The 576,716-nt window shown below is 38.8% G+C and overlaps 18 protein-coding genes across 29 annotated transcripts; 11 read left to right on the top strand and 7 right to left on the bottom strand.

The window, feature by feature from the left end:
* The first annotated feature begins 119,551 nt into the window (after positions 1–119,551).
* Positions 119,552–149,824, top strand: CDH5 (cadherin 5). 2 transcript variants are annotated; one of them, XM_062007909.1, is made up of 13 exons: positions 119,552–119,742; positions 130,170–130,231; positions 135,761–135,959; positions 138,222–138,510; positions 138,601–138,717; positions 139,471–139,635; positions 140,052–140,239; positions 141,459–141,712; positions 142,500–142,642; positions 143,458–143,582; positions 144,612–144,720; positions 144,997–145,242; positions 146,138–149,824. In XM_062007909.1, exons 3-13 carry the CDS (start codon positions 135,771–135,773, stop codon positions 146,629–146,631), a joined length of 2,319 nt encoding a protein of 772 aa, XP_061863893.1. In that variant the 5' UTR covers positions 119,552–119,742; positions 130,170–130,231; positions 135,761–135,770; the 3' UTR covers positions 146,632–149,824. The 2 variants fall into 2 exon arrangements, with proteins under 2 accessions (XP_061863893.1, XP_010195957.2); XM_010197655.2 differs by lacking the exon at positions 130,170–130,231.
* Positions 149,825–170,819: 20,995 nt separating this feature from the next.
* On the top strand, positions 170,820–220,629 carry BEAN1 (brain expressed associated with NEDD4 1). Of its 2 annotated transcripts, none has more exons than XM_062007910.1 (6): positions 170,820–170,853; positions 171,798–171,872; positions 180,999–181,133; positions 204,731–204,940; positions 206,972–207,113; positions 218,874–220,629. In XM_062007910.1, the coding sequence occupies exons 1-6, from the start codon at positions 170,823–170,825 to the stop codon at positions 219,220–219,222; spliced, it is 942 nt and encodes a 313-aa protein (XP_061863894.1). In that variant the 5' UTR covers positions 170,820–170,822; the 3' UTR covers positions 219,223–220,629. The 2 variants fall into 2 exon arrangements, with proteins under 2 accessions (XP_061863894.1, XP_061863895.1); XM_062007911.1 differs by lacking the exon at positions 170,820–170,853 and adding an exon at positions 171,166–171,210.
* Positions 220,630–225,642: 5,013 nt separating this feature from the next.
* Positions 225,643–231,523, top strand: LOC104552606 (brain expressed associated with NEDD4 1). The gene is made up of 2 exons (XM_062007761.1): positions 225,643–226,050; positions 228,164–231,523. The coding sequence occupies exons 1-2, from the start codon at positions 225,739–225,741 to the stop codon at positions 229,640–229,642; spliced, it is 1,791 nt and encodes a 596-aa protein (XP_061863745.1). The 5' UTR covers positions 225,643–225,738; the 3' UTR covers positions 229,643–231,523.
* Positions 231,524–235,084: 3,561 nt separating this feature from the next.
* On the bottom strand, positions 235,085–249,520 carry TK2 (thymidine kinase 2). Of its 3 annotated transcripts, none has more exons than XM_062007762.1 (10): positions 249,379–249,520; positions 248,451–248,488; positions 247,540–247,614; positions 246,099–246,152; positions 244,484–244,573; positions 243,657–243,730; positions 239,111–239,199; positions 238,726–238,805; positions 237,365–237,445; positions 235,085–236,966 (listed from the first exon to the last, which is right to left on the bottom strand). In XM_062007762.1, exons 1-10 carry the CDS (start codon positions 249,518–249,520, stop codon positions 236,868–236,870), a joined length of 822 nt encoding a protein of 273 aa, XP_061863746.1. In that variant the 3' UTR covers positions 235,085–236,867. The 3 variants fall into 3 exon arrangements, with proteins under 3 accessions (XP_061863746.1, XP_061863747.1, XP_061863749.1); XM_062007763.1 differs by lacking the exon at positions 249,379–249,520 and adding an exon at positions 248,840–248,984; XM_062007765.1 differs by lacking the exons at positions 247,540–247,614; positions 248,451–248,488; positions 249,379–249,520 and having other exon boundaries at positions 244,484–244,606; positions 246,099–246,145.
* A 73-nt stretch (positions 249,521–249,593) lies between these two features.
* Positions 249,594–252,487, top strand: CKLF (chemokine like factor). Its single transcript, XM_062007507.1, has 4 exons — positions 249,594–249,714; positions 249,801–249,959; positions 250,496–250,591; positions 252,114–252,487. Exons 1-4 carry the CDS (start codon positions 249,646–249,648, stop codon positions 252,216–252,218), a joined length of 429 nt encoding a protein of 142 aa, XP_061863491.1. The 5' UTR covers positions 249,594–249,645; the 3' UTR covers positions 252,219–252,487.
* Positions 252,488–253,184: 697 nt separating this feature from the next.
* CMTM3 (CKLF like MARVEL transmembrane domain containing 3) lies at positions 253,185–268,767 on the top strand. Its single transcript, XM_062007500.1, has 5 exons — positions 253,185–253,357; positions 261,847–262,002; positions 263,803–263,898; positions 265,163–265,286; positions 266,900–268,767. The coding sequence occupies exons 1-5, from the start codon at positions 253,244–253,246 to the stop codon at positions 266,926–266,928; spliced, it is 519 nt and encodes a 172-aa protein (XP_061863484.1). The 5' UTR covers positions 253,185–253,243; the 3' UTR covers positions 266,929–268,767.
* Positions 268,768–273,644: 4,877 nt separating this feature from the next.
* On the bottom strand, positions 273,645–310,889 carry CMTM4 (CKLF like MARVEL transmembrane domain containing 4). 2 transcript variants are annotated; one of them, XM_062007417.1, is made up of 4 exons: positions 310,476–310,889; positions 291,724–291,900; positions 281,569–281,667; positions 273,645–280,682 (listed from the first exon to the last, which is right to left on the bottom strand). In XM_062007417.1, exons 1-4 carry the CDS (start codon positions 310,659–310,661, stop codon positions 280,509–280,511), a joined length of 636 nt encoding a protein of 211 aa, XP_061863401.1. In that variant the 5' UTR covers positions 310,662–310,889; the 3' UTR covers positions 273,645–280,508. The 2 variants fall into 2 exon arrangements, with proteins under 2 accessions (XP_061863401.1, XP_061863402.1); XM_062007418.1 differs by lacking the exon at positions 273,645–280,682 and adding an exon at positions 280,886–281,074.
* A 4,609-nt stretch (positions 310,890–315,498) lies between these two features.
* On the bottom strand, positions 315,499–347,086 carry DYNC1LI2 (dynein cytoplasmic 1 light intermediate chain 2). 5 transcript variants are annotated; one of them, XR_009819714.1, is made up of 15 exons: positions 346,871–347,048; positions 345,977–346,050; positions 345,461–345,577; positions 339,278–339,508; positions 333,245–333,411; positions 332,819–332,912; positions 332,128–332,263; positions 331,696–331,807; positions 330,498–330,557; positions 329,868–329,909; positions 329,319–329,436; positions 328,428–328,544; positions 323,099–323,166; positions 315,889–315,998; positions 315,499–315,792 (listed from the first exon to the last, which is right to left on the bottom strand). XR_009819714.1 is itself a non-coding variant. In XM_062007162.1 (14 exons), exons 1-14 carry the CDS (start codon positions 346,963–346,965, stop codon positions 315,960–315,962), a joined length of 1,470 nt encoding a protein of 489 aa, XP_061863146.1. In that variant the 5' UTR covers positions 346,966–347,048; the 3' UTR covers positions 315,499–315,959. The 5 variants fall into 5 exon arrangements, 3 of the variants coding, with proteins under 3 accessions (XP_061863146.1, XP_061863148.1, XP_061863147.1); XR_009819715.1 differs by having other exon boundaries at positions 315,892–315,998; XM_062007162.1 differs by having other exon boundaries at positions 315,499–315,998.
* A 2,224-nt stretch (positions 347,087–349,310) lies between these two features.
* Positions 349,311–364,567, bottom strand: TERB1 (telomere repeat binding bouquet formation protein 1). Its single transcript, XM_062007643.1, has 20 exons — positions 364,520–364,567; positions 363,925–364,035; positions 363,610–363,738; positions 363,049–363,180; positions 362,549–362,609; positions 362,340–362,455; positions 362,079–362,201; positions 361,378–361,530; positions 360,166–360,297; positions 358,679–358,804; positions 357,590–357,747; positions 356,495–356,838; positions 355,460–355,521; positions 354,389–354,475; positions 353,119–353,289; positions 352,564–352,644; positions 351,055–351,168; positions 350,608–350,717; positions 349,875–350,087; positions 349,311–349,368 (listed from the first exon to the last, which is right to left on the bottom strand). Exons 1-20 carry the CDS (start codon positions 364,551–364,553, stop codon positions 349,339–349,341), a joined length of 2,487 nt encoding a protein of 828 aa, XP_061863627.1. The 5' UTR covers positions 364,554–364,567; the 3' UTR covers positions 349,311–349,338.
* Positions 364,568–367,374: 2,807 nt separating this feature from the next.
* Positions 367,375–380,698, bottom strand: NAE1 (NEDD8 activating enzyme E1 subunit 1). Of its 2 annotated transcripts, none has more exons than XM_062007691.1 (20): positions 380,620–380,698; positions 379,632–379,735; positions 379,484–379,544; positions 378,589–378,619; positions 377,906–377,977; positions 377,571–377,650; positions 376,402–376,511; positions 375,955–376,064; positions 375,331–375,393; positions 375,068–375,131; positions 374,745–374,836; positions 373,252–373,311; positions 373,030–373,163; positions 371,418–371,493; positions 371,069–371,108; positions 369,982–370,068; positions 368,976–369,068; positions 368,449–368,563; positions 368,324–368,373; positions 367,375–367,605 (listed from the first exon to the last, which is right to left on the bottom strand). In XM_062007691.1, exons 1-20 carry the CDS (start codon positions 380,673–380,675, stop codon positions 367,496–367,498), a joined length of 1,608 nt encoding a protein of 535 aa, XP_061863675.1. In that variant the 5' UTR covers positions 380,676–380,698; the 3' UTR covers positions 367,375–367,495. The 2 variants fall into 2 exon arrangements, with proteins under 2 accessions (XP_061863675.1, XP_010196185.2); XM_010197883.2 differs by lacking the exon at positions 380,620–380,698 and adding an exon at positions 380,201–380,277 and having other exon boundaries at positions 379,480–379,544.
* Positions 380,699–385,170: 4,472 nt separating this feature from the next.
* On the top strand, positions 385,171–393,686 carry CA7 (carbonic anhydrase 7). The gene is made up of 7 exons (XM_010196741.2): positions 385,171–385,210; positions 387,203–387,400; positions 389,822–389,940; positions 391,150–391,245; positions 391,483–391,545; positions 392,933–393,088; positions 393,378–393,686. Exons 1-7 carry the CDS (start codon positions 385,171–385,173, stop codon positions 393,498–393,500), a joined length of 795 nt encoding a protein of 264 aa, XP_010195043.1. The 3' UTR covers positions 393,501–393,686.
* A 6,736-nt stretch (positions 393,687–400,422) lies between these two features.
* Positions 400,423–405,286, top strand: PDP2 (pyruvate dehydrogenase phosphatase catalytic subunit 2). Its single transcript, XM_062007389.1, has 2 exons — positions 400,423–400,676; positions 403,175–405,286. The coding sequence occupies exon 2, from the start codon at positions 403,231–403,233 to the stop codon at positions 404,830–404,832; it is 1,602 nt and encodes a 533-aa protein (XP_061863373.1). The 5' UTR covers positions 400,423–400,676; positions 403,175–403,230; the 3' UTR covers positions 404,833–405,286.
* A 94,329-nt stretch (positions 405,287–499,615) lies between these two features.
* On the bottom strand, positions 499,616–502,913 carry RRAD (RRAD, Ras related glycolysis inhibitor and calcium channel regulator). Its single transcript, XM_062007612.1, has 5 exons — positions 502,832–502,913; positions 502,330–502,696; positions 502,062–502,135; positions 501,335–501,539; positions 499,616–499,893 (listed from the first exon to the last, which is right to left on the bottom strand). The coding sequence occupies exons 2-5, from the start codon at positions 502,682–502,684 to the stop codon at positions 499,616–499,618; spliced, it is 912 nt and encodes a 303-aa protein (XP_061863596.1). The 5' UTR covers positions 502,685–502,696; positions 502,832–502,913.
* Positions 502,914–514,552: 11,639 nt separating this feature from the next.
* CIAO2B (cytosolic iron-sulfur assembly component 2B) lies at positions 514,553–519,657 on the bottom strand. The gene is made up of 5 exons (XM_062007355.1): positions 519,448–519,657; positions 519,283–519,362; positions 518,867–518,992; positions 518,401–518,446; positions 514,553–517,898 (listed from the first exon to the last, which is right to left on the bottom strand). Exons 1-5 carry the CDS (start codon positions 519,587–519,589, stop codon positions 517,801–517,803), a joined length of 492 nt encoding a protein of 163 aa, XP_061863339.1. The 5' UTR covers positions 519,590–519,657; the 3' UTR covers positions 514,553–517,800.
* A 1,391-nt stretch (positions 519,658–521,048) lies between these two features.
* On the top strand, positions 521,049–530,989 carry LOC104561230 (carboxylesterase 5A). Its single transcript, XM_010206848.2, has 13 exons — positions 521,049–521,124; positions 521,719–521,923; positions 522,313–522,451; positions 522,715–522,848; positions 523,385–523,538; positions 523,770–523,871; positions 524,709–524,807; positions 525,298–525,438; positions 526,705–526,785; positions 527,607–527,754; positions 528,394–528,543; positions 530,308–530,380; positions 530,531–530,989. The coding sequence occupies exons 1-13, from the start codon at positions 521,049–521,051 to the stop codon at positions 530,715–530,717; spliced, it is 1,689 nt and encodes a 562-aa protein (XP_010205150.2). The 3' UTR covers positions 530,718–530,989.
* Positions 530,990–534,608: 3,619 nt separating this feature from the next.
* On the top strand, positions 534,609–542,765 carry LOC104561232 (fatty acyl-CoA hydrolase precursor, medium chain). The gene is made up of 13 exons (XM_062007477.1): positions 534,609–534,681; positions 535,415–535,619; positions 536,437–536,581; positions 537,006–537,139; positions 537,483–537,636; positions 538,533–538,634; positions 539,229–539,333; positions 539,999–540,139; positions 540,223–540,309; positions 541,294–541,441; positions 541,647–541,778; positions 542,090–542,162; positions 542,591–542,765. Exons 1-13 carry the CDS (start codon positions 534,609–534,611, stop codon positions 542,763–542,765), a joined length of 1,674 nt encoding a protein of 557 aa, XP_061863461.1.
* Positions 542,766–545,174: 2,409 nt separating this feature from the next.
* PDCD2L (programmed cell death 2 like) lies at positions 545,175–551,335 on the top strand. Of its 2 annotated transcripts, XM_062007352.1 has the most exons (7): positions 545,175–545,310; positions 545,422–545,585; positions 546,127–546,196; positions 547,286–547,689; positions 548,767–548,880; positions 550,503–550,651; positions 551,179–551,335. In XM_062007352.1, exons 1-7 carry the CDS (start codon positions 545,197–545,199, stop codon positions 551,307–551,309), a joined length of 1,146 nt encoding a protein of 381 aa, XP_061863336.1. In that variant the 5' UTR covers positions 545,175–545,196; the 3' UTR covers positions 551,310–551,335. The 2 variants fall into 2 exon arrangements, with proteins under 2 accessions (XP_061863336.1, XP_061863338.1); XM_062007354.1 differs by lacking the exon at positions 545,422–545,585.
* A 1,257-nt stretch (positions 551,336–552,592) lies between these two features.
* On the top strand, positions 552,593–568,814 carry UBA2 (ubiquitin like modifier activating enzyme 2). Its single transcript, XM_062007344.1, has 17 exons — positions 552,593–552,829; positions 555,217–555,300; positions 555,561–555,631; positions 556,784–556,848; positions 557,381–557,481; positions 557,643–557,764; positions 558,392–558,459; positions 560,761–560,882; positions 561,733–561,832; positions 562,378–562,538; positions 563,399–563,492; positions 563,588–563,700; positions 564,151–564,306; positions 564,847–564,943; positions 565,521–565,626; positions 566,392–566,528; positions 567,909–568,814. Exons 1-17 carry the CDS (start codon positions 552,686–552,688, stop codon positions 568,088–568,090), a joined length of 1,923 nt encoding a protein of 640 aa, XP_061863328.1. The 5' UTR covers positions 552,593–552,685; the 3' UTR covers positions 568,091–568,814.
* The last annotated feature ends 7,902 nt before the right edge of the window (positions 568,815–576,716 follow it).

The following is a 576,716-nucleotide window of genomic DNA, read 5'->3' as shown; positions in this document are numbered from 1 at the left end:
CTCCATGTTCTTAATCCTTGTACAGTGAGCAGTCTCAGTTACTTCAATTTCTCTCCAGATGAGAGACTGTTTCTATGTCTGATCTGATTCTCAACATCCATAACTTCCAGCTCAGGGAAGCCATACAACACTTCCTCAGGTAATCCATGATAAGAGAACTATAAAGATAGGACCATTTATTTTAGCATTAGAACCACAGTTCAGCTAAACCACTGTTTAGCTGCTTCTCAAATGGTACATTTATGCTGTCTTATGTACTGAACTCACAAGAAGACCACAGATCCTCCAGCCAAACCACATGGAATTGGCTTGTGTCCACACTCCTCTGGGGTGGTCTGACCATACCCATTTTGCACAATGCTTGGCTAAGGTATCCCTCAAATCTAAAACAATATGCTCAGTCCTGTATCCATGAGATATAACATCAACAACAACAACAATAATAATAATAATTTCAGCTTTGTCAGCTCAGACTACTCAGGATAAAGAATGCAGTTGGGCTAAAGCTCCCAAGAGCTTTATTTTCCTAGCATGCTGTCAGATCATGTTCCAGTAATTAAAGACTTTGAATGAAAGGCCTGTTGAAACCCTGTTGATAAATTATCTTGGTCAGAAGGAGGAAAAGCTTTTTCAGCTCATTCCACTTGCTTAGAGTATGACACTGAATCTAAAAATGCTGTGATGTCTGGGGGTTCTACATGAAGTTTCGTCTTATTCCAGAAGGAGGACTGTTCACAATGATCACTCATAAAAAATAACAAGCAACCAAATTTAGATAGAGATAAACCTTAGGATTCCCGATTCTTAAACTTAACTACAACACCAAATGCTATTACACTTAGACGATTGATCTGTTGATAATAAAAGAAAATAATAAACAGCACTACATCAACATCTGTGAGCTTTCTAAGCCTGCAGACCTAGTAGAAATTAGCAGTGAACTTGTTTCATGAGGTTTGTTTTCCTAAATCTCATATCTCACCTCAACTATAATGAGAAACACGGGTCTAATAGATACACCAAAAGAGTAAACAAAGCATTAGACCACACTGACCCTATTCCTAACTCCACAGGCCTACAGCATAGAGCAATAAATTGAGCTTGCAAAGCTTTTGCACTTTCAAATACTAATTGTAACACTTCATCTAACTTCGGCCCTATCAAACACCAGTCTCCTCCATCTATCTGTGAAAGTCTTAGGATCCAGAAGTAAATGGGGATCTTGAAAGTACCTCAGAAATAGGTATCATAAAGCAAAGTCTTTACTGGGTTCTTCTGGGTCCTTAAAACTAGGGAGACAGCAGGTGTCTAAGTTTTATGCTCTGCTTTATGTTCTCTCTTACAGTGAGAATGGCTATAAATTTCAAGATAATTCAAATAATTTCAAATACTTCTGCTTACAACTATATATGAAACCTCTTTCTGAGTTAGAAAGGTCTTTGGAATGCTACTCAGAGCATAAATTTTTCCTTTATATATGTGCTTCAGGAAGACAGGCTGCATTTGGAGACAGTGAGGCAAATTCCAAACTTCCTTTTTTTTTTCCCTTTTAATTTATGGGACATAACAGAATTATCCTTCATATTATGGTTTTGAAGCCAAAAACAGCTTGTATTCCAGTGGCTGGATAAGCCTTCTTACAAAAGTTCAATCTACAAAAGCCACCCAACTCATGAAAAATCCTTTAGCTTGATCCTATGGTAGGTTAAATCGCATCTTTCCCTTTATTCTTATCTAAGCCAAATGCTTTTTACCACAAATAAATTTGAAGGTAGACCTACAGCTCAGGCTAGTAAGAATACACATTTGTGTTCATAATCATGTCTTCGATATTGGGAAACTTTGCAGATCAGTTATATACATGTAAGATAGGAAAGTAGTGTAAGACATGCTTCTGACTCCTGAAATATCAAATCAGGCATTGATTCACCCCCCTTCATGTTGCTTGTGTATTGTTGCTTCTTATCACACAACCATATGCTTAGCAAAAAATAAGCTGAAGAGGTTAGCAATTAGACCAGGGTATGCAGCTCTGTGCATCAAGATGAAGCAGGACAACTAAAGATCTTCTGTTTTGTCTGAACTGCAGCAAGAAAAGCACTCTGCCTTTCCTGATTGCTTATGGACAAACCATCTAACCAAGGGGACTTCTGATGAGCAGAGTAATTGCTTGGGTAATTATGATTCTAGTTACCCAGACCTTACCCATGTTCTGCTAAATAAGCCTCTGCCTTTCAGACAAGCTGCTGTCTGGTCTCCTGTGAACCTGAAAGGTTACGTCTGAACTCCTAAGTGGCGATTACAGTAGGCATGATGTCAAAAACCTTCTGTCAAATTACTGTATAAATTGAATGTTTCAGATTCCTGAGCTGTCAGTGTTTTATACTGCTAGTTCCAAACTGTTGAATATTTCTTCTAGTCGTGCATGATAATGCCAAAAGCCACTGTGACAAAAAATACATTTTGAACAAAGGCTAAACAACATAAACGCTTTTACTTTACAGATGGCAGTCAGAACTCAGCAGATGGTGAAAGAAATCCCACAGGATGTTCTTCTCTCCCTTCTCTCTCCTCCCCCCTCCAGTATACATGAGTGCATGTGTATGTGCACAAAACAGCAAAGTAAGTGTCCTGACAAAATACTCCAAAAGCTTTCACTGAAAGAGTATCTATCCTTTGAACAACATCTTGCTGCCCATTTTTAGACTAGAAAAGATCCAGCCATGCCTGGGTACCAGAGAGGGAATGAGGAAGCACATGTCTGTTCATGGGTTTGCCACTAACCCCTGACATGTCTCTGGACAGGCACTACTTTGTTCCTTTTTCTTCCCTTCCCATGCTCTGTCCTCTTTATTTTTACCCTAAGATCCTCAGGGAGGAGACTCTTTCTGTCTCTGACTGTTAAGCCTTAAAACAGCTTGTACCATGCTGGTGCACTTCAATCCAGCTTCTGTTTCACAGAAAGTGTTAGAGAGACAGCATGTTCCATAGTATTTTCTGAATTTCATAGAACTGAACATAAAGCTTTCCATGAAATGGAGATATGACTGATGGGGGGAAAAGTATAGGTAGGGACAAACCATTGAGAATCTACAATCCTCTTTTTGTATTAGGTTCTTTAAAAAGGCAAGGGATAAATTAAACCGGCAGAGAGCCGTGCTAACAGGCACAACTGTTTCCAGTTCTCATGGTCATGAGATAACTCCTGCATGGTACTGCACTGTTCCACAGTTAGATATTATTTTGCATTTGCATCTTGAGATTTTTACTATAGCACACTTACATGTCCTTCTAACACTAATACCTTACCTATTTATAGTCACCTCCCAAAATCCTACCCACAGCAGAAACGGCAATTATGTGGAAGCACCAGCAGCTTAGGAGTACACAGCAGCACTGGGCACCACATCAGAGCAAAGAACTCCATGCTCACCTTAAACTGCAGGTGAAGTTTCCAGTAGGCACCACTGAAAAATCCAGGCTAGAGTTCAACTTTGGTATTTTCCAAAATTGAACTCTAGTCTGAATTTTTCAAGTAGCCTTTTATTGCTGAAAGAAACCCCCAAGCACCTTTAATGCACACAAATAATCACAAATTCACTTTTACCTGTAATACACAAGAATCTCCCTATAAAGCAGCATTACAGGTCACAGTATTGTTCAGTATTTACACAACCATGCCATACACTGACCCACCAGCCATACTCTCCACAACACTAAATTCCCTGGCAGTTTACTCTCCTGGAACAAAATGACTCATTTGAACTTGTCATTATGATCACATTGCAACTCCATGTTGCTTCTGCACAAGACCCAGGACAGCACTCATCTGTAAAGCACTGCACTTCCTCCAAAAATATAAAGCACTCACATAAAATGCTTCTCCCTCATTTACCTTCAAGGGGGTGTACTATAGTTTGCTTTAATTGCTTCAATTTTTCAGTCTCTGATACAGACAGTTTCTCTGACATGCATTTGTGCTGATCTCTGTAGGAGTGAATTTTACATGAACGCACAAAGAGCTGTGCAAGCTTTCCCCACTCAAATAGGAACTCACTTCTTTGGGCAGGTAGATCCACTGTGACACTAGACCATCATGGACATAACTGGACAAGCACACAAAAAAGAGCTAAGTGGCATATACCAGTATTTTTAAAGACACCAGTAAGATCTGAAGTTGGTCAGACAGTCTGAATGGACTGTACCAAGGGGAGCAAACTGACAAGTTTAGCTATTCTCAAATTACTGAATCATTGAACAGATGGACTGGTTCGATATAAACTTACCATAGCCTTTCCAAAATAAGGAGCCTCAGACATACATACAAAAAATTGTATGCATAAAAGTGTACTCAGCTATCTTGACACTTAGAATTTTGGCAACTCAACTGTTGTTCAACTAGAGAGAAAAGAGTTGGGTTTTTTTTTTCCCCCCTTGCTTTCATGGCAACCTAGTTTCTCCACAGCAGAGATGATTTCAGGTAGAAGAAAGTTGTTATGTACTTACATGACACGGACCACAGCACGTTGCAGGCTGAGAAGACGTGCCAAGCACTTCACACTGTCTACCTCCCCAACTTAGGAAAATGCTTAAAATGGCTACACACAGAGTCCTCCACCCGAAGGTAAACTAGAGGAGGCAACCCGTTAGAAACACCATTCCTTAGGTCTAGAAACTGTTACGTAGCAGTAATAGGTGCACAAACCAAGGTAAGACCAGAAGTGGGAGACAGGATTACTTTTGTTGAACACAACAGGATCTTCTCTGAAGCTGCAGATTGCTTTCTGGGAAAGAATATTTAGGAATGGCTTGGCTTCAGTTCTGAGGTTTTCCTTGTTCAATATTTCAGCCCAGTGGCACTCACATTTACAATCAGGCCTCCTTCCAGCAATCACACCAGATAGGTTAGCTGCTACAGCCCACCCAAGGATCTGTATCAGTCATAAAAATGTAGCTGAGTGAATTTTAAGTGAGACATATCTATCAGCTGTGATACTCAATCAGTTAGTCAGTCAGTTCCACAACAAATGGTACGTTTAAAACATTGTAATAGATCAACTAAACTTCCCATTTAATCTCTAGTCCATGAAGACAGTGGTCCAGAGCTGGGTATACAACCCTGATGTGATTGGGATCTTCCTTTATACAGAAATTCAGGCCATGCTAGTTCCAGGTTGTTTGCTGGTGCTTTTCCCCTCTCCTCTCTGCCAGCCTCAGGATAAGGAAAAATGTGGAGTAGGAAGGAGACAAGAGGGAGTAAGGAGGAGGAGAACATAGCTAGAAGTTGGACATAGCAGAGACCCTCATTGCTGATCAGACCAGGAATTAAAACATAGTAGCAAAGAAAACTGACAGCACCAGTGGAAATGGAAGAAATAAAGACTGAGTATTACTCAATTACTAAGTATATTATTGGGATACAGGAGGGGTTCAAACTCAGATTGTCCAGGAAATGAGATTTCTGGTATTTCCTATATTTTGAGCATGGGACCATGACCTTCATAAGGCTTTCATGATATTTCATGGATGTGGGCGTGAACTACAGATAAAAGCTGAGATATCTGCTTACTGACAGTGTTTGGAATTTCAAACTACTCAAGAGCTCAGATCCAGGGAATTTATTTGGGCTCATTTTTACTTAAAATACTCTCAGCTGAGATCATATGATTCCATGGAACCAGGGCAGTTTCTAAATCAAACCACTGCAGTATTAGTAATAGATAGCTCCATCTTTCTGTCAGGAGCCTTTTTATTTCTCCTGCCCCAAAGGAAACAACCAGAGTTGACCCTGGAAGCCTCTCAGCCTGGTGAGCAAGTTACATCAAACTCCTGTTTCAAATAGCTGGGCTGGCTTGAACACTTTGTTTCAGGAAGAACTTTACCCAAATAAGAGGCTCCTATCTCAGAAAAGATCTCACAGTACTCTACATTAACTAAAGATAAGGTGATATCACTACAGAGATAGACAATGTTATCTTCTCCCTGAATGCTATCGAGGTTGCTTTTATGCCTACAGATGAACACTTTCAGACAAAGATATTTTTTAAAACCTCCCACTGTGTTGAAAGCAGCTGTTAAATGGAATTACAAAGTTTCACAGGGAAACACATTTTTGGGTCTGATCCACAGCTCAATGAAGTCAAAGAGAAGGCATGTAAAGTCATACTTAACTGTCTCTACTACAGAAAGCTGATTTTTTTAGCAAGGGCAAATATAATATTTAACATGTAGTGAGTTTCTTTCATTTTGTTGGCTGTTAAATAAACATTCAAAGGAGATACTTCCAAGAATGTACCTGGGTTAAGCATGACAATAAACTCTTACTAGGACAAAAGAGGAAGAAAAGGTTGGAAAGGTTTGAGTGCTGACAAAATTTAAAACTGTACAGTGCTGACAGCACTGAGAACTCAGGATGCATTTTTTAAATTAAGCACTAAACTCAAGCAATGAATTTTTCTAACTATACCTTGACTTAAATTAATACCAGTATGTGGAGACACAATCTAACTATACTTCAAGTGAGTTTATACGTATCACAGAATCACAGAATCTTAGGGGTTGGAAGAGACCTTGAAAGATCATCTAGGCCAATCCCCCTGCCAGAGCATGATGATTTACTTAACTTTATGGGGAAACACAAGCAAAGGAGTTTTAAAGTAGGTGAAAATGGGTCATTGGTGTTGGTTTAGCTGAGCTCCTGTTAAAATTGCTTGTATTATTTGAAACCTACTAAATAGTCAATCTCAATACATGCAGCAGGATCCTGACTCATACACTGCATGCACTGCAGCACACATTCTGCTGAGGTACATATACAGGGAAGATGTAATTATGAATCATCAGAACAGAGCGATGAATTTTCCCTAAAATGGGGAGCTCAACCTTGTCAAGTGACAGAATTGTTGAAAAGAAACCAGTGGTGAAAACCAGATGGTGTTTATGTTGAACTTTGTATATTTACAAATAAATTCAGGTTTGGTTTATTGTTTTTCAGTTCTTTTATAACAAAGAACAAGTCTAAGTCCACAGTCAGTAAGTATATACCATGAAATAACCTCTGTGTCTTTATTCAGACACAGAATAAGATTCAGAGTTATTGTTTGAATTGTTATATAAGCATAACAGTCGATTAAGTCACTTCCTCTCTCAAAACTCATAACCTGCATTTTCCCTTACAGTTCAGACAGATGCTTAATGGACCTTTTGGGGTTTTTCCCTTCTTTCAGTGTTAAGACAAGTAACTATCCTTTAACTGTCTGTTTCCATGGCTTAAGGAAAATCCAAAGGAAAATGTAGTACCTAATTTCCAGATTTAACTCCTCAATATAATTTGTTTGGAAAATTCCAATCATAAGCTTGCATTAGTTGATGCCAATCCAGGTTCACAGGTAAGCTGGAAAAAAAAAAATCACAGCAAGAAGTGTCATACTTTGGGAGATATGTTACCATGGCTGCTACAGTACATCCCTGGATCAAAGTGATCCTTTGCTCTCAGAATGCCCTGAGAGTGAAAGCCCTTATACAAGGTAATAACAAACAAGATTCATTTAGTCCATGGAAACACTTAAAGTGGTACAGAGGTACCCTTAACAGGAACTGTACTGCACTCAGATATAAACCAGGCTGAATGAGCAGCTGTAATTCCAAAACACAAAATTCCTTTCCAATTTCTTTTCAGAAATACGTGGCCTGTATCAGTTAAGTAGAATCTGCCTGGAAACATTTTAAGATTTAGTGCAGATTTCTAACTAGCATGAGCTTGGTAAAACACTAAACAACATCAAACAATGCACTTGATGAAAAGGGTCAGACAACCATAGTAAAAGTGATACTAACATCAGCCAAAATTCTGACGCATGCCTGTCTGAGAAAGAATTCAAGGCTAACATTTAAAATGCAAGGTGAAAAACATCTGAAATGATCATCTTTCGTTCTGGAATTGCAGGCATATTTTTTATACTTATGTGCTTTGTGACGCAGTTAGGCACTGAGTGTTTCCTCCAACAGTCTCTGAACATCCAATTCCCAAGAAGAAACACCCAGGCACTTCTAAAATTCCCCAGAGACAATTATTTCTACCTCTAGCCTAAAAATCTGGCTTTCACGGATTGCATTGTCCTGAGAAAGAAACAGAGTCCTTTAACCTGAATCTCCAGTATCTCGAAAGAATTTGTATGCTACATAATAGTACCGTAACAACAGTTTGTATGCTAACCTATGCTGCAAGTGCATGCAGGTGGATGCAACAACTGAAACCTTCTCAGTAAGATAAAATTACAAGACAGACTAGAAAGCTACGGTAAAGTAGCTGAAAGAGACATAGATTATTTTTCAATGACCTTCTTGAGATGTGTTTGTTACTTGTAGTCATTTGAACATGTTTGCATCCACAAAGAATCAGAAACAGAAATTATTCTGTGCACAGAGGCCAAGAGCTGACACTGTTCACCTATGGAGTCGGTGAGCTTTTGTTTGTGTTCACAATCTCTTTTCTAAGATTTTTAAAAACTGAAGAGTCAGAAAGGTTAAAACTATTTTTAAAGCAGTAAGTTCTTCACAGCCTCTTTGGAAATCAAAAGAAAATTGTTACAAGCGCTATACTGTTTCTTATATTGAACTCTAAAAACAAAGTGTAGAAGTGCATTTTGGCAAATTAGGTCTAGTTTATGGGAAGATTTCTCCATTGTCCTATCAGCTGTATCAGATTCAGAGCCACACACAGGGTAAGCACAGTATTAATGACCTTGAGTGCCTCCTGTCAGCATTCTCTGCTTACCTTTTCCTATTAAAACAGCTACAACAATATGCTGCATCTTTACATCAGTATAATTATACTCACACTAAAAACAGGTAGGAAAGGTGCTGAAGGGAAAGAGATGACTACTCTCTCCAATGCTACATTACTAAAAAAGTTTAAGAAAGAAGTCTTTTCCCTATAGCCAACCTCTCTACAGCACCCTGTGTTTGGCTTAGGGAAGACCAATACAGACATCAGAACCCAAACTGGGGCAAAGTAAGCCCGCAGAATTAAAGAAAATGGGCAATATTGGCACTGGTCACCTCCTCCCTTCAATCTCTGAAAGCTTTAGGAAGGAAGCTTCTAATTCCCCTAAAATGAGGTCCTGCATCCCTACCTCAAAGCTAAAATACTCCCTCTGTATCCAGGTCAGAGACATCTGCAAGCAGTGGCAGGAGTCTGGTCCAAATCCCACGTGCACGGAGAGGCAGATGTGTGCCCCATTGCTCAGTCTTTCCTCCTTCACTTGCAGCTCTTTGGATCCCAACATCCCAGAGCATCATCAGCATTCAAACTGCAGGGAAGACCTTACCAATAGGCCCTGCTCTCCTCCACACCAGCCAGTGGTAGTCTTTTGCTAATCAAGGATTTCTAGGGCAGGGACGCAGGAAGGGGAGGCAAAGGGGATTATCTGGGCTACTGCTCTTTGATGATTAAAGGTTTTCAAGTGTCAAGAGCAATTTCCAAATATCAGTTGTTTTCCTCTGCATGGCTTCACTGCCACTTTCTGTGTTTAGAAAGTTTAGTTACATACTTTGAGAAGCTCATCTGTAGAGAAGGCAAATGCCTCAGATACAGTGATTCTATTTTGTGACAACTGACTTCTGAAAATAGTACATTTATTCAATGAGCTTAAGCACAGCAGTCCCAGTTGTTGACTCTCTTCATGAAAATATTGATTCTAAGCTCCCTAGCTTATAATGTTTTGATCCACATTCTAGGCCTATTGATTTACCTTTGATACTTCAATCAAACTGCTGTTTATATCAACAGTAAATGCATCTGATCTCTCCAAAATAATTAGATTAATCACAGGAGGATCTACGAAAGTCTTGTTTTGATTATGCTCTCCTGGGGAAAACAGGTAAATCTGAAAATGTAAAAAAGAGATAGTTGTTAGTCTTTTTATTCTGGCATCTTTGAAATGTTTTTAGTCCCAGTTTTCCTTTTATGATATCAAGCTTTTACAAGATTGCAGGCTTGCAGTGTGCTTAGTTATGATTTCCTCAGTGGCTCACATTTTGCAACACATAATGAGTTAGCCAATCTGAGCAGAACTATCATTACACAATTTATTGTTCCCCAAAGCGTTATTTGTTATAGACACTATTAGGCCTATGAGTTACATCTTACAGAATTTTTATTAGAATTATTTTAAACTCCAAGGAAATTAATCCCTCCCTTCACACCTCCTGCTCCAAGATTTCCATTTTGCAAAGCAAAGAAAAAGTATTCAAGCACAAAAGAGGTGGAGGTGGTAGGTACTTCTCCTGAAGTCATCAATACATCTCCCTGCATTAAAAAAAAAAAGTGAAGACTCTATGATTTTCCATTTAAGGGTAAAATTCTCCATTATTTTGCACCACAGAAACACCAGTGTTACCAAAGGGAGTTCTGTGTGAGTGCTGAGCCCAGCTGCAAAGAGAATGGTGGATGCAGTGTTGCTGTTCAAAAAGGTATTTTTTATTTGATGATGAATTGCTAAAGAAAAAAATAAAAAAGCACAAAATATTCTTCCATTCTGGAAACAATGACTTTGTACAATAATTCTATTGTTCAATCATCACTACAGTCTCAACTGGAACCATGCCCAGAAGGACTAAACATTTTGTGCTAAAACTGTTGCGTACCTCTTCTAGGGGCCTTATACATTAATCAATACTTTTTATTACTCAGTCCTATTATTATTCTATTTTTTGAAACAAACCATTAGGGTTATTAATTACACTGAGAAAGTTATTTATCTTCCAGCAGAACAAAAAGAGCTAATACTGTCACTGTCACAGAGCTGTTTAAATGCACTGTGACACGTTGAACTTCACTCAGCTTTGTGCTCTTTCCCTCCCCTCTGATGGTGTCATTGAATGATGGGATGAAACCTTGGGTTACGGAGCCACAGGAGGCTTCCCTGAAGATCAAAATGCTGCTGCTGCTGCTAAAAGTCACTTCTGGAAATGTATTTCTCAATGTGAGAGGGAGCTCAGCTACTGGAGGCAGTGCAGGGAAAACAAAGCCTGTCTGATGTTGAACTCCAAGGCCAAGGGCACATTAAAAATCAGGGAACGGATGCCCAAAAAAAGGATGCATGTAATTGAAGAAATAAAAGGAGAGAAGAGAGATGGAGGCAGAAAACTTGTAGGAGAAATATTACTAATTTAGTGGGGTTGTTTGGCTATTCATGAATGCATAATGAGGGGTAATTAGCTCTCCCTGTGAATTTCTGCATCTCAGTCAGGAAATAAGAAAATCTTGGAACTGCTCTTACTCAGAAAGACGAGAGTAACATTACAAACCAGATCAGGACTGGACTGGACTGGACCAAGAGATATAGTTTTCTGAGTACTGAATAGCTAAAAGAGGAAGCAGAAGTGCTGCAATGACATATTTTATGTTTCTTGAATGCAGGGAACAAAGGAGTGGGCGGTTTCTAGATATTTCCATTCCATACGAAAGCAGACCTCTATTTATGAAGACAGTCATTCCTCTGAAAGGGCCACCTTCTCTTACCTTGCTAATTATGTAAGGTTCTTCTGATTTTTATTACTTAACAAAACAGTCTTTTTCTTTCCCTCATAGAAAGATTTATCATATGGTTGTGTAATTCAGAACTTAGAAGTGTAAGAGAGCGTGGGAGCCACTATCTAACAGCTTGTCAGGTCTCATGCATATTCTATGCTGGCTGCTGCAGTGTGCTCAGAATGACATCATACCCTGAGCTGCCGAGCATTTGACATCACACCTTCTGGACAAACGTCTTCTGCCTGAAAATAGCACACGAGAGCTGGAGCCAGAACGTACAGTACCTATTCAAAGTGTACAAGTAGCACAGATTGGACACATGTGGGATCCAGTACTGCTGAAGGAAAAGGAGGACATAATACCACACATCTACCTCACACAGAGCTTACAAACTTCAATCCGTTAAAAGCTGCAAGTCATTTCGCAGTACCTGAATGCCAGATAATGCAAAATCCTACTGCTATTATGATGGCAAGCATATATATTCTACCTTCATCCCTCTGAGAAGATTTCCTTTTTTTCTCTTTTCCGGGGATTAATTTCTCTATACAACTCAGTGCTTACTATTCTGCCTTTCTTCTCCAAGTGGCTTGGTATCAATACTTCAACCACTGGTTTCTGGAACCCAGGCTACCTCTTTATTCTGTCTCTCTACAGTATACAGCATGACAGAATCCTTTTACATACTTCTAAATAGTAATAAAAAGAGAACAGTATGGAACTTAACTTGGATTTGGGAAAGATTTCATTGTACAAGGTGCTAAAACATTTTACATTGTTCACTTCTGTCTGAAATAGTTTAGGTTTTGTATGGCTCAAGAATTATGAATAAGTTTACAATCTATAGCTTTCTGAGATGAACAGAGAAAAGGGAAGATCAATTAAGGGAATTTTTGCAGCTGTCTTGGATTCACATCTCCAGTGTTTTAAAGCAGTTTTTCTCTGCAATGTCTAAATAGACAAATCCACAAATTCACATCACAAGCCAGAAGAAATCTCAAGAAAGACAGATTGATTTTTACAGAGGATTGATGATAAACCACTTTTTCTTATGCTCAAACTAAAATGAAGCTTAAATATTTTATAGGATTAAAAAAAATCTCCACAGAATTGAAAGTAACATTAATAAGAAAGGCTTCACTGAAACCCCAGTGAGATCATTCAGGAGCTGGGGAGAAATGACTTCATGTCGCTAAAATTTTCAAATAACAGGAAAAGCATTAAAATTGAAATGCAAAACTCAAAAGCTTGCAGGTTCACAGGTAACCACGGCCTTCTACCTGTGAGCCACCAGCAGCTGCTGCTGCCAGGTCCTAAGCACCAAAATATCCATAGCTTTTTAAAGGCTTATTAGAGAAATTACTTTTCCCTGAACAGTTAATGAAATACAGCTCTGCACATTCCTCTAATTTCACATATGGCAAAGAGAATTGAAACCACCAGCATGTTTTAAAGATTCTGTTTTAAAATGTCATCTTTTGATATGCAAATACTAGGCCAGAAATAATACCACTTCCTCCAATAATGCTCCATTCCTTAAACCTAAGGAAAAAAAGAATCAAATCAATAAATGGGTTCAATTTCTACTCCTTCTGTCAAGTTTCTTTTGAAGACAATATGCAGCTAAAAACTCATAGTTAAATATGTCAGGCCAACATATTGCTTCAATTACTGTCATATAACCTTTTTTAACTTGATATTCGTTATCTCATCTCTAATAGATAAATATCCACCCTTGGGAAAGGACCTGCGCACAATAAACAAGAAAATTGAGTCATTCTCTTAAGACAGCTGTCACCTGGCACAAGAAGTGGCAATCAAATGATCCAAAATAGCACTCAAGCAGATCAAATTAAGGAAAAAGCTTTTTTTTTTTTTTTGGTTCACAGATGTGGCTTACCAGGGTCAGTTACTCCTACCTGCTGTTCCTAAAAGAATTAGTTCTTAAAATGCAAGTGTTAACAAATGTCCTTCTCCAGCAATGCCTGACTCCACCTCAACAAGCATTAAATCTGATGTGCCGGACAAAAGGAAACTAGGCAATGTAAATCATTTGTTAAAGCCAAAGCAATCTGGATAAACAGTAGATTCATATTTAAACTTGGCAAGAAAATCAGAGGGAGAGGCCTCTCCATTTTGCAGGGATCTGGAAAAAGTGAAAAGCCTATGGAAGACTAATAAAACTTTTTTGGCATACCATCTGGAAGTATCAGCAGTTTCTGATTTTTGAAAGAATGCATTCTGCTTTTAACTTGCCACACAATGCCTCATTTCTGCTTCCACGTACTCAAGACCAAGAAGCCTTTTTACAAACCACGCAAAAATCAATACACGTTATTCTGTCTTACCTAGGTATGGGTGCTTTGAAAACAAACTGAGACATCTTGCAACTTAACTAAACATCACACAGTAGTTCTGCTAGCAGGAAGTACGACTGCAATACAGTCAAGACCTGCAAACTTTGGAAAGGTTGTGGAGCACTAAAAATGAATGGAGGAGGAAAAAACAAAGGGAAGAAAGCCCTTCTTTTGCTTCTCTCATGGGACATAACCTGCAATATGACAGCTTTCACCTGTGACATCAGCCAGTCTGTGCTTCAATCCAATCGAGTACTTACTTCACACTTTAAGCCTGTGAAAAGACTGAATTCCTCCTGATTTTGAACAGAAATTCATACGTATTTAGTTACAAGTGCCTGACCAGATCAAGGCCCAAGTTACTCAGATGATGAGGTTTATTACCAGACTGTATAAAGAACAGGAGCAAAGGTTATATAGTTTCCTACTCCTTAGACAGAAAAACATGTCAGAGATGAAAGCAGGAACTTTTCCTTAAACATAAAGCCTAGAAATGGCACTACCTCCTAACAGACCTTGGCACTGTAGTAGCAGCTATGCAGACCAGCTTGTGGCTGTAATACATTCTGAATATGCTCTAAGAACTTATTCTGTTGTTGTGAGAAATAAAGGAGGAACCTGGATGAGAATACCCCATGTGCCAGAGGCACATAATAACCATCTGATCCCGGACAAATGGCACAGTCTTCCATGGGACCCAGATGCTCCTATGCTCTGGTTTAAATCTGAAAACAGGTTTTTCACCAGTTCAATTTACATGAAGAGTTCAAAAGGCTTATTTTTCATTCCAACAGAGAATTAACACAAATGTCAGAAGTTGCCAGGGAACAGACTGTCACCCTCCAACTGCTTCCCTCCCTTCAAATTCTTGGAGGATATTGTACTTCACATATCGCTTTTTAATCCTGTGTTCTGGTGTAGGCTTTTTAATATGTACTTGCTGTATCTGTACAAAATCTGAGAATGCAGAGTAGCCTACCAGACAGAGCTTTGGCTTGGGATTTAGGAGACCTACGAGCTGTTAAAAGCTGTTAAGAAGGCTGCAGTAAGTCACCTCCTTACTCTGTGCTTCAAGCTCTGCATTTTGGCAGCATAATATCGACATGCTTTGAAATTGGTGGATGAAAAATCTCTCAGACTTTAAAACACAGGAGAAAGCATAAACACACACAAAAGACACTCTTGCTAGAAAGGAAAGATGCAAGCAACCCATACAGAACCATCAAGAAGTCAGCCTGTTTCTAACTACAATAAACAACTACCATAGATCATTTCTTAAGGTACACCAACCTTGCAGCCAAAAGCATTGCTCTGACTGACAGACCACCCCACGAGCTTGCTTTAGGCTAACCAGTCCATGACCTGCGGGGAGTCTCTCACCAGTAACAGTTCAGCATCAGCAGCAAAACTCACCTGAAAAGCTCTGGGTTTTCATTGCCAAGGTCACTGTGCTGCTCTAAGCCCAGGCAACTTCATTTAAAGTTAGCTCAGTTAGCATCAAATTTCCATTTGCAGTACAAACAATTAAAGAAAAAGTGCTTCAGTTGTACTGAGTCAATCTGTGATTTACCTGAGACCCCCTCCGAAGATTAAATAGCCACAGCTAACACTTAGGGACACTCATGTAGAAGAGTTTCTATTCTGGTTCACTGCATCATAGAAAATTGCTAACAAAATTTATCACAAGCATTGTACTAAATGCTCCCAAGTTCTGAGGTACTTTTGCAGGGATAAAGGAACAGCATAAGCAGTTTATATGTCTCCATGCCTCTGCCAACTCCTTTTGACGCAGGGCTCAGATGACTACAGCATGAAATGCCCAATTGTGCTAGTCAGATATAAAATATGTTGAAAGGTGTCTTCACAAAACATGGTTTTCAACTAATTGTTTACTAAAGCTTATGTTTCATAGGTGCCTCTCAAGGTAAAAAAATGTAAAGTGTACAGTGTAAAGCTAGATATTCAGCATTTAGACACAGGCAAGTCTAAGTGCTGAATCCAATTCTTTCCATCTCTCATTCACTGTTTCTTCCATCTTAAATATCCAGCCTAAGATGGTAACTTTTTCCTCTACAATAATAATCAACAATAGGCTGTATTCTTATGTCTTGTGCTGCCATACTACACATTATGATTTCAAATATAAAAATACATTACTAAAAAATACATCTTTAAACTGCTCAATATATTTGACGTGAGCTTGCAGTCTCTAGTTTGTTGATTTAAATTCAAAGCAAGCTCATAGTGAAAGAAAATTCTGCCATCTGGCAGAAGCTAAAGCAATCCACAATGTGAGTGGGCAGGTGCTGACATCCCAAAAAGACTGTCCCAAGGACTAACCTCTTTGGGTTTTCTCAGCTGAGTTACAGAGTTTGAGCAGGCCAGACAGCAGGCTGCTTACTTCACTTCTGTAAGAGCCCAGAAGAGTGAAAGACAGTGCACGTGAGCAGAGCAGGTAAAAAGAGCCTTTCAGTGCACTTGTATTCTTCACTGGATATGAAATGAATACCGAAAAGGGGAGGAAAACCCTTTGCTGATGAGATACAGGCTGCCTGATGTCAGCTCCAGTGACAATCACATCGGCCTGACTGCGCAGATATGTGGAGAGCTCATCTCCTCGCAGACAGACTCTGCACTTACTTATTTTCCAAAATAATTATAGTGAAAGAAAAAACATGCTGAATGAGTAGTACAGAAGGTGACTCCAAAATGTTGTCTATGCTTTCAAGAGCCAAGGAAGAGAAAATACAGACAAGCACTAATTAGAGATTAGATGTTGAAAGCACTAGTGAAGTGCAACGCCTGCAAAACCCAGGCTCTTGCCCTTCTAGAAAACAAGGTCTGATAGTGTTGCCCCCATGAATTACTACTCATCTGATCCTTACCTCACATCTCTCATATCTAGATATTACACTGGAAAAAATGATGCCAAAAGCATCTCTCCAAGACTACATAGTACTTTTCAATATAACCAAGAGGATTAAGGAGCTTAGAGAGTCAGCCATCCAGTGTCTCCTATGAAAAATAGTTGGTTAACTCTCACTGACGTAGGAGCCTGGGTTTATATAGTTCAGTAAAGTTCTGGCTTATTTTTGGACTGATTAAGTCCATTAACAAAGCAGGAAATTCACCTCCTTTGGACTTCTTAAGATTTGGGGACCAAAGTCCTTTGCCTTCTTTCACTGTAGGGTAAGCTGATACAAAGCAGCTTACTGACTAGTAACTAATACGTACATATACCACACATACATTTACACACATAGAATTTTACCTCAACTTCACAGTATAACATGCACATGTTTCATAATTGTGATGCATAGCAGGCTGCACAACTCACCTGCCAACACAAGTCTTTCTGTCTTTAGAAATGACTGATTTTAAAAAACAAACCAACAATCTAAAATCCTGCACCACAAGGGCTTCTACACTAAAACCTGAATTGTACTAACATATGTTTTATGTGTAAAGTGTGACAGAGCTGTAGTCAGCAGAAACTGAAATCAGAAGTAAATACTTTGGGGAACTTTTCCTGATGTGGTTGGAAAAGAATGCTGTCTGGAGAAAGAGCACTGGGTGCATATTTATTCACAGGTCAAGAGCACAGCTCAGCTCATTGTTCTGCCTTCTAATAAATACAGAGAACAAGACTTTGCTGGCCAGAGAAAGAGTTTCTGTACTGTACATTTGGTTACAATATCAGTCCTGCAGCCTTTTTGTTATTCATGACAGGTTTTAGAGGATTCTAATACTGTTTTCTTTTTATTCCAATTATTCCGGTAGATGCTAAGTCTGCTCAGAGAATGATGGTTGCTTTGAAAGAATTTGGAAAGCTATGCCCTTTCAAATATATCAAACTACTCCATAAATGTCCTTTTGAAAGATGAGGCAATTCTAGAGACTTTTACAAACAATCCAAACAACATATTTAATAGTAACTGAAATGGACCAGAGCAATTTGATGACTTTCCAGTGTTTAATTCTAATAGCATTTATAGATGCATTATAAGGGAAAGTAATTTACTCCCTTCAAAAGACCAGCCTGGTTAGTTTGGACTATGATTACACACTGGTCATTGAAACTGCAGCCAATTCAGTGCTATCTCTAACTTGCCTTCATACATTCAGACTGCATTATTTGCCAGCTCTGAGACGAGGAAAGGATATTTGTTTTGAAGGAGTGTAAATCTAGCATCTCAACAGATGTAAGGGATGGACACACAATTCGGGCAGCTGTTTGTACATCCCAGAGACACTGTAGCTAGTGAGTGCAGTGCTGAAGGCTGAATGCTTTCCCAAGAAGGCAAGTATTTCATTGCCTTTCTCCACATACTAAAGAGCCCCATGTCTCCTACTAGGAGGACCCTGAGGGAAATATGATCATCTGACAAATATGTTACACCTTCAAGGAGTTACCAGCTGTAGGAAAGCTTTTGCTTAAGGATAAGTTCTCCCTGGGGCTCTTCAGACCTGACAGATTGGATGATGCACTTTTAAAGTTTCACTTCAAAATGCAGCAAATGCCTTCATGACAGAAATGTACATACTTTAAAAAATTAAACAAAAATCACCCAAATCTGTCTTACAATGGATCCAAACCAAGCAAGTTCTTGGCAGTCCTAGTTTATGCTCCCCCAGCTATGGCAGCAGACGATCTTCTCAGTGTGACACTTCAGTATGCTAGCAGCCATTCCCATTTGTCTCTGACCCCGAGATAAACTGCTTGTCACATTGTCTGAAACAGGTAGAATATGAATTATAAATGTTAAAGCCTCTAAGGCCCCATAGTTGCACTTCAAGAAAAAAAAAAATAAGGAAGTTCCTTGAGCAGATTAAAGTTGCATAGATTCAAAAGGAAATGCTCACTGACTCTATTAAAAGCAAAAAGCCTTCCTCAGATATGTTCTTATAAAGGCAACCACAAATTCACTTTATATCTCTGTATATTCAGTGGACTTCAGTTTATCACAACCACTTGCTCTCTCCCACACACCATGATAGATTAGTAGAAAGCACAGTTGGTAGAGACTTGAATACTTTTCCAACTCAAGTAAAGGTGTAGAAAGCCACAGGAATAATAGTTTGACAATGAAAGAAAGGAAGAAAATTACTTTGAATCTTTTTCCACTGTATTTGTGTCTCTAAGTACTAAAACTAATTCCACAACTGGAAACATCCTTTGAGGAGAAGTAACAAAAAACAAAAGGAGAAAGAAAAAAAAAATAGGGCTCAGTGGCATAAAGATGAGTTCAGTTTCTTCTAACCAGAAATGGGGTTATAATGATTGGGTAGAGCAATGGAATTTTGTGTTACTGCTCCATTTCACAATTTGCTAAAAAAAAAACCCCTCAGACTTAATTTTCCTTGATTTTTAGCTGTAGACACTTTTGAGATTTTCCCCCTTTTTGTCCTCCTGAAGAGTCTGTCTTTGTGTTTTGCCAGGTATCCTCCTCCACAGGAAGTTTCTCTCCTCCTTTCTCTCTCTATACTTAGAACTGTATAACCCTTTACCCATTTAAAGGAGGAGGCCTCTTGCTGCTCTCACAGGCAGTCCTTGCTCCTTGAATATTTAAATAGCTTGCTCCTTTCACAAGCTGTAAAACGGCTACATCAAGGACTACAGGATCTAAGCAATGACCCTGGTATTTAGATATAAAAAGTTGTTGATAGCCAAGTTCACCCTCAGTATAGTTTCACTGAATTTGAAAGACTCACATGAGGGATAGATTTGGTCCTATGTGTTAAAACTGTAGGGCTGATCTAGTGATACATAATAAGCAAAGACATTTGAGGGAGTTCAGTTCTTTAAAGGTAAAGATATTTAGATCTGTACCTTTGTTCCCAAAAGAGTTAAATGAATAATGAAATCTCCCTGCAGTGAGAACAGCTGAACTTAATTCCGAGGAAATGTCTCAAAGAACTGCCTTGGTGCCTAGCAAATGTGCCTGTCAAAAAGGGTTGCTTCTTTCCAAGTATTTGTTTTAGAAATTCCCTGCCTATAGGATTACCCAGAGTGACTTAGGATAGATTTATGCTTTCAGCAGGTTTTCATTTTGTAGGTCTGAAAATTATGCTTTTTATTAGCATAAATGTGACAGTAATTTAAAGACCAAAATTCTATTTAACAAAATGAATTTCAAGCTAATAACTCTTCAGATAACCAAAACACAAACTTCTGAGGATCAGTACAATTTCTTTGAGCAGTTAATCCTTTCTTCTCTACAATAGCAACTGTCAATTTATACTGTATCTATAAGATTATCCCTATATGAGATTGGATGCTTCCTTTCCTAGCTTTCAAGTGTTTTGGACAAATGACAAAACCACCTGGATATCTGATTACACAACCCATACCTGAGGAGAAAATTACATACTTAGCAATTTAGAAGGGACCAAGTTAAACCCTTATGGGATTCCTTACAATCAATAAATGGGCCTAATAGAATAGCAGAATTCTGACATCTCCATCTTAAGCAGAAATACCAATCCTTATCTTTAATAATCATCCTGGTATAGATGAATCCTTGATAACTGCAGGCTGTAAGAACTACTGAAACCAGCATCAAAATATGCAAGATACTTTTATTTTTAACTCTTCAGGAATTACAGTCCATATGTAGACATTGTTTTAAAACACCACCAGTAAAAAAGACAGCTACAATAGGTAGCATTTTAACTAGATTTTTCAGACCTTAAAGAGTTTACCTAAGTAGACGTCCTCCTTTCAAGGAGAGCAACCATAGAATCACCAGGGCTGAATCCTCCTAGTAAGCCCATTCCTCTGTCAATCCTCAGATTCTTTACAGTTGTAGAGATGACTTCCAAGCTACTGTTTACTTTCGTATTTTTGTCAGCCAATCCATAGAAGGAAAACAAATTGGGTAGACTAGTTCTAAACAGACTGGCAATAAAAAATTTAAGAACCACCACCTAGAAGTAGAGTTTAAACAGAATTTTAAACTAAATCAAAATGTCAGAGTAAAGGACCATCAACGTAACAAGCTCTGATGCACTGCACTTTACCTAAGTTATTGCAAAAGAACTTCCTCCTTCCTGAATTTAAGAAACCGTAATTCAAATGTTGAATCCTTTGTGCAATGACTTGATGCTCAATGGCCTACGGAGCATATAAAAAAGTAACACACCATTGCCTATGCTCCAAATAGATGCCTCTTCAGCAGAAAACTTAGACAGAGCCAATGGAGTTATTTAAGAAAAAAAGCCACGTTGAGGCAGGAGAAGCTTCAAATTTCTGTATGCGGAACTTGGCAGTGTCTGGGAAGAGAGCTTTCTTCTGTCAGTAGTTTCTTTAAAACCTGGCATTTTAGGCCGTGTGTCTGAGGTTTGTCTACATGGGAAATTTCCCATCAGTCATAACTGTATTCTGCCAATTCTGCTAAGCTATTCTGGTCTAACTCCCAGGATAAACACAGCATGCAAAACGAATTTTAGGTTTTTTCTTCCCAGGATAATTAACCCCAGTCTGGATTAATCACTTTCATTCTGGAATACAGTTTCTAGATGGAAAGGTACAGAACGGAGTAACAACTTCACTGCATGGACAGGTCTTTAAGAGTTAAAAAAAAATTGTTCCCGAGGAACTTCCACATTTGTACAAAGTGTCAGTGCCAGCTATATGAAAGTAAACAGCAGATAAAACAACCTGGATAAAGCAGGCTGGGGGAAAAGGTTCCTTCAGGTATGGCTGTAAGACCGAAAGGCAGGGATGTGAGAGTTATGAATCTCTCTTCGCTGTAAATCACTCAGTGGTGTTCCAGCTGAGTTGAAAAATAAAAAGAAAAGCGCTGGGCTTTACAGCACACTCGGCATTGTTTGTTTTGTCTGCCAAGTCTATTTCTCTTCCTTCAATGGAGTGCTTGTGGTTTGGGAATGACTTTTTAGCTGGTTCTGTCTGTCTCTATCTGAGGCACCAAACTCGCATTTCTGAAGTGTCATATAAGCTGAAAGTTTATACTTCTGTTCTCCAACCCTCAGCAAACACTGGAGTGTTTGTGCCTCAGTATTTATGCCATTTCAGCAACTACTTAGAGAATGAAAACATCACCTCTTCCACATAAGCAGAAAGATTTGGAAAGCAAAGTTTAATTTTGAAAACACAAACATACAAAGAAAAGCAACCCACTCAGCAATCCTGAAGCCTCCCTCTAATTGGAACCATTCCTTTCCATGTTATTTATCAACTGGGGATCCTTTTTCCTATTGCACTGCCTGCAGTCAGCATCACTATGCTAAGTTTCAAGTTTCTCAAATCACATAGTGCCAGGAATGACCACATTACCCAGACACTTTTCTGGAGTTCATTAACAGTGTGTTAAACATTGCTTTTACTTTGGCTTAAAAAAGAAATGAGGGAGAACAGGAAACAAAGACATTGCAATAGTTGTCACACTCAAATTCCCCAAATAGGTTTGGCAGGAGGCACTGGAGACAGCCTATCAGCCCGTTCTGCCAAACACAACCATGACCCAAGGACCCTACTTTTCCCCATCAGGATGGAAGGACCAATGGTATTGTTAGAGAAACAAAGCCTCACAAGTGTAAGGGCTGGGAGAAAGCAGCCCTGGCAAGCAAGGGGAAGATTATTTTAATATCTTTTTTTTAATACATTTCTCTTTAAATGCAAAAAAAATCCTTAACCACTATGGTTGAAAGTGCTGAGTTTTCATGGTCTGGATGGAGGCAGAAGACTGAATATAAATTCCACGACACGCCAGATTCCATACTGGCTATTACCATTGCTTATACAGAATGGATTCCTATAAAAATGTATATTGCAAGGATTATCAACAAGAGTCACCAGAAAACAGACCTTAGAATTCCAAAGATTTGTCTAAAAGCTCTCCCTCTCCATCCCAATAGTATCATATGGATTTTATTTACTAAAGTGCTTCAGTAACAACAAGTAAATAATAAATAATCAAGTAATAACAAGTTAGGCTTTGAAACTCCTTGTACAACAGCTAACTATTGGTAGTACTATTATCTCGCAGAGATGAAACTGAAAACTGCCTAAGTTTAGGCTATACTTCAAGAAAATCAGCAGATCAGTGTGTTTCTAATTATGTTTTTGTTTTCTGAATTTAATTCATTAAAAGTTTGCTACTATGAGAACACAAGTATCTAACAGATGAAATTCCACCCCAGTGAGCAGGGCATGGAGACAGTCTGATAGAAGATCTGCCACTCAAGGGAAGCCCTGACCCTTCTATCAATCCGTAACAGGCTCTCCTTCAAGTGCATGCCTCCCAGGCCTTCTTCTATCAGGGCAGTTCATATGTCAGCAGTAGCAATTTGCTAGCAATTTGTTTCTCAATTATTTGATACTTTGAGCAAATCATGTATATGAAATTAAACTTAATATTTGCTCACATTTCACACTTTGCTTTCTGCTGGTTTTACATATTGATTCTATTTTCTAGCTCCAGTGGCACAGTTCAGTGTCTGGGCTCAATTCCTGCTTTGTGCAGAAGGTTGCACAGAGGAGCAGACAAAGCTTCCATGGTGCAGCCACCCTACAGTGGTTTCACCTTTACAAGATGGACATCTTCATGTAAATCCTGGCAGGCAAAGAAACTGCTTTCATTTTGTAAGTCAATCTGAATTTAGAAATACGCTTATTTTCATTTACAAGGAAGGTTAAGCAAGCATATTATACATAAAATACTGCTTTTAAATGAGCTGTATGGAAACTTAACCCTGGAGTGCTCTAAAGCCTTCTGTTAGCTTCTCTCTGTGGAGTGCATTTCATACTTGAAATATTCACCAACATCTCACTGCTTTGGAGAAATGTTATTTACTTTAAAATTCTTTTCAACAACCATGTTAGAAGTGCCTACCTTGAGACAGATTCAAACTATAATTAAAACAATCTTTCTAAGATGAACAAAGCCTTAGATATTGCTAAGAAAGGAGGAAACCACCATTTTGCTGTTCACTAATTTACTGACGATTTCTGTGTTACTAACTACTAATATGCTTCGTGTGCAGAGTTCTGTATAACACTCTTGCTCTTGTAGCAAACAACTATATTAGTAAGAAGGCAGCTGGTGTTCAAACTTCTGTTATTCACTTACAACCTAAAGCACCAGTCCTTAGAGGCACCTCTAATGTTACAAGAGCAGTATGACTGATGCTAACAAAGCCCACCCACATGCACACAATTAAATATCCAGGTACATGTCAGTTGCAGGCTGGATAAAGTGAGATTAAGACCACATTTAACTTGCAGTGAGCCAGAGGTTTGATACCATGCACCTCCCTGTTGTAAATTAGTTTGTAAAGCTCTTGATATTTAGCTCACCTCAAATCAATAGAATTCTTTCCAGTAACTTCACTGGACCCTGTATCAATAATGTAACATTTCACCAGTACTACAGCAATTTTGTCACAGAATCACAGAATCTGAAGGGTTAGAAGGGACCTCAAAAGATTATCTAGCCCAATCCCTCCATTTCCCCAAAACTTGATAATGATTAAGGTGTAATCAGCTAGATTTTTTTGAAATCAGATAAATAATAGCTCAAAGGCAGACATCTCTAAAATTAGTTATTATGCTTCACTGAGGCTGTCATGAAATCCAGAAAGCTTGTTCTTTACCCTGTATTGCACCATACAGTACACTGCAAAACAATCTATATTTATTTGCTTGGTCTTTTTCTATAAGAAAACTGACAAATTATTATAAAGAACATTTGATATGTTATTAAATTAGATGTCACCTGCTCTTTGAGTGAGAAGTAAAGATCGAGTTCTGTCTAGTCAGAGGCGTAAACTCAATCAAGTATTAATAGCTGAATTACTTCCAGCAATAAGATACTAAGGCCAAGTGAAATGTCCAAGGTCACTACACTCCAGATGGTACACTAATATATTTACGGGACTGATGCCTCCTGGCATTTTCAATTTCTTATGTTAGGTTGGTTTTGGAACCAATCAAATTGAGGAGCTGGCAGCTGCAATTTGCCCACAAAATTAAATTTAAAGGATTATAACTCCAGTTTTTAGCGGTGATTTGACTGTATTGATGTGGAGCCACTATTACTAGCTCTTGATTTTCACTGAATGATGACCACAGCATATCATAAATTCAATCAGGACAAAACAGAGTGGTTGTCTGTAGAGACTTTTTTTTCCTTTTTTTTTCATGTTCACAGCCATTGATTTAAGCCTTAGCTAACAGAGTCAACAATCAGGAAGGTAACAAAAGACCCTACATGAAATAACTGCTTCTGATATGGGTGCTTGAAATATTCTGCATTCCTCCACACTAGGAGAATTTTAAATGACAGGGGGTTTTTTCGTATGGGCAACTGTGCCCAAGGAATGCATGTTCACACACAATTATACACATGGGTGTTCCTACCTCTAGGCATGCAATATGTAAACACAAATTGACAACTGTATCCTAAAACCTTTTCATTTGTGCACAAGGGAATCCACTCTTTCCTAACTGCTGAACAAGAATCCTAATCTTCTTCATCCAAAGCAGTGAAAATAAAACCCTAGAAGACTGTCAGTCACAGACCTCAGTGCCCAGCTTTGCCTCCATGCGGCAAAAGCCTACCTAAAGTAACAGTGGGATCTTGGAAGGGCTAGACACTTATCCCAACAGTAGCTTGGGTAGCATGGCTCAGGTCAAAGATGATTTGTACAGAATATTACGATGAGCCAAGACAGAGGAAAAAAAGCCAAAGAAGTCCCAACCAATTACCCAACACAAAAAGCAAATGTTTCCAGCTCTCTAAAAAGAAGTAATGCCCTGGTCAGGTGTTGGAAAAGGTATCTCCAGGCTTTTTTACTTGAGCTGAGCAGTGTAGCCTGATATATTTTTGATATATATGTTTACATATAGATGTGAGTAAAATAGTGTGTGTATACAAATACTTAGATATATGTTAAATCAAATGTTAAGTTGGAAAACACCATTCTGAACTTATTCCTAGGCTTTCTTAGGTAGTAAATCCTGCAGGTTGCCTATCTTAAAGCACCTAGCTTTGGCTCTTAAGTTTGCAGTCTCACAGACAGAAAGCACAGGAAAGCAATGACAGACTGTCAGGCAACAAGACTTCAGAAGTAAAAGATGCAGAAAGAACTTTCTTGTCTCTCTGTGCTGTTAAAACCTTTCCCAACAAGCACTGAAGTCTCCATTGACAATCTCTACTGAGAAGTCCTGTGCTTTGGGAAATAAATTCTCAGGCCTTCCACAAGATTCTGAACTACATTTAGGAACCAAGGCAGCACATTGCTTTAAGGCAAATTTCCTTTACCCACTGGCATCTTTTGGAGAGACCACTATGGCTCCTGTGCTGATATGTCATCAAGTTGTTCCAAAAGATTTACCAGTAAACCAAGTAAAATACAATTCAAACATTTCAGTTCCTCCAGGTTATTCCATATGGGTTCTGTATTAAAATATAGATATTTAATACAGTCTTCTTCCTATCACCCTTCCAGTGACCTTACTTTAAAAGTACCCATATTTTTCCATATTTGGCTCTTGGCAATGTCACTGTGAATCTTACCTCTCTGGCTTATGCTTCTGACCTCCATCAGTTCCAGTTTAAAGCTTTTATTACTGTTAATAGCAAATCTGTGACCAAAGTTGTTTTTTCCATTTAAATTTTTCATCTTGATAAAACCTTTAACTGTTGCAGGGTGATATTGACAACCCAAATAGTCCAAACTTCATAAATAAGTTATCAAGAATGTTCTATTTATATTTCCATGTATGTATACAGAAATGCATAGAGTTAAACTCAGAAATTAGTTTTAAGGTTGTTGTCACATTAAATGCACAGTAGCTCTTGAGGAATTTCACAAAAACTGGGGAAAAAAAATCTTTAAAAACACAAGTGCTCAAGATGCTGGTTAAATCAAGATCCACAACATACACGGATGGAAGCAGTGCAAAGAAAATGGAAGCAAAGTTGGGAAAAGTTGTTGGGATTTGGAGAAGAGATTGTAAAATGCGACAAACACTTAGGCAGTTTACACTAGATACCTTCAGAAATCAAATGCTCACACTCTGAGAAAAATATCAGTGAAATTTCAACTGGACTTTTTAGTATTAGACAGAAAATTAAGAATACAATGATTCTTAAATAATTTAACTGAGAAATAACTCCCATCAAGCCTTCAGTAGTGATATCTCTCCAACTTCTTGCTTTCCAACCAGGAAAAGGAAAGCAAAGATCAGAGCGATCTGCTGAAAACACACAACTCAAAATGTTGTTTAATAATACATGGCTTCTCTTGTCAGAAATCTCCCTAACGTTACCTCAGGAGAAACAGACACTGTACACAATCAAAGATACACCATTTGCTTTTACCTCAGAACATGACCCAAATAGTGACTCGGGTCACGCAGCGCCAGATTCCCGAGTGGCTTTGGCGGGAAGGCGGGCAGTGCAGCGCATGGCCGAGGCAGCTCCCATGTGAGGCTGGCGGCACATTGGCATCACTGTGGTGCACTCACAGCCCCAGCCACAGCCAAGCCCTCTAAGCAGCACATTCAGGACCCTCAGGCACTTGAAATGCTTTAGTTACTCACATGTTATATTTTCCCTGCGGTGAGATCAACAGGCACATCAAAGCAGGTAACATCTCTGTTTCAGAGCAGAGTTATAAAACAAACAATTCGGAAATGGTTATGCTCTCAGAGATTAAAAAACCCTGGATGACAAATTAATTCCTCAAAGTGATAAAGTGACATGTTTTCACAATTTCTTTGTAGTGAAGATCAGGAAGCACAAACCTGACAAGGCTCGAGCATTGGCAGCACTTATAGAAGTCTGTGATATGTCTTGGCCCATTTGTATGAATGGCTCTCATGGAAATATTCTGTTTTGAAATACAGAAAGCTGAAATACAGCTATCTCCCACTTGCAACTGCAGCACCCTTAATTTCCAAATTCACTTTGAAAGTGAAATATAATCCACAACTATTCTAAAGAGAAGGAACTAATTATATTTCTAATGCTCCTAATAAAGCACCCATTTAAGAATTCATGTGCTTTCTTTAAGGAGGTATAATACTAAGCTTCAGTTTTTTCCTGTATTAAAAATAAAAAGCTACATTGCTCATGGGTGAGTGGATATAGGGATTTTACTAAGATCTGAGGTCTCTGTATAACAAACACTGCTATATCTGGATCGACATAAGAATGAATATGGGATGCATCACTGCTTAGAACAGATTTCATGATCTCCAGATACGGAAACCTTAAGAATAACAACTGGAAAAGAGAAGATTGGGAATGGTTTTTTTGCAAACAAGGCATGTGCAGAGATTCAAATAGGCAAATATTGTTGACAAACTCGACTAATGATGGCACATCTCTTTTCAGACCCCATGTCTAATTCATGAACTTCCAGTCGCAAAGTTTAGCTGTCCAAACTAACTTTGCTAGAACTATAAAAAGCCTTTGAAATATGAAAGGCCTATCAACCTACTCTTCTCACCACAGTACGTGAGCATCCACATCCACAAAGTTTCAAAGTCATGTTTTATACTTGCAAGGGAAGTGTTTGTGTCCATCTGCACAAAATTAAGCAATATGGTCCAGAGCAGAGGATAAAGGTCAGGAAAAACACGAAATATCTTTAAAACAACAAATATGGCATAAAATCAGTTTTCCTTTGAATTTTCCTGTAAATTATTCACTCATTGCTACATACTCAAGCCAAGGCTCCTTCATCAGGCAGATGCTATAAGAGTCTTTTGCCCATCCTAGTCAAATGTTAGAAAGCAACTGAAAGGAAATTTGTAAAATCTGGAGCTGTAAGGCAAACATGCCAGCCTCCCTCTCCTTTTCAGCGTATTTCCCATGTTTCCCAGCACCTGGCAATGACAGACTCCCCAACAAGAATCACCTGTAACACGTTACTTTGTCAATTAAGGAGAAATGTGTTTAACCATAAAAAAAACCCTTGACCTGCCAATTCTCTCTCTCTGCTTTCACAAGGGTCTGAGGTCCATCCTACTCTAGCTTGTTTCACATTTTGTTCAATGCAGATGAAATTCAATAAATATTGTAATTTAAGGTACAACCAGGGCTGCAGATTCCAGAGTAAGATCTCTAAAGATCTTATCAAGTAATGGCATGTACTGAGATGTAAAACCACACATATAAATTCATATTTAGAGAGTAGAAATTAACACTGCCATATCATGTATTACTGCCTGACAGGAATTTGCAGGCACCATTTTTATAACAGTTACCAGTATCTGTGGATCTTACCCTGTGTATTATAAGAATCAGCAAGGAAGCATTTAGGCTTTGACAGTTCTTGTTTTTCAGTCCTTGCTTTGTTTCTGGATCGATGGACAGATAGCTGTAAACAGATTTTTGAGATGCTGTCTTAACACAATTACAGTACACAGAATTGATTGACTGTCTACAGGACAGGCTATTTTGTAAAGGCAGGACCCTGAAAGCAAAATCTGAATCATAGTTTGTAATATTTGGGTAGTAATGCAGAAAGCCAATCACTGCAAACTATTCCTTGAGAATTCATAATGTCACTGTGTCACTGTTTAAAGATACTGTGCACTGGTGATAGCTACTATTTACAGGAAAAAAAAGATTTTAAACTATATCATACACTTAAAGTTCAGGTTATGTTGCATTTTGTCCTATTACCTTCAAGTAAGCAAGCCAGAAAAAAAAAAGAAAGTTAATACAATGTGATATTCCACAATACACTAACAACACTGCTAAACAAAATAAAGCTTGTTTCAAAGTGTTCCACACTACTAAAGTCTTTTTTTCAAAATAACCAAAGGGGGCAAATTCACAGACTGGTAATGAAACCTTCAACATTCAGATATGCATGAGACAAATGTTTTGCCATGAGTAATGAAGAGCTATTTCAGATTTCCAGGCATACATGAAGTTTTAATCAGACAATAATATAATATTAAAAGTGATTTATACATATATAGGTATATGTAATAATATCTATATAAGCAAAGAATGAGAGCATGTAAATAGGGAGATGATACTACCAAACTGATTTGAGAATTAATGAAACTGAAGTCAGTTAGTATTGCGACTCAGTGAGTTTCTTTGAATAAAACAACCTTTCAGATTTAAAAATATCTTTTATCTCCACCTACACAATGATGTGACACAAACATGAAATGGAGGAGAAACTTATTCTAAGAGGACAGAGTGTGTATAAACCTACCTCAGAGGATTTGGCCAAAGCTGAAACACTGTATATCCATAATAAACATTTATTTCTTGCATATCAGAAAATCAGTTTCATTACCAGTCAGCGAATTTGTTTCTTTAGATTGAAATTAATTACTATGCATTCTCAGGCTTTTCAGTGACTCAAAAAATAACATTTTCCTGTATATGAATAGCTGATATTCTTGGTGTCCATTCTTTAGCAAATGACAACCAGTTATTAAAGCACTAACAAGTGTTCTGTCTCTTGCTTTTATTTTGAGAGTATGCAAAGGTATACAACAATGATAGCACTTGAGATTCTTAATAATGGGGTTTTGCACTGATGCTTATTTCTCTTTATGATAAGAAGGAGAAAAACATAAGCAATTATCTTAATTGTAAGAATTCAGTTGAACAATATTCGAGGTTAAGGTTTATGAGCTTGGGCTATTTTTCTTACAGAGCACTGTAAGGCTCAAAGTAATTCATTTTATTCAGAGTTAGAGAAATTATTTTTTCAAGAAAAAGCCATCTGTATGTATTAGGTGCCCTTCACCTCACTTAGAAATATTTCCTTCAGCATATTGGAACGCTAAAATTCTAGTCCCTTTCCCCAGTAAAATCTTAAGGGAGAGCAAGAACGGTATGTGTCAAGCAAACCCCTTGTGCCTTGTATCACAAGAAGATAGGCACTTGTGGGTAGTTATCTTCACAGAGCCAAGAAGCAGATATAACTGCTCTTAGATAAGCACAAGCAGTCTTCCAATGGCACGTTCGCAGACTTCAGCCATACACAGGTTCCCTACAGCCTACATGCTGGATGTTAATAGCCGCACTTGTGACCTCACACAGCTGTAACTCTAATAGATTTCAATAACACAAGAGAACAGGTCGGCCCTTGCCAACTCACCTCAAGAATTGCACTGGGTACAGCTTGAATGTTGCATCCTGAGTGAGACAAATCGAGACACAAGAAAGCTTGAAAAAAATTACACACCATCCTTGCACTAGTGTTAGTTCAACTCTTCTACCTCAATTTCTGTAAGAAAATATAAAAGACCAATAAAAGTAGGACAATTCTTAACTATGAAAAATCATAGTTCCCTTCTGCCTCATGTGATTCTCACTCTGTATTGAGCCCCTCACTTTGGGAGGCAAAATGCACATTTTTAGAAAGATGAGTTATGGTAGATTCAGGAACTGTCTTTGCACAGTGTGATGGATAAGCCAGAAGACATGACGCATTTTTAGCAGGTTACTGAAACTGCTTTTACCACATATTTTAACTATTGGCCCTATGTAACAATGACCTGATAACCTAGTTTTCCCAAAATACTCCTGGGGAAGCATTTCATCTATCACTTTATTTTCATAGCAGCTTTCTGCTTAAAGCACCTTGGGAGACCCTACAATAGTAAATAAAACAAAATGTCAAAGCATATAAAGTTAAATGTGCAATCTAAGATATATAGCATGAGATGATCATCTAATTCCTAAAAGCTGCTAATTATTCTTTAGATCTTTACTGTAAAGGTAATTAATTTATTTGATAAAAGCATTTAATTTAATACAACTTAACAGTAACAAGAAGTCATGAAGAGTAACCTATAGTAACAGGTACAACTGACTGGCATCAAGAAAATTCATGAGAAACTACACTAACACTTCTCAGGAATCCTTTTGGTGTACAGGGCAAAAACTATTCCTAATTGAAAACTACATGTCCCTTTGGTTAGCCAGAATAGTAAACTCTATTGATCACACAGCTCTTAGTTAAGAGCAATTTTGTTGATGTCTTTTCAGGAACATATCTTTTACTAGAATATGAGCTCACTTGCCAAGTGCATACACTATGTAAGTGATGGCCTTCTCTGACTGCATTTCCTTACTCTACTCTGGATCTGATTTTTGTACATCACATGTCCAGTGGAGATGACCACCGAACCAAACACACACATTTTTATTCTCGTTCCTGTCAGATGGAGCAGATAGATAACACTCTTCCCACAGTTACTTGTCACTTCTCTAGAAATGATAAAGTGGGTATTCACAGAACAGATCCAGACTATATATGTTACTGTTAAACTTCAGTATAAGGCACACTACTAAACCTAGCAAGTCTTCCAGGTCTTAAAACGTTTTTACTTGAACACAATTAATTAACACTGACCATAATCAGCTTTCTACCTCATTTAAGTTGTCTACATGTACTTCTTTTATCTTACTGTCTTTTGTTGTGCCAGAGTCCCAGGTGTGGGTTCTCTTCCACTGAACTGACAATGCCAGGAACATGTGTTAGGAGAGCTCTTGTATCTCAAAGGGAAGGAGGGCTGCTTAGAGTCCTTCCTCTTCCTCATGAGTGATAACCCTAGGGATTCATTCTCATATTTGTAAAGTAAGAGTTCTTTTCAACCAAGATGTTGGAAGAGATGGCTTTTTACCTCTGAGACTAAAATAAATTAAAACTGATATTTTATTTTGTGGACAACTCATCACTTCTGTTCAGCTGAAGACACGCTGGAAAAGATGAATACTAAGACTGTCCAGCTGGCTTATTTTTGTTGTCTGCTATGCTTCCTGAGTGTAAACTCTAGGGGACTTGAAAAATACTTCACCATAGATGACGAGTGACCTATTAATGAGTTTAATCCAGCCATATAGAATCTCAAGTGCACAGAATACAGACTGCAAAAATAGTGCACATATGCAACCTGCATATGCAAACATTGTGTCGCTTCACGCCACACACTGCTCCAAATGCCTGAGCTCTTCAACACAGAAACTTCAGCTAGCACAGCAAGATCATGACAGGAGCCTGAGAGTCAACTGTCACAGAAAGAGTGAAATATAATGAAATTCCTCAGAATGTCAAACTTTCTAGATTTTTCCATACTCTAAGGGAATGATCGTTTAAAATGAGTTCTGGTCTTTCAGATTTGTTAGTACTCCCACTGTGTACTCTGAATTCCTACACATATCAGCTGCACTCATTTCACATATCTGACACACTGACTTTGTGCTGGATCATAAACTTCACCAGATTTTGTATTTTATGCAGTCACTAAACTCTAGTAGGCACAGAAACATAATTATACAGAAAGAAATAAATTAATTATGTAGAGTCCTCTCAGTTTGATCTAAACCATCAACTTGGCCACATTTAAAGACAAGCAACAGGAAAGCATTGATGTGTCCAGGAACTCTCACCAGATTCTCCTAAGACAACTAAAAGTTAAAAACCCTTTAAAAGGCAACAGCACACACAACACGTGAGCTTAAAATGTATTCTTCGGCCCCTGGAAAACCAGGCCTAATTCTATGGGGTAAAGTTTCTCACTGAGATTGAAACCTCTGACTGATAGATTCTTCCTAATTTCCACAACACATGCCACATTAAAGATGCCATTTTACTAAAAGATGTGCACGTCAAAAAAAGCACATTAAAGGCTTGGCAACAGGGTCAGTTGCTATGTTGCTCACTTCATTCCAAATGTTGTATATCATATCACCACAGACTATTCTTGATGCTATTTAATTATATTAGAATTTTATTCCCAATCAGAAAAGAACTACAAATCATAAGATTACCATGCAGAAGAACTTATGAAAATGAATGTATTTAGTGTAAGCCACACTTAATATATCATATTCTATCACAAGTATAAAACATAATGTTATTAGGTACTGAAGAAGTTCTGTGCTTTCAACTCTCTCTGACACACAAAAAACAGATCTAAAATTACTAATCAGCAGAAATGATCAAAGGACTCGCATCCTTTTTTGCACAGACATAACAGGAGCCAAAGCAGTACTTTGGTGCATTTTTGACTCATTTTAATCCCAAACGCTAATCGTTAGACAATAACCATGCAGTTGAAAGCTGCAGTATGAAAGTACAGTTTTATATCCATCCTTTGAAGCAAAACACAGAGAATTAACGCAGATAATACTTCAATGTCAAAGAAAGACTTTTTTTAGTTTGCTTTTGCAGGTGCTGTCAACAAAATAAACAATAATATAATACTTAGACTTCACTAGAGCTAAAAGTGTCAACAAGCTCAACTGCCTGCTACACTCTCTTTCTAGCCATTTCTATTTTCCACCATACTCTAATTTAGGACTGCTATAAAGCCTGTCCTATTTGATGGGAAATGCCATGAAGCTGCAATATTAGCAGCTTACATCATGAAATGGAACACTGTTTCACTGTGAGAGCCACTTTCCTTACCAGCTTGGATTTGTTTCCTCTTCCATTTCAGAGCTTTTTTCTTTTTCCTCTTTGCCTTTATTTCCCAAGCAAAAGCAGGAGATAACTTAGGAATGCTGCTTTCCTCATATATATATATTTTTCCTTTTTCAGAAAATGAAAGGAACTATTTGGAGTATGTAGGAAATTTTTGCACATAACCTCTGTTCTGTTTATGAAAGAATATAATGTATGCAGTCATATACACATTATGTTATGGTAAGATCCTCTGGGGCAAAGAGACCCTGTAAAAGAGAAAATGCTTCCAGGTATTAACCAATGCAAAAGTAATTATCTGGATTCCAAATAAGTTTTTGCACCAGTAGATACGCTTATGCCATTACTGTATATACAAATTACACATGCTAATGAGTTGTGATTATTTCCATGCACAATTATCCCGTCTGCACCTGCAAGCACAATATTTGCATACAGGAATTAAGTTGGTGTATGGTTTTTGTTTGGTGTGTGTTTGTTTTTTTTTTTTTTTAAAGACAACAATACAACAAAAACACACTGTCCATGTTCACTTAAATTCCAGTACAGTCTTAGGTAACATTTTGATTAACAACTGGCAAACTCTCACAGTAATGACAACCACGTGTAACTGGCCTATTCTACATCCCTGTCAAAAACACAACAATAGAGCACCATCAAAAACCTTGAAGAACAAGCGAGACACAGAGTCATAGCTACACAAAAGTACAAACAAAATTTTGAACACAGGTGAAATGGAGCCTTTACAGGTGTTAAAAGCTGGGAAACATTCAGGAACATATCGACTATCTTTCTGATTTTTATTGGAAGGCAGATCCTCTGGTAGGTGGTTTTGACCAATGCCCGGTAATATATCCCGCCCCCCACACCTACTTAGCCACGGCTCTACAAGCAAGAAACCCATTCAGTTCATTTCAAACATCTCTCATGCACCTGTTTTACAAATAGTCTTTATTTTTCAGAGGGACTATTTATCTTCTCGTCTCTCCATTATGGTTACATATACAATACTAGAGAATGGATTTACTGTGTTTATTTGAGAATTAATTCTATGAACTTAAGTGTGGTGCTAAAGCAAATAATCTCAGTGCTCTTCCTTTTTACAAATAACTATTACTTGTAACAGGAGTAACCATTTGTATAAACCAGAATCATATAGTCACTAGTTCAATATGAAACAGTTTATTTCATACTTGAAATGTTGCTCATGAAATTGAAGAAAAAGCCCTATAGTACAGTAAACACATTATAAAACATTGCATCAGAGACTGGATCTTCAGTTCATTAGAAATAAAAATTCAGTCCCATTAGCTCCCTCCTTGAAGATGTTCTCTCTTTTACACTAACCATGTTTAGCAGCAGTTTGCTCCAGCTGACCTTAATTTAATCTATTTTTCACAGAAGGATTGCTTCGGGGTTAAAACATTTTTGTTGCTAACCACTGCACATGTTCTAGTATTTGGCCCTGAAGATCTTGTATCTGACAACATTTGCTTTGCAAAAACACCGTGGGAGTTATCATTTTTTAAAACATATAAGATAATTGATTTATAATTATCAACAGGGAGAAATACCATGGCTTGTGTTTGCTAACCTAATTGTAAAATATATTGTTCCTTTCAAGTCTTAATGCATTGCCTCAAGTGATCAGTACTTAGGCACCAACAGGCTGGACTAAATAAAGAGACAGCAGGAAGCCAGAGAGATAGTATTACCCAGTTCTTGCCATAATAAATTATGTTCTCTGACTATTGTTCAGTCCATTAATGTAATTTCTGAGGGGTTTTCACCCAGTGGGATGCAGACCAGGTGTCAGTGCTTTGAAGCAGGCTCATACTTTGTAACATAATTTACCTTGCTGGAAATTTTGTGCCATATGCTTAGTTAAATGTGGAAACCGTCTCATTAATTCACAAACGTCACTTTGCATGCACCCATGGGTGCACTCCCATATGCATGTGTGGGCACCCACACACACTATGGCCCTTGCTGTAGAAACTTCCACTCTTGAAATCATCTTAAACAACAATACTAAACTATCTATCAATCTGCATCTTACTCCTGAGGTATTCTCTGTTGAGTGCATTCCAATTCTTAAGGCAACACTAATCTGAGAGCAGCAGTTTCCTCATAGTTAAAAATCTGTCAGCATCAGCACCACAGTTAAAATTCAATATCTGCCTTGGACACTAACAAAGAACATAAACAGATTTTAAAATAATAATAATAATTAGTTGGCCTGAGGAGGAGGATACACAGGGCACACCTTAAGCTATGTAAGATCAAAACAGTACCCATGCTTCACTAGACTTCGAAGCAGTTTCCTAGGGCATAGTTTGTATTTATACTGTGTCCCTGTTTATTCAGGCAAAATATGTCATTAGAAAGTAGGAAAACATTCACTTTATATGTAACTTCTAGTTTTCTCAATGTCTCCATTCTTTACTCTCCCATTCTTCATTATTTACATTAGCTAATATGTTTGATAGACCTTTCTTTCTGTTTTAGGTTTCTATGTGGGCTATGTGAAGAAAAGTGTCTCAAAGGATCAGTTACAAGGTTTTGTTTATTTTTTCTACCTTTTTAAGTATTTACAAGACTTGAGTTACAAGTCTTAGGTAACATAAATTGTTTAAGGTGGATTCTGATTCAAATCTGGTGAAAAAGCAAGCTCTAGGGTTTAGTACCCAGAACTGCTTTTTCTTTTATGTTCAGTGTCAAAAAAATTATTACAGACTTGAAAAAGACTCATTTTTTTCACTTGCAAACTAAGTTTTCAATTCACCAATACATAAATCTTTCTATGGTAGATTTTAGGTCATTTTCATACAGTATTTTTTCAATTCTAAAATTGACCTGTTTGGATTTTTCCTCAAAGACAACTTCTTCATATTTGTTTGAATTATCAATCTAGCATTTTATAGAGAGACAGTTTTGTTTCAAAATCAAGTTCTTATGACATCCTAAAATAAATACAGCTACATGATTCATAGGAATTAGACCTTTATTAAACATGTATAGATTAGTTTATCATTAGGAAATTAAAAATTAAGAAAAGCTAAATTAAATTCATAAATTATTTTACATTGCAATCATGTATTAATAGTTATTTTGTTGATATGAATGGTCTCTTCATTGCTCTGAGGTTGCCATTGTTTACTCACTGTATTCTCTCTGTATCACCAGCAGCTTACTAAACTATGAATGCTGCATTAAACTCAAAGGGTGGAGTGAACAGAAAAAATGATCACTACATTGCACTACTGAGCCAAGGGCAGATTCAAACTGCTCAAAGTGTAGTACTCAGTAGATATCTAAGGTCACCATAATCATACCACCTTCAGAAAATGATCTTTCATTGTCGTTACTGTACAGAATGCAGAACTTAGAGACATGATCTTAGTAGAGAGAAGCCATACGCCCAGTCAAAAAGGGATAAAATTGATAGAAGTTTGGTTTTCCACAAACATTATAAGGACTAGAGAGATGGAAAGCAGATTCCTGTAATTCAGCTCTTTGTGTTTAGAGCAGCTGCCTGAAAATCCATCCCCAGGTCCTCAGAGCCCTCCAGTACCAAACTGGCGAGTATCCATCAGGGAGTGCAGCAGCATGGAACAGTACACCTGTGAGATTCAGATACTCTGCAGTACAAGGAGGGCACTGTCACAAACAGGCCTGGACAACTATTGCTCTAGGTCAGGCAGCACTGTTTTATGAGCACCATCAGTTGGCGAGAACATTAAAACCCCACTGCTTTCATTAATTGCTGTGTCTCTATGGGGAGAAAAGTTAGTTACTAGTAGTTTACGTTCACATTGTGCTTTCAAAGCCACAAGACACTTTATAAACAAATGCAGAAACAAGCTGAAGTGCCCTCAAACGGTTTTCATCACTGCACAGCTCTGCTCAAGAATAAGCTTAAATTGGCAAAATGCCCCTGTGTAAAGGTGCTTCATGCTGGCATGCTGCACAGCAGCCCCACACTGTTGGTGAGCTCTCACAAGGCTTCAGAAATTATATTGGCCAGTACACAATATGCCTCACTATCCTCTGCCAGCCTCCTGCCTGCACCACGCCTGAGAAAGTCACCCACTGAAGATCAGAATGCCCCGGCCTTGACAAAGAACAACTGAAGGTTTAAATGGAAATGAGGTTTAAATGGAAAGGGGGATTCCACAGCATTTCATACTTACAGACAAGACAAGACAACTTTTATTTCCCTCATTTTGAGCAGTGGTCACAGAGAGCTGCGGTGCCCTGGGAGTTCAGGGAGAGTGCTTCCCCCAGTGCTGCACCATACAAAGAGAGAGTCCCTCAGCCACATAAAAAATACAGAATCAAATGACAGGAGTGGCAATGGAAAACTGTAACACAACTTCTTCAACTCAGAACTCTTGCTATCTGGCAGAAACAAAGAGACCTCACAAAGATTTATGCGTTCTTAAAATACCAGTACACCTACACATCTACTCAGAAGTGTTGCCTCTTCTGCTTGCTGACCTTAGCATTTGAGCTTTTTCCTGCAATTGTACTTTAAAGGCAAGTTCTTGGCTGAACAAACCAAGCAGATGTTGGACTTTATTTTCCCCTCATTTTTTTTTAAATCTTAAGAGCAACCAAAAACTGCTTGCAGTAAGACATTTAATTTATTCATCTGTAAAGGGCAAAATATACATACAGGCTAATTTTTTTTCCACACTATACCCAATTTAAGTCAGTGCATATATATAACACCACAACTTCAGAAAGTTGTTTAGAGTCCATTCGTCCCCACCATTTGCAAAGCAACACAATCCCATCTCTACAGACTGCTTTGAAAACTGCATAAAAAGCATAGAACCATTCTTTTTATTTACACATTTTTATTTTAAATATGATCCCACCAAGCCATTAATGTCTGCATGATAAACTAGCAACTTTAGCTCCTGCTATTAATTCAACATCTAACTGCAATTTTAGCCAACACTCAGCAACAGTCAGTGCTATAAGTAATGATACAGTTTGAAAGCAGACTCTGATGGCTTAACCTGCACTGACCTAAACATATATAAAAACTCTGGCTTTTGTGTTAGCCTGTTTGGCTGATGCATCATAGCTAAACAGTAAAATACTTCAAAATGTTTCTGTCAGTCCTTATGAGATTCAAAGAACACTTGAGAATTATTCCCACTGATTTCTTATAGCTATGTAAATGAAAATTGTAATAATTTGAACAGTCTTTTCAATAATAATGTGAAAATACTCTCTTGATGTAACATTATTATAGTATCTTGATAAAATATTGTCTGCATAAAGAGGTCTGTGTAAAACACACCTACTGACAAATGCCCATAGGTATATTTCACACAGGGCCCTTATTCAGTCTCTTCTACTCACTGAGAACAAACCTCATCCAAATTTTACAAGAATATATTTGTGCTGTTCTGCAAAACCTCCAGGTTTGTCATGCAAATGAATTTTTTTTTTTCAAGTAGAAGTGCTAGGCCACTTACAATGTTGAAGTTCCCACAATATACTAGACTAGGACAAGTGTTGTCGTAATTCTCAGATTACTTCAATATCTGGAAAACTATATAACTCCTGTAAATTTCAATGACCATAACAGAAGGCAGACAGACATGTAGTAAGAAGTCTAACAATAAAGCAATAACAGAGACAAGGTATGATTTTAAAACAGGTGAAAGTTATTATATATTAAGTAGCAAAGATTTAAAAGTAAAGTGAAGCAAATATAGCAAAGGTAAAAGCTGTAGTCCTACAAATGTGTTACAAAAAGGGCTCTCGTATTCCACTGGTGGTGTATTCAGAAAGGGAGAGAAGTCTTAAAATGCATACAGTACGGGGTTGGGCCAGACAATCAATATCACTTTAAATAAGGAAGGAAGGGCTCCCCTCTGTTTTGCTAACATTCACACACAAATACATCCTGAAGTTTATGAAATGTCAGATGGTTTATCTTATTATGGAATATCACACCAGTATTTGAGAAAATGCCTGCATACAGGACCACGTGCTGTGTTCTGCAAATAACATATTTGGACAGTGCAACCATGTATAGCAAATGATATTACCAAGACGCCACTTGAAAAGAGACTTCTAAACCTAAACTCTTCATTTGACATGAATTCATTACTCACTTTCTATGTTGATCTCATAAGGAATTTCATATTTGCACCCTCTCACGAGTCAGAATGCAACACTTCAGAAATGGGTAATTGTTTTCAGACTTCTAATATATTTTTATCCACTTTGTTGTCAGAACTATTCACTTGCCTGAATTAGCAAACAGTTTGTGACTGACAGTTACATTTTTCTGCAAATAAAATATTAGCTCTCAAAAAAAGAAAATGCACAGTCAAGACAACTAATAAAATATCAGTTAGAAAACACAGATTTGAAACACAGCTCTTCTGCTTGCTTTCCAGGTCCCAGGATTTTTTTCACTAGAAAGATACCTGGCCCTGGCCTGTGACACACACAGGAACACTACAGAAGAATATTATGCCATAGCATCCTCCTCATGATACCAGACTGTGACAGTCAAGTTTCCTGACGTGGAAAACCACGTATCTCCATATAGCTATGAGACACAAAACACCCACACGGCCTTAGAAAGGTGACAGCACAGACAGCTCCAGAAATGGTGAAAATACTCCACATAACAGAAAAATTACATGTGTGTCCCCATCTACTTCTGCAGGGATCTATGATAAGACTGCAGCTGGCCAGCACAACCCAGAGATAATTTCCGAGTTCTTTCTGGCTCATGTGTTCCCCAGACTAGAGAGCTGAATTACTCAGCAGACCCTCCACTACCACTAGGCCTTTTTGGGGGAGTTACATTTGAACTATTCAACTGTATAGAAAATTCAACAGGTAAAGAGTCTGTTTCTGTTGTGAGCTGTAGGTCTTCCTTGATTTCACTGTCTTCAGAGCTGAAGGGGATAACGCCAAATCACATCAACCCTGTGCAGTAGATGCCTCATAGAAAAACATGTCTGTACATGCAAAATACATTTTGGTTGTTTTCCCTTACCTAATCTCCTGTTCCTAACACTTTCAAGCAGTGAATGAAGTCTTGACGCTCAGGATCTGAGAACATACTCCAGTAAAAAAAGAAACTCTCCCTGCATTAACAGCCCCATCGCTGGCTTCATCTCTGAATGGGACATTGCAAGTATTAGTCCCAAAAGCTGAGAGTTTCTGTTTAACACAGATAGGAGTAGTTACTACTCTGGGTAACCCTGTTCTTCACCTGCATTGTACTTTCATACATGAATGCTCAGCTGAACAGATGTAAAAATATTTTAGAAAGGCTTTCAAGACAAAGCTCTTATTAAAAATCCTAAACTGCACAGTGTGTGGAACAATAACACTGTGCTTGAAAATGTCATATCCTTGTCTGAACAGCCCAATACCTTATGTGCTCTGCATAAAGATAGAGATGTAATTGCTTTTCTTGTTACGACTCACTTGTGCATCATAGATTTTTTAATATCCTGCAGAACACATGTATTGTGGGAAGGAAGCAGGTGACAGCAGTAAACATATGTAATGTTATTTTTCTTTATGATAGATATAAGCAGGGAAGTCTAAATGATTGCTTAGGTTTTTAATAATCAGCTATGGAATCTTAGGGGGAAAGTATACATTTTGCCAAGAGCAAAATCATTAGAACTTTAACTTCAGCCATTGTGGGAAATTTCATTCAGCTAATTGTAGCCATTTAGTGACAGGTTACGCAATGAAATTACTTCAGCCTAGTCTATGTTTGAAAACAGGATGCTATCAGCAAAGTCGCTTTCTCTGAGAACAAATGGGGTTTAAAAATGCTCAGTGTTGTTAGAAGTCTAAAAGACTGCCATGTAAGAGGAGCTGAGCTGATGCTATGCAGCTTTTGAAAAAAACATGAGGAGATGCAGAAGAGTTCTTAAAGAACTGCAGCTGACAACATCTTCAAGTTTTCAAATATATGAAATGCCTCTAAGTATTGTAAGGTAAACAATTCCTAAAGTTTTGGTGAAGATTTAAAGCCAGACCACCATACCTTAGCACTTCAAACTGACACAGTAACAAACTGCATGAATAAATAAAAATGTATGTTCTTCCATAACAAAGAGTTATACTGCAGTGACTCTTTGAAGATGATTTCTAACAGTCTGATTAAGCTTCCCACTTCTGAACACTGTCTAAAGCAAATAAGCTCTTACTGCATCTCCCCTCTTTCATGGCTTTGGTCCAAGTCCTATAAACTTAGCTCTGTAAGAGGAAAGGGTTTACAGATTAAGCCCTCCAGAAGGAAATCAGAAGCTCACTGGTTGAAACCATAGGCATGAACAGTATAGAAATGCTTGGGATTCCTCCAGGTCTCTTCAGATAACACTGCCCAATAGCTCCAGTTGAGTTGTCAGGCATCCTGGACAAACATGGAAATTCTCAGATACACTTGAAAAATTTCCCAAACAGTACTGTCCCAGATAGCAAAACATAGATCTATAGTAGACTAGCTGGGTGAAGGTGTACCACTCATTCGTGCAGCTTAATAGAATCACAGTGCCAAAAAACAGACAGAAAGGAGAAACTGTTGGAAGTCAAACCTGAAGTAGTCACCAGACCTCTCACAGAGCCTAAACAATCTGCCAGCCTCACCCCAAGGATTCACGTTCCTAACACGTCTGCAGCACTGTCTTACGGAAAAAAAGAAATCCCTCATGTTTCTTGAAGGAATGAAATAATCTGACTCTTTCCATGAGAAGCATGCAAAGCATATTAAGATGTTATTAACTTAATTTTAAAAAGCAATCAGTATTTTGCATTTGTAAATTATGACCTTAAAGTTTCTAACTATTAAACTGGAAAAGCAGAAGCAAGAGGAACACCTGTATTGCCAGGATTCAAGAAGTTTGCCTCAAAGCTGTGCCAGGTCAGGGAATGGGATCAACCCATTCATTTATATGATGATGCTTCTGGCTGTTGTTGGAATTTCCCTCCGTTGTGAATAAATTCTAATGAAAAAGAAAGCTAAAGAAAATTCTTCTGAAATCCCCAAAGCTCTAGGCTGTTACAAATGAAAAACAGTTCTGATGAACTGAGAGACTATGTTTCAATTCTAACCACATCCAAAGTACATTAAACAAACCGGTATTAAAATATTGTCCTGGGACAAAATAAATTCTGCTACATACATAGAAACTAAGGAGCATCCTTCTGGGATTAAAGTCTGAGTGTAGGACCTCCAAAGGGTTTTCTACAGAAGGACTTAAATAAGGGCAAACCAACTCACTTTTGTTAATCCAGTGCTGATTTTCAAGTATGTTAAGTCATTTATCTAGATCTTATTCGGTGGACCTAAATTCTTGTAGCTTAATCCTTATCAAAGTATTCAGTTATAGTGATCTAAGGCAACTACAGTCCTAAAGGGAGATGCATACTGGTGGTTTAACTTGCTTATTCACATTGTCTTCACACCTCTGCTCAATTCCCCAGCTTTCCAAGTCAAACCAGAAGGATCCAAGGCTATATACCGTAGGTGCATATTCAATTTTTTTAGCTGCACAGTAATACTAATAAATGGACACCTGAAACAATGTCTCTAATAAATGGGTTTCTTTCATCTCTCTAGACAGATCTTGTGGACTCTTCTAAATAGGTTCTCAATCACTCAAGCCCTTTACTTCAAATGAATGCACAATGTCTGCCTCTACAGGATCACTAAAAAGGTCAGTCCATTACAACACGTCTGCAGGTTTACTCTTTTCTCCTGCAAAATCAATCTATGTTTAGTGTGGGTCGGAGCCGCCCCGTTCTATGTAGGTAAGGCCACACAGCTTTAGACTGCAGCTCTGCCATGTTTCTAGCAGTGAATAATTACAGCCAGTTTTCAGTGTCAAGTACAGAGCAACACATTGCCAAAATATTTCCCCATCTCTACTGCTTTTCAGCTCATGGACCTCCACAGTCACTGGTCTCCCTGTGTTTTATAGTCTGGAAAGCAGTTTTCTTACACAAATGTTTCTTAATCTCATGGAATATTTTACATTTACAATGTTCTAATGCTATACAATGAAAATGAAAATTTTAAGAACTAGATAGGCAGATCCAACTGAGAATAATAAAAGTGAAGATTTAACTTCATCAAGGTTCTTGGAAAATTACAGGTTTTAAATATTTTTTTCTTTTAAAAGTGAAGATTCTTTTAATGAAAGGCTTCATATGCAGAGAACAATATTTCTTGGTCAGAGCAAAGGCTCATAACTGGATTAAACAGTTACATTACTTCTGAAAAAAATATCCTACTTTTAAATAAGGCTTTAAATCTCATGTTGTGTCGCTCCACTATCTGAATTTCACCTAAAAATCTGTCCTTTAGTCTCCCATATTCTGCATTACCAAACATAATATTTAAAACCACAAAAGGAAAAATAGATGGAGGTGGAAAATAATCTTTAAAGCATACTACCCTGATTTAAGTCAAAAACTATTCCTTGTAATCAGACTGGTACAAAGCAATAGCAGTTTACTGGCTTTCACAAAAATAAAGACAGAACGTTGAAGGTCAGTAAGGGTTAGCTTCAGGGCTTCAAAACACCGTTAACGATATAAAGTTTAAAAACTGGGTTTAAGTGCTAAGAACTTCCTCAGCAATACTAGTGGGAACAAGAATCATCCTGATTTAATTCCCTTGAATTTCAGAAAACTAATAATGGTTCTAAATAATTAGAAACTGTTATTACATTAAAATGTATGATACATACTGATTAGATCATATTAAAATGAAAAGAATAATTTGCATTATTTACACCAAAAAAATCTCCAAGTGAGACAAATCTATGGACCATAAAGACAAAGAAAAGAATTCCTCTAATAAAAACAGTTCATTGCACAAGTAACTTTCATAAATATTAGTTATGTCTGAATTGCATCAAATAAAGAACTCAGACACAAAAAAATACCCATATGTACTTACTGCAATAAAGTCATTTAATGCCTTGGCTATCTTGGTTCAAAACTCATTTTTTAACTACTAGATGCAACCTAATGATTTTTCATTAAATGCAAAATATTCAGTATATTACAAATTATCGAAGACTATGATGTGAAATGTTTTTGTGACAGAAGCTTTATTTAATATTCATTATCAGCTTCTCTGAGGATAAACTGAGAACTAATAAATTCAGAACGCATCAGTATTATAATACACTAGACAATTTATAGTTAGTGTTTTATACTAGTCGTAACAGTACAAAGCAGGTACACTGCATATAAAATATTAGATATACAAATATATTAAGATATTAAAGTAGATATTAAAATACTCCAGTTGTACTCCTACTTTAAATGTGTTGAACATGCAAGCTGGGGGCAAAATTTCTGCTTTTTTGTGACTCTTCTCCCTCTTTGTAACAGCTGAAGCAAACTCCTGGCTCTTGCTTGCTGTGCCATGGTAACACTGAGGTAAGGTCCGTTATAACCTTCAGACAATTTGGTTCACAGCCCAAGTAATGCACAAATCTGGAATGAAATTGCTAACTTTCCTCTGTAGTACCTGTGAGTAGTCTTCTGTGTGTTTTTTTATCAAGTTGAACCTATAATTGCTTAACCCGTGCTTTGCATGATAGATGTTGTCTGCAGATGGTAATTTGCAAAGTATTAGAAACCATTTGATGACTGAAGGAAGTAAACATTTTTTAAGAAACAGTTTCTGTGTTTCTCCCTGAATGTGTAACTGGCTAGAAGGGAGATCAGATACAGCCCAATGCATTTATAGGCTGTCTTCCTAAGATGACGTACACAGCCCCATCACCTGCTTGCCGCCTTCCAGTCCTCTCCACAACCGTAACATCTGTGCCTGCTGGCCAGTTTCAGATAGGGATCTTGAGCTTCTGACTGTTTATGACTCTAAATGCTGCCACAGAGAATAGTAGTGGTAACCACTTATGTCTCTTTAAAACAAATAAAATTACTATTTCTCTAAAGAACAAGTAGCCAGCCAGAATTAATTTACATTTGTGAAACACTCCGATCTCTCAATCAAGTCAATGTCCAAAAAATTACCAATAGCAAGTAATAGAAATGTTTCTATTACACTTGTAGGAACATCCTATATGCTTCTACTTATATCTTTGGCATTCATCTGGAAAGTGTGTTGGTTAAAAAAATTAACATAAATTTAAAAAAAAAAACCCAACAACACCACACACACACAAATTCTTTTGTAAATGTAACAGCAGACTTAAATCTTGTAAAACTGATGACATGCACCTTACTCTGGTCAGGGGCCATCTCTCCTTAGCTTTACACATAACTGACATTAAGCTGATTTACTTCCCTTGGGGTGCAGATGGCAGGGACTGCTGACAATAAAATGTGTAGCAAAAGACTGGGAAGAAAACAGTCAAGAGGAAACTTCCATCAAATATGGTAAGAAAAGGTCCAGTGAACGGAGATGACTTCATTCCCAAAATGAAGTCACTAATTTCTTCACTCTCATGTCCTTCATACTCTTCCAAATAAGGGAATAATATGAAATCATAATACTAGGTTGGAATTATGAGCCTTTGTTCTGTCAAAGTGGTTTGCAAAAGTGAAAGGTTAGAGGCAGCTAACATGCTCTGGATGTACAAATAATGACAATAGTAACAGTTCTAGAGATTCATGCAGCCCAAGGAAATGCTGCCACCAAAGCACCAAGAATTAAGGCTGACCAACTCTCAAAGCACAGGCAGAGCCAACTTGGCATCTGGGCAGCCTATGGCTCAGCAAGATGACATTCTTCAAAACTGACACATTAGCACTTTTAATAAATGGTGGAGTGGAAGAAAGAAGACACCTGTTTCTCAAAAAAAGTTTAGCTCCTTGCTGACCACTTGAGAAACTTGGCAAGATCTTCCTACCACATGTCCTCTTCTGCTGAACTACTCACTAAACTAAAACTTTTGTTGTTGTTGTTTGTCTTCTCCTTAGTGCAGTACCATTCAGCAACAGGGACAAAATTAGCCCCCAATCATAGAGGGATTAAATCAGAATTTACTTCTAAGTATCACATTTCAAAAAAAGTCAGGTCATTCCCCAGTGAAGACAGACTGCCATTACATGAAAGCTTGGGTAGTTTTTCAACTTCAGGTGAGTTTTCATGTGACAAACCTGAGGCTGATAACCTCTTTCACTGCACAAAATATATAGAATTGGTCATAAGTCTTTAAAGCCCTGATGTATTTCAGTCGATTAGTTTTTACTGTTCAATTTATGTTGTATTACGAGGAGATGTGCTGAACTGCCCAAAAGTATAGATTTGCCAAACTATCCAAAAATAACCTGGAAAGCAAGAAAGTGAGGATCCCAGCCAAACTGTAAGCAGTATGGCCATTTTGCTACCAGTTCAGATAGTAATAAATTTTTTAAAGCACCGTTAAATGTCTCTAGATGAATTTGACTTAACATCACACTTTCTGCTGAACATTTAAAAGAAGTATCGATTTAAAATGAAATCTACACACAGACAACTGATACAGGGTCACACACCGCATGAATAATGACAACACAGACATCTTCCTCTATTTTAGCTTTGCACAACATACAATTAACCAATCCATTACACTTCCACAAAAGCAACTACCTCTACTAAAAACAGAGCTTATAGTTGAATTCTGCAATACAGAAGGGTTAGCTGGCAAAGACAGAAGCAGCATCACTACCATCACAATACATCTTCCTACCATAAAGGAGTGAAATAGTGTTACATTAAGCTTATTTTCAGCAAGTCAAACACATTGGGACTTTATATTTGCTTACTTTAGAAACTATATGGCAACTGAAGTATTACCCAAATGCAGCAGCATCATATAAGCAGCAGAGAGCCTGTCTGATCACTTCCAGGTGAAACCATGGCAGATAGTGAAGGTTTGAATTACTTCTGCTTCTATTCAGTATCTGATAGAGAATTCTAGGCACCAGGGCCATAACTGTGCTGCTTTTCAATTCAGACATATTTACAGACTCTGAGTCACTTCCCTAACTGACATCTGACAGTTCTCTGACTTCCAAAAGTGTACAGCTATCCATAATCCCTCTTGAAGACAGGGTAGATTAAAACTAGTATCAGGAACATTTAACAAACATCAGGTGGGATAACTAGGACACAGTTAAGAGCACTCTGTTGGTTTTTATGCAGTCAGGTTGTGCTACATGGATGTTTTATACTGACATTAAAACCAAGCTGAGAGCAAGTTTGTTCTAACTAATCCAGTAAACCAAAAGTGAAGACAACATGCATACAAAGGTATGTTTGAAAACGTGATTCAAAGAATGCTGAAGACAAAAAAACTATATCAGGTTGTATTTGAAGATGATTGTATATTAAATACACTCTCTTGGACAGTATCATTTATGCCATTTTATAAGCAGTTTTAGCAATGCTGCTTCAGTGAGATGTTCAAATTAATTCAAATTTAGCCTCTTCGGGTCAAGAAAATGGACTTTTAACAAGTGCCAAATTAAAATGTCAAGAGCAATCATACAGACACTTGTTTACAAGATTATTATTTTGTTTTACAGGTCCAGGAAGGTTTGTCTTTCTCAGAAATTGTTGTGCTATCTTTCTTTTATGGTTGAAAATGTTAACAGATAACATCAACAGGTTTTTGACACCTCGACTTCAATTGCAAAATTCTTAAGTGAGGACAGAGTCCCTCATCATTCTCACATCTTTCATACTCAATAAAGCAAAATGTTGTAAGTAAAGTGATAGGCATCTGCATTTTCTAAAGTGTATCTAATTGTCTCTCACAGAGGGAAGATAGGGAGATGACCTTCAAATCATGCTATTTATAATTGTCATTTTTACTAGGCTCTTTAAATGTATTCAAAGATTTTTCTTAGCATATTCATTTTCCATGCAAAAATAGGAAGTACCATAAGTACAAATCCCAATTCACAGGCACAAGATGAACACAGATCTCAGAAAATCCTGAAGAAAATTAGGCCAATAACACGTCCTGTGTAATGTTGTACGGTAATTCACACACTGTCAAAAAACCATATGCTGGCCCCTACTTATGTAGAGAAATTTGCCCATCACTAGAATCCTTTGAAGTGGCATCCTTCCTCCCTTCAGATGTCATCAGTGGATGAGAGCAAGAAATTTCTCAATGGACTTAATCTGAAGTCTATTCTGATCAAAGGAAAGAATACCATTTGGGTTACAGCAAGCACTCTATCAAGATCTTCGTGCCCTTTCTTCCTGAGGGAGTAAATTATTGGAATAGGATGAGAATTTATAAATATCATATTTTCATGAGCACAAATATGTTAATGGGTAATTATTATACCAGACAAGCTTTATACTACAGAAAAAAAAATAATTGCTCTGATCTGTATCAGCTGATATTAAATTGTTGAAGCGATATGTAACATCACTTCAATGTGATAGCTTCCAGCAGCTAAATGGTTAATAGCTTTTACTGATAGATTTTCTTTTCCACCTTTTTCTTTTCTACACAGAGATAAAAGCAATGGAATGCCTCGTTTTGATAGGGACTTTGGTTTGTGTTGCTCATGTATATGAAGAAATTATTATACCTTTGTTTTAGAGGAGGTAAATCAAAGAAATGCATTTTGTAATTGGCTATATTAGAGGTAATCCTAAAGCCACGCAAGTGAGCCAGAAACTCATTAAATCTCACTATATGGTAACCCATTCTAAGCAAACAATCTATTTTTCTTTGAATTGACAGGTAAAAAGACCCTATGATTTCACTACTGCTATCTCCTTTGGTAAAAGTAAAGAGCTATGCTGAAGGTGGCAAACTTTCAGTGCAGTTTCTCTCCCTCCCTGCTGTTTGAATAATGCTAAACATAACAAGGAGAGAGCTGTTCTGAACTGTCCTGGTTTCTTTATTTCAAACCTATATACTCAAATCCTACAAGGGATGAGATAGTCACTGAGATAACATGATGGGTCAGAATAAGTATTTTCAGATGACTGAAGCCCTGATTCTTGCCTGGATTCTACTGTTTCTTCAGGAAATAAAATACCCAAAAAATGCTATTATGGCTCTTGATGAACATATCTTATTTCTTGTTATCTGAACTTTTTAAAGTTTCTTGTATTATTTGTATTTTACAGTGCCCAGCCTAACCAATCCATGATTAAGATTTCTAGGTACTACAGTACCACCTGTAACAGCACATTTAAGAATTTTAACCTCTCATATGGTAGTTTCACAGATCTCAGTTTTTCAATCAGGGATCTTAACATTTTTGGAATGTTAAATATGCTTTACAATATAGCTATTTAACTAACTCTGGAGATAGACAAATTGAGACAGAGAGGTCAAACAAGTCCATACCAAAGTAAAATTTAGGTCTCAAAGCCTTTGCATTAATCATACAATCCCAAATACACTGTATAACATTAAAATGTATTACATTTAGTTCTGTCAAAGACAATTCAGGGACACACAGAATAAGCCACAAAACATCCTCTATGTCAATTCTTTTTCAAGATCTCTTTAATTAGCAGGTCAGCAACACAATAAACCACAATGAGTCCCTTAGTATCCATCAGGCCAATATGTAGAGCAGATTGGGATTTTTTTTCCTCTTTTGAACAAAACTATTATTATCTTCTAATTCCAGGTACTAACATTTCTTTCAGATTTATTTTCTGAAAAGTAGGTCTAGATCTGGCATACAATCTTCAAAGAGAAATCACAAGGTTGTATTGTCTAGTTTGTAAATTGTCACTGACTTCGACAGAAGTGATGCTACAGGCCATAATGAGAAGGGGAAATTACAGGCAACTGTCACATTTTATCCACATACCTTTTCATTCCAGGCTCCCTGAGGAAAACACACACCTTCCCACGTGAGATGGACTGCTGGAACAAAAAAACCTGATCACTCTAGGGGACTGAGTGTTTCACTTACCCCTGAAGTCAGTGGGGGCTGAGGCTCAGTACCTTACAAGATTGAGCCCAAAGGTATTATTGAGTTAAGATTTGGGCAGAGGGTGGGAAACACAGCTCTCACTCTCAGACTTATTGAGGAATTGCATTGTCTTATTTAAACAGTGAAGAACCTTGAGGAGATTGAATTTCTGCTGTTACAATGCCTACTGAGGAGGTCTGAATGACATCAATTAAGAAACTTGGCAGGTCGGAATCTGTTAATTTTATGCCATTTACATCCATTCTCTTAGCCATGCCAACTGGCAGCATTTGAACTATTTAAGTTCTCTTCTCCTTCTGTCTCTGCTGCACAGGATTGCAAAAGCTTAAGTTGTAAAAGGAAGCCTCGGCAGCCATCGTCACTCCAGGCTTCAGTGGGTCTTTTCCTATGCCAAAAAACGTCACTGGCATCAGCGTTATTAACTCTCAGGAGCACACTATTATTCCCAGTGCATCTGGTATTGCCAGGATTACTGCATGCTCGCATGCTACCTTTTTTCCTTTCTCTGCCTCATGAATCTCCACACCTCATAGGTATATCTGCCTCTATGTATTTATCTCTGCCCTGAGAGATAGTCTCTTGCAGTACATAGCCAGTAGAAGTCCTAAAAACACACTAAAAACCTCAACATTGCAGCCTAGGAAAAAAAAACCAAAGTACTGCAGATATCACTTCAATTAATCAGACTCCTGAAGGAGATCAGCACAATACCATTTGGTTTCATTTGCATTTTCTATCTATTTCTGGCTGCTATGAGAAAAGCTCTTTCAGGTATACTTGAACATAGAACTAAATAAGAGTCGTAAATACAATAAATATTTGGGAGAAGTTTATAAGACAGTCATTGTCTGCCTAATGTTGGTGTAAAATACTGTATCATATCTGGAGGTTATTACTGGTATTCATCAGTTTGAAAAAGTGCTTCATGGGATCATTCTCCAACATTACCTGGCACTGACGCTGAAAAGCACTGCTGCCACCTCAGGCACAGAGTCAGGCTGATAAACTCTGACCCAAAGGGCTACAATTTCCACTGTGTGTAAACCCAGATTTAAGTTTAAAAACATCCCTTCACTAATCTGATAACTCCTTTTTTTTTTGCCTGTAGTGGCTATAAGATAAACTAATATGCAAATATATGTGGTTTCAAAAACTCCACAAAAGCAAATCTGGATTTCCTTCTTTACCACTGCTATGTCTCAAGACTGTTAAATTATTTACTACTTCTTGGCTATTTCTCATTCTTCTTATTTCTCCTTTTTCTCCTCTTTTTCCTTCCAATCTCTCCAGAATTTCTGTTTTCCTCTTTCCTCATTCCATAATTTTATTCTCCATTTCTAATTATTGTTCACATGCTCCTTAATGACTGCCTCTCATCCTTCCTGCAACTGAAAATACTCGGTTGTCTCGCCTTCCCTTTCATGGCCACTAATCAAAGGCACTGAAAATTCTTAAATTGCACCAGGCCTTCTCAAATCATTTATTCAAATGTATTTTGGCTCCAAGCCTCCCATTGTGTTCCTCAACTAAAAAGACGCTCACTTCTTTATCCATTCACATTTTGCCATTCAGATAGTCTTTATTAGACCAAAGCCTTTAAACTATTTATGTTTGGTGAGAAGCAAGATAGATTTTAAAGGAAAATATTTACTGCTGTGCCAGTCACTGTCTTGAACCTAATTAAGGCATTTACTCAATCTCACACACATAGACAGAAAGTTAAATTTAGGGAAGAGGTTGTTCTTCAGAATTTTCAATCTCTTAGGGCTCTCTTTTCAATGAAATGTCTCTAAAAGTTTAAACCCGCTAGTTAGTGAATAAAACACAAACATATCACCAAGTCCTCCTGATGTCATTGAAAACACAGGTATTTGTGCATTCAGGTTGAGCATACATTTAAACCACATACTTCTCAGTATGTCTGGAATACTGGATGGAAATAGTCCAGTTGCTTAAATATAGGCATTGCTTAAACTATTATATTTCTAATGTGCGAAATAAAATGTGTGTTACTCAGTACACAAAGTAGGTAGAATAAAATAGCCTCTGTTGGGCTCAGAGTATCTGGAAGACTCTTGGACATCTCTGCAAGCAGTTTTCATAAATGTTGTTACAGTGAAAGAGATACCAGAGTTAGTATTAGAGAAGCTTTTATGTTGACCTTGTATCAAAAAAAACCCCGCAACATTGTCCCATATGATAGAGAGTTTAATAGCTTACACTGAAAAAAAAAAAGGTAAAAATATCCCAGGCGGAGATTTGAAATATTCAATATACACAGTACTTTTGCTTACACACAGGGTTCTTGTTAGAGTTAATTCTGAGCCAAATATAAGCACTAGGAAATTAAAAGGAGGAATATCTGGACAAGGTAGGATTTGGCTTTACTGCAGATTGTGGTGGTTGCTGTTGACATAATTACTGCTGAAATCTACTCCTTAGCAGAAGGCACACTCAATGTCATGTAAGAGTCCAGGGGAAAAAAAAAGAACAAGGAAGCTAAATCTCTTGGGTCGATTGGGTGGCCAAGAAACTGTTATTGCGACCAGATCAGAGGAGTCTGTCATCGTTCTTCTCTCCCGTGTTTCCTTTGGAGAACACGGGAGATGTACAATGAGCATCCGCCTGCTTCCACTGGCCCCTGCACATACATGCCCACTCACTCTCATAACTGGAAGCTCAGAACTCTCAATAGAACTTCCAGTGGCTGAACTTTCTTCCTTTGTGCCAGAAGCAAGCATCTTACTGAGATTAAAAGGTATGGTTTACTGCTCAGAAAATTGAGAAACATTCAAGTCTAGTTTTATTGTTCCTATAATGACAAACTACACATTAACTTCTAGAAGGCTACAATTCATACAGTTCTGTTTCACACAGACAAAGTGTCTGAAAAACTGTCAAAATGCATCAATGACTTACCATTATCTACCTTGCAGGAAGTCTCAAAGTACTCAGAGAAGCTAGCATTGTAATATAACATTCAGGTGAGTTAGGGGCAAAAAAAAATAAAGCTATTAGGACAACATATTTATTGCATAAACCCTTAATAATTTAACAGAAAGTTTCAAGTCTAAGCAAAATTTAACATGCAGCTTGCAGGAAAAAGATCTGTCACTTAAAAATTCATCTAGCTCAATTTTACTAACTAAGCATCTTCTGCCATCAGTTCTGGCAAATACTAATTCATTTTCCCAAATATGAGAATTTAAATCGAGACACATCCTGATATATTTAAAGGAGTATCTCAACAAGGATTTACTTTACAGTCAATAAAACTATAGTGTTAATCCAATTTCACAGATGCAGCCAACCAATTTATTACTCCAGGGAAAAGTATTTTTTCTAACCTAATGATGAACTAAATAAGCAGTAATCTCAATTGCCCATGAACAGAAATGTTTAGCCCTAGTAGCTAATTAGTAATATTTACTTGCAATGTCATAAGAGTATATCAGGAGGTTGTTAAAACTTATACTTTTTCATTTTTTAAGGTAAAAGTCACCAAGTATCAGAATAGACCCCATGTTTCCATGAGTTTGACTACAGAAAGATGTGCATGTGAAGTAGTAAATGGACTGTAAACATTTCTTAACGACAGTTACATAAATATTTAGACTGCTCCTGGACATATAACACTTGCAAGCAAGACTTACACAGGTTAGGACTTGTATAAGTTCCATGAACTTCAACACTATCATTAACACAATGCATTAACTCACATAGTTTGCAGTAGTATCATCACCACCACCACAGTGGTATTTCCCAAACACAAAATGCAACAGTTGTATGAAAGAATGTAGAAAGTAAAAGTCAGTATTCTTCTGTCTTCCAGGTTTTACTGACAGAAAGTTTTCCATCAGCCCTCTCTGAAGCATATTTGCACTCTTTGATCCCCATTTTGTACCAGAGTTCCAGCACAACAGTTCCCTCAGAAGGTAAATAAATGACATCACTCAAGGTAGTTTGTTCAGGTAGTTTCCAAAGATTATGACAGAAGTTCCCTGTTACTGCAGGTAGATAACAGTGCAACAATAAGCAAAATGAACCATCAGGGAACTTCTTTTGTATAAAGCAAACAGATTGTAGGTTTTGTTATCCAAGAGTTCCCTAAACAGGGTAATTAAAGATATACCTATTCTAACGTACAACAAAGAATCTTCTCCTTTTTTTGTCCCCATTAAATCAATGTTTTCCACAGTGATTTGTTTGTTTTTAATTTATTCTGATGATCTAGAACCAAAGATCTCAATTACAATCTGAAGAAAAAGAAAAGTACTGCTGCTGTGTTTATCGCTGGCGTATAGAAAAATAAGACTCAAAACCTAGTGAAAGATATTCTGATCTATATTACAGACCCAATTTCCTCCAAGAGAAAACGGATTCATTGTCTCCATTCAGATTAACTGTTCAATATTCTGTTGGGAATATATCACACAGATATCCAGATAGAAAGAACTGCATTTCAGCAACCTTCAAAACAAATTTCAAAACATAATTTCTCTGCTTCAATACCCAGGTGCACATTATGATACAAGTTTTCTACCAGTGTCTTTAGTCTTTAAGTGTCTTCTTACGTAGCTTTTATTGAGCTTTCTACTGACGTGAAGAATATGTCATGTAAATCAATCTTTCTGAGTGGGAGGGAGATAACATACTAGTGACTTTAAGAAGCCTTCAACATTTCTGTTAAAAGGCAGAATATAGCTACAGCAATGTTTCATTTTGATTCTTTTGTAAAAGCTATCAGTCAACAGCCAGTGGAGTTTGTTAAATGTGTGACTCCATAAGATTGCATTAGTACCAGTCTCCTCAGCTGATGAATTTTCCCTGACAATTTACACATACATTTAGAAGAAGTTTGCTACTATCATTTTTTTTATGCCAAATGTTATTTTGTCTCTTATCAAAACAAAATTGAACATCCCATCCACTATTTCTTACCAGTCAAGTCCTTCGTTATGCGTAGCACTCCTTCGGGACTCGACACGTAACCCTGAAGGAAACAAATGTTGAATAGATTATATTATGGGGCTGAGTTTTGATTCCATTTCAGATGAAATAATAATCCTGAAAGAACGTATTTACTAGATTAATTCCCCATAAAGTTTGTGGTCTACTCTTTGCTATAACAATATTCCTAGTTGTAACACAAGTGGACATGACACTTTATCAACACTAGCTGCTTGAGGGAGCATAGACCTCACTGATAATCTACATGTGCTATTTGAAGGCAGACAAGCACTGGCTACCTTTATTTTAATGCATCTTTTAGCAAGCAGTTAAAATGTAGAAATTCAGTGTTTATCTAGGGCTATATTATGCTGTCCTGTTCTATTTAACTGAGCAAAAAGGTACTAAGGTTTCCATTACAAGGATTTAAGCCAGAAAAACATGATTCTTCCTCAAAAGTTGAAGTCCTTGCTTTTATAGTTGGCATCTGACCTTGTAAACATATGGTTTGTACTTGCCAATAACAGCCCAAAGTTTTGTTCCTGTGATTAATTGCACAGTTGATTCATAACTCTAAGCCAGCTCATTAAATTGGCCCAAAGCTAAACATAATCAAACATCTATAAATTACATCTGCAGTTAATTGTGGTTGTAAATCTGGATCACCAGAACTGGAAGCCAGATCTCATACACAGCTTTACAAACCAGAGTCACTCTCGTGTCCGTGTGGAAACCAACTGCCCTCCAAGCACAAAGAGAGGCAGCTCTGGTATAAACAAACATCACAGAGTAAACTGAATAATTGCTGTTTTCATAAAAAACCTGATTCCTATAGGAAACAGAAAAATTTTGTTCTGAATATTCAGTTCACTTTGTTTGGAGTGCATTTTAGGTGCCTATACCTTTAGCAACCTTTAGAGTCTGATTTCCAACAAGGGATCAATTACTCTGTGAGGAGCAGGTACTGCTTAAGGAGCTGGAGGAGCATCTTCACTTGGGAACTTCAGCAACTAAACGTTGTGGCCATGGAGATGTTCTAGAAATGCACTTTCCCAGTGCAAGGAACAGTGCTTAATTGCCCTGTGCACATCATATGGCACTACCTTCTGACTCCAGATTACTCGACTAACCAGCCTTTGATGAGTAACCAGAGGACAGCCAAGGCACTGCTGTTCTTAATCCCTATTTTACAAAAAATAAGTGGAAAAAAAATATTGGCCCAGCAACCAAAAACTACATGTCACAGGTAGAATGTTACCTGTAACATAGTTTAAATGAAATTTTGAGTATTGAAAAGTATTGGAAAAAGTCAAGTATAAAAAGAAAGCAAATTAAGTTGGAAGCAAATACCTTTCAGTTGATAACCACAAGGAAAAAAATAACAACTCCACTGTGATTATTAATAGGATGGGGTAATGTTCCCTAATAACTAATAGTTTTAAATATTAATTTACCTATTATTAATAATAGTTATTATTATTAAATGTTCCCTGTAAACCAATAGTAGCACTTCCTAGGTATTTCACAATGCTGAAACACTCGAACTTCCCAGTTGTATGGAAAAAAAATACAGAAACATCAGTGTTTACTTTAAATTCTGAAATAAAGCTTTTAAGAGATCATACTTCCTGATATATATTGGTGAGGGGGAGGGAGGGGGAGAGCTAGAAGGTACACATAGTTGATAGCAAGAAGAAACTAAAGCTGAACAGACAAACTCTTATTCACAGCACTCTGATGTTCTTGCAGTAAAAGGATGAGTCCTATTAAAACGGAACATCAGCATCAAAGAGAACGAGTAGAGGTTATAAGAGGAACATGAAAAAAAGCAATGCATCTCAAAAGAATTCCTGCCAAGGACATACCAGCTGTCTCCACTACATTTACTGTACCACAGTTTAATAAAATACATAGAAATTATTATTTTGCAAAGAATGATGTTCTAATTAGGTGATTCTATCATACGATGCTTTTTCTAACAACCCTGCAAATTAGAAACGTCACATTCCTACAGCTAAAGGGACAGGGAGCAAGAGAGAATTACAGATTCATGGAAAGATGGAGTACTGCTATTTTCATTCAGAGCTCATAAAACCTTATTTCTTCCTTCTTCAGTAATTGTTTTCACTCTTAGATAAACAAGGTAAACCATGTGGACTATTTGCCTCATCCTGTATTCCTTACACAGCCAAGACTCCCATCAGCTTCTGTAAATCCTTGACCCTTCTGGGGCAAACATACAACCAGAGGGTCAAGTGCAGAACTATAGTCATCTGACAGTCATACCAGGATCATCAAACAGATATTAACCAAGGAGTGGAAAGGAATTTCTTTTTTTTAAGTCACAACAACTTAGGGTCACGGTCAAAATGGGCAATAAAATTGATAGGTTTTTAAAAAAGTAAAAACACAGTGAAAATAACTCCCCTACCCATCCTGGTTGCTTCTTTAACATGTTTTCCATACAGTACACACACAACCATGAACATCTCCCTTTCTAATTAAGATGTTGTATTTCTTCCGTCTGACTAATGAGTATCTGACCTGCACATATTATAGATGTCTGCATCGGAGTGAAACGACAGATTACTCCCATGCCTGCAAATCACACTCTGCTGGCTAGGGAGTGTTACAGTGGTGTTAAGGAAAGATTCAGTGTTCAGCTACTGGAGTCAAGACATTATGCAGAGGCAGGCAGGAATCTTTGTCACTTTCTACTCTTACAAAGTAACATAATTTTGAGAAGCAAGAGTATTCTCTAAATTACGACTGAATAGCAAGAAGAATGAGACACTGCTTTAAAATGTCAATGCCAAGATAATTGCTGTAACTACAACATTGCATAGATCCAAACAACAACAGTAGGAAAAAAAATAACAAACACCACAATGTTTTCTCCTGTCCACCTACAGTGAAGAATGAGTAAATGAAGAAAAGAGAAAATTACTTGTTTAAGGACTGAGAGTGTCACCAGGTTAAACAGCTCAGTCGTTGCTCAATGCTCAGCTGTGCTGTGTCACACTGTCCTTAGAGCAGAAAGGCTGAGGGGGAAATTTGCCTTCAAAGGCACAGAAATATCCTGACTCACTGCTACATTTCCTCCCACACAGTCCAACAAAAGGCCCTCCTTTCCCTGACACTTGGCGTCATGACCACCTCCTCGTCTATACAAGCAAATCTACAGTTGCAAACTCACAGGGACTAATGTCTTTCCTTTCACTCAGATTTTAACACCCTGAAGCATGCCTTTTGCTAGTCAGCTGACTGCATCACCAGCCAGTAGAAGCTGTACGTCCAGGTAAAAGGACCATAAAATATACTGCTGCTTATAAGCCATGGTTTTACATGTGGATCCCTAACAATTTTTTTTCTGAAGTGTACTAAGGTTTTCCGGATTGCATTATTTGTAGTATGGACCAAACTCTAAGAGAGGGCAAGTATCAACAAGCCCACAATTTTCAGAGCTGCTAGCCAGATAAGAATAACTGGAAAACTACAGATGCAAAATGAACAGATCTCTGCATACTGTGAAAGCAAGCCAATATTCTTGCCAAGGCTTTTTCTTTTGCTTTATTCCCAAGTAGAGGTCCCAGCACCACTGCTCAGAGGCTGTAGACTAGTCTGTATTTATACGACGTTCACGGCCATAACAGCAGCAGCCTCATCTTTTAAAAGCTGAAGCTGCACTTGTTGTTGACTATTAGAGGCAAAGCAGTTTGAAAGGGCATACATGCTTCTCTCTGGGTGCACAGGATGCAATACTCAACCCTCCTGCACATGTGATACTGTACAACCCTCCACTAATTGCCACAAATAACAAGCACTCAAGCATGACCATCTAGTGCATTCAGCTGTTCATCAGAAAAAGACTAAGAAAAGGGAGCGGATCCAGAGAACAAAGAATGGGCTCCAAGCCACAGGCAACGTTATGGGCTCCAGCTACTGCCAGGCAGAAGTTAGCCTCCCTTCTGGAAATACCCTTTTTCCCTCACACATGCTGCCTTTGAGGTTTAAAAAGCAATAGAAAGCGCAGAATAGGGACAGCCCTTGGAGAAAAGGGGAGGGGGAGGGATCATGGACATCTAGGAAGGAGAGCAAAGCAAGAGCAGCTTTCTTCTGAATGTAAACTGCTTTTTATATCTCATGCACTGGGCAGAGTGATGAATTGCATTTAAAATACAAAGCCATTTTCCTTCCTGATGAATAGCCTTTTACCTTTGAATTCACCACCGCCTCTTTCTTTTGGAAAAGTGACCTTGTCCTGGCAGTCTGGATGTCTCAATACAAGTACGTGTCTGTACTCAGCCTATTGCACTGACAACTCTACAGCAGACCACAGTTCCAGTCAGTACAGTCTTGAACAACACAGCAGACATAGAATAGCCTCCTAACACAGCTCTTAAAACCAATTTTCAGTTTTTGTTACTCCAGCGTAACAATTTGGGAAATATGCCCACACAGAACTTGATGATCCTACCTGTCCTCAAAAACCGTGGAAAAGCTGAACAGGTCCCATACCTCCAGCCCAGGGACAGTGGAAGGTTACTAGACACTGATGATTGCTATTCAAATAGGAGCTCACATAAAGAAGCACTCTTACATTAGAGTAATGTGTTTCTGTGGAAGCCTACAACTCCTAGTCATGTTAAAATATACTCCACAATAAGTGAACGGTAAATCTGAGAGATTCAGAGACGAGTAATATGAATGACTGCTCATAAGCAGCTTGGGGTGTCTGAGCAGGTACTTTAGCATTGACTTGCAATATGAATTGTGCCTGGATGCTTTAGCTCTCATTTACATGGGCTGCTGCTGGGGTCAGAAGGTGGCATATTTCTTGAATACATGTAGTCAGTCCAGAACACCCTAGATTTGTCAAAATTAATTCATCTATGTATATGCTGTTCATAAGCTCAGGCTTTGAGACATCTAGACTTACTCCAGTCAGATAAAATTTGGTATCCAAAAGTCCCAATCATATGTGACGGATCTCAAATCTCCAGAGAAAAAGAAGCAGTTCAAGAAAATCAGGCAGAAAGTAGCCCTGGCTTATGCAGCTGAAGTAAAGTCCAGCAGAACCATCACAAACAAAGCCTTCACTGCAGCCAGCTCGGGACAAGGGATGATTAAAAGCACATGAGACTGGGGCTTGGGGATCTTCATACAACACAGGAAGCATGATCCAACAGCAAAAGAGCTCTGCTGGGGTTGTGTAACAAACCTGCCAAGACTGAGTACATGAAGACACATTCCAGAGAGCAACCACAAGGCCTCACCTCTGCTAACTTGCTTGACTGTGTTATATTGCTGCCTGGTTCAGCTTTTCCTCCTTTATGAAGCCACAAAAATGCTCCCTCTCTCTCCTTTGACTTTCCTTTGTTTCTCCTTGCAAATGCCTGTCATGGGTTCTTTCCAGATGTTACTGATTTCTTTCTGGAAAGATCAGGAGGTCCATCTACACACTTGTCTTCAGAAGAGACAAACTTGCTTTTCTGTTTTCTTGTATTAAACACATTTTTCCACTTTATCTGGAGACTTCCAGGCAGGCATTAGTCATACAAGTACAAAGTATTCCCAAACGCAACTGAAATCAATGGGGTAGCAACAAAGTCTCCCTCAGTAGATTTCTCTGCCAGCAGTATCAAATACGTACCACACCTGCCTAGCCTATTAATAATCTTTTAACTCCATCCCTTCTTGAGTTTATTCTGAAATTTACCACTGTTTTCCCCACTGTTCAGCTGACTTTCCCCAATGTATTTTGAGAAGATTACTGAACTGCAGCAGCACCTGCCTTCCAGGCTCAGGAACCCTCCCGAGGTCGCCTGCACAGCTGCTCTAGCTCCTCCTCACTAACACAGAAGCTGAACCATGGGTTTGAGGCTCTTACATGCAAACCCCAGTGGCATCTGGAGCTTCAGATCAATGGGTAAAAGCAGCTTTGTGTCTAAAAGGAATATGGATTCTTTCTTGCAATGGATTTTCTCATCACGTTTCTCTTCACATTTGTGTTAGGCTGCTAAGTAAAACAGAGCAAAGCTAGTTTCTTCTCTCTGCCACAGTGTCCAGATTGATCTCTCCAAGAAAACTGTAGTAGTGGCAGTCATTTTTAATCTGGTGAATAAGAAGAAGTAGCAATTATGTCCATGAAAAGCTAACACGGTAGAGAGAGAGACAGTCTCCCAAGCAAAAAAGGTATAAGCTGGTGCTGTGGCTTTTACCATTTTTTCCTTCACTTCAAGTTTTTAAGTGTTGGGTGTTTCAGATCTGTCTTAAAAGACATCAAGATATTTGGCTACATCCTTAGTGGATACAAAAAAAGAAAAAAAAAAAAAAGAACATAAAAGCACAAAACAGCTTCAGAAGGGACATACAGGAGCGTACATGTGACCACAGACCTAACAAAGCCCAGAGAAGAGTCATCTCAGCACTATCATTTTTCCAGCTGCTCAAAATAGCAAATACACTGTTTAAAATAGCTGACTTGAATTTCTTGATTTCTTCTCCTCTCATGGGAAAAAGAAAGATGTCAGCAAAGAAAACCTGAGGCGTAGAATCCAGTTGCACACACAGCTACTCCTACGCTTTTTAATTGAGACTTTATCCCATAAAACTCCTACAGATAAATGAAGAGAATGGTCCAAAAGGGCACAACAGAGTTTAATTGCCTGACCCAAGGCCAGCTGACCTTTCATCAGCCAATTGCTTGGCCAGCCAATGTTTTTTTGGCATCAAAAAGAGTGATAGTACTGAACTATATTTGGTCACATTATATTATCTCATCTCATCTCTACATTGTGTTTGGCCATTGAAGACCAGATTAATATACAGTTCTGATGCCACAAAATCTTCCAGCATATTTCCTCCCTTGGAATAGAGAATCACAGTGAATAGCAATAAGGTTCTTCTAAAGAAGATATTCCCTTTCTGTAAAATACACAAAGCCAGAAAGGACCATGTTTTTTTTTCTTCCTCTCTGAAAATTATTTATAAGAATAGATTTACAAGAACAAACCGAAGTTTGCTCTAGACTGAAATATTTCAACCCACGTTCAAGGTACTATTCACTACGACTTAATAATTTAAGTGCATTCAACACTCTGCTTGAAATCAAAATAAAGAAAAAGCATGAGAAATATGCTTAGAACTACTTGTATTTCCCTTATTAACAGCATATTTTCCATGCCTTATTTATCCTTTCTGCTGGCATATCTGCTGCAGACTTTGAATCAAAGTAAAGCTATGTTCTTTTTATTGCCAATTTTGACTGGATTCCTGATAATAAAACATTAAAATGACAGGCAAATATATAAAACAAATGGAATCACTGATGCTTATGTATCACAGTTCTTGATTACAAGCAGCACATGCCTCCCCTTTCTCTCTTGTCTTCCATCTGAAGAGGATTTTCTATTTTTTAACACAAGTCATAATTCAAAGTTATCCTACTTAGGCACCAAATCACGTCTACAGCTAACTCTTTTTGGAGTTTCATACTACATTTAATACAAAATTAAGTGCAGGCAAAACCAGTGCTCATTTGTGCCAATGTTCATACTATTTCTCTGTTTATGGACTACTTTAAACTACTTGAAGCTTAATGAAATTTAACCCAGAAAATATTTCCTGTAAGAAATTAAATGTCCAGCAAACTGTCACTTATCTATGCCATTTATTGATCAATTCTAGAGAATGCTCCTACAAGGATCTGTGTTCTCTTGAGTCTGTGGTAGGCTCTACAGCTTTCACACTCTGAGCTCCTCATCCAGTTTTGCTTCTTCCAAATTTTGACCACGTTTGAGGTGGCCACCTCAAATGCCTTGCATCAAGCCAAGGGAACCATTCAGCACATTTTATTGGAAGTTACCTGACTGTAGATAAAGGAGTGAGATAGCTCAAACTGATCTCACAACTGAGCCAACAGCACTGGCCTCACTGAGTAATATATTATGTCTACACCTACCTAAGCTTCTAATCACTACAACTTTCATGCAGCTGTCTGAGAGAGACTGGAACTTAAGACCACCAAAATGCAAATCTCAGGATAATTCAAGATTCAGTAATTACAGCTTTATGAGAGCAGTGCTTGAGAACCCTCCCTAACATGGAAGATCATTTTAACTGCTATAGTTCAGAGGAATGCACTGCAGACATCTTAGCAAATCGAGCCTTTGTCTGCTGTTCTTAGAAACACACCCTACAAGATGACTTCCAGCTCTGGAAGAAACAGATATTTTTTTTTTAAGATAGCAATTTTAAAATTACCTACACATTAAATAACAGTTCACGAGTTAAAGAAGAATCTAAATTGATTTGCTTTGAAAAATTCATCAAGTGTCTAATACGGCTCAGTAAATCTGGGCCAAATTCTCAGCACCAAAAAAGAAATTCACATCAAATAACTTTTCATTAGCTGAGAGGTTTCCAAAGTAGGACCTAAACACTGAGTAGCAAAGAGTATGGGACATGCACACACATCTTAAAATTTGCACACCTGGCATACATGCAATGCATTTGTTTCTCTCAAAGCAAAAGCACAGAGGTTCAATGCCATTCCTTATTTCTGAAGTTTCTTTGCAGAGAGATTGTATTTCTAGAAACTTCTAGTAATAATCTACAGCTTGTAGTTTTGTTTTAAATTTCCTATAGCTTCCAATCCCCACTTAAATCCTGGAAACATTTGTTCCTCATTTCTGTTTGGTCATTTGGCAACCATTACAGTTATTTTTCTTGACAAAATAAACAAAAGCACTCAACTAGATTAAACTCAAGCTGTCTTCAGTCCAATGCACTACAGCAGCATAACCTTGGGGATGCTTTTCCACTCAGCACTAACAGCTCCTATTACAGCTCTAGCAAACAGACACACCAAACTTTCTAACTACTGAATCAAAGCTGCTTCAGCAGATCCACTCCATACTCCTGAACTCCACATTAGGACTTGGTGGTCAGCAACAGCACTGGATGAGGACTTTCAAATAGTCATTCTGCTTTTCAAACATAAGGTTTTGTTTTTAACTATATGAATCCCCAAACCCTGGCAGATGTATTCAAAGACATGTTCAAAACTGACTCTGTTTTTATCCCATGATATTTCAGTGGGCACTAGACAAGCCATAAAGCCTTGTAAAAGCTTGGTGACTCCAAGAAAACACAAACTATTTACTACTTACAATAAAAATTATATAAACAGGTTGGCACATTCAAAGCAAAAAACTTAGCAGGTATAAAAGGGGAATTAAAATACCCGATTCAGAGTTCTAGAAGAAGACACATACAATTATTACTCCTATTTATTACAATCTGTTTGAGCTTACTTTTACTGACCCTAGAGCTAATTGAAAGACATCCTCCAAACCAACTTCTAGACTATACATTACAGAAAAATTAGATTTCACATATTCTTGCCCTTTGAAAGTATACATTATCTTCCACTTAACAAGCTTTGAGTTAAAGTCTACCTTCCTGTTACACATCATTCATCTGTGGGAAAGTCTTGCCAGCATTACTAAAAGTTACTTCAGAGAACAATCACATTTTATATTTCAAAATAGCTCATTGACTTAAAACTACAGAGAGCTTAGAGTCACACATCCACCTTCCAGCAGACAAGAAGCCAGGGACACCGTGAAGGTAGATTTAGGGTTAAATAAAAACCTTGGAGGATCGTGGAGACAACAGCCTATAACTATATTTTAGGTTCTCAGGATTTTTTAACCAGCTATGTTTTTAACAAAAAAAAAAAAAAATCTGAATTCCCTTAAATTGGGATGCTCTTTGCCTCATTTGCTCTTTTGCTTCTGAACTTTCAGAGCTCACATCCTCCAGCTCTTCTCTCCAGTCACAGAAACAAACAACAAAAAAATGCGTAAATGTTACACCAGCTCAGAGTGCACAGCACTGCAGCAGATGGTTACAAAGAGACAGTAAAGCTTACATGAAAAGGAATTTAGAAATAGAGAAAAAAGGTTCACTGCTGCTCCCATTCAGGGCAAAATCAGGGTTTCCGCCCCCTCTTGAACATGCTGAGATCAATGTTCAGTTTGGTTGAGACTTACAGAAGCGCTTAAAGGTGGCCTCACTTCCTCCTTCATGAAACCAATTTACCATGGACATGAATAGCATTCAGAGCTATTTCCAAGTTTTGTCGTTTCATAACTCAAGACACAACTTAAAGCAAGTCCCAAATTAATGTAAGCAACATCTTACAGTTTCTGAAGAGCTGCCTTATGGCTTATGAAATGTGTGTGTGTGCCACCAATCTAGCTCATCATGTCAGAATAACGCAGAATATAGCTGTAATTAAATTACTGCAGTCTACATGTGCATAATATCACCTGTCATGTGCATAATACCACTACCAGCCTGAGAATTGTCTCCACAAAGATGACCATTTTGTTTTCCTGTGTATTTTATCAATTTCTAAGACTTCAGACTACTTCTCTATGGTGCATTTCCCTGTCAGTAAGAAAGCCTCTCTCCCTCAGCTGTAAGAGTGCCTTTGAAATTCACATACTAGAATTTATTCCCATTGCAAATCTGCTGATCCAAACAAGTTTACAAACAGCTATATTTGCTAACCTCCTCTCTGTACTTTCAAGCTTCTTCCTAAATCCTCCATTTGCCTGGCTGATAACACATGCTATCTGGCTTGGTATGGCTGCTGCCTCTCAAAGCAAACATGGACTGAGTTCTGCCTGACTTTCCCCCTGATGGAGCTTTAATGTAGGTCTTTTTCCTCTAGTTGAGAATTTTCACAGAACTTGGGGGAACTTAGTATCTGTGAAGTTTCCACATTGCTGTCAGTCTCAGTGGTAACCAGCCACTGGATTCAAAAGTAATTAGGAGGGGACCAATACCACACAGGTAGGAAGACAAGTTTACTGTATAAAAGCATGTCAGTACTGAAAGGATTAAACAAATGAGTTAAAATTACAATTTAAAAAATTACACAAGAAAATTCTCTTGCCCATAAAAAACCCACACCAAAATCCTAACATTTTGGCTCTTAAATCCGAATGTGAAGGATGTCAGTGCATCACCAATTCCATAACACATGAGTTTTTAAGCCCAGAAGTGATGTAATAGTCTTTTGTAAATGGCATTCAATGTGACAGAGGGCTGAACTCACAAACTGTATGCGCATGACAGCAAGCCCAGTCCTCCCAGATGAGGAAGCTCAGGAAACATCTGAACCTGGAGGACAAGGCACCATCAATAAGAAGAGGAGTATGAGAGAAATTCTAAGTTACACATCCATTGTTAGATCAAACAGATTTGTCCTAACAAAATTTAAGTCTGAAACAGTATTTGAGCTTTTACTTCTCATTTATTTCAACATTCTGCTTCATGAATGCTATAATATAAAAAGCAATTCAGCCTTAATTATAGTGGTTTAGCTGGGTTGCTATAATTTTCCTGTCCTTTAATTCTCCCCATGTTTATAACTATCTAAGAGCTTAAGCTCTGGTAAATTTTTTATTCTTCGTAATTGCTAAGCCTGAGCAGAGCAATAAGAGCTCCATGCTTAGCATTTCCTTCTGTAATCTGAAGGCATACTGTGCCAAATATAAGCCACTCGAAATAAGTCACTGTGGGTAGCAACATATATGCTTTAACTCATAGCACACAAAGTATCTGATGTAATTTTTCAAGTCACCCAGATACCTATTCATCTCAAAGCCTACCCCATAGCCAGACACAATTGTAATACTACCTCTACAGCAGAAACATTTTCGTATTTTTATCCCATTGTTATTCCTTTGTTAAGCATTTACAACTTACTGCTTCTACATTTTTATTTTACTGGAGCAATTCACACTTGGAACCCAAATAAAAAGAATTCCTGTATGCCACCATGGCTCTGGGACGTGTACGTCACCAGATCTGGGAAAGCAAAGGATGGTGTCACCGGGGAATGTTAAAGAATTAGATCCTTCATCTAGTAGCTTTCTCCTCACAGAAAGAGGATGATCTTCCACTAAACTCTCTCCAGAGTCCGCACAGGAAAACATGCAATCCTTTTGGCAATGACAAATACAATATTCTGCTTTTAGTCCCAAAGTGTAGATTTTCCATCAAATAGGCAAAGAATTGAAAAGATATAATTTTTAAATGAGGGAAAACCCTTAAGCAACACACAAGAATATGAGAGACATTTAGGAAATTCTTTCAGATGTTGCAAGATCCCAAATTAAAGAAAAAAGTCCTCAACTCCACTCAGAAGACAAACATTTCTTCAGAGTTACCATTTGACTGTGCATAAAGTGGCCACTAGTAATGCAGAATAATATTCCCACCAAACCAACAGAGATGTTCTGTGACTAGACCAGCTTGTACAGGACAAGAACAAAGTTAGGTCCTGTGTGTGTGGCTATGCAGTCATCTGAGCCCCTCCATAGAACCTGTCATCTGAAGAGCTGTAACCCACAGGAACAGTCCTTCTCCATGCTTGCTGACCGTTTTCATTTACCCCTTTCACATATGACTTCTTTGACAGTTTTTCCCAGGGCCCTTTACTGGGCTCCATTGCTTTACAAGATCAGAGGTATCCTCAACTGTCTGCTCTCACTCTGCCCAAGTTGCTATTTCCTGAAAGATCCTCACCTAAGGACGTGTGTGTCAACACCACAAATGCACACTTGATACTCAAGACATCTAGGAAGCACAGATTTCAAGGCCAGTTTACAGAGGCTTCCTCACCAGTGCCTGAATCTCTGACAAACAGCTTGCTGCAGCTTCAGTTTACAGAGTTTATAATTGTTCTGGGAGGTGCATTACAGAGTAATCAAAATGATAACAATTCTCAAAATTTGCAGCGGGTTGTGTGGAAAGATTAAACAGCTTGGTCTTATCCTCACTGGGAAACGGGAGACTTAGCAAATACTGAATTAACATTTTTAATATTATGAAGGGGAATTCATAATATGATAAATATGGGGGGTGAAAATCAAGTAATAACCTATCGACAGCAGGTATTCTGCTGCTATGTGCAGGCTAACGAAGGAAGAAAGAATGTTTCTTGTGAAATCTCAGTAGGGAGCAGAGCATGCATGCAAGAGTCGTGCAAGCGAGACAGTAAATACGTGGGGTAGAAGTTGCAGAATGTGTGGCCAAGCAAAGTCTTCACAACTGGCTACACACCAGAAACTGTGACCCATTTTAGGAGATTTTGTACAAATGACATTGTGCAGCAGGGGCAGGCAGCTGTGATTTCCACTTGCATACATCTAGTCACTCACAAACACACACAAGAAGTAAGTGTATGCTTTCATCGATATCAAATTCATCCATCTACCCAAAATGGTAATTCCCCTCTAGAGTACAACACACATAATACAGTCTCTGTCTCTTTTCACTTGTAAGCAAAATAATATCTAGATGGCAGTGTTGCCACAATGCTTAATTTAGACTTTTAAAGCATTTTGAAACTGTGATATAAATGATGGCTCTTAAAACATACTCTAAAGCTGTTGCCTAGTCTTACACTAGATGTAAGAAATTGAGAGGAGAAAAGAGAAAACAAGTATAGCACCATTCAGTTTCTTGTCAATTATATAATCATAAAATTCAGGGTTTTTTTTAAAAAAAAAAAGGTTAAAATATTTTGCACCTTCTCAGCACTGGACAAGGTAGGATTAATGTAACCTACAGCCAAGGCTGAATATATCAGCTAGTTTTAAGTCATAAAGCTCAGTTATTGCTAGTAGCCACTAGTATGGCTTGCCTTCTGGAATATCCATCCAGCTGCTTAAGTAGATTTTGCAGCTCTCTCCCAAGTTCCTAAAGGTCCTGTGCTATCAACACTTGCATTAGTAAGCTGGAGCTAGCTCAGGAGAAGCAGAGGAAAATAGGAGCTACAGAGATGCATATACAATCCTTTGCTTGATGTTTAAGTCTGAAAATACTGACTTTAGTAAAGTAAATTAAAATAAATATTTATTTCAGAGTATAATAAGCTATATTTGAACATAGAACAAGTATAAACAAAGGTCAAATACTATTGTACTGGTCTGAAGCAAATCTGGCATGTAAAGAAGAAAGAAAGAGCAGTGTGCTCTCTTCAAGTCACCTACAAACACACCATTCACATACCACCACTGTAAACTGATAAAACCCAGCTCCCTGCATGCTGGTATTTTATTAACCTTTTAAATTATTTAAATGTTTGCAAAAATTGTTGTCATTTTACCACTTGCTTCGTTTTTTAAGGTAATTCACTTGAGCTTCATAATGTAGAAGTGACAAGACGTGGGAAGAAAGGTTAAAAAAGCCAACTGATCCCATTCTGGAGTACAATTAACACAGTACTTCACTTTCACAGGGCAGCTCTGGCTTAGTAAACATAATGATAGCTTTACTCTGAGGTTAAAATGAGAGGGCATTCATTTTTATTATTAACACACTTTGGCAAAGGTTCCAAGATCAAAGACAGAGTGTCAGGATAATTGTAAAATAATACTTTCTTTCCCACTTTTAATTACATGAAATAGCTTTTATATATTATTAATAAAATTCCCCACCATTAGAGCAAATCTTGATTAAAGGCATCGTTTTACGCATAAACACAAAGGAGGTTTGTATAACACAAGAGTGAGTTAGACTTTTGCATTGCAAACAGGCAACACTAAGAAAACATGTTCACTTCAAATGCAACAATTTGAATCAAGACTCAGTCCCCTCTTTGAGTTTACATCCTCAAGAGTTGAGCAGAGAGGAACCTCATGAGGTTCAACAAGGGCAAGTGCAGAGTTCTGCACTTCGGGAGTAACTCCATCAACCAGTGCAGGCTGGGATTTGACCTTTTGGGGAGCAGCTCTGCAGAGAGACCTGAGAGTCCTAGTTGATAATAAACCAAGAGCCAGCAATGTGGCCAAGAAGGACAATGGTATCTTGGGATGCATCAAGAAGAGTGTGTTCAGCAGGTCAAGGGAGGTTCTCCTCCATCTCTGCCCTGGTGAGGCCTCATCTGGAGTCCTGTGTCCAGTTCTGGGCTCCCCAGCTCAAGAAGGACAGAGAAGTGCTGGATAGAGTCCCATGCAGAGACACCAAGATGATCAGGGGGCTGGAGCATCTTCCTTATGAGGAAAGGCTGGGGGAACTGGGACTGTTCAGCTTGGAGAAGGGGAGAGTGAGGGGGGATCTCATTAATACTTACACGTATTTGAAAGGCGGATGTTAAGGGAGTGGGGCAACATTGTTTTCTGTAGTGTCCAGTGATAGGACTAGGAGTACTAGACAAAAGCTGGACAAAAGTTCCACTTTAGGAAAAGCTTCTTTATTGTAAGGGTGATGGAGCCCTGGTACAGGCTGCCCAGGGAGGGTGTGCAGTCTCCTCCTCTGGAGGTTTTCAAAACTAGCCTGGACACATTCCTGTGCAACTTCATCTAGGTGAACCTGCTTGAGCAGAGGGGTTGGACTAGATGATCTTTAGAGGTCCCTTCCAACCCCGACCATTCTGTGATTCTGTGAAGAGGCAGTTGCCATGAATTTACACTGAAAGGCCTGCCATGCAAATGAAGTGAGAAGTTTTATGTTTACCACACTTCCAAGAACAAGTCACTCTTCTGACAGAAGAAACTACTTGATCCCAAGTTTGATCCAGAGCCCAAGCCTCTCCAATCATTTCAGTGGATTCCAGAGGAGTCTTTACTGTGGCTTTAGGCACAGCTGATGGTTGGCAACCTCCCCACTATCCCAAGTACATCCACACACTATTACACTTTGTCAGAAAAAAGACACAATTTTGTATTAATACAAAACATTGATCATTGAGATGTTACACAACACTGGCTGTACAAAAGCAATGGACACCCTGCTGTTACTCTCCTCCAATGTTTTTCATATATCAGTAATACATAATAAACACCAAAAGAAGTACTCATTGAAGCAATAATTCTTCTCAGTTTGTTATGTCTTTCCAATAAAATGTCTTGCATTTGGAGGTTTGAAGGATTAAGTGATCCAATAGGTTTTTACATCCTTGTCTTACATGACTTACATTTGATAGCTTTGGTCTAGCCTTAACATTCACTGAGCCATTTCTGCAGATGATTAGCTCTCAGCTGAAAAATATTTTGTTTTGATTGCATTCAATGGAGGAATACTGTAGTACAAGACTTTTAAAAAGTTTTACAATAGATAAAATTTTATGGTTGCATTAAAAAAATTAAACAAAAAGTCAATTTGCTTTCCATGAGAACAATTTAGATGTTTTTCCAAGAGATTAACAAACTGTAGTCATTTCATAATCCCCAAAGCAGCGAATACCAATGTTACAATCACTATTTGTTCCAGAGCACAAGCAAGTTATTTCACATGGCGATTACACTTATTTTTTCAAAGCTGCTTTGCTTTGCAATTGAAAGGACTGTCACAGTGCATCTTCTCTATAGAGCAACAGCATTACTACATTAGCAGTAGATCAGAGAATTAGTTTCCTCCTAAGCAGGGATATAAACACATAAGTAATCCAATGATTTCAGTTGGAACTACTCAGACATTTATAATTAGACATTGAACCTGCATTGTTAAACTACACATAAAGCAGTACGTGTCCCACAGCAAAGTTCTTGGTGGTGTCTAAGCCACCATTTTTACTAGGGTGGAAATGGAAGCAGATGAATGTGTTTAAAAATAAATATCTTCTAGAAATCATGGCACAACTTTCTTTTAAAGATGACTTGCTTCTATGTGTAATGGTCATCCCTCAGAAATTAACAGTACATCTCGTATCTTATTCATAAAGTTAGTGGTCTTAATTCTCATTTCTGTGCCTGCCTTCCACTACTCTGGCACCAGCATGGAAAAGCTGCTTGAAGAGACCTGAACCAACAGCCCAGAAGGAAAAGCTGTGCAGTGGCCAGTGCATTGCCAGTAGCAAGTTGGGGGCTGCAGCTCCACCTCCTCTATTAGCAAAATCATCCTTCCATAAGATCAGGGCCAGAAAATCTTTGGCCTTTCCAGACCTGTGACAGTGACAAGACCTGAGGTATATGTGGCTTGACTATGCAATTTCCAGTATTTGGCATATATTTAATGGAATAACACATATCTTTCAACAGTAAAATCAGCCTTTTAAAATAAGTCACTAAAGTACAGGCAGAACAGTTACACTGCTGGACACCTTCCTTATATCCCAGCTTGCTGTGGAAGTCCACTCTCTGATATAACAGACCCAGCTGCACTGTTGCACATATGCTTTCCACAATAGCTCCTAATATCTATATGAAAGAAGAGAATCCCAAAAAAGTAATACATCCTTTCTCTGAGAGGTTAAGATGCCTCTTATGGGAGAAAATTGGGTATCTGGCAATTTTAGAATGGTTTAGAAAGCTAGGATTGTATTTATTTCCCATCTACATGTGAGAGGCAAGAGGGCTCTTCAAAAAATAGTTTGCTGCTCAATATGGTCTTTTGCAGGACTTTAAGTTCCTTTGTTATTCATTGAAATTTATAAGTGAAGGCTGGGAGCCACAAATGGAAAAAGAGATTTGACTGGCAGCTACAACTTCAATTTGTATGAGAAATCTCTCTGGAAAACATCTTATTTTGTCTCAGCCTCACCTCCCAGTAACAAGCCACAATGGTTACACTTGCTGTCCTCTTGTGTACCCATCCCCACACTGAAAATTACAACTAAATTACAAAACAGCTTGTCTAATACTTGTGAAAATAAAATTCATAGTCCACTCCACTACAGCTAATTGATTTTTTTTTTTAAAGCTGCATCCCAGAGTGATCAAACAAGACATGAGCTCTTTCATGAGCAGAAAATCCCACTAGAGTACCCTAACATCAAATGTAACAAACACCAGCATTGCAATATTTGCATCACCATGTTTGAACCCCCATGTTTGCATATGTAAGCACACATTTGCATGTAAGCATTATGTATTATTAATACTGATTAATATTATTATTCAGAGGTAGTAGTCTGCCTAAACTCTGTGTGAGGTTTCTATATAAGTATGCAAAAGTGGTTCATGAAATGAAATAGATTGCTTATGGTTAAGTTCATTAAGAGTAGAGAATATATGACCATATTTAAAACAAAGCAAAAACACATCTTCCACCTCTCAGCACTTATGTTCACAACGGCTCCACTGTCAAGTTTTACAGCATAGCACTTCTTTTGTCTACCCAGTCCTGGGAACCCTTTTGCACATTTTCATATAGTTCATATTAAATATGGGAACTTCAGTTTCTCTCATGAGACACAGTTGTAAGCTATTTTCCCTAAATAATAGCCATCTGTTCTGAATGACCTCCCCAAACAACTCGCTTTGTTAATGGCAGCTTTGCTACACTTCATACACCAGTTGGGATTGCTCCAACCAACTTTCCATGGGCCTCTATTGTTATGAAAACCTATTATCAAGCAATTAAATGACAGCAAGAATGTAATAAAGTACAACAGTTTTACTTGTATCATTATCCTGGGTGCTGATGTTAATGAAAGGCTATCGCACCCTAGACTGTAATTCCTAGATACTGTCATTCAGGAGAATAACTCCCGTCAGCAGCTATTTTCAACCTTAACGGTTTGAACAATTACAACCCTTGCCTAAGCTTCTCCCCAGTATTTCACTCCAAATTAAATTAAGGACAGCTCTGAGATTATCTTCATGGCTTTCTGCTGAAGGCTCAGCATAAGGAATACACGGCCAGGCTTACCTAAAGCTCAGCCAGTTTGTGAAGGTACTCATTTTTCTCGTCAGCCAGGCAAGCCTCACAGAGGTGTATTCACAATCGCTCGTCCTCTGTGTAAATGAGACAATAAACCAGCTTTCTAAATTCTCTATTCTGTACTTGTCTCAGTAGAAAATAATGAAGTTGAATTGGCCTTACAGTCCTTTCAGGATTCCTCTGCAGGTTGAATTTCTGGCTGGATACCTTTCCTTTTTTTTTCCCCTCCACATTTCTGGAACTAAACATAAATGTAAATAAAGTTCTCGGAGAAATAAGATGAACGTAATTGCCACAGGTACCACAAGACATCCAGTACATTTCAGCTTGTTAAACTGCCCTCGGTTTGAAATGTTTACAATCAGTGCTTTGTATTTCTCATACATCGCAGAATCACAGAATGGTTTGCAAGGGACCTTAAAGACCTTCTAGTTCCAACTTCCTTGTTATGGAGAGACACATCTGCTACTAGACCAGGTTTCTTAAAGCTTCATCCAACTTGGCCTGCAACACTTCCAGGGATGGTGTATCCTCAACTTCTCTGAGCCACCTCTTCCAGTGCCTCACCACCCTCATAGTGAAGAATTTCTTTGTATCCAATCTAAATCCACTGTCTTTCAGTTTAAAGTCATTACCCTTTGTTTGGTATGTCAACCTTCTCCATGTGCTGGGTAATCAGGTCTCTCTTTTCCTTCTGGAGAGGGTCCACATTTTTCTTAATCTTCCTTTTATTACCTACATACCTATAGAAGCTTTTATTGTTGTCCTTGACATCTCTGGCCAGATTTAATTCTGTCAGGGCTTTATCTTCCTAACCTGATCCCTGGTTGTTCAGACAATTTCTCTGTATTCTTTCCATGCTACCTGTTCTTGCTTCCACTCTCTGCAGGCTTCCTTTTTGTGTTTGGGTTTGTCCAGAAAACATAGCAGTAGGTCTAAAACAAGTTCTTTTTTTCCCCACTGTGAAAATAATCTAAAAATTTATGTTGACATGAAGTAGTACTTTCTCTATCACTGAGACAATCCAAGTGCAGTCATACTGTTTGGCACAGACTCAGCTAATATGCATTTATAGTTCTCCTTCCTTGACAGAAGGCAGTATATTTACCAGCCTGTATGTGCAGTTAGGCTAAAGTGTTGTTTTTCACTGGGACTCATAACCTCTACTCTTTGGAATATTTATTTTCTTCCTAAGATGCAATAGGGAAACTTTATACAACTTACTATATCAGTTCTACATCAATACTACGTACAGGCTTCTTCCAGACAGCTGATCAACAAAACTAGACTGAAAAGCTCCTCAGTATAAATTACTGGATGAGAGAGAGAACATGAAGGGACTCTTTGTTCATAAGCACTTTTAGATTGTTTTAAAATTCAGGTGGTCTTACACAATTACAGTATTTATATAAATAGAATTGTTAGACTCAATCTAGTCAGATAGGCAACATGTAAGTATACTGTCCCAAAAAGGGTCCTTCAGAGGGAGAATTTTTCCAAATCGAATGAGAAATACAGGACTTAGTTATATCATCTCTTAAAGGAGATTACATGCATTTTGTTGTGCTTCAAGGGAAACCACAGCAACTGCCAAGCAGGATGGACAGGCTCATTTGTCCCTCCAAATCCACCTCCTTTAGCATCCCATTATGCATGGACAGAGTTAGAATCTTTTTTCTTTCCTTTGGGCCCATAATCCAAGTCAGAAATGGGAAGAATTAGCATGATACCTTACTGCTCCTTGTTATGCTTCACATAAAATGATGATAAACTAACATTTACAACAGAAATGTTATCTTTACTAATTGTAAAAATCACAAGGGAATCTTATAATATATAGGAACGTTCCCTGTATATTTCTGTCTACTGGGAAAAAGAAACAGAAAAATATATTAATGTAATAAACACAGATAGGATTGTTTCTTGGAAGAACATTGATAATAAAGCAGAAGAGTGGAGTTTTGTTCTGTAAAATGACTTGTGCCAGCATGAGGAACACTCGAACATCACTCATGCTGCTGAGAGAAAAAACATGCATTTCCTAGTTCCTTTATAAATGCCGATTTCATCTCTCCCAAGTCTCTATTGTCAAGCAAAAGAAATATGGTGTAGGACTGTAAAACAGTCAAACAACTGACACATGCTTTTGGTAGGTTCTCCAAAGTTGTGCACCTTCAAAACCAATATTTTTGACGAATATCCTCGCTGTTGCTCATCATAACAATTGTTTGGATCTCTTCTTGAGACCTGGCTTATTGAAAATATCTTGCTAGAATGACCGTGTCCTTCATACCTACAGTGTAATATGATGTGATTCTCCTATTGACACTAGTGATATTTCTAAACACACGGGAGAGTAATGTAACATAGCTGAGTATTTCCCAGATGCTCCCAAGAGAGAATTTTGCCCTTATGAGAGCTACCACAATGAGCTTTTGTCTGTGTGTTTTGTAATGGACAATTGCTATAAAGGTCCACAAAATCAAATAGATACACTAAAGACTGTTTTTCCCTCCTTGGTATCATGTAAGAGAGAGTAAGGAACAACCTGGATACTGAGGTTTGTTTGTGAAGGTTTTACCCTCATCTTCCTCATTGCCTGCTTTGTTCATGAGGTGTTGATGTCCCCGTCCAGCAGAGAGGTTAGGCAGAAACTTGTGCCCTAGCTGTGCAGCCGTACACAGTTTTCCCTCTCAGATCTTCCTAGCCAAGGTCCCTGGGTATCCCCTGGCATTCATCCAGTATCCAAGACCTTTCCATGAGCTTTCCCCCAGGCTGGATCCCCATCTCCCTTCCGGTCCTTCTTCTTTCCAAGACCACTTTTTACTTTTGGAAACACTTTTAATATCAGCTCTGCTTTCCAGAATCCAAGGCCTCAGTTGTACCTATGTAGTCCATACAAGCCCAAATATATGTCTCTAAATCAGTGATTCTGGTTTATGTCTCTTTATTCACTGAAGAATTTGTTTAATTCAGGCATTTCAGAATTTACAGCTGTCTCATATCAGCCTTCTGCCTCAATTTGAAAGTTCCATTTTGGACATTCACATACACAGAGTTATGGCCCCCTGCTAACATTCACATTTTTTTTCCCACCTACAACACTTTGGTACAAATTTATTAAATATAGCTTGACAAACAGCATAAATTCCTGATTATACCTAAAGTGCAGAATTGCAGGCATTTGCACAGACGTTACATTCCACAAGCCTGCAGGATCACTGAAGGATGGTAAGGGCTTTCCTCAGTGATGCTTCTGCTCACTACAGACAGGACCGCAAGCACATATGTTGATATGAACACAAGTGCCCAACTCATGATAATCAAGACATTTGTGTTTTGGGGCACTGCACACCCTTGACAGGAGCTGTACCAGGAGTGAAGTGTAACACCTAGCCTAGTTTTTTGGACTCTGTGCTTCAACTGGAAAAGATAGTCCTTACCAAGCAAGGCATAGGGGGAAGGAGCATAGTGAAGACAAATCCATAAATGAGATGTTCAAAAAGTGGAGATGTATGCTGATAATATACAAATAAAAGAAATGGCTTCTGCTCTCACTTGCACCAGTATAAAACCTGAATAGCTCCAGGGAACTCAGTATAGCTGAACCTACATAAATAATGAGCTGTGAAATCAAGCCTTGAATAGCAAATAGTACATTTCATTATAGTATTCATTTCATAATACTGCCGCATTACCTGCCTTTCTACGTGAACTTGCCTTAGAATAAGAAGGGTAAAATTAGTATACTGCTGATAACCATCTAATCATTGCTTACATAAAAAAATATATTGCCTTAAAATTGGGCTGTGAAATGGAAAAAAGCTTGTAAATAAGACAGATGAGTTTTGAAGAAAATTCTAAGGATATTTGCAAAATAGCAGTTGAAATATCTACTCACGCGCTTCCCCTATAAAGATAGAGAAGAAGTACTGTTAGTTTTTTCTTTCCCCCTACTGAGTGCTAGTGAGGCAAGCTTATTGTCTGCACACATCATTTGACATCCTGAAAACAGAATGAGTGCTCCACTGGCAGCGAAGGAAGATAGAAACGTTCTCAACATTTGTCACATTCCCTGATTGGTTCTCACTGAGCTATTTGGCATGGAAATGTGAGGAGGAACAGAGCTCCGCAAAACAGAAAGTGGGGAAAAGCTCTTGCAACAAAGCATCGTCTTTCAAAGTGAATGTTGGGTTACGAGACAGAGACAGGAAAATGCATCATGATGATACATTCAATAACGTCTTCTACGCAAATAAAGAGGAAGTTAATTATTAAGTCCCAATTAAGTATGTGTTCACTACTTTGCTAAAATCCATTTATTTTCAAGAAAGCCCACAAGCACACAATTAGCTTCCAAATGGATGCAGCTTCAATATGTACATCAAGTTCAGCATATACCAGAGTCCTCTCTGGTATAAACAGGGATAAGCACAAACAGCCAATGTACCTTCAACTTCCAGAAACTGCTTATCATAAACATGGTAAGCACATAGTCAGGCTGCGAGCTGGAATGGAATTTTCTATCCAAAACATGACTTTTTAAACCCTTAAAACCTAAAATAAAAGTTCAAATAAAAAGACATTTGAATTACCCAAGGAAGCTCAAAAGAAGGTCATATTTAATTTGACCTAGACTTGATTGAAATTCACTCTCATTCATTAAAATGTTTGGAAACTTTTAGACACCTAAAAAGTAACTCTCCAATTGCAGAGCATGGTACATAAGAGCCAATTTTCACAGGCTGGATTTCCTATAAAACTTTTTTCACAAACCTATCAACTGAACTGATAAAAGTTACACAGGCACTTCTAATCCATACATTAGCAAACTATGTTTGTTTTAATAAATCATGACACCTAGCGATGTGTATGAATAGACAGATGGCATAAAACCTCAAAAACATCTTGTATGGATGCAAATATGTCTACATTTCTGCAGTCATTTGTAAGACATTCCATTATGTTGAATTAACATACATGCAACTATTTCATTAAATAAAATTATTATAAAATTATATAACTTATTTTGCCATGACTTCAGCAGGGATGGCATTTACGATTAAGTACTGCACTTTGTATCTTATAACTCACTTGCAGTAGACAAGAATTACTCTATGCACTTCACAAATGAGAAACTGAGGCAAATGGTTAAGTGACATGGAAAGGTTTGAAATGACATTGTTGTGAATGGTGAATAGGAGAGTGCATTAATAACCCTGTATTTAAAGCCTGTAAGTATGTATATGAATGGGATTAGAAATAGGCTCTTTACTTGTAAAATATCTTGTTGGAATTCTGTAGCAGTTTCTGTTTCTTTTCTATGACCCTCCACCAGCAGCAAAGTTCACACACATAAAAGCAATATGTGTGCAAAAGCTAAATGTTTAAAAGTTATTCTGATGCCAATGATATTGAACTAAATTTAAAACAAAGATAAGCTTTATCATCTAACCTCCACTCTCACTGTGCCCTTGTGCTAAAGCTCACAGCACTACCTTTCAGGCAGATGGCATCTCCATTATGTGCATAGATAGACCTAGAGAACATCAGCAACTTGCCCAGCCAAGGGAATGCCCTGTCTCAACCACTCCTATATTCAACACAAGCAAGCAAGAAGTGTAAATCTGTCTTTAAAGTTCAAATTCCTCACATTTGCACCTAGATGTTTCCTTAGAACATCAATTCAGATTGTTTTAAGTATACATCCATGCAAATTAATGAATGATAGTCCAAAAGCAGGCACTTTTGAGCAATCTCAGTATATAGGACTCTCTAGGTATTTGAAAAGAACAAATACATATGCAGTAGAAAAAAATGTAATTAAAACTGGAAGGCAAAAAAACTCCAGCCATTTCCTATATGCACAAAAGGGAGTGACTCAAAGAAGAGCTTACAGCTCCTTTTTGAGCACAAACAACAGGCACTCCTGAACTAGAGAAACCAGGGTCACAGAGAGATACATCATGGCTATAAATAATTCTGATTTTAAGGCTACTGTTAAATGAAAACAGAAAATACAACTGACAGCACCTATGCTTCTTGTCTTTCTCTATATTCTCTTACAATTGACCTTGAGAATACTTAATATTAGCCTAAGGGTGGAAGGAAACATTCTTTTTCACTACAATCATTTAATAATAGCTTGTCCTCCTTCTGCTCAATATGCAAGTAGACACTGCTTTTATAATACCTTCAGACAGTGCTTTGTTCATACCATTAGTTACTGCATAAGACATAGGGACTGCATACACCCAAGATACAAAACTGTAATACCAGTGCTGGGCATCAAGTACTCAGATTCAATAAATCATAGTATCCCAGCATGATACCATGAAACAATTTATCTGACATTCAACACAACTATTTAGAAACCAACTTCAGGGGTGGGTACTCCTGCCCCTCAACTGGAGGGAAAAACCAAACATATTGTTAAATCAAACCGCAAAGTGAATTTTGATTCAACAGGCATTTTGTCAAGAAAAAAATGTCTGCAAGCAGTTTGGAGATGGGGTGAAATCAGATTGTTAAACTGTATTTTGTTCACATTTATGAAATGCTACAGTTTGACATTGTCATACGTCTGCTGATAGATGGAGTAAAGGAGGCACAGGCTTTCCACCACCACCACCTGAAACCCTGGAGCCGCACTGCCCTCTCCCGAGCTCTGAGCACACTCATCAGGCAGAGTAAAACACAACCTGCTTTCTCAAGAGTGCATCCTAAGGCAGGCAAAATATCTACAAATGCAGTTCAGGCATGTTGGATAAACTTTGCCATTTTGCAGCCACACTGAGAAATGGCAGAGAAGTCTAATGTATGAATACCACTGCCTGCTGCAGAACTCTTTCCTTGCTAGAGATAAAAAGCACAATTTTTCAGCAACAGCTGACTGTTGCTGGGGATCCTTCCAGAAGGACTGAACATAAGCAACGATGCTGTCTCAGGTTACCTTCTTGTAAACATGATTAGAACAACTCGAAATCAGCAATCTGCAGGAAAACGAGCTTTCTCAAGAGCGAGAGCTTATCCAGTATGCTGCAGGATGACAAAATGACGTCTGTAAAAGGAACTGGGAGCTTTGCTCTTCTATACCATAGCAAGCAGTATGTGAATTATTCAACCAAATAACGTCAGGGAGAATTCTAAAGATCCCCTCTTACAGCAATGCATAGCTGCTACGCAATTCCAGAAGGGGAATATGCATGTGTATTCACATTCATAATTACTGTGATTTCTGGAATAGTCATAATAAGTATACAGACCAGCTGCCAGAGAGAAGGCCATTTGTGATGAACTAGTGCAATTGCATACATCATTCCACCATGCAAAAGATTTCAATGGTAGAAATCTAGGTCCAATTTGTATATAGTACATTTGCCTTAAAAGCCATTTCAGCCATTTAATAGGCTACATATCAAGCTTAATTTTCAATAAAGACAGTTAAATACTGCTTATCTTAATTTTGTCTATCATTAAAAAGTCTCTTGAAATACAGCTGTCCTCATTTTCCCTGTTCACAGATTTTCCCAGCCTTCTCATTTGACTTCCCGACTTCAGCTCCAGACCTGCTTCACAAACCTATTCCTGTTGAAATGGTTACAAATTCTTTCCAATCTTTCTTCCAAAGGTTCATGAAGACACAACTACACCACGCAATTTAATTTCAGAAGACAGTGAGTTTAAGGGATGATTCAAAACAGTTTCATTTCTTTCTCTTTATGCTTAGCACTGTGTTTTTCCTTCATTGATACACTGTGAGTTATACACACCAGAACTTTATTGAAACAGAAATCACAGGTCACAGAGACCAAGATGACAATGAGCCAACTTTTGGCCAACAATCTTCACTACATCTCTAACAGACAAGTTTAAGAGTTTTTTAATTAAAAATATTTCTGCAGTGGAAAGAGCTAACATATGGAAAAAGGCACAAGTTTGTGTTCTGTCTTGAGGATCCAGCTCTTCCACCAAGATCCCAGGAGACTTGACAGACAGAGGGCTGGTCAGACCAAGGAGAGCTACTGCTACACAATTCTACATGTCTGTCTCATGTTAGCGGACTACTACTGCTTGATTATAATAATTTGATATTTGTTACCAAAGTAACATCCAAGTATTTTAACCCCAATGCTCTCAGTTGTTCCCTTCTTGCAGGCAGCTTTCTCCACAATGCTTTACTCTCTTCCATTTATAAATGTCATCTCTTTCCTTATGTTTTAAGCCGAGCTTAAATTAATACTGTTGTTCTGTTTAGCAACAGCAAGAACTTCAACTACCCAGGCACCTTTTCATGCCAAAACATCTTTGTTTGTGCACCAGCAACAATGATTAATGTCAACATAGCTCTGGGAATTGTGTTTGTTAATTAACTGCTGCTGTAGAGCTAGCAGGCAGAGTACAAAACATGGCGTTCCTACAGGGTCTACACAAATACTTATTATTTTTCTTATGCAAAAATCCCAATGGAAGACTTATTGTTTGGGTTTGTTTGATTTAACAGATGAAATAGTTAGACTTTTTGTTAGGTGTTTTGCAGTAGGGTCTCCTCACCTGCTCCACCAGGCAGAAAAACGGAGTGGATAAACAGAAAAGTAGGTTGGGTTTCTGTGTTTCCAAGCCCTCTGAGCTAGGTCACCCCTGGAGTAAAGCAATGTCTGCTCTAAAATGAAGTGTGATAAATTTCTGAAGGGGATTATATGATATGGTTTTGTGTGATAGCAAGAGACTGAACTCAATGACCCAGAAAGCCACTTTCCGGCCCTATGTTGCTAAAATACGACTTCCCAGGCAGTAGTTATTAACAGCTGTAAGACACTAGCTGTAAGAGAACAGTCTGAAGCAACCTGTGTGGCAGGTGATACTGACAGGAAACATGCAGCATCCTTTTGGGGGACCACTTAAATCAGCTGGCCCTGACAGAGCTCTCTGTTGCTCTGGAGACCACAGTCATTTGGGGCATGCAGATAATGGGAGTGCACAAACAGCTCAATGTAACTAGAATCTATAGCCTGAAACCTTCTGGCTGAGGTCTGCACACCAAACAAACCCACTGAAATATTCCCTGACTAGGAGCTGATCCATAACAATAACCTCTCTCTGTGGCTCACTGCAGAATCCTTTTTGCAATCCTGGATCCTGGGATGCTGCTGTAATTGACTCCATCCATTACCTTAAAACGTTCTCCAGTTTATCCTGCCTTTATCACATCTAGCCATTGTAAAAATCTCTTCTGTTTTACATCTTCCCTGTGCTTTCAGCAATGCTATTACTCCTATAATAAGCTTAATGAGGACACTGAGTGGAAGAGTCTTCACATAAATCATCACAACAGAAAATGCTCCGGAGATGTGTATAGCAATGTCACACTGCCCTCTGTTGACATTTCAGGCACTGAAGTCGTTTTTAAACTTCTTGTATCTAAGCACTAAAGGTTAATTATTTAATATTTTTTAACTGCAACAGTTCTTTCCAGCCATTAGAGACAATGATTATTTTTTCCATGAATTACAACATATATATTGAACTAAGTTTAATTAGCTGTCAGAGAGAGAAATCCTTCCAACTCTAAGGGGGGGGGGGGGGGGGAGGGGGAATTAAAAATGCCTATTAGACTTGAAGACTTGCCCCATTGCTAATCATCATAACAGCCTGAGCCCTTTTAGCAACCAATTCACCAGTCCACCCAGAAGACAAGCCAGCTCTCACCAAACTCTCATTGATTGCCACACTAGCCGCTTGCACAACCTCTAGCAACCATAGCAAACAACCTCTCTTAAGAATAATTGCCACACGTAATACTGCTTCCTCAGCTGAATGACATCCTGGGAGGAGGTTCTGAGTGGTCTGCAGGTATCACTGACATTTATGCTCTACACTGTAAAGGACTCTCCTGCTGCAGAGCTCATCCTGTCTCTCTGCAGCATATTAAAAGCATAAAATACAAATCATTCTTCTTCTGCAGTTATCAGATCGTGCCATAGCTCGTATTTTAAAAATCCCAGATGACATTCCATGATTACACCACAAAGAGTTTTTGACGCACACAGACCCATACTTTAATTAGCCCACTTTGCTTTGAACACATTGCCCCAGAGATGAGTCAGGAACAATGTTCAATAGAAGCATCGTACTCTGCATTCAGCAAGTCTATTCTTAGATATAGGAAGAAAATTAGACTGAGAAACAAGTATATACTCTGACCCTCTTCAGCCTGAGTTTACCCTTACTGGGGTGGAATCTGTAGAAAACATTCTGAAATTATTGGCAGCAGGTCAGGATCAAGAGAGGGAAGGTGCTGGAATGATCAGCTTGTGCCAGATGCCCCTTTACATTAAAAGCAGTGGGGTAACACTGTAGACAGGAGAGGTGCACAGCACAGACCATCTTTCTCTGGCTCTTTGCTCTCATGTGGCCTTGCAAAACATCAGCAAGTGCTATGTGCAAGAGACAATGAGAACAGCTATAAATCGACATCTAGTTGGAGAGAACAACAGATTTGCCTGCATAACTCAATTTTGTGCTTTCACTGTGCAATCTTCATACATGTTTATCCCATATAGTTGGCTTTATGGAGTCTGACGACTCACAAGACCAATTTTTTTAATACATATTTTTGTCATACGTGTGACATTCAAAAGTAAAGGCAAGCAAGACTCTTTGGGATATATTTTCTAGTGAAGATGTTGCTCTCTACCTTGGTGACAGCTACAATACCAAATCCAACTTACTTTTTATATCAGAGAAGAATGCCAGTAATTCATCAGCTACATCATCATACCTAATAAGATACTGTAAGCTCTCAACTTTGAAAAACCAAGTCAAAAGCATTTTAAGAACCCCACAGAGCTTGGTTCATTATCTAGGGCTTTCTGCAGTCCTGAGAGCATCAGCCTTTTTACATTTAAATTACAGTAAAGAATGGGGTGTTTTGGTGACTCTAAAGATTCCTTCATTTCAATACTAAAAAATCCCATCCTCTGTAGCATGGCCCAAGAGGATAGGACATGAGGCTAGGAGCCAGGTAAGTCTGGCCCAAGTAAACTATTAGATATGCAAATCAAACAATCACTTATTTCAAATATGTTTACAAAACTCTTTCAGGCCTGTGAACAAGTGGATTATCATCACTTTGGCACTCCTAGCAAGCTGGGACAGGTTATTTGAGGCTATGTAAGGATATCACAGTGATGGAGTCTGAGCATACTCTAAGCAACATTAGCTTTAATTATTAATAAATTTCTCTCTGGAACAAAGGTAGTCATAAAAAGCACATTGAACACCTCTCCTTCTCTTAGGAATTTCAACACCAACAATGGCTTGCAGGCAGATTACCAGTGTCACTCAAGAGCAAACTTTATATCACAACTGAGGTAGAAATTAAACTTTCCTGATTATATATACACAAATTTATTACCAGAATTATGTATAATAGAGAAGATAAAATGTGTATTCTGAAGGCTAATGTTTAGACACACTTGTAAAACACACCTTGAAGTAACACCATCAGCCAATAACAAATGGAGATCACAAAACAACCCTCCCTGATAGATGCCAAATGAAGATCTAAAGAAAGGATGCATCATTTTGTGTTTGAAGCCCAGTCCATTAAAACAAAACAAAGCAAAAAAAAAATCCACATTGGGCTATCAAGCCCACATCAGTCTGCAAGTAAAAGGGACATCTTCAGTGCTTCAGTTGACTAACACTTTACCCTCTGCTAAGTCTGCAAGCCAGCCATTGCTGAATATATAGCCCAAAGCTGTTCCTGGAACATCCAGGCCCAAATGCTCTGGCATGGCCAGGGCAGGCTTAGCCCCAGTTTACTCCCTAGAGGTTTATATCTCCGGCATCCACAAAAACCAACACAGTTTTGCTGTCTTCATCTGCAGAAGTAAAGGTATCGTGTTTTGTTCATGTTTTCCCAAGCAGTTTCCTGTGAATATTTATAAGGTAGGTTTAATGCCAACACAGTTTCAAGCAAACTCAGAGAGCACATCAGACAGTCTCAGAAGGCATACATTAAATGCTGAGGTACTAAGTGAGATCTCGAGAGAAATAAGCCACGGAATTAATTTATAATGCTATTGTGTTTTCCTGAATAATATGGCTTGCTATATATAAGGCACCTATTGTAGTACTTTCTCTTTTCTTCAGCCTCTAGAAAATAAAGTCTGAAAAGCATTCTTCTCCTTAAAAGCTCTCTTTGGTGTTTTATATTACACACACAGTCTGAATTTCTTCTACAACTATTTAGCTAATTTATCTACCAAAAGTGTAAAATGGGTAATTTCCCAGCGATAAAAATACCGGTATTCTGCTTCAATACCTGCTGTTATTTCCTTACCTACAAAAAGAGCAACTGAAATCATTATCTACCTGTTACAAAGAGATTTCAACTTTCTAAAAAGCTGAGATAAGTAAAATTGCCATTCTCAAAGGTCTACTTAAAAGCAAGTAAGGTACATTTTATATTTAAAGGTGAAGCTTCTACTTTCACCCTAAGGGCTTTACATTCTCATCTTGATGTATTAATTAAAGCACATTTATGGTGAATTTTTAATTAACTTCCTAATAAATGGCATCACAAGGAATAAAATGGTCTCTTCACAAGACTCTCTAGACTCCCCTGTGTTTTGGAAACAGCACTAATTCCACAGAAAAATAAGAATGCAAACTTCTGGGAGGACTCTGAATGCTGATGGGCAGGGAGCAGATGGCTGTCTTGCACTCTTTCTTGATAAGGAAGCACTGTAAAATACTGCAGTCAGAGCTGGCTACACAAGAAGATGAGACTTCGCTATATTTCCTTCCAAAGTATATATATTTCCTTCTACTAAAAATCAGAGGGAAGAGAAGATTTTTCCTTTGTGAGGTTAGTTCTTGTACTCTCTTCCCTGGGTCAGTTTATGCTCTGCTGTACTCCTAGGCAGAGAGGGAAAGGACAAGACTTCTGAGGTTTTTCAACTCACCAGTGCTGCCACCATTTATTTACAGTGCACAATAAATCTTCACTCAGTGGAGGACCAGTCTGGGAGCAGCCTGACCTAGCATGGCCAGTTCCAAGCTGTGGCAAATTCAGCACCTCTTAAGCTATGACTTCACGTCACTAGCAGTCACACAGGGGTTTTCATCTACTGAAATAGGTGGCTAACAGGAGGAGTATCATGACTGCTATGAAACACTATTTAAGGTCACTCCATTATAAAGTAAAGGAATAACGACTACAAAACCCACTGATTTTGAGAAAAAGTGTGAATCCTTGTACCATCTAACCTAGGCATTCAGAGGGTGAAGGCACACAACTTTTCCTTTTAAATGTCAAGCAACAATAGCCCACAGCAGGTGGGAAATGAGACATTTATGATCCACACGGTAGAAGGCATTGCCTTTTTACCTATATTTATGTACACACATGCACAAAATAAATATTTAAGATGGCTTGGGTCACTTTCCAAGAGCTACTTTACAGAAGACACCCCAGACCCTGCCAGACAAAGTTTATAGACCCATATTTATCAAAGAGTAAACCACAAGTATAATAAAGCTCACCACAGTGAATTATAGTCTCTCCCTTTAAGAAAGGGCTAATAAACACTTCAAGGGGAGGTGACTGTTGACTGCTTTGCTTTTTATCGCTCACCTACCCCTCCTGAAGAATGCCAATGATCAAATCAAGCCAACATTTCTAAATAGCTTTTAGTGTATTAAATGAGTAAAGGTAAGTATTAGCAATTTGCTCACAGCTGGAGCTGTGGATCCATTTCTTTGTAAAATCTAGAAGCTAATTGGTATCGTGAAGCAAAAGTCCCGTTTGCTGTTTTCAAAACAGACTACATTCCATAGCCTCAGTACCTTTGCCTGTTGCTGCTCACTTTAAATACAGATACAAGAAATATTGGAATACATTACTGCTATACAGAATACTTCATCGATTAACAGGGTACTTCTAACTATTTCCTTTAACCACAGTCTAGTTGTTCTAATCAATTTTCTCCATCTTAAGAAAGCTATTTCACCTATGCAGAATAGCAGTAAGTACTAATGCTTTTTAAATACACATGCAAGACAAGACCCTAAAGCATCATGGTCACAGCATTGTACAAGACCAAGACCTTAGCATTAACTGACAATTGCAAGTTTAGTTATTTGTGAAATGGAACTTGTGTCTATTGTGCCATATTTAAAAGACTCACAAGCTGTGGATAATTAAGAACTGGTATCTCCTAACTTGTACTGAGAGGTGTTTGTATACGTCTTGACCAAACTGATGCACAGGTATGTAAATAACACTTTCTACATATTTAATGATTTTCATCCCTGCAGTATTTTCCTGTTTATCTAAAACTCGTTATTAATGATGCTTTAGCAATTACATATTTTCCAAACTGCTGCCTCTTAGCTGCAAAGACTTCAGCAGTTTTGCAAGACTTCTCTGCTTACCAGGTCTGAAGCTACTATTCGTTCAAGGTGCTAAACAGCAAAAAGTCAATAGGAATTGTATACATTATGTATTGTCATTACACGCTGGCATGATTCCCCTGCATAACAGATTAGTCTACATCTCCAACATGATGATTTCTAATAAAGCATATTAATTTGTCTATGACAGTTATTGCCTTGAACCACCACAAATTAAGCATAAGTATTTTATTTGGAACATTTTCATTTACGTTCATCTGTTGAAGTACAGACATTATTTTCATGCAAGTTATGATACGCATGAATCAGATTCACTTGCTTGTAAACTCTTAGTAGCCTGTAATTAAACAGCTTATTTTATATGCAATGCAGGGCAAAGATTTACTGCGTGTGCACTGTCCTGGCACATGTGCAACTTCCCTTGCAGACCTGCACAGTATAAGCACTACAAATCTCTATTCTTATAGGTAATATTTGAAGTCATGCATGATTAGCATTACTCTATAGAAGGAGAACAGACACAAAATTGGGAGATGACTGACCTAGGTATGCTAAGGCCATCAAGTTCTGAGCACTCTTAACTCATAAATGCATTAGAAGGCCAACATTCCTGTTTTTTTCTGTCCTGGCTGGCCACGGTTACCTCACAGCTGCTCACAGGGTCTGCACATGCCAATAGCACAAGTAACCAGACTGGCTAAGAGTGCAGGGCAGCTGCTAGCTGAGTCACTAACACCACAATAAAACATTCAGATCATATATCATGGCCTTAAATTGCAAAACTCCCCCATGGCAGGAAAACCAGAGCAGAGCCCTTCAGTTTGAGCACTCAGCAGTCAGAATTTTCATCAGCTTTAATGTGCTCTTTATTACTCCCCACAGAGCAGGCAGCGTGCAGGCTGCCTCAGAGACTGGGATGAATCTCTTAGCTGTATTCTTGTCACAGCTCCTGCTCACAGCTTCTACAATAATTCGGTGTCAGAGCATGTTTCCTCATTTTCATATTCCTATCTCATTTGTGTCATGGGGCCAAACTGGAACAGGAGCATTATTCCGCCAGATATTGGCGGGAGGTCATAGATGCACACTGCTAACTACTGCAATTGCTGCCAACTGCAAGGCAGCAGCCGCTGCGGCGCGACACGAGGCACCGCTGCATCCCTTCCAGCGGCGGGATGCGGGAAAGTAAAGTGGGGGTGACTTCATAAAGATGACTGTGTTTCCATTTACAAAGCAGTATGTAGTAATCAGGGTACAGTTTAAAACTAAACAAAAAACCCAAATCTATGGCACTTAGGGTAAAGTAGCACAGACAGCTGGAAGTAAAGTTATAGAGCATCAGTTGGGAAGTTACTCAAACGTTCTGAAGAAATTCCATTCCTTTCTAAATTGTGCTGCAAGGAGAAATGTCTATAGACTTCTAAAGGCAGAAAAGCCATTGGATCACAAACCTTTCCCCCTTTCAGCTAAGGGCAAGTCACAGCTATAAACTCTGGTGAAGTACCAGGGAAATCTCCAGCTTTCTACCAAAACTGCCTTTTCTTCTCCGAAGAAATCCTCCATGTGGTGAGCCTATCTCTCATTTGACAGTAAAGCACGTACTTCAAGTACTCGTTGTCAACCTATGGTCTCTGGTTTTCTTTCTGGTCCCTCCAGTTGACCTCAGAGTTGCCAAAATTTAGCTCTAAGGCAAGTGATATTCCACTCTGACATGAAATACATCAGAAATTACACTATTAATAATCTCTTGCACTTGTCACCCATTGGAGTGTCAACCTTTTGACAGCTGATTTGTTGAGGTTGTGTCAAAAAGTGACATTAATAAGTTTTTCCATAATAAATACTGCAACCGTTGGTTGCTAGGCAAACTTTTTATTATAGCATTGCATTAGATGAAGAGGTGCAAAAGACTGATGAAAAAATGTCAAAGAAGTCCCCTTTCCCCAAAGCAGTTTAACAAAAAAACATTTATAGAATCAAGATGAAACAGAGTAGAAATGATGGAGGAATTTGAAGAGGGGGAAATTTATTGAATTATGCATCATTTGGCTGAGTTTTACACAGCAAAATATTTATCAGAAACTTTGTTGAATTTTCAGGAAGAAGCTACTATTTCAAAGCAAAACATGGATATCTGCCAGTTTTAATCTAAATTCTTCCAAATCGCTAAGTATCAGCCCAGCTGCATTAGCATCAAAGGGAGTACTTGGGAAGTGAGGCCCTATTCACAGGAATCTATCCCCTGGTTCTGACTAATATTTACTCTGGGATATGTACTTAATTTCTAAATAAATCACTTTCAGTCATGTCTTCATTTTCTGCATAGAACTAAACTCACTCAAATAGCTGCACCCTATTAATCACAAGGGAACATTTGTCCCTGAATCCATATATTTCTAGGATGTGTATATAGCTACAGCTTTGTGTCCCTAATGGAGGCTCCATCAAGTAGCAGAATATAAAGCAAAGCCTAATAATTAAGCCTCCTTCACCCCAGACACCCTCACTCCAGCAACCTTCAGAGAGCTGCCTCTCTCTCTGTTCCTTTGCCTGGGTTTAAGAGACACAGCTTGACCCAATCTCTCTCTCACTCCTGCACCATCTTAGTGTCTGCTGATAACACCTCCTAGACTCAGAGGAAGAAAACTATCTCTTTTTCTTAAAAAAAGAGATTAAAGGATCAAAAACCTCTTACCACCTCTCACCAGGAGATTTGGCTAACACCCTGAAATATTCCCTTTCTTGCAACTGTATAAAGATTATTAATCCTTTCCCATCAAGTCTGTGCCACCGTGGAGCTTTCACTCCAGACCATAGTGACAGAAGCCACTGCCCATCACCAGACACTACACAACCAGCCTGGTTGCATGTTGAATGTATTTTGTCCCTGCTCTGTGCTGCGAAAAGCTCTTGCTCTTCACTTCCAACCTATCTAAAATATTTAACGAGTATTTGAAATGGGCACCAACATTTAGTTTGCCTCCCGAAAAACAAGGAGGAAAACATATGGGTAATATGCAGCTTGTTTTGCAAAACAATAATGGAGCATCTGGTAACTTCTCCAGGAAACGAAATGAAAGCTGAGGGGATACATGGGATGGTGTACTGTCATCCAGCATGTGTCTAAACACAGTCTCCTAGCACAGCTTGAGGAAGGATTTGGTGTATTCATTGTAAATCTCTGGCAAGTACAGCATACGGCTACTCTGTTCCCGCCAGCAGGCACAGGAGCCAACCCCACTCCCATCCAGCCAGCCTAGACACAAGAGATGCCTGAAAATGCAGAGTAAGGCTTGTGACAGAGCTGCAGGCAGACTCATACCTCCTCTGTGGCATCAGCTGGCAGAGCAAACCCCTCATGTGACAATGGACTCTTTCCTATTGGGGTAATACACCTATCCTAAACTCCAGGTTTGCCCTGTGTTCAAGGTTTATCATCAAGTCTAGTTCTAGCTTTTGGTATGACAAATAAGCAAATTCAGTTTATAATGAATGAAATACAAGGCATCAAAAATATACAGTCCAGATAGTGCTTTTACTGTATTACTTTACTACCTGAAGTCATGTACAAGATGCCAAATTTAGCAAGCACTACATATTGCTGTTACACATTATACACTACATGTGCTCATGTGTACGTTTGAAGTAGTATATGTGGAGTCACACTATCAGCTGCTATAACAAACCCAGGATTTGCTTTAGTAGTGTAAGAAAGGAATACTAATTAGAGACCTGTAAGACAACTTACACCCAAGCTGTTATAACGTACTATAAAAAGGATCAATGCTGACAGAGTGAAGGGCATGCAACCAGGATACAGTCAGCAAGGACATGATCAAAGCTAGGACAAATAGACTGCAAGCACTGTATAATGTGCAAACACCTCTAAGGTATGCATGAGAATCTGTGAAGCATCCTCACAGCAGGAGGCTGCAAGCACATTTGGCATGGCCTAATTTGCCAACATATCACAGCCAACTAATAAAAGCATTTCTCAAAGACAGGCAAGTTCTGCTGGGCTGGCCTAGCACCATGTAGTAAAATTAAAAAGCTGTTCTCCATACAGCACACTGCATCCATCCAAATCTCTGTTACACTTTCAGCAGCACATGTAATACATTGTTAGAGCATGTTAGTTTTTTGCAGATATGAGCAGTGGGACAGCATTTATCAGCAGGCAGCCTCGCATTAGCAAGGACAGTTCAGCAGCAGGCTGCAGCTCAGGTCTCTGCTCACACCTCAGGGAGGGCAGTTACACACTCAGCTCACATGAGCCCCGGGATCCCCCAGACACCAGCAAACATCTTGGATGCCTCCAGTTTGCCTCCATCTGAGCTGAAGAAATATTTTCCTTTCAGATACAGCTTGTTTCCCAGAGCCATCCTCAGAAACAAAGTACCTCAGATGTTTTCCCTCAAAGCAACAACTCTGCCCCACTTTCCCTTTGTTCAGGAAATCCCACAGGGGACTGGGAATGGCCATGCTCTCGAGTGCCTGGGGTTAAGAGTAACTCCCAGTCATATGGTACCAGCCCCAGCTGCCAGGCAGTAACTGCTGAGGGGATATGGTTTAGTTGTCGGTTTGGCAGTATTAGGTTAGTGGTTGGACTTGTTCTTAAAGGTCTTTTCCAACCAAAACAAGTCTATGATGAACTCTACCAAAGTGCTTTACCTGTCTCCTGCATGTCCCAAGAGCAAAAAAGCCCACATTGGCCAACATGGTTTTCATACCCATTCCCCAGCTGTAGCTAAAGCTACAGTCTATCCCTAAACTTGCTTTAGCTCTCAGCACCCACCACTGTTGACAGACCCTTGGGCTCCAGAATACCTGTTTGCTTTGAAAAATCAGGGGAAAAGAGGCACTTTTGAAAATTTCAGCCTTGACCTAAACCAGTCTTCTGTACAAGTATGTGCAATGCCTAAGCTTGCAGATTTCCAAGGAAGAATTAATTATTAATAACTTAATGCAATGAGAGCTGCTGGTTTTGTTCTCACAGCTGTCAGGGAGGCACAGATGCAGCACCACCTTCTGTAATTGGAATCTTTATTTTACAAACAGTGCAATAGACTGTGTTTTATCTCCTTTGATCCTCATGTAATACAAACAAGGCTCACTAATCAAAGCTCCTTCCCCTTTATTTGCCCTTCAAATGCTGCAGAGAGCCTCTTCCTGCGGGATATTGCTGTTGTGTATGTTGCACAGTGAAAATGTGTATGATACAGCAGGCATTACAGAGAGGTTTTGTCTTGACTTTAAGTTTCTCTTTAGTGCCAAATAGCAGCACACACCAGCCTGGTCAGGTGTTGTTGTCCTAAGGATACCATTATGTACTAACAAATTAAAAATAAATAAATAATCTATCAACAGGTTTCCTTTATGATTCTTGGTGTTAGTGAATTTAAATATGCTACAGAGGAAGAATAGTGCCTGGATGGTACACAAAAACATTTCTAGCTGGCACACCTGAGGCATATACAGAGCAAAGCAGCTCCACTAAACCACAGAAGGGATGGAAGCACAAGCAAATCGGAACTCTTGGGAAAATCCTTCAGTCACAGCCAGAGCAGAGGTTATCACTGCAGAAAGCCATCTTCAGTTGGAAACTTTGTCAAATCTTAATCAGTTAATTAAGGCACTTCCAAACAAAGGGAGCCATTTTCTGTGAGCACTTCAACCACAATCCCTCTTCCCTTTCTGAGAAGGGCCCTGAAGGAAAGACTAGTTAATTTTGCCCAGGTTAACTACAAATTTTTACAAGTTTTTTTCCCTTCAAAAGCAGGAATGTCCCAGTACTGTGAGTCAAAGGAATAAAATATAAACAAATTTCATTTTCATGATAGACAGATAAGTAAAATTCATGCCTGATGGGTATGTTTCTCCTTAGACTACGGTAGAGCTAAGACATTTCACGGAAAAAGTTTTTCCTCCGTGTTCCATTTGCCTATCTTGTTCTAGGGGGCATGAAGGACAACAGTTTAAAACTAGAAAAGATAACTACCAAGTAACCAGAGGCAGCAGGATAGATCAGGAGTTGGAGATAACTAGGACTAGCTAGGGAAAAAAAGAAAGCAACAGGAAAATTAGTAAAAAGACAAAGAAGTTTGGACTACAAGCAGAACAAAAATAAACACAGTTGAATGATGAGAAAGCAATATACTGGGGAAACAAGCATTCACTTGACTAAAAGTAGCGTCAATAAAAAGACAGGGAAATAGAGAGACTTCTTGAAGAGCCAGGAAAACAATGTGGGTGACGTGGGGAGCGGAGACCACTACTGAACAGAGCTGGCGACTGTGTTACCAGCTTTGCAGATGAGCTGAGTATCCGCAGTAGGTAAATCAAGACTATCCAAGTAGTGATTTGGGTCTAGGTAGGTGAGGAGCAAAGGTTATGTTTTGACATGAACTACCTCGAGAAAGGGCTTGTTTGCAAATGAAGGAAAAGAAAATGAGTTTTTTTGTTAAGTGAGCAGCAGAATGTGTGTCTAGAGAACACATCTTTTCCCTATCTTTAGCACACATTGTGGGGATATGTACTTCATTATTTTGAGAAAAGGAGAAAAAAGGGTTAAAGTATAATTAGAAAACTAATTAAAGCAGTTATGTTATGCAGTTTAGCTTGTGCAATGCTCTGGTAACCCTGCAATCCAAGATCGGGGCAGCCTTTAAAGGTCTCTTTTTCCTCAGGGTGTGAGCTGGATCTCAGCATCTGAGGCCCAAATGGATGTGTCTGCTGCCCTGAGCTGTGGCCGCTTTCCTCACTAGCAATAGTCCTGGAATAAGCAGGATTTCTTTTTTCTTATGCAGAGAATTTGTAAAGTGAAACTTACCTGCCTCCTAGCCTTGCTGCACTAGGCTCCCTGCTTTTCTCTTTGAGTACACAGGGAAGCACGAGATCCTCTCTTCAGTGAAACTGGGGTCAGGCCCACCTAGCTGTCTCTGTTCTGGTTGAATGCCCAGATTTGCCTTCATGGACATCTTCCCTCTCTCCTCTCAAAGAGGCTGAGACAAATTCAGCAACAAGGAAATGAAGAAGCTTTAGAGCAGTCTGCATTCCCCACCTAAGTCCCAAGAGCTCAAAAGCTTTCAGCTGCATCCTATTCACATCTTTTCCTTGTCAGACACCCCTTGATGAGAACAGAACCTGACAGGAGGGGAGGAAGATGGAAATTACATAAGCAAAACAAAAGTGCAATTAAATTCCCTCTGCAGATGAGCAGAGCAGGTCTTGGCTGTTGCTTTACTTCATTCTGTCACATTCTGGATTGTTCTTTAAGGAACTCTCTGCTAAAGGCAACTAAGAGGGCAGCTTAAGGTTTCCTTTACCCAAGGAACTATGTGCCATGTGTCAGGTTTCTTTTTTCATTCCTGTTGTCTTATGCCATTCCTACCTACAGAAGCATTGGCTGGGGGAAGCACAAAGCATATATTTTCAAGGTACTAAAATGAAACCTCCAAGCCCATGGTTGAATTATGCAGGAAGGAAGTGTGTTTCCACCAAGCATCAGCCTCCCAGTGGTATAGTCCTGGGCAGTCTTAGCAATTACTTCAGCAGTAACAAAATGCCAGCTGACTGATACTATTCGCATTTCTAAGGCACCTCATCAATCACAGCTTAAGTCTTCCCAGTGAGGAACTTAGGAAAACACAGCCATTCCTCCTGCTCATCCTGCTCTGATGATTTTCAGTGACTCCATTATGCTGAGTTACAGGCAGATACTTTGTTGCTCCCATTACACACCTTCTAGGTGCAAACTGCTTTTGATTTAGCACACAAATTAAGTCCTTACCCCATTTCACTTTTTTAATTGGAAAAAGGCCTGAGGCAAATCTGAAGAAAAATGTCCATGCTTCCTGCTTTCAAAATAAAGTTGTGGAATTTTTAAAAATCACAGAGAGGATTTTAGTACACGAGGTTTTCCATACTCCCTGAAGAAGAAAGAAAGAGAGCTTCTAATGAGAACACTAAGTACTATCATACTAAATTGCTAAACTTTTGTCCAAGATTATTAGGCAGAACAACCTTAAGAAATTCCTTATCTTGGGGAAATTATATCAACTCCAGATACTCTATCTGCAAGCAGAATATCAACCTGACATTCCCACAGTGCTTAAACAGACCAAGACAAACTTAAGACACCAAATTCAGTTAAACCAGAGCAGATCTCTTAAAAAATAAAATGCAAACTCATGAACTACAACAGGCCTCCACTTCCCATGTCCAGTGAGAAGGTTTCTACACATCAATATTTCTGCTAATTTTTCAGTAACTTATTGCAACATGTACAATCTGAGACATTGCAAGGCTACTATGAAAGGTGCTGAGACAGCATTTCAAGCTAGTAATCTAATCACTTCTATGGAAATGTTACTTCGTTTTTTTCCAGATACTTTTAGCAGCTAGCTATGAAATTCTGGCAGACAATTTGTCCAAAAACTCTTGAAGACAAGTGCAATTGCTTATCAAAACAAAAAACATATCATTTTCTCTCAGTATTCTCCATTTGGCTGAAATACATGCCTTGGGTGGGGTGTTAAAAAGGAAACTGGAAGGTTTTAAAGTTAGGAATGTAAATTATGAACTTTCAAGAAAGTTGGAAGGGAAAAAAAAGGAAGTGAATCTTTCCTGATTCAATACATGCAAGGTAAATAGCAAATCCTCATCATTTAAATCAGTAAAGATCTCATAATGGTGCAATCAGGTTTATTGCATTGATAGCTTTATTTCTCAACTTTTAACTTTATAACATTTAACAGAGGTTTCACTAAGTAATTCTTTTTTATCAATGTTCAAGTTTACTTTTAGGGTACCTGTTGGGGTTTTTTTGTTTGAGTGTTGGGTTTGGGTTTTTTTTAGCTAATAGAAGAATGACATTGACTTTTAAAAAACCCTGAAATTATAACTAGAGTACAAGAAAACTGCCTCTGAATACCATTTCCTTTCCATGATAGATTTATTTCTGAAATTCAGACTCCAAAAACTATCAATTTAATGTATTAGATGGATTTGCATGCATTTAAATTCATGACTTAAAATATCAGCAACTGTGCTTATACAAAATTAACGTCTACATACACTTGCCTACATTCACTCATTACAATTTAACTGACCCTTATTAAGAGCTATCAGTGTTTTCCCAGGTTGAGGAAGTGGTTACATAAACCATCTCTAAAAGGGAGAACTAAGGGTCCAAGTTCTAACTTCTTCAACCTACTGGAAAATCTCACCGAAACTTCTAGAGGAAATAGTTCCTCGTCTTTGGGGCAATTTTTCAGACCACAAGCTAGAAGAGACTGCCAGCAGCCTGTATGGGAACACATTTCTGCTCCGTTCAAGAAACAGTAGGTTTGGTTCAGTTTGACTATCACTGAATGATTTCACATTATATTAGCAACAGAGTTAATTGGCCTTATTTAGGAAAGCATTGAATATGAAATGGAATGGCTTTGCAAATTTTGCAGTATCTTTAATGACACAGAGTTTGAGAGTATTGTTATCATATACTTTGGGGAGGACTTTGTACATGCAGTCAGACAGATGGCTGGCTGACCACATATCTACATAGTTTATTAACTGTATGAGTTACTAATGATCATATTTCCAGCCAGTTTTACTCAGAGCTTCTAGCTTTTACGCTCTAAACTGCACATGCAATTGCTTAATCCCTGTACTCAACTGTTCACCCTTCAACCTCACATAACCCAGATCCCTGCATGCAGCCAGCCAGCGCAGTTCCAGTAAATAGGGTAGTGTGAGGGAGCAGACAAAGATGTCCTGCCAGCATGCGCACAGCGGGTGCAGAACCTTCCTCTTTTGTGCCTGCCAATCCTCTGTCACAGTTACAGAGGAAAAACCCTGTCTTCTGGTCTTAGGTATAATTTAAACAATGAGCATTCCAGGGGGGGAAAAAAAATCATTAAGGCATTTCTGCACTATTTAAGAAGGTCTAAGTTAAAAGACATGAGTTAAAAATCTCTAAATGAGTTGAGGCTTACAGTTAAACATATCACTTCAAGGAACCACACTGCTGTACAGTCCCTGAGCCTTCAGGCTCACACAACTGTGCTATGTAATGAGCACATACTTGCCATTGTACAGAAACAAAAGTCTGCTCTTGTTATCATGTCCTTAGATATCCCTCCCAACTGTAGCAACGCAGAGAAACGTCAGAGACTGTGGAAACAGCAGAATTTGTATTAGTTGAAAATTCCAATGAAGAGGTTGTTCTGACAGAATTGGTTTTGGAGAAAGACTTGTAGAACCATAGGCTCAGATTAAAAAACCCTGTATATGTCTCTAAAACCAAGATTATGCTTGATCTCTTGTGCAATAAACCATATTTTCCTCAAAGACTTAAAATAACAGTAGCAAAATTCTTTAAAAAGAGATAAACCCAGAGTGATGACCGAGTCGTAGCACACTATCATCCTTCCCATCAAACCCTGACAATATTTAATTGTAAACAGGAGCAATAAATGTTTGCCTATCTTAGCTGCAAAGGACATACAGTTTGTATGAGCCAAACAGTTGCTACTTATATGCATAAAAGGAAGGAAAAAACATTACCCAGATTACTGAAGTGGCAGCCTGCTGTAGTATACTTATATAGTATAACATGTAAAAATATTCATTTATCTCTTTCCTTAATGCAATGTCCAGCACAAAATGATACTCTGCACCATCTTATTTACTACAGGGAAGATGGTTAATGCAGGAGAACATATTAAAGGTCACTTTCACCCTTTGAAATAATTAAGTGTAGCACTTCCAGGATCCTTTTGAGGAGATTTGCAACAGAAAGTATTTTTAAATAACTCCACAGGAAACTGCATTAAAACAAATCCTCAGACAGTGGAGATTTAACAAGTAATTTGGAACAAACCAGGAGTCCCTTTTTGAGAGGGTAGCATTTCCTTGTCCTAGGCTTTTTAAGTTTTCAAACCAGCAGTGTCCACTGCACACCATTTTGTTCTATGGTTCTTGTAAACATAAAAAGAAAATTTTCTGGAACTTCTAAAGAATAATTCCAGATTTTCATATCAACACAAACTGTAATGGACTGGAAATACAGTAACCTGCACTATCATTTCATCCAGATCTCTGAATGTTATTGAAAACACCGAAGCCATCACAAAACTGTAAAGGCAAGCTCATTAAACAAGAGCAGACAATGAACTGGAAATGCCATGTTCCTGTGGACAACTGTGGTGCTGGACCCAGCAACTCATCTTGTCATTACACAGAAAAGGCTTTGTTCCTTTCAGGCAGAAGGAACTGTCAGAACTCCTAAGCCAACACAGGGGAAACTGGGTCTGCAGCTACAGTGAGGAAGGCCCCAGGAAAGCTCATCACCCCTGGCATCGACGAGCGACCACGATCTCCTGCCTCCATTTGGGGTGCAATATTCTTGTTAGATGGGTCACTTTTAAGAAGTTATTTCTAACAACATTACTTAGTTCAGTGTTATCTTCTCTGGAGCTAAAATAGCTAAAATGTACAAAGGTGATGATAATGAAATATAGGCACAAAAAAAGGAAAAAGAAGTATCCTGTATTTTAGTGAGCAGTTATAACATATGTGGCAGGAATCACTGTAGTCATATCACATTTAGGAAGCACAGGAACAGCAAGCATATATTTCCTAAATTAGGTTATAAAAGAAGCAATGGGATGCATTAAAATTGTTGGGTACAGTAACTCCAGCTTCATAACACTTTGGTGGTCTTTGTTAGTGCTGACAGCTTCAGGGACATTGCCTTGTTTGAATTACTCCAGGTGGCATTTTTCCAAACAGTGGTAAGCCTATAAACACTGCATATCTGGTCTCCAGTTTCACTGAAATGTTATGTCAGCCTTGAGTTGACCACAAGGACAGTGTGAGCCCTAAATCTCCTATTTAATGCTTACTGGGCATCCATACCCAGCAAAGAGATTAACTACAAACCAGGATTCCAATAGTAGTTGTGAACTTGGTTCATCTTTGTAGATATTTTCACTTTGACAATTTATCACTTTTCAAACTGAACAATAACCACTTGTTTCTACATAAGAGTCAAGGAAAAAAAAAAAAAGCCAGAGGGACAGGAGCTTTCACTACATTCTTTAAACAATCTTAAGCTGAGAGCTGGAAGTGGTGAGGGCAGTAAATTAATGACTTCTGCCTGCTCGTTCATCTTCATGCCCACATTTCTACCTGTGAGAAGCAGGCAGCATTTCCAACCATGCCCACAGTCCCTCTCAGGTCAGGGTAACCCTCCAAACAGGGCGGTGAGATGCTATTGAGAGGATTCTCCTCTGGCACAAATCACAGTGACACAAATGTCAGAAATATTTTTCTGCTGAACTCTGCTGTCATCTACATGGCTGTATTTTTTACCCTTCGACACATTACAAGCGTAATGGAGAATACATAAATGAATGCACAGTGATTATAGATATTTATATGCATCCTGCTAGTGAGAGATCATGCCTATAATTCACATGTGGTAAAGCCAAAAAATTATGAAGGTCTTCCTACCACTGCCATTTATAATCCAATGGGAATCAATTACATTTTTATTTCTCACGTTGCAAGAGGCAATTTATGACTATCTGTATATCACATTCTGTTTTAGAGGTGATGATAATGTAAAAGCAGCCTGACCTCAACATGGAATAACTGATTCAAGCAAAGTGCCATTTCACAAAAAGGATACTTGGTTTCCTAAAGAAATAAGTAACTATGAGTAAAGTTTTTTTTAAAGTTTTATTCCTGGCATTCATTGTAGAAAACCATTTTTATCAATGTAATCTCTTTCTGAGATTATTTCATTTACTTTTCCTTTTAGAAGCCAAGGTGGGGGTTTATTTATTTTAAGCACAACCAAACACACAAATTCAGCCTATTTCAGAAGCTTTAAACTAGTCGATTTGCTAACCTTTCAGTCTAGTCATTCCCAAGCCATTTTTTGATCAATATTGAGCTGTTCCCAATCCAAATGGAAATTTCAAGACTGCTATTTATCTACCTCCTAATTGCATTGTGCGGCATAAGCTCTCGGTGCACTTACACACACTTAAGAGTTACTATGATGCTATCATTAATAGAGGGACAGGAACCAACGTCAGATTGTTGTAACACCTAGCTACATCAGATTTGATGCACTTGAGTCATATTTGCTATCTTCTCCTTATAAATGAAGCAGCATTTGTGATAACAACTATCCCATGCTCTCCACAAAAGCTGCATGCCACTCTTGAATATAAGACACAAACCTTCCTTTATCATTGCTGGGTTTTTTTATTATTTCTAAGGATAAGACTTCTATTACATATGTTTGGTTTCTTAACACAATTTGTTCATATCTTTGCAAACCTACCACATATTAATTTTCAGATTCTTAAGGTTCCAATATTAAGGACAGCATTGCCATATTCTGGTTACAGTTTTTTAATAGCTGTAAATTCTGTTCTCTGCTGAAGGGCTGCCATTCTGTAGGCACAAGCATTTCAGAACTGATTCATAAAAACCGACAGCTAGCTAAACTTTATACATCTTGACCTCACTAAGAGTTCAGTTTCACCTGCTGTAGTTTCATCTATATTGTCATAATGTGTTACACAAGTACAGCTGAAGCCAAATTACACTTAATAAGATAGACTGTATTTTATAAAGAAGATGAAATAATGGCTATAATATTTAATGTGTCACTTAACTGTCACATTAATAGTAAATCTATCAGTAAAGATGACAGAGCTACAGTGATTTAGCAGTTACCAATCCAGACCATTAGAGCTTTATGAGCAACACCATCAAACAGCACTATGGGATCAATTCATACCTTTTCTCAAATGCAAAATTAGTCTCTTTAAATTCCTGAATAGCGCCAACTAAATGGGACCAGTTATGAGGCCAGTCAAAGTCATTCTAGTTACTAGAATGTGCATCTAGGAAGTGCAAAACACTACTCCATTTTCCAGGTTTTAGGGGGATAGCTCTTGATGTGACTTCTATGCAACATCCAAATCATCTAGTGGCTGTGTTACTCTTACAGTGCCTAAAGACAGACATCTTTCTCAACACTGGACAGGAATTCCTTCTTAGACTCACCTGTACAAGCAGAAGTGAACTCTTCTCATTCAGACCACTTCCCTAAACCAAATCAGCACCCATCATGGAGGGGTAGAGCGGGACAAGGAACCAGAGTAGCCCTAATCTGGATCAGTTTAAGCTGCTGAGAAACTGAATATCAGAAAAGGAAACAGCTGAGGACTGATTTCAGTTTCCACATAGCCCCCAGCAGCTGCTGATTGCAAAAACAGATAACAAATTTCCCATGCTGTGCCTCCACACTAAAGTGCTAAGGAATTAAGCTATCTGAACCTGATTTTTCATATGTAACTTATTTTACGTTGTACAGGTCAGAGTCTAAGTTTATGCATCTGAATTTTAAAATAAATATTAAGATTTATTTTCAAATCCATTTATTAACATTTATTTCTTTGTAAATCTTTCATTGTTGGAAATCGAAAAGCAGGTTTAAGTTTGCTTGCTGCATTCAGTGCCTGGTCAACTTCATTTTAATGTCATTTAGTAGCTCTTAATTGAAGGTCTTAGACTGATCTGCACTGTATTTTATGTCAGTCTCATTTAGGATATCCTTTAACTCACTGAATATAAAAAAAGCAAAGAACTGAAAATTCAAAAAAGCTAAAAATTCAGAACAAAATACTTAAAAACACAGGTCAAAATAAATCCTAGGTTAATTTCTTGTATTTTCAGAAAGGCTGAATAATTCTTAAGTTTACTTGTGCTGTGTATACTAAAAGACAAGTTTTGTTTGTGGACAGAACACAAAGTATTTTCCTTCAGTTGTCAGCCTTTATACCAGGCTTTGAACTATGGTTGGAGCTGCATGATATTTGAAGCAAAGAAATTATTATCTTGACTTTGATTTACCCTTTCAAAGGAGTTTTTTTCGAAGTACTTCAGCAACAACAGACCTACAAGGGATGCACTCATTTTTTTTGTTTCTTTTTTAATGAAGGATAATTTACAAACTCTAAACTTCGTAATTCATTGCTTTCTTCTGTAATATGATTAGGAGAGTAGTTTCAGAGTAAAACCAGAGTACAAGTGTGTCTGCCTGACACTGAACCATGTTTTCACTGTTACAGCAGCAGTGTGACACATCTTCCAAAAAGGAATGACAGGCTGCTAAGCAAAAATATGAGGAAGAGATTCTTATCAAGGCTTCAAAAATGTCAGAAGAGAGAACGACATTGGCTTAACTACTTCAGGTCTGTAAGCATTTTACTGTTTCACAAAAACATCTCTACTAGAATGGGGAGAAAATGTTGCTTTTTATAGATTTTCAGTAATGCATTTCAGATCTTCTCCACCTATCAAGAGATTGTTTTAATTATTTTAAATATCATCCTGTCTACACAGCATTTCATACTGAAACGGTGCATTCATATTAACTGAGATTAACGTTGGACAAAAGTGCACATTTATCTGCCACAGTCTACTGCTTGGACTATGATTGAACTGCTGAATGTTTCAGGAATGTCAGCTCCAAGCTCTCTTCACTCATCATGGAAAACTGCAATTGCTCAAAATAGCTTTCTTTTTACAGAAAGACAATAGCTCAAATTCCACCATGAGGGTTCATCCCTTAATTCATTGAAAAGGCTTCAAATACAGGTTTAGCAGATGCTACATGGACTGCATATTTGAAACCGTTTTTCCCTTGGGCACTGAACATTGTTCCTCAGCCACAAGTGAAAAGCACTGTGGTCTGTTGCAAACATCCTGAGTTATTTGATCTTTAGGATTAGAACCTCTGAAGATTACATATGAAAACACTCTGGTTTACAATTAGCTGCTTTAGGCAGTATGCCTCAATTTGTACTTGGTGCACTTTGTGAAAAGCTTCCTCAACAGAAGCTGAAGTCCTTGTTTCTGTCTGTAGTACTGATATGCCCCAATACAAAGTTTCATGGCCACTGTGGACTGCTCAAAAATTCAGTAGCCTTTGGCCACAGATAACCATACACTATGTAACCTTAAATGTTATCCTCTCAAGGTTAAAAAAAGTGTGTTTAAGATTGCTCTGGCTTTCATTTCACATACTTGCATCATTCCTGAACTCCTGGCTTCCCGGAGATTCTGCCCAGTGATGGATGCAGTATGTTTTTCCTCTTGTTCTTAAAAGTCAAGTCATTCATCAGACTAGGTGGGGTGCATTTTTTTATCACTGGAATGAGAACTGGACAGTAAAAAATAGCATGAATGAAAGATAAAACTGTGGTGAAAACAGACCTGGGCTAGTATTGAGGGGGAGTCCAAAGAAGTGCACTAAACCCTCTCCCACCAGATATGAGTCCCTGTATCAAGCAGCTCACTGCATCTCTCTCAAAAACTGTGTAAGCCTCAACTGATGTTCTAATTAGTATGATGCACTAAGGATTAATAACATTAAGCTGGAATATCAACCCAAGAAATTCAACCTTTTTCTTATCTTTGAGGCCTATTCAGGGAAGGTGCCCAGAAAGAAAACATCTAAATATATAGCCTGGATTAGAATGTTCCCAACTTCAGAGACAGAATTGATTACAATTATTTGCCACACAACTTTTAATAGACAATGACTTTTCTCCTATATTTTCTCCTTCATGATATCTACATTCATCCTCTCACTTCTCCCATTATCACTGCCAAAGAAGATCTTTTAGAAAACACAGATCAGCTTTCACTGCACATGAAATCATACATATTATAACATCTCACCATTTACTTTTCATGTAACAACCAAAAGGAATTAGGACATAATTAATACTCATCAAATAACAAAACTTCTCATAAGATTACTGAGAAAATGCCTTTAAAAAATTAGAGGGAATTAATAATAGGGTTTGCCTTTGCACAGTACATATAATTACTAAAAAGTCCTCAGTCATGGACAATTTGGCTACTGTAAGTACAGCTATGACTTTCATATGGATCACAAAACTCAAGGAATGTAGTTTTCATCTATAGGAGTAGTTACAGTTGCACTGTGTATACATAAGCAAACAGACTGTTTCAAAACTCAAGTTACTTACATATGCAAATTGCCAGAATGCATTTTGAATTCAGAGTGAAAAGCATCATTGCACTATTGGCATTGAAAAAAAAAATTAAACCCTAAAGATGAAATCTTTCTACTGCTGTTGAATTTCACATATCACTAATCTGTGTGATCTGTTATTTAATTTACCAGTGCTATCATTGATTTTAATGGGCCAATGCTGACAGTATTTTTTTCTGAAAGCTGTCCTTAAATATAGAAGAAAAAGACAGACAGATGTCACAGCCAAAGAAGAGACACTACGAGGGCAGAAGGTGTCTGCCTGCTGAAGTCAGATCAGCATGCAAAGTCATTATCATATCTTGAGTTACAGCAGTTCTTCAGGAGAGGATTTCAGATGCAGGCAAGATGAAGACACAACCCTTATCTATTGTAGGAAGCTGATATATGCAGCAAAGGGAATATGTTTTATTTTTAAAATGGGACTGTTCTTTTTCCCTCCCTCAAGGTCTCCATTTCTAGAAATTCTTAGCATTAAAATATACTTCATATAGCATTAAAATATACTTTACAAACAGAGAAAAAACGTTCTCCTTTTCCTTAAATTTTCCTTTGTTTCCTCAATAGATAGTTTCAAAAGTGTGGAAAAAAACCAATTCCAATAGAGAAAAGCCTACTTTAAATGTATAGGTTTAACATTTGACAACAGTCTATACCTTATTTCAGCAAAAGTCCAAACACAATGTGCTTCCTGTCCCAAGCTTTGTTATACAACGGAAATCCTTTTGATAGAAGCACAGATGGGTCAAAGCAAACCAGAACTACTGTATTCAGGAAGAAAAAATAGTCCCCATGCCCACATATTACTCCATTCAAAATGTATTCGACAGCATTTACCAGCATCCAGGATGCACCTTCCCCTTGCATCACGATACACGGCTTTTAACTGAATGCCTTCAAAAAGCTGAGAAATTAGTTGTTTGTTTTCTCTCTAAAATATCTTCCAACCAAGCAAGGGGATATTTTATACATCATCTAGCAAGTAAGCACATGCAATGAAAACTGCACGGGAAACACTGGCCTGGGGTATCTGAAGTCCATAGCATTTCCTGGCACTATCAACCCAGTTTCACCCTGTGATGGATGGACAGAGGTAGTGGCAGAGAGGTTACCAGGAGAAGAATACCTGCCTGACTTCATTTTCCACATTTTGTTCTCATGAGCTTCAGAGATCTACAAGTCTCTACAACAAAGGTTAAACCAGAGAATGATGAAGAAACCCTTGATAGCAAGCAGGCCTCCCCTGAGGAGACTGTAAGAGTACACCTTGCAGCATCATCAGTTCAGAGTCTTATCGCTGACAAAATGCTTTGTGAGTATTTGCATAATTTATATAAATGAAAGTAGATAACACTATAGAATTATATAATACATATGACAAAATGCAGAGAAACGTTACTAAGCCAATTAAAATTACAAGTCAGCTTCTGCTTTCCAGAAAATGAACATGGCATTTGATTTTATATGGTAATAAAAGCCTTTAAAATCACCATTGTGTTTCTTAGCACTTTTATCAATCTGCAGTAGTAAATTCAAAATTCAGATCACCTTACTAGCAGTAGTATTAAGGAAAATGGGACAGTTCTTCTCAACATGGAGTACACAGTTAGTTGTATCATCATAAAATTGTGAGTCATAGATCAGAACCCAGAAAGAAAAAATCTAAATCGTTCTTACAGAAATATGATCTGCAAAAACTAGGAAATCAATAGGAAATAACATTTAACTCATTCACAAACAAATTTGTTTCAAGGGACTTCATCTATATTCAGTCATAGAATTTAAAGTAAGCCCACTTTTAAAACTTAATAAAGCTACAGTCAATAAAAATGTCACCCTTGTGCCTTCAACCCCTTGCAAGAGTGGAGAAAAGAGCACTTTGCAAGCCAAGTCTGAACGGAGGATTTCAAACCAATATGCCATCTGCACAATGATCAGCACAATAGGGCCCTGTTTCATTTTGGACATCATCATAAACTTCATCAGCAAATGGTCCCATCAGGTCTAATCAATAGTTTGTGGTACTGCATACATTTTTGTACAAAATATCAGTGAAGCTAAAAAGATCTTTTTCCCCTGAAATCGATACAAGCTCCTACATCATATTGTAGTAAGGTGGCCCATGACATGCGTATCCAGTCATCCCAGAAAATGTTTTTGGCATTAGATAGGTCGTAACTATTTTTGTTGGGAAAAATCAGAAAAGCAGGAGAGCCATGTTCAGACAACCTGGATTCTCTGATATTGGAGGCAAGGGCACTGCTTCCTGCTGTTTCTCAGAGGTTTGAGGTGCAGGTTTCATTTGCAGTACAGAGCAATCTGGAGGTGCGACAGGAAAAAAAAAGTGCAAGAGAAAATGGGGAGAAGCTGCAGAAAGGAGCAGGAGAAGGATATTGAGCACACATGAACTGGCAGGGGAAAACGTGGAAATGCAGAATGCTCCCTGGAAAAGGTAAGGGTGAGAAGGCAACCCCTAAACAGCAAAAGAAAAAACAACTTTCCTGAACTTTGTGACAGGAATATCTGCAACCACACAACCATCACCACTTGTTCAGACTCAGCAATTCCCTTCAAACTAGCACACCACACCACTACAAGCCAAGAAATCTTTCCAGCACCCCAGGCTCTTGGCTACACCTTATCAATAAAGGTGCATACAAATATGCCACTCTGCTTAATACGCATAACTTCTCCTACAGAACCAAGAAAGTCTCTGGCCCTCCAGCAATAAGCAGAATAAAGTGAAAAGTATTCCATTGCTAAATTCTTTTGGTTACACAAACAGTAGAGATTTACGCTGCAAATTATATTTGTTTACACTTCTTAACAAAGACATGTGACACAGAAGTCTCATTTTCTCATACACTGGTTGGTTTCTTGCTCAGTAAATCCAAATCAAAACCTGGAAATTCTCATTTTTCTGATTTGTGATGCATTGAGCCCTTACTGAATAGTGCAACTCCATGACTACAGTAGCTCCTTATTTTCCTCTCTACCTCCAGACTGTCAAGTCAAAATAAGCACAGGTTCTTTCAAACATAACCCAAGACACCTGAACTGGTCAATCATTGCTAAAGAAGTAAATCAACTTTCAACTGTTATTCAAGTTATTGTAAAAAGCATTTAAGCATTGTTCACAGCCTCAACAGAAGCTCTTTGTATTTAGACTTGCATAACTGTCAGAGATCAATTCTGTTCCAATAGTGTAAACTAATTCATCATTAGAGAAAAAAATTACTTTGGAACAGGCTTTTATGTAGAGTATTAAACATCTCAACCTGCCTGTAGATGCAGCACCACTGTCAATTTGTGCTCAGGTACTTGTCTTAGCCTTAATATGACCTCTCCTAAAACAAATCTACTTTTTGTAATGATACCAGTGAGTTGTGGGGTGTTTTCTTCCTCTAGGTAAGACAGGACAGAAAATCTTTTCCATGACACTGAGAGTGCTTATGTGAAACAAACACCCTGTGACATATAGATGTGCTTCTCTATTTCAGTGGTAGACAAGCTGTCCCATGTTGGGCTGGAGAAAACATTTTTTACCTACAGTGAAATCCTGAGCAGTCAGATCTCCCTCCTATTTGAACTGAAATGCTCTCTTCTCCAGAGCCACTCTACACACATTTTCTCCTCCCAGATGGAAGCTACTGAAGAGCAGCACCCAACACCAACAGCACATTCCAGTTTGCTGAGTCACTGCATTTCACTGCTATTGGGTTAGGTGCCTTTTGTACAACAAGCATATTTAATGCTTACACTTCAGAACTCTTCTGCACTTGTTTCCAACGTGCAGCCCTAGCTGTGATAACACTCCACAGGGATGATTAGAAATGGTTCATATTTCATCCAAGCCTCCCCCAATACAGTCTTTCTGAAGATTTAAAGGAAGCACGTAGAAGGCATTTCTCATTGTGCTGCTGTACACCTGCAGATGCTGGCCAAGGTCAGGAGAGGAAACAACAAAATGCTTCAAGAAAGCTAGTTCCTTTGTCATTGGAACGTGGGCAGGAAACAACTGCAAGTGTCATAAGAAAGTTTTTATAATGAGATCTTAACCCAGCCTTGCAGAGGCAAAACACAGAAGATTATTGTAGGCCCCTTCCAACTGAAATAGTTACTCTATATAGCGTTAAGAAATAACTGCACTAACATCTAGCTATTTCAGTCCAACAGTTAAACAGGCCAGATCCTCACATTCACTGAGATTTCTGTACTTCACAGACAGAAACAGACACAGAACTCTGGACTGACTGAAGGGCAGGGTCAAGGTCTGAGTTAGACTTGCTCTGGATGAACTGCCCCATCCATCCAAGAAGGGCCTGGATTCTATTGCTCTGGTTTCACTTCAGGCAGCCTTCAAAGGAGATTATAAGTTATTCTGTACTACAAATAATAATAATTAACATCTGCTTTATTTCATAGATACTTGAAACACATTTAAAATGTTGCACTTTCTATATAAATAATACATAAAAGTGTTGGTTTTGAAAATCAAGTGTTTTAAAACTATGCTTTCAGCTCAAAACAAATTTTTAAAGTTAAATCATAAAGTTAATGATTTTCTGCTGCATTAAACTGGCAACAAGTCAAAATAGTTGCAAATCTACTTGCAGTAATTCATGAACATTTATCTTTCCTCTTATTTATTGTGAATATATCTTTACACAGTAAATTAATCTAGCAGCGCTCAGGACAGATCCTAATAGAAGTGTTCACACACAACCTTTGCAAACTAGCAAGATCAATTATTTTTCTCTCAGAATTTCCCAAATTAATGTAAATCCTGAAAAGTCAAAGCAAGGATTTAACTGTCCTAAATTTTCCATTGTGCTTTTAAACATCCACATTCTGTCCTTGGAGATTCTGTTTGGATGTTTGTAACCAACCCTCACTCTTTTTAATCTCTGTTAGAGTGCACAGGGATGGGCTCGGCATAACCATTTGTATGTTCAAGATGAAATATCAGCAAAAGAAAATTGTCCAGGGCAGACATATTTCAGCATGAATCATTAATTCCTGAAGCTTGAGTCTTTTCATTATTCATTACGCATTTTTCATCCTGCATTATTCTCTCAGTTAGCAGAGTTGCAATGAGATATTTACAGCTCAGAAGTGTTAGCATGTAGCTGGGGAGACCAGTCTCATGCCTCAGCACTACCAAATTGAGCAATTCACAGGTAACCAGAAGATTAAAAATGATTTTTCTACTGCATTGCTAAGATCACAGTCACTGAAATCTGGCATTTTATAGACCAACATTTCAACCTCTGTAACTAGTCTCCCTTACTATTTGCAGGGTCCTTCTTTGTGCCAAAATTACAAACATGAAAACCTTAGTCTTTGGATTTCCACCAGATTTGCAGTGTCCCTATGTTTTTAGAAACTAGGAAGTTATTTATGCAATTATATTTCTTCTGTTGAGAATTAAATGCTCTTTTACTAGTTCTAGGAAAAGACTGAAATTGTCATATTCCACATTCTACTGCAATGGCTAAATTCAAACTAGCACAAATCAGAGCAGCTTCACTGCAGAGGAGACAACATCACAGCAGAGAATGGCCTCCAGTGTTTAAATAAAGGTAAATACTAGCTGCTGTTGCTGCCACACTGATGGCTCAGTTTCAATAGGCTTGGGGAAAAAATCCATACTGACTGATTTCCAAGCCATTAGGAGTTCTTACACACACACTCACAAGCTAAAAGAGGCACAATGCAGACTGCAGAACAAGAACAATACATGGGGGACTGTCAGTGATACACTTAAACCATCTGCATTTGCACAATGTTTGGCAGCAAAACCAGAAATAAGGCAGCCTAGGTCTGGGGCTATAATAAAGGGAGTGCATATAAATGAGTAAAAGTCACTGAACCAATTTACAAGGCATTAGTGCATTGGCTCCCAGACTCCAGCCCCTCAGCAAGAATTCTTTCAGAGCAGCTCTCTCCACCCTCCTTTTGGCAAATGCTCAGACACACTCAGCCCAGCTGACAGATCTACCAACAGCTTTCATAGAAAGCACATGTACCCCCTTTCCCTTTTCCCATGTGCTATTTGGCAGGGGGGTTGGACTAGATGATAGTAAACTAAACATGAGCCAGCAATGTGCCCTCGTGGCCAAGAAGGCCAATGGCATCCTGGGATGCATCAAGAAGAGTGTGTTCAGCAGGTCAAGGGAGCTACTTCTTTCCCTCTACTCTGCCCTGGTGAGGCCTCATCTGGAGTATTATGTCCAGTTCTGGGCTCCTCAGCTCAAGAGGGACAGGGAACTTGTGGAGAGACTCCCGCACAGGGCCACCAAGATGATCAGGGGAATGGAACATCTTTCATACAAGGAAAGGCTGCGGGAACTGGGGCTGTTTAGTCTGGAGAAGAGGAGACTGAGGGGAGATCTTATTAACATTTACAAATATCTAAATGGTGGGTGTCAGGAGGTTGAGAGATCCCTTTCTTCTATGATATCTAGCAACAGGACAAGGGGTAATGGGATGAAGCTGGAACACAAAAAGTTCCACTTAAACATAAGAAAAAACTATTTCACTGTGAGGGTGATGGAGCAGTGGAACAGGCTGCCCATGGAGGTTGTGGAGTCTCCTTCCTTGGAGGTCTTCAGGATGATAACATCAATGGCATGACTTCATGCATGCAGATGAAATCACTGGAGTGCCAGCAGTTTCATCTAACAAGATAAAAGGAAAATCTAGAGACTTCAAGGGGCATCAAGGAAAGCATTTTAAGATATGGGTCATGTCACGTCCTGTAAACACCCAGTGCAGCTTCCCTTCCAGGAACTTGAATTACTCAGATTCAGCTGGCAAGGAACAAGTCATCAGTGAGACACGTTCCTTCTCTGGCAAGTTTACAAGTGGATATGGTGCATAAGCATTGGGAAAGACACTGAGGTGAATGACACCTCAACATCACTGTGAAAGCAACCCCAAGTCTGTGACCTACTCTTTGTTGCAACATGCACTTTTCACCCAATACTGTAAAATCTTACTCTCAAGACAAAATGCCTTCTACATTTGATTAGTCACACAAATCCCAGCATCACAGAACTATTTGTGTGCTGCAGCTTTTGGGATGATGTCTCTCCAATGTCTGGAAAGGTTATTTGGTATATAGCTTGCAGTTCAAGAGGTAATCTGACATTTTATATCCCCTAAGATTCTCACTGAACAGTAAGAGGCAGAAAAAAATGAGTTTCAGTCTTTTTTGAAAGAAAAATCAACATTATTTCAATCTTTTTAAAAGTTTATAAAAAATCTTCTGGTTTAGAGCTTCCTAGCAGTCATTCAACTTCAAAACAAGTCAAACAGCCAGTGTTGCTCAGAGCAGGGACCAAAATCCACTACCTTTGCTCACCCCACCACTGAAGTCAGGAATTTGCAGACAAGCATTTTGCCTGGCAAAATTTGACTCATGAACAGGGAGAATGTCATATGAAAGCCAGTATCAGGATGGGTATATCAGTTAAGTAACTAGTACAGGAAGAAAAGAGAGGAAGCTGTATCCCTGCTTCTCTCCATCTTCCTACTCCTGACACATACACTGCATCCTTTACAGGATGAAGAATCACAGCACACAATGAAGACCCAAGGACAGTGTCCAGAGAAACAGAAGGCAGAGCTCAGGGGAATCTCCCCAGTCCCTCCTGCCCTATCAGCTCCACAGCACTGCCTCTCCATCAGTGACAGCAGACTCTGCTTCTGTTTATTTTTCAAGTTAATGCCACAGACAGAAAGAGTGTTTGCCCTGCAAACTTTACCAAAAATTAAGATGGATGTTATCTCTCTCGTCTCAGACCCAGAATAACAGAGGCAGAGAGAAACTCTTCTACACCACAATGTGAGCTTCTCCTTTATATTACCAGTCAGAGGTGAAAGCTGGGCTGCTCCAAGAAAGTATCAGCATGTTAATGCATGAAAGGTAGTGATTTCCGTCATTTTCGTCTAAGTGGGAGCACAAGAAATTGTGCTAGTTTGAGTTTCTATTTTAATTAAAGCAGATACATTCTTTGTGTGAAAAAGTTTTACTGAAATCAAGGGTTTTATCAAAAAAATGTTTCTGGAAATTTTGTCAGCTTCTCACCTCTGCATTAGACTTGTTCTTCAAACTCAAATCACATATCAAGGTTAGCGTGTCTGAGTTAGCCTGCAGGATTGCTTGTTAAAATCCCTGTGGACTGTGTTTTCAATAAACAAATCAAAGGGATTCATGATTCCTTTCTTTCAGTTCAATGGTGAGGCAGATCCATTTTACAGCTCCTGCTTAGAGTGCTACTAAGAATTTTAATACAATATAGGTGCATTTTCTACCGTCTGTTTTTTCCTGTCCTTTCCAAACAAGGAAACAAGATCTTTTCAGCCTAGAGAAGACTGAGGGGGGATCTCATTAACACTTATAAGTATTTAAAAGGTGTTTGTCAAGAGGATGGGGCGGCACTTTTTTCTGTTGTCTCAAGTCACAGGACAAGGAGTAATGGACATAAGCTGGAACACAAAAAGTTCCACTTAAACATAAGGAAAAACTACTTTACTGTGAGGATGAGGGAGCCCTGGCACAGGCTGCCCAGGGTGAGTGTGGAGTCTCCTTTTCTGGAGGTTTTCAAAACCCACCTGGATGCCTTCCTGTGTGACCTGATCTGAACAAAGCTGCTTTAGGAGGGAAGTTGGACTAGATGATCTCTAGAGATCCCTTCCAAACCTCACCATTCTATGATTCTGTGATTTCAGATAATTTCCTGTTGAACATTTTAGACACCAAGTCATTAGTCTTTATGCAGCCAGAGGTCTCGTATACAATGAGAGATTCACCTGGCTGAGGAGCATGGGATTTAACTTGCCCTGAGAGATCCAGTGTAATGAAATGTGTATGGTACAGCCATAACCATGCTCTGGAAAAGATATCCCAAAAATGCTATCACATGTCCCCGGCTGATATCCAGTTCCATCAGCTTTGACTAAAATTCCTCAGTGGTTTAGTAAATAGATCATATATTAAAAAAATAAAGTAAAAATCAGAGCTACATTCTTTTGTTTAACAAACCTGACAAAAGGAAGCTGAGTCAGACTCAGTCCAGGATACACACCTCAATCTGTGACAAAAGGAAAACAGTTTCCAAGTGGAAATGACTAAGAGCACTGCACTGCCCTGATTAAAAGTCCCAGAAATAACAACACAAAGTTCTCCAGAGATTATGCTTTCCACATGTAGCAGTAATTGTTATTTTTTAAATTTTAAGCAATGTTTCTTCAATAGAAGCTTCAGAAAACAGTCAGCAAGAGTTCCACATTTGAAATGGGAGGGATTTTACAATGATTATCTGGGCTGTTCAAAATTAGCATTTTGCGTTTATTTTTATAACCAAAGGAAAGCTTATGCTCTCCTCTACCATAATTCTTAGTTGGTCATAAAAATACTGACACAAGTATTATTGCTATGACTGAATTTCAAATCTTGGCAGACCTTCACTTGCACAGTGCCTATAACGTGCTGGTATTAGCAAGACAGACTACTAGGTCTATTTTATAAACTGTTACAAAAGCATTCTTGAGCTGCATTGCCAAGTGTAAAGCCCTCCTCCAGAGAGAGTTGAATATTGAGACAATTGCTTTTTAGAAATTAAAATATCATTAGTTGCAGCTGTGTCAATAGCTGCCTTTGGTTTTGATGACTGTGCTCATTAAGAAGGACTTATTTATTATATGGAATTTCACCACAACTAGAACTACTTGCAAAGAGAAAAAAAAAATCCATGCTCACTCAGTGAAAGGCATAAGCTGTTCCATCATCCAGCTTTGCTGGAATTTGTGCTGGTTAGGAAAGCAGTGAACTTGTTCTTATGGCTATGGTTTCCATGAATTATTTGAGAACTTCACAGACTACTGATCAGATGGGACGGTAGACAAGCACTACAGTGGAAAACTGAAACAAGATGTAACCAAAAGCTATTACAGTAAGAGTCATTCAGCTTTGCCAAGTACACAGAAAGTAATGAAACTGGAGTTTCAGATCACCTGACCAATCTTGGCAACACAGAAAATACAATTCTGAAGAAAGATGCAAACTTTAATCTTGTATTTATTCTGTGCAGTTATCAGTTTCATTCGCTTCTATTAACCCACTCATAGGTACCTGTGTATAGTGAGAGCAGTCAAATTCAATAGACTTAGCATAGGCAATGTGGGCTCTGTTTCTGCCCATATTATTCCTTTCAGCAGCAGCAAGATGAAAGTTATTACCTCAGATTCCCAGAAATGTCAAATCAAACTATGCACAAGAAACTTCAAAGCAAAGTTGAGTTTTACCCCTTTTATCCAAGAAAGGAAAGACTATCTTAAACTTTACTAGCATGAACAGTCTGGAAGATTGCTCAGACACCAGCATGTACATAACACAGGCTAACATTATAAAGTTTCATAGACAGAGATGCTGACCTGAACCAGACACTTCTAGCCCAGGTGCCACAAAGTCAAAAAATAGCAGGTAATGAACATCTGTGGGAAAATCTCAGGGAAAGCAAATGTGCCAGAGAGACAGACGGATATAACATGGAAGAAAACTTCTACAGCAGTGTTGAATAGACCAATGAAAAAGGCCTAGTGTAATTTGGGAAAAGGAATAGCAGACAAACACTGTGAAATGCCAAGTAAATATTATTGCTTCCTTTAGTTTTTCCACTAGTTCCATCCACAAGTCACACAGAGCAGTTGTTGGGAAGTTGTTAGATGCTAAGGATTCTATCAATTATTTACCTGTTCCTTTCACTTCCAGAAGTTTGATTATTAAATAAGCTTTCATATACAAATTGAGGCAGCTAAAAGGTAAGTATACCTGACAACACTGACTGATCATCCACAGGGTATTTCTTGTTAGCAAAACTTCGTATAAGCTAATAATATTTTATTTAGAACCTTACCCCCTTGCTTGCAAAAAAAACCAAGGAATTTTTCCAATATCTTATGATTTGGCCTTAATGATAAAGTCGGGAAGTCTAAGATCTACTAGAAAACCTGCTGGCTAGCATTTTGAGCCAGCAGCTTTGAAAAGGTGATGAAATGCATTGCCTGGAAAGCAGAGCAGTGCAAATGTCTGGGACTAACCAGAGGGTGTGGAGTGCTCTAACTTATTAGGAGCTTTGCTACTTGGGCTGCAAAGATATGTTCTTCATTCTGTAAAACCTCAATGGACATTTCCTCATAACCAGAAAGAAGGTTTAAAGAATCAGTTCAGCAGAAATTAAATCTATAAAGCATAATGTGGAAGCTTTTGAGATATTACATCAGGTTTCTAAAATTTAAATTAAAGTCTCTTCCTGGAGGCTTAAAAATGGTCTTCAGTTCTTCTATTGAGCTCTGAAACACTGCATGCTGGAAATACCTTGAGAAACTTTCTTACTTATCTCCTTGAACTTTTCAGTAGAGGTAAAACAAGACAACTAATATAAACCTTATTTAGCAGGCATTAAAGCAACCTTGATAATCTAAGTCTGTTGCCTCAGGACATATATAGAGAACGTAGGGGGTTTCTCTCTTCCTCTTCTGCGCTATGGACGTGAAGGGCTCCCTTTTCCTCATCCTTTGTTTAGATTAGCCAAATAGCAGGCTTACTCCCAAGTCCATAGATATGAAGATCAAAGGCTATGCAACGGCTGAAAATACAGTTGAAGTCATTTGCAAAAGTAAATCATATCTGGGCCTGTTGTCTGCTGTGGGTACCAGATTATCAGTGAGCTGCATCCTGACGAGATAACTGCCGTTCCCTGGAAGTCCTATCTACACTCTCCCTGCTCCTCTCTCAGCAATGACACAGGAACGGCTTATTTTCTTGCAAGGAAACTTAACTCTAGTTGGTCTCCTTACATAAGATGTTGAAAAATGTCTCCTCATTAGTTGCTTAACTTTTCTGAATAATTAATTCATCCATTTTTTTAAAAAGCCATTCATCTTTGCTGCTGTACATCATAAAATATGTGAAACCATCTAAAGAAGCTCAGCCTTCCAGCAAGCCAGGAAATCAATGCCATCACCTGTGCTGGACTGTGATGACAAATAGCAGCAAGACAGTACTTAACTGTGGAACATTATTATTTAAAGTCCTACTTAAGATACATTGGACATTTGCCTACAATTATTATAACTGGTTCAAAAAAAAAGAGTTTTGAGTTGTCTCACACTTCTCAGAATTTTTTCTGCATTATTTAGTTTAAAAAAATTCTTCTTCCATTTTTACTTTACAATGGTAAAGATACACCTTTGAGTTCGGGTTTAACACACAGACAGGGGGCAGAGAAAGGCAAATGGCATTGAAGAATGCGTCCCAGTCCCACAGAAGGGTTTGGGTACTCAGGCTAGGCTGCAGAAAAGTTCACTGGTTCAGCAGGTAGGGCTCATTGAACAATATCCTGACAAGTTTTATGTGGGTGACAGCACTAAAGACACTGACAATTGCATTTTCGTGAGCTTCCCCAAGCTGCCATTGCCCAGTAAGTCAGCCTCAGAAATGCAACACAAATGATGAGTCTTTCCTTTCTGTATGCCCTGAGTGGTCTTGAGACTTAAAATCAACCATAATCAAGACATTACAAAAATTTTGTCCTTCTGGAAAGTCCACCTATGCTATCTTGCTTCTGGGGTCATAAATTTCACCTGTGAAAAATACTGCTAAATTTCATTGTTACATCCAGCACTGACAGAACTTTACAGCAAAGTGGTCACATTCATATGAGAGCTACAGCTTTTTTGCTTGCAGGTATAAAAATTCTTATAGATAAGACATCTTCGAAGCACTTTGTGCAAAATGTGCATGGTCTGTGCTGATCAAGTATCAGACATAGACATTTGGTAACTTAAATATCCTTTAAAGTACCATTCAGATGTTTGTTAATTCCTAAAATTCTTTATTAAATGATACTAAAGAACATACCAACTTTTGTGTTTCTCTCAGAGTCAATTTCCTTTTATTTAGCTCCTTCATTAGAGTTAGTAACAAATAAGTAGGTATAGCAATAATAAGGCCAAGTTTATCTTGTTTCCTCCACTCCCTTTTCTCACTGTATTACTAAGACTTGGAACAATAACAGGATGCCGGGATGCAGGATGGGAAAAGGCTGACTCCCAGCTGGAAAACCTTGGAGACTGGAGAGCTGAACACTCCCAGTATTGCTTAACAAAAAGAGAAGTGGATTTTTGTATTTGATCTTCATTTTATGTATACTGCTTAACATTTTGGGATACTATTGATTTTAATTTGCTTGATTTGCAAACAAACCGAAGCTCCACCAGCTCTGACTCAGGTAAGGGATAAATGGTATTTGCTGTCTTTCGGCTATGACATTCATTTCAAAGGTCTTTTGCCTCTACTAAAAATCTCCTCTAATTTCTTAAATAATTTAAGAAATGCCATCAGACAAGCTATGAATGTTATACATATCCACAGAATCCTTTGGGCCTAACATTGATGGCACTTAAACCAAATTAAGTACAGACAACAGCAGAGCTGTTTACAGTTGGCATTGGAAGAAGAGAAGTTCTGCTTTCTTGGGCTATACCACATTATTCCCAGAGTGTTTAAAAGAAAAGACTTTTTATTCTTTTTTGTAGTTCTGTTTTGTAATATTTAGATTATGTTGTGGACACTTTTCATAATTGAAAAGAGACAGAAATGATACTGCAAACTGCACCTGTAAATCCTTTGGGAAAGGGTTCCACTTGTCAGTGTGGACAGTTACAGGCTTAGTGCTGTTCTGAGCAAGCAAATGTACACTCTGCTGTGATTTCATGCAATATGTTTTATCAAAGTGGTGGATGACTGGAATCTGTCTTGAAGGTACTATGGCTTTATTGTGTGTGACCAATACCAAGAGGAAGTGAAAGCCACCAGGTATACTAGCCAGCTTCGGCATATTTCTCCTGCTAGCAGATTTGTTTCAGGGAGTTCACATAAACATGTCAGTGACTTGGTCTCCTAAATCTCAAGTTTAAAGTGGCCCAGGTACTTTAGCACTCTAACCCTGAACTACTAGGTTTCACAGCTCCTGTTCTAAACGATAAAAAATTCTTATTTTAGAAGTTTCTGGATCTCAGTGGTCAAAAAATAATCTTTTTTTTTTTTTTTTTTTGATGAGGTATTTTATAACCACTGGATTCATACAAAAACTTAGTTGAAAAGCCTTTCATCTCAACCTAAAGATAGTGTAGCAAGTCCCTGAGCTTACAAGTTTGCTATGCAGCTTGCAGAGACAAAGCATTTATGCATAAGAGATGAATTGATACTGTTTTTTCTGTAAGAACTCTATTCTGCAATAGTGAGACTGTCAGTGTGCACAGTACCTTGCTGTGTTGGTTGTCACACTGTAATAAAGATAAAGGAAAGAAAGGAATGCAAGGAAAAAAAGATATGGAAGACGATGAATTTCTCTCAGAAAATCTGTTCCATTCTTTGCTACTGAGAACATTGAAAGTTTGTTGCTGCTGCAGTTAACAAAGGTATAGTTAATCAATATGTCCCAGCCTCCACTGATTATAAATCATTATATCAGCATTTGTAAAAGTATACAGTATTATAGATGTTCATGTAGGAAAAAATATTAGACAAAAGCAAGGATACTCCAATGATTTACAAAAGCTTCTCATCTTCAGTTAATTTGTGCCATGTAAAAACAACCAATATTCCAGAAACAAATCACAGAAATGCTGACTTGCAATTCATCTGCGATATCTCCAGGAGTTACTTTTTATCCTTACATAAAGGGTGACCAACAAGAGAAAAAGGACACACGATTAATTTAGCACATGAAACCCTTAGGCTAGTACAGTATACTATAGAGAAGAATGTGAAAATTACAAACACTAAACAAAATGAATTTGAAAGCAAAAGATATACCCAATTAACAAATCATTCCTGCTTTGACCACAAACCAAGGCTTTATTATTTGGAGTGCTACAGTTGCACTGCATTGCAACAAGAAGAATTTCCCAAAGCTTTGCTCTTTAACATAAGATCTTAAAACCGCTTCTTAATATTTTAAAACAAATGGTAACACTGAAATTACACCATGAAATGGCTACATGTTGCTGAGTAATCTGCGGCTTGCAGAGCGCTCAATGCAGGGCTTGGTGCTAAAGAGGCAGCCTAGGCAGAAAAAGTTCCACCTAAACAGTTAACAAGTTTGTTGCCAGGTTTGCTTCACATCCTGCCTTTGCTGAGCAAAACAGAAGGGAAAACAGGATATAGGTAAATATCACTGGGGATAGTTTAGAAGGTCCTCTGATTTATAGCACTTACAGAACAAAGAACTTTACTGTGCACCCATAAACCAATTACTTTAATTAATATTTCAAATGGAAAATAGAAAAACTTTTTGACCTTTTTTTTTCCTCAGGGTAGATGTGCACAGAAACACAGGCTTAAATCAGGCCAGCTAACAGTTTTTATTTTCTAAAAAATAGATGTTTACAGAATAAAGGTAACATTATTTCTAGCAGTTGAGCTTTCTGCAAGGAATCTTCATGGGGTTTTTTGTCATGTGTTCATAATTCTGGTGTTTGCACAGGTTCTGGAAGTTTAATTCAAAGGTTCAAATGTAGTGCCAGAAAATAATAAGTTCTCTGTTTTTGTGAGAAATTTGTTGGCCATTAAAATGTTGTGGTGTATTTTTTAAAAACAAAGGCATTTCCTTTTGTTATCCTTGTGGGTTTATGAATCAAAAATCCCTCAAAGTTTAGCTGTGACATCACTGGTTTCCCTCCTACCTTGAACACAGCAGACAGTGACTATCACTCACCAATGCATGTGTCACCTACCTCCTAAATTCTGCAATAACTCTGATCTCAAAACATAAAACCATTAATAAAAAATTAAGAAGAAACTGTTTACAGTTCTTCAGTGCAAGAATATAAATTAGACCTTTTCTTCTTTGAGAACCTGAGCTCCACTCATCTTGATCTGAATTTCAAATTTGTCAATAAGCATGGAACTAGCTATATTTCAAATGTAAGATTTTGCTGAATATTTTAAGCTTTCTCTGTAACATACTTCTGAGATGGATACTATTTGTGCCATGAGTCTATTTGTACATATCCTGCTATACCTATATGTTGGGCAGCCAGTGGAAAGATTTGGGGCTCAGCCCTCCTAGGTGCTAGTTAAAACCCACATTCACAGGAACTGGAACAGTTTAAGACGTGTGTTTTTCTGGGGCTGGGCAAAGACAGAGGAAGGGCAGAGGGGAAGCCTATCCATCCATTGCAGTTGTTCACACTGCCTACACTTCAGTCTTGGTGCTCTGAGTATATCCAAGTAAAGATTTACAATCAGTAAACCAGAGTGAAGCAGGTGAACAGACGCTGTGGCAGACTTTTCTCCAGCCAAGTATTTTTGTGTGAGATAGACAGCAAAAACATCTTTCAACATATTAGAAGCTGTATGTGAAAGCATTATTAAGCATCATCCATGAAAGAGTCCTGAACTTGCAGTGAAAAATGGCTGGCACTTCAGAGAAAAGACAAGCACAGTCACCTGGTACACACTGTTGTACAGGAATCTTTCCAAAAGACCAGTGGAAAGAGTACCCTTCTGCCTTAATGTTGCATCTGAAGTGCAAGGAATTACAGTGTACCACCATAGTTAGAGATCAAAAGCAGAAATGTTTTAAATTCTCCAAATCAGTTTTATTGTCCCAGCCTAGTTACCAAAATCCTTCTGCTCCTGTGGGATTTTACCATCCTCTGACAAAACTTTAGAAGAAAGAGCCTTCTATTTCTATTTGCACATTATTTTTAATAGACTACTATCAGTCTCCACAAATTAGTAGTGGGCCATCTGGCTTTGTCCCCATGGAAGTTATCCATTTCTCCGCATTCTCCTCCCTCCCAAAGCTCATCAGTAACGTATGGAATGGTCGCCCTAACACCTGTCAACATCCACAGGGTGCAAGGTGGATTATCTGCAGCACACACAAGCCTTCATCCTTATTGTGTGTGACAGTGTGAAGGGAAGTTCCACTTCCACAGTATGTCTGAAGGACACAGCTGAATTCCTTCTGCTTTTGTCCACATTTCTAAGCAATGCTTTGGTAGGATCCCTCTTCCTTTTCCCTTTCCTTTTGTGATCCTATTGGCTGGGAATTTGTGTTCTGGAAATCTTCTAGGGGTGCAAAGTCTCCCTTTCAGCATACCACTTGAGGAGACTAAGGCCCTAATGCTGCTCTCATGCAAATGATAGGAAATCCTGCCATTGATGGGAATTGTTCCTGTGATACATTCAGCATCATCAGCCGATCTCCACTTGCAGAGCTTTAGTTTAGCTTCTCCATTCTTTTTGTGGGATACTCCCTCCCTCTACCTCCAGTCCTAGACCTGAATTTGGAGATTTGCATTATCTTACTAGCTTTTACTGTCATAATCTTTTAGATAGATGTGATCTGTCTGCAAGAGAAAGAGTTCAGTTATGTTAGGGTTAGGTCAATCAATCACCACTGCTAATAAGGTACCAGACTTTTCACCACCTAATCTATGAACCCAAGCCTACGATGAAGTAGTCTATTTGCTCAGTACTGTTAATATAGGGTTCTCAGCTGTCACAGAATCAGAGTCATTTTGGTTTGAAAAGACCTTTAAGATCTAGTCCAACCACTAACCCAACATGCCAAGTCCACCACTAACACTAAAACACAAACCAATATTGCTACACTACGGACATTTTAGTATCACCCAGATTACCAATGCACTCCACCTAAAACACATATCCAGCACAGAAATTAAGAAGCAAGGTCATAGAGAGCACAAAAAGCAGGAACACTCTCTGTAATATGTTCATTTTGCAAAAACAATCCTGTGAACTTGACAGTGACAAAGCTATTGCAGAGCTTCATCATCTGTAGCATTATTTAACTGAATCCTCCAGTAACTGCACTCAGAGATGACTTAAGTTTCAAACAGGAAGAAAGAGGCACATTTCTCTTTGGAATATCCTGCATCATTTTCCTGCTGTGAAATGGTGAGCTGTATTACCTACCTTATATGGACCTATCTTTGGTTTCTTTAAATGAAGAGCAATGCCTCATTCACACAAGAAAGGGAATTTCAGTGACCATGATTAAAATATGATCTGTAGGAGAAATAAGTGTTCTCCTTAACTAAGGTGAAAAAAAATTCCCACCTTATAAGTGGAATAAGAAATATCTCCAGCTGTGTTTTGGATTCAGGTAGCAAACCCACAAGTGCAGCACTGTTGTGAATAAGAACTTCCCAAACAGTCAGGCTAATGTCAAGCCACCAGCTCCCAGGGGGATGCAAGTTGCTCCCCAGTGCTTGCCATAGTGAGTCCCAGCAGGCAGCAGCACCAGCCCAGCTCCTGGTGCTGGCTTGAGAAGACCTGGGAGCAGAAATGCCCCTGGGTCGGGCAGCTGAAAACTCCCAGCTCTCACTTTTATCACTTTCACAAGGACTTCTTACCACATGTGAACAAGAGCATGGCATGTCTCAAAAAAAGGTCACTCCTGCCATCATGTCTTACATGTTGAACTAGCACCTACTATGGCTGCAATCTGTTTGCAGCTCTCTGTGGGTGCAGGTTCCCTGTTGGACTAGGGCTGTAAATTCATCAGGCTGATGATCTGCTTGAACCAGTGCATAGATAATGGAGCAAAACACAACACTGTTAAATCACAATCAGTCCCACATGGAAACAAATCCACACTGAAAAAAAGTCTAGCTAACAAAAAAAAAAAGTTAAAAATTCACAAAACTTTCAACAGCTTTCCTTTTAAGCTTCCCTGTGTCTGAGGTCTCAATTTTCAGACCCTTCAGCTTCCCTTTATCAGCACTGTATGCTGAAAATTTGCTTCCCCAGTTTTATTTTGATTTGAAGATGAGATTTTCTTGACAAGACCTAAGCTGTAAGTAAAATATTGAAAGGCTCATTGTAAATTCATAAGAGCAGTCATAATATCATGTGTATCATCTCAAAACACATGGAGGTTATAACAATGGAAATGTTCCAGGAAAAGACTGTAACTATAGGGGTGGGCAGAAAAGGTCTTAAAGTTAATTAAGCCTGGTCTGAAAGTCTAGTTGAATAAGGGCAGGAAACAGAGAAGAATGAACTGACATTTGAATTAGACATTTTATAAAGGGAGAAAAATACTGAATACTAATTGCCAAACAAAATATATTCAGACACACCCTGTTTTTTGAGCTCCTTGCCCAGACAGAAAACAGGAGATTTATGTATGTGTACATGCTTTCTTTATCTGCCACAAAATTAATTTTCAGAGGAAATACTAATGCATTCAGTTACCCAGTAGAATAACCTGGACAAAGGAATCAGAGCTCACAGCCAGATAAACATGGTTTCTCTGCTTCAGATTACTGTTAGAGCAATAAATATCAATTACTACGACCTGGGCATGATGCTTATGTTCAAGACAGACACTTCTGCTCTTGAGCTTTTGTTAAAGGAAAATGTCCAAAAAAATCTTATCTGCTGTAAACACAGCTCTATTGTACTTAAAAAAAATATCCTATTTATTGCATGCAGTTCTTCAAAGGATGGAGACTTTTCCTTAATTAAAGCTCCTCAGCTGAAGCCCTTTGCTAGGAAGTCTGTCTGATACCAAGGCCTCATCTGGAAACAAAGGGGAAGTGGAAAATGCACTATAACACGTTATTCTCATAGCATACCTTATTTTGTTTCAGCATGGCCAAACTCTTAAACACTCAGTGACAGGTTTGGCTAATCTCTGTGTACAGCAGAGCTAATTAGAGGAGCAGTATCAAGAACGGATCAATTCTGCTATGTGCACACAATTATTGTAGGAAACAAAGCTGTTGGTTAGAGATGGCTGAGAAATCTTTTCAATGATCACAAACACCTCCAATATACCCAAACTGCTCCAATTCTGCACTGGGATGAGACAAATCATTTTTGGAGGACTCTTTTGTCCTCTTCTCACCCAAATCCTTGCTTCTCAAGAATCAACACCATTATCTGAGCATGTGAGGTGCTGGGGATGAGATAGGCTCAGTACTGAGCCACCTGCACCTCTGTCCTATGAGGTCAACACAGTGTGTGTTAAGCAAAGGAAACTGGCTTAAAGCAAGCAAGAAACAAGTTGGATTCACAGCCATGTAAATACACCACAACTCGGTTTATACTGAGCACTGTGCTTAAGCACATTTTACCCCTTGTTATACTTTGTATTAACATATTTCTATAGAAAGACTGGACAATATCATTCACTTCTTCTTTAAAGCATTCTAATCTATCTTGGGGTCACTTCAAGGACAGTTTCTGTAGTAACACATTATATGACTATAGTACCATGGCCAGCGTAAGAACTCTTTATCAGCATCAGAACATAGATATTTCAGTGCTTCATGTATTGCATCTGTTCAGTTTCAAATTGGTTATCATCAGCTCTCAACTATCTCTACAGCCTCTGTGATGACAAATAACATCATCATGAAAAATGAGTAAATACATTGATTCTGCACCTGGCATGAAACGATTTGCATGCAGAGAGTGTGAAATTAGGAAGATTTTTAAAACTCACCTAACGATTCAGTGTGGCTCTGATAGACTTTAGTACATATTTCTTACTTGCTAGACATACCAGGAGATTCATATGGAAAGAAAACAGTCATCTATTACAACAACAATTAGACTGCATAACTGATCTGATGAGAAGAAAGTCAGTGCTCTCACCACTCATTAATGGTTTCAAAGTATTGTTTTATCTTCATCACATACGTCATCGTTACCACAGCAAAAAATCCTCACTGTCACTTCAACAAGTGATTCAAAAATTATTGATTTACCTAGTCCTAAAATAATGCTTCCTTAAAATCCATGAAGAAACCAGCCCAATAACTACAACTCATATATAATTAGCTTTTTGATTATCAGATTTGCAAGTAAAAAATCCAGATTAAAACCAGGTTATTATAGATGAATAGAAAAAATGATTTAATTAAAGACTAGACTGGGAATTATAATGTGCACATGAAACACAGAAGCAGCTCCTCTTGGTTGGATATTTTCACTATGTAAAACTTTTGACATGCTGCCTGAAAAATAAAACCCTAGCTTCTGTCTGACCTATGTGGAAGTTCCACATTTTGTACATACTATACAGGTACACAGAAACACACTCACTTGTTTTATTAGATCGTGCATGGGATTCATTTCCACAAACAGAAACGTCTCAGATCCCCAAACAAACTAACACTATCCAGAAAAGGCTACCAGTCCATAAAATACACAGAACAATTAGGCACAATCTATCAGCCCATCTCCTCCAAATTTGCCCTGAAAAAGTGTAATGTTTGACATTTCCTTGAATTGTAACAGAAACCAAATTCAGAAGTGATTCTGTATGGGTGTTATGCACAGGTAAATCAAGATCTAAGCCAAACAAACGTGTGTTTGTGAAGAGAAAATTGAATCTGAACCTACACCAGCAACACACATTCAGTAGTTTTCTAACTAATCCATTTTTTATCAGACAGGAGTCATGTAGGAATGCAGATAGCATTCTCCAAACTGCAAACATGTTTTTCTAAGTTTTTGGAAAATACACATTAAGATAAGGTTAACTAGAAGTTGAGAGAAAGTAATAAAACTTAACTGTCCTCCCACCTTTGAGATTCTGGGTCTTGGTGCTGTCCAATAGACTTGCTTCTGAATTCTCTTAACTAAATCAGCATTTAACCAGCAAAGGATTTTTGTGAGCCACACTGAGATGATGATTTTGTCTTGCACGTGGAGCTAATGGGCAGTAAATGTTATGAGCCTATTGATAGAGTTACAAAGATACCTTTGAAGGTTAGTACCATAAGGAACAGTGAGCTGAAACAGCAACACCAACAAAATTATTTGTTTGTCCTGCAGCTCATGACAGCAAATAACAGGTCAGATTCTGAGCACTTCAGAGCCAAGATGGACAAAAACACCAATTACAATATTTCTGGCCTACTATGATGGCTGACTGCACCTGTAGTACTGCACTGTTCATAGACCAAAATAAGCAAAGCCTGCTATAGTCTAGTTTTTCCCCACTCATGCTCCACTTATTTTTGTTAATATATCCAGCTAAAATATTATCAGGCACATCACTAATGTAAGGCAAACTACAGTAAAGTCAGGAGAATTTACTGATGCAAGATCAAATCCTGCACCTGACTCACCCTACTTCTCTTTCAGATTTGTGATGAGATGACTTCTAGCAAATAAACTGCAAATCTATACATTCCTTTTTAATAAAAGCTTCTTGGCAAGGAACAAAGAAGACCTTTGTGACCTCTTAAAACTTCCTTCCTCACTCATTTTTCTAAAATCATTCTGTTTACAGCAAATGTCTTCTTAGACCATCCATTTCTTATTTTCAGTGCACATTCAGCCTTTTCATATAGCCTTCTCGATATTTACTGCATCACTTTAATCCTGAAGTCAGCAAAGTCACTTGCTAAAATACGAGCAGGGATGTCAGGAAGCTCTGGGAGGACATTTGGGTACATTTCATTTTTGCTGTTCACTCATCTTCAGTGCATAAGCACTCACTCAATAGCTTGGAGGTGTTTTGTGGGGTTTTTTCTTTAATTAAATAAATAAACAAACGAAAGGCAAATCAGTACTTGCTTCCCTCACTTCTAGCCAGTTCAGTATTTGAAATAACAGAAAGACTGGGGGACTAATTTGACTGTCTCCTTTCCACCAGGCAGTGGATCTTTAACATATACATAGTAAGTATTTAAAGATCTTTTATAACCAAATTTCTTCATTTCTGAAATGAGGCATCTGTCTTGGCTGAGGACCCCATCCACCCATGAGACAAAGTGGTATTTTGTATCATCTAGGAGAGAATTTTCTGATGAGTTGAACAGACAGGGGAAAAAATCATCAATACATTTTCCTCAGAAAATGTGAGGACTCAAAGTAGAAAACACAGAGAACTTTCAGATTAGAAAAAGAATATGGGAAGTCAAAACCAGAGTCAAAATCAGAAGAGCTGAATTACAGCCTCAGCTATACTGATATACAGTGCTGCAGCATCAACACCAAGAACTGAACAGTACAAAATGCAGGCAAGAGTACTCTCACAATACTGAGTGACTTGTGGAGCTTTTTTAAAGTAGCAAGTTTAGTTGAGATATTGCTGAAGTGGCTATTCATTCAAAGGTACTATCACAAGTATAAAATGCCATTTCATAATCAGTTCTCAGGCAGGCATTTGCACTTCAGATTGTTTAGTCATCAAAGTGGCTATTTACTCAAAGGTACTATCATGCACATAAAAGTCATTTTATAATCAGTTTTCAGGTAGGCATTTGCACTCCAGACTGTTTAGTCATCAGCAGAAACCACTTCCCAGATGCATAAAATTGACATAAGGACAATCAAAAATATAATACCAGGTAGTCAGGCACTAGGGTCTTTTAAATCAGCTCAATAAGCTGGGAATGAAAAGCAGCACAGTGTTCTCAGGAAAGGCCTATTTTTAAATGAATCATTGTACCCTATTGAAGACATGGGACAAGGCATCTTTAATAAGGAATAAGAGAAACATCAAATAATCATCTAAAACAAATTACATTGGAAAATGCAATAACTGTTGCACAATTTATTTAGTTTTTTGTGATGTTACTAAAGTTTGAAGACCTATCCTAGTTCCTGTTCTCACTGTACTCACAATGTGCCCTCAACTCTTCTCACATTGTTAAGCTCAAGGGAGTGAAGGAGGATCAGTTTTGCAACCTAGATGCCAAGCAGAAGCTGGAGTGAAGGTAACAATAATACCTTTGTGATTACTTTGCCACTGTGTTTCTCTGGGTTTGTTAGAAGCTGGTTAGAGCAACGTTGTCTAATTATGAGATGAAGGAACTGGGAGAACAAAATCTGAGACTGTTGTTACTTCTGACCCTGGCCTACTGTCAGGAGATGGCAAACACATTTAAATCTTCTGTGCTTCAAACATTCCTTTTGAAAAGGATATTGCTTTTTATCTAGCTGCAGTAGAGAAAGGAGCTTTATCAATTCATGTTTGCACAGCCATTGAAAGGTCCTTGAAATGCAGTATTAAGGACTATTTTCTTTTAATAATGTTTTGCCTGCTTACCAAAGCTATAGCCTTGACATGAAGATAATTTATTCCCCTCCTGTGTTTGGTATTCTACCTTTTTATTTCTTAATGCTCACTGCATTCACATGTCTACTTTTGGTCTTAAACATCGTACAGATGAGAAATTATTGTGAACAATGAATTCTGTACAGTAGGTTTGTTCAGGGTCACTTTGTTACTTCATACGCGGTCAGATTCTGCACTCTGTATCAATCATGGTTTCATTGAGCATAGTAATTTTGGAGGTGCTAACATGGTGTATCAAAGTAAATCCTTTGCATCTGGAAAAAAAAATGAATTATTGTCTATTGTATATTGCAGGGTTTAATCCACTGCAAATTCAACGCTGTTTCTTTGTATGTAGTTACTTGGTAATAATGAGGGGGGTGCATCAGACAGCAAGGAGAAAGGACAGTCAGAAAATACTTATCAAACTAAACTAAAGCTATCCAGAGTCAACTTTAAAAACAAAAAACCTAAAACCTAACCCTTTGTTAAGAATGTTCCTTAGTTTTCTTTCTTTTTTAGCTCAGCCAGCATGTCTCCACATGCACACACTCCCACCCCAGCACCCCGCTCCCTGGGACACAGCAGGGCCAGGACCCTCACTCACACCTGCATTCATGCAAGGGCAGGTTAAGCTCAGCAAACACCCTCACTGAAACTCCATATTTCTCCCAATTGATTGAACACAGTACTGCAAATATTAAGTATTCCCCACATTTACATGACTGCAGGCATGACAGCTGAGGTTTGATTAACAACCTGAAACAGCAAAATATTCAGTACTGTGGAGTGGAATAGATTATGTTCTGTAGTACTGATTTTTTAGTAATTTTGTTGAGGTTTTCTGCTTTGACAAAAATACTTTTTTCTGCATGGGATTGTCAGTGTCATTTACATTGTTCAGATTCCATTTGAGATACTGTAAGCAAAAATAATCATTAAGTTTCCAGCTAAATCATCAATAATCATTTTGGTTCCAACTTTTCTGACAATCAGGTATGGAAATTATCTGGAAAATACAGATACAAACATTTTTAAATTTCTTTTCTGGTATAAGCAAATGTCTCTCTTAGGATACTTCTTATCACTATTTCTAGCACTAGTTCTGTTTTATAGATGCTGAAAAACAAAAATTCTCAAAAATTTGCATAAGATTTCAGTCCAACCAACCAGAAAAATACATCATTTCAGCTACTGTCTCTTCATTTAGCAAAGTCGCCATACAGAAATGTCTATTTAACATGCAAGCATTCAACAAATGTCTTTGCTAACTAAACTAACCTCACATAAGCATTAATATACATTTTAGAGTGATGAGTAAACTAGATAAGAGGCAAATACCACCAAAAAAACTTCACAAATGTTCATATTTCATCAAATGTGTTTTCATTACATGGAGACCTTATAGTTGATTACTTACCAAAACAACTTGTAAAAGGCAAACATCTAATTAGTACAGTATTGTATCTCCACATGACATCTTTTTAATAATTCTACCAATCTGCAAGAAGAAACTAAGAAACTACACCATATGAGTCATGTGTCCCATAAATCAGTTTGAATACCAAAATTTCTTAGTTAACTGCCTATAGCACCCTGCAGACCAAGAGTTATTTGCTAAAATAATTCAACACATAAAATGAATAATGTTAGTGGAAAAACCCATCATTTGCTGAAAGAAAATTTAAGAGCAAGGCAAGAAGCTTAGCTATTTGAATAAACTGCAAGCTTTAAAGAACATTTATGGTCCCTGCTTAAATAGAAAAAAGATTGAATTATTGGTCTAATCAGTCAGAGACAGAAAGGTCATTGGAGACTGTACATGAAGGCAGAGCAGTGATGGGACCTCACGGCAGCATGCGCTGCCTGGGACAGATCGGTCACAGTGCACGCTGTGCTATTCTCTTTTCTGGAAGCATGTGGCTATGGAGGTCATTACTTGAAAGGGTGCATCTAACTTCTTTGTCTCAGTTCTGGCTGCCACAGCAGACATGAGAAGAAATGAAAAGCTAATCCCTTTATATCATCCACCTGTCATCTCTCAGAAACTTTCCTGCTTCTGACTCCATGGGAATGCACTCCCCTGCTCAGGCATGGAAACATCTCTCTTCTGATACTACCTCTGGCATTTCATTTCAGCTGGAAATGAAAACTATCATGGCCAGAAAAAGAGAGAGCATTTAGTACAGCTTGTCAAGAGCTAACATCACTGGAATATGGCCTTCACATCAGGACAGTGCCCCTGGCCAGTTACTGCTCAGCAGGGTCCTGCTTCTGAAGGGTCTGTACGTGCTGCCAAAGAAGGATATTCTTAAATATTGTGATGGATTCAGCTACAGATTCGGCAGCAATGGACTTCCAGCTGCCAAAAGCAAAACTTGCATGGTATCACAGAGGAAATCTCAGAGCCAGACTGCCCTATGGAGCAATGCACATCAAATGTCCCTAGGAAAGAATATATGCAAATTGCATAAGTGTGCAGTGTTACTTCTTCCATAACAGGAAATTTTGGAAGATGCCAAAGACAAAGCAGAAGTCATTTTTTTTTTGCAAGAGTCTCTTCTATCTCAGTCTGTGTTTCACATGCAGTGCATAGCAGAGGGCAGATCAAACTACACCAAATCATTCACAAAGGAACCATCAACTTACCAAGCAGGACAGACAACTATTAGCAAGGAATCCATGAAGTAACCTTAAAATATATAGGGACATAAAGATGGATCTGCTGAGTGGAAGGGGTAGCTGAAGTTTCAGCTGAAATGTGCACATATTTTAAAAGATTCAGTCTAGCACTTTCTGTATTAATATCCAAGCTTTCAAACCAAGCCTGAACTGTGAAACATGTACAGGCCATCTACTTCTAAGAAGAGTTTGCCTCTGCTGCATGGATCCTCAGAAATAATCAGGATATTGCCACAGTCCCAGAGCTCCTATACAGATAACTGTACACTCATTATGAATTTGAACCTTCAATTTCCGATAAGCAGTGCCCCTGTATGAGGATACCAAAGGTCCTGGAGTTGCTGTTACTAGTAATCACTCTCAGCAACAGTGAGAGAAGAACCCTGAGGGGTCTGACAGAGGGCATGGCAGGCTCTGAATTCAGCATTAATAAACAGAGAGGCAACTATTACGAAAATATTACTGGGAAGACACAAAATTTCTCTTTACAAAGTAGATTTATACTGAGATCATTACACTTTAGTGGAGATCTGACTGTTTAACTAAAAAATGCTTTCTGCAAGGATGTTTGTAAATGTATCACTTCCAGTGAAATGATGGCAACTGAAGCGGGCAGAATTGTCCTCAGTTTCCCCAATTAACCTCCCTGTACCAGAGCAATAAGAGAAAGTAACTTTTTAAACCCTGCAATCTATTTTTTCCAAACTACAGCCTGTACTAACAACCAAATCATTTCCTTTGGTTATCATGTTTTGTAATTTTATGAAGAGAAGACTTATGTGATCACAACAGAATCATATCAATGCTGTTCACTTTCCAGATGTATAATGTTCATATACACAACAAAGTAAAACAACTAAATCTTACTCAGTTTCCTGAAAATACTCAGTGAAGGTGCATAGGATACAAAAAAAATACAGATAAATTGAAAAGTTTTATATGAATCTATAAAACTGTAAAGAACACAGCTTAGCTATTAAAAAGCAAATTCAAAGCTGCCTCTTTTGGTCATTTCCTACACAATCACAAAGAAGGAACATTCTTCAGCTTATGTACAACAATGTGGAAGACAGAAAAGTACAAGAAAGCAAAATTTCATGGTAAATAAAATCTTTTTACTGACAATGTTGCTGCACCACAGGATAACATTGATTGCCTAGTTACCAAAGAGTAATTTTGGAAATGTCTCAGCACCTTCTTGCTGAAAATATTAATTTAATCTCTCATCTAGCAATTCTTCATCCACCTCACTGTCCACTCATTCAACACACATACCCTGAGCTTTCCTATGAGGATGTTTTGGAAGACAGTGTCAAAAGCCTTGCTGAAGTCAAGGTAGATGATGTCCATTGCTTTCCCTTTATCTAGCCAGCCATCACAGAAGGCTTACAGGTTGGTCAAGCAGGATTTTCTTTTGGCGAATCCATGTTGATTCCTCTTGATAATCTTTTCCTTCATGTGCTTAGAGATGATATCCAGGATGAGCTGCTCTATCACCTTTCCAGGGATGGAGGTGAGGCTGACTGGCATGTAGTTTCCCAGGCACCTCTTCATGCCCTTTTTCAAGACTCAAGTAACATCGACCTTCCTCCAGTCCTCAGGCACCTCACATGTGCTCCATGATTCTTCAGAAATGATGTACAGCTGCTTCAAAACCAAGCAGCTTTGCTACATTGAAATAAGTTCTCAATCTCATAGAAAGTCAGGCCTAAAGTTTGCTAATATTAACATATGATGAAAAAATATGGTTTCATCTGAGAAGAGTTTCACAAATTATCATTTTGTAGATGGTAAAACCTGAGGATAGGTATATAGAAACTTCAATGTGCCTTCAAACATTTCAAAAGACAAGGAACTGAATCGATAAACGCGTACTCAGAGCAAGATAATTTGGTACATTGTACTTGGAATTGATTAAAAATTTCACATGAATCATTTTTTCCACCAAAAAATCCAGATTTTACGTTAAATCAATATTTTCCATATGAAGATATTGACTAGAGCATATTTTGTGTCAGGACAAGTCAAAACACTGCATTTGGATTTGTAGAGCTGGAATGTTTCATTTCAAGTTGAGTTAGCATAAACTTTCATCTGTCTCAGTCTTGATGTTGCTTTCCGTGGCTAAAACTCCCCATGAGCAAAGCTCAGCAGCCAGACTGCACTTTCTGTAATGTACAATGGGTGATCTTTGCTGCTGAATCTTTTCTTCAGATTAACTAGAGTAACTCAAGTGGATGCTGGCTTTCAAAACTCACATGGTTTTTATTCCATTAAAATATTTTTCTTGGATTTTACAGTTGTCATCATCTATTTAAAACTGTTTCATAGAAAGAAGAAGCCTGATATTTCAAATTTTGTTTCTAAGGCAGAGGAGAAGAAACACAAAAAGTCATTGACCTTTCCTATAGATGGAAAGTCTATTTGCACTTCTATGTGTGCTCTCTCTAATTAATCTGATTCTGTTGTTATGTATATAGTTTTCATATTTTATATTGTCTTCTAGGCTACAGAAGATGAACCACCTTATTCTACTTTTTTCATTGTTTTTGGCTCCTGTATTTGCTGACAAAGAAAGACAGGAAACAAAACACAACTTTTCTTCAAACAATGCCAGCCACAAACGTCTGAAGAGAGACTGGATATGGAACCAAATGCATATCAAAGAAGAGATTGATACGCCAATACCGCACCACGTTGGCAAGGTAAATAGCAGTCTGATAGCAATGAATAATTAGAAATGAAGACAGCAAATCAGCATCTTGAAAAGTATTACTCAGTTGCAGTCTAGGCAGAATAGAAGAGGTAAGAAAAAGAAGTAGAAATGCGACTTAATACCAGCATGCTCATGTATTAAGAATGTGGACACAAACTGAGAATACTGCCAAAGGGATTCTAATTCTTTTGAAGAATACAAATAAATTTTAGAGGATGGCAGACATGGAGCATCCACCATGCAGAAACAATTGCATTGCACACAGGCGCACAGTTAGGAAGGAAGTCCGGTGGCTGTTCTATGTTAATATTTTCTGGCAGCTCAAGATTCTTTCAGAATCAGATCCAAAACAAAAGTGCTATGTTTAGGAACACTGTTACACAATCAAAAAATTTGTTTCACAATGTGAAAGCAAATAATTTTGAAAAATAATAACAAGCATTGACCTGCTTGCAAACTCATTTTCTCCAGGGCAGTGCTCATAAAATCCTACGATTAACTGCACATCACCCAGACAAAGTTCTTCCAATCTAGTCTTTCAAACTGAACTACTTTGACACTTTTCAGATAAATGCAGTTGTACGTTTTCCTCCCATGTACAACAATCAACATCTGTCAAGGCTGTCTCGGCAAAGTGAAACAGACCTTTCTGGATCAGTGCTGCTCACTGGCAGAAAGCACGAGAGAGAGAGAGAAAAGAGGCCATAGGGTAGTCTCAGCTAACACAGGGTATCTCTGTTTCATTTCAGACCAATTCAGTAGCAGATTGAGGAAAACGCTTCTATTCCTGGAGCTGTCCTAAATAAGAGTAATTCACTTTGTACTGTGCTCTGTGGTCTTTCAACAGTGGAATGCTTCTGATTACTTTTGCAATGGTTGTGTTCAGCGCATTGCATTTGCAGGATTGAACACTCGATAAACCCTTTTTAAAAGGCCACAGAAGCAGTGTGGCAGAACTGAGTGACAGCTCAGGAATATGCTGATACATTTTGATTTTATCTTTCATGACCTTGGATACTTTCCTTTATATGTTCATCCTCAGTTTTAGAAAAGGCAATCTTGGAAGCCTATACCTTTTACACTGAGTAAGTAAATAACAATTGAGAAAGGAGGCACAGACTATCCTATCTTTGAGACAAGGATGAGGCTATTTCTCGTGTTACATCTCCAGAGTTGTAAAATGTTCTTCAGCAGCCTCAGCAGCCAGAAGCATGATTAAGTATGCAGAATAAAGGAAGAAAATTTTAATGACACATTTCAAAATAGAAAGCAGGAATGAAAGAATATTCAACAGTAAATGACAACTACAGGATAAATCAAATCCTGAATACTAAACAGCTGCAATTTGTGATAACATCAGTAACAAAAGACTAGAAAATCTTGGTCAAACTCAGCAATTATTGATAAATAGCTTGCTGAAACAAGACTGCTGACATAGTGCATGGAAACCTATGGTTTAAACCTTTTATCAGTGTTCTTAGATAGATGAAGGTATAGAAAGGGATGAATAATCAGATTATCTACAGATTAAATAATGTGCAAAATCATTTGATATTGGATCAAACTACATTTTCAATCTGATTAACATTTGTTCCTTTTACCTCATACTTTTTTCACTGTATATAATCCTAAATTGTAAAACCTTTGGGGTGGAAATTTTATCTTACTGTCATAGCAGGAGCCTAAAGACTGCCTATAAAAAAAATTGCACATGAATATACACAGAAAGCTATCAGCTATAGTAGGAATTCTGCTAACTGCTAAGTAGTAGAGAGTAATTGTGAATAATGTCAGTAGCTATAAATATAGATTTGATTCTGTAACTCTGTAAAATCTAAACAAAATCTCTGCTGATTTCAGAAGGTTACTTGCAAACAAGAGTAGTTCAAATTGAATGTGGTGGCCCGTGTTATTTCAGACATAATGAGGTTAACAATTTGTATGTGTTAACTCCATGAACAATTTATATCCTTAGGAAATATGAGTTCTAAAAAGAAAAAAGGCTTCTTTATACATAAGAAGGGAAATTTCAATCTGTATACAAGTTTCATCCTATAACCCTGCATGGTTGTAGCTGCTGTGGTGCTGTTTGTTCAGTAATACACCAGCTAATATCAGAAGTCTTGATAGGTATTCTGGTTTCAAACTGAGCCCAAAGAAGTCCTGTTTGTATGCATCTTTTAGTAGAAACTGTGTTGCATCCGAATGTCAAAGCCCACTTTCATCTCCTCGAATTCAACTTTCCTTCTAGATCACATCAAGCGTAAGGAATGAGAATGCTAAGTATATTATTGAAGGTGAATACGCCAACACCATTTTTAAAGTGCAAGAAAACAGTGGTGATGTGTACGCGTTTGAGAGACTAGACAGGGAAAAGAAAGCAGAGTATGAGCTGACAGCTCTCATTATTGACAAAAGAAACAATCGGTCACTGGAACCTCCATCTAAATTCATTATCAAGGTTTACGATATTAATGACAACGTCCCTGTGTTTGTACAAAAAGTATTCAACGGATCTGTTCCAGAAATGTCACCAGTCGGTACGTTCTTCCATCTCTCATTTCCCTTCATGTCTCTGGTTAAAAAGTAGAATTTATATTAAATATGCTGTTTGAAAATCTTTTTTTTAGGAACTTCGGTCACCAAAGTGACAGCTGTAGATGCTGATGACCCAACAGTCACAGGTCATGCCACAGTTACCTACCAAGTCATTAATGGACACGAATACTTCACAGTTGATGACTCTGGTAGGTCAGATACACCAATCTCCTTACACTTTGTCCTTACCTTCCACTTGGAAGAAAGCAAAGTTTTAAGCCTTTTTCTTTCTAGACAAGGGGGATAATGATTCAGAAATATAATTTTAACCATAATTTAGAAGGATTTTTCATTTGCACTCACACAAGGCCACTGTCTGTATCTGGAAATGAACTAATAAAGTCGGGATATCAGGTGCCAGGACTAAATGAGAAGGTAAATGGTCTTTTTTTCCCATGGATGAATAGACTGACTAGGAGCTAATGTAAGTTCATATTTTCAGTTTAGCGTAGATACTATTCCTTTGATCAAACAGGAAAAAGGAAAAAAAGGAATAAATTCTGAAGCAGCAATCAACAACCAGTAACTATAACTCAACCTTTTGCTCTCTTAAACTTTCTTATTTAAACTTCAACCAGTTTTAAAAATAATGCCAGTATCTCCTGTAACCATACTAGTCCTCTGGAACAAATAATACAGATAAAGAAGTGCTCAGACAAACTCTCTAGATGCTGTAGTGACCAAGTCAGACATTGATAGGGTGCTTCTAAGCAGCCAACAGACATTTAAAGGTATGTATGGTAACAAATCTTCCAAATACTCAATCATGTAGAACAACTTCTAATGTTTCTAGCCTTAGAAAGACACCATTGTAAAAAAGGCAAAAAAATGTTGTCAAATTTAAGAAATGTTGGACATGCTGCAATATCTAATCATATTCAATGTGGCTTTTTTTTCCAAAGGTGTGATTTCTACAACAAGAGCTGATTTAGACAGAGAGAATCAATCAACATATGAAATTATTGTTAAAGCAAAAGATGCTCTAGGATCTTCTGGGGACTCAAGCACAGCTACAGTCATTATCACTTTAACTGACATCAATGACAACTTCCCAGTATTCAAACACCGTAAGTGCACTGTATATGCTCCATCATTTGGAAACCAAGGGCTGACACAAGTAGAATGAATTTATGCCAGCATTCATCACAATTCAACTTTCCTTAAAATTGGACATAAGAAACTTACACATTCAGAAGATCTTCTGTATTTCACTCCCAGCTCCATTTCCTGGGTGATGCACACCTAGAGGAGAAAACAAAAATCAGTGTTAATTCCATCACTTTGTACAAGATTCTGACAATGTTGAGAATTAATTATACTTTTATAAAAAATACATCAAAGTGCTGTCTGTGAAGATACATAACGCTGAATTCTCAGTTAAATACTTTCCTCTACATCTGTAACAAAAAACCAATTTTTAGCTAAGTTTTCACTTTCGTATATACACTCTTTATGTCTTTTTCATTGGTTTTTTTTTTAACAGCATCATTTCACTTCAAAGTTCCTGAAAACATTTCAGTAGGAGGAGAAGTGGGCAGAGTCAAAGTAGAAGATGTCGATGAGCCGCAACATAGAAATACAAAATACAGTTTTGTCAGAGGAGATTACAGGGACACCTTTGAAATTATAGCAAATCCATTCACAAATGAAGGAATCATTAGGCCAAAGAAGGTACTCTCTGTTTTTTTTTAATTCTCAGACCTACTTCATGTGCACTAAGGGGCATTTTGTGCAGAGCAATGCCAAGCTAAGAGTTCATTGATTTCATTGACTTACTGTAAAAAAAATAAAAAAGAAGAGGAAGGACTATAAATCACCTCCTGTAATCCTCAGATTGACAGGGATGTGTTTTCCACTTCCAAATGTCTCCCTGTAACTGTTAAGGCTAGAAATGTCTTTAAGAAGAGAAAACTCTAAGGGAAAAAAAATGAAATACCAAGTGTTCCAAGACCAGCAGCAAGGTCTTCAGCTGTGGTCACAGTAGATACAAGCAGCTTTCTTTCACCAAATGCAGCCCTTTCTCTGCTCTGTCAGGACCTGAGGAATGCATTGCTTGCAACTTCTGCTGAGAGGAGACCACACACACACACACACACTGGATGACTTGGAATCAGCTCATCTTTTAACATGTAGAAGGCAAAGTTTACTCCACTGTTTTGTAACATGCTTTTGGACACGCACATGTCATAATTTTTAATATGCAGCCATGTGAGATAAAATTTCAGCTGCTAGATAAACACTATCGCTTCCACTTGCAATGTCTACTCAAAGAGTAAAACAAGAGCCACCACAGTTAACTACTGTGTGTATTTCATGGTGCTTTTATAATATTGAGAAATAGTGCAAAGGGATCCAAACTTTGAAAAGTGATAGTCTGGACATTTCCTACTGCCCTAGCTCCTGGCCTTCCTTCCGTTGTGTGATTCATTTTACAACCTCAGTCAATGGGAACAACAAGGAAGCAGATGCCATTTATCATTAAATGCCCCAGCTATCAGTCAGTGCATGAAGTCTGCTATGAAGTCTGCCTTGAATGACGTCAGAACAGAAAGCCTGGCCAAAAACAGAAGAATCTGATCCCTAACTTTTGAGAAAAAGTAGCTAAACAAGCTTTGGTAGCTACAGAATTACAAAAGGAAAATTAGTTAAACTGAGAAATACTTGCTGAACTTAGAATACTGGATGAATCTTTTAAAAAACAGAAGTTGCTCAAGTCACTCTATGAAAGAGAAGTTCAGTTGGGAAATGCTCTCCCAAGAGTCTAGCTAAGATGCAACTTGGTAATATTTCCAACCCTGAATTAAAGTACGAAGCTTAAACTTGCATACTTTGCTAATGCAAAGTTTCCCTACACATCTCTAAAGCAAGAATCTGTTTGTCTTTACTCTAGCCCTTGGACTTTGAAAAAGTAGCAGAATACAGATTTGACATTGAAGCAACAGATCCCACAGTTGATCTTCGCTACTTTAAATCTGGTGGCTCTAGGAGCATTTCATCAGTCACCATTGAAGTCACTGATGTTGATGAGCCTCCTGTCTTCCTTAAACTACCATATGAATTCAAAGTAAAGGAAAATGATGCAGAAGTAAGAACACTTGGTTCAGTTTGGGCACAAGACCCTGATGCAGCTAAACGGAAAATCAGGTAACACGACACTAGCTTTAGTAATCCTACTTTAAAGTGGAGAATTTGTTAATGATTCAAATAATTTGACAAAGAACTGAGACTTTAGCCCTATTTTTCAGAATCTGCATGCCAAAAAAAAAAAAATCATGTTTTTCCCAGCACCACAGCCATATATATGGTAACTGGCAAATATGAACATTAATTACATTTATCCATCTAATTATCACCTAAACCTACTGATAGAACAGTTGCACATTTATGGGAAAATGCATAATCCTGGATATCTGTAGTGGTTTTACCCGGCCCAGGTTTTTGGCAGCCAGGGGCAGTGCAGGTGGTTACAGGGGTGATTTCTTTAAACAAAAATTTGCCAGATGTTTCCCCTGTAGCTGACCAATGTCAGTCAATTCTAAAATGGACACACAGGTGACCAAGGCCTGGCCAATTAGTGACTGAGGTAACACCTCTGTTAATAAGATATTTGAGAAGGGGAAGAAGTTGCTGTGCAGTTGCTAAACTGTAACAATATCTTTACATAGTTAGATTTTTTATTGCAATAACTCACTCAAGCATGTGCTTTGAAAAGAAAACACACTTCTGAAACAGCAAAAGACAATAATCTGGAAACTTTTCTGACTTATATATTTTGCTCTCACAGCTTGCATAATTTTAGAGAGACTGCCTGGTCAAGATATTAACATAATTTGTCACACAAGAACTCTCTGACCTTCCACTAGGAAGAATTGAAGTGAAACACAGTGTTATCACCTTTGCATTGACATATCTCCTTTTAAACAAAAAACAGATTCATTCGACGAAGGACTAGTCCTAGTGGAGACTATATTAGGGTGTCCGATACTGGAATTATTCAGCTTCCCAAGCCCCTGGACAGAGAATTTAGTTCCTCATACAACATCACTGTGGCAGCTCAGGAAATCCTTGAAGATGGTAAGTGCCATCCACTACCTTATTTGAAATAAATCAGTGTACAACTCAACAGCAGGACTGCAGCCTATCAAACGAGAAAGCCGGAACCTGACAGCCTGTTTCCACTAAGCTATGAATGAAAGAGGTGCTTGGTGGGTTTCCACAAGAATCTTCCAAATCAAATGAGTACTTACAAATAGATCACACAAAGTTTTAAGATTTGGCCCCTAGCTATTGTGAAAATGCATTCAGTTTGTTACTAGAAATAAAAAAGGTATGAAGAGGGGAAGCAGCCTGGGAAACAGAGAGAAGCCTGTGGTTTGAGCATAAACATCCCAACTAGCTTCACCCACTTACACAGTTACAAAAACCCCCTCCCACGCTGCTGCCCCAGGAGCACTGCTGCACAGAGATCTCCACATTGCTTTGCTCAGGCTCAGGAAGCAGGGAGCACCTGAGGGCCAATCCCAAGTTGGTTTGGGAGAGGTTGGCTTTTTCTGGAGGGTGAAAGATATTTAAGAAGACACATGGCTTGTTCTGTGCCAGTTGTCTTGGTGCCAGAGAATGATGCTGGATATTATGGCCATACAGCGTGATGAATTAGGAAGTCATAAGCAATTGTCGTTTTCTTCCTCATAGATCCTTGATAATTTAATCCAATAGGAAAATATCTGAATTTGGCAAAGGAAAAGTTTAAATTAGTGATGAGCTAGAAAGTCTCCATATTTGTCATGCAGGAGGCACAGAGCTGAACACAGATAGTGGAAAGGAGGGGCTAGACAATGCTGAGATTCCAGACATCTGAGAGACCTGTACTGTTGTTATTGTCATTTCAGGTCGTCTTTCTGACAGAGAATCACATGCCCATGTTCACGTAATAGTTGCTGACGAAAATGATAATGCTCCAGAACTTGTTTATCTTGAGGAACCCAGAGTGTGTGAAAATGCTGCACCAGGAAAGGTGAGACAGGAGGAAGAGTTTTTCCCTTAAACCTGACTTACTTGCAAGCTCAAGTCAAAGATATCTTTTAATAAAATGTAGTCTGTTTTCATACTCAAGCACCTGATCGTTTCACTGATTTCCAAAATGTCAGTGGTCAGAAATCTCTCCTCAGGACTTTACAGTGTCAGAATATTGAATTTTATCTGCTTATACACATGAGCTGCACAGTTCTTCTCCCTCCAGGCTTTTAAGTATGTACGTGCATTAGCAATTGAACTGTGAAGTACAGTCAAGCCTTGAAGAGCAAAAATTAGCAATTCAGTTTCAGCACACAAACATCCACACATGATACTGAGAATGAAACCATTTCAAAATACTATGAGAAATGCTGTTGCATACAACAGTACTGTGGTATTCATCAGTATCTGCATGTACAAATAGTGTTAGTATTTGTGTGTTTAAATGTTTGACTTCAGACACCAGCATTTAGCTCATATACCTACTGTTTGTTTAATTAAGAGACTGTCACAGACTGAACTTTCCGATGTAATCTGTTAGAACATTCAACATATTATTTCACTTTTAATTCATTTTTTAAATACATTTGGAACATTATCATATTTATATTTTGTGTGTCTACTCTACCTCAGTTTGAGGTTTTCAAAAGCATGTCAGTCAGGAGTGGCAGTCTCAGTGACATTCATTGAATGAGAGTCACATTTCCAAGAAGACAGCCAGCTTGAGTATTTGAATGCACCTTATGTCTTTGAGCATAAGATTTTCTAATTATTATTATTTCATTTCACAAGATTACCTCTTTTGTTTCCCACCTGTGAATGAAGGGGTAGGACTGCTCTTTTTAAAGACCTACAAGAAAATTATATGCCTTGAAAGCACTACAAGAGGAGCATCATAATATATCTTTGTCCTGCCCTTTACTGAAGGGTCATAAAAGACACACAGCCTAGCTCTAACTTAAACACTGTAAGCAGTTCTATCACTGGAGGCAAAGTATATTGAAAATTATGACCTCTTCCATCTTTATAGGTAATCATCAGGATTTCAGCTACTGACAAGGATGAAATATCACCTAGAGGATTTTTCAAATACTCCTTGGCCACAGAAGATAGCAACTTCTCCTTGGTTGAGAACTATGGTAATGCAATGCATTTTCTCAGCTAGCAGAAGTAAGATACTAGGTCACGAGGAAAAGCTGTAGCAATGACCCATGATTTGTCTAGCTGTGCTAAGTAACAATTGATTTTTAAAGGCTTAACTTACTGAAAAGACATGTTGTTTGTTGCCACCCAAATCTCACCAGGTTCCCTAAAGGCTGACTCTGTCTAAGGGGAAGATGTACCAAGTGACTGATAATCTATAAGGAAAATCTGGTCGAGATTATCACTTAATTAGATGTCATTACTTCTTCCAGATAACACAGCTAATATCACTGTCAAATATGGACAGTTTAACCGTGAACTTGCCAAAATCCACTACCTGCCTGTCATCATCTCAGACAACGGTGATCCTGAGCTCAGCAGCACAAATACACTTGTCATCAGCGTCTGCAAGTGTAATGAAAAAGGCAACTTCACTTTTTGTGAGGAAAGAGCTAAACAAGTTGGAGTTAGTATCCAAGCACTGGTGGCAATTTTTATCTGTATCTTTACAATCATTGGTAAGTATTTTGTAATGTTCTCAGAGTTTAAATGTTTCGGGTTTTTTTCTTAACTGAGATCTACAAAAACTTTGTGTCTAAATAATAGTCACAAAAGCCCGGGGATGTAGTAGAGTCATCATCACTCGAGGTGTTTAAGAGACAGTTGGATGTTGCACTTAGGGAAATGGTCTAGCAGTTGATAAGGCTAGGGGAAAGGCTGGACTCAATGATCTTAAAGGTCTCTTCCAGCTGAAATGGTTCTATGATTCTATTTGATCCATCTCACTTGCTCTTTCTATTTGGCCTGTTAGCATAAGCTCTTCATTCTATTGTACAGGCTGAGTAACTGCAGAAGTTATGGTACATTTGCATAATACACTTGATTTACTGTTTCTGTCACATGCAGCTACGAAACAGGAAATTTGTGCTGGGGTAATAACAATAGGATTCCTGTTTCCAAAGGCTGAACTAGTTTGGAAACCCCTTAAACACTACAGTGAACACATATACATAAATGAATCTGTAACAAATCAGCAGACCAGTACTTATCTGCTACATTTGGAATCTGTCAGAGAAGGGGCGGCATTTTTTCTTGCTTGAGAAGAGGCCACCTTTGTAATTACGACACAGTACCACTAAAAGATTTACCAGTTGAAGGCAGTAATTGATTCAATGAGCTTGTGACACTATGCATTTGTGCTTAAGAGCTTAAGTTGTAAAATTCCTGGTCAGACTGAACTGCTTCCAAGCACACAAATCCTAAAGCTAAACAGTGTTTTAAACTATTTTTTAAATATGTTTAAAAAAAAAAAAATAACACTGAAAAAACCCCACTTCAGACTAAGTTACATATCTTAAATGCATTTGGGTTTACTTCCTTATTTACACATGCTCATCTAAGTTTTCTTTGCAGTAATCGCATTGCTAATTCTTCTAAGAAAGAGACACAAGAAGGATTTGAGCGGTCTTGGGAGGAATGTGGCAGAGATTCATGAGCAGCTTGTCACTTACGATGAAGAAGGCGGTGGTGAAATGGATACCACTAGTTATGATGTATCTGTACTCAACTCTGTCCGCAAGAACGGTATAAAGCCAGAAGCAGTTCCCTCTCCATATGCGCAAGTCCAAAAGCCTCCTGGAAATACAACTTCTGGTGCTGGAGAAATGGAAATGATGATTGAGGTTAAGAAGGACGAAGCTGACAATGACAGGGATTTGCTGCCATATGACACACTTCACATTTATGGCTACGAAGGTGCCGAGTCCATTGCAGAATCTCTCAGTTCTTTGGCATCAGGGTCCTCAGACTCAGATATCGATTATGACTTTCTAAATGACTGGGGACCCAGGTTTAAAATGTTAGCTGAGTTGTATGGATCAGAACCAAATGAAGATTTTGTGTATTAAGTTCAAATTAGCCATGATTTTTCTCCCTCTCACCCCAGTTAGACATTAAGAGCCTGTCAATGGCCAAAGAAGAACTCAGAGCTCTTCACTTAAGCCATACTAGGACTTCAAACAGATGTGAAAAAACACCCGACAACAGTAGGGTTAAAAAGAAACACAACAGATATTGTATATTGACCTCCCCCAGCACTGCTATCCTTGCTAACATTCATCTCTTTCCCCAAAATTGAGCACAAGGACCTGCTTGAGTCTTCTAGGACGCAACTCCTCTCCCTATCCAGACAGATGCTGCTTAAAAAGAGGGTTTGGTCCCATTTTCTCCTTCATTCCTCTCCTTCTGTACTGTTTTCATCCACACACATTTGAGGTCAGCCACTGGAACAGAGATGTTCAGTGGCATTGGGAAGGAATGTTTTGAATAACCTTCTGTATCTCCAGCCAGCTGGTTTCCCTGGCCCTCTTGTAACATCTTTATTGATATTCCACACTTATGCTTACCCAGTAGAGGAGAGGAGGAACATATGGTCTATCACTTAATATTAGAAATTATTCCATTACTTTCAAAAACAGGCATGATTTTTCCTTCTTTCCAATCTAGTAATTATTCTTGCTTTATAGTCCTCTACTACATACATGAGTTACTAAAGATAAAATTAGGCAGGATTTTAGATGCACAATCTGTTTTCATCTGTCATTTTTTAACGGCCTGATGATGATTTCAGGCACCTTTCTGGCTTGCTAGAATTTGTTCTAGCTAGCAGCAAAATTGTTTTTTTCTATTTCTTCCTGTAAATAGGATCTCAGTGTCACGCAACAGAACATATCCTGCAGGGCAGGAAACATGGAGATGGGGGGAATGTTAAGACTCCAATACTGTAAATCTCTCTCAAAGGCAACATAGATCTCTCTAGATTTCTAATGAGGTTGAATAGATTTTTTATTCAACATTATTAAAGCAATTGTATTTTTTCAGGGAGAAACAAGTGAAGGGCCTCATTACTGTGAAACTGTTTTGATTTTTTCTAAGCAGGTACTGTAAAATGGGTATTTTCCACCTATGAAAATATTGTAGACTTGTAAACCAGAATGCTACACACCCACACATTTGTCTGCATAAAAGAACCACAAAGTCAGGTTTTGGAGCTGCATCTCTGTCCCTGGTAAGCGTGTGTTTAATTTCTCACCTGATGAAGAGCCACAGAATGAACAGAATGAAACTTTCCACGCAGAAAGTTACCCAGTCAAATACATCTTGTAAAAAGCGGGTCTCTTAGGACAATGGCCTCTGGCTTCTGGAAATGCAGATTCCTGTTGCTTTCAACAGGAGCAGAGTCCTACCACACAGATACTCAGTTCTGCAGAATCTGTGCTGGAGCTGTATGTATTAGTTTAGTTGATTTGATTATTTAAATTTGGTAGCTAACCAAATAATACTAAATTTTTATATTTTTTTTTCTAAAATCAGTAGAATGGAACCTCACAAATTTGCTTTTCACATATTCACGTCATCTCAAATTTACACTCTCTTCCCTCAAAATGCTTTCTTGGTGGGAAATAGTCAAGCACTATAATATGGTCTCACATTAGTCCTCACTGCTATAAAAAGTTGCCCAATAACACAATCATTCAAATTTTCAAAGATGAACTAAAGGAACACTAAGTAGAATTCTGTCCATCAGTCAAATCAGCTTTGGACCACATCCTTTATAAAAGAAGTACACTTTGGGATGACAGTCTTTGTTTGATTTTTAATGTGTTCATTTTCTTCTGTTCTGCTTAATCCAGTGTATGCTAATGAGGTTCCACATGTTAGTATATTATAAGGAATGCTAACTAATAATACTTACAGTTTAAGGTTTTCATCAGTAATTAAGGTATTGGCTATCAACAGGTAAAGTTAATTATGAAATTATTTAGTGCAGTAAGTACTTTGGTAAGCATCATCCAGATAGTATTACCTGTAATTGCTATTTTTAAGCTTGTTTTATAAAGCTATTTTAGGGAACACTGTATCAAGTTCCACTGTATAAAGATGTTTGCACTGGATAGTTTCTTTTTATATTCCTGTACTGTATTTTTTTTTTTACTACATAAAAACCAATCTCAAGTTTGGATTTTCTGTGCATCAACGAGTTTCTCACAGAAGACAATACCAGGCTTTGTATCACAGTGAACTCAATCCTAAAAAACACTGGTATCTACACTCTAATCAAACTCAAACTAGACACAAATTCACAAAAGGACTTTCTTTACAAGATGGTTTCTCCTTCTCTCTGGAAAGACGTCAGTAAAACTCCTGGGATAAGGCAGAGAAAAGCCCCAACAGTGCAGTCTGGTTTCAGCAGCTGGTAAGGCTGAACCCTCTGACTTTGGAGGCTTCGTGTGTGCCAGTGCTACAGTATGCATTCAATTTCCGAACAGATGTTTGGTGTTTTAGCAGCCAGGCATCAGGGTGATTTTGAACCACTATGCTTACTGAAATCCTGCCCTTTTTCCTACTGGAAAAATACTCCTCTCAAATGGTGAAGGACACACTGCCAAAGGGGAAGAACAAACATCCCAGGTCAGTGCATCCCACCCATCTGCAGGGAACTAGGCATATGCCCAGTATCTGAGAGGTCTATCAGTGCTGCCTCACTGGGAAAAAAGGCTAATACCCCCAGCACCATCACCCAGCCCCAGGTCTGCTGTCTTCCTTTTCTCTGGTCTGCTGCTACAGACATATGCAAGCAGGATTACTCTGCAGTACCAAAACACAAAAAAAATCCTTTCTCATCGGCCAGATAAGGTATGACAGAACACACTTGTGACAGAAAAAAAGGGGAAAAAAGACTCCTAAATTGCAGCTTTAGATAGTCCAGTCTCTTGCCATTTCTTTTTGTGACTAATAAAAACTACTCCAATACATTCCCAAGATTATTCTAACACTTAAAAAAAATAAAAATCACACTAGTTTTCCCCAGATATGGCACTTATAATTTACAAAGCCTGGAATAAAGCAAAAAAGTTCAATTCCTTCAGTGCTAATTGCCACGAGCAAACTCCAGATCAAGCACACTTTAGCACAACTTGTATTAAAAACACAATAGAAGTGCTAATTATGTTATAATGAAATGCATTTTTCCATAGAAAGCATTTGATTAAACAGCTACTTGCAACTTGTAGCTGCAGAGATTCTCATAAAGGTTTTTATTATTCATTTAATTAATATGCATTTTCATCTCTTATCCCTAAAAATATAGCATAAATTATTATTTTGCTACATTCAGACACAGAAGTTCATGCCATTTAATAAAGGGGGTTTTTTTTACTCCTACTTCATTACAAATTTTTATGAAATAATGACTTATGATGAGAATCCTTGATAGATTCTCGAAGCAGCAATGGAAAGCTGTTTGAATACGAACACCTGGCATGCTGCCACACTTCCCAGATAGGTGAGCTAAGGTCCAGTTACTAAAACAAACTCTCATTCTTCAAAGAAAGAAAGAACAACTGTATCAGGTATTATCTGATTATAGTCCAGTAATACAGATACACTGTCAGGAAGAATATAATAGCAAATCCAGTGAGAACAGAAGGATTAGTTATAAAAGGAAAAAAATAATCTTTTCTGAGTTCTTGTCCTTCAATTAGTGTGTTCTTCCTTTTTCTCCTTTCAGCAACAAGGGCTTAGAATGGTACCAGAAGGGACCAGCCAACCTGGCAATCAGACCTGCTCAAGCACAGGTATCATCAACCAGCCAGGATAAGCTGCAGTGAGCAAGCCATGTAAAGCCACACTAGTTTTCTGAAGCATTGTTCTGCGAACAGACCCATCTATATACATTTATTTTAAATGTTTATATGCATATGTCACATGCAAGGGAAACGCTCCTGGTGGTAGTAAACATGCAGATATACTATCCTATTTATCTAGAAGTAATATACACTTATTTCTATTATATTTGAGGTGAGGCTAGGACAGAAAAAAAGAATAACTGCCAGCTTTCCTGACCTATTCTCCCTTCCTATTTTTTTTTTTTTTAAATAAATGTTTCAGCTTTGAGGAAGCAAGAAATAAAATTCTTGTGGTTTTACCTTCACATGCTTTCTGGAATGGAAGAAATCACCAAGGTGATATCTTTCCCACTTAAGAAGCGATCACAATTTTACTGTAGCACAAGTCATCAGGTCTTACCAGGAACTGAATAAAAGTCCGATTAGATCAAAGTGGATGATTTAGCCTAAATCTAGTCCATAGAAAAAGCACGATAGAAAACAATACAGCAAAGACATTCTTTCAGTCTTCAGCAGAAAAAGGAAAAGAAAACAAAACCAGCAAAACTTTTTTTTGAGCAAGAAAAACCCATGGATCTTTGCTGACCTCTCTTAGCTTCCTGACTTTGTTCCTACTCGACCTGAAATAAAAAGGAGAAACAGCGTTTCCTTCCTTATTCCCATTGAGAGGCTGTCCCACCTGCTTTCCCACAAGACTCTCTTAACTCATTGTAGTCATCAATGCCACAATCAATCATAAACCTCTGAAATTTTTTCATTCCTCACTAAAAAGGAATCCCTACTTGAAAGCCTGTTCTCTGAATGAAGTTACCAAAAGAAGTAAAATGAAGCAAGGCAGAGTCCACCAGGCAAACACATCTCAAAAATAAGGCAAATAAGCTGTTTCGGAATGTCAATAACATCTGGACTGCAAATGGCCCAAGGAACAGTTCTGGCAGCCTCACTGGAGCTCAAGGTCTGACCTGCAATGCCCCTTCAGTACAATTTCAAATGAAAAGGTTCAAAAGGAGGCATCACGTAGCCATCTGCTGGCCTGACCCACAGAAAACCCCCAACACTGCAGATATTCCTTGGGACAATGTCTGGACACTACAAACTACTTTTATGCAACTGGGGCAGCACAGAGAAAACAGACTGACATGTGAGTCCAAATTCTGTCATTTTAAAATATCTTTTCTGAACAACTGCTCAAGCCTTCCCTATTTAAAGAGGAAATCTGACGAGCTTAAAAATGCCAAACACCTGAAAGAAACTTGCTGCCTTTACTGCACACAGTATGTCCCGCACCGCAGATTTATAAATCGCAAGGTAGTGCAACAGCAGAAAGTCAATTTAGCTTGAGTTAAGGCTGCCAGTAGTATGCCACTTCACAAAGGGAACCGAGGAGAAGCCAAGCCTCCGGGCGGAGGGGCCCCCGCTGCCATGGCCAGCGCTGTCCGCCTGGTGGCAGCCGCGCCCAGCGCTCGGGCCAGGCGGCTGCGGCCGCGCCCGGCTCCCCCCGCGCCGCCGAGCCCGCTCCGTGCCTCTGAGGCACCGCCGCACATCAGCGGCGGCTTGTGCATCTCAGTACAAGTCAGAGCTCCAGAAAGTTCATTCCGTCCGTTTCGTGCTTTAACGCTGACTCCACAAAAATACTCACACCTTTCCAGAAGCCAGAAAGGCTACAAAACCTGAATTTAGAAAGAAAAAAAAACCACCTCCTATCTCGTTCAGGCAGGAGTTCTGAAGGGCATAAAGGGCAGAGAAATAGCTTTGGGGCAAGGATGTAAGCTCCAGATGTCTCCTTTATTCAAACATCTGTCCAGATCACCCTACTTGGAACATGTTTTCCCGTTTGCCAGAAGGAGTCAAACACTGTCCTCTTCATTTGCCATATGACATTGAAATCTGGTTTTGATGATAAAGATATTTTCCAACCCTTCTTTAGAATACTTTTCCTTCCAAACCAAACTGTAACTACTAACCAGTTTTCTCAAGCAATACTAAATCATTTTTATTTTCAGTCATTCTTATAAAGCAGATGGATTTTGCCTTGACTGAGTATATTTGTGAATGAACACATCTATTACCCGCTAGCCATTATTTGTCTGTTATTTTTATATTACAAGTAGACCACAAAACTTTCCCAAGTAGCCTTACAAACAAACCAGTAAAAAAATTAAAAAGCACCAGGAACCTTTCAGTGGCCACCTAAAAGCTGAAAGTACTCATACAAATCACTTGTCACACAGTTACATGTTAATGGGTTCATGAAAGTCAAAGACTCCTTGCAAGTAATTTAACCCAGTATTTGTAATCAGTAAATTAATCAGTCTTGATCTTCTGTCCTACTATTAGTCCTCTAGATAGATTACTATAACTCTGCTGACCACCAGCTCTGCCATTCTCAGTGTGTAGTATGTTAAGACAGACAGGCTCAGCCTTTGGGACCCAAAACAACACTGTCTGCAGATCCTCAGGATGAACTCCACCTGGTCAGTCACCATGAATAGGAGCAAACATCTATGTCAATTTAAAATGTGTATAAAATTTTACTGGGCTATGATAAAGGTTTACTGCAGAGTAAGTGATTGTGCACACTGACAATCTGCTGTGCCTCCCACAGCCATCTTCAGCAGCTGCTTCTCAGTCCATTGCCTCTCCTGGTCACTCCTTTCTCACTCCTACAGCCAGCTCCAGTCTCGCTCTCTTCCTCTCTCTCTGCACACTGGCATCTGCCATGCCCCCCCTCCCCCCGTTCTGAAAAAAGCCTGATGCTCCTTATTTCCTGTCACCCCAATGCCACATGGCCACACACAAACTGTGCTGATTACACCCACACCAGACAGACTGAGAGCCTCAGCAGAGCCGGCTTCCCATAGGAACTGGCAGAATAACCCAGATGAAACCCACAGATTTCTCTGAGCACCTATTCAACTGATGTTGGCAGCACTGTGAGAGAGGACTTGGCAGCAGTCACCACCTTTCCAATCCCACCTCAGTCACTCCTTAATTACTTTTTTCCCATGCTGCAGACTGAGCTCACCCATCCATGTCATAATCTATTCCCCAAACACCACCTTCTGCTGACCCTCTGTTCTGGCCAGCACAGATCTGGAATGCTGTCATTTCAAGAGGGTGAGGAGTCCCAGCACTCTCACTGCACTTCTTGACCATTACCACAAATCCCCTTGAATGCCTGGTGACTTTGAAAAACTTTGCATAAGAATATGGCCCAAAACAGCTCCTTGACAGGAAGCAAATCTTGCTGGGATGAGGAGAGAGAAGGAAAGAGAAACACAGCAGCCTGGAAATTTGTAGGTCAAAAATAAGAGAGGAAAAATAAAAAGTTTTTTCTCCCTCTGATCCAAAAAGTTGTGTTACATACAAGAGGTAAATCGTAGCAAAGTCTTTGTAAGCAGAGACCAGCCTGAGGGACACACTCCCTAAGTCCTCAGCTGCAGCTGAGCTGCCTCAGTGGGCTCAACTCACACATCTGTTCCCCTGATGCACAACACAGGTTCCATCCAGCCACCATCCATTCCTCCCTCCTCTCAGGGATGCCCTCTTCAACACAGCCAGCAACCAGTGCTCTGTGAGCAGACTCCGTGCTGCCCGCAGGTCCCACCTGCCCACCTTCCTTCTCCTCTGGGAAACCACAGCATGTTTCACCAACGTGTGCAGCTGACAATTGCTGAAGATTTCTTCCTAAAACTGCAATCCTGGCAGACTGCTCAGCAGAAGTGACAATCCGAAGCCTCCACCCAGGTCAGATGGCCCTGTGCCACTTGCAGACAGCCCCACTTGCACAGCGGACACCTGCTCAAAAGGCAGCAAGGGGAAGTTTCATGCACCTCCCCAGACCAGCCTGAGTGGATGTTGGTGAAGCTTCCTTGGTGTACAACTGAGTAGGTGACTTCCTGGTTGAGGAATGACTGAATAGGAGGGAGGATGGATAGAGATTAAACAAGTATGTAACACAACTGAGAAGACTATGATGCTCTCTCTTACTCAGTGGGGTAAGACCCATCCACGCGGACACTGAAACTTCCCATGCTTGAGAATGACATGAGCTCTACAACTGCAGCTAGGTAAGGATCCAGAGCAGTAAAAAACAGAACCATTGTCACCAATGAGGCCTGAACAAGGGTCAGAAACACACAATGGCCACAGCTGGTTGTGCTGCCTTCCAGTACTCAACAAGAACCGACAGCAGAAGCAGAAGGCAAGGCTAGCAGGGATCCATGGAGAAAGTCAACCGTGCAAAAGAGCTGGCACCAAGGAACACACCTAGAAAGCTAGTGGAGGGCTATATGCAGGGCAGTCCAAAATACCAGGCAGGAGAGCTATGTCTCATGCAGATAAAAAATCCCCATCTCATTCTGTTGATTTGGCAGTGACCACTTGCCACCTGACTGAATGATCATGAATAGACTCAGATCTGTCTCTCAGTCCCTGCATGGATCTGGCAAAACTTCTCGTCAGGCAGAGTGATCACTTTGAGTGCATGAGTCATAAAAAAGTGTTAGAACATAGCCAGTCTCCTCTTTTTCCTTTACTAAAAGAGCTTTGAGGTAGCTAGAAAAATGAAGCTATTTTCTTCAATCCTACTAAAACAATCTCCACAAATAATTCCTTCATATAAATAGATGATTAAGCATCACCCTAATCAGAATTGGGTTTCTTGGATTTTGTCACAATATCTGGATTTCTTTGGATGTTGATGCAAGTTATTTGCAAGCAGACAAGATAGTCTATGGGCATAGCTGTGTATAATCCAATTGTTGTCACATATATATGAGTGAACTGGAAGCACCACATGGCCTTCCAAGAGAAGGATTACCTGGCAGAACGTTGAATGGTCACTAAACAGACCTATGTCAAGAAGGCTGCCTTCAGTATAGTCATATTTCAGAAGGAAATTTGTGACTTATAAACAATATGCACTAATAAAGCCTGTTTGCAAGAGCGGAACTCTGGGCTGGTATCCTAGCTGCTACATAGGCTTCCCTTTCCATCTCAGGTACGTCACGTAGGCCCAGAGTTTTGCTTTTCCACATCAAGCATTCAAAATGCAAGACCCTTCTGAAAGGTTATCTGGACATTGTCTTGCCCTTCATATGCCATAGCAACCATATATACAGAGTTATCCACACCATTACATGGATTAGTTAATATGCATAAAAGCCTTCTGAATAACTAACAGTCTCTAATGCTTAGGCATTTTAAGGATGAAAGCTTTAGCACTAGTCATTATTTTACAGCACACTTCCCAGCACAAGAGATTTTTGTGAAAGATCTATGAAGATTTACAATTAAAACACTCTTCCCTGCACTTATTTGCAGCTCTGCATGATGTATGGAGTATTAGTCCCATTGCAATTAGACAACCTGTAGCATAAGGCAAGAGTTGAATCTGCATATCATAGGTCATTGTGAGCAAGAGTGATGGGTAACACAGTTCATATGAGGAAGCATTACAGCAAGGTAGGTAATCATCTGGAAGTTAAAATTACCATGTTAGTAATTTAAAATTTGTGGGATAGTCACAGAGTATTTATTGCATGAAGAAAACACTGGTGAGAAATGAAGCACAGACTTTCTTTTTATGAGATGCGAAATGTATGAGCAACATACCTCATGTGGCTCATATGGGAGAGAAAAAAACTTCTGTTTAGTCAAGGGAGTCAAGTTTCAACACCTTTTCATGACTTCAATTCTGCCATTAAGAAATATGTTTATTTTTGTCATTCATACTGCTTACATCAGACCTTTATTGCATCTGCCCAAATTATCCCATTTTAGACTACAACAAATAACACTCAGCTGTTTCTCTTGCATAGCTCTGAGACTGATTTTTTTTTTTTTTACTTCTATTCCTCTCTTATGTTTTTATTCACAGGGTTCAGAGACCCTCTGGTTCAAATGCTTTAGAGCACAGGAAAGAAGTCATGGAAAAACACTCACTTCTAGTCAGTATTTCCTTTGACCATGGAAAGCTCATCCCAGAACAGTTCTGAAGACTCCAAAGTTCAGCTGAACAGTTGGACAAGCTTTCATTTCTATGAGAGTAGCTGTTTGGGCTACAATCCAAGGTATCAGCCTTGGAAGCATTCACATGTAGAAATTAAACTTAAGAGCTGACACATGGCTAAACTGCACTCCAATCATAGAGAACAAAATGTAACATGTACAACCAAAACTCTACACTGTATGTGCTTAAGCAGTGTATTTTATTTTGATGCTTCTAAAAGGTGTCTAGAATTGCATCACTATAAACAGGATCTACTTCTAGTTGTCATTGAAGTGATAGGAGGTGGGGCTGCATAAGCTATTAAAAAGAATCACTATGCCATGCCCCTAATGCACATTAACACAGGCACTGCTTACACAGTACTCATCTCAGAAACTTGCAGGCAGTATTAAAGAGGAAACTCTCAAAATTTGCTTCGTTGCTAGGAAAGGAAAGGCCTTCACATATCAGCATTCATAGGAAGCCCAGTAATCAGCAAAGTTTAGTTCAAAATTGCTACATACTTTAGTTTAAGGCTCTGGGCTTATAGTTAGCAAAAACCCTGAATAAAAGTTACACCTTATTCATTTATTTATTATTGGGACTCTGAAACATCTGTATTAATCCCAAAGGAGATGGGAGAGACTGAACTCCAGGGTAGATAGGCTGATAGCACCAAGATCCTGAAGGAAAACTTAACAGTACATCATGGATTCTCAGAAGCAGCACAAAATGCTAAGCATCTTTAGTGGCCTAGAAAAATATCCTTGCATTCACACAATGGGTATAAGGGTATTTTTCATGTGCTGCCTTTAGAAGCTAAACTCTTCCTGAGACTTCCTTGCTTTCCGAAAAAAGGCAGGACATCCATGAAGCGGCTGCCCGCCTGAGTCATTGTTAAGCACCTAGAGTGTGCAGAAATTGAAGTTTACTGAATCTCTTTCTTCTTTGCACTGCAATGAACTAGTAATCTTCTCTAGGTCCCTTATTTTGAATGCAGATCCAAACTTCTGCTCACCCACATGCACTAATGCATGTTCAGTGGCTGTTGGATTCTCTTAACCTTGAGAGACTTTCCAGTAATGCATATGGAGAGAAAGAGACTGGTGCTTATTACGTTCCTCCTCAAGCAAAGGAGATGAAATAGGAATCAGACTGTAACTGTTAGTCCATTGCGGTTTTCCTGCTCCTTTCTGAGTGCTGCACAACTACTTAATCATGCAGAGATAAGGCTCTTACTGAAGCCAAATGCTGTGATTTCACTATACCCACATGCTCAGCTGCCCATTTTCCCATAGGCAGGACAGTCTATGAAGACTCAACATTGTCCACAGGATTCTGGAATGTATATACTGCTCTAAGTGCATCTGCTCCAAACAAGGCTCCACTATTATGTCAGCAGTTTCACATTATAAGCTTTGGACAAATGTTAAATCACAGCATGGTATATTGCAAGCACCAAATAAAGATCTGAAAGCTGGGTTATAGGACCCTGAAGATATCTTTATCACAGAAATGCTGGTGGATGCTTAATTACAGTGATACTACTATATGCTGCTCTGCTAGGCAAGCTATTTAAGTCCTTTCAATAATGCTTTGCCGTAATGGGAACAGTTCAAGCTGCAATAGCAGGTTTGCAACAGAGAAAACATTATAGCGGTTGATCTTGTTCCTTCCAATGCACTCATTTTAATAGGGTTTATTTCTGCTGCTCCACCTATCAGTTGTTCTTATCTCTAGAGAGCATAACTGCCTTTTTTCTGCCATTTCCAGTTACAATTTTCAGATTCAGCTTAGAGGAGCTTCACTCAATCTAAAATAAGCATATCTTTTCCACATATCTCATTTATTTGAGGAAACTGAAGGATTCTTACTGAACGCTGAGCATGTAATTGCATTGCACCCAAGTAACTCTTTTCTGCTAGGTAATGAAGAGCTGCAACACATAACCTACTAAGCAGCCTAAGGAAATGCAATACCCTCTAGATATTTCTACAGCAGTAGTCAAAGGAAAGACTAAGACAGTATGAGTGGGGGTCACCTAGAGAAGCAATTTTCCCAGCCCTGACATGAGACAGTGGGAATTGAAAAAAAGATTTAAAGGAATCTCCTCTTAGAACACAGTTTGGACTTGCTCAGCTTCATATTTGTTTTCCCTTTATCCTACTTTCCCACACTGGGAACTGTTCCCTCCATTCATGCTCCTACACACATTTCTCTTCCCTTACACTCCCACGTTTTCCAAACAAGACCCCAAACCCTTCTTCTTGTGACACCTTTACCCACTCAAACAATTTTCTCACCCACACATCCTCACATCTTTACAAATAATACTATGAGGTTCCTACCTAAATGCATAAAATCCCACCTGCCTCATCTTTCTACAAGTCTACTTCATCTCACCTAACTCAAGAAAGACACGCTTTCTACAGCTGAAGTCAAGGCCACAGAGCCTATAGGGAAATCAAGACCACTTTGTCTACATAAAATTCACAAATGCCAGTGACAGCAGTACCTGCTGTACAAGAACAGAGCACCATAGAACAAATTTGACCTGCAATGAGCAGATCTATTCAGTGTCAATCAGCTTCAAGGTTCAGATTGGGTCATCTTCAATGGCAAGACATGATCTAAGCCAATTTGTATACAAACATTAGTATCAACTGTCTGACATTTATTCTCAGTCTCCAATACTTTGTTTAAACATTAAGACATTTTTCTTAATCCCATCTCTAACTATAGCTTCCATAGGATTCTGATTTTTCTTACGAGTAATCCTGGTTTTCATGCAATAGCCTAATGATCTATCTAAAAAATGTAGATTATTTGCTCAATTAATTGCTTATTTTTAAATAAAGGATTTTAATACATAGGTAATGATCATATACCTATATTTCTCTAAGGAATAAATGCAGGTAGATTGCTTGCATTTTTCTTAGCAAAATTCAGTGAAAACACATTATTCATATGACAGCTTTACATCATCTTGTCTCTTGTTACCTCAGTTTTTTTGCATTAGCAATTAATTCCAATCAATGGCAGGAAGATAATTTTCATAAACTGGTCACTTTGAAAAGAATTTCTGAATTAATTAACTGGGCTTGGCTCTCTTTATGTAACAAAACCTGAAATACTACTTGTCAGACATAGAGGCATTCTTTTACTGTACCTTGTACGACGTACTAAAGTCACATGCAAGCCCACATTAATAATGGCAGTGACACGGTCAGTTTCCCTGGGCTTCCCTATTTCTCATACCCATTGCATCCATGCTGAGTACAAGACTATCTAGGAAAGCACCATGCAGTTCCCAAATCCAAGTTCACGTTCAGGCTGCCTAAGAGCTATTTCAGGATAGACTGTAAATAACTTTCTTCACGGCAACATTAATCCATTTCCATCAATAAAAGGACTGCTCTTCTTTACTCTTCCTCATCTTAGAGCTCCTGCCCCACAGGCTTACATCTGCTGTGATTTAAATACAACCAGATATTGGTTTCTAGTAAGTCTAAGATCTACATCAAATCCCTCACATGGGGCAACTGAAGGGAAAAGAAAAAGAGAATGGACAAAAAACCCTAAGTGGGTGGGACACGTTCTCATTTCGTTGTCAGTTCACATTGTCAGAAACAAAATTATTTTGAAAGTAATAGAAGATCAGTGTAATAACATTGTCCTCAGCATGGCTTTGAAATCCATTTACAGGAGCCCCATTGGTAAAGCATATACATAATTACAACTCAAGCTGTATTTAGCTGCAGACTAAGCACCATCATGAGGCAGTGTGTTAAATAATGCATTTCCTCAGTGCTTTTTGGTGAATATGGGATTGTTTCATAGATTAAATTTATTGTTTTGATAATACATTCTAGTAGCTTCACAGCCAATGTGCAGACACTTTTTGAAGATATCAGTGAAGCAGGAAGTATCTGCACCTGAGAAGCAATCACCGATACATAAAAATTTCACCATGTTTTGGCTGCAATCTCCCTGTTTCACCTGGGACTTAAAGTAAACCCCAAAGCATTAGCACTGTTCAGGGAAACAAAGGCCTCAATGCTTCATCAGCACCACAACTCTCTTCATACCTTTCATCTTTCTCAGAGACAGCCTTTATATTCACAGATATTTTTTCATTTTGACTTGAATATCAAGCCTCATCACTGAATTTTTTATCAGTGTTTTCCATGCCAGATGCACATGTGTGTCAGCTGGCACTGGCTTTCATGTTGCCAAAATAACAGTAAATCAACAAAAGGCAGCAGCTAGAATCATGATACTAGCTATTTTCTGAACAGTTATCATGGGAATATCTTTGTCAATTTAATCTGACATTTCAGAGCAGAGCAGAGACTTGTTCTTCCACTTTAAAATGTGATCACTGGAAATTGGCTAAATTGACATTGCACTCTGTATTTACTCTTTCTCTGTTATTAATGTTTGTTGTGTTTACAAGACAAGAAATGCATTTTCCTTGTCAGGGCAGCAAATGCATCTGGAACTTCAAAATTCACATGTTCTCTTTCCTTCTTAAAACCATGAAACTTTACAACCACTCTTTCTGGTGGTACAATCCACTACAATTGCTGCATAGTGATTGTCTCAAAATCTGACAGCACAGACCATACAGAATCAGTATTTTATATATATATTTCAAAAATAAATAAAACTTTTCAGTTGTAAGATTTAATAGCAATTTTGTTTTGGTCTTGATTCTAGTACTAAAAGCAATGTGTTACCTTTATTTCAGCCAGAGATGTTACTTAGGAGACTGACAAACAATTAGTTTATTACATAGAATATACCAAAGTCTACCACTGTGTAACTAACTTCTTCTGAACACAACAGGATTTACCTGTTCTTGGGCACCACCTAAACTAGATGTTCATTCACCAGACAGTGGCAGTTGCAGCTAAAACACAGCAGATGGCACCGAAATCGGTTTTCTATTGACATGACTGGTGTCCATTTCCCCTAAACAGTGCCACAGCATGTTACAAGCCCAACTTCAAAGGTGAGATGAACCTGGGACACGGACACAAAGGGATAACCAACATACAATACATAGATGAACATACTAGCTTAATTTTTGGAACCTAATTTGGCAAAATGCAGTAGTTCTTGGTGTGTCACTGTACAAACCCTTACAGTTACTTGGGTCATATCAACAAGCCAAGTGTCCTAGAATAAGCAAAGCTCAACCTTCTCAATATATTCAAAAGCCTGAATAATTTTGTGTTGGGTTTTTTTTTAATAAACACCTAGCTGTCGGATTAATTCACAGTGTCCCACATAGTACCTAGAAGATGATAGCATAGGTTGAGTTCTTTTCCTGTGTAATGATGGTTTGAGCAAAGGCAATATACTCTTAGAAATAATAAAACAGGCTCAAGTGGGATTTTGGCACAGGTAGGGAACACTGTGAGGTAGTTTCAGATTAGCTTGGAAACCAGCAGTTCATACTGTGATTTTATTTAGTTTTGTGCCCTCTATATGCTCATATTTGTAAACACAGGTAACCACCATGGAAAAGACTACGATGCTGACTGGGGATGCTGACTGAAGGCATCACTCACAAGCTTGTACTGAGCTGTGCAGCTGCAGCTGCCACCAGAACACATAGTCCGGGAAAACCTGGGGAAATGCCAGGGGAGGCAATTGGGAGGAAAAACAAAAGGGACAGAATTTCTGTTCACATCCTTCACATCTTGATTTTTTGTTCTCCCAAGACAACTGGCCTTACCCTCCCACAATTGAAGGCCATTTAGATATTTGATAGTTAAAATAGTGGTAGTGAAAAAAATTAAAAAGGAAGGATATAGGATTTGCCCTGATTACTTTTCCTCACAGTCAAGTTTCAAGTGTTGGGAAGAGATCCAGGTAAGACATTGGAATCAAATTCATGGAACAGAACAGAAATGCATGAGTAAATGCCATGTTACTGATGCCTTACACTCCTAGTCATGTCAATGCTGGATCATACTCCTGTTTCTGATGCTGGATCATCTGAAAGGAAAAATACGGGCATCTGGGGCAACAGCTTTTTCTCCCTAGTGCAGTTGCTTACATAGTTGTGTGGCAGATCTGAAAAGCTAACTGCTGGATCATACAGAAAGGCAAAGATTTCTGCAACCAAAAATTCCAGAAATGAAGTAATCTTTTAACAAATCAGAACAAGCCTGAATTCTGAAGCCTGTTATGGTAAACTGAATATTTAATTTGCAGTATTTAGCAGTTGTTCATCTTGAGACACTTTGTAGACCTGCACTTCATTGGCACCTGGTTTTTTGTTAGACCTCTGAAACAAAGTAGGATTGAAGCTAATAGACATGAATCTGCATGCTGTGTTCATGTGTACTTTTTTGTGACAGTTATTTACTGATAAGAACTTTCAACAACCTGAATAAAGGAGTCCCTAAAGCACTAACCCATTCCAGATAATAAAGTATGAAGCATATACAAAAATAAATTTTCAAGCCAACATCAAAACAAGAAAAAAACCCTCACAATAAAGTCTAATTGCCTTTTGCTGTCTTTGGTCTCTGTTTGACAGTCTGTACATTTTCAGTCAAGCTTGGAGCAAATTTGGATTACTAACAAAGCCATGCTCATCTGTGCAGCTTGCAACGTAAAGTTATGAGAATAAGAGTAGCAGAGGCACACCTCAGGTGTATGTGTTCATACTGTTTTATCTTTTCTATTGGGCTTTTGATAAAAAGTCAAATGTCCTGGAACACAAAAGCATCTTTTGCGATTACAAGTCACTAACTCAAACTGCATGTGGCTTCCTTCCCTTTCAATTCCTTTCTGTTTTCTTCTTAATCATAATTTCCCTCTTCGGGCAGACGCAGTTGCACTGGCTTTTTCCTCACCTATGTCCTAGGTTGGTCATTCACAAGTGCCCCTTTATAATTTTACCCACAATTCTGAGAATATCTTGTTTTGTCGAAAGGATACACAAAGCCTGACTAGAAATTGATGCAGCTGATCTCTTAAATATGGTCTCACCCAACAATTTTTCAAGTGTTGCAGCAACCCGGGTCATCTGATTTCTTTTTGCTATCTCTTTACTAGCTCATGCCATATTGCTGTTTGCTCTTTCCACTGCATTAAACATCACATCCAAGCTGTCAGAGACAACTTTTATCCTAAACCCAGCACAAGCTTTTTGCACTGTAAAACCTTCAAGGTCTATTCCTCTTTCTTTGCTTCACTCTGTTCCTTTTGTCCCCAAGTCCACCTTACATTTCACTGCAAATGAACTGCCTAAGCCACATAACTGCCCTGGTTTCCCTCCTCTCCAAATAATTTATCGCTGTGTTTTTCTTTCCTAGCAGGTGAACTTCTCTGCTCTTGAGGTTTTAAATAAATTGCCAGTTTGCTTATCCTGCTGCACATTTATTTCTACAGGTTAGACCTATTAAACAAGAAAATATGTTACATCCTTACTTTCACCATTAACAGTTTATGACAAAATAAGTCTCACTTCATAAGTGGTGTCAGTCTGTCAAGACACAGGGAGAAACACAACCTGGAGGTTGCTGATATATTTTTTTTATCCCTTTCATATAAAATCTGGCTGCATTTGAATCATCTTCTGGTGCAAGTTCTTTTCTGTCACTGGTTTCTGCTTCTCACAGCAATTCCTCTCAGGCAGGAGCCTCACCATTACATAAGACTGAGCATTACTTTCAGGGCCTTATTTTAGCCTCCCTTTTGCTTGCACAATGCCAGCGAAACCGGGTTTGAGTTGCACAAGGGTTTCATGAGGCTGATGGTACATCCCCAAGCATTTAGCTCTCCAATCTGCATCTCCTCCTTACTATTGTAAAAAACATTCACAATTCCAGTGAGGAATTTTGTGCCTTGCATATTTCTAATTTTTTTTACTGTCTTCCAGAGGTCCTTCACACACTTCATAAATAAAATAGTAATAAAATGAAGGGATACTAATTTGTGTATTCATTGGTAAAACACAAAAGACAATAAATTACAGGGTTTGTACTCAGCCAAGGTCTACTAATTATTTCTTGCTAGTCCACAACAGTTTTGGGGAAATAAACTTTGGGTCACATATTTATTTGTCTTTTGGTGCCATACCGGCCTTTCTTCACTTGTACTTTTGTTTTAGGTTAATGAACACATTGTTAGATTCACATGCTTTGCCTACACTAATAATATGGTAGGATATATCTTCTTTCCCCAAGAGATCTCTATCAAAAGCCTCTTCTAAAAAGATCACCAAAAGTAAATGATAACTGGTAATATCTGTAAAAAATAAGAAACAAATCACAAAACTCCTAAACTCCACAAGGGTTACATCGACCAACAATCTTTTAAGCAGTCACAAAACTGGGGGGTAGTAAGAAGCTTTCTTTCATTTCATTTCTCTTTTCTCCTGTCCTATGACGTGAGGCACACAAGCACAGCTCTGCACCTTAGCCAAGTTCTGCCTCTACAGGTTGTGGCCTCTGCATCACAGAACGAGCTTCAGGTACGATCCCCTCTGAGACTGCAGCTACCCCCCACCTCAGGAAGAGTTATCAGTGTTTTATGAGACTACAAGTGGATCTGATCATCCAAGTGCAGGATTTTTAGCACTGTAACACATGTGTCAAAGAGCAGACCTACAACATATAAAATGTTTTGTAATATTCTGACATGCAGAACTACTATTATTACAGGTGGTTGTGGTATTACCTAATTTTAAATGCTGTATATGATATAATTCAGTATTTCTTTTCATGTATTTGTGTATATTTATAGTTATGTATCTCCCAGGACACATTATTATTTGCTAGTAATCCATTAGATATCATCAATTCCAAAAGTACCGTTAGAACTTACAATAAACTCATACAAGGAGTCATGGAAATGAACACTGAGGCTCTGCTATCAGATGTTTCGAGGTCCTTGAAAGGTCAACACAAAATAAACTGCATAATTAACTATAAATTTAATTAAGGAGTTGCAGAATGAGAGGGAAAAGAACACTGAGATCAAATTTTCCATTCTACATCCTTAAACATTAACTTAATTGTCATCAGGAAATTTGAAATCACAGACAGACAAAGGAAATATTGTTTGCTTTTCAGTAACAATCTTGGACCCAATTATTTCCTAGTGCATACACATGTTTTCAAAAAAAAATACATGTGCATAAGGCAAGGACAGCACGATTCACTGTCTTCCTCAAAAGTCTGCAAGCAGGTGAATAAATAAGAAACTAAATCTGGTCCCATTCCAAAGCCTTAGACCATTTTTTGCTCCATAGAAAAAGGCGGTTGGCAGCTTTAAAAATCAGAAAAATAGCCTCTGATAATTTGGGCACAACATAAAACTTCAACAGAACACTTTCTTGACATGGCAACTATAGAAGCAGAATGAAGAGTCTTTTTGTTCTAGATCTCATTTCTTTACGTTGCACATAAAAGAACAAGACTTCTGCCTTTGGGCCTCAGTACTGCTGTAAAATATTTTTATTGATGTTTCATCTGTATTAATAACTTAAAATTCATTTTCCTCTTGGCAGATTTTGTGTCTAAAGAACTAAATCACTTAATTGAAATCTCCAGAAAATGTTTTTTCAAAATAAATTTACCAAAATGCTCGTTGAAAAATGTTATATTCTAAAAGAGCTTTTAGCACAGAGGAATTTCCTTTTGTTAGTAAGTACACAGTATGTCAAAACTAAGAGTCTTGCTGGGAACTCTTTGCTTTCCAAAACTCTACAGAGGGGGCTCAGGTTATCTAAGTAGGTTCCAATACAAACACCATATATTTCTCCTGTGAGAATAAGAACCTGAACCTGAGTAAACAAACAAACAAACAAATCACTCTTCTTGTGTGATGTGTAAGAAGCAGCATCTGGCTTCCTACCTGCCTTCTACTGAAGTAATTATTCCCCTCAGTTCAGCACTTGAGAGGTCACATCTACAGCATCAGGGGCACCTTTAGGCTCCCCAGTACGAGAGAGATGGAGATATTGGGCATAATGGCGTATGTCCAGGGGACGGTAACCAAGATTATTAGGGGACTGCAGTGTCTCTGTGTAAGGACAGACTGAACATACTGGATTTTTTAACCTGGAGAAGGCCTGAAGGGATCTCATTGCTCCTTCAGCTACACATAAGGAGGATATAGAAAAGATGGAGACGGGCTATCTCTAGGAGTAGAGTAAGAAGCAATAGATCCATGTTACAATACAGACAATGGAGGTTAGGTGTGAGGGGGGAAAAAGTCACTGTAAGGATAGTTATCGTGGGAATAGGGACCAGAGAAAGTTGAGTCTCCCTTGGAGATATCCTTGACTCAACTGTAGAAGTGAGTCTCTGGACAATGTCCTCAAACTGGATCTGCTTGTAGCCAGAGGATGAACCAAGTTGACCTCCAGAAGCCCTTTTCAACCTATGCTGTTCCACAGCTCTGTGAGATCAGTGGGAAAGGTCTTTGAATGATGGGAGCAAGGACAGCAAAAAACAATTAGTTCACAAATTTATGCCTACAAATACCAAGTTAGTACTGCTGCTCCATTCTTTAATGGGAAATGATCTTAAATATATCTGAAAATCACTTTCAAAATGTTGAGGCTTTTCACAAAACTTAAGTTGAAAATAAAAGTTGGGCATTAAGACTTTCCATGCAAAAATTACTCTCTTTTTTCATATTTTAAACAAATTTTTGAGAAAGCAGAAGGAACATCTGGGTGTTTTTCAAAATAGAGTAATTTGAAAACTTTTGCTTCAAAGGATTCTTTTTATTACATTTCAGATCACAGTGAGTTGTGAAAGCATGAGGTGCTTCCTACCAAATTACAGTCCCCCTTTTCATGACCTCTTTCACTTCAGCAACAAGCACAGATTAATACAGCCAGGTCCACCACGCAGTGGAAACTCCCAGCAAGGTACTACCTTAGCCCAGGGCTTGGTGTAATCAGCTTGCCCAGAAACGGCAGAGCTCTGGGGATGCCCAGCACTTCTGGCACTGCTGGTCTAGCACAGGTGCAGGGCTAGCTGCGCTGGCAAAAGGCCTGGCCAAGTAACCTGAAGGCAAATAGATCTGCATACATTTGGTGGTGAGACTTCTACAGCAGCCAGCACTGATAAAATCTCACTGCTACTAGATCAATGTTATTACCACCGACGAGGAGCCGACTTTTCTACACAGAAAAGACTTTCCTGTTCCCATAAACAACGACTAATCAGTTTTGCTCATCCTGAGGCATTTTATCTAAGACTAATTGTATAATTCAACTGACATTTATTTCATTATCACCTTTTCCAGTAAAAAAAAAAAGATGCGATGAACAGTATCCCCCAAACATCTCATTACTAACACATAACAATTCTAAGTCAAAAAGAGATTTCATTATAGCAATGAGATTTATTTTGCCTTACAGAAATTGGCTGTCACAAAAAGTCCATGCGGGGAGCACAGCAGCTGAGCTCCAAGAATCTCAAATGAAACCACAGGAGATGGCAAGCTGAGTTGAGGAGGTCTGTCACTTCAGCAGACTGAACCAACGGTACAGTTTTATAATGAAGTCCCTGGATTGAAGAAAATGTAAAATCATCCAAGAATAAAATTACCTGTCTTCAGCAAGGGTTCCTCACTGATTTTCCCTTATCAGTAAATTGGGAAATACCCACTGAGAATGGCAACTTCATACAGCTTCATCCATACGGAATGCTATTCTGAACCTTACCTAAACATACTTGAGTTCCCAGTCAGTACCACTCCCTATTTCTAAAGGCTAAGGAAAAAACTTCCTTGAGAAAGTGACAGTCTTCTTACACGGGACAAAGTGACAGGATTCAGGCTGGACACGCTGAGAGAGACATTGCTTCCATCCTTGTTTTGTGATGTTATGAGAAAGACAAGCTAACTCAAAGTAAACAGATGAGCACAGAAATTCTCAGTATTTTCTACCTTTGTTCCAGTCCTCCCAAAAACTGTCCAAAAGCAAACTCCTGTGTAATAAATCATTTATTGTGGAAAATTGTCATGATTACAAATCTATTTTATCAAAAGAGCAGGTGCAACAAAAAGAAACATATATATCAGTGTTAGCTAACTGTAGTATCACCCTGACACAGCACATTGCAGCTGAGGTACTGCACCAAGCGTGCAAATGAGAGCCTGGTCTGAATTCTGCAACACATTCCGGTTTCATTGAGGTGCACAACTGAATGGGAAAAACAGGAATCCCTATAAAATTGATCAATACTCAAGATAAAAGTGTAAAAAAACAGTCCCATCTCCACATGCATGTGATGCAGATTTTGAAATTAGTGTGGTAAGCAAAATCTACAACGTTTAAGGAGCTTCGAGTATGCTGAGTACCAGTAAGTACCAAGAAAATTATTGTTGACTGTGATGACGTTGCTGCAGGCTTTGATGGATCACATGTTGTATACACTGTGTTGTCTGACCCAGAAACAAATGCTGTCTCAAAAGTAGCTGTAACTCCTACCAAAGTTAAAGGACAAGACTGTCGCAGAAAGGGGTTGAAATCCGGGCTGAGATAAACAGTAAGCAGTTTCCCTGCATTCAAAGTCTAATGGCCCTGTATTTTCCACTGTTTGCCAGCTTATGTAATTGTTTAAGCATACATTTATCAGTTAAAGACAAGGCACTATCAGGATTAAAGTTACTACTGATCCTATGGCTAAATCTAAGGTGGCCCTTGGGAAAGATGCCATCACCAAAATTTGCAGAAGCAGTAAACATTGGAAATTCAAGTGGAGAAAATACATCCTCAAATACAGCGTTACATGCATACAGGACTCTTCCCATAGAGAATGACGCTGAGGGGGCACATCCAAAAAAAATCAACACTGAGAAAATCAGCTTTTCCAAGTCCTATATAGAGTCACACCTTCACGCCATAAAATAACAAAGGGCTCTACAGTGAAGTCACATAACTTAAATTTATTGAAATGATAGACAAGAAATCTTTCATGGAGTCAAATGTTCTGAGGGGTTTGAAGAAGTTAAGCACAAGACAACTTTTGCAGCATCATTCTGAGAGATATTAGGGTAGAGATGTGTTAATGAAGAACCAAGGTACTTGAGTTCTAGATAAAAGCACAGGTATCGCTGAGGCATACAAAATATGCTCATAAATCTCCAGTAATCCTTCTTTTCAGCTTGCTTAAGGGTTGCCTGGATTTGAAAATAAAAGAAGGTGGGGGGGAGAAGGTGATCAATGACAGCAGGAAGCTTTTTACAGAAAGACATTGAGTTCACAAGCTTTACATCCACTCCAAACTTCATTACAACTCTGAATCCATCACTACTGAACCAAAGAGAAACTGAACAGCCTAAATATTGACAGTAAAGTTGTTCCAATGTGAGAAAACTTGCTCTCCAAACTACAAAGCCACCCAGACAAAATGAAGTAAAGGCGGCGGGGACCACTCTGCAAGTGCCTGCAGGGCTAATGCATGCACGGGAGAAAGAAACTGCCAATACAAATTAGGTTCATAAAAAAAATCCAAAATATTGACAGGACACGTCAAAAAAGGCCTTTTTTGTTCCACTCTTTACCTAAGTTGCTTTTTTTAGAGGCAAACAAGCAATTATGAAAGCTCATATGCTTTAGCACCCGGTTTTCTCTCCCTCTCTAGCGCTACAGCATTTATAGTTGACGACGAGAAACGTTTCCACGATCCCTGGAAATCAGTAGATCTTACAACTGTAAAGTGGCTTTAGCTGTTACTTGGACTACATTCTTCCCCTGGCCCCCATCCAGCCTCTGCGAATTATTTCCTCTGCACTGCCCGGATAATCCCGTCCATCCCCGCGGGTTTATTCCCAGTCAGTCCCCTCCCTTTGAGCCGAAGTGCTGGGCTGGACTCGGCTTTCAAGAGCCGTTATCCGCCTACAGGTCCTTATCCGAGCAGCAAATCCCCGCAGCATCCCTAATACTTCCCTTCCCCTTCCTGAGGGACCGCAGAAGGGAGGGGAAGGAGCGCGGCCGGGGTTGCTCCAGGCCCCAGCAGCTCAGGTGACCCCCGGGACGAGTCGAGCCCCCACGTATGCACAGCCCCGAGCACCTCCCGAGCGACCCGGCCCGCCGTGCGGCCTGCGCCGGCCCCGCCGCCTTCGCGTCCCGCTCCCGGGGCCCCCGCTTCCCTCCGGCCGACCCACCGCCCGCCCCGCGCCGGGCTGCCCCGGCTACGTCCGGCCCTCCCCGCCGCGGCTGGGGGCAGGGCCGGGGAGGGGGAGCCCCGGCCGGCCCCCGCGGGGCGGAGGTCACCCGCCTGCTCCCGCCCTCCGCCCATGGGCGCCGGCCCCGTCCAGCCGCCGCTCGGGCCCCGCACGCAGGAGGAGGCGGCGGGGCGCGTCTCCCGGCGGCGGCTGCGCCCGCCTCGCCGCCCGCCGCTGCCCGCCAGCCGGGGAGCCGCGGCGGAGGCGCATGGAGACAGCGGCCGCCGCTGCCTGCTGGGGTAAGGCGCGCTGGGGCGGCGGGGGCCCGGCGGGGCGGGCGGCGTGCCGCGGCGCGGGAAGGGTTTCCGCGGAAACTTTACGTTACTCGGGCACCCCCTCCCACAAAAGCAGCAGCCGCCTCCCCGCCGGGCTGCGCCCCCAGCGCGGGGCTGAGCGGGGCGCGGCAAGAAACCCGCAGCGGCGAGGTGCCGGGCTGGGGGCAGAGCCGGGACCAGCACCGCGGCACGGGGGACAGCGTGCTCCAGCTGCCTGTCAGTGCCGCCTGGGCAAACCCCGCACGAATGCTGTATTGCATCCGATAGATGAGCAGGAGCTCGTATTTTATATGCATCTGCAGAAGCAAACAAGCCTATCTTGTAAGAAATCTAAACAATTTGTTATTTAGGACACGTTTTACTCGTGTGCATTTTGTTGCCTGCAAGTATAAATCTTTGAAGTGCAAGTTATAAATATTAAAGCTTAAATGCAGAGGGGGAGTATGTATATCAAATTTTAGAATAAATTTACTCCAACCCAGTTTGACACACACATGCCTAATATATTCAAGATGCACTTAAACGAATTGGGAAACAGTTATTTTGTTTTACAAGGATAGGTGCCCATTTCAGAGACTGGTGAATGACTTATATAAATATGCTAATTGTTGTTCTTAATACATTGTTGTTTATACGTGGGGTTTTTAATCTAAGAGGCATTAAAGTAATACATAGTATCATTTCCTGAACTGGAGTGATTCCTGGAAGTATGAAGCAGTAACTTGTTTGTTTTTTTTCACCCCCATTCAAGCTACATCTGTGTGTATATTCAGAGTCTGAAACATGTAATCCTGCCCGGGAGAGAGTGGGTGCATGTTAACAACACAATGTGTCTTCAACTGACATCTGGTGGCAGAACAAAAACAAACTGTTATTAAGGACCTTTTTTTCCATTTTACTCTCCTTAGTTCTTTTCTTCCATCTTCCTCTCGGCTCTGGAAGCTCCATCCGTATTGGAATAGGCAGCAATTATTCCAATCTCTGTAAGTAGTTTCTCTCTCCTTTTTTTTTTTCCCCTGCATTAATGGCATGCCCTGCAGTCATGTACAGCTGTAGGAATATTGTATTTAAAGTCCTCTAGCAGATAAACATCAATCCATTAAAAAGCAAATAGCTTCCTGACTAAGAAAACAACTGAGTTAACAGAAATGGTCTTAACCTTCTGATCTTCATACAGACAAAACTCAGAAACAAGGGAGAGAACTGTCTGAAACTGACGACCGTAAAATTTAGTATCAGGTACAAGTACTTCAATATTTCCTTTAAAAAAAAAAAATCCTCATTTTCAGCATTTTCTCCCACAGCAACAAATTAGCACATAGCTGCTAAAACTGATTTACAAATTGAGTGCACTGACATCAGTCAAAATTTGTATCATTTTGGCACTCACTAGTAGAACAAATGTGGCTAAAAATTACTTCCAGTTATGAATATGAGACAATGCCCAACATTTGACTTCCTTCTACTCTCCTTTTTATGACCAACTTTTGTAATTCTTACATGAAAGTTTTTTGAAAAGGAAATAAAACACTACAAAGAGCTAATTTTGCCCATGTCACTGGTTCTACTCTGGCAGAAAAACGCATGTACGCATGGAAGCAGAGTAGCATATTCAATCTCTTAGATGAAAGCATGCATAATGATAAAAATACATGTACAACAATTGACAGAACTGAGATATCTCTCAGAACAAGTGCTGCAGCTCAGTAAAAGCCATGCTAAAATGCAACCAGATTATGACTTCAGTAACAACTTTCAAGCTAAGATGCCCGTGGTGGGTGAGAAATCATGTGATTAAACCTGAATTTTAAAGAACAGGCAAAAGTTATCTTATTTACTTTGGAACACATGTAAAAGAACAACAAAGTCAGGAAGCTACTATTATTGACAGACTAGAACTATTATCAAGCATAACATTTGCTGCTACACCCTACCAAGTTGGAGAAATTATTCACAGTGTCAAGACCAGTTTCTGTCAACACTAGCTATTTGTAGGATCTAACATTAAGATACCTTGGTAGCTCAAAGAAGAATTGGGTTGGTAAAGCTGAAGACAGTGCAAAACCAAGGAAATGCAAAGGGCTGTCCACTTTCAGATTGACTGGTAATCCCTTAGACTCCTAGAAAATAACATGATAAAGTTTGGTTCAGGTGTAAGTGCAAAATTAGTAGCACCCTCTGGCTACCTAATGGATGATCAACTGGTATGACCTAAAACATAGAAAATATGTATTAACAAGATAAAAATATCAGGACATTGTAGATTCTTCTATTAGTACAGCTATACATGGCAATCTGCGCATTTATTAGTGAATTGCCTGTGGACGTGGCAAAAAAATACTTGTAACATATTGGTTTAGTTTAATAGTGAAAAAATACCATTTAGATTCTTTTTCTATAGAACTGTTGGATTTACATTATGCATGAAATGACGTTTCCTATCATTCCATTATGTAGGTAGCCAGTACATGTTTAGTTCAGGGATGTAGATCAGAATTCTTATCTATTCTTCACTCTCATGATCCTTGACCCTTAATCTCAGCTTTTTCCAGGCCATTACCCCTCCCAGAGAGACCACTTCTTCGTGGCAAGACAGCTTTGTATTACATTAACTCTAGATTAGTGGAGTTTTGTAATAGAACTGTTGCAGCAAACAGTTCAGAGCCATCTGAGTATTGCCTGATTTCCAAATGGATGCCTACGTCTTCAAAATTAAGCATTTGTAAGACAATACTTTTGTTTTACTTTGGCCTTAACTGAGTACAGTTCAGCCAAGCCCAGCATTTTGCCTTCTGCACATGGGCTATCATGTTACTGTAAGGCCTAGACTGTGAAATGTTCTACTGACTTGAATGGATAATATGAACGCTGTACCAGGTGAGCAGTAGCCAAATAAACAACCCCAAACAACCCCAAACTGTGGCTGTATTACACTTTTATAGCAAATATGAAATTAAATTGGTGTTATCTCAGGCCATTACTGAACTACAGGAAGGAGACTACATAGTGCATTCTTCAGCTATACAACAATCATGTATGCCAGGTACTAGACCTGTTTACTCTCCCAAGGCTGAATTTTCTAAGCAAGTGCAAAGGCCCAGTAGCAGGACTGCAGCTCTTCTTATATGGAGTCACCTGTGTGTCAAGAGTACTGCTCATATAGGACAAAGGGGTAAAGTCACACAAGCAGTCACACATGACTTTAGCCATGCAGTACCAAGGCAGGTTGACACTTCAAGCATTTAATGGAACTTTCTGATCATAAATCTTGCAATTAGCTTTGCTGCTTTAGATGTTTCTTTCTGAAAGAAACATTGGATTTTGGTTACAAAGTGATTTTAGCTTTAGGTCAGGTACATTTGTTTTTTTAAGATACAAAGCCAAAATTATCTCTAGAAAATTATGACACTCAGTATAAATCATTATTAATCAGCAGTCATGAAACTCAGTCACTGTTTCTAATAATTAAGGGGGCCCAAAACTGTCAAGATAAGTAAAAAGACAAACAGTCCTACCCAAAGTGCCTTCCCTTCCTGCATGTTGCTGCTTCCTCCACTTTCTCCCCAGCAGTGCTGAGATTTATCTCTGAAGAAATTGATTGTAAGCACAGGTAAAAGCAAACAAACTGATTTTTCAATCAATTACCCAGATTGACAATACATACAAACTACTATAAAGAGACGGTTAGTTTACAAGTATTAGGTGGCTGTATAGTTATGTGTTTAATATTACTAAATCTTAACTATTTTTGTATTTGTATATCAAGTTCATATTGAACTATGTCTCTGCTATTATATCTAAGAGCACAAAGAATGTCCAGAGATATATAAAATGTTCATTTGGATGCATGAATTGGGAAAAGCAAAACTATAAAAACCTGTAGAGTGTTTCAAAATCCATCATTAACATTCCTGTCTTACAACCTTTATAGCTCTTACAGACTTACTCTTACCAAACAGAATTATCTTACAAAATTAAGAAGGAACAAAAGTGTTCATACTATGACTCTCCTCTTTCTCTATGAAAACCTACCTAAGCCAGGCACAGGGACATAGTGGCTACAAAGGAAGAGTGCAAAATATCCTGATCCTAAAACCAGTAGGCCCTTGAGTAGACACTTTGGATGCTCTCCCTCAGCATTCAGCTAACAGGCAGTAACAGCACAGCTGGCTACCAGCTGTGTTGTCATTGACTACAGCACTGCTAGCTGTGCTCTGAGACCCCAGGACAATGATGGAAGGTGGAATAAACTTCTACTCATAAACAAGGAAGTCTTTTTGTACACAGCAAGAATAAAACGCTCTCTTCACTGCTACAGACTCCTTAGTCTGTAGCATTTGTTCTTGATGGTAAATCTTCTGTTTTTCCCAGAATAATCTCCAAACTCATCCAGTTTAACAGTTTTCTAGAGGCCAGTACTCAATGAACATAACTTCACATTCATTTGGACAGGTGGAGCTCAGTGCCTCAGTTCATAAAGCAACCGAGCGATTTTGGTCTCTGCAAGTATCTTACATGGGTTCTATTTGCTGCACCAGATTTGTGACAAACAGAAAGACAAGAGATTGCTTCAAGCCCGTGCGTGACAGCTCTCCTGTGAGCTGATGTCCACGAGAGAGTACATTATGTCAGGAAGTTGAGACAAACAAATAAATACGCACCTTGACTTCTGTACCCCACAGCAGTATGTTCCCTTGCACTTGTGGGTTGCCTTGAGAAGAGTCAGTGATCAAAGCACCAACATCTACCATCCGTTACCAGCCTCTCCTCTAACAGAGAATGCCAGAAACCATGTAAGTCTGCAATGCCAGGCAGTGAGGGAAACACATGTTGTAGTTGCTTCCTCTCATAGCAAAATTTAATCCCCAGAATAATCTGCTCTTTATTTTTCTTCAAAGTGTGGATGTTTTCTGAAGGCACCAAAGAGGCCCCCATCTCTCTTTCCTTAAAGGCATACCCTATATCTCCCTACAGTTTTCCCTGCTGCACTTCAGGTTTTAATGACTCCCAAATACGCAGAGGGGAAGGATGTTCAAATGCCTTCAGAACCACAAACAACACCTCAGAATTCTCCGTTCTTATCCCCTAAAATAAGTCATATCCAGCTCAGTATCTTTCTGCCATCAATTTATTTAACGATGGCTTGAAATCATCTGTTACATCAAGAATGATTTTTTGAGCTTTTATTTATTAGACTGGAATCTGCACTAGGATGGTATCAATTTCTCTCCAAGCCTTGAGGATGTACACTGATAACTCTAAATTTTTCATTTCCACCATAACTACTGACTCAATGCTTTAGTTTCTGCAGCCTTTCCCAACTCCTACATCCTATTCCTGAGTATTTTATTTAGTGGAGAGAATAATAGATCAGAATTAATTCCTGTACAACTACTACTAAAAAATGCAAGTTATAATCCAACTCTGCTCCCTAACAAACAGAAAAGCAGCTTTAGTTTTTGAAGGGGTTCTCATCAAATTGGAAGAAGCAGCCATACTGAGAAACCTCTCAGAAAAGAGTAAGGAGATGACATATTTTAGAGGTGCGGAACATTATTAACTCTTGCAATTTGGCATTTCATAATATAACAATTGTATTTGAAGTACATGTTTAAGCACCTAAAAATACAGTAGATGCCCAGGCATCTTGATGCAGAGCAACTTTCAAGGAGAGGTGGACACCTAATTGATTATGAGCTTTTGTAAAGCCTACTTAGAGTCTCTCTGAATGTGGCCTTAAATTCAGAGCTGGCAGAAGCAAGCAATCCAGTTGGCTTTGACAGCATTTATGCAAACAGTGATTTTTAGCTCCAAGAGTTAATACAGATCTTGCTAGAACTCCCTGAAATCCCTCAGACTGTTTTTTAAGAATAATGACATTATATGACACAGACACCTACAGTCTTCAAGGACCTGTGTGAAAATAATTTACTGGAGGACACTCAAGCCAAAGCCACTTGTTCATTGTCTGTTCTTAATGCAAATAGGGCTTCTATGACACTTTGTTCCTTTGGCCTCTTTAATTCTAAGTTTCTTATCTTTTAATTGCTGTTTTTAGTCACAAGCATGTTAATCTCTGTACTTATATCATTAAAAGGAGGATTCTTCCTTTTAGCAATTGTTTTCTTTCTTCGTTAGAAATACTATAAAAAGAAATAGTGAAATACATGCAGTTTGGTTTTTTTTTTTTACTTTTGAATCTCTCCTGTTGGCACTTACTTTTTTAGTTTCATGGCTGAAAAGAAGCAGCTCTGCAAGCATCTGATCTTCAAAGGTTTTGAGCATCCTAGCTTTATTTTGAATTCGCTGCAAAATTGTTACAGAATTACTTCTGCTTAAAATACACAACTTCAACTGAAGTTTTGTTGTGTGAGGTCCTGCACAAAATAACTGCTCTTGTCCTTTCAGATTGCAGGTGTCTAGATTACACAAACAGTGGGAAGAGAAAAAAGAGTTGGCAGAAAACCGAATTGCTTTAGATGACATAGCAATTTAAGGAGAAAGCAAGGCTCTCCTGGATTAGTATCTCTCCATTACTTAGCATTGACTCTTGCTAACAAGATGCTGCACTATTTTCTCTTGGAGCATTTTTTTTTTTCCCCATCTTTCTCCAATCTCATATCTGTCTTTGAGCTTGGGGCTGAAGGAACACACTTGCTGCAAGACAATTTCCAGAACACTTATTCTGCTTTTACTTTTTTATATGATTATTTTATGTAGCTGAATTATTTGTCCACAGATAACCTGTCATCCATCAGGCTCAGACCTGATAGAAGTATTCTGAAGTGACACTTAACCTCAACTTTCTGTTCCCATTTACTTTGTACAGAAAAGTAACTACATCTGTCCCATAACGTTTTGCTAGTTAGATCACAAGTACAGGTGGGTCCCTTTCCACTGGGGAACTCTGGAAATGACATCTTTTGCATCAGAAAGTTAAATAGTCAGAAGGACAGCTTTCTGAGTCACTCTAAATCAATTAACGTGTGCCTTCAATTTTTAAACACCAAAACCAGGCCCCAGTTTAGAGAATGGATTAGAGCAGGGATTTCTCCAGCAAGGACCCAGGATCTTAAAGAGAGGAGCTTTACCAAAAAGATCCCAGATCCTCTCAGAGAAGTAATACAGTATACGGCAGAGGACTCAGCAGATTGCAAGCTATTTAGTCAGAGCTGGAAGATTAGTTCTTGCTAAGACAACCTCATATTGAACTTTGCTTCTAATCCACACTTAACTATCTCCTCTTATTAGCAGAGTTCAGTATTTTAGGCTAAATGCTCCCCATTTCTGATGACTTACGAGTTGGGCTACTAAGATACACCATGGCCATTTTCACTCTCCAAACACACACAGTATGTAAGCATTGGCCCAAACAACTAGCAAGAAGACTTTTTTTTTTTATAAAGTAGGTCATGCAAAGCCCAATGCAGAGCAGAAGAGACTTGAGTTTTTAGAAATTTCTAAACTATGTTTCCTTATTGTCATCTTAAGGTACGGCCCTGAAACTTGCTTCTAAAGGTGCAATGATTAGGCAGCCTACTGTGCAATCCTCATTCTCTGTTCAGCAAACAAATATAAAAACCCTACAGCATTGAAGAGACAATAAAAGCTCTGAATGACAAATTAAAACTCCTAGTTTATTACAGGTGCCATGTTGACAAGTAGCCCAATAATATTTAGTCATTTTGTATTGTAATTATAACTCTGCCTCAGAGACACATCAGGAGAGGAATGTGAATCCAGAGTGATTTCTGTTTTGGCCTCGAACTCGGTGCTGGAGAAAGAACACACAGACTGCAAAGAGCAGCAACCAAGAGTAGCTATTTGGGATGACTTATTAATCATTTGAAGGGGATGCTAAACTACGCTAATCATCATGGTCCTCACACTAAACGCATTTGTAGAATCAGATGTTCCTTTAGAAAGAACAGGGAACATTCAATAATAGATTGAAAAAGCAGTTACATGTATTCATGCTATTATGCACTGGGGTGAATGCTGTACAGTACCTTTTTTAGAATCAGTCCTCATCAGAAACGGTTCCAATATTTAGAGAGCACAAAATCAGAATATCACCACCAAAAATCTTGTGAAAACATAGACACTTTTAGAAGAATCTTTGCTTTTAGAATAGCCTAATCCTAAATGGAAACACGAGTGAAAACCGCACTTTTGCAACTTGATCCTGTCAGCCAAACTGAAAGATGTCTAAAAACCTCATAGAAGTCTAAAGTAAACTTTTTAAAGCTACATTCAGAGCTACATTTCTATGCTTCTGATTAAAAAACAATGTTTCTACTGAAGGAAGCAAGCCATAAATTCGAAATTTTCCCAAAGTTGGAGACCTAAGAACACACTTCATGAGTACTGGAGCATCTATAGAGATAGAAATAATAACTTTTTTCTCAAATTTTCAAGCATGTAAAGCTACAATTCCCAAAATACAGCATGGTAAAATGCAGGGCTAAAGGTAGTATCAAGGTATCTTGATAGTGTAGAAATAACATCTTGTGTCTGTTCTGTGATTTAGGATGGCTGTAAATTTCTTCAGTTATCATCAGTGAAAAAATACTAAGGAATTGAAGAGCATAAGAAGTTACCAAAGAGATAAGAATCTCTCTTCTTTATATTGTTTTGCATAGGTTTCTTTGTTATGCACATCTAAATCACATAACTTTTTTTTTTTTTAAGCCATCATTGTCCCCCACTGCTTTTCAGTCCAAAAAAATTGAATCTGCCTACATAACTTCTTATAGCTTACAATCTTAATGGTTTTCCCTGAAGATAATAAAACATCACCGTGGTTTCTTTTAGCATTTTTATAAAGACCGTATCTCAAAGTGACTTACACACTTCAACAACAACTAGCAGCAACAGAAAGCACAGCATTACTTTCTGGATGAGAAAGAAGAGGCATTTATCTTTAAACTACTTTCAGTATAGAGCCCATAAAGTGAAAAGTAAACCAGGGCTTTTATGTTACAAGATCTGTAGAAAATGTTTACAGATATCCAACAGAACAGTTACTTTGAGTAGCCAGTGAAAGCTAAACCCCTTTGCTAGTTGGCATTGCATTTGCTGTGATCACTCTCTCCTCAGGCATTCCCTCAGAACTTTTCGACTAGGAAGGGGTGATCCTGTTCAGATATGACAAGTGATGACACTCTTCACCAGCACTCCGACTTCCTGTGTAAATCTGTTTTGCACAGGTGAATATTATCATGGCCTGAACCTTCAATTCTCTGAAGTTACAGGGCTCAGGCTGGTGTCATATCTCCTTTGTGAGTTGGAAATTTCTGTTCATGCATGTGTGTATGCATAAAGATAAAAGGAACCATAGTACACTACCAAAGGACAAGATAAAATTACTCTTTTCACTTCTCTCTAGGCAGACATCAATCATTCAGTTCTCTACTCAGCCCCCAAGAATCAACAGTAGTCCTGGGAAGTGGCTTCAATCTTTCAACTGATTTGGCTTTCAAAAGATTTGGCTTCATGCAGAGCTGCAGATCCTCCTGTAGAAGACTTAATGTCTTGCAAAGCAAACCAGAGTTTATACCTCCATAAGTTTACCCAAGGCTTTATTAAAATTATTTTTTAAATCTTTCCCAACTCTATCAGACTGAGCTCCTACCCTTAATTGTCAAACTGGAAAGGGATTATGAGAGAGTCACACCTAGAGCTGAGAAGCCCTTTAATGCAGTCCTTCAGGTTTATGCAAGAGAGCAGAGCTCATCCCCCCACTCCACCCCTTTTTTTATCCATTTTCTGTGTTAAGCTGGGACAAAGATGGATTGTTTTGGATGTTAAAGTATGTAAGTCAGGCAGAAGGCTAGGTGCCTCAGAGACATGGTACCCTTATGATTTCTTTGGTATGCTGTACCTAGACCTCACCTGTATCAAACACTATTTAAATGATCAGCAACAACAGTATAGGAAATAACTGTTTGAGTCAGACCCTTTTCACATCTGACAAAGAGGGGAGAGTGTTTTCATCCACTCGGGCCTTTCAAAAGCAGGAAGATTGACTTTCAGTAGACATATGGCATTGTTGCTCAGGAAGGAGTTGCTTGTTACACAAAGTCATCTATTATTTCTTCTCCCTACAGATGAACAGAGCATTCTGCCGTGTAAAAAAGAAGAACTACAGTGTGGTGATGGACTCTGCCTCTTAAACTGGCTGCGCTGTCACTATAAGAAGGATTGTGGCAGAGACTACATGTCCATCAAACTAACATGCTCAAGTGAGTTAACCTTCACTTTCCTAAATCATGACACAACATCCTATGAATAGGAATCCATTAGCTCACCAAATCAGTGTTTATAGTAACGTACTCATCTAAACATTAGATTTGATCTGGCTTTGCTGTTACAAGGATGTGCATATTTAGAGGTTTATTTGTTTGAATGACTAAATCATTTATACTGCATGCTGATTTCAACTAGAATAGTAGACAAATATCAGCAGTATTGGGAACAGAAGATTTGGTCAAGCTCAAAAGACATTAACCTAATGCATTTTGAAGGCTGCTGCTCTGAAATGCCAGACGAGCACAGAGAAAGGGGAAAAAAAAGCCTAAAAAAGGCAGTTGCTATTGCTGGAAACAATTAGACAACAGCAGCTCTGCAGAGCAGTGAGTGCTGGCTAGGCACTCTGCATTTGTAAATGTTAATATGAATAAACAAACAAACTGCCAGGTTACTTAAATAATACTTAGGCAGGGCAGAGGTAAGAGTTACTGACAAGTCAGAGATACTTGTGTATTTAAAGCAGTCACTTTGTAAACAGGGCAGATAGTTCTAGCTGTTTGTTTTAAAACCATACGTGTTGCAAATGAGTTGAAAGATAAGTTGCAGGATTTCCGAGAGAGAAAAGTGTGTTGTAATCTCAGCAATTACTGTTTACTAGCAAACTTGGTGATGTAACCATCTCAGCTTTTTCTGCTCTGACTTTTTCTTCCTTATGTTCACTTGTTAATTTCAAGCTGCAGTTTTAACTCCAAAACTTTCCTTTTAACATACTTATTTTGTAACTAATAATAGCTAAGGTGGCAAATTACTTTTGGACCTGTATTCTACCTGGTACAAAGAGTACAGATTACATACTACTGTCACTAATTACTTGCCAAAAACATTTGCAGACTTGGGAGTTTTTAGTTAACGTAACATTGTACACAGAAGAACATAGCTGCAATTTTGCAAAAAGACCATCAAGTTACAACGGGGAGAGTAGATTGACAGGTACTTGCATGTGGTTTGTTTTTTATCTAAGAAAACTACTGGGTGTAGTTGTGGTAGGTTTAGTAGGGACACATCAGTTTTGCTTGTCTTGCATCTTGCCTGAATTACATGAAAATCTTTTCATTTACATCACAAAAGTATGCATTATTTTCTGCCCTTCTATAAATATGTGCATGAAGTAAGTAGTGAGTGGCAAGAAACTCTCTAATATATGTAAATACATAGTTTGTCTAAATGCAAAGCTGCCAATTCAGTGCTAGTAAGAAAAACCTACAACGATGGCTGACAAAATGGAGATAAATGGTCACAGGTTTGCACTGAACACATTACAGTAGTTAAGAGCTCAAAAACATAAAACCAACAAATCGTTTGCAATGGTTACAGAAGCACACACAAATCAGGAATTGCCTAGAGGAAAAATTCATTATTTTTCAATGGAAGGGCGGATTTGCTATTCACAGATGAACCTGAGAGCAGTGTCATCCAGTGAGGCACTAACATCTGTCACTTCATATATACTTCGTAGACACAGAAATGCTTCAGATGAGACAAGTGCCAAAGCACCTCTATTATGTGTCAGTCTTGCTGAATAACATCAAGACCTGTTAGAAGATCAGCACCAGCAGAAAACCTACACAGAATGAGTATGCAATTAGATCTGGTGTACCGTTTCCTTCAGTTTCATACTGCTTATACTACATTCAGTCCAGAATACCACTGCTACCTAATAATAAGGGACAAGGCAGTGACAGAGCCAGATGAAATTCAAAAGCTGACAGATTTCCACAGGCAGTTTGCATTGGCATTGGGAAAACATATCTAAACACATGCCAAAATGAGCACCAGAAAAAAGTACTTGTGTGTTAACCCCTTTGTGACTAATCTATAGGTAATGTTATATAATGTGTATATATGGATGTGCATATATGTAAAAATATATGTATTATCTTTATTAATTTTCTTTCTATATATGTGCAAGGTAGAGACACTCCACTTGAAATACTCATTGTTCTTATTTCAAACTTTCTGCCTTTGTAATACTAATACTTAAACATTTAGCCCGTAGGTTACTAAATGCTTTCTGTCAGTCAGTCTTTTTCATCCTAATACATTTCAGGATTTCCTAGCAAGAGCTAAGAACCTGTGATACCCACTGAAGGCAACAGTCATTTATAGTACCTCACCCTTAAGCCATAAAACATAAATAAAAATAACAAGCTTTTACATATTACTTGCCATTATTCTTTCTCATCTTTAACTGTAAGGTAAATGGAACAAATTTATGGCATCTCCATTCAGAAATTTCATTTTCTTTTTTTTTTTTTTTTTGCCAAGGAAAACTTCATCTACTTCATGAGAAGCCCATACGTAGTAAAAAACAGGTATCAAGAAGATACCCTTATTGCATTTTTTCCCATTAAAGCACTAGCAATAGACACCTTTCAAGCTTGTCTATCTTACAACCAACCCATTTATTTTGTGTCCTTGGACAATTTGTCATGCTGTTTCAGGGACCCAATTAAAAATGCAAATAGATCTATCACATAAGTATGTTGGGTTTATATTTTGATTTTTTTCAGAGATAGGAGGATTGTAACACTTTAAGTTGAAAATTATTTTTTACACATATATAAAAAATAGTAGAAATTTACTTTCATGTGGTTATTTCAACAACCTAAAAATTTTTATAAGCAGCATTAAGTCACTTAAACTTGTTTTTTAACAAAAGGCAAGTGTAGCATACTACAGAGGTAGAGTTATCAAACCATTATTAGTAAAAAATATATGGCCATCATCTCCCACATATGTTGAAAGGCTACATCTACATTCCCCCACACTCAGTGCACACAAATTTCAAAAGAAAATTTTGATCTGCTAAATTTCTTCAAGGACAAAAGCTGACAATAGTTTCTGAGTCAAAATGGTGGTAGTCAGCAGTGTCCTCTCTAGTCTGCATATTTATCAATGCACGTTACTAGTGTGCAAGAGAGCTCATTACTACCTATAGGTAAGATGAATTAACAGGAATGACAGCTGTTAATTGGGCTATTTTTAAACACAAACAAAAGCTATAGTCCATACTTCTGCCACACAATATATTATGCCTTGACTAAAAATGCCTCAATGGATGCTAAGCAGGTGTTTTGAATGGGGTGTAACCTTATAATTCTTATAATAAATCATAATGTAAAATTAGTATTCAGACAGGTGAAAATTTCCACGTACACAGGAGGTCCACATATTGTACTATAGGTTAGAGGGAAGTGTCTATAAATGTTACTTGGATCACAGTCCCTGCTTCTAACGGAAGACTTGAACACACAAGCATATTGCACAGCACTCAACGCAACAGCAAATGAACCCTCTTGAGTACTACTCACAAGATCATTTTCCATGTAATTAGCAAAGCACTTTTGTGATAGGATCAATTAATTACATTGCCAAGCAGCTGGTGACACTGTCACATAGCATTCAGAGGTCTGTTTCTTAAATTCATTATATGGAATGTTTCTCAAAGCCCAAAAAGACTTTCAGTGCTGATAACATGCTTTACTGGGTTATTTTGGTTTGCTTTCGCTATTTTAATTTTTTCCTACTTGCTTATCCCACCTCTGGCTTTCTAGAAACCCAAGATACCTTTCAGTAAAGCTCAACAAGCGTAACAGTATTGTTTCTATATGACAACTAGTAGTTATGCAGCATATATACCATAGAGCACACTAATATCTTTTGGAACCACGTTGAAAAATCTGTACAGTAATTTTACTTCCAGTCATGCATCAAAATGGAAAAGGAGAATCCGTTTGGGTGCTTCTGAAAAGCATTACAGTTCACTCCCCAGAAAATACCTACAGGCAGGATGTAGGTACTTGGAGTTGTTTGAACTCATAGAAAAGTACATCATCATCTTTTGAGACCATTAACTTTTTGGTGGACAACAAGTACACAGGGATTCTCTGGAAAGCTGATGACATGCAACTTCATTTGATACAATTGGAAGAAAAATGTAAGTCAGACTCACCTGTCATCTAATATGATAGCCAGAAGAACTGTAGTAAAATATAGCCACCAAAGTAAAAGGACGTTTTTCCTATTGCCCCAAAGAAATTATCCCATCAATCTGAACATCAGTCAATCATTCCACTCAACATTAGAGTTCTTAAAAATGAATCAAAGCAGAATCAAAGGAATAGTGGTTCTTTGCTTTGGACTGGACTAGATCCTCTCTGATGGTATTTAGGTTTAAACTTGCAGCTCTGGTGTGAGTATTCAGGCCTTTAAACAAACACACAACTTCAGATTACAGAATCTGAAAGCATGAAAGGTTGCGCTTTGTGCAGGTTTGAAAACAAAACACTTTACTGTACGATACCCATTAGAAGTTTATTTGTCCAACAGTTTTCTCTTTTGGTCTGAGGCTTTTTTCTTTAATCAGAGATATAAATGGCCAAGTTCCTCCATCTGTTATATATGCTCACTATGCATGTACTTTCCCTGCAGAGGATTTTGGATTTGTCAGTAGCTAATGTGCAAGATGTACTTAAAACACTAGTGCTACATCAACCGTGGAATCAGACTAATGATAGAGTGAAAGGGAAATGACTTTCAAATCACCTCCTGCCCACTGTGTCATTAATGCCTAACCTAATATTCTGGATTCACATACTTAGGCATTGGGAGAGAACTAAGTGTGAACCTTTTTTTCTTGCATTTACAAAATCAGCTACAATAGTGTCTATAGTGGAGGCTCCCTGTATCAGTAACCACTACCTGCTGTGTGGTCTCGGTATGCATTTAGAGTAAGAAACAGCTTTTTATCAGCTATGCAGGTCAGCAGGATCTCAGAAATGGGAAGGGCAAAAGAAGAAGAGATGCTGAGAAAGGAGTTCAGAAAAAAATACCTAGGAAAAGGGGGGAAAAAACCTGACAGCTCTTTCGCAACTGTACTATACCAGTATTACTATCATGTAGCTCACTGAAATCTCATGGCCCACTGCTTTAAGACAAGAATGAGGCCATGGTATTTGAGGGTATCCACCACTATTGTGAACAGTCCAGTCACACTGGAACTCTTGACATTATTACTAATCCAGTGATGAGAAAATGGCAGAGATGTTCAATGTTTCCTATTTGAGACAGTGAAAAGAGAGAAGGGAATCTTTTCTTTTTATAGCATCTCACACGTCTAGTTTCTTAACCATGGCTAGTAGGCATTATGATATGTAAGTAATAAAAGTACCAGTTGGTGTGTTGAGCCATACCTCTGATATTCCTAAAAAGCTGTTAATGGCATCACTGTAATCAACAACAGCTTTACAAGCTATATGTGTGTATTCAGAGATGGTTGTTACACAATAAACAGTGTATGCTCACTAACAAGTGATGGGTGCATATACATAAATAAACATTGCTCTGTAGAGAGGTGCCCTAACATAGAAAGAAAAAATAAAACTAGTATTATTTTCATATTGCAGGTTTATAAATCCCAACAATTCAGTTACTTTTTACCCCCCCCCCCCCCCCCTAGTTATCTTGACTTTCAGGGGCAAAATAGCTTCCTTAGCTTACTGCATGAGCTTAATTTTAGCATTTAAGCAGCAAAACAGCGACATAAAACTATTTCATTTAGTGTGCAACTACCATGAAATTCAGCCTAATGGGAAAGAAATGGAACTATTTAAAATGTATTTCAAGTATGAATATATTTGCCTGTTCCTTCCTGTATCAGTCAGCCAGAATTCACCACAAGAAAAAAAAAAAGCCTTCTTGTATGTCTCTTTCTCTCCTTTTCTCTTTCTTGTGCCGTCTTTTCTTAACTTGACTGGTGGTGATTTTTTGTTGTTAAATTCTCTTGAATTAGAAGTAGAACCACTACTAAGTCTTAGCAAAAGCATTGTACTGCATATACTCAGGGGAAGCTGCCCTGAGAAGCAATGCATGGATTTGTTCCAGTTGAGAAAATAAGCTAATATTTCCCTTGCCATAAGATGAAATCAAATGTATAATCTTTGCTCAAGGGTTAACCATACATTTCTCAGAAAATACACTCAGCAAAATAGTGTTGACTTGTAGCACTTAAGATGTACTTGCCTTCACCTAATACTTTTCCAGTCCTTTGAGCCAACCATTTGGCATAGAAGCTTATATGTATACAAAGATTTTCGCTATCTTTTAGTGTCTCAAATTACCTACGTGCCTTTTTTAAGGCTGTATTATCTATCTACAAATTCTGGCATACAGTAAACATAAAAGGCAAGCCTGTATGGCTCTGGCACCCTTTGTCTTTGACCTAGAGAAGTTAGCAACGGCTAATGGAAATCAGTAGCAGCAAGAAAAGAGTATGATCAAGTAACTGTCAAGCAGAGACTCCAATGCCAGATCTTCCTGAAATGGCACAATCATCCTGACCATGAGTTAGGGGAAAACACTATGTGCAGTAGAATTGAGAATAAGATGAAAAATATAGAGCAAATAGAAAACAGTCATCAGGGCCAAGGGGCCTAAAGCCTCCTTGAAATCCTAAACTCAAATATGCCTTAAGCCATGACTAAAATAATTTGGTTGGTTTCATCTGAGTGACTAACAGAAGAGGGTTGTTCATGACATTCCCAGAGAAGTGTTTATAGCTGCCAGGCTTTGTTCCAGACAGAAAAGTGGCAAAGAAATACATATTGTATATAAACACATAAGCAGGGTAGGGAAAAAAAAAAGTAATGACAGACAACAAAATATTCTTCTTCTCTGTCTTACTGAACAGCATTGAAGACTCTCATGAACAACAGTAATTCACAGAACTAGTAAATGAATGAAACGCTGATGACATCCTTCTCCAAGGAAGGAAGCAGAAGTAATCCCCTCAGTCCTTCTGTGTGGGAGAGTCAGAGAAATGCACAAACCAGTGATACGCGAAAGGAAGACTAAAGAGTTCATGGTGTAACTTAGACAATGCTTCTGGCCTAAAGCACTCATAAGTCTTTCACTATCTTTGTAATGCTGCACTTATTGTAACAGTTACACGGGGGGAAGAAAAAGTCTTTGCTGAAAATTAAGCATCCTTTTGTAACAGACTTCAGTGCAATTACAGAGTTAATCTGTGTTTTCCATGGCATTTTCACATGCCGATTTGGGAGCTGGATCTGCTTGGTGTTCATAGGTAAGCCCCACTACTGCAGTGTGACTCTCCAGAGTTGGGTCAACATAGCTGTTCATGCATCTGCTCTAGAAACAAGGCCTGGGGGACCAACCAATCCTGTGTCTGTTCTAGGAGCAAAATCAGGGAGCTGGTTCTACTTCCAGAATGAAATTGATATGGGGAAGATTTTTACTCACACAGTGTGCTTCACACCATAGCCATAAAAAGTTGTGTTGGCTTAACTCAGGGAGTGGTGCTGTACCGGATGAGGGACAGGAGTGGTTAAGGCTGGCATTGCTTTCTGTGTACCTCTGCTAGTGAAGCTGCAAGTCTGCTACGAAGAACAAAAAGAGCCATTCTGGGGATTCTCCCGGGAAAGAGGAATGTCAGAACTGACACAATGTTTGCAGTAATAAGCTGTGTTGGCAAAATTCTTGTAGATGTCACCAAAATGTAAATGAACTCCACTGACTCAGGAAAGCAATCTCCAGAAGAAAGAAACACAGAACTTATTTGCATTTAGCAGGGGATTACAAATATCATTGTTCTCTCTCCTCCTCTCAGACTGAAACTGTTGGCTCAGTGTCAGCAGTGCAGAGATGCATTTCTCTTTCTTGAAACTAGTTTAATACCAAGAGAATAAAGTGTGTATCCCTGTGCTTGTCAGCTAGCTCCTTTTCACACAAACTTTGCTGCAGGAATTCTCATTCTCATCACTAGGAATATAGTTTATGATATAGTACAGCAGAAACATGTAGAAGCACATAATTGTTACAAAGAGCTCAGTCAATGAAAATACAAGACAGATTCATCACTTTAATAAAATACAATGAGGTCAGACCACAAGCTTCTGTTGGGCTCCAAATATTTTTTGACCCAAGTACTATACTGGAGATAACAGTCAGCATGGACATTGCAAAGTACCCTGTTCTGGAAATGCTTTGTGGAATTACAGTTAACAAGGACAGAAAGTTTACCTGATCATAAAAATGCACGAATGAGGCAGGTATAATGCAACACCTTAATTTTTGTTGGCTGGAAAAAAGAAACATCCTCAGGACAAAAGCAAAATACACAAAGATAGTACAGGAGTGTTACTTATATTTCCCATTTCTTAAGGAATATAAATCAAAATATCAAAAATCTAACAGACCTGCCAGACTTTCACCTGAAAGAATAAATAGCACAGTAATCTCCACTAAAGGAGAGATGAAAGCATCAAGACAAAACCAGAAACAAATCATGTTTTCATAGTAAGTCTCCTTTTTCCTCTTTTGTATCTTCACATAAACCATGTAAGAGTCATTAGAAATAATTGCCCATCTTAAGCAAACAGGAAAAATAGGCAGAATTAGAGTGTGACTTAACACAGCGCAAGACGTAGATGTGTGCCACAGAAACTGGCAGTTGGGTTTCATTTAAATCACAAGTCAATTCAAAGAGAAACAGATTTAAGGTATTGCCCTTTTCGTTGTTGACTTATGAAGCACATTCAGTTAAAGTACCACTCTACTCAAATGCATTGGTGTGTCTATTCACAGCCTCAGTACAACCATCTGTCCTCAGAAGACTGCAATGCAATTTGAACGCTGCCAGCCCTTTCAGTAGGCCCACAATAAAGTGTTCTTTTGACAAAATTGGATCATGCTTTTACTAATAGAGGCCAGCATAGGATTTCATGACCGAACAAGCCATAAAAAGGGGTCACAGTCTCAATATACTAAAATTGTTCACATTTCATTTATTGTTTGGTGCTTGAAAAATGGACTTGTCTCATGAGAGATGGCAACACCCGATTTGGTGTGAGGTAATGTTACTCTTTAGCACTAATACCACACCTTCCCTTTGAAGAGGGGGCAGGCATTTAGACTTTAGATGGTTCCTGGTACATCAGCTTTTCTACTGGGACAGAAAAATCTACATTGCATATATAGCAGTAGATTTCCAGTCACATAACTGTCCATTACACTGCAAAATCCAGCAAGAACCACACCTTCCTCACTGTGTAGGGCACTATTTTATCCTAACAGAGAGCTTGCACAACGCAAAATAAGTCTACAGATTTTGTCTGTAACTCACCAAAAGCCATGTCACCTGTTACATAGAAAAATGGGGCACTTACAGCATCAGAATTATATGGGGAGAGCTCTGCTCTCAGTCCATTCCCTTTAGCAGTTCTTTCATCCAGGTCAGAAGGGAAGAGATTGGTGAGAAGCTTGCCTCTCTGCTGTTGTGAACGACAGGCAAAATGACATTCACCACATGGAAATAAAAATTATCTTAAAGTCAGCACCTCCTCTATCAGTACGGAAATATTAAAAACTTGCTTCAGTATGCTAAGCTGCAGTGAAAAAGCACCCAATTTTATCAGGAGAAATTGCCAATAAGAATAAGAAGAGCTCTTCATTAAACAATGATAAGTGAATGCTAAAATTAAGACTGACATTAGGCAAACTGATTTCATATTAATCTTGATTTGAGATCATAGCATAGCAACTATTTGTGATAATATATGTATATACACATTTGATAATACAGGTATATACACATTTGTAGGAGGCAGACATGGGTCTGATGTATTCATATTAAATAGGCTTGAATAAGAATCCAAAGGACAGCATTTGTAGAGAAAACAAGACCAGTGAAATGTTCTATTAATTCAAAAGCATCCATCACAATTGTCACCATATCCCTACCATAGAAAGAGGTTCCATTCAAGTGTTACATACATACTGATGGAGCCTATGGCTGCAACTCACCTGTCTGTCTCCAGAGACAAGCCTCTAAGCCCCAAATTCCACACTGCAGCCAGGACTGCTTTGTGTGAGAAGGAACTAAACCTTTTCATTTAGTCTTTAATCTAACTGAACAGGCCAGTGACTAAATGTGCTGCATCTTATTCCTTTCCACCCTAAACAAGCAGTTCTCTGCAAGGTACTGGAGCAGAAGGAAGAGGTGTTACTGTTTTTATTGGCTTTTCAGTATTAACTACTAGGACAAAGAAGTTGAATGTATTTTTATGTGGACAAAGCTAAATGGAACCATTGGTAGCAATAGTCTAAAGCCAATTTGATAGATCAACTGCATGTTATTACAAGATTCAAGCACCCTTCTGCCATGTTTAATCTTGTAATTCAATATCAATAATGACGATTAAGTATACTGTCTTTGAAGGAACATATTAATTAGAAGTAAAAATTGTCACTTCAAGACATGGCAAAACCTGAAGTTTCATTTCTGTGCTTAAAATTGCTTTTAGGGTTTACAAAAAAAAAATTAAGATCAAAAACAATTTGCCAAAACTCCAGTGGAGAGAAATAAACATTTCACTGAAAAAATTACAACCATAACAAAAAAACACCAAATTTCAAATCTAATTTGTGAAGCTTTCAAATAATGATTGTAGTTATGTTCCTAACTTAGGTGCTTGTATGGATAATTCATCTCATCTCATCTCATATAATGATCATTATGCACATACATTAAACTTGCACATGTAAAACTGGTATGAACTCAATTTTGACAATGACAGCATTTCCCAAGCACATCTTACTGACATCCTGCTCACTGAGAATCCTCCCTCAGTGAAGCGTCTGCTTCTTTGTAATTACATGTTTTGGAATAATTGAGAGATAAGCAGACAGGTGAGTGCACAAGGTAATTTGACTGGTCAGTTTATTGATTCCTCCCATATAATTCAGGAACTGGTATTGATGAAGATTTGTTCAGATATAACAGTAGTGCAAAAGAAATTACAGAGTATCTGTGCTTCATCAGTGATATTTACCTCATAGCCAGTGAGAGAGTAAAGAAAGAAATCTTTTGCTAAATTCATGAGAGGAAATAGGACCATAATTAATACAGTTGGTAATCATCTTGACAAATACTGTAAATTGATGCATTATACATTTTTCATTGTTTTTCATCTCAGCCACAGTTATTTTTTACAGTTGAGATGTATGTTTCTCTTTGCAGAGTTTTTGGATAATCAAACACTGATAAAGGACAACATGAAGAATAAACATATGCATTATTATACTATCTCTAATCTTTCTTCACAGACAAGAAGTTATCTCCAATTAACAAAGGAGATGAATAGGAGCAGTAACTTTCAGAACTAGAAAGCTCACTGAACAGTTTTAGCACTTCCTGAATCAACAAGGTTGCCCACACCTTCACAAGCAGTCAGTGCTTGCAAGCTCAGGTATATTGTTAGCACTGACGCCATCTGTTTTATCATCAACCCTGTCTTCATTGGCCCAACCCTGAAATCTGTATTTTAGGAAACTATGCAGCAGCTGCTAGTTAGAAAAACCTGTGATCTCATCCCCAGAAGGACTTAACAACAGTATTGACACAGTAAATATGAATACATCAATTATTTTAATAATCCAAACAATGTGATATTTCTTGTATCACATGCTGTCAGCACAAGGGAGATAGAGGATCTAAAGTCCAAGTCCCTGCACTGTATCTTATTCCATACAGTCTTTGAACAAACTGTAATAGGACAACATGCACAGGCTTAACATTATGAAGTTGTAGGTGTAACTCCATAAAACACAGTGGTTATCCTTGTTAACATTTCTAGCACATTTCTCCAATTAATATCAACGCAGAAGCTGTCTCGAAGGCAGCAGGTGTTCAAATAGGATTATAACTTTCACATAGCATTCATACCTTCCTTGGTAAAGACTGCAACCTGTCTTTTTATCTTCAGTAGCTAAAAACGAAGAAAAAACCACTAACCAAACATCTGCAAATGACAAAAAACACAAAACAAAACCCCACACAACCTTCCAACAGAAACCACCAAACCAAAAGAGAAGACCAAACCACATTCCTTTAGCAATTAGAGTGAAAGTAGGACCTGTTTCTTCTCCAAGTTGTAAAAAGTGAACTGCTGAGGCATAGTTTCAAGACATCCCCACCACTCTTGATTAAGACCCCCTCAAAAGATACTTTTGATGCACAAAGCAAGAAGGAAGAGGTAAAGGAAATATCTGATATATGCAGAGATTTGAAATTTTTCCTATTCATTTTTTCCCCTCAAGCTTCAGGACAGTGAGCACTTTGGATTAAAAAAAAAACCTAAAACAATCAAAAAGTATCCACTTCCCATTGCCATTCTACTGGGCATTTTGCCAGTACAATTATATTTAGGATATGCTGCGAAGTTCATGGTTTTATAAATTCTGAGAAATGGCTGTTCACCTGTTACTCCAAGGTAAAGTAATATTTCAGAATTGCTTTGTGGCAATAAGGTAGTTCTGAGTTTACACCTTGTCTCTACAGCAGATCAAAAACTCACTGTTGGCTCTTTAATATGAGGCTTATTTCATCTTTTTATGTATTTCACTTTCCAGTTACAATAACTATCAGGAGTTCATGTTTGTATTAAAACACAATTGCTTTGAAGAGAAATCAGATGCCTTTTCTAAGCTTTTTTTGTTCAATTTCAGGAAACTAATCAGTCATTGCATGGCTTTTGCTTCAGGCAATTGACGTTCAGGACTTTCACGTTGTCTTAAAGTTCACTTAGCTCACTCATTCACCTAATGCTCATACAGGCTGGCGATCTTTGTTGGAGACCTCACATTTTAGCCATGTCTCTCACCAGATGTTGGACTCGGGTAAAACATGAAAGGATCAAGTTATTGCTGCTGTTGGAAGGTATTTTCCCCAAGTCTTCAACTGCAAGGTCATTATGAACATAGAGGCCAGTGCAGATGACATATATATCCCATTGTATTTTGCTAGGATGTGATATTTCTCCAGTAACTCTGAAGCACCCTTTTTTCCCTTTTTATTACTTTCAAGTGCTACATCACTACCGTGAATAAGCCTTTTTTGGAATAGCGTTGCCTTTAACTCACACACATTTCTACTGTCTCATATAAAGTAGGAGCTCTTTTCATGCTGTCACTTTCTTCACAAAAAAATAATCACTGTTAACAATGACTAATGCAAAGAATATAAAATGTCAACTTGTTTTTAATCTTTGAATGTCTCTTAATTTGATTATTTATGAATAAGAAACTGAAGACATTGACCCACCTGGATGCATTCCTATGCGACCTGATCTAGGTGGACCTGCTTCTGCAGGGGAGTTGGACTAGACGATCTCTAAATGTCCTTTCCAACCCTACCACTCTATGATTCTATCTATGACTCTATGATATTCACACCAGAATTGAAGTAGTAGTGTATCCAGCTATCTCACGCAAACAGTAGTTCAAATAAGACTAAGTGCATACAACTGCCTAAGTGTAGCAGCCTCTTTGAGATGGATAAATTCTTCGACTGTGAACTCTTTACATTGCCCTCATATTGAAAGACTTCCTGGGTTCTCCTGCATTGCAAGACTATAATGTAATTATATCTTTTGGGCAGGAAGGATATGTTGAGTTAATTTGACTAGAAGCACCTTAAAATCACACCATGTGAATACTCTTGGCCTCATTATGAGCCTAACAAAGTAAATCTTCTCTGCCAGCACATGGTTAAAATGAATAAATAAGGTAGATAAGAGGAAACTGAAGAAGGTTCCTTTTTTGTTTTCCTTTTGTTATCCTTTTTGCATTTGTTAATCAACAATTGTCAAAGCTCATGCTGTTACCAAGTTTGCACATGAAAGCAGTCACATGTGATTAATTTAACCAGGGAACTTCTTTTCTATTACAAAGTTGTATATGTCTTTCTCCATATATTTGCCCACCCACTTGAAAGAAGATAGCAGAGGATTTTACATCAGCCTAGATACTAGGTTGTCCACCAAGAATCCCATATTTTTTTTCAAAAATTCTATTTCATTTTCTCCAGTGGGAAAATAGGAACAATTTATACACACACATTTCCACTAGGAATATTAATAGAAGGTAGGACGGTTTGCATACAGGCACGTTAGGAGTTAACAAGCAGAGTTCAGGAAACAATCAAGAGTCAATTTGTGCTGCAGTGGTGGGTTAACAGTCAAAGGAAGGTCATTCTGCCGCATCTAAAATAGCAAATTGTGTCCAGAGATGAAATCACAGTTATCTGATAAACTGCAAGAACAACAGTCAGTGACCTTTAACATTAGACTAAACATACAAAGCACATCTTTGATGTGAACACTGCTGCTGAAAGAAAGTGGTGGATGGTATTTGTCTCCCCATGGATCCAGGCAATATCCCTAAAAGAGCTTTCATTTAGGTAGTCTTATTAGAACCACCCCTGCAGGGCACATTTATTACCTGGGACTGAACTATTTTCTGTTCCCTTTTGTTCAAAAGGCCATAAAAACTAGCTAGCCTCAAAAACAGTCAGTGTTCCAGGTTAAGACATTGTCAAGGGTGCAACACGGAGGTTCCAAGCAACATGCAAGACCATTAATTACAAAGCCATTTATAAAACCTTTGTAATTCACAATTTAATCAACTTTCCCATAACATATAATTATTTAAATGGAGTCTAATCTAAGAAACAGTGTGCTCACAGAAAAAGGTAAGGTTCTTGTTCTAGCCTTAATCTGCATCTATTATTCTTCTCAATCTCATTCAGTAGCAATGCAGAACAATGCAAACTGCAATTTTTATTTCCTTCAGAATTTTTCTTTTTTAATCCTCATTAAAATAATAAATAGCTTAGTTTTAAGAACAGGGAGGAATACCCACAGACTTCTAATTGCCTGGAGAGAAAATGGTGTAGCATACACACATTTTCACTCATCTGTAAATATCAATCCTTTTTAGCATTTGTCTTCTCTTTGGCGAACAACCCAGGACCTCTTGCAATTTCCTAGCAGAGAGGAAGGTGTAGTTACCTTTAACAGTATCAATTGTTTACCCTATGCTGAAACTGCAGTTTATATAGAAAGATGCATAAATGTACTTTCCTAAAGGATACACTCAGATTTGTTTGTGAAGCCCTTCTTCTACCATTTCAAATGGAAGAGCTATCAACATCATATTATTTATAAGGAGGAACTATGTAGAACCTATACAATACGCTATATAGGCACATAAGCAGAATGTTTTGCTACTGCAGGAGAAACACCACTGCAATAGGGATTTTAAAGAAAGAGGTTTCCTCCCATTTTTTTGCATAGTGACATTTGAGTAATTTAATTTCTGTAGGTCTTTCCAAATTTCTTGAATTTTGTTGTCTCCTTTAGCAACAAAGAAACTAGGTGACTGAAATCATCCCAAGAATCAATATCTGGTTTGCTTTTATTGACATTCCCGCAGCAGACTAAGCAGAAGTCCTAGTCCTACTCAGACAAAAATCTGAGGAAATGAAATTGCTTCTTAGTGGTATGAGAAAACTCCTTGATTTATGCAGGCAGATACTGTTTGAGCTTTTACAGATATAAATGATAATGTATGTCAAACTATAAGCTTTGTATATTCTGTAACATCAACACCATAATTCATATGGAAGTGCCTAAAAACACTGCAAAACACTTTTTTTTTTTAAAATTCAGGTCACCTTGAATAAAATACCAGGACATAACACATATGATATCACCTCCTAAAGACTGATCTTTGGATCCCAGCATTTGTTAACAGGTTTCTGTCTTAGCACCTTGTTCCTTACATAAGTTGCTAGATCAGTTTTTCAGTTGTCATTATTTTCTAAGGAGCAAAGATTATCATTCCTCTACATTTATATAGTAGGTTTCTACTATAGAAGACTCTAGATGAGGATGGAAAAATAAATAGAATTACTTTGCTAGGAAAAGTCCTAAACAAACAACAGCACATAGCCACAAGCTCTCCAGAAGGAATGTTTGAGGTGTATATATAAGGTGGATATAATTCCTGAAGTTCAGTTAGTAGTGCAGTCTCAGAATTTTCTTGCATATAACATTTTTCTTAGCTCTTTTCCAGAGTTTCAAGTCCTTTGAACACGTTAATGATTAATTGGCTTATCAACAGAACCAATTGAATAATTAAATGCAACACAAAAAATGCAAAACTTCATAATTTAAAATGAATAAATTTCACAGAATCTTAAGTTTTGGAAGGGAGCTCAACAGATCATGTAGTCCAACCCCTCTGCTAAAATACCAGAGTTTCTTAAAATAAAAAAATGACTGGTTTTTCACAGTCAAGTCACTACCAACCTAAGTTTGATCTGACCGTATGAAGGTGACTTGACTTTAATGGGTAAAACAGTATTCTCGTCATACTTACTTCCAAGCCATAATACAAAGCTTCTGAATAAAGTAGGAGGTTAGGGTGTTGCTTACAAAATTGTATTAGTTCAAAGGTTTTTGTATATGAGAAAATATGGGAAGAAATATATTGTCCATCACAAAATGAGCTGTAATACTTCCAGCCTGTTTCCCTGCATCGGTATTTATCACGTTGTTAAAATAGACCATAGATCTGAAAATTGGAAGATTTTTCCTGTTAATTTGAAGCAGCACCTATACACGCTGCTGTGACATCAACATAATACCCTAAAGCCACAGCATCTGAAAAGATTTATTTTTTGAGCCCCTATGCAGCTACATTCTCTTTGCTTCTGACATTCTCAATTTGCAGGCTGCTGGTGATCCAATCTTATTCATTCTGGCTCTATAATAAGGATGTCAATGCAAGAAGAGAAAAGTCATTATCTGATAGCCAGCAGACATGATAAAAAGGCAGAGTTAGATATCTCAGAGGAAAGGCCACCCTTTCTTCCTTGGATGAGCTCTTCAAGGTCATGGGCAGCTTTTGTACCTTTAAGTATGCTCCAAATTCACTTCAAGCTGAGTGCATCAGATTAAACTGAAATGTCCCTATCACACAGTCTCATGTCTGAACAAGATTGATTTTTTTTCTTTTTACTATTAATCAGTGATAAGTTTTAATTATGATTAGAACATATATATGCAGTGAGAAAGATCAAAGAGGCAATGTCAGCTGCAGAGAAACTTGGTGTAAATTTATAGCTCCTGCCTGGTTAATGGCATTCATATGGGTTTGGATTATGCTGAAGTATCTCCCACAGTAGCAATCATCAAGCAACACTAGTTAACCATCACTGTAGGGAAGACTTTTACCCAGAATTTTAAAATAGTAATGAATATCATCTGGTTTTGGAAACTGTTTAAATGTCACAGTTGCAACAACTGACATAAAAGATTTATTTATTCATAGACTTTGTCAAATAACTACTAAGTACCATTCCAGAAGATAGCTACCATAAAGCATAAGTTAATGGGCTCTCATAAGCAGTAAGTGGATGAAAGTTTAAGCTGGAATATACATGAGCTGAACTATATTAACCAATCTTTAATCTATGAAAATGTACACCATACAATGCCCTTGACAAGCTACATAAAGGTAAAAGTTTGAAGCAATCTCTATACAGTTGTTATTTAATATCAGTTGTAGCTTAAGAGGCAGTTTATTTTTATGTGTGCAAATCAGAAAAGCATACAGAACAGGATGACAACACATGACTGGCCCCTGGGCTGTAGGTAGCAGAGGCAAACAGCATGAATTAAATATGCTTCTGGGCCTCCTGAACTGAAAATTCCTTTCCCCATACTATTTATATGGATCTAGTAAAACTGATTTATAGAGAGCACATTTCTAGTTTTCCACTCATTTGCTCAACTTTGCTACAAACACCTTTCTTCAATGATCAATTCTCCATCTTCTATACTTTAATAGCTACAAACTCACCGTAATTAGTCAGTTTTTAAGTCGTTTGGGGTCCCCAGTAGGTAGGAATAAGTTGCTGTCACAGCTGCTGTAGATCCTATATGATGAGCACTCAACAATAGGTGTGCCAATATTTATCTTTTACCAGAGGCACAGAAGTTAGTCTTGCAAGAAGACAAAAATTAGATTGCAAAAAGCTATTTGAGTAGAATATACCATGTTTCTTCCCTATCAAAACTGGTCTGAATTGGTAAACAGCAAAGTATTTTCCTCTTTTTCACAGGGGGAAGGCAGGAGGGAGAAGCATTTGGTTACAGTTTTATCATTAAGTGGGACTCTTAACCAGGGAGTCAAAAGAAAGCATAGCTCCATCCAAAGTGTTCCATGAAAAATGTGCTGATTTCAATATGGCATCTGACGGAGCTGAGCTTTTCTCATAAGCTTCTCATTTTACAGAATTACAGTTTTTTAATACTTTCATTATATCCAGGTATTGGAAAGGCTAAAAAACCCCAAAAAATATTATTAAAATGCCATTCCTTTTAAAACTGTCAAGCTGGTTGCATAAAAATGAGAGTTCAAAGTATAAATATAAATCAAACGCAGATCAGATTTCAGTCTGAAGCCACTCCCAATCTATACTTCGGATAAGCAAGGTAAGTCTCATAAGCAGATGACATTCTGGCATTTATCTAACCTAAGTGAGAAGCTCCAACCTTCCTCAGGATCCAGATGGAATAGCTTTGAATCTGAGACTTTTTTAAAAAAAGAAAAAGATTAGCTCCTAGGGGGCCTTCACATTCAATGACTTGAATGTGTCCCTCTCTCCCTAGCTACAGTGATGCTCTGTACAAAGCCAATGCCCGTGATCCAAAACCTTTTTCAGCGTGTTTTGTAATGCACCTGCCTTACTCATTTTGTGAACTCCTGCCTGGGAGCTAGAAAAATAAGCAGTGTGAAAGCTGCCTGACAGCAGCTGCAGCCAGAGGCTTATTTCACAGTGCAGCAGCAAGTACAGAATCCAATTGGTCACTCTTGGCCAGACTAAATCATCTTTGAACAGAAACTGTTCGTAAAGACAGAATCAACAAAACCTTCATCAATTCCACTAATTTAGGTTATTTATGTGCCTCCCTGGGGCCTCTCAACTCCTTCTTGTCACTTGTCAGTTTCCTTCCCTTGATAAAGAGACTGCACATTCCAACACCATCCCATATCGGGGATTAAAAAAATAAGGATAGCAAAAACATGCTTCAAATTGCTTCACTGTCTGAGATACACTGTGATGTTTATTTAAAAATCAAAGCATGCTATGCACTATCCTATATTGAGCTTCCTCCCATTCCTTTCCAGTCCTGTACACTTTTTATAGTGGATTTATTAGGAAGTACTAGAAACATCAACCCCAAAACAACTTGTACTAACCCAGGGCACACATGTACTACAACATTTTTCTGTCAGTGTGCTTCAGCTCTAGTTCAGCAAGTAATCACTAAGCCCATTCTATCCTCAGGCAAGGCTTAACTGAGGCTGGCAGGGATGTAGAGGTGTATGATTTTGCACTCAAAATCCTTTGAGTACAACAACACATCAGCACTTCTTCATGAGCTGTTCATGAACATTTCAGTCTGGGAAACAAAACCATTCCGTGTCTCATCCTTTCCATCAGTGAGAACATGAATTATCTTGTTTTTTAAGATGACAGATTTGGTTATCTTAGTAACATCCAGCCTTAAAATTATTTTTAAAGGGAACAAGGAAAACCCTATCAATTACAGAGGAAAACCCTATCAATTACAGAGGAAAACCCTATCAATTACAGGGACCATTTCAGCTTCACTAGAGCTGATGTCCCTTCAGGAAAAAAAAAAAAAAAAATCAACAAAAAAACCCAAAAACAAAACAAAAAACTCCCACACCTATTTCAGTATAGAGAGAAGTTATTCTCATTTATATGTAGTGTTTCCTTTTCATCTCATCTGGAACACCAGCAAGTAAAAGCCAGCGTAGAAGAGAGAAACCACTCTTATAAAGGACCATATCTTGGATGAACCAAGCTCCCATAACATCTACACAGCAAGACATTTCACTCAGAGGATCTGACCCAACTAAACTTCCAACATTACTTACTGCCAAGCTAGAATGGGATAAGAAGTGGCCCTTCAAAGACAAATTAATGAAGAGGAAAATGCACAACATGGATCAAAACAGCTGAGTTGTACTACACCTCCATCTGTTACATGGAGTTACTTTAAGAGTGGGTCTGTTGAGAGGCAGGCGCACTGGGTAAAATAATGTAATGTCATATTTAAGGGACTTTGCAGGTTTGTAATTTATTGTCTAGCACTGAATAGCATAGACAATTTTCCACTGGTACTTATTCTGAATTAAGTGTTCACTCAGCCATCCGTGCCCTTTGCGTTGCATTCATGGCTGCCTTTTCGTTTGTGCTGTGTCTGGTTAGTTACAGAACTCTCATCAGTGGATAAAAGCAATCATTTGTGCATCCATTATAATTATTATCTAGAGGATTATATAGAAAGTATTCATATTTATGTGTGTATTGCTTACAGTTTGCAGCTTCATGGAAAAAATACAACTTACCTCAAAGAAAAAGTTAGCACTCTGCTGGTGCTGTTATATTTCTGGGCTTCACATATATTTCCAGATACTTCTATTCTGAATGAAAAACATGTAGTTTTTATATACAGAAATGTACAGTTTATCAAAAAGAGATGTATTTGGATAAGAGGAAAAAAATTTATAACACATTCCCTTGCCAAAGGTAATGTAAACACCTTTTGCCCCTAAAAAAAAAATCAAACCCAAAGAATTTATATCAACATAGTTTCTCATTCTGTAGTGGTTAGTCACCTGAGAAATTCCTACAGTAGTAAGTCAGTCTGTAGGACTAGACTCAAAACTTCAAATTGAAAATAATACCATAAAAGAAGTTTTATCACCTGCATATTGTTTTAGGAGTTAGGCTAAGGGGAGTCATTCATTTCATCTAATAAGAGCAATATTGCAATATATCTTGTCTTTACCAGAGACTGGGTTCAATTAGATTATGAGCACTAAAATAAGGAAGATTCATGATAGTGAGAAACAAGAGATAAAATAGACAAGATTTGGAACAGCTGAAGCCCTGAGAATGTGCTACATAGATGGGCTGCCTTGCAATTAAAAAAATGACACTTCAAGTACAAGTGGAAAGTATTAAGAGAGAATATTTTCCATTTGAAGTCACTGCTAATCTGTTAAATTCCTATAAAGCAAAATAGGACCAAGTATTAATTCTCACACTGTGGGGCACCACAAAAATCTCCAAAATTGTCAATGTGTTAAGAAACCAGCTAGCTGCCATATACAATGTGGGGAGGGAGGAAATCTGGTCTATTCTTTAAACAACTCCTTCCTGTTAAAAGGATCATTTAGATGCTTCTGTCTAAGTTTCTAAAGATCCACAACCACTTGCTTGGACCTGTAAACTTTGAGGAAGTTTAATTCTGGTGCAAGGGCCATAAGATCAGCAGAATCTACTCCTCAATCATATCCCATACCTAAAAACTCTTTGGCCTAAGAGTACCAAGACAATTTTCCATACCTTTTTGATTTAATGCTACAGAATCAGTTTAATTTTCAGAAAACTCAGTTTTCTCTTTTGGCATAAAATGCTTTGTAAAAGCTCTTCACATCTCTTGGCTGCCTGTCTTAATTGCTCATAAAGATTCTCAGCCAACAGTCAAGTGCTTCTAAAAAATTAACAAAAAAAAACCTACTACATGCTAATTTCCCAGGTTTTTTATTTTTCTACTTAGTTCTCTCAATGTCAAGCATTAGCCAGTGATAATATACAATGGCTTGATGTCATCATCATCTTTTTGAGCTTATTGTGACTGCAAGACACTAAGTGGTGTATCACAAAGGAAAAGAGTGGGGAAAACATTGATGAAAACTATCTGCTAACATCTATCCATGTAAAAACACTTGCACTTCCAAAAGCACATACTCACTTTACTGAGCATTCGAAAGAGCAATTTTTTTTTTAGCCTTAGTTTCTATAGGAAACAAAACACGTGTTTAACTGACATATAGCCAGATATAAAAGATATATCCATGCCATATTTGAACACTATTCTTGGTATCTATGCATCTGTAATCGTTTCTTGCATGAATAAAATTCTGCTTTATCTAGGTGAGGGGAGGGCAAAGGTGGTGGTGGGTGTTTGTAGGGGTTTTCTTTAAGTAAGCTAGGATAGGAAAATGAGTGCTTATTGCAACTTGTTTTCAAGACTTAGGCACATATTTGGTTACCTTTACTGCATGCCCAAATTTCTGTCCATAAATAAACATATAGAGCCTCTTAATCATTCTATCTGCTGAAATCCTGAATCTCTTTTCCTATAAATTCTTACACTTCCTTCCATTAGCATTACAAGTCTCCATAAATGCATCTACAAGCAATTAATTCCCATTTATAACCACGTATCATCGCCTGATTCTTTAGAGGAAACTTACATTTTAACTTCTGATACTCTCTAGTTTGTCTCAAAAGGATATTTGGCTTATGAATAAACTACTGGAATTATTCTAACTTCTCATAGTTTCAGACATTCTTGCATTTTCCATTTTTCTCCCTTAAGCAGATTTATTATTGAACTTTAATAATGCATCTGGAGATATATTTTCTAAACAGAGGAAAGCAGTTATAGTTTTTGCTATGTTCAATATGAGTGCATTTCAACTGGGAAATCAAAACAGGGTGGAAGTAAGAGTAGTAACGCTGCTACGTGGCAGTGCTTGCCTGGAACAAATGCATACAAGCCAGAGAGACTCAGCTCAGCCTGCAGTCGCCTGGTGAAGCACAGGATGCTGCACCTACTGCACTGTGATACTTCCACACTGGTTTAAGGTGCAGTCTTACCCACCTACATAGCTCCTTCCTTACCCAGCATCAGACCAAATGAGGGAGGATGAAATGAGAAGTGACTGCACCAAACCTAACATCTCCACATGGCACGTGACTAGTTTGAACACTGGAAAAGCCTGGACTAAAATACAGGCTTGGCACCATCCTTGGGTTACTGTTTCAACAAAGAGTATTTACTTTCAGGTTTCTAATAAGTAAATTTTAAGCATCATTTTCATTAATTTCATTGTGATGGTCTTCTGCTGCAACAATTTATTAGATGTTAAGGCCAAGAGGATGGCCATATTGCCTGAGATTCTGCCTAATAAAAAGCCACGTGTGTGATGAAAACTCAATTGCCTCGCTAAGAATCCCACACTGAATGAGTCTCTTCATCTCTCTGCTCCAAATCACTTTTCCTGAGATGCTCACTTACCAAACAGACTAAAGCATGCCCTATGCTTTAAAAGCATGCTCTTCTGTTTTGCTCTTACTCACTGCAAAAACCTTGGAGTCTTTTCATAACTAGTAATAACACTCAACTCCTCTGGTCCATTTATGGCACAATTTTTTTGAGTTTTTACATTCCTCTTTGTGCACTGTTCAGCATCAGTCAATTCATGACATAATCTTTGCAGGAATAAGCAATCAAAATTATGCAACATACATCATTGACTCCATCAGGATATTCCCAAATAAGAGAGAAATGACTGCCAAGCAACTCCCGCGGAGTCACTTAGCTCCAGAAATTGGTCTAATAAATAGGTTTTCCATAAGAGCATGAATTCATACAATGTATCTGTCTCAGGCTGTCTCTCAGGGTTTTCAAAGCCCTTAGTTTTGGCATCTGTATAAGCACACTTTGTAAATGTCTCTTTTCACAACTGACACATTCTTTCTCTCTCTGCTGTACAGAAGTTCAGTTGAACCAGAGCAGCCCAACCAGTGAGTTCCCCAGCTATGGTGAAAACGGAAATGATACCAGTTTACTTGTTTCACCCCTTCTGGTGGCTGGAGTAGTGATTGGACTTGTGCTATTTCTGTCCTGTGTTACAATCATTGTTGGCAGTCTGCGAAAGGATGGACGGTTAAGGCATCCACGTCTGAGGAGAGATGCTGTTTATGGTAAGGTAGATAGTTATAGCAAGATAATGCTTGGCTTTATTAGTATTTGGTGCTAGAGGCAACGAAAAGCATCTGGCCACTGTGCAAGGGATTAAAAAAATAATTTAAAATAGGATAAATAGGTCACAGGCAGCTTTGTAGTTTAATAGCATCTTCATGCTAACACTGAATTCACATGGTACAAGCTCCACAGTCAATGGTTAACATAAGGCCAAATCCTACAGCATTTCTTAAACACCTTTCTTTCCCTTCATACAGTATGAGACTTTTTTCTCCATCACTAAAGTCTTGATAGTTTATTTTCATGTCTATTATAGCCTTGGTGTAGCACATAATATAATTTCCATTTGTTGGAAAGCCAGGAATGTTTTCACCTTTGCAGTTTCTACCAACCCACAACAATGACTGGGCAACAACTTTTGTGGTCAGAAAAGAAGTAAATATCTGGATATAAACTGAATAACAGGGCATTAAAGTGTCACTACAAGTGTCATCATCATTAAAGAGACTGGTTTGCTATCAAAATAAGTGCAACAAAAACAAACACTTAAAAATATTTGGGAATAATAAAGAGTTAATTGTAGAATTACATTTTTGGTTAATTTTGGGTTCACTGACCCAAGCCACTTTATCAAGAAAAATGACAGAATCTGATTATTTCTGTATTTAAGGAAAAAAAAAACCCATAGTTCTCTAATTAGTATCTCCTATTATTTTAGCATCTATTTTTCCTACTTTTCAGCAGCTAAATTTGGGATTAAATAACCCAAAATGGACTTACTGTTTTACTCGTGAACAGCAATATTTTGGCATGATAAAATACTGACCATTAAGACTCAATTACTAAATTTAAATCTACTGGTATGTTAATTTCAGCTCCTTTAAAAACCCCAAAACTGTAAAGGACCATTTTCAATGTGCTTGTTAGAAATAACAATGTCTGAGAAAAGGAAAAATAAAAGCATGACGATATTTTCAGAGAAATTCAAAAGAGTAATCTTTAACTAAATTGTGCCAGTCTACCCAAGTGAAAATTTTACATTAGCACAGTCCACTGATCTCTTGGCTTGCTTCCACTGGCCAGCATGGGAGCAGCAGGAGTCACTGGGAAGTTGGCTTCCTTTACTTAGAAAGCAAAAGGGAAGCACAGTGCATGATAGACTGGATTAGTCCTGGTAAATTCCTCAAGAATACATTGGCAGAGGTGAAAACTGCCAGTAGGAGGAAAGGCTATTCAACTGAATCCTGCCCTGTAGCCTGTCCTGAGAGAGACAGTACTTCAATGTCACTTTAGAAGCTGGTCCTTCTCTCCAGGTACTAATTTAATGCATCAAGTGAAAAGGAAGGATCATTTTATTTGGAGGACAATTGCAGGGAGCAGGGGAGTAGAAATTGCTGCATTTCCACAATTTGGAAATTTACCCCAAATGTTGAGCATTAGCTAACTATCCTCTACTACAGCAAAAAGCATTAACTTCTTGGTATTTGTGGTGCTATAAAGTTTTTACATCCAACCATTAAGAAAGCCCTGGAGCCAGCAGCAGGATGATTTCCCCCTTTTCCCATTTTTGTGAGGTTTTTTTTTTTTATTGAGAACAGCATTTTGTCAAGACACATACCAACAGTCAAACACCTAAGCCTCCTTTTAGAAACCTTCACAGAATTGGCAAGTTTTCCGTACATCCAACTCTTGGCAACTTCTGCAATCCTGCTAATGTTTGCAGCTGCACGAACAGAACTGTCACTCCTTTTCAACCTCTGAGGCACATGAAGGGCTTTAGACACTTGCATCTTGTAGACGAGCTCTAAATAAATAGTCTATGTGCCATAGCCTCAAACAGTTCATCCACAGATGATGTTAACTTGCTCCTAAAGGAATAGTGAAACCTGATTGTTCCAGAACTCCAGTAACTCCTCTGCCTCAGACAGATATTATTTTCTGATGTATGTCAGTACTATGAACAGTGATATTGTCTCAGAGAATCCACCATGGAGGAAAAAAGCAGCAAGTATTAATTGCATGTTTTCCAGCTCCAGATGGCTTCTCTTACGGCAGCTCTTTTGGAGAGCTGAGATCCACCTGCATGGAGGAGTTTCCCCCAGCTTTTGATTTTGGTTCGTATCTGGATACACTTTCTCAGGTCAACGTCATGTATCCCGATTCACCTCCACGGTAAGCACTTCTCTAAGATTCTGACTGTTAAAGTCCTGCACTTGCAAAGCCTCATAAAGAACAAAATAAAACTGCTAGACCTATCCCACTAGAGAAATGCAGATCACACGAACTCCAAACACAGACAGACTTTGTTTATTTTAAGTTCAAGTTTTCCCAAGCAGAGTACATCTTTACTAAATAAAGGCATGTGTACAGCCAATTATAATTTACTAATACATTAAAACTTATCCTTCTGATGGCATACTAATGAAACACAGAAGATTAAAAAATAAATTAAAAAGATAATTACAAGAAACTTTTAAACCTTTGCTTATTTTTCAGCAAGTCTCACTTACCAGCTTTCTTTCTTATTCTATCAGGAAGCAGAACTGAAGAAAACATACCTTTCTGGCATACCTATTAATTGCACTTAACCTTCTAATTTAGTATATGGGGAAAATTTTGGGGGATTGTTTGCTTTATATGAGTGAAGGAGGATGATTGCCATTTTAGCTGTTTAACCCAAACCTGCTCTGGAGAGACACAGTTGTCTGGATTGCAGTAGCACCTTTGGAGAAGAGCATCTTGAAAATATCAGCAGTTTTCATAGCCAGGGAAGGTAATAAGGATGTTTCCAAAGACAGTTATTCCAGAAATTAATTATATATTAGCTCCTTCCACATTTGTCTGCCTGCATCCACAGGATACAAGAACAGCCATCACAAGTGATGAGTGGTTCCTCATGCACCTGGAGGTTAATAAATGGAGGAATTCAGTTTCTCCCTCCAATGAATCAATGGAAGTAATTTTAAACAGAACAACAGTTCAGGCTTTCTGTAGAGCTGTATCTTAGAAACAGCAAATAATGCTTGGAACAGCCATGTCTCTTTTTTTTTTAATCTTTTTTCCTTTTAAGCAGATTCTGTTTTAAAACAGAGTTAAACTGATACACTCATAAGACCAGCCCTTTTCTGACTGCTTGCATGCATATGCAATATAGAACAAGTCAGCAGTATGAACATAGAATATATAGATCTTTGCTTTTCTATTCTATGCATGTTCTACAAGCAACCGTTTATGTATTACAAAGTCATACTATAAAATAAATGAGCTTTTAGAGATGGTGTAAATATTTTAGCAGAAGGCTCACATGTGAAAAATTATTCTGAGCCTGGCATCTAAATTTATTGAACTTCATATAAATCCACTTTAAAATTTAGACTGTTTTTTGGACTCACACCCACAAGTTTTTACTAATAAAAGCAAGCCAGCTGACACCCAAGCAACAGCTTGAGTGGGCAGTTGGCCAGATTTCTGAGATCAAGCTCAGACTCCTGTGAACAAGCTCTGAGAATGTATTTCTTTAGCAGACAGGTCTCCTAAGATTACACCAAAGGTTGTTTCTGTTTCCAGCTTGAAACAGGCCTAAAGACAGATTTTCCACCTTTATGTAGTTCTCTGTCTGAAAGGAGATACATAAGGGATCCAGGATAGCACTAGATGATCTGTGCTACCCCAGCTGTCTCCAGCTACTTCTGTAGTAAGCTTGGCATAAGTTAACTATGAAGTGTCCCACCTTGTTCTGAGAAACTATTCTGGGACATCAGTACTAGGATTAGAGAGACATAAAGATGTCACAGCCACTGCCTCCTAAAGATGCCCTTCTGGGCTGAGAGGATAGCCTCCCTGAGGGGCCCCAAGATCAGACTCTTTACACAAGGAAACACTGCTCATCCCCTTAACTGCAGTTCTGCATCACGTGTCAAAAGCAAAGATTATTGTTAATGGTTTGCTGTTCTCTCACTGCTATCATAGTTAAATATTTTAGAAGAAGTAGCTATGGCAAATCATTAAAATCTTATTAAGTTTTATATCTTAGCAACACAACTGGGAGAAGACTTTGGGAAAAGTAGAGCTTAGCAGATGGCTGAAAGCAAAGCTACATAGAGAGACATTTAAACTTACTATTAATACATTGCATAGTCCATTGTCATTTCTGTTTAGAAGCATTGCATGAATACACTGCATTATGTAAGAACCTGAAAAATTCTGTATATTTACCTTTACACTCTCCTCAACAGCATTAACACTCAAGTGTATTTTTTCTAATTAATAGAGCAAGGAGATTATGTGGACCGATAGGTGCTCACAGCAGGAAAACTGTCAGACACTGCCTTGACCTTGTGCATTTAAAATATGAACTCACATTTATATATGTTAATGTTTTGAAGAGTAGGTCTACTGAAATGTAGCACTGGCTAACCATGCCCAAAAGCTAATAATGCAGCTGTAGCATAAACAGAACAGAAATGATGAGCTGTGAGGAAAGCAACTGCATTGGCAAATAACTCTCAACCCATTTTAAGTGAAAAAATTCAGTGAGTGAAAACTAGTGTCCTGCTGCCACAAGGAGACACCAAGGCATTAGCTTCATTTGACCACATTGTTCCAGTAATGCCTTCAAGAGGCAGCAGCATGACATCCCTAGGTGCTAGCTGCTGGAGCTGAGCATCTTAAACATACCATTTTTGTTAAAACCATGTTTTCTGAAATTATTTCAGTATGACACCTCTGTTTGGCCAAAGGGCTGATTATAATCAGTCTAGAATGTTTTTATTAGATTTTACATTTGGGCTTTAAACTATGAAATGAGTGGAAAAGGAATTTTAGGGTAAGGCTGATGAAACAGAGTCAGAATTAAAAGTTCCCATTGCTGTTGCTTAAGGAAAACTAGTAACTGTTCAGGACTGCCCATTCTTGACTCTCCAGTTGAAAGTCTGACATAAAATACTGCTTATAGAAAAAATGAATTGGGAAATCAATTTCTTAAAAGTGCCTTGTGGTGTTAATTTTTTGCTTTGATCTCAAAATCACAAATTTCATCTGAGACTCATTTTCGTTATCACCATAGTCATTTCCACTAACCACTTTCCTAACTTAGATTTTATGTGAGACTTAAGAATACACTGAGTTTTGTCATTAGGCTGCCATGGTTTCAGGGTGGTTACAGAGAAGCCATTTGGTCAATTTATCTTGACAACCCAAAATATACAGTGTTCCTATTCATTAAAAACCCTTTAGGATAATTAATGACTTCCTAAAGCTCAGATTTGTGTTAGCATCTGTCAGTTTGATTTTACATGAGGTGTACAAGGGAAATATAAAATCAAAATACAGTGAGTATGAACTAAGAAGTTTCAAGATATTAGTGCACATTTTTTACATGTACAGATACTTGTAGTGATGATGGATGTTAAATGAATGTTTCACAGTCTACGTTACCAGAGATAGCAAAGTTTTGTTTCTAGGAAATTTCAGTCACCTGAGAAAGGTAGAAATGATTCTAAACCACAGAATTCTTTTCCCCCCAGATTAGGAAGTTTGAACAAATTCAACCAGGACAAAATATAACAATGATCTCCCTGCCACAGCTTAACTATCGTCATAATAATTATGACTTGTGAATACTGGAAAGCCTGTAAATCTACTATTTGCTAATTAGTTCAATATTCACTGTGATGGTATGAGTAAAGTCACATGAGTAAAGACTTTTTAATCCTTTAATCAACAAAAATCTTCCAGAGGTTGATTAAGGTGACCGTAGTTGTCATTTTACTATTCCAAATACATGCCATTGGCTAGAAGTCCCCAGAGTTCATTCTAACACACACGTTTATAGTGAGCTTTCCTAGTTATCTTTTTGCATATATACCTAATAAGAAAGCTGTTTCAAAGTAATTTGAGTTTACGTGTTTCAAATGTCTTGGAAGTACAGTACCAATCAAGGACCAAGTAAGTTAAAACCAATTGCATTTTCTTGGTAGGATTTTATAGACTTCCATAGAATCACAGAATCTTAAGGGTTGTAAGGGACCTTGGAAGAATGTCTATTTTAGTGCCACTTTGGGGCTTCTTAAGCCCTATTTTTGGGCTGCTTAAGCCAGTTTAAGGCAGTTTCAGTGCCATTTCTGGACTTTTTAGTTCCATTGTGGGACTGCTTAAGTGCCATTATTTGGCAGTTTTGCTTCCATTTTTGGACTGTTTTAGTGCCATTTTTGGGTCATTTTGGGGCTGTTGGTGCCATTTCTGGGCAATTTTCTTTTTATTTTTTAGGGTTTTTTTATTGTTTAGTTGGGGAGTTTTTGATGTTATAGTGCAATTTTGGGACCTTTGTGGGGGCAGTTTTGCTGTCATTTTTGGGGCATTTTAGGGCTGTTTTAGTGCCATTTTGGGGGCTGTTTTACTGCCATTTTGGGGCTTCTTAATCCCCATTTTTTTGCTCAAGTGCCATTTTTGGGTTAGTTTTGTGTAATTTTGGGGCTTTTATGGTGCCATTTTTGAGGCACTTTTGATGTTAATTTTGAGCTGTTTTTAGGGCTGTTTTGGAGGAGATTTGAGGCACGAGAAGAATTTTACCAACTTTTCACCTTTTGGCCAGAGGAAATGCATTTCACCTCACTTGACTAGGTGCTTTTTCACTCCTTAGTGATTGGATATTAATGGTATGTACAGACCTTTAGGCAACCAAGGTTATCACCTTTTTCATCTGTGACTCATGACTGGCTAACACAGAATACTACTGAGAAAGAACTCTTGAGCAAGATGGAGGGATTTAGCTTCAGGAATAGTTTTAATGGAAGCCACAAAAGTCCTGTCTGTATTTCACAATGATATGTGTCCTGCAGGGCACACTATGATAAAAACCTGTTAGTCACCTATTGTCACCTTAGAACACGTGTGGGGTTTTTGGGCTTGTTAAAGTGTGCTCACTCTATCTCATCTGGTCATCTTGCCTAATCTATCTAGGATCAATTCTAAGGAAAACTCTTCCTTAGGCTTTGTAAATTCCAATACTTTTAATACCTGTGTTCAGTCTGCATTGTTTAAATGGGCAAATTCACTTCAAAAGAACCCTTCCAAAAGGAAACGCTTCTGTCTTGATTTTCCTCTAAATATGAAAATCAAAAAAACCAAACAACTTAAAGTACTTTCCTTTCTAAGACATTCTTTCCTATCCAGACTCCCAAGGAAGCTTTATCAGAGGGAAAAAGGCTTGAACCAGCCTCCTAGATTTTTTGGAAAGGCAAATTAGGCTTGCAGGAAACACACATAAAAATTTGTTATGTTGTGCTGCATTCCTATGCCAAGGCCACTTTTCCTGCAAGAATGCAAGGTAAGGAGCATTTGGCACATTGCAATGACAGTTGACAAAGCAAGAGATGGACATTTGTATACAAGTTCAGATCTCATTTCAGTACCCTCACTGAGATTTTCAATCAGTAACGTAAAGAACACCATTGGAAAGATGACTTTAAAATATACTGGAAATCATGACTTAAAACTCTCAATTATTTCAACTCTAAATTCTGAGGAGCTAGACTCTCAAAAGCCACCCCTTCATATCCTAGTGCTATTCCTAATTAATATTTAGGTATAGAAACAAGTTAATTGCTTTTTGATTAGTTAGTTTTTCCCTGCTGTGAAGGGATTTTTTTAACTGACACCCACATTTCACAGTCGATCATTGCCTTAGTGCCCAACATTAAGCCAGCCCTTGAGAGGTCAAAGTCTGCAAATGAGATCTCAGCAAGTATATCTAGAGTAGTATTTCAGATTTCTGTGTTGTAGCTCTAAATAGAGCTGAGCCCTGCCCTAGTGAGATTCTCAGCTGATGTGAGTGCCACCACATCAGCAGCAGCACCAGGTTATATCTGCTGTATGGACAGCTGCCTTCATCTTGCTATTTTCTACTAACAGATCATCCTTCTGGAAGCCATTTCAGCCAGAGGATGATAGGCTTGAAAGAGTCTTCTGTAGTTACTCAGTCTCACTCCTTCTGCTGCAAGTAATCATTTTTAATAGAAATCTACCTATTCCATAGCAGAGTTTGCAAGGATCTTTTGTCCCCATTATACTCATTCCAGAATACCCAAGGATATATCTAATTCCTAATTATTAAGGCAACTTTTTATTTATTTTTGTTTACAGCCAATTTATAGTAGGTTCTTTTTGTGACATTTCCATTTCTCTTAAAAACCCATGCCTTTCTCTTTATTTGCTTTTTGTATTTGTAGACAAAGATCTGTCTGCATGTTGTGAGGCTAAGGCACAAAGTCTTATTTGCTTTCTGTCATCAAAAATATCTGTGAAGATGCCGTATCGTCTGACCAGCCTCTCTACACTTGTCCCAGTTTCACTCTAGATATGCAAAGTATTTCTGCATTTAAAAAAAAACCCAAAACCCAGCAGCAGTGAAAGGTGAAAAACCTGATGGAGGCACCAAGCATTTGTAACCAGAAATTCATTCAATATACATATTCTAAGAAAAAAACATCTCAAAGAAAACTGACAGATTTTCAAGCTGCTGTCTTACAAATCCAGCTGTAGATTGTGCAATCAGATAGCAGCAACAGCTGAACTACTTACATGGTCATCAAACACTATTTTTTTCCTTTGATCCTCCTTTTAGAGAGTTACAGTATATTTTTTTCTAATTTCACCTTTTCTTTATTAGATAACAACACATAAACATCCTTTGTGTTGTTTTTATCATAGCTTAAATCTGTCAGCACACATTTTCCAGATTTAGCAATTCTGTTTACCATTATTAAAAGAAGACAGCAGGTCATCAGCAAAGCAACAGAATAATTTTTTCAGAGCCACAACATAACAAATGAAATAAGTAAATAAAAATATATCTTTTTCATTGAATGGTTTGGATTGCAAGAGACCTTAAAGATCATCTACTTCCAATCCCTCTGCCGTGGGCAGGGACGCCTGCCACTAGATGAGGCTGCTTAAAGCCCTATCCAATCTGGCCTGCTATACTTCCAGGGATGAGGCAGTCACAACCTTCTCTGGGCCTCATCCACCCTCATAGTGAGCAACTTCTTCCTTGCATCTAATTTGAATCTCCCTGCTTTCAGTTTGAAGCCATTACCCCTTGTCCTAACACTACATGCTCTTGTGAAAAGTCTCCAGCTTTCCCGTAGGCCCTCTTTAGGCACTGAAAGGCTGCTAGGTTTCCCCATAGCCTTCTCTTCTCCAGGGTGAACAACCCTAACTCCCTCAGCTTGTCTACATAAGAAAGATGTTCCAGCCTCTTCATTCCCCAGATTTGTCTCTTTCTTTGCCACTAGCTGTTGTTTGTATCGTAAGAAATTCTGCAAGTAGAACCTACTTTCCCCAGAGAGTAGATCATAATTTATGAATGACAGCTAGTTAAATAAGATCTTTTGGGTTCCCTTAGCAACAAACCTATCCTAATACTTGCTGCAATGAGACCTGACAAATTAATGAAGTTACTCCGCACTCCTCCTCAACATTCTGAGTCAACAAGGTCAGTTTGAAGAGCTGCTGTTTTAAACAACATTCTTCTCTTTGCAGGTCACATTTACATGCAGTAAGATTATGTTAACAGACATCAGCCCTCCTTGCCTTTCCTAGTATAATTATCCCTTAAAAACTCAATAGCATAGTCTGCAACAACAATGAAGATATTCTGACATGAAACAATGCCAAAAAAATGTAGACAACAGCCCATTTGTCACTACTCCTTTTTTGTTATGACTGACTATAAGATACACTGAACCTTAGGATAGCACAATCTTTAAAAAATAATGGATTAAAGTAAATTAACCAAGTTCTGTAACAGAGGAATTTTCTTCAGGGTTGAAAGAGATGAATGATATTCATGAGATGCAGTGTAATGAGTTCCTGTGGTCCATTATTAAGTTATGGTAACATAATACTTTTCAAAAGCATTTGCTTTCTTATTTCAAAGGATTTTTTGTGACTGCTGTACTGAACTTCAAATATCATCTACATTTTACATGTACAATAACTTTAGAGAACAGAATCCTCAGGTAAAACATAACCACCATTGTATTTTTTGCAAGAGAGTGGCAAGTATATTTGATTTTCCACTTCAGTCATGCAAGCTCCATGCTCTTGCATTTTCAATTGCAAAACATATATATGTGGACATATATATGTAGGTGTCATTCCTTTAGCAGTTACTGAGGTAGCACTTTTGTGATATGGTTAAGAAGTTCTGTCTGTGAGTTGAGATCCAAGACCTACCCCCTTTCCTCCATCTGTTATACTCCTCATGTTTTGTTGCTGCCCACCTGACTACGCTACGCTGTCAGCTTCCACCTTAGGTAACTAAACAAGTAGAAATCTGACCCAGAAATCAGATACATACACACAAAAACAACACCCAGCCACAAAAAACCCAACAAATACCTTGAAAAACATCTCATACAGAGAAAATACCCCACATGCAGACTTTTTGCCTATTCTGATCCATACTGGGAATCATGATTTGAAGGAGTATGCAACAGGGCAGGGGACACTTCCTTTCAGTGAAATGGATGTTGGCTCCTGTTGAAACCACAGCTTTACACATGATTGAGCTTTACAGCTGTCACCTTCTCAGAGGAAATTAGTTACCATACTTAAGTGACTTGCGTGTACCGGTGCAATTTTAATATTAGGAATCATCAGTACTGATTGTTATGGATGTACTGGTTCTTTTGAGTAGAAGCCATCATTACCTGGTACCTCTTGGCACCTCTGGCCCCCCAAAAAAACCCAACCACAAATCACTTGCTCAGGAAAAGAATACAAAGTTAAAGTCGCTGGTATGACCTTGATTCATCTCTTCTTCCCTCAACAGAAAACGCTCAGAACCTTATCCATAGTCTCCACTAGTAGTATTATAGCAATAGCCTTTTGCAAAGTCAGCATTACAACCAAAGACCCTCTGCTTAGAAGAGAATATGGGAAACTGAGTGTCAAGATCATAAATTGCTAATGAACTACAAGATGTTATTTTTTTAAAAGCTATTTGAATGATTTGTAGTTGCCTCTTTGGCAACAAGGATCTCTAGGTGCATCTGTGAAGACTGCCAGAAAGTTATTTAATTGAAAATCTGGCATGTCTTTTACTGCCCTTTTCAATTCTTAAATTGTGATCTTAATTATCAAAAAAAAAAAAAAGGCGCGGGGGGGGAGGGCAGGAACAGACACACAACATTACTTGCATTGGAGTTTGGAGAAAAAGAAAGAGTAATTCTTTTTATCCATCATATGTATGAAGAAAAAGTGACCTAACACCAATGTACTAACATCTAAAAAAACTATCTCACTAAGTGTTTTAGTTCTGCTGAGCTATGGTCCATGAAAGAGATTAAATCCAAGGAAAAGAAAGGCAGATGATCAGATAACAACAGTAAGCAGAAGGCTCATACTATTTCTTCTTTAAGATCAGTGGTAGATTTCCCTGCCACACGGTTTGGGCCCAGAATCAGGAAGCAGAGCAGCTTTTTCCCTTTTGTGTCTCAGCAAAAGGATTCAAAACTTTCCACCTTGCAACTCACATTACTGTGGGCTTTTCAAAACTGAAACTAGTTTACTGTGGTAACAGGACCCAGCAGGTGCTCTTCATTAGCCTGATTAAGTCAGTCAAAATCTATGGAAAAATTTTAAATAAATTCACTGGGCTTTGGGTCAGCAAAATGTAAATTAAGTAAAGATGCAGCTCATAGTAAGTAATCCTGCAAAGACTGGTCCTTCCTTTAGTCTTGCTGAGTTCATGAAGAGTTGAGGGCATCAGGTCTTCAATCTCTGACTGAGATCTAAGATATTTTAAAAGAATATCAGGTATGCTTGAAAGCTTCAATAGGCTTAGTAGAGGCTGGACTGAAATCTTTTCCACCTGCTTTACAAAAGCAATTCGACCTCCTACATACTAGGACTAGTTTCTGAAGTGTCTAGCAGCCCTATTAAGGATCTTTGGAACAGAGTTATATTTATAAAATACCATTCTTTCCAATGGGGAAATCAGAATTTTCTGGTCTCAATTTAAAACCATTGCCTTAATGAATATAAAAATAAGATATAAGGGAAGTAAAAATGAAGCCACCTGTAGATATTAGAGCTCCTTAGCAACCTATTACTAAAATTTCACTTTCTTACATTTCCCTTCCCCAAAATCCACTTCCATCATCTGGGCTGGGAACAATATAATGAAAATCATAAGGATTGCTCTGAGGGAAAGGTATGAAGGAGTACAGCAGAACCAAGTATTTTTCTAAGGCAGGGCTTCCATGGCTGATTGCAGTAGATTTGAGCTCACTCTAGCCAACATGAGCTTCCCAGCTGCAAGCCACTTACAGTCTACAAGTAGGGTTTATTAGCATGGCTTTAGCCTGGCAGTAATGCAATTACAAGGGGCAGAATGACTGCCTGCAGTCTACTGGGAAGACATGGTAAATATCCTAAATTTCAGGAAATATCCTAGATCTTAATATCTCTGTAGTTAGTGTGGTTGAGGAAATGAGTTCTTCATTTGTTCAGCAGAATTTTTTTTCAGGTTAACTGAGTAGGCAAAAGATTTTTTTTAAGAAATAGTCCCTCCTTCAGAATTATATTTAAAATTATCCTGAAAAAAGGAAGCCACAAACAAAACAGGTCCAACGGTTAAGAACATGATGTTATGACTCTTCCTCATTTCTGCCTGTAGCCAGTGATCCAGGAAAAGAAGACCTTCTTTCAGACCATTATGCTGGTTTGACAGCAAAGTGGAGTCAGCTTTAGTTTGTGGACAAACAGGCAATGTTAGGATAGCCAGACAGCAGACTACCCAGATCACAGACCAGATTCACCAGTTCTGGTTCAGCCTTCCTTGAGGCCACAGCGCAATCTGTGCAGACCTCTTAGGATCAGAAGAGCATGCGGTACCAGAGCAGCATCATACAAAGGCATGGAGTGAGCTCATGCTCACTCTGTCCATCCCCTTCCTACAACACAGAACATGGAAAAATACAAGCACAAAGGAACACTAGTCTATCCAGGTTCTTCACCCCTCATGGGCCTCCCTAGGCTATGCAGTCCAAGCTCCAATCTGAGGTCCCTGTCTGCATTCATGGTGGGACAGCAAACAGTGAACATGGTAGTGGAGTGACAAGGTAATAGTTTCCTCTCGCTTTAGCTTGGTGGCACAGACAGAACTACAAAGCCTGGATAGACCCAAGATGGCTCCTCACGGAAACGCCATAAATCAGTCTCGCATTTCTACTTTTTGGGAGGAATGTGGCAGGTCATCTGCCAAATCTCAGAATGACCAGCATGAGTCTATCAATATTATTCATCACAGCTCTGCACCTCGGCAAGAAAACCTGCTGCCCCAGCCAGCAGAGATCTGCAACTCAGACAACCCACTGCATGTTACTGCTGGCTGAGCACCAGAGACCTGTGAGTCAGGAGGAATAGCAGCATTTGATGTAACACTAGACTCCATCTAAAGCTCTCTATATTTCATAAGTAAAATGGCAACACCACTTCCAGTGATTTTCTAAATTAGCTACTTACAGGCAGCTGAGAGCAGGAATGAAACCTCACTGCGTTGCACCTATGGCTTTCTGTGAGCCAGCATATTCTTCCTCCCACGTAACCTGTGAGGCTGTCAGGAGCTGAGCATATCCCCAGGCACTTCAGCTGAACAGTGCTGCCACAGATGTTACTTTAAGGCAAGAGGATGGGGTCTGAACTTTCAATGAGACCTCTGGGATTATCTTTAGGTATTTGGAGATGTGCTTTTAAGTATTATGCTCTTAAGCATCTCACATGGCAGGGTAAGCAAAGATGTGGGCTGAGAAACAAAACACCAGATGATCCTTCTATTCTCACTTTACCTGCCCCTGTTATGCTGAAAGTAACATACTGTGGCATTTTTCACAGGAATCTAATGAAAAATTCCATTCTTTCTTTCAGCTACGATGAATGCGTGGGGCCAGGAGCAACGCAAATATATATTCCCACAGATGATCCCCCCCCATATTCTCTTATGGACCCTTGTCAAAGAAATGAAGTATCTATAAATGTTAGCCTGGAAGAGGAAGCAGCATCTGGGACTACAGGACAGGCTGCAAATTACACAGTCAGGCTGCAGGACTTGCAGCAGCCCATTTCATCCATCTCTCTGTCATCTCTCACTCTGGAGGCTGCTCCCCTGTACGAGACAGTGGTGTGTGAACAGAATATCCCCATCCCACTTGTTCCAGTGGAAGTACTGAAAAATTCTTCCACTGACTATCAGACCCTTGGGAACCAAATCATGTGAAAAAAGTGGCTCTTTCCTTCAATTCTTCTGAAGAACTCAAACCAACAGAAACATTTAAATGGAAAAATAAAACCTCTGAAAGTTTTACCTATTTTATATCTTTAAACAGGGATTTTATTTTTTACAGTGAATTTTGAAAGTTTACCTAAACTTCCCTCTTCTTGCTTCAAAGTGTTCCATGACATCACATAGCATAAAAGAGTAGCAGTGACAAGCAATGCATCTGACCTTTTTGAAGCATTTCAAAACACATTGAATCCGCCAATCTTAATGTAGATACATGTTACCCAGTCAAGGCTACTTGTTGATTTGATGATATTTTGCATGGTTTAGAGCAGAAGGAAAAAGAAGAGCATTTTGTTGTCTTTGTAGGTGTCACTAGTAAATTTCATTCAATGTCTTGGCAACAGAGCACTTATAAATAATTCTTTGTCTAAATATGTATTTCAGCAGACAGACAGAACACTGCCTGCAAAACATGACTGTCAGTAGCATATTAGAGCAAAAGAAAATTAGTATTTTGGCAGTCACATTTTCCCTTTGGAAAGCTTGGAACTGGACAGGCTTTTGAGACCAGTGCAAAGTCTGCTGTAAAGTCTTCCTCAAAGAAACCAGTAGCAAGTGATGGAGAGGGGAAATCCTCAAAGACCAATTGGCTTTACCTGTAGAAGCTGCACTACAGCTGTGTGCAGGCCTGGGAGCCTCGTGCCCTTCATGGGCACTTGCTGCAGTCAAAGGAAGGGCAGTGTCTGGAGACCCAGGAGGTTCTTCATGCCAATTCCCATGCATGACTGCCTCTTCAGGCACTAACTGAACTGGTCTCTCTCTTCAAAAAGGAGCCTGTAGGGATACAATTGACCCCTAGTAATTGTGTTACTGTGATGTAAATAATAGCCACTGGACTTGGCATGCACAGTAACAACCTCAGTTTGTGCATAAACCTCTCTTATGAGGCATGATCCTTTCCGCTGAAATTTCCCCACACAAATCTAGCCCTGTACTTCTCACACATTCATAGGATAAATGCTTACAAGTTGGAGATGCACACTAGCAGTGACAGCAGAGGTAAACTGCAGATGTGAGAGTTTAATCTTGCATGGTACAGAAGCACCCTATCTCCACACAAGGACTAAACTGCCTCTTCAACCAGTACTAGTTAGCAGAGTTATCAGAGGTTCATCTCCACTACATCTCTTTGAGGTACTGTCACTGAAAAAGAAAAGAAATTGTTTACACTGATAAAATGAACTTTGGTTTACTGCCCCACTGAAGGATATGTAGAAATGAATATAGTAAATATATAACTGCATTTAAAAGGAAGCATCATCTAAATTATTAAAATTGCACTTAGATTTTCTGTAAATACTAAATAATTTTCAACTGTAATCATCATTCACCACTCCAAAGACTGACACAATTATAATTAATACTTAGATGGGAAGTAATTATATGGTTCTTACTGCTGTATAAATTACACCATTACTCAGTCATATGCACATGATGAGATAAGGTAAGTATGCATTTTTTGCTAAGTAGATGAAAATAAATATGTATTTTGCTAAAATAACAGAATTCTTTTGCAGTTTAGCAAGATTTTCGGTATTCTCAGTGAACTCTACCCAAGACAACAAAACCTCCCAATTTTGCACTGCAAAACTGCTGGCAGGCATTGCCAGAATGCAGGCTGTATTTCACATTTGTATTTTTAAGAGAAAGAAGTATTGTTCTCTATAAAGTACTAGTATAAACAGTTTCATGGTATGCAAAGTATCCTGCAATAAGAGAGATGAAGCTCTACACCATCTATTAAGGGGCAGAAATTAAAACCCATGTAGAAATGTACCAGTCAGTTTTATTGGCTGGGAAATAAGTGAAGGAAAGCACAAAGGTTTATTTATGCAGAAAAGGACATGCTTTCATAGCTGTGTCTTCCTGTAGCTCTTGGAGACTTGCCCTAGAACAGAGTAAGTCACTGAGACAAGACCCTGCTTACTTCAGCTTGCTACTGAGGAGGTGGAAGGGGAAATCTAATGAAAAAATACAAGGCAAAAGAGATTTTGTTGGGTTTTTTTCCTGAAAGTAAGTCCCTCTTTTACCTGTAACATGGCAAACTTGAAGGTTCTTCTGAAGACATAGAGGGCTTTTCACATCTGGCAGGCAAGTGTCTACTCTGTTAAAGATCCTTACATTTTCTGTGCATTTTGGGAAATCTTTTCAACTTGCTTGGCTTTTAACCTGACAGGGATTTTATGCCCTTCCACTGACTTTCTATCTGTGGTTTAAAAAATAAGCTAATTTTAAGTAGGCCTCTGGTGAAGATGGGAGACATGTATTTTACCTCGCGATAGAAATTTGTTAATAAGACTATAGAAAACTAATGAAGGTCTTTCTTCATTTGATAAGTCATGTATCCTTAGCATTGTGATCTGGATTGTATGTAGCAACATTACTTAAAAATAGCTGTCTACTCCCTCTTGTGGTATACTGCTTTATGAAGTCAAGCTGTTATCAGGTTACACAGAATTCACAATGAGACACATGTCCTTCAAAATAATCACGACTTTTTTTCACGTGGTTATGGAAGTTAACCAAAACATATGTTTTCATGCTGTAGCATTTTTTCTGAGTTACCACTAAATACACAGATTATGTCATTCAATGTAAACAAATATCTGTAAAAAACAAACTGTGAATTACAAGTCAAATACGCTACCTTTTCAATGACATCTTACCTCGATCACTTGCAAGAGTGGCTTAGGATTTTCTGCTCTTGAGAATCTTTTTAACTAGGTGATATCCAACAAAGTTGTGGGAATAAAGCTTATAAATCCAGTCCATGTACCTCTACAAACAGACAATACTAGAAAGAGAAGTTTATAGCTCTAAAGCTGCTCTACCAGCTTCAGCTGCTACTACTGAAACAGTGTTGACACTTGTTGTAATTATGCAATAAGAACATGTTTTCATTTCTTGGAGAATATTTAAGAATCTGAATAAATCTCAGCAAAGTTCACAGAGTGTCTCCTGATGCTCCTCTTAAGAAATTCATATCCTCCTATCAGATTTTATCCTAAACATTACTTTAATGCCCGGCCTAAAGCAGGCTTAACATGGGCCTTTCATTTATTACATAATTAATATCAGAAAGAAAATTATTTGGACATGCTGTTTCTTGCTGTGTGATAACAATACTGTATTTCTGTAGACATCTCTTGCTTCATTTTTTAGTATACTGATCTTTACACAAAACTTTTAGTAAAGAACATACCTGTATTTGATATAGCTTCTGTGCTTTTTATTGTGTCAATATCATGTCAATATCATATCAATATTTGGGACTACCCACAGCCTTTAGCCTCCTGATAATCAGGCAACTAAGCAACTGTTGACTAAGCAGTATTGTGCTTCAGCCACTTACATTTGGATTTTAGACTTGTCAAAGACCACAGAAAGAAGCTGCCATTGGAGCATTGAGGTCTCTTCTGCTCAGAGGACAAGTTGGTAGCATGTGCCCAGCCTGGATTAGCCCAGCTCAGCAAGAGCAGGAAGGGAAGAGTCTGCAATACCACTGCATTTCAAGAAGCATCAGAAACCCTCACAAACACATTCATAGTTACCTCTGAAAAATAACTAAGGTCAGGAGACTGGAAATAGCAGCATGTCACCAAAGAAAAGAGGAAAAGCCAAGGAATAACAGACCAGTCCTCCCAGAAATATTAAAATAGAGAACTTTTTCAGCACAGCAAAGTAACAGTGTGTTTCCTGAGTGGAAACCACATCAAACTCATCTAACTGGTCGTGGAACAGTCTGACCAATCATTCCCTCCTGAATCCAGAGAAATACTCTCTCAAGTAAAATTTAACCACACACTTCTGAAAATTAACATCATCATACAAGGAAGTATTTATCAGTTACTCTGAGTGAGTTTGAAAGGATGGGTCAGGTGGGATCACCTGTATCCAAATGAAAATACTGCTGGATTTCAAAGCTTTCAGAGAGAATGCACCTATTAACATCAGTGAATTACATTAAACTGGAAAAAGTGAAGTACATAGAAGAGTAAGACTGTAATTTGAAGAGACAGAGGAAACAGCCTGGGAAGAATAAGATGCACGCTAGTCAACACAAGTAGAATGTAGCCTTAAATTCACAAACTCACAACACAGAGTAACCTATGAAACTGCAGAAGAATGCCTGAGAATTATACTGAGCCAATAAATGCACTACTAGAAGAAAGGAAGAAAAATGAACAACCACCTAAGAATAAAAATCTTTTTGATACCTTCTGTCTTCTGTTGCATTCCAAATTAACCTAATACATTCATAAGAGAGAGGCACTTTATTTGTGAATTTAAGTTGTGAATTTAAGTGAAAGAACCCTGTAAAAAAAGAGTGTTTTGCCACAGCTTTGCTCCTAGGAGGACTTTACACTTCTGCAAGAGACTGACATCAGCAATAAAATTTATACATTCACAAAAAACCTAAAACTTGGCAAAAAAATCAAAATCTCATTGAAGAAGGAGAAGAAAGCTGGAAGACCTCATGGTTCAGGGAACTGCAATTAAAGTTTGAGGCACCTGGGTCATGGACAAGTTATTCTGCCCTGTTGGCAGGAATGGGATCAGTACCACACACACAAGGGAAGCTTAACAGCTTCCCTTCAGAGAACAGTCTTTTAAAGTATCAAGATCTTCAAAACACAGAAAATAAAGCCCATCCTTAGAGGCTGTACTAGGAAACCAATTCAGAGAATAACAATGCAGCAATAGCTACACAGCTGAGACAACTCAGTATTTGCTACATTACACAAATACACTTTCTTGAAAAGAAACAAAAGAATCAGCACTAAGCAACATCCTTCTACTAGAACTCACTGGGCTTTAACAAAGTACAGCTACTCTACATTTTAACAAGAATTGCAAAGTTTAAAGAATCCAAGCCCATCCCTGTGGGAAGAGGTGTGCAAAAACATGAAATCCAACCCTCTCATTTGGGTCAATAAATTTTTGCATATGGCAAGATGAGAGCCGAGGCGCCTGCAGGCACCCTACCAAGAGCATAGCCAAGCTTGTCTGTGTGTGCCCGCACATATGGTAGGGAAGGAAACTCAGACATTGCAGCAGATGGCCAGATGGCCTCATTTTAACAGCTGGTGGTAGTATGGGGATTTGTCCCCCCCCTTCCCTCTTGGCTAGATCAGCAATTTTTATATAGCAATTATCCATACACAAATTCTACAAAAGTATTTCCTAATGCCATTTCACTTAGAATGACGATCAAAAGCATATGTTATTGGAAAGCCCTCTTGCCTGTAAAGTCAGAGAGAAAACCGGTTTGTTTGCAACATCATACAGCCACTTTCTACAAGAAAGGAAATAGGACTGTGGTCAAGTAAACCTGAGATTTCCCTTAATCAGGAGCTGCTATACATTCCCAGTGGTTAACAGTAAGACAGATATTAATTTTTAAATCTATCAAGTAATGAAGACAACTTGTAATAAGACGAGCCATTAAAAAAGCATCAAGTTAAATTCACACTTCAAGCAAGTCAGTGGAGACACTGCTGAGGACACCAGCCCAGGTGGTCTACAAGAAAAATTAAGGTCACAGCTGGCCTATACCAGCACTAATTTACAGGTTCACAACATTACTACAGTCCCAGGAAGCAACTCAAAAAGTCAGGTTCCAGTAATCAGTATTAGCAAAATCACCTGGAGCAAAGTTGTTTGTTTTCCAAATGCTGGACCTGACCCCAATTTCAGACCCATTCCGGGAAACTTTTCAGCAACCATAGCAGAAGACACGTGTCTGTTTCAGCTAATTGTTACCCAAATCTAGTCCAGGAATTCAGAGGCAACAGCCAATGAAAACAACAACAAAACAGGCACAAGGAACACACTGGTACAGCTGATACCGTTTCACCTCACAGCACCAATGGTGTTAGGGCAGCACTCTCACGCCAGCCTTTGAACACTGGGCCACACCTTTCCAAGCACATGCCCGCAACTGACACCTCCTGGCCAGGCGAGCAGCCAACACCACCACACGGAAAGAGGCCAGAGAGAGCTTAGAGAGATCGGTAACACAATGCTGTTGGAATCACGGCACGGGAATCAAGTAAGCCCACCTTGGCATGCACCAACCGAGCGAGCCCACCCCAGCACAAGGGAACCGAGTGAACTCACTTCAGCACAGCAGCAACACCGATACCCACCTCGGCCCGTGCTGAGACGATGCTGCGCTGAGACCATACTTTGCCGAGACCATGCTTTCCTCACACGACGCCCTCCTTATGTGCCCATGCTGCGGCGGCGCCCGCCCAGCGCCCCGCCCCGCGCCCCGCCCCGCGTGGCCCCGCCCCCCGCGTTTCGCTTTCGGTTCGCCGAGGCGCCCGCGCCCGCCCCCGCCCTGAGTGACGGCGCGGCCCACCACTGACCGGCCCGCGCGCAGGCCGAGAGGCCAATGGCGGCCGGGGGCAGAGCCTGCGGGCGGGCGGCCCGGCCGGTCTGGTCGCCATGAAGGAGCCGGGGGCAGCGGCGGAGGAGGAGGTGTTGCGGGACTACCTGGGCTACTATGCGGCCCGGGGGGCGGAGGGGAAGCTGGCGGTGTGCGATGAGGCCTCCCTGAAGGCAAGGGCGCGACGGCTGCTGGGCCCGCGGCGGCGCGGCACCCTGGATGTGTGCAGCCTGGCCGAGCGGTGCCGGCGGGCCCGAGGCGGGCGAGGAGGCGGCGTCCTGCGCGACCTGCTGAAGGCGCTGGAGGTGCTGGAGCTGCTTTGCATCAACCTGCTCCTCTCCCCGTGGCGGAAAGAGATCAGGTCGCTGAAGGTAGGGAAGCGCCGCGGGACGAGCTGAGCGCGGCCGGTCCCGGGGACGGGCGGCCCGGCTGGCGGGCACGGCGGCCGCCGGCGTGCGAGGCCTCTTGCGCAGGCCTGTGGCGGAGGAGTGGGCGGCAGCACATTCTGAATGAGTGAGGGATGCCCTGAGCGGTGCGAGAGTGCTGCGGGGTAGGGGCGTCCTGGGCCTTTCCAGGCCCTCTCTTCACAAAGCTTGCATCTTCAGGGCTTTCCCATGAGCGCTGAGTAGCTTAGAGAGCCTCACTTACTGTGAGAAGGCAAAGAAGGGAAAATGTACAGTGGCAGGTGCAAACTCATTACTCTGAGTCTTAACCTTAATTTGCCTAGAGGGAGAGATTGTTTTTTAATATTAGTTACCTCTTTTGCCAACAGTTTGACGGCAAAGGCTGGGTGGGCAGGGTCTGGTTCAAGACTTCAACACCTATCCCAGCTCTGGTGACTGGCTGGTGAAGTGGGAAGCAAAACCCCCTTCAAAAGAGGAAATGCTGCTGCTTTTTGCACTAAAGTCGTCAAAGTTACCCTAGCATGCTCACCAGAAGAGAGATCAATCTTCAAAACATGCAATATCTACCTGTTTATAAACAAAATCCCTGAACACCCAAGATACAAACTTCCTTCCTGTCCTACAGCAACAGGTGCTGGTGAAGGACAAGACATTTCTTTCCTTCTTCCTTAAGTCCCATCTGTGCGTTCTCAAACAGATGTAGATTCCTGTTGTCCTCATTCACCTCCTTGAAACAGGGCAAAACATAAAATAGTTAGCTCTGCAGTTAGCAGGCTCAGGTTTTGAAAACACAAGAATCCCTTCATTAAAATCAAACTTTGAAGAGCATCGTGAGTAATCTGAAGTACAAGATAGCTTGCTGAAGGCCTGAAATAATTCTCCTGCAACACATAAGTTGGAGAAAACTAATATCTTGTTTGGTTTGATAAAAAGTTATGGGTTACCTCATTCACATTTCCTGCCTCAAGATGTGGTGTTACCCCTCCCCCACAGCACCTTCTCCTCTAGAAGGAACAGAAGCTGGGGAGTGAAAGGTAGTGTTGCCAAACTTATCTGAGGACTTAGGCTGAGTCCTATGCTATACTACATCCAATGCTATACTATGGTCTTTTACATTAACAGCCTTTTTGGGGGTCAGTTTCATTCTCCCGCAAGTTTGTGCTTGGGAGACCAATGCTTTGTATCTGCCTTAGGAAGCAAGTAAGTCAGTCTCAAGCTGAGCACGCTGAAAATAAGGTCTTGATTTTGCATTCTTAGTTCCATTATGATCTGACTTACCTGGAGTTCGGCATGCCTAGGTCAACACAGTGTCTCTTATCATAGCATTTCAGACAAAGCCAAAACCCACTTCCACTTCACAAACCAGGCCTCACGCCTGGGGTAGCTCCAAACCCAAGCAAATGTTGAGCAATTTTTTAAAGTTGTTACAAAGAAGGAACGTTTAATTCAAGTCATATTGGCAGACAGCTTGTGCAAAGAAAGTATGTTTTGGCAATATTTCTGCTAGGATACTCTCCGTTCCAATAGGTGCTTTCAAAGAAATGGCAACTTAATTCAAGGGTTGTAGAGTTACAGCAGGAGTCTAAGCCATGGGAAAATACAATGTTACAGTCTTGTCACCAGTTAAGAAATACAATTAAGTGACTGCATCATGTCTGTTTCTTTATGAAAAGATTAGACCTTGTTGACTTATTCTGTGAATCCTAATTTGTTTAAAAATCTCCTGTTCTTCAGTAGAGCACATAAGACATTTCCGAGTTTCTCTAGTTTGACTAAAATGATTTTTTTTTACTGCTTCCTTTTTGAATATAGATGCTCTTAGCCATATCTCAGCAGGTTTAAACTGGCATAACTTCACTGAAATTAATGTGCTATAGCAAAGCTATAATGCTTGAGGGGCTGACAAAATAATGCTGTTAGAAAAGCCTCATTGACTCAAAATTCAGACTTTTAGGAACATAATTTTTAAAAAAGATTTAAGTAATTTTTGAAGTACTTTTGATTTTTAGGAAGTCTTTCACACTTCCCTCCACCCCACCCCTGGTGTTCATCTGTTTTTCAATGTTGCATTCTGTTTCAGACATTCACCGGTAATTTTGTCTACTATATTCAATCTGTGCTCCCAGATGACACTGTAAAAACAGTACTGGAGAAAATAGGTTACGTTGCAACAACAGAAACAGAGTTTTCACTTGTCAAAAAGAGAAACAATGAGGAAACAAAGCAGACTGCATTTGAAATATTCCTGGCAAGAATTGAGTGTGAAACCATCCTCGAAATGACAAATGAAGAAAAACATGGCAATTTGGAGAAGACCCTACAGAAGAGAACACAAATGCACCGGCGTCATGGAGATAAAGACAAAGAGGATCAGACACCTCAGAGAGAAGACACTGAAAATCTAGAAAATGAAGAAAACAGTGAGACATCTTTGTGCCTTGCTACTCAACTGATGTCTTCAACTAATAGTGATATATCCTTTGAAGCTGCTGGGAATCTGAAGATCAAAGATGATGTGCCTCAGTTAGCAGTTGCTCCATCCACTAACAGGCTTCAGGAACACCAAAGGCAAGTCATTAACACTGCACATTTTCCGGGGAAATGCTCCGACAGTGAGGACTTCTTGATCAAATATAGTGACATTGTCATAAGACAAACACCTATTTTCAGTGAGAATCTTTCTCCAAAAGCTTTTGAAAAAAAGCCAAGAGCCAGTCTAAGTGAAGAATGTGCTCTGGCAGTCACTGCAGAGTCAACTGCAAATGAGATCAGGCCTGTGCCGCTCTCCCCAGGAGCAAGCGGTCCACCAGCCTTTGCAATATTTGCTGACAGCTCTCGTGACAGCAAAAATACTTTAGAGTATAAAGCTCAAAAAGTCGCTGAAGAATCAATTGAAGCAGAAATTAACGATGCCATGAATTGCATAGACCCAGACCCTGCAGATGAACCCAATGAGCTGAAGTCTCTGCCGTACAAGGACGTTTCATCTGTCCAAAACGGCAGTGTCCCTAGGGAAGAGGAAGTTGGTGAGTTGTCTTTCACCTTCACAAAGCTACAAATCAAGGACACGCAGGAAAACCTTACATATCCAGTAGAGGAAACTGGCCAAGCTGAGTCAAAGTCATATGCAAATACAAGTGACAGGCACGTAAGAGAATTTAATCATTCTAAAATAAAACACCCATATCTGACTAATGCTCAGATGCAGAACAGAGCAGCTGTACATGTTGAGCCATCTTCAGATCTGTGCTGTACTCCTGGGAATATGGAGGAGCCCACCACTGGTTCTCCTAATGCCCACACAGCTGCTGAGTGCTTCAGACACATTAGAGAGCCCCCCAACCTCACCTACATCCCACCACAAAGTATTGATGTTCGGTCTTCGTACATAAGAAGGACCAGCACACACAGCAGAAGGAGCTTCTTGCAGCCTGAATGTGACTCTCCTGATTGCAGTGCAGGAAAGCTGGACAACTGTAATTCCAAAATAAATGAAATCCAGGAGCCTTATGTTGTTATTGACAAAACCGACCAAGGAATGTTATGCCATGACACCTGATTCTACCTGTGCTTTATTTGTAAGCTTCCTTGGTTTTTTTTCCTGTCACCTGTGGCCTTGATAATCTTTTCAAGGACATGATCAGCTTTGTCAAAAGTTAAAAAAAAAACAAACATACCACCACTTTTGGACAGTAATAAAAGGGAAGGAAGTAGTTGGGCAAATTCTTACTGGCCCCTTCTTAACTGGAACCTTAGTCATGGAAACCCAGATGGTCACCTTTCTAAAGCTAGGCAACTTTTATAAATTTGTATCCATTTAATTCCTTAGCAAGGGTTCAGGCTGTACTTAATGCCAGACAGCACTGCTGAGGGTTTTTTTGCTTTACAGACCTGTTCCTGGAGCATTCTTCAGGAATAGCATGCTGTACAATGGGAAAAACAGGTACATCTTTCTCAAAATGTTTCCCAACTAGAAGACCCAACTTTGTAGCTTTACATGTGTAATACTGAAGTGGGTGCATCTTTGGAAAACTTCAGAAAATTCTGTAATATTCCTTTAGGTTTAAAGAAGGAAACAGCTCTGTGACACTTTGGGGGTTTTTAGAGGTAATAACCTGTATTACGGGTTTCATATTTCTCTCTATGTCAACATTTTTTGTGTGACTACCACTACAAATTTCAAGACAAGCACTGAACATGATCTTTGTTCACTGCAACCAGAAGAGGGAGATCCAGCTACTGCTGCCCTTTCCCTTGCTCCTGTTCTTGCCCCTTAACTCTGCACCAGCTCTGGAGTTCACTGGACTTCTCTGTAAGCCACTAAATCTGCAAGCCATCATTCCACTAAAAGGAATGGAAAAAGCATTGGAAAAAGGAATGTCCCAGCATTGACAACCATTGTCATACACACAATTTAATTAAATTTAGAAAAGCGCAATCACTGGTACTGTATTTCGGCACAATCTTCAATGCTTCTTTATACAATTGTTACCTAGAGAGTTTAATACTTCAAGTAAATTTTACAGTAGCACTTCAGTGCCAAGAATGATTTGTTGTTTCACATGTAGTTAAAATACTAGCTCATATCAATTTAGTGTAGATTGTTTTTTGGAGATGAAAGTCAGTTATAAATTAGGAGGAGCACATGAATTATACCAGAAAAAGACCTCAGAAACTAAAATGTAAAGATCTGCTAACTCACTGCTGAAGGCCTGTCATCACCCACTTCCAGCTGTGCAGGATTAAAATTTTGACCAAACTAACATCAAGTGGGTGGAGTTGGGAGAAGAGATATTGTGAACATGCACACACTTTTGTACTGGGATGGGGTAGGATTGAGAACTTCCCTAACAGCAGCCCTTGGGGTGGTGTGTTTGTTTTTTGTAGCCAAAATTGTTGGCAATAGACCAGTGGCCTGGTTATTGCTGAGCAGTGCTTGCACAGTGTCACAGATTTCTCTCTCAAGCTGTACTCCTCACCCCCAATGAGTAACCGGGAGAGAACAGTGCTGGGATAGGTGATCTGAACTGACCAAAGGGATATACCACACCATGTACGATCATGCTCAGCAATAAAACTGGGGTAGCAGAAGGTGGGGGATTTTATCTACCTTGTGGACATTGCTCAGAGACCGGTTGGGCACTGTTCAATGTGTGGGAGGTGGTGAGTTACTGCCATTGCATCACTTGTTTTTTCCTCTTTCCTTCATTTACTAAACCTTTGTCTCAACCAAAAAGCTCTAGATTTTGCTCTTGCTATTCTCCCCTGTCTTGCTGGGGAAGCAGGGGGCAAGCAGTTGTGTCACTGCTTAGCTGCTGGCTGGGTCAACCCACCACAACTTTACCCTTCTTTCAAGTACCTATCCGTTCTTCTCAACCATTTTACTTTTTATAAGCTGTATTTTCCCCCTGTGGGGGTTATTAAAATTACATAGTGTAAATCTCCTTGTGTCAGTTATTCTGGAACTCTTTAAAAACTGCAAAAAACCTTCAATCACAAATGAAGATGCCTCCTAAGTATTTAGATGACCACTAGTGCTGCAGGATTCATATACCTACCTAACACCCCATACTTTAGTCATACAAGGAAAAGTATTTAACAGCAACTTACACATGAATAACCAGGACTAAAAGAAACTAAAACACTACCACTTGAAGTGACCATCTTAGACATCTAACTCCATTAATGCCATACTGCTTGCCTTTATAGAACTTGTTAATATCCCCTCTTGAGAAATACTCTTAAGTCTTTACCAACTTCCCCCAATGGGCCTGTGCAAAACTGCTTCTGTCCTTATGGTACCTGGCCTACAGGAGAAACAGATCTTCACTTTGCTTCTGCTTGAGCGGAGTTTTGGAGCAGCATAGTCCACGTCCAGGAGCTTATATACAGAGGCTTTTCAGAAGAAAGGATGCAGAGCCTTAACTTGCAAGCAGTGCACTACTGTCCACAGCTCCACTAAGTCACAGGAACAAGGGTGGTGACAGTAACCATGAACCAATGCCCACCAAAAAACAGCAGAATTGCACATAATTTATTACATATAAAACAATCATGTTCTAAGCATCTGCTTTCTGTTTGAGTACCCGGACTGAGGAAGAAACTCTTTATGGCAGATAGGCCAGGACTGGCAAATGTTCTCTGCCTTTGTAGTGAGGACTACTACACACTTGGAAGCCTTCAGGATCTTCTCATCCAAGTTTTATTGCTGCAAGAAAATCTTTAACTTCTTTTCCTGTACAAACAGTAGGGGTCTGAGGTCTTGTACTAAAAACTACTTTGGTATTTGCAAATTTACAGGGTCTCCAGAGACAACTGCTTTACAGTTAAAAAAGGCTTGTGAAGAGATGGGATTTGAAAACCAGATAAAAAAAAAAATCGTATTTAATAAGCCTTAGGCAGCAGTCCTCTGTGCAACTGCTTTTACATGAGTAAAGCAGAACTGGGTTTCAAATCCTAGTTGTAAATACAGTCAGACCTGAGAAGTACAGACAAAAGGGACTGTAAGATTTCTGACCCCATTTGCCAGTGCTCTGGCGTCCCTGTTGGTAGTAACCTTGGCTAATTAACTTGAATAAGAGCTACCACTTGAGCATTGCTGCATGCCAGCAAGAGGGCTGCCTGGGCCCCTTCCTAAAGGAAAGTGGTTTGTGTTTGGAAAATGTGTGCCTATCCTCTGGTGAGCTGTCAACTGTAATTGTGCTACAGCTGGTCCTGATTGTCTACGAATTGAATGGGGATTTACTGACTGATTGGATGTCAACACAGAGATACAAGGCCAATTCTGTTCCCAAATTTATATGCTACACACCACCTCTTTGAATGGCTGAGCTCTCCCAAGCCTTGGATTAGATAAATTCTATTTTGATCAGTGTAGACACAGAGCCCAGGCAGCAGACCCAGTAGCTGGGTGGTGTTCACTCACACAACCTCTCCCTGCCCAGTCTCTTACAATAGTCATTTTCACCCCTTGACATTCGTATCACACATATACCCTTGTGTCCTGTCTGGACTTAAGTTGCTAAGCAGCATGGTTTGGTTTTAGAACAAACTTGTTTTTAAAGTCAAGAATGAAAGCCAAATTTTGTTGTTAAGTCAAAAAAAACCCCAAGCCATGGAGCTAGAAAGTATACACACACTAAATGAAACAAAGACAAATTACAGCTTGCTTCTGAATTAAAAACAACAGTATTATAAAAACCCAGCAATTCCTTGAAAGACAAAGCCATACCTGAGAGGGCCTGGCAAGGGTTTGCAAAGCACTGGTGATGGTTACCATTCATCAGAGCTGTCTCACCACACAACTTTTGAAACATTGCTTTATGGGCTTTTTATCTTACTTGCACCTAAACACAGGGACAATAACCACCAGTAACTCACTACCTCAGCTAAAGGTCCCAGCTGTTGGAAATTAATTGGCTCTGAGAGAGCCAATGAAATCCCACAAGGCTCCTCTTCACAGCATTCAATAGGAAAAAACTGAAATTGGAATGGAATATGGTGACGTGCAGAACCACATGCTGTGTGTCAGGACTCTGACAGCTCAGTGTTTTCTGGTGTATATGAGGGAGGAATGTATCTTCAGTAGCAGGCAGAGAGCTTCAGAGTGGAGCCAAGGTTTCAACACAAAGCCTTCTGGCATAAAGTCAAGTAATTTGTATGCAATACGCAGGTAATAAACAGAGCTCCTCAGTTTAGTCCCTCTCCTTATCCAACCTCTGTATGCTTTCAGACAGAGATCACCTTTGTAGGTGTACTTTTACACAACACTCAACAAAACAGTGCCCTGCTCCTGATGGAGCACATATAATTATCACCTGCTAGCCTTTAAAAAAATGATAAATGATCAATTAGGAATTTGATCTGGACCAGGCAGAAAACTACATTTATATAAGAATTAACTTACCAACTGCTATTTTTTGTTCTGAAACTAACCATTTCCTATTAAAAAAAAAAAAAGGTCAGAACTTTCCATCAGCCTCCTCAAATGCTGGAGGGAAGAAAACACCACCAGAATTCTCACTTGATTTTATCTTGCTTTAGAAGCACACATGTAAACTTCCATAACTACAGGAAGGATTGAATTCTCCAAGTAGTGAAACAAGAGAGTAACTTGCTAGGAAAATAATTATTCAGGAGAGGGACAAGAGGGCTTTGGGTCTTAATCTTCTAAGAGCAACTGATGGCAGAATACCCAAAACTTGCCCCAGTCTGCAGGAGGAAGCACACTGAAGAGAGATGCTGCATTATTACCTACTATTAGCAGTAGTTTTGTATGCTAATTACACTGAGGGAAACTATTTTCAAGGTTTAAGATCTACAGTTTTGGACAGTCTCTTCTGAAATGCTTAGTCAAACAAGGATGACCTCCTCAACATGCTTCCCATGCTGGAAGAAAGTACTCAAAAGGCCAGGCTAACAGACCACAACTATTAAGCGTTTTAAATTGTGCCAGTCTATCTTACTTCACAGTAATTTATATGCTGCTCCTAGATGTTACTGATCCGCTAAGACGCCTTGATCAAGACAAAGCAAATACCAAAGTCTGGAGAAGACATCATCTCATTCACACCAGAGTATGTAATAAGGAAAAGGCAAGTCAGGAGACTGCAGTTAGATGTGGAAATCAATTGTTACAAAAGTAATTAAAACTCACAATTTTTACTCAGCTCATGTGTTCCTTTCAATATACTCCAGAATAGCAAAAAAGTATGCAAAACCAGTTATGTACAGCTCAATCTACCAGTATAGACTACATACAACTTGCAGACCACATTTTAAAAGCCAAGAGAAGTGGCAGCTTGTTTATACTGTCCATTCCACTGGTACTGAAGTTCAGTCTTCCTACAAAAACAAGAATCCTTTCTATGGTATTTTGCAACTTTCTACCCAACCACTGTTTCTTAGGCAGTCAAAGAACAAAACACATATCAACCTAATGCTGATTGCCCTTTTTTCCTTTCCCTTCAGCAACTGAGAGATTTTAAGAAACAAAAGCAAATCATTTCCAGGTTTATAAGCAGTTATTTATGATGATTGCAGTATTATCTACACATCTATAGCAGAGTGCAAACATTTTTCACTTTTGACACATAACCAGTTTGGGTTTGTTCCTTAGTTTTCATTAAATACCCCAACCCTCCTGTATATGAAAAATATATACATGAAAATTACTAACATAGCAAAACCTAAAATAAACATGTTCTCTGTAGCCATCACATCTTTATTTTTTAATAAATAAGCTATATAAATGATTCCTTTATATTCCATTGTAATTATGACTATCAATAACCTCTATCTAAACTACTGTTTTGGTATATCAAGGGTTGGCAGGATCTGACAAAAAAAAAGCATACCTTTCAAAAGCTGAAAAATAACAGTGACATTCTTTGTACTACAAGACTCTCTGTACAAACATATCTTTTCTGGACTGTGTGTAAATTATACATCCCTGGCTTCTACAACCATAATGAAATTAGAATTAAGAACAAACTATAGATGATTGAACTTCAAATTTGTATAACTATTTCCCCAAAAATAGTTATTTTGGTCTCTTAACAGAAGACATTTTGAAAGTTTAACAGGTTTCATGTATGACTACTACCCCTCTACAAGTAAACTTCAGTAAGGAAGGTAATTAACACATAAAACCTTATTTTTAAGCTAGAATTCTGAAGAATTACAACAAAGCAGCAGAATGGCGATACTGGGTTCACAAGATTCAGAATACTAAGTACTTGAAATGATCTCTCAGTACACTGATGGTTGTGAAGTTGTATTGATTTAAAAAATCCCACCAGATTGAAGGAACAAGAAACAAACTGCATTTCCTGACTTGGAAAACCATGTGGTCCTGTCAATGCAGTGACTTTAGGCACACCACAAAACCAGCTACCACAAAACTTCAAACTTCAAACAAAAGAAGGGAAAAGTACTAATTCAGGGAAACTCAACACTTCAGCTAACTGTAAGAATTAAACCCCTGCTATTTTTCTCTACTCTCCAAGTACCTACAAGTCACAATAAACCATTCAAGATATATACCCAAAGAACAATCTTTGGCTTTCTTTATTAAAAAAGAAAAAAAGTACAATTGAAAAATCCAAATGGTTTTTTTTTAATAACCATTTTAAAAGAACAACAAATGCAGCTCTGTGTACCCTGTATTTTCATTAGTACTCAACTCAGCCATGGCAGGGCCAGTGAGTTCACAAACACTACAGAGAAATAAGCCCTTTTAAAAACCTACTTTAAAAAAGCCTCAGAGCCATTATGCAATCACTTACCAATGGTGTGGATTTTGCCACTGAATGCAGTGGGACTATGCTAAAGTAGGTAGGACTGGAGTAAGACCCCTCCCTCTTTCCACCTCATAAGACTTATTTAACAAAGCTACCTTAACTTGATGCACTTCATGTGCTTCCTTGAATAATAATAAAAAAGACATCCCACCTATTTCTTTCAAATTACAAAAATAGGGTTGTCTTGGGGTTGGGGAAAAAGAGCTTAGGTGCTTATAGGAAGGAGCAGTGAAATGGGAAACAGCTCAAACAGCTGAACAGAACTGACACGGTAAAACAGATGGGAGAACCTAAAAACATCAAAGGGAATTAGCTTATAATCTGTTTATGACTTGTATCTACACTTTTCATAGCAGTTAGTTCACAACATTCTCCAAAGCATAAATCAAAAGCAAAACCTGATATATTTAGAAATATTAAAAACACTGAAAATTGCACCAGACTTCATATACACATTTTTTAAAATACAACTACCACAGACTTCTACAAATGGTGTTGCCTATTATATGGATTTAGTATTTGGTCCCGGCTTTCTTCATACTTTTCTATCATTTTCTGCATGTCATGGTCAGCTCCAATAACCTTGAAAAGAAGAACATGAGCATTAGAAATAATTGACACTGTAAACTATAGTTGTTGTTTTTGAGGAAAACAGAACAGGGCTACCACTAAAGCCAAACCAATATACTCCTAGAGATCTGTCCAGTGAGCTTTCTGTTCAGAATTTGGCATTCACTGAAACATGTCTGATCCTGCAAACAATCACAGTTAACAGATCTTCAAATTCCACCCAAGAGATGGAAGACTAGAGTTACATGCTATACACTATTGATAGTTGTAAACATTTTTTTCTGAGGTTCTCCTTCTCCAAAAGTTCTTAAGAAAAGCAGACTTCTCCACTTCTACCACTAAATAACACACTTAATATTTGAAGAGTACAATCCTCCATATGCTGAATTGGTTATAACTGAAATACTCACAAGCACTGGGCAGGAAACTTCAAAAAGTGTATGTTTAACGAGCCAGTCTTCGTAGAGCTGATGAATAGCTTCTAAATATTCCTAGAAAAGAAGCATTCAAATCATACAGATGCCCAGGGATGAAATATATATTGCAATTTTTATACATTTAGTGAGTAGTTAAGAACTACATGTAAAAGCCAGCATCAAGTATTTCCAGTAACAAAAAGCATCAGAAGGTTTGAGAAAAATTAATTCTTAGTGTTTTACTCCATGAAGAACCTCAAAGGCACAGCTTAGAGGAGCACAGGGCTCTTGGCTCCTTTTAAGATCAAGAACTGTTTTCTCTCCCATAGGTATAATATGGCTCAAGATTTTACAGAGAAAAATATAGCAAAGTAAGGACAAAAAGGGCAAGACTGCAAAGAATATGTATTGAAGGCACTTTCTGTGTCAATACACTTTACTAAAATTCCCAGTTCACTTCCTCCTAACTCTGACTCAATCTCCTCTAAAAGCACTTCTGCCTGTCATCAAGTATTAAGTTTTTTTCATGGAGACCACTTAACATTTTTCATTCATAATTGTTCTCCCTTGCCCCTCAGTAGAGCTGTGAAGTAACACATTGTCTCCTCAAATCCATTATACAGAGGATTTATTTTCCATTACAGAGAGGATTTACTCTCCAGGGCAAAACTTCACATGGCCCAGAGTTTTCCTCTTTGAATGTACCCAACTTAAAATTGCTTGTACTGAACTACCCAACACCAGAGATACCTTTGTAGTACACAGTCTGTCTTCTGTAACTACATATATTCCTGGTTAGGTTTTCTTTAGAGAAGACTTGTTTAATGAAGAGCCATTCTAAACTGTGACACAGGAGGTGATCATTCAATTACTACAGTTTACTCTTACAGAGATTCTTGCACTAAAAATTTCAGGAAGTTGCTTCTTTTCAGACTCAAGCAGAGACACTCTTCATGCATAAACATCCTGGTAATGGCAGACAACAGTAAGTGCCCACATAAATCTTCAGCACCTGCATGCACAGGTATTTGTGCTTCAACTGGGTGCTTTTATGCTGTTTAATGATACAAAGGCAATTGCCTTCTTGCATCTCAGAGAAGATTAACAGCTGATTAAATTGTACCTCAACAGTCAGCTATAATACACTGATTACTGAAACACAACACCTGGGAAAGTTACTGTGCATGATCATCTTTTTAAAATATAACAGAGTTCAATAGTGAAGGTTTAGTTTGCAGTAGAAACAACTTCACCACATTTTGACAACAGAGTCAGGATATTACTTTCATATTTAGATTGGAATCATTACATTTTTAATGCTCATTGTAGCCACATATATTGAAGGAACTTCTTACCAGAGGAATGATCTTTTCCTCTTCTCTACATCTTCTCTTTAACCTCTCATAACAAACTTCAGGAGAAGTCTGCAGATAAACTGTCATAACAAAAGTTGTAATAGTTATGCTCAAAGACCAGCTTTAAAAGCCACAAAGAAACTTATTTCACAAACTATAAAAGGAAAAAATCCCAACTTCGGAGCCACCACTGGACCTCCCTTTTGGCTGTTAATCAATCCACGAACCATCCACAAATTCATGCTGTCTGATGCTACACAGTGCACCCACTATTACAATGAATAATGGGATGATTTATGACCCAAGAAACAAGATTTTTTGGGTTTTTGCCCCGTAAGGAAATCCACCCCGGAGCACGTCCCTCCAGATCCCATCAAAATGTTACCTATCAAGTCAACAGAAACATCCGTGTGGTTCTGGATCCAGTCAAACCATTCAGTTAGGACAACGTAATCCACCTCTGGCATTTTTCCACTGCATAAACACAGAAGTGATCACTGAACAGCACACACAGATCCATTCCAAATTCAGGGGTTTTTTTTCACCTGACCAGAATTACTCCTAATTTACTCCAGCATATGTGAAACAAAAACAAAACCAATACTACACCCACCCAAGTTGAAGGCCTCATAAAGCCTTGTGTATAGAATAGACAGACATCTATTTCTGGGTTTTGTTTTGAAAAAGTCCCAAGTAACACAAAGTCTGTACTATTAACAAACACCAATCATTTTTTCCACCATGGTTAAGAAATCATTACTTGGTGACTAAGAAGAAAAACATCACCATGTTGACATTTCTACAACAAATTAGTGTCAATGGTATTTATTGCTCATGTTCTTTATATCAGGATCATTGCAAATATATCTGAACTACTGCAGTGTATGTCACCAGAAAGGCTTGATTTACTAAGCAGCACCGACAACTCACTCCAGAAGCCACAGTAAAGAGTGGTGAAAAAATAACGACACCATGTAAATAAAATTTACTCACACTGTAAGAAATTTTTGTGGAAAGAGTACTGAAAATTCAACATGCTTAATTTGAACTCTGGATTCAGAGAGCACCAACAACACTGGACACAATTGTTACAATTTGTTACAAATTTGTTACAAATTGTCAGGATACTAAAATAGCAAACAATTCATGTAAAAGGGAGTTCACAGAGGACGTAATAGGAATCACATGTTTTTACTAATATGAGAATTCCCACTTACTACCAAATTCCCAATAGGCAAATATTCCTAGGTTTACAGTACTCTGTTTTGAAAACTGGTGACAGTAACACAAACTCCACTCTTTCCTAAATGCCTTCACAATAGAAATATAAAAAAGATATGGGGTCAACAGGCTCCTGTCCTCTCCAGATGAACAATTAAAGACCATTTGCAACATCTCAAATACTGAAGAAAGATTCCACAGATTTCTAAACCACTCTCCTGGCAACATGCTTTGATCACTGGCAAAACTGAGTAAAGGTAATTCAAGAAGATATTTCCACTTAAGTATGCAAGAAAACAGAAGCCATATTCATATCATCTCCCTCCTTTATCTGCCATCCAGCTGAATATCTTCCCTCCCAAAGCATCCAAGAAACGGGATAACACAATTCACTGCAGTTCTTCTAATATACCAGTCATGTAAGTTTCAGGGTAGCAGACACATACATAATCCAAATACTGATTTTGCTATTTTTCTCTCAGATATATTGGGAAAACAGGAAGGTCAAATGGAACTAGAAAAAAGAAAAAGCCCACTATTCTTGCTCTAAAAATCATATACATCCAGGTCAATTCTGGATTGAACTGCCCTGCAGACAGCATGCTTTCGCTTTCCCTGTCAGTGTAGTCCCCTGGATAATCCTGTGAGGATTCTGGATTCATAAAGGTTTACAGGTAATGTAAAAGCCACAAAAGGGTGTTTTCATTTCCAAAGTCTGATGACATTTTACTCCTATCAAGTAATGTTTTTAGTACAGAAGTTAAATATGAATGGAACAAGCTTTACATCATAAATAAGTATGAATTCAAATGGGACAAAGTGAACGGCCAGTGCATACCCTGTAACATGTGCATGCTCACGTACACATATTTAAATTCATCTATAGTTTTACACCCAACATGAGTGTGTCTCTCAGTTCTAAACTCAGATGTGCAGTTACAGTACAAACCTGGACACTCATGCATATGTCTGCAGACAGAGAACCTCACAGCAATTGCTAAGCCTTCCATCATCATAATAAATCTTACTCTTTCTCTCTCTGTCTGGGAAAAAGCCTGCAAAGCCAAAACACAAATACTGAGTGACATTGGATCAAAGAGCAGTATTCCTGATACTCCCACAGCAATTCATCCTTTGCCTAAACTAACTGTTCTCCTAAAGGAGACTTGTTTGTGTAGACTAGAGATAACAACAGATTCTTCATCTTTAAGGGACCCAGAGCAATACCTGCTCTGACATAAAAGAAAGAAAACAACCTGTGTTCTTTGCAGCAGGCTTACCCTTCTCAGTCCCAGTCTTATTTTAAGTAAAAAAGCTCCATTTCATTTTTACATACTTCTAATGGGAAAATGCCTCCCATACAGCTATTTAATAAAGCTTTGATAAAGATACCTGTTGAATAACTTGAGCCTGAGCGGTTTTTTTTCATCGTATTTTTCAGCAAAATATCCGTGTATTCTATCAAAGGATGGGAAGGGTTATGGTGGTTAGTGAGGATGTATTGGATAATGTGTTGCCCAAGCATGATGTAAATGGTATGGAATAAAGAATATGAAGAATATGCTGGTTTTGGCTGGGGCAGAGTTAATTCTCTTCACAGTAGCTAGTAGGGAGCTGTGTTTTGGATTTGTGCTGGAAACAATAACAAGAAGTCAGAGATGTTTTGGTTATTGCTGAGCAGCACTTGCACAGATCCAAGGCCTTTCCTGCTTCTCACCTCACCAGTGGAAGAGGCTGGGGGTGCACAGGGAGTTGGGAGGGGACACAGTCGGGACAGCTGACCCCAAGTGATCCAAGGGATACCCCTGAGCATTTGGCACCAGGCTCAGCATGTAAAGCTGGGGGAAGGAGGAGGAAGGGGGGAGGGGAATGTTTGGAGTGATGGTGTTTGCCTGCCCAAGTAGTGGTTATGTGTGACCGAGCCCTGCTGTCCTAGGGATGGCTGAATACTTGTCTGCCCATGGGAAGTGGGGAATGCAGTTTTCCTTCCTATGCACAGAAGGAAGTATTAGTTTCTGAGACAAGTCTAGATGATCTTTAAAGGACTATGACACATAGGACAGGGCACTGGTCAAAGAACATGGAATATGGCTGTAGAACTGCTTGTCACAGGATGTCCTAGAAATACAAGTTTATACAAGCTTAGGGGGAAACTGGTTCATGGAAAAGAAATTCCCTGTATGTTACTAAACACAGAGAAACCATTGCTGAATATGGAAATCCCTAAACTGTAAGTTACTGGATGTACTCAGGAATTATCAAAAATGCCCTGTGTTTACACTCTTCAGATACTTTTAGCCACCACTGTAGATCAGATATGAGACACAAATTTACTTATTTTTTAACTTGACTCAAAATGGCTGTTTTCTTGTAGACTCTATTTTCTCCTTTGTTTATTTATAATCCTTTTTACACACTATTATATCATATTTTGGTTTGCTATTGGTAGCATCAGCTGGCTTCTAGCTTGCTGTAACAAAACAAAGCAAATGCCTTCTGTCCAACATTAAAATGTGCAAAAGCCACAAAACAGATGCCCTTAAAACTGTTATTACAAAATTAATAGATAGAGTTGACACAAGCAGACTGGCCTCATAGCAACAAACTTCTCAAGTCTTGGAGAAAAAAAAAGCACTTTGTCTGCAATTTTAAAAAACATCAGTAATTAAAACCACAAAAGACATTCCAGTACATTTCCATTGTGTACAGACTGGGATAAATAACGTCTCTTTGTGTTTGCCTCACATCTTCCTCTGTGCCGCAAAGTGACAGACTAGGCGTTTGTGTAGCACGGATGCCACCTTGTGGCACGCAGCCATTCTCCCTGCAGACAGGGACAAGAAACTGGTTTTGTCCCTTAAAACCATTGAAAAATCCGTTAACCTGTTACATGCACTTCTCAACAGAAGATCAGCATTCAAAAGCAATTAAAAAATAATTTTAAGCCCCCAAACTAGGACAAAACCCCAAAAAATCAGTGCTGCTGTTTCAGTTACTGTGGGATGGGCCAATCATGGATCAGACAGGTAATAAATGCTTTTTCTCTTTCAGCACACAAGCTTATCCCCCAGAACAAAATAACGCAGCTCAGACCTTATTGCTCTGCCTCTGCCCCAAGCACCCCTGGGGATGGGGGCTTGATTCAACAAGTGACACTAGAGACAAACAGCTCTTGTTCTTTCTTTGCTCACTAGCATGCTAAAGTTTGCAATCTATTCTGATCTCTAAAGGTCCCTTCCGACCCCTACCATTCTATGATTCTATGATCCTACAAATCCTGATTTTGAGCAGTCGAGTTCCTGCTTGCAAGAATTGCTAATCTTGGATGCCAGGTTGGGTAACACTACCTACTTCTCTCCCTCCTACACTGTTACTCTTTATATTCTCACCGTTTTTGACTTGTTCAATATGTGTTTGCTTTGATTTGTGTATTCAGCTGGAAAGCAGATAACCTCACTAAATGTGTATTCTAGATAAGAAGATGCTCTAAATACAATAGAACACTTCTGAAAAAAGCACTCACCTGGCCCACGTCCTACAGGTTTTACTCTAGCAGTGGGCAGCACATCCCATACAAAACACACCGCCACTCCAACACAGAACCAACAGATTTCACAGACCACTTAGATGCCAATAATCAGAGAAACAGTCGTTACATATATTGTTGTACGTGTAAATAAGCCAGGGAAGTAGAAAGCTATAGACTGTACCTTCGATACAAGTTTTCTACAAAAATGTATTTTGCACTGTGAATGGAGCGCTCCATCATCCTTACAGGGGAAATCTGCAAAGTAAGGCTTGACAGTCACTGACTAGTGCACAGTTCTCAGCGTGTTTGTTTCTTTTCAAGCACATTGTGTCCGTTACATTAGGAAATACATAATGTTTTCAGTTCTTTCAGATCTTATGGTAAACTAATTTATTGGGAGGATGGAAACCACAAAACCCAAATATTCCTAATCTTACTTATGGTCACTGCATTACTCTAAAATAAAAAGGCAGAGTGTGTGAATCAACACAGAAAAAGAAAAAAAATCAAAAGAAAAAAAGGATGGAAACCATCTGAAAAAAGCAATACAATATTTTAGTGGAAGTATTTTTGGATAAATAAAAGAAGCAATGGCTAAATTTGTGCTACACAGCACAGGGCAGTGCAATGGTACTAACACTACCTTGAAAATGTTTGCCAAAGATGTAAAATAGCTATATTTACACAGATAACAATTACAGGCAAGTCACTGGCATGTGATGAGAAGATTTGTGCAACTCCAGCTTGTAAGGATGGCGATAAAGAAAAATCACTTTGGGGAAGGAAAAGTTCTGAGCAGGTAGGAGGCAGATGTTTCACCCCTGGTTGATACCCCTGTTGAGTGTATCAACAACATCTCCACACTATAAAAATTTATACTACTTGAAGGAACAAAGAAAGAATGCCAACAGCATCCTTACTTTTAGATAAAATTTTAAAAATGTTTACTACTCATAACCACGTATAATTATTTTTTTTTTAAATTAAAAGCAAAATCTGTTTATTTACCATTGGTCTGGTGTGCTGCTCCAACATTGTAAGCTGCACGTAAGTCTGTAATGTTATCCCCCATCTTGACGCATCTTGGTACATTAAGCCCTGGGATTAGAGATGGAAGCGGGACAGACATTTCTGTTAGGTGAAATAGCAAAGAAACCAATGAAGCTGAGTATTTAGTAAGCTTTTGCACTACAACACAATTGCTAAATGTCATCCACTAAATAAGCTGACACCATGTTTAACAAGAATTAAGTGATCATTTGCTCTCCACAATGCAGTTGCAAGAATTATAGTCCTGGTCCTTAGGAACTAAGTGCGGCACTTGGAGTGCTCCTTGAAGTCAACAGGAATTAGTTACTCTGCACTTGGAATGGTCAGAACCAAACCACAGTTCATTTGAGACAGTTCAAATTTGCTTAATTATTTAAGAAAAGTATCTCCTGCTCTGATTTTGTATATTGGCAGACTCTCAGCATACTCAGTTCATCCAGAAATGCACATATAGTTCCAGTAAGCATGTTCTGGGCCTCAGAAAAGGTGTCTCAAGACAATTATTCTTCCTAAAGGAAAGAAGTTCTTAGATCTTCTACTCTTTCCAATTGCTGCAATTCCACACACAAGCACACTTAGAAGCAATACAACTATCCTACAAAGCAGAGAAAAGCTCTGACTCAAAATAAAACATCATTCAGTATCTATTTGGTGAGGTGAGAAGCTTGAAGCCAGAAGCATGACTTCAGTCCACAGATCTGACCTCATCCTTTTCTCTCTGCCCCACATCAGAATAAGATTCTCAAGTGCACAGATTGCTGTGAGGACATGCAACACAGCCAAGCATGGCCCATCCCTTTATTGAAAAAGAGTAAAGCATCAGCAACTCCTAATAAAGAGAATTTCCTTTTTCCCAGGACCTCTGCTAGCAGTGATGGTATCAAACACGTTTGGGCAGGTATGGTTTGGGGTGTATCCACACTGCAGTGTTGACAGCAAATTCCACATAAGCTTAAGCATGGACAGACATCTGAGCCAGCAGTGAGAGGTTTGCAGTGGCACTCATCACACAAGCAGGGAAGACTGACATCAGAAACCACTTCAGCCATCCAAGCAAGAGCAGACCTGCAGATGTAATTAGAGCCTTGACTGTTGTCTCCAAGCTCAGTTATGACAAAGGGATATACTCGTGGGGAGCGGCTACAAGAAACACTCACTGCCCAAAAGACAGTAGCAGCTCTCAACACCTCACAGGATTGAATTTTCTTTATCTTCAGCAGTCAAACAACATTGACCAATCAGAGCCACCCCTCAATTTCTGAGTGACATTCTTTAAAATAGGCATAAGTTTAGAAACAACTCTCACACTCAGGGCTTGCCTGTCTGTCAGTTTCTTTAGCTCCTACCCAATAAATTCCCAGTCCTTGCTAGAACCACATTTCAAATGTAATGTTTCTATTATATGTATGTATTAATCACAACAAAGGATCTTTTGCATCAGAGCTTTATTTTTTGCTGTAAAAGATTACAGCCACACCTCTTATCACAGTTTTGCTGATTGGTAAGAAGTCCTGACGCACGTATTTCTAAAAGAGCAGTAACTGTAATCATAGAAATCATTTCTGCCACTTACCAGGATATTATGACCACGAACATTCCTCCACTTAGTCACTGGTTCTGTCAAAACCTTGTCAAACAGAATTACTTGGTGTTAAGTGTGGTTTAGATTCAAAATGTTTAATTTAACCCCACAAATCTACAACTATTTGTAATAAATACCCGTTCAGTAAGTCAGGGCAATATATTGGAACACTCATCCCTCTTGAAAAAACAGCACTGGATTTTCTAACACAGAAGGTAATAACAAACACCGTTAAAAAATAAAGAAATAGCATTAAACATCTTTTTAGCATTTGTAAATGAGAAAATGAGACACAGGATTGATTACCTAATGAGCATGGATATAATTCCACTTTGAGTCAAAATCAGTATCACATAAGGGAAAGAATGGCTCAGCTGAGCACTGACTGCATTTCAGTGATGTGCTCATTCCCTCGATTAATTAATTATTAACTCATAATTAATGAGAAAATTAATTTCTCAGAAAGCAACACTTGTCAGCAAATGAAAAGAAGATCAGACTGCTATCACATGATTTTTGTTTCATTTTTTGAAACTTCAAACAAAATGTGTCCAAAGCTTTTACAAAATCAATCAGAAAATACTCTGAATAGGTAAAATCACAAGCGCCTTCTCTGGCTCAAACAGGGTCTAAAACTCCACTGACACTGCACAGCAAGGCTGAAGGAAACCTGATAAGCCTGGGCAGTTAACTAACTAGCTTTTTAAAACATCTTGCACTACAAGTAAACTAAAGTTTGCTAACTTTTGGGTTATTTACTGCTTAAAGTTTGTTCCTGTTCAACTACCAAATAACATCTGACAACTCGGCATTTCTATGAGGGATCTTAAGGCTTCTTATCAAATGTATCCCCAGGCCTGATGGGAAGAGTGTTGATACCTGATGTACACAAATGCAATTCTCACATTTGGTCTCGATTTTGTTTGCAACACAGTAGGCTTGCCCATCCCCTAATCTTGTTCTAAGCAGTAAGAAACAAGTCTAATGTATTTTTCCTTTTTTAAAAAAGCCATCCATATACTGGAATCTCAGCTACATGACATAAATATTTTTATATCATCACTCCTTTGTCTTTACCCTGCTTATTACAAGATACAGTCAGCATTTAAGTGACATGAAACAGCAAGCAAACATGCCTGGACATGCCCAATCCGTGTGAACTGCTGTTACTTTACAGAGGTACAAAATCTAACCTACAGCTTTTACTGATATTTTGGCATCCAGTACCATGTTACATATGATCTAATTTTCTCTTCTACAATTTAAATAGTTGGGAGAGGGAGGTACACCCCTAAAAGCACTGGCTCACAGCCTGCTGCTTCTTTCTTACCAGCCCAAGAAAGTACAGCACTGCCAAGTTAACTGTTAATTTTGTCAAGACCAGCAACTGCTTAACAAAGTAAATCAAGAGAAAGAAATGCACATTCAGTACCTCGATGCTGGTAGTTTGTGCAAAATATTCCAGGCATGTCGTTTTTCCACTTGCAATGTTCCCCTCGACACATATCTGATGAAAAACAGTATCACCTTTAGAAACCATGCAAAGGCATATTGGTAATACACTCTACACACACTGTAAACATATCCTCCTTCCATACCCAGCACATCGTTTCCTTACAGTGTAAATAGATTATCTTAAAAGAAGACAATGGGGATCAGTTATGATCCTGTGACTCCCCGCAGACTACCACAGTTTCTAACCCTGACACACATACACCAGCAGGCTCTTTGCCAGGCAAGGGGCAGCTGTACTTTCTGGCACCCCTGCGAACCCAGCTCCCTGTCCCTACTCCTGCCCCCTGTGCTTCTGACTTCCCCCCCCCTTCCCACAGTCCCCAGGAGTTTCAGAGGCTCACCTGCTGAGATGCTGCTCCTGCACACCATCTGCCATTACTCACCTCTGAGATTCAACTTAACTTTCAACTTCAAACAAATGCTAGCTGAAGTACTAATTACAGTAGCCAGCAAGTATATAGCTTAAACTTAAAAGGCATTAAATTTTTATGTTCAGAAACCTGCACAACTAAAATAACTGTCTTAAAATGTATAGCTTAAAATACTTAGATTCCAAATAGAAAAAAAAACCCACAAACCTCACAGGCAATTGCAACACTACACACAGAACAGGGACCCCAAACTGACACCTGTCTCTACACAATACCACATTTGCACAACTCCTTCAGGACGTTACTGTGATTCACAGAACTATGTAAGCGCTGAGTGAGACCCAGTAACAAACCCACCACCTGGGCAACCGCCAGTAAAACAGCCATGTCTCAGACTATAATAAAATAAGGGGCTGTGCACTTTACACAGTTTTCTGAACAAAATGCAAATACTTACAACTGTCTTTCTATCATCTTCCTTTATCAGATGTTTATCTAGAATAGAAATAAACACGAGTTACAACCAAGAAGGTCTTCAAAACTTACAGGTATACTAAGCGCCTTCACGCGAGCCCCTCCATGAAGCTTTTAGGTTCTCTACTGCTTAATACAATTATTTACAAACGTATCAGTCTGTAAGGTGTTAGGTAACCATTGGGTCATGTAACAGGCACACTGTGGCATACAGTGACAGTTTTAGCTGAAGTTATCCCTTGTCTTTCACGCTACAGAGTAAATAGGAAGTACCTACACTTCGACCAATTTTTGTTACACTTGACTGCTCCTCACTTTGGCCTGGGGAAAAAAATTACTTTGGAAAGGCCAATCAGTGTGATGGGCACTGACTTTGTATGCCTGGCTGCAAAGCTGAGGAAGGATGAAGACTTGAGGACATCTCCACGACAAGCAATTTAGACGCTTTATCCCTCAAAACTGTCTACATTAAACAACTGCCCGCAGTGCCAGGTATTGCCAGACCCCTATGAAAACAAACTGGGGGCTTCAGCACCAAGCACCGACAGCGAGCAGCCGGGAGGATTATCAGGGCCACGACAAGCAGGGAACAGGGGGCAGAGGGTACGGGGGGGCAGAGGGTACGGGGGGGCAGAGGGTACGGGGGGGCAGAGGGTACGGGGGGGCAGAGGGTACGGGGGGGCAGAGGGTACGGGGGGGCAGAGGGTACGGGGATCTCGCTGCCGCCCTGGTAGGGGGCTCGGCGGCTCCTCACGCCGTCGTCACCGCTGGTGCGGAGTTTAAGAGACCACGCCTCTCGCGGAGCCTCCGCCCCTGTTTATCGTTCGGGCGGCAGCCACGGCCCCCGCGGTAACCGCTGCCCGGACACACACCCCCTCCCCGCGGCCCGCCCGCCCCCGCCCGCCACTTACAGCCGCCGGCGCCGCTGCGGGCGGCCCGAGAGCGCAGCGCCGGTGCTGCCGGGGCTCCCAGCGCCGGGCCCGCGGCCGCCCCGGCCGCCCCCCGCCGGCCCCGCGCCGCGCGCCGCGCCCAGGCCGCGCCCAGGCGCCACATGGTCCATCGCCGCCACCGGCCCCGGCCCGCCCCGCTTCCGGCCGCGCCGCGCTGCTTTCCGCCGCCGGGCGGGGCGCGGGGCGGGGCCGCGGCGGTTGCGAGAGGCCGGTACCGGTCCCGCCGCCATGGCGGTGGTGGAGGTGGACAGAGGCTTCTTCCGCTCCCCGCGGGCCGCCCTGAAGATCGCCCGCACGGTAGGCACTGAGGGGAGCGGCGCCGGGCCGGGCCCCTCCGCTGCCCGCGCCGCGCTGAGCCGCCCGTGCTTTTTCTGTCCCCTCAGCTGCTGGCGTTCGTAACGTTCGTCTGCTTCGCGGCCTCACACTCTCACGGGGCGTACACGGCTTTGGCTGCCATGGAGACGGCAATCACGGCGCTGTTCCTGCTGCTGTACCTGCTGAAGCTCGACAAAAAGATGAGGTGTCTGTTCTGGCCCTTGGCTGTGAGTATGGGCTGGCCCCCGACCGGGGGGTTCGACTCGGCTTGTCATCGCCTGTTCTGAGGGGTTATTGGCAGTCAGTTCAGTTGCTGTTTCTATAACGGAAAAAAACGACAGTATTTCCTTTCTGCCGAACCAGCTTTTCCCAAGAGCTGACAGTGCCCTTGTGCGTCGTGTAAGCAGCACCATTTGCTTACCTGGATAACACTGAGCTTGTAACCCTTCAGATCGCACATTAAACATACACAATGTTCACGAGTTCTCTTACCTCCCATTGTTCAATTTATCTGCTGCTTTGGTCTGTGCGGCATAGCCAAGTTGCAAACATTTGGCACAGAAAAAGCTAAAATGAGGAAGTTTTCCCACAAACACCGATTTTAACATCAAGCCACTGGGTGTCACTGTCGGTCAGGTGTGGATCTCTGTGTAACGCCATTCGCCTAGTAAACGAGCACGTTTTAGTCATTCATACCGCAGTTATTCACGGTCTTCGCGTGGATATTTCAGAACAAATACTTTGCTTCCCCTGGCTGTTTCAGGATATCTTCAACTCGGTGATTGCAGCATTGTTCCTCTTCATCGTGTGCCTCTTTGCAATAATACTCAAGGCCAACGATGGGACACTGGCTGGAGGAGTAAGTAGAAACGTTATTAACCAGTTTCAGCTCTTACAGTAGAAGTGATGTGAACCTCTTGATGAGGTTCATGTGGTGAGGCCATGAAAATAACTCTTGTCATGATAGAGTGTACACAGAAGTCACAAACAAAAGTGAATACGCATTCACTGTATCTCACTAAACCAAATCCTCAAATCACCAGGCATTTAAAGATATTACTTGACTTTGGAATCATCAGAGGAATACACTGAACGCTCCTAGAGTTTGGCTAATTTAAGTAAACCTGCATTTGCTTCCATAACGTGAAATTTTCAGTGGAAGAAACTGTAGCTCATTTAGGACTACTCAGTTTGGTTACACTATTTAGGAAATGCTTGCAGTCCTGCTACAAAGAGATGAAGCTTTTAAACAGACTTCTGACAGAATCGAAGAAATTATGGCCCTTGCGGTTTTTTGTACTATGATTGTAAGATTTTTATGTACTTAAGATCAAACCACTTTAATAGTTTAAGCAACAGTTATTTTTAATTCAAATGAAAACTAACATTAAAAAAGGGGCAAAAGCCCCCTCAGTTTTGAAAGTATTTAAGTCTCCTTAAGTGCAAGGTAAGGTAACATGTGACAACCAACCACAGGGAACCCAGAACTTGCCACATGAGTTTTTCCAAACCAGCTTAAGAGGTGAGGAGGTGGAAAGCTGATGTCTTTGCTGGCAGTGACTTCCAAAGCAAGAAGGAGACTTTCTGATGAAGACATTGGCTGTGCTAGAATACAATTCATATTCTGGTGTGAAATTAATAGAAATCAAAGTTGGAAGCAAAAGACTAAGCAGGTAGCTTAGAAAACAGGTTTGGGTATAATATGACATCTTCAATGTTGTGAGAAACAGATTTGCCCCTGGACCTGTCCTCAGGGGCACAAACTGCCTTCAGCTGTGCTCTCCTGAATAGTTCTGTTTAAAACTCGCACAAAAAACTTGTGTGCATATGGAGTCAGGCTGAGGAGGGAGAGCTGAGCAAGTTAATTCAGTGATGTTTTGCAAACACATTTTTCCAGTTGCCAGCCTGAAGTTCTGTATTTTTTAAATACTTAAGTATATTTCACTTTGGAATACATTTCCCATTCAGAGCTTCAGAGGAGAAGGGCACCATTGCTTTCTTGCTGAGCTTGTTTCCATAAGTGTTGACTTTTCTCTGGGCCAATACCGTTAATTAGATAGTTCTTAACAAGGCAGAAGGTTTTTCATGTAGGATAAAAGCATTGTCTGGCAGAATGCTGCATTAGCTTAGCTTTCAAGGAGAACACATCATCTCCAAGGCTTCAGCCAAACATCAAAGCCAGGGTGTAGGTGTAGACTGCTGTATGAAAGGCTGATGGGATTTAAATATGGATGTTATTTATCAGCTGCCTCACACATACATTTAGGCCAGAAGCAAGTTAGGAAGATGTGTTGACTGTTTCTGTGAGGAACAGTAGATGAGTCACTACAGTGAAAGACAGAGATCTTGTGCAGAAATTAACATTATCATTACTTTTATAGGTGTTGGGTCTTTTGCTGCTTGTTCTCTGTGTTGCTGATGCGGTTGTCCTTTCCAAAAAGATTAGCCTTGATGGACCAAGAAGAAGGACTACTCCTGAGAACTAACAGCACCATTTTAGTAAAATAACAATTTATTGATGCCTGGTTTACTGTTCTCTTTTAAATAATTTGTATTTCTGTGTGCTTGCCTTTGAATTTCCCGTGCATTTATGTACATTTTGGCAAGTATTGTTCATCAGTTTTCTTACGTTTACAAATGCAGTTTCTGTGTTGCAATGTCACCAGTCGGAGCTTCACAGAAAATTGTCTTGGTTTTCTAAACTTGATGACATTTTATACTTGTAACAATTTAATAATTGCCTTTTTCCTCTGTAATAAAAATAAAATACAATTTATTCAATATTATTTCTTTATGAAGTGTAGCTGAGGTAATTTTTTTTTATTTAATGTACGAGAACCCATCTTTGGCAGTAGATTTTTTTCCACCCTTACTTGTGTCCCTCATGCCTCCTGCCTGGTGCCTGCCTCAGGCCATGTGAATGCTTTGGTGCCCACGCATTTTGATCCCGAATTTTCATTTTTATGTTACAAATACCACTGAAAGTCACGCTCCTGCCTCCCTTGTGTAACGCAACCACGACGGTTGTGCAGCGCAACGCAGACAGTAGGTAACGTTAAATATTGTGAGCCCTAAGTGCCCGTGCGGACCTCTGCGGGCACGCTCGGCGCCTCCGGCATTCGCCTGCGATGGAAGAGGGGTTGGAGGCCGCGAGGCGGGAGGGGCGGCCGTGCAGGGGGCGGGAGGGTTCAAGCGCTTTCCCGGCGGCGATGCGATCCGAGCCCGGCCCGGGCGCGCACCCACCGCCGGCGCGGGGAGCAGCGCAGCGCAGCCCCGCCGTGGGGCCAGTGCTGCCCCCGCGGGCCCCGGGGCGGCAGCGAGCTCCGGGCAGCGGCAGAGCGGCCCCTCCCGCCGCCACCCCCCAGTTTTGGGGATGCTGAAACTTTTTTTTTTCCACGTTTCCGCAGTGTCACGATTTCCGCTTCCCTCCTTCAAAAAAAAACCCAACCCCAACCCAGCCGCAGCAGCCGCTCGCCCCGCAGCCGAGCCCCGGCGCTCCGAGCCCGCCGCCATGGAGGAGCCCGAGCCCGCGGGGACTGCTGCGGGGCAGCCCGGGCTGCGCGCGCTCCTGCCCCCCCGCGAGTTCCTGTGCTCCCGCAAAGGGCAGCTGCTGCTCGCCGAGGCGGTAAGCGCGGGCGGGGGGCGGCGGGGATGGGAGGGATGGGGGCGGCCGAGCGCGGACCTCCCGCCGGCAGCGGGCCGCTGACCCCCCTGCAGCGAAGCGCGCTCCAGGAATCTGATCTCGCGGTGCCGCTCGTCTGTCCGAGCACAGCCGAGGGGGAACACCGGCCGACAGCCCCAACACCGGGCAACTTCGGGGCGGGAAGCTCTAGTTGATTTTGCTCAGGCACGGCACGGTAGGAAATGAAATGAGGTGTCAGCTTAAGCTTCCAGCGCCTTCAACGTCCCTTTCTCAGTTAAGAAGGACTTTGATTTCCCTTTATCCTCGTTGCAGCATGAAGGCTGCTCCCCCCGGTTTGCGGTATCTCCGCGGGCCACTGGGGAGGCAGGGGTCACAGGCGAGCGTGTCCCCAGTATGCCGAGAATGGACCTCACTCAGGAAGTTTTGATGTGTGGCAGCATATAGGGGACCACGATCTCCCAGCTTTTGTCCTGAGCACCTCAAAAGGCTGTGTTTGCCCCTCACCTTCCAGAAGGACATGTGCTCACAGCTGTGGAGGCACTTAGATTACTCTGAAAGGAGACACACTCCTACAAATACACCTTTAGGTCCAAGTTCAGAGATCAGGGCTGGTGGTAATTATAAGCATCTGGGTTTTGGTGTAACACTTTCTGGTGTTTTAGTTGTAGAGATGGCAGATGAAACAGCACCCACCAGGGCTGGGAAAGAGAAAACTTAGCCCCTGGGCTAGTGAGTATGGGACAATCAAAAGTTAAATTTTGAGAGGACAGGAGTTGATTGAAGTTAGACCTTTAACATCATTTGTAGTAGAAATAGTGAGAAATGTTAACACTGAGCTCTCTAGTTTTAGCTGGAGTTTTGATGGCAGATAGTCAAATACTGGGACAGCCCAAACTCATACTCAAGTACGTGGAGTGGTGTTTAAGTGTGAGGTGTCTCTGGCTACCGGTGTGCTGGCTCAGAGGGAAACCGGGAAAGGCAAGCACCTGAAAGGGAAGGAATGGGCAGGAAGAGGCTCCCTGACTTGCCCTTTCAGTTCAGAAGCCTGTGGGCACTGCCCTGGGGCAGACAGCGAGGAGAACATCCAGGAAATGGGAGGCTCGTTGTGAGAGGAAAAATCCTTCATTCAGGAGGTGAGGATGATTCCTGGGATAGGGAACACAGGCTTTGGTCTGCAAAGCAGCAGGCCCTGGGCTGTATCAGCTCCACCAAAAATGCTATAAAAATTCCAGGTACTCACCATCACTCATAGAGCATCTGTACGTGTAGCTTACTTAGAAGATGCCAAAGCCCAACTAACTTTACTCCTTTGGCCCATTTTTGTTACACACTATAAGATACACTGGAATTTCTATAAAAGCTTACAGCCAGTGAATTGTGACTTTCAGAGGGCCAGGCTTTTTAGCATCTCTGAATGCTGACACATTTGCTTTGGTCATGGAATCAGACTCGCCCTTTTGTTGTCATAGAGAAGTACTGATCACATCTCCTTGGAGTAATAAAAACTGGGATTTAGCCTTTGTAAGGCCACTCGGGGCTTCCATAGAGTTTGGCTGAAAGCAGCTTTAAAATCCCATCTGCCGAAGCTGCAGCAAAGCCTTCTGTGAGCTTCTTTCAGGCCAGCCCACGTGCTTAGGATGTTGTTTCCTGGCAGAGAGGAGGTAGCAGTAGTTTTCTTTCCAGTTGTCTCAGCTTTGCCAGAAGAAATCCTTGAAGGCAACACAGGCCTCAGAATAAATTCAGATGAGTCTAAGTTCAAGCTATCATAATTTAAATGTGTTTCATCTTTAGCTTTGTATTTCTCATCTTGAATGTTTGATTTTCCTTCTTTGACACAGTACTGATGTGGGGTGGGGTTGGGTTCTGCATAAATGTATGTAAATAATATTCATGGGATACAATTTTGAATGGTGTCTTTTGTTCAGAAACAAAATGAGGTTCTCATGACTGTTCCAGAATACTTCTGCCACAGTATTATTCGTCAGCTTGGCAAGTCAGGAAGAACACATGCTGTATTTCTCTGTCTTTCAAGTCATGTGAATACTGGCGTGTCTGCAGGTAGATCAGAGGTTCCCTCTTCAGCTATAGGAAGTGCTGAGTCATTATTTTCAATATTCATAAAGCAAACTACCATATATTGAAAAAATAAATTTCCACCAAAGCCATGCAGCAACTTGCAAATATCTCTTGAGTGGGGTGGATGGTTATACTTCTCCTTTTCAGTCTGTGGCAAAAAGGGAACAGGAGCCGGCTTACAGCAAATTCCCTCAGCCCAGTGACCGTGCTGGCTGTGCACTTGGTGGAGTAACCTCCTTGAAAAGTCTTGTTTTGCCCAGCAGAAGTGGCTGGCCAATGATGGGCTCAGCTTGTCCTAAGTTATAGCAGACCAACTCAGACTTCGTAAGGAAGACAAGCGCCACTTCCCTCAGCCCAGTGCCCTCCCAGGGCACCCATGCCCTGGGCAAGGTGGTGCAGCAACCACACCAGGAGCACGAGGGCTCGGCCCTGCCACTGAGGATGGCTCTGAACTGTTCAGACTGAAGGGAACTGCTGCAGCCACTTCTTAAAAGTAACATTTACAGACATTTTCACATGAGGTGAGCACAGATCTTTACATCGTTAGAGTGTTAATTTTCCTGTCGGCATGTAAACTGCTCTGTGGGATGTCAGGTCTGGGCTTTCTGGGGCTTCCCCTAGAACAAGTTAGGTTGGTGATGAAGCTGATTACTGCTAGAGGCTTAATTAAAATCTCAAATTTTATTCAGAGAAGGAAGTTCTCTCCCACACATTCACTTTTCCTTTTGATCTTCCTGCTCTATTAATTTTTCATTGCACTTGGGATAGCTACACAGCCACAAAGGAGGAGTAACACGAAGGACATGTATAAGCATTGCTGTGTCTCCTGATTCTGTTTATTCTCACTGTCTTTCTAATCATCATTCTTTTTTCCTTTCTATTCTCTTCCTATACCATTATTTCTTTCATATATTTTAACACTCTTCCTCCTTAAGCTGCTCATTTTCCTTAAGTACTCGAGTAGCTGTCTTGAAGGTCACCATCTCATCTGTGCTCTTTCTCTCTTTAAGAGATGCATTTCTCAGTTCCCTCTGTCCTGTGTTAGAACCATCAAACAGCCACTCTCATACCTGCCATTACAGCTTGTCCAGGCAAGATCCACCTTTGTGCATTCTGCTGCTCACCCTGGGTACTTCAGTCAAGCTTTTCTGTTTGTCCTGGTGACTGGGCCATCTCCTTAGTTCCCTGAAGCCAGTATACAGTGGCACTACCTCTAGTTTATATTTTAATATAAAAATATATCATAAGGTTGTCCTGTATAAGGTTGTGCCACCTTTGTGGAGACACAAAGGACGTAGAGTTCATTGTGCCTGTTTTTTCTTCTCTTTTCCTGTCTTTCTTCTGTCTTTTCAGTCTTCTGTGAACTGACCTTCATAACTGAAACTTCCAGCTGCCCTGTGTAAAGCCTTCTTCAAAGAAGATCCCTGTGCCTTTATCTGGGTCTGTAGCCAGAAGGTGACCTGTGTGGCTACTTCTGAGGGAACCATAAACTTCACCTCCATGACAAGGACAACAGAGAAGTAACTCTGCCAGTAACCAATAACAAAATGCACTCTTGTCCCAAAGAGATCCGCACTAGCCAGTTGTGAAAACCTGTGGAGGGGAAATGAGGAGCCCATCACGGGCAGGGCAGCAGGTGTGTATAGCAGTGTGCAATGATGGCAGCTGCTTCCCTCCATCTGCATCATCCCTGACAGCCTGCAGTAAGTCTGTTCTCCCTGCACAGAGCAGACAAAACACCCCCATGCTCTGCCATGGCCTCAGCACTTCAGCAGTCTTCCCTCAAGGGACACAATGCTCTCTAACTACTGTAACTAATTATGTTTGTATCTCAGATTGCAAGCTGGTTGTATGATAAGGTATAATTCCATAATGCCTGCCCAGTTTACAAAGCCCAGCAACAAAATCTGAAGTAATAATTGCATGGGAGAAAATTACTTTTGGAAACATAATACCAAAGAATTCCCTTTAAAAAGGAAAGAGTAATATGTAATAGTTATTTCTCCTTTGTGTGCACTCCCATTCCCACAAAAAAGGTGCTCAGTGAAAAATCAGGCTTCTTTTTTGCCAGGATTTTTTATAATGATACCACTACCAGACTATGAAAGGATCCTGTTCTGTTCTTCGCTGCACTAGAGCTTTGTGCATCCAGACATTCCTTCAGACTGAAGTTGGCAGCAATTGCACCAACCTTTCAACAGCAGCACAGGAACAACTCAGACTCCTAGCTGCTGTCAATGCCAAGGATGTGATTCCAAGGGAAAAGATAAACTCTCTCTGTAAATACAAATGGACAAAAGTGATAAAACTCTAATTATCTCTTTTTTTCTCCCAGAAGCAGTAGTGCTTTCTGAGTCTGAAAGTGCCAGAAATGAGGTCTCAACTACATTGAGTATCAAAGACTTCCTCTCTAGCTGTTTACTTTTGAGCATAGACACAGAGCTCTTAGAAAAGCGACAAGCTCTCACTGCTTGACCTTTTTCTGAAATCACTTTCAGAAAAAAAGGTGCAGAAAAAGTGTGATGTGCAGTGGATCATTTGATGGTCTTTAGAGGGATCAGGCTACATTCTGAAGGTTTGTCATTTTTAGAGCAACTTTTGGTTTGCAGGCATTTGTCTCACTTTTCCAGACTTCAAGTCTTTAAGTGTTCATTATTTCTGAGTACAGGCTGGCACATCAGCATTTGCACTGTGGGAGGAGAGGTATATATTTTCAAATTACCAAATTTTTAGATTACATCAAATGCTGCAGTTAGTGGCACTGCAATTTAATGGTCTGATAAGAAGATACCTATTCACTTTTATAGCTCAAAAGACAGTATTAAGTAACATCCAGTGTTACTCAGGGAATCCATGCTCTCCACCATTCAGAAGGGGAAATAAGCTCTAAACAAAGAGAAATGAGGAACATCATCAGAAGCTGACAGCTTTGTGGGCTCTTGTATTACAGTTACTGAGTAGATCTGGCACTAAAATCCACATCAGCACTGTGACAAAGCCACATGGAGACAAATAGAAAACGAAAGAACAAGCTGTAGCACCACAACTGTCACCTGACGGAGCCTCCAGGCACCTCCTTCCTTAAGTTTCTCTTGTTCTTTCGAATGTCTGCCTGCCTCCCCTTCCAGCACCTCCAGCCTTGCCTCAGTGAAGGCTTTAGCATCTGATAGTGTTGTCTTTCAAACTTTCATTGTGAGAATCTGGTCCACTGTTTTATAGGTGTGTGTTTCACATAACATGTCCCTTGGGCCTTTGCAGTTTCTGAATGCCTCCAAAACAGGGAATGATGCTTGACTGGAGAGCAAATATCACACTTCATGTCAGATTCCCCCCCCGCCCCCCCCCTCTTTTTTTATTTATCAACAACCTATTGAAATCAAAGGACTTCTTGCAGATCAAGAGGTGGTGGTGATGGTGAGGGTACACTTACTGTTCATCAGGGCTGAGAAACAAGCAGCAGGAGGCTGCTGTGATCCTACCGATAATCAAAGGGTTTGTTTGAACAAATGACTGTCTTTTTAACTAGGTTTTAAAATCTGTTTTCCCAGATGCCAGCTCCTCTGGATCAGACCAAGTTAGAAAGCTGAACTGCTCAGACTGATACTTTTGTCACTTGAGCAACTTACCTTGCACCTAGGCAGCAATCCCTCTGTCACACCAGCACACTGGAGCAGGAGCTCCTCAATGTACTCTCCAGAAAACAAGTTTCTGTTTGCATCCTGAGCCATGTTGCAGCAGGCCTTTGGGCACCACGCAGACCTGTCCAGGGCCGTCAGGGTGCAGGGAAGGCAGCAGGAACCTTACAGTTACACAAATTACCATATGGGTGATGTTAAGAGAACACAAAGGCTCTTCATTTCATCTAACAGTTAATGGTTCTGACAGAAAAAGTTTTTCTCTGTATAAAGGCAGACAGAGCACAGGAGTTTCTGTATCAAACAGAATTGAGATCAAACTGATCTCAGCTGTGTGTCATCAATTTACACAGCAGAAATTTTCCTCTCTACCTCTTTTCACTGCTCTAATATGATGTATTATTTAATACTGCATTTAATCCTTTCATAAGAGAATTACTAAGTTTAGTTCAGGCATCTAGTTCCGCTGTTGAAAGGGAGGTGGTTGGTCGGACCTGTCCTGAACAAGTCTCCTCTCAGCTGCTGTTCATCCCTGCATATTGCTCTGGCTCTGCAATCACTTACCATCCTTTAGCCAGAAAAAGAAAAATGTTTTTTTTTTAAAAACACCAGAACAAGAAAGGAAGACATGTCCTAGCTATATAGTGATTTATTTTCAACCCAAGAAAACATGAAACCATGTTTAAGTTATGAGCTGCAAACAAAAGTGAAGCAGATCTGCAAAGTTTAAGTCCAGTTCTTTCTAGTTTTATTCCATGGGGATGGGAAGGGAAGTTTTATTCCAGTGTGATAGGAAGGAGGAAGAAATCCTCTTTCCTTTTAGTTGTTTTCAAGTTCTATTACATGCACTTCCTTTCAAACAGTACTTAAAACTGCTCATTCACAGAAGTACCATGTTAAGGATAAGATACAGTGAATGAGTTCCCTCAGCTGTATTAAAGCTCTAGAAAAACCTGCCAAGAGGCTGTGAGCAATAAGCAACTAATAATGGGATAAAAAACAACAAATAGGGTAAATGTTAACAAGTAACAAGCCTCAAAGCAGAAGTGAATTCTTTGTATTATACCAGAGCAGTTTCTTACACCCAATGAAACAAGAACAATGCATAGGCATTTTAAGATAAATATAGTATCCTACTAAAAATGTCACATCCTCTCAAACTTCACCACCCAGTCCTAATGGATCAAAACAACATACTACAGCTGTTACCATCCTGGTCAAGAACTGACTGCTTTCCCGAAAAATAGGCTTAGATTGGTAATTAGGCTTGGTAATTAGGTAAACTAAGAAATTATCTCAACAGGACTGAGATGTTCAGCTGCCCCCTCAACAGGCTCTTTGGATACATGTATTCAAAGGTTGACTGACCCTTCACAGTCGCTATTAATTATAGGAACCTTTGTCTTCAAGTATAATAATGATTTCTTTTGAGGTACAGGTGGTTCCCAGGAACATGTGTTAGCAGCAAGCAAAAAAATCCATAGATCTGAAATATGAGGTAAATGCATTGATCATCACAGTCCAAACATTTATGTTTCTCAAGAAGCCACATCTGTCTTCAGATGTGCCATCTGGGGCAAAACAATACATCTCTTTCCTCTATCACAAGTGAGAATGTCAGTGTCCCAATTTAGAATTCAGAAGTTAAAAACAAACCTGTGTAATCTAATACTCAAATAGTACTTACTGCTATGCTGATCAAAAGCATCTCTGAGCATTGCTAAGGCATAGATTTGTCTTCAAGAGGAAGGGCTGAATACAGCAGCTCGGGTTTAAACTAGCACACAGAGCTCACACTTGCACAAAGTGTTTTATTCTGTATGCCACCTACTCTTTTTACAGTTTGAAGAAAACAGGAGAACAAAAGAAAACAATTGGAAAAGGCAGGAGCCTTTTCTTGGAGGTGACCAAGTTGATCAACTCCCAATACATCATTTGAAAATGTTATGAGGTTTCTCCATGGTTTCCTCACCTCTCACTTTCACAGATACAGCAGCTGAAAAGGCAAAAGTCTCACACAGCACCTCACTACTGTCTGCTTTAAGTGAAAAGGAAAACTTTCAGCCATTTTTCCATTGAAAACCTTTTCTGATTTGAGCCATAAACTATGTGCTAAAGGTGTTTTAATCGAATGGGAAAACAAATGCCATTTTTGGTTATTTAGTAGAGTTAGGAACTGTCATGGAGATAAACCAAATGTATGGGAGTTATCGATCCTGTTACTCTCTAAAGCAGCTGTCTACACTGAAAAGCTAGACCGGAGACTTTCAGAAATCACAGAGTAATTCTCAGCCCTTTTCTATCCATCAACAGCAGACTTTTTTCTTTCAGCCCTAAGGAGATTATAGATGCTGAGTTACTTTGGGCTATCTGAGGAGCGATTTGGGTTTCGAATGAGAACTGCTGAAAGCTTAAAGCTCTGTTTGCTTGACAACGCCCCACTCTGTTCCCAGAATTATGTTGTCAGAACTGTTTACAATCCAGAGCAAATGACTGACTGGGATAGGTGCAAATCCACTGAGCTCTCCAGAAAGCTGATTTCACAGGCATTGAAATTAACACCATTGCTGTAGATTTATTCCATGCCAAACAAGAAAGTTCATCTGGCCCAAGAAAGAATAAAAAAAAGGTAGGAATCAACCTACATCATCACCAGCAGCACTGACAGAAACACACAGGGAGGATAATGCTTCAAAGCTGCTCAGCTGCCTGGGGCTCTGCTTTTCCATGCGAGTAACTGGAGTCTTCCCTCTCCTCTAGGTGCTGTCATTTATCATCTTTATCTGCTATATTGCATCTCCAGCTGTTGCTTTCATGATGGCACCACTCCTAGAGTTTTTGCTGGCACTCTTTCTTTTTTTTGCCTATGCCTTCAAACTTAATGAGAAGTTTAAAGGACTCTACTGGCCTTTGACGGTAAGTGAAACATGCAATACAAAACCACAGATTTAGTTGTACAGCATGAGTAAAAGGGACTATATGGGAGCTTAGGTAGACTGGTAACAACTTCAGACCCCTATTAGAAACTTGTCCATATTGTTTCTCATTCTAAAGGTCCCAAAACACTCTTTGTGCTGTACTACATACTCCAGCTTTTTTGGTGCTGACTGAAAGCATGGTTTTATTAAAGCACAGAATTTATGCCCTATTCCAGACAAAGGGCTTAGGGCTGGATCTTCAGATGCAGGCAACACCAGCCTAACTAAGCCCCCAACTACTGCTGGGAGCTCCTTAATGTTGCCACCCTTAAGAATGGGGAAACAGACATGCTGTGTAGAAGTGGATACACTTGACTAAAAATGTTTTAAAGTTTTCAGGTAAGAGCTGCTGAGATGCAGAGTCATACTCACATACTGGCAGCTACTGCTGTTACAGGGAGAAGCCCTGCAGCTCTTGCCAGCAGATGCTCACTCACACAGAGGAAACACTGGAAAACTGGGGAGTCCTCAGGCTCATCACTGAAGGTGATCCCTGTACACTGGCCCCTGGATGTACATCCTCGGGCTCATCATTGCAGATCATCCCTGCGCACTGGCCACTGGATGTCTCTGTTGCTTCAAATACACATTGTAAAGGGAGCACTTGTCTAATAACATTACAAATGCTTCCAAAAAAATGCTCATCTCATAAAGCTGGATTCTCTTTTGGTACAGTCAAGCAATAGTTTGTCATAGTGAGACTGTAATTGGAGCTCTCAATGTGTAGAAGTACTGATAGCAAGGCCACTGGTGGATAAACCAAGAGCAGTGACCTTGGCTATGACAGCATGTGTGGTTTTCAGGTGGTAATCTCAGTTCCATAGTTCTCCCATTTTCTACATTAATCTGATTCCAGAGCTAAATAAAAAAATCACTTGTAGTCTATTATGTCCATTACCATAATATACTCCAGCCACAGAATGTAGATAACTGACCTTGTCCTGACTTCAGAAGAGTCAAGTTTCATGTAGGATTTGTGTTTTGAGACATCTTGCCCATCTGTTCTGAAAAGGCAGAAGATCTAATTGTGAACAGAGCTCAAGATACCATTATTCCAGCTCACGTGGTTTACATATGCTCTGGGAATCACAGCTCTTTATTGGATACACAGTTCAGAGGCCGTTGCTCTGGCACATCACTGCCTGTATGACAGATACATTCACATCGGGCTAGCTGTTGGACTTACAAGTGTACACACTCAGTATAAGTCATTGTTTTAAACACTGAACAAAGCGGTTTGTTTCTAAATGAAGTGTTCCTACAGACAGGCCTACTTCTATATAGAAGCAAGCACACGCCTGATCCCCGCGGGAGTTCATACACTGCTCCAGACCCTTTGGTACTGCAGGAGTTCTGCTTAAAGATAAGACTCTTTAAGGCATTTGAAATGATTCAGTAGAGCCTCGCTGCACTCCAAATTAAATGTCCCAGAAGGACAGCCCCTCTCAGCCTGAAGAAAGGTCTGCCTGACATACACATGGTACAAGTAGGATTTATACCAACATCTGTAAGAGCAGAGGCTTGTGCCAAGATTCCAGTCAACTCTCATTTAAAAATATATCCCAGATGAGCAACTCATCCGCTACAAACTACCAGGCTGTGGTCACGCTGCAGCATCAGGCGAGTCCACTGACAACAACAAAGGTTTCTAGTGCTCATTTGTGGAATCCTTCTGAGAGGAGTGTGTATGTTGGAATTACATGACTAATCTGAGAACGCAACATTGCTTATTTTACAGGATTTCTTGCGGTGTGTCACTGCTGCCATTATTTACTTTGCCATTTCAATTGCTGCTGTCTCAAAATACAATGATGGATCAGCTAAAGCAGCAGGAGTAAGTAGACATGAGCTTTCCACTCCAGTGTTCTGGTGAACTGCATATGGACAATAACATTTTTACCCCATTGCAAATAGAAGAAGTTTCTTCAACTAACGAACTGAGAATTAGATTTGCCAAAAGCAAGGAAAAAATGGTCAGCTATTTAGAAAAGCAGGTTTTGAATCCATCAATAGTATCTTTATCCTAACAGTGCTGCTCAATGTTAACTGTACAACTTGGGGAAGGCACCTATTGTGATTTTTAATTTACCAGCTATACAGGGAATTTAAACTTCTCTCTCCGTGCAAAGAACATCACAATCCTTGAATAGAGGGAAGAGTAATAACTAAAAAACAGAACTCAATCCTGTAACTAAGGACAATCTAAATTAAGTAATTTCAACCACCTGCCTCTGCTGCTTCATTTTACTTGTATGAGTTGAAACAAAAATACTGTTATTTTACCCACCAGTATATGGCCTGCCCAGGAGAGAGCCTTTGTCATCAGCATTTTGTATTCAGAAATATGATACAGCTCTTCCCTCTGCAACTTGACTCTAAGCATCAATAATGTATGCAACATAAATAACATTTGCATAATAATTTTAAAAGCTTAGGAGGAACAATACCCAGTAGCATTAACCAGCAACCCTTCCCAAACCATCCCAAGACACATGCAATTGCCAAACAAAGAGCTTGCTTTGTCAGTCCATTTAGAGATGGAGCAATGCAGCACAGCATTTACCCTGGCTTCTTGGACTGAAAACCAGCCACCTCTTGCCATGCTGCCGCTGCTTCAGACACTAAATCGCTAACTCCAGAATCATTTTATCTTGATCTAGTTGACTCTGCAATAGAAATGTCTCCTTGCAAACCAGTAAAAAAAAAAAAATCAGAGAAACAGAGATGAGATCTTGGTGGCAGAGTTGCTCTGGGATGGTGGAGTGCAGGTGTTACCTTCTCCTGTAGCTCCCAGCACAGGGCAATGCTGATGCTCAGAACATGCCCAGGGCCAAAGAGGGATGAATGTAGCTTAGGGAAGGACTAAGGACACATCCAATAGAGCAACTGCAAGGATCACTACAGAGGCTTTCAGAATAGCTGTACTTCGGTTGATGCCAATGGACCGGGAGATATATTCCTTCCCTGTCTTTTTAGAAAGGCACAGGCCAAAAAAAGTCAAGCCCAAGTTTTCTTTAAGATATTTTCCTGTGTCAGCTTGTTTTGGTTTGTCATTGATGGCCATGACCTGTTGTTAAAGTATTCTTTTGCCATTGTAGGTGTTTGGATTTATAGCCACAATCGTGTATGCCATTGATTTCTACATAACCTTCAACGACCTGGTCACTTTTCTCAAGCAAGGGCAAGGTGGTTCCGATTCCCCCGAGAGGCGCAAGTCAGAAGGTAGGCAAAATCCCCCAGTTGAGTTACACAAGCGTGTAACTTGAGATTTTCTTCTCCATTTCACCCTTCACAGGGGAGCAGGAGCACTCAGTAACAGCAGTTTCCATTCTTGCCTACCTTGATTTTGCATGCCACAGATATGCTGAATTACGAAGCTGCTTAACCTTAAAAAACAGTTGTTATTTCAGCAATTTATAAAGGTAACTAGGAAGCCAGGAATGTGAAGTTTCTCAGAGTTTTGTGCCTTTGAAAGCTCCTAAATCCAATTATAGAAATTCTTGTGCAGCACAGACTTTTTTCTTCCCATCAAGATGCAATACTTTAGAAACAAACCTTACTTTTTCCATAACTTAATCATTAACATCCATTAGTCCACAGTCTTTTATGTCAAATAGTGCTTTTCTCTTTATCATCACTTTATCTTGATTACTTATTCAGGGTCAGGCTTTGATCCTCTGTGGGCAAAGGGCCTTGAAATTCAAGGGCCACACAGCATAAAGTTAACAAGATTGTTATCAAAGTCCTTTCTAATATAGAAGGTACATTCTACCTCAAATCAGGCAGATCCATTTAGACAAAAATAAATAGGGAACTGCTGTTGGAAGTTCAAACCAATTTCAAGTCACCAGGACACCGGTAGCTGTTCTGCAGTACTCAGGAGCCCAAACCTGACATCCCCACCATGCCACTACTCATTGCACTCACACAGGTGAAAAAGATTTACTCACACTTAAAAAGAAACAAAAATCCCCACAAAACCCATCAGAAACAAACACCCAAGCCATGTATAGAATCCAGGAAGGTATACAGCAATGTCTTTTTTAGATCCTTTAGAAAACTCTTAAATGTTTTGCAAGCTGTAGGCCAAAGAGAGAGACGAAGAAATAAAGGAACAGATCAAAGGAAACAGACTGTTAAGACTAAAAACTTTATCCCCCACAAACTGAACTGACCTCAGAAGAAGATCAGGTGACAAGAGTATAAAATTAGGCTAAAGATTACATCTAATTTCCCTGGAGATGGAGAGAGAAATGGATAAACTTACAAATATGGAGTCGTGCAGCCTTGTGTCGATGATTTGACTGTGCTAGAAGGGCTCTGCCCCACAGCACTCAATTTCTCCAGTACCAAACGCATGTTCGCACTGGGACTCAACTGCTGAGGTCAGAAATCCCTTGCTTCCTTGCAAGCAGAGTCTAGAGTTTGGGTAAGATGTTCCTCTATAGGCCTATTGGGATTTCTTAACATGTTAATGCTTCTGGCTTTCAGACACGTTTAACTGGCAGTGCGTGACCACGACCCACAGCAAACAGCAATATTCTAGTACAGGAAGCATGTCTTCAGCACTTCCTCTCTTAACAAGAATAGCTCTGCAACTTCTTTCATCTGAACTGTAACCTACGTCGTAGTGGTCTATGTGCCTCTGGGCAGTATTTCTTAATTCCTTTGAAATACCATTTAAATCTCCATCACATTGGTGAGAACAGTTGTACAAGCCTTTTCCTAAATATGCCTTGTTCTTGGAAGCAGACACATCTCTCCCAGCAAGAGCTAATGCTGACGTGGAGATTGCCAGTTTCCTTTTCACTAGTGTTCCTTGTTTTAAATTTCAGATGAGGACTCTGATTCTGACTCAGACTGAAGAACCAAACACCAACCAAGCGTGAAGGGAAGATGATCAAGCACTTTCCTCTTTGCTGAATGCACTGCCAATTGAAATATCTCCTTTATTTCAGCCTTGGTATCCTCTTTCCATCTCACTGTTCATGGAGTCACCAAAGCGTAGACAGGGCAGTGATCTGGAAAAGGACACTATTCCCAACATCATTACATACTCTGTTAGAACTATGGATTTTACAGTAGTTCAACCTGTCACAGAAGTCTGTATCCAAACAGCACATCTCATTTCTCCCCTGCTCCTCCTTACTCGGCACTACAATGTACTGAGTGAATGGGAACAGAGCATTTTAAATGTATAAGCAGAGCTTTTGATATGCTTTCTTAACTCCAGATCTTTAACCCTTATAGCTTTTATACTTTTTCCTGTGCCAAGGAGGAGAGGCTCAGAATGCCTCTCCTTTATTTGTATTTTTCTTAATTGACTAACAGTATTTCTTTATCTGAAGCTTGAATATTCCACTATCTCAAGAACTGAAGGCATAGATTATAGTTAACATGTTGGTTTCAATACAGTTATATCTACTGCCTATCTGCAACAAGTGACAACTGGAAATCTGCAGCAAGAACAAACCTCAAAGTATGATTGTGCCACAGGGGAGCTGGCTCATCAAACATTCACTATCACTTTTTTAAGCTGCTTGGATGGAGTCACATCCCAGTTTCTGCAGTTTCACCACAGAAAAGAAATAGAACAGATGAGGCATGGTCTAACCAGCCCCTTTCCTGCCATTTGTGTGGAAGCCCCTGGGCGTGTTTGCACACACAGGTAAGGAAGGTTTGCTAAATACCATCCAACAGCACCTGCATACACAGCCTGACAGTATTTGTGTGCAAGACAGCACTGATCTCATGCTGTGTTGCACACACTGGTCCTCCTGGGAGAGGTGGCGCTGGGCTCAGTCCGCTGACTTCACAAAGCAGACGACCCTCTGGAAAACTCAGGATAGCTGGGCCCCAGGAGGGCAATGCACCCTTCCCACTGTGAAAAGGCAAAAAACCCTCCAAACTAATGTCTGCAATGAAATTAATTTCCCTAGACTCTCTTTTTGAGACGTGTGGTTTTCAGTTTCGTTGGGTTTTTTGTTTTGTTATGGGTTCTCTTCCTCTGGAAAGACATGATTTATGTCATGGTCCAATATTCTGGGGGAAAAGCCTTCTGAGTTTGCAAGAAGGCATTTTCCCAGGTAGCAGAACCTACCTTGAAATATTTATGTGCACCTAAATGCATACTGCTTGGAAAAAGCATGACATGCTCCTTGCATATGGCATCAGGTAGGTCTACTTCAAAGAAACCTAAAGACACTTAAATTAATATAGTACCGGAACAGGTGGCCTTAACAAAAAAGTAATTAAACTGAGAGCAGACGGTACTAACAGAGTAAATGAACATCAGGGATAAATCAATAAAGACAGATTTCCTTTGGAACAAGGTCATGGCTTGGGTTCCAGGTCCCTGCTAGCAGCTGGCTGCTAACAGCAGACACACGGTACCAAACAGAGAGCAGGTGCTGGGGAAGGTGCTGGCCATGGCCAGAGGGGCCCAACGTGCAGCTCTGGTATCTCCTCTTTCCACACCACTGAGAAAGCAAAACAAATGGTTGCTTCTACGTGTGACAAACCACCTTTGCTTTTATGAGAAAGAGCTTTTTGGACATTTTCCTGTATGAAATGACACTTTTTGCTCTTTTCTGTTGTCATATTCTACTGGACGCACTGTGACGTCAGGGGACTTGGGCTCATTTTTATATTCAATTGTTTTGTATTACTCTTTTTTTAATTAAAATATGTACTGCATGTCACAGCTGGAAACTAGTACATGGTTAATATTTAGAAACCATACTGGATTAAACCTCTTTTAATAGATGTGTTGGGTGTCTTAAAGACTTACTTTTACTGCCTTCAGGCAGGACGTGGTATGCTGAGGAGCAGAGAGCAGCACAGAGCCAGCACTGCAGACCAAGCACTAGTGCTCATACACGACTACCAAGGAGAAACTTCATCTTTAGCACATAAGCATGAAACAAGTTAACCAAGAATAAGTCTTAGTAGACATAGGAGATACAGTGCTCTTACTTGGCAACTAACAACACTGTAAACAACAATCCCCTTTGGGTTTACCCTTCACAGACATGTTGTAACCTCAAATCTGCTAAGGTTTCTCTAGTATTTTTTTTCACATTGGAATACTCTTAAAGTAACAGAAGAGGCAAATAAAATTGCCTATTAGTCACTTCAGGGCTATTTTTGCAGGCATACAGTGAATTGCCAGTCCAGAGAATTTCATTATTAGCATTCAAGTATGTAATGATTTCATTTATTTCTAACCAGTCTGCTCCCAGGGTCAAGCACTTGTGCATTTTATTTTAAAAGATCTGTTCCCATGACAGAATACATTTCTGTATTTTATGAACTTAATTTCAGTAACAGAATTCAATTAAGAATAATTAAAGCCAATTCTGATTTGAGGGGGAGGCTGACTCAGCCTTCTGTTCATTGCCCGAGAGCATTATTGCACTCAGCTCAGAGTCTGCTGCAGGGTGGAGGAAGTCTTCTGGGTTGGGGCGGGGGGGGTGGGTGTTTATTTGCTTGTTTTTCCTCAAGTGACAAGATCCAAGTAGCAGAAGCACTGGTTTCTCTGCAATTCAGGCTTCACAACACAAGCGTAATGCCACACCTGCAGCATGGAGGCCTTACTGAAGTTCTTATTTCAGTGTACCAGCAGGGTCATAATGCCTTGTTCCAAACAGGAGCTGTTTCCAAAACCCATACAGGCTAATCTATGTCTTCACTGCAACTACAGCACAACTATTCCCATTTTGAATTCCTGTGCTGGTTGAACAGCACTCAGCAGCAGACAAACCCAGGGAGTGATGAGAGCTTCCAATCCCAAGTGAGGAACAAATCTATGTAGAAACAAAGTGAGAGGTCTTATCATCTAAACACTGTGAATCAAAGCCACTAGCAGGAAGGGAAAACAATCAGCTGGCACCACAGATGGATGACTTAATACAGCTCTCACACCTGCTGTCAAAAAGCTTTTATACTTTACTGTGGAAGTACTGTTCAGTCTTGCGTGGCAGTTTTAGACAGGTGATGTTAAGGAATTCAAAAGACTTTTCCAAGCAGCCTTTTTAGATTCTGACTGCAATAAGAGGCTCAAACGTCCTTTTAACTCTCTGTCCATTACTTCATTTTGCTTTTTACCTGATACTGGTCAAAGTTCCATAAGTCTTACATTTCCAACTGACAAAATCTCCAAGATACTGAGTGGAAAGTGGTGTATCTCAGCCTGTGTGGTATTTGAGAAGAATGCTTCCACCAGCCTAGTGTGTTGGAAAGCAGAAGACAATTCAATGCTCTGCATAGCAAGCAGATGTTTTTCATTCATTATGCTTCTGGTAAGTGTTCATTGTGCAAATTTCTAAGCCTGAATTTTATAGCTGCGTCTTCCCAGGCTAAGAGATCAGCAGCTAGTATCATTAAGTAAGCATGTACTTGGAACTAGATACTAACAGTGCATGTTTCTGACACCTGCACTTTAAGATGCATAAATAAATGTGAAGTCATGCATGTTGCTGCTAGGCTGAGCTAAACCTCAGAGTGGGCAGCTTGTAACCAACCTCATCTGAGACTAAAACCAATAAAGTGGCTTCATTCCAAAAGCTAGGATACAAACTGCCCCCAAAAAGCAAATACAAGATATATATCACCATGAACACGTAAACATACAGGCAACAGCTCCACCTAGGCATCCTGCACTCTTGTTTTTAACATGGAGAGGGAAGACATTAAGGAAGTAAAAGAAATGTAGGTAAGTACCACGAATGTGATTCTTGTAAGATGCTCGGGACACCTTTTTGCATGCAGTGTTGATTTGAGACAGGATAGAGACATCATCTTGTTTTAGTAAATAAACACAACTACATCAAAACTTTCGTGTTATAACAGATTCCTCCTTCATTGGAAGAATTCACAGTACCCTGTTCTATAACACATCTAGGTCAGAAGGTAACACTATGCTACCCAGAGCATTTAAAGTAAAAAAAAAAGTCAATCTTCCAATTTATGTTCATTTTGGTACTGTGATACTTGTCCTTTTCTACCTTTTGGATGCCTGATCCATTAAATAAGAAATCAATTACAGCCTTCCCTGGGGACTGAAAGAAGAGTTAAGTATTTAAAACTTTTTTCTGAACTTGACAGCTGACAAAGCTTCTCTTGACCAAAGAACCCCACAGATAACACCACCAGCAGCAATCTGGCATTAAGTCCAGCACTTTAACTCTCGTTTCTTAAAAAGCATCACTTACTTTAAGGTTTAATCTCTAAGCAGGTCCAATGGATGCAACACCACAACAGATGAGATGTACAAGCACATGACTCTCCTCGTTAGCCCTTCTCTAAAAGCTGTTGTACCACTACCATTGTCCACCTTCCCACAGGCACCTTTTTCCTAGGCAGTGTTTTAAGAGCATCATCCATAGTCTCCAATCTTTCCACAACACTAATTCAACCGTCCATGGGTTTCTGCAGTTCTTGTCTGTATCTGCTCAGTGCTTTCACCTCACACCTAGAACTCCTGGATACTAAAAAGTCCCAGTTGCATCAAGGCAGCACTTGCAAACTACAGCCCATGAGGTAGCAGAGCATTACCCACTCACTCTGGCATTTCAGCCCCCAAATTCCTTTTCAGTCTGGAATGTGATGCTGCAAACCACAAGGTCTAGCATTTCAGCTCATTGCAGAGTACCAGATGGAGAAACTTCCACAAGAGCAATCCCACCACAACCACTTTAGCAATAAAGCAGTACCATGTGCTTTCTGCTACATATAACCTCTCATCAAGGACTGCTTATACATGTTTTTTCATTAACTCCTGCATCTATGAAGTTTGTCATGTTAGAGACATAGTCACAAAAACCCCTCAGACAGGGCTGGTCCGATGTTTAACCCTATGCCATTGTCTTGCATAGGAAGTGCATTTAGCAGCTGCACTTACTGGATTATCAACCACAACACTTGATATACTGAGTTTATATGTTGCCTTTACAAATGAAGACAATGTTTTAGTACTTTAATATGTCCATTTATTAAACAGGAAGTCTTTCACAAATGATTCCATACTATATTGATCAAGATAAGTGTTAGAAAACTACTATTTTCCCTACATACAAAAATACAGACTTTTACTACTATGAAGACATGATCAGAAGAGTACCATGAAAATCCATAGAGCTCAAATCTTCAAAGATCAGAAACAAAAAAGAAAGACAATTAAAAAAATTTACAAAAAGTATTGTGCCCATATACAAAAGACTGGAAAAGCAAAATGACATTTAGAACTGATAAATACACCACTTAAGTTAGGCTATAACAGTATGGATTTTAAAAACAAGGCTGCTTTCTGTATTGCAAAACATTACAATTCTTTAGCTTGTGGGTTTTGTTTAGCATAAACACCAACAGAAAAGAAGCACACAAGGTTCTTAAAAGTCATTACCGGTACAAAAACAAGTTGAGGGTTATGTCTTCTTGTAGAGTTACTTTGTCTTTGAAATTGGTCAAGCATTAACAGGACAACTTTCACATATAGAGCTGGAAGATGCTGTATGTACATAAGTTACAGCTGTTGATACTGAGAAGACAGCTATCACAGCTGGTAGGTACCTCTATGGAAAGCATCTATTTTATCAGCTTGAGAACTTGAAGAACACTTACAAAAAAAAGTGAAATGGCTTTGAGGCTGTAAATAGTCCCTATATGAACATCTACTAACTTGTGATACTCTTCAAATCTGTGATCAGGATTTGATATAAACTGGTACCTCATCTGCAGTCCCCATAGTCAATGGGGAACATTGCCTGAGTAAAGTCTGAGTCAGTTTCTGCATTTGAACATGGAGGATGCTTGCAAGATTTTTCCTTGGCAAAAGATTACAATTTTTCTTACTTCAAAACCAAAATAACAAGAGTATTACACAGTAGACTTGTGCTCATGTAATAAAAGGAAAATTGCATCCCCTTTGCTCAGCCTGAGATGGGATTCTAACACACTACTTCAACTAATACTTTTGAGCTGTTCACAATTTCCAACTGTCAGTACAGGGACATATATCCCTGAGAGAGAAAGTCTTTCAATCAAGATGCTCCTTCCTCAGACACCATAAATCGTACGTTATGATCTAGAATCAGAATGTTTACATTATACCTGCTACATTTTTCTAGAGGACCCAGAATTGGCAGGAAGGATACATATATCTCATGCTGAGCATCTCTTTATACAAGTCTTGAGGAAAGAACTTTGGAGTACCTTTTAGCTCAAGTCAACAATGTGCTTTATTCCCCATCTTTCTGGTAGCAGCTGAAGACAGAGCAGAGCAAAAGCGATACAGCCTTCTGATTTGCCATGAGATCAGATTTGCTATTTAGTGCACAATGACTACAGTAGCCATAAAACTGTTATTAGTGGAAACAAAGCACAATGAAGCCAGAGATGCACTAGTGACTCACATTACAAAAATAGTGTTTACTTGTTTAATAAATTTACATCTCTGTGAATGAGAAGTGCTTATACCACACATGGAAGGCACCCTAGGTGAAGCAGTTTTTCGGTATTTGTTTACAATTCTGTGAAAAGACATACAAAGTGTCAAATTTCAAATCAAAACTGAGCATCATAATGAGAAATAAATACATATACTATTTTATTGTGGGTTCCTGAACCCTTACAAACTTCAACATATACAAATAGTTTCCAAATGACACTAACACAGAAGAGAGTAAGTCTAGACAGATATAGTGATTAGCTAAGTCATTAGTTACATTATATCATAAATGTTGTGTCTTAAGTATAGAAATCATTTTAAAATGCAATAAATTGGCCACAATATATAAATCAAACTATTTTCTTACTTCAGAACTATGATGTATGAGTTAAAGCTGGATGAACTGTAGTGCTAAGATACACTCTCCCTCCATAATATCCAACAAGTAGAAACCAGTAAACATTGAAGATTAAAGTATAAACAGTAGAAAAATGAAGGTAGCAATTGTAGCAAAAGGATGCTGGCCCAAACCACTATGACCTGTAGACATCAGGATAAATGTAACATTACTACAAATATTTAGACGATAATACTTTGGGGATTAAAAGGTTACCAAAAGTGATAAATCAGCCTAGTTAAGAGAGGGTATTTTCTTTCAAACACATGAAGGTTTTAATTAAATATGTCTATTGAGACATTTGTCCAAAGCAAAACAAATACAATAGCCCAAAATTTCCCATATTCTAGACAACAGTCCGTGACAGTCAGAAGAGGCAGATGGTCATATTTCATTCAGTTACTCACATCCAGATGTTATTAAAATAGCTGCAGGGACCAGCCCCAATCAAAAAAATAAGAAAAACCCCAGATACTCTGTTAATACGGATCTGGCTATTGCTTCTTAAAATGCTCCTATGTCCTCATTCTGAATTCACAAAGTTAAGTTTCCATACTCTTCCACATATATGCTAACTGGCTTCTTAAAATTTTACCCATGAAGTCCACAGTATACAGATAAAACCTTCATCGTAAACACAAAGCTCTATGTTATAAATATGTCAATCAAGGTAACTATGTATATTGTATATAAAATTAAATATCTTCTGTTTGCCAAGTATAATTTAAAAAGGAATATCTGTGGCTAGTTATAAAAAAATATTTATTAACCCATAGAGATTAAAAGGCAATTTCACTAACTCATCCATCCAGCACATTTGAAAGATGTGGGATTCTGGATAGGTAACTTCAGCTAATCACATTTTTCTGATAAACAGACAACTTTCATTTCTGGGAATACATAAGAACACTTTTAAAAGCTGCATATCCCAAAACAAAATTAGATTGTGTTATACTCTAAATTAAAGGCTATTATCAATCACAGTGTAAGCTGATTTTTTAAAGACTATTTTAGAATAGAAATGGTTATGTTATGAATGACAACACAAAAATAAGACCAAAACAGTAAAGGAACCCTTTCAGGTTAGACAGCACCGCTCTGACTCTGTGAAACAGATCTATCCAGGTGGCCAGGTAGCTAACAAAGAAAACAATACACCAGGAACAACACTAACGTGGCATTCAGAGATGTCCTGAACATTTGTAAAAATTCATTTGTAATCAAACCTCTCTGTCAAAACAAAGAGAAGAATACAGACTAATTTCTACAATCTATTTTCAAATATTCTGATTATTTTTGTACCTATTTCTGTTTCACTTTTCAATTACTACTTTTATTGCCACTAAAACTCACATACATGACATCTCTACCTGCATATCTCTACCTTTTTGCGCTTTGTTGCCCCTCCAGATAATACATTATTTTACGCTACAAACAACAAGAGCTCAGTACCCATTTTTCAGAAATGCTACATGACAGCTTTACCCATTTCAGTGGGACTGAGCAGAAATAAGGCTGTAACTACCCTTTTAGATACATAGAGCCTTTCTGATACAAGAATATGTCCTGCAGGTCCTTGTGAATCAACTACTATCCTTCAGCTGAACAGCAGTTATTTGATAATCACACCAATTTGTCAACAAACCTCAGCTTTTAAGATGCACCATTAGTAACATCTGTCCCACTGTATTAGAAAGCCAGCACCACCCCACAGTTAGGAACACTTCTACACCTACTTTTACTACTGATTCAAAGTGTCTCATCTCCTTTGCTATGAAGTGCAGAAGTTATATTTCCTTCTGCAGCTGGGGATTATACTTTGATTTTCACGTACAAAGCTGTGCAGCATCTCATCTGAGTAAGAGACAAGATATTATTTTCAATGCTATTTGAATTGCTATTAAGTTTGATTTTTATTTTTTAATCTACATTATATTCTAATCTCATCATTCTTACTTATTTTGGATTGTTGGGCTGTTGGGGTTTGGGTTTTTTTCCACAAAAAAGAACAAGTAGAATTTTTTACAAAGTTGCCACGAGACAAGAAAGTTACAGACATAGAACAAGAACTAAGGAAGAAATGGGAAAAAAAGGGGGTTGCATTAATAAAACTACATAGAATATAAGCATTTGCTGTGTCTGCACACCCTCAAAATAGCCCAAAGATGACAAATACCAAATGTGTATAGGGACCATTAAGCTCATGGAAAACTAGTGGTTAATTCACTTATAACAGTCGACATGCAGCTTGTAGCAGATCAATTTTTCTGCTGTGTTCCACAGCACTGTAAGAGCCAGGAAGTCTGCTGTGTTAGGAAGGGGCAATTATCATATAGTACAAAATGATTCACAGGGGAACAAAAAAGGAACAGTAAAATAAGATTATCTTAAGGAAGATTGGAAACTTTTTCCCAGTTTTCCTCTCTTTTCCTAGAATCAAAGAAATACAAACAGATAAAACAGTTCTAAGATCATATGATGAGATGCACAGTGAAACACATAACAAAGCCTATGAAGAAGCACCCCACATTACTCTTTTCTCAGTTCACATCTCAGAGACATCTTGGAAGCAAAAGATGAGAAGCTGCTTCCAAAGTATAGCTCATTACCGATGCCAGACTTCTGAATCCAAAGCACATTATGAACAGCAGAGACTGAAATATAAGGCATCAAATCTCTAGAGTCAGTACCTTGTCTTTCAAAGAATGCAGAGAATCTCTAATCCTCCACTTTTATACATGTGGCTCCTACCAGAAAGCTCACACAAAAACACATGCAGTGTACCAGCTAGCTTCCAAAGTACATCGGGAAAGAATCCAGTTCCCCCCAGCACATTCAGCCCAAACATCACAAGCTATCATAAAAAGAAAGAGTAGCACATTTAAGCAAAAGGACATTGGACACACTATTCCTATCTTCCTTATATTGAAGCAGAAACTACACAGATCAATGTGGAAGGCTTAACAATGAAATAAATATAAAAATGTGAGATAGATGAGGCATGAATAAACAAAACTAAAGTAACAAGTGGAGAGTAAGAAGGAATTGACTAAGAAGAGATGAAAATGTCAAATCCATTCTAATTATAGTTTTAGAAGCTTCTATTGTTGGCAGTTTGCACCTTATTATAGGAGTGTACGATAAACTTGAACTAAGGCTGACAAAACTGAACATACATAGCATGAAAACATACCTTCCTACAACAGTTATTACACTGTTATTCCAAACATATCTTATACTTTAATTGACCTTTTTAAGTCTGTGCACAGGTCACAACTTACTGTAATTTCTACATGCACAAATACATAGAGATTGCATATCTGAGGGCCTAGTGTGAGAAAGGAGGACTAATCTGAACCTTTACAGATTTCAGCATCCCATTCCTACAAGGTTCAACAGTTTAACTTTAATTTATGGGGTTTTTTACAGTGGGTTTTGAGTCCCTTTGTGAAGCTGAAACAGCACTCTTAAGGACTAAAAGAAACTATCTTTGTATGCTCAGCAATTAGAGCCAAGACAACTGGCTGAAAGAAGCAATGAATGTCACTTTTCTAAACATATTTAAAAAAAAAACCAACCACTTTCTATTCTCTTTTCTTCCTTCAGAGATTTTTTAAATAATGACTGCAGCTTGGATAACCTTAAAACACAATCACTTCTTCAATACACCACATAAAATTAAGGGAGTGTTATATATACATGATAGGAACTGTGTATATATCATATGTTGTTAATGTTTGAAATTTAGTTGCCTTTCACAGCTACTTTATTTCCCTTCTGTATAGTCCAAATAGTAAGTAATGTCTCTTTAGAGAAATAAATGCTTAACTTAGATTTTTAGAAAGAATATTCTGTACAATACTAAAATCATCTTTGGATCCCAAAATAAGGAAATTACAAATTTACACTTGGTTTTCTGTTCTTTAAAAAAAAAAAATACTATTCTCTTTGAATTCTACCCTGAAAGCTGTGCTAAGCTCAAGTCACCATGTAAGTAATAAATAACAGCATACTGTTCCCAGCTTAGAAAAACCGATTTCACGTGTAAAAGCACTCAGGGTCATGCAGGTGTACTACATGACAAAGTATTACACTATATAAAAAGAGTAATTGTACCACTCTGCATTTGTCATTCCAGCTAAAAGACAACAAAAGATTTTCATGATCTTGCTCCACAAAGAACTTGGTGAGGTTATTCTTTTTCTAGGTAAGGAAAGGTGTAAGGATTTGAAAGATTGCAAATTATAAAATTTACAGATGCACATGATCTCCTACAGATCTGAAAAACCAGAAGCAGCACAGAGACTACAGGACAGGATCGAGGAGTTCTCTTACATATGCACCCTTTCAGTCCTTGTCATTAACCAGCAAAAAGGGTACACTCCTAATGAAAAGCCTTATGAAAAGCCTTTGCTACAAGCCACCTGGTTCTTGATTTCAGATGAGAGTTCCACTCTAAAAGTAAGGATCTTTTGGAGGACAATATTTTGGATTTGAGTAAAGGCTTTTCTGGTGTTTGTTTTGTTCAATTGGCTCTTTGTTTTGGCATAGGGTTTTGTGGTGGTTGACGTTTTGGTGCATTTGTTTTTTTGGGGTTGGGGTTTTTTGGGTTTGTTTTTTTTCTTCTTATAATCTTCACTCATTACATTCATTTACAATTCCCATCTAGCTATGTGTGTACTACTTTTTACTTTCACTAATTGATAATAACTACAAACTCTCCTTGCAAACTTTGCTGAAAAACAGCAGGGCTATAAGAACGTACTGGCAAAACCTTACTTCATTATTTCATACCACACTGAACATGGAACCGTCATTTATTTTTCATGAAATGTACAGTAACCCTGGTGAGACACCACCTCAATATAATGTCTATATTCTTTTTGTATTTAAAAGTGACCTGTTGCACTGTATTGCCATTTGTTCTTAGGACTCCAGTTAACTGCATTCACCTCCTCAAGAGCATAGCTAGGTAAAAACACAATATAAAAAGTGTTCAGGTCAAATATGCCATGAATTCGGGCATTCATGGCATATAGGTCTCCTAATTTCAAAGATTTCATCAACTTACACCAGAAAGGAATTAAACTCTAGAAATCTTCTCCCCTATACATTTTCTTAGTGTAACATGCAGGCATGTATATGCCAAATAATGGATTACAGAGATAACACCACCAATTTAAAACAAACAAAAAAAACCCACCAGAAAAATATCAAAGTCATCTTCCTAATAACATTATGATACTGTCTAATTGATTACTGCAGAGTTCAAGTTTTCAGGAGAGAAAATACCAGTCTCTTCACTGGAAGTACAATTAAAATAAGGAAATTTTAGATGGGTAAAACTGTTTCTAAACAAATCAGTACAACCATATGATGCTCCAAATCTCTAAACTCATCTCCCAAGGAAATATCAAGGGAAAAAAATTGCAGAAACATCCAATTAAAATACAAATAAACCCAGTTTTATCTACTACCAACAGTTTCAATTTTACAAGAAACAAACAACCGTATAAGAAGAAAAAATATTTCTCTTACATCAAGCATACAATTTTGTAACCTTAGAAACACTTTGTAAGCATATAAATTTTTTGCTAGTTCTTGCATATAGAAAGCTCCTCACAAAGGCTGATGTTCAAAAAAACTCAAGCAAACAAAAAACCCACCAAACAAAGACAAACAAAAAGAAAAAACCACTACAGAGAAAAGCCACAACTGGAATGTAAGCCTACTGGACGACAACCCCTTCTTTCTCTACTGTGTCTTTCAACTCCATTTTTCTCGACCTTGCCTCCCAAGCATATTTTTATTCCCATTCTGGAATGACAAATGGAAAGTACCCCAACATTAGCAGAAAACCACACATTTGCACTTGATGCATTACAGTAATGATTCAGTAAACATGCTAATTTTGCAGGTCAGATCTGGCCAAGGCCATGCATGAATATGTCAATTTCAGAGTAATCCATAGGATAATTACATCAACACCATCAACCAAAAAAAAGTGTGAAAGGGTTGTCTATTTCAGCTATGTAAGTGCACCAACAGTGACACTACATGAGATCTTGCAGATGAGAACTGAGCTGTACTGCCCAGGACGCACGAGGATGGATATGGAGAGTTTGCTGGACAGGATACACGGCTAAAGGTACTGTTATTCACTCCTCACTTCCTTTTCTTGTGTATTAAATTTACTTTTTGTTAATTTCTTTTATATTAACCAAGTAATGTAGTGCTGGACTTAGTGTTTACACTAGACAAAACAATGGCAGAACAAGTATATTCAGAGTTTGCATTTGGGAGACGGAAGGAAAGTACTGTGCAGTTAATCCAAAACAAGAGCACGCTGCAAAACATATATTATATAAGATATATAATATATGTGGATATCTTAAATGGGTCTTGCTTTTGAATGACCAACATGTACTGCCTTCAGGACAACAGCTTTTGACTCCATGCATCTCTCTGCATCTGCAGGGCTGGGCATTCTTTGCCACAATCTGATCTTCCTTCTCTTCCTTAAATAAAGAAAAAAAACCCCTTTATTCCATGAGGGAGTTAAGCACTTTTTTCCCTTTGCAGTCCCATTTGAATGTGCCTTTCACGCATCCAGACGCTGAATCTCAGGGCGATGATCTACTTCTCTGGATTCTGTCCGAGCACGAATATAATCACTGGTCTGCCGACTACTTTGTTGTCTGCTGTTCATTCGCCACTTTTTAATAGCTAAATATGTGTTCACAGCATACACTGCCATTGCCAAGAAACCAAATATCTACAAGAAGTAGAAAGAATTGTCAAAGACAATTTTTGAAAACAAGAACAATAGTAGTTTCACAATAAATTCCTCAGAAACTGTTTTCTACTTTACTTGCAGACAAATCATCACAGCCTGTAAAAGTGATGTTTTTCTTCTTCAATGAACTCAAGAATCTGCAAAAGCGACTAAGATCAATGACCCCAGGAAACAAAAGTCCTCTGTCTGCAAACATGACAATTAAATCCTGCAATGCAACTTCAATGGAAGAACCTCTTGTAAAGAAGAATCCAGCTCTTCACGCAACGGTTCATTCCTCAAGGGGCGTGTAATAGTGAGTGACAAGAGGAAGATGTGTAGTCCAGAGCATCAGTCTGGAGAAGGAACAAATCTGCAGTTCTTCCTATATGCTTTTGCAGAATTGGGTAGTTTTTCAATGACCAGGTTTGGGGAGGTGGGAGAGGTTGTCAACTCAAGTATAAAATACATTTGCTTGATCTTACTGTTCTAGATTTAAAATCTTCAAGTACTACCCAGCCACAGAACAAAAGTCATCTGTGGTGAGCAAGAAGAATTCATCAAATTATGTGTAAGCAGCTCCAATTTCTTGTCGACTTTTGACTCTGTCTTTTCCATAGCCTTGCAGAATCATCTAAACTACCTATAGAGCAAGAAGCAAGGCTCCAAGTAATTTTTCTCTTTGTTCTTGCCCCAAGCCTTAACGCAAATAACTCAAAGGATGTCAATACTTTTAAAATCAGAATTAGCATTTAGACAACTGTAAAATTAGAAGTAAATTGCAATGGCAAAGATAACAGAGGTATTCAATGAACATAAGGGAAAAGTTATTCTCAGTTTTAATAGAAGATAAGAGTATCATATATAAAGAAGTTCAAATTCTTACCACAGCAGCAATTTCTGCTCCAGTTTTATGGTTTAAAGCAGCAAGTACTACAGAGGCAATGAAAAAGAAGAAAGTGCTGAGTCCAGTGTTGACCAGATCCTAAAAAAATAAATTCATTGGCATTACTAAACAATGATTCTTTGCTTGCTTTTATTAGAAGTGATGAAAGAGAACAAGGTTAGAACAAGAACTGTAGCAATACTTTCCCATTTTCTGTGCAGTTTATCACTTATACAAAAGGCAGCAAAGATTATTACACAGGAAACGTAGCACGTGTGTGCATTAGTCTGTGAACTGAAGTCAAACACCCTGTACACATAAAGCACCAGTGCAGATTCTGGACACATTACCTCAGTTTCTACTGAGTTTATTAGAAAAGTACTGTCAGCATAAACAATGAGCAAAGCTGTTTTACCTCAGCTGATGTTGAGCTAATCTCAATATCAAACTTTAGGATACCAGGAATCCCTTGTTCTCTTTCACATCCCAACAGTGCTCCAGGCACTGCCCAGGTAACAGTCATGAATTTTACTACAAATTCTTTGAGGCCTTTATTGTAAAAAGCTGCATGTCTTATGCTCTTTCTATGAGTAACAGCTGCCTGTACTGTGAGAATATAGATTTTTACATATTTATTGCATAAAATTGATGTTTTAAGCAGACATATTGAAGCATATGCACAGCAACACTCCAGAGGCACCTACATTCAGAGAAAATTCTTGCTTTGCTCTAAGCACAAAAAAAATGACAGGCAATATGCCATTCAATAATATATATGCTGCAAATGTCACAGCGTTTAGATGACTACACTGCCATGCCTTACAAAAAGCTGGGTCATTGACATATCACTGGAACATAAGCATGAATTGTGACTGGTACCTATTAGCAGAACAATAGTTACGTCAAGACAAGACTACCTGAAAAAAATTCAAGAGCTGGAACTTGGAGATAACAGAAGACACAAAGTATTAGATTCATTATGGACTGGTTGCTCGTTATATTACTTGGGGCATCTTTTACAATTTTTAAAAACATTTGATAGGTATGTACACTGCACTATACATACACTACAGAGACGCAGGAAATAACAGACTATCACGGTAACTGAATGAATAGGTGAAGTCAGGGAGTGAGGAGAGATGTGAAGGAATAGGGCTCAGCAGTTCAGGACACAGCCCGAAGGAACATGAAAACAGTGAGAGATAAATGCTACCATAGCCAAAAGGGATGAAAAGAAAACCTGTATGCAAGTTTACTGTGCAACCTACAGTTTTGAGTTAAAGAAAAAAAAAAAAGACAAACCCAAACCAAAACCACACTGAACATGCCATCTCCCACCATTAAAAAAACCCATCACTACTCTTCAATTATAATTCAAGGACAAATTTGTTCTATTTGAGTCTCCTCTTTGATGCACAAGCCAGGCTCAGTTCCTGTTCCTGCTCCTCCACTTAATACCACTAGGTTTGTTGGTTTTGTTGTTTACTTTCTTGCCCCTAAAGCATGCATTGTAAAGTGTGGTAAGAAATTAGGCTTTGAAAACTGAAGATATAAACTTATTCCCTGGGTATGAATCCCATGACTGTGTTCCAGCTACAAAGCACAAAGACTTTGAAAATACCATTGTCATCCAGTTATCGCCAAAACATATTTCTTCCAGTCATGATTAGAGAATGCTTTAGTAAGTAACTGTCAAAACTGAAAGTTTCTGGCACTGTGTTACTCACAGGGAAAACTATTTATTTTGAAGGTACTAACTCAGTGACGGTTATCAAAGTAAGTGTACTGGGAATAACTGTGGCCTGATCCTCACGTAAATGAGGGACCTTCCCAACAAATGTGAGAGACTTCCATTGCCCCTTGCTATTTCCACCCACGTGTTCAGATTTCATGAGCCCAGCAAGATCAGAAGTACCTTACCAAATAGTAAACAAAGCAAACTGTTGGTCTCAAACTGCTACCATCTTTTCAACTGCCAGTGTGTAATTGCAGAGATACTTTTTATCAATGTTCAAGCTTATCAAGACAGATGTTACCTGGTACTTCAGCATGAAACCAAACTGGAATGTTATTAAACAGTTCTGCAGTTTTAATTATATAACCTCTTGTTTTGCAGTGATAAAGTTAAAAAAATAGAGGCATTGGAAAATAAATGGCATTTCACTATTTCTGCAAGTATCCTCCTCTGCAACTTTGAATTTAGCAGTTCTCACTGCTTCTGGGGCTGCCAACAAGAGCTGTGGTTCTCATCTGCCAAACCTTTACTTGCTAGAGCCTAAGTCTCACTATAGATACAGTCTCACAACAGATACCAGACTCAACAGTATTGAACATTTTCATTAAGTCTGTAAAGTAAACATATGTATGTTACCAAGAACACTGAAACTAAATACTGAAGAGAGAGCAGCTATGCTCTTGAATAATTTCAAAAATAACAACAAAATTAGTTCAACCAAAGGTCTAATTGTGTATTTTACTAGCAGAATATATTTGCCACTTGCGAGAAAGACCTACAGAATGGAGGTAACATCCTAGAAGAAATAACTCAGAAGAACTAAGTAATTACAAGTAAGTAGGCATCTCAAGATCTGAGAAAAAAAGAGAAGGGAGAAAAAGCAGTTACACATTCCTTTGGACATATGGACACAATAGGTGTAAGGTGGGTATCTTACCTTTGCAAGGGACACTGGAATGCTGCATCCTGTTCCGGTATCCACATTTTTTAAAGTATGTTGAAAAATTGGACAGGGTACAGAGAAGAGCCACAGAAGTTATTTGAAAGGAGGAGAAAATTTCTCACAGTATGAATCAAAGAATTTAAACTCCTTTGAATATTAAAAAGATTGAGTTGTGTACATGAAGACACCAAAGTTAAAATAATCAAAAAAGACTAGGTGTTTTAAAAGCTTAACACGGAAGAGCAAAACAAAATTAATAGTACAACAAAATTAACAGATGCAAAGTTAAGACAAAAGTCATAGTCAAAATAAAGTAAGTTTTAACTGAAAGGGAGCTAATCATCTGAACAACCAAAGACCTGATTAATAGTCCACCTTTTCAATACTTAGAATCCAGATTATGTTTTTTCAGACACAGACTCTGTACCTCCTTAGCACCACCCTTAAAGACTAAGTGGATGCCACACAATGCTCTATGATTTATGAGGTCAGATATGCTTATTAATTAATTATGACTCTTTGAATCTGTCAGCTTGATCATCTTGCCAAAGCAAACTAGTAAAAGCAAGATAGCTAGATCTATCCCCCAACATGACAGACATTATCATCTATCTCCATGCTACAAATTGACTTGAAGGCTTCTTGTAAGAAGTTTCAGATCCTGCAGTACCTGAAATGCTGCTTAAATTAGACTGCTGGTGCCTTTTTCATGATTCTTCCAGGAAACCAAAGATATAAGCACACCAGAAACTACATCATCAGTGGCATTTCATTTTCTTGTACTCTTTATAAAGAATATCAAATTCACCCTTGCAAAGAATCAAACAATTCAAATCCAAAGAATTTGTTCCATCGTGATGTTCCAATTTATTCATTTCTGCAATTCAATTTTCCCTGGTTAGGTCAAAAACCTTTTTATGCAATTAATTGATTATACATTCATAGATAAAGTTGGTTTCTTAAAAAGCTAAAATTAACACAATCTTTCATATCCACAGATCCAACTGTTTGGATCTTAAGGACACTTATTGATAACACTGTCATACAGATATATGATGGCAACATCACAGATGCCAATATCAGTGGAGAGTTTGAATCCAGGACTTTAATTTGGTACTTACAACTTAGAGAAGATAGGAAAGGAAATAAATGCAATGGTTTTGGGACAAAGGCAGGGCAGAAATAAAAGAGAATGAACTACAGCAAGAATCCAAGAAGTAAAGGACACTCCCTAAAAAATGCAGCTTTTTTCCACGTAAGAGAAAATGAATAATCGTGACAATAAAAAGAATGAGCTAATTGAAAAAAGATGAGCCATTTCAAATCTGGCCACGATGTAGCTGAAGTTCTTGCTATTATATTTATAGACAAAGTAAAAACCACATCACACAGATAGAAAAATTTCTGCTGAAATTACTGCAACCTCATGAGACAGTATGCTGCGCCATAAAATACTGTACAAAGCTGCCATCCATAACAGAGAATAAAATCTATGAGCTGAATCAAATCCGCTCTAGACTGCTGCTGTTCCCTTTCTTCTTTCCAAAATGATTTAAAAATTAAAGACTGACTTCTGGCCACTTGCTACTTATTTGCAAGTTACTCTGTTCAGTCACCAACACTCCTGTTAGTCCAAAGGAGAGTATCCAAGCACACATATTTGCTATTGCCATCACCAACTATCTGTGACACTCAGAAGGAGCATAAGGCAGAGAAGACATCTTAACCTGGTGACGAAGATGAGTTCATGCCAAGACAGCATTTTCTATTAAAAAAAGGTGAGGCTTTTGCTCTGCTGATTCTGCTGCAAAGACAGGAAACTCTAGAAAAAGTGGAGACTATCACACAGTCTTTTCTTTTAAGGGTCTGTACAGGTATGGTTCCTGGATTAATGAGGCTAGAAAAGGTAAATTGGTGCTAGGAATGAGATGTCTGTTAACAGACCTGAAAACTCCGCTTAAGTAACTCCCAAAAGCTGGAAGGTACGTTAGCTTCAAAAGCATCTGTTTAGTCCTCCAGTTTGATGAGTTTGAAGTAGCTAAATGAATCTAACAACTGAAAACAAGCCTGTACATTTCAACAGCTTGACTTTGTCACAAAAGGTGACAAAACTTAGTGGTCTGCTGCTGTCCAGGTTACTTTCCACAAAATGGAGCTCTAAGAAACATTTCCTTTTAGCTCTGGGTTTTGCTGGTTTGTTTTCAAGTGGCAGGGGATTATAGATTTTTTTTTTTGTACAATGCTCCTAACTAGTACTTTACTTGCAAGGTTTGGGAACTCTTTCCCATGTTTCTGTATGAAGCTATCAATTCAAATTTTACAAAACACACCACTCTCCTCTAAACCAAGCACCTCTTGACAAATCCCCTTAATTTTGCTCTACAATCATATTATTAAATATTGCTATAGTATTTTGCCTCACAATTAAAAATGGAAACATGGTTTCTCAAGCAGAAAATAAGTCTTAGATAGAAAGAACCAAATTAACTGTACGAGCATTAATTCTTTATTTTCTTCTCTTTTATTCAAGCTTACACAGGTACAGAAGCCTTTATCCCAGCACTAGATTGTGCTACTCCAAGATGCACAAAAGCATCACCTCCTCCTAATAAAACCGGCCATAATCAATGGTTTCAGAAATACATCAGTGTCCCAGGGGGTGGATTCATGCTGTGCAAACACAGATATCTTAGTGGCCATCTCACTGGATCCCCGCAGGTCCCACATCACACACAGCAGCTTCCAAAGGTCTGGCACTTGTTGGAAATCAGTTCTATTTCCAGCATCAAAAGCAAAGGATGCAAAAAACTTGAATTAACAAGTGCTTTTCAAAAACCTTAGTCGGCTGTCTGAAAGGGCAGGGCAAGCCACAATTTTGAAGAAATGCAAGGAATAGCCTCAAATCTGAGATTCAGATGATTTTATTATTTTTGAAGTCGTTTTGAGTTGGAATACAAGCTCTGACATATTAACTCTGTTGTAATGGCAAAACACATTCCTGAATAAATGTTTCTGTAATCCCCTTTCATTTTAGTTTCTTGAAGATAATCTGCCTATTCTCCCTCAGTTCTTTCTTACTTTCCTCTCACTGCTTCTCCTGCATATTTCTCCAACTAGCAGTCATCCATAGACAGACCCAGCAGTTACTGTCACAAAGCAACAGACCTTCCCAGCAATAACTACCAAATCACGTATTTAAAAACTTGTGTTTATATTTCTTACAGAAAAATGCGACATTTACAGCATGCTGCACCAAATGACAACTGTCCGCAAAGAGCATGAACACAGAGGAAATTAATTCTGACAATTTTAATCCTTAATAGGTATTGCTACTTTGACAGCAGTAAACATCAAAGTGAAGAATGACTGACTTATTTTCTCATTCAACAGCTAAGCAGAGCCAAAGAAAACCAAGATGTTTTTTCAAAACATAAGGGGGAAAAATGCATTAAAAAAAAATAGAAAAATCAAGCTTGTTTTGTGAAGGCCTTTGAACTACAACTTCGTAATTATACTCTTCAGAGCCAAGGCTGGCATAAGACACCTTGCCATTCTGGCACCACATCAAAATTTCTGCCAACTACTTCAAGAGTCAGTTGCTTGAACACAGTTTCATCACTGCAATAACTGAAAAAGAAAAACAGCACCTCGATCCTGTAAAGATGATGAAATAAGTTTTCAGGCAGTGCAAAACAGAACCACTAATTAGCATCTTCTAATACACACACCTGATTCCTCTTGTTTCCTCCCTGTAGCAGTGCTTCCCTTGGACTGACTTCAGGCTAATAAACCTGGTAGAACTCTATGAAGTTTGTGCTGTACTCAGTTCTGTGCCTCATCTTTGAGGCTGCTCTATGCTGAAAACCTCTGCATTCAGAACTGCACACACACAACAAACACTACCAGAGCTCCAATGAGTGCTTAAAAAAAAAAATAACTTTTCTTAATCAATAGTCCAAATCTATTGGAAGACAGAAGTTTGGCTGCAAAATCTTAAGCTCTCCCTGGAGATCACATTAAATTCAAATAATTAACAAAATATATATATAATGTAGCCAAACACAAAATTATAACAAACATTCAGTTATTAGCTACCTCTGAAAACATTTCAAAGTAGCAGCTCATTGGTTAAGCGAGAATCTCTGCTATGGTGCTGCTCATTCCCCTGTGTCATTTGCTAGTCTCCTGGCAGAATAGGTTCCCTTTGAGCTGTGAAGCACAAAGGAAATGGAAATTTCCACTGACAGGTTCCCCAGCTTTTCCGTTTTTGCATAGTGTTGACGGTGCTGCATAACCCAGACAAGTGACTGTTCTTTCATCTTACTGTAACAGATCTGTCTCTTTCCAACACATCCAAGCAATGTTCTTTTCTGGCCTCACCACCTCTATGTTTCTTTCATGAAAATGTAAAAATGGTTGCCAAGTCCATAATTAGGATCAAAACAAAGCTCTTTTCCCCAAAAGGCTAAAAATATGTATTTTTAAAGACTTCATAAATGTGCATATCTGTTAGATGATAGTATACGCTGATCCATGTTTTCATGCTAACCAGGGACAGTGGACATCAGACAAAAGCCACAATGCATTAGAAAGAAGTCTAATTTTTAATAAAGTTCTAAGGAAACAATTCTGTGCTGGACAAGAGCAGTTGGTGGCCTGGTACTTCTAATAGATGGGATCATTTGAAAACAAATGGTTTCAAATAGATCCTGAGAATTTTGTGCCAGTGCCGTGTTTAAAGAGTTGTTCCTAAATTTAAAACGGTTAAACTCTTTCAAGCACTGTAACAGCCTCTTCTTCTCACACAGCCTCTAAAAGTAAAGTTTGAGATTTTTCACCAGGGAAATATCTATTATAAAGTCATATTTTATTTTAAAGCATGTATATTAATGAGTTTATACTTAAGCAGGATTGACTTCCTCCTAGAGCACTGAGAAGTGTAAAAGTCTGTTGTTTAGAAGGCAAGTCCTGTGATAGCCGTAGCATATACAGAGGCTACAAAATTACCAAAATAACCACCAAAATAAAGTACTAAATATTGAAAGAGACATAATGTATGAACACACATTGAAATTGTAAAGAATACAACGCCAAAATAAGCAAAATACCCATTCAAGCCCAACTCTGCCTTCTTAAATTTTCTATTTCCTTTGCCAAAGCAATTTCCCCAAGGTATTTTATCAGCAGCTTTCAATCTCCCACTCTGTACATGCAACAGCAGACTACAGCTATCCGAATAAAGAAAACACTCCCACACTCCTCTAACAGTAATGCTCCTGTCAGACTAATGATTGATAAAAATCACTAAGCAATGCCAGAAAGAAGGATAGTCTCATCAGTTAATGGAAGTCAGAAACTACCAGTTCTTACTTTGGTTAGAGATCTTTGGTGTAGTGATGGACGAAGCATTTCAGCTTCAGTACATAACTAAAAGAAAGAGACTTGCAAGATCATAACAATTTACTTCTATCTCTATTGATCTGACCATGTGAACTAAAGCAAAAGCATTTGCAATGTTCAGCTTGAACTCCACATCATGTTTCTCCATGCTGTTTAGTAAGGGATTCAGAGTGTGACCATTGCCCTAAAAACCAATATACTTAACATTTTTTAAAAAACAACAAAAAATCCCTTCACCACAAGTGGTTGGACTTTCAAGCTCTCTTTTCTTTAAAGCTCTCTAATAGAGTGCTATGCAGAGACAAGTAGCATTGCACTATTACTGATTGCAGCGATTCTTGTTACTAAGAAGTCAGTGTGTCTGAAAGGCCCTGTCTGTTACACACTGCTACCTACTGTAGTATTCAGGGGGAAAGGCAGAGAGCTGCATTTCGGATCCCGCATTCACAAACTTTCAAACATACTGTCAAAGTGTTGGCTGTGGGCAGCTAAAGTGTGCCACAGGACTCAACAACAGAACTAAAGGTACAGACACAAAGAACCAAGGGTATGCTAAGTTCTTAAACTGACTGTTTCAGAGATACAACTTCACTTCAGTCATGCACACCATGCATACCACTCTGGTGTCTTGATAAAAAGTCTTGGTCAAACTTACTTTGAACATAAGCTAGATCTAGTACTCACTGTGAAACCTCTCACATCACACCAGCAAAATCATCATGTATTTTACATGACACTGAGGCACATACACACACTTGTCATCATGCTCTTGTACATCCTACTAGCATGTACAGAACTACGTGGTATAAAAGGATGGTCTTCAATTACTGTTTTCAGCTATCAGCCTGTTGTGATGCTCATTCAACAACCAAGCTGGCAACAAAAATAGAGACTACCTTCTCTCTGTAGTTGCTGCTTTTCACCTTGCTGCAAAGATAAGAATTCCACCAATACTGGCAGAACGGAGACAAAAGGACCAAAGCCAAGAGAACCCAGTAACGTTCCAGTGGTTCCACTGGCTTTCTTTTGCAAGCCATCTGGATCTCCCCCTCTTACAGTTACCAGTCACAGTTCTGGGTCCATCTATTCTATCTACCAAGTACTCTCAGGAAGAGTTCCTCAACGGATCCCCAGGGTACAACAGATCACTCAATTCCACACCCCAATCCCCTTTTAGACAAGTCATTTTAGGTTATAAGCAGTTACTGCAAATGTGCAAATTACAACATTAATAAATTAGATTAAAAACAAGTGTTAAGAAAAATCCCACAGAAGCCTGAAAGCCTCCAGTACTGGTCTCCAACAGTACTCACGAAATTACTGTTATAATATAAAACAGAACATAAGTACATACATATCTGTACCGTCCAAGGAAGTTGATCTAACTGTTGCCCTTGAAGCAGATAGATCTTTTTCTAGAGTGACTAACATGTTGATTTTGTGACCTGTGTTTATGCAACTCAATCTGAAAGTTTAACTCGTAATACAACATGGAAATAGAGACTTGTACAAAAAGGAATGTGCACTGCCAGCAGTTCTCTTCCTAAAACGCCTCGTATTTGAGAACACATAAAGCATTGCAAGTCAATGTTTAATAGTTATGTGTGTAAGCAATTCAAAACACTTGATTTTCACAGAAAGCATGTTATTCTTTACTGTGCTACCCAATGATTGCATTAACCTATGTAAGAAAACAATGTAGCACAGCTGTCTTAATATAAAAAAGCAGCTTAAGAGAGAACAACAGAGTACTGTAAATACAGCATCTGTCAAATAACTGCATTTTTATCACTTCATCCACAAACAGTAATTGTTGGCATTAGCAGCAAGTTTTTCCTTCCAAAGAGAATCTAAGAGAAGACAATTTTAGTTCTACTTAATATAGTTTAATATTACTACATTTCAAGGCTCACTCAACTGTCGGTATTCAAAATAAATATAAGTAGAATGGATACTGTACTCGGCATAAAGAACATTCATCCACAATCTTAAGTGACATTAGAAAGTAAAATTCAAAACCCAAACTTAAGAAGAGATTTGCAGCTATTTTTAACAGTGAGGATTTCTATGAACTTACCGTAAGATTCCAGTTGATCTGTGGTATTCTTGTGTGAAGATTTAGACTGAACATAAGCAACAGAACTCCAGTAACCACCAATGCACTACAGCTCACAAACTCAAAGAAATAAAGGCCTTCGCAAGGGGAGCATTCCATGATGGTCTCTATGCAGATGAATGCAATCAGTGCCAAAACCTAGGAAGAAAAACAAGTGGAAAAAATATAAATAGATTTCCACATTTTGAAAGTAGCCACAAGTATTCCTGAAATTTCCATTGGGAACATGATCAGTTTACACTCAGGAATGTGTGATTTTAGTTTAGAACAGAGCACTGCCTTAAGAGCAAAAACAAAAGCAAATTAATGCAAGGCTTTCTGGAGATCTCCTGTTCCACAAAGTTGACTTCAGCAAAATTACAAGGAGTCTAACATCAAAGTGACTGAGACACCCAGAAATGCATGAAACCCCTTCAGGCCACTGGCTAAATACACAAATGACACCTCAATCATTTTAGTTCATTTTTCACTCATGATAGGCTACTCCAGAACTTGAAGATGGAATACATATCGGGCCAACCTCCAACTCAATTGCACAGTATTAACATAGTGTGGTTATGAAAGACATTTCAATAAAACTAATATTTAAAATTCCCTACCAACTTGAGATCTAAATGAATTCAAAATTGAATAGATTCAAGATCCCTACCAGTCTCCAAAAATGCCTCACTTTTTCAGGTGTTTTTTTAATCGTCAGTATGTTGTATTTAATATAAAAAGATATTCTATCATGGCCTTGCAAGAAGATAAAACAAGTAGCTAATAGATGAGAAATCTCCTGGTGCTGCAAATGGACACATCTAACTGGGGTAATGGCTACTCACACTAATTTTAGAAGTTATCTTGGTAGGGTTCACAAAAATGCAGACTTGTAAGGTGAGAGTTTAATTTAGCATTTTAGATAAAACAGTGAAACTCACTACACTTGAAAAAGATCTGCCCAGTGGCCAGAAGTAACAGATATAAAAACCATACACCAGTATTAGCTACCACTAACAGCTACCGCTTAGACACCATTGATTAGCTACCACAAAGTTGACAATTTGCATTTCTAAGTCTATGTTTCAAACCGATTCCTCTTTAAATATAACTGATGAAAGCAAAACAGATGCATGGTCAGTTTTAGTTGTTTATGTGGTTTGTTTTTAACTTTCCATGCAGGCAAGAATGGCCTTCAGAGTGTTTTGCTTTGGTTTTCAAGAAAACAACCCCCTACCCTCCCACTTACATTTTTCAGAAAGAATTTTTGCTCTGCTGCAAAATTCTTAGGGGCCTGTAGCAAGTCACTTAGAATGAAGAACTTGGGGAGATTGCCTCCTCAAAGCTAAATATTCCATAATTTGAAGGTTTTGCACACACAAAACGTAAGTTTAACAGAAGCCACAACACAAATCAATTTCTGATAAATCCTTCTTTGCCAATTTCAGTAATGTTTTGCAGATAGACTTTCTTCCAGCACTTTTTATGTTTCATCCATTAATATTTATTTCTTCTTATGACAAAACTGGCAAATTGAAGAAAATCTGTCTTTGTTGCTAACGTTGGTGGTAATTCTAACTATAGGACAATACCCCACATGCTTCATTTGCTACATACTTCTGAATACAGTAGCTAATCTAAGTTTAAAAATGGATTAAAATAAAGCAAAACTGTTTTAGTAAAAAAACTCACACTTGGGTAGAAAGTCTTTCACAGTTCATGTAGCATACTCCCTTTAAAAGAGCACATCCCATGCTAATTTTTGCCACTTAACAGAGCAGGCCAGTTTACATCAAACAAATTCTGAATGGATATCCAGTGACTAAACACTTAACTTCAGATTATATCTTTGACATTGAGCAGCCCTGGAAAAAAATGAAAGACTATGCAATGAAACGGACCATTTAGAAAAATCAAAATCTAATTATGATTTCAGCTATGACACACACACAAAAATATAATGTCCACAGAACAGCTTCATTGCCCGGTTCACCTTTTCTGTGAACAAAAGCCTCACAACTGAACACTGAATACAATTTTTTTAAGAAGCTCAAAAAAATTCTTAGCCATTCCAAGCAGGATTGATATCAAGTATTAATGCTAAATGTTAGCTGGAAAAACTCTTCTGAGATGTTCCAACATAAGAAAGTCTCCACTTGGCCTCTATTTTTCATACTACATTATGACATTTCTAACATTTTTATACTTTCAAAAGAAATGGTTCTGCAATATTCTCTGGAAATATCATAGCACAAGCCTAAACAATATAAAGTTCCTTTTCTAAAAACATCAACAGCTCTGAACTGTGCCACCAATATTAGGCTAAAGGAGCCAAAAACTCTGGCCCACCAACACAACATTGGGCAACTGCTACTTGGTATCTGGAATCTCTCTTGTTTTGCTGCTAATACTATAACACTGAACTCTTCTCCATACCAGATCATGTTGCTTCCACAAGGCTAACATAACCATCTTGGCAGTCAAAGCTCAAAAAAAAGATGAGTTTCTTGCACACAGCATTAGAAATAAATTATGTACTGAACAGGCACTTGGAGCAATGAGCTTAACAATCACGTGTCATATATACTGTCAAGTACAGAATTAATAATTAATAAACTTCAGAGCAATTCTCCCTTAATATTTCATTTTATTACTTAAGAAATTATAAGATACATTTACCTGTGACACACCCTTAGAAGAAAAAAATGTGTTAGCTGTGTACACTTAGGTTTAACTCAATCAAAACCATTTCAAATGCAAGTAAAGATTCACTTGTACCATCAGTTTACATAATGGGCAGCAGCATAAAGTACAATGGTCTGGGCTCTGGCAGCCAAAAATCTACTGATACGCTTATCAGAGAGGCCGGCAACAAACCTCAGTTGCTTCAGTTTAAGCTAGAGATTCTAGCCACAGTATGGAGGCTGTGTTTTGAAAACATGCACAATAACTGACTATTAACAGAAGTATTATCAGCCCAGAGCCACCTGGACACTTGTTGGTTGGGAAGGACAGGGAAAGGAGAACATTCCCATGCATACAATTTGTATTTAGCACTTTTCTACTTCAAGTAAGAGTCCAATTAAATGTATTACTATTTTACTTGTGATAAATACACATTCAACCCTTCTTGAAGATTATCCATTCTACCAGTGCTGCAGATAACACTCTCTCATTAACTACCCATTCTTTGTCTCACAACAAATGCTATGACCAAAAATAAAATCTGAATTAATCACCACATCAAAAAAACCAACCTCCCACAGAAACATCCTTTTTTGTAAACACTGTAAAAATCGCCATCTTTAATAAGAAATATCTTCTCTCTGAAACATCAAGGCAATCTTGTCCTCCTACACATTTATAAACTTGCCAGAAACACCCTTCCAATTAACTACAAGTAATGTGGGTCTTTTATAAAAACACACTAGTGTTGCTTTCACTGGTCATCCCACTCAGAGATGAAACTATTTTTATTTCTAATAGAAAAGGCAAACTACCCTGAACACATGAAATTGAAGTGAAACACATTATAGAGTGTAACTCATGACTTAGGTACATTACTTAAAAATGTTGTGAAAATGCTGCAGCATGAGCCAAAGCAGCTTGCCCAAGGTCATGGCTCATCCAGTAAGCAAGTTCATCACAAAAAAATAATGTGATAACACTGTAACAAAAATGCTTCACACGTGAAATAATTTATGATGGATAATTTATGAGATACTGCATAAATTAGGTAGTGAATCAATACAATTTTGCCACCCAGATACCACTGGATTGACATGGCCATCAAGTACACTGATGTGACCATAAGTGTACTCCTGAAGTATTGCACCACAAACTACAGACAGAAGTCAGTCTTGGTCTCAGCTACCCCGGCTTATCTTCTGAGGGGCTTCGGGGTGGGTTTTGCACTAATCATTATTTCCTGCTTTCATTATAGTTATGAGTTCTGTGAAGGAACTTTTTTTTTTTTAAACCTACATTTAAATTCACCACCTCTCTACCACCCACCACTGTCTACTGAACTAGCTAAGCTACATGCAGCTCACACCTTACAAAGGCTGAAAGACCTAAAAAAATCACTACTCCAGAGCTTCCTATGCTCTTCCCTCTGCAATACTACACATCCAAGATAAAAATGATGCCTTGCCTTACTACATTGGCTACATACACTTTCTTGGGAAGAGTGGGGAAGGAGAAAGATACTCCAAGTCCTCCCAGGAAGCCTCCATGCTCCATCTGAATGCTGTTTGAGGGGGGCAGAGACTTGTGCTGCCTCAGATAACTGAAGTGCAAAGTTGCAGCAGGGAAAACTCCTCACTCCCCAGCTGCTAAAGCTTCACCTTCGCTTTGTAATGTAAGTCATCAACACTGCCTCGGAAAAAAATAAGAGACAGGATCTATCTAGGCGTGTATCTGCCTCCCATAACTGCAATTAAAGGATTGGCAACAAAACTCAGCAACAAAAAACCAATACCATATTGGAGCAGGGGCAACCCTCACTTTTGAGTCATGCCTCTTCTCATAGTTTAGGGTGATGAGTTTTGGCAAGAGTTGTTCCACAAGCAGAAGTTTTAAGGTTGGTTTACTGATGAAAAATAAGAAGTTGAACATGGTCATCTCTTACATGATTATTACTTTTATCCACAAATAACACAGCTACAGATTTCTCAGGAGGTGCAAAAGTCTGGTCAACAACAGCAAGATGAGCTTCAGAGGAAGCAGAGAAAAGGTCTGGGTCTGCCAAGGCTTGCAGCCCAATGCATGTAACAGAGCTCTAACTGTAGCAGGAAGCTTCCCCTTTATCTCCCCCCACTATATCACACAACAGTATAACGAAAAAAATCTCCAAGTACAGGGTTAAATGTGAGATGTATTTCCCAATAAAGGAGAGGGGTGGGGGTGGGAAGGGTTTTTTGTCTTAAATAAACTGGCAAACTGTTATCCACTTTCATTGTTTGGGACATTTAGGACTGGTAAGAGAACTCCTGTACAGTACAAGGCTATTGCACTTCTATTAAACAGCACTGAACCCCCACATAAAGGCTCCATTCAGACTGAAGCAGTCCCTCACTGGAAGCGGATGAAGCAACCACAATTTAGGGCCATTTAACTCCTGAAAGAGAGCCTCTATACTGGGATCCAGTATCCTTTAATTTAGCCGCATTAGCCTCCTATCATTATTGTACTCATCTCAACTTTCCTGTAAATTCCCCTGGAGAAGGTCCCTTAATGAAGAAATCATCTGCTTTAGAACTATGTAAATGGCTTACATTTACATCACTTTCTTGGCAACAGAGGCATGTCAGACATAAACCACTGTATTTCCCCAAAATGGAGAAAATGTGCTACAACAGGCGCCAATGCTGAAAGAGAGCTTTTAGGAGGTTGTTAACGGTGTATTTTTTCTGTCAGAACACGTTGTGTTTTCTTTTTGAAGAAAATAATCAAACAACTTAGCACTAGAGAAAAAAAAAAGATAGTTCTGCAATGAAAACCAAGTAAAAAAATGAGTTTTCCTGTTTATCTAAAACGTTACCACAGAAAGTCTTATTGTGTGGTTAAATGACATAATTACGCATGATTTCCAAAAACCCACAAAATGGTCAGCATTTTTTCTGCCTGAAAAATACCCACAAAATATTAGTAAGAATGTCACACTACCAAGACATTTTTACATCCAGACTGTTCATAATTAATGGTACAGCAAAATACATATGCACAAAATAGAGAATAAATAAATTGCTTTTTACACCAACTAAAGTATATGAAGACATGAAACTTTCTTGGATTAAATTCTAGATTTATTGTTCTCATTTACTTGGCCTAGCAGTCCCAACTTAATGTATGAAACCAAGTGGGTCTCATTCCCTGCAAAGCACATGCCTTTCCCACATCTAAAACAGCTGGCACAGACAGGAATATTTGGGATCATACGGCTTAAACACGGTTCTGCTTCTCCGGCAGGAAACCATCTTTTACCCTGAGCAGAAGGATGACGGGTTTCCCGCCTGTTCCTAGTCTGCATCCTTAAAACAAAAAGAAATGTGTTATTAACGCTGGTAAATGGACTGCAAGGAGCTTTAAATCACAACTGAGTATTAAACTTATCTTAAAAGGTAGAAAATTTAGGGAAATGATGCTTACCAGGGGGAAGCTTAAGAAGCATCAGTAATTCAGCACCTTGGATAAACTAATGGCACGAAATACAACACTGAACACATCCTGAGAAACAAGAAGTCCAAATTTAACTCTGATTTAGTTTCACTAGTGATGACAGAAATAATAGCAGAATATTTAAATGTGAGGTCTTCAATGCACCTCTAGGGTTTTACATGCAGTTGCAATCCTTAGGTTTCCATTACTTCCTAGTTCACTTTCAGATACGTTGCAAAACACATTAAATATTGTGGAATCGTTATTAAATCAGACGATCTTTAGCCACCTCCAACAGTTTTCTATCATCCTTAAAAGACTCAGCTACTGTTGACTTCCCTTTCTCAGCTTAGGCAAAAGACCAATTCTAAATACAGAACATATTTCTGAGGCCAGAGACACTTGATGGCGTAGTATGAGAAAGAGTCATATTTACGGCAGAGAGCAATCAACACTCAAAGTTAACAGCAGAATGACAGTTGTTTTGAAACACTAAGTACATCAAAACAAACACTTACTAAAAAAAACCCACTGGACTGAACTAGGGTGAACAGAAGAGCTTCCCAACTGGCTAAAATACAAATGAAACTAAACATAGTCTAAAACCAAAAAAAATCTACAAGACATGAAGGAGTGACTTATTTCCTGCTAACTGTTGCATTTCCTTACATTTGCTTACTGCTTGGACGCACCTATACAACAAACATTCCTATCTGCTAGTTAAATGCAAACCCAATTCCAGTTCAAATACCATGAAACAAATAGCATTTTACAGCACATAAATATTTTATGGTTTGGGTTTTTTTGAAAGAACATAGTCCTTGCTACTGCTATATTTGGGGTTTTTTCACATTGCATTCATACTGTCCCCAAAGTAAATCCATTTTAGCATTTGAAGTAATATCTGAACATGCATCCCGCTGGAAAGCCCTGGTCTGCCCAACTCCCGTGCATCTCACTCTGGAGTGAATGAACATTGACCAGACCCATGTTGTGCTGCTACACACAAGGTGGCCTTAAAAAGCAAACAATCAAACAAATCAGTCTGATTTAGGTATATTTCAGCTTTTGTCCAACCAAGCAGCTGACCAAAAGAACCACTGAACAGAACCTGAAGCCAAGGCACATTGCAAGGAGGTTCAAACATACCTTCCAGATTAGACAAAAAGAGAATGTAATGTGTCACCTGTCCCATAAACAAGAGCTCATCAATAGCTTGTAGCAGCCCATCCTACAGGGATGTTCATTTAAAGATCTTACGGAGAGCCAAGCTTTAAACTAACAAAATATGCAAAATATAATTGATTTCTCCCAACAGTTTAATTCCAGAGGAACCTATGCTTCCAGTTCCCAGAAACTACAAATCAGGGGTATCATAATTCAAAATATTTTCATAAGCAACAGGGCCTGCAAGACAATAATGAACAGAATCCCAACACACTGAGTTATAAATTTCTAGCTTTCCCGTTTATATGCTGAATTAATCACTTAATTCATAAGCACCCCAGTGAAATGAACAACTCAAATGGAAAAGCTTATTCTGTACCTGTACTACACTTGAATTGTGCCAACAGCTTCAGCAAGTGGACATAAACCAGCAAATTATAGGAGGCAGGGCTTTCCCACCACCCCTTTTCATCATGTCCCAATTTTTGAGGATTAACTTCCCCATTCATTGTCTCACACTCATTTTGACAGATAGCTGCAAGAATAGCCTTTTAGAGTCACCTTTGTCTAATTCCCAAACATGACAATCTAGTCTCTCTAACGATACTGCCTGGTGCAAGACATGGCAGCTTCCTCTGAGGCAGCTGCAACTCATACAGGTCAGACAGTAACATTTTCTCAACAGCCACCTCAACAAACATCAGCACACTTATTCCTATGCCAAAGGAGCAGAGAGGGGACATGACACAACATAAAGCAAAGGGAATTCTTGCAGAGTAACTACGGCAATACTTCCATATCTGACTTCAGATTAGAACTCTGCAGTGCTGGTAAAAACTGTAATTAAATCACTCACAACAGACAAGGGAAAATTCTTAAACAGTTAAACTACTCAACTAATTGTCTTCAGGTCCACAAACACAGTTTGATTAGCATTTGCATATCATGTTCTTAGATAAGCTAGGTAAAAACAGGTCAGAAAAATACCATAAATTTCTTGAGAACTGCACTAAATATCATCTTCTATACACTGAGTACTCTGCATCTTCCTCAGCCACTGCCAGCTGCATGTAGTGGGAGCAGAAGGGTGGGAGGAGAACATTTTTCCATTAGTTCCATTCCCTGCTAGTCCTACTCACGAAAGTCTTTACTGCAATTGTAACAGTAAAAACTGACTACAGGAAAGAAAATGGGAAAAAATCTAGAAAAAAATCTAGCTTAACAGTTGAGCTCAAGAACACTTAGTACCTCTCACGTTCAGTCATGAAGGGCAGATAAAAAGGTAATTCTTGTTTGTCTTAAAGACTAATCTGTTAGTGTCACTGAAAGTCACTAGTTTTGTATAAGCATTTATTAGTTTGTTAGTAACAACTGTGCAGGATGCTCAAGGGAGCATGTTCAAGAGAGTTACTTCTCAGTACATTGTCAAACTTATCACCACTAACCTTCCAGCAAGGCTGCAGTATCCTCTCCGGTCTATGTCCTAGTATTTCCCATTAACTCCAAGCTGTAAAAAATAACAACTTCTTCTATCTTTGCTATTTAAACAAAATGGATAAATATAGTTCCTGTATTTTTGTCTTCAGGCTGCACACACGTGTTGTGTATGGAGCATACACACAGGCATGCTCTGCTGGAACTCAGCAAGTTACAGAGATTGTGTTTGTATGATTTTTAAACAAAGTAAAAAAATTGGCTATTACTTCGCTTATGAAAATCCCCTACTCAGCTCTTTAAAAAGGAGAAAAATCAACACTTTTGACCTGTTTTCATGTTCCCATTCACATTCATAAGCCAATCTGTGTTGGAAAGCTGGCTTGGCAAAACAGTATTAAAACACAGTACTGTAAATCTGTAACAAACAGTAGGATAAATTAATTAGTTTTAAGAAGTAAAGGTGTACTCATAAAATTTGTAAACTATTTGATCTGTGCAGCCTCCTGCTTAACTAGCCTGTTAGGCTATTTTAAAAAGTGAAAGTTCTATTTTAAGACTATCAGAATCAGCCTGTATCCTTTAAAACCCTGTTTAATCCCAATTATGAGTAAACATCAAACATCCCACAAATACTAAAACAAGAAAGGAATTTTAATGAGAAAACAATCAAGAACTTCAACTAGTCCTAAGGAATCCATTAAAGTTTTTTGGGTTTGTTTTTGTTTCAAGGAAACGGTGCAAAATGTCCTTGCAATCCCAAAGTTCCCAAGATTGCAATCTGAAGGCCCCCTTAGATGCCATGCCTTAAAAGGCAAAAAGAGTCTAGACATACTGGTAAAACAGAACACTAAAAAAAAAATAGATGTAGGCCAGAACATTAAAGAGCACTGCCAGCTGTACTGGGGAACGCATGAAACCTTCAAGCCCATCTTGCTCCTTAGCCTGTATTAGAAGCGTTACACAGTAGTGTCTCATCCAAAACGGAAATGAGCCCACAAACTTTCATTGCAGAGCTGCAAATCCACCTACTCAAACACATCTGCTTAAAGACTGCAAACAAACCTGGCACTCTGCAAATAGAGGACTATAAAATGTTGCTAACAACACAAAAGCCCCAAGACTGGCAACAATGCCTTCCTCTTCTGGGTCCTGATGCTTACTGCACTGTCACAATGAACTAAACCTACTGAACAATGCAGACTTAGGACACGATCCTCAAATTCTGGATGAGCACTTTTTCCAAAATACCTCAAAAACATTACTGACAACATCATATAAAGTTAAAAGGTCCCAATGTTTGATAAAAGGTTTCATCCACATTAGATAAAAAATTTCTAAGCATTAAATATAACAATTAGTTTATTTTAGAAGAGTATATCATAGGATCATAGAATGGAAGGGGTTGGAAGGGACCTTTAGAGATCATCTAGTCCAACCCCTCAGCAGAAGCAGGGTCACCTAGATCAGGTCGCATAGGAACATGTCCAGGTGGGTCTTGAAGACCTCCAAGGAAGGAGCCCCTCTGGGCAGCCTGTGCCAGGGCTCCCTCACCTTCACAGTGAAATAGTTTTTTCTTATGTTTAAGTGGAACTTTTTGTGTTCCAGCTTCATCCCATCACCCCTTGTCCTGTTACTATCTATATGATCCAAAATGAATGTATTCATAATATTCAAGCGGTAATATCAGTTTGTAGCATGAAAATAATTTAAGTCAAAAGTTAATAAAGATTACTAAAGACTTGTAGAACTGAAGTATTCCATAATATTCACAACAATGCTTGCTGCTTTTTTGCATGAACATTTCAGTTTAAAATCTACAAAAGCACAGAAAATTGCTAATAAGGAAATGCTGGTAGCTGATGCATGAAACAAAAAAATGCCCAAACTGTTACGAGTAGTGCTGTATCACTGGCAGATTTACACCACTTGAAAATAACAATGTTTAGCTTAAGGGAAAGTTACAGCAGAAATATCACCATATGCAACTGCAGATATAAGAACAGAACATATTTCTACATATCAGGCACATGGTTGCTGTGCTTTTAAGCTATACTGTAATGAAGGGAACTGTCACAAACAAATTCCGCTTACTTGCAAGCTGAACACTTTGTGAATGTACACACAAGTTCAAGAAAACTACAAGAAGTATCTTGAACAAGCCATTATTCAAGCATCAGCACTTGAATATCAAGTTATATATTTTTAAAAGTTTAGCTGCAGACAACACTGAAGACATTTGCTTGAGTAAGAATGCATCACGTTCTTGCACAAGCTAAGGCATCAAATACCAGAGGCTTAATTACAATTAATTAAATACAATAGCCAGAAATGTGATATTTAGAGTTACAGCCCCCAGCTTATTTGCTTCCAGTGAGAGTAAAAGACTGAAGTTTTTCTATGCCATTCTAGTAACATACTGCAACACAAGTGCTGACTTCATCTGGACATATCCTCAAACAAAATAATGCTTGAAACCTGTCGCTGTGAAGGCTGCATGACCTAATTCATGCTGTTGTGCACTGTGTAGGCTTCTCAGCTCAGGCAAGTGCCGTGCCAGCTCTAATATCTTTTTGCCCATAGCCAGTAATATTTTTGACTCATCTCTCCTCTACTCATGGTTGTATGCTCTTATACTTACTGTCCATTTGCTTTCCTCCTCCCATATTCTGAAGCGTTTATGCTACAAATTCCAGAGAAACCTAATAATTACTTCCACATTTCGGAAGCAACTGACCACACAAATCATCTGGGAATTAGGTGACTTATTTTTTTTTTAAATAATCAGAAGGTTGTTGTTTCTTCTTTTAATCCATCTCTAATTTAGAAGAAGCAACTACTATTACTATGGAATAACAGCAGCTGTCCCACTCTTAAGATGTCTATTCATTGTGCATCTCGTCCTCTTGCATGCAAAAATTTCAGTACCAAGTTGAGGTCTAAAATCAAGGTAAGTGTTTCTGAAATGCAGTTTTGAGCACATGATGACAATATCAAAAAGCATACAAGCTGATCTGACCAAATGATGCATTAACTCACACTCGAAATAACAGATTCCTCCTATACTCGTTAAATTACAGGAAAAAAATCACAATCTCTTGAATTTCTAGTCCTTCTCCTTGCCTCCTTATCTCAAGATGATAATTAAATCACTAGGGAAGCTCACCAATGAAAGACATTACTAGAAAGATTACAAGAAAAGTAGGTAGCTTTCCAAATAGTAACACCATTAGAACTACATTTCTTACTGTAGCATCTGCAATTTCTATAGTGCATCTATTACTACTATGCTAGTTCATAATGGCAGAAAAAGAATAGAGCATGCATAAGGCAGAGATGATAGTCATTTCTTCCAAAAGCAAAACTACCCACCATCTTTGAGACACCATGAAAGAGACCAAAATCCATTCCCCATTCTGTAGGAGGACTACCACAGTCTCTTCTTTAGTTGCATACAGAAACAATACAAAGCAAAGCTAAACAGTTATCTCATCATTCTTCCCTCTATGGTAAATGTTAGTATAAAAAACATTGTCACATGGCAATGCAGATCTACAACCTTTCAAGACAAATCTTTCCAAGATTTTCAGAGACAATGAAGAGACATGGTTTACCTAAAGGGGATTTCTAAGCATACTTGTGTACTACAACTTTGATCCTTTCCATATGTTAAGTTTTTTCCTGAGACCAAATACCAATATCCACTGTCATATTTAACATCATCTGAATAAGCAAATACAAATACCACTGAGAATCAAAACTCAATATACAGTATACAAAGCCACAAAGATTTCTTACATAAACACACATTTATTGTTTGGAAAATTCTAAGAAAGTAAAAAATGAAAGATACAGTCAATCACAGAATTACTAGAAGTTACCAGTGTAATCCTAGTGCATAACAGGACAGGTATTTCCAGTAGAGGCTTGAAAAGTGACATATGGCACACACTGGTAGGAGACACTTCCAAGGTTACCTGCTACTCAGCTTGGGCCTACTGGGAAACAATTACCTCAGTCAGAGGGCAGTGCAAGGAAGGGCTGACCGATGGCCCCAAGACCAGAAACTCCCTCTTACTAGCAGAGCCCAAAGTTATCTGGCCTGGCTCAGCAAGATGAGCTCTCACTGAGAGCGGCAGTGTTTCAAAGTGCATGAAGGAGTAACCAATAGTTATGGAAAGTGGCAACACTAACACAAGAATAAATGTTTCAGAAATGAGGAAGGTTTCTACACTCTGAAAGCGCAGAACAAAAGCTTTCATGTTGAAACTATCACTACGAAAAAACCATCAGGTACAGAGCTGCCTGTGACACCGACGCTGCCTCAGAGGGCTCAGGTGTCTCCTGCAGTGCTCCGCTTCTCACCGACACAATGCTTCATGTCAGGGCTGGTGACCTGACCATCGCAGAATGACCTGACCATGCATGGATCATCATCTACATGACCTCTAGTAGGTACAGCCTAATTTTCCACAGCTTAGTTATCACCGCACTTATATGAAATTAAACTTTAGCACAACGAATGTGAACGATATCTCAATGTATTTACATGGTATCCAGTGGCCAACTGGTAACTTCCATGTTTTACAGAATGACAGCTGCCTGTAAAGCACCTGGCTCCCAGCTCTCCCAACCCACAAACCAAGCAGATCAGGAATCTCACTGATGTGCAGCTACACGGGAGCACTGCAGAAACAAAACAGGGAGAAAGGAGTGGGGAAGAGTTAGACACACCATGTGACACACCATACTGGGATGAGAGGTTGGGGAGTCTGTATAAACCTCCCCTCCAGAAGCAATCAGAATGAGATGCTGACACACAGCAAGGCAGTAATATTTAAATATGAGATTACTGAACAGCTCATAATAGTTTTCAACCGTACTGGAACAGTTAGCAATTAGCTTATTCGTTGGAACATAAATGCTATTACTCTATATATTTTTAAATAACTAAGCATGAGAATTCTCAATAGTCTTATTACCCATGTAGGCATGTATTACAGGCTTTTTGAATTTTGTTTTCTTCATTGCAATAGACTCTGATAGCTAAGAATTTTACTGTAGTCCTGGCCTTAACTAATTTCTGAATCTGGAAACGTATAATGACAGTAAGCCACAAAACAGCTTCTTCCAGCGCTCAGCTACTCTCCACCAATGAAGATGGAACTTCTCATTCTGAAAATTGTGAACATATGAACTGCCATTCCCACTAGATTTCATTTAGCTCAAAATCTTGCCTCCACTGACAGGCAATAGCATATGCTATAGAGAACAAGACGAGAGCAAGCACGCAGTGATACTTCCCAGTACACTCGTCAGCAACTTGTAGCTCAGAGACCTCCCAAGCAGAAGTATTATCTTCTTTCAAAAGAGTCTCTGATGGGTTTTTGTAGCATTTGGAACATACACATGAAGAAAATAAATAATAAGGCTGTTCAAGTCACAGAGGCCATCAGGAACCATCACATATGCTGTCTTCTTTTAAGCTAGAGCATGATAAGGGTTTTTTGACACTTGTCACTTCCATCAGAAGGTTGCTCTGTGATCTTACTGCTCCAGTTAAATTGTTCCTAGGTACAGTCAACGTCATGAGACCTGACCAGGTACAGTTTTCCACATCAGTTGTCCTAACTGTTAAAGGTGATATGTGTCACTTGAAATCAAGTGCTTGTGAAAACCTGGCAGGATTCTGGTGAGAATTCACCTGGTGGCCGATGAACAGGCTGCCTGCGGCTACAGTTCCCCTCACCCAAAAAAAACCCAAGAAGCAGACAACAGGCAGACATGATTCACTATGGGGATTTCAGTAGGAAATTTATGTCTATGCCCAACTTTAACAATGGCAGGATCCTTGAAAGAATAGAATGATAACAATCAAGGAAAAATAGTAACGCATTTGAGAAAAGTAGAAGAGAAAAATACAGTGAGGAAAAAAATAGAGCAGGCAATCTTATCTAATATCTAAAGCACAACAATTTCCAGCTAAGAGGTGGTACCTGCTAACCCACCTGTCTCTTCTGAATGACAGCAATGGGTCCCTCCTGATTCCTCATGTAGTAAACCACTTGTCTTCAGCAAGCACATTCAGAAAAATGAGAGATTTTCCATAGGAAATTCCAGGGAATGAGGAAGAAGTACTGAACAGTAACAAATCATTTGAGGATGTCCATAGGAAAGCTTTCCAGGGATATATCTGTTTGATTATTGTACAAGAATCTCCATGGGAAGTATTAAAATTCCCAAAAGCATGAGAAACATTAAACCACACCGGTGGGTAATGAAAATCAACTTTGAAGAGCTTTTCTGCCCTGGTCTCCAAGGACAGCTATCTAATCTCACATCTGCCATATGGCAAGGTACTGCTCCATCTAAATGCTGCAAAGTTGGCTGAGGTAATTTCTACCTAGAAATTTCAACTTCCCCAAAAGAAAAGCATTTCCTTGGTTAGTACACACGTACACTGGCTTCTCCATGACTTCCATTTCAAGTTCAAACCCTCATTGGGGGGGGGGGGGGGGGGGGGGAGAAGGCACAAAAGCAAACCTGAGAACTCCACATTGTTCCCCTTCACATTGTACTTCCCATCAGCCTGATGACACCCAATCAAGTGTTTCAGCCACCTCTATAGCCTCTGATGTGGTCCAACATTCACCACCTTCCTTCATACTACTTCTTAAAGAAAAGGCTTACAGCTCCAGTTAAAGCAGATGTTTGCTCACAGATCCAAATAAACACACACACAACTATTTCAATAAACAGTAAGATTTAGGCAAAAGAGCTACTTTCTGAAAAGCTCACCTATCTAACAATAAAACTTTCAGAAAGAGGAAAATCAGTTCCATGCTAAGCTCTTCCACATGAGTCTTTTTTATAGCTCCCTCCCTAGTCTTCATGTTAAGTATTACTATTAGCAGGCAGATGTATGTACTATGTAATTGCTCATTTTGTCTTTAAATATTAATAAGAAGACCTAAATAGTAACATCCAGTTTTCTTAGTTTGCACACCCAATTTAAAACAAACAAAACAATGCTATTCAATCTTTTCTGAGAGTCATGGGAAAGAATGCCAAAAATAAGACTGAAAAACAAGCTGCACAATACTACACATGAATCATTTCCATCACCCATTATGTTGGTGCCCCTTTAAAGGGCATTTTAGGACATATTCTCTTGAACTATTAATAAATATGAGTTAAAACTATTCTCCCCTCTAGCACCACTTAAATTATTCCCTTTGCCTAAAATGTTATACTGCTTTCCATCTTGTAACAACTCCTGTAACTATGTTTTAGATCAGTAAAAGAAAAATCCACAACAAAGTAAGAGAGCCCTACAATCACCTCTTTTTCAGTCACTTGGGTTGCCCCACCCCAACCCCCATCCCATTCCCTGTTCCTTCTGCTTTTGACAATCTAAAGTGAGCATTTGGAAGAAGAGTCATTTATGCCACAACATCCAGCAGTTATCCTTCATGTACAGCACCATGACTAACTCGCACAAAGTCCTTCCATTGAAGATAAGAAAAAACCCAATGTTTGTCTTGAGCTGATACTTTTGTCTGCCAATCACACATCTATTTTAAGAAAAATCCGGATGCTAAATGAAGTACACGCATCATAATCTTTCCTGTAGCATTCCTTTTACTAGAACATATTTAGAGGCTTTTCATCTTAACCAATATTTGTCTTTTTTCTTTAGGTTTCCTTATGTGCAAAAAAGGGAGTTCCTCCTCATTTGTAAGAGCTAGATTTCTATACCATGGACTTCGATACATTTTAGCTCTTACAGCAGTAAGAGGTGCACTCCATGTAACTTTGGATCTTGTTCCAAGCAAATCTGAGTTCCGTCATAAAGGATTGACTTACTCATGACCAGTAATCACCCATTTTAATTACAAGCTTTTAACGTGACTGGCCACAGTTGTTACAGTTATTATTTACTACTACAGAAAGGAACAGCAGCAGGAATAGAAACAAAAATCCCAAGGGCAGATTATTTCAGCATATTAGGCAGCACCACCCCAGGATTTCTACCACATGGACAGTTTTTAACAATTCAAAGACAGGTAGATGTTGCACAGTGATGACAGATTCTTTGGCTTCAGTCCCGAAAACACAAAGCGCAGATACAGTTATTCTTTCTTGTTAGGCTACTCAGGTAACACGCTCATTGCTACCGCTTGCAGAACACAGATTCTGATCTACACCGAGTAGAGGAAGAAAAAGCAGCACTTCCAAGTTTTGGATTTTACTTGATAGTAAAAAAAACACCTAATCAGAGTCATCATTGCAATCCTCTATAAACTTGTGGCACTGCTGAACCTTAATTACTCTGAATGTAATTTACATGAAACTCATATGTGCAAGCTTCATCTCGTACTACCCAATAGTGGGTTCAAATGCTGAAGTTACATACATGAAATATAGAAAAAAACCCTTAAAACTTTCTGCCATCACAGTCAAAGAACACAGCCATTTTAAACAATTTCTGGTACCTTATAAAAAACTCCTTAAAAATGTGACGCTTACAGCCATTTTCACAAAACACCTATTGTAAAATATCCCAAAAAATACATTTGTTCATTTAAAAAATAGTAGTAGCAAAGTGACTTTGAAAGTGGGTCTGACCAAGTCAAACATCAGCGTCACTGACAGAAAATCTGACAAGATGCTTCATTTTTATTACACATTGAGCTGATACGCTTTTGCAGAGGCTAAAACAGCTGAACGGGTTAGCTGTTCAGAGCACAGGAAAAAATACAGTTATGTCTTATTTCAAAGTGGAAAAACATGAGTTTAAGTTTTCAGTTTTCTCCCTGGGTTTCTTTTCTTTTACTCTGTGCACTTAAGAAAACTTCAGCCTGTTTAAGGGAAGCCTGTAAGTGAACACTTTGCAAGCACCTAAGTCAACCCCAGACACAAGGCAGGCCTGCAGCCCCTCACTCAGCCGCCCAGGCAGCTCACACGCACTGTGGGACACAGGTCCAGGACCCAGGTTGGCAGCCGGGCACACGGGACAGTCACCACACAGCTTCACCTGGGCAGAGCTGCTGCACACCTCCAGCCACTGCCAAACCACTCTCCAAGGCCTCTCTACAGTAAACCCATCAAAGTGAAGGAACATACTGAGAAATTACCTTTTTTTTAACCTACACACGACCTGCAGTGGTGGAGCTTTTCACTATCCCCTTGCTCTAAGGGCACCGGCAGGCCCTGGGACCCACGCTGAGATCAGATCTTTCACTAAAATCAACCAGCAGAGCTGAACACCTCTACAAAACCCGCCGTAATGGAGGCCAAGCCCGGACCGCTTCTCGCTGCAAGGGGAAGCCACACCACCTGATGGGAGCAAGCCCGGACGTACCTCAAGCTACCCTAAACCCAGCCGCGCTTCTCCCGGCCGCTGGGGCCAGCGGCGGGCGGCTCGTCCCGGACTTACACACACGGCCCGCACCGAGCCCCTCTCGCCCGGGCTCATACACACGGCCCGCACCGAGCCCCTCTCGCCCGGGCTCATACACACGGCCCGCACCGAGCCCCTCTCGCCCCGGGCTCATACACACGGTCCGTACCGAGCCTCTCTCGCCCGGGCTCATACACACGGCCCGCACCGAGCCCCTCTCGCCCGGGCTGACACACACGGTCCGTACCGAGCATCCCCCCATCCCCGGGCTGATACGGCCCGCGGAGGTGCCCGTTCGGGCAGCGCGCGTCGCGGCTCCGGGCCCGGCAGCGGCGAGTGACGGGCGCTCCCGGGCCAGCGACCGCCTGAAATGGAGGCCGGTTGGGCCGGAGCCAGGCGCCGCGCCCGCAGGTACGCACCTCGCCGGCGGGCGAGCGGCACGGCCCCGCCGCCGCAGGGTGCTCGCTCCCGCCGCCCGGCCGCACTGGGACGGGGAAAGGAGCCCGCCTCGCGGGAGGGCTTCTCCCGAGCGCGGCCGGCCGCGGGCCCGCTCCCCGCAGGCGGTACCTACCACCTCGGCCAGCTTGATCCTGCCAAAGGTGCCCCGCAGGTAGTCCAGGTCGCAGCGGAGACCGCCCAGCCCGCGGCGCTGGCTGACGGGCTCGGTGGTGGGCTGGTAAGGACTGCTGGCCCCCGAGATCATGGAGGTGCTGGACGCCTCGCCGTCGAAGCCCTCCAGGTCATCGCCGTTCCTCATGGTGCCGGTGCCGCCGCGCTGCCGAGGGGCCAGCCGCAGAGCTCAACTAGCGGCGCGCCGGCTGCATGGCCGCCCGTCCCTGTCAGGCGGAGCGGGGCGGGGAGGGCGAAGGCAGCATGGTGCCGTGTCCGGCCCGGCGGCCTCGGCCCGGCTCCGCGCGGCAGGACGAGGAGGTGGGCGGCAGGGGGAAGAGCGGCGGCGCGCGGGCAGAGCGCAGCGCCCCGCCGCTCGGGGGCGCCCGGAGCCGCAGGGGGGGCGCGGGGCCCCGCGGTGCGCCCGGCGCGGGCTCTGCCTGCCGCGGCCCGGAACAGGGGCCGCCGCCGCCGCTCGCTTCGCTCCCGTCCCGTCCCCTCCCCCGGTCCCGCCGGGACAGCTCCGCTCCGGCCGGGGACGCTGCCGCCGCCGCTCCTCCCCCTGCGCTCAGCGGAAAGGGCGGAGAGAGCCCGCCCCGGAGGGCGCGCCGCAGCCGGGCGGTGCCTCCTCCACCGGCCCGCGGCCGCCCCGCCCCCGCGGCCGCCACCTGCCCCCGGCCGTGTCCGGTCCCGGAGCCGCGGCCGAGCACCTGCCCCCGGCCGGCCTCCGCGGCACCGTCCTGGGCGGGAGCCGCGCCGAGGGGGCAGCTGGCGCGTCCCCGGAGGCTTTGGCTGTTCAGAATTAGACTTCCAAGCTGTTACGGTACTGTACCCACAGTAGACCAAATACTGGAAAGCTTTGGGGTATTCTCTCAGTGTTAAAAACATTTTAATTTTAGATAGTGGTGTTTTCCACGTACACGGTTAGCTTTGACCGCTGTGAATCGCTTTTTGAGATACTACTTCTCTTGCTGTGTCACCACACATAAGGAGAAATTGCTACATAATCTTGCAAATACAGGTGTATCAAGTACAGCCAAAGAAGTTCTTCCTAACGTGGAGAGAGACAGACGGCTCTGTACCATAGATGGAGCTGAAATTCAAGTGTTGAGTGCTGGATCCTGTGACCTGCCATCTTTATCAGCCAGATCCTGACTCTTGTTCTTGTCATCGACAGATTGCACCATTTTATCTTCTTTCATGATACTAATACAGGACTTTCATGTTTATTGATTCCTCTAGCACCTTCCCCTGGGCTCCAAGAGTCTTTCTTTTCCAGGAACCCTGGCTTCAGTCATGTTTTTGTCTACCATTAACAGTCATTGCTTGGTTAACGGGAGACATCGTTGACAGTATGCACCCAACAGAAATCTTTTCTTAGCTTCTCTGATACACCCTGGTGCTGGAAGAAGCTGATGTTCTCCAGCAAGAGTTGGCAGATACGCTTAAGAAAATTAAAATATTGCCCTTTGGTGACAGTCAAATGGCAGGAAAAGAGAATAATATTAAAACATGAGCAAGGCAGGAGAAGGATGAAACACTGTTGCTTGGGTCACATGAAATTAGCCTAACATTACAAAATCATAACTGTGAGGGGGAAATCCTGCATTGGCACAGGGCTGGCCATGATGGACTAATAGGTTTTTACAGTGTCTTATTTCAGTTCTCCAGGGAAATCAGAAGTCTCAAAAAGCTCCTTTTGTGCAGGAAATATCATGGGTAGGTGGTTGCCACTTCTGAGAGATGCTCTGCGTTCTTTTTAACTGAAGGCTTCACAGCTGTTTCAGGAACACAAGTTATCCACACTTACCTAGAGATGTTGAACGTGTTTTGAGGGAGTGCTGCAAAGAAAACCATCTCAAGCAAAATAATGAAAACATTTTTGAAACATTCAGTGAACAATATTTTGACGAATCTTTTGCGTTCTAACCCAGACACAACAGTATCTTGAAGGACAATCAAAAGGTGGCATTGCAGAAGGCAAATGAAGGATGAAGGGAGAGGTGGTTGAGTGACTTTAAAAGCCAAAGCGATAAGAGATCTTGATTCTGGTTTTTGGCATAGTCACTGCCTCATGTGCAGCCTTCAGCAAACTTCTTAATAGCTCAGCTTTTCCTATGAAGTGGAGGATACAAAGTGTAAATGTATTTAAAACCATCAGAGCAGATTTGAGAACGCTGCAAAGTATAAGGCACAATAAAACTCCCCTGTCCTTCAGCAGGCTAATTGCTTCGGTACCAAAAGCACAGCAAGTGTTCTCTCTGCTCCCTGCCAAGTGTTATTTGAACAACCATGAGGCATATTCTCAGCCAGCGTGTTGACAGTGCCCCTGCCTGCGGCTCCACAGACAGCTCCCGGGGCAGCGGGGTCCCAGCATCACCCTCACGGCCACGGTGCCCCTTTCGGCACTGAGGTCTGTACAGCCAGCGTCCCTCTTGCTATAACTGGCACAGTGCCAACACCAAGCCATACTGGGGGGTTTTCTGGCATCCTCCTGGACGGGTGGGTGGGCTGGACAGACTTGGCAAGGGCTTGTGAGGTTGCTGCCAACATTTAACAAAGGAATCCTTCACACACATTCTTGCCTGATACGGCACCTTTTCAGCCTGAGCTGTAGCACTTGGAAAAAAAAAAGTCTACGTTTAATATGTAAATAAAAGTATTGATCCAGTAAAAAGGTCATTGCATTCATCCAAGGCAGATCACATTTCTTTTAGATAACTTTGTTTTCACAAAGTCCATAAGCTTTTGAAGCTGGGCCTGCCATTTCATTGTGTAGCTGCATACCAAGACTAGGAAAGCAGGGAACCAGGTCAGTGCGCAGCACTCAAGACACCACCATGGTATCAAGCTAATCAGATCACAGCATTCATCAGGGAGGCCTTCATATCCAGCCAAAATGTGACTGAATAGTGAAAACAAGGAAGAAACAGCACAGAGGGGAGGAAATCCAAGTATGCTATTCATAGACACTCTAATTAAGATGATCAAAGATCTGTATTTTTATAGAATGGTTAAGTGAGCTTTGACTGAATTAAAAATCCCCCATTAGAAAGAACCTCCAGGACACAGTGGTGATAAATTAAATACAAATAGTGATTTAGGTGTAAAAAGCAGTAGAAAGAGAATCTTAAATATTATCACTGCACAAAGTAAGCCTTGTCTCTCAAATTTCATCTCAGCTATTCATACAGCCTTTAATAAACGTGAACTTGTGAGTTCACTTCATCAGGCACATGTGAGTTTTCAAGATTAAAGCATGTGATTCTATTGCAACTAAATAGTAATATCAACTTAAAACCAGATTTTTAAAGCTGCATTTATGTAGTTTTAACACACTTGAAAATATTTTAATGCTTATATATAAAGTTTTGTAGATCTGAATGGTGCTTATTATGAACAGTCCTTAAATGTAGTTATGAGCGTGAAAGGAATTAGAACACTAACAGGAAAGTTACATCTGTGCAAGTACCTGAAAAGAGCCAAGAGGTTCTTTAAGAAAATGCTTTGGTATTTCCACATGACCTACCAAAGGGAAGGAGCACTGGTATGCTGCCAAATTCCAAGAGAGCTGAGCAGTGATTAGAGTTTAACTCTGGCATCAAAGAGGAGGCTTTCTTCCCCTTGAATTTCTCAACGTAAAAAATGCTGACGGTTTTTCTCAACTTTTCAGTTGGGAAAAAACCCACCCAAACCTCACCCCACCCTAAAAAGCTCATAAAGAACTTGCTTTGGGAAGACATCCAGTAGTTTTAAGTGCCTTAGTTCAGTAAGTTGTCCATTCTCTGTGTGGGTGTGTGGCATGCACACTTTGACTCCGTAGCCATGAGCAGCATGGGAAGCAGGCAAATAATGTTGCTGAGTCAGAGTCTGGAATTAATACAACAGGAATAAGCTGCAAGTTCTGACATGGACTTTAAGCAGAAAAGCAACTGGACAGAATGGTGGGGAGCCATGTGGTCACTTGTCTCTAACCAGTAGAGGGTAACTGCTGCTGAATGGTAGGACAACTACTTCACCATGTCCAACCTGAGCTGGAGTAGCACTGTGCAACCACTCACCTCAGGAACAGTAGCAGGAACTGAATTCCTCAGCTAGGAGTCAAAGCACAGTCATACCAAGTGAAGAAAGCACCAAGAGAAGCAGAGGAGAATATAAAGAAACTAATTTGAAACGCAATCTATAAAAGCTCCTTCCATTGCATATCCCAACAAGTGTTACTGGCTGACAGCACAGTGCCAGCTTCTCAAAGCTGATTGTTTAGTCAGGGTACTTGAGGCACATACTGACACAGGACAGCTAATGACTCCCTTGGCTTTTCTTCTAGTTAAAAAAGTGCAGCCCCAGTAACAGAACATGTTAGTGACATCTAGTCCTATCCTGCACTTCCACTGCTTCACCTCTTCAGGGGACAAGTAAAAGCATCATTCTTGGAATTTCACCATCACTATCAGGAAATAGTACTTCCCCTTCAAGACCAAACCAATTAAAAGAAAAAAAATGCCCTCCAAAACAAACCTAAGGAAGGCAACACCACCAATAAAATTATTTAGACCTGTACTTTAGTAACTGACAAACGTGACTTTATATGCCATTAACAATGAGCCATTCACAGAGCAACCGTGGTTTTTTTTCCACTCCAGGATTAGAGATCAACATCTCCTTCAGTATTGTCTACTGGTCCATGGTTTTGTTTTTCCCCTGTCTCCATTACTGATTAAGTAATCACTGACTCTTTTCACCTCCAAAAAACTTTTAAGGACACCAGCATGTGCCAGAGAGAGGTTACCTTGCAGTCACATCTGGGCTGAAGGGCAGCAGATATCCTACATTGCAGGGAGGTGAAATTCACTTCTATAAAAAATAGAAGCAAAACCTCATAGTCCTAAGTGCCAGCAGACCTTTAATGGTGCTGGGAACCAGCCAAGACTGTGGGTTATATTTCTTTTGAAAGAATCCTGTATAATGAAGCACACTGAAAGATATGCAGAGAGACTGACAGCAGTGTTTATTTTATTCATGGCACTACATTTACTCAGGGAACAGAGAAAAAAAAAAAGCCTGAACCAAGAAAAAAGGTAGCCTTCTTCCAATAATACCATAAAGACACTCTGGTCTCAAACAGGAGGTCAGAAGACACTAGTTCCCTCTGACTGCATGGACAGAGTCATGCTGCCCATGAGATCCAGTGTTTTTACAGCAAGACATGGAGCGTGTGGGGCAGTGGCACAGGCCTTGGAAGGAAAGCACTCAGTTGTGTTTTTTGAGGAGGTGGGAAGCTGAATGGGAGGATGAAAACATTTTATAAGCAAAGTTTAAGCAAAGTTTTAAAGGTCTCTTAGCAGACTTTAAAAAAGAAGATGAAGTTCACTCACCACATTCTTTCTTTCCATGGATGAAATGGGCCAGCGAAAACAACTGACCTCAACTGTCTTAATACTGTGTGTTACGTAACCAACCCGTCCCCTGCACTTCTGCTGCGGAGCTGCAAATGTTCAAAACGGTCAATTTCTCAGTTATCTTTCTGAATTTGTTTTACTTACAGCTAAGATACAGTTTATTGCTAACATCAGCTAACATGACAACAGCTCAGAGTATTCCTTTTGCACAACAGCACTTAATTCCTCCATACAACAGAACTTTACCTTCAACTAATTCAGCTTATTCATTGCAGAGCAGTTCTGTAGTTACAGAGATCTACATGCAAGGGCTAGTTTTGGTTTGGGTTTTTATATTTTTTATTTATTTCTTTCCTTTTTTAAACAGGAAAAATAATTTCAAGTCTTCCATCACTGGCTATAAACTCAAGGCAGGCATATGGCCCCAACTCTACAAAGCCATACACAGCGGAACTAATAAATCCTGATTCCTTGCAGACTTATGTCTTCTTTTCCTACCTTCCCCACCTCACCCCTCCCACTGAGCCCAATGACCCTGCACCCTCCCCAGGGTCCCTTTTCACACACAGCAGGCTTAGCTCTTATTTATGTCCTCGAACTACTGCTTGAGCAAAAGGAAGCAAGTCCTATGCCAAGTTCCATGTGTGCAGACCGACAGATTTTTGTTTGGCCTGTCTCGCCTCCGAACTAGCCAAACTTACTTGGCAACCCCTACCTAAAGCAGAGGAAATCTTTGGATTTATTGTCTCCACCAAGCCACTAATTTTCATGCAACTGGTATTAAGTCAGCTATCTGTGAGATATTTCTTGTTACTGAAGCTGGCCAAAACACTTATTTTTGCAAAAGCAGAGGAAACTGTGCATAAAAGTATTTTAAAACAGGACAGCATTCTCTTGTTGTACTTCTGTTCAGATAGAAGGAGACTCGGAAAGATTTTGTCAACCTTTTGCTACATTTGAGATATTTCAGATGCTACCCATTTCACTGGCAGTTTCTCAGCCCAGCAAAACAGACTCAAAGTATGTGTCAAAACATCCTAATACAGCTAGTTAAGCAGCTGCCAGCTATAGTTGCCTACTGACAACCCACTGTTTTTCTGGGGCATGTGTGCTTTTCCCAAGAAAATAAACCTGTGCAGCATACACAAGTATCAGTATGAATTCAGCAACCCCAATCTCTTAACCATATCAAAGGCTAATATACCACTCATTTCCAAACTAGCCCAGTACAACAGGAGCTAGCAATTAGTAGCAAAGGATATCACCAGTTGACAGAAAAGGAGTATTTTTGAGCTGAGTCACTCTATGAGATTATAGCACAGAAGACAGAAGTCTCTACCACTCTCCTTACTGACCTCCACATGTAAGCTAGATAAATCCATTTCTGGGCTTGCCTGCATGGCCAAGAGCTTTTGTCCTAGCCTTTGGCCTTGGTTTTAGATGTAAGAGATCTTCCGTGAACTCAGAGATTGATCGTTAATAAAACGGAATTTTGTCCTGCTTCCTCCCTCTCTGCCCATGGGCCCAGTAACTTAAGTCTTTCAAACCATCTGAAAATGTTAACATCTTCACTTTCCAAAGCACAGTCAGTATACCATGTCTTTCATGGGTAATCATTTGATTCCTCTGGGAAAGAGAGGTTTCAATTTGATGGTATTTAGTGATTTATTAGCAATGTAAAACTTTTTATTAACCAACCACAGCCAGTAACATCCATCTCCACTTTCATCCTACCATTCAGGACATACATGATCAATATAGTCATTTAAACTTGAGTGCAACATCAAAGTTTGTTATGGAACCACAATGTGTGTGAAGGTTGTGTTCAGATACAGACTATAGTTCCTGGGCCTCTGCCTAGGCATGGATTACCCTCCTACAAGACGTGCCCACCATTGCTCTTTGCACTGTGATCTTGTAAATTCACTGGACCTGGCCCAGGCTCTGCCTTTCCCAAGCTGCCTTGCAGGACAGTCAAAAGGTTCTGTGAGACCAAAAGCTTGGCTGGGCTCTTTCACAGAGGGAAAGGAGCAGCACTGGGCAAGACAAACATTGTAGCTGGTGACTTGGGCCAATGTGTGCAAGACATAGAAGCACTCGGTCCTCTAGGCCCTCAGCCTGTCAGTCCAGTGAACAGTATGTAGAGTTGATCCTGTCCAGGCCTCAGCAGCCATCTCCACCCATTATCTTCCAATGACCTTCTCTCTGCTCTGTTGAGCACCTCAATTGTAATGCTGTCACTTCATTCCCTCTCTGAAACTCCCTGGTTTTTTGAACACTGCCAATTTGGGAAGCTGCATGCCAGAGACTTACAATTGCAAATTTCCTTTCCTCAAGAACTTCAACATTTTACTGCACAATCTTGCACATATTTATGCAAGACTATTCCTAGGATCTTTTATTTGCCACAACCTCGCTGGCATACTTACAAAGATCTTTCTTGGTTTTAAGCATTTGGCAAGCCTAAGACAAGGATATTTTTACATGTATCATAGACCTGCTCTGAGTATCACATACAAACACATACCAACAGTTTCACTAGTGAACACTCTTACTGAAAGAATCAAACACTTTTTAAAGGCAGCCTGTGCAATCTAATTCTGTTTTCCTGTGCACAGATACAACTGTTTTCTTTTAGTTCTGGACACTGGTACTTCAGCCTTTGTTCCAAAACAAACTAAACAACCTTAATGAAGACAACTCAAAAGTAGACAGCATAAAAGCTTAATCCATATTAACAACATTCTTAGAATGGAATGAAACCTGCTTTTGTTTGGGAAAGAATCAAATAAGCAACTCACACTTTGAAAGACACTTAGCCTAAACTACAAACCAGCCAAAGAGGAATTATTAAGGAACATCACAAGCAGTGCATACAGCATTTGCCACAGCACACGGAGCAGCATTACTCACAGGCATTGATCCCAAGGCTGCCACCTTCTGGGCTTGGAACAAGGCATCTCCAGAATTCATCAACAAAACATAACTAGAATTGTCTACGAGAAGGTAGCCAAGGACCTCTTTTTTCCAGATAAAGTTACAGCTAGCAATATTAATTCTGCCACATAGAAAGTCTGCAAACAAAGGCAATAAAACTGATTGCTTGCAGCTATTAGCCCGGATTCAACATAGCCCTCTAGTAAATTGAAATCTGTGACTGTGAACACTGAATATAAATCAAAGCAATCCCATAGCTGTTTCAGAGGACAGGTGCTACGTATCAACTTACAGTGACAAGTCAAATCTTTTGCATCAATCATTTATAAACAATGTCAGCACCATGCTCTTTGCTGCATTGCTGCATTTGGCAAAAGAAATGTCTAAGGTGCTAATAATACTATTCTGTTGTTTAAAGCAGAATTAAGTGCCCTATACTTGAGGTTCACAGAGACATTCATGATTTCGAAGCATTGTAACACCACATTTATACTACTACTTGCTTCATCTGAGAAAATTAATTTCCTTGAGATTTTTCAAGCATTTGAATTTCAAGAGGCATTGATGTACATCTGCAAGTCACAGCTTGCTTCACTGCACTCTTCCAGAGAAAATAAAGCACATAAGATCAGAGTGTGCCCTCACCTACACTTCTGCAACTCCTGTTACATGGAATAGCTGTTTACAGTTACATTTGACCACAGAAATTGGAGATGTTTGTGAAACCAGAGCCATGTGCTGTCCCAAGGCATTAGTTCAGACTTTTTGTTTTCTTAGTGCTTACATTATCTCCTCCACACATCTAGTGGATCAGAGAAGTAATTATTATGAAGGCTGTAGTAGAACAGGCTGGAAGTCTTATGTCAATGTTTCTTTGAAGGGGAAATCGAATTCAACCAAAAGTGTGCTTTTGGAGTTACACTGCCTCTATCCTATTACTTCTTTATTAATTAAAAATACCAAATAACAGACAAGTTTTGCTTTCAGTACTAAATATTCAATTTAGATATTTCGTGCAGCTCTAAATACAGACCCAGACAACCAGAGTCTGGTTTAGCTCATCAGTAACAAGCTAATAATGTATAGCCTTTCCCTTGTATGTATTTGAACTACAAAGACTCAAAACCTGATGATTTTATTCAAGTGAAGGTTCTTATCCAAGAGGTTTATGCCCTAACAAAACATGGCTGAAATGCCAGAGGTGTTAACACCACTGTCTGTAACAATATTCTGCTCCCACAGAAACAACTCTAGAAGGGGGATTTTAGAAACAACAAAGCAGCACAGCATAAAGCAGTCTGGATTCGTGTTTATTGAAGCCAGTAATTAAAGACGTCCTCATTTTGCCAGCACTAAAAAGCAAGATTCCACATGACTGCATACTGCACCTGGTTAAAGCCATACAACTGGACTAAGTTTGTTTCACACATTTGCAGTCCTAATTGTAAGTTGGAAGAAAACCCAATAAACTTAGTATACAGGACAGTGGACTTTCATTTACAGCATGTATATCGTTAAATTCATGATGTACAGAGCAGTCACTTTCAACATAGTTAAATTAAATAAAACACGAAATTCTGTTCAGTTTAAACAGTTTTTTAAAATGCCAATAAAAAAAAGTGCAAACTTAAAATCAAGCAGCATAACCACAGCATTTTTCTGGAGGGCCAATCTTTAAACTTCTCTATTTGCTTCAAGTTGAATGCTTTCATCTTTTGTTTTCTTAGTTTAAACGTGAACAGTAGATGCAGTCACTATAATGCATATAAATATAGTCATATAATAGTTTAAACAGTCTACCATACAAGTGTATCTGCAAAGAAAATGAAGTTTCACTTGAAAATGTAAAGGCTGTTTGCAATTTGGCCTTTGGTTCCAATGCTTGAAGACACCAGGATAACAACTGTGCAGCTCACCAAAGTTGACAGACTTTGGCAACCACAGGATGCTACATTACTTACAACTTCCTTCCAATAAACTAGGAGCATTCACTTGCAATTAGAAACCGGAAATCTGTTTCTCTTTTGTCAGAAGCATCTTTCTGCAAAGCTTGTAAGTTATCATACATCATCAGTTTTGATCCGTTTTAGTACATTTAACATTTGTATAGAGCTGGGGACTATTTCAACTTTTAAGTTTAAGCCCTATTGCCAGAGAAAGTGCTTATCAGGTTAGATGACAAGGAAAAAATGCAGTTTCAGACTGAGGTTTTCAAACTATATCCCATTATGTTCACACACCTTTTCCATTTCCCTGTCTAGTTTTTCATGGTTTTTTTACTCTCAAATTTCAATTCTCAGTGTCAGGAAGACAGTATTTAATTACTTGTTCTGGTTTGGTAACTTGCAACTGGCACTCATTACACCAGGTAGCACATGAACAATACCCATCAGCCATCCACAGTCTTAAGTCTAAATGTTATCTAGACAACTGTATAACTTCAGGTTATACCATTTATTACCAAAAAAAAGTTTAAAAAAGGAAAAATATAGTATTCTCAATGAAAAAACTGGCACAAGTAACATACTCATGTTAATGTTTGTCAAAGAGGCAAGTAAATACTCTTAGCTTTCTAGATAATGTTTAGACAGACTTACAAGAACAGCCTCTTGATGTAACATAGGATCCAGTACTGTTAGTGGTCAATCTAATTCTGTATATTTAAGTAACAATATATATTAGGGAAGTTATATCCAGACATCAGATTTAGTACAACAAGTTCATATCAATAAAAAGTAAACTCTGCATAATTCAAATTGTGGTTTTTCCCTTCAGCGTTAAGAGCACAGAATATGCTTGCTATTTCTCAGTTCTGGTAGCGTGTACATGTAAAACAAGCATACCATATAGAAAATCAAAGTGCCATTTCAGTAACCATAGCAGTTTTGTTTGTTTTTACAGAATGGTGGTTTTCTGTGACTACAGAGAGAGAGCTCCATTAGAGCAACAGGGACAACAACAACCCATCTTTCCAAGTGAAATGCTACATTAAAGAAAATACAAAACAAGTCCTTATGTTCATCACCTACACATTCATACTCTTTAGGTTACCGTCAGAATTGGAGTCAGCTGCACCTGCAGCAGAACTGGTTGGAACTAGGGCCTTGAAAGCTTTTTTTTTTTTTTTTTTAATTAAAAAAAGCCCTCCCTAGGTGTAAGGCAGGAATCCACTTCAGCTTTGTGGCTAAGATTTAGTAACAAAAAAGTAAGAAAAAAAAATACTGAGAGTGTTCTGTAGCACATTTCACTATGGGAAAATGATACGTCACCCACCATTCTTCATAGGCTAGCCTCTTGGCATAAAAAAAGGCAGAAGCTATCAGAAAACAGGATTTAAAATTAAATACAAATTGCCAAACTACTGACTTTAAAATAAAACCAAACATTGACTGTTTGTACTACAGTGCACAATAAGTTCAAGCACCTTCTAAAGACACATCACACACTGTGCCAGGCACTTGGATCTAAACGAGTTATAGTTTCTCCCTTTGTCAGCTACACCAGAAAGGGCACCCACACTCTTAGACTTTTTTTAAAAACTAAAACAAGATTTATAACAAGAATAAATTCCCATGAGGCTTAGTGTTTGGCCTGGAATTCTCCAACATAAAGTAGTCTTTTTAAACCAGTGATTATTTACCCTATGTGAAACACAGGATTGAACAACCTTGCTCCTCTCCAGTCAATCCAACATTCTAGTTTCTCACTGTCCCATATCTGCTTCCCCTTTTAGGGCTCTGTTCCCTACCTAGGCTTCTTTCACTTAATTAATGCTCTGTTACACTACCACCACCACCACCACCTTTCCAAGAAGATAATGCATTTGCAAACATACACGTAGCCAATTCCAGTAACTCTGAAAGAGGATTTCATTTCTTTTTCTTGCCTTGTGTGCAGTAGTACTTTAAGAAGAATTCTCCATTTTGCTTCTCTGTGTTCTTCACAACAGGAAATGCAGCTGCACCTGCTTACCTCCAAAACCAAAAGAATTGCCCTATATAAACTCTAAATGGTTATCTTATACAGAGGGATTTTATATGCAAACTTCCTGAATGTGCACTTTTTACTTGGACAAGGCAATGATGTAGTAAGTTCATTTCCCCTGCCCCAAGAAAACTGATAGCATCTGCCATAGCAGAAAATTTCTGGTCTTATCAGATCAATATACATAGTTATTTGGTCATTTACAGTATGCTTTTTAAATGCGCTATCAAGCTTCGTTCTCCGTTGGAGGAGAGTTTGTTGTTACCATAGAGTCTGGCTTGCGAGTCATCCGATCCAGCTCCTCTTGAACATTTGTCAAAACGGTTTTTTGTCCTAACAAGAAAAAAGACAACCTTATTTCAATGAAATGTCTTAACTGATGAGTACAAGTACTCAGAAAATCCCTTTTTTATGATGACACAGTATTTCGTTTCTCATTATTTTGCCACATACCCAAGAACACGGGGCCTGACCCAAAGCAAGGTGATATCTATGCAAAGACGGATAAACACTAAGGTTTGATTCATTTTGAAGAGGTGAAATGCTGAATTATACAGCACCATAAAGCACAGAAATATTTGTGATATATTTCACAGCAACAAACATTTTAAAAAACCCACCATATTAAAAATTTTCTATAAAAATCAACTGCACACATTTCTACTGTGAGTACTGATAGCAAGGACTCCATTTACGTCCACATTTTAAAGCAAGTTTTCCAAGGTATGTAGGACACTTGCTACCAAAAAAAACACCCCACATCACTTATATTTGCTGTGTTTTCATATTAAACAACTAATAGCAAGAGCTCTTTTATGTCTGCAGACAATGTTTCCCTTAAAAAAGGGGACATGAATTGCATATTCATGTAATATCTCAGCGCAGTCATTTCAAAGGACTTCAATTGGAAACAGGCACATTGAAGTATTTCATGGAGAGGCGTATCTTACATTTTTATATTAGACTCAAAACTTTTAAGCAATTCTCTGAAGCATCAGTTTAATTCTCTCACTCTGAAAATTATAAACCCAGAAATCAATAGCTAAAATTGGAACAATGTATTCTAATGTTTAGAGCATACAAGCATTTAAGACTAAAAAGTTGTATTTTTAGACAAAAAGTAGATTATATAACCATGTACAGCTTCCTTACATAGCCAAAGAATTTAACAAGCATCTGTTTTCCAGCTCAAATGTGTGTGAAATATTAGGTGGATTTTGTCCAGGGTACATGCTGAAAACATTAAGAAGGCAAGATTTGACTGTCAGAGATTTTTAAGTTGTTTTTTTTTCCAAAGTACAAAGACTTAAAAGGCTACCTTTAATCACTGTAAAGGTTTTACACTTAAGCACTACTCAAAAGCTACAATACTCTTAATAATGTCTATTCAAAGCATGAATATTTAAGCATTTAAAAATTAGCAGATTAACTGTAATATAACTTACAGTACCGATACATTTTGCATGTAGACAAATGGCACCTTGAATTTAAAAAACCCTAAACCCTTAAAGAACAAAAAACACTCAGAAATTCTTGCTCAAACAAAAGTAGGTCTAAACAAAAACTGTGGCGTTTTCTTAATGCTAGATAGAACTGGATCTTTAAGCCTTCCAAACACCAAGTAGCTGTCTCCTGCAATCACCTCATACTGGATGGGACAAACATTGCCAAGTAGTTCAATGATACATGGGTTTACAAACTCCCCTTTGCCACCATCACAGGTGAGCACCTCTCAAGGGAGAAGAAATACAAGGAGCTGTTTTTAACAAAATTAAAAGTTCCCTTCCATTAATAAATGAAATTGATATTTGCTTTCAGTTTCCCTACAAAACCACTGTCAAGGACAAAGACAGTCACAGCCTTAGTCAATGAGAGGTGTTCTATACAGTTACATATATTCTCCTCTCTAGATTAGAGCAAGAGCAGATAACCCTAGTTCTCTGTCTATTGCACAGGAATAGAAAGGTGAAGCCAAATCTTACAATTTGCAAGAATCTTCCTGCGAATATAAATGAAATAACTTTTTAAGTCTAGAAGTCCATGAGAAGGAAAGTAATCCACCACAGAATGATATTCTTTGAAATATCTCTGTCTACACATGGAAGAAAGACAATCCAGAAACATAAAGGCAAGTAAGAGAAGAGAAGAATTACACTGTATGAAAAATGGACATGATATTGCAGTATCCACCCAGCGAGAGAATTCTCTCAACTAAGAGTTAACATATTAGAAACCAATCAATCAGTCAGGCTGACTAGTATGTTGAGTTCCAAAACGTCTTGCTCATCCTGTGACAGAATCTCCACATTTCAACCACAGGATATTCATCGCTGTAGAAGAAACACACAGTCTCTTTACAGCTAAATATTTTAGTGTCAATCTTAGGAAAACTGTTCTTTAAACAGTTTAGATTAGACATTTCAAATGTCCACGATGATAATTTTAGCACATTTACTTGCACAGAGGATGTTGCTGTAATTAAGACTTTCTGCAAGATATTCTCCTCAGCTTTTCGAGGTTTAACTTGTGAGCAACTGAACTTTTCTTATCACCAGCAGCAGCTACCTTATAAACTCATACAGAGCTTTTCAGATACCAGTGTTAGGAGCCCTTACCTTCTCAGGAAACTTTAATCTTATATTGGTTGAATATAAGATGTGAGCACACCAGCTGACAAGGAACAGGCATATTCTCTTGTGAGTGAAAGCCGACTGTTCCGTTCCAAAAGTCAGGGAATCAGCATGAGCTGCCAACTTGATGCAGCCAAGAAAAGCCAACTGCGATCTTGAGATCACTCAGGAGAAGTACTTCCACCACAGAAAGAGAACTGCTGTACCAGGCACTACAATGAGATATATCTGGAGTGCTACACACAATTTGAATCACTCATGTTCAAGAAAAGATAAGTCAATGATAGGAATTATTGAAGAAACTAGTAGGAAAAACAGAGCTCAAATTCTAAGAGAGGACTAGAAGAGAGCTTGTCTAATTTAGTCTAACAAAACCAGAAAGTTAAGAAATTATGTATGACTGCTGTCTCTAGATGTTTCAGGAGAAAAATAACCTATTTAAATTAGAAGTTAATGCTGACACAAGGAAGAAAAAAAAGTTACACATAGCCATTTGTTATCTTGTAAAACTCCTGAAATGCAAATGATGCTCTAGAAGACTGAAAAAGCAAAGAGTAAAGCCCATTACAGACTAGTTAGTTTTTACTCTAGTATTTTTTCCAGAAATAGCAATTATGTTTTAGGTGCTTATGAACAGCCTACCAGCACAACACCCAACACAGATCTGTTACCAATAAGATGTGTCAAGCCAACCAAATTTCTTTCTATGATAGGATAACAGGTCCTGTGGAGAAGGGAGAAGCGGTCGATATCATGTCTCACATAACCTTCATATAAGTAAACTAGAAGAAAAACCCAGGCTTGATATTTCAGAAAAATGAATGTATTGTAATCCATAAAATACCCATTAGTTACCCCTAGTGCTAGTCACTATTTTTATTCAGTAATCTACCCTGTCCAGATGTTGAAGATATCAGATATGTAGGTAAGCATGCTTGAAGAGACGACAGAGGACTTTGAAAGACAAGACTGCAGGCAGAAAGCTATTTATATAAATTATCAAATGTATGACCTTTTGAAATACTATGGTAATTTGATACAGACTAGAAACCTCCTACTAGGAGTGAAAAACGGTATTTAAGTGGCTGTATTGTTATAGCTAATCCTGATCAATATCATAGGGATGAAAAAATCTACCATCACGCTGAGCTGTATAAACACAGCCACAATACGTTACACAGATTAAGTAACCCCTACTTCAGGCAGACAAAGCCTAGTCTGACATACTGCATTCATTTCTGAGGACCAAAAGAAACGGGTCATCTGAGTAGGGAGTCCAAAGGAGAACAACTAAGAGTTATCAGAGTCATAAAAACACATTCTGTGAAGACAGGTGTTTTGTAGTCCAGATAAAAAATCACAGGCAAACGGGTAATAGCTTTCAAATATGCAAAAGACTGCTGCAAAGACAAAGGGGCTACACTGATCTCTGTCTCCACTTGAAAAAGACAAATAGCCCTGGGATTAAGAAACATTGACTGTAAATAACTAAGAAATCAAGTACCAGAATAGGCTTCCTGGAGAGATGATGTTATATCTGTTATTTCAGAACATTGCAATAACACTAACAAGGAACTCCTTAACTGATTCTGCTTTAGATAAAGAGCATGGATGAAATAACCCCTAAAATTTATCTCTAGTCCAATTTCCATAAAGCCAGTTCATTTGACATTGAAGCCAATAACAGCACAAGGCTGCACTTGATGAAGCAGAGGACATCCTTCAGTGTTTAACTAAGATGGCATTCTGGATTAAGAATTAAATATTTTAATAACGTAGCTACAATACTGTCATGTAAATAATATAATTCAAATAATTTGTTATCTTTATAATAAATAAACACAATAAACTACAGAATTCATCAAGATAAGACCAAAAAAAAACCCCCTAATAAAGTATGACTTGCCACAAGAGAAATTCTAGCCGTTTGAGCTTTCATGGAATGCCACATAAAACCCTGCCCAATTAAAAACAAATTCCTTGCCTCCCCTCTCCAGGAACAATTTCAGTGCCAACAGCCACACTCCAGCAACTGCTCTGGTTCTCTTACTGGCAATATCATTACTATGGCTGGCATCAAGTATTTTTCATTTCTGGTTCAGAATGTCTGGGCCTTACACTCTCCTTTAAGCATCAGAAACCAAGGGTTTGGCATCACCATTAAATTTTAGGTGATTTCATGAATCTGAGATCAGCAGTAGAATATCAATAATCTAGTAGCACAACGATTTTGCAAAGAAATCTCCTGAAGGTGTGATACTGACACTGGGTCACTGATATTGGAAAGAAACAGCTAAATAATCAAAGCAGTAAGTTTCTAATATTGCACAGAACAACCATGTGTTTTACAATACTGAGCTTTGTGTAAATACCAAGTATTTTGACAGCTTTATTTTCACCTAAACTAACACAAGTACTCATCAAAAAGTCTCATACAGTGTAGTTACAGGCACATACACACAACTTGATTGGTGTTATCAGTTCTGCTGAATCACAATAAAATACTAAATAATGAAAGAATAACTTCAAGCTATTGTAAGAAGCAATGAACAACTCTAGAGAGATTTCAGTAGTCTGACTGGAAACTATAGTCTGACCCCACCAAACTCCTCTTTCTTCAAGCAACACTTAAGTGTCAAGAAATAAAGGAATTATAGAGTAAAAACAAAGAAAGTTGCACTTTGTGAATAAGATCAAGACTCAAAAGTTATTTATATCCCAGCAGTAAAACTTCAGTTGAAGAATCAAGTTACAACAGGCTTAATACAAGCCCTGGATTTGTGAGGTTGCAGTCGTTTACTTCTTTTTGAAAGACTGCACGTTTTGTCCTTTTGTCACTGGCATCTGTCAAGGTCTGTCACTTAACTGACCAATTTAAAAGATACCTGCAGTTAGATGCAGTTAATGTGGGACAAATAAAACATTAAAAATATGCAAAACAGTCTGCAGTAACAAGTCCAATACCTGATTTCTTGGCTGTACTTTGCACTCCTCCAGCACCAGGACTCCCAGGAGAGCCAGTCTTTTTGCTCAAGAGACTGTTAAAGAAACTAGCCAAGACACCTTCACTTGCAGCATTATCTAAATGAAAAACAAACACATATATAATCACAGAATAACTCTCTTAGCAATCAAGGCAATGAGTCTCAAATGTGAGAGGCTGTCCTCACTCAATTTAAAGGCACCAGTGCTTTGCATTCTCTGGCAAGATGACTGAAGCATGCCTGCTCTTCTCAAGTGGGGTGGGGGGATGTCACAAAATTTTCGTTTCGGTAATTGTAGGGGGCTTTTCCCCCCCCATAAACGTAGAAGCCAAGAAACAAAATATTAAAGTACAAACGTGCAACAGAAAGATTCACAAGCCCATTAACAAACTGCATAGAAGTTTTAGTGCAGTCTTTCAAACCACATTACTTTTCCTAAGTCAGTACTTGGATATACAGCAATGAGACATGATGCAGACCTGCATGTGTATCTCATCCACTCTAAGTGAGGTATGGGCACCACAGGGCCTCACTAAAAACAATACTGACACTATCAACTTTCTTAATGTACAGATATTCCAGAGTAAGTGATATGATATATAAGACTGTGTGTAGTTTAAAGCAATCCCCACTTTAATAATCCAACTGATGCATAATAAATGTATTTAGGCAACTCAAGGTCTCTGAACTCTGACTGCTTGGAATGCCGAATGACACACAAAAATAAAAGAAAAACCTGAAGCTGTCAAATTCATTCCTACTATTGAACTACCAACATCACTACTGGATAAATTCCAAAATCTTTCTACAAAAGAAGATTTTTTTAAAGGGAAATAATACATGATAAAAATAGTAAAATGCTTATTCATACTTTTAATATTTGGATCTGGCTTCTTAACTGATGTTATTGGTGAGGCACTGGGTACGTTGGCGGGACCAGCTCTGCCTTGAGTTCTTGGGGATCCTGCAGGGCCTCTTGCAGGAGATTCCTTAAATAAAGTCCAAATCACACAAATCAGAGAACTTAAATGGATTAGTTGAAGCAAAGGGAACATTACACATCAACTACTTTTTAAACCTTTATCTTAGCACTGTGGAGTACGCACTCTGGGAAGAACAATACAAATAAAACTACACCAGTTAATCTGGGGCAAATGCCTCCACTAAAAGAAAGGATGAATCACTGCAGAAAATTTTCAGTTCAATAATCGTCACATATTTCTACATTTCCACAGTGAATTAAGTAATTTATAACCAACATTTTAAAACATTGCCACTTCTTAAAAAATTTGCTTTCTGCAGTTTGTAGGGATAATGTATTTCCCATCTACATTTATAAAATGAACCTCTGCAGGTTAGAACCATTCTCTCTCCTGAAAAGAAACAAAACACCTCCTACTCTTCACTTGGATCTACTTACTGATGCTCTTGTAGGCGTTGCTGGCTGTTTGGCAAGGAATGACTGAAAAAGCAACACATTAAGAATATTAAACATACATCACAAAATATAAAGGAATAAAATACAGTGAAGCTGACTAAGCATTACTTTATTAGTTAACCACTTTTCCTGATATTTACAAGCTGCTTCTTTGATATTTATATACTCCCACACTTTACCACTGGAGGACAGATTTAAAATAATGTTATTATTAAACAATGGAGCAGCAAAGAAAATAACGAGATATAGCACAGCCAAATTTGACACCTTACATTCTTTCAAGCCTCTTGCTGCAAGAAAAGGGCAACACTAAGAAGTTATGCTTCAAAAGTATCTATATTTTACAGCTCACTGTTGTGAAATTTCAAATTATCTTCTTGCTCTTCTTGGAAACTTAAATTATTTCTGTTCTGAGTATATTTTCCTTTGAACTTGAAGATAAATGACCATCTTTTCTACTCACATTTCTTAAAATCTTGTTTCACAATTACATCTGAATTTGCACAAGTGGCTATCTAGTGATTTAAACGAGGAAAGAAAAACTTGAAGACAGTAAAATAATCAGAGAGCTTAAAGTGAAATCTTATTTAGTAAGGATTCTTCCATTCTTACCTGCTGCTTCATAAGAAACACTTGTTCATCTTCTGCTGCCAGCTCTTTATCATGGACTAACTGTTGAACAAAATCTTTTTTTATTAGAAGTAGAAACTGAAATTATCATAACTGTTTCTATGTTTTTGTGATTAAAAAAGAGGCAAATCTTTAATATCATTCTTTAGTTTTAAAAAAACCCAACAAACCAAAAACAGAAAATGTATTTCACATTTAAAAGAGCAGTAATACTAGAGAAGTTGGTGCCAAAGAAAAACAATGTAAGCGAAGGGAGTAGACTAGCACTGACGCCAGAGTGTGGGTACTCCACAAGGAAGGGTACTTGGTAAGTAGCTATATTCATCTTTCTAAGTTTAGGTATTAATATCATTAGCATCTCTTCAAAAACCTGAGATTACCTTACTCCCTAAGACCCCACATCCAATCCTTTAGCCCCTAAATGCATTATGCTCTCCCTTATCACTCGTAACACTGCTATTAGACAATCATTTTATCCTATAGGTGCCATAAGTTACAAGCAACAGGATTAAACCTTTCCCTTGAAAAGCTTTCCATGAAAGCTTCAAACAGCTCTTCCCTCTTCCAAACACTGAGGCTTGAGCTAGACACATGAAGAGTTTACGAAAGTTGTAAAAGAAGCTTTCTGATACAAATCCGAAAACAATCTAAATTTCCCATATTATCCATTTAACACGTATCCTGTTTCTGTGGGCCTATATTCACAGAATTAATGAGATATAGAATTTATATGGATTATTTACTGCTCCTGTCTTACATGACTAAATCTGTCATTAATAATATGTTGATGTCACAATGATAAACTGTCTTGTCTAACAAGCTTTTCCTTCCCAGGATAACCTCCATGTCATTTGTGTATATATGTAAATTGTTAATATCCTACAACAATATTCTCCATTTTCAAGAGATGTTTCAGCACCACACATGCAGAAAAGTTCATGTGAAATGGTTATATTTTGGACTGCCTTTCATTCCCTTATGTGGATAATTTCTGTGTTTACTTGCAGTATTTTAAATAACTGGAAAATGAAAGTTTCACACATCTAGATGAAAACAAATAAATTTTGATTCGGAGTTGTTCAATATAAACAGTTCAATATAAATATAACAAAAATCAATAGCCATTCAAGCAAACCACATTTACTTATCAGGGGGTAGGGAAAAGTTTAGTCCTTTTTACCTTTCTTACAGGAGGTTTTACAATGAAGTCCTCATATGCATCGTCCGGTTTCACTGTCGTGAAGTTTTCATGTAAAATGGCAATTTTCTTTTCATTGTCCCAACCGGCGGGTCTGTAAGGAGGAGGAAAGCTTTGCCTTTTCAGCCACTTCTATGGAGACCATTTATTTACTGCCCTCTACCTGACCAAGACAATTTTACTATAAGTCATTTCTAATTCTCAGCTCAATTCTAAAGATGCTAAAAAACTGGAAAGGTGTATTCTGAGTCAAGTAACATGCACCATGTTGTTTTCTTCATTCAGGATTTCAGAAGACTCACACATTAAGCTTTTGAACAACACAAACCATTGAAGTTAATTTTTATATATATAAGAAGTGTACTGCTTAACAGAAAACAATCTGAAACCATGCTGCTTATACAATTGACTTACATAAAAACTGCATCCTTTTCTACCACTAAGGCAGGTGTGGTAAACTGAAAACCGTATGTTTTATGTACAATATACTTATACAACAGATCAAGGTTCTTTTCCTCCTTAACTGATGTATAAATCAAGGCAGCCCCATCTGATTAGTTATTTAAGGAAAATTATGTAAGATACATTTAAAAAAAAACCATTTAAATTAGTAAGAATTTCAGAACAGGAGCTAATGGACATGTTTCTGGTAGACCTAATTTTGAAGGCAAAAGCCAGAGCCATTTAGTATCCATGGAGAGGAAGGAGGTGTAACAAGAGAAGAATCATAGTACTTTACTTTGACATACATAAGTCACCTACTCTCCCAGGCACTTGACTTTGAAAAAGTCAAAAGCTTAAGGGACAACTGAGATCACAGGTTTACATGGAAACTGCAAGTTCTGCAGGGAAAAGCAAGAAAAACACCTCACAAAATGCAAGACAAATCCTTTGCAAAGGAAGAAAATTTCCAAATCCCATGCAGAACTTCAAGCCTGTAAGAAGTTTTATGCATTTTCCAAACAATAAATGCCAAGTAGTAAATAACTAAATACCAAGCAATCTTGAAGTGCAATTTCTCAGATTAATTTTATGTGCATTTTGACACTAAAATATATGTTCTTGCTTCCAGACTGCAGCAAATCTTCAGTGCAGGAAAGGATACACTGTAAGCAAAATCTACGAATGTGTGACTGAATGAAGTCGAAGTGTTCTTCTCTGTAATCATGTTCCTTCTCTAGTACACTCACTGCATCGCACTGGAAGAAAGGCAGAAAAAACAAACCCAGTCATTTAATTCCAGCACATCTTAAAACATCTTCCTTAATATTACACACACATCATGTTTACTTTGAGCCTTTCCGTTTAAAATGCCATCAATAAATAAAAATATAAAGTAATTAACATGTAATTGATAAGGTTACTACCCTTCTTCAAAATTAAACCCTGACACTGATAGGAGAAGGTTACTTGTACAAGAAATCCCTTTACTATTAATTCAGAATTAATTTTCCATGTCTGTATGAAGCATGCCTTCTAAAACAAAAGTAATTTAGCCTTTCCATAGTAGCAAACAGAACTAGAAACTCACTTTTGTACAAACTACCAGCACAGGAATACCAAGGTTGTGAGTCAGCACATTTTCTCCAAGTGGCAAAGAAACATGTTCATCCTCTTGGCCAGAAGAAGGGCCTCTTCTCTGTGGTGATCCTTGGTAGCCTTCCTCAGGTTCTACATATTCTTGAAACTCCTTTATAACTATTAAGAGAGAGATCTTCAGGTATAACACAAGGACTAGTCTTTTAAACCACAGATTAACCTATGACTAACTAGACATCTCAATATTTTTTTTCCTTTTGTGAGGCACCACAGGAGAACAGAATGCAAGCTTAAATCTTGTTGTCCCTTCAAACACAAAAATTCTCCTCGCCTAAAACTTAGAGCAAACTAAATCAGGCGTAATTTGGAGTCAGTATAAATAATCAGTACTAGCTGCAAGAGCTATAGTACACCCAAATGCACATTCCTCAACTCAATGCATTTCATCATAGGGAACCTGACAACAGAAAATGTACACAGAATTTAGTGAGTGCAATTCGTACCTAGTTCTGGAAGAAAGCATGGTGAAAATGTAAATGGACATAGAAAACACTAAACTGAAACAGCCACTCTTTCTTTACCATTACTCAATTTCAGTTTCTATTACACTGCATTTTGGTTGCAGAAGTCCAATGCCAGAAATATAAAAAATACATTGCATAAATAGAGATTCAAAGGCTTCTAAATATTATCTGAAGACACTCATTTACATTCTGGAAAACTACAATGGAGTCCAGAGGAAAGTAGATGCTTTTGTGTTCTCGGTATTTTAATTTCATGGCAATGAGGAGTGTTCCAATAATACTGAACACTATCAAATACAGAAGTGCCTCAGAAATAGTATTAACACCATTTTGGAAAAGCACTGTGATCCCACACATGCTTTATCAAAACTGGGCTGCAATTTACAACTTTTATGTCTTTGTTTCAGAATGAAACCCACAGACCAGATACATTTGCCTACTGGCTCTGTCTGCTCCCAGGAACGGCACTTCCTGAAGGCCCAGGGCTCTCCCCTACATGACAATCCCACCTGAAGCCTTCTCCTTGCTCAGCTGTGAGAAGCCCTCAGGAAAGAGACAAACCAAGCTCTGTGATTTGCTCCCATGAAGGCAGTGAGAGCAGGTTGACTTTACATACAGTAAAACAACCCAACAACCTCTTCAAGAAAGCTCCCAATCTGAAGCACAGTCACAAAGAGAGTGTTGTTCAGTACCTCCATCCATGTGACAAAGAAGGAATTGCAGTTACACTGCAGGCCATCAGATACTTCTGAGATTTAGGAAGCAGCAAACCTCAGAAAAGTTTATAATACAAATCTTGTAAAACAAAGACACTGTACCTTTTCAAAATAGGAACCATTCCTGCAATAGAATGGGCATGTGGAAGGAAGAACAAATGAGAAAAACACTTCTGTGCAAAGCTGCATATTCTACAATTTTCATTTGAAATATAAACTTCTTTTTTCCACAAGAACCACAAAAGTCTTCTAATATATAGGGAAGATTTAAAATCTCACATTAAATACAGACCATAGGACTTCCAATCACCAATTCAATATATCCCAAGTCCAAGGACATTTTTAGCAATTCAAATGCAGTTGCTTTTCAACTTGGGGAAGCAGTGCCTTCTGGTGGAGAGGAAACAACAGTGCTTTCAAACAGATGCCCTCCTCCAGCGCGGTTTCTTATTCAGCAACTGGAAGTCAAAATTCCATTACATATTCTACACACCATCTATGTTTACTGAATATCTCACAGAAAGCAAATTAATTCCAGAGCATTTAACTAGAAAAGGGGTTTTTTTTAGAAGTACTTATTTCATTACTCAGACTCTTCCTAGCGCAGGATAGAAGAAAACCCTATTGAAGACAAGTATATTACAACAGTTGAAAGAGTACCATTTACACCCGCTACAATTATTCAGGCAGGCCTCTCTGACTTAATCAGATATAAAAGACTATTTGACAGCACTGCTCTGTTGTTGTGGATTGTTAATAACGTCTATGGTCTGGCATTAATCCCTGGCTAGAGACAGACAAACGCTACAGAAAGTACTAAGCTCAAGTTAACAAAGGCATCGGCTGAACAAGTAACCACTAGAGTTAAAAGAAAGTTAAGGCTCTACTAAGAACTTCTAACCACTGTATCTTAAACACAGATACAGTTGTTTCTGAATTAGAAGTGGTTTAAGTGCCTGTTAGTGATAGGCTCTTAAACATTTTTGAAAGACTCTCAAACTTTTAATACAGAAAAAGTTCATCATGTGCTCAAACAGCTTGTAGAAATCTTTTCTTTTTTCCTTATTTATAAGGAGCTATAAACATTCTCCCTCCACATAAAGTAATATTAAGGGATCACATTCTATATGGTGTGGGAAATAACTATTTTCGTTAAACAAGAGAAAGAACCGTTCATCTGAACAATCAGAAATATTCTGCTGCACATCAGGAAGACGAAGTACTAGGAACATTAAATTTGGAAAATTACCACCAGGTAATGACATACCATTAAGATCACACTTCCACTACAGGGTGCTCATTTATCTACCAAATTTGTAGCTTATGTAGGTAAACCCCCTTTATTTTGACTGTTGTAGTTAACACAGAAAATGAATGCAAGTTTCCAGTTAACTCTTTTGTTTCCATGTTACTGCTTATTTACACAAGCTACTGAAAGGCAACTAGAGCAAGAACAGATGTATCATCAGGTCAAAGGGGAAACCAACTCTAAGTACTACCAAGAATGCACTACCAAGAATGCAATCTACTACTGGTTTTAGGTTTAACTGTTCTAGTAACAACCAAATCCTCAGCCTTAGAATATTGTTCAACTTCGATTTGGAAATGGCAGCCAAACACTACAACTTAGTTAACTACAGAGATCACAACAGCACGGAACAGCAGAATCAGAAAAGTGTAGAAGAATTATCTGAGGCAATCATTCCATATTTACACTCTATTCAGTTTCACAATCAATTCATGCAGCTTTTAGCTTTTCTTGTGCACTGTCTTCACCTTGAATTTTCATGATCATGAATTTTCACCTTGTGAAAATAATTCCTAAGCAAAAGATGTCTGGGCAAAGTAAGTTTCTTTCAGCTTAAGAATTCTTTCAGCTGTATGTCTGTCAAAAAAAAAAAAAAGGCAGAGAACCTGAAACTAACTCAACTTCAATGGGACACTGCTTAATTTTCAGCAAAATGCTGTTTCCAGTCTTCAGCTTTGAACACTTCAGAGGAGTTAATGGCCATTTCACCAATACACTTCCTTTCTGCATTTCTTGATTCTTGACAGTCATCTTTTCCATTTTGCTGTCACAAATGGGGAGGAAAAATTTAGATCTCCCCTGAAATTTTGATTCAAATGCACACTTAAACAATGACTTATCATAACTGAGCCTGAACCAAATTAGAACATTTGAACTGATATTATTCATCTGAATCCATATTATCCAAGCTTTTTGCGAGGAATTTCCAGAGCACGTTTGTGATAGCAGAGAATGCAGACAAACAGTGCTCTTGATATAACTCTGAATAATTCAATTTATTTCAAAACAGCCTGTTGTTTCCGTATGTGTGTCCTGCCTCCCATTCTGGAAGCTCTTGAGCACAAAAGGAAAGCTTCTCATACACCAGATGCAGCCCAGCCTCATCCACCCAGTAAAGCCAGGAGTCAGTATCTCAAATAGCAAACACAAGACAAAAGGCTGGGTGGAGAAAGGCCATGAAAACCTTGAAAGTGAAGACAAGCAGTTCAAAGTTCAATTTCATTGTAAATGGTGAGCTAACAAAAGGACTTCTGGAAACTGGTAGTAAGATTTTAGTAGTGGAGAAAGAACAACCTATAGATCTTAGTAATGGGAAAGAACAGCACTTCAAACTGATGCTAGTGGGATAGTACAAGAGTGACACAAGAAGGGAAAGCACTGTGGGCATGCACCTGGGTCCCTGTGCCCCAGCTTATATCTAGAAGCAAGCATAAGGGTGTATGGTTCTGCAATCTGGAGTTAAGGAACATACACTTCCCAATGGTGTGAGGCTGCAGTGGGGCTTTACTGGAATGAACTCAGCACATCTCTTTGTTCTGTACCCTGTTTCTATGTTTTGCCTGCCTGCTTTGCATATGTGTTTATTATCCCAGTTTTTCAAAGCCAGGTGATTGCAGCACAGAGAATGGAGAAGCCCTGAGTGGCAGCTTATCTTGGGAAGCATATGCAGCAGGATTTTAGTACACTTGGCTGGTGTAGCTTTATTGATGGATCGTAATCACAAGGCATTCTTCAGGCATGTGTGCTCTATATATCCTCGAAGCAGTTACACCAATATAGCCACAGTTACAGTAGCAGTTTCTTTTAGCACTATTTCCTGTTAAGAGAACTACAAGTGATAGAGGTGAAAGTTTGGAGCACAGACAGTCTGTAAGAACTTAGAAGACAAGTATTTTAGATGAAACAAGTGTCCTACACAGTGACCAAGAGAAGGAGGGAGACGGAAGTTTGGAAATGGAGACATTAAGGCCCCTGTTGTACCTGTGTGATGGTACCAGACCAAAGCTCACTGCTCAGCCATAGGATGGCAGTAGAGCTCTGCAAACCTATCAATTTGGCAGTTCTCAAATGTTCCCTTTCCCTTGATTTTATTTAAGTGCCAAAGAAACTAGAAATTTCTATGATACTTTAATTTAGAAATCTCTAAGACAATACCATTGGAATGTCTACTAAGTTCCCCAAACAGGGTGCTAAAGTTTTGCCACAACTATAACGGGGTCCTCCACACAGTACATCCTTAGTGAGGGCTGAAAATGCTTCTCTTCTCAGAAGCAAAATTTAAGTGTGAAAACTTGATATCTATTTGTATTACCATAAAATGCCTCAGAAATATATGGACTGCCATATTCTGGTTTAGAAAACTGTAAACTGAGTTATCCACTGTATTTTGAGATGATAATTTTCTTTCCATCTCCCATTCTCAAAAAAGCCTCACATTAAAAATATATATATATTTATTTTTCCACTCAAAAGTTGTCCTTTTTAAATATATATTCTGCTGACGGCGGTTTCAATCATTAAGTTTAAACTCTAGCTAGTATGCTGTAGGCACAAGCCTTTTGTGAAAGTAGAATTTAAGCACTTGGAAAGGCTATCAGCTATACATCTGAATGCTCACAGGCTAAACAGATTACACTGCCCTCTAAAGTGAATTTAAGGAAGCTACTAGACAGTATTTGCAAGGTTTAAACACTCCAGTGCAGCCAGCCCCCAGATGTGAACAAAAGCAGCAATCAGCAAGGATCAATGTGAATCTATATTTCTGCTAAAAAGGAATTCATGCTGCTAGGGTCTTTTCCACTGAAGGGATTTATTTTGGAGTAACTCAACACAAAACCAAAAAAACTCTCAGGAAACACAGAACTATTTTAGGAAAGAAGCTGCAGGAAACAATACTGCAGCGATGACAGCTTGCCAGTGCCAGATTCTTTCCTGCCACAGATATGCCAGGAAAGACAGTTAATTTATACAACATTCCTGAAGTCACAGGGTAGGAATAGCTGTAATGAGAGACAATTAGCTGTACCAGGATCACAGTCTGAGCCTCTTGACAAACAAGGGCAGAGAGACCTACTGTAAGACAAACACAAGACATGGGAATGTGACCTGGCTTAGCTATCGCAGGAAAACAGACAGCTCCCTTTGCTACTGAACTCTCAGTGTTTTAAAAACATGTGATTATGTATGGATTTTTTTTTAATTAGCCTTTTTCAAAAACAAACCATCAAAATCTCATTACCACAAGGGATTTAGACTACTAATTCACCTGCTGTTTCGTTGGCATTGTAAAACTGGAAGTTTTAAAGCCTAACAGAGTCAATTTGAAATAGAGTTGTTATCACAACTTCAAGGTCATTTTTACCCCACTCATTCTCAAAACACTAACCCTAAAAAATTTATCATTACAAAAGAAACTTGGAAGACCTAGTTAAACAAAAAAGGAGGAGACAAGAATGTATGGATGCACAAAAACTTACATTTCTGCTCCATGTCTCTCATCTCTTCTGGAGGGATTTTCATCTTATCAATATGTTCTTGCAAAACACTGGCCCATTTCTGTAAAGACTCCATAACAGTCCAAGGTCTAGACATATCTGCAACGAAGACTACAATGGTGTCTTGCAGCGATTCTGCAGAAACCGCAAACTTCAACAGCCCTTTATGGTATAAGTCTCCATCCAGAATCCAAACATTACAGCGAGTATGATCTGAAAGGAAAAAGCACAGTTGTAATTCAACAGATGCCAACTTTTTGCTTTGCTAGTCTACAAATAAACAGATACGTACATCAGCATTAAATGGAAGACCAAAGCCCAGCTACCAGTAGAAATTGCCTGTTTCAGACAGGTGCATGTGTAGATGCTTACATTACTCAGTAGATGCTTTCATTTAACAGGATTTTTTTCTTGATTTAGAATCTTTTCATTTAAAAAGACTACTTCTGTTCTTTGGCTTTTACTAAGGACAGGTGACAACAGTTTTTAGATATCACACAGAAATACGTATATTCCAAATAAAACCAGAATACATGTAACATATGTAACTCTGAGTTCAAAAGGGGGTGACTATTGCCAAGTCCAGCAGGGAAGCCTCAGGTGTCCCTCAGACACATAAGCTGGTTTAACACACTGAAGACATCCTACAACAGAAATAAGCTGCAAACAAGATGCAAGGAATAAGCAGCTTAGGTTTCCAGCACAGGAGTAGGAGGAGCAAACACAGGATAAACTTGCAACCTACCAAACTTTAAAGTTGTGCTATCTGCTCTTAATTTACAGTGACTTAACACTGGCTCCTACTTGCAGGCTCCTTAAAAAATGAGCACAGGACAAACGACCTAGTATTTTAGTTTCTGTGTTTCTCCCTGACCTCAGTGTTCTGATAGCAGCTGGACATTTTTTGTTGAAATGCAAGGCAGAGTAAGGTGGGAATCAGGATAGAGAGCCAGCATGAGAAGTTTTACCTCAAACCTAAACTTTGGAAAGAACAGGGGAAACTGAAAGCAGAGCACCACCCAGGAATGCTGCATCAAGTGCTCTGAACAAGCAATTCTCTCCAAACTGAAAAAATAAATACATTTTTTAAATTACATTGTCCTCAGAACTTCTTCCTGAAAACAAACAACTCTGTTTGCTTCTGTCTTACAGACTCTTCCTAGTGCCTCTTCCAAAGTATTCCTTATTCCACTCCAGCTGTCCAGAGGGAACAGTGGGTATCCATATGTATTACATGCAAGACAAGTGAATTCTGAAATACATGGATCAGCAAACCAATCACTACAAAGCCCAGAGCTTCTTCAAAACAGCTACAGAGCTTCACCATTACTCTGCCTCATTACAATTCCCTGCTCTGTGCTCCCTATCTCTTCAACTTCATAAAATAAATCCAGTTGCTCTGGCTATCATAACTTCAGGGAAGAATCCCTTAGAATCAAAAGCATTGGCTCTAGAACAAGGCAAAAAACTTGACTAAGGAAGTTAGAAGGAGAAAAGACTAGAGAGATATTAATACTACCCTTCTAACCAGGTCTTGGGTAAAATTACCAAACAGCCAAGTTACAGACAGATTACATCAAGATGCTATACGTGGGCAGTCTTCATTTAGCATTTGTTGTGCTCCTACTTGAGTGCTGTTAGGCTGTCATGAGACACTGAAACATCAGTCATCACACAAATAGGCCACAGTTTGGCTTTTAACTTACAGATCTTCTCACTTCCAACTGCGCACCTCAGATTTATCCTCTGTAGTAAACAGTTATGATAACTGTTGTGTATGTAAGAAATGTATCTTTACATGTTCAGCAACTGTTTCCCCTCTCCCTCCCCCCACTTCAGGAAACTGTCTCACTGGTACCACACAGGATTCTCACAGCAATGGATGTGCAAATTTAAAGCTATCTAAGACCTCTAAGGACATAGAGGAAGTTTGGTAAAAGTTTGGAAAAGCAGAAAGGAAGTAAATGTGAACATATTTACATGCTTAGTATTGCACAACAGAAATATTTATGCAGGATTCTTATCCTCTGCACTTCAGAAGCACCCTTTGTGTATTCCTAAAAGCAGGAATCCACCAGTGAATAAAAACCCTGTGAGCTTTCTATGAGTTAAAGGCCATTAATAGACATTAACTATGTCCATACACAACTGCCTCCTTGAAGCAAATACCAAACTTGTAAAAGCCTAACTCAAGCCTATGAAACCTTACAGCTCATCAACACTTTCACAGACCATCCTATGGTGAGTGCTTTGATCACAGAAAAGATTGTCACACACTGGCAAGTAAAAAATCCAAAACTAAAGATGCTAATTCACTGCTTCCAAGTCACTTCTTTAAGACAGTATCTAAAGGGCACAAAGGTTTTATTCGCTAAACACCTTTGTCCTACTTACAGACTTAATTTCTGCTTAACATCTAGAATACAGACTGGAACCGGAACGCAGGTGGAACTATCACTCAAAGGAAATCAGTCTGCTAGGAAGATCGGAAGCTTAATACTCACATTAAAAAGTACCTTTAACAAAAAAATCCAAATAGATAACACTGCATGCAAGTGCAAGGTTTTGCTCCTTCCTTACGGTAAAGAGGTATGGCTTGTGATTTACATTTGCTTATAAATACAAACCACACCTAAAAATACAGTACTGGTGGTTCAAAATTTGGCAAGGACTTGATGGCAAATTCAACTTTGTCAGCACCACATCAAGCTCCTAGTTAGTCATATGATGTGAATGTTAACTGGGCCTTTCGTAGTGGCTATGACATGAGACACCAAAACAGAGCAAATATGTACCAGACCCTGTTGGAATAGCAGGTGCTACTTAAAGATGACTACAATAGCTGCTATAAGCACATTTCTTAATTCTATCACTGTTTCATTAACCCTTCTCATATCAAAAAGTTTTTCAAGCTTTGCTGAATTTTGCTGCAGATGGCTGATTCTGTGAACTGCAACCACATCTCCTGCATTGATTCAAAAGGGATCAGCAGTAAGTAGGTATCCCTTTGTCCAAGCAAAACAGGGAAAAATAATTCTCAAGAGAACTACTTTAAAGATGTTGACAGAAAGACAATTTTCCCATTAGAAACCAGTGTACCAGCAGCACTTAGATCAACGTGGAACAACCAGTCCAACTGGAATATGCATATGGTATGTCTGAGGTCAGTCCAAACCTGAGGCAAAAAACAAAGACTACTTCATTTTGTCACAAGAACACAAGAGAATGGCTCTACTTCACTGGCACATTTGGCATAGTTGGGACAAGTGCATTGCATTTGTAATGTGAGGCAGTGAAACTCAAGGTTCTCTGTGGTGTTTATAATAGCCGGCTGACCCATCCAGTACTGCTACAGGACCAGCGGATACAATTTGTCTCACTGTTTTGCTGTACATCCTCACTTTAAACTCTCATCACTGCAAGAGACTCTGAAAGCTACTCTAGACGTACAAATCCTTTAAGAAAATTATGCAGAGCCTCTCTTCTACCTCACACAATTTATGAATCTCGCTTTCAAAAGCTGACTAACCAGCATAGACACAAACATCTGCTCATCCCAGAGAAAGGTAAAGAATTAAAACTGGCCACACTCTATGAGAAATTCCACTAGCAGAGGACTCCTAGGCCTGAGCTCCAAGGTCACTTAATATTTCGAGCTAACTTTACAGCCAGTGCTGCAACTGCTTTCATCCATACAGTGTCATGTATGAAGCAGCAGCCGTATGCTCCAAGGATATTGTACCTGGGCTAATGATCTAGGAGAATCCTCTCTCTCTCTCAGGATTGCTTCTCAGTTGTCCCCAAACCTCTTCTTCAACAAAGGCCTTAGCCTAGGCAGAATTTGAGATAGTATCCTAGGAAGGAGATGTTTTTAGGTAGAGATTCAGTAGCAGATTTAATTCCAAGTTATCCTGAGACCTAGGGACCAAACTCCTGCATGGAATAATGAAACAGAACTGAACCAGCTAATTACCAACACAGTGGTGATGTGCATCTCAACAAAAGTAGCAGAAAAGTAAGATAAGCACCTAGCAATCTGGAGTAATTCTACTTCTAAGGCAGAAAGAGTCAGATTCCATCAAGGAAGAAAGGGGGCAGGGGGACTAAGGCAACACAAAAGATTTTCCTTAAGATTTCCCAAGGGAGGTGGAAGGCAGACAATGACTCAGCACTATGATCAAAATATTTCTCCTGTATAGAATAAAACTCTTCTGAAGTTAAGGAAAAAAAAAGGCAAAAAGCAAAGAAATCTCCTAGCACCTGGAAAACAAGCTGAAAATATCTTCTTAATGCACAACAGAGCTTCAATTACCAGTGTTGATTTGACACTCTTGGAAAACCTTGTAGTTTGCTGGCCTTGAATAGCTTGGGGTATAATAAAAAGCAGTTACCCTCAAAAATAAGTATGTGATACTAAGCTCCCGAATGCCTATCCTGAGTTTCTTCATGGTTTCCAAGAATTATGGGTCAATTATAAAGGTCAAATCTGTATCTGAGAATATACACATCTAAAGCAAGCAAAGAGTTTAAAGACACAAATCCAAACCTGTCCTAGAGACAGAAGAGTGTTATCTTTGCCTGCTGGGAAGTCCTGACCCACTTTGCTATTTATTTTGCTTCCTTATGACACTGATGAGACAGAACAGAAAAAAGCAGGTATTATTAGATCCTAATATATCCATTATGGGAGGCATGAAGACCTGAATTCTTCAGTTAAGTACAGTAGTCAACAAGGTCTATTTTTCCTGAAAGTGCTGCCTGAGTTCTTACGACAGGCTTCTCCTAGCCACCTCAAATACTTACCACTTACAGATACTCAGGAACAGCCACAAAATATTTCCAAAGTAGGGACACACTTGAGATTTGATAGCATAAAGGAAAATAGCACATCAAACATTTTTCTGCTTATAATACCATCTCCTTGGATGTTGCAAGAAGCCTGATGTCATAGGCTGTCTTAACGCTTCTAAAGCATAGGGGCTTTTTTTTCCCTCCTAAATGTGTTATGTGGTACTATGGAATCTGAGAAAGGACTTCAACCAAGAACCTCAAGAAACCAAGAATGGCTCAGCACTTAAAATTACAGCACAAAAACCATTTAGAAACTGTAAGTGACAGTGAAGACATAGGCAATTTACTCATCCTTTCACTGTGCCTAACTTAGTATCCAAAGACAGTTTACTACCACATGAGCATAGGACCAATCTCCATAACAACCAGTCACATATAGTACTTAACTCCTGCAACTCTCCAGCACATTTCCATTTCCAACATACCATTACAGGACCTCCCTAGTTCATTTGTTTTCAGGAACGTGAAACAGCCACCCTCATCGCTTCCCTATCCAAACTGAAAACTCAGATGGAGACCATGAATAGGAAGATTGTCATTCCCCATTTTGTAAGATGGAAACTAACACAGGGAGATCCAGAAATTGGCAAAAAATGAGACAAGCAGAGGCAGATTTAGGAGCAAAGACAATGAGCTCACTCCCCATCTCTTCCTATCTCTAACCTCGCCAAAAAATAGGACCACTCTGATCATTACTCCTGCTTTTAAATGGTCTTATTGTCATCACCTCCCTCATACAGCAGATAAGAGGAATCATCAACAGCAACCAAGAGAAAGACATGGGGCATAGGCAAGCTCCAATTTGAGAAAAAGAAACACTCATTCTAAGTTCTGTTCTTCACTCCTTCAACTCTTAACAAAACACCTCCCTTACAGTTAACCAGAATTCCATTGCACGGCCCCCACAAGAAAATACCAAAACCTCATTCCTAGAAATCCACACCGAGAATTAAATTCTCAGGGATGTATCACTTTCTGTAGTTATCAAGTAGTCATACCAAATAACAATGTATCAGCTAGTTAGTCAACATCAGCAAAGGTATCTATCCTAAAAGTAAATGGATCCTGAGAGCTGCTCAACATACTTTTTTCCTCATACATAGGTCAAGCTGTAAGAAGGGCAAGAGGGAAAATATACACTGAATGCAAAATGCATTTCACTTTTAGGAAATTAATACAGCTTCTAAAATATACAGAACAATGCTGGAGACAGCTACTTGGGTGTAACCCAAAATACACTGGTCAAACCACAGTTATTATAAAAGCATATCAGCTACTTAATTACAGTAAAGAGAAGACATAAAATGAACTTACCATCTCTGTCTTCATCGTGAATATTTAAATATAAGTACTCCAGCCCTCTTCCTTTCTTGCCATGCTCTGCTCCCTGTATTTTAGCCATAAGTGTGGTTTTACCTGAACCATCATCACCTGCCAGTAAGTTTTTATAGGAAAAAAAGACACTTTCAGAATTTTAAATTTGTAGAAAAGGTTGTTCAAAACATATCCTTGCACATTTCTGCACCATACTTAGTGGTTATTTTCTTTCAAGTATGTCAGGTAAATCCAATAGCTTATACCATGATGATAAGAATGAAGCATTTAACTAAATTATTCTCTATCACATCCAATTTGTTTGAATAGATGTTATAAATACAACAGCATAAACCAAAAACAAAGTAAACCAGCCTGAAAACAGTAAGATCATAGGTGGTATTATAACCTAATTTTAACAAACTACTGGGTCAGTTTGTTCACACTGTCGTTTTAAACATACTCTCTTTCTATCAGAAAAACCCAGCCACCCAATTGCTTACATATGTTACTTACCAAAAACAAGAATATTCTTGCCCGATGGCAATTTAGATCTTGACCGGGTAGAAACTTCGCTCAGTATCGACGACCTGCAACAGCAGCATCACAGCCGTGAGCCTGCCACAGGCAGGGATGTGCGCACATCCACCGCACACACAGCCAGCCACAACACACGCACGGCCCGTTTGACAGCATGGATGAGCTCAGCAGATCGGCACGGACCAATCCAGTTACATTCGCTCTATTTACAAACTAGATACGATGTTGCAGCTGAAGATTTAAGTTCATTGTAAAAGACCAAAAGCCTGCCACCTTTTTGAGAATAGGCTTTATAATTTGTAGCACATATGTGGTAACATTTCAAGTTTTTCTCCTTTAGGTCACATTACTGCAAAACATTACTTTTCCACTCATGACTAACTCTTCCCACAATCCATTACTGCACTGCATACTCTCTTTTTTTCCCCCGTCATTGTTAGTATGTTTAAGAGCGACCGAGTCTCCGGGAGCACATCCCGCAGCGCCAAACCTGTCAGGCCCCGCACGCCTGCTCCTCTCCTCCTCGCAGGGGTGTTGCCCTCACGCTGCGGGCGTGGGCTCCCGTCGCAAACCTCCCCAGCCCCCTCAGAGCCGGGGAGCGCAGCGTTACCCGCACGGCCCGGCCCCCACCGCGGCCGTGGCGCAGCCACCCGCCGCTCCTGACAGCGGGGCCTGAGCGCGGCCCCGCCGCCGGCGCCCACCGCCGTCCCGCTGCAGCCCGGCCAGGGCAGGGGTTTTCACGCCCGCCGCGGGAGCGCTGAGGTGGCTCAGCAGAGCGGGGAGAGCGCGCCGTGACACGCAAAGGATGTCACACGGCAGCCGCTCGCCGCCGCCAGGGTGTCCCCCACCCCGACCCCTCGCGCGGCTCACCAGAGGTTCTGCCCCTCCTCCTCCTCGCTGGGGAGCTCGGCGCCGCCGGGCCCGTCCGGCCCCAGCAGCTTCTTCTCCACCAGCACCGGCGCCATCTTGCCAACTGCAGCCACAAAGAGTGACCTCACCCGGGCCCGCCGAGGACCCCGCTCCTCCCTCGCCTCGTTCGGCCCGGGCGGGCGCTCCGCGCTGCCGGCCCCGCCGCCGCCCCCCAGCGCGCCACCGCTCCCCGCCGCGCCCGCGCCGCTTTCCGATCAGGCGCCGCGCGGGCAGCCTCGACAGCGCTCCCCGCCCTGGGCGGCGCCTCCCGCGGCGGGTGAGGCCGCCGCCGGCAGCGCCCCCTGGCGGCCGGCGCGCTTCCCTTGCAGCGCTGGTGCAGCCGAGGACGGCGCCGGGGAGGGGAGGGGGGCGGCCCGCGGCGCACGGTGCCTCTCACCCCTGCAGCACGGCCCCACACTGCCCGAGCGGCAGGCAGCTCAGCGGATGCACAGGTTGAGACAGAAAGGCCTGCTAGGAAAGGTTTCCTACTCCAGCAGAGTGAATTAGCACCCGGATTCTTACCCGGCCAATGATTTGTGTTCTTCGCATAGAACTACACAGCAAGTTAAAGCGTTTTCTTCAACGCGGTTTCCTTCGTCGTGGGTCTGTCGATGCACTTCTGACAGTGTTAAACCACTGTGCAGGGTAGCTTGAGTAGCCTCAAAACCACATTAATTCTTTATGCTTACACAGTTATGATTCTTACGATATGTGGATTCCAAAACCTTTCATGCAGGAACATCAGTAAAATAATCTAGATTGTACAGGCAAAGAAAAGGGAGAGAAAGAGACTGACTTACACAAATCCACAGTTCGTGACTCTTCCCTGTTAGGCTGTACAGGAACATTTCACTGTTTCTCTTCCAGCAACTTGCGTGAGGAGAGCGGGTGAAGCTGCTGCAGAGGCTGCAGGAACTTCATCCTTGACAATTTTCATCCAGTGACAGGGCCCTAAGCAGAGTGACTACCTCTGCAGGAAGCCTTGTGCTGAGGAGCCCGTGGGCTCCTGTGTTACCCCAACGGCTGGGGCAGCTGTCAGCACTGTGACAGCAAGTGATGATCTGCACCTCATATATTTTCTCCACTTGAAATATATTTAGGCCAGAACAATATGCATGACTTGTGCACATTCTGCCAGTAGATGAAAGAGCAGCTTGCCTAGAGCATCTTTGAGTCCTTGGGAAAACACTTTTGGGAGAGTGTAACAGACCCGAGCCTGCCCCTGTGCCTGCCACTCTGCCCTAACCTTTTTGGCTCCCGTTCTGCAAAAACGTGACAACATTTCAGAAACTGCACTGCTTGGAACAGTGCCATGCAAAGACATAGTTTGTAGCTGCTTGAATATATTATTGATATAAAAACCACATTGCAATGGCTTAAAATATTAGAAGACCTATTTATTGTGTCAATGGCATCATATTTACTGCAAGTCTTTCTGGTTACCTTACTTGTTTTAAGCTACATTGTAGTGAAAACCTAGTGCGAATAAGGTAAATAAAACCTTTTCCATAATAAACTAACAACTAATTATTCCTCTATCAGAATAGATTAAAAAATCCAAATGAAATACAAAAAGTTCTCACTGAAAAATCAAGTTACTAAGGCTAAAGCTTTCTATAACAATTGTGTAATCAGCAGAAATGGTGGTTCTGCTCACTCACTTGAATAGTACACCAAAAATGGCCCAACTGTAAACAGAAGCCAAATTTCATAAGGATCTGCATCTCACTTAGTTCAGCACTGAAGTATTTTGTGGAGGTTCAGGAATGGTCTCCCAGGCAAGAAACACTGCGGCTGAACCACACGCTAGACCTTCTGCACAGGAGTTCTGACACTTCCATGAGCTTCTGTTTCGATTTACGTAGCTACCCACGAAAGGTTTGCCTACTGCACACAGCAGCATTTAAACATACACTTGGTGTTTTCTGTCACAGGTTTATTTTTCTGCACATACATCAAACTAAATGCCTGATAAAATATTTTACCTGCTTTAAACATGTCATTGATTAAGGGGAAACAGATTCAGACACAACATGAACACCTAAAATGTTCATTTTAGCAATATAGCCTTTTATTCCAAAGGGCATAAAGCAAACTATAAAGATTCAAACAAAAAGCCATATCAAATATTCCATAAATCAAATGTTAAACAAGGTTAAATTAAGTTGTAAAAAATATCCATAAATGTTATTCAAAGATTGTTGGCTATGTTGGTATTATTTAAAAAACCAAAACCTCCTCCACAGTTACCAAATTACAAGAAACTTAAATTCACAAAGCATAACAATTCTGCCAGTGAGTGTTATCACTGAAAAATATGAGTCCATGCCAATCTAAGTTCTCTCAGCATTGATATTTTGCCAATACCTCACTGTTAAAAATGCTGTTCTTCAACATTCTGCAACAAAACCCCAAACTCTTGAAAGATGTTATTGGTGATCTTTGCTTTTTTCTTGCCTCTATAAATTGGGAAAGAAAAGAGAAAATATCAAGACTAATGTTGACACAGAATACTTCAGAAGTTTACAAAAAGGTTTCAGTAGAAGAACAGTTGCCACTTCACATTCCCCACCCTACTCCAGAGCGGAAATGCCATCCAGCATCTCTGCCAAGATTGTATCGACTGAGCACAACAAAAGCTGACAGAGGTTTGCACAAATCATCATCAGAAAAAAGACTGAATAGAGGAACTACCAACTTCCTAAGAAACACAAGGACTAATTTGGAGTCCTTAACTGAAATCCTTATCCTCTTTGTATCCAGTCAAGTAGCACTGGAAGACGCTCTAATATTGTCTGGGTTTAGTTCTCTCTCTCCAAGTTCTCTCTCCAGCACCGCAAGACCATTTTAATGCACAGTCCCATGGGCTGCAGAATCTGATAGCCCGTCTTTTCCTGCAAGTCACTTCAGGGGCAAAAGCTGAAAACTGAGCTGACAACGTATATGAACAGTAGATTATGATTACCTGCAGCTGCAAACGGTAGTATTTCTTGGAAAGATCAACACTTGTCCGTCCTTTCTGAAATGGGTAAGACCACAAAATTAAATTCCAACGAGTACCCATTTTCTTTACTCCACTCATAAGGTAGTTAATTTCTTCAGTTGTGAAATCTTTTCGGGTTCTTCTTTTCTTGTTTAAAGTTCTTGTGTTCATGTCCAGAGAACAAATTTCATTGTTCTGCAAATATTAATTTTGCTGTAATTAAGCACTATGTACACTTACATATTATTTTGCATTTAGAAGTAACACATTATTACTGATGAATCAATCCTAAGTAGTTCTAAAGAAATGATCCCTTGGTAAAGGACATATGGTTCTTCAAAGTTTCTTCACTGTCACTCACTTGGTAAAATACAGTCTTTTTCCATTACCTTTACCTTCATTTCATAGTTTACAACTGTTTATTCCCTTAGGTTTCTGCTCTTTCTATGCTATGCAAATTTAAATTTATGCAGGAGAAAGCATCCCTCTATATCCATTATTCAGAAACGGGTGTTGACTGGAAAATGATCAGCTCACTTCAGAGAGAAATCACTATGCTGGAGTAAAATCAACAGAGGAACATTCATTTATTAAGATTTACTTTGCTACTGGGCTCTTGTTGAAGGTGACTTTAAAAGAAATTATGTAATTCTCAACTATTTTATTTGGACATCTATAAATATGTGAGCATATGATTAAGTTTTGCAAAACTAACCTGCTTGTCATGTGAACACATGCAGTTTTCTTTTACATGCTGATGATCCTGGTAGCATGTTTCTTTGACTCTTTGTCTCTTCAACTTAGCATCTTGGGTATTTTGGAAAGCTGTGAAATTATGAAACAAGACCACCACTTAGTTTAAATCTTCTGTAAAATCAAGTACTGTTGCTTCTCATAAACTTGAATGTGTAAATGTTGCTTTATACCTCTCATCGTTGACATTAACACATATTTATGCATTGAAAGCAGGTAGCAAATTATAGGAATTAATTAAAATGTTAATACTACTATGATTGAAGGTACAAGAACCAAGCTATATAAATTCCTACCTGTTTGTCTCCAATAGTAAGCACACGTGCTTTTCTCAACGCCTTGACCTAAATGCAAAACCTGGTCTTGAAGTTATACTTGCTACAAAATCCATTTTTCTGGTAATACTCACAGTTTCCATATGTAGGGATCAAGTTGTAGTTGTCAGTCAACCCACTATTTTTTCTGTGTTCATCTCTATTTGAAGTATTATATTTGTTTTTTCTAATTGGAGTCAAAAGAATACCTTAAAAAAACCCCAAAAAATAAAACATTATGTAATTTTCTTAAAAAAAAAAAAAACACAACATACAGGTAATGTTCTAGGAAGTAAAATTTAAGAGAGAATCATCTTTTGAGCTGTACTGCTATCTGGTCTTGGAAGAAAGACTGGAAAACTGAGTTTACTTCAAAAAATGTTTACTTGCTAAAGGTAATATATTACTGAAATGGGTTCTTGAGATGAAATAAAGTTGTTGGGATTTAAAAGACCTGCATGGCTATCATGGCCAAATCAATTAATTTCTGAATCTGTAAGGGAAAAAAGATTTTGAAGAAAATTTCAAGATCAGTCTCATAGCTTTCACCAGAAATTTCTGAAATAAAATAACCACAGAAACAAGATTTTTGGAAACAGGAGACTATAAATGAATTCCCAATAGGTGGGCTGGTTTTTCAAAAGATAATGTTTTTTAAAGTAATATTAATGTTTTAGAATTTAAGTACTGATTTAGAAAGCTGCTTCAGGCTACTTTAAAATTTATGGTCATCAATCATAAGAAACAGTACGGGTTACTTGTTGATGAATGCAGTAATGTATGACTGGAGCTGGAGCTCTGTAGGATGTACCCACAGGCATTGTGCAAAAGGAAATATTATAAGCATTAATTTTTTCTATATTACAGAATAAAATGTTGTGAATATACATACTCTACTGTTTACAAATGGACAGTTGTTGTGTATTGTAAAGAATACCAGATTTTATGGGCAACTGATGGTCTATAAACATAGGGTTCATAAACTGCATGGACAGAAACTGATGGCACTCAGGTTCACTTTTCCATCTCTGACTTATTAATGTTTTATTCAACACCTTTTAATACAGGACAGGTAGATAGCTCTCCTGTACTTAATTTTCTGATAGGTTGTTTTCAGTTACTTTCTCTAGTATTGTGGTATACATTAAGGTTGACCCATTCAGCTATTTAGCACACAGAGACTCAAGTCCTTAGCAGAGCTCCAAGTAGGAACAGAAACAGGTATGATAGGATAATGTGGCTGCAACTGTCTAATAGAGGGATGCTGAAACTAGGACCAGGCAACTGTGCTGTGTTCTCATCCTGATTGTACCTCTGCATTTTAAAAATTAATGCCACAAAACTGAAAAATAGCAATTGCATGGAAGTAACCCTGACAGGATTCAAAACAGTATCTACAACCCAAGCACCAGATAACTTAGTTGTGAACTAATATTCAAACCACATTTTCATTATTATAGAGCATGCATTTTCTGTCCTAACAATATACAGGTTTTTCATAGAATCCACCCATAATTCCCTATTCACAGTCTCACTTAGTAAAATCATGCAAAATAATTACTTAGCGAGGGCTTTTTGCATTAATTTCCAAACCGATCCCTTACTTTGGAAACTATCCTTTTGGCTTCTGAAAGCTGGTATTTCTGTATCCAGCCTGTTTTTCTTCATCGGAGTCAGCACTATTTCTGGAAAATACAAGATGGACACCAGCACAAAAGTCATAACTGTTAATTATCAAAATACCTCGTTTAAATCAGAGAAATATAGGATGCACTTTTACTGAATTCATTAAGAATTACAAGCCTCTTACATCTCTAAGTACCTAATACTGAATGAAATTACCTTGTTATGATGTCATACATCCATTCACACTTACTTCAACTTAATGTATTCCCTTCTGTTAGTACTTGACTGACTCTGGCAAACAAGACGGAATCTCATAAAAGCCTATAATGATGTACCACTACTGCCAAGAAATGCACAAGATCCTCAAAACAAAAGTGGCTACTTCTGATCTCACTTAGTACAAATCATTGGTAAATCAAATTGAATGAGTGATTTTATGAGAGAAAGACAATTGGAATAATATCAATAAAAGTTCAGAATTTTAAATCACATTTAAAAGAACAGTTGTAACTACTAAAAAAAAAATTACTCACTCTCCTGAGTTGCAGATCTGCTGCTGTTACAAACAATCAGTTTGCGAAGTTCCTTTTTATATCTTTCTTCAGCTTCCAGAATGACTTTGTGATGGTCACACTGGTATGGACAACTCTGCAACATTTTAGTGAAGGTTTTACTATTGAAGGACAGTCCTCCTGCTGTACAACCTGTGAGAAAAATAGGGTATTGTAGAAACAGCAAGCAGCAATGCTCTAGAAGCTGTCAGAAAGTCCAGCACTGCCATTTGTTCATTATGATCTATAATTTGAGCTCCAGATTTTCACATTCTCATCTCTATACTTACATGTACCTTACAGAAGTAAAAATACTTCAGGATGGGAACTGGGATGGGAAGAAAAAGGCCTCAGTTCCCTTCCTGTATTTATCCAGGAGTCAAACTACAAAAGATGCCATTGCTATACTTCAAAACTTTCTCACTGGTGCAAGTTATTTTTATTAACCAGAATAAATAACTCTAGCTTAGGTATGAATCTCCTCACAGGAAGCCTTACTGTTCATTTGTAGGAACATTCCTAGGGTAATTTTTGGTTTAGTCATTTCTGGATGTTCTCACAGTTACATCAGCTGAAGAGAACATCTGCACTGTGAGGAGTTATAAGAAGGGAACTAGTACAATATCTGCAATATTCTAGCCCAAGATACAGCAGTGCTAAAGCTCAAGTTGAATTTCATTTGATGACTTGGATCCAGGTGCCTGAATGACGTACAAAGGTGAGTTACAGGCTGCTTTTTTTCTTTGGCTTTTGGTGGCTTGTTGGGATTTTTTTTTTTTTTAATAAAGAGACACAGGCTTAATTACAAAATACACAAAATCCACAAAAACCTGAGTACCAGCAACATTCTTATAACCTACTGGATCGACCATGTTTAAGAAGTAGATGGGGCAAATCAGGGCTGCAGTCCTGGATTACTATGAAAATGCCTGCCTGTACTTAGCAGTAGGCAGAGAAAAGAGAAGGGCTGGAGAACAGTCAGGAGGCTTAGCAGAGGCAATAGATGAGGGAACTGAGCAGCGCTACGCGTTTTTTCCTTCTTTCCAATCAGAGAAAGGAGGAAACACTTGCTTTTAAGTAGTGTGTGTGATCTTCTAACCTGCTGTATATTCTATTTGTTAGTAACCCCACATTAAGAAAATAGATATAGATCAAAACTGTAATATATAAGCTTTACTTGAACATTTATGTTATATTTTAGAGGTAGAAAAAGGAAAATAAGCAGTTAATAACGACATGGGATAATATTTACCTAAACACCTAAAATGTACCATTGCATGGGATGCAGATGAAGTACTTTTTTCTTCCTTGGTTTTCTCTGAGTAGAATGGATATTGATCTAAATTAGGAAGGAAAAAACCCCACTAAGAAAATGTAACGTCTTTTGCTGTAGTAATATTGCATCAGCATACCTATATTCAATTATATTTTCTATATTTTCTATTTGTAGATTATTAAAGTTTAATTTACATAACAGCAGAAAATCCAAATGTAATTCCTTAAGTTAAATGGGTCACATTTTCATTTTTGTATATCCAGAATAATTCTATTTAATTCAGTGCTTTTTCATCACACTCATTACATCAACTTGAACACAGCAACATAACGCTGTGTAAACCTGCACTGCTTAACTAAGCCCTATAAACTTTATTTGTGTTTGGAATCAGATGCTGAAAAATGTGATGTACTGGAGTAATACTTATTCTCAGTTTAAATAGGTGTAACCTGGGGATCAGCTTGGTCACCTGCAAAGCTACCACCTGGCAAACAGTAATCTAATGAATAATTATACATCTTATAAATTAACAGGAAACTAATTTATTAATAAATATTTGATTGAATAGATCCCAGTTCTGAAATAAATGTATCAGACTGAGAAGATCAATGTGAATCTGAAAAACATTTATCTTAAACAGACCTTCAATATATAGGAATGCCTTCAGGCAAAAGTCACTCTTACAAGTAGGTTCTACCCGCTATCTTACAGGTACAGAACAAAACCAGCATCCTCACTCATTTTCTGTTAACGGCTCTCATTGCTCAGGACAGATTGCATTCAGACTAAACTTAAAACGTTTATCTGAAGCACATCCATTCATGCAATTAGAAACAATTTTTAAAAGAAAGCTAAAATATGTAGAAGTAGAAAAAAAAATATTCTCCTAGTAAACTTCCTACAATGTAAAATTCCAAAATTATGCACAGTTAACAGATATTATACATAATGTGTTCTGTCACCTAATGATACATAACATCTGATAAAAAGTAGGGATAAAATTAATTAAAATCTCACTAAGAAAGGAGTACATTTGGCTGTTTGTACCTGATGTGTATGTCTGTTTCATACTTTTAACCATCTCTGCAGGCTGCTTAAATAAATGTTCACTGGAAAGATCAAAATGTGAACAAATAAAAAAAAAATAATCAAACTTCACAACGTTTTTAACCTGTAAATTAATACACATATTCCAAAGCCAACACAAAAACCACATTAAATATAGAAAGGATTAAACGCTACAAAATGCATTCTAATGATCTACAGCTACTGGGCTTGTAGTAACCATCATGTAATCATTGTGTATTAGAAACCTGTTTACCAGAGACCTGTGCTTAGCATTCCGTGCAGTGCTGTTCAGCACGACTGTTCCAGCATTTGGAATGCAATGCTTTCAAGGGATGCTCGTTTCCAGAGTCATTTGCTATTCCAAGTCATGTAAAGATTACTACATGAACATAAAACTTTCACAAAGTCTTCAAAATATTGTAGCCTTCATTAGATGTAGAATTATTCTAAAAGCTAACTGATTTTCTGCCTTCCTTACACTGATTAACTTTTATGCAGTCAACATAGTCCTATGATATGGTGCTCATGCATTTTTCTATGTCATCAACTACCTCCAAATGCTGCAGCAGCAAGGAGTCTAATCCACAGGTAGGCTTAGGTAACTTCTCTTTTCACATAAGCACCTATGCAAGGAGAGAGGTTTTTCCTCCCTCCCCCAAAAAATTTCATCATAGTTTCGTGCTTTAGAGGTCAGAACAACAAATAAAGAAATGTGTGAAATTATGCTAAACAGTAGCAAAGCAAAATCTACCTGAATGTACCATGAAAAATATCCTGGGGTCTAGATAATTCCTGTGATCACTGCAAAGTTACAATATTATGCATGTAAGGAAAGTGCATAGGAGCAAGGTCCCAGCCAGACACATTAATAAAGCACAAAAAAAAATTTCGAACTCAAAAAAAAAGGAGAAATGTAGTTTTGTTTATACTGTCTCAATGCCTGCCTCAGGGGATATTAAGATACAAATTCAGGATAATGGAATCTGTATTTCTGCTTAGGTCTAAGATACTTGCCGTACTTGAAGAGTAGACTCATTTTTCTCATTCATACTGTGATTTTGAAGTACGCTGGCTCTTTGCAGTTCATTAACTGCACTTGGAATATTACTCTGCTCACTTTGTCTGGTAGAAGCATTTACTGGATCCACGGTATTCAATATTTCATTTTTTGCTGGAAAAGAATTTACAAATGGAGCCGGAACCTGATCATATGACTTAGAGGTCAATTGTAGACAATGTACTTCCTTATGTGTTCTTTCTTCGTAAGTTTTTGGATCAGCAGGATTCACTTCATGGTATTCTGATGCTTCAATATTGGCTTCTGAAGGTCTGTCTACAAATACTTCTTCCACTCTTTCCTGTATTGAAAAATACTAGTTAGTGACTATACGAACGCTATCAAATCTAGTAACAAGATTAATGAGACTAGACCAATCTCTGAAAGTATTGCAAGGGCAAGAGAAGCTTCAAAAACCCTGGACTGTGTCAAGAGCCAAGGAGACAGCAGTGCTGCTGAAGGTGTTGAAGGGGTAGCTGTTAAGTGATAAATCCTGGCTGAAGCAATAGATTTGGTACTAATACAAGGAACTTCTAGAAATGAAAATATTTAATTATCTTAATATCCAGCTATGAAACTCAAGAACTTGCTGTTCCACACCCAGGGACACCAAGTAGTTACACAGCACAAGGAAAATATTTCATGCATCTAAATATTAAAATTATAGATTCATATCATAGAATCATAGAATGGTAGGGTTGGAAGGGATCTCCAGAGATCATCTAGTCCAACCCCCACATGATCAGCTATTAGAAGTAAACCCAACTGTTATTTCTCAAACCTAAGTGATCCAAATTGTGTAGAAAATACAATTTTATAATAAACTAAAATACTTCATAAAAACACAAATGTCTGCATTCTGATTGTCCTGCATACTTCTAACTTTTTATGATATACAGTAATGGTAACAGAGGTTGCAGTTTCACACACATACCATGTTTTCCCTACTTTTTTAGCTCACATTGATATTATCTTAAGGTTTTAGTTTCTATTTTTCCCTCAAGTCTGGAAAGATTTGCTTAGTTTTATCCTATTTTGGTAAATAGGCCAACCTCATCATGTTCTTTTTCAATCAACTTTATTCTGTGTAAAATTTCTTCTGCTTTCTTCCAGTAGTCTTGTAGACTTCTTTGTTTGGATTGCACATCCAATTCTTCTGCATTATTCACGTTTAATGAATTATCATTTCTTTTCAGGGACAATTGTTCAGCTTTATAAAATATAAAAACAATAATATCGCATATTTTAATCAATTAATACCTTAATAAATAGTAGTTATATTTTGGTATGCTGAGGAACAGTCCCAATAATTTAATGCAAAATATAACCCCTGTGAATAGTAATTTTTATGTAACTTACATTTACACATGAATAATGAGTTTGCAATTAGAGTTACTATAAGTTGTTTACATAATGATGGTGGGCACTAAAAAATGATTTTTTCATGGATCTAATTAAGATTCTGTAGGTCCTGTATCAGCATGGTCACTGTTTTTAAAAAAAAACAATTCCCTATCAATGGACACTGAAAATCACCATTCAGTCTTGAAATTGTCAGTTATGTTTTCAGTTCAAAAATGTAGATACATTTTTTTTAACTAATTATCAACAGCATAATACCTTATATGCTTTAGAGATTAAAAGACAAAGTGTCTTTCTGTTTTATTGGCAGTACTATGCAATTGACTTCAAAATACACTCTACTTTAAAAACAAAGTCCAAGATCTTTTATTATTCCAAAATAATTGTAGTCAGGCTTGATATTTACTGGTTGAGTCTCTATATACAGTGGTAGATATCCAGGAATGAAGCACCTATTGCATGTTGAATGGCAATGTTAATGTTTTGTACATAATTTATAGATGGGAAAACTTAAGAATTACATACATACGCAGCCTTACATATGCAGCTTTCACAAATACATTACTGCAATATCACTAGAATTTTTACTTTTCTTTTTTTCTGCCTAAATGCTGTAACTATTCCATGGAGGTAAATATGCAACTTTTCTCCAGGAAACAAACATCTCTTGGAATGAACAGGCTTATAAAGCTGCTACAATTAAAATCACTTAGAAAGTCAACAGAACTTACAGATAGGAACCGTCTCTTTAATTTTAAAAGTAGTAACAGTAAGCTTACTCAGTTTTTTGCAGTTTTGCAGCACAAAAGTAGCAGCTTTGTTTAGTTCCTCATCCTGAGACTCAGTTAATACCTGAATCATAAGTGGAAGACCATTGTTCTGGAGGAGTTCACGTTGATTTTCCTCTAAAATAGGACATTGTAAAGGAAAATAGATTGGTTTCAGTCTCATATACACTTAATCTTACAGTAATTTTAGAAACTAACACTAGTAACTGCCAAGGAAATTCCAAAAAAGAGATTTTCCTTCTGAATCCAAGCACACTGTACTGATTGACTACAGGTTGCAGAAGAAGCGCCCTAGATCCTACAGAATAATTTGGACCATAACTCAAAACTCTTGCAAGAAAACTGAAGGAGGACTGAGACAAACCATATGACAGAGCTCCAAACTCATTTGTCACCTAAAATATTTGAATTATGGCTTCTCTAAAGATGCAGAAATATCAACAGTTAAAAGTTTATAATTAGTAAAAGTCTAATAAAATTAGTAGTTTAATCATGGTCTAGCTAATCTCTTCCTCCTCTTTACTATGCAAATGGATGTCTTTTTTTATTGTGATTTATTGTGATCTCATTTGCAGTAAGTATTCATACAACTGACAACTTTCTAAAAGTAATTATTTGTTGTTTAAACTTGGCAAAACAAAGGAATCAATGGAAGACGAAATATCACTATTTTGTCAGTGCTGACCTTTTGAGAGAAACTTGTATTCTGTTGGCTTAATCATATTTCTATTCAAAAGACATTTCCATTAAGCTTTGTTTCAATTAATTCTTCAGGAAAAATATATTTTAAAATGTCAGATCTTTGAGCTACTGAGCTAATTATTGAACTTGTTATTCACATTCAGACCATTTAGTTTATCTATCAGGAATTTGAACATAATCGCTTCTTCTTGTGTCTCAGAACATATGTGATAAAAACCACTATATAAATCAACAATGTGTATGTCACAATTTCCCATTCTGTTTGTTTGTACTACCATAGAATACCAACTTAAGTGTTATATTTTCACCAGATATGCTTGGGAAAGCTCTAAGTAGTCTGGCAAAAACATTTCAGGATTACCTACTGTTTATGTTACTCCAAAAAATGCTGTTATATAGCTTTTTTATAAAATAATAGCCATGTGAACAGTGGACAGAAACTGTATATATCATGAGCCATTAAAATAGAGCTCAAAAAGACTTGGTTGCTATGTAGGTACTGAAGCAGCTTTCAGGTCTGGATGAATTTTACTCTGTGATACCCTAACCTATCTCTGAATTCTTGTGTAACAGACTACTTTTACTAAGATCTTAAAGATACTCTCAATTGGCTTTAAAATTTAAAGATGGAACATTGTAACAAACATTTTTTTTCTGAAAGTTAATTTTAGATGATTTAATAGACCTTTCCCTCATGCTCCAGTCCTGATGAAACACCACTGCATTAGTTAGAATGCAGTAGAAATTGATAGAGAGAAAAAAGAACATCATCTTACCACAAACTTCAGTACAGTGTCCAATTGTTAGAATAATACTAATTTTTTCTCCAGTATCCAGAGTGTCATTGGACAGCAGCTTCAGTAGCTCTGACACAGTGCGATACTTTGTCAAGGAAACACCCATGGCAGCTATTATGTTAAAAATAATTTGAAGAAAAATATACTAGATAGTAAGTATGCAGGCAACATCCAAGTATAAAATGCTGTTGTTAAAGGGAGCTCTAAAGACCTTCAAAGGCCTTGGGCCCCACAGTTCTACTCCTTTCTCTCCTTCATTTTAACAGTTTGAATTAGCACATCCCTCCTCCCGTGCTCCTCCCCACATCCAACACTGCCCTTTCTCCCACATTGTGCTGTATGAACATGTGGTAGAAGATCTGGTAAACAAAGGTGTTGCAATGTACAGCTCTTGTAGACCTTTGCTGAGTTTCTCCATATCCTTTATCGGTTCCAGAACACAGCAAGAAAGAGTAGAATAAGGTTTGACACATAGCCTATTTGCCACAGAAAGAGCTACTAATGTTTCTGGTAGAGGGCAATCTCTTCCTGAAACTGGGAATGCCACTGTTAGTACATAACATGCTGAAACCTAATCCTGTCACATAATAACTTCTTTGAAACTAGACTCAAAACTAATGCAGGCATATGCTTTTGAACTTTTTTGAACCTCTCTTAGCAAGTCTTTATGGTAAAAGTGTCAAACACAATAATCATGGCCAATAGCATAGATTCATCAGGCTCTGGGATTTTCAAAGGATCTTCTGCTGGAATACACAGACATCTAATTAGGACAGCACTATTCAGATAGTAAATCAGAGTAAAAAGGTGTTATGCAGACATACATTTGTTCACCTCCATGCCTCAGTTACTAAAGCTTACTAGCTTAGGCATAGGCCTGCAGAAACACAGCCTTAACTCCAAGATCCAAGCTGTCACACCAAGTTCTCTTCTTTATTTCCACAAAACTAGCTCTAGTATCTTATTTTTAACTTTCAATGTATTTTAAGTTTCATTGTTTATTTTAGTAACAATGGGAATATAACCCATGTCAGATTAACTGAACCATCCCCCATATACAGGTATGAATCTGGAAATTAACTGGAATGTATCTGAATTGCCTTTTAGCATCCATTCATATCCCTTTTCTACCAAAACCAGACTTCAAAAATTACTGCATAGAAAAAAAATGGTAGAGATCTTTCCACTTACACTCATTAGCAATGCAGGCATCCAGAGTTTTTGTTAATACTATTGCAAGTTTTGTGCTTGAGTGACTCAAACTGGAATCCTGCATCAGCCTGCTGAGAACTTTAGCTAATGTATCCAATCCTCCAACAGAAACAAAATACTTCTGCACATATGCTTAGTGGAAAAGAAAGAAAAAATGTGTCTTAATACAAGTTGTTTTAGCATTTGATCAATCACACATTTTTTTCTGCACTTTTTACCAATCATCACAAATTTTCTTTGCATTACATTTCCACTCATACAACAGAACTTACATTGGCTGTATATTAGTCTTGACAACAGCAGTAACTGTCTTATAAAATAGTTACTAGAAACACATGGCCCTACTATATGCAAACAAATGGCAAACATTATGCCCAAGTTCTACCTAACTCATTGTTTTCAGAGACGTTAATAATGACTCATACTCGTAAAGTACTTTTAATCAAACCATCTTCCAAATAGTCATTACTGGCCTTACTAAGTGTAGCCAGTTTGTGGCTATTTGTGCACTTAAGCACAATGCAGCATAAGGCAAGATGGCTGATCATTGTTTTCAGAGTACAAGTTGAAAGAACAGCAAATGAATTTGTAGAGACTGGAAAAAGAAATCTGACATTTAACTATCAAATTAAACTTACTATTACAAATGAAAAACTATTCATAGCTTGAGCTGCACTTACAGTTATTTGCAACTGTGAGACCAACAAATGAACAAATAGGACGAAGGATCTCAGGCTCTGTGCAACTTTCAAGCCACTCTTTGGCGTATGGAAAAACAGAACAGCAAATATTTTGATTGTCTTCTGGAAAAGTAAAAACAAATAACTCCAAACAAAAATGTCATATGAAATTTCAGCTCAACAGTAAAAATGAAAAACAAACTGTTGCAAGTTTGAGGAAAGACTTCAAAGTTGTTTCACAATTTTAACAGCAACACTTACCATTCTGAGGATTGTTAACACAGGCACAGAGAGTACTGCAGACAGAAGACCATAGCTGATAGCACGGATTCATGTTTTCATCTGATAGATTCACCTCAGATGTTGAAAGAGTTGTTCTGTTAAGAACAAAGCAAACAAGTCCCAGATAGTCAAGCAAACATAAGTCCTAAACAGTCTGTAATTTTTCTGTTTGAATAGCAACTGCTTACCTAAATAACTGTAGCAGAAGACCAATGCAGCCTGTATCTCTGACATAGGTTTGCCCACTTTCTAAAATGAACACACACAAGACTGAAGACACATGCAGCTTGACGTAAAATCTTCATGTTAAATTTAACTTACAGACATACATCCTAACCATGTATCCCCCTCAAAAATAGATATAAAATCACACCAACTCATTGACAAAAATGCTTCATTTCTTTCTATGCTTATTTTCTTTCTACATATTGCCACAAACTACTAGTTTGTTTATTGAGTTTTAACTGTGAATTTCTTTTTAGAACTAAACCGCTTTCTGCTCTTTAAGGAAACCCCAGTGTGCTGTGATCTACTTAAATATTTCAGGTTCAGTTACATGTAACTATTCATCTTTATAAGTTAACTTTACCAAAACATTACTTATTAAATGTTTCAAATTCTGCACCACAGATTGGCAATTAGAAAACAATGGTGTTACCACCACCAGAAAAAACAAATCAAAACTTACTGTTATTTGAAACCAGTACTAAGATGACATAAACTGACATTCTTTTCAAGTTCACACCAGAATCCTTATTAATTAAAAATAAAATGAGGTCTTCAAACAACGCAGAAGTACACAAAGTTTGTTGACAATAAACTGAAATCAGAAAATAAAAACCATTAAGTCCTAAAGACAGCCATTAATAATTCTAAATGACTTCTGTAATATAGTAGTTAGAGTCTCAGTTACATCCAACGTGTGGTGAGTGGAGACAGAACAGGACTATAAAGCAATTGAGAGATCCCCCTACAGTCAGTTCTAAAACAAACATGACCCAGGCAATCTTTGGAATCATCTCTAAGTCATTTAACACTTGCTGCTGAGGAAAAGTAGTTATAGAGCTCTGTGATCTCATTATTTCTGCTTGTGCTTTGCCTCCATTATTTTTTTTGTCTAAAAAAATCTGCTTACAAGATACCAGTGGAAGTGATTTGGAGAAATACCTTGCTGATCTGTGTAAATAGCATGTCTATAACATGGGATCACAACTCATTTGGCAGTACAAATAATGTTACTTATTATTACCATTACTCTCTATTATAATTCCTAATGTAAATAAAGCTGCTTCCTTCACCATGCAATGGACACTTGACTTGGCAAGATCATTTATGAACATCAAACCACCAATTTCTCGAAAATATTCACTTGCTTCACCTGTAACAGAAAAAAAAGAACAAAAATCAAACTTTTGTTTCTGTTTCTCTGTAAAATGAAAACCTTCCAACATTTTATAACTTCTTGAGGCTTATATCCTCTAGATATTTCTTTACAGTAACCACTGGCTTCTTAACATATATTGTGAACTTAAAGCTGCAGTTTCTAAGGAAAAGCATTTCTTACTGTTCTGTTGACAAATTGAATAAATAGTGATCAAAGCCTCTTTCTGGGACATGGGGCAGTCCATCTGATATTTAAGGCATTCAAGCAGTAAGTTCAGATCTGTTTTCATATCTAAGAATAAAACAAAAAAATAATGTAAATTCTTAAATTTTCTTGATATTAATCTATTTAGCATGACAATAAACATGCCCCAAAATGTAGCACGTGTATGTATTTTAACAAAGAAAAACTAGTTGTGAGCTATATTCTTCAATCAGGTTGTTAGATCAGTAAGTTACCAGAAAGCATTTTCTGAGCATCTACATACAATCCCAGGTAGGTAAACCACTTAGAAAATCTGTTTCTAATGTTTTGGGTATAATAAAAATAGCTATTTGGTAACTATTTGCATCACTAACAGCAGATAGTACACATTTTAAACACTTGTAAGATTTGGGGTTTGTTAAAGGAGAGACACAATAAAAATACGGGGAATTGCTATCAAGAAAAGGTGACTTTGTGATGATATCCAAAAAGAAGGAACAGCTTACTATCCCATGACACACTAATAAAATTGACACAGATAATAAACGACAAACTGTGTTAGGTATCTTACCACACTGATTTTTCTGCACCTTTAGGGTTTCCATTTTCGGTTGTACCCCTGTTCTTGTTCTACAATGACAAGAAAAAAATGTTATTTTCTATGTTGATTAGCAGTGTTTATAATATCATATGGAGTTTAAATTAAGTATTTTTTCTTAAAACACACTCTAATTTTCTGGTTTTACACTATCTCTGACACACACTGAGTTTAATATGCTCTTGCACAGCAAAGATCTTCTTTCAAAATATAGTTTTATAGTAACACTGCATTTGTTACTAACATGTTACTATGTTCTGAAAGCGCAGATTTTTCTGAATTCAGGCATTTGATGCTACCACTGACAGGCATAAAAAATGTCCCTGTCACTGAAAATCTATCTATTGCTGTGTCATCACAATAAATCTGATCCAATTTTACATACAAAACGTTGAAAACTTTGTCATCAAGCAACATCTGGCTGTAAGACCAGCAAAAAACGTTATGTAGAGGATCAAATGTGTCCGATACCCACTATAAAACATTCAGTCTCCTTCTGCTACCCAGTGAGGTACTAAATCATAACTATATTGTTGTAGCGCTACTAATCAGAATCAAAGACAATGAGCATGAACTGATATATTATTTCTTAAAGTGAGAATTTTAGTTCACCACAGAAGTTAACACATTATATGAACCATGTAAACCAGAAAAACCCACAACATTGATTCTACATAAACCTCATGTGTTAGCATCTAAGAGTTAGTTGAGCAGCAGTCTGAGTGAAATTCGGTTTGGAAGCACAAAGACGGTCTCTTAACCATGACCCAAGTCCCAGACATAAAGAGAAGTTGATGCAAGAGTCACGGTAACCTATTTCAATCTCTCAAAAATTATTCAGCTCCAGGTAGAAAATCAGAATTGGGGATAAATCTAGCTTAATAATGAATTAGTTATCCTTCTCAAATTAGACCAAAAGGATCTAAGAAATGTCAGTGTCATTTTAATGAAGATAGCAAGCCCTGGGTTCCATTTATAGTTACTGATGATTCCCATTACTTTTTCCATTCCTTGCTGGTTCTATTAGTTCAAATAGTCCAAACACATCCTTATAGCAGCACTGGTGAAACGTGTTTTCACAGCAAAAGACTTCATCTTCCTTTACCTTTACAGAAGTGGTAATATATATGCATTCCATTTTCTTGTAAAACTAACCCTGCCACAATAGCAGAAAGCTTAGAACTCTTCATGCCTGTTTTTGCCGCTACTGATATCACTGCTAGCCGAAGTAAATAGAACCTACCTACATATTCCTTAACAAAAGAAAAGCTATACAAACGAGGTCTCTTTAGAGCTAATTTCATAAATTAAATACATATTTACACAATTAAAGAACCTTTAATATAAGAAGTAGAAGCTAATTTAAACACTATAGAAACATATGCCTTGACCTTAACAGGCTCTTTTGGTTTTGCAGTATACAGAAGGTACACAAAATAATACTTACATTAGCCTACATTAAAATGCAAATAGCTCAACTTTGTTGTTGCATCACAGGGCAAAGATAAAAAGATAAATGACAAGATTTGTTGCAACAGACTTCTGGCAAAACTTGGATATAAAACAGATTATCTCTTCCCCCATCAGCTATGGAAAATAACCCAGTAACTTCCCTTCAAACTTCAAAAACAGTGTTCAAAAAAAGTGCAGATACATTGGCCTGCAGATACATTGGTTGTTCAGCAGCACTAGAGCACACAGCTCAAACTTATAGAGACCTATGCAGGTTAGAGAGGGAACATCCCCAGTTAGCCAAGGCCTGTGCTGCTGGGCTTGGCCCCACACAGCCATGACAGTATTTTTCCTTTTTAAAAGCCAGTGACAAAACCCTGTATGTTGGAATTGTTGGTGTCCTATTAGAATCAAAACCACCTGCAGCTTGAGGCAGCTGTTGGCCCGCTAGCTTTTAAGAAAGGCTGTTAGTGTACCAGAGCTTTGAAGTCTTCCAGTGCTATTTCAGCACTCATCCCACCCCTCCTCCCTCTCGTATATGATTTATAGCTCATCAGAGTTCGGCTTTGAAGTAGTCTGCAGCAGTACTTCAGGCCATCCCGAACAGAGACAGGAAAGAACATCTAAAGACTTTTTTTAAAAAAAGAAGGGACAATCATCTAAAGAAGAAACAGCAGAAGCATTCTTCTACCTGCGTTGGGGAAGGGTGTGGAATATCAAGATGGGAAAAGCTACCAGTTGTTGCGGCAGTGGGCGTGACCGTGCGCTGCCGCCAAGGGCCGCGGCACTCCCCGCCGCGCCGGCCTGAGGGGAGCGAGGCTGCGCGCCGCCCTCATGCGCGCGCCTTTCCCGCCCGCCGCGCGCGGGCCGCCCCCTTCCCTCAGCCGCCACCCCGCGCTGGCGGCACCGCCACGGCCCGGCGCCCCTCGGACTTTCCCCGACCGGTACCGACCTTAGCACGGCTGCGGGTCCAACGCAGGGGGAAATCCCTTCGTTTCCAGTGCACCTCAGTTTCCCAACTCCAGAGTTTGGAAACTACGACAATGCCCCAAAATGCAGGTAGCCATCACTCCACATTTGCCGCACACAAAGGGTGCAAGAGAAATAATCTTTTACTAGATGAATACAGGTGAAAGTAACAAGCTGACAGGGACACAGTCCCCTTCCCTAATGTCCTTGAACTCAGTAAAAAGTATTACAGCTTCCCTTAGCTCAACTCAGCTAGATCCTCAGATCATCATAGGTACACTAGCCTTTCCTGACATTATGCAAGTCTTCTCCCCTTCATCTGAAGAGCAGCTTTTGCAAAAGACAACTCAGCGTTTAGTATGATTTTATTTGACCTCAGAAAAAAAAAAAAAAAGAAGATAAAATGATTACAAATAAAAGAACTTTAATTCATAAGTAATACACAACAGTCCAGGCAGTGGCAGGCCACCACAGTATTTACAGGATGCAGCAGCAGGGCCTGGTGGTAACAAATGCAAGACTCTTATCCTACAGCTGCAAAGTTGCTGAAGTCTGTGACATTCCACTGTAAATATAGGTGTTATTAAAAATGACAAACTGCCCTGTAATGACTTTGATAACCTCCTGGGCAGCAGCTCCTGTAAAAGAAAAAAATAAAAAGGTAGTTAGCAGGTCATATTTAAAAATAAGTAAAAGAATGTTATCTATTTAGAACTCATTACACTGAAATTATTTTGAAGGTGCCTGATACAACTCCTAGCAGAAAAAAAAATGCCTTTCAGTACTAGCAAGAGGCTCTGAAAGCTGTTACTTCAAGTTAGCTTTACGTATACATTGCTGTACATACTTTCTCTCTCCATGTACACAGAGTAAAACTGAGTGAGCAGACAGACCCATGCAGGTTATGACTTCCCTAAATTAAACTGAGAAGTTCAGTTTAAAAAAAGAGTACAATTAGACTGCCATCACAACTATTTATATTTAATTGATACCCAAAAGAAGTATATTGTATTAAAGGACGACGTGTACTGTGTCCATTTTAATATTGCTACAATTAGTAATACTTTCCTTTTTTCTTAAAACTCAAAGCATCTTTCAGGCATTTAAAACACATTTATAAGCTACTAGAATAGATTACTTATTTGCTTTATTTTACTGACTTGAAACACTTGCTTTGTCCACACCTGGAGAAGCAAGGTGAGAGGATTTTATTCTAATACTATCTTTCACTACAGTCTGTGCTTACAGTCTTTACTCTGACAATGCAAATTAAAAGAGTAGAGATTCTGACTCAAGTACATATCACAGCAGGCTGGTTTGTTTCTATGAACCCTAGAAATACAATGACATTCTTACCTCCCATGAAGGCAGCAATCGCATGTGGCTCAGCAGCTCCGTAGCGACAACTGGAGAGCAAAGTAACAGTTAGTATTTCCAGGTCAGTTTTACTGACAGTGTGACACTTAAGACGTAATACTTACAACTCATTAACATAGTCATCTTTCACAACTACAGACAACCCATGTTCTTGTAAGAAAGCAGTAAGGCATGATTTTAGTTTTCCAATATCATCTTCTACCTGGTAGTTGTAGACACCTGGAAAACAAGTTACCATCACAGAACTGTAACATCATAGTCCACGTTAATGGGTTTAAATGGCAGCATAAGTATTTTTTTAAATATGAAAAGTTTCTAAGATGATTAATATATTAGATTATTAATACCAGACTAATAAGAACTTAATATTCTGTCAAAGGAACTCATGATAATGGCATATTACTGCACAGCTTAATCTAGTCATAACCCATGCAACCCATTTTAGTGGTACAAATGAATAAATTCCTCAAGTTCCCAAAGAGAAAAAATTCTCACCAATTTTCTTATTCTTAAAGTTATATTCACATGGAAACAAAACCACAACTAATGCTTTATTTGCAGTTTATAACATAGTAACTTTGGATCTTTGTATTTCTTTTAATGATGTTAAGTAACACTGTCATTAACATACCTGGATATCTACCATGCTGCTTATAAAATCTATCTACAGCCCGTAGCATCAAGTACAGCACTATTTCACTGTCAGGGTTATCCATACGTGAAACTGAAAAGAGCAAGTAAACTTGTTAGCTGGTACTGATGAAATGGAAAAAAGAGAACAAGTATTTCCCATGTGCTTACACTGTAAAAATTGCACTAAAAAGAAATCTTAACAACCTGCAACTGGGAATCTCAATCAGTCAACAACGTAATTTTGACTCTGACGTATATGACAAAAGCATATTATATGTATTTGATACAAGCTGTTCAGTGAAGATATTCACATTTCAACTCCGACAGCTGCTGTAACATTAAATGGGATATTCCTCAGTTACCATTTTAGGATTTGAAATGCTTGCTTCATATATTTAACTATCAATGTAAACAATTTCCTAAATCCCTCAACATACAGCTCAGTAGTTTTTCTAGATGCTAACTACTACTGAAATCACATTACATATCACCAACTAATTCAATAGGCTTTCACTTAAATGATAAATATTACAACACAGATGTACACACAAAGTATATACAGCTTTTTTTTTTAAATGCAGGTTCAAAAAGAAAATGCAGTATTAAGTAAGTAGTTCGCTAGTTCACATCCTGAAAAGATAAGCTGAGAGGGACCAAGACAATTGTTCTCATAGCTTTGATCAGATGAGAGCACCTTTACAGCTCTGTCAGACATAACTAATATACAGAAAAGAGAAATTTGAAGAAAACAATGTTTTATTTATATGCTATCAGAAATCATATCTACAAGAAAAAAACCCTAAAACATGTGCAAGCCTCCCAGGTCATTCTTTAACTTTCAAAATCAAATCAAATTCAACACTCTAGACTTGAAAAAAATCCCACAGTTCCAGTTGATGCCAAATTACAAAACTGAATAATGAGACAGAACATGGAGGATGTAACCCTTTTTGATCACAAAACCAAATCCAATTGGAGCGTGTGCCAAAAAAAAGAGTACTTACTGATTTCATCCTTGTTAAAAGTGTTTAAACCGTACTCTTCAGACAGAGATCTACATCGTACTACTCGGAGAAAAGCCGAGTTGCTGCCTAAAAGAAGTGCACAGAAAGGAGAGCATTACCTTCTTGAATGTGTCACCAGTTACTAAACCTTTCTAAATCCGTATCTCTGATGTGTTAAGACCAAAATTGATTATAATTTCATTTAACACTTTCCTATTTCTCCCAGTAGCTTGCTGTCATAAAATCTTATTAAACTACATCTAGGTCTACAATCACAAGTATTTTATTGGAATACTTTGTGTGTATCTATTTCTAGAATCTAAACCAATCCAACATGTTAATGTAACAGCTCACAAGGTGTGTAGCTGTTCTAAAGCAATTCAGTCACAGCTGTCATCATCATGTTTTCCCTTTCCATGCTGCAAATGAACACAGTTTCTTTTCATTTTCTGCTACACCTGTCACTGTCTCACATACTCTCATTTTAACTGTACAGCTACAAGCAGGACAAAGTTCCTCTCCAGTATCATTGATATGACACAACCCAGTGTGCAGCTACTACTGCGAGGTTCTCAAAACTCCCAACAAATAACACACCAAGGCAGAGGCAGTGTACTCTTGGCTACATGCTTACAGGAAACTCTCCCATTTGCAGGAAGACTTAGCCAGGTTGCTGTGTGGATGTGTACAGATCCAGAACAGACACAACCTAAAATGCCATCAAAAGTACTACTCACTGCATCACTGTTCCACCTTTTCAGACTACCAGAAATTTACAGAGCCTGCACGCTGAAGTCACTATGACAGAATGGGCATCAGTGGTTAAGTACTTAACACAGAAAGCAGAGGACATCTGCTACACGTTCTTTGGACCTGAAAAAATATCCTGTCTTTTAAAAGTCAAGCTTTATAGATTCACTACGCAGAGATGATGAATGCTGTTACTGAAGATGAGGGATGCAACTAATAAGCATTTAACTGAAAAATTCAAATACTGAGTTACTGATTAACTACTCATTACCATTAAAGAATTTTTGATTACTTCATTATTTGCACACACATGACAACAAAATCCAAGCATACTCACAGAGCAATTTTAATTCTCTCTCTGAAATAGATTCAGGTGCCTAAAAGAGAGAATATACTCATTCCAGTACATACAGTGACCAGAGAATTTATATCTTCAGAGACAGCATATATTAATTGTGAAATAACTGGTTGTTCTTGTAAAAGAAAAAGTTACCTTTCATTATAAGTAATATATCCCTGTATGCCTTCTACTTTTATATGACCAAACCAAAAGTGATAAATAAAACAAACCACAAATATTAAATTTCATTGGAATTTAGTTAAATCTTTTGAATAGAATGAGGTAATTAAACCTTCTTTTCTATCTGTCTCCTGTGACTACAGAATGGCCACATGTTGGTAATTACCTTTCCAAGGGATTGTAACAATTTAGCAGCATGGTTACCCACAGCAGCAATATCCTTCTTTGCTTTTTCACGGTATCTGTTAATAACAAAGAATCATAGAATGGTAGGGTTGGAAGGGATCTTTAAACAGAAGTCTTAATAATTACAACATAAAGCCACTGACTTCTTTGAAGACTGTTTCTTTTTGCTATATATTAAAACCACAAAATAATGGCCCCATGAATGGGACAGAGCAACCTCAATGCCATGAATGCACTTACTACCTCCCTGAAGGGCAGCTTGGCATGGCTGAGCTGCTCACTTAACGTGTGGCTTAGAAACCAGTTAAAAGTATTACTAAAAACAGTCAGAGGAAGAATATGAAACGGTTTTACAACAACAGCCATATGTCCTTCAATGGGTTTCTACCATTTCATACATTTCTGTATTTTAGTGTTTGTAGCCATGGTTTATTACCTCCATTAAGGCCCATGACAATGTAAACTTCTCAACAACACGGTATTTCATAAAATTCAATTTCAGAGCTCACTTTAAGGAACTGTAACTCTTTTATCTGTTCTGGATATTCAGAACTCAATCTTATAGAATTCAGATTTACAAATTGGGGTGTCTATGCAAATTCAAGCAATTATGGTTTCATTTAGCAAAATAACAAGTTTTTGGCTTTACTGTCATTATACAGAGTAACTCCCATGAAGCAACAGCAATCAATTATTTTGGACACGTAACAGATTTATATTTTTATATCAATATTCTTAATGTTTTTTGTCACATTTCTGGGAAATGCACCTCCAAAATTACAAATTCATTTCAATTGGTAAACAGTATTAAGGCCCACAATCCTTTTTCTAATAGAGGCTGCGTTTCAGAATCTATGGAGAAACAAACAAAACCTATTAGAACAATCTGAACAGTTCAACAGCACAATTACACAGACAATGCATTTAGCAATATTCTGCAAGACATTGCTCCATTTTACAAATAAAAGGAGGAAGGATCAATTAACTGCAAAGAAAATGTGATAACATTGTATGAAAGGCTTCTTGGCCCAACACTTTGAATCATGCCCAGGGTGCACAGGAACATTAAGTTCCCATTGAGGACACAGGAAGATGTGACTGATGCTGTTTAAAATTGAAGTTAATGTTTATTCATACTCTTCCTTACCCATCAAACAACCCCTTCAAAAAGACATTTATTAGAACTAAGTATTTAAAACCAAATATGTAGGAAACTAGAATTTCTATAATGAAGTTGACAAACATATTGAGGTGAAACAAACAAAAGTCATGTTTAAGCAACAATTTGCTTTGGACAGCAGTAGCTGTGCTGTGGGAACTACTATCTATAGGAAGGTCTTGACTAGATCTGAAAATAAGAAATACAATCATTTAGGAAACTAGGATGCACTGTAAGCTGAAGTCCTGGTCTGAACAGCAGATAGAATCTATATAGGGAACAGAGTCCCAGCCTGCCATGCTTTCCACATCCCTCCTCACCCCACAGACATACTTATTTTTTTTTAATACTAAAATTCATGCATCTTGTGAGGTCTGAAGCAATCATCATTTATTATCATTAATATCTACTAAAGAAAAAATTGTATACTTACACATTTTGCAATTTGATAAATTTATTGGAGTCTGCTATCATATCAGGAATGGTGCCCCGGAGAGGTAAGCTTCCTTGACCCTCACTTGCCACAAATTCCTTCACAGCTCGACACAAAATCCAGAATGAGGGTGACTACAAATGCATATGAGATAATCATGTACACAAACATTATTTATGATGCACTTTCTACATTTAAATCTTACCTTTAATTACTCATTACCTGCTCTGTGAGATTTATGCAGCGATCATCATTAAAAATCTCTTCAACACATCTTGGAATCTATGAAAAAAATACACTGGGTTTATACTTACTTGACATTTTATTTCTTCAATTACCTCAACACTTATTACATAGGTGATCCAACTCTACTCAACCTCAGTTTCATACCAAAGTCTCTTCTGAATCTTACACCATCAGTACCTCTCAGACATATGTCAAATAGTAGCATTGCCTGAGAACAAGGCACATGCATATGATTAAGATTAACATTACAAACAAAATCTCACCTTGTTTTCATCTTGCATACGAGTAATTTTCAAAAACATGTAGCAGCATCAGCAATAGGTATTACCAGATTCAGCTGCCCATTCTACCTGCTAGAGGCAGAGCAGCAAAAAGGTTGAGGAAGCGAAAAGGCTTCAAAGTGTGGTTTGACTCCTAAACTGCTGCAGTTCAGTCTGGCACATGAACTGAAATAAATTACTAACAGCCTGGAACATGGCTTCTAGTGTCTCAGATGTCAGCAACAAGTTTTACCTGCTGCTTTCTTGTGAGGTTTAACATGCCTGTCTAAGTAAGGATCAGCACAGCCTGAATAAAAGTGCAATGTAACCTAAACAGAATCACAGAATCTGCTTTTATCTCACAGCTTTTGCAACTTACCATGGTTGAGAGACTATGGCAATCAGAGGTCAATTCCAAACCATGAGTTACTACTTCAGGATCATATAAAAACAAATAAAACTTCACTTTCTAAATTTTAAAGTTTAATCATTTTATGAAAGGAACTTCATATGTTTCTTCAAGAGGAAAGTACTGAATTTGTTCAAAGAGTGAGGGAGCACTGGAAGGGGCTGCCCAGATGCATTGTTGAGTTTCCTTCTCTGGAGACATTCAAAACCCACCTGGATGAGTTCCTGTGTGACCTAGTCTAGATGGCCCTGCTCTGGCAGGGAGGTTGGACTAGATGATCTTTCAAGGTCCCTTCCAACCCTTAAGATTCTGTGATCCTGTGTGACTCTGATTTCTATACAGAATAAATACCATAGCAAGCAGTTTTATTACAGCACAATTCAACAAATGTTTTCTGAACCTCTCTCCTAGTAGTGTATTTAACTCAGACATCATCCACAGCACAGTGACTGTTAATTCACAAGCAATTTACAGTCTAATATGTAAAAGAAAATCTTACAAAGTCTAAGACAGGAACATACTGGTACTGAATCCTGGTGACTGACAAATTCTATACTTGAGTTTAAACCTTTGGGAAGGAAAGGTAGCTTCCCTGTTGGAGCAGGGAAACAATTCCCTAAATTAGTGTCACCTACTCTAGGTCTATTTTACTATGTATTACTTCAATTTAAAAAATTGTACTAATTCTGGATACCTCAATGTCAATGTTGCAAATGGCATTCCTGTCCTAGAAGTGCAGAATACGTACTGAAAAAGTCAGGTACGTTTCTTCAGTATTATCATAAAAATGCTTATTTTACCTCTGTGGTATTTAATGCCGTGTTCACGTTTTTTATAGCTTCTTCAAAGTTTTCCTCATCTTCTGGGGTCCCGTTTTCATTCTTTAAGATACCTTAAAAAACAAGAGTAAAATACACAATCCCCTGAATTGCATCTCATCACTTTGGTATCACAAACAGAGCACATTGACTTTGCATGTGCTTGTGGCATTCCACAGGATTTTCTCTTAAAGCCTCTCCTCCCACCAAAATCAAAGCAACCCTGACAGAACTTCTGATTGTTTTTCAGATATTGCCTTATATATTTCTGCCAGTATGACCATGTGACTCCTAGGAGAAATTACCTTGCCGAATCAGTTCCCTGAAGGCTTCTTTTTCTTTGTAGCTCTTGGGCAACTGATCACTTCTCTAAGTATAAAAACATAAAAGCATTGATTTTTTAAAACATCTACTACTAATCTCACTGTTCAGACTACTAAATTCCAACTACTAAATTCCAACTATTCCACTTTATCTTCTTTATTTGTTACAAATTGCCAAAACAATCTAGTTTAGAAAAACTCATGCAAAGTAACAGACTAAAGACTTGTCCAGTTTTGCAACATACCTCGTTGAACCACTTTGTTAGATACTTGGCTACAATCACAATCCATGGAGTGTGGCTATGGTCCTGTAATTGAAGAGCAGACAAATCTTTGTCAAGTTGAGAAAAAGACAAATTGAAAACCTGTTTTCAATGTGAACTCCTAACATCCCTTCCACTATAGCAAAAACACAGGCCAGGTTCCAGATTTTGCTTCAGAAGTATCATTCTCTAACCATAAAACAAATCATGATTATCCCTTCACTTAAAGGAAGCGTGGCTGAGATAAGTTGTCCAATATTTTTCTGGAGTGGAACTTAGGTTATACATAAATAACCACACTGCAAATCTCTGCAGCAGGTTATCATAAAAATTTAAAAAGGTGACTAGGAAATGAACCTAACAAAACATCAAGTTGTTCAAGAGTATTCTGTACTTCCTAAGATGCCACTTGTTAAGATTGAAATGCAGACTCTAAAGTTCGGGGCAGAAGCCAAAAATAGTAACATGTGATTGATTTTGCAGTTGCCTCTGCTCAGATGAGACTCAGCACCAAAAAAAGAAGCACCTGCCAAGCGTAATTTTCATAGAATTCCTGTTCTATGTCTGCATTTGTTTCAGAGCTTATCGTATAAAACATACACCAACCTTTTTGTCCATATGATCCAAGTCATAAGACTGAACATGTTCCTTCAGTTCTGGAAACTGTTTGTCCAGTCTCAGATCTTCTAATGTATTGTCAGGATGAGATTCAACAACTGTGAACAAAATTACACAAGGCATTTCACTCATGTGCAGCCTTCAGAACAGAGCTAGAGATCAAATGCAGTGTATCATCTGCTTAATTAACTGCTTTACTCTCAAAAGCTGTAAGTTAACTTTAATGTCAGGATAATCTGCAATTTTACTATTTGTTTCAGTCTGTAATTTCTATGCGTTCCTCAAACAATGCTCCTGGTGATGAACAGCAACTTATGTAGGACTTAAATACTAAATATATCACAAGATAGATGAAAAAAAGATAACCAAAGTGGCATTACGTATTGGAAGCTTTAAACCTTTTTGAAAAGTCTTTATCTCAGAAAATCCTCTAACCTGTATGTTCTTTAATGATGACTCTCATATAACCAACCAGTCCATAAGTCCTGCAGACCAGCAGAGGAATGTTAGAATTCCAGAGAAGTTCAGCCAAGCGCAGCAACGTGCTGTAAGGAAAAACTTGGGGTTCTTTCAGATGCACAAGAGGACAACAGTTAACTATGTACAAGTGACTTGTAAAAGAGAAGTTTCCTGTGAGAGAACTCTAGCATTATCATGATTCTAAGCACACGTAAGGTGAATTTACCCTAGATTAAAATTCTATTTATCCATTAGCTTATTTATATTTAACTTCATCTTCGCAAAAGTTCCAAATAACAATTAAACAAAAAATTTCAATGGGTTGTGAAAGAAAATTAAAAAATAATTAGATCTGTGTGTTGCACAAACATAAACTCCACCAGGAGCGGTTCTAGTCAGGTTTTTGAATAGCAAATAAGAAATACCCTTTATTCATGAATGCCTGCAAGGGAATCACCACTTCAAAGAAGCAAGATGGCTCTTATTTCTCTAGGAGACAGGATCTCTAGCTCCTCTCTAAGCAGGTGGAGGCAGAAAATATATGAACAGCAGCCACTTCCTTACAAAAGCAAGATTTAACTACTCATCTATCCAGCCACCTCTTGCCTTGTGTCCTGAAACAGAAGTATGTTCCTCTTCCCCCAAGTTTCTCAGTACTTTTGAGAGCTGACATTTTTCATCTATACTGTTTACTGCAAGGCAGCATGCAAGAGCCCTTTGTGCAAATAAAGAACTTCTGATTTTGATGAAATTGATATGGGCAATACAATTACACATATAGGTAAAATGGAAAGGGCTATACAAAGGATAAAATACATCTTCCAAAACCTACAGGTATCATAGAACCTATTATTTGTTAAGTTTTACGTAAGAGGGATAGTTTTTATAGCTATTTTGGACACAAAACTACTGTCCCTCGAAAGGAGTACTTGCCACAGACAAATACACCTGGAGACAGCACTTAGGACTCAGCCACAGATCTTTAAGATTTTAAACTATATATTAGCATCATAAAAGGTCCACAGAAAAATGTCATCATTTGGTGAACTCTTCCTTCACCACAGGAGTTCTCTTTTGCTAAGTTTTCCTGCAATAATATGCCTGCAGTTTTTACAACTGAATGAAAACAAAACTAAACTCTTTACCTTTCTGGTAGTTGTGTTGTGACCACCAAGTTAAAACGGTTAAAAAAGGAAGGATCATCATCTAGAAGTTTTTCTGGACTCTAAATAGTGGGGAAAAAGAAAAGTCAGGAAATAGTGTGGAGCCTCATGAAGACAGAGCAACTCTGTTCATCATTCAACGTAAAGTGTTAACTGAGAGCTATAAAATTATTAATTTATAAAATAATGTTCAAAATAACTTAATGTTTCTTCCTCAAATGTTGTTCTATCATGAAGCTACTTAAACTGCAACATTACAAAGACAACACGTAACTATTATTTCATAGTTTTATCACACTGTACAACAAGAAACAAACCTCTTCAACAAAGTTTCCAGAAACATCATTATTCAATTCTTGCAAGAGCTCAGTGGCACTCTGGGCACGGTTCTGTTTCAGAACAATCAAGACAATGTTTAACCTCTTGAAATGTAATGTATATAGCATGTCAGTACTACATATGACTACATATGCCCCATGCTTAATAAAAACAACCAACCAAAAAACCCACCAACAAGAGACTTCACTGTAAGCTAGGATGATCTCTAATTGTAACGCTTGCTTATCTGGACCAAAATCCCTCAGACAGCACTTGTTTGAGACCATTTTTTGTAACAACACTTTAAGAAGAACTATGTGACAGCTATTTATTAATTTCCAGGAGTTATATATGCCTTTGTCCTCTCTCTGTTTTGTGATTTGTTTGTTTCCCATCTGCCTCTCTACTCTTAGCTTTACTCCTTCAGCCACAGTTGTCTTCCACCTTATCCTTCCAAAGATTTTAACCATATTCTGTTAATTTTTTCTAGTTGATCTTGCCAGAATTGAGCTCATCTTCTCTCTTATGAGCAATTAAAAAGCATGGAAAATTCTTCAAAGAATAAACAGAGTTTAACCAATACATAGATGTTTTTAGCACTACTCACAGTATTACATTCGAGTATTTACTCAACACCTTCATGCTTTGATTACAGCTAAAGTCACATTTGTTACTTCCTTACCTGACCAATATGCCTTTTCTGTAGAAAAAAACTGAAAAAGAGAAAAAAGACAGTTAATGTGAAGAAAAACATTAAAGCTACATTTTGTAGTGCAGAATGTGTTGCTGGCTCTCACTAACAACAAACCAAGCTCTCCATTAAATCTGCTTTTCTTCTCTCCATCATTACATTTCCCCCATCATCAGCTTCTTAAAGGAAACTTTCCAATGCCTGAGCCACAACTCTGAAAAATAAGACAAGCCAACCACCTCAAAGCCTCGGTCAGACTGCAGATTCTTTTTCACTAGGCTACTTAAAGACCCATTAGTGCTCACTTCTTCATGTAATAGAATATTCTTCCCCCTCATATAACCCCTGTAAGCAGACAGATATTTGTAGGTATCTACCTGAACCAGAAGAGAATGTGACCTAGAATTAGTTAACAAATTCTTTTTATAGAAATACAGACTTTCAAATCTATGCACACTTGTAAATGGCTATCAGTCATAGTTTCACGGTGACAAAGTGATGAAAAGCAAGTTATTTTCATCACCAAAACTACAGAAAATACATTTAGGCACAGTGAAACACAAGCAAATGTTGTACTGTCACATCTCGAGATTACAGCAAACAAATTATTTTTAGAGTATATTTGGAAATGTGATGTGTAAAGCAAATAAGACTCTCAAGATACAAAACCAGTTAAAACTACGTAAAGTTTAGCAGCTAATATGAAAATGATCATGTATGCTGTGTATGTCACAAACATCCAAGCTCACAAAAGACTTGGAAAAACAGATAAAGGCTATTAAAGTGTAATACAATTTTACAGAATTTCTTAACAAGTATAGAGATGGAGCTACTTATGAAACTCTGCTACTTCTCAATTTGTATCAGAAACCAGTAACAAACCTACTTATTTCCAACATCTTCTCCAGAGACTTGATTCCCATCCACAATTGTAAATGAACCAATACCTTGGGGAGGAAAAAAAATTACAAGTAACTAGGCATTATCAAGTTATCAGATGCAGTACAAAGAAAATACAGAGGATATCTGTTCACCTGGCAGCACTAAGTTTTTGAGTATTTCAGTTCCTGTTGCTGTTGCATTTATTAAACAAACGTGGGCAGATTCTAAAGCTTCTTGTCCATGGTCACCCCATAATCTATATTGGGATAGAAACCAAAACACTATGAAATTATTTCATTTCAGATTATAAGGTCAACATAAAGAATTGAAGAATATTTAAGCAGTCACAAGCATGCTACTTTCATTCACTGTTGAGAGGTGATAAACTTTTAAAATGCTCTCTTTTTCCTAACTTTTAATGTAAATAATACATTGTTATATGTTTATAGTAGAAGACACTGAAAAGTGCAAGCAGTTGGAAATCGGTATCTATAAGTCTGAGAACATATTTAAGATATCTATAAAATAGCATTAAGACTGAAAACGGGACATGACTACACAGTCACAAACGTCTCATTGATTTCATATGATTTACACGTTAATTTGATCCTTTCAGTTGCAGAAAAAAAGTTACTGAAGAGCCACAGCAATGCCTTATAGCTGCTAACAAGATTCCTATACGTCAAGCATGTGAAATTAACAGGGGGCACACTCCACGCACTGTCTGGCTCCAGCATGAATCGCCCTCTCTCATTTAACTTTGCTCTTCTATGCCTTTTTTTCCCCTACGTCGGCGCAAACATCCGCGCTGCTGCCCGGCGACCCCGACAAGCAGCAGCCAGGCTCGGTCGGGTGCAGCCCCCTCCCCTGCGGCACGGGGCACGGCCCGGGTGGCTGGAGCCGTGCAGCCCCTCCTGCAATGCGCAGCCCCGGCAGCTGCCAGCCGCGCCTCGCCTTACAAGCGCCCGCGGAGGAGACCCGTCGCTCCAACGGGCAACTCAAGCAGGGAAAGCGCGGCCCCTGGCCCGGCCTGCAGCCAGAGGCGGGGCCAGGCGCCGCGGCAGCCGACTCTCCACCGCACCGGGGCGGCGGCGGCCCATCGGTACCGGGGCCGAGGCCCGCGGAGGACCTGTGCGCTACCTCAGCTGCCGATCATATCTCTGCTCCTTCAGGCTGAGCCTGCCCGCCTGCGCCATGGCCGCGCGCTCCTTCGCTGAGGGCGCTGCGCAGGCGCGGGGGGCGGGCGCGCGCAGGCGCGGGCAGCGGGAGGCGCTGCGGGGCCGCTGCCGGACGGTCCGTGGTGGCAGCGGCGTGGGAGCGCCCCGGTGCCCCGCCTCGCCCGGGCAGTCCTCACGCTCTTACGCGCGGCGCCTCGGCGCTGTCCTCAGCAGCGCTCAACGGCCACATGTCCGCTCCGCGGGATGCGTTCGTTGCCTTTGGGCGGGGCTGCAGGGCTCGCCTCACGGCTGCGCTTGTGAGGCGCGGGCGTCCATCGTCTTGTGTAGGTGTAGGCGTCCATAGGTGTAGGTGAGAAGATTCGTGTTGACTCGAAATCCCTAAAGCTGCCGTCGTTGCTCAGTGGGATTTGAGGCAGCACGTTGGAAAACGCTAGAAGAAAGCCGGTGGTGACAAGGCAGGCTTTGGTGTCTGAGGAATGCTTAAGGGTGGCGGGAATCTCGAGCATAGAAACGTGGGGTGCGGTTTCCTTCACAAAGGTACGATGCAATTCACAGAATTTATGCTCAAAATGCGTAGTGTAATCTCAACCCACTTTCGGGTCTGAAATTCAGAAGCATTTTGCAGCAGTCGGGATCAGGAGCAGTGTGAGTGCCAGCAGTCAAACATCAGCATAGATGCAGGGGTCAATGTTGCTAGTTACTAATAGTTATTACTATTTCTATTTAGTACCGATAGAACAAAATCTGAAGTCTGTTGTGCCTACATATTTAGGTTATGAAACTCTCTCCAGATAGGATCAATATAGATTGTATTGTGGAGGTATACAAAACAGAGAAGACTTTCCCATCTTTAAAAATTTCAACAAATGTCTCTGGCATGAGGTTTCAACAACAAAATAAAGGTCCTAAAATGTGTGCATCATTCCAGATGGTTTGTTAGCCAATGAGAGAGTATTCTGTTACCCTTTTGATTTTCTTCTCTTTAGTAAATTTAATTTGCTACATACTTGCTGGAATGAACTATACAACAGTGCAATTATAGTTGAGTGGTTTATACAATGCAGATAATGTAATAAAATATAGTGCTTCCTCCTTTGTTTTCCCACAAGCAGTATGTCCTCCAAAATACATTTTTCTCAGGCATTGTTTGCTATGTCACAGTAAATCCTTCCATTTCTTGACATTTCAGTGGCTGTTGCAGTATTTGTAGGCATGTTCTGTCTGCCAAAGTCAAAAGTTGTCTTGTTCTGTTCTTGCTATCTGCTATGATTATAGTGTTTCAACTGAACAAACCATAAATTATAAGAATTATTATTTTAGATTTAGTTCCAAAAACCAGTTCCCACTTCTGGTGTAAAGCAGCCAAGTGTGTATAGCTTTGAAAGTCAATAAAAAATAAAGGGCATGTGAAGGCTGGGAAACTTCTATGGAACTAGGTACCCCCTTCCTCTTTTTCTGCTCCACTTTCCCAAGAATGTTCCAAACAAATTCCTTCTTTCATCTTGGCCCTCTTGGAGCATGTTTTATTCAAGTTTTTTTCTTTTGCAAAATTGTCTGTTAATTCTCTGCATGTCCTTTTTGTCATTTTCTTCTCGAATCCCTTCTATACTTGGTGATGCCCTTTCCCTGCCTCCCCACCCCTTATGCCAGGAAGAGATTCTCAGTAAATAAATGTTGTGGTTTTTTTCACTTAGAAATCTCATAGATCCCACTATGTAGCTGTGGGAGAACTATTACCACTTTCATCTCCTGAAGTTACATTGGATGCATGAGAATCTCAATATACAGTCATGGCATTTTCCTGTTTGCAAAGAAAAGCTTGAGAATGTAAACTTTGAAATTTCTATTGTCAGTCAAACAAGAGTAGGCAGTCACTTCAATAAAACACTAAAAACCAGAAAAAACAGAATCTGGAGTCTTCTTTTTAGTGTTTTAGCCCTGGCAAGACATCCTCCTGATTTTATTTACCTTGTGAAGTATTTTTATATTGTTTGCGGATTCATTCGAAAGGATTTTAATGTCCACACAAAGAACAGATGTCACCTTAGTATAACTCCCATTTGGAAACTGCCAGCATTAGTAATGGCAATGTAAGAAGAGCGATGAGCTGTCTGGATAAACAAGATACTCTTTCAGGAACCTGGGGTGTAGACAAGCTCTGAGTGATGAATGCTTTAACATTTAATCTGCTCCTACCTTTTGTACTTTGAAGGCTGTAGAGTGAGCAGCCTATATCCAAACTGATTGTTATTTCTGCTATATTTTTCTTGGCAGTGACACATCAGACACACTCATATGCAATAAAGAAGGCACATGACATCTTGTTCAAATGTATGTTGCCAGTATTAAAGATGCTCAGCAAAGATTATTGCCAAGTAACTTAAGCAAATACACTCAGGTCATTTAGCCATACACTTGGAACTATTTTTTTATTTTACATCTCCTTTAGGAGTTCTGCCCCTCTACAGCCATGCAGTAATGCATATCAAAAGCATTATCCTCAGGTGACATAATGTCCTGTGTGAATACATAAGATCATCAAGGCCAACCACTAACCTCACAGTGCCAGGCCAATCACTAAATTAGTCCACGTCCTTCAGCACCTCATCTGTGCGTCTTTTCAATATCTCTAGGGACAGTGACTCCACCACCTCCCTGGGCAGCCCCTTCCAACACTTAATAACCCTCTCAGTTAAAAAGTTCTTCCTAGTGTCCAATATAAACCTCCCCTGGTGCAACTTGAGCCCATTTCCTCATGTCCTAAAAGCTGAAGTGGTGAATGGTGTCAAATGCATGTAGACATTGGGCCACTTCAACAGCACTGTGCCCTGTGAGCAAGCTCTGAGCCTCAATTTTCAAGTTTCTCTTGAAAACGGTTGCTCAGTATTCTTTATCTTGCATACAGTTTTCTCCAATATATAGTCTGCTTTTTTAACATACAAAATTCTTCTTCTGTTTCTTCTTCTCACTGGTAAGTTGGTATTTTTTGTGCTTTTCCCCATGGTCTAGAACAGCTTTCCCAAATACTGGCATGTGACTGACTGTCTAGATCTGGCTTCCCTGTCTACCAACACAGCAAAGAGCCACACGAGAATTAGAACCAAAGCAGAACAACGTCTTGCAGCTCACTCGTCCTGCTGAGCACCCACATATTTGAAGCCTGTGGCAGCACTGCTGCACAACTTCCAGTGTTTGAGTCACCATTAGGACAAGCCTGTGCAGACTTTTGCCACAGACACTGCAGTGTCAGTGCCTGCTGCATGTGCCAAGCCCCTGCAGGGACCTGAGGAGATCACAGCAATTTAACAGAAATAAATCAAGAAGTTGACCCGAAGAAATCACTGTATAACTACTCTGTGGACACCTTTACAACAGTTTACATCCCTTATTGAGTGATTTAGCTTTCATCAGCGAATCTCAAAGGCTTTATAGCTGAATCCTATAGCCTCCAAAGATGGAACTGAATTCTTACAAGGCAGTACCACAGTATTAAAGATGCATAAAATGCTTTAATTGATTTTTTTCCCATTTTCTTGATTGCATAATAGAAGAATTGCTATTTCTGTGTGCTATTTTCTTTATGAAAATCAATACATGTATAAAATGCAGACTTGGCAGACGGCATTTCCTCAGATCTAACAAAATTACTATCAAGGAGACATTTTTCTGGCTTCAAAGATGTCTTAAGACTTGTACAGATGCAGATTGAGTATCTCATTGTAGCCTCTTCATGACTGTAGCAGGGTACAGGCAGCTACTGTTTCATACTAGGTAACTGAGGCTTCAGAGATCAGCTTCTTTCTCTAGAGTCTGCTGTGTTCTGTTCTCAAATATAACCACACTTTATTTTTGCCTTATTAAAAAGTTTCTTTAGAATTACAAAGAAAAAAAATCAGATTGCCAATTTATCCTTAATTGGTGAAACTGTTTCTTTTGTTTAAAAGTAGCACAAGTAATTTTTTCCTGAGATACGAATGTTCTCCATATCATGTAAGCACTGATTCTCAAGTTTTAGTTACTAATCAGGTGGAAACATCTATTTTTTTTTTTTTTGGCAGCTGCAGAGAGTGTTTAAGAGAGGTAGTGGTGTTGTTCCCTGTAGAACATAAAAGTGAGAAGGGCAGTTCCCATTACTATCTGCACACATTACTGTGCCCTAATGCTCAGAGCAGGTTGTAACTCTTGCTTCCTTGTGGTGTAGAATGGGAAAAATCTTATTCTTTCCTAAATTTGATCCCCATGCCACCTGGACAGTCCTGTTTTTTAAGTCCTGGGACTTCAGGACGTTTTCCTCTTCCTGGGCTGAGTTATCCAACAGAGTGAGGAGGAGCAGGGCCAGCAAAGTTGAGAGCAGGAGGAAGGCAGGTGCTTTCCCTGTCCTGCAGGAATTGCTCTGGTTGCTCTGTATCTTTAAGGGGCTGACCCTATCCCACGGTGAGCCATTATAAAGGCAGGTAAGCAGCAGTGCCTTCCTCAGAGAGCTGAGAGCAAAGCAGGGTGCAGCTCCCCTATAATGACTGGCCACCACAGTTGGGGATATGGGCAGGATGACGGTAGGTTATAGCATTTCCGTGCTGCATCTCTCTGTCTTCCCCCACTCATTTTCTTTCTAGAAGTGTTCGCTGAGCCCTGCAGAGCTGCCTGCATTTTGATGTCTGGAAGCATCAAGTATATACAGCAGGTAATTAATTAATTCATTGATAATAAATAGCACTCAGAAAGTGGCATTGAAAGGTGCATGAACTTATGCCTGCTGCCTTTCGTTGTTGCAGTCTGTTCCTAAGCTGAGGGAAGCAATACTGAGTGGTTTTTTTTTTCAGGCTGCAGGCATTACAGATGGGTCCCTCTCCAAAAAGCTGTTATGAAAAGATTAACTGTGTCTGTCTCTCCAAAAGCAATTATTTTTAAGTATAGAAAATATAGTTGTACAGTAATAGATCTCCTGATCCTGTGCAGCTGTTGAAATGTGATAGCCATGCTTCCATAGAAGTGAGTAAAATAAGGTATATGTTCTGTATTTCTAGAACATCAATAAATTGTGCAGATCAGTATCAGAGATCACTTACAATACAATTTCTGCTTTCTGATTTGACAGTTTTTAGTTTAGTCATCCTCCTTTGCTTCCCACCTCCAAGAATGTGTCACTGAGTGAGAGGCTATGTGAAGCTACTGAAAGATTCCTACAGTAGTGTTTTACAGCACCTGTACCCTTTACAGAGAAGGGCAGATGAGTGAGTGGTGCTGTCCAATATGACAGCCTTTTACAGAATTTTCAGGGGTTTCTTCTAACAGCAATTATTTTAGATACTGAGTGCCCACAGTGAGTCTTTTGCATAATCTTCAGGAGATAGTCTCTCTTAGCAGCAATTATTTGTTTCTAGGGTTCCAAAACCAAGTTTGAATGCCAGGTGAAGCTGGCTATTGCTAGCAGATAGTATTATGTGTTTGGGCATATAGATAGTAATAAAGTCATGTATAGTCTTACGAAGCTTGTAAGAGACAAATCATATTGCCTAAGCTTGTGTAACAGTATTTAAATCCTAAATCAGTTTTATAGGCAGGCTGAGAAAAGATCTTATAATATTATCTTTTCAGAAAATACTGAAGATAAGTAGAATAACAGACCATTGTTTTTATGTAAATACTTGTGCTTGATTAAAAAAGTTTCCACTTGTGTAAGTATGTGAGAATGCTACAATTAAAAATGTGCTTCTTCAGAATCTTAAAATGGTTACTGTTAATACTTCATGAGCCTAAGCAATAGAAAAATTTGCTTCTTGCACTACCAAGAATTTACTTCTTCATACCCAAGTAGAAAAAGAAGTCTTAAGAGTAAGTACTTGTGATACAAATAAAACCTTATCTCAAACAGCATAAGAATGTTCCAGCTCTGGCAGCAGACAGCTATGTTATTAAATTGGTCTTTGTCCCCACTCTGGGGTCAGGAAGTCCAAAAAAGTTAATTAGTACATTATACTTTTCACTCAGGGTAGAGAGATACCATAATGGGCATGAGTGAAGAATGAAGTTGCCTCAAAGATTTACTGCAGTCATAGAATGGTTTTAAAAATAACTGCGAAGTCAGTAGCTAAGAGATTGAGTCATCTGCATCTAATTTGAATCACCAAAGCTTTTACAGTATCTTTCCCAAGGAAGAATTAAATACTGTTTCTTTGGGGGAGTATGTGCATGCATGCAAGTGTCTTTATACCCACACTGACTTTGGATCATTTTCAGATACCTTAGCAATGTACTCACAAACTCTGCAGAAAATTAGTGGCACAAGTAACTGAAGATGCAGCAGTGTGTTGATGTGCTGTGATTTCTTCAGTGTATTTTCTACAAAATATTCAAATCCCTCATCTTGTTGCAGCTTGTTTCTGCTAGCAAAAACAGACCAGCTTAAAACTGAAGCCAACTGCTAAGATAACAAACTTTCAGGTCACTCCTGCTCAGCAAGCTTTACTTCAAGTGTCGTTAAAACCTGTAATGATTGTGTGTAGCAAGAAGAAAGTAATGGTGCTTTCCTTTCTTTCCTTTTGAAGGACCTTCAGAGTGGCACAAATCTTATCCTATTGCCCAAGGGAACCGCCAGTCACCTATTGATATAGTTTCTGCAAGAGCAGTTTATGATCCTAATCTGAAGCCACTTATTATTTCCTATGAGTCATGTACATCTCTCAACATCTCCAACAATGGGCATTCAGTTGTGGTTGAGTTTGAAGATACTGATGACAAGACAGGTGAGACCAACCCAACCAACTAACCCAGAATTTCATTTTTGGACTTAGTAAGGGGAAACAAGTACATCCCATATAGTATACTTGGTATGATGTATAATTTCAGTTCAGAACAAGGCATATGACCACAGCCCTTGATATTTTGTCTTCTTGAGCCTCACATTTCTTGTCTTCATGGGAGTGTCTCAAGCAGTGCAACATTGCCCAGCAGAGTAGTGTTTCTGCAGCAGGAAAAACTCTTGCAGCAGGAAAATCAGTTTGTTTGTAATGCTTCCTTTTAAATGGGGATTGTCAGTTGGCTAGGCAGGGAACCCATGCATCTCTGCAGCACTTCCAGACAACATCAGTGTGCATGGTAGGTGTGCATACTCCTCACTGTCCTGTTTCCATGATCATCCCAATGAAAGATGCTAACAGACATGCTGACTCTGTCTGGCTCACTGCCCAGTTCCCATCCACAGGGCAGGGAAGAGAAGAGGATTAGTAGACATCAAACACCTACAGTGTAGTCATTATAACTACAGTCACTACACCAAGTTGTATCTGGGCCAGTCACTGTTACTTTGCATTGTTTTCTTCTCTCCTCCCTGCCTCATAGCAGTTCAGTTGTTTTAGAAATTACACTATCTTCAGCTAATTCTGAGTTGGTAGCAGCTCGTGGATGTTGGACTATCTGCAGTTGTTTCTTTTTCTTGGCCCTTGGCAGAGAATGTAAGTGCTTTAAGTGATCAAATACTTCTGTTAATTCTGCTTCCAGGGTAGATCTTGCTTTTATCTCTGGAAGTAGGGGAAGAGCATTCAAATGGAGATGATAAAGTAACTGAAATGGAAAAGGTGCACTTTAGGAAGAACACCACTTGGAGTAGTTTTTAAACCTATCAGCTGATTTTTTAAAGTTTTTTCTTGTCCTCCATGTGAGTGTATTTATTGGTTCTAGTTTAACAGGATATCCTAGATACTCAAACCAAGTTATTCTTTCTGTGAAGTGACTTGTCTGTGCTGGTAACCATTTGAAATAAGGGCTGGGGGTTAAAATACAAGCTACTTTGTTTTAAAATTTCATTTCTGGAGTGACTAAGAAATGGCCTAACTGAATGGTCAGGTTTTCAAGTATCTTTACTCAATTGAAGAAGACTGGATGTATGTTTTCCAAAGTCTTACTACACAGATACACTAAGTATGTCACCCTGCAAAGAGAATTTGCAGGATGTTTGGAAGTATTATCTTAGCTTGCCATCTACTTTTGTGCAATTCGAAGCTGAACTATATCTACTTTATCCAGCTTTAGAAGTTTAAGAACATGATCTATTACTCTGTATTCTGAAGTATACTCGAAGCACAAGCAGGATTGAAGACCTCTGCCCCTCCTGCACTAAGCACATGCCCTATTTTAATAACACTTTGAAGGAACAAGATTTCTAGGAGTGGAAACCACGGATTACAGTGATTTTTAGTTGTTTTGAAATGTATCTAGTGACTCACAGCTCTGCATGAATTCTGTACAACAGAATTTTGACAGTTACCCATCACAGCAAGATTTCTTAAAATAATATTTGAGACAGAGTTCAGAAAAACATACTAGGAGATACTTATTCTTAATTAATACTAAACCCTTTGCTTTGGCGAGGCCAGTTTCCTGCATAAAGGCCCAACGGGAGCTATGCACATGTGGTAGCACTGTGCAATCCTCAGTTTCAACTTTCTTTAAGTCAAATGTTATGGACTATACCAAGGATAAGTGCTTTACAGATACTTTTCCTAATCTAAGACTTTTGATCAGCTTTTCTTGTCTGTTGGGAAAAATTTATGTGATTTAGTGCCATATAAAATTACAACGGGATTACTGGTGCTGTTGATAAACTATCTTTTGTAAGTAGGTTATGTTCTTAAGTATTATTTCTAAATGGTGTACAAAGTTTCTCTGTGTGAAGTACAAGATATAGTATTACCTTTTTATGGGATCGGGTATTTACAAGAAACAGACTATAGAGATAACCTTCACTGGAAGTGAAGATGCTTTAAAGAGGAAGTGTTTGAGTTGTGTACCTGATACTCAAGGTATCTATGCCAAAAATATTTCAGGTACATGAGTTTCAAATTGTGATTTAATTTTTAATATTCAACTTGGATTTATTGTATTTAATAGGAAAGGCATAACCATAACAATGGCTACCACATCTTCATATGTCAAATATACTCCTTCAAAAATGCTATGAAATTCTGTACAGGTAGCCACCCAATGTTTTTAATTTGAACTTTTACATCAATTCAGGTGCTCCATGTCTGGGTGACAGATATTTTTTTATACTGGCAACTGGGAGATGCTATTGTCTTTTTCCACTACTGTGTCAGCAATGGTTATTTTTCACTACCAGGATGCTAAAAAGCCAAAATGCTTAACCTTTTGCCTCTCTTTTTGCCTAGCAATTAGCGGTGGTCCCTTTGAGAATCCATTTCGGCTAAAGCAGTTTCACTTTCACTGGGGGACAAAGCACAGCCAGGGATCAGAGCATACAATTGATGGCAAGTCTTTTCCCTGTGAGGTAAAGATGTGTTTTTACAGATGGGATTAATTAATGCAAATGCTGTTGACAAATGACTTTGCGGTAGGGACTGGATGTCCCCTGGGATTCTGATTGCTTACTCACCGTGAGAAGGTCAACAAAGACTGTAATGAAAATTAAAAGACCATGCTGGCGCTATCCACAGCTTAGAAATGGCTTCATCGGAGGACTCTTGAGAAAGTTCTGCAAAGTTAGGACAAGGCAAAGGCCTTTCTCAGCACAATCTATCCTAAATAATACAGTAATGTAGCACCCTGGAGTCTAGACTGGAACGTAGTGCTTCATGGGATGAAGGCCTATACCAGGGAAGTTAGGTCACAGGTTAATGCCCTATTTGTTTCAAATTAAGGCTATGGAGTGAGACTGACCCTGGCTTGATGACAAGTTCTCACCAAGGCTGCTCTATGACTCTCCTCTTCAACTGGATACAGGGAAGAAAAAATATATAATGAAAGGCTTGTGGGTCAAGATAAGGACCGGGAGATCACTCAGCAATTATTGCCATAAGCAAACCAGACTCAACTTGGGGAAATGAGTTTAATTTGCTACCAATCAAATCTGCTCTGGTGTGGGGTCCTCCCTGGGCTGCAGGTGGATCTCTGCTCGCCTGTGGCCTCCATGGCTGCAGAGACAGGGCCTCACCATGGGCTGCACCAGAGGCTGCAGGGCAACCTTCGCTCTGATACCTGGAGAACGTCCTCTCCTCCTTCACTGACCTGGGTGTCTGTGGAGACATTATTCTTCACAGCCTCACTCCTCTCCCCCAGCTGTAATTGCTGTTGCACAGCTTTTCCCCTCTTAAATGTTATCCCTGAGGCACTACTACTGTTGCTGATGGGCTTGGCCTTGGCCAGCAGTGGGTCTATCTTGGAGCTGACTGGCACTAGCCCTGAACAACAGAGGGGGACCTTCTAGTAGCCTCTCTCAGGAGCCACTCCTGTAGCCCCTCAAAACCAAAACCTGGCCACACAAACCCAATACAGGCTGATAGAGATTTGTAGTGTCTGTCCGTGCTATGGTCTAAAATATTACACTTGCTCATCTTCCCAAAGACGCCCTTGGAGCAAAACCTACGTTCTTTTATGAAGGACTATTAGTGTCTGTTAACATGAGACAGCCTGTTAACAAATTCACAGCTTCTAGTGCTATTTTTTTTTTTTAATTCTTATTTGTTATTTTTCTTTAAAGCTCCACTTAGTTCACTGGAATGCCAGAAAATATGCAACATTTGGAGAAGCAGCAGCAGCTCCAGATGGCTTGGCAGTAGTTGGTGTTTTCTTGGAGGTAAGAATCACAAAAATAGCATGTTTACATGAAAAGCATTATGCTGTCAAGTGTTTGAGAACCAAGCCACATATTTAAGAAGTGCTTAAGGAAAACAGATGACTTATTTGAAGCAGTAACTCATTGCAAATGACTGTTAAACTTACTGTAGTTAGAATGCTGAGATTCAGATAAGAAGACCCATTCTAAGTCTAACTGTGATAATTCTTGTTTAACCCATGTATTCTATTATTTTAGATTGGGAAAGAACACGCCAATATGAACAGACTCACTGATGCTTTGTACATGGTAAAATTTAAAGTAAGTTTTAAGCTCTCTAATTGTTTATGAGCTACCCTCTGAAAAGTCAAGCTCATGTATGTGTTTCAGACAAAAATGAAACGTCACCCATCACAAATCTTCTCATGATTAGAACATCACTGTAGTTGTATCCTCCATGTCTCCTATCAAGTTTATCTTATTTGCCTTATCTCAGGTGTCTCCCAAGGCTATGCTGACCCCACTGAGCATCCAGAGGTTCTACCTTTGCCAGAGTATCTAAACACAAAAAGACCCTTTGGGCTCAGCACTTACAATGTCAGAAAAATAATCCTTTTTCATTGACAGCAGCCTTGAGCAAGCTCAAGCTGCCAGTCTATCTTCTGCTGCAAAGCTGTGTCAGGACAATCTTAAGGTACTGAGCTGTTCTATTCTTTCTGTGATACCTGAAGGTTGTCTTTAATTAGATGTATCTGAGAGCTTTGCTGAAGGTTGATACCTGCTGCACTTGCTCAAGTGCAGAGAGATTAGACCACTGCAAATGTTATCCTTCTGTGATTTACGTGAGATTAATGCATTCTATAACAGCCATAAGTTCTAATATGCAAAATAAACTGTATCTAACACTTGAATGGGTTCTCGCTCCTCTGCATATGCTTGTGAAAGGAAATAAAGGCAGTTACATGGCAACATTTAGGCTGCAGACACAGTAAATGATACTTTGATGTTTAAATGATTTGTTTCACTTCAGGAAAGAAATAGCCATCCCTCAGTTGTAATGATGGACTATCTGGTCTGCAGGTTTGTCACTAGGGGTAAGCTGCTCAGTCTGTTCCTTACAAGCAATTCTCCAGACAATTGGGTAAAGCTTTTTGAGTACCTTTCACATAATGCTACAGGTTGAAAATCTTTGCCCCAGACTGTGGTAGTTAAGACAATCTTTACTTCAGACAGCATTTCCTATTTATACTGGTCTTTTGATTGGTCCATCTTTCTTTAAAATTAGACTTGCACATTTGATTTTTAAAGCCAATACTTGTTTTAGCAGACAATGACTGTTTGGGGTCTAGTTTTCTTCTACAGGGAGTTCTGCTGTGATAACTACAGCTCACACTGAACACTGTACAGAATACACTTTATTTTTAGAACTTTTGTGATGACATTAACTTTGGTGGAGGCAATGGGGAAGAACTTCAGGTCCAGCGGACTGGCAGTAGGCATCACACTTGCCATGCTACTCTTGGATAACAGCAGTTAGAAGGCAGCCAAACCTTGATAGACTTTTTCTGTCCCTACTTTTTGGTAGTACTGGGGCATTTTTTTCTTCAAAAAACAGTTACTTGAAGTGCACTTGAAAGCAAAAAAATAAACTTCAAGTATCTTTGTGTGTGTGTGTGTGTGTTGTTTGTTTTTTTTTTTTTTTCCCCAGGGAACAAAAGCTCAATTTACAAGCTTCAACCCCACATGTCTCCTGCCTTTGAGTCTAGATTATTGGACGTACCTTGGTTCTTTGACCACACCACCCCTAAATGAGAGTGTAACATGGATAGTGCTTAAAGAACCCATCAGAATTTCTGAGAAACAGGTAAACTTTTGATGTTTTCTCAGTTCTTAGAGCATTTGGCACTGGATAAACAATCAGTGCCTGTTTCAATTTGCAGTGGGGCTAAGATAGAAGGACATTAGCCTGTGAATAATTATCTTGTTCATTTATCAGGGCTTCTGTTTTGGGGGTTTTTTTTGTTAGCACTCTCTAGGATCTTTGAACCTGTTATATTAAGAGATTAAAATGTATTTAATACTTTTCTTTGGTGCTTTTTCTAAAAACATTGATTGCCCTCTTAAGAAGTAAATTATTTCACCTGAACTTACAGATGGAGAAATTCCGCATGCTGCTCTTCACCAGTGAAGAAGACCAGAGGATTCAAATGGTCAATAATTTTCGCCCCCCCCAGCCTCTTAAAGGGAGAGTAGTTCGAGCATCCTTCAAGGCCTGAAGAAAACAGAAAACCACCCTGAGATATCCAAGAGCTTCCATATTTGAGATACTATAAACAGAAACTCTGGTCTTCAGATCACTCATGGAACACACAAGATGGCCATTTCCCTGAATACCCTGCTTGGAGGGGCACCATCTTCTGATTTTTATATTTAATTTTAATTGCTCATTCTTTTGAGAAATGGGATCTTTTAAACTAGCACTTTTTAATATAAAGGATAGTTCAGTTAATTTTTAGTTTCAGATCTTTGATAACATTCTAGTTGAGATGAAAATACCACTTAATATAAAATGGGAAATTATACAGTGATCTGCTAGTACTGATGTCTATGATCTCTAATTGTCTCATTGAACACATGATGAAATGGTAGTCAATTCTGGACAAACCATACTTAAATTGTGCTTACTGATCTCTTGTTTAGCATTAGAGTTTTGTCCAATGTAAAGATTACTTTCACTGTGTTCTTGCTGTCTGTCAACACATACAGTGCATATGAGTAGCACTAGAAGAAGTTTTTTACTCAAGTAGGCACTGTAATGAAAACTATGTATATATTTTAAAGTTACTAAGATGATATTTTATAATTAATTTAAAAAAAGAATGTAAAGGCTGTGTTTAGAATCAGGCTACTTTATTGTTGAGTGTTGTTCAGCCATTTGTTCTTTTAGCCCATGCAGCATCAGTCACCTATGCCCCTTTCAATTTTGTTGAAAAGCAGATCTATAGCAATTCAGTTGTGTGGTGTGGTTCTCAATTGTTCAAACTCTACCTCAGTTATTTGCTCTGAAATACTTCCTCCTTCATTGTCTGCCCTAAAGAAAGTAAATATTTTGTTTACTTTCGGGATCTTTACTGCACTGAATGTCAATTGCTGCACAAATTCCCTCTCTGTGGCAGCCTGTCAGAGATACTCCCTGCAGATACCAGTCTTCATCAGTCCCGAGTCCTTTCACATCTTCAAAAGAAAGTGGCTTTATAAGAGCAATGTGCTTCTGTAGTTTGGTGACAAAATTCAGACTTGTGTCTCTGGTCTTTAGTGATGTTATCTGTAACTACTACCTACAATCTATTTTCAGTTACTTTAATTCTGGGCTTCAATGTTCTACTTGATTTGTGTAGTTCAGATAGAAATTGCTGATATTTATCAGTTTTCGTCAGCTTAGATGTGGGGAAGTCATCAAAGATGCATCATAGAAAGGAAAGCAGGGGGGTAAAAGGAGGAGAACAGGCACTAGGAGCTGTTGCCCCTCCACTTTTTTTTTTATTATTTTTCTGAAACAGAAATCTGCTAGATGTGAAGCACAGTACAAGGAAGAGAAGACTAGAGTTCCAGACCTAAGTAGTTGACAGTTTTTCTGTTACATTGACCCTAAACTTTCTGTTCCTCAGTTTTCTTGTATGTAAAATGTGGTTAACACTGACCTACCTCACAGGGATGTTGAGGGCTAATTGAGTGTTGTTTTAGAGGTGAGATCACTATATTGCAAATGCTACATGAAGTAAATCATTATAAAATGCAATGTTTTCATCTATTGTGAATGTAACTTTGCTATCTATTCCTGGTTTTAATTCTTTCATTCAAGAGATTCCACCATATTTTGTGCATCTTGAATTATTTCTTGCCTGTTCAGAGTTAAATTACCATGTTAAAACTAAAACCTACATGATGAGACTCATCTTGAAATGTTATTTCCCAGCTCTATCCACTCAGTCTAATGAAATAAAGATCTTATTTATTCACTGTGTCCACTCTGTGACCTTGAACACAGTACTTAAGCTTCTTTAGGGGTGGTTTACTCATAACAACAGAAGGATAATGTTTAGCTCAAAAGGTTATTGTAAAAGCTTAGCTATTGTAAAGAGCTTTAATGCTGAATCCCCTGAGGTGTTTGGTTTCTGGGAGAAGCAGAACTGTATTTTCCTTCATAAAAAATGTTTCTTTTATTTATAGCTTTTCTTCAATTGCTGGCTTAAAGAATGTGATTTCTTTTCATTTCAGGGAAGCAGAAGATAAAAGGAGGTCTTTTATTCTTTGTTCCTTGAAACTGTGGTCACCCAACAACAAAAGCATAAATTTTTTTTTGTATGATTTTAAAGCCATAAACTACATCTTGCCATTCAATGCATTTCAATTTTTTTATATTATAGAAGCAAACTTCAAGCAGACATGTCAAATATGCTATGAAATAGTGAATTTTATTTTGTACTTAATGAATAACATAATTTGTATGATGAAGTTATTCGGTTAGATTAAGCTCTGTTCTACTGTCTTTTCCCAGTGCCTGAAACTATAGTCCACCAGGAAAACATAGCAAAAATAATAATAATAAAATCAATTAGTGATTTGAGATCTTTTAGTGGGAAATAATGGAATTATTTTTTCAGAAGAGGCAGCATGAAGAGCTTCACTGGTGATTCCTTCTCACTTAGCAAAGTTCTAGTAAGAATATTCTGGGGTACAAAGAACCATATTCATTTGTACTCCTTCTACAGATTCTTGACTTGCTAAGAAATTGGTTGAAATATTATCTGGAGAGCCTTATACCAAGAACTCCCTTAGTTCTTCAACAATATTATTTCATCATCTTGTCCATGAGATGAGGACAATCAAGCCCAAGGACTAAGTACTGTATTTATAATATCCTTTGGGACCCTCAGAAGATCTTAACTAAAACAGTAGAGACTTCTATAAGTGAATAATTTCACTTTTGATCTGTCCCAGGTACATTTCAGTGCTTGCTTATATACCCATGACCATCTCTTTACCAGGTGCGGTGTTTCATGACCACAGGACTCAAGCTGCTCTTGCCAGTTTGCTTGTCTGTTGTCTAGCTAGCTATACTTGTGCTACGCATCTGTATTTTTCCAAGACTTTCAGAAACTTCATTTTTTCTGTTTTCCTTCTGAACTGCCTTCCTCTGCATGCAAATATTACTCAGCAAAGCTCCTACATCAAGGTCATCCAAATTCTAGAACACATGCTATCCTTATCTTCTACCAGGTATGTTGAAGGAAAAATAGCAGCTGAATCAAACAACCCCAGCAGGACTTAGCTTAACTTGTAAGAGGATCACAGTTGTGACGACTGAAACATGAGGCCTTAAGTTCAGGACAGTGATTGAAAGCTCACGGTTGTAAAAGCTAAACTAAAAATGCCATCTAGTGGCTTTTCCCAGTGCTTATCACAATGCTTCGAACAATTTTTAAGGTCAATTCAGTCAAAATAGAAGAGATGAGAGAAATTAACCTGGACAATAATTCTTTTCAAAGGTATGAGTGAGTGTAATTGAATTCCTTGTGCTGACTCTACTGTCCCTGAAACTCCTTTATTGGATAAAAATAATTCTTACAAAAGAAAGGCAATAAATCGGTTACATTTTTTTCTTCCTCTTTTCCCTGATAGAGTGGAGATATCCTCTGCCCGGTAAACTGCACCCTATCTTAGTTTTAACTGTTTAACTTTAATAGCTATAGTTAAGGTTCAACTTAGGGTTTTGTTTTCCTGTCCCCTGCAAACAGAAGTATTTTTAGGTAGTTTAAGTGATGTAGCTGATATGATCTAGCAGTGATTTAGTAAGTTCGTGATGACTGTAAATTAACCCAAATGTAAGCATTAGGCAAAAAGTGTTGCAAGGCAACTTGTCACCAGATCATGCTTTTGCTGGTGTTCAAAGGTCAGAAAGATAAAAAAGGGAGCATTTCAGGAGAAAAAAAAGAAAAAAAAAAAAGCAGAGATAAGTCTGAAAAAAAAGAGAGATGTTGTCTTATACCTCAGATCAGCCGTTTTCTTCTCTGAATTACTTCTGCATGCAAAAGTGGCCATTTAGCTAAGTATTGAAGCATGTTGCTCTACACAGCCTGTAAGAGTTTCTTCTCACCCTGAGGAAACTACAAGATACTGATGACACTGACTTTAACAGAACTGTTCCCAATTTGCATGGCTGTAAGGCAGCAAGTGTTTATACATATAGCATATAGCATTGATATTACTACTTGTACTACATCTGAATTATGGTAAAATTTCAGCCCCTCACTCCAGGGTGTGAACAGCAATGTAGTAACACAAACCATCATTTTGGTTCATGTCACATTAGTACCCCAAACCAGAAGACTTTTCTGCACTTGTAAACTGTACCCAAGAAATTCAATCTCACTTTTGCTGTGGTACAGAACCTTAACTGAAACCAGTTTGTAAGCAACAAGAAGAGACTGCCACCTCAGTACAATGTCCTTTCAGGTAGTTTAGAGAGCAGTAAGGTCTCCCCTGAGCTTCATGGGAGAGAACAGAACAACATCTCTAAACAGCTTCTGGTAAATACATCAAATTCAACATGCAGTGAATGGGGCCGAGCAACTCCTTAGGTAGTAACTTGAATCAGAAGCAAAGATGCCATGTCCTTGAGTGGCCTAATCACAACCTGTTTCATGCAATGGTCTTTCTCAAACCGGCCTTCTAGGCTCAAATAAACATTTCACTTTATCTGAAACCAACTGAAGTCTGCTGAAACTGTCATTAACTTTAATGGGAGCTGGATCATGGCCTAAACAAGCAACGTAAAAATGAGCACAAAAAGGTATTTGCTGATTGTGCAATTCAACAGATAAAAATATACCTTGAAAAATATCTAAATATAGCATTTGCTACATTTTAACCTATCACTGCATCTTAGTACAATGCCTCTAGAATTAGATTCCTTTGCTTATAAATATTGGTAAGAACTTTCTCCTGGCACAGGACATTTAATACTGAACTTTAGGTCACCTATAACAGGGAAATCAAAACCAAATCTTAGTCTTATTTAAAGAAACTTGGATTACCGTTTTTTCAATGCAAATTAATAAGACAGAGCACTATGGTAGCCAAGCCACTAGTGCCATAAAAATTTGCCATTTTATTTAGATATTCCTGAAGGCAACAGTACTGTAAGCCTAGGCAAAACTGTTTCTTTCCTCAAATTATATCAAAGAGTAGCATTTCTACTTTTAAAAACTTATATATCAGTCTGGTTCATCAGCATAACCAAATACTCCAAAACTGAACCTAAAACTCAATTGAGCTTCCTATCCAGTCCTGTCAATAGTGGATATTAACTCTGAAACACTGACAATCATTAAGTTTCTTGGAAGCCTTCAATATGATTTTCCTTATTGGCTTAGAAAATATGCAATGAAAGCAACATCTTCATCCACAGCACTACTATTTACCTTCATTTACACAGCTCCTAAATCACTTCAGCTTATGTATATGAGTTTATGAAATTGCTGTATGAACATGTGAGCAGTAAGTAATAGGTTTCAGCTGAACTGAAGCATGTAAACATTCCAAAAGCACAGGAGACTTGTAGCAGTCATTTTCAGGCTGCTGTATGAAGTGTTATCACTGCTGGAAATGGTACAACTCAAAAAAAGTGGCAGGTAAGAATGAAGAATGCCTTGAGACCCAGAAACTACCGTTGGTACACCTGAGCAGTGGAGCAAGGCAGAGAAGTGCAGGTAAGGGCTGCTGTGAGTGACCTCTTTCAGTTCAGCAGATTTCTCAGACAAATTGAACAATTATGTCAAACTTAAGATTTTTTTTTCCTGTGTACTAAAATATTGTCCTGAATTTTTTCTTTAAGGTTTTTTTTTTTCTTGGTTTGGTCCTCCATTTGACGTGAGACTATGTTTCATTATATTAATAAAAACAAGAAACAAATGAATGCTCAGACTCACAAAGATGGTCGCACATCGTTCCAATCAATATAACCTAGGAACACATTTCTCTCCTCCAGGATACCTGCAACACATTTAAATGAAAAAAAGCTTCAGTATAAGAAGCCAGAATGAAAAAAATGGTAATATCAAAGCCTCTTGTGCCTCTGGAGTCTTTTTGCAAAATCACTATTCCAGGTTAAAGCAAGGACTACTTAGTAACCAATTCATAACATGCGATAACTACTTATTAACCACCATGCACTTTGGGCACATTCCTTGTCATGTTACATGGTATAAAACTGGCCAGCAGAGATTTTAACCAAGAAAAGTAAAGGAAATAAATAAAAAAAAAAGGCGGTGGGAGTGGGGGGAAGAGTGAGACAGCAAAGTTAAGCCCTGACATTTGCTCTCTGTAATTTCTATGGCAAACCACTGTCAAAAAGGGTCTGTGACTGTGAGCCTCATCAGCCAGTGGTCTCAGCACTGAAGTGTAGAGTTGTATTTAAAAAAACCCACACCAAATCCCAAAACCTCGAGAGCCCGCCCTCAAGCGAATAACGTTTTTTGAACTTTATTAATGAAGAATAAAAAACCCCTTTGACGATGTTTTTTGTTTTCCCCTAGTACATCTCACTTGCTTTTATGGGTAACGTTATCATCCTGCTTAAAATTCATCAGGACAGCCGAGGCAGCCAAGGGCACGGCACCACCGCCCGCGCACGGGGCAGCTGAGGTGACGGGAGGCGCCGCTGCCCCGCCCCCGGGGCCGCTCCTCATCCCCGGGACCGCTGGCCGCTCCGGAGCCAGCCGTACCTCGCCGCCCCGCAGCTGGGCCCGAGGCTGCCGGCAGAAGAGTTGCGGTGGACGAGGGCAGGCGCTGAGGGGAACATGGCGGAGTGGCGGGCCGTGAGAGGCCGAGGTCGACTCCACGCGCTTCTCCCGTCCCGCCGTGTCCTGACAGGAACCCCGCCCGCCCGCGGCGCGGCAAATACTGGGGCGGGGCGCCGGGAGCGCGGGTTGGGCGGCGGAGCTGCCACTCAGCGCCGTCACTCAGCTGCCCGCCCGCCCGCGCCGCGCCCGCCAGCCCGGAACCTGCAGGTGGCGGGGGCGCGTGGGGGCTTCTGCGGCCGCTGGGTGCGCCCGGGGGCGCCGCGCAGGGCGGGACGGAAGCGCCGTCACCGGCACACGGGCGCTTCCGCCGCTGCAGAGGCAGCCGCGCTGTGGGGGCTGGCCGGGGCGGTGGCCGCCCGCCCGCCCTTCCGCCGCGGCACTGGCTGAGCCCGGCGGGGGGCGGTGCGACGGGGCAGGGGGTGTGGAGCCAGAGGACCCAGGCCTGGCCGGACGAGTCCGCTTAAGGGGCAGCCTTCCTGGTCGCTGGAGGATTGAGCCGTGGGGCAGGAACGCCGTGGGGCGGCTCTGCGGGGAACGGCCCGCAAGAGTGTGTGAGGAGTAGCGGCTGGGAGCGGGAGCTTGTGTCGGGTAGGGGCTGCGTGAGTTGGATGGGGTCGGTGAGGGGAGGTGTGGGTTAGGAGAAGCTGGGGAGCCGATGAATAGTGGGTTGGGGGTTGATGTGTGTGAGATCTGTATTGGATAAGGGCCGAGTGTGTGGAGGGGTGTGGGCAAGTGTCAGAAGCATGCGTGGGGGAAACGTAGGAGTGTAGGGGGCTGTACGTGAGGGGTCTAGGAGAGGCTGTAAAACTAAATGTAATAGATATTTTATTGGGAAATGTGAGCGTTCCTGTTCTGTGAGCTCCCAGTGCGCATTCTGACTTCCTAGCAGCAAGAGGACTGCGATGGGGGGGCTGTCTGGGTTTCAGTGATTGCACTAATTACCTGTTGAGGAAGTGCCGCGTTTGGTGCTAAAGCGGTAGGTGTGCCAGGCAGGGAATCTAAGCTTTTATGTAATTTGCTCTTACATAATGCTCTTTAGCACATGGCTTTTAATAGCACCGCTACCGTGTTTTAATGCGGCTTGTGCTGGAGGGGTTAACGGATGTGGGTGAGTGTCCCGGGCAGCAGCAGTGGAGGCTACACACTGCGACTGCGTAGGAACCTGAGGATGTCAAAGTTGTTACAAGGATTGAGCAGTGGTGGTTCAGAAATGTGCTCCAGGACTAATCGATGCTACTCGGTCTTACGCAAATATGTGTCTAAATGGTATTAGGCAACTCTGCTGCTAGGAAAAACCCTACTGCCTTGCTGTGTCTGTCAGCCTGCTGATTTGGACAGAGTTAAGTTGCGTTTCTATTGGTTTTTCGAGTCAAGAACATGAAAGTCGTCATTGCTGTATCTCGTGCGTCTCTGAAGGCCGGGGAGAGAAATCAGGATAGGGAATGGCCTGGGAAAGGCTGGCAAACACGAAGGCTTATCTTGCACTGTGGATGCTTTTTGGGTTTAGCCAATGCTGGAGTTATCAGTGTCAGCTGTTGTCGTATTCAGTTTATTTTGGCTGTGTTCTCTACAGTACAACAGGTGTTGGTTGTGCTGGGAGATGGCAGTGACCTAGGAGACTGCAGGCAAGCCTCAAGCAACGAACTGGCATTGCCTTTTCCATCTGTTCTCATGTTGACAGTAAAATTATGGTGTGCTTTTGCCTGTCCTCATAGGGTCCCCAGAATTACCATGGTGGGATCCTTGTTGGAAGGGCTTGTTTACTCTTTTCTGTTGTTAAGCATGGGTGGTAGAATTCATAAATGATTTGTGACACATTGCTTTTGTTTTCTAGATGGAATTTCAGTAAAGTCCTTGGGTTGTATCAATAGGCCTTTTGTTTAGAATAGTTCAACTTTGGTTTTACCTTCTGTTGGTTTCTTAGAAACACTTTCATGCAGCTGGCCAGGCTGGCTTCTCATTTCTCATGAAGTGTCTCACTAAAAAAAACAATATTGCAATAGTATGTAACATCTTTGTCCTGAGACCTAGAGCATGTGATGCTACGGGTAATCTGAAAGGGGTTCAGAGCTCACAGAGAACTGTATTGTTCTGACTGGCTGCTAGTGTGATCTTTTGGATTGTACTTCCAGTGCTATTACACAGTTAGCTTTTGACATCCATGGGGTAGAACTCTGGTGGAGTAAGCATCTGGCTGTACTTACCAATTTCCCCCAGCTTGAATACCTTATCTCAAGTAGGAGACATTATGATGGACTTCCTCCTCAGCAACTGCAGAACTTCAGCTCTTCATGTGCTTGAGGTTTTAACGCTGTTGGCAGCAGAGCTCTTCACAGCTGCTTATTCTAATTGCACTCCAAATGAACAAGCCAAATCGTAAACCTGTAAAAGCTGTCACTAACTGTGCCATGGCATTGTGCACTTTCAGGTAGTGATAGTTATGATAAATGTGTTAATTAACTAGCAGTAAGCTCTGCCTTCAGCTATGTGAAAAATCCTATCTGTGTCAAGGTTTACTTTGAAGGTAAAAAAAAAAAAGGAAGAGTCAAGCGTATAAACTGGAACAGAGCCGGAAAGGTAGACGAGCTTGTTCTAGATGCAAAGATTATGGCAATTCATATAAATCATTAACTTGCCATCTTTCAGTTCTTTTCCAGGGTTTGAGTACTGATCTACTCTTTGTGTTGATAGAGTGTATTGACAGAGTTGCTTTTTAAGTTTAGCGTTGTCACTTAAGTTCTCATTTTCTAACTCATTGAATCTGTTCTGTCTTGGGTTAGATGAGGCTGTTCACTGTACAATTTACAGTTACGTTTCTTGTAATTTCTTGCCACATTGAGCAAAAACGTGCCTGGAAAATAAAAATCAGCTTTTCTGATGAGTTAACTGGGGAGCAGCAGTCATATCCTAAGGTTGTAATTAAGTGATGGAAATTGTATCACTTTTAAGATGCCTCTATCTACAGCAGTCTTTTTTGGGAAAAGTATGAATATTTCTGTGAGCTCTAGACTCGCTCTTATGTTGTTATATAGAAAGCTTCTTGTGAACCTTCTAAATTTTACACCTTTTCTGTTCTTATATTCCAGGCTATAAAGACATTCTGTGTTACTGAAGGAAAGTGCTCCTATCTGTGGAGTGACTTATGATGTCAAGAACTGTATCATCCTGGATCTTAAGCTCAGCGAGAAACAGCTTTGTTTTACAAGGAAAAGGACGCTTGTACTCCATCTGTATCTCAAACAGAAACACAATAAAATGGAAGTTTGTTTTCTCCAAAGCACGTCTTTACCCTGTGGGGAGCTGCAGCTTAAACAGCACCTTCTCCTTAAAGAAAGCATTCCGACACACTTCCACTGAAGAAGAACAATTATCTTTCCAGTTGTCTCCCTCACAAATCAATGATATACTCAGAGCTGGTGAATTATCACATAAAATACTGGATTTGAATAGTAAAAATCCAAATTCTGTGTTGAGATTTGAAAGTAACCAGTTGGCATCCAACAGCCCTATTGAAGACCGCAGAAGTGCAGCCACTTGCTTGCAGACCAGAGGGATGATGTTTGGAGTCTTCGATGGTCACGCAGGTTCTGCATGTGCTCAGGCAGTAAGTGAGAGACTACTTCATTATATAGCAGTTTCTCTCATGTCTCGGCAAACCTTGGAAGAGATCGAGCTTGCTGTGGAGTGCATGAAACCGGTTCTGCCTATTCTGCAGTGGCACAAACACCCAAATGATGTAGAGTATCGAGAAATAACTTCACAGTATTTTGAAAACCTCCGGGTTTACTGGCAACACTTACTGGACCTAGACACTGAGCCAGGATTTAGTTTAGAAGAGGCCATGATATGTGCGTTCAAAAGATTAGACTCAGACATATCTCTGGAAGTTCAGGCTCCCCAGGAAAATGAATTTATGAGAAATATTGCCCTTCAAGTAGCTTTTTCTGGTGCAACAGCCTGTGTAGCTCACATTGATGGTGTTCACTTACATGTTGCAAATACAGGTGATTGCAGAGCGGTTTTAGGGGTTCTTGAGGAAGACGGAACATGGTCTACTCTCCCTCTAACCCGAGACCACAATGCCTTTGATGAATTTGAAATTAGAAGACTGAAGAGAGAACATCCTAGATCAGAGGAGAAAACTCTATTTGTGAATGACAGATTGCTGGGGATTCTCATGCCCTCCAGAGCTTTTGGAGATGTGCAACTAAAATGGAGTAAAGAACTGCAGCACAGTGTTCTTGAGAATAGCTGTGACATTGAGGCTCTAAATATTTATCAGTATGTTCCTCCAAATTACTATACACCTCCTTATTTAACTGCAGAACCTGAAGTCACATACCACAAACTAAGAAGCAAAGACAAGTTTCTAGTTATTGCTTCGGATGGACTATGGGAGATGCTAAGTAATGAGAAGGTTGTACAACTTGTTGCTGGACACCTTACTGAGCTTAATGTGCAGAAACCACAACTGGCTTTTGAGAAGCCAGTTAATTTGGGTTACATGCACAGCTTGTTACTTCAAAGGAAAAACAGAGGCATTGCCTCACTTGACCAGAACATAGCGACTCACCTGATAAGACATGCCATTGGGAGTAATGAGTATGGGGAGGTGGACCAAGAGAAACTGGCGGCAATGCTGACATTGCCTGAAGACCTTGCGAGAATGTACAGAGATGATATCACAGTTACTGTGGTGTATTTTAATTCAGAAACAATTGCAAATTGTGACAGAAATGGTTAATAGAAACTTGCACTGCTCTGTTCTCTACCACTAGCCAACTTCCATACTGAGACAAGGTTACTGATAGTCAAGCTGCTGCCAGTGTTATAGTCTGAAGTTCCTACAGCTTTTTGTTACTTACTGGTCTTGAAAAAAAAACTTCCTAGAAGCGAGTTTGGTGGAAGTTCCCTGGGTTTCCAGATCTGTATACACAGAATAAAAATGTTTTGATAGAAGTTCACTGAAATATAACTGAACTCAAGATTGCTGTTCTGATTCATGGGAACCACTGGTAAAGCTTTTGAAAAGAACAAATGAGGCAAATTTCACTGAGACTGGTGCAACTTGATAGAGACTGGTAATGTCTGTAGCTGCATGGACTGTAAGAAAGGCTCTGCTCTGGTGAAAACTGAGTATCATCCTATTGAAGCACTGTAACTGAATTAAATAAATAAACTACCAAACCTTTATTTGATGTAACAGTGTCAGATACTTTGACAAATTGCCTTGTGTATGTGAAGATAACAGTAAAAAAAGCTGTTCCAAGAGCCCCAGCATTGTTAGCCATTTTTTACTATTTATTTTTTCTTTAAGCTAGGAAAAAAAAAAAATTTCTTCTGCAATTACTTTGAAGTGTGAATGCATGTTCTCTTCACTCTGTGTGTAGACTTGTGTGACAGCTTACAGCTCAAGCACACGAGACACTTGATTCCCTGTTTAGGAATTAACAGTGGTAGGCTTAAGCATAAAGTGTTTAACTTGCTTGATGAATATACCCCCTTATTAACTATGGATCTGTGAAGTGCTGTGCAGCAAGTCCACCAACTGTAATTTGAATGAAATTTGACAGATCAAGAAGTTAAAGAAATCCATCTAAATGTAAATGTACCTTTAGATTTAAGTTAGAAGACTGAAATAACAATGCTGATGTTTCACTGTAATATATTTAATCTTTATTTTACTATTATTCTTGCCTTTGAATGGCAGCTTTTCATTACATGTTCAGAGTTATTTTCTCTAATGAATCTGTACTCTAATCTCTGACCCTATAATTTTTTATGTGTTTTACAATGGCTTTCTTTTATACTGTGCTTTCTAGAGTGCAAATCTAAGCTTGCAAATTAGCTGCATTTTCTTCAGTTTTATGTACAGTGTTCTCTAGCAACTCTTTTCCTTGTTTATGCACAGTAGTAACTGTTGCTGCAAGAATGTGCCTACTGGGAGTACAGAACCGTTTACTGCAGTTGCTGCTGAGTGAGGATTTGTGTGGGTGCAACAGAGCACATAAAAATACTCCTATTTTTTTTTTCTCTGAATTTCACTTAAAAGTGTTATTCTGTCACAGTTTAGCAGATGAAAAAGTAAATTTTTCTCAAGATGTTAAGTAGATAAGACCTCAGGACAGAAACCAGTAGCAGTTGTGGATGTGAAGTTTTTTGTATACTTCTATTCCAGATCAAAATTCTCAGTGATTGAGGTGGGCTCTCTTTTTGTTTGCTTGTTTGTTTTGTAATTTCTTTGTAAATTGTCAGGTGGGCCACTGTTTTTGTCAGTAAAAACTTAAAACTAATCTTTATTAAATGGATGATGGACTTCATTTATTAATTGCTGTACTGGAATCTGTCGTTCTTTCAGCTGAATGCTCATGAAAAAATGTCAGATTCCAGGTCAGGGAGCACAAATGTTCAAGCTGGCGTAAAAGTAAATAGTTTTGAGTAGGTGGAATTTGCTTAAGTGTTTATAACTCTGTGGTTTTCTCACAATGGAAATAATTTTTAATATGTAAAAGTAAAAACATCTTGATATCATTGAGGTTCCACTCAACCAGTCAGCAGAGGGAGCAGGAGCTCACTAGCCAAAACATCCAAATTGTGCATATCTAAGCTGTGCTTTCACTAACTTGATAATCTACATAAAAATATTTTAATAGTCTCATATGCATGCGTTCACCAGCAGATAGAACATCATTATAACATTCACGTCAAATGTGTGTTGTGGTTATCTTAGGAATAGTGCAAAAACCCCCTATGACGACAATACAGAAACATTGATTAAATCCTTGAATTACAAGAGTCTGGTATCAAGGCAAATGTTTCTCTACTTAGTCTGTGAGGTTTAACTTTATTTCCATTAATTCCACTGTTTGTCTTTTTTTGGGAAGATAAAGAGAAAAGAAAATTATTTGGGACAGATTTTTTTTTTTTCTTCTTCCAAAGGAAGACATCTAAACTTTGATGAGGAGGGTTTTTTGTATTGTTTTAGTCAAACAAAGCTTCTCTACACAGGGCTATAATTGTCCTGGGAACTGAAAGGGGAACTGCGCATACCCTGTGCTTTTTTGACAGATATCCATTGGTCACACAAGTGGTGTGTGCTCTTTGCTACCACAGGCTTAATACCACAGTAGAAACTAGAAAAGTAGTAATCCACAAAATTTAACTGTATAATTAATTAGAATTATGGTAGCTATTTGGGTGAAGGAAACTTAACTGGGCACTTCTCTTAAAAAGAAAATAAAGGATTTTTTTTGCCTTCTGGTGAGCTTTTTTTGAATTAGAAACCATACAGAGGGCAAAAATGTGGTCAATGACCAATGCTTAAAAGGATGCTGAAACCTGAGGCAGAACATAAGTGGGTCAGGAAGCACACTTCTCATGCCTCCCTGCTGGAATTTTGGACTTGTTCTACCGTGGATTAGTTACTTTTTACTTATCTCAACCCAGCCAAAAGATGCTGTCTGTGGAAATAGTTTTTTCTGGCTATAGGTTACTGAAGTGCATTAGAAACCAGCAGCTCACTGTCAGCCCTGGGGGTGTTCTGGGTTCTGACAGTGGAGCCTTTGACATGGTCTTTTCTATTTTTGTTCAGCGTGCTTTGCTTCATGCTCTCTGAAACTGTCATTGGTGCTTTGAGGTGGCTCTTAAATCACTACTTCATGTTCCACAGTTCTATGGTATTATTCTTAAAAGGATTTAAATTTCTGTGTTACCGAATTTCATTTTGTATCTGCAGAACCAAGGTTGGCCAGAAGATGTCACCTGAGTTTTGCAGAAGGAGAGCTGCGATAATGACTTCAGTCTCTCTTCACTATCGTTCACAACATAAGTTCAGGTGCTGTTGAAAAACCGAGGGGGAAAAAACCCCACCAATCACCTACATCTATCTTAAGCATTCTCTGTGATATATTAATACTTCCAACTTATGAACTGGGTAATCTGAGCAGGAGTTTGATTAATCAGTTCTTTGCCAAAACCAAATTTTAATGGCCTAAGTACCCAAAGCAGTTAGGCTTTGTGGAAAACAGTCTCCTTATACTGGCACTGCTAGGTACAAGAACTTGGAAGTGATGGCAAAAGGCACTTGTCTGAGTTTCTAGTCCTAAAGAGTATTCAATTGCACAAGAAGAAAAGGTGCTTCCTAAGCTGAGGATATCTTTGCTTAACCATTACTGGAGTGTCCAGCTCTTGCTGTTGTGTAGCTCAGAAGCTGTAGGTGGCTATGGCTGCCCCATGGCTATGCTGCGGCTTAGGTCAAGTTGTTTTCATTTTGACAAACTTCCAGTCTGGAAATTACATTGACACGTTCCTGTAACAGATGGAGATCTGCTATTCAGTCTAGGTGCTCACAGAGACACCTTGGTTCAACCTTGTTGTCAGCTGGGATTCTTGACTAGGAGTTTGAGAAATAAATCAGTGCTTGGTTTGTTCAGTGGTGGAGGCTTTTGGCTCTCCTTCCTTTTTCTTTTTTCTTTAGATTTTTTGCTTGTTTAGTTTTGTTTTTTCCCCTTTATCTGCAATTCTTTCTTCTGGTTGTAGTTGCCTGTACTGGATGCAGCTTATAAAAACATGCATCTCTTATGTACTCTTGCTATTGCTCTTTGCATTTCCCATCTCTCTCTTGCTTCTCTTCCCATTACTCCGTAGTGTTTCATTTTCTGTTTATTTTTCTGGGCAACTTATTCAAGGAAAAAGGGTGACACTGCATTTGTTTAGAGAAGGTAGATATGATTTTCTTCTACACAGAGCAGGTGAGTGGACTCTAGATTGTGACAAGTTTTCAGCCAGATGCATAGATGAGTGATCCAACAATCCTATGGATAGCTGCTGTTACAGCAATGCAGTATAGCACAGCAAGTAACAAAGATCTGAGTGCTGGGTGAGACAGAGTAATTGCTTTGTCCTTTTTGTTATCACAGAAAAAATGTCATAGACCAACGTCACTTTGCAGACTTCACACCCTCCTCATAGACCACCTTTTCCTTCAGTGTGAGTTATCTTTGAGTCTCTGTTTCTAACCACTTACCATGAAAGTAAAATAACCAGACAATACTGACAAATCAAGTGAAAGATTAAAATGCTGGTCAGTAGCAGGGTGGAAGAAAGCTGCAGGCTTTGGGTTACAGAGTTGATCCTCCACGGACTTGATTCACACAGGGGCTCAGGTCAAACTCTGATCTCAAACCCATTTGATACATTTGCTAATTAGAACTTTGTTGTGCTCTCCTTCTTTCTACAGTGGAATCTAGTAATTTGACTAGTAATTTTTCAGAGAAACTAGGTGATCATTAAAATCTTCCAGGACTGGGGCTTATGTTGCATCATCTTAGTCAAATGAAAGAAAATAGGTCTTACTCTTTGCAAGCATATGAAAGGCAAATAAAAGCTATGTATCATCCCCAATTCTGATGTTGCCACTCATAAACTTGCTGTTTGCCAGTGGTTTTCTTTGCTGTTATCTCCTGTGAACTCTGAAGGCATGCACATAGGACCTTTCTCTCATTTGCAGTGTGATCTTTATGAATAAGATAGTTGCTTTATTGTTATTTATTTTTATTATTATGACTTCATTTGTAATAAGCCCTGTGTCTCCTCCCCATAAAGCTTTTAAAGGCATTCTAGAGTCATTTTCAGTGAATGCTAGTAATAAATATTTCTACCTTACTCACCTGCCAACTCATCATTTATTCATCCTGCCGATGAAAACAATCTCCTGTGAAAATTCTGTTCCTGAAAGAGTTCAAAAACTTTCCAGTTATGGGTGTAATAGATCCTTTTTCATCTTAGTCTAAGAATTTTCTATTACTTTATTACACATTTTTTAAGGTGGTAGGAATTGTAAAGTTCTGATGTTTAATTAGAGCAACAGGAAGAATGCAACCCAGTAAATCTAGCAACAGGTGAACCTGCACTGACTTTATATTTTTATTGCAAACTGCCAACATTATACTAAACCAAAAACTGTGTGTCCTTTTACTTCCTTAGAACTTTGAAGGTGTGGATTAGCACAGCTCTACCTACAATATTTATTCCTCAGACATTGCTGCACTTACATGACAGCAGTGGTACCAAACATGGAACAGAATGACTACTTATAAAGTTTTGTGTCTTGGGAACTGAAACTGAGAAGAAATTAATTAGCAACATATATTAATGGAAGGAAGGAAGCAATTGCAATACCAGCTCCCTTCTTTCCATGTAGGGTAAAAGCATGCTTATCTAGGAATTTGGGGAGATACCACTGAATGAAATCTAGCTAAGTGATAATTCTTTTTTTCTTACTTGAGTGGAAATTGCTCATTTATGCAAGCTATTGATAGCATGATCTAAGCTTAATTGCTAATACCTCACTATTAAAAACTAGCAAATAACTTTACTGCAATCAAACCATTTTCTTCAAGTTGTATTTTGCAAATTGCAAAACATGTAAATTGTTGCAGGAGCTCACATATCTAGATAAAAATATAATGCTACTGCTAAATACGTTTGAAATGGTTGTAATATTCACCAGACCAACTGACTTACCCAGCTTTATATATGTGTGTATCTAAAACCTGTCACTTGGTCTACATATGAAAAGCAAGAATGGTAGGCAAGCTAGTATCCTCATCAGTCATGAGTAAAATATCTTGCTACTTCAAACAAATTTTTGAAATAAGAAAATATGATTTTTATGCTCTGTGAAGAGAAAGCAGAGGTATGAATGTGCATCCATTTCAACTTTTATCTAAAGAGGTGTTCTATAATAGACTAGATGAAATTTTAGCTACTTCAAGAGCTTTCAAATGAACTTAAAGCCATTACTGCATGTTTCTGATAAGTTACTTAGGAACTTGTCAAAACCTGTCTTTAGTTTTCAAGATGGTGTTGAATTCAACCAAAACATGCCAATGATGTAGGTGTTGCCTCCACAGTCATGTATCTTGAGGCATTGGTCAATAGGATCATCATCCTCTGGGCTGTGGCATTGGACCAGACTGGTAGAGTGGAAAGTAAGCAAATGTCGACCTCTTAAAAAATGACAGGATTTTTGATTCCCTGGCCTGGAGTAGAAAATGCACTATTGTCCTCTCCCCTGAGGTAAGATAAGATTTCACTACCATTACATCCCGGGACTTAGTCCAGAGCAAATTGATCTCTCCTGCAGAAACTCGTGTGAAACCCCTGGATCTGTACGTTTTAACTGCAAGAGAGATGCACTTTTAGATGTGCAATACCCATGACTTCAATGATGACAGATCTATATTTTTATGGCTGTCCAGGAGCAGTTTGGCTATTAGCTGATAGAGTGTATTTTTCTTTATTGCTGACCAGTTTTTGAACTTTACTCTTTTTTTTTGGTAGCAGAAATAGGTTAGCTCAATAACCTATTAATAACCTATTCAAGCACAAAGTTCTATTCATCCTCACTCTCCAAACAAGAGGTATTTCCATTGTTCATTATTATGTGCCACTTCCATTTCAACTCTGAACTCATAAATCATAAATGCACTTGAAGTATTCATTTCCCTCTTTCAGCACTACCTTTATCTAGTATTTGCTGTCATGGCTCATTACAACTTATTTTTGAGCACAGTCAGACCTTGTTTTCTGAGCAGATAAATTCATTGTTGGAAAGCATTCTATAAATAGACTTTAGGGGCCACCAAAATGAGAAGTTCTAGCTCACTGGGATTTCAGCTGGAACAATGTGATCTGATATACACAAGTTTTGAGCTGATGAAATGAAAGCAGAGACTTAGCTAATTGGTTCTAAATCTTTAAATTACAAATGGGCTATTTTTGTGTTACTGTTATGTATGATAGAAACCATCTGGATAAGAGATTCAAGGCACTATATATTGGAAGGAGAGAAAGGAGAAAAAAATAAGGTAGTTAATATTAAGGAAAATATGAAAGTGTAAACAGGATAAACAATTGATTTCTGGTATCTTTTGGTATTCTGAGCTCTCTTCTTCAGGTGAGGCTTGCACAAAATTAAAACTTTAACCTCTGCCTGTCTTTCTCATGTAAGAGGCAGATATGTCTCCTACATCAACACTTGGTGCTGAAGTGGTGAAATAAATTTATGGATATGTGACTCTATTTCAATATCTTAAGTAGGATTACTAATGGAAAATGCATGAATCCTCTAAACTATCTAGCCTCATGGAAGACTAAAGCCTTACTGCATGACACTAAAAATATGTCCCCTGGGAACACTGAATAACTGTGTTCGTGTTCTGCTCAGAGTCAGTGTCTAGCACACAGTGCCTTCCACAATTCTGGTGCTGGAGCATGTATGAAGCCTTAATCCTTCCTTCACTGGCAGTCTTCAAACAATGATTGGATGCTAAACTAAGTCACTTAATTTAATTATAATGAAATAATATCCTAACTAATGTCTTTACTTCCTCTTTCCTTACTCATAAACAAAGCATATTGTGCAGGGTGAAGACTCTATAATCTTGAGACACAGGAAGTAACTGCAGACCATTTTTTCAAGGATATATAAATCTGCTATTTAAGAATTACATGATCTCCTTCTTTTCCACTGTCCTTCTAGGACATCTTAATTTTAGCTTTGTTACATGTATGGAAACTAGGTGAGTCCATCTTGCCTCTAGAAACAACAGATTACAGGAGAAACTGCTGATGTGATTTTCTTTATAACTTTTACATTTAAAATTGATAACTTATATATTTATAACTTTTGTGTTTAAAATTCTTGTGCTTTAAGTAAGAGGCCTGTGAAATATGAGTGAGATAAAACATATGCTGGTATGGGATGGGATTGTTGAGTGGCAGCAGACCACATAGTTTTTTGCTAATGAAGAAGTCAGGGAAAACCATCTGTTAAGAACCATTTGTGCCTGTTATGTAAGTGTGCAGCTTGGGGACCCTTGCTATGGTTGTCTTGCTGTCCCCTATATGCAACAGACAAGAAAGCACATTTACTGCAAATATCTTAAAAGGCAGAAAGAGCAGAAAAGGAAACTGTTGAAGAAGTGAGAAAATTTGCTGAGATCAGATCATCTTAGGAGCAGATAAATTCTGGGAATCCTGATAGTGTGCTGTCCCCTTCTACTAGTTCACTGCTCTTAGCTCAGACTCAGTCACAAGGCACAGAGAGGCCTTATGGATGTCCTGCTTTCTCTTCCTATGGGATACTGAAATGTCTTTGACAGCAGGTATTTCTCATTAATATCTAGAAATGTAAAATTAATCTACTTATACCAAGAAGTCAATCTTTTGAGAAGACCATTGAAAGAGATACCTTCAACGTGGACAAGTTGTATTGACTACAAATCTTTTTTTGAAACAAAACAACACCTAACATTTGTACCTGAAAATTAACAAGACTGTTTACTGCATTAAGAAAAGACACAGTGATAATGGCAAGACAGATGGTTTATTTTCCTAATTGTTTTTTTCACATGTGCATTGGGTGCTCAGTGTGATTTCTGGAGTTAAAGAACTGCTAAAGTTTTCATAGACTCACTCATACAACCTAACGGGAAGGACATATTAAGTATCTGAAATTAGACTTGGGCATTGTGTTTACAGTTTGCAAGGTACCTTTTCTTACACAGTGCAGATATTTTTAGAGAAACCTAAAGTATTGTCAGTCTCAGTATCCACAGCCTGCATAGCTTATAGGATTTAATGGAATATCAGTCTCAGTGATGCTGTAGAGCATGCAGTAAAATGCAGAGGTGCCTGAGCTAACTCCAGAGCTAGGCAGTAGTAATTTGGCACTTGCCTGGATTAATTTGCTTCACTAAAAGAGGACAATTTGCTTGGTTAGTCAGAGCCAATTGCAGTTGGACCATAGTGTATATATGTACATCCTGTTCTCTGCTTGCTAAATTGTAGATGCACATCATTTCTCTGGAACAACTATCTATAGCAGAGTACCACTGTGATGGATAGGACTGCAACATTAAGTGGTGGTCTAGACAATAGCCAATTCTTAGACATAAAGCAAGGCTAACGTTAATTCATGCTCCTTAAAGTCTCTGCAAGTGGTTCTACATAACTGACAGATAACTGTAAGAAGACTTTTTATTTTCCAGTAAGCATGAACAGGCATTATGAAGAAAAACTGAGAAGTCACATTCTCATCCTACTTAATTCAAATAACAAGAATAATGAATGCATTAACCCCATCTATATTTTTCTAGTGCTTTTAATTTCTATTGTTAATCCATATCACTTTAAGCTGATGTCTGTCCTCCTGTGTTTTTTGACACTTATTTAAAAATCATTCTTTCATTTCCCTAAAACAGGAAGTCTCTGATGTAGCTGTGTGGATATATTTCTTTGACTGTGGATTTGTAAAGTTTATGTCCTTTCTTACAAAGGATGTGTTGATTTCCATTGTATACAATGCTTATGAAAGCATGAGGTTAAAAATAATGTATTGCCTAAAGTTTTTTAGACATGCACACTAGATATTCATTGTGCTGAGACTTGTCCTTATGTGAGGAAAGAATGTAATTAATACAGTCAGAGAAAACCCAGTGAAAGTACAGAACACTAACAAGTAGTACTGAATCAGGATTATTCAACAGTAAAGTCTTAATGGTGTATCTTGTCCTCTTAAATTAGTGGATTAAGCATATAATATACACCCTTAAAGTGTATCTACTGTGCTCAGTCACTGTTTCTTGTCAAAGTTGCTAATCACCATTACTTCACTAAATAGTTCGATGTATAGATGCTGACCTGCCTTATTAGCCATGAGCAGCCAATATAGTATGTTACCATCTGACTCGTACAGCATTTCATTGGATGCCCATGGATGAGTAAATTGTTTGAGGTAAAGTTAGGAACTTCTTACAAAACTTATTGTGTTAAGCTAGACCCTTTGCTTTGCTTTGCTTTGTGAAAACACCTTGTTAACAAGTATGATATTGTATAGTCTAGGTGAGAGCACAGTACTTTCCCAATGTATTACAGGAAGGAATGTGTTCTTGGGAGTTGGCTATACAAAAAATATCCATAGTGCCCAGTTATTTCTTGACCATTTCTATTCATGCAGTTGTTAACACAGGCAAGCTAGGGAGCCAATTTTAAGAAGCTGTTACATTTCACAGTTTAAAATCTTTTAAAGATGATGATTCACAACCTTTATTCATTACTGGGCATCTGATTCATCGCTGGTTATAGTGGAAATAGATTTTTATATTGCCATATAATTGTTCATATTGCTTTATAAAGACTATGCAATTATTTCTATCATTGATGTCTATTTGGAGGATTCATAGCTTGTCTGTAAAATCTATAACCTGCCAAGCTACAGCATTAAAGCAATCTCTATTTGGAAATGATTTAAAGTGGTCATTTTTAATTTATGAAAGGTTTTTTTTTTTTTTTAAAAAAAAGTTTCAAACCCTTTACAGCCTTTTCAGTAGTGCAAAGAACTCTAATTTTCATTTAAAAATGAAAAAAGGCAATGATTTTCTGTTGGTTTAGCCAAACTGAAAGGTTTCATAGTCATATATTTCAGTTTCACACATTGATATTCACAGCATAAAATATGGAATGTTTGGAGGTAATCAACAAAATATTACACAAAATAAACCCTGCAATTCTGTGGGTTTTTTTCCTTAGAGAAGAGGTGAAAAACTTTAATTTTCTATCAAAAGGCAATTTGGAACTTCTATCAGTACTTAAAGTTAAATGGCTTATTCAATGGCTTATTCAGATGGCTTAGATGAGATGTATTAACTTTAACAGTTTCACTGTCTATAACTTGAACAGACCAATTCAGATTGAATCATGACAAGATAGTGCCATTAGTTGTTACGGTCACATTTGTTTCATTTTACTTTGTGAAGAAACTTGTGCCATGACTGGATTTGAAACATGCTGCATCCTGCACAGTAGAAATTTGGACTATTTCTTATTGAAAACGTGTTTATTTTAAATCCCTTTATGAATGGTTACTAGCTAGAGACTGACTTGTATTAGCAATCATATGGTGAGGTGCTTTGTTTTGTGGGTTTTTTTTGGGAGGGGGAGGCGGTGTTTAGTGTTAGTCCACATTTTACTCAATTGCCTAGGGATTCCAGGGGTCTACCATATTGCTGGGACAGCTGAGCTGACTAATGGCACCAGATTGTGAAAGTTCTCTGGCATCTTGAGATTAAAGAAACTGACTCATTTTGGGCTACTTTTATTAATAATGATAAAAATAATAGTAAAAGTAAATCTGACATTTAGTACTTACTATTCCCATAATTTGGTCCAAAATATTTTATTTAGTTTTCAGACTTTGGCAAGCAGTAATTATTAGTTCTCCCTTACTGAACAGGTCTATTCCAGAGACTGAGACTGTTAAGACAGGGTCTTAGCAACTTTGCAAAAGTTACTCTGGTTTTTTGAGCTAATGGGAGTTTATGCAAAAATACTCTAACATAATTACCTGAGAATAGATTTGTCTTGGTCACTGGGGCAGAAACTTTTCTCTGTTATTATGCAACAACTGTTAGAAATTAGTGTTCCTTCTTAGTTGCAACAAGTATAAGTGAAAACACAATGTTAAAGCCTAGAGTTATTATGGGTAAAAGTAAATCCATGATAAGCTTTCAGATAGCCTATTTTCAAGATCTATTTCTGTCCAAAGGACAGGTCAAGTGTAAAAAGATGTTAACCATAAACTTCAAGAAAGTGGAGAAGTCTTTAAGTCAAATGATTATTTTCACTTTTCAAATGTAAAATCTCTGTTCTTATACCACTGACTATCTGAGAAAGACTTAACTGGCTAAAATCCACTTGTTTCAGGCAAGGGTTGATGGTCTCCAGCGTTATGGTTGGTGTGGAAGCTTAATCTGTGTCACCTTCCATAGGTTCTCTCTGAAGCTTCTGTCTCTGGCATATATGTTCAATGTGGCTTTTCCATGTGACCTCTGGCATTCAATCCATGCAGAGTCCCTCCCCACTTCCACAATACAAATACTTAGACACAGCTACAGCCAAGAAAAAATCAAACTGTTGAAATATGGATGTAAGAGGAGCAGAGGTATTGTATTTAGAGATGCTTTTTTTTTAAAAAAAAAAAAAGGTTAAAATGTTCTGGTTTTGCACCCTTTGCTATGAGTGGATAGGGCTTCACCTGCAGGACTTCTCTTGATTTCCACCAAGGGAAAACCAGAGGCCTCAATGACAAACTGTACCAAACATGTTTCTAGTGCATCTATTTTTCAGTACATACACTTCGGTAGTTCAGACTATGGAAATTGTTTAAACTAGGTAAATTTACTGTGATTCCAATCCTCATCCTTTTTGTTTAGAAATTTGCTAATTTACACTGCATTCATGTCTGCTAAAAAGTCTATTTATGTCTATTTCTGGAAAGGGAGGGTTCTTCCTCTGTGAGCTAAGAAAAAGTGAATCCACATGACTCTGTCAGTCAAGAGAAATCCCCCAGCTCTGACTGACAGCTGGAGCACATATTACACAGATGACTAGAACTATTCAGTTCTCTGTAAACCTCCTACTGACTACTTATCTGCCTTTTCATTGCCAAATGTTAATTACACAAACGTCTGTCTCTGTCAAGCTGTACTTTGGGATTGTGGAGTATTTGACTCAATGCTAGATGTGTACTTTATCAGTCATCTGCCCTGCTGTCAGCAGAGTCCTCATTTCCACCTAGCACATGAAACTGGGAATGAGAAAAGCCTCCCTAAAGATTATATGCTTGGCAATTTGCATAAGATGTACTCAAACAATGATGCTCACATCTGACACCAAGATTTTTAAAACATCTTGGAAATAAAACCATAACACTTACAGGCAATGGTATAATTGCTCTATGGTCTTTGTAATTGCTAGCTGTTTTGATTACTCCCCTCTAAAGAATAAATTACAATATTTCAGACATCAATTATAAGTTGCATAACATCATTCATCTTTTTTCTGCTATTATTTCAGGCTAAAATTTATAGAGAATTCATGTTTACCCTTCTTCTACCTGAAAACCTGCAGTCAACTGCAGGTTGTGTGCATTGTTCCAAGTATTCTTATTGCTTGTCTGATTCAGACTGAGTAATATAATCCTAAACCTCGTGTATTTAAAGTATATCAATAGTGCTTTTAGCTAAAAACAATTAAGCCAGTAGAATAAGAAAATAACCTGTTGTTTGGGCATCAGTCTGGAGAAATTCTTATTCCACCAGGGTCACTGAACCCACAAAAGTGTAATGTACTCAGAGACTTAAGAGTATTTATAATGTATCAGAAAGTTCTCTACAGCAGGTCATAACTATCATCTTTTAAAGTGAGTATGTAAGCTGATAAGTCAACAGTAAGATGAGTAGTAGTCTGAACCACAGCTTGTTTACAAAGTGAATTACGGCACATTAATAGTATGAATTGTCTGCTCGCTCCTTTGCAGTAGCTGTGTTTCCTCTTAAGGGGGTTCTGTAATGAAAATTGGTGTGCACTGAAATGCAGTGTCATTCACTGAGCAACATAATATAGCTACCTACAGCATGACCCTGAAGAGTGACCAGTTTTGACTCCAAAACCAGCAAATATTTAGTGGGGTGTAATGCTCTTTCTTAGTTTAAAAAACTGTTGGTGGGACCTTTTGTACAGTGCTGTGTTGATATGACTGCTTCACTTTGGCTCTGTTCACAGCTTACTGAATGAGATTTGCACCACCTTTCATTTTAAGGGCAAGGTATGCCTTCAGCTCAGAGTATCTTTATGTGTATGGACCAATTTTCTCTTTGAAGTGTTTGCACACAGGACATAGTGCAAAATAGATAATAAGTACTATTTCCTTACCCTGGCTTAACGGTCATGCTGTAGACAAGCCTGTTAGTCACTCTTCAGCAAAGATGGTCTGCCCTAGAAGAGTTCAGCAAAGGAGGTTTCTTAAATTTTCTAAATTTCAGATTTTATAACACTAATAAAAATGAGAGAAATCTAGTGTATGACAAGGCAGCTCCTCTTTAGGCAAGTGTCAGAATAAAAAATGACTGCTGAATTTCTAAGGTAAAGGAAGGGAACTTTATGCTCCCTCAAACAGTTCATTATTTTACTACATAACATTCTGTTGCCTGTATTCTGTTTGATGGTGGATGTTATGACTCTCTATTAATTTTAGTTGAGCCTCTTCTCTGTAATTTTCTCAAATAAAGCAGTTCGGGCAGATACAGTACAAAAAGGTACATACTCTTCCATGGGCTGCTCCCTGTAGTCAGACCTGACTGTGGAGACCTGTAAAAGGCAAAGAAGAAATCTGCTAAAGCACAGAGATACACATAAAAAGGCATATGCATATACACTGTATATCAGCTTTTAGAAATAAAACTCGCTTTTCTCACTTATCCAAAAAGCATGGTAACTTGTTGTTGTTGTTGTTTTGTTTTTATCATTTTAGTGTTTAGAGGAAAAGCTTTCCATGGGAGGTTATAGCTGCACTTGAAATGGTCAAATGCTAAAGGAGAGGGAGATTATGTACAGAAGGAGAGGAACAATTTACTAGTTGGACTAACATCCATGAATGAATTCATTAGCATGCCTCAGGGATGAAGGTCTAAAGGACTGAACTTTTACTTAATGACCAGAGGGTATTAACATTATTGAACAGCTAAAATGGATAGGTAAATAAAGCTCTGTGTTCAGCTGTAGCAATTGGTGTCCAGGCTTTGAGTTTAATCTGGTCAGATTTTCAATCCTTTCAAAGTAATTGTGAAATGGATTGCATTCAGTAGCCTTAAAAAGTATACCTTGAGTATACCCTCCTAAAATAGGACAAGTTGGAATCATACTACTTTCAGCCTTAAGCAGCCTTAATACACTGGTGGCTAGGAACATATTTATTTATGGAAGAAATAAGGCCCTGATCACAGGAGTTCTTGTGAAATTAACTTCAAAATTTATTTCAAACATGGGCAAATTTTCCTAACACTGATTATTTCCTTTGTGCTTTTATGACATAGATTGGCTGTTAAATTGTATGGATCAGAAAGGGAACATCAGCAAGAAACGTGAAAGAACGTATTAAACTGAGAGCTGAGGACCTGTTCCAGTTTTTCTGATGATGAAACATGGATTGTTTTTACTGTACTTCTTTACCTTCCCACTATTTGTTTGCCCTGAATAGTGTACAGGGACCATTCTTTTTGTTCTGTGTCCGTATGATGCCAAGTACAAGAACTACAGACTTTGTTAAGTGCAGGCATTAAAGAATAGTAAACCAGACCAGTAACTAGCATTATGGTTACTAAGTCTGAAGGCAAGTTGAGCGCAAATCTTTAGTGCCACAGAACTGAAGTACTATGTGGTTCTTTGCCAGTAAATTAATGGCCTCTAGCCTTGGAGATTTTCAAATCTCTCTGGGTAAACTGTTATTTCTCTTAACCACCAGAATATTTTTCTTATGCCTTTGCCTTGTTGCAACTTGTGATTACTGCTCTTTGTGCTTTTGTGGTGTCCCTTTGAGAACAGTCTGTTGCTATCTTCTCTCTCAGCTCCACATTCAGGTAGTTGAAGGTAATGCTTATGTTCCCTTTTGGCCTTCTCTTCCATAGTTTAAACAAATCCCATTCCCTCACCCTCTTCTCATATGCTACATGTTCGAAAACCCTACTCAAGGTTTTCTACTGTTCTCTCTCCAAGTAAGAGAGCTGGGAAACCCAAAACTGGACACAATATTCCAGATGTGGCCCCTCACATGGCTTCTTCTCTCTTTTCAAGTTGTCTTTCCAGAGTGTCTACTTGTTTCTGCCTCTTGGTATTATGATTTCCTAGATAAAAGTTGATTTGATAGCAATCTACAATTGACACTATCATCAAGAACATGTCAATCCTCATTTGAAAAATCTTACCAGTGCTATTAAAGATAGGAAAATTCAATTACCTTCTGGATTCTGTATGTACTGTGGTAAACTGGTTCTACTCTGGCAAGCATTTCTCAAGGTATAGAATATTTAGTAGTAACACACATTTCCTTGAGATTTGGCTCTGACTACATCAGTAAATATCAGAAATATAATTCACTAGAATGTTGATAGCAATGACTAAATCAAGTAGAGCTGCCAAAATGTTACTATTCTTCTATCCAGTTGTACTGAATTGATGTGAGGTAAAATAACAAGAGCTCTGCCTACACAGTAGCTTCTAGTGCTGTTTATAGCTGTTAGAGTTGTATTAGAGGTAAATTATGACTAAAAAGTTTGGATAAGGACATCTTCAGTCAGCACGATGAATAAACAGAGAACTTCTATGTAACAGAGGGTGAACTTGGCATCCGCCATTAGTACCATATTCAGTTACATTAAGTATCAAACTGTCAGATGTGTTGTCACTTCAAGAACTTCTAAGTCCTTAATACCCCAGCAACAATTTGGTAAACTTTGTGATAGCACAGTCCCCATTTCGTATCTCAGCTGTTTCTCCAGTGAGTACAAATATCCAGAATAAACATATTTCCCTATCTTTAAGAAAAGCCAGAAGTACTCTGACAGCACCTGAACTGTGTGCAAACGTAGTCATGTAGGCTAAAGATCATGAAAGTTTCTCCAAGCTTGTGTGCCAAAAATAGCAAATGTTTGCTATCTGAAATCAAAGGATTGCTATAAAAAGATGCCTCCAAGTCTGTGGAGTATCCATGTCATTCGTCAGTAGGGTTTATTTTTAGCATGAGCGTTGACACTGCCACTTACAATCAAGGCAGATGATAGAAAGTCACTGAACCATGAGCTCCAGGAGCAATGTTGCATGTAGAGCACTGTGACTCTCACGTGAGAAAAGCCTAGGAATGTTACTGTCTGAGAGCTTTATATCTTAGAGAAGAAATTATAATTATGTAACACAGAACTGTATCATCCTTGGCAAAGTCTTCTAAGACAGAAGTTTCTCAGAACAACCCTAAGGCCCTACACATGGTGACCCTTTCTGTAAGTTAGAAAGACAAGACACTGCATTGTTTATCAGTGGTTGTTTAAGTGTCAGAAGATGTGTTCATTACCAAAGAGGAGAGTTTGAAGGCTCTCTGCTATCACAGCCTTTTTTGACCCCCCCATACTTGAACTCTGGTACAGCTGGTTTTTTTTGATAGTTGAAGTAGAAAGCTGTGTTTCCAAAAGGAGTTTATATCTGTTCACTTTTCTGGTCCTTGGTACCACTGTATTTAAGGGCTTTACAGTCTAACCTCAGAAACTTCTGCAAATATTTTTCAGGCAGCAAACTGAGGCATACACAAGCCAATCACTTGTTCAAGGTCACAGAAAAAATCTCCGATGGAGCAGGATGTGAAAGCAAGTTTCCCAAGTGTGGCTGTCCTCCACAGGACTGCCAACTTCTGACAAAGGGTATCCTTTGTTAGAAGACTTTATTCTGACAGATAGGCTGAGTCAATTTATTTTGCTGGACTTCTGGAGTGCAGTTGTATCCAAATGCTGTCTTCTGGCCAGAATGTGTTGCAAATGGCAAGATGCCATAGCAGTGTGCTGGGGAAGAAGACTTAACACTGAGAGAGCTGAGTGCAGGCTAGCAGTTCAGCCAGCTGTTCTTGAGCACTGCTGTAAAGTACATGCTGCCTGACAGTATGTGCCTGGCTAGAAAAGGACTCTTGGGGGCCCCTAGTCTCTAATTTGTGCGGGTGTAGTAGCAAATATTTTGTTTTGTACATATTGTGCTTTCAGGATACATGGTTGAATACAATATTTGCTAAGTTTCCTAACTTAGTTTTACACATATTCTTGGAGGGATCCATGTCTCCTCACACCCTAGGCCACTGTACAGCTTTTCCAGATTGTAATCATTAACTCTGCTCCTGCTCTTCTTTTTCCTCTTAAAAGGTTCTTTTAAAAAAGACTTTTCCCTAAAATAAGCTTTCCCTGCTCACGATTTTTTCTGATCCTCACAAGCACAGTGATCACATCTTTTTCTATTGGATACATTGGGACGTGTTATTTAATACAACTTTTCAGTACAGTTTGGTCTGGCTTGGTAGCAGAATTTTAAGAGCCTCATGCAATTACACACTGCCTGGGAGTTCTGCAAAGATCTTCAGGGCTTGGTTGTGTGCAATTTACATCTCGCTTTTTCTGGCAACACGTTGACACTTTCTACAGGAGACAGACTAAGAAAAATGCCAGAAAAATGACATGAATCAAAGTGAGAAGGGCCTTCCCTCTTTGACATAGATTATTAGAAGTAGAGATAGTTCTCTGACCAAGTCCTTTCTTTCTGCAGGGTTCTGCTTCTGTTTAGAGCCACCCCTCTATTGCTTCTGTTTTTCTGGGCGACAGAAAATCCTTTTTAAACGTCGAAAATATTTGCATCCAGACCTTGCACATGTTACTCTGTATCTGCCTCTAGCTTTGATGTTACCATCTTTAAATTATGTAAAAATCTCAGCTTTCTTCCTTGTGAAATAATTAAATAGACTAAAATAAATCTTATTAGTGTGAATACAACCTGCTTCTAGTGCAAAGTGAAACAACTCTACCAAAGTTAGTGATTAAATACATTCAAAATCAATTTACTCAAAGCAAAATTGGACTTTGAATACTGCTGACAACAAAATTTCTGTGACAGGTTGGTAATACAAACCTCTTTCTGCACAAACACTGAAAAATTTAAATGTCTAAACTGAATACCATTAATTTACTCCTTAATTCTTGTAAAATGAAATCCCTGCCAAGTTTCCAGGGAATGTGTTTGATAAGGACTGGGCATCCTTGTGACCTTACTAAATACTCTTCTAGTGTGGGAATATATCTTACACACTGTGCCCAGTAAGAATAGTAACGTTGCTAACTTTATAACAGATAGCTAAAAACAGACTGCTTCACACCTTGTGTAAATTACTCCAGTATCTAGTGGATGATGTGCGAAAACTAATGTGTGAGACTGGAGGTTTGATTTAAAAACGAAAGGGTATGAGAAGAGCAAGCTCAATTGATGACTCTTGGGTAATTAAAACTGTCTAATCTGGCTCCTTTCTGACTCTAAAGTTACGCATGAAGGTTTACATTGTGACTCAGCCCATTAATGATGGATAATTGGATTGACAACTGAGGAGCTCACATCACCTTCTTTCCATAGTTTGTTGATGGAAAAATAGCACTTCGGAGATTAAGATTCAAGTGACAGGAAAAGTATAGGTGGTATCACTAAACAAAAACACCACAAAAATGACCTTCCATGTTACATGGGAGTCTGGAAATACTCCCCTTTGTTTTGTCCACTTCTCCCATTTATTTTATGTTTGTAATGGACTGAAACACTGCAGAATCTAATACGTAGGTACAGAGGCTTGAAAGCTTTATTAACAAAGGCACCAGTATTAGCAGTTGGTTAAGAAACTTTGTTAACTCCTAGTTTCTGAATCAAGAACTAAAGGTGGTTTTGAGGGTAAGCTAATTAATCTTAGTTGTATAAAATCTGCTTTGTAGCATATTAAATGCTCTATAAAATTTTACAGTTAGTATATTAACATATAGCTAATATAAAATATTAATAACCTGCTAATTGACAGCTAGTAATAAAAAATTTAACTAATTAATGGAACTAATTAACTAATAACCAATATATAGCTAACTAATCTAAAACAATGTAATAACCAATAACCAGCTAATTTAGCCTATTACTGAAGAGATCTTTGCAGACCTCCTCTAAAGGTATATTTTCTTTTTTGACTGTAAAGTTCACTTCATAACAAGGCTTGGCAATTGTGTAGTAAACTAAAAAATATACTGAAAGAGTACAATTTGTTCTTGGATTGATTAGCTAGCCAGCAAACCCGTTAAAGGGGCTTAGAGTGAATCTGATATCTAAAAGAGACTGGGACATCCAATCAATGCATCCATTTTCTAAAATTAGTCAAGATTGTGAGGGCTGACATAACGTACTGGCATGAAAAATGGTCATTGTTGTTTGTATTTTTGATTAGTCTTGACGCAAAGCTGTGTCTCTCTTTGATGTTTCAAAGAAAACTTGTTATGACTCTGTGATAATAAAAATCTTGTTTTCAGCTAAACTCAGCCAAAATTTCAACATGGCTGTTATTGAGACTGACTTTCAGATATTCCTGCTTCACACTTCAGGAGTGATAAGTCATTTGCAAATTGAGAATAAGCTTTGCTAATTGGCCTATTTAAAATCATAACAGTACTTTCCAGTTTACGTGACAAGAGTTGGGGGCAAAGAAACAGATGCAGATGCTCACAGTGTATTTGCACTGAAAACAGGTATATTCAGTGATATATATATTTTACCATTGTATCTGCATGGCGTTCCTGCTATGTTGGTTTTCTTGAGGACTTAGAAGTTCTTATATGTCACTGAAATATTTTAAGTCCCAGCTCTCTTATTTGGTATTCTCAATTAGGTGAGCTATTTACCTTGCCTTTTCAGGCTTTTTTATGCAATTACTGTTTTGCTTTTTAAAAGATATAATTTATCAAAATGGTTTGGCAAACAAAAGAAAATTAACTGTAATTGCTCTTCATTATGACATATCTTTCCAAATTTATTCCTGCTTTTCTGATATACAACTCAAGATGCTCATTCTGCTAACGATGGGATTTTTTAAATATTGCTTGATATACTCCATGCTATGCAGATATAATTTTCAACTAGAGTCTGCAGTGTTCTGGGAATCCTTGCATAATCTGGAATGTTCTATAAATAGAACATGCACTCAATGGAAGGAAAGCGTGACTTATTTTGTAACTATATGCTTGCCACAGATCCAGCATCCCATCCAAAGTCAAATTGCTCTTGTCAGGGCTGCCAAGTCTTCAGTTAGGCAGAGAAAGCTCTTACAATGAACAAGGTGACTTTTCAGACCAAAGGCAGTGGGTGAAGAAGGAAGTCTCCCTTCTGCTGAGTAAGTAGTTTCAGTCCTTTACTAGGCCATTTACATCTTCTGTTTGAGATACTCTCCCACAACAGGATCAGATTGACTGTTGAAGGACTGTGACACACTGTCCTGAGTGATAGTATCTATTAGGTCCTTGTTGGTACCAGCAGGTCTGCCACTGAAAAGAGATGAACCTTTGTACTCCATAGAGTAATGAAGACATAAACAAGCAATTGTATCTTCACCCTGTTTCTGTGTGCTGTTCACAGCCACTGATTTGACAGGAGAGGTGGTTATGTCTTCCACGGGAAGGAGCCACGTGGAGACTAGTACATCCTTTTTAACCATCAGTTCCTAAAAGGAGGTGCAGCTCCTAGTAAGGAGGACACCATTTCTCTCCAGGCTTCTCTTCCCAGTCTTGACAGACGTGGTGGCACGAACAGGGAGAAGAGGCAACAGCAATGCAAGAACCAGTGTCCAAGTCCAGATTTCTGTCTAGTTGACTGCTTGTTTGTTTACTTTTTATTTTTTACATGTCAATGTTTGAAGGGTGTTTTGGAGGAAGAAGACTTGCTTTTTCAGCTCTGTAATCTCATCATGTTTTGTGTCTTCCTTAGGTCTGATCTTTTGAGTCTTTTTGAATCCATACAACTTGCTTTTGCTGTCACAATAGAAAGCTCTGAAATACAAATCTATTTTGTATCTTTCTACTCACTCCGTCTGTGAAAGTCAACTCCTCTTCTGTAAACGCTCCTCAGTCAGGCCAACTAATAACTACAGAGCATTCATCCTCAGAAGCTGAAATGAAAAAATCAGTCTTTCTTATCTGATTTCTCCAGAACTGCAATGTATTAAAAGACCTAATCCTAAACATGGCTGAAGTATAAATCACATTGGAGGATGACAGACAAACAGAAATTCATTCCCACATCCTGGCTTTCTGAATGTCTCACTGAAATAAGTGAGTTTGGAAACTAAGAAAAGAACAGAAGGTAATTTTTCGTTTCTGTCATCCTCACTGAATAAAATGTTACTTTGTAGCTAAACCATTACTACAAAGCAATCCCTCTTGACAACTTAAGAAGTTATGGCCAGATCACCACAGCAGAGGGAATCCTTGTGAACCTGAAATTTATGTTGCAGCTCCACTGCAGCACTTTTCTCTCCTGCCAGGAAAATTTTGTGTGGCTGAACCACTTGTCTTAACTATTTCTATTTTTAACAGGCCTCTTGAGTTTACTGGCAGTTGGTATTACTGAAAGCAGACTTTATCCTACTGCACCCTATGCTTGGGTGCATTTGAGCACATGCCCAACTCAAAAGGAAACTTAAGACTTCTGCAAAATCGCTCTGATGTGAGACTACAATGGCATTCTAGAATTATGTTGTAAGAGGCATTTTTCAGGAGTTCAGTAAAGACAGCAGACAACAGGCACTTATTTGCTTGAGAGTTGCTACTGTGAGACACTATTCAGTTTTTACATCTAACCACAGATTTTCTGGGGACTTTTAAACTGTTTTCCATCAATATCCATGAAAGGTAAAAAAAAAAAAAAGGTAAAAAGAGAACATTAGCTGGATCCAGAAAATCTTCACCAGGCCTTCCCACAGTACACGCTGAATTTTTCCCTTCTATCTGCCTTTTGTCAGTGCCTCTGGAAAACCTACAGACAGCAGAAATATCTTACACTTTGGAGGTCACTGTCTCTGGAACTTGTTAGACAAGAAGGTAAAAATGCTGTCTTTGAGGACAGTGACTTAAATCACTGGATATTCTCAGCCAAGAAAGAAATTAGGCTATTCATCCTCTCCTAGATATGCTTTGTAAGAGGAGGAATCAGCTGAAGTTCTAGAAGAACTCCCCTGAGCTCAGAGGACTTACAACTGTAGCAAGTTTTGTCCATTGTGAGTTAGTGTCCACAATCAAATACTCAATGAACAGATAAATAAAATGGTGAGAACTGCTCCCTTTATCTGCTTCCTCTGCTCTTTACCCACACCCCAGCTTTTTCTTTCTCTTCGCAGAAATTCTGTAGTTACTTATTTTCTGTAACTCCATGCTAAAGCAGATTCTTAATTTCTGATACTACAGATTTATGCTTGCAGAGTTTTGGTAGAAGTATTACTGACTTCCAAAATGCAGTCTCATGTTTATTCTATGAAAGACCTTCTCTCTCCTAAAAGCACATTTCTTGAACTCTTTAACAAAGTTTACTTCATTAAATCGGTGTTTCTTGGTGTATACAATAATGTTATTTTGGAAAATAGACAATTACTAAGTTACTATATGGTTCATTTATACACAGACATGTCACTGTCTCGAAAATTCATAACTGATAGGAAAGAGCAAAATAAATAATTTCAGGTTAAATTCAATAAGGTATCTAACACATAGAGAGACTTTTTTGAGGGGTAACCTTTTTTTTTTTTCCTGGTGTTATCTAGAAATGAAGTTTTCAAATAATGTTTTGTGCATCTACAATGCTGCTTTTATCTGTTTTGCATGACATAAGGAGAAACTGCCAGCTTTGACTTCAGGGAAAAGCTCTGCCACCTAAGGCTTGATCCATTTATGAGATTATTAGTTCAAGGAGAATCTGTTTGGAGTAAACTCACAGCACAAACAATTATGTTGCAGTGTTTTCCTTCATGCCTAAATAACAACGGTTTATTGCTTCAAGACATTTATACACCTTGCTTTTTGTGTCTGTTTAAACTCCACAAGGTGTTTATGTACAAGCATCTTCTCAAACTGCTCTGCTGAGTTTATATTCACTATTGCATTATAAAAGGTAATTTATGTTTTGTAAAATCAACATATTGGATAATTCTTATCCATCATCCCGAAACATCCTGAAATTAGATAAAGATTGTCACTGAAAGACAATACATTTTAAATCAATTTTAGCATTTTTTTTAACAGAACATTAAGTGTTAAGGAATGATAGATGAGTGAACCTTACTAGTTTACAACAGCACTGAAGTCAGATGCAAAAATTGTGTGAAGGGAGGTTAGAAATGGCTTTCAGTGTTTTTTGTGAAAGCACAGAGGCAGCGCTAAATGACCCAGGCAAATCTATGCTATTCTCTCCAGTGTGGTCTGACAACACCATCAAGACCAAACTCACTGACCATGCCAACAATCAGCCCACAAGCACAACTGTCAAGCACCCTCTGAATCACACAGGGACACTGCTTATTCAAGTACACCCAGCAGCATAATAGGGCTGATAGGCTGCCTGGCATGCCTGGGCTGGCTGCTGGCAGCTTGCCTGCCAGCCCAGCCCTGCAGCGTTGTACAGCAATGGGCATTGCAGGCAGCTGCTGCTCAGGAACTGCATCAGCCTCAGCAGTGCCCTGGAGACAGTAGTTTTGGCATGGCATAGACAGAACCTACAACAGCAAGCAGTCATGGACACATATAGGAGTATATCAAATAATAATGTTAAAAAGTGGATACAAATGGGATTATCATTACTCAAAAATGGAGAGTTACTGGCAGCTTGAGAGTAATGCATTCTAGAAAGTCCTAGAGTGTTGTTTGAGAAAGCTTCAGCTGATCATCTAGTTCAGCCCTCAACCACAAGACAAAAATACTATACTGTACTTTGCCTTACCAGTGTCCTTAAAGACAGGGGTGGAGACTAAAGTCTTCCTATGTCAACTGTTCTGGAGTTTTACTATTATCAGTGGAATGCTTTCTAATGTCTAAGCTGAACTTTTTTCTTGCTGCCACTTTGGCTTTTGTTTCTTTTCCTGTATCCTGGTCAGGATTTCCCTGCTTTCCCTGTTTTCAATGCTTTAAAAGACACAATCCCATTTTGTTCATTCTCATACAAATATTAAACGATCCCTCGTGATCAGTCTTCTGAATTTTCTTAGTCTCAGCAAAAGCTTTCTGGAATAATGGCCTCCAAAACTGGGGCCCAAAATGTATTCCAGCCAGAGTTGCATCAGAGTAAATCAGAGCAAAGCAGAGTAAAAGGTTATTCCTTGTATGTCTTCTAGACTACACTTTAATTTAAATCTCTCAGCATGCTATTTTCCATTTTTTTGTGCTCCATTAACAGTGTTGACTCATGTCCAGCTTGTGAGTCACTGAGACTCCCAGGTTCAGCAATAATGTTGCTTTATCATTTATTCACCGTCTTTTATTTTTTACAGTTGACTATTTATTTTTGGAATAGTATAGCATTTATTCATGTTGACTTGTATTTCTTTTCAGTTGGCTTTCCAAATTTACACTATGCACTTATGGTCTCTTCCAGCTTGGTAGCATTTGAAAATTTAAAAAGCAGAATCTCTATGCTATCTTTCAAGTCACTACTGAGAACAGTGAGCTGTACTTGTCTGGGACAGATTGCTGCAGAATCCAGCATGATATGCCCTTCATTTTTCACTAGGAATCACTTAAGACTGCAGTCTTAATATTGTTTCCTGCACCCATCCTACAGCACCTTCATCTAAAGGACACTGCCTTCCTTCTGTGTACGTTATATGAGACAATGACCAAACCTTTACTGGAACTAAGACATTTGACTCTCACAATTTTTTCTCCACTCAAAGGGCCAGTTATCTTTGACAGAAAGGAATTAGATTGTCTTGACAGAATTTGTCCTCAGTAAAGCTACAATGTCTGTGAATGTTTGTGTTTTCCCATGTACCTGTATATAATGTTTTTGAAAATATTTCAGTATTTTTCCAGGAACTTTAATTAAGATGTGTGACTTCTAATTCCCCAGTTGCTAAGTACTTGACTTTTTCTTAGAATAGGAACTACATTCCTTTTTCTTTTTTCACTTGGTCTCCTTGTTTTACTAGTTTTTAAAGAGAACTGTTCTGAGCTGTGGAATTGCTTTGGTTATTTTTTAAAATATCCTTGGATGACAAAATCCATCAGGTCCAGTTGATATGAAAACTCCCTAATCCATTTTTTTCCTTTTTTAGGTTAAGATCTTATCCTTCTCTCACTGGTACTAACTATGCTGGGCCCACGCTATTGCATCTCTTGAAAGAGTGATGAAGAAACATGGTAAACACTTCAGTCTTTTCCAGACCTGCCATTTGTTGATCCATTCCATGTAAAGTATTGAGGCTTTCCTGAGGGTTTTGTTTACAAGCAGTGTAAGAAGAACAGATCCTATTCCAGTAGATTCTGCTCTGGAAAATGTCCTTATTACTTGGATTTCTTACAACACAGATATACAAAACATTTCCTTTTGTTCTACAGAGCCTGAGGCAGTAACATTTTGAAAATCTCTTTGGCCCATCCTAACAAAAATCTTTATCTTGAATTGAGAACATCATTCTATACGTAAAATTTATATAAATTTTTTTTAAAAATGGCTTTACTTTGAGCTACATACACTTAATTGTATGGTCTTTGGGTTACAGACAAACATTTTTTTCAGAGAAAATAAACAAGCAGAAATTAGGAGATTACAGAGATCATGAATTTAATCACAGGATTGCTCACAGGAACACAGATGCTCAAATAAGAGTCACGGGGAGGATGGAATCCTACTCATCACTAGGCTAATGACATCTTTAATTGCTGATGGTCCTTACAAACAAAATCAAATCAGTGGAGAGGATTATAATACAGTTTGCTTTATATCATGAACAAATCTTGATCATATTTTAGCTATTTTAAAGAACATAAGCCCCCAGGAGAATATATCCTAGATTCTCCTATATATCACAGAATATAAATCACAATTATATTCTATCTGGGACAAGGAATGACTCATTTGGATCTACATCCCTTGACTTTCACATATATGTAGCATTATGGGATTAGCACATGAGTGATCAAAGAACTCTTAGCTTTGCTTGGACTACCCACTTTCTATCTGACATCTGCCAACCAGTAACAGTAAAAATGGTGGGGTTATAACACAACCTGAGACACTGCTTATTTCTACTGAGCCTTATTCAACTCATTAAGAAATCTTATGCAAACATGTAAGCAACATATCAAATAATATGGCCATATCAGATATTCCACAAATGCTCCAACCTGTGTGAAATTATGACTAGCTTTCAAGGCCAGGTTCTGTAACTGATCTATTCCTGAAGTTTAGACACTTGATCTCAGGAGTAGACTTCATATAGAATTTGAAAGAGCAAGCAGAAGGGATCTGGAGAGGTGCATGCTGACCAGGAATATGTGCTGTTTTCTATGGAAGTAGTGGATACAAGCTGGATCTTGCACTCTGCAATGCAAACAATTCTATTCTCTCCAGTCAGGGAGGATCTTCTGTCTATTCAGATTCCATAGTTCTGACTCTACTTCTGAAGATACCACTTTTGCCCCTTCACCCACAGAACAAAGCAGGGATTCCTTTTTTATCTCGAGAGGTTCCTTGAGAAGATCTCCTTTTCTGGTAAGAGCAGTTGCTTAGGAAGGAGTTACAGAAATGTGTGTTGTTCATTCTTTTTGCTTAAAATATGATAGAGGAAAAAGAGCTCAAGACTGATTTCCATATTTCCTGTGCTACAGGATAGTTGTTCTATCTTTAAGCCTCTATCAGAAAAGCAGAAAAAAATTATAACTAGAAATGTCAGGCAACTCCAGATGGTTAAAAAAACCCAAAATCACAGTTTTGGTGCTGATTTCAAATGATGCCTGAGTTTTATTTTAGGTACCAAATGCCTGGATCCTCTGAGATTTATCTTCCTAAAACCCATCTGACTTTGTTGGAGTAAAATAAGAGTTAAGCGCCAGGATACTCCCATAAATCTGGGCAAGTGAAGTCTTTCTGGCCCTCAGTTTTGGAATTTTGCAAGATGATTCTTGCAGCAGCAAATTAGGGGCAGAAATACAAGCTTTGTCTTTCCTATTTGATTGCCCATTACAATTTTCCTTCAGTTATATGAGAACACCTTGCATCTGGAACTTCACTGTTTCAATGTACCCTGAATTAGCCTAGGCTAGTTGCTCCCTTCTGAGTTATGTGCTGTTCCCTTGTCTTTGCTGTCGGGCAAATGCTAAAAATAAGAATTTGCTTATCTAATTTGTATGGATCTTCACAGTGTATGTGATTTCACTGTCTCCTTTACCCTTGAGCAGTGGACAGATTTTCCAGACCTTATGACTATGGACTATGCATTCATTGCTGTCATAAGTCAGAGGATTCTTCCTTTCAATACTGACATGTCAAATTAAGACACCACAAATTTTTCCATAGGGAATAGATAGAGGTTACAGATTCGGTTTGTTCTGATTGGCCTCTGAACCTACTAACTCTGATTTGATTATATTTATTTCAAGTCCTGGAAATCTAATTAACACCTTGTAAAATCATTTACTGTAATTGTGCCTAAAAATATGCTTATACCTAAGAACCGATTTTTTGTTTATCTTTAGATTAGATGGGTAAATTGTATTTGGTCTCAGATTAATGACTTACATGACAGAAGAAGAATCAGCATAAGCTTCCCTTTGTTTCTGATGCCATCTCAGAGAAAGATCGGGTTATTTTGCCTTCAAGTCTGTCCTGTCACTATCCATTCCACCAAAACAGCTCTTATAAAAGTTCCTGTTTGTCAACTGCAACATTGTTTTTGGAAAAAGGAACTGCAGTACAGAGGTCATCAAATGGTCTTTTTCTGTTATGATCTGGATTTATCAGAATAGGTATATTTTTCAGTTATCTCTATCGTGAATCAGTAGAAGTTCTAAAGTACAACCCCCTGATGGCCATTTGAGACACAGAGACAGCTGTTTAAAAGTTATGCAGACATAAAAGTTATGTAGATCTTTCTCTACACTTGCACACACCCCAAAAAGGCAGCCAGTTGAATTCCTCTTTTAAAAGCTCTATATGAAGTATTTTTCACAGCAGGAAGTACGATAGTCAATCCTGGTATTTACAATCATAGCCTTAGGACTACCTGTCTGTGTATCTTCTCTTATTAACTCATATCAGTAAAAAAAAATGTAAATCCTTGTAAATTTAAAGATGGTAGGGAGGATTAAAAACGCACTTTATCTTCTTTCTGCACACTTTTTTTTTAAATTGAAATGAGGAAATAACAGAACGGTAAATTATATTTTGAGAGTTTGAAACTTCTTTAAATCTTGGTTCCAGCTCTACGATTGTTTTACCACTGAGCTGCTCAGCACATGTGGAGTCAGCAAATACAGGAAAACTGAGTAAAGAGAGTGATCAGGTGGCAGTGCTGGCTTGCAAAGGCCACAGGTCTGGGATGGTCAGGAATGACTGGAAACTTCATCAGAGCCAAAGAAGAGAAATAAATGTAATAATGTAATAAAATCAGCTGCAGGATCAATCAAAAGCTAAAGATATGGGCTACACAAGAGAAAGAAGTGTGATATGGAGGAGAAGATAATCAGGGCTGAGGGAAAAAAAAGGAGATCCTGGAGGACTCTAACCTAAGCCCAAACAGCATTCAAAGAACAGTGATAGTGCAGGTATTCTGGGCTTTTTTAGAACTGTATTGTTAAGTGAGTTAACAAATACAGGTGTGGATCTATCTACTTCCATTACTTGCATTTGAATAACAAGCTTTTGCTCAACAAATGCACTAGAGATGTCATGAACATCTCCACACACACACGTACCTGGACCAATAGCAATTTAAAAGCACAGGAGTTTAACATACAGAGACTCAGTTTAGCATCCAGTTTAATAACCATCTGTCAACATTTTTAGTTTGAGAGTAGGTCTTAAGCCAGATTCTGACCCCAGTTGCACCACTATGAATACAAATTAATTTCCAAGACTGGCGGAATTTGTCCAGCAAATCCATTGTCCCTGAAAACAGAATTTGGTCCTTCCTGTGCAATCTCAGTTTTATTCTAAGGTTAAATTCCTTGAGGGAATAATGAAACATCTAAGACATCTGGCAAATCTCCTTTCTGACAATGACACAGTGGTAAAATAGGTCAGTGTAGTTTAGTGTTGCTTTTAAATCTATGATAGGAGACACAAGGCTGTTTTATAATATAGAGACTGACTCCTAGGAACAGTGAGATCAGTTATTACAGGGAAGATGTAGAGAGATGTAAGAAAACTCTAAACAAGAACTTCAAAAGGTTTTAAGGCCACAAAGCCAGACAAGATTAAATGAATTAGATGCTTCTAAATAATTCAACGTAGTGTTGGCTGCTATTTTCAAGAGCTTGAAAGGCAGTACAATTCAAATGAAACAGTATAGTACAGTATACAACACACCAGTTTCCAGAATCACAGAATGGCAGGTGTTGGAAGGGTCCTCTAAAGAGTATCTAGTCCAACCTCCCTGCTAAAGCAGGTCCATCCAGATCAGGTCACACAGGAATATGTTCAGATGCCTTTTGAAAACCTCCAGAGAAGGAGACTCCACACCCTCCCTGGACAGCCTGTTCCAATACTCTGTCATCCTTACAGTAAAGAAGCTTTTCCTTAAGTGGAACTTTTTCTGTTACAGCTTTTTTCCATTACCCCTTACACACTTCTTCTGAACACATCAGTACCTTAACATGTAGAAATAACCAAAGAAAAGTTTAAAAAGGAAGGAAGCAAAGGAAGTAGATTTTTCTGACTAAAATTAAGAATCACATCCTGACAGTAACATTTGAAGATGTTTACAAGCAGATATAATTTGGAATATTTAAAACAAGGCAGATAAAACACTATCCTTAACAACATGAGTTTTGCACCTTAGATATGAGAATTAATTTCTGGTTTCAGCAAATTTAGTGGCAACTTTAGCTTACAGGAGTAATTTCTAAAGGTAGGTATGTCTAAATGAAGCATATAGCTTATTCACATGGCATACCTAGGTATTTTTAAAAATCTGTTTAATGAAAAGCACAAGAAAAATAATGAGTAGATGGAATTAGGTCAAGGCCTACAACAGAATATTTAATTTGGCTTCAATGAAGAGGCCTGGATTTATCATTTGCTGTTAATCTAGGCACTCTGCTTGTCCTCATTTATCTTCCCTTCAGAGCTCCTGAGAAGAGCTTCGGAAATACATTTCAGCACATTGTGGAAAGCCTATGCTTGCAGCTAGTAATGAAGAAATAATGTAATTAATTGCTATTACGCAATGGCACTTGGCAAATTAATGTGAACTGCTACAGAGTAAATAAAAGCTGGTGCTCTTTCTGGAACACTGGTTAGAAACAGCCTGACCAAAGGCCTGGAGCACCCAAAGATTTGATGATTTTTTTTTTTTTTCAGACATTGACATCAGTGGCTGCTGGTTAAAGGTGTTGTAAGGAGGACTCTAGAGATTAAGAGCTCCTGTATCACTGCTGCGTAAAGACAGCACAGCCTGTGTACTGTACCCAGCTGACTTTGCAGCTCCTTAGCTACTATCACCTCTGCTAAACTGGCAAGGGCATGGTTAATTCCAGCAGCTTCTGGGGATAAGTGACATGCTTTTAAACAAGGCCACCCACTTCCCTGCATAGCAAAGCACAAAATGTATTCCCACCTAGAGCCATAAAGTGCTTGAGTATGAATATTAGGAATCACCTTTTGAAGTTAATAACCTCAGATTTTTTAATGTGTACTTATTTCCTCCACAGCATGAGAAGTTTAACCACAGGTACAGTCCATAGGTCTCCACAATCTATAATGGCTTTGCAAGGACTACTGAACCACTGCAAGCAGACATACACTAGACCATTTCCCATGCGAGGCCTTACACCCACCAAGGCACGGAGTGTTAATAGAGAAACTGTATTATCTGTGGCTGGTAAAGAAGGTTGCTTGGGGAGTGCTCACTTTGAGAGGAGCCGTGGGTGGGATGAAATCAGGAAGGCTGTCAGGCTACCCTGTGACTCAGAGGGGGAACTCCCACCTACAGGGAGAATTCAGAGACAACAAGCAGAAGCACAAATTGTGGGTGGCTTAACTGGCTTCTGTCACCCTCTTTGGAGATCTGATCCTGTTCTAGCAAAGCATGATAACATTAGCCAGCTCTTACTTGTTATCATCCCCATCTTTGTCCTAAAATCTAAACAAAAACTAATATTTTCTTTTTTGTAAATAGGTCAACAAAACAATATCTCTCTATCCTAATGACTAAGAGATGCAAGTAACCCTTTTGCCTTGGTTTGGGAAATTTCAGAGTAGACTAAATTATTTGTTGCTATTACTGCACACTTGCATCATAAACTAAATAGATTACGGTATTTTGAAGAGATGGCACTTTTTAAAAATTAAGGCTCATATAACATTTCCAATACGCTACCTTTAAATTTTTCATCTGCCCATTTACATTGATTTTTAAATTCCTTCTTCCTTCCCCATTTGAATATCAAAATCCCAAATAACAGATTTAAACTCCTATTTATAGAATGGAATGGGCGAGTGGGGGCTTTGTTGATTACAATTTAAAGTTCTTCAGTTTTGAATCTTCACGTTTAACCAGTAATTGTTTCTTTCATGTTAATCCTATTGTGAACACAAAACCTGCTGCATTCATAAGAAAAGCAATTGGATCAATTTGATTTTACACTGGGGATCCACTAACCTAATGTTCGATTACTTGCTTTTGATTGCTTACTTTTTTATTGCTCTTATTTCCTTCCCTTCAGAACTCCTAGATTGAAGCTGCTCAATCAGAAATCCCAGAGAATAGCTTACAAAGCCTTAATACCTGAATGTTAACTGTCATTGCAACTCATCTGCTTTGGGGCTGGAAGCTCTCTTAGGCTCCACACTGCTAAGGGGGTGTCCATATGGAGTTGACCTGAGCAGAGGGACGGCCACCAGGGCTTTGCCATGGGCCATTTTTCTTGTCTTTGTGCCCTGAAGAAGGAGGGGCCACAAAGAACAGACAGGTGGTGTCAGCAGATAAAGATGGCTCTCTTCTCTCCCTGCCCTGCACCCTCAGGTAGCCATGCAGAGCTCACTGGGACAGGCCACCATCCCCAGTGAGGTGAGGCAGCCATTTTACAGGCCAGTGCCCCCCACATGGCCACAGCCAGTGACCATTGCCTTCCAGCCACACTATGCAGCCATCTTCTACCTCAGCAACCCCCTCAGCCTGGCTGGAGCCAAAGGCTACCACCAGCATTAGCACCCTGAGGCCCTGATGGTGTCACCAGCCTCATCTTAGGCACCATCCACACCCTGCCCCCTGGCCCTGAGGATCCATTTAAGATCAAGCATGAACTATCAGCTTCCCCTGAACTGTAAGGTGCTAGTAGCGGTCTCCAGTTCAGCCATGGCCTATGCCTGCCATGGGCCTATTTATCTGTACTCTCACCTGTGGAATCATTTTCTGCTGTAGCTTCGGATCTCTCTTGTTTCTGTGTCTCTGCCTGGTGAGGAGGCCGTTTTTCCCGCCAAGCTCCCGACGGGCTGCGACCACAGAGAGCAAGGCGGCCATCTTGGTGCCGTAGCGCTACTCGGAAGCAGTTACCTCTGCGAGCCGCAGAGGGTGCTGTCGGATATGTATGCGCCCGGCCTGAGGCAGCGGCAGCCTTCCCGCCAGCACCAGACCCCTCAGACGCGTCAGGTATGTCAAGTAACTTTAATACTCAAACGTTAAAATCCCAATTTGCTAAAGGGTGGTTTCTGCCATTCTCTCTAGTTTTCCTTTTCGTTGTCCTTATGAAAAGGTTCCAGCAAATTGAGGAAATCAAAGGACAGCATTTGACCCAGCCTCACCCTTGGTTGTCATCCTGCCTCTGTTTCTCAGTAGTTCTGGTGTCCTTTCAGTGAGTGACAGGGAGCTCTGGCCAGCAGGGAAGAGAATCTTCCAGTTACCTTTTCAATGCCTTTCCAATTTAGCACTCTTTTGAACGCTCTGTATGTACTTGGCCAAAGGACAGGACAAAGATAAGGAATAAGGACAGTTTTTCCTGATAAAGGTTTACTAATGGTATAATCTGTAAAGTTGCTCTTCTTATTATGAATAAAGAGTCTGCTCAAACTAGTTGATGGCCCAGTCTTAGAAACTACTCAGTTGCTAACTTCACAGATGTAAGCTTTTCCTTAGTCTGAAACTGTGGATTTTTTTTCTAAAACGGAATATATATGTCAATTCATCTTTTGATTCCAGTAGCAATGGTGTACTTGTATGTCAATGTTTGAAAGGACAAAATGTAGAGACTTTAATTATTATTTTTTTTGCATTCAACTGTCACACAGATGACACAGATACCAATGATCTATTTTATGAATTGTTTGCATGGGCAGTTCCTGTGGACACAGGAAGACTTCGCTTCAATAACCATACTAATTCTGCCTTTCCTCTGGTGCTTTGCACATGATATATAAATCATTATTGTTGCTCCAAGACATATGGACTATTCCCCATAGTACTGTCTGCTTCTTGTGGCTTCTTCAGATGAATTCCAAATTAAAAAGCTCAGTGTCTCCAACAATCGAAAAGACCATTTTTATCAGTTAAGTTTATAGTTTCTGTCATGAAATGAATAATATCCCTGAGGGCATGTTTCAAAATGTTTGGTTGTGTTGTTTTTTAAAAATTTTCCTAAAAAGTGACTTTGTTCTATTGAGAATGTGTTGTTTTTGAGCGTGTACGGGGAGGGATCAGTCTCTATTCTTATTCTACTTCTATTCCCATTGTACTTGTTAAGACCCTGTCTGTGGATCTAGGATTCCTGCTGTGCTGGACACAGAATGAAAATGGGTACACAGCCTGATTTTTGTGGTTTGACTTTACTGGATTCTTTTTGTGTGTATGTGTGTTTATTCTTTCTTTTTTTACCTCTGTTCTGGTTCGTAATTATGGGAGTTTTACTAATCTTATTATCCAATAATTCCTGAGCTCTGATACCTTGTGTGATGTTCACTCAGTGCAGGGAGAGCTACTGATTATACTTAATCTAGGGAAATGTTTCATCTTTTAAAACTTGTTTATTGCCACCAGCTTGTGTGGACAGCAGTGAAGGACTTCTTTGGAATAAACTGTCATGATTTAAAATGCTTAAGCATTTATTTTTAATGTTATTTTAAGATGGATTGGTTCCCTGATATAGTTTGCCACGCCTCTGGCACATCAGTTGTGCTGGCACAGTGGAAGGAGCAATGTGGATGCAGCAGAGAACAGGAATTATTTAAGTTGGCAGTATTTGCAAGAAAATAGCATGAGGAACCCAATTAAGGTATGCAGACCCTATCTGGATGCTTGAAATGGCTGGCTCTGCCCAGTAAGGTGAGTAGGTGATGGAAAGCAGTCAAAAGGTGGGATGTCTGACTGTCAGAGAGACTGTCAGGCCTCAGGAAAATGACGGTTCAAGTCCAGGTGGAAAAGACCCTTTCCCTAAAGCAGACTGCTGTTGTTGCCAATCTTCACTGTTTGCAAATACTTGCTCTGCACAAGAAAAGGAGGATGTTTGGAAGATCCATTCTTTCAGGGATAATGCAATTTTGTTGAACTCTAAAATGACTGTGAAACTACACCTTTAGGGTGTGCATCATTAATGCAATTTTTTCATTGAAATCAATAGTAGTGAAAACATTTTGTCTTTAGACAGGATAAGTATGTACAAGAGTTTCGCCTTCCTAGGCACAAGACATGCAGATAACATGGTAATAAAGGTACCTTGTATTAGGTTAAGTAAAAAGTAATGAAGAACATCTAAAAAGATCAAGAGAAACAAATGGTGTTACTCTCAGTGGGAGACATTAATATAACTCTCTTGGTTAAGGATTTGCTTCCTGTGGTTGATGGACTTTAAGTGAATTATAGAAGGCTGGAATTTGATATGAATCCATATTACATAGTAAGGGAGTGACACAGGAAGAGCTGAATGTGCAGTCAGAAGAGCTGCAGATAGAGTATGTACTTAGTAGACAATATTAAATCTATATGAGAAAAATCTAGACTAAGGATTATTTTATGCTAAAAAAGTGAGTTCTGATATGTCTTCAGTGTTTCTTGCTCATAAATCTCTCCTCCACGGGGTTCTTTTATAGGTAAAAAAAGAATGACAGTAATTTTCTGTCTTTTCTCTAATTTTCTGCTATCTAGTTTCATGAAACCTGCAGGGCATGTGCTGAATTGCAGTTGGGAAGGCAAAAAGGACATCAGCTTATAGAGACAAAGCCTCTTCATCTTACCATGTCATCTTCAGCTCTCCCACATCTCCCGTAACTTTCACTGCAATTCCCCAGATCCTTCCTATGTTTCCTAGGGTTCTAATTAGTTTTTCATTGCAATACACTCAGCTGTCCCACTTTTTCCACCCGTCTGTCTTTGGTCAGCTGTCTGAGTTACACACAGTATATACTGTATTTTATCAAAAGCCTTATGCATGGTGACTGAATATCCTGCTGTCAAGGGGTTGCATGTTTTTATTCTGTTGGACACAGGCCTCATAACTGTGATTTATTAATAGTATTACATTTCTGTAACAGCCCTGCAAATTATGTGAAGTTGTCCACTAGATTAAAAATTGGTTTTGAGACTGCTTCTGTCATAAATATGTAAGTGCATGGATATATAAGCTTCAATTCTTGAAGAAACAAGTTCATTTGTGACTTAAAAGAAGCTGTTTTGTCTTACCTAAGAGTAAGATCTCTTTGTTATGTGGTGGCTTTACAGATACCTTCAGTCCTTACACTGTTTCTCAAGCCTCAACACTTTATACCTCAAGTCATTTGTATAAAGGTAACCACAGACCCAGGTCCTTAATCTCTTTCTTGCTGTAGCTTCCACTGTGTGAAGCCCCTCTGGCAGCTTTATGGCTTGCATGAGCTATTGGTTAACTGCAGCATAACAGCTACCATACTACAGCCAAGCAGTGGCAGTGGTCTTGGTGCATTCCATTTTCCTGCAGCTAGTGAGAGGCAATGCATATCAACTTTTGTTAAATGAGTAGGAGCCCCATGTACTTTTGGTCAAGAAATCATAGAATTGTAGAGGCCGGAAAAGACCATCAAGGTCAGAGTCCAACATTTATTATGTTTTGCAAAATTCTTGGTGTTGGAGAATATTCTTCAGAGATATCTCTATATGAAGCCTTGTTGTACTTTTTGCGAGTTATTGGGCTCAAAGAACCTATGATTTGACCTAATGTGGCTATTCTTTTGCCCACCTGCAGCTTGGGGGGAGAAGCAAGATGAATTTTTACAACTGTATAAATTATTACTAAACAATTTGGAGAGAGAATACATTATCATCAAATGTATGAAATCTGTAGCTTTCAAGGAAATAGTGAAATTTAAATAAAAATCGTAGAGTGGACTGGAGTCTAATTGGTGTATTCTAATTGCACTCTGTATGGCTATGTGTCTCTTCAGGGTGCTTGTGCATATTAGTGACTGAAATATGTAATTAGTGATATTTCTAGAGGTGTATAGAACTGCATCACAACCTCAAAAATGAGGAGAAAGTTTCCAGGAGAAGATTTTGTATCTTGAAACAGGGGCTTCAGAAGGAAGTTTTTCTTGTTTTCCCTAACTGATTACAAGAATAAAAATATTTAGATGTATAACGTTTCCATTTAAAATTGATGCCTTTTACTGGTACATGACATTATATATCAAAGCCTGAATGTTAACTCTTTTGCATTCAAACAAAAAAATTGCTCAGGACTAAACCTCTGTTTTACCATTACTATACTAATCTTTCCTGTTAAGGACTAGTATTCAGAGTAGTAGATTTTTTTTAATATTAGGTTTTTTATGTGAGTGCCTCAATTGAGGTTGTGAGCCTTGTTGTTCACAAACAAAAAGATTAAGTCTTCAATATAAATAGATGACAATTCAAAGAATTAGGATACACTTGAATTACTGGACATTTCATTTAAACTCAGAGATGATATGTCACAGGAGTTGAATAAATTTTCCTATCACAGATTTCTCCTTGAATGCAGATACTGGGCTGACTAGCCATATATTTGTTAGATGAGAACTTGAATATGTATGTTTTTATAGGTACATGCAAAACAGAAATGTGTATCCATGTATGTTTTTGTAGGTACATGGAAAATGGAAATGTGTATCCATGTGTACACCTAGGAATATATTATATAGGAATATATTATAGCTCCACAGTTAATCCATTGGATACTAATGGATCGTTACTGCTTTACTGAGCAGATTAAACTAACAGAACTTTGTCAATATACCTGCATTTATACATCAATTGAAAAGATCAAGATGGTGCTTACAAACCTCTGTTTCAGTTCCTGAGCAAACATTTGCCTTATTTAAGGTGTTGCACCATTCTGGGGATGGAAAAATGTTTAAAAATATACTTAATGTTTACATTCTTTGTACACTAGTGGTTCTATTCTCATTTTTGGTTCGTTTATTTAATCATTCACTGCTCATTTTTAAGCTGTTTTTGGATTGGAAACTTGTCTCATTTGGCCCCTTTTTAGCTCGTGTTATTTCTGGATCTGAGTAACTGTTGCACATATCCACCATAGAAGCAAAAAAATTGTATAGGAGATTGAAAGGACTTGTCAAAATCGTCAGCCTGTCACTATAAAGATCTGACATTTGAATTGTCAGGTTTTAGATTTTAACAAATGTAATTTCAGCTCCACTAACTGCTTGCTGCTTGACTGTTAAGATAATTCTGTTAGAATATGCTTTCTGAACTGCTAAAAATAGGAAGTTCATCATCATAACTTCAGCAGAATGTTAATGTACTGGAGACATTGGTAAATCAGTTTAGGCAACTCTTTTTACATCTGAATAAACAACACCTGGCTGCCCGAAGCAAATGTTACAGGACTAACTAGTATGCTTCATTTAAATCTAGAGCCATGAAAATATCTATCATGAGATATTGTCTCTATTTCATCAAATTCATCAGCTGAGGACCTGTGGTACAACCCTTTTACATTTTGTGTAGAAAGGATCTTGTTTCAGGAATAAGGAAGACCTAACTTGCTTCTTGCCTACCACTAATCCCTTACCTATCATTCAGTCTTTTTTGATCTTTCATGATAAATTAGAGATTGTTGCTCATTGCCTCTTTGCTTAATCCAATCTTTGCAATTTAATAATAAAGGCTTTTTTTTTTTTTTAATGTAAGCTTCACAACTAGATAAATTAATATCCTTTCAGTGATGGTCCTTGCAAGGAAAGAAGCCTTTGCAAGACTGCAAGGAACAATGGACCTAAAGAGCTCCTGATGATTCTTTTGAAATTGCATTAAATTATCTTAGATTCTGTCTAAATAAAATATTATTCTCCAAAAGGCTCCATCTGAAGTATGTGACAAATATAAGTAAGAGACTTGTTTCCTTAACAGTTATTACTGTTGTAAGGAAATTAATGCTCATCAGAAAAAGGGAATCCCTGAGTGCTTTGTAGGGGAAGTTTTATCTGATTGCATTGAAATTTTTGATTAAGCACATCAGTGATAATTTCACAGGGAAATGCATAGTTTTACTGGAACAAATATAAAAATAAACTGCAAGGAAGTTGATCAAATGGATGAATTTCTGGACACCTAGCATATTCAGAATTTTGTGCCATGAAAAGATGCTAATATTTTCTGCTTTCTCCTGAATTTTACTCGTACTTGGCAGAAATATGTGCTAGAAAATAAATTAAACCTTTCTTTAAGTCATGAAAAATTACATAACTGGTAGGTTGGCTTTCAAAGGGTAGCATACGCTGGATAGGGAGAGAGTGCTCCTGTTGCTCAGAGTGCTTTATATGTTAATTAAACTTGGTCCTTTTCTCAGTAAGCAAAGTGTAAATGTCAAAGTTTTATCTTCAAGCTTCTATCTGCAGTGCAGAAGCTTTTTATTCAAGGTGTTAGTTCCTTCTATCCCCAAAAACACATTAGAGGAACTTAAAGGAGTTCCTCCTCTATTGCATTGTTTGTCTGGAAACCTCATGGGACAGAGCTGTCCTGCAAGCTTCCACGGATTTATAAAAATGTCTCCCACAATATTTCTACCTGATTTTGGTAGTCTTTTTTCTAGGTGGGATATTTCAGTTAAAAAAATGACTGAAAAATATTGTTTTCATTTTACACATTTTTTGGGGGTTTCAGTTTCATTTCTAGGCAGGATTCAGTACCTAAACAGAAAATGCTGTGCTACACACCTGTCGATGCTCTTCCATTATCTTCTTACCCTATCAGCTGCTTTATTTCAACTGTATTTCCAGTAATGGGTCCAAACATATAGGTGGTGGATTTAATTATTTTACAAGTTCAGAACTATGAAACGTCCCTGATTTGTAAGAAAGCTCCCCTTCCCTCATTACAAGAAAGGGAAATTCCCTCATACAAAACTGCTACAACAGGAGTATTGATGGGTATCACTAGTCCTAAGTGCCACTGCAAACAGGCCCTGTTTAAAGTAATTTTCACCAGACAGTAAAACTCACTTTTCTAGTGAGAAAGTGTAGACAGCAGTTTTATAGAAAGCTGTTGATCATGTTCAGCTCTGGGATTAGGTAATGAGAAGATGCTTAATGCTACCAGGGGGAAAAAAATATCCCATGTTTAAATTCCTACTACTTAACTCAAGGAGTTCTCACTGTTTACTTCTTTCTTATATTGTGAATGTGTAGTTGCTGATTTCTGGCAAAGAAGCAGCTTCACTTTTAATAGTCATGCAAAATATGTCATACCTTGGACTAGTAAAATAGCATATTCTTATTTGATTAAGTTGTAAGTACCAGGTGACAAAAGTATATAGCACATATTTTTAGCGGATATAAGAGGAAGTGATTGACTAGTACAGAATATAAACAAATGCAACAGTTCAATTGTTCATAGTGGAAGGGAAAAGGAAGACTGGCACATAAACCAGTTTGCCTCTTCCCTTCACAGTAGGATGTATATGAGACACTAATTGTTACACTTCATGGAAGAGTAATAATTCTTGCTGGTTTATGAAGCTCTCCCCTTTGGAAAGCCTGGTTCCTGTACATTTAGCTGAAAATCTGACCTTCCATAAACTGAAGCTTGTTTACAGGTACTTGCTAGAGCTGTTTCAGAAATAGGTACACTTACCTTTTACCAAAAATAACCAAGTTTTCCTTGTATCCAGAGATCCCTGGGATCTTTGGCATCTGCCATGTGAGTAAACTACAGTGAAATCACATTTTGTAAAAAGCACTTAGCTGGCTTTGGAGGAGAATGCCTCCCTTCTGCTAACTTAGGATGCAGTTAACCAGTTGCCAAGGGACTGATTTAGTTTGTCCTGGGAAGTTACAATCCGTAAGCTGATGTGTGCTGTGACTACCCCAAACTATCCTACTGTAAAGTAGAATGGTAACTAACTTTTTGCAGTTAGGATAGACAAAGTACTTAACGGTGTTCCAGACTACGGGCAGAATCTTTCAAGACAAAGCATGACCAAACCTGTAGAAATCTGGCACCAACATAGGGATTTCAGTTACGGAAAAGATTTCTTGGTCATTTAAACATTTGGATTAGTACGTGGTCCCAGTAAATTCACATTTTCATGCTTACTGGTAGTTTTTTTAATAGCTGTAGGAGCAAGATAGGCTAGTAATACTTTATTCTTACTGAATTTCATTACTGAAGAATGAGGATATGAAATGAATGCTAATGCTACTGCCTTAATTTCTTACGATGCTTATTCATTGTCTGAAATGCCATGGGTACAGTTTGGGGATAACTAGGGAAATACTGTAGTGAATAGCTTAGCTTACAGATCACTTCGTTTATCAGATAAACCCAAAGGGCCATTTAATTGCACTATTGAATAAACTTTATATTGAATTTATACAGTTTATAGAACAATAAAGCTCATGAGCTCTATTTGCCATTTACTGTTGAATTGCTTTGTGTCCCATAAATTCACAGTGGGTATAAAGTTGCTAAAAAGCTTCAGACAAATCTGTAGTTCTGTAATATATTTATTTATTAAAGCAAATGTCTTCATTTCCCATTTGTACTGGACTATGCAGTGTAAAGAGTAGAAGAGTATTTTTTTAAGCTTTTGACCTAGTCTATTGATAACTAGGAGCAAGAAGCTAATGGGTAGGGAAGAGAAATTCCTGTTTGAGGAACAGGGATGAAAACTTTTTTTTAGTGGTAATAGTTGTTTAAAAATGCAGTCAGTCATACAATGGAGAAATACAGTGAATTATCCATAGACAATGTGATCAGGATGTTCTATTGTACTACCACACAGAGTAATGCTACTTTTCTCATCAGGGGCACAAAGCTATTTTGTAATAATAGATACCTTAGATAGGAAAAGGGGGAACAAATTCTACCTAATTAGGCTGCTATGGCGACCAGACTAACTTCTGCTTTGTGCTGCTTCTCTGTGGCTTGAGTGTGCTTTCATCCAAGTTGAGAGGAGTCTTACCTTTGGCTTATATGAGAGCAGAGTGAAACGTTAACTCTTTATACTTACTGGGACCTGACCCCTGAAGGGAGAAGAGTGACATTTCTGGTACTGAAAGTAGTGTGAACTCCAACACTCAGACACTGTCTTTTTCTGTCTCTTACCTTGTTACTTTTAAAACCAACTCAAACTTTCAAACTAGGATGACAAGCTGGTCCATCCATTCACAAGTATTTTTGTAAAATAAACTATCTCATTGTGCTGAAGCATACTCTGGGCTGCAATAACATTGTCTCATGAGCTTTTTTTACTTCTAGGAATACCAAATGAGCAAAGAGAAATAGCACAATGAAACCTGCTACGAGAATAAAATGGAGATGAAGATACTTACACATTTTAACCAAAATAATTTGTAGGAGTCTCCACTATTTTTCATCTAAGTATTTTTTTAAATTAAGGAAGGAATCTGGAAATAAAAAGACTATGATATAGAAGTTATCAGCAATGAAATGTTATTAGCTGTCAAGTAAGGCTTTCAGTTTTAATGATGGCAGAATAGACTCTTATTTTGGTTTATGGACAGTTACATACCTATAGTTTCAAATTGTATCCACAATGATGCAGAAATTACTATAGAAATTGCTGTAGGCTTGCCTTCTGTCTGCCTAGTTGCTTCTTTGCATAGTATGTTCTTTGTACAAAAGCAAATAGTCACTGACACTAAGACGAGACCAAAGAACCCCTTCCTCCAAAGGAGAGGAGATCCTGTCACAAACAAATACACTAAGTAGGAAGAGCACGACATCAAATTGTCTCATGTGGAAGCACTTTCTTGTCTGAAAACCTGGAGATTAAATTCCAGTTCTGCAATGTGACCCAGGCCCCAACAGTCTGTATCATTGAGCCGCAGCTCTTAACAGAAGCAGATTCCACTTGAGGAAGTATTAATAATTATTAATATTTACTAAAACTGGTCATTATTAACAGGCATTAAGACAGTTATTTATATCTCCTTGACCAATTTTGGGAACAGAGTGGAAGAAAACGTATAAAAGTGTTTCTGAATAAATGCAGAATAGGAAATGAGCTTGCATCGAAGTTCAGCTTTGCTTTCTTTGCATTTTGGATATCCTTCTCATACCAGTGAGATGAATAACAAAATATAAGTGAAGATTTAGGTATAATTTAGTGGTGTACTTCACAGTACTAGGTTAATGGTTTGACTTGATCTTAAAGCTCTTTTCCAACCTAAATCGTTCTTTAATTCTGTTAACAGTTGTAAATGGATCCAATTCTAAAGGACTGGTAAGGTTAGATCAAATTGCACCCTCATGGAAGAGGACAGTAGCTGCCATATGACTGTCACATCTGGTGATGCGAGTGTAAATCCCTCCTTTGGGAGGACATACAGTTTTCTCAATGCTATAATAGGCCTTTATTATCAAGTTAAAAGTTTGTTTTATCTTCAGCTTGATCTTCATGGAATATTTTTGCCCATATTTCTTCACCCAACTCTGGGGAGAAAGGAAAAAATATTCTATATATTTTTAGCTATGACCAGCAATGTGACAGTGAGAGATATAGCAAAGAAATAGCTGGCAAATTTGCTTTAAAATAGTAAGGAACTTCTTCAGCAATAACAACTTTCCATCCCCACTTAGCACAGTCAGCTGTATAAACTAACATTTTTGAAGAAAGAGCTTGGATTAGGCTCAAGTGTATATTTAGCAGGCAAGTTTCAGTTCTGAGAATGATGGTTTAACCCTAATATGGGATACTGCTAGACACTGTTAGGAGAACAACTTGAAACAATTAAATGGTGAATTTGAGTTCTAATATCGTCTGCAAATGTCTGCACTTATAAACTTATTGTCAATCAAAAAAGTTTGGCAGATGTTTTGTAGGAGGAAAAAATAGCTATTACACTCAAAACCTATAGAGAAATGATTGATGTATCTGTTAACTTCAACTCTAAGCATCGTCTTCCAAAATTCAGTCAGAGACCAGAATTATACCAAAGTTGAACACTTACTATAAATTCTACATATGCATTGATCAGTATCTGTGTGAGCCCGATCCAAATACTATTAACAAACAATCGCTTTGACTGTCTAGCACAGTGGATCCTGATCCTTGAAACTTAAGGATTGAAAACTTAGATTAAAAAAGAGGCTAGATCTTCATGTGGACAAGAAGAGTAAAGTTTTGCTTGTTGAAACTAAGGTAATTTCAACAGATGTGTTTAGTTTCATAGTTTAAGGCTTGAAGTCTCTACCAGATGTAGTGGCATCTAATATGAAACTCTGATTATCACTGAGGGTTGCTGGTGCAAGGTCCTTACGCCACTGTATGTGGACCTCATGAAAAGCAGTACCAGTCAGTCCCTGAATGGTTATGGGATGAAGTACAGCTCTGATTTGGTAAAATATTCATATCCATAGTTTTATTGCTTACAGAATAGAGATCAGTATCTTGCCTGCAGTCTTGTGAAGCTGTATTTTGATAATAGTCTGGTTTCTGCAGCAAAGCCTATATAGGAAGACTCTGTATTTCAGTCCCTTTGTGCAGGCACAACGATCAGTGATTAGGTTTCCACTGTAACCTCACAAGTAGTTGTTTAAGCATAATATTGGGGAAAGCAGGACTTGAGACCTCTATAACTTGCCTCACTGCTGGAACACTACTTTCAGGGACGTACTGGAAGCAGCACCAACAGATTGATGCAACCTAAAATCACTTCGGATGCAGCCCTGGCTGTAGCAAGTACACTGTAAAATAGTTGCCTGAGGGTAGAAGCCTTTTCTTTTGTGTTCTTCTTTTTCAGTATTGTAAATGTGCCAGAATTAAGCCTCTGTTTATCTTTAAGTCATCACCTGTGTTGACAAGTCAATTATTGCTACATTTTCTTACTTCTAGTGTTGTCTCTTTTTTTTTTTAAAAAAAGAGCTGTAGGATGGTGATCTGATTTTTGCATGACTGAGACGCAGTAAAGTAGCATAGCATAAATATTAAATGTTTCCATTTATCTTTTCAGAGTGTTTAGACTTAGGATGTTCCACCTAACAACTCTTAAAATAGCCACTCTAAAAGATTCCCTTTCAAACAGAGGAGAAATACATGCAAATGAATCACTGTAGCAATTTTTACAACAAACATCAAAACATTATAGGGAGCATTGAACCCAAGCATATGCAGAATCATGGGCTCTTAAAAATAAGTGTCTACTGACCTTATAAGAGTATAATTGGGCTTTTGAAACCTCTTAGGAACTCAGCCAAAACACACAACAGTGCATTAGCTATTAAAAAAGCTCAACTCATTAAACTGGTAAATTGTGTATTAAACCCATCATGCAACTTCATCAGTTTTCAGTTCACATAGAATCTGGGAACAGGATCAGGACCCCAATGCAGAAGAAATTTCACAAAATAATCAAATTTCATGAGAAATACTGTCACTAAAGCTAATGTGTCCTTACTGTAGATCAGATCAGGCCCTGAGTAATTACTGTGCTCTCAGTGCTTTGCATTCACTTCAGTGTCCTTCTCCACTGATAACCACAATCATTATTGCCAGATCACTCCATAACTGTGCCAGACAAGGCCCAGTATATAACTAACTTTGACATGTTCAGGCTTGTCAACAAACAGTTGGTATCTGATGCAATGGCCTACTTAATAAAAACAGGCATACCCCTGAAGGCACATCTCTCTCACAGGCAAGTAACTGTTGGAGCTGGGAATTACAAATCAAAGGAGGAAGCTTGAATTGTTCTTCAGGTTCAATCTACATGCTGCCCTGGGTTGTATAATTACCGCTTAGTCATGCTTGCTTCCTTTCTGTCATACTTTCTGTTTAGTATTACCAGTCTGATTTTCAAGGAGGCTTTCAATGCTCAGGCACTTTACAGAAACCAGTGATTTTATCATGTACAATTCAGTTTGGTGGAAGCATGGGAGTAAGACTTGAAGAGAAGCTTTGTTTTTGGCATACTGCATACTCGCTGAGTCGAGGTATCAGATGGTGCCCAATCCAAAATGGGAGCTTAATGTAATGTAAATTATATCACTTCTGGTTTACTGCAGTTAAAAATAATGGCCATAATACCTTGTCTAAAGAAGAAATCCATGCTTCATGCCAACAGGAGTTCTTTTCTCAGGAGTTGGTAGATGATATCATTCACAGGTGTCACAGTAGAACTTTCTTTTGAATTGAACCCTTTGTGATGTTGAGTGCCATCACAGACAGTGGACTCCATGACTTGCACATTTCTGCGAAGCCTTTGAGATGTGGCGAAACTAAGAACTAATAAGCAATACTTTGGAAATAAAGGAAGTGGAACATGGAAATAATGTAGTAAATAACATTTTTAGATGAGCAATGGTCTGCCGTGAACAGTTATTGTGGCTAGGTAGTATCCTATTCTCCAGCTTCAAAATAAAATCAACTTATTGGCAGCCCTTCTTAATTTTACACTTTAATCTTACCTTTGATAGAAGCAGGTTTGAGTTCTTAATCAAGGACAATTAGTGAAGCTCCGGACAGATGGCAATTGGCTAATGTAAGAGCAAAGCAGGTCACTGCCCTCTTCTCTTTGTGGAAATAATTTTCTTCTGTGCTGCAGCAGTAACAGTCCTTGGCCTTTCCACACTGGTGAGTGAGGGCCTGGAGAAACCTGTGAGCAATATTTATAAATGGATCTTGTAGGTCACTGACAAGAGCAGGAAAAAAACCCATGTTGGCAATCTGTTCTTAATTCTATTTTAAGATACCATGACTTCTTCAATAGCAGGTATAACTTCGCCCTTCAGGGCCAGAGGCAAGGAGCAGTATACAGTATAAATTGAAGGCTGTTTTCCTCAGACTTGTATGGTAAAAATATTGAAGATATCTGCAGTGCAAGTCCAGGTGAAGACCTCTTGCATTCTTCTCCTATTATTCCTTTTTCCCATTTCACTATCTTTTGCTCAGTACTGTCACTGTTTCTAAATTCACTTACTAGCCCACTAGGCTGCAAGGCAGCAGGTGTCTTTTCATAACTCTGGATTACCATATTTCCTGCCTTGTTCAGGTGACCCTGTGTCCTCTGCATTAGCCCTTAAACAAATTCCACTAAGTCTGTCAAACAAGATTTACTAGACATGTAGACTTGTTTTTAACCGTTCATAGTTCTTTTAGTTTTGTGATTTCATCTCTTATTCATGCGTCAAGGATCTAGCCAGCAACAGAAAGCAGACTCTTGATTTTTCCCTCCCTGCTTATTAACTCACTTTTCTTTTGCAATCCCTCTCTGAAAGTGACTATCGCCATTGGAAAGCCCTGCTGTTATGTCAGTAGTCTCTTCCAAATGTACTTCATCTGCTTTTTCACTCGGTTATCATCACATCTACTTGAGTCTATAGTATGGAAAAAACTTCTAGGAAACCGCTTGCTAACAGAGTGATTGAGTAGATAAATGCCACAAACAGTTTTCATTTTAAAATCTGTTGTTTAATTAAATAAACTATCTGAACAAATATTCAGAATGAGGTACTGTTGGAATATTTAGTGCAGTTGATGCAGATTGGAGGTGCAAGGGAAAGTAAATAGTCTTGGACAAGCTTTATTCTCTTCACTTACTTCCTGAGTTCCAGGTCATAATACAGAAGCAAGAATGAAAATTATTTACTGTGTATATTTTGTTGAAGTTGCAAGTAACTTACCAAATGCAGAGGAAACTGCTTAGCAGCGAAACAGAAACTTAAGAGGTTTTTTGTTCTTGGCACAAGACAAAAGATTGCTTTCATGTACATGTTGTCAATTTAACAAAAAAGATTTTCCTGAAAATGTGTTTTGGCATGGAGTAGAGTTTAGAGTAGGGTTATCAAAAATAGCATCAGTGAAAATGCAGAGCAACCTTTAACATAAGGCTGCTAGGAAGTTAGTGCTATAATACGTAGTTCTCCCAAAAATGTGGTGGGTTTTTTTTCTAAATATAGGCATATACCTAATTACTCCTCAGCTTTTTGGTAAGTGGGACACCATTTTCTTTTAATCTTGTTTGGGTATGTGGGCAACAGGAAGCTCAGGATGAGTGGATAAGTCAGACAATTAGGGAAATGATCACTATGAATACCGTCATTTCATAAATGCATAGATTTTAAAGCCAAAAGGCACTCTGTGACTGTCTTTCCTCTTTCTATAATCTTATCTCTTCAGTATTTTCTGTTTCCCAAAGGTATTTTGTTGAGGTAGCAGGAAAACAGTGTTGCCTAAGATTTTGCTAATGATATTGATCATCATGAAACAAAATCCTTCCCTGCCTTCTTACTGAACTTCCAAAATGCTGGAAAGCAAATTTTACTCTTAAGTGATTGTCATTGAAGATGTAGTTAAAAATGAAGATCTGAAGTCTATGGGGTGCTCTACAGTGGCAAATAACAAAATAAGTCCTCAAAATATAATCATATTAGTGTGTCTTAACCGTTAGGGTTGTAGTGGAGACAACTGGAAAGCAAATGCTTTCTTATTTTCTACTATGTGTTTGTGTTAGTTCTGAGATGGAGTTCTCTTCTCTTTCAGGATAATGGGAACAAAGTGCATCTCGAAAAGAATGTGTAGGAAGGACCAATAGCTACAGAAAAAGGGATTGATTGTATGAGAATTTGGAATGCTCAGACAGATACAAAACACTAGCTTTAGTGGAAGTTAATGTGCTTTTGAGTAGTTGGCCACTACAACATATTCATCTGCTGTGTAATAGAAGATGTCACAATGAAAAGTATTCTTTCTTAGTTCTCATATCTATAAGGTGCTGTGTATACTAAGGCAGATCTTCTGCTTCATTTTGGTCTGCAACTAATTATAAACTCTAATGTGGTGAAGTGGCATAGTTCATAGTAATGGGCACTGTAGAGATGTGCAAGAAATTAGATTCATAGGCAAAGTCTACTATAATTTCAGATTAGAAGCCAGCAGAAGTCTCTAGACTGCATAAAACATTCATAATATTGGAAAACAACTCAGGTAAGTCAGTCTTAGAAGACCCTAGTAATGGTTGAAATCAGTGTATCTTTATTATAAAGAATATGTGGAATGTTGTGGCACCTCCATTCCTAAAGATAATCAGAACTCAACCAGATAAGGCCCTGAAAAAATAGACTCGACTTTATAATTAGCCTTGCTTTGAGCAAAGGATAGAACTAGAAGATGACCTCCTGAGGACTCTTCCAATTATTCTATTAATTTGAAGTTTTGAATTAAAAAAAGTTTTAATCCCTTTCCTTGTAGGGAATCGGTGGAGACTTTCCAGAGAGATTTTCAGCTGTTCTCTAATTATTAAAACTATAGATTGTGTGTATGCAAGGAAAACACTGCAATAGTCTGTTAGAGAATACTAAGTTTGCAAGAGTGCATGCTTACTTTAATGTACAAATGTCTAATATTTTATAAGTACAGCTTTAAAAGCTGAAAATTCAATCTGTGCTGTGACATTACAACATTGCTAAAAAGAAATATTGCAATGTCTATATGACTCATGTCTCAGGTAATACCATGTGATGTCTGGAAAATAGAGATTTTGAAGCAGGGGCAATATAACGCCTTTTTATATTGCATGATTTGACCTAATTGAAAGAAATGTGCTTAATTTTAACCTCCCACAAAAAAACCACCACTATATTAAATCAGAATGTAGAAATAAGTCTAGAGAATGGATGATCAGAGGATAAGAGATGTCTCAGTCATTTGAGTCCCTCAATTCCAAGTGATTCAATCAGTATGTGTAATTCATGTTAGTATTTATCAAATTACAAATATAAATTACGTGTCTGGGAACTATCTTCCAAAGCCAATGGACAAAAAAAGATGCAAAACAAGCCATGAATTCTTCTTTCTTGACAACATGAACAAATAATGGAAGGTATTTCTTACCTTCCAATCTCAGCTTGTGATCAGTCTTTCAAGCAAACAGTTGTAGCAAAAGTATCAGGCCAATATCTGTTAGGCCCATGTGCGTAATTCTGCTTCCAGGACCCAAAATGGTGAGTGCACCCTTGGAGACAGGCTGGGAATGCAGCCCCTGTGGCACCAGTGAACCTGAAGTTAAGATATTGAAGTCTAATAGTAGAAACTATTGAATTTCTCTTATGAAAGACTGAGTTCCTTCCAGTCCTGATTTTGAAATTATTCAGAATTGGACATTTGGAGTGCTTGATGCTATTTATATTTAGGAATGAATCATCCTATTTCCTTCACACTGTCATTGTCTATAAAGAAATGTGATCACAGTCATCTTGTTGACCTTACCCCTCTTTAATACATTCAGTGATTTACCATTCAGCAGTTGTTGCGGACTCAAGGCAATTTGAGCGCCAACCTTTTTCTGCTGCAGCCAGCTCACTACAGCCTTGTGTGACACAGATGAATGTTTAAATTACAGCACTTGCTTTCACATATGGCTCCTTCATTCACAATGTCAAGAGTAGATTCCCCATCTGTTGTCACAGCTAGGTGTGATTCAGACAGGCTGAAAAAGAAACGTTCCTGTCCAACTTACTTAAAGGGGTTTTTTTAGGTAAATTGGTTAGTGACGTCACTGAAGTGTGAATCACTGCAGAGAAGTAGCTTCTAGAGCAATAAATGGTTGGTGACTCTGTGCTGCTGTGCCTGTGTTAACAGCTCTGGTCATTAGAAATAGCTTGCTATTTGTTACAATTAAATTGCTTCCCAGAGTCTACTGATTTCTAAGCAGTTTCTGAGGAAGAAAAGTCACGATGAACTTTTAATGTTTGTGATTCTCAGAATAAACTGGATTATCTGTTTTAGCCATCTTGACATTTACAAAACTGAGACAATTTTAAAATTTATCTGTTTCAACAAGGATTTCATGTATGCATTTTGCAAGCAGGGTATACTGTTATTAAGACCTTAAGCCCAATAAAAGTTGTTTAGCTTTTCTTTGGGTGTGTTCATATTGTTGTTAATGATATAATAGTGTGACATTAAGGAATACTTTCTCAGTTTGGTTCTGCTGTCATAGAACGGTAGGAGTTGGAAGGGACAATGGCTGTTACTTTTAAAACAAAGGAAAGGACTGCAGGAAAACACTTGTTTTGTGTGTAAGAAAAGTATTTTCGTCACACTGCTGTAATAGGTTTCGAGAAATTTTCTGTGTTGTAATCAGCAATAGAATTTTGCAGGAATAAACTGACACATCAAAGGTTTCTAATAAACCTTGCAGTATCCACTCTGTACCAGAGAACCCCCTCTGCGAGGCCAAGTGTGCAGGCAATCTGCCTTTCCAGTAATATATGACCCACAAAGGAAGAAGTTTATTGAAAGAGTATTTCATATTAGACAAGAGGGAACTATCAATTTTGACAATTCCATCTAAGGACAGGAATTTGAGGCCAGAAATCTTTACCTCCATGTTGCCTTCAAAACTAACTGAATCATAGGAGTTTTACAGATGCACTCTCTTAAAAGAAACAGTTTCCATGGACAAGTGTGAGGTCAGAGATTATATAATATGCAGCAACTATGTATTTTTTTTACAATATTTTATCCTACATACTTCTCCACCAATGTGCATCCATGTGTGCCACCTCAGAATTGAATGTGCTGTCTGCTTTGTTCGTCCCACAGAAATGAATGGCAAGATGCTGTTTTCAATTTAAAACCTTAAATCCATTCCTGCCTTGATCCTGAGCAATGACTTGTGTTGTGTAGCTGTCCTGTCCAGACACTCCAAGGCTCTGTGCATAGTGCCCATCAATGACAAACTCCTTCAGCAACTTGCACCTCAGGGAGCAGATGCAAAGTGACATGTAGTGGTGAATTATACTGAAGTTAAATTAATATTTTTATATTCACAGGTTATTCACAAGTTCATGACAGGCAAAGCCCACTTTAATTCTTCTATAAGAAAATGAGAGATGGATGAAAAATTAAGTCAAATTTGGCTACTTTCAAGACTTCAGTTGTCATCAAGCACTAATAAGCACTGTTTATGCTTTTATTCCACAATAATTGCAAAGTGATTTGAGACTGCTTACTCCTCAGTAAAATGTAATGATTTTTTGGACAGGAGTGAAAGGTTATGACCCAGCTAGAGCTGAAATGCGAAACTGAAGTAGTGAAAAAGACACAAAGGGATATGCCTGTTAGGACTTTCTGATATTTTCCTTTTCACTTTTAAGATGTGATTTTCAGCTGCTAGTAATTTTGCCTTAATTTTAAAGAAAAAATTCACCTTTATTGCCTACATGGAAGTGGTTAATACCTTGGTTTTGTTTTATTCTTTACAGTCATGCCCAGGTATAAATCTAGGTAAGGACTGTTAGGGCTTTGTGTAAAAAAATTCCACTTACCTTTTGCTTGACCTATTTTAGTGGTTTTGTACTTTGGAGCAGAAGCTTGGCAACAGGGAATAGTGGGAGAGGATTTGAGTAGTGTACTATCAGGGAAGAAGAATGGTCTTTGTCAGTGGTTTTTAGTTTGATTTATTTAAAATGTCCTAGGTTTTTAAATACTTTAGCACTGTCTAAATATTGTAATGTTGAAAGCTGGATGGTTGTATGTAACAAATACTTGAAAGCAATCTTACAATGTTATTGTTCGTAGGTGAAATAACTTAGAGTTCTTGGATTTTTTTTGCACTGGGAAATGACTGTAAAGGATTACAACAGCTCCATCAGAGCAGACAGCAGTGCTGTGTTGGAAGGATGCCTACCTCTTTTACCTGGAACTTAGATGTCCAGGATATCTGAAATGGTGGAGAAGTATACATCAGCACCTTAGGCAAGAGGAAGTTATATTAGGAGGCTTGTAAAGGAAGGAGCTGTACTAACGAGTCTAGGAAAAGAAACATCCATGCTAACAAACTTTGAATCTTAGATAGGATACAGATGCGGTAAAACTTGCACAAAAAGATGTACTGTGAGTGTTGGCAGAAAAGAAGAATCTAGGGTTTGTTTTGAAGTTCCGTTGTGTGGTGTTGCCGCTACCGGCAACATCACCAGGCCGCTCGCACGGATCACTCAGCCCACCCCCGCTGAGGGCACAAGATCACTGCATACTCAGTATGGATGATACTTTATTCCAACTACTTGTTTACACCATATGCTTTTATATGCTAACACAAGCACCTCCTTTCACTCCATTCTGTGTCCACCTCTTCTGTACCCTCCACCTCTCACGTTACAGCCCGAGATCTTCCGGGCGCCTACAACAGTGTGGTGTTCTCTTTTATTCAGTCCTGTTAAGCAGGGATTTGGCTGCTTTGTTAAGAATCTGTGCTCTTGTGTTAATGTTGTTTGAATATGCATTACCAAGGCAAATAAAACATAGTTTGAATTGTAGACTGTGCTTTGAAAGAAATTATGCATTAGCTCATTAGTACTTGTGTGCTCTCTGACAGGGTGGCAAGGCATCTATAACTTACTTACTGCCGCAGTTTTAATCAGAATTCCAGACTTGTGAATTTACAACATAGGCAATATTTTCACTCTTACACTAGATGTTCCTTAAACAATTTCAATGTCCATTTTAGGTTCTGAGTAAAATGAAATAACAATCTGCTATGTATTTACTATATATTTACTATGCTACCATAAAACCTGTAGTTTTTAAGGTTAACCACAAATGACTTAAGCATGTTCAAAGCATCCATATCTTTCATATTCTTTTCTCAAATGGTAGCATTCATATGCTATTACATACTATTTGTTATCTTCTGTTAATTTGACAAGCTCTCCAGCATCATTAAGGAAACAAAGTCCACATGTCTTTTTGAACAAAATTATCTCTCAGTTATCATTCCTTATAGATCTTGGCTATTACATTTATTTGACAGGGAAGCATGTAAATATGGATATAATTAAGAAAAAGTAAATAATACATCAATGATATCAGTTTCAATTTATTAATAAAATTCTCATGTAATTCTTGCTAGCATAACCTTTATGAAGAATGTTTTTTATTTGGATGTAATTTTTTTATTTCTCTACCTCTTGATACAATGCTGAAACTCTACAAGGGTTTGTAGAATAAGTGTACAGTTTTGACTAGAAATATTAATGAACAAATAAAGCTGAAAAATTTCAGCTAGCATCCACTTCAGATATAAGATGTGGTTACTAATAAATTTGAACAAAACCTTGACAACAGCTGTCAGTTTTATTTTCTAAGGGAAGAATTTGAGGTAAATGCTTTAACTAGCACTTAAAAATATTTTTCTTTGATTAAATGTGATATTCTTTCATTACGTTTCTCAGAAACAGAGCTTATAACTAAGATCTAGTGATATTTCTCTTTTCTTGGCAAAGTCCAAAGCCTGCCCAAAATCCATCTGGACACCGGCCAACTCTTGGTACCTTCTTTTCTTTTGTCTCCATGTTTGCTGTTCTTGGTATTAATAAATCGTTATCTGTAGCTCTTACTTTTACACATGTAAGAGGAATCACTACTATTTCTTCTACTTCAGCTGTCAGATATACTAGACTAATTTGTAAGGATTATTAGCAGGGGTGTTTAAGATGTCCATTGCAGGCTAGAAAGCACAGCAGGCACAGCTCAGATTTACATGCAAGATTTCATTGGGGATGGAAATCTCCTTTTCCCTCTATTTGGCCAGGGCACAGTTCCAGTGCATTCTGTGAAGTGTGAGCGTTGCTTTCTCCCGCTAAGAATCTAATTTATTCTGTAAATAGCAAACAAAGCCTGTGGAGGTTTTGGCATGTGGCCTCTGTAATTATGAAGATATGAAAAAAATCATTAGAAGGCAGATGCATTTTTGCCACCATATCTCCAAGAAGTCAAAAGACTGTCATTTAATGATGTTTCACTCATTCTGTAGGAAAAAAACCTGACACTTACCAGGTGAGTTTAGTAGATACAGCTATCCTCAGTTCCCACAGAGAAAAGCTGAAGCAGGATGCAGTTGGGGAAGAACCAAGGTTATAGTGCTATCTTTTGCTTGAGCACTTTTTTCTTTATTTCTGGATGAAGTTAACACTTTTAATAACTCAATGGTTTTTATTATTTTTTCAGATAATATCACAGTTAAGGATTAAAACCTTCAATTAAACAACTTCATTCCTTCCATGTAGCCTGGATCTTCCCCAGATAAATATTTCTTTGAAGGAGAAGAAAAAAGAGAAAAGCAATTGGATGGGTATCTCCCACCTAAGGAAAACTTTGGATATAAATAAAGGATCCAGATCAGAAATAGAAAGGAAAATTTCTCTGAAAAATCGCAATAATTTGGTTGACGCTTACATTTCCAGCTGTCGTGGATGGGATGATTTACTTCCAGATGTGCTTGGCTTGTGTCAGTAGAGTACACAAGCCACACTAAATTGTAGAGACAGAGTAGAATTATTAGCAACTTTGATGGCTTACCAAACACTAAACCAAAAAGTTGGCATTTGTCTCAAAGATTTAAAATGAGATGATAATAATATAATCATCATTACTCTATAAACACACATCAAATAAATACATCCATGTTCTGAAGCAGCACTCTGTGCTGTGCTTGGTATCTGTGGTCTCTCCTGAGTGATTTTATCTGTGATTGCCTGTAATCATCTGTGGCTTTGTATGTCTCTGGTAAATGGATTTATGAAAAAGTGGAAAACAATTACTTGTTTCATTCCCTAGTTAGTTTAGCTGTAGCTAATAGCAGTTACATGAACACTTGTGTTATCTGTGTGCCTTTCTTTTAAACTAATTTCTGCAGTCTTGCAAGACAACAGCAATGGATACAGAGACATCAGACAGGCAGCATGGTGTTGGGGATCCTTATTGCAGACAGCATGAGTGCTTGGGTGATCCTTGTTTGCCTGCTTGGCAACTCCCTAGCTCTCCAGCAGAGACATAGGAATTCCGTTTTGTAGCTTTCGGTGGCAGGGTGAGCTGAGTACGTTTTACCCTACGGACCTTTTTTAAGTAAATGTGACTGATGTTGATCAGAGAGGAAACTGACTCTCTTAAGTTGAGAATTTACCCTTCAAATTCAATGCTTCAAAAATCTGAGCAAAGCTCATAAAAATCAGTAGAATGAAGCACTCTGGAGAGTAAGACCAAATTCATTTAATTTGGGAGGCTATACATTTGTTCCTCAGACTTTGGAATCTATCTAAATTCCTTTCAGGAATTTGCCTAATTCAAAACAGGCATTTTCTGCATCACTGTTATATTATTTGTAAGTCTTTGGTCTTTGGTTTTTGTTTCTTTTATAAACAGCTTAGACTTTTCCCTTGGTTTCCAAATTTTCAGACTCCAGCTGCGCATCTCCACTGGCAGTATGTTAAACCCCTTCAAGGTTCAATGTGTCTGCACTTGCAACATATGAAAACACAATTTGTTGGTGTGATCTCTCCACTATTGTTTTCTTTTGACAATTTTGTACGAAGTGGAGTGAACTGAGTAGTGCTACTTACTGTTCCCCAGATGTACTCTTTGTGTGAAAGGCAGACAACCCTCAGGAGGAGGTGACAGCTAGGAGAGACATCTGTACTCAAACTGAACAGAGATTAGAGCCTGGAGGGCTCAATGAATTACAAGTAAATATAGGTAACTTTTCTAATAACTTCAAAGAGTACCAGCTCCTGAGGAAGCAAAATCACCAGGTAAAAACAGGTTTGTATTTTTTTCCCCAAAAGGTTTTCAGGGTTCAACTGATGTCCGTCAAGTGTGATATTGCGATATTCCTCCTGTTTCACTTCAAAGTATTTTCTGGAGTCTCGGCTGGGATGTAATAGGTTATATTATGTGTCAAGGACAATATGTCTTTTTAGATGGCAATACCAAACTCCTCATTTGAAAATAAGATAAAAGGCAATTTGAACGAAGAATTTTAAAGCCTAGTTCTGAAATTAACATGTTCCAGTTCTGCTTTGGACGGAATTTGTACTAAAATTTGTTTGCTGATAATGGCCAACCTTGCCCTAGTCTGTACATATTAACTTCTTGACTGAGAACTTGCTGTGTACCCAGTTTTGACTATTCTGATTTTCTGAATGACACTTCTGTCAGAAGCTAAAATTTCCTTGAAAGTGACATGCAGTGACTAAAAACCTACTGCTTTAACTGACCTCACTGAAAGGATATTATCACTTATATGGCTGTCTGCTTAAGAGTATTAGCACTTTCATTGATGACACTAAAAAGCCCAGGTTTTACCCTTTCATTGACGTCAGTAGAAAGGAAAGGCTGGTTTATACAGAAGTAAACCAATAAGGATGTACTGCATTACACAATTACTAAAAGATAATCTCTTTTTTTTCCATTGCCTTTATTTATTAGTGACTCATAGGGTCCCAGGACAAAATCCACACCGTTTTAATGACTTATACTGTTGTCTCTTAAACCTGAAGAAAAAATAACTCCTTATGGCTCATTTCATAGTCCTTATCAAGCAGGATTCCCACTAGAGCGGGGAAGAGGTTGGTATTAGGAGTGCGTGACCAGATCTTGACAGCCCCATCTTCTAGCAATGGAGATGACTGTAGAAATAAACAATGTCATTTTTACAAGTGCAATGACTTAATTGTTTACTTTTCTGTAGTGTCAATTGTCAGTTCAATTAAAACCAAATTGCTTGGTTAAAGTCAAGGAAAAACAAAATACTAATTTCCAACAGCTTAAGGCTATATTTTAGAAAGGAGATAATGTAATTCTAATTTACAAGAAATGTTTATATCTCCTTTTCTAACTTCTGTAGCTTTATATTGCATTGTGCTGAGCTTTTCCAGACAGAAAAAAAAAAATGTCTGTTTTTCACAGAAAAGTGGAGTTTGCTGGAAACTAGATTACAATATTTTTTCCCCCTTTCATTGTACTACTGTCTCAGCTGCATGGAAAGTGATAATGGTTGCCTGTTATTCCAGCAGACACTTAATGATAAGTAGGTATATTGTGAGTACAGTTAGTAAATGCAGAGTTCCAACATGAAGCTTCATCCAGTTCTTATCTCTATTTTAAGAGCATAGTTAACGATGGTGTCTAATTTACCAGATTAAAGCAGAATTTCTGGCACAGTCAATTGTATGAAATGGGGAGCTTTTGTCCTGTTCTACCTTTGCAGAGCATTAATATAATAATGTCCTGTCTGAGGGTAGATTCCTAGGTTCTACTATGTTACAAATAATTAACTGAACTGGTACTTGCACTGTGATGGGAAGAGAAGGAAAATATTTCAGGAAATACTTAATTGTAGAAGTTATAAGGAAAGTTTGAGAATTTCTAGCTGCTTTTTTGGCAACAAGCTGCTATCCATTTGCTTTGTGTTTTTGTAGATCCTCATCTTCAGTAGAAAACTACAGGAAAGGGAACATCAGGTGCTAAAACTTTTTTTATAATTTGTTTCTCGACTATTCCTCAGGAGACTATAGATATGGCAAATATACTTTTTCAAACACAGGACAGGTTAAAAATCTCTAAGACTTTGATTTCACACCTATAAATTTGTAGTCTTTATTGTAAGGTAATTGTGTGTCAGCTAAATAGGAGGTAGAAAATGTTGAAGGTTAGTTCTACAGAGACATGAATTCAATACAGTACACACTGGGCGAGAGCATAGCAGTAACCCCAGTTAATATACTTGCAGTAAGCCTGAAGTGCTTTTTCTCCATGTTTTTCATTTGTTTGAGTATTTTTAACCTTCGAAGGGCTTCTGTATTTGCCCCACCATCAGGGGAAAAAGAAACACTGTGAAAGCAATGTTCAGAATAATCATTAAGATATATTTCACAAACTGGTTACCTTAAATCTCCAGAAGATGAGACCTTCCGATTTATGGGTCAGACTGGACTGCTTTTAAATAATGCTTATTAGATCGTATAACACAAAAGGGCAAGAGTGCTCTACAAGATTAGTCCATAGACTGGTAAATATCTGAGAATATAATTTACTCTGTCAGATTCCATCATATTCAAGAAATTCAGTACTAATGACACCTTGTCCTGTGATACCACAGGATGAACAAGCTATGGACAGAGATGACTGAAGAAAAATGAAATTAAAAAGACATGCAGATATTCCTATTTGTTTTCCATGCATCATAGAAATAGTATTTCTAGCTCTGTAGCTTTTATTAGGAGCTACCAGTATCCTAGTATCTATTAGACAAATCAGTCTAATGTCTGAGGTGAAAACACAGATTAGTGAAATTCTGTTTTCATTTCCAAGAGAAATCCACAATTACTCTACAAAATTCATAGCTATTCTGAATTGTTTTTTAATGGAACTTTCTGAGTTTGTTTATGGAACTTACTATCTCGCCCAAGGGTTTAATTGTAGCAGTTTGCTTAAACTGGTAAATCTCTTCTGCTGGATAGAGATTTTGGCCTGTAAATTATCCTAGCTACAAACACCAACTTTGCAATGGTAGCATAACTTCAGAACTTTTATATGTCACAACACATGTTTTTTAAGAGACTTTACCCGAATATGTAAGCAGCTACCAGCTGAATGAAAGTTGTTAGTGTTATAGACTCTTACTTTGAGCCAATTTTAACCTCTTAGTTTACAAACTTCAAATTATTTCTTCCCTAGCTAAAATCCTGTGGTACCTTTGCAAACTAGATGCATGAAAAATTAGTTTTCTGTTTCACATTTAAAAAAAATTAAGGAGAAAATAGCAGTGGGGGGAGAGAGGTGACGAAAGTATTTTTGCACAGAAAAACTCATGTTCTATATAGTATACCATGCTATATATTTATTTCTATGTTCCAGCACTATTGATGCAAGTGTAGTTAAACTTCAAAACGATCAACTAATCTTTGTGACAGAGTATCAGACTACAATTAACCTGATTCTTCTCCTAGTGAAATTAATAAACATTTTATCACTGACTACAGTGGGAACAAAGTTAGGTCTACCCTTAACCTTTGTCATAGCTGTCTACATATGGAAGTGATCAGGCTACTCAGTAACTAAACATTATTCAATACTACAGAGGGCAGTTCTCTAAGATGTCAGCACTCCTTCGACAGCTAGCTATTAGAGTAAAGTTTCCAAGTCTGGTGTGTTAATCTGTCCCCTCTGAGATCAAACATTGCACCTTCTATAATAAGAATGACAACATCTTAACAGGCCAGATAGTTATCAAAGGTGCTTGGAATCACTTCTATGTTTTGTGCTGTGCTTATCTCAGCCTTAAGCCCTCACATGCTATTCTAAAAACAACAGAGAAATACTGAGATTGCAAGAAAGCTGTCAGTCTTGTTGGTTTCAGTTCATCAGAGCACTTTTCTAACTTATGCAAGCCATGTCTTCAGAAGACAATATTGCACCAAGAAAGGGAGACCTTGTCAAGCTTGTATGAGTATGTGAAAACTCTGACCTACTGTAAAAGCTTCAAGAGGCACTTGGTATTTTGCAGAGTTCTTACAGGTGTATAGACATCCAAGTTAGTATACCCAACACTCATGCAGTTATTGCAAATCTTCTGAAAACTAGTACTTTGATTATAGCTTTAGCTCCTCAAGACAGGGTAGAAATTTTACTTGATTGAAATGTAGAGGTTTTAATAACAAAATACAACTCTTTTCTTCTTTCTGCAGAATTTATGTGTGAATGTGCGTATATGTATGTCTCTGTGTGTATGTATCTGGTATTTATGGAAGTCTTCATTCTTATTTTTTTAACATCAATAGTTAGCCAATCTCTAACTCAGTGACTTGTTGAACAGCCTATACAAATAGATTCATGACTGTTCATCAAATGTAGGCCCATGCAAGAGTTGGTAGAATCTTCCGCCATGCTACATAGATGGTTCACACACATACTCCCGAGCAGCAAATACATATACAGCTAGACAAAAAAAAAAAAAAGATACTTACTTCAATACATGCTTAAAGGTGCAAAAGTAGATGAGTACGTGTTCAGTCACATACACAAATCACACTTCTGTACAAACACATGCAGATAAGACAACTACCCATGCAGTGGCCAAAGGAAGTGTGAACCAATCACAGAACTACAGAATGGTTTGGGTTGAAGGGCCCTTAAAGATCTTCTAGTTCCAGCCTCCCTGTCATTGGCAGAGACATCTGCGACTAGACCAAGTTGCTCAAGGCCTCATTCAGCTTGGCCTGCAACCCTTCCACAGATAGGGCAGTCAAAAATTCTGGGCAGCCTGTTCCAGTGCCTCACAGGGAAGAGCTTCTACCTAATATCTAATCTAAATCTCCCCTCTTCCAGTTTGGAACCACTCTTCCCTTATTATGGCACTACATGCCCTTTTAAAAATTCCCTCTGATAATAGTTGTTGATAAATACATTATTAATTTGTGTCCCTATGTTTTTCCCAGTTTGTTGGAGTGTTTCAATTATGTGTGTGGGTTTCCTTCGTGTATAGGACAGACCAGAGCAAAGACTATGTCTGCAATGACAATAACTTGGTGCATAATGCTTCTGAAAAAGTCTTTGCAACTAGAGAATGCTTCCCAGTCACCAGTATACTACTGTAGTAAGCAATATGCTGTTGCCAGGGGCAGGAATTTAGTGACAATAGAATAGAGTATACCTATGTGAGAGGATAGGAGAATTTTTTAAATCTACCATATTAATTAAAATGTTGCAAGAGCTGCTGAGATCTGACAAGGAAGAACAAGTCAACTTTCAAGGCTTCTTGATCCAAAGTAAGGATTTGATAGATAGATAGATACTTTAACAGGACACTGTCCTAACTGTCTGCCACAGGATCTGTCATTTTATAGGTTTAACAAGAGATAGCCACCTGATTACAAGAGAGCTCAGAGTATCAAAATAAGTGTTCTGCTACAGAATATCACTCACTGGATAGCCTGAATTATCTGTGTAAAATTGCATATATTGTGAGTGTATGTGTAGGGATACTCTATGTAAACTGGATCCATGTGCCACACTGATTACCTCAGACTGTGAGCGCCATTGGTATTTAAAAGTTCCAGCAGAGATACCAATGTCATTGGAACTGCAATTGTACTGTGTCTCTAGGGGGATCACTGCCTCATCCTTGTGAACCATGGTAATGGCCAGTGTAATGAACATGAAATTAGCAGTTACTCAAAAGGGCTGCTGATTGAGCAGGGGGCTGGTAATGCTTCACAGCAGTGGTGTTCAAACTGTAATGCTGTTGTCATTCCATTTTCTTTGCTTATTATTCACATTTTTTTCCAATATGAAATGAAAAACCAATCACTACCTAAGACTCCTGGCTCAGTATCTCGTAAGCAATTTCACAATTGTTAGTCATTAATATTCTCTGCTTTTACTGTGATGATCTCACATCCTGCAAACAGTAGAAATACTGAATTGAGAATGAAGTAAAAAAACCTCACATAAATACAGCAGTAAAAAGGTTATTTTAACAATATGTATGCTTTGATTACTACTCAGGAGAAAAAGAAGTAATTTACAATGAAGTTTAGTTGTTTTTAGTTTCAGTGGTTTGAAACAATTTTTATATAATATCACATTCTTTACATGATATATAATGAGTTTATCTTGGCAGAAACACAAATAAAGCAAGATGTTAAAGCAGAAGGACATGAGAAATAAATAATGAATGTTCAGGTATTATAGATTCATTTCCACTTAGGTATGAAAGCCCTCATTAATCTTTTAGTATTGTTTTCCCACTGCTGATCCCTAAGCTTTTCCTAAAATGTTTGTTACTTCATGAATGATTGTGGCTCTTCTAGCTCAAAATCAAGTGCTTTCAAGTGCTCTTGCAAGTCCCGTTCAAAAAAAAAAAAAAAAGACTTAATTGGTTTCTCTCATTTCGTAGTTACTTCAGTGAGAATCTTGCCTTACTAAAGACTGTAAAGCTGAGTTCTAAGTAAATTATTATTCTTTCTCAGAGCTTTTCTGGACTCTTCATAATTTTACAGCATGCCTTACTTCATAAGAATCATTCTCACGTTTGGCTGTATTCTCCTTGAGTGCTATCTGATAAAACTGCTAGGTGAATACTGGCAGGTTGTCATTCTCATCCATCACTCTTATCAGCAGCATAAGTGGATCACTATACAGCAGCTTGTTCCCAGCAAGAACCTGAATCTCATGCAGATACAGTTCAGACTGATGAAAAAACACGTTTAAGTAATATGATTAAAGAGTTTGTTTTTAATCTTAGTAGAATTTGACATGAACATTTCCATTCATTTAAAAATACTGCTATGATCTGTTGTATAGACGTAATATTCAAATCTCTTTGGAAAATATTTGGAAAAATTATAAGTCTGTAGGACTGAAGAGGGTCAAGACTGTTCCAGTTCTGTGTTGAGCTGCACAGGCTACTTATAACTTGTGTTACACAGAACTTTCCAATAAGATTTTTTTATAGATGGCACAAAGCCTAGTTTTGTCTTAGCAGAACTAGTGGAAACAAGAAGGGAGGAGACAGAAGTAGACAGCTAGTATGTGTAAAAAATGTTTTAACAAAGTAAAATTCCTCCTTTTCCCCTTTGGCCAACTGTGTCTTCAGCTAGAGTGAGGCATTAAAAAAGTAACTCTTACACTACTAGATGCAGCATGTGGGCTGTACTGGTAGATACTCTACACTTTTGAGGTTTGTGTGGTTTCAAAGTGATGTATCACCAAAGCAAGCAAAGTAGTCAGTCTTACCGAGAAGCTGAGAATTTCTGCTATGAGCTGGATTACAAAGACAGAGCTAAAATTACTTCATATTTATGGATTTCTCTGACAAGTATTGATCACTTTTCAAATGAGTATTGTAAACAAGAGTTTGTCTGTAGAGATCTTCAAACGGGACTCCATTGCATGCACTATTCTCAGCTTTATATATTCCAGAGAAATATCTAAAGCCTAAAGGCGAAATGTGTTATCACTGACAGAAAATAGACTTCAGAATCCCAGATGGCAGCTCACAGGCTTTCCTACTACATGGAAGTCCCAGGGCTTTTTCTATAAATATCTAGGACCATATGTTCCAAGATCACTGAAACATCAGTAAAATCTTTTCTGTTACATCTCTTTGGAAAAATGGAACAGTAGCATCATAGTGAGGACATACAGAAAGTCCAAGACAGGATAGTGTAGATGGTATCTGTACTATATGTCTGCCTAGCTCAACATTTGGCTCAGTATTCATTCTTAATAGTGCTTATTATGGGCTGGTAGATTCTGAGATCAAGTTTAGGAGGACATAAAATGGTACTTAAAGTAAAGATTTGCTTAACAATGCTGCTATTAAGCAGACCTGCCTTGCTGCAGTGGCACTCAAACTGCTTTCTGTACTCACTGTTCCTTCAGAGGGCCTTGTGCAGCGCCTTTAGCCCATGATCTGTTTCTATCCTCATTAGGTTGGAGGCTGGCATTTTCCTTCTGGCTGTTTTCAGTTAAATTACATTTGGAAATGTGAAAATAAATGCGTATGAAGCTATGAAAATAACTGTAGAGGAAGTACTAAGGAATGCAATACTGATGTAAAAAAAACCATTCTTCAAATCTAATCAGAATTCAAATCTAAAAATCAAATCTAATCAGAAAAGTCCAAGTTAGTCATATTTGTGAAATCACTGTTTTTAAGTTAAGTCAAATCCTTTTCCTAATCCAGTACAGTCTTTCTGTACTGGAAAATATAACTGTATTTTGCAATTTATATCAGAAGCTTATTCCTTAAAGGGGGTGTTTAATGAATAAGGCACTGAATATCTTATAATTTCTAGGTTAGTGTGCCAATTTTGGATGAAGTTGATGTAATTTTCTTAACAGTATCTAGCATAGTGCTCCATGTTGGATTTGTGCTTATCACCACTTGCACAGTTAAGTTGTCTTTTGCTTTTCACCTCATCTCACCAGCGAGGAGGCTGGGGGTGCACAGGGAGCTGGAAGGGGGCACAGCTGAAACAACTGACTGCAATTCACTAAAGGGATATCCCGGAACATATGGCATCATGCTCAGCCTATGAAAATGGGGCAAGGAAGAAAAGGGGGATGTTTGGCATTTTTCACAGACTGCCTGTATGATTTTAGGCAAGTGACTTCTAGTGTCTTTTCTTCTGTAGGAGGAGATAATAGCACTGCTTGGAAATGTGGAAGAGCTGTCCATTTAGAGTGGCCAGGCAGCATGAAGGGATGTAAATCCTAGGGTTGTGAGACAAGGAGTTATTAGCAGGCAAAAGATTGTTTTCCTGGACTTAGTTTGAGGAATCCTATTGTTTCGCACATATGAAGTCTCTTAAATCCATATTAACAAAATCCTCTGTGTACTCAAATCTTCTGAGCACTAGTGGAGGAGTCATACTATAACTTCAGACTGGGTTTTTTGTTTTGTTTTTTTTTTTTCCTTATTTATGCTTACCTCTGCCAGATTTTCTCAGTCAAGCTCTAATATTTCATAAATGTTTCTAGCTGGATTGATTGGAAAAACAAAACCCAAACCACATGCTGAGGGGATTTCCCCTTGAAGTAGTAATGGACCTCTCTACTTTGCCATGAGACTTGGAACCATGGGAAAAACATTAATATAAATGGAAATATTCCAAGTTTAAAAAACAATACCTATGGAATGGTTCAGTCTCAAGGACAAATGATCCCTCAAAACCACCATTAAATTTTTGCTGACAGCTACAGAAGACTGCTATTAAGAATAAGCAGGCACAGAAATGAAACTGCCCTGTAGAAATCATCCACTCAGAGCACTGGCCAGGCACTTTAGGTGGACATTAGGAAGTTCTTGTGCTGTCATTCCATCTTACCTATCCTGAGTATGAACCAAGAAGCTTTTCTCTGGCATTAGCAGTCCAGAATTTGTTCTTATGAGAAGAATTTAGTCCTTTTTATCAGGTATTCTTTTTAGAGATGCAACAGGCCTCAGGATGAAACTGCAGACAACACTGCTCTTGCATCTAGCTGCAGTACAGATTCTATACCAATGTGCCAATATGGTTTTCCATAATAGGCTTCTTAAACAATTTATATTATTGAAAAATGTTGAAATATGATCTACTAACAATAAAAGATCTGGGAATCAGGAAATGCTGGGCTTGGAGCTTTGTTTCAGCCAGATGCATTCTACATATCAGTAGGCAAGCTAGTTTTGACTCTGAAGTTGAACAATTTCTATTGACTGGAACTAGGTTTATGAATGAACATCTGAATACCCAGCCATCACTAATCTCTGCCTCAGTTATTTTAAAAGAAATAATTGATGCCTGCTTTCTTAAATATTATAGGACTTGTAATTGTCTCAATTTGCTTTGAGATTCTTTGAATGTATAATTATGCTAATATTCAGACTTCTGAGATAATGCATGCCTCCACAATTCCACAAACAGCAGCATTTTGTATCAAATAAATTCAAAAGAATAATAATGAAACTGAAATTAAATTCTTTTAGTTGGGACACATTTCCTTGTTGAAACATGGTGTAATCTTTCCATCATCACGGCCAAAGCAAAATCAGATCAGTGTAATCTTTGCCTGACATCCTTTGGCAGACTGAGACTTAACTCATTTTCAGATTGATTTAAGTATGATATTGAATTAACAGAGCTAAAAATATTTCTGCAGTACTGTCCTGGTGAAAAGCAATAAACACTTTTATGTCAGATAGTCTAAGGAGGAATGGACAGAAGACTGAGAAAATTATAACCCTTTTTTTTGCTGTTACCATGGAGATCTAGCTACAAACACTTGTGTTTAGACTGTAGAGTCCTCATGAAATACAGCTTGTCAGTTGTTTTTATAAGATATAAACCCTTTCAACTCCATGAATACAGAACAGTTCCTAACAAGGAGAAATGAGAAGGTGACTATTATTAATGGGATGTGTGCAGTGCCTCATCAGTCCTCAAAATAACAAGGCAAAGCCAGTATAGAGGCCTCATTCTAATTTAAACATCCATTTGTTTATGCTAGCATTAATGTGTTTCTTGGGTGATTTGTTTAGGTTTCGTACCGCTTAACCCATATGACTGTATTCCCAAAGTATGTGGATACAGTCATGCGACTATGTTCCCTCACTACACTGCTTGCTTTGCTATGAGGAAAGCCAGTGCAATCTCTAATCCATGTTTAAAATAAGATTGCTATTTTAAGAGACCTTTTCCTACCCCTTTTGCATCTTCACATGCCTGAGGGATTCCCTTTGGAGTTCCAATAAATAGAACAACAGCAGGCTTTACTGTGTGCATTAGACAGCCCTGTGTTTCTGTTACTACTCTGTGATCTGAGCAGGCAGTTAGGATTGGAGTATAAAGCTGGGAAAAATACATCGGCAATTTTAGATATGTCCAAGAATGTACAGGTAAGAATGTAAATCTGGGGAGCTATTCACCAATTGTCACTTGAAGATAATATACTTGAGATATGTTTATTGATCTCTTCATTAAAATTGGCCTGTAGCAATAAACATTTCCCTTTTTGCTTTCCAGTGTGCAACACCCACTGAATCTGTTTTTAATAATGAACCTGTTCCCATGGCAGTGTTTCTGCAAATGCACAAGAGAAGAATGAATTTAATGGGTTTATTCTTAAGTTTAAATTAATCACAGGTTTGCACTATCAAAGACAATGTACCTAATCCAAAAGAATTACCCAGAGTAGATTTGATATTGCAGGAGAATCTCATCTTATCTGAGCTGAATGGTTTGAGTTGGATTATTTTGAAAATCAGAATTTCTTGACTTACCTTTGAAATTATCTGAGGATAACTGCCATTAAGGAGTTCTGGAGGAAGATGGCATCTGGGGCTACCTGCATGTTTTCTACAACTGCAATTCCCACTGTTGCTAAAGCACGATAACCTAGAAACTGATTTTCTAACTCTGATTTTCAAAATTAGATTATAAATGCTGACTTGGGATGTGTCTAGCACAGAGCTGCCTACAAATAAGGGAAATTTATCAAAGTCATTAATAATTATTTTGCAAAGAATTGTCTAGGAACAAGAAATTAAGGTCTCAGTTTCTGCTAAATAGTTAGAGCAGCTACTTTGCTACAGAGTTATTTCTGTATCTTTTGTGTATTTATATTTAGTGATGGTTCACTTCAGTTTTGTTACTGCCAATGGTAATATGGTGGCAGTCAGGATACCTCTGAGCCTGCTAGAAGGAAAGAGTTTGGGGTGTTTCTGGGGTAGTTCTGTACCATACTTTACATACTATGTATCTTTCAGATGCTTTTAATGATGGTATTGATCACTTGCTGCTGATAATCTAGGGTTACTGCTGCCAAACCTTCTCTTAAGGTGACTGCAGCATCTGCTGCTGGAAAGGAAATTAACTGTTGCCAGGAGTATGTCTTTAAGCAGACCTGAATAAGAGTTGCCAAGGAGAGAGAAGTACCATTTCTAAGCTCTGAGGAGAGCTGCTTTGCTGAGAGACAGATAGAGTACATAGGCAAATGAGACAGCCTCCTAGATATCACACTGATTTTGTTCTAGGCAATATTGTGACCTGTATTCACTAGCACTCTCTGAAGGGATATTTGTTTTCTTGACAATATGACTGCACAGCATACAACAGGGGACACTCTTTTATTATTGTAGGCAGTCAGGGGGAATTGCTTCCAGAAACTGGATTTAGACAAGTCTCCCATCCCATTTTCAATGGAGGAGAACATTCAGGCAAGCTAACATAGCTACGACAGCTCCTAAATTCTTAGACACCAGCCATCCTGATCTGCCTGGTGTGCCAATATAACGGGCATTACTGTCTAAAACTGGACAGAGATGATGTCAGGCTGACTCATGGTGACCAATGTTTCTTTGATGATGACATTCTCAGACCCCTGAGAACTCCAGCAATTTGTCACTGAACTGCAGGCCATCTCCTACATTTCACTCTCCCTGGCTTCTCTGTAAGCAGAAAGTAGTTCTTCCCTAAGTACTCTATATGGACCTTTCCTCTACTTCCAGAAATTTGCTGTGTTATCTTCCTACTTTCTCTGTACAAGTATTCTCGTAGACTTTAGTTGGGAATGTCAGGAGTGGGAGGGGATGCAGGGCTTAAGCTTGTATTAAAGGAGCCTGGTAGGGAAATGTAGATTTATCTTTCAATGTTCTTCCCTCCTACATTTCTATTGAGCTGATGATGCATCTTTCTGTAATGATTCTGTAGTGACTAATACCTGAAAGGCGTAGAAATTTCTCTGAAGTTTTGATTGAAGGAATATGTGTTCTTCTGTTATCACGAGCAAGGCAGAGGATGTTTCTGCTTTTGTATCAGAGAGTGAGATTTGTATCAGGTTTCTGTGTCAATACAAAAATGATAGCAGCCAAGAGAGAGAAGTTAGGAAAGCCTGGCATTATTCATTGTTTACCTAAAGCAGGAGTTATAAGGATGATGTGTTTCACTGTTAAACTGTTCCTGGAACAAAGGAAATCAAGTGAATGACAGCTGTATTTTAGACAATAGAGGACTAATATTAGACCATAGAAGGCTGAAAAAAATCTGACTTCATCTGAACCTTTCTTTTTTGAATTTACTTAATTTGACACACCTTTTCAGTGACAGTTTGGTTAAAACAGCCTTCATATAATCTGAGAAACTAGCTATCCAGATTGATCATTGTTCCTGACTGTTATTCTGACCTCAGTCTTTATCTGAAACATAAGCAAGGACCTTCATGGGTGATAACCACACAGGGGTTAAGCCATTTTTCCAGGGGAAAAACTCTTTTCCCAGTTTCATGGAAATACTTAAAATTCCTGCCTCAGCCTTGGGTTTAAGTGTTCTTCCCATTACAGTGGGCAGCCTTTTATAACATTTGTATATGTAAAAAATAAGTGAAAAGTACATTGAGGAGCAGTTTACAGAGTAATCTATAGATTTCTTTATTCCCCTACCCATATATATAAACTTCTTTTAGCTGCACTTACCAAAATTTTCATGACAGTTACATAGTACATACATTTATATGGACTTGGTCTTTTGAGAATCATTCATATAGTACACAATGGCTACCAGCACACAAAAATGAACTTCAAAAAGACCTTTCATTGCACTATGGAAAAAACCTAATCCAACCTGTCATCATTGGTGATGCATCATGTGAGTGTAACCAAAGCATCAGGTGGTATTTTTCAAGGTTAACAATTTGCACATTGACAGCTGTACTTAATAATCTGAAGATTCAGAAAAAAAATCTGTTATAAAACAAAACTTTGCATATTGTTTTTTTTATTCGCAAAAATGAGACTAGGATTCATTGAGGGCAACATCATTTGGTGGTAGATGTATTGAGATACTATCTGGTTAAAAGCTTTCTGCCTGGAGTCACAGAAAATCCTGGAATTGCTGAGATCATGATAAAGTGCCACTCAAAATGAGTAATGCCAAGGTATTACATTTATACTGCTAAGGTAACTTAAAATCAGAACTGAAAACCTAATGGAAAATTTTACATCAGATGTTATTAAAGGGCTTTTTTTATTCATATAAAAACAAGGAGATCCATGATATGACAGCTGCTGTAATATGTGCTCTTATTTCTCTACTATATATTAATTTGGTTATTCAGAGTTTTGTCACTGGAGTGGTATAGGGAGTTCAAGACTTTTTCCTTCATGTGATAGCAGCACCTAAACAGCTCTTCAAACCTAAAAGAGTCAGTATACATCCTTGAGCCTCCAAAAACATTTCTTTGTTTAGTTCGCATGTTAGTTCTACATGGTCTCAAAATAGGTAACTGACTTCTGTTTCCTGAGGGTTAAAGTCTCTAATTGTTCAAACATGTCAATAGAAAACAAGGGAGAACTATGCAGCTGCATCTAACCTACTGCAGAGAAAGAAATAGACCATGTCCTTGAATCCATTTGAAACATATGCTCTGAAGGCTGACTGGAGTCTATGTGAGGATTTTATACTCTTAACAGCACTTGATGTGGAGGGGTCATGTGAATCAGTGAGGCAGCCAGGAAAAAGGATACTCAAGGTTTAAAGACTGCAAATTGGTTTTGTTGGCACAGTAATTTATCTAAACCACAGTGGGACATTTGGTGTTCCTCATGTCAAATGCATTTTGTAGACACGTTTGTTTTCCTAGTGAGCATCAGCCTATCGTGAAAACATTGAATGCTTTGTACTTACAGGCCTTTTGTATAAGAGTTTGTTGTTTTTTCAGGTGGAAAGGACAGAGCAGTGTGTTCAAGCTGATTCTACATTCACCGCTTGTTTAATAATTTTTCTTCTTAAACTTATATACTGCAAATTTTTAAGTCTTAGGGCTACCTCGGGTACCACTGCAAAGGGGATAAACTAGCAAGAGCAAATTCATAGCTCCCTTCCTCTGAGGCAGTATTTCTTGTCAGCCCAATTTTGTAGGCCTAAAGTTGCCAGCTCTCGTGGCATTTGTTGTCTTCCTTACTAACCTCTCTGCTGGCACTTTTGATTGGGCTAGTAGTGGAATGACACATTTTTCTGATTACACTGAAAATCTTTGAAGTGTGGCCTGAGGCTTTAGGCGCAGGTGGTTCTTTCCACTTGCTGCTATTTAAACTCTTTGGTGCAGCAGCTGGAGATGTTTTACAGACTGTGTATCTTGCATTAGGTCTCTTGTTTCGAAATACGTGGCGAAGGCACAAATAGCTCCTTGCTGGTTCTGTTCCTAAACTGTTGAAAAGAAAGCTTAACCTGAGATTTTGAGTCAAAGAACTTGCTGGAATGTATTTCCTAACATGAAACTCGAGGCAGGCCGTGTAAGGGTTAATATTTCAAATAGTAGTAATATTTAGAAAATAACTTTAGGAAAGTGCTGTTGCATTAAATGTCAGTAGTGTAGCACTATGCATTGTAGCACTATGTTTTTCCCTTATTCTTTCTTTGTTCTTAAGAGTTTTTGCTACAAATTGGAGCAAATGACAAGTACCCATTAAAACTCATTTAGCCTTCACACTATGAATCCTCCTGCTGCTGTGGCGTGAAGCAACTTTTGCCTCTTACAAGCATGTGGAAATGCACAGCAAACCTTTTATAATGTCTAAAATACAACGAATATTGCTGTTAAAAGCCACCTTCTGAGACATGACGCAAAACAGCATGACCAGTGCAAGCCGAATGAGTACAATTGAGGAAACCATCATTCTGAAGACAACTAAGTATTTCAGACAGAAAAAAACTTATTTCGTGATTAATCAAGTCTCTTACTTTCTGGCTTACACCTCATTTTCATCAGTATAATAAGCCAGAGTTCAGTGGGGTTACTCTTGATTTATAACAATGTGAGAGGAATATAGGACCAAATAGGTCATATTCTCTGGTGATTTTTGCCTCGCATCTTGACTGCTTGACATCTGTGCTGGCTTTAAATACGTCCTGTTTCATGTAGGAGCTTTTTATACTGTTTGTACTTGCTGTGTAGGGGAGAGGAAAATTAATCTCAGTCTAAATTAAATCCCTTTGGAATACATTTAGATATGACTAAGACAGCTTCTAAAAATATGTTAATGTACTTTAAAAGTGTACTGTAGAAAAAGAAGATCTTAATATATGTTTTCAGGTAAAGGTGGTCTATAGATTGAGTGTGTCTTTACAGGATCACCTCAAGAAAACAGTGTATTATCTTGTCAGTCACCACTCCAGTCTTTGTTCATAATGCGTTACCTAAGGTGGTCTAAAACCACTTATTTTCTTTTGTGGTTCACACACATTCTTCTGCATTGTAAACCATGTTGACAAGTAAAATGCACCTCATTTTTGCTCCTTTTTGACATCAGTAGACTACAAGCAGGTGTACAGCAAATTTAGTAGATTCTTTTGCTGGGAAATAGGGCAAGTCCCTTCGGTTTACCTTTCCCAAACATTTCCAAAGGCAGAGTGACATGCCCTTCGCTTACAGTTTGAAGCATTAGAGTTCATGTTCTAAAACAATGAGCACAAAGGGCCTCATCAGGTACCACAAGTATCCAGTTATCAGATATTTCAGAATACTAGAGAAGCTCAAGAATTGGGACCACGTGAACCAAGTGCAAGGTCCTGCACTTGGATTGGAACAACCCCTGCTATCAATATAGGCTGGGGGATAAAGGGGGATAAAGCAGCTCTGTGGAGAAGTAGGTGGGGTTACTGGTGGATGAAAGGCTGGACATGAGCTAGCAATATGCAGTCACAGCCCAGAAAGCCAACTATATCCTGGGCTGCATCAAAAGCATGTCCAGCAGATTGAGGAAAGTGAGATTCTTCCCCTCTGCTGTGAGACCTCATCTGGTGTACTGTGTCTTACTCTGCAGTCCTCAGCACAGGAAAGACATGCACCTGTTGGAGTGAGTTGAGAGGAGGCCACAAAAATCAGAGGGATGGAACACCTCTCCTATGAGGAAAGGTTGAGGAAGCTGTTCAGCCTGGAGAAGGCTGCAGGAAGACCTTATTGTGGCTTTTCAGTGCTTAAAGGGGGCTTATAAGGAAGATGAGAACAGATTTTTTCATAGAACCTGTAGTGATAGGATAAAGGGTAATGGTTTTAAACTAAAAGGGGATCAGTTTGGATATGAGGAAGAAATTTTTTACAATGAGGATGGTAAGACACTGGACCAGGTTGTCCAGAAAGGTGGTAGATGCTCTATCCTTAGAAACGTTCAAGATCAGGTTGGATGGGGCTCTGGGCAACCAGATCCAGTTGAAGATGCCTCTTTTCATTGCAGGGAGGCTGGACTAGATGACCTTTAAAGATCCCTTCCAACCCAAAGCATTCCATGATTCTATGAATTCTTCCTATTGCAAAACCTGAGAATTATCAATATTTTGGCCCTGATTTACCATTCCACAACATCTTAATGCTCACCTGAAGACAGATAATTTTCTTTCTATTTCTGACTTATGTCCTCAAAATTTATGCTTATATTTTTGTCATTTTTCTGAGAAGCAGCATCCTTTTAACATAAAGGCTTAAGTACATTAGCAGCTTAAAACAACAGCCTAACAAGGTTAAACTATCTCACCGTCCTGAAGTCATCCCCACTTCCATATTAAAATACTGTTTCCTTCTGACTTTACGTTTGACTAAGCAATAACATTTTCTGTACAAAAATATGCTGGAAGGTTTATCTATAGAACTAATGATAGAACAGTCCATGTTTCTAAAACAGTCTCCTTTTAGCCTGCTTATCTCTTCCCTGACATTTCTTACTGAGCATCAGTGAGCAGGCAGCTTTGTACTGACATCTGAAAGCAAGTGTACAGCACCAGTGTTCAAAAGGCTATGGAACAAGCAGTCACATGGTTTCTATATTTTCTCTCTGTGTTTACTGTGCTCATAAATGCCAAATGGCAAATTAAAAGAATGCTCTAATCCCAAAGAGTAAGGCATGGTATTTCTCCTTCCCACATGGATGGTTGTGATTGTCTTTGAGGAGGGAAGACATTTTAGACTTATTCTTTTGATATTCAGTTTTAGTCTTTCTTCTGGGAGAGAAAATAATTTCTGAACTTTTTAGTATAAACGCTATATAATTTATATAAATTGGATTATTTTAATGAAATGTTTTACTCAATTTACAAAGCTTAGCACGTGTAATATGTAAAACTTTTGTGTTCAAATATAGGAGACAAAGGAATGTGCCTTCTTAGAAAGGAGCTGGGAAGGTTGATTCTACTTTGCTATGTTTGCTAAGGCATCTTCAGTTAACACTGACATATTGCCTTTTTTCATCTTTTACTGCCATGGTTATGGCCATGGAATTAAAATCTGGATCTCACCTTAATGTTTTCCAAATGCTAATCTTTAAAACACGTTTTATAATACATATGCTGTTACTAGAGCCATAGGAAAACCTCTGTTACTTTCTACTAATAAAGGGTATGTCATGTTTAGATCTAAAATCTGTTCAGAATTTGAAATACAGGGGAAAGAAAGAAACAGAGTCATGTCTTTCCTATGTGAATTTCTGTTCCTCAGCCCCCCTTGGAAAAAAGGTAATGGGTACACAAAATACAGGCTCCTGTTGAGATCTCCAAGTCCATTGCTGATCATAACTTCTCAGAGACAGAAGCAGAGTTACAACTTCCTTTGCCTACAGGTAACAAGGGAGTTATGATTTTTTAGGTTTTTTTTTTATATTCTTTTAGTTATCTTGATATGGCCCCAGTGCAGTTTGCTTACTTGTTGTCCAGAAAGCGAGATACAGTGCTTGCATGTTGCTTTATTAGTATTAGAACAGGAGCAGTACTGCATTTTTTGGATATTTGAGTCTATCACTTCATCTCAGCATGTCACCAGCATACATTAATGTAACCAGATCCATACACATTTTCTGTTTTCAGAGAAACATCTCCTAATTTGGATGTTGCAGTGCATGCTTCTGATTCTAGCTAAATACTTCAGCTATAGATTTTTTTTATTGGCTTCACCTCATATTGAAACTCCTTGGGTACGGAAGTGACTTTGTTGCTAATTGTGGCCTGAATTAGTGTCATGGGAGGCAGGTGATTCAGGCTAAGTACCTACAGAAGCCTAGTCTATTTGTGGAATAGGCTATAAGATGTGATTCTGTCATGAAAGGTTTCAGGAAATAATAGGTATCTATGAAGTTTCACTGTGACATAGGTAAGCACCTATGGTTTTCTTTCAAAGTTTGTAGCTCTTATTAGCCAGCATGTGGGAATATTTACTGTATATGGGAGAATAGAAAGTGTAAGGTAAGAAGATATGAAAGTAATACATGTACATGAATTTGCAAATTCTGACTTGGTAGGGTGATACTTGCTGATAATGTAGGCCTAGTTTTTGATTCATAATTATTTTATCTTAATTTCTTTTATTCGCTAATTGTTTTCTCTTTGGACATTCATAGATCAACAGCTAGTCAAGTAGTCCCTATAAGATAAGGCTACTTAGTTTTTCCATTCGGCAATCTCCAAACACAATGCTTATGATCAGGCATAACAAGGAAGTACATTACAGATACGAAAGAGGGATATGTAAATACTCATTTTTGATAGACTTGAGAAAAATGTACATTGATTACAATAGAAACTGCTGGGGGTTTTTTTTAGGAATGTGACTTTAAGGACTTGGTCTGTATTGAATAGATACTGCTAGATATTTAGAGAAATAGATGCATCTGGGAGTAATTTTAAGAAGGTGAATTGACATCAAAATGCAATTTAACTTGTTACTTGAAGAGGTTCCAGTAATATTTTCTGAATAGCTTTTCAAGCAATATAAAACTCTATAAATACTTCTTCACATTCATTTAATCTCTACTTTAGTGGACAAAACTTGTCTCTGCACACACAGTTGGGTACTTGTGCACTCCAAACACTTTTAGCAGATGCAAAACATTTTAAAATCCCCTTTGAAAATATGTGCTGTAATTTTTCTCTATGAAAAATAGTACAGTTGTATTTAGATCATGTTGTGTGCTTATGGATTCAGAAAGTGCCATGTGAAGAAAACAATACTAAGACTGAAAAGGAAGTTCCAGCACCACTTATACAGGCCTGGAAACTGTTTTCAAAGGTACTGACATTATCACTATTGACTTTAAGGATCCTAGCTGGTGGTGCGAGGCACAGCAGCAATAAAATGGCAGTGTTCTGTTCAAAGTCAATTTAAGTACAGACTAATGAGTCACTGAAGCACCTATTAAATGGCAGATGGTGCTTATGACTGGGAAGGAGAATGATCATATTATTCTTGCAGAGGGCAGTTACTGAAGTCAAACCGGTTGTTAGGAATTCAAAAGCAAACTTAGTATCAATGGTATTTGTTTTGCTTTAGTTGCAGGCTCCATGATAAGACTGAGCATGAGCATAATATTTATGTTAAAAGGACTTTGACTTTTCTCATTAATAATTATGATGCTTTCTCCAAAAACTCTCTGTGCTCTATGAGATCCCAAGAAGCTGAGAAGTACACAGTGTAAGTTGTTTTCAGTATATATTTTAACTGAGTCACTCTAGTCAACAGCTTTTGTACTTAGAAATTTAGGACATTGTGTTTGGTTATGTAGTATAGTAATTGTACCACTAAAGATAGGCTCAATGTGTCTAACTCTTAATTTAAAATGAAGATGATTACTAAAAACTTTAAGTAGTAAAAAATATATTTTGGTACCCTCAGAGCCATCTAAGAAGTATTCTCTGGGTCTCTGATGGCTCTGCTCGCTTCTGTGAACTAACCTCCCTCCTATCCAATTTTTTTGATGCATGGCAAGCAGAAACTCTTAAGACATGTAAGAACCAGGAACACTTTGGTGCTTTATGGATAAATATTGCCCTGTTAGGGACCCCAGCTTATTCAGTAAGAGAGAGTGTGAACTGTTACTTGGAGTTACCACAGCATCAAGTCCAATGGTCTTTTGGAAATCATTCTATAAAATATTTTTTTAATGTTTGTGTTTCTGTTGACATTTTTCTTGGACGAAAAATACCTTCCAAACACTTTTAAAGCATTGGGACAGTTCTCTTTCCAAGAACAATTACTTGTTTATTAGTACAGTGTCCCTAAGTACATTCCTCTAAGTTTGCTACTTTAGTGAAATACATAGCAAAATGTTTGCATAGGTTAACAGCTTAAACATACCATTTTATGTTTAATCTAACCTTTATATGTTATATCAATGGCTGGAAGCCTGACTATACTTCAAGGAAATACTTAGACTATTTCCAGCAGCAGATAGAAAAAGCTCTAACTAGTGTGGAGGATTTAATCTTGAGTAGTGCTGGACACAGACAACTTTCACTTAACCCTCTGGAAATCAGGACCTCTTTGTGTCAGGTTTCTAATCATGATTATCTGAACTCCCTAATCTGCAGTTGCTTTTGATGCTAAGGAATAAGTTCTGAACCAGTCTCTAATTCTGCATATGGGTTTAGGTCTAAGGTACTTAGCTGACCTTAGTACTAGGTACAGAAACCATGTAGAGCCCAATTTTTTGTTCTTTAATAAGATAGACAGTTGTTGTAGTCTTAAAGATGGTCAGAATAAAATTTAAACAACAGATAGCCCTGCACTTTTAAAAGATTTTGCCTGAGGGTAAGTTTATGGTTCATGCTCATCTGAATAACCACCATCAACCTTGAATCGGGTCTAAATAAAATCTCAGGGTAATTAAACAGACAGGCATATTACACAGGCGGCTGCTCTGGTGACAGGATTGCTGCACTTACAAAGGTCATGTGAAAGAAATTAATCTTATCCCCATCCCTCCAGAAAACATTTGTGTGTAACATCACTGACCATCGGATGACATAGTGAAGCAGAAAACATTTGAACTCATAGGCTGATAGTTGTCACTTTTCCATGATTTGATTATTGATATTTTCCACAGATTACATCTTAGTTATCCTCTATGCTTTTTGCCTGATGTCACAAGTATATCTTAGCCAATTTAATAATACAATGTAATCAGGACTCCTTGGTATGCCTAACATTATTTTTTTTGTTCTGGTATAATAGTGTACCAATATAAAATGTATTTCTCAGATATACTTTATATTTATAAGACCCACAGAGAAGACTGGACATTCTACATAACTTGTAGTTGAAAGTTACCTCCTTTTTGCTTACTCAATAGATAGAGTTAATAACTCTGTGCACAGTAACCAGTGAGAGAAAAACATACGCCATTACCGTTCCTCCTAATGCAGATAAATGTGGGGTTAACCAAAGCTTGAATGAGACTCTACATTGTACCTTCTTGTATGATGCTAGTCCAATGAAAAATTAGTTCAAAACTGTACACATAATTCACTGTTTAGAAGGAAAATGATTATGTATATTTTCTGTATTGTGAATCACCATGGAGAGGGGAAAAAGGGCATGAATAATTATGGACTGTGCATATAACTGTTCATACCACTGAAAAGACCTCACAAGAGTCTTGTCTCTCTCTAGTATCCAGAAGGTCTGAAGAGCAAAGAAATGGGGACTTAGCTTCTTTGGTACTGATATAATTGCCTAGATGTCTGTGACATCTTTTGTAATAACTGTTCCTCTATTGGAAAGTGCGTATGAGGTGTGAATGAGACCAAATGACAAAGCACAAACTCTCTACTACCAAACAGGGAGACTCTGTATGGTTCAATATTCTATCAGTGTGCAGCTGTATGTGCGAGAGATTTGTCTGAACCTTTCTGAGTGTTCAGAGTTACTGACCTCTGGCAGTGTTATCACCTCATTTTCATACTTTTCTTCTTTGCAGGGTCATTGTCTTTGCTAGCCTACACCTTTCTGTATCTAATTACAAAACAAGTGCAATAAGGTGACTCTGGATAGGTGCATTGTTTTAGAGGTCTCAGCTTTTCAAGAATCAGTCAGATTTCTGTACATGGTGCAAATTCCTGGAGCAGGTTCATAATGTGCTTTGGGAGCAAAATCAAATTTTTTTTTTTTTAAATAATCCAGAAGGAGTGTCTATGGTACAAAAGACTCTGGTCCGCTGTTAGTCATAGCATAATGTTACAATCCAAACACCAAAATGTATTACTGTGAATATGTGTCTGTTCACCTAAAATTTCTGAATATTTGGACTCAGCTGGCACTTGCTGAGACCTTAACTTGTTAAGATAAGCTGGAATCCAAGCTTGCCCCTGCAGTTTACTAGGTCATAGCCAGTGTCAGGGATGTGGGTGGGTCAGCATTGTAAAGCAGTACTGAGAAGCTGCAGCTTTGCCCTTTACTAGCATGGCTGGAATGGGGTGAGAAGAGAGCTAGATTATCTGCACACATTGAGGTTTTCTACAGAGGGTGTCTCAAGCTCACACACAACACACTCAGGCCTCCTTTGTGCTGCTTTGCATTGTTTATCTACGTGCAGCAGACACGTCATTCAGGTCCCTGTGAACTCCACATTGAGACACACTGCATAAAAATTTTAAAAGGAAGAATGGGACCCTCTATATTTCAGCTTAGTCTCACAGCAGTTTAAGTTCAATTAAATAGAATAACTCTTGATTTAGGCCATGATTCACCCACTTTCTTAAGCAGATACCCAGTTTTAAGCACATGAATAAGGCAACTACTCATAGGAGGATGATGGCTCATATAGTCAAACATGCCTTTAAAAACTTACCTTAACTGGATGTTTCAGCATTGTGAACGGAGATCATATCCAATAAGTCATGTTAACATAAAGATTTCTCTGCCCAGTAATAGAATAACTTTCTTTTTCTTCTTCTTTTTTTTTTTTTAATTGAGGGGGACATTTTGTATTTAGGATGGACAGTTGCTGGGATCATAAATGTGTACTTAAAATTAAAAGCTTATTTCCTTATTTTAATGCTAATGGTAACAATATTTGGAAATGTAATGCTGTTTTAGTCTTTGTCAGTGACTAGAGAGCATATCTATTACAATATTCCAATGTTAACAGGGGCTTTTATTGTTTGACTTCATGCTGCATATGGAGCCCTACAATATAGTCTATGGAGTCCTAACATGTGCCACAGAAAAGTTATAAACAGAAGCAATCTGCTTCTATTTTCAGACATGGAAAAAAAAAATATCACTAGCTGGACAGTAAATGTTATTTCAGACATCCTGAAATGCAATAAAAGAAATTGTGTATCTTAGCTAGAAGAATTTCTTATCCTGTTTTTATCTTCTGATTTTCTTAGAAATAACGAAAAAAGAAATTCTTCAAAATATGTTAGTAGCGTAAGACACAATTAATATGTTAAAATGGTATTAAAAGACATATGGTTGCCCACGTGAAATTAGAAATTAACTAGGAATATACAAGACCTAAACAAGGAATTGAGAGAAATTATTTTTATTTGTAGGATCATAGAATCATAGAGTGGTAGGGGTTGGAAGGGACCTTTAGAGATCAACAAGTCCAACCCCCCTGCAGAAGCAGGTCACACAGGAGAGCTTCCAGGACGGTTTTGAAAACCTCCAGAGAAGGAGACTCCACACCCTCCCTGGGCAGCCTGTGCCAGGGCCCACTCACCCTCACAATAAAATAGTTTTTCCTTATATTTAAGTGGAACTTTTTGTGTTCCAGCTTTTTTCCATTACCCCTTGTCCTGTCACCAGATACAATAGAAAAAAGGGGTGCCCCAACCTCCTGACATCCACCATTTGGATATTTGTAAATATTAATAAGGTCCCCTTGTAGTCTTCTCCAGACTAAACAGCCCCAGTTCCTGCAGCCTTTCCTCATAAGGAAGATGCTCCAGTCCCCTGATCATCTTGGTGGCCCTGCGCTGGACTCTATCCAGAAGGTCATTGTCCCTCCTGAGCTGAGGAGCCCAAAACTGGACACTAATACCAGCTGTTTCCCTAGAACCAGCAAAGACTTCTTTCAGGCTTACCAGAAGTAGCAGAAAAATTGAAAAGAAGCCAGATCACTCCCTGGGGGGAAAAAAAAAAAAAGAGCTGATATTACTTGAAAATGTTCTATATGTAATAGGGTAAAAAGGGACAACTTCTGCAGGTGACCTATTTGGTAGGTTAGAGATACACCTATAGATTGTATTACACTGTATTCTGTACTAGACTAATTTATTTCAGGAAAATAGGGCCTCATACAGGCTTTGTACATCTCAAATATACTCTTCACCCTCAAGACAAAAGGAAGAGTAAAGGAAAAAACTAGTGACTTCTTCCTAAAAGGCCTAACTCTAACCTGCTGTCGTTTCAGATTTTTTTTTTATGCTTTAAAATAAAATGCTAGTTTTAAGACTCAAAAGTTGAACTAAAAAAGCCATAGCCATGTTTTAAAGCAGTCCGACCTCCAGTACTCTTAAACAGAGATATCTGAAAGGAGTAGATATTTGTAAGGGCTCTTGGCTAACACATATTTGTTAAATAGGAGAACGATCTCACTAATGTCATTAGTGCTGTAGTGAATAGTCAGTGTAACATTTTAGCTATAAACTAGGCTGATAGTTGAGTAGGCCCAAGCTAGATCACTGAAATTCTATATTTAACTTTCTCTGAGAAAGATAAAAGGATTTCAGAGTGAGATAGAAATTAATTTATACTAGAAAAATGGAAGTAGCAATTTTGTCAAAACAGAACATTAAAGAAGAAAAATTATTCTAAACACTGTATTTTGAAAATATAAGGATAATTATTAGAGCTGTATGGAAATGTTTGTGTTTGCTGAAAGGTGAATGGTGAAGGAACAGTATGTGGAAAAATTATTTTTAAAGCCAGCTCTGCCTGCTGTTTGGCTCAGTGTCAGAAGACTGACTTAATTGCATCCCTGGTATAAACTAAATTAAAACAATTGACTAAATTTAATTGACCATTCCCATGATATAAAGCAGTAAAATCCAACAGTGGATGAATAGGGGGTTTTTTTCTCCTACTTTCATGTAAGTACTGGACAGTGTTTTAATCTGACAGTATTAATCTGATGTCTTTTAAATAAATTATTCTGAGGAAAAAGTATTGATTTAAACAAAATGAAAAGTAATACCAAAATGGATGTCCAAGTGCAACAGTTAACCATTAGAACAGTAGCTCTGCAAATACATATGCCCATGTTATTTGGAATTTTATTCAAGTAGCATCAAGTACATGTCTAAATGTCAGCCTTTCAGGGAATGAGAATTATTGAAGTTGCCTTTATTAAAGTAGTCTATCAGTTTTAGTTCTGATTCATTCTTTAATACACATCAGCTTGTGCTGGAGGGCTCTAGTTATTGAAAGCTGTGATAGAAGAGCTTTGATAAACTCTACTGTGGATCTTTAAAATGCTTTTTCTCAAATATGATGGCACCTCTTGGGTGAGGAGTTTCCATGTCTTATCTTAGCCCTTTGTCCTGGTTTCAGCTGGGATAGAGTTACTTTTCTTCCTAGTGATCTCTATTTTGAATTTGTGCTGGGAACAGTGTTGATAACACAAGGATGTTTAAGTTATTACTGAGCAGTATCTGCAGAGGCAGGGCCTTTTTGGCTTTTCACACTGCCCTGACAGTGAGTGGGTTAGGAGTGCACAAGAAGCTGGGAAGGAGAATGTCCAGGACAGCTGACCTGAACTAGGAATATTCCATACCCATGAATGTCATGCCCTGTGTATGAACTGGGGGGAATTTTTGGGGAGAGGTAGACCACTGCTTGGGCATTAGTCAGCAAATGGTGAGCAATTGTCTTGGACATCAGTTGCTTTTTTTCCTTGGGTTTTATTTCTGTCCCTGTTTTGGAATATTCCTTTTAATTTTCGTTAGTAAACTATTCTTATCTCAACCCACGAGTTTTACTTTTTTCCTTGATTCTCTTCCCTGTCCCACTATGGGGAGAGTGAGTGAGTGGCTGTGTGGTGCTTAGTTGCTGGTGAGAGTTAAACCAGGACACTTTACCTTCCCTGGTGTCTTAAGCCAGGTCAGCCAGGTGGCTGGGGTGCAGGACACGCACTCACTGGCCAAGAGATGGTGTGGAGAATAAGATGGGGAAATTCAGCTCTCCAAATCCCCCAGCATATGTTGAATTTCCTAAAGTTGTTCCTTTGAACTCAATAAAGCTCTTCTGCAGCGTGAAGTGTGGCAGGAGCACATGCCTTTGGAAGACTTGGACCTCTGCTCTATTTTTAATCAAATAAAATGAAAGACTTTTCCACAGTTTTGTTGTTGTGAATTGCCTCCCAGACATAGAAACATAGTTTTTCATTTAGTCATTCAAATATTTGAGATGTTGGAAAGAAAAATAATCAGGAAACTTTTACTGGATTCATTTTCTTAATTTCTCTGTCTGAATGCATCCATCTGTCAAAACATTCCTGGGCAAAGCACATAACACAAGGTACGAGGTTTTAATTCTTTCTGAGCACAGTTTGTGAATTTGTACAATATCCACTTAAAAATAGACTAATTTTGTGTTTTTAAGTTAGTGCATCTTTAATGACAGAGGAAATACAGCTCTTGGCTGAAGTCAGGTCTAAGGGAAAACTTAGTGGTTTCATGAGGGTTAGTATTTAACCCATTGTATTTGCCAGTAGGACTGGGCAGGAAACCATTTTCCCACCACATGGTTCTTGGAGGTATTCAGTTTTTTCTTATTCCTAGCCTCAGGACATACACCACAAGTACTCTTTGTTTTCATAAGGGAAGTGGAGAGGGATTAAAAAAGAATCTCATGAAGCAATGATTCTGGAAGCTAGAGCAAGGGGATCTGGATCTATCAGTTTTCCAAGATAACACTTGTTCATCTGCCTTGGAATGAGTCTCCAACCATACAAGTAGTGGGCATTTTAGGATGTTTGCTTTGGGAGCTTAAAAATACCTGAGATGTATTCGGGTCTGTTCTGTACTGCAAAGGTATAGGAATGGTACCTAATGTTTCAGCACAAAAGCAAAAAGAATATATGGTCATAGAGAAGACAAAGAAGCTCCAGATAAAGTGAGATTGGATTATACCGTAAATCTAATTTTTTTAAGAAGACAACATCTAAGATGGCAAACAAAGTTTGAAAAGGAAAGAAAGAAAGGAAAAAAGGGAATTACTATTGGCGAGGCTTGACAGAGGGAAGGAGTGTGCTGTGCTGCAAATTCATAGAACATTTTTTAAATATAAAATTGCACTTCTAATGACACTATAAAAAATGTCACAAAGTTAAATGTAGGTCTAAAACGAGTTGTTGTTTCTTCAGGTAAGAGCCTGTAGATGGACATGAAAATAATGGTTGTTTCATAAAATGTTCTTGTTGAAGAGGAAATGGAGAGCATTGCTTGAAATAAATAAAAGCCAATAAAAACCCAACCAAACCTAAATCCAGTTCTCTTCCAAAATCAATGCAATTATTTTTCTATTTCTTCTGCTGTAACTCAGAAGAAAAGGCTCAGAAGCAAGTTCATGCTGGTTCTCTATCTTGCAAATGGATGCTTTCCACAGATGACAGAGATCTGTAATACTACCAGTCTTGAATTTTTTCACAATTTCATAAGCCAGGATTCAAAATTACACAAAATTAAAGAAGCACCTTTTATATCAGCGTTTAGGTTCCATCTAGTTTAAATTTTCAACTTGTATCTTCAGAGCTAGATGCTAATTTGTAGTGGAACTGGGTTTCTGACATAATCATTCCTCTGTAAAAGGTAGAATATTCAGCAAAATTTCTGCTATCCATTTGATAAATTTGTAGAATTTAGAATTATGTGTTACAATTATATCCCTTTCTTTGGAAAACTAATTCTTAGCTCCATTCTGCTCTGACAAAAGTTCTAAATCTGTGACATTACGTTTATTATTGTAGTAATTTCTTGACTGATGAGCTGTAAGTGCTGAGACCATTCCAAACCAGGGTTTAATATATTAGTGATATTTCCAATCTAATCCCTCTCTCATGTTCCAGTAGTGGATACCTGATCTGTGTCATTGTTATGGCTCCCAAAATAAGTCACCAGTGGTGCAATTGTTTTACTTCACTTTTTTTTAGTTTGGAGAACTATCCTGTGCTCATTCACGTTTTTGCCACGGTGTGATTGTGACTCACAAAGTGCTCTGCAATTATTTTGTTTTCAAAATGTAGTCCTGACCCTGCAGACAAACCATACATTTTGATAAGATAGCATGGACACTCTCACGATGCCAAATCCTATTTTTGTTTACCCCATAATATATTGCAAGAACACAATTCTAAACCAATAGCCTTTTAAATATTCATTTCGTTTTACACATTCAGTGTACCAGGCTGACATTAAGCCTGTGTTAGTGTTTCCAAAAACAGGGCCTAAATCTGCTGACTCTCCAGAAAGATTTGTCCTTTGATCTTAACATTATTTGCATAAATAATACTCAGCTGAATAATGAATTATAAACCTGAGTGTTCATTTAGCAATGTAGATGTTGTGCCTTCCCTGCCATATAGATAGGGATGGAAGTAAGCAGTATTAGGAATTCCAGCTCATTTTTCATCTATTCATCCATGTGGAAATTACAAAGGATAAGGGAAACACAGATATTAAAATACAGTGAGTATTCTTCATCCATTATTCACCAAGTGACCTTAATAAGCTATTTTCAATGTCATGTAAAATGGTTTTGAGATTTGAAGAGTTTTGTCAGCTTTTCTCACAAATACAGTTAAATTCAGAAAGAGTACAGAAAAGTGTCTATAAACTGTATCGTTTTGGTTAACCAACCTCAGCAAGGATTTAGTCCCAGAAAGGGATGGGATTTTGCTGGATTATGTTAGTACCAGGTGGACTCATAATTAAACCTCTGTCCTGCTGTTGAGAAACCCATCTGCCCAATCAGTGAATTAAAAATAGCCCTTTCTTTGAGGAGGAGAGAGGAGGAAGGGTGGAGATGATGCTTTGAGATGCAGGAAGTTTCCTACCAAGCATGACATGGATAAACAAACTCCTGGTTGAGCAACTTAAAGGCTTTTCACTCAGTCTTTCTCAGGCACAGCTCCTTGAAGTTAGTTCAAATGCTGTTTTTATTCCTCTTCTGGTTGCTCTCCGTTTCTCTGCTTCAGCCTGAGAATACCTGTATTTGTGTGATGCAACTGGACCTACAGGTCTTCTCTGGCCTGTTTATCTGCTCCATCCCCCGATTGCAATTTCAGCAGTAAAGACAGAGGTAGTTTGCTTCATAAACACTCAGTTCCTCTCTTAAATGGAGATACCAGGTTGCATATGCATTTCATTTCAATATTTTCCTTTTTACCCAGTCTTCTATGAGACATCTCCTGATGCCAACATAGTCAGTCTTCCTATGTAAAGTCAGTCAGTCTTCCCACGTAAAGTTAGTCTTCCAAGGTAAAAAAAAACACCTAGAAAACTCAATGTGAAACAAATGTGATTATACAGAAATAATTTCATTTTTGATACTTGTCACTCAATATACTACATTCAGCATAAAACTGAAGGTTTCGAGTGCCTGAATGCTGCAAAAACCCTTGAAGCCTACAAAAGACTGATTTGTTAGTGAGGAGAATATTTCTAAAAATCTTTGTTCAGCCAAGAAAGACCTGAAGTTACCACCTAAAATACAAATTTGCCTTTATAATAGAATATCCAAACTCCTGTCAAAATTTGTCTGTGGTTTGTTGTTTTGGACTTGACATTTGCTCTACATCATACTCCTGAAATGAATACTGTATTAGCACATATTTAAACATAGTTATTCAAAAAGAAACATAACAGCAGAAGTCACACAAAATGCTCATGACTGCAGTGCTCACTTCAAAGGCTGGATACCTCCTTGTTCACGTTGGTGGGAGAGACTGATGAGAGTAGAGTGGGTTTAAAGGGGTCACATTCCAAGCCAGTAGAAAAGAGGGAAAGTCAACCATCTCCCAGTTTCTCTCATTCAAATGAAAATGCTCCTAAATCAAACATATACTTAAAGTGCAAAACGTTACTTTGGGAGTGAAAGATTAATTCTTTACCTTGTAATTAAAAATGAACCAATTAATAACGAAGTCAGGATCTGTAGAATTTAAGTAAGAGTTGAATTTGCAAGTAATTTTCTGAAGGCTGAGTATAAAATTGTTCATGAAAAAGCTCTTAACAGCGTTTTGAGTTTTAATTATTTTATTTTCAAATATATAACATGCTGCTTTCTAGAACCCTTGAAACTGATCTAAAGAGAGTTGGACGTTCTGTATCTGAAATCTCTGGAAAGGTAGAAGATACATAGGTGTATATTTGCATCTGAAATCTTTGTTCTTGAGCTCTTGGCCATTCAGGGTTTTGCTCTGATACTTGAATGGCTCAGCTTTTGAATGAATGGTGCTGGTACCATTCTGGAATGCATGGGTACTGTAGCTCTTCAGTATCTTGAAAAAATAAACGCTGAGTAGAGATATTTGTTGGAGGCATTATTTGTTTACTCAGTACTGTTTCTAGCTGTGTTTAACATCTATGCTATAACTTAGATCTTTAGTATTATCTTTTGAATCATGACATATTAAAGAAAAACAGTTCTGTAGGTAATTGCTGCATACAGATCCATTCATTGTGCTTTTTATCATAGACATGAATGATTTGCACAGTTGAAAGCTTATTATTGGTAATGACAAAAAACCAGTCTGAAAATAGCCTATTCTTGTGGTTTCGTCTACTTCTTTGCAGTTTATTACAAACAATGAGTTTAGATCTGCTGCAGAGTATCAAGATGAACACAGAAAAAACTTGTTATTGATAAACACTAAAGAGTTCTATGTTTTCTTTGTTTCTCTAACTAGTTTTTCCTTCTTGAATTTAATGGACAACCACAGTGCTGTGAATTGAGAGTTATAAACCCTACACAGAAATGTTGATACGATAAATAAACTGGTTTTGTTAGTGTTTTTCAAAATAGTAGAAATTTTTCCATTGCTTGTATCTTTCACCTAACTCTTTTTCCTTGAGATCTCATGCATCAGACTTCCAAGATTTTCTGTATGGTTCTAAGTACAAAGGATAGAGATACAAGAACTCTGTGAATAGTCAGAGGGCAGAGAAGCATATGCAAACAACAATACTCTATAATCAAAAAGATTCCCCTTTAAAAAATTACTACAGGGTAAAAATGAGAAGTGCCTATCAGATTGCATAAGTTTTTCCTTTTAGTTCTGTTTGAAGATTAGCTAAAGAACTTCCCATTCCTTTTTACCCTGCAAAAGCAGCAATACTCCCAACGTTCAAGGAATCAATACTGTAATGTCATAGTATCATAGAATGGTTTGGGCTGGAAGAGATCTTAAAGATCATCTAGATCCAAACCCCTTGCCATGGGCAGGAGCACCACCTGCCATTAGACCAGGCTGCTCAAAGCCTCATCCAGCCTGGCCTGCAACACTTCCAGGAATGGAGCATCCATAAATTCTGGGAAACCTGTTGCAGTGCCTCACCGCCCTCACAGGGAAAAACTTCTTCTTTACATTCCATCTAAATCTCTCCTCTTTCATTTTGAAGCCATTAATCCTTGTTCTATTGCTACGTACCCTTTTGAAAAGTCCCTCTCCAGCTTTCATGCAGGCCCCCTTTAGGTACTGACAGGCTACACTAAGATCAGCCTGGAGCCTTCTCTTCTCCAGGGTCAACAAGCCCAGATTTCTCTGCCTGTCTTAATCAGGGACTTATGTGCAGTAAAATCTGATGTTTTTATCTAGGCTTTACTATGTAAAGCAATGAGCTGGGGGACCAGGTTCATGTTACAAATGCTGACAGATAATGTTTTTCGGCAAGTCGTGCAGCAGCAGAGTGCCACATTTCCATTCCTACTGTACTACTGAGCTGCTGCTGCAAGGGTGACAATGTGTAACAATGGAGGTTGGAAAGATAAAATTTAAGTTGACATGAGAAGCATATGACAAAGGAGCCCCACAAGTAGGATACTCATAGGTGAAAAATCTGTGAGAAAGTTATTCAGCACCTGGCCGATACCCAAAGAGAGTAATATTATTCTTTTCACTGAAGAAAGCTCGTAAACAGTCCCCACTAAATTACAAGGGCAGGCCTGTAACAAAGTGGGGCTGATTCAAACTGGCATGGTTCAAAAGTTCACCTATGTTCTAGTTCAGTATTTCAGTTGCTTTATGCTTTTTGCATCCTTGATCTGCAAGAGTAATGAGTAGGACATGATCTCTTGTAGTTACCATTACAGTGTCAAATGCACCAACTTGTTTTGGCCTGAATACCTATAATGAGACACCTGAATGCCTGTAATTAGAAATGCAAAGCTTGTTCTTGTTGAGCAGTCCAAAATCAAGCGATGCTGGTGACTTTATAGTGAGTTCAACAAGTTTTGTAGGCAGCCAAGAAGCATGCAACAGAGTGACGCATTTCAATGTTAGTCACATCCAATGCTATTTAAAGCTTTTCTAGGTCATCACTTTACCTAAAAATGTATAGGAACCCAGGCCTGAGCACAGAAGTTGTATTTCCTACTATTGGAGCTCCTTAAAGCTTTTTCTTAAGCGTAATGCATTAAAATAATCCAATTTACATGTGGCAAATTCTTCTGCCAAGGCATCTACTGAACTGAAAACTGTCATTCTCAAAGCAAGGGTCACAACCTTCACTGAGACTGCAAGCCTAACAGTAGTATAGTGATTTATGCTACTGTAATGAGCCTGATGAAAATGAGACTTAGTGCCAGAAACAAGCTGAGGAGATTTTTATTACTCTGACTAGACTATTCTGAGCAGGAGCACTTGCTGTCCAATTCCTGTCCTTTCTCCAGCCCCTGTTTCAGACCTTAGAGAAGCTTTTCTAGACGGATGAGAAAATTAATATTTTCAATTATATTCTATTTATCTCAGTCTCCAAATTTGCTAAATTTCAATTCAGAATAATATTTTCTTTTGCTCCAGTGATAAGCATGGAAAGTATCAGGAAAAAAAAATCCATAAGCACCTAATTGGTTTCCAATTATTCATTCAGTCAGCACATTTCTAAACGGAGAAAGAAAAGAGGAGGGGAGAACAAGAGAGAGGAGAGTCTTTAGAGCATACATTGCCCATTTTACGCAGTGGCCAGAATATTTTTGTTGTACATAATTAAAACTATTTGGTGAGGAACTTGGTATTGAAGCTTCTTAACTTGCTTCTTATCTTCTAATGTTAGAATACCCAGTACGTATTTAAATTAAACAATGTTATTCCTTCTTGAATTCTGAACAGTGGGTCAGATAAGCAGATAGGCAATGGGCATTTGTTCTCTCTTTTTATCTTTTACTTCTCTGTTCAGCATCCACATCATTGAGCACAAAGACAATTGACCTAATTTACTATTTCAATTTTTAGAAATTAATATCTTCAATAATATTGCAGTTTGGATGGTTTTTTATGCAAAGAGGGAGTCAGATTGTCCATTATAATGCTAGAGATCATGTGGTGAACTATAAATCAAATGGTGGTCCTGGAATGCACAGACGTCACCTTTGACTGCTACTGTAAATTCAAGGAGGGCTCAGTGGTGTACATGCAATTAAACCTGTCTCTGAATAGAATTACGAGTAGGGAAGCAAATTTCAGCATAAGTATTACCTCACTTTTTTTAGACTACACCTTAGCAATCTTTTATCGTATACTGAATTCTTAATCACTGTCGACTCACTATCGTTTTCAGTAAAGAACACTGATGTTATGCAATGTTACAATGTAGATCGTGGCCTGTTTTTTATAGTCCTATTTTGAGAAAATACATCTGAGTAAAACTACTTTTTTGGTGATGCTAAGTCTTCCCCCGGCAGTTAACATTTTGTCTATATTTATGCGACATGACTTTACGCTTTGTGTGGTTTTGGCAGATGGAGGAATGAGTCTCTTCACATCTTTCACATGGTGAAGAATTCACAGGAGCTAGTTTAGCAATAGCAAATAGGGGAGGCTTTGATTTATTTACCTAACATATATGTCACATATAAAAGGCAATGTCTTTCCACTGTAGTTGTTAATAACTAGCTGTTCCAAATGGGTTTGTGCCAGCACAAAATCCACCACCACAACTAGCAGTAATAGGAACTTCAGCTGGCAGCAGCAGTGAAGGCAGTAAAGATTAAATGACTGTCAACTGTCCCTCCAGATTAAATCTGATGTACATTGGCAAAAAATGACAAAACTCACACCACTATTACCCCTTACACTCCTTTCTACTCTCATAATAATTAGAGAAAATACTGTTGTCTGAGATTCACTGTTTTTTACTTGACATAGATTCACCCCATTAATGACAAGATTTGGAGTATCCATACCAATAAAATGTCTCCATTTACAAAACCCTACTGATAACTTTCATATGTTTGAAGATACTAATAACCTTTTATAAAAGCTTGATTTTTAGAGGTATTTGTCAGTTAGATACTGGTTACTGATTTCTAGCTGGTGTTGCCACATGTACTTCCAAAAAGTCTGCTTGGAAATTCCACTAAATGACATCCAAGAAATTAGAACATCTACCAGAAGCTACACGATCTCAGTATTCATGGTAATACTTCTATAACACAGAATAGGAACTTGATAATAGAGCAGGTTATTGTCAGAGCTGCAATAACAAACCCTCCCTCTTTTCACAAACCATGGCTGAATTATGCTAATCCCAGTACAAACAAATGATTGGAAAAATTGGTATAATGAGGATTTCAATAAATATTGTTACAATATTAACTGATAGAATATATTTTATATTAGACCAGGTTTCTTTAGAATGATGCATGATTTATTGTCTCACAGTGTCCTATATGACATAATTTAAAAATACAGATTATTTTCTGCAGTTTAAGTGAACCTCAAGCACCTCAGAAATATTTTAGGCTTAAGAGTTGTCCAAATTTAACCTTTGAATTCACAAAAACAGTAAAACGTCTGATTTGTGCGATGTGCAAAAAGCACAGCTGTTAACCATGACCTTGAAGAAGCTTTGCAGCTGCAGTTAGGTTGCAGCATTAAGAGTGACCCATCTGTAACATTTTGCACTTTGTGAAGTGATGTGTCTTGAACTCTGGGTTTGCATCCTGTTGCTTGTATCAATTATGGACAGAATAAATATCACAAGTCAATCAAACATGTCAGTCCTCTCCTAGTCATTCTTGAAAGCACAGGACAATCGAAGACAGCAGCTTTGCAAATATACAAGGAACACCATGTAGTTTTGTCATTAACTTCAGCATGTGCATGAATAGGTATATATGTGCCAAACTGATGCATGTGAACTTGGAGACCCTTACTGTAGAGTTTTCAGGACTACAGCAAGTGCATTGGTGTTAATTGTTAAAAGTTCCAATGTAAACAGATGCCTGGTTCCGTACTCTTTAACAGTGGTGAGATTCATGTGTGAGATAGTGATAAATTTCCCAGGAAGCAAGAGGAGTGGGAAAAAAAAAAAAGACAAATCCAATTTCAATGTATCATCAGGTAAATGTGAGTATTGGCAGCAGGAGAGAATAATTCACTTCAGACTTCACTCAGGACAAAGTAACCACCTCTTTACATAAGAAATGTGACTTGTTACCAACAACATATGCTAAACTGTGCGACTAATCAGTTAGGTCCATCAACAGCACATTGGGAGGAGATGCTAATTATACAGAGCATTACCTACACATATCAGATGCAGTTTAACCCAGTACTTATGGGCCTCTGAGGCACTGGGCTAACTCCATGGAGAGTTGTTTGTTCTCGCCCAGAGAAACTCAATGGAAGGTATAACAGCTGATGCCATTTGCCTGTGGGATGGGAAGGGTCAGCCCCTAAAAAAACTTGGACAAGCAGAACAATCTCTCTGAAGAGATTGGAACAATCTAAAGAAATGGGCTCAGGATGGGATAATAGGAAGAGAGAGAAGAGGATATGGTTTACTGGTTTAGAGAAGTGAGTTAATGGACTAAAGAGAATGTCTCTTATGAAGAGGAATTTATAAAGCAAATGCAGTAAGTCCCAGTTTTTTACTAAGACGTGATGCTTTTCAACTTCATGAATAGCAGATAGGGAAAAATCATGGAAGCATATTCATGATAGTACAGTAAAATGAATATGAAAAGTTGTGACGAAGGTCACCATGCAAAACTGAAACCTACCACTCTCTGAAACAGCCTTGCCAGCCTGGTTTGAACTTCTTGAAACCACTGGAAGAGTTTGTGAGTAATTAGAAGATTATACTGCTCCAAGAAAGGAAAAATCAAAACAAACCCAAAATGCCTGCATTTGCTTATTGGCTGTCACACAAAACCTTCAAGCTTGGAGAGGATTTAAAGTAGAACATTACAGGCTTTAATTTTACCAGTGTAGACAAGATATCTGTCTAACTAAAGGCATTATGTAGAAGCTTGTTCCTGTCAGAGCAGACAAGAAGTGGGTTGAAGATAAACAATATGAAGGGTCAAGGCACCTCTTTCCACTATATGAGCTGTTGAAGTAGGCTGTTCTCAGAAGCAGGATTTGCTTCTTAAAGAAAATGTGTATTAAAGAAGAGGACACAGGACATACCCTTTTCATCTTGTTCCAGAACTTTCACCTGTAAATCTGCATAGTTTGTGTATAACATCGTACAGTGAAAAAAAGCTCAGTATAAAAATACTGCTCTCGTTCTTTATCCATAGAATGAGAAAAGCTCCGTTTATTATAACAGGAAATAATACTTTATTATAAAATCTGCATGTAAACAAGTAACAAATTAATTGAATAACAGTTAATGGAAGTGCAAATTAACTTCATAAAATGGTATCTGTTCTGTATTTAACTAATATATATATATATATAATCTGTTTTCTCCCATTCTAATGTGGTTCTACTCCCTCCTCCCCACAGTTAAGTTTAAAAAGATTTATCATTACTTGTTTTATACTAAAAAGAGTGTACGAGCCTGCGTACAATTGTAAGTTTTGCTCTGCAAACAAGACAAGTCTATGGTGATCCTTATCATCCTTTCTTTGTGTCTCTGGTATCCACAGGACAAGAGGATATATAACATATGTACACAGTGGAAAATGTGGACATGTCAAGCCACTAAAGTTAGTTCATTTACTTGCACAGATTGAAACTTAACCCATTTATCAATGAAGCAGACATTCTAGAGAAACTTCCAGACTTGCTTGTGCACCTTAAGGCATTAACGAGAGTCTCAATTGATAAGTCAGTCTTGTTATCACCATGAGGATCATCTTATACAGTTCTCATAGGACTAAAATGCTTGTTCATCAGTCATGTGCAACATCTTGCCTTGCTGAAAGCTTCTAAAGCACTGATAAGTCATGGCAAGACTTGGATTTTGCTTTGAAAGCCATCTTCTTATTGTTCTTTGCCACAATTCTCCCAAGGAATCGCTTTGCCTTTTTGCCTATGCTTTCTCTTCTTTTTGTGTTGGCCATTCTCCTCGCATTGTCTTCTTTACTGTCCTTGCGGAGTCTAATTTGCCGAACAATACCTTCAAACAGGTCCTTGACGTTATGATGAAGAGCAGCTGAGGTCTCAATGAATTTGCAGTCAAACACAACAGCACATGCCCGTCCCTCTACATGGAAAGAGAAAAAGGGAGATGAGTGGAAAAATTCATTTTCTTTGTTTACTGGTAGAAAAACAAGACAAAAATAGTCTTTAAAAAGTAAGGAAGGTGCCTTCAGTGCCTCAAAAGAGCTTTACTACATAGTAGGAAAGTCAAAGTCATGGTTTTGCCTCCTGTCTGTTCTTGGGTTTGTCTTGCTATGGTCAGAAATCTCATTTGACCCATAGTACTAAGTATATGGCAACAACAGTGCTGTAGGCAGACTGTCCCAATGTTGTTTAAGAGCTAAAGCTGCTACAGAAGGACTTGGATGCATGCATGTTATTTGACAGCAAGCAGCACAAGGTACAGAAAAAAATAGAGTTTATTTGTTCTGGAAGACATTGAGCAATTATGCTCCTTTGCCTTGATGTTACAAGTGAAAGCTTTTCACGCTGGCGGCAAATGAAGCTGATACAGTCCACAAAGTCAAGTCATTGAACAGAATACTAGAGGTCAAGTTGTACACCATTGGATTTGCCTAGGACTGCATCCAAAATGCAAGATGCTTGATGTTCCAGATGCAAGTCCTTAACTCTGAATCATTTGCAAATTTCCATGTTCAGTTTGTGGCAAAGTTGTAAACCTGAGGTCAGTACTGATATCATGACTAGGACAAAACCATGCACTGCTACCAGCCTGAAAAAAGTGAGCTCCTAATGAACTCCAGCAAAAAATGGTTCATCATCATCAAAACACCAATATTTCAGAAGATTCTTCCCAGTGACAAAAGAAACCCAAACCAAACCAACCAAAACCCACCAACGTTTAAGTGAAATCAGTACTGTAGTGTTGGCAGTGGTTGCTGTGCTCTCACTACTGAAATGCTAGCTAGAACTAGCTGAGTAGAATTCTCACTGATCACAGCTGGAGAACATACACAAAAAGACTTTAAGTGGTGTAAACCTGGTCTCATCAGCTCAACTCAAATGTGATGGAGTCACTTCAAGAGGATTGTACACACTATATGGGATCACCCTTTTCAAAGGTTCCCTGGGTTCTATGACATGACACTCCTGTCTTAAAAAGCATAGCTCGAGCTATCAGACCTTCCAGACTAGCAAGTGCTGCTGCACACAAACATACAATTAAACCCTTTCAGTTAATACTGACCAAAAATGAATCCTACACAAAACAGTATGCTAAAGCTGCAGCTTCAATGTTTTTTTTTCTCTTGTAGTGTATTTCAGAGCATTGGCTCTGCACAGACACAAATCTTGCCACACCACCATCTCCACTGTTTTCTGTGGTACCAGGTCTCTCAGCATGAGCCACTTGGTTTTGTTTCTCTAATGTGCTTCAAATTATACATTTTTCTACACCAAACACAGACCATATCTATTGACCATGATCCTCCATAGCCTTTGCTACTAATTTAGACATTACTATACAAGCAAATAGTGTCTCTTACCATCCACTGAGACTTCCCGGGACCTCACCAGATCACTTTTATTGCCCACAAGAATAATAGGAATGTCTTCTGTTTGCCTTGCTCTTCTTAGCTGGATTCTTAGCTCAGAGGCCTTTTCAAAACTAACTTTGTCTGTCACTGAATATACAATAATGTAGGCATCTCCCATTTTCATACAGTGGTTCTGAAGCCATTGACTGTCACCCTAAAACAGAAGGCAAGAAATGCATTTATTGCATTGAAAAATCTATTTCACACTGATTAGTGATTTATCTACTGTAAACACCTTCTTTTCCTTAGCTTTATAAGGAACAGTAAGTAAAAATAAGCCAAACTCCCATTAAAAAAAAAAAAAATCTTATTTCAAATACATTACAAAACAAAATGTTCATGTTTCCAGAAATATGTCAGGTCTGCACTGCTCATATTGTGAATCTTTAATTTTACACTAATTCCCTGGGCTGCTCATGTAAGATGCTGCTTATTCAAAGAATTAAAAGGATTCACGCTCCAGCCCCATTCAGGATTCTAAGTTGCCTGCCTGTCTACAAGCAATTAACTGCAGGAGAGAACAAAGGCTGCATGAATTACTTTTTTTTTTTTTAATGTCACTTTTTAAATGTTACTGATCTGCTGGAAGAAAGGGGCAGACATAATGTTCCATTTCTACCTTTTTAAAGAGTAGACCACTGACCAAGCCATAAAGAGAAAATAAATCCATAAGTACCTGCTCCCATATATCAAACACCACGAGAGACGCTTCTTCTCCGTCAACTATAATTGACCTGTCATATGTATTTCCTACGGGAAAAAAGTCAGGAAAAAAAGAGAAGTTATTCTCCATCTCCGCCGGCAGCCTGGTGGGGGGTGGCCGCAGGGCGAGGGGTGGCCGGGGAGGTGCGGCCGTGCTCTGCCGCTGCCAGCGGCGGGTCCCCGAGACTGAGGGTCCCACCCCGATCCCTGCCGGGTGCTGCATGGGTGCCCCGCGCCCTCACCGGCCTCTTCCGCGTCCGCGCAGTCCTCCACGCCGCCGAAGATGCGCGCCAGGCTGGTCTTGCCGACGCCGTGCTCGCCCAACAGGATCACCTTGTAGAGGTTGCTGTCGGAATCGCTGCCCGAGGAGATGACGGAGTCAGAGGAGTCGGAGGTCCAGCTCTCCCGATGCTCCTCGCCGGGGCTGTACGAAGTGCAGCGCACCAGGCTGGAGAGCTCGCCCTGCGGCAGGGCAGCCCGCAGGTCCCTCTCGTCCACGGGCATGCTGCGCCGGTGCAGGTGCTGGTGCGCGGAGAAGGGCATGCTGCCGCGCCGCTTGTCCAGGCAGCGCAGCTTGTCACCACGGTTCAGAGTCATGGGAGTACCGAGCTGCAGCCGGAGGAGACAGAAAAGCTGTCAGCACCCGCCGCCCCTGCAGCGCGCAAGCCCCGGCCGAGCGCCGCCGTGCCGTGCTATGCCGCGCCGTGCTATGCCGCGCCGTGCCGCCCGCGGAGCAGCGCTTACCTCGGAGCACTCCGGGGATGGAAGGAGGGAGGGAAGCAATAAGGGATTCCCCGCCGCTATCTGCCTGTGCCACTGCGGGAGCTCCCTCAGCGAGTGCTGCCGCCACCGCGATCGTCGCCCCTATTTATGGCTCCGCCAGCCCGGCCCTCCCCACCGTGACGCGCGCCGCGCGGCGCCCTGTCAGCACGGCCGTGGGCAGCGCCGTCCGCCCACGGCACCGCACGGCTGGGCGAGGCTCGGCGGCGAGGCTCCCATCCCGGCGGCGCGGAGCTGCTGCTGGGGCCGCGGCACGGCCGGGCAGGGCGAGCGCCGTGGCGAGGCGAGGGGGACGCGGAGCGGGCTATGCGCTCAGACCGTGCCCCGGTGAGCCTGTCCCTCGGCCTGGCTCCAGCCCGCCCCATTTGCTGTTATGTTACTTGTTTCCACTCGCAGCCCTGCGGGAGAGAGCGCGTCTTGTATGCGGATAGTTTTCCTTGGCTTGTTAGGCTCTATGTCATTGTCCAGGAGTTTAGCTACAGCCCTGGTGTCTACAGTAGTATTAGGAAAAATATTTGTAGTATTTGTATTACTGTTCAGGAGTGAGTTATGGGAAAAGTACCCGTAGTACGTGTTGCATGTACACAATAAGCTTGCCACTGTGTCCATGAGCAGTGTTAACAGTTTAAGAGGCCAATATAAAACATAAAGGTCAAATTCTGTTCTTGATTTCACCTGAGCAGCAAAGTGAGACAGTGGAAGTCTTATCGCATGAGTGTCACAGTCATTACCGTGTGATCGGGTGAAGAAAGGACTAACCAGATAACTATACTTGTATTCTGAATGGCTCACCCAAGCATCGTGTGTACAGTTTATTGTTTACCTAGCAACCGAAACGTGTTAGACGTTTTACAGCCAAAATAGCTCTGGCTCCTGCTCCTGAAAGATTACAGCCTGACCAGTACGGGAAAATCCCTGTGACTGTATTGGGACAGTTGCCATCAGATCCGTGAAAGTTTAAGGGTTTGGGAATCAGCTGCAGAGACACGGCTAAAGAAGGCAAGAGATAGGGAGGTTATGGAAATTAAGTTATAGATGTAGGGAACAGAGAAGGGGAAATAAAAGAATCGGTGGGATTGGGCTGTGGGGCTGCACAGTGGGTAAAATATAGCATACCAGCTCAGAAACAGCTTTTTTCTTATAACATTAATCTTCTCAGGCTATTTAACTGCAACAAAGATAATAATGAAAAATACTTTGAAGGGTCTGACCACAGGGAGTGGATATTTTTTCCTATGAAGTTAAGAAAATGAATATATTGTTATTTTCAGGAGGCAATTATAATTCTCCAGTCCATGCTCTTAGGGTGGTTTTGGCCCCTTCACCCCGATAACTATGTTTTGAAGTGTTAATGTGGCAGTTAAAGATCACCAAGTGCTTGCAGCAAGTTCTCTCTGCCTGTCTCACAAAATAGCAACCAAAATAGCCTTGTCAGTTTAAATAGTCAAAGTTTGGTGGTGAAATGAAGTGTGTGTTTCAGTTGACTGAACTGAATGATAAACCTCTGATTAGCATTTTAAATAATATTGAAATAAATTATGGTTAGCATTTGAAATACACTGTGGTTACTTAACTTGAATAAACTGGAATCTGCCAAACCATCTTGATTAATCTGTTATTATGTACAGTTAATTGTGTAAATACTCTTCCAGTTTGTCTTCAATTAACTTTCTGGAAATTTGAATATTTCTGCTTGAAATTCTCACTTGAAAATATTCTGAGAGAGTTTTTAAGTCTTTTGGATCAGGCTTTCCTGCATGCATTTACTGTCTGTCAGGGTCAAACTTTAGAAGTTGACATATAAAGTAGGGGGGTATTTTTAATTCTTTTCTGTGAGAAAGAAATCTGAGAAGCATCAGAACCAAAGATACAGTGCCGCTTTTGTGCCACATATAGCACTGCTGACTGGAACCAAACTAAAAATGGGACTTTCACTGTCAGGACTTAGAGAAGCCAGATCTTTTCCCAGTCATTTGCTGATGAGAATTACAGGTAATATTTTAATGATGCATATGCAAGGTAAAAACTCTTACAAACCAAAAAAAGTAGGAAAGGCATATGTAGAGGTGCTAAATAAAAACTTGGAGAAAACAGCATTTCAGCAGGAAAAATGACTTAAAAGAAAGTAATATCCTATAGAAATCATATAGAAAAATTCAGGACTCTGTGGCAAATACTTATTTTGTGCCAGCACCCAGGTATAACAAATGAATTAATGGTTATGGAACACCACCATGGTTACAAGATACTACTTAGGATCTAGCACTGGGTTCTGTGAGTTGTCCTTTAACAGAAAGTGAGATGACCTCGGACTGAGTCCCCAGGGCTTCAGTTTTTCCTGTAGAGATGAGTACAGCTGCAGAGAGGAATGCTGTGCCAAGGCAGTTAGGTCTGTTCCCATCTGCTGCAGGATTTGTGCCTGAGACTGGAGAGAAAGGGGGATCATGTAGCTGTGATCTTAATAGGTCCAGCTATTTGTGAAGTTGGAAGGAATTAACAGATACTTCAGGTTGATCACTTGAGACTTATAATGTGCTTCTTAACAACAAATAGAATTATGTGCTATGTGAGTTATTGCTATATACTCATGTATACATGACTGAGGCACCTGCTAATTTCGTATGAGACCACAGGCTTGAAATGCTGATTTTCTCATTTCTTTGGAGGATTTTAAGGCCACTGCTTTTCTCACCTGCCTTCCATTTCTGTGGCTGTGCTTCTAGCAGATATATTAACTGTAATTTATTTCTATTTAAAATAGATTTGAATGTCTTGCTTTTCTACTCTTCTATTGTTCTAGCTTCTACTGGTCTAGGGTTTGTTTTAATTAAATGAGTGCTTCAGACACGTGCTGTAGACTTGATATTTTTAGTAAGCTTAATACAGCATTCCTTGTGTATTGAATTGAAAACTGGATATCTTATAATTTTGTTGGACTTTACATGGGGCCAGACCTGGAGTCTGTCAATGTTGAGGGTGAAAGTCCGTTCCAGCCAGCACGTGCAGTGAGTCAGGGTTATCATGGTAGCAGTGGTACCATCTGTGGCTCTTGAGTCACGAGTGGCTCCTGAGCAATTTGGGTGCCTATTACCTGCAGTGGCTGTGTTGCACAAACAGCAGCAGAGCTGCAGCCCAGGGGCTACTGTCTAACCCAGATCCTCACAGCGTGATGATCTAGGCTTATTGAAAGTACCAAGCAAATTTGGCTGAGGTCACGAGCACTGAGTCATTTTTGGTGTCAGGGACTCCAGACAACTACATCCTAATTATCAGGTTATCCTGGGATTCTGGCAAAGCCACTGTAGCCTCCCATTTGTGAATCAATCCAGAAACTTCACTAAGCCACATTTTTTTCTTTATCCCACAAATAGTAGGATATAGTACAAGTGTGGTGTCAAGTTTTCCTCACCGTCACACATAAGATCACATACTAGTGTGTGCTGATCAGATATGGGCTAAGTAGTTCAGCTTGTGGGTTGTATACAAATACATATTAGATCTTTTCATATGTAACAATGGCATATTGCATTATCTTGCAGTAAAAACTGGTGTATAGGTATATATAGGTATATAAAAGTAGGCTGTGGTTTGAACTGTATGAGTAACTGTAGCAATGATGGAGCTGTCAGCCTTAGGACTAATTCCTTTGTTGGAAAGCCTGATAAGTGTGGCATTCACACCGAACCTGCATTTGGACATTGCCAAGGGAGGGCAGCATACCCCTTCACCCAAGGAACTATTCTGTTTTTAATAATTATTTGTGCGTTTAAGGACAAATATTTTTGATTGAATAGTGGTGGCCATTAATTGGAGCTGCAACAGTAACATGAGAAAGAGCAGCTTTGGAGTCTATAGCAATCAACATAGCTTGGAAAGCTCACACGGAGTGACAAAGGGGAAGTGCAAGCAGAAACCTCACCAAATCCATTATTATATCTACAAAATTAATCACAAGTTGATTTCTGTCATGACTACTATGCTTCCTCTCAGCCCCAGATGAGAAATTCTAAAGATCCCTGATAGACATTGCAAAAGAATGTACTATTGCTTGTGTTTTCCAGGTAGAAAGTTATAAAATAGGTATATTTTAAGTCCATTGTTTGTAGCATAAAGCAAAGGCCAGTCTTTCTAAAACTCTTGCCAAAGAGTGCAAAAAATAACTTGGCGTAAGAATAACTGGAAATGTGGTTCGTCTTCCTGCTGCTCTGAATTTCTCACTGCTTTGAGTAAGCTCAAAAACTTCCACTGTTAGGTAACCCATGACCATCTGAGCTAGGTGAATCATTGCTCTGAGAGAAATTGCACAAGTGTCATATCTAATTTCATTTTTGCCTGTGCAGCTTCACCATTTCTTTCTCACAGAGTGCGCCTCAAGATTAGTAAACTATCCTGTTAGAATGTACTTGGGAAAAGCACTCTGTTTCAGTCTAGCTCGAAATTTGCACTGATTTTTAGTTTTTCAGATTAAAGTTTACTTGAATTGCTCAGTGTACTCTGCTGGAAGAGTCAGAGTTTGGATACTACGGAAAGGACTCATTATCACGTACTGTGTGTGATCAGCTGTTTGCTCCTATTGCATTTCAAGTTTGAAGTAAAATCAGAAGATGACATAAGACATTTCCATAATTATTTTGTTTTATCACCCCTAATTCCCCTTTTTCAGTATTAAACCTGTCATGGCCAATGTGCGTGACATACATCATCCATCCATGAGTGGAATGCTAAATATCCTGTTACAATTCCTGTGGCATGTATATTCCTTAGTGTGGATTTCAGAGGCCCTTTACAAGACATATCTAGAAGTCTGATACCATGAAAAAGTTTCCGAATTTACAGATAGCAGCAGACAGTTGGTTTAAGGAGTGAGCTAAGTAAATGTCTGTCTGTCTTAGTAAGAAGTACATAGTGGTAAGGAAGCAAATTGCAATGTAAGATTTATTGTTTACCAGCAATAGCTCTTGGCAAGACGAATGAATCTGTTTACAATAACAAATTAAAGGAGCTGTATTGGGTCAGACTCAACTTAGAGCCAGTTTCCAGCAGCTGTCAGTAGCAGATATCAAGACAAGAATGGACAATAAGAACATGAGAAACACAATTAAAACTCCCCCCATACAACTGCCAGGCTAAAAGTATTCCTTTTGTTCAGAGGCCCTTGCTGTATTTTTTCTGCATATTCTCTAACTGCTGTTTAACCCATGTAGGTTTTTTATATTCTGTGGCCACCCCCATTTACTGCATCTTGAAGCAGAGAATAAGATCTCCTTCATGTCTTCATCATATATATAATGATTTTACAGCTTTCTGAAGTCATTATCTCTCCTGGCTGAGGAACCTAAAGTCACTCCTTGTGTAAACATGATCTTTACTTACCCTTCTCTGTGTCTTTTCTAATACATCTTTTAAGAAATTAGGGGACCAGAAGCCCATAGACTAGAAACACAGATTATTTAAACTCCATGTGCTCATGAACTTCCACAGTGGACAGTGATTTGTTAATCCTGAGAATTCTTAGCATCTGTTGATGCTGTCAGCTGAGCATTGAGTAACATTTCCATGGATCTACCACAACTCTTTTGTCAAGGAACTAAGGATTTAGTACCCAGGAATATGAGTAGAAAACAGCCTAAAGATGCCCTTGGGAACCTGCAGAGGCCATTTCTTCCATATGCCTGCAGAACCATGTCTTCAAAAGTTGCCTGTTAGCAGGCATCTTCCACATAATGCTTCAGGAAAAGGTGCAGAAACTTGCAGAAGGAAATCATGGCGTTAAGGGAAAACTTCTCTGTAGCGAGAGACTAAAGAGAGGGTACTGGGAGTACAGCAGACTGTGCCAATGGCAAAGCGTTGCTTACATTTCAACATGCTACAGAGATATCAAAGGAAACAAGATCTAGGGATGTGGGGTCTGAAAATCTGGATGAAGTCATCATATTGTAGATGTTTCCATGAATATGGTAAGTGTACAAGGAAAAGTCTCCTTGCAGTGTAACCCCACAAGTTGGAGCAGACCTATGGTCCTCTGAGGAAATGCCCAAGACGCTTCCATCACACAGAGTTGCATTGATCTGTCACTGGGAAAAGAACATTAGACAGAAACACAGTTTCTAATGTTTGTGTCAATATAAAGTGAAACTTTAACTGTGCTGCCCTCTTCTGTGTACTAGATAAGGAAAAAAGATGAGGATTTTTTAATCTATACTTACACAGAAAACTTTAGTTGTGTGTCCGAATGTGCATTTATAATGCTTAGAATTGCTACACCTTATAAAAGGCTCCTGATGGGGACTGGTGGGAACCAGAGTTGCTTTACTTGATAAAGCCTGATCTTGCTTTTCTTGTGGGGAAAACTCCATTTCACTTTCATTTCAGCAAATGAAAGCTTGAAACAGGGGCAAAACCTCAGAGTCACGGGAGTGACTTATAAATTTGGATTAGAAAGGTTTTACACTTCTTTATAGCCCAGTGCAGAATTTACGTGGGTTTTTTTTTCCTGTGGTGAGTGATGTAATGGAATCATTCATGTAAAGTGTGTAGGAATTTGAATGTGAGAGATGTTATCATCTGTTCCAGAACTCAGATTTTGTCTATGTAGAATATGCTGAGTTTGGCAAATTTCACATTTTCATCACAGCAGTAATAGACATCTCTGCTCCTTTTAAATGTCTTGTTGTCTGCACTGCTTCTGCTGCCCAACAAGATATTCTGATGAAGACCTTCAAAATTTTTACTGTATAATTATGCTAAAATAAAATAAACTTTATTATCGTCACTCTTTCTGATTTTATTCTTGAGAAATGATGTAATAGTAATTATAATGATCATACTATGCTTAATTATCTACCTCTTTCTCTCAAAAAATATAAAATTATCAGAATCTAGGCTCTTGATAAAATACAGAGAGCAAGCACAAGCATGGACTTGGGCAACAGAATAGTATGAAGTGTGTACCTTACATAAAGAGCGTTATAGACAATGAACTTGAGAAGTGTAGTTTTCTGAAAGAACAGGGCAGATCTTAATTTCAAAGACAGCCCTAACTAGAAAAAGCTGAATCAAAACTTCAGTGCTAAAATTCTCTCAGTCCTAAAGGTAAAACTGCAAAATTTTAATGCACACCAAGAACATGTTATCCTAAAACCAATTACAGTTACAGAAGCAGATAAGAAATAACTTTATTTCCTTGTTAATCTTGTTCCTCCCACAAGCAGCAGCCCCACATCTAGTGAATACCAGCGTTCTGAAATCTTTGGAAAGGCAGTAGCGTGGTGAGCTGCTGATCACACTGAGGAAGTGCCAGAGAATTATTGCTCAGCTCTCAGTCTCTGCATGTTTCAAGTATCAGGGCAGAATTCCCTGTCAGAGGTTTCTTTGATAGGCACATGACAATGCAAATCTTTGAGAGCCTTAGGCATTTTAAGTGGACTTCCTTAATTTTCCAAATCATCAAAGCTCCTTATATTCAAAGGAGGACTCAGTGATCATCCCATTCTCTGGTGGTAATGAAATTCAGCAAACCGATCACTTTTCATGGCATTTTTCCCTGCTTACAGTTTTGGAAATGGGATCAAAGTCAGGCCTTGACATTTTTTTCCATTCTCTACACTTACTCACAGCAGTAATTAACAGGAACAAGTCGAATGCTTCCTTGGCATCAGACTCTCACGTCAAAAGCATCAAGTCTGTGATTTTGCTGCCTGCTCATGCACCCAAGGCTGTGGGGGGGAATGGTCTTTATTTAACAATTAATGTCAAAAAGGATATGATGAATACAGTAAATTGCTTGAAAATTGAAAGAGTAAAGGCTCTTTCATTTCACACTCACCCCTTTCATAACCATTACCAAAGAAAGGATCATGTATTTGCATTACTCCTCTGTTCAAGCACATCAGCACTACCAGAATCATTCAGATGAATCTACAGCCTTCTAAGGTAACAGCAGCATGTAACTAGGCAACAAAAAAGAATATAGTATTTTTCAAGAGGAGGAATTTTCTAGATGATCTCATACAGATGCAGTGGGGGTTTTGCCTTATAAGAAGAAAACAGCTCATTGGAGAAATGAGTCTGTCATCCTGTCTCTGTCAAGTCATATTGATCTATAGACTTCCTTACATTAGCTGTGACAGAAAATTAACAATGCATTATTATTATTTTATACTATTTCTCTTTATTTCTCTGTATCTGTTATATATTGTTAAGGTTTTTTTCAAAGACTAAAATCCATAAACAATTTGATGGCAGATTTCCTTATCCATCATCTTAATTAAAATGGAATGCTTCAATAATTACCAAGTCAGCTGAAATAAATTGTATCTCAGTTCAGCTGAAACCATGTCATTTTTAAAAAAGAGATGTTACGAGCAGAAAAGACATCCTGTTTTATGTACAATGCATCTCTATATGTAGGGACAGGTCTATTGTGAATGGTGAACACTGATTTTATGCTTGTGAAGAGATTTGGTTGAGTGCAAGCTGATGTGATAAAGCAGATACAGCATAGGCATCGATTCTGTGGTGCCCTGGATGAAGGCAATGAACCTGTCAAACAGAGGATGACAGAGTTTCCAGGCCAGCAATCGGGGCTTTAGAGGGACTCTTTCCAGGCTTGAGAGGCAGCAAGAGCTCTGAGATGCTGGATTAAGACATCTTCCCTTGTTTCTTATCCAGGTTCATGCTAGCCAGGTCTCAGGACAGCTGCTGACCCATGTGGAATCGTAGTACTGGCTGCCAGGGTGCTCTTAGCCCCTGAGCCACACGAGGATCCACATCTCAGCTCACCACTTCAGCTATCCTCATTTCCCATTTCTCCTCCGTCCCCTTTTCTGAATCTCAGTAATTTGACAATTCGTCTGTACCTGCAAAAATGTGTTTAACTTGCAGAACTTTCACCTTTTGTTTCCCAGTGTGGTGCAGCAGGGCAGCCTGCATGACTGGACAGGCTGAGCACAGCACTGGCAGAGACCTGCAGGCACCAAGGAAAACATCTCTTCAGGGCCAAGGCAGTCCCTCTGAGGTTGTCTGTGTCTCAGAGCACATGCTCTGTGCATCACAGTTTCTGTGGCAAGTATTTTTTCTGGTACAGACCTGACTGTAGCTAATCAGAGACATTACATCACAGTCTTGGCAGCTTTCATGTATATATTTCCTCTCTTTGGCATGTTACTTTATTTGTGTATTCCATAGCCTGTTCTGTGGGACAGGCTTCCATTCTTCCCAGCTGGACCAAGGCATGGTGCATACCACAGTGCCTCTATCATCTTGTCATTCTTCATGGTGAGGCAGGGATTGCCCAGTCAGACATGCAGGCAAAAAAACAGGCACAATTTACTTGTAGTCGTTGAAGCACTCAAGAAACTTTTAAGAGGATGAAGACTGGATTGCAGTAAAATGTCAGAGAGGTGCACCTTAACACTCATAAGAAAGTTCCTGTAGTTTTAATGATTAGTAGAATACGTTGCAAGTGCTGAATTAGTGTGATACATTAACTGATGTGTATACAACTTGCATCTAAGCTGTAATGTTTATTTATTCTGATATAAAATGCAGAAACCTACTAATGAAATGACTTGGTAACTGTGTAAGTACATCTCCTGTGGAGTCAAGTGCTTAGACTATAGATGACCTAAAATGTGTACATGCATATGACATAGGCATTTGAAGTGGGGCAGTTAGGACTGAGGTTAAAGCTGATACAATGTTTAGTCCTTGTTTGAAAAAAATAAATTAACTCTCAGGTGTTTTATTAGGAACAGCCTAATATTCTTCTTAGCAACAAGAATAAATGTGACAAGACTTCACCATTTCTATGCCAAAAATGTAATCCAGTGTATAACCTCAACTTAAGTCCTACATTTACATAGTAGGACCCAGAATGATGAGTTGGAAGGGGAAGGGGAAGAAATTGTTTAAAGAATAGCTCTTTTTTCAAGCTCCTAGTCAGTTTTGTCATTAGTAAGAATCATTAATAAAGTAGAATTTGGCAGGCTCTTTACATTATTGATTTCAGTTTCAAAAAAATGGTGTCTGAAATGCGTTGTTGTGAAAACAAGTCAGTACCAATTTGAAGAGAAACGATTTATGTGACTCATTCCTAATAATTATTTTCTGTCTACCTCAAAAGTAATTGTATTTCTTAAAAAGTTGGCTCTAGTGTTAAGGAAACTATTTTCTGATTTTCCATAATAAGCTTTGTTGTATGAAAAACTGTTAGGGAAAAAAAAAAAAGGAATCTGATGGCATTGATTGTTTTTCTCTGCCAGCATATCGGACTACGTGGATGATGTATTTGTCAATTTGCAAGGGAAATAAAAAGTATTGGTGCTTAGATACCTTCGTAATCCTTAGGCAGAGCATGTGCCAGCTCTTCCATTAGCAAAAGTGTAGGGAAATCAAGCTGCCAGGCATCCTGGGGTTAAGCAAGCTCCTTACAATCTACTGAGATTATTTTGTCAAAGCCAGGTGTGACACAGCTGATGGGAACTCAGATGAAACCAATTTGGGTAGATTAGGAAAAAAAGTGCTATGATAAACCATCATCTCAAAGTTACATCAAAATAACGGGGAAAATCATGTCCAGAAGAGAGAGCTTGGCAATGATGACTTGCCAGTCACTCAGGTCTTCCTGCTTGGCTCAGAGTGGGCACAGTTACTGCCCACACACTTTGGCCACTACACTTAAAATCTGGCAAGGTGTGCATCTCCCTTTGCCAACTTAAAGCCTTAGTTTTACATAGATACTTGTCCCCCGGATCCTCCTCTATCCTTCAGCTCTTTGTGACTTAACCTGCAGTGGGACAGCAAAGGCTTTCTTGTTACTTGCAGTAGCAGGAGGGCACTGAGGGGATGGGCTGCATACAGCCCAGCCAAAGAGGGCAGAGAGGGCCTATGCTGTGGCAATGCCTTGGCTACAGGCACCACATGGGTATCTCCTCTTCAGGCAGACAGCTTGTAAGGAGCAAGGAAACTAGAGGGGTAGGAGGTGTCTAGCATGAGGTAATGGGAGCTTATTTTTATCCCCTGCAATTTGGAGGACCAGGCCTCCAGTACTGTAGGAGCTCACTGTTCTGCTCATTGCCACACAGCGAGGCTAGTGGGTAGCACAGCAAGGTGGTGTACAACTTTGCCATTTCCTTCTCTTTCTCTTCCTGTGCTTTTCCAAAGTTCTCAGGCAGCAGCTGCTCCCCATTCCCATTTGTTCCACAGAAGTGCTACAAATTAACTTCTTCCCATTCTTCCTCTTTAGTGCTGTGCTAGGAGCTGAGCTAATGGCAAGAACCAGAGACTCTTCTAACTTCCGTATGAAAGAGGACTGCCTTGGCAACATGTGCTGCAACAAGATGCTGAAAAGCAACAAAATTGATGAGGCAACTGGCAAGTTACTCAGCTACCATGAGCATGTGGAATGAAGCTGGGAGAGCAGGGTTTGCAAGCATCCAAACCGCCAAAATGTTTCTGTCACTGCAGACAAGGCTGCTCCTTTGATCTCCAAAGTAATGGAGATAACTTGCCACAGAATGAAAAAGCTCTTTACAGGTAGGACACAAAAGAAACACATTTATAGAATGTTATGGCCTGTCTTCTACAACTACTGAAGTGTATTGAACAAAATGAGTGGTCTCTGCTGTTTGTACATTTTATAAAAACATTTATTTTTAGCATTTTGTGGAATGGAAAAAAGTTTTATGTGCTTTCCATTGAATGTGGCTGGCAAACAGTTGCAAGATATTCAGCTGACTTAAGCACACAGGTAACAGCCTCACATTCCCCTCTTTTATTCTCTTTGCTGATACTTACCTTTCCATAGTTAACACTTGAAAGATTTTGCTAGAAACTTTTGTTTCGGGAAAAAAGTCATCTCTGCCACTTGTTCAGTCTGTATTTATGCTAAACTGCATTTTGTAAAGGAAGGGAAAGTGATAGTTGTCTTTGTGACAAGCTCAAGGGAAATGTTTTTAACAGCTATAAAAACTCACACTGTAGTGGGTTCATATGAGTTTATAAATCTAAGCTCTAGAGGGACATCTTTATCAAAGCACTCTATTGACATAAACAAATCAATCTTAAGCATGGCCAGAAGACTGAAATAACTTCTTTGAACTAACAGTTCCCAGGTTGTGGTACACGTTGCTCCACTCAAAGGACACAAGAAATATTGCCACTGAAATGTGAAGTTCTTCCATGGACATTTCAGTTGGGACTTTGGATACAATGCTGCTGAGCTGCTTCCCTGCCACTCATGAAACTGGGGGATGAAATGTCTTCAAAAGTTTGGTTGCTGGTACTAGGCAGCAATGAGTGTGGGAGCAGCTGGAAAGCAGGCCTGGGTGCTAGGCCCAAGTACATGCAGTGTGGTGAGACCTGAGGTGCAGGAACTGTGTTGGTCTGTGGGCTTGAGCACAGGGCAGGTTACTCCAGTGACCCCAGAGCCAGCTGCCCTTGGGAACTCCCAGGGCAGTGTCTGCAGGCTAGGAGCAGTGCATGCCATTCAGCCACTCCTGGAAGGCTCTGCCTAGGGCCTAGGAATGTGAAACAGATGTCTGCTTCTGGCATTGTTCCTGTCCTCGAATGAGGCTGTTTGTATGCAACACAGCTGCTTTAAAGGGGGTTAGTTTCTGATGGAATGTGTCCTATTACAAAGCATTCCAGAGGCTAAATTTAGTGGTAGCTTTTTTGAAAAATAATTCTCAACATAAATATTTGTAACAAGTTAACATCTTTTTCTCCCACATTACCTCCATACAGCAAGAGTCAGCTAAGAATCATTAAACTTTTGCTAGAACTGCTGGTACGTTATCATTCAGCAAGTATCTAAGCTGAGGGAGCCTGTACATGAGGACCTGTGACCTTCAGCAAAGTAACTGTGATTTATCCTTATTGTTGTTTCTTTCTTCTCACATATATCACTTCCACATCACTTAAAGAAATGTACCAGATCTAAGCATCTTTAATCAGCTGAAGTCAGGCATCTCTTTTCTTTGATATCCCAAAGTAGAGTCCTTTTACTGAAAAATCATCCCCCAACTATATATTATAAACAATCTAACCACATACTGTTGCTTCTCTGAAAAGGTAGATGGTGCAAAGTGCACCCCCAGGGTTACCATGTACAATGCACTTCATGAGGCAAGTGCCAACACACTAAATTATTTAACACTACTATTATGTAGTGGTGAAAGCCAAGCAGAGAGATTCAACAAAGCATAATTTACCCATTCCTTCTCAATTTGGAATGCAGGTTGAAGCAATCTGTTGTCAGCTTAGTCATCCTTCTGTTTTCTCCCTGGCACTTATTTGCATTCCTTTCTACCCCAAAATCTGTGAGAGCAAAATGAATTTTCTATTAAAAAGATCCAGAAAACAAAATCAAACCAACTAAGCATGTTGCCTGAGAGCTGCCTGCACACATTGCCATGGTTGAAGTTTCATTTATGGTGCAAATGCTGGCAATGTCAGAACTAATCAGTTCAGTGATTCAGCATGAGAAGCAGAGAGAAAAGATAGTCGGCTGGGTCATTCTACTCCTTTCCCAATAACAATGCTACATAAAGATTGTCTTGATTTACAGTTTCATTCATACATCCAAGCAAAGTGCTGATCACTCAAAGGATGCTAAGCCAAATAAGCAGATTAAGGCTGCTGCTAAGATGACTTTCTATAGAAGCCTTGTTCAAACTGAGTGCCTCATTTCTCAAATGGGAAGACTTGGATTTCTTTCTGTCCTATTTTGCTTTGTGACTTTACATGTCACACTTGGATCACCACTGCCTCAGTTTCCTCAGCTGTTCAACACAGACTAGACTGGATTATTAGGCTATGGTTTATATGGCATTCATAAGCTTCACCATTTTTAAAATGGCATCTGAGATCCTCCAAGAGAAAATATTACTGAAATACAAAGCATTACCATCAAACAGGTGAGCACAATATACTTGTTTAAAAGTGTATGTTACTTTCTAGATAACTGATGAAAGTTACATTGTAGGTGTGAAGGCGCCACAATACCTGACAGGATTTCTTTAACAAGTTGTTGTTTTTCCATGTGGTCCATGATTAGAAACATCTTTTGCAAAATTTACAATGAATTCTGGAATTGTATCTTAAAAAATTTTTCTATTGTCAATTTCTGCCAAAGACAATATTTCAGTGAATGCCACATTTCCTGGACCAGAAGTACAGACTAGGTATTATTATTAAATCTCCCTAAGTTTAAAGCAAAACTTGTCATTTATCTATCAAACTTTGCCAGGAAAGTCTTCCAGAAGTCTTTCTGTTCATACTGTAAACTACGAATGACTTTCCTATATCGTAGCAGGTGCATGAAAAAACCAAATTACCTCAAAAACACTGTATTTCTTACCACAAATAATTAATCATTAAAAATATATAATGTTTTATACAGGTCTAAAAAGCCTTCCATATCTGGCTAATTCAAGTTAATATAATGAAAACCAGGCAGATGATTCAGAAGAGTTTACACTTAACTGTTAAAATGTGTTACAACTTTGTACACATGAACTGATACAATTTTGATGTCCAAAGCTAAAATTACATTAGCAATTAACAAAAGTCACATGAATGTAAAGATTTTAACTGTCAATTAGCTTGTGAAGTCCAGTGTGCAAAATCCACTTCTACGATGCATTTTACAATTAACTTTGGATAGTGAGAAACCAGTTAAGGTTGAAATAAATCTTTTTACAAAAAAATCCTACCCATGCAACCACTAATAAAATTTACAAGTAGATTTTCATTGCTTTTGTAGCTGCCTGTAAGCTGACTTTCCACATACTATTTTTTGTAAGAGTAATGAAACGTTTCTTTAAGAAAATCCAAGTGATTTTATTTTTCTCATAGCTATACATATAGCATAACACTAGCATCACCACTTATTTACAAAATTAATTTAACATAGCAGAATACCAACAGTTTCCTCACGATCGAGCTGACAAACACTGATTCACCACTTCCAGTAAGTGAGAGTTTTCCAAAGCAGCAGCTACACGTTCTTTATCAGCAAGCTGTTTATTAACTGTGCAGGAAAAAAAAAAAAGTCACAAGAAACTGGTCAAAACATGGACAATGTATTTTTTAAAAAGCATTTTACAGTGAGACACATCACCACATCATTGATATGGTACTTGAGTAGACCAATACTTCTGCAGATGCTAAGTACACTCCAGAGCCACAGTCTAAATTCAAAGCTAGAATGTTATCACCAGTTAAGCTAGGGAGCTGTTTATGATTCAGCAGTAGAGGGCTACATACATAGGTGTAACAGCTTCTCCCCATTTGCTGAGTCTTCCACAACCCAGGAAATCAATGACTAACTGAGAGCACAGGTTGCCTGAAAAGGTTTTTCAACTCTGGTACAGAATATACCTCAGTGTCATTATTACACATTCCTGTTCTGTAACATCCCTCAGAAGCTGACACACACAAGTCCCTGCTGTTCTGCAGGCGTGTGAATCTCTCCCCTCTCTAATTTTCAAGATAAAAAAAAATTAAAGATGACCACACAACTGAGCACTTACCTGCATGCTCAGAGACGTGTGTTCCTGGTGTTATATGAACATCCAGCTTAAAAAGCAATGACAAAATATAAAGGGAGTGAGTCATTGGAACATTGGAAGCCCAAGTTAAAAAAGAAGGAGAAAAAAAGACATTCTTACCAATACCAGTTACTGTATATAGCTGAATAAAATAATATCTAAAATTCACAGAATGCTTTGCTATCTCATCTGTTTAAACCTGCTTCAGACAGGGCAGTGAGGCACCACAGAGCACTGCAGGTAACTCTCCTCCATAACCCCCCTCACACTTGACAAGACTGTCACAACTCTGCATCGATATTTTTGTCCACTGCCCTCTCTGGTTCCTGCAGTGCTTTCCCCACTCACAAAATGGAAAAAATAAAAATCCCTCCAGTTATTTTCCACTGTAAGTCAGTTAGCTTATTTTTCTGCTCTCCCCCCCCCCTTATTTGCTTTGATTACTCACCTTAAATCTCTCAGGCAGAGATCTGATCAATTTTACTTTTATAGAGAGGCCAATTAGGGTCGCCATGCTGCAGTGAGGGATGGTGGGAGTGAACTCCACTGACACTGTGCTTTCTGCGTCATTCACCTGTTGAAAAACAAATACTTTCCCTGTACAAAACTCACTGGCCTTGCCCCAAACTAGCTGGAGGCATTTTATGTAAAATGCAACCTGAAGCTGCTGCTTACAGGTTTTCAGTGATGTTTTAAAAATTCTATGTTTAGCTGCAGTAGATGCTTTTTTGATGTCAAAAGGGAATCATTAAGTTACTGGGGCGGCAGAGTAACTTAACTCTCTGCCCTGCTGCACAGCGCAAAGCTGTGCCCGGCAGCCGGGGGGGCCAGCCGGACGGGACGGTAAAATCCTCTTAATCTCACTTTTACTCGCACTTGCTCCACGACATTCAGCTCCTCCAGAGTGAGTGGGTGCTCCGGGTCGTTAATGGACCGAATAAGATGTGCTGTGTTAAGGAAAGCGTAGCGCAGCTGCCCCCGCCCTGCCCCGCGGCCCCTGCCCCAACCCCGGCCTGCCCGGCAGGATATCGAAAATCTCCCGGTCGTCGATGGAGTCAGGCAGGTCGTCGTCCTCCTCCCGCGCCGTCACCGGCCGCTCCCCCGAGCGCCGGTAGATGAGGGGGTTGGCGTTCTCCAGCGGCGCCCCACCGCCCGGGCCCGGGCCCACCATGGCGGCGCTCAGGCACTGCCCGCTTCGGCTGCCGGGCGGGCGCTGCTGGCGGCCCGGAAGGCGCCGGACGCCATTCGCCGCCGCACCGGGGGCGGGCCGCGGCGGCTGCTCGGCGGAGGCCCGGGCTCCTTTTGCCCGTGGCGGGAGTGCTCTCCTGTGGACAAGGCGCGGAACTGGCGCGGCAGGGAGATGGAGGCTACCGTCAGAGAGCAAAAAACGAATGGCCCGACTGCAGTCAGCGACGCTGCAAAGCGGTTGTGAGAGCTCTCTGAAGTGAATTTAGCTGCTGTCAAGGATGGATAAATGAAATTGAGCGTTCACTTAAAGCTGATTAATTTTGTTGGAAGGCATTTTTCTAGCTGTTTAGGAAATACAGAGTTCACTGAGTTGACTTACCCTTAGTAGCAAAGATAGTGGCTGGTATTAAAAGTGGGGTTTGTTGGCTTTGTTTTGGTTCTGGTTTTAGTTTTATTTTTTCAGTTGGATAAAGAGGGTTCATTTTGGCAGCACAAGAAGTTCATATTCTTTGGATTTCACCAAGGGAAGGTGAAGGAGACTGGGCTTAGAGGCCTTGTCTATGAGGAAGACCTTCAGGCTAATCTGGTAGTCAGCCACAGCGAGGGATGTTGTGCTTCTACAAATTACACAATTTTTTAGGACTTTTTCAGCCAGCAGGCAAAACCTATCTGTTGGACTGCCAGCCTTTTTCCACTGTCGAAATCTATTTTACAGAGAAGGTGAGGTCATGACCCTTTCCCATTTTTTGAGGGAAGTACAAACCCCATAAGGTGTTGCTAAGTACTTTCTGACCTCCACTAACTCTGCTCATAGAGAAGCTGTAATCAGACCCTCAACTTTAATCTTCAATTTTGAAAAATGCAGGGGTCTTGTTTTTATTCAAGAAGGAATAAAGAACTATTATGGAGACCAGAGGCCAATCCCTGTTGTAGAGCATGTATACCACAGAGCATGGAGTTATGTACAGATATGGCAGCCCTCATTAAAACTTCTGCAAGAATTAACTTTTATTTGGGATTTATTATTATTATTCATACTTTCTATCTCATTGTAAACTGTAAACCTGTTGGTTTGGGGTTGGGGTTTTTTATAACAAGAATTTAAGTGTTGACAGGTCTGGAATCTCTTCAGAGCTTCACTATTTTCTCTACTTGTAGGATTAACAGCAGATTAACTATAGTTAGATCTTTTGTTATTCACAGATGGTGTTTGGTCATTTTCAGACCATCCTGACTCAATATCACGTAATGATTGGATGTGTTATACTAAGGGATTGTATCTACACTCTGTACCATGTACAGCTCTGAAAGTGCTTAATGCAGCACACATTCAAAAGCAAATTTATCTGCACTCCCTTCTCGGAACGCCCTCAGCGGGGACCTTTGTACCATTCTCTTTCATATAAAACCGGGAAATAATCTAGAGACCAAACGGGTGGAAAATGATTCCTCGAAGCCAGATTTCTTTGCTTTGTGCCTTGTTTTGTAGTATAGCATTCATCACTTGCAGAACAGAAGGTGAGAGAGACACAGAATTTGTTATTATTGCTTTTGGGGAAACAACTGCACTAACAAGTTGCAGTGTAGTGATTTTCAAAGGCAGTACATCTCTCATATTTGTCTTAGCGATCTGCTAAAGTATCCTAAGAAACTTGATGCAAAAATGTCTTATTTTATGAGATGAAACAATTTCTGAGACGATTTTATGAAATTGAAAACTTTGTCTTCCTTAAAAGGTAGAAAACAAAACATTCCTGAATTATCCCAACAATATATTTTAAAGATCTTGTTGGATGATAAATGTATCACAAGTTAATGATTCTAACAGTTGCTGTTTGCTCTGAAATTTGTTTTTAAGCTTTATGTTCTTTCACAGTGACTAATGTAAGTCTTATTTATCTCTAGTTGTCATTGGCAGAGCCAGCTATAGGATTGTTTCATGGGGAGTATGTAATTGGAGAAAAGCAAAATGAAAACTGAACGAAATTGAAAGGAATAAGTTGAAATCTTCTTAAGTACAACAGTCAGTAAAAAGGGCTTCAGTCAAAACTTTACCTGATAATTATGAAAGTGCAATTGAATTTGTTTGTTTTTTACCTATGTGTTACTTAGGACAGAATGATACGGAGCCAGAAGTAATGATCTCACTTGGAAGGCTCAAAGGGAGACGAGCAAATGTGAAGGGGACAGACAGACTTGTAAATGTTTTCCTTGGGATTCCTTTTGCAAAAGCCCCTGTTGGAGCCTTGAGGTTTTCCCCACCTGAATCACCTGAACCCTGGAACGATCTGAGAGATGCAACCTCCTATCCACCACTGTGAGAGCTGTTCAGTTCATTTATGTATAAGACCTGTTCATGTTTGTCAGTGTTATGGTGTTTATGAGGGTGCAGAGGTCTGATTTTTGGCAAGGCACTCATTGTCTGGTAGTGGATACACTGCCAGTACTGAAATACTTTGTAAGAATTATGGGACACAATTCCTGGGAAATCATATTTTCTCATGATACTGTGCTAAAATAATCCAGCTTTTTAAGTACAAGTATAGAGCTGTGTACAGGTTATACCTCTAACTGTACCTAAGTAACACAATGTTTGAGCACCCTGTGGGAATTCAGTCTGTGGGGTAAAAGAAAGTGTGTTTTCTCTATCACTGTACATTGTTGCTATTTTAGTTTTATTACTAATGCTTCCTTTCTTTTGTGAAGATGTCCTCAAGACCTGTCCATGTTGAAGATAGCTGAAAAAAACTTTAAAGAAAAACACCCTCAATTCCGAACCTCTGAGGACTGTTTATATCTAAATGTTTATAGCCCTGCTGGTTCAAACAAGGAGAACAAGTTACCTGTACGTAAACCTATTTTACAGACTTATCTTGTACATAGTTTGCACCTAATGACAGCTCCTAAGTCACTTAATTTCTTTTGAAAATGAGTGCTCCATTCATAAAAAAATATATTATGTAAAATTCAAAGTCCATCAACCTAAAATTCATCTTCCATTGAGCTTTAGTGATTTGCATTTCCTAATTCTCTGATTGCTGTCTTCCTTTATCAAATGAACTCTATCAAGCAAGGAACAAAAGTGTGTCTCACCCTTTTTTCTCTAAGGTAATGGTGTGGATCCATGGAGGCAGTTTTATATTTGGTGGTGCTTCTAGGTATGATGGTTCTGCACTATCAGCCTACGAGAATATTGTGGTAGTAATAATTCAGTACAGGCTTGGACTCCTTGGATTCTTCAAGTAAGATAATCTATTTAACTTTTTACAAAACACTTCCTATCATGTTTAAAGCATGGGTAGTTTTGTTTTCTAAATCAGCTGAGCTTCTATACCAACTTCCCACTGCTGAAGTGGTTTAAATGTGGTTTAAATCCACTTACATCAGGACTTAAGAACATGAAAAAATGTCCATAAACTCCATTTCCATTGTCATTTGCTTGAAGCCTGCTGTCAAATCATAATTGGGCTTATTTGGTTCTGGCTAGGATGTTTGTTCTTGCTTTTACTTCTGTTTACTTTATATCTACTGGTGTATAAAGCAAAAAATCATATAGTGTAGAGGCCAGGAATCCATCTGTACTTGGGTGAACAAACAGTAGGTGCAAATAAATCAGTGAGGCTTAGCTCTGACTATGAAGGACTTTAGGTCAGTAGGCTGTACTTTGGCCAAATATGACACTTCACACCAAAAGTAAGTTGATGAAATTTATTTTATTTTGGTATTAGAAGAACTATTACTCTTCCTCAGAAGGTGGCTTATAATGCTTTTCTTTCAGTACTGGTGATGAACACGCTCGTGGGAACTGGGCATTTTTGGATCAAATAGCAGCTCTTCAGTGGATCCAAGAAAATATTGAACACTTTGGTGGTGATCCAGGATCTGTCACACTCGCTGGTTTGTCTGCAGGATCTTTCTCAGCTTTTGCACATGTATGCATGCAGTAGATACTTTAAAAAAGTAAAGTCTAAAAAAAAGTCTTCAAAAACTCAATTAATGTAACATTTCATACTTAATCTGATTTTTGGAAGTAAGATTATTGGCACATTGTGTTAAGTCTGGACACTTCTTCAGTAAGCACATAAAAATGTGTAATTCCCCATGAATTATGGAATGAATGGTTATGGAATAAGGATCTTGTTCTGTTCTTCACTTCTTGGCAGATTTTGTCTCCTTTGTCTAAGGGTCTGTTTCATAAAGCAATATTAGAAAGTGGAATTCCAAACCTCCATCAGAAAGAGCTACTTCATTCAGCAGATATTAAGGTAGACTTCGTGGGATTTTTTTTCCATTTTAAAGCCTTTATAACCTAAAATATTCTATTTCTTATATCTGATAATATGGTTAAAAGATAAAAGGTCGAAATATGACTGTTATACAACAAAGCTTATCAAATTTCTTGTCATGGCAAACCTATAAATACATAGATTAGCATTAAGTTTTCATTCAAGTAGTCTACTTTCAAGCTCTTTGGTGTTGCAAATAGATTGCACAGTTATATAATTATAGTATCTGTGAGTATTTTCAGTTACACACATGCCAAGCTAGGCATATGCCTGTTTTCATGCATGCTGTAACTTATTTCCTAACTGTGAATTTTATGGAAAATTTAATTAAAATCCAGAAGAGACATTCAATTTTTATTCAGCTTTGGTCCTTTATGTAGGGCTTTTATTTGAAGTTAATTTGGGGTGGGTTTTTTTTGAAATAACACTTTAAAATGGACTTCCTCTCTATAAGTAGCTTTTGATTTCCTCTCCTGAAATGGCAGGTAGCAATAATACGGATTTCTCATAAGGTGATTTTCTGAATTTTCTTTCCTTATTTGATTTCTTCTACAACCTTGTATTATCTGTAAAGCAAGCTTTGTTGTAGAGCAATGAATGGAAATATAGCAAGAAGGAGAAGCACACCAGAATGATTTCACTTTGTGATCAAACTGTAGTGTTTCTAGTAAAATAAAATACTTGAAGACCTGTCAAGCTCACCTACAACCACCCTTAAATAAAGTTAACAGTACTGTGTATAATAGTCTTCTGTTTATAAATTCCTTAAAAGTCACCTCATAGCTAACAGTTCTTGTCTTTGTTAATAATTTTCAGAGAGTTGCAAGTATATTTAAATGTGAGATGAGCAATTCACTCTCACTGCTAAACTGCTTAAGGAACCAGGAAGCAATGGATATAGTCTCTAACAGTACGGTAGGTAAAACTTTGGTTATAACAGATCTTTTTAATGGCACACTTGCAAAACTTTGGCTCAGCCTCTGATCAGAGTTCATCTTTGGCCTGTTCCAAAGTTCATTTTTCTTAACTTTTATCATAAAAGTATTTTGTTGATAATCTCTAAATATTGAAATAATTTCACTTAATTTCTCTTTAGAATTTTCAGTGAAGTGTCACAGCACCTGTGAAGTTGTGAGCAAGACTTGAGCATATGTATGTTTTAATGTCAGTTAGAAACAGCACAGGGTCAGGAACCCATTACATTACTCCATACCAGCCAGGCTTAGATTTTGAAGTCTTATTCTAAACTATACGTTTATGTTAAAATGTATGTGGATAGTCAGATTTCTTAAAGCCTTTTTTTGCACTTGAAACATTAAGTGTGGTCATTTTATTACATGATTAGAGGGAAAAATGGAAAACACTATTAACAAATTATTTAGTCTTTTTTTCTTTCCTCCTTCAGGAAATCTCATTTCTAACGTTAGTTTTGGATGGTGTATTTCTTCATAAGTCACCTGTAGAAATATTGTCTGGAAAAGAATTTACTGCAGTCCCGTTTCTGACAGGAGTCACCAACAATGAATTTGGCTGGAATATTAGAAGTGTAATTTAACGGCTGTTTTTCATTTTTTAAAATGTTTGTGTTAACTGATGCAAGCAACTCCAAGTAGGTATTTGCTGGTAGGACACCTTTTAAGTATGATGAAAAGGCTTTGCATTGTTGGAAATGTATACAAGGTAAACTTTACTTGTATTATGACTCTGTTACCCAGAACCAGTTGGTCACAAGACAGTGAGACAGGATTCATCCTGCAGGGACATCCTTGGAACGTCAACCTTAAGCAGTATTTTCTTATCCTTAGATTTTAATTCCTTATCCAGACAAAGAGAGGAAAAAAGAATACAACAGTCAAGATGTCACTATTGAAAGAAAGATCAAACCTGTCCTTCCCCCTCAACATGTAGTATTCAGGATTGATACCTAGAATGTTTAAAAATGTGACAATGATCACCTTTAACAACTTACGCTGTACGTCGTTAAGGTCTCTCACTGCCGGTTATATCAATGCTCCATTGCTTCTTATTACCATGTGGGAAGGCCTATTGCATGAAAATCTCATCTGGGGAAAGAGTATGGGGATAATGCAAGTGTCACACCTATTGTCAATGCATAAGTTCTTTCTTATATGAGGATAACTCCAAAAAATGAACAACTGCTACGCAGTACAAAGAACAGCAGGAGGTGGATTTGTGTCCCCTCTCTTCATTGTCCTCTCTTCCTTTCCTAAGTAATCACGTTCACCTCTGTAGTAAAAGCACTTGTTCTGATTCTGAGTAGCAACTGTGTGTCTCTGGGAGTGTGCTGGTACTGAGCCCAAGAAGAAAACTGTAAAATAAATGTGTTCTAGTTAATTTTGCAGTCAGAAGAGTTGTTCTATGTAATGCTCTGGAAGGGGAGGAGCATCGCCTTATCCTTACTTCAAAGGGTTCAAACAATCTGACTAGAGACAGAGAGGCTACCAATAACATTTAAGATCCTTCCTTACCAGAATAGGCCTTCTAAATAGAAGGTTTTTGCTTAAACTCTGACCTCATGTTTTCTAGTCTTACAAGTTTATTAATGATCTGCATTGATCTAAGCCTAAACTACTTAGTATGAGTGATTTATGTAGAAACCTTCATCCAGGAAACATTTACTGCAGCATATACAAGCTTTCAAGATAGCTGTTGCATCATGCTGCATTTTTGCATATGATAATCATGCTTCAAAAACAAATACCAGGAACAAGAATAAAGTAGAATAATGTTCTCATTTAAAAATACTGGAGAAGTTGAATGGTATTAATAATGTTACTTTTTTTCTGTGCAGACATCAAATATACCAGGTCTGAAGGAAATAGGAGATAAAAAATCAATCACTTCAACTTTAGAGAATTTACTACCAATGGCAGTAAGTACTGTTGCACTGATCTAGTCTGAGAAGTTAAATTCCTTTTTAATGCATATAACAGATTTGTGAAATTTGATGTTCTGTCATTTCTTAGTTCAGTCATAATGTTACAAGACTTGAAGTTCTGCTTTGGGGAGACTCCCAGCAAAGTTGACAGGACTACAGAGTGTGGAGTTGCAGAGAAACAGGATTGAGTCAGACCTGGGATTTGGGGAAATTCTTTTTCCGTCTAGACTTCTGAACCAGCATTTTTATCTCATGTATTTATATGTAGGATTACTGTAATAGTGTCCCTAATTTTATGGTATCTGATGGCTGGTCACCTACTTGATGGGATTCATGCCAGGGATTTTCAATAGTTTAACTAAAATGTAACTTTTAAAGTAGTTATTTTGCAATCCTAGTTTTGAAACGTGTCTTTCAAGCAGCAAATTCTAACACTAAAGTGTAAGCTGTGTTTGAAGATCTCATTGGTCTTGCACTGCAGTCTAATAGTCCATAAACCTTTCAAAGACTCAGATAATTTACTTTTGTTATTCTCATCTCTTTTCTCCTGAGGAAGACAGAAGCCAAGGGTATTATCAGCAGTTGCTTTATCTATGTTGATTCCTGTACGGTTTTAACTGGTGATGGGTTTGTTCCTCCACAAAAACATACAAATAGGTTTTATTTGCCACCATGGTTTCCCATTAACATGGGTTATTAGGACCTTTGTGCCTTTGTGAAATCTCTGAAGTTTAAAAGATGACATTTTTAATGTCATGTTGCTAATTCAGAGAGTGATAATTTTTTTTGTTTCATGTTTCCACTTTTTCTTTTAGGATATACCATCAGAGTTTCTGCCTATGATAGTGGATGAATATCTAGGAAACACAGACGATCCCGCTGAGCTACGGGACCAATTTCTGGATTTGCTAGGGGATTTAGGAATGGTCATGCCAGCCATTGAAGCATTGAATTATTACAGGGGTGAGCTAATGAACACCAGTGGGATATTCAAACCCCTTACTACATGCTGGATCAAATGACATAGACACAACTGTCATCTGTAGGCAGCCCTTCTTGAGATTCCCAGTGGGAACATGGGAGTTAAGAGTGATACAGGTCTACAGGATTGTGTGTAGCAAGTGTATGTCTCCCTTTATCTTTGTACTAAAGTCTTGTACATGTGCTTACAATATATTGAGAGTAGACCATAATAGCACATATAAATGTTTGCAACCTGAAGTATGCAGGCTTAAAAATTGAAACATATTAAAGCAACCAGGCCCACTGCTATTTGGGAATTCAGCAGCTCTGAAGTCTGGAGGTTTTCTCATATCTAAATGTAGGCAAACCTGTGCCAAAATGCCCAGAACTGTAAAATACTTTGATGCTACTTTATTTTCTGTAAGTTTTCCTGAGGTGAATCTCTTTTTTGTGTGTGTGTATAAGTGCTATGACTTCTTAATTTTGAATTAAAAATAAAAATACATATTTTAATGTAACATTAGATTTAAAATGTGCCCAATATAAAACTTTGGGCATATATAAAGTAGTATTTTAAACATTTGATGTCAGCCATAATTTATGGATCTCTTCTTTAATTCTCTAAGTGTTGCGTTCTAGAGTCTGGAGCTCCTACCTACTTCTTTGAATATCAGCATCGGCCCACTGCATACTGGGATAGTAAACCAGAGTATGTGAAAGCTGATCATGGAGATGAAGTTGCCTTTGTCTTTGGAGGACCATATCTGACTGGTGATATTCAGCTACGTAGTAAGGAGTAGAACATTCAATGATCACTTACACATTACTCTCATAACACTGCTATTATTCTGTTTAGTAATGCTACTTCAGTTTTAATCAGACTAAACTGCATATATTAACAGTGAGACCAAAGTTTAATGCTTTCTCCTGTTAGAAATTGTTTAACACCTGTTTACTATCCTCTCCATTCTTTATCATGTAGAGCTTGAAGATTCTGAAGCACAGTAAGTCACACATGTTGTATGTGACATATATTTAGCAAATAGGACACGTGCTAGAAAGCATCACTATTATTATACCAGCACTGTTCATGAGTTTGCCAAATAACTTTGAAAAATAAATTGAAGGAAAGGTCAGATTAGTGGAGTGCTTTGGAAGCAGGCAATCTAGTCTGTCTTTCTTTCCTAAGGAGTTTAAGCTAATGGCTCCTCCTTTCCAGGAAATCCTATGGGCTGTTAGGCTCCAGAGAATGGGGGTCTCTTTTGCAGGTAGTGTTCCAGTTTTGTTGATCAGAGCAAAGCTTAGAACAGTGTTTCATTTTCTGCAAGATCTAATGATCGAGCTAAAGACTATTTTCTCTCGTGACTCAATTGATATTGAAACATTTTCTTTCAAAACAATGAGGAAAGATTAAGGGTGGACCTGCAAAGTTGTCTTTGCCTTGTCAGTTTGGCCATTCTCATGGGATTCTGAAAGTTCTGGCTACTTCAGGCAGAATCCCATGTTGCTACAGTCCAAATGAATGTGTCGGTCATTGAACAACTAGATAAAAGGTGCCACAATCTCAGGAATATTATGAATCCAGCAATTTGCTTTACTTGCATATGCCTAAAACAATAATACTCAGGATGGAATATTTTCTTTCCGATGAAGGAAATTAGGAGCAGTTCTTCTTTTGACAAAGAAACACATTATTATTTTAAGTTAATTCACCATTTATCTCTGCTTTCCTTTTTATAATTTATGCAATAGTTTATAGTGTTTCAAAGCCTACATAAATAAAAGTATTTCCTTTTACTCCACTGAACTTTGGAGCAATACAGCTATGTTATAAAAGTGTTTGTTAATCTGTTACTAGAGCCTTCTGATTTTGCTTATATTTGATATTTATTTTTTTACTTACATTATCCTACACTGGAAAACAAAGTACAGTTCTCTTTTTATTTGCCTGAATCTGCTGAGATTAAAATTTAATTTACTGAGATTTTATATAGCAAATATTTTTCTTGATGTGTTGGGATGAATTTCTAAATCATAACACACTAAAATTACTTTCACCTGGCTGATACAGTGGAGGGGATGTGTAACTATAGGTCATTGAATATTCTTGAAGTGTTGAGACGTGGACTGACATTGTCATGTTAGAGTGAAGAATGCCTAATCATGCTGTGAATAATATGGAAAATTTCAGTCCCACAAAGCTAGAGTGAGATGAAAGTAAACCATGTGTCCCATTCCTGGAGTTGTAACAGGACTTAGGACACATGGGTTCTTTTTTCAGTTCTGCTTCTGGTTTCCTGAAAAGCTACAGACAAGTCACCCAATTTCCTTACACCCCAACTGCCCTATTTGTAGAATGAAGGTAATTACACTGATGTCATTGATGAAGAGTGCTGAAATTTTCTCTTGATGATTGCTGTGTTACTAATATATTGCAGGTACAGTGTCTCTGTTGTAATCAGTGAGTTGTTAGAACATATTCAGAGACTGAAATGCTACTTCTGTAGTATTTTGATGTCTGCCACACATAGTAATTTGTATTTTGTCTCTCAGGTGAAGCGACAGAGGAAGAAAAGAACCTTAGTAGAACTCTAATGAAGTACTGGGCTAACTTTGTTCGAAATGGGTAAGAATTGTGAGATTCATGACACATATTAATGGCTTGCACTGACTCCATAGTGAATTAACTGTTTAGTGGATTCAGTCTTAACTACTGTAACTGAATTCCCCGGTGACTGAAAAGGACATTCACTATTTTTTTTCTTGTTCTTTACAGAAATCCTAATGGAGAGGGTTTGGTTGAATGGCCATCTTACAACCTAAATGAAGAATATTTACAGATAAATCTAAAACAAATGAAAGGCAGGAAGTTGAAAGAAAAGAAGGTAGATTTCTGGAGAAAGGTGTTTCAAAAAACAAATAACAAAAGGATGGAAAGCAAGAAGGTTAATTCAGAGTTATAAATTACAGTCTAAACATACACAAAATATGCAAACAATTAGGATAATAAAAGCAATTACTTAAAGTAATTTTGAGGGTAAATTTGAGAGTAAAGTTATATTTCCCTTCTTTTCACCTTTTCTTCAGAGTTGTCATATTTTCAATTATTCGGTGTAAGAAGTCAAATTGATCTATTTCTCTTTTGTCACTCTTTACCTTTTCCTGGATTTGCATCTACAACAGGAGCCTCACTTATTAAATAGAGGTACCAGATTACCCCACTGCTCAGGTTTTTCTGTCACTTCCCCTTGACTGAAGACAAAATGTAGCATAGTTTTCATAAAGTGAAATCAATAAATACTCAATATGCAAGAAAAACTGTCTTTTGATGTCAAGTGTATTCAGGATGGCACAGAAGTTTTGGTCTGATTTAGATATAAAGATATCCTCTGTAGGGGAAAAAAAAAAAAGAAACTGAAGAATGTTCTGCTTTGTAAATCAATTTTACAACAGAGATAGTGTATTTCTAATGATACAAAATTTATAATGATGGTGCTGGGATTAAGACTTGTCTTAGATATTAGAAAAATGGAGAAACAGTCTCCACTGCCCACATTTTTTTCCTTTAAATTTAGCCTCTATTAAATTAGTTTCCCCTAGAAGGATTAATGTTGGAAGAATTTAACATTGTTCATAGCTAATAATGTCCTACAGCAACTAACTGCCCATCCCTTCTTTCTGAATAACTTTGTTGGAAGAAATAGGATGGGATTTCCTACATCTTTCTGGCCAAATTCTGTTATCCAGTCAGAACTTGGGAGGTAGGGTCAGATTGTTAGCACAACTGCTGTTCAGGTAAAGGAGAATTCCTGCTAAGCATCTATCTCTCTTTTGTTTTAGCTAACGTGTTTTGTGAGAGGAATGTAATCTCAAAATAATCTTGATAGATTTTTGTTGCACTTACTATTCCACTGAAGTCCTATACTACTCCCTTTAAAAGGAGATAAACAGGCACCATTGTATGTATATGCACAGAATATATGCTTATGTTGCAGAAAAGTGCAGTAGAACTGACTTCTGACATGCAGGCACAGTGCTAAAAATAAATCACAATGGAAAATGTCAAAAGATTTTACTTCTATCTACTTAGGGGTGAGTGCTCTGATACTCTCTCATGCCAGCAGCACCCTGGTGTAAGATTACCACATTCTAAAGAGACAGAGTGTTAAAGCTGTCCAAGCAGTAGCGTTATAGATTCTAGCTCTGAAGTTTTATACACCTTAGCTTCATTGAGTACTCACCAGGGGCCAAGTAAAATCCTAAATTTACCCAGTTTTAAATGCAGATTTCTAAACATTTCTACCTTGTATGCTTGAAGAAAAATGTAATGGTGAGCTCTTAAGCAATTGTGGGCCTATAAATGGGATATTTGTCTCTGTTTTTCAGCTATTGAAATCAAGAAAGTCAGCAGTGCATTAATGAGGCAAAGGTCATCATAAGGAAGGTTGTGTGTTTTTTCTTGATTGCTGACATAGCTTATTCACTGATTGAAGGCAAGCTGCAAAATGCTGTCTCTGAAATGCCAAATGGGATTCAAAAATTCCACTTGCTGGGTAGGTAGAACTGTCTCCAGATTCCAGTTTGCAGAGCATCCAGGCCATGTTGTAAATCTGTTGGAGGAATCTAAAAGACTATTAATTTATGATCATAAGAAAGATTGGCAGAGTTTGCAGAAAGTGGTTTGCACTGATAAGTGTTTTCAGAATGGTCTCATCTGTGGGACTGGGGATGGGACGTGGGCTGAGACATTTTGCAGAATGGGTACTTGTGACAAGTAGTGAGAACAGTAAAGCTTGGAATAGCAAAGGAAAGGGAAAAATAAGAGGTGAAAAATGGGAAAGGATGGAGTTTTGTAAAATCGGATAGAAAACATTGTTTATGGAGGTAATTAGAGCTATGTTACAGCAAAACAAGAGAGTAACAAGCAAAGTACACAGCATTTGGCTTTGTAGCAAGGGATTCCTGCAGTTTGCAGGTTCCAAGTGAGGTGAGTGATGCATGACTATCAAGATGAAACCCAAGTCACAAGCAGGGATTCTTGTTATTCCACCTCACATGGTAACAGTTTTCCCATGCCAAGAACCAAAAACAGTCCAAGGTAAGTGGAGACACTGAGAGAATTTGCAACAGCATTCAAACAGGTAAATGGGAGTGCAAAGTTTACTATTAAGCAGTACTTCTACCCTTGGCTTCTAGGAGACCTTTATCACATAGTTTAGGCTAAGTAACCTTCTACCTTTAAGCCCATCACTCGTACCCCAGGGATTTCTTTCCATTCCCTGCATTTGACAGGACATACCTCTATCAATACAGTACAGTCTGTACAGTTATAACAGTGCAGACTAATCCCAGGGCCATTTCATTAACCTTTAGCGTCATAAACTTCACTCTTGAGAAATAAGAAAACAAGTTTCTCAGAGAACATCTGTACAACTTTAAAAAATCTGCAATGAAGTTACTGTCCACACTATCCTCTTAGAGGCTGAAATTTATACTGTTACCCCATTTGCCAGTGTGTACTGTGCCCTAACCGTATGCTCAGGAGCAGCTGACTGCACACTAGCATGACATTGGCATTGTTAGCAGTGGAGCTGCTGCATCACAGACTACAGAGTTCAGGAGCCTCCTGATTAGCAGAGCAAATGTTTAAGATATGCAGCATGTACTGAATGTGTACATTTGAAGTTATCTGCCAATGTTTTGCTCTCCAAGCAGGCCAGGTTAAAGTTGACTGGGATTTACCTACAAGGGCTGTAAATCACCTGTGCAGATATACTTAGGAAGATGTGGAGTAAAGTACACAAGCACAGCCATAGTACACAGGATGACTGTGTGCATAGTATATCTGCTCAATTAATTTAGAGACTGTGGGTCTTTATGGCCCACTTAGCTGAGAAACAAAGGTGCGAGTAGTAAATTAATCTAGAGAAGTGTTGTCTCTGATGACTGAGGACTCTTGTGATATAAAATTGCAAAACAGCTTTTCTGGGGCAAGAGCTACAGAGCCTTGCCAGAAAAAATAAAAGGCAGGGGCCAAAGTACCCATCAAACTAACACAACCTCTTAGTTAACATGGGCACAAATTCTCTTATTTCTACTCAGTTATCTCTTCCCTCTTTTTAATATCATGTTCCAGTGATGGATGGGAATTTATGCAGAATCCCATAAACCCTGCTGACTTTTCAGAGACACTGAATATACAGGTACCACCAAAATCCTTTAATTTTGTTCCCGCACTACAAAAGCTGAAAAATAATCTCTTTAGTGTTGCAAAACTCATTCGTTGTGTTAGACACCAAACAAACATCCCTGAACACAAAGAACTGCGTGACAGTTGGAGTATCCACCCAGCAGGAAAAGCTAAGATTCTTCTAGTATTTGTCAGAAGGTATTCTCTTGTGAGAAGCAGAATTTCTCAACTTTTACTTCAGCAAGTATATCTCTCAACTTTTACTTCCTGAGTATTGTTTTGGTTTTTGCTCTTTGTGCCTATATTATATGTTCCTTACACTGTGATATGAATGGCAAAATTAAGTAAACAGATGTGACAAGGTAAAAGTGTATATCCCTCCCTGATCTCCTCCCTGTGCAGCATGAGGAAATTCTCGCTTCAATGTGAAAGGTGGTAGTGCTACAGCAGCAGAATGAACAGGTAGGAGGCTCCCTGCCCGCAGCTGTGCCCCAGAGCTATGTGCCCTGTCCTCGCAGGAGTGGCTTACAGGCAGGGCAGCTGAGTTGGCCAGCAGCCTGAGGAGTGCTTTTCCTGATCAGTGATTACCTTGAGTTAACATTCATACTTAACAGAGTATAAAAAGCAACGCTCTGAAGACGTAAATGTGTGACTAGCTTGCAAAATGACAACTGGAAAGGACCCGTGGCAGCTCTCCTTGATTCTCATCGTGGGGATCACGACACTTGCAGCTATTGGTAAGCCTCAGAGGGGTTTTTTGAGGTGCCTTCTTTTAGGAAACAGAGCAGATGTGCAGCTTACTCACCTAGCATAGCCCCAGCTTTACTGGAGGAGCTGGGCACCTAGTTAAGTCTCAATAGCAAATAGTTCTTAGTTTCTTTTTTGTGATCTATTTACAGCCATTTGTCTTACTGGCATTTTTGGCAAAGAGTGAAATTAAATTCCTGTCCCAATCTCTTGGCTGCTGAGGCAGAGCAGGCCACTGTACCACATTTGGTATTTAGATCTTTCACACTGATCTTAACATGAATCTTGCCAAATATTGACAGCATTTGTATAGCCAGGCAGTTTTCAGGTATATTAGAAGCTTTTTCTTTCAGCTGAACATACTATCAAGGGTCTGGATTTTGTGTATTCACAGGTCTTTTTCTAAAAAGGAAGTGCCTCTCAATGAGAGCAATCTGTTGGATTTTTAACTAACAACCTGGATCAAAAGGATTAAAGTCCATATGCAAGTACTAATGTGTGTGTGTAGTAAGGCAATAGATACAATATACCTGAGGGAGATTATATGTAGAAACCACTCTAAACAAAAGCTGAAATAATGTCAGCTATGCTCATTAGAGTTTGTTGAAACACGATGTATAAAGATTGTTTAAGCAGACAAAAGATGTGTATTTGATTAGCTAAAGCTCTTAGAACTATGGCAGTTGCTTATCCATGATGTGATTTTGTGCTCACATCCCACAGGACAAGCAGCAGAGCCACCAGATGTGGTGACCAAATATGGGAGAGTCCGAGGGTACCAATTTAAAGTAGATGCAGCTGAGAAGAGTGTAAATGTCTTTTTGGGACTTCCATTTGCTAAGCCTCCAGTTGGACAACTGAGATTTTCTGAACCCCAGCCACCTGAGCCATGGAAAGGTGTCAGAGATGCCACTTCCTACCCACCAATGTAAGACAGCGACAAAACCACTGATTTGTTTAATAATTTGGTATTATATGTAATTTGAGGACACTAATGTACAGAGCAAACAAAATCCACAAGATAAAGCTCTTGGAGCCATCTTGTTACTAACTGCGCTTGTTAGTAATAATGCATTTCTAAAGATGGCTTTGTAAGCTTCTCTTTTTATTAGAAGCTGCTATCTAATAGGTGTCAGTGATGATCTAATACAGACCAGTGCTTTGCCAACAATGTTCTCTTTTGGGGAGCATTTGGTCATTACTTAGTGATGTTTAGAAACTATGTAACTTAGGAGGAGAAACTGGAAGAAGCTGAGAAAATGCTGGGGTAAAATATTAGATGAAAAAAATGCAGTCACATGCCTAACAGGCCACATAAGAAGTGCAGACCAATTCTAGTCTATACTGTGTCTTCTCCATTTATACTACCGCCCTTGTTTAGTGCCTCAAGCCTAACACCTACCATTATAATACAGAAAGCTATTGAAGATGTAAAATAATTCCCATTTTCACTGGAGATATTTATAGCCATGTGTATTTGGAGGTATATTTCTGCAGTCTTTTGAAACAAGCAAAATTGTATCTGCATGTCACTGTGTCCTGCTTTTATGAATTTAGTCAATGCCAGGTCAAAGGAAGAAAATATAGTAAAAGTGAAAAGTAGTGTTTTATGTTTTCTGTCACCAACAGTCTAGACATGTACCAGAGATGTTTTCTGGTTCCTGCTTTGCTGTGGAAGTACAATAAAGCTGTGCTTCATGGCTTTGAGGTTTTAGTTATTGCTTGTTATCTTTTCATTTATTCAGGTGTCTGCAGGACAAAATAAAAGGACAGTTGGCATCGGACTATGTTACTAATAGAAAAGAAAAAGTTGTTCTGGAAGTGTCTGAAGATTGCTTATACCTAAATGTGTACACACCTGTTTCTACAAAAACACAGGAGAAGCTGCCTGTAAGCAAAATCATTATAAAGCTCTAGCAACATTATTTTACAGCAGATGTACAGCCTACGCCATAGTTTTGTAATGATCACTTTACATGCTTTCCCCCAGTTAATATTTGCTGAGGTTTAAAAGAGACACAAAATCCAATTTTACAAATCAAATTTTATTGACATTTTAGATAGACAATGTTTGATTTCCTCCTCATAATCTGTGAAAAGTCATGGGGTATTGGTGTAGTGTAACTGTTTAATAAAATCAGTGCCGTTTTGGAAAGACTGTGGGCCTCATTCGAAAGACTTCTACCATTTGTGAAATGTGATCTGGAAGAGTCAGGAGTGAAACAGCACAGAATATTATATGTTAGTTTATATTTAGTTTTTATCACTGGGAGCTCCTATCTGTACTGGGTTGTTTGTGGTTTGGTCTTTTCAGGTCTTTGTATGGATCCATGGAGGTGCCTTAGTTTTTGGAGCAGCTTCATCATACGATGGTTCAGCATTAGCAGCCTTTGAAAATGTGGTGGTTGTAGCAATTCAATACAGATTAGGCATTCTTGGATATTTTAGGTGAGGTATTTTATCTCTGTTTTTGTTGAGTGATTTCCAAAAATCATGTGTGCAAAGCCCTTGTGAAAAGACATGCAGAATACTTGCTTATACAAAGGAAAAATACGTTTCTTAATTACCTATGCACCAATTGGGAAGTATTTACAAGTCTCAAATGAGCTTCCGAGTCTGTTCTTGTTTGATTGTTACTCTAATTTCAGTGCTTTCTGAGCCATTTCTTTTTCAGGTGTGTGGAGAAGTTCTGTGTAGAAAATGGCAGCTGCTTTCTTATACCACAGATTGTTTTTTTCTCTGCCTTTTTTCTTACATTGAGCATTTGAGCAAATCCATTCTTTTCCTGCAGCACTGGTGATAAGTATGCCCGAGGTAACTGGGGATATTTAGATCAAGTAGAAGCTCTTAAGTGGATTCAGGAAAATATCATACATTTTGGAGGAGATCCAGGATCTGTCACTATCGCTGGAGAATCTGCAGGAGCAATCAGTGTTTCTGCTCTTGTAAGTTCACAGTAATATTGAAATTTAATTTCTTAGGGAAAAAGACCCACCAACCACGTTTATTTTTAGTACCTGCTTGGAAAGTCAGTGAGAGAAAAGGGATGGTTTTATAGTAAGTGATGCATCTCCTTGGACATGTATTAATGTTAACAACAATACAGTGCAGCTTCTGATTAATGAAAATGTTATTTTCATACCAAATTCTTGTAGTTCAGATCCACAGTGTTATTCTTTATCTACTAAATGAAATTCTGGTTTGTTTTATTTTTCAGAGCCAAAACCCTAAAGATTTATCTTTGTGAAAAAAGTCCCTTAAGAGGATGTATTACTCATTTCTGTTTGCTCTGACAGTCACTTGTGCAAAGTAACCGAGGTGAATAGTCAGGATAATTGAACCAGCTGTACATTTGTGACCCAGTAAAATTATGTACAATTTTTACATCAACACTGAGCATGTTGAATAAGAGGTTCAGCTCCAGTCTTTCACAATTTGGTACAAATCAGACAGTGAAACCAGGGTTCAGTGATGCATGTGATAAAAATTCCTGTTCCCTAAGCTCATCTGGCCAATAGTCTTTTATTCCTCTTTACATCATAGCCAGACTGTCTTGGACACAATTATATTTGGTCTGTGTTTGGCTTATAGCGTAGTTCCATGGAGTCTTGGAAGCAAGGTGCTATGGGAGGGAAGAAGGCAGGCATGAACTCCTTATCCTCAACATTGCTGCCAAAGCCCTTTACATAGCTGAACTATGATCAGAGGCTACAGTTTAACAGTCTTAAGACATTCATTTTCAATATGTGTTAAATGGCAACTCCTGGTATTGAAATTCTAAGTCAGTGGTCAGAACATAGTGCTTGTCATGCTTGTAATGCTTGTTCTTGCTCTTTTACAGGTCTTATCACCCCTGGCAAAGGGCTTGTTCCATAAGGCCATTTCAGAGAGTGGTACTGCACTCAGAACTTTGTTCACTGACAACCCTGAGGAGGAAGCACAAGTGAGTATTTTGTAGTAATTTAAAATATTTTTCTAGATAGTTTTGCATATCTTAAGCTGTTTCCAAAATGTAGAAAAAGATTTTTTTTTCTCACGAAACTACAACCATGGTCATTAAAGACAGCATTTGTATGTGCTTTTCGAATACCCAAATATCCATGTAAGTGAGAACAAAAGACTAAGGATGTGAAGAGAGAAGGCAAAGAGGAAGTGTGAAATGTAAAGAAATACTAGAACAGATACTGTCTTCCAGAAAACTTGAGCTATAGTTTTTGGCTGGAAAATGGCACTAGATTCTGAATACTCTTCACCTCTTGTTTGATACCTGTTGTGTGCAATATTAAATTTGTTTACATTTGGAAAGAAGACCAGACGTCAACACATTTGGGTTTTTTCCAACTGCAAGAAACAACTTCCAGAAACCTACCTGGATCATTTTTTTTTTCCTCCGTTGATGTAGCTGAAACATGTCTGGCTTCAATCATCCCTGTGCAGAAGTTCAAGTTCCTCCCATTGGACTCTCAGCCCTGATGGCACATAGAGCCTTATTTGGAAAGTATGTGAATAAATGAGTGTTTGTTTTTATTAATTGCAGAGTATTATTGCTGCCTCTGTCTGTGAAAAATCCAGTTCAGCTGCAATAGTTGAATGCTTAAGAGAAAAAACAGAAGAAGAGATAATAAAGATAACACTAAAAATGGTAGGTGAAATTATACTTACTGCATTTAAACAACATTTCAAATTCTGTCATACCAGACTATGCCATTTCTGTGGTGTGATATTAGGAGAACTTGAAGCGAATGTAACATCTGACTTTCTTGACCTTTTCAGAATTTGACAACACTGCAGCTATGCTATACCTCACCTGAAAAATACCAACAGTTTACTTCCATTTCATTCTGTATGGACTTTGTGCTACTTGTGTTTTGCAGTCATGCTCTACCAGGGGAAGGAAAATAGTGTATGAAATGTCACTGTTTCTCCTGAAGAACCTGAAAATTAGTTAATATGTTATGTCCTACTTAAAATTTTTCATCACAGTGCTGGCTTCCGTTTTCCTTTGCAGTTTCAACACAAAGGTTATTTTTCCACTACTGCTCCCCATATCCATAACAGAATTGAACTGAGATACAAACTGGACATCATCACCTATGTTTCACAAACATTAAAAATATAATCTTCACAGAACCTTCTGTCTAGTGCAGAAAATCTTCCAGAGAAAATGTACAGATGGTTTGAATACTGTTTCTTCTTCGATTGACTTTATCTTGCTTTGGAACCACAAAAAAAAAAAAAAAGATTTTTTTTTTTCTAGAAGTAAAATCCATGTATAAATGAGTCTTGCTTTTTTTGCTCTTTCTGCAGCCTTCTATGTTCATCAGTGCATCTGTAGATGGTGTGTTTTTCCCAAAGAGTCCTGAGCAACTATTATCTGCAAAAGCGATCACTGCAGTCCCATATTTAATAGGAGTAAATAACTGTGAATTCGGGTGGTTACTTCCTATGGTAAGAGACTTACAATCTCATTATTTATATATCATTTTGTTAATACAAGATTTTCTATAAATATGATTCTCTATCTCATGCAGGAAATGAAATTTCCTCCTTACACAGATGGTATGACTGAAAATGTTGCACGTCAAATCCTACAGAACATGTTCACATTACTACTTAAGGTAAGTGACTATTTTCAGAATAACCTAATGCTGCTTCACTGCTCTGGTTCTATATTTGTACTCCTGGCGGGGTACATCTTAGAGGCAAACTTTGTTCTATTTGGCAGCTTCCTGCCCTGGGGCAGTAATGGGCAGCAGATGTGGTGTATTCCTGTTGCCACTAGTGTTTGAAAACACACTTTAAATGTCTATCCTAAGTGTCTCTCTTAAAGGGGTTCTGTAGAAATCCAAGAGTGATTCAGGTACCTAAACCCAGATCTCTTGTGACATTTTAGATACCCTAGGTTATCCAAGACATGCATGGTACCAGAGGGTATGACACAACACCTATAGAATACACTGCTCTGAAGGAGTAGCTGGGGACTAGAAAAGACATCCTGAGTTATTTAAAATGGCACTGAGATATCTATATTTAGGTACCTTGAGTTTTTGCCTCCGAGTAATTTACAAACCTCTTAGCCTTCTAGTTCTTTGGGTTCTCCTGAAACTGTTAAATGTAGAAAAATGCAGATTAATTGGTAAGAATTCAGGACTTTATAAACATGGCCAGTACTTGCAATGGATCATTTAATGTGGCAGACATCCATAATGAGCTCAGAAAGGCAGAGCCCAGGCTTGTTCTGAAAGAGAGTGAATTACAGCCATCTACAATAAACAAAATTCATTAAATCCAACAGGATATCTTTTCTCTTATAGGAGTTATTTCCACAGGAGGGAGAAGAGACTACCTGATCTATTTATCAGTGTCACTGACTGTCTTGTATCTAAAGATGTTTGATGGTTAGACCTCGCAAACCTCTTCTCCCTGCAAACACCTATATCCTGTAGCTGTGTAGGTCCTATTTCTGACACAGTTCTAGACTTTCTCTGAAAGTAGGTAATATTTAGGGTTTAGCCAGACATGTACAGATGGCACACTCAGTTCCTGCTGTTACTCTTGATAATATTCACCACCATTGTCAGTATTTTTCTTATTCATTTCAGGGTGCTACTTCTGAAGTTATTAATCAAATATTCAATGAATACGTAAAGAATGCAGAAGACCGTGCTCAGGTGCGAGATGGCCTCCTTGATGCTATAGGAGACTTTATCTTTGTTCTTTCATCCATTGAAGTAGCTAGATACCATAGAGGTGAGTCTCTAATCCAGCATCTATTAGAAGAAATGTAGAATTCCATGCTGGGGCATGTTTGTGGACAGATTGCATCACACTTAATTATCTAAAGAACTGACAGTGGTTTCATTTTACCAAAAGAGACTGTAATGAGAGTTTAGCACCTTTGGTGGCAGGCATTTTCAGCTTTCAAACTAACACTATTCTGTATATTTTCTACTAGATGCTGGCAACCCAGTCTACTTTTATGAATTTCAGCATCGCCCAAGTTCAGCAGCAGGTGTTGTACCAGAGTTTGTAAAAGCAGATCATGCAGATGAGATTGCCTTTGTCTTTGGAAAGCCATTCTTAGCTGGTATGTATCTGTGCTTACTAAAGTATTCCTTTTAAAACATCATTATTATTCATTTTGCTTTCTGGAGGGCTTTACGATAGACTTTCTCTCTTAGAAACATCAGAATCAGCATCAACATTTTATGTCTTTAGTAGCAGTTCTTTTTCATGAAATCATTCATCTGCAGTTCTCTCCTAGAGCTCTGCTCCAGTAAAACTCCCATAGCTTGGTTGTAACAAGTAGAATTGATTAGAGTTCATTGGAATTGATACAGCTGCTACTTTTTTGACTATTTTGTTTTTGATGTTGCTATTTAATCTCCCAATTTGCAGGGAATACTACAGAAGGAGAAAATAAACTTAGCAGAACTATTATGAGATACTGGACTAACTTTGCTAGAAACGGGTAAGAATCATAATGCTAATTACAGCTCATGTTTTGTCTAAGCTGTATAATAGCAATACTTATATGGTGATTCCTACAAATTTGGCAGAATTTAAGATAAATGTTGAAGCAAATTATTTCTATTCTTAATGATTGCAATAAAAACCTTTAAATGAACCCACAGATGGAAAAAAGGGGAAAAAAAAAAAAGTAGTAATCCAAGAGCTATTCCTCCATCTGCAATGAAGGTTTAGATCCAGAAGTAGTGGCAATTCTTGAATGTTTACTATTCAACTGATGAGCATTTCGGTGACAACCATCCAACTGTTCAGGTAGTAGAATCACATCATCTGAGCTTGTGTTAGTTTTCTGAATTGCTCTCAGCCTGAGCAGCCAGAGCACAATTGAGAGGCAAACAAAAAGGTGACTTTTCATTATGTTATTTCCAGGAATCCCAATGGAGAGGGGTTGGTCCATTGGCCTCTGTATGATCTGGATGAGAGATACCTGGAAATAGACCTAATGCAAAAGACAGCAAAGAAGCTGAAAGAACACAAGATGGAATTCTGGACACACCTCATGAAACAAATGATGAACAAGAAGAGAGAACACACAGATTTATAAGAGTTGTGGAGGGTACAGTTTGCTTTTAAAACCTGAAGTCAAACAAAATTAGTTTGTCAGGCTGCAGAGCTTAATAATCACCTTCTAACTGTCTGTTATGTAATCTGTTGTCATGATCACAGTGAAAGCAGAGAATCAAGGGAAATCTGGAATTACTGTTTAATGAAGCAAGCAGAAAAGCCCCACAATCTTTCAGGTTCAAAAAGACCATGGTATCTGCTCAGTGGATGTCAAAACTAAATAATGCTCCTGAGAGAAGGGAGAATGAGAGAAATTGGCAAATATATTAAAATCTGTAAGAAATTATTCAGAATGTGTCAGAATATGTTATATGCTTATTCCCCTCTTCTGACAGAAGAGAGTGGTCAGTTGTCATTCTTACAACTTTCTTTAATTCAAAATAGTTTGTAAGGTGCAAAGCATTCATCAGAAAACATCAGTGAGCTGGGCTTGCATCTCATAAATGAGACAGAAAATCTACTTGTTTTCTTGTTTTGTAAACCATTATAAATAAATGTTGGGTTTGATTTTTTGGAACTTCTTTTTCTTTGACTTAACTGATATATGCTAATTCCAACAGGTTAAATCACACACAAGAAGCCAGAAATTTCTTTCTTAAGCCTCAAGGGTTTCAGATGTGAATTTTCCAGCCTTCTTTGCAGGACCTGTCTTAAGGCCCTAGGGTTTTCACAGACTTGTTTTCACAGATTTGTTCCATAGGGCTGTCTCATACAGTGGAGTTTTAGCCAGAGCTCTAGTAACTGACTATCCTGAAAAACAAGCCAAAGTAAGTAATTTTAAAATGTATAATGCTCCACATTTTAGTATTCAGTGGTATTCAGTATTATTAGTGGCCTTTTAATGTAGCTTTCCATACATTAGTGCTTCCTATGAAAAAAACCCACCACATTTGCACACTCATTTATGATACTGTGTTGTTCAAACTTGCAAAAACATGCATGCTGTTGTAACTCATTTATGTCACAGTTCCAGTCTGCAGCTGTGATGGAAGGAATTGAAGTTTCACAAATTCACTTGGTGTTCCCAGCAAAGTGCAGCTGATGACTGTTCACTGTGACTCAGTTGCTGAAGTAGTATAGTTAATGTAAGAAAATTGTTGGTCTCTTGTTATACTGATTGCAATGAATTGCAGCTTTGCTGACTGTGAAAAAAAAATGATTCAGGTGAAGTAGTTCAGTGCTTAAGAGAAAAAACATCAAAAGAGGTGGTAAATATAACTCTAGAAACAGTAGCTAGTGCTGTACTTGGTTTTATAAGACAGAATAAATCCTTCTCTAGGACTAAGATAATGCAAAGCAAAACCACTGTATGACACTTGCTTGGCTTTTGCAGGCCTTCCCAACACTGTGTCTGAAGGAGAATACTGTGCCCGAAGAATCTGAACAGGAGCACTCCTACCCTGCCCTTCAGGGTAGGAATGTATACAATAATGCTCTTTTTTTCCCCCCAGGAGCAGCTGTGAACCAGACAGGCTCACAAATACCAGACAGGAGAATGAAAGCTTTCAAACTGGAACTGGCCAGCTTTGCACAGTTCTCGGTGTTGTCTTTGTTGTCAGGAAGGCACTTCCTAGCAGCTGGATGATTTTTTAATACAGTGTGCAAGAAAGAAGGACTGCTAATTGGAGGAAGTACAACAGCATTTATTAAACCTTTCTAGGAAGTATAGTCATTGAGAAAGCTTTCCGTTTTGCAAAACTGACCTTTTGTTAGTAACTGTTGCCATAACCAGTTTTCCCACATCACTGTTCTGACTTGTCAGTTCTTTTGCAATCTTATCTTTGTACACTTATTTTCACCCTGTTACTCATGCAGCACTAAGATGCTGAGATGGAAACTGGTTAACAACTGACTCTCTTGTCTTGAGCATTCAGTATTACATTCCTGTGCTGTACTAAAAATATGTAAGAGAAATTCGGAACAAGGCCTGAAACTCAGTTACCTTTGCCATTAGACATTGTAACTAAACAGAGGCCACTTGGCTGATTTCTTTAGGTCAATACTAGGAAAGCTGAATTAGCTTTACCATCTGTAAATAACAAAGAGATTCTGTTTTCTTCATCACTGCTACTAGCTGAAAAAGACGATCAGTGCGGTCCCATACCTCATAGGAGGAACAAGCCATGACGCGATTCCTGCTTCCAACTAACACGCATATACAGCCTTTCCACGTGCTAACTATTCGGGAGCATGGGAGCTCACAGAAAGCATTTTTAGTCCTCAGGTGCTGAACTACCCTCCTGAAGTACCCTGCGGCGCAGGATGCGGGACGCAGGCTGCCCCGCTCTGCCCCCGGCTCCGGGGCCGCACACGCGCCCCCGCCGGCTGCCCGTGGCAGGAGAGGACAGGACTGGCGCTGCGCTCCGGCGGGGTGTGTCCGCTGGCGGCCGCCGTAGCGGCGCGGCGCTGCCATGGCGGTGAGGCCGCCCGTGCTGCTGGGTCTGCGCGATGCCGCCATGGCGGGGCCGTGCCGAGGAGGCGGGCAGGCCCCCGCCTGGGCCACCAACAAGCTGGGCGGCTCCCCGGTAGGGCCGGGGCGGGGGGACGGGACGGCGGCGGAGGGGCCGGGCCGTGCGGGGGGGGCAGGGGGCGCGCTCGCGGCGGCGCCAGCGGTGCGCGTTGTGTTGTTGTTTCAGGACTGGGTGCCGGCCGTGCGGGCGGGCGCGCCGCGCTGCGGGCTGTGCGGGCGGGCGCTGGCGCACCTGGCGCAGCTGTACTGCCCGCTGGAGGGCGCCCCCTGCCACCGCGTGGCCAACGTCTTCGCGTGCGCCGGCCGGGGCTGCTGGGGAGCGCCGCGCAGGTGAGGGCGCCGCCGCGCGGCCGGGCGGGAGCTGCTGGGGAGCGCCGCGCAGGTGAGGGCGTTGCTGGGGAGCGCCGCGCAGGTGAGGGCGTTGCTGGGGAGCGCCGCGCAGGTGAGGGCGTTGCTGGGGAGCGCCGCGCAGGTGAGGGCGTTGCTGGGGAGCGCCGCGCAGGTGAGGGCGTTGCTGGGGAGCGCCGCGCAGGTGAGGGCGTTGCTGGGGAGCGCCGCGCAGGTGAGGGCGTTGCTGGGGAGCGCCGCGCAGGTGAGGGCGTTGCTGGGGAGCGCCGCGCAGGTGAGGGCGTTGCTGGGGAGCGCCGCGCAGGTGAGGGCGTTGCTGGGGAGCGCCGCGCAGGTGAGGGCGTTGCTGGGGAGCGCCGCGCAGGTGAGGGCGTTGCTGGGGAGCGCCGCGCAGGTGAGGGCGTTGCTGGGGAGCGCCGCGCAGGTGAGGGCGCCGCCGCGCGGCCGGGCGGGAGCTGCGGCTCGGGCCGCGCGCCGGCGCTCACCCTTCTCTCTCTGCGTTTGGCGGCCCGGCGCGGAGCAGCTGGAAGGTGCTGCGCTCACACTACTCGCCCACGCAGCCAGCGGCCACGGCACGTGACAGCGTCGGCCAGGTACGAGTAGCAATCTGTCCGCTGGGCTTCTGCGTGTCGGTTGTGTGCGGTACGAGGTGCGGTGCTCTGGGGGCTTTAACGTAAAAACGCAGATGCGTTGGTTGAGTGTCGCACCTCCCATGTACCGGTCTGAGCAACAGTCAGCTGGCTGTGCTGTTGCTTAGTTTCGAGTCGCGTGTGTGGTCATGCGGGGAAGTCACGGTCCTGGAATTCGTGCCGCTGTGAGTACTACACGTTGTTTACTAGAAGATTAACTCTGTGGTTTCTGTTACGCTTGTTGTAAAGTGGAGACTGCAGCCCAACTGCATGGTCAAAACCAGTATTTGATACTTTAATTACGTCTACTAAATGATTTATTTTTTTACTAAATGATTGGGCTGTACTGTTTAGATTTGGAACTCTGAGATGTTTGGGTTTCTTTTCTAATTTAAATAGTTTAAAAGATCTATCACCAGTTTTAATTCATCTGACTCAAGTAGTAATATATTTCTGGTGATTTTGCTTGTGAAGAACAACTGCATGTTGGCCTAAGAAGACTGAAAGAGGAGGATAGCTATCAAACTAGGGATAGGCAGGAAGGAATTATCCTCAGAAAGGGGTACATCCTGATGTATCCTCAATGTGAAATTTTAACCAATGGTAGATGTGCTTAACGGTAATACTGTCATTTCATCAGACTAGATTGTTTTTATTATTTTCCTTCATATTCTGCACTTTGAGCTTAGCTGTGGCACGGTCACCATGCTTCAGATAAACACACTCAAGCTAGTTGTCAGTGGTCATACCAGCAGCCAGAGCATGGCAGCATGATGTACAAAGGCCATTCAAAAAGCCAGTGAATTCTTTTCTCCAGTGCGAGATGGTTTTTTGCCATAACTGTGTTGCTGTGAAAAGTAAACACGGGTATGCTGGTAAGTACTGCTGTGAGGAGGAGGGGTGAAATAATGCTCAGTGTTCAGATTTTAGTGTTTTTGTCTGTTATGAAACTGTATTTGAAATGCATTGGGGTGGCTGATCTTGATAATATTCTTTTTCCTTTTGTGGATTTCTCTTTTTGGTTAGTTGGCTGGTTTTTTTTTTGCTTCTCAGAAACAAGAATTGAACTTGGCTGCAAAGGATTGGTGTGAGGAAGCAGATGACTGGGGAGTTGTTGATGAAGCAGAATCTCCTATATGTGCCTCCCTTCAGCTGCTTGGTTTAAATGAAGCAGTGAGCAGTTCCTTGTCCAAAGAGGTGGAGTGTGCATCCCAGTTCCAACAGCTTTGCTTATCTGAAGCTACAGATGGGTCAGGTTCCCTGAGGGAACATCCTTCAGAGAGTGAGGGAATGGTAACAGCGATGTCTGGTTCAGCTCCTGTGTTCCAACCCTTTTACATCTGTGTTGTGGATGAGGAAGACTACAGTGGTTTCCTTGATACAGATCATGCAGATAAGCTATTGAAGGAGTATCAGCAGAGAGAGGGTGTTGATTTGGAACAGTTGATGTCAGAAAGGTGAGAACAGATCTGGATTTCATGCTGTGACTGAGGGCTTACGTAGTTTTTTGTATGCTGACTGATAACCTGAATCTGACTCTCAGTAAATCTGAATGGGTTTTGTTTCTAACTGGATCCTTCAGGAGTCATTAGTCTGTAGAATTTTGCTGGAAGAACATATGGTGCACCCAGTTCTGTCAAATTTTGAGTTATTCAGAGATGCAGCTCTGGGTGAGCAGTTGGAATATCCCTGGGCTCTGCATAGACTGTTGGATTGTCACTCTCCAAAACCAAACCCAGTGTGGTTTCAACACCTTAATGCTAAATGACGTGAGTCTGGACTGTAACATTTATCTTTTTTTTTTTTTCTTTACAAGACTAAAACTTTTCTTACATTCCAGTTGCATTTTTAAAAGTTTAATTACTTAGTGATGTTGACTAGAGACTGGGGTGATGGTTAAGACTCCTCAAGATTTTGTAAAGGTTGTCTGAAAAATGTTTTTTGAATGTACTTACTGCAAATATTTTCAGTATTAACTTAGGTGGCCACAGTAAGCACTTAGATCCAGAACATTTCTGTTTTGATTCTATTAACATGTACAGTGTCTTTTCCTGAATTGGCAACGTTGAATTTTTTGATAACTGAAGCTACTGTCAATTGCAGAATCTGTAACACCTGTAGTAACCTTTTAGTAGTGGTGTTACTGTTGAGTTTCGTTGATCATCATGGAATCATAGCTTTTTTAAGTATATTTAATTCAAAGTGTAAAAAGACAACCTCATCATTTAAAAACTAACAAAACTTCTGGGAAATTCCTAAAAGAATTATTTTTGTAAAGGAATAAACAGATGTCTGGTGGATTTCAATCTCATGTGGTAGTTTGAAATGCTGTTCGTAATTGTAAGCCAGCAGAAACCAAAGAACTAGAAGCAAAATACTCACTTGCAACCTCTAACAGGAGTTGCTCTTAATTTAACATGTATAAGTTTTTCAGTGTACTTATTATAGTTTACTTTGAATGTGTAGTAACCATTGTTTATTTAAAGCCATGCATACTGTACTGAAAACCTTACTGGTCATTTTGTTTCTTATAGTTTTGCAGGTGAAGACGGTAATGAAAAGTATGAGAAGAGTGAGGTCAAAGGCAGGGACCACACGTTCCATAAATTTATGAAAAGAATATCTGTGTGTCAGGAACAGATTCTAAGGTAAGCTGATCATCTGGTTGTAACAGGCAGATACAGATCATAGACGTGAGTTGTTAGTACATCAAAATAAACCATTTTATTGGAAATAGATGTGTATTTTTGGTTTTTAACAACAAGAAACTAAGAGGGCTGTTTCCAGGCTTGTGTGGTCAGACTTCAATCCCTAGATGGGCTTTTTTATACAAAGTATAAGTAGATGAGAAGCAAAGCAGGATCAGAGACCCCAGAACTGGCTGTCAGAGACCTGATGAGAACTGACCCAGACTGTCTTTGACGATTCATGCAAATCTAAGCATAGAGGTTTTTAAGAGACAGTTTTGAGGTGGAAGTGTAACAAGCAGTGGTATGTTGTTGTGATAGATTGCCAAAGCTGTCTGCTCTTCTGCAGTTTTGTAGCTTTATTGCAATTGCTTGTGTCTCAGTCCTTGAGATCTTACTGAAGTAAGAAATTACTTATTTTAAAGCCAGAGTTCTTCTGCAGCTTATTGTGATTACCCCTTAGGACTCTGCAGTCTTCAGTTCTTGTAAATCTGTTGCTTTTCCTAGAACAAAAGCAGATTTAACCTCAGAGCAGCTACTTTCCCAAAGGAAGAGTTAATTCTGAATGAAAGTATGACAAAGAGTTCAACTCATAAATTATTCATAGTACCAGATAATGCTCATGATATTCATGGATCATACCAAGTGTTAGCGTTTAACATCTTTGTTCCAGAGAGGGTAGTGTGACCTATCTGGTCAAGCTGTCTCATTGTAGTGACAGGACCTTTGTTTATCAAGTGTCCAGAACCTTGTGGAATTAACTGGTACCTTTTTGAGGAGGAGCTAAAGTTTGAAGGTAATCTTATTATGTGGTTATGCAGATAATACGAGATACTAGAAGCTTCCATTAATTATCTATCAAAGATTATACAGAAAATGTACTAATGAGGAGTGCATGGAAGATTTTCAGACAACTCTTTTTCACTGTATCTGTCACTTTGGAGTCTTATGGTCTTTGAATTTTCTGTTCTTCTAAAACATCACCTCTGCTGATCCCTATGACTATCACTAGCTACAGTCTTTCTGCAGCCCTCTCTTTTCCCTTCGTGTGTATTGTGAGTGTGCTTGTTGGACCCGTTTCTCCTGGGCTGTCAAATCTCTGTTGATCTTTCAGCAAGGCACGGAGTCCCCTGCTTGGTGTTCAGTGGAAGCTGTCTTTGATCATAGTTCCCTGCTAGTAGTGAAGCTCTGATAGCTATTACAAATAAGACATCATCTGTGAAATAACTCCAGTGGTTCAATGTTGAGCATCTTTAACTACCACTGGCCAGGATTCTACTATTCAGGAAAATGTAGTTTGCTTAACTGAGTGGGGTATGGTGTATTTTGGAGATAACAATTCAAAGCATTTATCTCCTTTAAATCTAGCTTTTTTCCAAGTGTTGACCTTCCAAGTATTTCCCCCTCTGTGTCTTTATTCTTTGTTTAATGGCTCATCTGAAGCTTAGGCAGTGATTCTAGCTCATAACAATGTTTATTAATTCAAGCAGATGTTTCTGAGCATCCTGAACACTGTTGCCACTGTATGTTTGCCCATGAAATCTAAATTTAAAAGTGAATACTTTTTTTCTTTCTTCTCTTAGATACTCTCGGGGTGGCCAGCCTTTATTCATAACGTGTCCTCCAGCCAACATTGACAAAGGCATTCCAGCCTGCAGTAACTGTGGAAGCAACAGAGTATTTGAATTTCAGCTCATGCCAGCGCTGGTCAGCATGCTCCAGAGTGATTCAGGTGTTGACCTTTGACTTAGCTGAATGAATGAATACTAGAAACAGTCCCCTTTCTTGGTCAAGTTTAGTGAACTGCAGTTTGGGTTGTCTTGCAAACCACATGCACTGATGAGCTTAACCACTGTGACGATCTTATATAGAATCTCCTCTGTTTCCATTATAGGTTTTGCTAAGCCAAAGATACAACTCTGGTTTATGGGGATTGTGATTGCAACTTCATTTGCTCACTAGTGAACTTTAATTAACAGCAGTGTAAATAATTCCATAACCTCGGGAGTAATTTGTCTTTATTGCCTCTTAAACGTGGCCTTGGAAAATAATAAATACTGTCAGATAAGATTGCAGAAGCTCTTTGAACATTCTGAGTCAGCTTGCTTTAAATCCAGAAAATGCTGTGTACATAGACAACTGAGGGTGAAAAAATACTTTCTGAATTGGTAAAGATTGAAGTATAGCAATAAGCAATAGCTCCTGATGGTGTCATTTTTCATACCTTTGCATTATATACCTGTATTGCTTTATTTTTAGATCTGTCAGTGGAGTTTGGAACTGCTATAGTTTACACATGTGAGAGAAGCTGTTGGCCAGCAAATAACAAAACCCCTCTTGAAGAATTTGTTTTTGTACAAGAAGACCCAGATCAGAGGTTATTTAAATAAATTGATGTTTCTCCTCATAAATGAAAGCCTGTTGGGTTTGTTTTTTTACTACAGGTGAAGGTGTGTAATTATGCAACAGAGTTTTCCTCAGATGTAGTGAAAAATGAAATTAGTTTGACGACATTGTGCTTATTTGCAAGAATAACCAATTGAAATGTATATTGTGTGCCTCTGAAATATGATGACAGAAGACTTGCATACTTTGGTTACACGTGGAAATTGAAGCCTAGAGATTGTTTCATCGTTGCAGTTACATAACATTTGGGGAAGAGAGTGAAAAAGAAAGGTTGCTTTCTTGCAGTTAATTATACTGTTACCATTCATCAGCCAAATGGGATCCAGTTTTTAGAAACTATTAGCAGCAAAGAACTTAATGTAGGCGTGATTTTTAAAAGCAGATCTGCTTTGTTTTAACCACAGATTGGAAATTGGGTGGGCAGTGGCTGAAAGGGCCTTGCTGTCACTGCAGCCATCCTATGGTGACACTTTCCTGTGTGCTTTTCCAAGAGAGGATTAGTTACATTTGCATGGCCAAATGAGCTCTGATAGTCACATTGCTTTGGATGGGGAAAAAGGTGGAGGGTTTGTCGGGTCAGTACAGCTCCTGCCTTCTTACTGCAATCTGGTGCTCACAGGCTAATTGTGCTGCTTTAGTTAAAACAGCCTTAATTCTACTGAGGAGTTCCCTGTTGGTTTAAGCTAAATTACAGTATTTTAATTTACTTGATGGCAGAGTAATTTAAGTAAGTGTCCTTAAAGCTTTTTGTACAAGTTTAATGCTGCAGCATAAATTAACGCACTAAAAGTGTAGATTTAAAAAGAAAGGAGGGGGGTATAAAATGGTGGAAGATCTGTGTAAAAGTACTTTTTTAAGGAAGAGTGGTAGCTTCCCCTGTCAGCACACAGACGTGAGACCTTAGGCTAACACGTGTAAAAGCCGATTGTTATCCCGGGAAGGGTGCCTTGGCTCCCCAGGGGGGCTCGGCCCGCCCCCTGCTCCAGAACGCACAGCTGCTGGGCCGATCTCCGGCCGCACCGGCGGCTGCAGCAGGCAGGGGAGGGCCGGCGTTCCCACGAGTCACAGCCCTCACAGGGCCGGGCTGCGGCCATGCCCCGGGCGGCGGCGGGCGCGGGGCTCGAACCGGCGGTGCGGGGAGCCCCCTCCCGCCCGAGCTCCGGCCGCGCCGCAGCGTTCCCGGGCGGTGCGCGGGAAAGGGCCGAGGCCCTCCCAGGCGGCAGGGGGCGCTGCGGACGAGGCGGGAGGGGGCTCGCCGCTCCGGTCCCGCCCGGGCTCGCTGTCCAGAGTGCGGCCCGGCTGAGGAGAGCCGCGCGGAGTTGCTCCCTCTGCGCGCCGCCGCTGTTGTTCCCCCGCCGTCATGTCCGCGCCGGTGACGGGCCCCTTGCGCAGCGAGCTGGCGGAGGCCGTGGCCCAGGCGCGGCTCTTGGTGGTGGGAGCCGGCGGCATCGGCTGCGAGCTGCTCAAGGACCTGGTGCTCACCGGCTTCAGCAACATCGACGTGGTGCGGGCCGGGGCCGGGGCGGAGGAGGAGGAGGAGGAGGGGGCCGGCGGGCGGCGGCGCGGCGCAGGCCGAGGCGGGGAGGGGAGCGCGGGGCGGGGAGCGGGAAGCGGGCCTGAGGGGCGGCGGGCGCGGGGGCGCTGTGGCGGCGCGGCCCCTCCCGCCCGCCGCATTGTCTGCGTGTTTTCAAACTGCTCCCGGCCCGCCAAAGCTGCCGGGCGAGGCTGCGGCGCCGCGCCGCCCCTGCCGCCGGGGGCGGGCTCCGCCGCTGAGGGGCCGCGGCCCGCCGGCGCCATCCGCGCCCCCGCCTCGGACGGGTTGTCCTCCCGCGGGCCGCCCGGAGCTGCGTGGCCGCCGTGCCTGCTGCTGGAGAGAGCGCCGGGAGCAGGCGGGCGGCCCCCACGGAGGCCGGGCCGCGTTCATGGGGCAGCGGCGGGGCCAGCCGTCGGTCGGCGGAGGGGTGGCTGCGCCTCTCTGGGGGCCCATGGATGTAATCTCCTGGGAAGCAGCCGTGTGCCATGTTTGCTGCTCAGCGATTGCTCGTTAAAAGTCTTGAGTTTTGCTTAGTGCCTCCTTTGCTAGTGCTGCGGATAATGGTCCGGTGATGGAAAAACAAAATACGTGGGAGTTAAACTGTATTTGCAGTTACCGAGTTGTAAAGCTGTCAGTCTTATAAGTCCGGTCACGGCAGCTTCCCGCGGGCTGTTGCTTTCACTTTTGCTTCCTGATACTGGTCTTTGAATGTATAGAGGAAGAGCTGAAAAGAGAGGATGGTAATGAAGGTGGCATAGAGAACTCTGTGTCCAGACCTTTATTAATTTCTTGTTGTAGCTATGAAAAGCATAAGGTTTTAAGAAACAAGGTACCGATCCTGCTGGAGCATGGATCTGTTTCCTTAAATACATTTTTACTTTTGTGTGTCTGGGCAGGAGTCATGTCTGAGAGTCTTGTGTCGCAAGTTGTAAGAAGTTGGATTTCACAGTCAGACTTGTTGAGCAGAACGTATTAGAAACAGTTGTTACCTAAAATGATGTCAGCTTGTAGAACTGTACAGCTACTGGTTTGCCATAAAACTTCATACAACTCAGGCCTTTATGATGGAACACTTTTTAAACTTACAGTTTAAAATAACACTCGTAAGTTTAATTCTAAAATGTCCTTTTGATTTTAGTTTACCACTGAGAACCTAACCAGTTTTAACATTGTAACAATAAACATGTGCAGAAAAGTGGAAGCCTACTTTTTCTGCACTGTTTTTCCCCTCTTTTTTTCTTTTGCTACCTTTCTATGTCATTTATGTACTGCAGTCTGATAAAATGGAGCAAGTTCAATATCTCCTGATTTTCTAGTTAGTCATTGGGCATAAATCTCATTGGAGTATGCCTATTTGTTCACTTACTATAGTTTGATTTTCTTTTTTTGGTACTATCTTTCAATGCTGACTTGTTTGGACTCCATTAACTTAAGTACATGTTGGATCAGGGCCATCTCCGTTTAAAAATATCATTGGCAGCGTTTTATGGAAGACAGTAACGTTTTGATAACATTGAAATTTGCTATTAGGAAAAGAAATTTCTTTTGTGATTTTACTGAGGAGTTTCCTTGGTTCTGAAATACTAAGAAACTTAAATACCTGGAAATGCTTTTTATGCTATTGGTGAGTAATTTTGAATATCGGACAACTCACAAATATGCGATTTCGTTAAGTGTACTTTGTTGAAAAGCAGTGCCGTTGTCCTCAGGAGCAAAACCAAATTACTCAAAATCCAAATCTGAATTAAGAACTTGAATAGATAGGAAGTTCTGAGGTCTCTCCTTCTAACTTAATAGAATGGGAGCAGTGTAAAAGTTATTAAAATAAGAGAACTGTTACATTCTGGTCATTCTTAGTTAGATTGAAGCTTCTGTTAGGCCTAATGGTCTCAAGTATTCTTGTGCGAGAAAAGCCTGGCCTGCTGAGAGCCTCACTCAGACTTATCTCTGCTCTCTCAGCTTATGTGCTCTGCTCCTGATGAATTCTCACTAACATCTTTGTCCTACAGTCAATAGCACAATCTGTTGACTTTCTACTAATTGCTGTGCATACGTATCTCAAAACTCATATGCATTTTTAGTAGGGACTCTTTCTTCAGAAGCGTGTTGTCATGTAGCCCTTAATTTTTGACATACAATTCTGTTGCTAATAGTTATTTAAAATTCCTGAAGAAGATAAGGTGATCGTTTGTGATTCTGCAGTTTTGTAGTGCAGATGTAACACCTGTATTCAGGTCTGAAGAAGAGTCCGCAAAGTTTATGCGTTTTGGTCAATCATGTTTGTTTTAATCTGTGTTAAAGATTTTGTTTCTTTTGTTTCTGTAAAAGTGAAATGTCTGTCTTGTGTGTGTTTATAGATTGATTTGGACACTATCGATGTCAGCAATCTCAACAGGCAGTTTTTGTTTCAAAAGAAACATGTTGGAAGATCAAAATCACAGGTGAGAAAAAGTACTGAGACTTGAGCTTTGACTATCTTACGGACATTGTTGTAAGCATGTAAAAATTTCGTTTGTGTTGTGGAGAAGTAAATGTTGATTGGTTGATCGTGGCTATCCACAGCATTTCATTATCAAAGGTTTAAAATCTTTTAAAGTAGTCACCTGACTTGATACTCAACTGATACGGAGTCTTCTTGATCCAGAGTGTTCTTGAGGAAGAAATAATAAGTGTGGTTTTTCTTGTTTTTCTTTATTTCTAGGTTGCCAAGGAAAGCGTGTTACAGTTTTATCCAGAAGCTAATATTATAGCTTACCATGATAGCATCATGAAGTATGTTTGGTTTTAAGCTCTAATTACATGTTTTGATTTGCAAGTACTGTGTTATTTAACTGCCACAGTGGTGTGCTTTAAGATACTTTACAAAGCTTCCACAGTAAGAAGAAATAACTGTAAATTGAGACTACCACACACCTAAGTGGGAGTGGGGATTTTACGTGAGTGTTCTTAAGCTCTGGTAGTAAGCTGTAGTTATTTGCTTCTGTCTATTTCTAGTTTTAGTAGCAACATTTACTGTCTAAGTTTCTACACTGTAAGGATACCTTGATGTCTTGAGCAATAATTAGATTAAAAAAAATGTGAATGTTGAGTCTGTGATCAAAAAAATTAAGTTGTTTGTGTGTGTATAATGTGAGTATCATTTATATATGCCCCGAACTGTTAAAACTTAGTCCTTATGATCCATAACCAATAAGTAGAGAACAAGATTATGTAGACTTTCATTAGCTGTTTCCTATGGTTTAGTTTATATTTGTTTGGTTTCTTAAAAGTCGATATTCATAGAATCATAGAATGTTCTGTAATATTAAGGCTTGAATTCTGGTGTTGCTTTTAGCTACTGAAACTCTGACTCATTGCATCCTTCTGAAACTGTAAAACCATTAATCCTGTTTCCTCTTTACTCTCTCTTCTTTGCCACCTTCTTTTTTTAAATCAGAGAAATGCAATGTAAAGATACTAAAGTGTCAAGATTTTCAGTTCCCATGTCTTGGCTCGTAAGATATGGAGGCACAATCAAAACCAATCGAGCTATCACAGTATAATGAACTATCACCAATCTGATGAGCTGTGGTAATTACAGTGTGCACGTTTTAGCCTCAGCTGATGGTTTTAAGGTCGGTTGCCACAGCTTAGCCAATTTACTCATTAGGTCAGAGTGGTATAATCACTTTTGTGTTATCTGCCTCTTTCATTGGTCAATCAGTACTAATTGCAATATCTTCCTTCTAGCAGCATAGAATTCATGCTTTCACCCAGCTTTAAAATGGGCAGAAGATAAATGGGGCAGTTAGAGACTAGCAGTAAATTTGTAATATGTGTAAGTTACCACACGAACATCAGCCCAGCCTTTGCATGTGTATAGTTTCTGTTGTGGCATAATAACAAACAACGTGCCATTTTGAGTATTGTTTTTCTTTTCTGTAGCCCTGACTATAACGTAGAGTTCTTCCGCCAGTTTACCTTGGTTATGAATGCTCTGGATAACAGAGGTGAAGTTTTCACTATGATTTTTTTATTGGAGATGAAAGCACTGTTGCTTGTTCCTAGAAACAAAACTTGTAATGTATTCTACTCTTAGTATTTCTGCAATGTCAGTTATATAACAAGTATCCTCTTAACCCATCTGTAGTTTGACTAATGCTTGTGTGCTTCACTGGAAACTTGAAAGGGTAGTTAGTACTTTTACAGGTGTTTTGAAAGTAAACATTAATTGCTGTGTTGTTGCTTTATGGGAACTGACGAGCACTGTCTGTACATACATAACTTCAGCTGAGTTTGCCATATTTACTAGTGTTGATATATGTAGTGCTAATTAGAAAATTGACTTTGTGACAGAGTTATCTATAGTGAAATAAGGCAGATTAATTAGAAAATTGACTTTGTGACAAAAGCAGAGTTATCTATAATGAAATAAGACACATTACATATAAGTGTTTGCACAGGACACTAGTTTGAATTTGGCAAAGTAATATTTTTTTTCGTAATTATTCACATTTTTTTTCAAAACGTCTTGATTTGCAGCTGCGCGTAACCATGTGAACAGGATGTGTCTGGCTGCTGATGTTCCTCTCATAGAGAGTGGAACTGCAGGCTACCTTGGACAAGTAACAGTTATTAAAAAGGTTAGGTTGTGTATTACTCTTGTTGCTTTGAGTTTAAATCATTGGCTATTTTAAACAACTGGAGTTGGGTGTTTTGAGATACAGTTACAGTTCATCTGGTAATAGCATGTACTGTCAGTAGCCTTCACAGTGTGACAAGTAAATATTTCACGTTTCACCAGGGAGTGACAGAATGTTATGAATGTCATCCTAAACCAACTCAGAAGACTTTTCCAGGCTGCACAATCCGAAACACGCCATCGGAACCTATTCATTGCATTGTGTGGGCTAAGTATTTGTTCAAGTAAGTGGATCTAAAAAAAATAGGTACTGTGCTTGACTCTTCTAGTTTCTAAAGCTAGAGGGAGAGAAATCAAGTAGACACGCACTTCTCCTTTTTTTAATTAGTTCTTGCAAAAACCTCCAGTTCTTTGTCCTGGATTTTGGGATGGCTTCTTTGGGGTGGGTTCTTCTGCTTTTGAGGTAAAGATGTACGGTTGATTGGTACCTAGGCCTTGCTCCAGTATCACAGACATTCTGGCAGTTTGGCACAGCAGTGTAGGTTGAAGTTACTTTATTGTTCGCTTTTGAACAGTTAACACATTTTTCAGTTTAGTGCATGTACTAACAGATGGAACATTTGCTGGGGTGTTGGAGAGTTATAAGCAATGCATTTAGTACTACAGTATAAGTAGAACACTAGGTGAATCATTGTTACACAGAATTGTTTTGCTAAATTCATTTTTGTATTGGACATCCTCTGTTCAGTCCATGTGTGACAAGTCCCAACAATTTAAAAAGCAATGTATGAAGTGACTCTCTGATAGCAAGAATCCTAAACTGGATATATATCCATTAGCAAATATTTCACCCCTTAACCAAATAAGATGAAATTCTAGTGCTGTGTTGTTGTTCTTAAATCATTCTATAGCCAGTTGTTTGGAGAAGAAGATGCTGATCAAGAAGTCTCTCCTGACAGAGCTGACCCTGAGGCTGCTTGTGAGTGTGATATTATCTGGTAGTTTTCCCTGTTACTGAAATGGTCTCTTTCAAAGATTGTGATTTGTTTCTATACATATCTTAAGGTCAGATTGTTCAGCTCCATTTTCCTTTATGAGGATTCCATTTACTCTCCCCTTGGACTACAAGAGTTTTGAATGTGCTAACAGCACTTTCCCTTACAGACCTTTGTGTACACCATGCATATGTAGCTCTGTCATACTTCTGTTTGAAACAATTTCAGTGTTTTGTAGTTAACTTGATGCATAGTGCATACCAGAGGTTTTTGCATGGAAAATGTGCAAGAAATACTCTTCAAAATGACAGTGATTTAATAGTTTCAACTGTCAGGACTGTGGCCCTTGTGGGCAGCCTACAGCATTAAAATGATTACTTCAGCTGCTGGGGAAAACTTTTTAATACAGTGTAAGATGGGTCATTGCCATTCACTAGTTGTCCTTAGGTAGTATGGGTAGAACATCTGGGAGGAACACAGGCGATGCACTCACAATCTTAAAGTTCCAGTTAACACAGCCAGGTGTGTGGTATACAGTTTGGGTCTGTAGACTTGTGTCTGTTTGGAGACTTGTGTCATCTGCAGCAGATGATCTTCCCTGTATGCACAGAAGCTTAAAGTGAAAAGTGAGCTTCAAGTGCAAATTAAATGTATCTGGTCTTCCCAGGGTGACTTTTTCTCCCCTATAGATCTGGATTATAGCACTTCCTTCTGTGCAGCTCAGAGGTTTGTCTTAAGAACTGACGGATATTTGTAGCCACTCTGCATTTTCCAATCCTAGATGGGAGATTGCAAGGAAATATGGGAAGTATTATGTTTGAACTCTTCTAGCCCAAACCTTCAGTGTTAATCTACATAGGAAATAGGCCTATTGTGAGTGATTTTATTTATTTCTTTTTTTAGCTATTCAGTATTTTTCTGTAAAGACAGTAACCATAGTTACAGTGAAGGTGAATAAGCAGTTTTTGATCCTTTTATAGATGAATGGGCTTGGGAGAGGGAGCTTAGAGGACCCTCCAATTCCACAGGTTCCCTGAATGTCAGATGGTGATCACTTGACAGGTTGTTCCTATAGGAAGTGCAAAATTAAATAGCTGAGTCTTAAAAGAGTGGCATATAGATTCACTTAAAGCAACTGGATGCTGCAGTAATTGCAAGGCAGCAGACACAATGCCAGTTACTTAAACAAAGATACCAGGGCAGTTAAAGGAAGGCCTGAGCTGTAGCCTCATGTCTGTAGTGAGCAAACTGACTGTCGTGATAATGCCGTTCAGAATGAGTGCTCATACGTGGTATATTGGGGAAGAGTCTGCACAGCCTTTGTAGAGGGAAGTCACGCACTGGGTGACTCTGCAGGTCTTTTAAAGGAATCAGCAAATTTCTGGACAAGCTTGTCTGGTTTGTGCTGGTTTGAATCTGCAGAGCACCCTCGAAAACTTCTTGAGAGGTGCCTGAAGGAGCTATGTAGACATGGGGAGAAAAAGGATGATCCTGGAATGGTCAAACTGCTTAAATGACAGATAAATGCTTTTTAGAGGAGTGTCTCAGACTGGGGATGTTCAGCAAACATGATTAAGCAAAGTCACTCAGAATAAAGATGAAGACTAGCAGTGAAAAGTAGTAGAAAGCTTGACAATACAGAATGACTGGGCAGTGAGACATTAGGTAGGTTTTGTGCAGATGAATATGAAATGATACATTTGTGAAAGCATTCATTGTGGGAAGCATTCATAAATTTACATATAAAATGATGGTCTCTGAGTTGATTTTTCTCATTGTGTCAAGATATTAATAGATAGTTTTATGAAAATATGAACCTGCTGCTTATTAGGAATCATGATAGCAATTGCTGGATGTGACTGGAAAAGAAACATAAAATGGATACAAAGCTGTATGCATGGCATTTTCTTGTTTATATAACCAGAGGTAGGAGACAGAATTTTTTTGTTTTAAAATTTGAACTGAACTTAAGACTCTTTATCCAAGCAAAAAGACTACTGAAAGGGAACGGTTAGGCACTTCTGCAATTGCAAGGTTATGTGGAGAAACTTAATAGGAAACAATTGTTCACTGATTCTACCAATGAAGGAATTAAGTGACATCCAGTTAAAGTGGTGAGTTGCAGTTGGAGAAGCAAACAGTAGTAGTTGCACTGTGTCTGATTTGTTGGCTGCAGTAAAGCTGGTTTATGGTCCCTTCATAGTTTTGGTTACTGACTAGGGGAAATATTTGGATGTGATTTTCCTTTTTGTGAATTAAAATATTGGTCAACACTTTATTAATAGGGGAGCCAGCAGAAGCAGAAGCCAGAGCACGAGCATCCAATGAAGATGGTGAGATCAAACGTGTTTCAACTAAGGAATGGGCTAAATCAACTGGATACGATCCAGTTAAACTTTTTACTAAGGTATCTTCCTTACCCCCAATAATTGTCTTAATTTGAAGTGTATGAGATGCTTTAAAGTTAAGCCAAAACCCAGTTTGGACCCTTAATGCCTAGCTAGCAATTATGCAATTATGTTATGACTTCCACCAATCTTGCTGTAGGGTCGGTCTTTTACAACATTTGCTTGTTTTACAACATTCCACCTTCATCTGTACAGCAGCTTGGCTTAAGCAGCTGTCTATACTGTACAGAATAACTTCATTCAAGTTACTTTTGATATTAAAAGGTAAACTTGATTTCTGTAGGAGAAATCACTGGGCAGAACCAGTGGATCAGAAAGCTATCAGTCATCTTTTGTTTATTTTCTCATGCCAGAGCCTGATTATACAAACTGATTTAGGAGTTTTCCTTCAAATAGTTGCTGAAAGTGGTAAAATAGTGGAAATGAGTACAAAATGTAATGTTGATAAGGGGTAATAACTTTACTTTGGGAATTCATTGGCATGTAGGTAAGGATATTGCAAGGAGAGTATACAGAAAGCTGTAGTGATGGCTTCAGTAGGCACGTGAACCCAGTGTTTGGATTTTTGTTTTCTTGATTTTAACTTTACTGCACCTCAGGTTAATCAGAGCTTGTCTGCTTTATGCAATAAGTGTTAGAGAATGGGGAATAAGAAGTATTTCAAATCTAGTTGGTTTTTTTCCCTGTGGAATTTAATTTTTATTTCTGTGTTTGAAAATATTTTCAAGGAGACAAGCAAAACATCATCAATGTAATGCTGATCTCTCAGCAGATGAAACAAGAGAGTCCTTTTTTTCCCCTCTGTTTTAATGAGTTTTATGGTGGATTTTTTTCTTAAATGTTTCTTAGCTTTTCAAAGATGACATTAGATATCTGCTAACAATGGATAAACTGTGGAGGAAAAGAAAGCCTCCAGTGCCACTGGACTGGGCTGAGGTACAAAATCAAGGTAATTGTCTCTTCCTCCACCATTATCTTTGTAAGTCACACCTGCTGTCTATTTACACATCTCTGTGATACTTTGACCTTCTCACTGGCACAGTTGAGTGCTGATAATGAACATATTCTTTGTGATTCCTGAAGATTTACAGTTTTATTCTCTATAGAAAGCTTTTTTTGTACAACTGTTTGGCAGTTGTTGTTACTTTAGATACTCAGTGTTGGCTGTAGAAGATTTCACATTTCACAAAATCCATGTCAGTTTATTCTAGGAGACCTTGCCATAAGCACTGACACATTTGCCTCTGGAAGCTGAGCTTTGCTGAAAATCTACATTTGCTGTAATTTGTGCACATTTGGGTGATAAGTGCAGCCATAGCTGCAGTGGAAAAGGTAGACCCCTTGTAAAATGTTGGGGCTACTGCAGTTGAAGAATATTGTTCTTCAATTTAGAAAATAGTTAATTTTGCTGAAATGGGAAAATACTTGTCTCTTTATGGGAACTTCTGTGGGATTTTGAAGTATTCCTTAATTATTTTCTTTCTTTTCCCAAAGAGAAAAATGTATCTGACCCACAAAATGAGTCCTCTGCAGTTTTGAAGGATCAGCAGGTTCTCGATGTCAAGGGCTATGCACACTTATTTTCAAAGAGTGTTGAGACCCTGAGACTTCACCTGGCTGAGAAGGGTGATGGAGCGGAGCTTATATGGGATAAGGTTAGTTTTACAAGTAGATAAGAAACAGCTGTAGTCTACACATGTAGTACAAATAATAATTGGGCTCATTCAGTTTCATTCCAAAATAGTAGCACTTAGAAGAAATATGTCTGACACTTCCCATATGTAAACAAATACCTACTTTAGACTATACTTTGTAACTCAATGAGTGTAAGGATTAACTACTGTATGTAAACCAACTTAATTCACCAAATTTAAAAGCCACAAATTCAGAAGTATTTGTCATATTCTGATTTAAAAAAAAAAGATGCAGCTTCATTCTTTCCTTGTTAGCTTTCCTTAAAACATGCCTTGATACAGTGGTTTGTAGCTAGAGTTGTACATAGTAATTAGATCTGATAATAGATATATGATAGGTTTTGCTGAAGAAAAAGAAGAGCAGCATTTTCTCTCTTGGCATCAGAGACAGGGTAATCCTCCTGTAGTCAGTTGTCACTTGGCATAAGAAAAAAGTTTGTAAATATAGGGGAAACAAAATAGTAAACTAGTATTACAGCAGACAGTGAAATACTTCTTTCTGAAACACCAGTGTTTGAAACTGAACATAAAATGAAAAATGTAGGATTTAGACATTAATAAAATGCCTTGTACCTACCAAATAACACTAAAATACTAATTCACTACTAAAATACCAAGTACAACTTCTAGACCTGTATTTAAAGTATTACTGCTCTGTCTAAACATACCGTCTGAAAGAGGAAATATATTGACTTGGAAATGAAGTATTGTACAGTCTCTTTAAAAAACCCCTGTTTTTAAGGTTTTAGGAATCTTGTGTTGCAAACTATTCCAATAGGTCATCTGATTTTTAAATGCTTTTTGTATTAACTTCTTTCCAGGATGATCCGTCTGCAATGGATTTTGTTACTTCTGCTGCGAACCTCAGGATGCATGTTTTCAGTATGAATATGAAGAGTAGATTTGATATCAAGTGTAAGGATAAAATATAACATTTTATTTAAAAAACAAACTGAACTTATCCTTTTCATTTACTGTTAACGATCTGCATGCTCTTGCTTATTTTACAGCAATGGCAGGAAATATTATCCCAGCTATAGCTACTACTAATGCAGTAATAGCTGGTCTGATAGTGCTGGAGGGACTGAAGATTTTGTCAGGAAAAATAGATCAGTGTAGAACGGTAAGTGGGAATAAGATACTTTTACTTTCTTGTTATTTATTACTTGTTTAAAAATGACACTTAACCTGCTTTGGCTATGGTGTAGTTTTGCTGTTTCTCACTTGTTGCTTCAGTAGATTCTGAATGAAAAGAGAAGGGGAAGTCTCAATGATTGTTAAATTCTTCTGATTTAATGGAAATTGACTGCTGGACAGGGTAGAGAACCCGACTGACATCCCTTGAAACCTGGTTGTTTCAGGTTACAGACCTATTTGGCAATAGCTGGTCCATCAGCACAGCTGTCTTTGTGGACTGGCTCTAATAGGCACTTTCTCCTGCTTAGTGGGCATGTCAAAAAGGATTAGGGAACAGGACAACCTGTGAGATTAAGAGAATAAAGCTGTAGAAAAACAGGTTTTATGAGTTCTATTACTTATGGAATAACTTGTTTTGTTCTTTTCTGTCTTAAAGATTTTTCTGAACAAGCAGCCAAATCCCAGAAAGAAGCTATTGGTTCCTTGTGCTTTGGATCCACCAAATCCTAACTGTTATGTATGTGCAAGTAAGCCAGAAGTGACTGTGAAACTTAATGTACACAAAGTTACTGTGTTAACACTCCAGGATAAGGTAAATCTTTAATACTACCCACAGTTTTCTTTTTTTTTCCTAATACTGTAAATTATTAGAGTTTTGTTCAATATATTTTGACTCAACATCAGCTGTTAATATTTGCTCTGCATTCTGCATTTCTCTCAGCTACAGGAAGACCTAGATCAACCAGTATGTACCTCCCCTTGTGTGCTTCTATACTTGCAAAAGAATATTTGTAATTTGTTACTTTCTGATGGTTCCAAAGACCCTTCATATCTAGCAGCAAAAACCTACATATGTATTTCAGTTGAAGAGTTCAGTAGCCAAATTACAGTGGCATAATCACAAGTGATTTGTAACTCTGATGTTTTATGAAGTGTTCTAAAATTTTTTTCAGCATATTTGAACCTGTAGGCTTCAGATAGGAAAAAAATCATTATTTTGTTCATGGAAGTTAAAAGGATTTTCAGCATATGCCTGAAAATGAGATGGGATAAGTAAATCAACATCATTCAAGGTTCTTTCTAAGTGTTCTGAAGTCAGATATTCATTAAATAATCATGTTAATATTTTCAGATAGTGAAAGAAAAATTCGCAATGGTAGCACCAGATGTACAAATAGATGATGGAAAAGGAACTATTCTTATCTCTTCAGAAGAAGGAGAAACAGAAGGTATGCATACTGAAACTTTTTAGAAAAGAGTAGATAAAAATTGGTAAAAAATCCCAAGACACACAGAAAGAAAGCATAACAGATGTGTAGTGTTCATCCTGTAGACTAATATTTGAGGAGAACTGTATTTGCAAGCGTTTAAGTGGCTTGAGAATAGCTAGTGGTATTGCCTACAAGCCTGCATGTCCAGATTAGCTTTTCACCTGGAGTGTCAGAATTCCTTTCAAGAATACGTATTCAGCTATAAAAGTGATTGCAAATCTCATTCATTTTCTTCTTAGCTTGTAGTCTGATCATGCTTGTAGGCATTATTGTAATACATATATTATCTCCAAAATGTTCCTAAATGTAATCATAGTGAAGTGCTTAACATGATGCATGGTGGGATAAACAAGTAAAACACAGGTATTTTTAACTGCTGATGGGCTTAAATGTCAGCTTTAAATATAGCTAATTAATATTAATGGTATGTTTCTACATGAAACTTCTGGAGTAGTCATTTCATAATATTTATTCAGGTGACAAGGATCTTTATATAAATAGCTGTACACACTGCTGTTTGTCTCTATTTCTATAGCAAATAACAATAGGAAATTATCAGACTTCGGAATTCGAAATGGCACTCGACTACAAGCAGATGATTTCCTCCAGGACTATACACTGTTAATCAATGTGCTTCATAGGTAAGATTCTGAAGTAATGATTTTTGTCTGTATATCTAGAACAACCCCACAGGGAACTTTAAATTCACAAATAAAGCTCAAAAATTAAGAAAATACAGAAACAAAGGAGGAATTTTTGGTTTTTTACTTTATAGGGTTTAGAGGTTTTGGGTTGGTTTTGGGTTTTTTAGGGATGTTTTTTTTACAACAGTAATTGGAAAAACTTTATTTGAATAAGTTATCACTACACAACATAAAAATACAGTGCAAACCCAAATTTACTTTTTGGGCGGCCAACCAGTGAGAAACTGTCAGTTAAAAAACAAAACAAAATTTTAAGAGGTAACCCCCTCCCCACCTGCTGGGGTAGTAGATCTGATGCTTGCTTGTTCAGATACAGCAATACAAATAGAAGACACTTTGAAATAACTGAGGTGCATATTTAACCCTTGATAACTAATATATGTATTATATACAGTAAGTTAACACACTACACTTTGAGTGAGAATAGAAATGTGGTATTGTGAGGAAGAAAGGTAAGTTCAGGTAATGATTTTTCTCATTCCTAAGCATTTTAAGTCATGGCACTTGGTGCAACAGTGTTTATGAATAGACAAAGCATAAATTATAAAGGAAGGCTGATTGATTTTCCTCACTTTAAATATGTTTTTCTCATTTTGTCATAGTTGCAGGGTGCTCTAATACTTGAGTGACGTACATTATTTGTGAAAAAGATAAGTTTTTCTTTTCACCTGGTTGTTTAAAAGCATATGTATTTTTCTGCAGTGAAGACCTAGAAAAAGATGTAGAATTTGAAGTTGTTGGTGATACCCCTGAAAAAATTGGCCCTAAACCATCAGAACCAGCATCCAAGAACATTACCAATGGTAGTGATGATGGAGCACAACCCTCAACATCAACAGGTAAACAACAGTAACCAATATTAAATAAGTCTTTCAGTAGTGCAGGCCAATTACAAGAGTTGTCTTCAGTTTTATGACTTTGCCAACATAAAACGAATGGCATTTCAATTGTTTCTGTGTATAAATGTAATATTAAATAGAAGAATGCACATTTAAGATTGCTACAGAGGTTTACAGTAAATATGCCTTGAAATGGTAATATTTAACTCACAAGGGCTTTGTAGGGTGTCAGCTAAGTGCCTCATTGGCACAGTGTTTTCAGGTTAGACCGATTCCATCTGATGGTCATGCTGTTTCCTGACAAAAAGGAATCAACCAAATGTTTCACATTCTCCCTAGGGATTAAAAAATGTTTTGTGTATGTCTTGGGTCATATTTCATTTTGTTAATGTAAGAAGATGTCTCTATTATTTGCTTAGAAAATAGTTATTTTTCCACATGTCAAGCAAAACATGGCAAGCAAATGGAATTTGTTGTCCAGGAAGAAGTACTATCTCCTTCCTCATGTAGAGCGTTCCTTTGAATATACTCAGAACAGTTTAACTTCGATAAATACGGGAGGCTTAGGCACTGGAGGCTAATATACTGGAAACATTACACTTCTATAGGGGTAGCATATGAATCTGAATACTTTTTGTGACAGACCTAGATATCTGTAGATATTGTGTCTTAAATTTCTGTATGATGTTCCTTTGCCTGTTTGATATATGCACAAGTATATAGTCACTTCCACTTGCCTCTTGTTTCAGGGGAGGTTAAATGTTAAGCGTATTGCTAAAATTGGTTTCAAATTACAGTAGCAAAGAGCATAAAATTAGTTTTTACAGTGAATTTGTACTTCATAACAAAATCCACTGGATGTCTTAAAAGTTCACATTTGGTCCTATTTTCCTTCATTGTTTCCCTATAGCTGTGTTAGTCTGCTCACCCTTCCATGCCTTCCTGTCTTTGCATGTTCTCTCTCATAGAGCATGGCTTCTAGTGGGTGTTCTGTTGAATGGGGTAGCGAAAGGAGAGGCTGGAATACAGCTCAGTGTGTGTAAAAGCTCTTTTCTAAAGGACTGCTGCAGATAGCATGCAACTCTTCTATTTTGTACGTGCAAACAAAAATGGTGCTAACTAATGCATTTCGTCTGTTTTGGGGTTATTGCAATATTTTACATACCTTCAATGAAGAGGCAATCACCATGTGAAAAGTCTATTTTTATACTGATTGCAGAGAAATTAGAAATAATCCTACAATTCAATGACAGGGAATATAGATAAAGAATGCTCTAAGGTGTATTTTTTGTATTGAAGACATTCTTTTTTTTGATGTGTGAAATTTGGTTTGAGAGTAGACTACTGTATTCATTTGAACTGAAACCATGTATTCTGCAGCTCCAGATGAAGATGATGTGTTGATTGTTGATTCTGAAGATGAAGGTACTTCGGGCAATGTTGATGAGGACATGGAAAACAAAAGCCGCAAGAGAAAATTGGAAGATAAAGAGCGTGTCAGTATGAAGAGAGCACGTACTGAGCAGACAGATGAACAAGATGAAATTATAGCATTAGATTGAACATGCAAATGCCCCTTGACAAAATAATTCAGATAAATGTAACAGCATATTATGTTGGGATGTGAAAAATGTTGAGAACTAGACTAATTTTAAGGCCTTTGTTCCAAGTGAATACCAAACGACTGGCTTAAACAATTTGTGTTGTTTCTCTTGATGATAAAGCTCTCCTCTCAGTGGCCTCTTTCAGAAGTTTTTCCATATTAATTCCATATATTAAATGTAGTAGAAACATAGTTTATAAATACTTACAGATAAGTATTTGCTTAAATGGTCATGACAAAAGCATGTTATTTTTTTGTAAAGACCTTTTAGGTATAATTCAGTAGGACAAAAATAGACGCTTTTCTTGTTTGGGAAAGGGTCATTGTCTAATGCCCAGATTTTAAGCAACTACCTTTTTATTTTTTGCTTGAAGAAAAATATTTTTAGCCTAGTCCTAAACATTTTTCACAGCCTGAACAAGTAAAGAAGATTCAGCAAAGCAAATTAGTGCCGTTTTAACAGTGTTCTTAAACTTGAGCTGGCACTATGTACATTACTGTAAAACTGCTAATTTACTCAAGTTTTTCAGCTCGTACTGCCTGGTATGTCAATGTAAGACGCAAATTTTTGTGTATTGTTACAGTTTCAGGTTATTTATATTTGATGTTTTGTAAACTCAGATACTACTACTATACTGTACATCTGATGGACCAAATAAATGACATCTGAAGTACTTGCTATATTTGCTTGCACAGTCCAAGTTTATGCTGACATGGGATTTTACAATGTATAGCCTTCAAAAATTACTGTATTATTTTCATTTTTCTATACATAACCTAGTAGTACAGAAGTTAAGCTTCACTTGTTTGAGGTGAAAGGGGAATTTTTTTAATAAAACTTTTGTGAATGTTTTTTTTCTTGGACAATCAATTATTGGCCTCTAGCTGGAGCATTTGCACCTTACATATGCTTGGACCATATCATGCCTTCAGAAAGAAGAAAGTACAGGTCTTCTGTATATTACACTTCATGCATCGGACAAAAGTGCAATATTTAGAGTCAGTATTTGAAAACTGCTGCATTTATGTAACTTCTGGTAGCTCTCAAAACCATCAGTGTTGATTCTTGGAATAATTTCTTCCACTGTACTGAAATTACTTTTCAGCTTTGTTAGTGAACCAAAACTGCTTCTGTTCATAGATAGCTACACAGAGTTAGCCTTACAGAGCACAGGAATTGAGCAGACAAAACTTATTCTGTTACGGTTTGCATACTGAATGAACCTTAAAATATTAATTGTATAGAAGGAGAACGTCAAAAGAACAAACCCCAAACTGGCACCTCTTGAAGTTTTGGTTCTTGTGTCTGGTTCTGTCCAATATAAAGGTAAGCTCGTCATCACTGCTAAATTGCTAATGCAATGCAAGCCTGGGGTCCTATGATGCAATTAATGTTTTATCTCTTCTTTTAGGTAGTAGTAGTAATGTGCAGCAGCTTGTTTGAAGGCCTAATACTACTCTGTGAAATTAAATCCTTCTGAGTTAGTTGCTTCTTGGTCAGCCCGAGTGAAGAATGAGAGGTAGAGATGTAAGTAAAAAGTGTTACAGAAAGGATTCCCAGTAATACAATGGGAAGCTTGTCAGAACTAGACTATGAACAGTTGAAGCACTAGAATTTAATGTCTTTCTTCTAAAAATGAAGACTGACTTTAATCTTTACTAAAAATTAAGGTATTAGTTGTCAAAGAGCTTGCTGTCTCTGTGATAAGATGCGCTCCTCACTGTGACATGACAGCTTTATCTAAGCTGATGGTGTATGTGGTCTATAAGACAGTGTGATCCCATCTCACTACCTGAGAAATTTCCCTGCTTGTATTGGCATACAGGAATTAAGCTCATAGGTCCTTCCTGTAAAATACTTCAAAGTGAATTATTTCTACTATATTTTCTTTAGAGAGACTGCTTATATAAAATATATGACAGGTTGTTTGTGTGGTGTCAGCTGTTCAATTCCGTTCTCATTAAGTCTGGGAATACTGAATGAACAATGCTGTGCTAAATGTAAAACTGCTTTTCAGAACTGATGGAGTATCAATGTCCCTAATTGGCTGCTAGTCATCAACATTGTATTAATGTAAAGTTTTTCAACTTGAACTGTCTCTTGCCCATGAGAGTGAATTATAAGTCAAAGCATTTATTAAGCTTTGAAGTAATTAAAAAAAAACCCCAACCTCCTGTCAGCTGACCATTTGTTGAACTCCTGTAGTGCTAATACTGATGGGGAGGGAACTGTAGTTGGAAGACACAAGATTTAAATATTAAAATGGAGGAGAAATTCTTCCCAGAGCTATAGCTTAGCAACCCTGATACAGGCTCTGGCTTCACCAACAATTTTTGAGCCAGGCTCATTAAATGGGGCTACAAATTGCAGTGGTACAAATTGGCTCTTCTGTCACAGGGTGTTCTTTAGTGTTTGTTTATACTGATGCAAACTTCTGTAATGCAGCTAAGCTTTTCTGGCCACTGTTCATAGTGACAATTCATTCTTAATGCTTTTATTTTTTTATTTTATTTTTTATTTGTATGCTGTATTAGTTCAATATCACTTTTCTGCAGAGGAGCATTGGAAGGAATACTGACCACCACTGATACACAGCAGATAACTAGAGATTCATTAAGCTGCTGTGAGTTAGGATGAAGAAATTTTTAACAGCTTTCCCACAATCTTAATGTAAAAAAACCAAACAAAAAAGCAGAAGTGCAACCTATCTGGTTCTCAAAGCATCTGCAGAATCACCCTGAAGGGGCAGCTGACAACCATTGAGGAGAAAGAACTTTTGGGGCCATGATGACAGAAAGCCTTGCACCAGCCAGTTTACTAAAGAACAACTGTAACCTGAAGATAACTATTTAATGTTTGTAGTACTTCTATGTGCTATTTTAATTTTACTTTATGAAACCATTTCCTTGTTGAACCACAGAGGGAGATGCATGCTTTCCTAGCCTGTTGGCTCTGACAGCTGGCAAGCAGATTGATGTGCCATTTCAATTTCTGACCTTTACAACAAAGACCTCTTGCTAACCGTTTATTAGATCCCAGAAGATATAATAGTCTTGTCTTCAGTTTGTATATACCAAATATGTCTGCTTCGAGCTTTATCTCTAGTGCCACAAAATTTTACATTTGGATTAGAAAACTGAATAAATACTGAATTAAGGAAAATAATTTTTTATCCCCATGTTCTTTTTTCTGTGCCTATAGGTAGAGATATTTTCTTTCTTTGCGGGGACAAGAAGCCTTCAGTTTTGTGCATCTAAAATACTGTATGTGCAAGAAAGCAGAAACTAGGATCAAAGTAATACAAAAAGTTTTACACAAGTCAGTCATGGTTTTTTTGCTTGCCTGAGATTGTTTCTAGGCTGATGTCTAAGCAGAATGATTACAGACAACACACCCGCAGACAAAGGAATAGGAGGAGCCAGTTTAATGCTTTGATTTGGAGGCCTTGATTCTTCTTTAAGGGAGGGATAGGTTGAAGTAAGTAAATATACTCCTAGCTATATCTTGATATCTGTTTATATTAGGACAAGAAAATTGCTGTTTAGATACATGTCATCTTGTCTTTCTCATCAGCATATTTCTTCACTCACATGAGAAAAGGTCAGAAGTTTGCACCATGATTTCCTACAGAGAAGCTACTTACGGAATTTCCCTGCCACTCCTCTCCAGCAACATTTGAAGCTACTTGCAAACAGTAAGCAATTACATCAGTGATCTCAAAGCTACTGCAATTCTACAAGTAAGTGGCTGTAGATAAGCAGAGACAGACCTACAGAAGTGCTTCTATAGTAGCATTTAGCCTTTTGGGTGTGGTACTCACACACCTACCTGCTGGTATGTAAGTTCATACGGGAGCTTGCTGCATTTTGTGCATCTAACTGGTGGTAACTGGAAGCAGCAGGAGTGTGCTAGACAAAAAAAAAAAAAAAAGATGGCTAAGATACCTAACTAGAAGCTTAGGAAGTTGGCAGGAGCTGTGGATATTACAGAAATGACAGAGAACATACTATGGAGGTGGACCTGGGAGAGAATTAAAGATGTAGAGGAGTAGTGCGAAAGATGGAAAAGCACTGACAAGTCCATGGAGGGAAGTCGGTGAACATGGCATAAGTCCTGTAGCAGTGGGAGAGCTCTATGGGACAAAGGAAGTGAAGGGACTGCAGCTTTATTGGGGATTGGGAGAGGAGTTTATGAGCTAGAGTATGCAAAGGATGCAGAATACAGACCTGTAGGAGACCAGCCTTCATTAGTTCCATTGCTTAGGAAACAGCTCTATAGTTATTGTAAATTTGTTCCTTTTTTTTTCAGTTAACAAATATTATTTCTATAATACCATTTAATATAGAAAATACCATGAAATGGAAATGTAACTGGTGTTCTTAAACCAATGTCCTTTCTCTTCTGAAGTGATCCTTATCATAGCTGAAGTGCATTGTATTATCAGGTCAGGAGGTCGGTGCTCATTGCCTGCCTCGTTTCTTGAATGGGTATAAAGAGGTGCATACAGCTAGTCTGATACTTCTTACCAGCAGAGAACAGGGGGGCATGTGTAGAGAACTCTGAGCCTCATGTACTGTTGCTATTTTTTATTAAATGCACTAAAGCTGTCTGATTTCTTTGCTGGATGATGGAATCTTTGGAGTGTTGTGATCAGGACGTTTTTCTTATCACATCAAGATATATCTTAGCTCTGTAGAGTCACAAGTTTGATTTTATATTTCCAAGTCTCTGAAATAAGAAGTTATATAATCTAAGATCCCTTTAAATGTTCTGAGTGCACTGCTGACTGAGCTGGCCAACTAAATTATGTATTTATGCAAAGGTGGTGGCTGCTATTAAGCCAACTGGTTGTGTTTGAATATACAGTTATTATATCGTGCGATTGCAAGGAAGTATGGCTAAAGCCAAGTGCAGTCTTCAAAGTATGAGCAGTGGCCAGAAGTGTTATTATCTGAAATATCCAAGAGAAATGGAAGCTGAAACTATAAAATAAATAAGATATACCAATGGCATATTAACTGTGCTTGGACATACATTGTCCGTCTAACCTAGCAGGTTCACAAAGTGCCTGTTGTGACTGGAATTTTACAGGGTCTATCCAGAGTTGTATTTGTGTGGCACAGTGAGCAGTTGTATTTGCAATGAATAAGAAGAATGTAAAAAATGTTAAATAGTGTTTTATTGCAGATTTAGAATGAGAAGGGACCTGTAAGCCTGCAGAGCAGCGTTAGTCAAAAATACTTTAAATAGTTGTGCCTAGCAAAGGTAGCCACTCAAATACAATGTGTGCTGTCTACCAGGAGATGGTGCCCTAAAACACTTCCAATCATTTCAGTTTTTAAGAGCTGTGTTCAACTGCAAGTATTTTAAAAAACATGTCAGAACAAAGTGATTTGCAAACAAGTCACCCAAGTCCAAAGGCATGTTAATATAAAAACTTTATATTCAAAGAAACTTGCTTATACTTAAAGTTATCACAACACAAATCAACATGCAGGACCCAAACAAACAAAATGAAGCCATATGAAACACAGTATAGTTATCACTTCAAGGAAAATAAAAACTTCAGTCTCTCCTCACAAAATAAAAACATTCCTCAGCATAACTTTTGTATGAATTTCACAAGTTTTATTTGTGTTTCATTTTGGGATTCTTTAATTGGACTTAAAATGAGCCAGAGAAAACCAATAATCATTACACTCCTCAGCAAGAAACCAATCCATTTTAAAACTAGAAATCAGAGCAGTAAAGTTTTGTGCAATAGTAAGTCTTATTTACCTCGTGGACTTCAGAGTCTAAGTTAATTGTTTTCTTAATGCTGGAAGAAAGGAGGGAAACTAAAAAATCAGGTAGCATGCAATTCAATAAGCATCTCTGTATTGTAGCTTCAAATTGTGAAATTGATGAAGTGAGACAAAGAATTCTGTCCTGCCTTGTGTCAGTAAAACCACGTCTGATCCAACACATGCTGCAACACAAGTCTGTGGAATTTTTGCCATTGTCTTCAATAGGGCTAAAGTTTCACTGGTGAATTCTTACATTTGTAAATTCTCTGATTTGTTGGTAATAAACTATTTGCAACTCAGGGAGACAAATCCCCAGCAGACCATGGAGTCTCACTGCCTATTGGCTTGGGCAGCATTTCCTTGAAGGCACTGGCAATTAGAAGAAACAGGAGTGAGCTGCCTGTGAGGCCCAGCCAGCTGATATTCACAGATCAATAACTCCACCTGGCTTTTTTGCTCCCTTTAAGTCTTAGACAAAGGAGTTTATTTAACAGAGCAGCTGGCTTTCCTTAATATCCAATTTACTTATACAACTTAAAGTCAGGTGTAAGGATAAATTAAGAAATGAAGTTCAGCTTTTATGATACTCTGTGATAGCTCCTACACTCTTAGTTGTGGAAGTGTGAGTCTTTTTGCAACATACACATTTTACTGCTGCTTGGTAAAATTAAGCAAATATATTTTAAATAAAGTGGGGAGAAAACCACATCAGGATTATCAAGCTGTAATTGCCCAGTACTTTGGGTCTTCTTGCACATAACAGTAAGGAGAATGATTGGGGTACTTATTACAGCAACAGCAGCTTTAACTCTACAGTTTTTGTTTGCACAGCCCAGCACATATGGTCCTCTGTAAGAAACACAGCAGTGCTTGAATGTGCTGTGTACCACTACAAACATATTTGTTTCACACATGTGGGCTACATCTGTGGCTATCGTGTGGATGAACCTTATGTTCGTTATGTGTATGACAGAAGTACAATTTAGTGGTGGAGAAAGGGTCTGTAGTATTGCCTCTGCAGCAGGGCTGAGATGGGAACAGGGAACTCTGGTCCTGGGCTGCAGCAAGCTCGGCTGTGCCTGGCTTTGAGAGTTTACTAGTTGAGCATTAGCTTTCAACAGTAAAAGTTTGGGGGTTTTTTTAATCATTTAATCCACATTGCTTACTAAAAAGAGTTGTTTCCTCAGACTCCTCAGATTATCTCAGTCCCCAGTATGTTTTTTTCCCAACAAAGCACATGCTTGAACAACTCATGCACCAAGAAGCTTACAGTAAAAACTGTCTACCTGCTAGCAGCAGAAGAAGCATAGAACTGTGCTGCCTCTGTGGGTGGAACAAGGGCAGATTTGTGGCTCAGAAGGACAAGCTTCTGCTCTAGCTTATGCTTCTGACTGCACTTAGCATCAGCTCTGCAGTTCCTACTGTAAAGACAGCTGCTCTACATGCTTCTTTGCATGAGTACACAGACAGGGCCTCCCAATATGTCCTACCCATTCTGTTAGATTAATAATAAAGTTATCTAATGTTGTAAAGGTAGGTTTAAAAAACAAACAAAAAACCATCTTAAAATAGAGTGATTTTTTTTTTCTTTACATATGCTCTGATGGACCGAGTTCCCAGGTAGTCCATAGACTCATCCTAGCTTCTCAGGAAGATAACCTTATAAAATTTGGCAGTTATGTAGTTAAAAGTCAGGACAGAAGGATAGTTATATCACAGGATAGATCCCGCTACAAGCCCCACAACAACTGAAAAAGGAGCTCTGCACCTGTATGCTTGAAGGCAGCAGCCCATGAGATGCCCATCACCCCAAAGGAACTTTGTGCTGGAGCACCAGCAGGGGTGGATGAGGGCTCAAGCTAATGGTGATTTCCATGTGCTCTGTGGAAGGAACTTCCCCTCTCTTTGTTCTTGGCTGGTACCTATCTGTGCTACATGGCTAACAGTACAGTTTATGTCTTCACTGACAGCTTTACCAGAAGTAGTTAGACTCAGTGATCTTAAAGGTTTTTTCCAACCAAAACAATTCTATGACTCCAAGGCCTGAACGGGATGGGGACTTGAAGTGCTGCTTTGCTACCGCTCAGTGCCCTGGCACGTCTGCTGGGAAGGTTTTGCTGTGGATTCCAAGGGCTCGCCCTCTGCTAGTGTGAGCAGCAAGTGTGTGCCAGGATGCACAACTGCAAGAGGCACTCTGACCATCACACACCTGCAGACTAGAGGTGAACTGTAACTTGTTCCACAAGTACTAAGCTGCAGAAGCACATGGTAACAGCTTGTGTAGATGGGCAAAAAGTGTAATGGCAGATGTGAATACATACTAGAAAAGAGCATTTGCCTCCCAAGATTAGTTGCATTTGCACATGTATGTTCACGTGGACAGTAGACTATATCTCTTGTATCTAATAGATTTGCTTTCCAGGTCTTTCTCTGCACTACGTATGTGGCTTGTTGCATTTTTTTTCACTTGTCACTCCTGCACATGCAAACAAACAGATTGCCAATCAATCGCCCTCTGCAGCTGGGGACATTTTTGAGTACACAGTTGCTTTTAATGTTTGATTAGGTATGATAACAGGATAAAATGTTCTTGGCACGGCAGAGTACCTATAGTTCAAATCTGCAACATGTTTCTCTTTTCACAGGGTGTTCAACACCTGGCAGTGTTGACACCACTCGGGTACCTATTGTTAGCGTTTCTGCCATCAGCACGAGTGATCGTCAGGGATTTGCAGATGAGCTGCAAAAAAACAGCCAGTTTAGTGTCAGAGGTCTCAGTCCAGTAGCCGTTTCGTGTT

The sequence above is a fragment of the Colius striatus genome, chromosome 14 (genome assembly GCF_028858725.1).
Source record: "Colius striatus isolate bColStr4 chromosome 14, bColStr4.1.hap1, whole genome shotgun sequence".
NCBI classification, from domain to species: domain Eukaryota; kingdom Metazoa; phylum Chordata; class Aves; order Coliiformes; family Coliidae; genus Colius; species Colius striatus.
Note: the sequence above shows the minus strand (reverse complement) of the source record. Positions and strands in the feature narration are given on the sequence as shown.

Bases quoted from the DNA above. Each gene is read 5' to 3' on its own strand.
- DYNC1LI2 (XM_062007164.1), bottom strand. From the start codon at position 346,965: ATGGCGCCGGTGCTGGTGGAGAAGAAGCTGCTGGGGCCGGACGGGCCC. The intron at 332,264-332,818 runs GTATCCTTTCCT...ATAACTAATCAG, and splicing joins TCGTAGATTTTGCTTACAGT to ATGGGGCTGCCTTGATTTAT. The intron at 331,808-332,127 runs GTAAGTCAATTG...TCCTCCTTACAG, and splicing joins GAAAAGGATGCAGTTTTTAT to ACCCGCCGGTTGGGACAATG.
- PDCD2L (XM_062007352.1), top strand. From the start codon at position 545,197: ATGGCGGTGAGGCCGCCCGTGCTGCTGGGTCTGCGCGATGCCGCCATG. The intron at 545,586-546,126 runs GTGAGGGCGCCG...GGCGCGGAGCAG, and splicing joins TGCTGGGGAGCGCCGCGCAG to CTGGAAGGTGCTGCGCTCAC. The intron at 546,197-547,285 runs GTACGAGTAGCA...TTTGCTTCTCAG, and splicing joins CACGTGACAGCGTCGGCCAG to AAACAAGAATTGAACTTGGC.
- TK2 (XM_062007762.1), bottom strand. From the start codon at position 249,520: ATGTGGCGCCTGGGCGCGGCCTGGGCGCGGCGCGCGGCGCGGGGCCGG. The intron at 247,615-248,450 runs GTAAGTATTTGC...GTTTTTCATCAG, and splicing joins AAGATGATAGAAAGACAGTT to ATATGTGTCGAGGGGAACAT. The intron at 237,446-238,725 runs GTAAGAAGTTCC...CTTCTTTTCTAG, and splicing joins AGGAAAAGATCATTCCTCTG to GAATATTTAGAAGCTATTCA.
- PDP2 (XM_062007389.1), top strand. From the start codon at position 403,231: ATGATGTCAAGAACTGTATCATCCTGGATCTTAAGCTCAGCGAGAAAC.
- CMTM4 (XM_062007417.1), bottom strand. From the start codon at position 310,661: ATGAGGAACGGCGATGACCTGGAGGGCTTCGACGGCGAGGCGTCCAGC. The intron at 291,901-310,475 runs GTAGGTACCGCC...TTTTCTTCCTAG, and splicing joins GGATCAAGCTGGCCGAGGTG to GTTTTGGCACTGATTGCATT. The intron at 281,668-291,723 runs GTAAGTTCATAG...TTATTTTTTTAG, and splicing joins AGATCAACTGGAATCTTACG to GATCTGGTCAACACTGGACT.
- RRAD (XM_062007612.1), bottom strand. From the start codon at position 502,684: ATGACTCTGAACCGTGGTGACAAGCTGCGCTGCCTGGACAAGCGGCGC. The intron at 501,540-502,061 runs GTACTTATGGAT...CTTCTGTTTTAG, and splicing joins TGTTTGATATATGGGAGCAG to GGTGACAGTCAATGGCTTCA. The intron at 499,894-501,334 runs GTAAGAGACACT...CTTTCCATGTAG, and splicing joins CCGGGAAGTCTCAGTGGATG to AGGGACGGGCATGTGCTGTT.
- LOC104561230 (XM_010206848.2), top strand. From the start codon at position 521,049: ATGATTCCTCGAAGCCAGATTTCTTTGCTTTGTGCCTTGTTTTGTAGT. The intron at 522,452-522,714 runs GTACGTAAACCT...TTTTTCTCTAAG, and splicing joins ACAAGGAGAACAAGTTACCT to GTAATGGTGTGGATCCATGG. The intron at 530,381-530,530 runs GTAAGAATTGTG...TGTTCTTTACAG, and splicing joins GCTAACTTTGTTCGAAATGG to AAATCCTAATGGAGAGGGTT.
- CA7 (XM_010196741.2), top strand. From the start codon at position 385,171: ATGACTGGCCACCACAGTTGGGGATATGGGCAGGATGACG. The intron at 389,941-391,149 runs GTAAAGATGTGT...TTTTCTTTAAAG, and splicing joins GCAAGTCTTTTCCCTGTGAG to CTCCACTTAGTTCACTGGAA. The intron at 393,089-393,377 runs GTAAACTTTTGA...CTGAACTTACAG, and splicing joins TCAGAATTTCTGAGAAACAG to ATGGAGAAATTCCGCATGCT.
- CDH5 (XM_010197655.2), top strand. From the start codon at position 135,771: ATGAACCACCTTATTCTACTTTTTTCATTGTTTTTGGCTCCTGTATTT. The intron at 135,960-138,221 runs GTAAATAGCAGT...CTTTCCTTCTAG, and splicing joins TACCGCACCACGTTGGCAAG to ATCACATCAAGCGTAAGGAA. The intron at 139,636-140,051 runs GTAAGTGCACTG...TTTTTTTAACAG, and splicing joins CTTCCCAGTATTCAAACACC to CATCATTTCACTTCAAAGTT.
- CMTM3 (XM_062007500.1), top strand. From the start codon at position 253,244: ATGGAGGAGCCCGAGCCCGCGGGGACTGCTGCGGGGCAGCCCGGGCTG. The intron at 262,003-263,802 runs GTAAGTGAAACA...CTTATTTTACAG, and splicing joins GACTCTACTGGCCTTTGACG to GATTTCTTGCGGTGTGTCAC. The intron at 265,287-266,899 runs GTAGGCAAAATC...TTTAAATTTCAG, and splicing joins CGAGAGGCGCAAGTCAGAAG to ATGAGGACTCTGATTCTGAC.
- LOC104552606 (XM_062007761.1), top strand. From the start codon at position 225,739: ATGAAGGAGCCGGGGGCAGCGGCGGAGGAGGAGGTGTTGCGGGACTAC. The intron at 226,051-228,163 runs GTAGGGAAGCGC...ATTCTGTTTCAG, and splicing joins AAGAGATCAGGTCGCTGAAG to ACATTCACCGGTAATTTTGT.
- NAE1 (XM_062007691.1), bottom strand. From the start codon at position 380,675: ATGGCGCAGGCGGGCAGGCTCAGCCTGAAGGAGCAGAGATATGATCGG. The intron at 374,837-375,067 runs GTAATTTCTCCT...TTGTTTTTTAAG, and splicing joins CAGGGAACTGATTCGGCAAG to GTATCTTAAAGAATGAAAAC. The intron at 371,494-373,029 runs GTAAGTATACAA...TGTTATTAACAG, and splicing joins TTTATCAAATTGCAAAATGT to ATACCGTGAAAAAGCAAAGA.
- CIAO2B (XM_062007355.1), bottom strand. From the start codon at position 519,589: ATGGTGGGCCCGGGCCCGGGCGGTGGGGCGCCGCTGGAGAACGCCAAC. The intron at 519,363-519,447 runs ATATCCTGCCGG...TTAACACAGCAC, and splicing joins CGACGACCGGGAGATTTTCG to ATCTTATTCGGTCCATTAAC. The intron at 518,447-518,866 runs GTGAGTAATCAA...TTGCTTTTTAAG, and splicing joins CTCTGCCTGAGAGATTTAAG to CTGGATGTTCATATAACACC.
- LOC104561232 (XM_062007477.1), top strand. From the start codon at position 534,609: ATGACAACTGGAAAGGACCCGTGGCAGCTCTCCTTGATTCTCATCGTG. The intron at 539,334-539,998 runs GTAGGTGAAATT...CTCTTTCTGCAG, and splicing joins TAAAGATAACACTAAAAATG to CCTTCTATGTTCATCAGTGC. The intron at 542,163-542,590 runs GTAAGAATCATA...TGTTATTTCCAG, and splicing joins ACTAACTTTGCTAGAAACGG to GAATCCCAATGGAGAGGGGT.
- TERB1 (XM_062007643.1), bottom strand. From the start codon at position 364,553: ATGGAAACCCTAAAGGTGCAGAAAAATCAGTGTG. The intron at 351,169-352,563 runs GTAAGGGATCGG...GGTTTTTTTAAG, and splicing joins CCAAAAGGATAGTTTCCAAA to GTATTCTTTTGACTCCAATT. The intron at 349,369-349,874 runs GTAATCATAATC...CCCAATTTATAG, and splicing joins ACTACCGTTTGCAGCTGCAG to AGGCAAGAAAAAAGCAAAGA.
- UBA2 (XM_062007344.1), top strand. From the start codon at position 552,686: ATGTCCGCGCCGGTGACGGGCCCCTTGCGCAGCGAGCTGGCGGAGGCC. The intron at 563,493-563,587 runs GTAAGGATAAAA...CTTATTTTACAG, and splicing joins GAGTAGATTTGATATCAAGT to CAATGGCAGGAAATATTATC. The intron at 566,529-567,908 runs GTAAACAACAGT...TGTATTCTGCAG, and splicing joins ACAACCCTCAACATCAACAG to CTCCAGATGAAGATGATGTG.
- CKLF (XM_062007507.1), top strand. From the start codon at position 249,646: ATGGCGGTGGTGGAGGTGGACAGAGGCTTCTTCCGCTCCCCGCGGGCC. The intron at 249,960-250,495 runs GTGAGTATGGGC...TGGCTGTTTCAG, and splicing joins GTCTGTTCTGGCCCTTGGCT to GATATCTTCAACTCGGTGAT. The intron at 250,592-252,113 runs GTAAGTAGAAAC...TTACTTTTATAG, and splicing joins ATGGGACACTGGCTGGAGGA to GTGTTGGGTCTTTTGCTGCT.
- BEAN1 (XM_062007910.1), top strand. From the start codon at position 170,823: ATGGAGACAGCGGCCGCCGCTGCCTGCTGGG. The intron at 170,854-171,797 runs GTAAGGCGCGCT...TACTCTCCTTAG, and splicing joins GGCCGCCGCTGCCTGCTGGG to TTCTTTTCTTCCATCTTCCT. The intron at 207,114-218,873 runs GTAAGCACTTCT...TCTTTCTTTCAG, and splicing joins TATCCCGATTCACCTCCACG to CTACGATGAATGCGTGGGGC.